Below are 576,716 nucleotides of genomic sequence, written 5' to 3' on the forward strand. Positions count from 1 at the left end.
CAGTGATCTAGAAATACAAATGCATTCTTCTCTCTTCAAGTTAATCTGATAAGAATTGAATCCATTTAATCAAAATAATTTAAAAAACTGAGATCATTGTCTAGTTTTGGAACAGTGTTATCTGTTTGGAGACATTTGACCTGTTTTACAGGTTTATTTTTACTCAAAAGTGACTTCCATTCACTGTGTCTTACTGAAAATTCACTTTGCACAGTCCCAGAAGTCTAAAAAGTTTTTTGTGGGAATGTATTTTAATGTTTAAATTCCTAAATTGTGTACACCCATATTCACTCGCTAGTAATCTGATTTAGCACAGGTTTTCTATCAGGTGACTTTCCTGATGCAACTGGCCCCTTTATCCAGGCTTTGAATGAGCATTAATGTTTAAAAAAAGAGCAATAAATAAAGATGAACAGGTATAAAATCATGCCCTACTGACCAATCTGTTCTCTTGAAAACAGTATCGCCATTACTGAATGATCCCTGAGACCTCTGTGCACAGCTAGTATAGGGGTATAGATTTTTATTGCCATACCCCACCTTTATTTATAAAAAAAAAAAAATAGATAAAACTAGGATTCACAAAGTGCTGTAGATATACAAATAGCATAAATCAAACCATGTTAAAAATAGAGAATTAGAAAAAATTAAGTCAAAGGCAAAAGATCTAGTCTTTGTATTTCCCTCATGAGCATCAGTATTAAATATAAATTATTGATTAAATATAGATCCTTGTGCAAATTGGTTGCAAACAATTTTACAATTAAAATGTTCTATGTAAATAAATATATAATTCTAAAACAAAACACCTATTTGTATTCAATTTTCACATAGAGTAAGCTTACACTGGAATTCTGTTTTTATGTTTACTCTTCACTGTCTCTCGGATAATCAAGCACAGCTGGGCTCCAAATGAAAGAATAAAAACTAAAAATGTCTTTCAAACATTAATTTAATAAAATAGTTATAATAATGAGATTATCTTTAAGTGATACTGATAAGTCAATAAATATATAGTAACAGTTTTCCAGTCTTAGTAGACAAAATGTTTGAAGCACACAGACAGTCATATGGGCTTTTAACACTAAACAAATCTCACACTGTTACTTTGTCTGCAGCACCTGTGTCACTTTCATTCTTTATTATGTGCTTAACCTCTAATATAGTTTTACCTTTCTTTTTAAAATCATCCAGGACACTCATCCATAATTGGTTAGATGCGGTTTAATGTAAAAACCAGAGTTAACTTAGGGAGCTAGTAATCAGCTTTGTGTGACCCCTTATCCTAACTGCCAATGTGAGTCTAGATACCAGACAGACAACCCAGGCATGCTGAACTCAAACAAAAAGACTGGGCCTTTTAAATCCTTTCCTTCTTTTTTAATCTTACTATTTTTATTATGTGACTATTAGCAACTTTTTTCCTGTTAAAATAGCAATAGAATTATAGCCAAAAATATCGGCCAAATAGCCAAGTGAAAATCCTGACACAACCTTTTTTGATATGCACCAGCAACTAGAGGTCATGATGATGTAGTTACCAAGTTTGTTTGTCATAGATGGCAACACAGTGCAACATCCTGCTTACTGCCATTCATTTGACAGCAGTACACTCTTTCCAAGAAAGTAAAGAAAATTAAGTCACTAAGTCACCAGTGAAAAAAGTGTGCTTAGATCACAATGTTACAATATTACAAAATTACAGAGTCTCACAACACATTCTCCTATTATGGAGTTCTTTGTTGCTGTGTTACTGTCAAGAGCTCACAGTGTTTAATGGGAAGAGGTGAGTAACACTGTGAATCACAGAAGCATCACTTATAAATGTAAGGTACGTATATTTGTGCTTGCTTTCACAGCTTTGTTCGGATAAAGCAAGTCGTTTTTATTGCAATTTTTGTGTTTTGGTATGATTAGGTTTAGGTAAGTCCATTTCTTTTCATTTGCAGGTTGGTTCGACTGACTCACAGAATCATGTGAAATCTTTCCAAAATGGATGTGACTCATTATCCTGATGTTCTGGTTATTTAACGTATTTTTACAAGCCCAAATTTTAAAAAAACTACTAAGAAACACTGCAGGCCTTGACTTGTTATTGCCCGTCTTTGCAAAAAAAGCATGGTCTAGATTTATTACGCATTAAGTTGTACTAAAATAGAGTTCCAAATTAAAACCCAGTGTTTAGAACCTACTTTGGGAAACGTCTGACATCCAAGACCACTGCTGTTTTTGCTACTGAAATTGATATTTAACTGTCGTGAATGCCCAGAATTGGCAAATGTTTTTACCCCAGTACTGTACTTAAAAGAACACCAAACCCCAATATAATTCTCTTACTTGATCGCTGTCTCTCCATGGCAATGAGACAGTTTCAATCAAACTAAACTTTAAAGTTACTGTAAATATGGTTTGCTCATTACAGTAATTGTATTAGGTATTTCTTGATCTGTCTCTCTTAACCGCTTTCTTTTTCTTTTTGCTGTGCAGTGACTTCTCATTCTGTAGTGTTTTCTGGTTGTCATCTCTGCTGTGGGGGAGAACCCCACAGAAAACACCTACACACCGCTGACCAGAATAAAAACACTCTCAGACCTTTAATGTGAGCAAACCACCATGGTGACAGGAAACCCTACTGTTCTGGCAAGCTGCCAGCTACATATTCATGTTACTGTGCAAGTGAGCAATAGATGCAGAAGGTGCTCTCAGAATTTGGAAAAAAAAAAAGCCCCATTGTAATGTTTTTTATGAAAAGAAGGGAAAAAAATAACATGTAGACTAGGTCCTTATCACATAGAAATAGTTGGGTCTCTCTCTCTCATTACAGCTGTTATACACATTTTTTTTAAACATATACAGACTATCTGTATATATGTATGTAAAATCAATTCTCATAGCATTACAGCTTCATATGAAATCATTTTACTATCGGTACTTCTAGCTACTTTACCCTAATGTGAAACTATTTTAAAGAGACTGTTGAATGTTGATGTCAAGCCTAGGCCTTTGTATAGTTACGTGAATGAGTAATAACACCCTTCATCAAAACTAAAGTTTAGCATATCACAGCACAGTAAAATAAAATAAAAAATGATCTGGTCTATGACAAATCTTAAAATTAGATGACCTCAGATGAGCAACAACACATAACATTTAAAAACATGATATTACTTATTCAATAAAAACTAAGCCAACGGCAGTGTGAAAAAGTATACTAATCACCTTTGGCAGCAATAACTTGAACTAATTGTTTTCACTATGACTTCATCAATCTCTCAAATCATTGCGGAGGAATCGTGGCCAACTCTTCTTCTCAGGATTGTTTCAGTTCAGTGAGGTTTACTGCCATTTTTTATGCATGGCAGTCAAAATTCCACCACAGCATTTAGATCAGGTTGAGGTCTGGACTTTGACCGGGTCATTGCAACACCTTGATTCTTTTCTTTTTTAGCCATTCTGTTGGAGACTTGCTGGGCTGATGGTCATAATGCATGCTAAGCTTTAGCTAGAAACATGGCTTTGCATTTGACATTGGAAAACTTTGATATACAGATGAGTTCATACTTCAATTGATGACTGTAAGGTACCTGTATCCTGTGGCTGCAAAACAAGCCCAAATCACCACCCCTCCCCCACAGTATCGGTATAATGTGTTTATGCTCATATGCTGTGTTTGGTGCCATGCATGATGGCCAAACTGTGTCCAAAAGACACTGAGCCACAGGTCTTGCGGTTTGCCCATATTTAACTTTGCTGCCAGCACTCAATAGGTAATTGGTAAATGTACTGGTACTTATTTAGAGCTTTTCTGCTACCTAACTGAGGACTCAAAGTACTTTTGACATATGCATTCATACAAACATTTTTTTCTTTTCTTTGCATTAGTATCTTGTTTAACAATTACCTTCTTACTCACACCCCGATGGAAGCATCATGGGCACCTTTGGGTTCAGTATCTTGCCCAAGGATACTTTGACATGCAGACTGGACAGATTGGGCCACCAGCCTTCTGACTGGCAGACAACCCTCTCTATATCCTGAGCTAATATTTGCTTCCAATATCTGGGCAATATATTAGAAGCTAACATTAGCTTAGCATTTCAGTTATCACTTACAGGCAATTGATAACAGATCTTTCAAGGAAGTAAGGCTTTAAAATGTGAGTGGTGAATTTTAGCAAAGTGAACACAAAGCTAAAATTTACATATAGCCAAGGCTAATCAACTGCGTGACCATTAAAGCCCTTCTTCCCTTTAAACCACGAGTCCATCAGACCATTATTACTTTCTGTGTGCAAATATATGCAAATCAGTCTGGCCATAAAAGATATTACAAGAGATATCTTAACCTAATATCTTAACCTCCAACTGTAGTATTTTGTATATACCTCACCTGAGAAATACATTTATTCATCAACAGATGACAGGATTGTCAACAAGTCAGTAAAAAGTATTACCATATCAGTCTAAAAATAACAGACTGCTTTAGAAACAATGGCGGTAATCTGTCATCGCTCCACTACTTCCTGGCTGACATGACGCGTTTTTATGAAAGTGTCTTTCGTGTCGTTCATCTACTTGATGTCTCTACATTTTCTAATCTCTTAAAATCCTAACACCCTGTATTTCAAATTTCGAACAGCAAACCAATGCAGCTCCAACCTTCATGCAGTTCCAAAGCATCCCACCCAGAAATTATGCAAGCGAAAATGAAAGAAATACACTAAAATAAAAGAAAACAAAAAACCTTTGAGCGTCACAAAGGTAAGTCTTTCAAGTCTTTCAAGTTGTCCCTTTAAGAGGCAATCATGCAGTTAGTGAAAAAGAAAATGATGAGAATTTCTTTCTTGGACCTTGCAATCAGATACCTCCCCTTCCTAGTGTGTTCTACATAAGCAAGTTTCATTCTTCATTATGCATGTCAAGGTAGCAAAGATTCCAGGAAAGTTTCCAGGGAAGTTACTATCCCGTTTCAGATTCGTTGAAATTGCACGTTCTCACTTTCTTGGGGAAAGTGAGACCTTAGACACAGTCACGATGTGCCTTTAAAGGTATCACTGCTTGATAGTTCAATTATATGTCCAAATGGAGTCATTTCCTTTGCGTCCATTATTTTCACAGAACAAATTTCGCCTGCAGCATCACAGAGAACGGACTTACCACAGAGCAGAAAACTATTGCTACACCTCTCCTATTGAACCATTTGAATAACTAACACCCAGTCTTTAGTGGTTTAACCTTCAACTTCATCAACACCTCGTTTAGGACAGCGTCTACTGTTGAAATCCCACAAACCCCTGAAAAGGACGCCTGACTTCCAACATGTGTTATGTTGTAAAGAAAAAATTTCAGCAATCCGATCAAACTGAAAGTTAAAGTCGCATATATTTTAGTACAAACAACAGTTGGCTGTCACGATTACCAGACATTAATGGGAAGTTATATAAGCAGTGGAAGCACCTGTCACATTATATCCAGTTCTTTTCTCAGAAACAGTGACTGTGGTAGTGACTCAGTGTATATGCGGCAAAGAGAGCAGTTCAGCAAATACAGATACAGAACAAAAATAAATCGGGAGTTCTTTGTCTGAAGCAGGAAAGTCACTAAACTCTGCTTAATGTTTTCAGTTGCAACTTAAACCTTGGTCTCAATTAACATTCTTTAGGAACAAAATGATTATCCCTATCGGCAAGATTTAATTAACTGCAGAGGAGTTATTTCTACCTGCTATATTTATTTGTTTAACAACTCAATGAAACATTTATCGTTCAATACATTGGTCAACACCTTTGATCTTAAAAAAGAATATCTTTGAATGACAGTTGACAGCATGCCATTGCTGTGCAACAGGTTAGGCAAAGAGTACTTGGCTGCAGGTGAAAACATAGATTGAACACATCATACAAAATTTGGCACAGGAGCAGATCAGCCAGAGGGTGTAGCGCTCAACTTGGCTGTAGTTTTATTATTTAGTATTTATTTATTTATTGTCATTGTCAAGAACAATGAAATTGCGTTTGGGGCTTCCATACAACCCAAAAAAAGAAGAAAATAATAAATACCCCTTAAAACCCAAGTGTACATATTTAACCCAGTGTGACTCCAATGCAATAAGACAATCCTTAGCAATAATGTTCGTAGAAATTCAGACAAAGACCTGAGAAACATGACAAAATACAACAATGCAACCCATTCAATATTATTGTACTGTGAGATATGATATCAGATATGATAGTTATCTATTTAAGAAAGAGGGGGGGCAGGAGGGGGAAGAGAATAAAGATATGATGCACCAATGCAGACCAGTTCATTGCTATTAAGAAGTTGGATATGGTTATTGTCCGTGAGAGGGGGGCAGAGAGTTCAGGAGCCTCACAGCCTGTGGATACAGGCTGTTGGCCAGTCTGGATGTTCTGGCCTGTATAGACCTGTACCTTCTCCCTGAGGGCAGCAGATGGAAAAGGTGGCGCGCAGGGTGATGTTGGTCCCGCAGGATACTGTGCACCCTCCTCAGACAGCGAGTGGGGAAGATATTACTGATCTCTGGCAGACTTGTTCCAATAATTCTGCCAGCTTCTTTCACCACCCGCTGGAGTGCTTGCTGATCGGCCTTGGTGCAGCTGGGGAACCACACTAGAAATCCATACGTCAGAACGCTGCTGATGGCACAGTTGTAGAAGTTCAACATCAGAGATCTGGGAATGTGTGCGCTCCGCAGTCTCCTCAGGTAGTAGAGGCGCTGTTGGGCCTTCCGTACAACTGAGGTGATATGGTTGCCCCAGGACAGGTCCTCGGTCACAGTTACCCCCAAGAATTTAAAACTGCTCACCCTCTCCACCGCCTCACTGCCAATAAAGAGAGGCAGATGGTTGTTATGGCCCCTCTTCCGGAAATCTACAATGATCTCCTTGGTCTTTTTGGTGTTTAAGACCAAGTTATTGTCGTGGCACCATGACTCTAGTTGTTGCACCTCTGTCCTATAGTTTGTCTCATCATTGTTGGATATAAGTCCGAGCACTGTAGTGTCATCTGCAAACTTAACAATGAGATTGGACGCGCAGGAGGAAATACAGTCATGGGTGAAGAGAGTGTATAGCAGAGGGCTCAGAACACACCCCTGAGGGGCACCGGTGTTGACCACAAGGGTGGAAGAGGTGTTCTTACCCACTCTGACACTCTGTCTACGGTTAGTGAGGAAGTCCACAATCCAGTTGCACAGAGAGGAGTTAAGTCCCAGTTGGTGGAGTTTGGGACGGAGTTTGTATGGCCGGATGGTATTAAAAGCCGAGCTGTAGTCTACAAAGAGGAGCCGTGCATAGGTGTTCCTGTGTTCCAAGTGCTTCAGTAATGTGTGCAGCACTGTGGCGATCGCATCCTCGGTTGACCGGTTCTCCCTGTATGCAAACTGGTGCGAGTCCAGGGATGGTGGAAAAGCAGCTCTGATGTGTTTAATGACCAGTCTCTCCAGGCATTTGGCGGGAATGGGGGTGAGTGCCACAGGTCTGAAATCGTTCAGACATGTGACATTTGACTGTTTTGGGATGGGAACGATGGTTGCTGCTTTGAAACAGGATGGTACCAGTGAACAGGACAACGAGGTGTTATATATAGAGGTGAAGACGTCCGCCAGGTCCGCAGCACAGTCTTTTAGCACCCGGCCCAGCACTCCATCCGGCCCGGCCGCCTTCCTGGTGTTAATGCTCCGGAACACACGCCTCAGCTCATGAGTGCTCAGGACCGGAGCAGGGTCGGTTGAGGGGAGAGGGGACAGGACAGGGTCGGTGTTCTCCCTGTCAAAACGGGCATAAAAGAGATTTAGATCCTCAGCCAGAGTAGAACTGTCGGCTGAGGGTGATGGTGTTCTTCTTTTGTAGTCCGTGATAGCCCTGATGCCCTCCCAGACCTGCCTTGGGTTTGTGTTGTTCTCAAACCTGGCCTCGATACGCCTCCTGTGCTGCTGCTTGGCAGTCTTGATGCCTCTTCTCAGGTTGGCCCTGGCAGCACTGTATGCCTCCTGGTCCCCGGATTTGAAAGCGTTGTTCCTTGTTCGAATAAGTTGTTGAACTCCGTGTGTCATCCAGGGTGGATTATTAGGGAACACACGGAATCGTTTCCAAGTTGTTACATTGTCCACACAGAAACAGATGTAGTCCAAGACAGTGGAGGTGTAACTGTCCAATGCGACACGATTGTCAGTGTCCTGCACCTTGAATACATCCCAGTCTGTGCAGTGGAAACAGTCCTGAAGCATCGGAATAGCGTCCTGCGGCCATGTTCTCACGGTTTTGGTTGTAATCCCAGTGCTCTTGATCTTTTGTGTGTATATTGGGTGTAGCAGAAGGGAGAGATGGTCTGACAGACCCAGGTGGGGATAAGCCTGGGCTCTGTACGCATTCGCCATGTTGGTGTACACCTGGTCCAACGTTCTATCTCCTCTGGTAGCACACTTCACATTACGGTGGAAATTGTGAAGTACAGATTTCAGGTCCGCGTGGTTAAAATCCCCAGCCGCAATAAAGACACTGTCCGGGTGTGCTACCAGGATGTTATTGATGCTGCTGCTCAATTGTGCTAACGCTAGCTTAGCATTAGCATCTGGTAGAATGTAAACAGCGCAGATGTAAACGGCAGAAAATTCCCGAGGGAGATAGAATGGACGGCACTTTAACACCAACAGTTCTACCTCTGTACTGCACAGTCTTTCCGTTACCGTGACGTTCGTGCACCAAAGGTTGTTAATATAGATGCACAGCCCCCCGCCAGTCTTCTTACCCGAGTCCGCAGACCTGTCGGCTCGATAGGCGGTGCGGCCTGCTAGATCGATAGCCGCATCGGGAATGGCGCTGTCCAGCCAGGTTTCAGTGAAAATCATGCACGAACAGTTATTAAAAGTCCGTCGAGTGGCGATCTGCAGTCGTATTTCATCCAGTTTGTAACGGATTGAACGGGCGTTGGAGAGGAATATGATCGGGAGTGGTGGTTTAAACGGACTAGTCTTTAGCCGTGCCCACAGGCCTCCCCGCTTGCCTCTCTTCTGCCTCCGCTCGCAACGTCTCCTCCTGCGGCTTGCTGTTGCGGGTAGCCCCGGGGGTTGCTTAACGATCTCCGGGGGGATGAGATACTCGGATGTTAGTTGAAGATCTCCACGGCTTAGTTGTAGTAGATCATCTCTGTTGTATTGAAGTAACCCCAGACTGTGTGAAATAATACACAGTACCACCAAAAGTGCAAAAGTGTAGGAGCTCCGGGCCGCTGCGTCTGTGCGCGCCGCCATGGTTTATGTCTTGAAATGGTAAATGGTAAATGGCCTGCATTTGTATAGCGCTTTTGCTAGTCCCCCCTAGGGACCCCAAAGCGCTTTACACATCCAGTCATAACCAGAAATGTCATAACCCTTCAGATGATGCTGAAGGGTTATGACATATAACCTTAAATTGCTACTCACAGAATTAGTTTCACTGTGGCTTGTGCATACTGTATGTTAGATCAGCGGTCCCCAACCCCCGGGCCTCGGACTGGTACCGGTCCGTGAGTCGTTTGGTACCGGGCCACGAGAGTTGAGGCTCAGGTGTGAAATGTATGGTATTCAGGGTTTTTATCGGTTTTCAGCGTTATTTTGTTATCGTTTTGATCGTTAACTCGGTTTTCCTTGGTCTTTTCACGTGTGTTATGAATAAATCTTCTTTTTTCTCGGTACCGGTACTAGTTTTATTTTGTTGTATTTATCCGCGACTCCGTGAAAATATTGTCGGGCATAAACCGGTCCGTGGCGCAAAAAAGGTTGGGGACCGCTGTGTTAGATTGTCCATTAGTCACAGGATTGGGGTTTGATAACTTTGTAACAAGTTACCTTTGAGTTAGTAATTTGGGAAATTTACCCTGTCAGATTGAAAAAAAAGCAAGGTGACATCAGAAGTTGTTACAGTAAGTGATTGACCACTTTTGAATTTAACACTTTAGGCAGTTAATAGAAGGTGATTAAAAGAGGATGTAAATTAAAACACATGACCTGCCCTTATTAATCATATAACTGTGACTTATTCAATCTGAAATGCTTGAAGCTATCCATAACATTTCAAATCTGTTTTTCTTCATGTCAGTATACTCACAGTATACTCACAGTATACTCATACTGTGGGTATATAGATGTGGCCAATTTGTGTGTGAGAGAAAGGACGTTTGCTTAAATTCAAATATTAATAATTTGGCAAAAGATTACATAATAAAATGTAAGCAGTTTAAAAAACCTAAACAAAAACATAAAAGTTAAGTTTGTAGCAATTGGTCACATGTCTGTTTAACATTATACACAGCAGCAGAGCAATAGGTGAGTAATTGATGACTGTTTTTAAAAGTAACCAAGCCTCTTGCCCCTTGGCCTCTTACCTGGAGAGGAGGGCCTGTATTGGACAAGCACCAAATCGTTTCGTGATGTTTTATCTCACGAACAAATGCTATGACCCCTGAGCATCAAATAGCTTTCTGTCTTAATTCAAGAGAAAGATTCCAAGGACGATAATGTTAAAAGGGATGGTTGTGTTTATTTGCGTGCTTTTTCATGCCGGTGGCTATGCCTTGAGTGAACAAACACACAGCCCTTTTTCCTGACAGCATTCCCTTTCAGTTTAGCTCACTGATAGCCAGTGATTGTTGTAAAAAGACAACAAATGTGTTGGTTTTTTCAAATGTTTCCAATTTTTTTTATGCGCTCTCCTTGAATCATGTTTCACCTGGATTAATAAATTCTGTTGAACTTCATCCTGCCTTAATGTTTGACTTTCAGTAGCAGTTATTTTTAGTCAGCGGTAAAGGCAATAAACATGGGTGTGGGGCACTGAGTAATAACACAAGGTTGTGACGTTGTAGCAGTCAGCTAAATGGGTCTAAAGGTTTCACATATAAAGATAAAAAATGGGTGGTTTTCATTCTGTTATGTGAGTTCATAATCACACAATTTCTCTCATTTGCTTCAGAACATTTGCTGATAATCAGCAAAAACCCAACAATTACATTTCACAGGATTTTACCTACTACTTCATTTTAACCTCTGATTCCAGCACATTATGTTTAACTGCAGCTAACTTTTTCATCGATGGACTGGATAGATGATTTATTTATTTTATTTAATTTTTTAGTTGGTTGGTTGGGTAGAGTTGGCAATGGGGAAGCAGTGTTAAAGTAAATATAAAGTAAAACTAGACTGTATAGGAGAGGAATGTCACGGAGTCTCTCGCTGTAGAATGTGATGCACAAATTGGTACATGTACATTTTTAGTAATTGTGAGGATTAAACCTTTAAGGTATTTTTAATCTTTTTTTTTCCTGGGCTAAACCTAAATCTTCAGCCCCCAATGTTCAAAAACACCCTTTTCTTCTCAAAGTCTCTCACACTGTGCTCCAACAGGCCACCAAAGGGGATTCCCAGTACAATGTGACCAGAATGAGCTCACCCCAACCCCCCCAATAAAAGCGAGATCATGTGTTTTGTGTTTTCCGTGTCTTATCTTTGTCATCTGCTCACTTTCTCTCTGTCATGCACCATGATAGAAAAAGAGTAGGGGCCCTCTCAGTAAAGAAATGCAGCAAAGCGTTAGTGTATGACCAAACAAATGACGACTCTTTATCTTATCAGAAACGGTTTAAGTCAAATTAGGGCTTCTTTTTCTTCACTCATCGCCACATGAGAGAGTTATATGAGCCATAACCTGTAACGCTACTGGGAACAAGGAAGAAGGAGGAAGAAATCAGTTTATTCTCTGTTTGTTCCTTATTTTATGCACAATCCATCACCTCAGTCAACAGGTTTAACAGGTAACATGCTTGAACTTTGAGCAGCTAGAGCGCTCTGATTTGACTGAGCAATCTTGGGATGCCATCTTGTGGCAAAGCAATCTACACGCCTGATGATTGACTTGCAAACTGCACACAGGCCAGGCGATGTCGTCCTAGAACCGTGGAGACTGCATACAAACAACGCATTGTAACGCATCAGTGTAAAGTAATACGTTTACGCGTGGATTTATCATTAGATAGATAGATAGATAGATAGATAGATAGATAGATAGATAGATAGATAGATAGATAGATTTATAAAAGCAGAAAGCTTTGACCATGTTAAGGCTCCCTTCATATCTGACTAAAGCATTAATTAATTAAATCGAGATTATTATTCTTATTATTATTACATTAGCACCTAAAACATCTTTTTTATTTAAAAAAAATGTAAAAATTTGGCCTTTATGGTCTTTACATATGCATATTAAGGCCCTTGACAGTGTATTTTTAATAAACCGTTGAATTTCTGTGGGTAATAATTGCTGAACTACGTAACACCAAAGACAGTAAAGCCAATAAAAACAAATTGCACTAATTTCCCGAAGTTGTTGCCATTGCAAAAATATGTTAACAAGACCGGTGATCATCTGCAGTGAGTGTCATTGTTTGTCTGAGCTGGGTGTTCCCCGGGGGGCGTGTCCCGCACCTGAGCTCTGCGTGCTGCACACAAAATGAGGCAGCCAGAGCAACAGCTGTCAGTAAGTCTTTTCTGCCCCTCGCCTGTTTTCATCGGCTTTGAATGATCAGTGGGGAAGAAGACCCGACTCACTCGGCCCTCTGACGTTACCCAGTAGACTAGAGATGGCGAAGAGGAGTTCAACCAGAAAGTCTCTGAAAAGTTTGTTCTCCAAGAGCGAAGCCAACTTGGACGAATCGGTGGAGAAGGATGTGCAGAAAAACGAAGGGGAGAAGAAGAAGTTCAAGTTGTTCAAATTCAAGACAAAGTCCAAGAAGGACTCTGAGAAGTCAGCTAATGACAGCCAGAAGGTGCTCAGGTATGCTTACCCAGTGCCGTGATGTTGACTCAGTGACCTGTTTTCATGCCTGCATTTGCTGTATTGCTCAAGGGGTAATAAGCAGCTTCTGACGCTTTAAAGAGCAGCAAAGCTTCAGATAAACTTTAGTTTTCAGCAAGTAGCCTGCGCCTGCTGTTTCCATTGGTAGCCTAAATGAAAAGTCCAAATTAAGCAATCCTCACTGCTGTGGAAAAAAAAAAGTTGAGATGTTTCTAGACTGTGAGCTTTTGGGCAAACATCCCAATAACTTTTGAAATGGGTAGTACACTTAAATATAATTATAGAGCCACAAGGGACTTTAGAGTTGGATAAAAGTAAGAGCATACTTAGCTTAGCACTGTCCCCTTCAGCAGAAACATGCTTTTTGCATATTTGTCCATAGTCTTATGATATGGCATGCTGGAAACTGATATCGAGCTTGCATGCAAAAAAAAAAAAAAAATTCAGCAGCAAAACGTTTGCATGTGTCCTCAGTTTGTAACCTCCAATAATTCAAATCTGGTGCTTAACTAGGCCATTTCACAAGCCCCACCCCTTTTGAGGCAAAGTTCTGTTAGAAAAATCACCTTGAAGCTCAAATTCAATCTTCAGATGGAGTGTTTCATTTTACCATTATCTGATATAATGCAGAATTCAAACCAGACGAAAATAATCAAAGGGAAAGGCGTCCAGTGTAAACCTAGGTTTTTTTTTCTATATTGTTAGTTTAGACTTTTCTGTCAGGGCCTCCCTCACAGGCCCATTTTATGCTGTCTATTCATAAATTATAGCTGTGCATGAGACCCCAACGGTTTCAGGAGTTCCAAGTCATAAAAAACAGGATATGTTCATTTTATTCTCCAGGGTAAACATTGACTTAGTTGATCTGGTTGGTAGATTTCAACCTTACCTTGAGGTCTTAGGTGTTTCATAGTAGGTGGCAGGTAGCAGAATAAAATGTGTGAATGGTGATTTTGGTCACAAATGTTTGCAAGGCAATAAACAAGACATGCTTTAAAGCTGTAAGGATGTATAAGTCACCATTGGGTGTGCATATAGACACAGGTGGGGTGGAGGTTAAGCTACTAATCACAGGCCAGGACAATAGAATCATATTGTTCATGTGTTTGTAGACGAGCGCCAGTGATGGTTTGTGTTTGCACAGAGAAAAATAAACAGCGAGCTGACACTGTGACTGCCTTTGCACATGGAGGTTATGCAAGGGTAAAGTTTTTAAACGATGCATAAAAAAATCATGCATCATTCAAAAATAATAATAATAATAATGGATTGCATTTATACAGCGCTTTTCGGGGCCCTCAAAGCGCTTTACAATTCCACTATTCATTCACACACTGGTGGAGGCAAGCTACAGCTGCCCTGGGGCAGACTGACAGAAGCGAGGCTGCCATATCGCCAGTAGGCTGTAGGGTAAAGTGTCTTGCCCAAGGACAAAACGACCGAGACTGTCCGAGCCGGGGCTCGAACCGGCAACCTTCCGATTACAAGACAAACTGCCAACTCTTTGAGCCACGATTGCCCTGATAATCAATCAAATATTGCAGTAGTGTAAACATAAAGCAGAATGAAACATATATTCAGGTCAGTCTTGGTAGTCTTTTATCCACTGATTGTCTATACGAGCCACATCTAGAAATCATTTTATAAACTATTAAGTGCAGAATTACATTACATTGTTTGGCTGTGAATGAAAGGATTTTTTTAAATTGTTGACACTGTGGATGGTCAACCAAGATAGACTTGTTTCCAGATGTAGACTGAATCTGTTTTTGTTATTAGTTTGAGGATTTTGTTTTAATCCATGTTCCAGATTTTATCTATCAAGACTTGAGGATTTCATCATCTAAGAAATAAATCTTCATTTTATTGTTTGTTTTGACTCCCATCTCTTTTCATAAAGTTCAAGGGTGAGGTCAAAGTCACACTGGATGTGTTGGAAACCTTACCACCAGTGTATTACGTTGCAGGAAACTTGAAGTTCCAAACAAACCACACACACCCACTCTTTAGGTTGTCGCGCTCTTTTGTGGCTTTATGGATTAGTGGAAGTTCTGTAGACAAACCTGCCACTCCACATGCCTGTTGCATTGTCATGAAACTACAAATCAATTGGACACACAAGCTACACTATTGTATTTGGTGATGCATGCTGGTAACATTTATGTCTCAGCACAAGGGTGTTTAATACATCCAGCTGAGTTCACAATAAGTCACTGTATTGTTGAACCTGTTATGTCTGTTCCAGAAGAGTAAGCAAGGTAAAACTCAATGTGTGTTGAGTTAAGAATGCTGTATTTTGGCAGTGGGTTTTTTTTCTTCTTCTTCTTCTTCTTCTTCTTCACACCACTGCATTAAATTGTATAACAAAGTGCTGAAAAATGGATCAGTCAGAGAAGGCCTTGTACTTCAAACCAAGGATATGCTTTGAGCAGTGCATTGCTGCACAATGCTGTTTAAGTCATTCATACGTGCATATTTGTTCTATTCAGTCAGTTCTTGGTGATAAAGGGGCATTGATTCCACTTGACAAGGACAGTCTAGTTGATAACTTCAAATAATATTTCAGAGGTAAGATGTCAAGAATGGGAGGTTTTCTGCAGCTCTTATTGGAAACGTGTTTTCACAATGAGATCAAATTATTGCTAATTGTTGTGCATGATGAGTTTGGGCATTGTTTATTTATTTTGTCTTTTATGGTATTTCCTGTGACGGCGAGAGCTTTGCAGTTTGTCCAGAGAGGGTAACAACACACAGGCAGTAGCATAGAATGCTTTTGATAGAACATTGATAGTAGGACAACAGCAGCTTTTGAGGGATGTTATTTTTCCTGAGGATTCACAGGAAATGAAGTCTCTGCTGAGCCTTCTTTGCCAGCTCCCCTTTGTACACACCCCAGGACAGGTCCTTGTGATGTGAACTCCCAGGAAGTGGAAGTCCAACCCCAACACCATTGATGTAAAGTGGTTTAATGTCTGTTTTCTTTTTTTCTGAAATCCACAACAATCTCCTTGGTTTTGGTTGTGTTCAGTAGCAGGTTGTTGTCCCTGCACCAACCTGTCATCCACACCACTTTGTCCCTTTAGGCAGAATCACCCCTACTAGAAATGACATCACAGTGTTGTCGTCTGCAAATTTGACAATGGTGATACTGTGATGAGTGGGGGAGCACAGTCGTAGGTGTACAGTATGAAGAGCAGGGGACTCAAATGTGTCATGCGGGAAATCGAATCAAATGTGGGAGGGATGAAGGACATATGATCCAGACCAGTCTCTCAATGCACTTCAGCACCAGGGTGAGCACTACTGGCCGGTCATACAGGCAGGTTGCAGTAGATTTTTTTTTTTTTTTTTTTCTTCTTCCCTTTTTTGGTAAGGGGACTGTGATGGGTGGGACACCTCAAAGCGAGCAAAGAAGTGTTTCAGCTCCTCTGCTGCCGTTTCTAAAGAATCAACAGCCAAATTTAAAAAAACTCTCTCGCTATATGTTGGGTTTTTTGTTGTTGTTGTTGTTGTTGTTTTTTTCCTTTCCCAGATTGAAAATTGTGATGGGTCATGTTGTTGGACTTCATCAGAGTTCTCAACACCTCCCATGCCAACAATTGTGAGAGTAAATGTCATCCAAAATTTGAGAACTGGTCTTCCAAATAACTGTCAACACTACACTTCTTTGGATCTTTATCAGTACACTTGCCACACAAACATGGATTTTATTTATTTATGTTTTTAAACTGTGGGATGTTTTCCTGCAGATGACAAAGAAACCGTTGTTAACGCTTTTGTGTCTGTATTCTAAAAAGTGCGTGATTGTGGTGATGAGCATCAAATGGTGATAGCTGTGTATTCTAAATCAGCGGTCCCCAACCTTTGTTGCGCCACGGACCGGTTTAAGCCCGACATTATTTTCACGGACCGGCCTTTAAGGTGTCGCGGATAAATACAACAAATTAAAACTAATACCGGTACCGAAAAAAAGATTTATTCATAACACACGTGAAAAGACCCAGGAAAACAGAGTTAACGATCAAAACGATAACAAAATAACGCTGAAAACCGATTTAAAAACCCTGAAAACCATACATTTCACACCTGAGCCTCAACTCTCGCGGCCCAGTACCAAACGACTCACGGACCGGTCCGAGGCCCGGGGGTTGGGGACCGCTGTTCTAAATAACACAACAGTTAAACATGAAGGTGTTATACTTTAAAAGAGGTGCGTTAAAGTGGTGATGCCAACAGCTGGCAATAAGGCTCTCTTGAAATACTAGCAACATGTTTGTTTCGGTGTGGATTAATGAATAATCAAGTATTCATTTACAGTGTTTACCCACTACTAGGTGGTTTAATAAGAGCAGGTATTACTTTCTGATTTGACACTGCATGCACACAGAGCATTAGAATAAAGTTTCACATAGACAAGACCATGAACATTAAAAAAAAAAAAAAAAAATAACATGAACTTCCAGATGTAGTTTTTACATAGTAAAAGGATCAAACTTATAAAGGCTCAGTAACCCAGGCACCGAAATAATGCATTGGCATTGTACATAATAATTAGGTCATCCAGGCGAAAGACGGACGAGCTCCTACCATGTTTATTCGTCCTCCATTCTGCATGTCGACAGTTCACAACAATCATTACAGGCAGTAGGACTTGGTCAGACTTTGGTGAAGTTTGAACACAGTGATAACCTGATGGCTCAAGATGGAATCATTTCAGGGATTAAAGATTATGTTCACAATTTAATGAGAGTAAAATTGTGAAATATTCAACACTAAGGAATACAGGAAATGTAATTTGGCCAAAAAGTGGATTGCATTTTTGTTCTACAGGCTTGAAATATGTGGTGTAATGAAAAAGTGTAGTTTTCATAACCAGCTAGTATAGAAGAAGCCCTCATTCTCTTCACTCAAAAGTGACACGGTGAAGGACTAACGAGTATCTAGTACTAGCAGTATAAAAGTTATTTTTGTTTCTGAAATGTTAAAATTATGGGTCATCTAATGGAACTGTAGAGTAGTGGGTCATTGGTGACTACAGAGTAAAAAATGATACCCGTGTTTGTGTATGGGGTTAGCTTAGAAGACTGGGTAGGCAGGTAAATAACTATGATTTAAAGACTTCATGCTGAACTAAGCTGATCACCACCCATCTAACAATTTACCATATAGATGTGTTAAAAATGTGAAACTCTTCCTTTAAAGTAGTAACTATTTTTGTGTGTTTGCTTCAGGACTTTAGTAGGTCTGATTTTTATCTCTTAACACTCTCACATTGCACAGCACAGACAGAAAGTACAGGAAGCACTTTGAACTTCATCAAAGGAAGACCTTTATTTTTTTTTTCCCTTTTTTTTCCACAAGTCTAAGCTGTGGCATTTTCACACAGTGAAAGGCTTTGCACATTTTTGGGTGTCTTGTGTGTTGATATGTAAACAGCATTCACCCGGGGGCGAAGATATGACTCATCTTCTTGTTCTAGGACATCTGTTCTACCAGAAACTACTCCTGTGTCTCAGATACTGCAGTGGTTAGTTACTTGACTGATTCTTGGGTTGCCAACCACAGGGGGGAGAAAACAAAACAAAACAAAAAAAAACCCTTTGTGTGACTAAGGCAGCCTGAGCATATCAGCTTTTATCAGTAAAACTACAAAAAAGACTGAGCAGTTTTCACCTAACTCTACAGTACACATAAAGGCCAAATGCATATTCATGCATACTTGTGGCAAATAAGTGTGTTTGGATTAGAAGAGTTTCAACACAGTGATCTATAAATTGTGACAGCTCCACGTGTTTGCTTGTCATTTGGCTTCTTGTCTGAGCATCCGGTCGTGTAAAGCGGAAAAATCCTGCGCATAAAGAGACCTTTGTTGTGCTTGTTTAATGAAGTGACAGCTTGTGATTATTGATGGAGCTTCTCTGTTGACTTTGAAGCCTTTGTAGCGGTACATGAATTAGAGGCCGTGCTGATGACCGAACAAAGGCAGCACCTGTCGCTCCACTTGGTTGGTTGGTCCAATTGGTTAATAATTCAATTCAATTTAAAAAACAACCTTTTTTCTTTACAGTGGTTTTTTTTTTAAAATTTATTTATTTTTTTATTATTATTTAGGTGTCAGCGTACGTTTTTAAGTACGTCATCTATCCTAATGGCCTGATTTACCTTTGTTCGCAACATTGATCTCAGTTCTAAGAAGCACCAGCTCACTTTCTGTGTAGCCGGTTCTGTTCAGCATTCCATTAGCAGTGATTCACTGTTTCATTTTGTTAGGCAACTAAAATTGCACCCTCTGTAATGCACACACTGGATGGCAAACAATAAATCTGTCAATATATACATACACACAATAGTACATGAGTTACATAAACCTCCTCATAGTTTTGAGCATAGCCTATAATTTACTTTGTTACACTGTAAGTAGTACAAATTCTGTAATTGGGGTCAGTCAATCATGGATATTCTTTCAGCATATTTCCGATCCATTCACTTTTTAATTATTTTTTTTATTTTTATTTTTTTAAACTTTTGTACTCCTCAGAGCTGTTGCGAACAGTGAGACCGCAGACGACGAAGAGCCCGCTTCTGACAACAATGACCCAGACAGCAAGCTGCCTCCTGTTTATGCCACCGCACCTAGGGTTAAGGTCAGTGAAGATGTCGTAACTAGTGAGCTCTTTTTCACATGCAGTTATTGGAAATTTTGTATATTCTATTTATTTTCTGGTAACTACACTGAGAAACTGTGTATTATGTTACATAAAGATAACATTGTAGTCAGCAATTTATAAAAAAAAACCAAAAACAACAAGTAGTAAACTATACCAGCTGTAGGAGGGGGAAGAAAACAAATACTTTGGGTTCATTAATATGTGGTGCTGATACAAACATCCCTGTGTGAAAGGTTTGTCAGGTGTGTGGGGTTTTTTTGGGGGGTTTTTTTTGTTTTTTTTTGTTTTTTTTAAGTCTTGCATATTTAATTTCAAATCTCCAGTTTCATAATTAAAAAATAAATAATGAATATATTTATTTTAAAATACAGTAATGCTCTTCTTTTGTTTTATTGCTTCTCAGCTTTTGAACCCAAATATAAGCAGGAGATTCGTTTTGATATTTCTCCCTAAACCTGCAGTGTCACGGCTCTGAATAAAGTAGGATAATGTTAGACAGCCACTATAGACGACGAGTGTTTTGTCAAACTTGGCAACTGAAAGCTCATGGCTGACTGCCCAACATGCAACAAGTTTAAAGTCACCACTCTGCCCTGCCCTCAGATGATCATCATTATGAAAAGTGTTACCAGTTTCCTCATAAGATGTTATCTGCACCTCATTTGTTTCCGGCAATTCTCTATCTCCACCTCCCTTTTTTTTTTCATTTTAATTTATTGCTGTAAATGAGAAACTTTCACTATTATTTTTTTTTCCACATAGGAAACTGCACAAGGCTCTACAAGGCTGTAAATTACCCAGAACTAAAGACTGAGGGTAAAAGCAGGATGTTCACATGAACTGTGATAGAGCCGACTCAAACTACAGTTTCACTTTTATGTATCACACGCAAGTAATCCTAGATGATACGTTTCCTTTTTTGACACAAGTTTGTGAATAAAATCCAGTTGTTGCTGTATCTTTAAATCTTCCCCTCTCGGATTGCAGGACAAATCTAAAGTTTTTCTCTGAGCAGTCAGAAATCGGAAACTTGTCTCAACAAGAAGTTTCTTGGGACCAGATTTTTTTTTTTTTTCTTTTCTTAAACATATATAATGCTACCTCATGAGCCCTTCTTCAATGCTGGTTCTATGCCAGCTGTGTTTTACTGCATAGCTCGGGGTCTTATTTTACAGAACGATGCTTCTCATAATGATTCAAATGTGCACTGTACATGTCAGTACAGTCTTGTTGATGGATTATTAAATTCTCAACTGAGTTATCCCTATAAAAGTGAGCCCTGCTTATGATCTAATCCCTGTATATGACTACTCACAATAGGGCATCAACTCTCTAGAGGCCCTCATGTTAATATAATGAAGAAGGAAAGCAAGTGGAATTTATCACCAGAAGAGGGTGCTAGAAGTTTGCTAAGCAGCGTTGTGGTGAAGATTAAGGCCTGGCAGCAGAGTAGGTTAACATTGCTGATGGATGGGAACATTTCTTTGACTGCAGAACATAATGCGCTTCATTATCAAATAAGTCTGAAAAAAGACTCTCGTTTCCCCACCAGGCGCTACACTGTTTGCCAGAAATGTCCAAAGGTTAAGATAGACTTATTCCATAAGTGTAGAATGCATAAACAGTATTATGAGCATGTTGGGAACTCTGACATGCAGTTGCTTATTCGTTATATACATTGTCTCCCTTGGTTTTTTTCATCTAATATAGAGGACTTGAAGCTTTTTTTTTTTTTTTTTTCTTTTTTTTTTTTAATTGTATTCATGGAGATATTTAGCTGAAAAAGAAACTCTTATTTCCTTTTTAATTTAATTATAAGTCGAGCTGAGATTTTTGGATTCGCACTGATTTGAAATAACAAAGAAAGATTTGTCCTACCTATAAATATTTCAGCCTTTTAAATCTTAATCTCCCTATAGATTGTAGAGTTTTGTTTTCTGTGGTTGTCCACATTTTTACGTAAAGTATTATTCTGATAACATAGCTTACTTAACATATGAGACTTCACATTTAGGAGAAACCACTGACTCGACTGAAACTTTATTTAAATCTCTATTTAGATGCTTTATTAGCTTCTCATACTTTCCAAACTCTCCCTCAAAGAAAGAATGCTAACAGGCACACCCAGTTTGGTATCTCACTGTTGTCTGATAGAAAGTAATGACTTCTACTTTCCTTTCTCACTCGTGATTGACAAAACATAACCACTAGAAGAGCATCACCACTTCTGACTCAATGTTTCCCTAGACAAGCCCGCAAAAAATATTATTAAAGTATTTTGATGCTCTACTTTTGAAAGTTTGACTTTTAACATAATAAATGGATTTATTTTTGCTTTGTTTGGCAGCGTTTTTTTTTTTTTTTTTTTTTTTTTTTTTAATTATAGTTCTGTGAAATTATAGGATCCGATTTTTTTGTTTTGTTTTTTTTTTTTTTTTCTCTTGCCCTCAGTTTCATTAATCATAATAGTTGAATCAGCAGTGCTGTTGCTGGTGATTTAGCTAACCATGTTCTACTAGTTTTTCATTCCTCTCAGGGTGGAGCAGCTTTTAGGAATGAAGTTAGGGTGTCAACTCACTTTCTTGTTTACAGTATAATTGAGTAATATCCTCATTCTTACCATTGGAATACACAGTCTAGGGATGGTTTCTAATTAACATGTAGCAAGGGATTATAATATGTTTGGTATGTGTTTTCTTTGGTGAAAGGTAGTGTTTGAGCAAGGTATGTTGCTTTTAATGGCATAAAGCCATACAAGTCTCATGCATAGAGATTTGTAGTTACACCTCGTGTATTTTGTTAACAAATTCTTTCCTTTTGCATTAAAGAGCATTTTACACTCCATCCTTACTTCCTGTACTTTTGTCTTTCTAAGGCCAAAGCGTTAAGCTACTCAGAGATGGACCTACGTAAGCCTAAGAGGTTTGCAACCATTTCATTTGGTATTAGAAAGAAGAAGAAGAAAGATGAAGAGAATATGTCAAAGAGCACTTTTGGTCTTCCTACCCAAGGCATCGAGGAGCAGGAAGAGGTAACAGTGAATCAATATTGTAGGTTTTTGAAAAATTGAGTTTGTTTAAAATCACTAAGAGCAATTTTGAAGGAACATATCTGTCCTGATAATACTTTTTGTATTGCTATGTGCTAAATTTATTGGGTTTCTTTTTTCAGCTCGGTCTCATAGCAAATTGTGAAATGATCATATAATTGCACTCATATTCATGGGCATGAATTGTTGAATATGCTGTAAAAGAAGTAGCAGCTGTTGTATTTAAAGCCAAACCATGAACTTTTTCTAAACCAAACCCGGTAATTTTTAATTCCTAACTCCAACCAAGTAATTTGTTTTAATGCTAAAGTATTAAAACATAAAAACAGAATCAATCTGCCCATCTATTTGCTTACATTTATTCAACTCGGTGGGGTACACTCTGAACAGGTCGCTAATGCACAAATGTGAAAATCTATGTCTATAACTCAATCTTGGGTTGCTGGTGAGAGTAGTGAAATGCTGCATCACCTACCCCTCCAGCTTCATAATGTGAAACTTTAATAATGATTTTTGTTTACATGGGTACAAATCATTGCGTAAAAACACAGATCTCTCAGGTTAAAACTGTATTGTGTATTTCATCAGTTAAAGTATAACTAATCTTCTTCTAGACACCTGTGGAACGGGACCCAGGGAACAGAAAGAAGTTCAGTATGTCTCAACCAGAGCTTGACAGCGACAGTAAATTTGACATCCCTTCACCTCCCCCTGTAGCTGCAAATGAAACTGACTCGTACTTCACTCTTTCGGCACAGTCCCCGTCAGTCCCAGTTATCACTGTGAACACCCAACAAGAATCAAAGGGCCCTCTTACGAATGCCTCTGATCTTTCGGATGTGCAGAGGCAAACCCTGAGAGCTCCAATTGCTTCCATTCCTGAGCTGCAACTTGATGATACCGGCTCACTGGAGGAGAAAGAGAACATTCCAGTTCACGACAGCTCAAGCAGAAATGATGTCAAATCAGCTCTTCTGATAGCTACTTCAGAAACAGCTTCTGTTGTTCAAACCCAGGCTGAACATACCCTTCTAGCCAGCCAGCCACCAACTGTGCTTGACAGTTCAGCTTACGAAGCAGCAACTGTCGCCTCGGGCAATAATTCTTATGATTATATCCCCCAAGAAAATGAATCCACCAGTGGGACTTTACCACATCATCAGTCTGATGCCCCTGACACAGTTGACAGTACAATTTCAAATAGTGAGTCCTCCCTGACAAGTGTTGACAACAGTAACTACACCACTGTTACAGGGCCAAGTCCTGATCCTCAAAATGACAAGTTAGCTAGCAGTGCAGACTCTGCTGCCAACCATCAGGAAATCTTCATTTCTCACACTGAGAGGTCTTTTCCTGAAAATGCCAAGAGTGTCAGCACAACCTCAGCTGTTAGCAGCGAAAGCAGCACTGCTCCCATCCATCAAGATAAAGTTTATGGAGCTCTGTACGAGTCACTTTTCCCCCAGAATTTTAACTCTGAGGTAATCTCTTCACTCCTAAGCCCATCATCTCATATCTGCACTGATAAAAGACTTCTTGACACCAAAACAGAATTTGTCATTGTCAAAACCCACGATGAAAGTCATGCAGAAACAAATACTCAGTACTCCCAAACATTAACTTCTCGTGATCTTGACTTGGCTGCTGGCAGAATGATTGATGCTCCTGATGGGTCGGCCTCCATCGGTGAAATAAAGGGAAGCTCTTTTGGTGAGAGCTCCAGAGTTTCTGCTTCTCAGATTCAAACAGTCCCAGAAAACCAAAACAGATATGTGCCTACCTCTCTCAGTGCAGCTTCCAAGTATTCTGACAGTGCTGGCATTTCTTACTCTGAGCTGACCCGCTCCCGTTCACAGTTGAAATCGGACAATAAAAGCCTTGTTACCGACAGTGTCTGGTCAGGCCCTTTGTGTCAGAACTCTGCCCCTCCCATATCCAACTATGAAACATCCCACGGGATAGATGCTCAGGTTACTGACTCCAAACGGAGAGTGATCCTAGTCAAAGAGTTAGTCACAGACGACACAAACGTTTATCCAGGCTGTAGCTCTTCGGTGCCTGATAAAATGAATCTGGTGAAGGATCTTGAGGTAGAATTTGAAACGACAGATGAGTTTTCTGCCCTTTCTGGACCAACGGTGCGAAATGACAGGCTCTTAAGTCCAGCATATCTAAGTGTTGGATCAGATGATGAAAGTACAAAGGAGATTTACTACAGTGCTGAGGAGGACAATGCAGAGGAGAGTGGGGACGAAGAGATGTTCACAATGGATGATAGAGAAGAGTCCATTGTGAGGCTAGGTGAGGAAATCGTACAGCACTCGGAGCCAATGGATAAAGGGATCAGCCAGAGAGATGAAGGAGATTTCAGGGTCGTGATTGTGAAAATGGAACAGAAAGAAGACAAAATGGACGATGAAGAAAAGCAAGAGGATTATAATGGCCAAACTGAAGTACAGCAACAACTTGACTGTCCGATTTCTGTTCTTCAAATGCATGAAATGGGAACATCTGAGAGTTGGGTGGAAGAACAATCAACTGCTGTATGGCCACAAATGAAAGAAGAAGAGGAGGAGGGTAGAAAGGAGGATTTACTAGCCACACCGGTTCAGCAGGTGAACACAATGATGGTATGTAGTTTTGCTCCTCCTCCCAGTGAGCAGCATGGGCAGGTGGAAGAGTCTGGGGGAAACTGGACTGTAGACTTGGAAACAGAAGACCACTCTAATGGAGAGAACCTGTTTCCAACAGAGGTGGAAGAAACTCTGCCTAACAAAGATTTCACTGATTTTGGTTTCAAGCATGCTACTTCCAGCCACACAAAGGAAGAGGATGTGATTGTACATATAATAACAGAGACAGAAGAGCAAGTTCCACTGATTGTGAATGCAGACAAGACCGGTGAAGGCAACAAAGACACAGAAAATAGCATGGGCATAACAAACAGCACATTAACAGATACTGCTGGGGCAGCAGAGGCTGTCATGGGCAATCTGACACACAGCACTCACCTGCAATCAGATGCCACAGAGATTGAACACAATAGGGTTCCACGGAGCACTGAGTGGGTGGATACAATTACTCAGAGCCCTGACAGAAACATTACCGTACCAGTGCCAGAACAGGTGGCAGTTGAGCTGTCAGCATCGAACGCAGACACACACCATCTTGATAGTGACACTGCAGAAGGTCTCTGCGAGCATCCAAAGGAAGCCCAGCCTGACCTGAATGAAGGGTAAGTGGAAAGTTCTGTAATGTAGAAAAAGCTCCTTGGACTCCAAGAGTGTTTTTAACTATAAAACTTAAAATAAATGCGCTAAACTCTTTTTGCCATTTCATGGTAAGAGTATTAAGGGAAAGTTGGTGAGAGAACAAGTGAGAGTTGTTTTACCTATTTGAGTGTCAAGTTTTCATTCTTGCTGCCTCTGTAGCTACTGTGCTGGAATGCACAGTGTGTAGCTTCAGGCACACGCCAGACTGTGTTATTTAAAACCATCTTTAGTGACTCTAAACTCACAGCTTCACATTTACACATTACCATGTACAGTAGTCATTCAATGAGGCATCTTAAATGTGTAAAGATTAAACACGTCCTGTGATAATCAGGAAAGCAGTTGATGAGCTGCCTTGTTTACCAACACAGATTTCTACATACCTGTGAATCATGAACACACCCTTGAGAAAGTTCCACGTTAAGTGATTTAGACTCAGCTCTGTAAATAAATGATATAGGCTGAGCAAATCCAATGAGCATGCGATAGATGTTGCCAGTCTACTCTAATTGTTACAGGATAACAAAATGTACCTTCATACAAACGTCTTGAGATGTAAGTAACAAGGGGTTCAGTTCAAAACAAAACCTTAAAAAGCCCCCTCCATCAACATCATCCCATCCAATCAACCCTAGAGGCTCAGTCTATCAGTTTATGTTTGTGTCATTTCAGTGTGGAGGAGTAGTTGTAGTTAAGTTTTTGAATTATAAGCACAAAATGGATACAAATATACATCATTTCTCCCAAGTCCAAGCTAATTTTGTCATGCTGCTTGTTTAATCCATCCAGATGTATATAAATCTTATAAAGTTTGTATCTGGTGTGAAACTTGTATGAAATGCATACAAGAGTGGAAACAGATATAAGATCCCTAGAAAAATTGTATAAATGAAACTTGTATGTTTTGGATACTTACTAAAAAATATATATATATATATATATAAAAAAATGAAAGTGGCCACTTTCATAAGTGAATCATATAAGCCTTATATGATTCACTATATGAGGTAGGCCACATCTGATGCAAGTCTTTTTCTATTTGTTATCCATATGGACAGGAACACAACAAATCCTCATATTTGTAAAGTTTGTATTTTTTTTTTTTTAAAGTTTGTTTAAAAAAGAAAACAGAATAACAAGTAATAAAATAATACGATAAATAATATGATAAGTAGAATTCAACAACCTGAGTACCAGTATGGATATAGAATGTAGGTATAAATATAAGTATAAAACGTTTAGCAGCACAGGGTGTGATGACCAGCATTGATAAAGTGACAGTGTCAGTAGTGATTAAGGTGCTACAATAGCAGTTCTTGTCCATTTATGCATTGAGAAGTCTCACAGCTTCTGGAATGAAGCCGTTTCTCAGTCTGGTGATTTTGCATTTGATGCTTCTCAGCCTCCTGCCTGAGGGGAGCGGGACAAAAGTGTGTGTGCTGGGTGAGTGGGGTCCTTCATGATACAGGTGGCCCTCTTCCTGCTTCTGGAGATGTAGGATGGTTGGAATATCCACATTGCATGCTTTGTGTTTTAAAATGTATACGTTATACTTTATTGATCCCCGTGGGGAAATTTCTCTCTGCATTTAACCCATTTATTCAGTGAAGCAGTGGGCAGCCACTGTCAAGTCCTGACACGTAGAGCACTTGCCCTCATATTGTCACATTTATGTAACACAACTGTGTTTGCCATCATGAGTACATTTTTTTTTTTTTTTTTTTTTTGTTTTGTCTGAAGCTGGCATTTGACCAGATGTCTTTATTTACTCGAACAAATAAAACTTTAAGTAGTGTTAAAAGGAAAAAATGGAAAGAATTTTGAGCTTGTGACCACACCTTGACCCTGTAACACACTGAATAAGTGAAACCTGCTCCGTTTGATGCATCAAGCTTAACAATGTTTTGAGCATGTTGGCTTGTGACGATAAAAGAGATGAGCAGCACAATTTTAAGAGTATAGAGCACAAGAAAATAGCATTACTTACTGGCATATCACAAGACTTTATCAAATACATTTTTGCTTTGCAACCTCTACATTATGAACATCTTTAAACTATCAGCAGGAATGGTGCGAGTCTTCAGATCATTTATGATCAGTGAAGCAGATAACAGGCAGTAACTTTTTGTTGCACATTTTTGGTGCCATCATGTGGCAGAAAATCCCCAGTTTGTGTGTCCTGCCAGTTTGGTCCTCGCGGGACACAAATCCATTTTGGGACATCTGGTGTTTTAAATAAATAAAATTAATTAATTAAAAAAAATCAAACATTGCAGTACAAACAAGATTGCAGTAGAAAGTAGCTGTTACAGATCTACTACTACACCTAGTTCAGAAAGGGTAGCAACTTGCATCTACTGTGACTTGTGAGACGATGCTCAATTCAGTTTCATTTACACAGTGCCAAATCACTACAACAGTCGCTTAATGGCACTTTATATTGTAAGGCAGACCTTACAATAACGCATACAGAGAAAAACCCAACAATCGAAGGAAGACAGGATAAAAGTCATGCTGTGGAACAGAGCCAGAATGCAATGCAGAAAGGTCTATTAACATACAGTGAGTGAGAAAGGTGACTGAAGAAGAAATACTCGATGCATCATAGGAATCCCCCAGCAACATACACCTATTGCAGCATAACTAAGGGAGGATTCCCTAACTATGTGCTTTATCAAAAAGGAAACTTGTTTCATGACACTTTATTTTTGACGTACATTTAAAACCACAAGGTGGCACCGAAGAGGTGTTTTAGCTGTGAGTGGTAGGTAATCAATGAAAGATTGCTATTACTCAAACATTAAAAACAGGCTGTAGTTTGGCCTCGCAGGAAGGGTGGTAACGTACGTTTACTGTTAGTTTTGAAATGATTATTTTAAAAAGAAGCCCTAAGATTTGTGAAACACGAATCATAGAATGAGCTCTCCAAGCAATGGTGTCATATTTAGATTTTGCGTCTGTTTTTGACTTTGGTAAAGATCAGAATGCGTCTTGCGAAACTCCGTTTATGCTTGTTGAAGGTGAAGAGCTGCATGTATTAGCTGGGTAATTTAAAAGTTTTACAGACTGAAAAAGAACAAATGAGGATTAGTAAGAAGTACAGTAGTGCTCACCTTTTTGCATGGCAAGCCGACAAACATGTTGCGGCCTCTGGCACTTAAAATAACAACAGGTTTCTGATGAAGAGGTGTGCTGATGCGCAGTGAAAGATGAGCAAGGCATTTAGCCAGCCCCACCTGTCATGCATTCTTTCTGTGTATTGAAGTCGGGTGAGACGTGCATTTCCACTTGTGATGACTCTTAGGGACCTCCTATTTATGAAATGCAGTTTATCTATTGAAAAAAAAAATTTCTCTGTAAAAATACAGTTTTGATATCTGCTGTATTATTTTCCTACCTTTGTCCAAAACTGAGGGCCCATAGGACTGTTTCTGGTGAGAGTATAACCAAAGCCAGTCGAGCTACTTATGTCTTTAAACTAAACCATGACACTGGCCTTTCCCTTTTGTTTTCCTTCCACGTGTGACCATCTGACAGCTTAGTTGAGACATCCATAGAATGTCAAACTTGTGGAGAATTCACTTTGTTGTAAATGACCGGAACATACTCGCAAAACCACACCTTGACCTGACAGAAGTGATCTTTCCTCAGTTTAAATGAACATGTTAGATAAAGAGTCTTCAGCGATTTCATCTCAGGTGTGTGTGTGCCTTCCTATAACATACTATACTTATGCTGATATGCCAAACTGAAAACAGTTTTTAAATCTGGACAAGTGGAATAAATTTAGACAGTCTAGATTAAGTCAATAGATATTATCTTAAGTTCAAAGGCTAACACAAGCGTAAGTTTATCTTTAGTATCTTGCTTATCAGTTTTATCTTGAGGAGAATTTTAGTAGTTCAATCATTTAGACAGTCCAAGAACAGAAAACCAAAAACGCCTTCAGCAGATGGAAGGCGTTACACCTCTGGTCCTTTGCAGCTTCTCATGTAAGCTGGCTGTAGGTTGGGTGTGTGTTTTTTATTATGCTAGATCGAGTTCATCTGTTTGCACAAGACTTAAACTGGCAATCATTCAAGGGCACCATTTATAGGCTTTTACTGCAGATGCACTGTCTCTCGGAGTAAAGTCGAGGCCTTTTGGGTGCAGATATTTGTCAGTTTCAGACTGCGATACTTTATACTTTATACTTTTTTAATTTTTAATTTATTTTTATTACTGAAAGAAGCTACATTCCTGTCAAGAGATCATAAGGTTTCCCAAGAAATTATACAGAGGGTAGTGATGTTCTTTGATATTTGGTGTATGATGAAATGTGGCTGATTGTTGCAGGCCCGCATGAAGAAGTTTAGGATCACTGCCAGACTCTTCAGCCACCTTTCTTGACACCTTTATAATTATCATCCTCTACACTCTTGTTTCTAAAGAAACCTTTATGTCCCCTTGACAGGAATCTCTGTGTTTATGCAAAACAATAGTTAAAAAGCATTCCTTTTTTTCCCATAAATCTTCCCGCTTGAAGGATTGAGGTTTGAGACTGACAAATGCTGCACCTAAAAGGTCCACAGCTAATGTGCAGCTCTCTTAAGCCCCCACAACAACATTTCAGTTGGGTTGAAGTCGGGACTTTAATTGGACTGTAACAACACCTTGGGATCACTGTCCTGTTGCACCATCTAATTTAAGCCAAGCTTTAAGCTGTCAAGACCGCAGGTCTGGCACTCCACAGTCCCTTCATACTACTTGCCATTTCTCATGCCTTGCGTAAAGCTGCTGCTGCTACCTCTGCATAGGCTGCATGATTTTTTTATTTTTTATTTTTTGCACTGTAAAATCCATTTGTTTACTTCCTGCCGATATTTCACATGATGTGATTAAAGTATTTTAAATTTCTGTATTCTTACTAGTTTAAAAAAATATGGGAAGAAAAAGAAATACATCTATAAAGTTACACAAATTACACCCCATCTATGTAGAAGTACACATGCGGTATCAGCTTCTTGGTACATGTTGATGAGCTCTGTGTGGTGACATTTGTGAGCCTTGCTCTAATGTTTTGGCTTAATTTTTGTGACTGGACCCGCATCAAACTAAAACAATTCCCAAAGCTTTTAAACTAAAACTGGATCAGCAGTATTTCCCAGCGTTGTCTTTCAGGGTTTCTAAAATTCTAGAATGCCTAAGTAGTGGGAATTCACCAAGTAAATTATTTTGGATATGTGTGCACACATAGATGCACACTTGAAACCTGCAACAGTATTGCAACATTTTAAAATCACCATTTAGTTTGACCTTTAAGACCATCTCCACCCCACATTGTAGAAGAGCAAATTGGTTGAGTAATTCACCGTATTGCTGTGACTGTATTCTTGTGACCTTTTTAAATAATCATCCCTGCTATTGCAGTCATGCACTACTTTGTCTGAAACTGTAAAAAAGCAAAAAACAACATTTGCACATGAGAGTAAACACCATTTATAAATGAGCCTCTCCTCGTGGTCAAAGGTCAAATGAGTCACTAACAGAGGATCAAGTCAGATTTACTGCTCGACTTATGAAAGCTGTTTGATATTTAGTTTTGTTTCCTTGAACAACATTGATAATTGTTGTAGTTGTGCTTTTAGTCATAACTAGTATGCCCTGTTTGGATGGGTATAGCCATGGGATACAGACAACGGTAAAAATACATTCTTATAACTTTGATTTTAAAAAAACAAACAAAAAAAAAAAAAACTCTCACATCTCAAATCTAAGAGAAACAACCCTGTAATTGGAGAAATGCACAGTAAATGCATTTAGTCATTAAGGATTTCTTTTCCCACACTAACTGAATCTTAATTCTTGAGAAATTGGTAAGATCTGTTGCTTCGTGAAAGTATAATTAAGTAGCAGAGCCTGAGCTACAGTGCTTAACAAAGTTATGAGACCACCTGTCATAAAAACAAGTTAACGCAAATATTTCAAAAATCTTTCAAAAACTTGTTTAAAACAAAAAATACAGAGAAGCATTTGAAACTAAATAACAAAATACATTTTTATTGCAAAATTTCCTTAAAGATTTTATCATGAACATCGTGCGTTTTTAATGGTATGAAAAAGTTTATATTCTTCTAAACACGTCTTTGGCGTTTGAATTGTTCTCTGAATCAATGGCCTGTCTCAGTTCCTACACAGCGCTTTGTAGTACTTACATTTGAGTGTTCTTATCTAATGTTTATATTGAAATGTGGATAACTTTGCTGGCTCTAAAGAGGTTGTTGGTGCAGGGTATATTCTGTAAAGTATTCAGGTCAATTGAATACCTCAGCTGAATGCATTTTGCTTAGGGTCATTTATATAGTACTTTTTTTTTAGCAGATATAAAATGGGGAACCAAAATTTGTGACATGTTTTGCAAACTTGGACGTTGCATGCTAGTCAAGATAAGCGATATTGCTTTGTATAATTTGCATTGTTGGCATTGTGTGTCCACCACACCCTGAAGACTCTGCCTTGGAGCTCTTTGTATGCTGTGAAACGCTTACCACCTTATTTTCTTTCTGCTATTTGTGTAGATCTTTGACAGCTTCAAGGACCACCGCAGCAAGTTCAGAAAGTCAACAGACGGACGACTGCCAGGAATCGGCTGACAAAATGAATTCAGGCTACCGCAGCCTGAGTACCAAACTGTTAATAAAGACCTCGTCTCTCTCCAAAGAGGATGAAGCCAAACATCGTTTTCGTAAACTATCTCTCATTAATGAGGCTGATGCTGTTGATAATAGACAGGATGAAGTGGACTTTAGCAAAACGAGCACCTCGACTGAGTCAAATGAACCGGATCTTGACTCAGAGTATAAATGGAAAAATAGATTTGAGGGTGTAAGTCAGTATAAACCAAGTAAAACAGAGAATTACACTTTTTCTGACTCCCTGACTTACAATATATCAGACACCTCGTCCAGTAACTCCTCCTCTTCCTCTTCCTCGGCTCTGCCTGACACTACAGCATACACACGCTTCACTGACTCCTTCTCTTCCCCCTCCCTCCCCTCTCTGGAGGAACCTATTACCCTTGGCAACAGGTGGAGTGACAGGAATGAATTTTACCTGAGCCGTGAAAGCAACCCAGTCAAAGCACCAGCAGATGACTGGAGGAGGAGCTTAGTGGAGCAGGAGGAGCCTGGAGCAGCTGCAGGTGAAACACTGGGACAGAGAGAGGGAGGGTCAGAGAGTGTAAAGTCAGCCTGGGAGCCACAACAGCTCCCTGTATCCAGCCTTTCCTCAACACAACAAACCAGCTACAACAACAGTTTGGAGGAAGAGGACGGCGACTCATACCGATTTACTGGGGTGTTCACAGCCACACTTGTGGAGGCTGTCTCTGACCCTGTAGCTACTACTCTTTCTACTCCTCCTGCCTCCCCTGACGAAGACTCCACCAGCCAGTTTGACATGGAAATTCTGGTGGATACTTTAAAGAGCATGGGGCCTTCTCTGAGGCAGAAGAGTGTGAGCATACGCACCAATAATGCAGGCCTCGCCTCCTCTCTGCCACCCATTGTGGAGGATGCTCCAAGCCCAGTCTCTTCTGACGTGCCTGACTCCGTGAGCGGTCTCCAAACAAAGATGGAAGGAACAGGCGCTCCAGCCGAGTCCCTCAATGGACTGTATACTCTGCCTGCTGACCTGGGATTGAAGAGGACTTCCCCAAGAGACAGTCGTTCTCCATTGGAACTGATTTGGCAGAATCAGGTATCGTAGACTTAAAATTAATTTCATGAGCTAGAAAATCTTCATGCTGTTTCATTATTTACCTTTATTTATATTGTTTTTATGATTATGTTTTTGCTTATTGTAGAAGTCATGAAAATTGAAATGTTCTTTAAAGCTATAAGCAATTTATAATACACTCCTTATGTGTTTGTTCAGGAATTGTAGTATTTTTGAATGCAACTCATCAAATATGTCAGCACCAAAAATGAAATTGCATTGTTTTGAAGACATAGATCTCATAGGTGAATGCTTCAGAGCTTAGCATAACTATGCATGTGTCATGTCACCTGCAGGATGGACACCCTGGAACAAGAGGTCTCAACTTTCCCTTTAGAGCATCAACTCTTAACAGTACTGTAATGAGAAAATCCTCTGACTCGTCTGAGGATTTAAAATCTCCAGTGCTTAATGGCAATGAAGTACCTCCATCTCCTACCACAAGCTCTCGCCTTGATCACAGTGTCCTCTTTGGTAACTACAAGCCGTCATCCACAGTTCAGACACAAGAAAACGGAAAAGCCCATCGGTCAGTGTTCCGCACCAGCTCCCTACCCGAAACTTTATCTTTAAAAGATCACACGACTGCGGGATTAAAGGGGATGGGTGACCATGGCGCTGGCACAGAGTCAGGTGGATCGCGCTTTGAGCGCCTCTCCTTTCTTATGAATTCCTCATCCTCCTCTCTGAGCGTAGCCGAAGACCTGAACACTCATGTGAGTCGGCCTGCATCTCTGGTCATCGGCTCCCCGCCTGCCAGCAACAGCCCCACTCGCCTCCTCAGCCCAACTGGCTCGATTGACCTCCACAGGCCATTCGCCAACACAGACACTCCTTTATCAATGTTTAGCCAGACCCCTCAGATGGCGATGGGTGTGGGTAGCGGGACAATGGGCACTCCCATCCTGCAGAGGAGCCTGAGTAGTGATGCCGCTGTGGGGGTCCACAGTTCATTGTTCAGCAATGTTAATGGAAAGTCTCAGTTCCAGAGCCAAACAACTGAGCCTGACAGGAACTTACTTTCAAAATACAGAGCCTTCCCCGATGCCTATGTGAGTAATATTACATTTGTGAGAATGCTTTTGTTGATTTGACATTTAAAAATGTAACAATCCAGGCTAAGAAATGATCACATTAGACATGAAAACGTACAGTGTGACCTCTTTATTAAAAAATAACATATTCGATGACACGTTCGTTGAATATTTCTAAGTCTTCGAGTGCGGCTGCTCAAAGTATGCAAACAGTTGCATTAAGTGGAGGGTTGGGTGAGGTGTGAAAGGTTAACTATCCCTTTGATAACAGAATGAGTAAGAAAATCCTATGATTGTGTTTACTTACAGGCAGCTCTCATCCATTCTTCTCCCATTGTAAGAAATGACAAAACAGGTCAGCTCACAATAGGTGAGCTTAATGACTTATTATTGTGCACACAACAAATCCAGTTATCTGTGGCTTTTGTTGGCATTTGTATGCCAAACGTGCCATTTAAATAAGCTTCAAAATGGAATTTCTATAGAAAACCAGCAGTGATTAAAGGATGGGCCTGCTGGTGGTTCCAGTGTCATGCAGTGTTAAAACAATCCTTCAAAATGAAATAAATGTTCCTATTTATTATAAAAACATTCTATTTCTCAGTGAAGATCCCAAAGGTCACAGGATAAAGTGCATGTAGGTGAAGACTTTGGTTTATGTATATATGCCTACAGAGCTCATGCCTGAATGTTGGGACACACTCTCTTGTTCATTCTGCCACATCCTGTTTCCCACCCCCATCGAAACACAAAGCGCAGGATGGTTTTAAGCAGCTGCAGTTAGGAAGCACAACAATTCTATAAGCGATGGAAGAACATGAAGAGTGAAATGTCAGTGTAGGCCTGTGGCATTTGTAGCATCTAACACAAATATCGGCACAAAGTTTGTCCAATTAGAACTCTGAAGTGATCAAAGCTCGTGTAACACAATGTTTGATACTAATATTGACTTCTGATGTGCTTCCTGAGTTGTTGATGTGAGCCAAACTGTGGGGGAAAGATTATTTGTCTAAGACACGAGCATTACTTCAAAAGAGTTTTACACCCACTGATGTATTCTAGTTATTTCTCGTTATCACGTTCTCAAAGAATTAAGGAGATTTCATCCTGCGAACCCTTTTTTGATGTATATTTATAGTCATTTCAACTGCTTAAATAGCCGTGGTATTATTATTATTTTGTTTTTAAATGATCTCAGCTGGGTTCCCCACCCATCCCAGCTATCTGTCTGTTCCTGCAGAGACATGGCCACACCCTAGTTTTTTGTTTTGTTTTTCTTCAAACTTGATATTTGATTAGATGAATTATGACAGGAACACATAAGGCGACACCTGTGTGAGAAGAAAAGATGACAGCCGTTATCCCTTCTCTTCCCCAGTTTCTTGTTTGCTGCAGTCGTCAGTTATTTCATTACACGGTCAAACTTTTTTGTTTTGTTTTTAAATATGTGATTTGCTGAAACTGCACATTCCATTTGTGGTAGCTCATTTTATTGGAGAGCAGATCTTGTACCCAGGCTGCAGGGAGGGAAAGGAACAGAAGGTAAAACGTGTCTGTGTGAGTTTGTTTCTGTAGGGCATCAAGAAGGCAGTAAACTCTGCAGTCTCCATCGGCGACGTAGCTTTCTGACTTTGAATGATTTGTGGCTTAAGGTTTATAGTGATGTTAACAAAAGAAACGTGTGCAGAGGGCATGCAGAAAAAAAACCATCTGTTATTTAAGCAGGTGCTGCACTGAATGTGCAGCATTTGGCCTTGCTACTAGCCTGAGGCACAATAACAGTTGGCCAACCTAATCGTAATTTACATTTCCATCATTTTTTTTTCTTAATCAGGATTTTAATTGGTCCACTAGTTTAATGCCACAGCTGCACATGTCGTCTTTTTTTAAGTAGGTTTTTGCAAGTGAAAGTTTTTAATCAGTGATTCTCAATTACTGCTAACTTAAAACTCAAAAACTCCAAATTAATTATGATTTGCAGACAATGGTCACCTTTTAACGTACGATATCAGTATGAACTACTGGGTATAATTTATTGTGAAAATGCAAAGCTATTAATTTAAGGAAAATTCTCAAGGGTTCAGAAACTTGAAGAACAGAAAAAACCCAGTCACGTTTGAGTGGGATTACTACCTTCTGTGTTTGTTTTTGTTTGTTTTACTATTTTGTCTTTACATTTTTTGTTGTTTTGTTTTTTAAGTATGAATACATTTCATCCTTTTTTTTATTTATTCATGTTTAAAATTTGTTTTTTATTATTATTATTATTATTATTATTATTATTATTATTATTATTATTATTATTATTATTATTACTATTACAACAAACATGTTTCTGAATTAAATTAGGTCAGGGACTCTTGAAACCTTAGCTTCAGCTGTTGCCACTCATTGGTCAGTAACATGATCTAGTTTGTAACCGGTTTCCTGCAGAGCTTCCAGACGAGCAGTGAAGTGATACCTCACCACACACCAGTATCACCGAAAACTCTAATTTGCTGTGGCTTCAACCACATTGCAGTCTGTCCTTTTTAAACATTCTAAAACCAATTCAGCTTTAAAAATAATTTATTTAATTACTTGTTGGGTGCACAGCACATTTATTTTTGTTTCCAGTGCAATGTCTTTCTTTGTCATGTGAGCTCATGCTGTAGTTCCAAGTCAGAAGTGTCAAAGGTTCAGTAGAGGAATGTATTCCTCTTTGTTAAAGCTGTCCTTGAATTGTCGTGAAGGATCTTAAGTCTTCTCACATCATCTTTCAGACTTCCTCAGAACCTGTTGAACAAGGTGACAGTACAGTAACACTGTTTGGATTGTGTGGCATGTTTAGAACCTGGGCGTAATAGCGTGTCTAAATCTTACATGCTCGTGGCTTACCAAGGCTGTTTTCTTTTCCCCCAAAGAGTACTTTAAAAAAAAAAAAAGTAAAAGAAAATAATGTCCTGTGATGTCCGTTTAATCCTTACAATTTTGCTATTTGTCCATAGCTTACCAAAGAGAAGGAACATGGAAAGCTTAATCCTCGTCCTGGAAAGGTGAGTTGGCCACACAAACCGCACTCTTCAGTGAGAGTTGTTTTCACCCACGTGCCTTTTTAGAAACGTGTATAAGCTGACAGCCACTTTTGCCACTAACTTGAACTAGAAAGTGGCTAAAAAGTAATGTCAGCTAGCATATTGAAGTGCAATTTAAAAATTGGCCGTTAAAAGCAGAGCTTTCTTGTGAATCTGTCTTTTAACCATTAAGTACACAACACCTTGCTAGTTTACCTGAGGGGGAATAAGTTGTTGTTACAAAACTGTTTTTCTTGGTAACGTAGGAGCCTACACATCATTTCATAACCATTCTGCAGTAGACGACGCGGACTGTCTGGTTAAACGATAGGATTGTTATCAGATGCTAATAAAAACCCTCCCAAACCTCTTCTGTGGAATTTCTGCCTTTGATTGGTAACTAAAGTGCATACCTACTACACTATTGCCTGTACCATTGTGGCCTTGTGTTAATTTCAGACCTGCTTGTGCTTGTTGCTGGAGAGCTCTTCGATTTTCTCACTGAGGTTACCCACAAATGATTCTTAATAATTGGGGAGGAGCTTCCATTTAGGTTTAGGTTCTCTCCCATGCTGTAGGGCCTTAAAGCTGGATGTCCCAAACATGTCTGTGCTTTAGACTTGGGCAGGTTTTTGTTATTCAATAAATTCCATATATACACCAATATATGCACATCTGTACCTCCATTTTCTCTTGTGATGTGCAAAATTTTATTCCACTTTTTAATGTTCTTGCATAGTTGCATTTCCTGATTATCAACAGAATCTAGAAGTTTGCAATCTCAATACCATATAGTCAGCTTTCTACTCTTTTAGTATTAAACGCCTAAAGGTTAAGGTTGAATATGAAACTGGAGATGATGCCATTCAACAGTGTTGGCTTTATTTTCCTTTGACAATATAAAGGACTCTTCTGCAGCACAGGATAAAGACTGCAGTAATTCTGTCTTTTCTACAGTTTCATCCCAGGTGCTTGCGTAGTATTAAATGACATCTACTGTAATGTTAACACTGATTATATACTCAACGTAATTCATAATTATTATTATTAATATCTGATTATATGACCTGCAGCCTTAAAACATCTGATTTTACAAGTGTACAGTCATAATTTATGCTAACATTTTGTCTTCCTTCCGGCTAGATGTATATTTTTGACCGACCGGGTATGTGCGGCCAAAGGATTGAGGTACACGGTGATGTCATTGATGCTACACCCTGGGAGCTGCAGGAAACCATCTCTATCAGGGTGGTCAGAGGAGGGTAAGTGCTGGAAGCATTTATTTATTTATTTCCCCCTTCTCCCATAAAACAAATCCATATGGATCCTCTTGCTGTCGGTAACAGATATTACTTGTTGTCTCGTTTGTATTTTTGATTGTATTTTAGGCATGCATGTATGTATTTAACTTTGTAAAAGGACAGGACTTTGGACTTTTCTTTTTTCTTTTTTTTTACATATTTATTTATTAGGTTTTAACTAGTTTTACATAATATACAGTGAACATAAAATAAAATAATGACAAAAGGCATAATAATAGAAACACAAATAAAGCAAGCCATAGCAAAGGGGGGGGGGGGGGGGGGCAGGCATACATTTAGAGTTGGATGTCTCGAGACCGGCCTTGGTCTCAAGACCACTTTTACATGGTCTTGGTCTCGACGGACTTTTGTTTTGGTCTTGTCTTGGTCTCGATACCCTCTGGTCTTTTTTTTTTTTTTTTTTTTTTTTTTGTGTCCCGTTTGGATCTTTAGCCATCAGAATTGTTGTCTTAAGGCCAAGAAAGATGCCAAGCGGATTTATTTTACCAAGTGGATCATCATGGCCTTGCCATATTGGTCCATTTGATTGACCTTTATTATAATTATGAATTTATTTTATTTTCAGTTGCTACAAACGGGACAGACATGACTGGGGGATAGGACAGGGAGAAAGAATGAAAGAAAGAGAGGGAGAGAAAGAAAACCAAAGGGGAGAAGAGACGGTGAGAAGGGGGGGAAGAAAGAAAAAAACAAAACAAACAACAACAAAAAAAAACCCACCTGGGTCACCTGTATGGAGAAAAAAAACAGAAGAGAAAGCAAACAACAAAGAACAACATAATAAAAAGAAACAGCACCATCACAATAAACTAGTTAGCAGTAGATATCAGTAGATACTAAATAATAAACGATATTGTGCAGCACGCAAGATAGACAGCGCACAATGTGCTTTGAGGCAGCAGCCAAGAAAGCTGTAGTCCGCGTCTGTGAATACCCGTGTGTACACCTGTGTGGATCAGCATGCTTGCATTCCAAAGGTTTCTCCATGTAACGATCTGCTAGGGAGTGTGGGGGAGCCACAGCCCCGTCCTCCAGGGTATGAAGCAGGTATGTAGGAGATCAAAACTCCAGACATCCAGAGGCCCCCAGAACACAAGAGACCAAGGAAGACCAACAGAGGGGCAGCCGCGCCACTGTCCCAGTAAGAGCTGAGGAGAGTCCCAGATGAGGGCTCACTCTGCAGCCGCGGAGCAGAAGCCAGGGGGAGTTGCAGTGACGCGCCCGTGAGCTCCACCGGCAGCCAGCTGTGCCTGAGTGACCGAGCCCCAGGCCGAGAGGCCGGGGGCACCCCACCTCCGAAGTGGCCCGAGCGAGCCCCAGGCTCCAGGCCCCGATAAGCGGCCGCCAAGGAGTGAGCCAGTGTGTACCTGGACGCCCACCCCCAGACACAAAGAACCACCAACGCACCGACACCTGAGGGAGTCCGCCACTGGCAGGGGAAGTGGTGGTAGGGGGAGATAGGCCTCCAAACCCTCTGGTCTTGACTACAAGTCTAGCATACATATCAAATTAGCACTTTAACTTGGCCTAACAGATTTATTACCTTTTCCCAAAAGACTTTCACCTGTGGGCACTCCCACATGCAGTGAAACAAAGAACCCCTATCCACGCCACAGTTAATACAGGTGTCTGGGACTTTGGACTTTTAAATGCTTTTATTTACCAAATGCAGAAAGTAGCGCTTTCTTACTACATACTCACTGCAGAGTTATGCATTAATATCTAAAAGAGAAAAAAATGGCATTAAGTGACACAAAGCTTTTCACAAGGAAATAAGTAAAGAAGTTTTTCATGATTTACTAAATTTTTCTTTTTCTTTTCTAACCAGAAACTGTTTAATCACCAGATTTTATAGCTGCAAAACCTTTTGTCAAGTGTACTACGTATATCTCACTTTAAGGAAATTGTATTTAAAATAGCTTCTAACCTTTGCTATATATATAATTTTGGTTTTGTCTTTTAAATGTCAAGTGTTTAGCAAGTCAGCGGTTTTTCCAAATAAAACTCTCTCCGGATGTGATCAGGTAGCGTTATAAAAACAAGACTGCTATTGATGTGCTGTGGGCATGCAAATTCCTTCAATCGTTAACACACCCCAAACACAAGCTTAAACACACACCTGCCTCAGACATGGAATGTTTTGTCAAACACAGCCAGCTCTGTGAACCTGCAGTAACCCTGCTGGTGCTGCGCTGGCCTGTACTAACACTAGACTAATGCTTCCTCAGCTTCTTACAATGAGATGATTATACTGTCAGTTCACACACCATTTCCTGCGCCACTACCCAAACCACAGCTAATACTCTAATGTAAGAATGCAAAGTAAGTGGCATTTGTAGGCCATCAGCCTCTGACTTTAAAAAAAATCTGTCTTTTATAAAGAGATTACCTTTATCAAGCAGCTCAAGTGTTGGGATTTTATTGGTAGCATACTGCATATGGGTCCATTTTAAAGGTACTTGTACACTGCTTGCATGTTTCTACTATGGTGTCTTCTATTTTTACTCATATTTAGAGAGGAATATTCATTTATTAGGCTATATTTATTGATCACATTTCACATAATCCTTGTAACTGTAGCAGCGCTGGAGTTGCACAACATTTACCAGACCGTGGTAGAAAAACTGCCTGACATTCTTCATTATTAGCAGTGCGTTTGATTGCTTGTTCATGCAGAATTTCATCTATAAGAAAGAGAAAGTGTGTGTTGTTCTATTTAAAGAGAGGGCTGTAAAAGAAAAGCCAATCTTAAAAAGTAACAAAGTAGTAGGATTTCATTTAGCTTCTGATTCCCATAAAGTTTTGTGCCTTGGGTTTATTAAAAGCAAAATTGTAAAGTAGTGAATGACTAGTGTCAGGTTTTTAATGTCCCTGCCTCTAAAAGTCTTTTTGTTAGTAACAAAGCCGTATAGTTGGGTAAAATCAACACTGGCATTAATGAGAGTAATAACAAATACTATCTCTACATTAATAATGAGAAATACTCGTTGCTTTGACACATCAGAATGATGTTGCAACAGTAAATGTCTATGAAAAGTGCATAAACATATTATCAGGAGAAACAACGGTCATACGCAGCAGGCTGTAACCTTACACTGCCCTTTCTTTTCTTTTTCTTTTTTTCTTCTTCTTTTTAATCCTTTAGGTGGGTGCTTTATGAGAAACCCAACTTCAAAGGGGAGAAGATTGCTCTGGATGAGGGTGACATCGAGATTACTTACCCGTTCAGCCCTCCAGAAGAGCAGCAAGAGAATGAACAGAATGAGGGAGAAGAGCACAACGGAGACACAAATGATGAGCAGAAGGAGACCAAGCCAGCCAGGAGGTTCCTCATCGGATCCATACGAAGAGCAGTGAGGGTAAGAAGAATTTTCTTTCCCTCTGTTGTCGCTGGTTGTTGCCACAAAGCCTGAATTAGGATTTGAAAGCTAACTGAGTGCAGTGGAACATTTTATTGCAGAATCATTATATCAGCATGAACGGCTGATTTCTTAAATGTTTTGTTTTCAATCTTGCGAGTGGCTGTTTGCTCCTTAGCTCAATGGCACCATCTAGTGTCAAAAATAAGTGTCAACACTTGACTGGGCCGACAAGTATGACAAGTCAGATACTACTACAAATGTACTTTGTTTTAAAGGATTGAAACATTGAAGCATGAAAATAAATATTTAATTATTTTCTACTATTTTATTAATCTGAGATATATGGACTATTCACATCAAAAAGCCTGAGACACTTATCTATTGCATATATTTATTTTTGTTTTAACATGCCATACCTATATAATGTCACCTGCGTGGGTTGTCTCCCAGTACTTGACGGTGATTGGTTGGTAGAGGTGTCTGTCTGACATCAGCTCATTCTGTATTCAGAACAATAACAGTGTTGCTCTGTTAGTAAAGAGTATAACATTCTTTATCTTCAGATGGCATTGTGCTCCCATCCTTTTTCTCGCCCATACTCTTTGAAAATGCCTACAGACTGACATATTTGATTTTCCTCAGAAAACAAATCAAGTTAAAATATCTGACAATCCAGACCCAACTGGTGCGAAAGCTCCTTTAACAGAGGTTGGACAACTTTCTTGTCCATGCTGGAGGTGTAAAAATCTACTCATTATGATGTTTATCTGTAAGTCACGTGTTTCCCATGTGATAGCAGCGTTACAGCCTCCCTCTATCCTCCCTCAGGACTACAGCGTTCCAGAAATTAGCCTTTTCCCTGAAGAGGAAGCGGAGGGAAAGAAAGTCATCTTCCGAGATACTTCCGATGATGCCAGGATTTTTGGTTTCCCCATTAAGGCCAATTCCATCATTATTAACGCAGGGCTGTGAGTGATGTTGATCTATTCAAAATGCTTTGTAAAGCCAAAATTAATATTATACTGATCATTTGTCACTAGTGTTGCATTTCATCCAATTTGACAAATCAGATTGCTTTAATGTTTTTTACTGACATCTATTTTTCTGCTCTTCAGGTGGCTTGTGTTCGCACAGCCTTTCTTCCAGGGTGTACCACGAGTCCTGGAGGTTGGGGGGTACTCAAACCCAGCAGCCTGGGGGGTGGAACAGCCCTATGTGGGGTCATTACATCCACTCAAAATAGTAAGTGTCACTTCTAGAAGCACTTACAATCTGCCTTCTTTATCACTTGCACTTAATTTGGATTTCTTTTTCTTTTTAACTCACAGGGTGAACCACAGGTGGAAAATCTGAATGATCCAAAGGTGAAGAAGGATGAATTTTCCTGTTCACAAACTGCTACTGAAACTATTACTGAAACTTAAAAGCTGACTTTTTGTCTCCAGATGGTGATTTATGAAAAGCCCTACTTTACTGGGAAATCGAGGACAATAACCACCAACATGAGAGACTTTATGACCAGAATAGAGAGGCAGCAAACAACCTTTATGTATAACGTGGGCTCTCTTAAAGTACTAGGAGGAATGTAAGTGGTATTCTTGCCTGTTTGTATTCGGTGATCCTTGAAAAGGCATTTTGCAAGTTTTAACAGCTGCAGATCACATCATTACTTTGTTTTTGTTTTGTTTTTTAAGCCATGTGCCTTTCTCTGTTTCTGTAGCTGGGTGGGCTACGAGAAGGAGGGTTTCCGAGGCCACCAGTACCTGCTGGAGGAAGGAGAGTATCATGACTGGAGGGTGTGGGGAGGCTGTGATGCTGAACTGCGCTCTGTTAGGGTCATTCGAGCAGTAAGTTACAATGACTTCATAAGAACTAATATTTGTTCATTCTTCTCATGTTTCGAAGTCTTTAAACGAAACCACTGTGGCTCCCAGTAAGTGAAAGCTGCACATTAAATTGCAAGAGGGCCGTTTAACTTGAAATTGTTAATACGTGTCTCCGGTCTTGAGACCACTTTTACGTGGTCTCGGTCTTGTCTTGGTCTCGCTGTCTCAGATCGACACAGTTGTCGGGAGATTTGGAGTCAACAGTATCCATGACACACAACGTAACGTTCGATAATGTGTCATGCTCAAAAGCATCAGCTCTAAGAGCCGTGCTTAGAGAGTGCTTTGTAATGAATCAGAAGAGTCTACTCCCATTGAGTGAGAGCCGGCTCCTCACTTAATTTCCTTTCGCTGCTCAGCTCTCACACAGTGGCTCAGCTATGCTCCAGTTCCTCCATATTGTGGCCAATCACATCATGTTAAAAACAGAGAGGGTGAGAGACGCGACAGTCAAGTGGAGTGTGCGTCTGCCCTCTCAGTAAGTGAGTGAGACAGTAGACAGCAGTGAGGAGGGTTGTGCAAGTGCATTGCAAAAACACATAAATATGCCTGACACCTGTAAACGAAGCAGCATCTGGCTGCAGTTTAAAGACTTTTTTTTTTTGTCTCGTCTCGACTTTGCCTTGGTCTTGACTCGGTCTGTCTTGGTATCGTCTTGATCTTGGTTTAGGTGGTCTTGACTACAAGTCTACAACAAACTCATAACAACAGGCTCCAGAGAAATGAAGCGACTCCGATATGATTTATATTATCAGTAACGTGATAAATATTAGAATGCAGACTATTAATCAGTTTGTTTGTTTTTTTTGTCTCTTGCAGGACTTGACAGACCCTGCCATGGTGATGTTTGAGCAGCTAGAGGAAGACCAAGATGGAGTGCAAGAGGAGAAGACCTTCGAGGTGACGGAGGCCATCCCTGACGTTGAGCTGTTTGGCTACAAAACCTCCACGCGTTCAATCGAAGTAATCAGTGGGGCGTAAGTGTGTAGAAGACACCAGTATTTAAATTTTTTTTTAATATATATATTTTTACCCTCTTCTTACATTGTACCGACGAATTGACAGGTTTTACAATAATCAGGTATTTGTTTGTCTTCCTTACAGATGGATCGCTTACTCGCATGTGGACTTTTCTGGTCACCAGTACATTCTAGAGAAAGGCTTCTACAATAACTGTGCTGACTGGGGGTCTCAAGACACTCGTGTCTGCTCAGTTCAGCCCATCTTACTGGTGAGAATCACTGGGAGTCGTATCTTCAAACTGCTAAACTAAGAACTGTGCAGACATGTAATTCTTCTGTTTGTTTTGTTTTGTTTTGTCTTGTTATTAGGCTCCAAATGACAGTTCAAGGTCCAGGGATGAGGTAAGTACAGTCATGTGGAAAGAAAGCTTTCATGGGGAATTGAATTGAAGCAGTGTTGTAAAGAAGAGACTGTCTGAATTGCTCTAAGCTTGGGTTATGCAGGGTTTTTTTTGTTTTGTTTTGTTTTTTAGTTATTTTGCTCCACTGTTCAAAGGTCGACAGGCTTAGTGTAAACTTATAAACTGCAGTAGAGTTTGTTTTTCTTCACCTTTCTCTGTCCCCTGCCTGATAGCAGTCCCAAAACAATGTGCGAAGGTTACATTGAACTGTATTACTTGAATCCAGAGTTTCTTTTTGTTTGCTTAAAACCTTTTTCAAGGATGGAGCATATCTTAAAGCTAATAACTTGGTCAAAGTTAAGCACCTTGACATTTTCCCTGTTAACTTTGCTTCTGTCACAGTACAGATATAAATGTTCTCAGCTGGCATCTCACCTTGCTTTGCCTATTTCTTCTTGTCAGATAAAATTGTACTCTGAGCCAGACTTCCAGGGAGAGTGTTACATCTTTAACTGCAAACAGGAGGAAATGCCAGAAAAATTAGTTACCAAGTCATGCAGAGTGACGGGAAGAAGGTGAGTAAGCAGGAAGTAAAGTGAGTAAAAGTTAGAGTTGACATGATTTGGTGTGTGTGTATTTTTTTATTTTTTCAAGTCAATAAGCAAAGCAATAAAGACACAATTTAACACTGTGTATTTCAGCTGGGTCGTCTATGAGAATGAACAGTTCTCTGGGAACTTGTATGTCTTATCTGAAGGAGACTACCCCAATCTAACCAGCATGGGCTGCCCCCCTGACTGTTCCATTCGTTCTGTTAAGATTGTGCCCTTGGTAAGAAATGCACTCACACAGGAAAATTTTGCTCTCGATTATAAGCTACCTTTATTAGTCCCACGAGTGGGAGATTTCATGTTATGGGTGCCGACCTATTGCACACAATGGCAATGGCCTTACTAAATGCTCTTTCTTTCTCCAGTTGTTCTCAGTTCCTTCCATCTCTTTGTTCGGGCTTGAGTGTCTGGAGGGCAGAGAGATCACCACAGACACAGAGATCCTGAGTATGGTAGAAGAAGGCTTCAACAACCACATCCTGTCGCTCAGAGTCAACAGCGGCTGGTAACTTACATGCAATTAAATGGCTTCATCAGCTAATAGTGAACCAAAAATATCTTGCTGAGAACCTGGATACTGTTGTCATAAGTAATTCTTTGTGTCCACTTTCCTGCTTTGTAGCTGGGTGATATGTGAACACAGCAACTACAGGGGGCGCCAGTTCCTGCTGGAGCCAATTGAAATCACCAACTGGCCAAAGTTCAGCTCCCTTCACACTATTGGCTCAATGTACCCAGTCAGACAGGTTTGTTAACAAGTATTCTTTACAATGACTTTTTAACATGAGGTACACAATAAGAGAACCTCTGAAAGTTTGAATCTTTATTAATTATTAAAAGAAAATTATACGATTATTTTCTTCCTGCTTTTAATGGCATTAAATCATGTTTATAGACTTAAGCTCCTGTCGCCAGCACCAGTTCAGAGCCTTCATTTTACACAATAAGTGAAGATTGCATCGAAAAACCCTCATTAGGAGCCTTAAAAAACAAACAAAGCCTTTATTAGGAGCCTTAAAGAAGAATAATTTGATCCTAAAGGTGTTGATTTTGGTGTTCTAGGTCACTCATTAGTGTTATTAGTAAACCAGGCTGACATTTTTATAAATCTCAGATATTAAAAGTATCCAATAGTTCCAAAACGGAGAGAATGGTGATTCTGTTGGTCCCTATATTTAAAAAGAAAAAAAACTACAAATAACTTTGAGTTGTCTGGCCTGCCCACAGATTCTATAACAGTAATACATTGTGCTATTTTTTTCCTTCTACAGAAGCGCCACTTTTTCCGTATCAAGAACACAGAGCGAGGTCACTTCCTGTCCGTCCAGGGTGGCGTGGAGGAGTTGAAATCAGGACGAGTGGTGGTGACGCCTGAGGTGGAGCCACTGAGTGACATCTGGTTCTACCAGGATGGACTGATTAAAAACAAGGTAACAATGCTGGTGACATCTCCGAAAACCTCAACACAGTCATACATTTCAAATCTTGACAATTCTTTCCAACATAATACTTTGTGTATTCTGTAGTTGTCCCCAACCATGAGCCTTCAGGTGGTTGGCAACATAGAGCCAGCAGCAAAGGTGGTTCTGTGGACAGAAACCCGACAGCCCGTTCAAACCTGGACTGCCCCAATGAAAGGCCTCATCACTAGCAATACTTTCCCTGGCATGGTCCTGGATGTTAAAGGTATGAGAAGAAAATGTGGTAATTTAACCTTTAAACATTTGTTGCGTGTAAAGTTGTTAGTGGCTATTGTAGTTTTTACTGGCTTTCATTTTCTAAAATTATTAAATATTAAGTTATAATTGGTCATCACAAAATCTTATCTAATCTCAAATGATATTAACTTAATTTTCAGAAGTGTCCAAGTTTATTTTCCTGCATATTCCCTTTTTAAGTGTTCACTGGCAGGGATATTTTTTTTATGTATTAATGTAATAATAACAATTCCACAATGAAAATGAGTTTATTTAGTTACATTCCACTACAGCATGAATAATTAGTCAGATTTACATTGTGAAACTACTTTTTTCATCAGGTGGCAAAACTTACGACAAGGACCACGTGGTCATTATGCCCGAGAATGATGAGAGGCCCAGCCAGCAGTGGGAGATAGAGTTGCTGTAGCCATCAGCAGCACAGGAACCGAGCTTATCTTTGCCACTTTGTGATATTGTCTTGATATTTCAGTATCCACTCTTGTATCTGTTTCATGACTTACTGCATCTCAGGACATGCAATTCCTTCTAAAACCTATGAGCTAGTTTGAAATCAGTATCCAACAGCAAGAATGCGTAGAAGCAATAGATGCCCTGCAAAAGCTGCCCAAGTTGTTTTCAAGGTTTTTTGTTAGTTTGCATTCATAGCATGAAATGTTTTTTTTTGTTTTGTTTTTTTGTTTTTAATCATTTTCAAAATGTATTTTACCAAAGAAGAGTTTAAATAAGTGCCTTGATTTGTTTAGTTTTATTTGGAGCATGAGTCGAAAAGCAATGGCAAATACATGTTATTTGTTTGAGGATGTACAGTGAAAATTCCATATATGGTTCACACTGTTCTGCGACTTTCATTTGACCTTCCAGCTGATCATTTGTCAACAATTTGATTATCCAGCCTGGGATTTCCATGTTTATCGGAATCTGGGTTTATGGGGGCTTTTTTTTTTTTTTGTCTGTAGAAGAGGAACATCATCTCGTCCTACATTTGTTTACTATAAATCTAAGTTTGAAATTCAAATTGCTTTTGGGCATTTGATTTCCTGGAATGAAAACAAAATGGCCTTCTGGGGTTTATAGTGAAGCTGGATGGGTGAAGCCAAAAGGATGTTTAGTATTCAAGAAATGCGTGTTACGCTTTTAATTTTTTGTTTTTATATATGTAATATAAAAATCCTGTATGTGTTGTGGGAAATGTTGCACTTACGTATACATGCATGGTCCAGTGCAATGAACTGTGCAGTTTCTGTCGAGTTACCGTTTCTTGACATATTTTGATGTAAATCTTAATGTGTATGTTTCTGTGTTCCCTGCTTCAGCTGTATGTTAATATTTGATACTAAAGATGTAATTTCATGTTATGTAGGAGGGAAAGGTTTTAAAATATTAAATATTGAATAAAATGATTGTAGAAAAGATTACAAAATAAGGGTGTATTTTTATTTATTTATTTTTTAATCCATTCATCTTTTTCTTTCTTGTTTTTCATCATAGTTTTTTAAACTACTCAGGACATTATCTGCTGTGCATTTTAGACCAACATCATCAGTGCTCATACTTTAGCTCTTTGAGAACACTCGAGTGAAGTCCAGTTCTTAATCCAAAGGGTTAATATGATGTTGGTGGACCGTTTCAGCTACAACAGCTTCAACTCTTTTGGGGAGGCTTTCTGCAAGGTTTAGCAGTGTCAAATAAGCTTTGGTGACCTCTACTATTTTCACCCCAATTCAGCTAGCATTTCAGCTGCTTTCAATAGTTGTGCACATGCTTGAATAAACAGTTTTCAATCTTTAAAAGACATTTAAAATTTCAGACTTCACTCACAAATTCACCTAATTCACATATCACATGCGTTCAGTGGTTTCACTTAAGCCACGGGAAGTATCTAGGCCACCTGCACTATTATTTAAATGCTTCTATAAAAAATAAAATTTGAATTGTTTCTAATATTTCCATAGTAATGAGATGCATACAAATTGTCCCTTTAAATAGTGCTTTGTTTAGCAGAGTTTATCAAAGGGTACACAGTCTGCTCTAGATCAGCTTTGTTTGTAATAACCACATAGATCTGTTTATTTGCCTTCTGTAGACGAGAAACTGGTAGAAGCCAACCAGCACAGAGGATGGGACAGATCAAAACCTTGTGACATTTGTTCTTCTGTAATAAGTTTTCTGAAAAAATGCACAACACCCCCGCTCTCTATCACATCTATATCCTCCTATCGCTGGTATCATCAGATGTGTCTGTTGAAAAGCCTTTTTGTTCTGTCTAGCTGCACAGTCAAGTTTCTAGGCTTTGAATCTAAAAGACCACCTGGTCATACATAGGCACACCCTGAAACCAGAGTGTGCCCTCCATTTACTTTCAGAAATGGCCAGCATGTTGCCTCATTAGTTTGCTTATTAAATCTTTTTGCTTATCTTGGTATAAAGCTTTAACATGCCAAAGCTATAACTTACAATTTCTTCTTTGAATGTCATGAACTGTGTTTGGCCCAAAGCAACAGCGTGTCAATTATTTATTTTGGGGAAAGTCAGCCGTGAAGTACAAATGATGGTCAAATTCCACAGAAAATGTTGCCTGTAACCAAACCTGACTATCAAGATTCCTGCTTGACGCTCAAGTATAACTGGGTTGCCATAGTATTTGAGCAGGGAAACTGTGAACAGAGCTGTGAACATGCTGGGCACTGATTGGTCAGTATCTTTGACTGACACGCAAGTGGGTGTACGGGAAGCAGCTGTGGCGTACTGTGGGTGGGACTGAAATACAGGGCTTGTTGGCGGAGAGGTTGTACAAGAAAAAAAAAAAAAAAACATACACTACCTCCACTCCTTGTCACAGCTGGCCTAGTATTCTGTTACAGGTAAGAAAAATAACAATTCCTTTTAAATAATTTGTTTAAGAAATAAGTGGCTAACGCTAATCAGCTCGGACTTGGCCTCCTCCTTCATATGTTACTGTCACGAATTCCTAGATTCTCAAAAGCTATGCTGTAGACTTTAAGTTTCATTGGAGAATCTCTATTAAACCTATTAAAATGAAGTCACATTATCTGTTTGTTCCGTGATGTGGGCTGTTAATGTCTTTGCCATTTCCGTTTTTGCTCACATTAGATACAAGCAAGCCATGGATTCTGAGTACTCTGACTCTTATGTAAGTAAACATTCCAAGAAGTACACCTCTGCCCCGTCTTCACTCTTCACTAAGATTTATTACTCTGCTCACTAAGACTCCACATTTGCAAATAGCCTTATCTGCAGTCATGTTCAGTCTGGTTATCTACATACCTTTTATTGCTGTCTATAAACAAGTGCTCTGAAGGTTGCTGCGCATTGTCACGTTTAGATTTTAAATATCAAGAAAGCCGAGTAATACAATTCAACCAATTTGTTTCATTATTGAAAATTACTTGTATTAATAGTTTGTGTTGAACCATCCCCCTCCACACACACACACACACACACATGCGTGCACCTCCTCCTAGAAGTCTGACATACTTAGCATTCTTTAAATTCAAGCATGGCTGATCTGTATTGTTCTACATCTCCATACCTTCGTGGTATGCTCAGTATGAGGTTAGTTGTTACACATTTCACTTGATTCTTGCCACTCAGTTGTTTTATATATTGTATAGAGAGTGGATGCCACAATTATTGTCCCTTTTTATTAAATAGGATATGTACTGGGGGACCCTTGGAACAGTACGACCCTACTCCAATTTCTACCCTGACAGAGATGTGACGGAGATCGTGACAGCACTGGAAAACAAAGGCATTCATTGGCATATGTTGAAAATAAATTCCCACGATTTCTTTCCACCCTTTTCCTGGTAATTTATTGAATATCGTGTATCTTGCTCAGACACAGTGACGCTACTGAGAATACTAACCAATAGGAACAACGCCCAGAGGCAAGTAATTGCTCAGGTCTTTCAGGAGCTAACACATAAGGTGAGAAAATAGAAACAGTAACAACCTTTTCAAAGAGTTTCAAAATTAAAACTTTAATGGTTTTGTGGAAACCATGAAGTGTAAAGTTGTCTCCTACAATAAAATATATTAAGCAATGAAACTGAAGTTTCAGTTTGAGGTTTAGTAGTTATAAAAGTTTAGCCTTGCTCATCTGTAACTTTGAAGTGTTTGCTGATCAAATAATAAAAAAACGGTGACATTAAAGGTGTGAACACACCTTTGTTTAGCAACTTCAGAACTACTGTCACATGCCCAACTGTAGTGTCTTACAGGGAAAGAGTACACCATAGTGTGATAGTCAGGCAGGTTTTGTGTGAATCCACTTCCAATCCCAAGTGTACTCTGGGGGTTTATTCCATTAGTCAGAGGTTTTTTCTAGATATTTACTGTTTCTTTACTAAAATAACTTAACAAGAATTACAAAAAGAAAACCAGGAGTGAAACTCTGAGTCAAGTCAAAATAAGAATTAATTCAGTGTTATTTTATTTATGCATGTGGTGAATTAGGATATAATAACTGCTCTGAAGAAAGCTTTATCTGGAGACCTGGAGCTTCTTTTGCTGGAACTGTTGATGCCCCCCGTGGAGTATGAAGCTTACCGTCTCCAGGAGGCCATGGCGGTGAGTGGTTGCTTTCATCTTTAGGATTTTGGAATAGATGTTATAACTAAGATAAGATAAGATAAGATAAGATAAGATAGAACTTTATTAATCCCTCGGGTGGGTTCCTCTGGGAAATTCGACTTCCAAAAAAAGCACAGCAACGACCAAAGTTACAGTTACAGAACTGTTATATATATATATACACACACACACACACACACACACACACACACATATATATAAATACAGAGACAAATATAAATAAAATATACAAAGGGGATAAATAGAATAAATAGGACTAAAAAATAAAAATACAAGTGAATTGCACATTTCAAGTATAGAGTCTATTGCACTGTTGACTATTTACAAAAAGTATTGCACAAGGTATTGTACAGTGAGGTGCAGAGGCACTACAGCTTAGTTGTTCCCCCCTCCTTTGTCCTCCTGTTTCCCCTCCCTCTCCCCTCCAGAGAGGAGTTAAACAGTCTGATGGCGTGTGGGACAAAGGAGTTTTTAAGTCTGTTAGTTCTTGTCTTGGGGAGAAGCAACCTGTCACTGAACAGACTCTTCTGGTTGTTAATGGCCGTGTGCAGAGGATGCCTGGCACTGTCCATAATGTCCATCAGTTTCTTTAATGTCCTTTTCTCTGCCACTGTCACCAGAGTGTCCAGCTTCATGCCGACCACAGAGCTAGCCCTCCTGATCAGTTTCTCCAGCCTGGATGAGTCCCTCTTTGCTGTGCTGCTCCCCCAGCACACCACAGCATAGAAAAGTACTCCAGCAACCACCGACTGGTAAAACATCCTCAGGAGCTTCCTGCAGATGTTAAAAGACCTCAGCCTCCTGAGGAAGTACAGTCGGCTTTGGGCTTTTTTATACAGGTGCTCTGTGTTGCATGACCAGTCCAGTTTATTGTCCACCCACAGCCCGAGGTACTTGTACTTGTTGACCACCTCCACCTCCTCCCCCTCTATCTGAACTGGCAGTGGACCTTCTCTGGACCTCCCGAAGTCCACAACCAGTTCCTTAGTCTTTGAGGTGTTGAGTTGCAGGTGGTTTGTGTGACTCCATGCGACAAAGTTCCTCACCAGACTTCTGTACTCCTCTTCCTGATCATCCCAGATACACCCCATGATGGCCGTGTCATCTGCAAACTTCTGAATATGGCATAATTCAGAGTTGTAGCAGAAGTCAGAGGTGTACAGGGTGAAGAGAAGAGGGGACAGCACAGTTCCCTGTGGTGCTCCTGTGCTGCTGACCACTGTGTCAGACGTGATGTCCTTCAGCCTGACGTACTGTGGTCTGTCGGTGAGGTAGTCGGAGATCCAAGCCACCAGGCAGGGGTCCACCTCCATCCTGTTCAGTTTTTCCTGAAGCATACAGGGCCGGATGGTATTAAAGGCACTGGAAAAGTCCAGAAACAGGATCCTGACCGTGCCTTTTCCCCCATCCAGGTGTGAGTGGGCTCTGTGTAGGAGGTACAGGATGGCATCCTCCACTCCGACACCCGCCTTGTATGCAAACTGTAGTGGGTCCTGGGCATGTTGTACCTGTGGTCGGAGGAGGTTGAGGAAGAGCCGCTCTAGAGTCTTCATAAGATGTGACGTCAGTGCCACCGGTCGGAAGTCATTCAGCTCATTGGGCCGGTTCTTTTTGGGGACCGGGACGATGCAGGATGTCTTCCATAGGGCGGGCACTCTCCCCAGTCGCAGACTGAGGTTGAAGACTCGTTGTAGCGGCTCCCCAAGTTCAGCAGCACACGCCTTAAGCATCCTAGGACACACCTTGTCTGGGCCTGCTGCCTTTCTGGGGCGAAGCTTCCTCAGTTGCCTCCTGACCTGATCCACTGTGACACTGGGAGATGTTTGGGAGGAGGGGAGGGGGGGAGATGTCTTGCTGCTGAGAGAGGGATTGGAGGAGGGGGGTGTCATGGTGTCAGGAAGGGGGGGAAGCGAGGGAGGCAGGAGAGTGGGGAGAGGACTCTGTAGTGAAGGTGAGGGTGAGGGTGGGGGGGTTGTGGGCTGGTCAAACCTGTTGAAGAAGTTGTTGAGTTCGTTTGCCTTCTCCACAGTCCCCCCCACTGTGCTTTTCTTGGTGTTGTGGCCTGTGATGGTTTTCACACCATTCCAGACCTCCCTCATATTGTTCCTCTCCAACTTCTGCTCCACCTTCCTCCTGTAGGTGTCCTTTGCTTCCCTCAGGCAGCGTTTCACCTCCCGCTGTGCTGCTTTCATCTCCTCCTTCACTTTGCTCCTGTTGTATATCAAGAAATGTGCATGGTATGTGTGTGCAGGGTTTGGGCACAGATGAAGAAACGCTTGCGGAAATTCTGAGCACAAGATCTGGAAAGCAGCTGCAAAGCATCAGTGCTGCATACAAAGAAAGTAAGTCAAAGATCTTTTATGATACTTTTTTTTTTTTTAAATGACCAAAAAGATTGTTTATTTAAAATTAGATGTTTAAATCCTAATCCTTCCTTTTCTTTTTGCTCTTCCTGTTTTAGTGTATAAGAAAGATCTGGAAAAGGAAATCGAATCGGAAACCAGTAATGACTTTGAGAAGCTTCTTAAAGCTTTGCTACATGTAAATATTTATGTCATTGATCATCGCCTTTGATTGAATTATAACCAAAGAATTTGATCTACAATGAATGAAATCCTACGCTTAACTTTTGCCTGTGTATAACTTTCACTGGGAACACAAACAGTACAGCACATATTTGAAATTAAGTCCAGCTTTTGAAATTATAGTTCCTCTTGTTTTTTTCTTTCACCCCCTCTCATAACAGAAAGGATGTGTCGCTGGTGTGGTTCAGACAGACATTGAGGTATTATTTACTTTTATGTACAAACATAACTAAAAGGCACTGGAGTAAAAAGTGCTCTTTTAATACGTTAAACCATATACATCTACTGACTACTTGATTCTGAAATAGTTGAAACAAAACTGTATATTTTTACTCCTTTAACCCTTAATGTGTTTCATCATTATTATGTCTGATCATTTAGACTGTCTCTGCATCCCTAAAAGGGAAGAAAGCTGAGGCAGGACAATGGATTGACATATTGACTTCTAGAGATGTAGAACATCTTGACAATGGTGGCTGTCCCTTTTTTTAAAAATTCATTAATCTTTCTGTGTTAAAAAGTGTTTTGATTTAGTTTTTAAATCCCAATATCTTCATCCCCCCCGACTTTGTGCATGATTAACAGTGTTGATGGGACTGGAGCTGGAGCTTGGGCAGACGGTGGATCAGATCATAGAGAAAAGGTTTTCAGGAGACTTTCGCTTGGGTCTGAAAGTTTTGGGTAAACACAGTTTGACATACTGTTTGAACATTTATTGTGCCCTTCATACCATTATTAGGTGGAGACCCAACATTATCCTAATATTTGTCTTATCACAGTACAGTGCATTCAAAACCGTGATGCCTACCTTGCCACGAGACTTAAGACCATGAAGGTGAGACGATTTTGTGGTAATTTATCTATGATAGAAGTTTTGGGAGAAGATTTCAAAACTACTCAAAGAGGGATTCGGCCAAAATTCAAATACCAGAAGGCACTGATGGAAGAACTACATAATATGTAACAGTTGGCCATAAGGACATGTGGGGGTTATATCACACAGAACAAATGACATACTGTCTGATAGGTTTATCAAATGATTGAGTCCAGCTATGGATGTGGTGATGGATATATATATATATATATATATATATGAAAATATTTGCTAGCAATTCTTTTCAACTAACTTCAGCCATACTTCTTCTTAACCTCACAATAAAAAAAATTTGAAAAAAACACAGAAATAAAAGAAACTGAAGAACTACGAGAGGTTATTACCAACTTACCAACTTGTGTCTGGTTGTTAAATCTCTTCAGAGTTCCTATTAGCAGTAGAAATAAAAGAGAAAGGGGAAGGTATGTAGTTCCTAGGTATTGTCTGGGTCCAAATAGCTACTGACGAGGTCCTCACCTGTTGCGAGGTGTGACGATTTTTCTTTATAGATGTGCTCATAATCAGTGGGGAGTAACGAAATACATGTACCGCCGTTACATATTTAAAATACAAAATATGACTAACTGTATTCCATTACAGTTACCGTTTAAAAGGGTGGTATTGAGAATACTGTCTTTGTTGAAATAAAGTGATTACACAGAGGTCTTTTCCTATTTCATATGTTAGGCTATTCCCTCACTATTTTTGGTAATTCCACGCCGGTGGAAACCCGAACAAAACACGCATTAAGAGGCTCTAATGCCCGTGTCTCAGTCTCGCGGCCCATGTCACCTCTACTTGCGGCCCACAAAATGACGTGAAGAAATATTTTTTTTAATTATTATTCAAAAACTTATTTAATATGAAGGCAATAGGCAGAGTGTTACAGGCATAGCCCTAAAGAATGTAGCCTCATGGGCAATGTAGTCCAGTTGTAAGTAAGCCATTAAGACTTGACTGTACACTATGTTCGTGTTTTTCTCCGAAGTTCTGTTGAAGCAGCCTTTGAACGCCTCTCTCTCTCTCTCGCTAGCAAAGTTGACCCAGACAACAAAGTAAAGCTAGTTTTCGGCTACAAGCCCGACACTGAACCCAACGTATTAGCCAGAGGTCCCTTTACTATGGTTCGAGCCGCGGACCTGTTTTATATACGAGTGGAATAGTTTTCTATACGAGATTGCTGCAAATAGTGCAGCCATACCTAACTGTTACTCATTTTAAAATTTAAAAATCTAGTTGGTTTTGGTATGGCGAGTGGCCTTCAGTAATAGTAATACATCACACAGCAATAGTACATTCATGTAGTTGTAAAAAGCATGATAATATATTAAGTAATCCAAAGTATTCTGAATACATTACACTTATTGAGTAACGGAATACGTTACAAAATACAGGGAGTGCAGAATTATTAGGCAAGTTGTATTTTTGAGGAATAATTTTATCATTGAACAACAACCATGTTCTCAATGAACCCAAAAAACATTAATATCAAAGCTGAATGTTTTTGGAAGTAGTTTTTAGTTTGCTTTTAGTTTCAGCTATTTTAGGGGGATATCTGTGTGTGCAGGTGACTATTACTGTGCATAATTATTAGGCAACTTAACAAAAAACAAATATATACCCATTTCAATTATTTATTTTTACCAGTGAAACCAATATAACATCTCCACATTCACAAATATACATTTCTGACATTCAAAAACAAAACAAAAACAAATCAGCGACCAATATAGCCACCTTTCTTTGCAAGGACACTCAAAAGCCTGCCATCCATGGATTCTGTCAGTGTTTTGATCTGTTCACCATCAACATTGCGTGCAGCAGCAACCACAGCCTCCCAGACACTGTTCAGAGAGGTGTACTGTTTTCCCTCCTTGTAAATCTCACATTTGATGATGGACCACAGGTTCTCAATGGGGTTCAGATCAGGTGAACAAGGAGGCCATGTCATTAGTTTTTCTTCTTTTATACCTTTTCTTGCCAGCCACGCTGTGGAGTACTTGGACGCGTGTGATGGAGCATTGTCCTGCATGAAAATCATGTTTTTCTTGAAGGATGCAGACTTCTTCCTGTACTACTGCTTGAAGAAGGTGTCTTCCAGAAACTGGCAGTAGGACTGGGAGTTGAGCTTGACTCCATCCTCAACCCGAAAAGGCCCCACAAGCTCATCTTTGATGATACCAGCCCAAACCAGTACTCCACCTCCACCTTGCTGGCGTCTGAGTCGGACTGGAGCTCTCTGCCCTTTACCAATCCAGCCACGGGCCCATCCATCTGGCCCATCAAGACTCACTCTCATTTCATCAGTCCATAAAACCTTAGAAAAACCAGTCTTGAGATGTTTCTTGGCCCAGTCTTGACGTTTCAGCTTGTGTGTCTTGTTCAGTGGTGGTCGTCTTTCAGCCTTTCTTACCTTGGCCATGTCTCTGAGTATTGCATACCTTGTGCTTTTGGGCACTCCAGTGATGTTGCAGCTCTGAAATATGGCCAAACTGGTGGCAAGTGGCATCTTGGCAGCTGCACGCTTGACTTTTCTCAGTTCATGGGCAGTTATTTTGTGCCTTGGTTTTTCCACACGCTTCTTGCGACCCTGTTGACTATTTTGAATGAAACGCTTGATTGTTCGATGATCACGCTTCAGAAGCTTTGCAATTTTGAGACTGCTGCATCCCTCTGCAAGATATCTCACTATTTTTGACTTTTCTGAGCCTGTCAAGTCCTTCTTTTGACCCATTTTGCCAAAGGAAAGGACGTTGCCTAATAATTATGCACACCTGATATAGGGTGTTGATGTCATTAGACCACACCCCTTCTCATTACAGAGATGCACATCACCTAATATGCTTAATTGGTAGTAGGCTTTCGAGCCTATACAGCTTGGAGTAAGACAACATGCATGAAGAGGATGATGTGGACAAAATACTCATTTGCCTAATAATTCTGCACTCCCTGTACATTTTGGGGCATGTAATCTGTAATCTGTAGTGGAATACATTTTAAAAGTAACCTTCCAACACTGCTCATAATAGAAAAATCAGTTGATATGATGGTCAGTATAAGGAAAGGAAAGTTTCTATTATGAATGCCATATCCTGTGATCACTATTGAATATATTTGAACTTAATATAACCAAATATTTGCAAACGCAGTCTGCCCACAGTCATATTTGCATAAATTATTTCACCCTACTGGTACTTTTAGTACTTTACTATGCCGCACTGGCACTGGCTTGGTATATAGGAAGTCCTTGTCCACAAATGCACTTTTGTGACTCTGCAAAATGTGGCCGTCGTTCACAGATATTAAACAAGTTCAAAGATAATGTCAGAGAGTGAAAACACTGTAACTTCTGTCACCGCTAGGAAATACCCAAACCAACATGGGATCCCTAAAATCGACCGCAGCCATTTTAATATGTAGGATTTTATTTATTTCTTTACTGTTTTTTTATATGTATATATTTTTTAAATAATTTTGGGGCTATTTCTATTATTTTCTGTTGCTTAAGAAACTCATAATCACTGTAATTTTATAAAGTTTATTAGAAGAGGCAGAGACCATGTTTATTTGTAGTGTAGTGGTTTAATTTTGATGAGTGCACATGAAAAAACAAACTTCCTCTGTACAGATGGGTCAAAATGACAGACTATACATCTGGAGAGACTGTTGACGCACTGGTTACCAATATTCATTTCACTCTTACAGAAAGAAATAGTGCAGCGGATTATGGTGTCTCACAGTGAGGAAGATCTACTCTGTATCCGAGCTGCTTTCATTAAATTAACAGGCACTTCCCTCTACACTACACTGCAGGTTTGTCACACAGATAAAATTGTTCTAAATATAAATATTTATTATATAGTAAATATATCGATATTTCTATTTCAAATATTTGCATAAATATTTGTATTTTCTTGCTATTTCCTGTTTTTCCAACAGAACCACTTTAAAGGAGACTATCTAAAGGCACTGCTTGCTATATGTCGATCTGAAGATTAAATAAAGCCTACAAGTTTTAGCTGCATCTGCTACTCACTGATTTAGTAACTTCCTTCCCGTTGCTAGTACAAAAATAAGCTCTGTTTTATGCTAATCTTCATATTGCATTGAATCACTTACTTTAGGTATACCCATTTTAAATATTACTTATTGACTTGTACTTATAGGTGCAATCAAATGTAAGGAGAACAGGTTTTTGTTCATTTTAATTACATATATATATATATATATAACATGATCAAAATATGGTGTGTGTAATAAAGCCTTTTATCACTTTCATTTGCTCTGAATTGTGTTACCTATTATATTTTTTCTTTCTTAAATCACAATCACTTTGTTTTGTTTTTTGTTGCACCGTCAGTTTAGCTCTATTCTACTGCATGGTTCTGTTCCCCTGTATATTTAAGAAATACAATGCAGAGCACATAAGATTAGGATAAGTCTACATATATTTTGTGTACAAAACAAAAAGGGGTCAGGATTTACCTTAGATGTTGTCCTTTGTTTCCGTGATTAGAGTGCATCTACAATTAATGTATGCAAGCTTCACAGACAATTAAACACAAGGCATGTAGAGCAAGAGTGGAAAAACAAGACAAAGCACAGAAGCTTTCACCTCCGATCCTCCATTTGCAGTGGTGGTAGTCACTGTTGTTGTGATGCTTTGGGTTAGAGTTGTAATGTTGTCCTGTGTGGCAGCTGTAGTGGCGTTGGCTGGGATAGTAGCTGTACTGTTGGTGTTTGGAGTGCCAGTGGTATTGGCAGTGGCAGCCTGTATAGGAAGTGTGGTAGCTGTAGTGGTGGTGGTGGCAGCCTGTTTGGTAGTTGTAGCAGTAGTGGTGGTGGCAGCCTGCGTGGTAGCTGTAGTGGTGGCAGTGGCAGCCTGTTTGGTAGTTGTAGCAGTAGTGGTGGTGGCAGCCTGTGTGGTAGCTGTAGTTGTGTTGTCCAGGGTGGCAGCTGTAGTTATGTTGTCCAGGGTGGCAGCTGTAGTTATGTTGTCCAGGGTGGCAGCTGTAGTTATGTTGTCCAGGGTGGCAGCTGTAGTTATGTTGTCCAGGGTGGCAGCTGTAGTTGTGTTGTCCAGGGTAGCAGCTGTAGTTATGTTGTCCAGGGTGGCAGCTGTAGTTGTGTTGTCCAGGGTGGCAGCTGTAGTTATGTTGTCCAGGGTGGCAGCTGTAGTTGTGTTGTCCAGGGTAGCAGCTGTAGTTATGTTGTCCAGGGTGGCAGCTGTAGTTATGTTGTCCAGGGTGGCAGCTGTAGTTGTGCTGTCCAGGGTAGCAGCTGTAGTTGTGCTGTCCAGGGTAGCAGCTGTAGTTGTGTTGTCCAGGGTAGCAGCTGTAGTTGTGCTGTCCAGGGTAGCAGCTGTAGTTGTGCTGTCCAGGGTAGCAGCTGTAGTTGTGCTGTCCAGGGTGGCAGCTGTAGTTGTGCTGTCCAGGGTAGCAGCTGTAGTTATGTTGTCCAGGGTGGCAGCTGTAGTTGTGCTGTCCAGGGTAGCAGCTGTAGTTATGTTGTCCAGGGTGGCAGCTGTAGTTGTGTTGTCCAGGGTGGCAGCTGTAGTTGTGTTGTCCAGGGTAGCAGCTGTAGTTGTGTTGTCCAGGGTAGCAGCTGTAGTTGTGTTGTCCAGGGTAGCAGCTGTAGTTGTGCTGTCCAGGGTAGCAGCTGTAGTTGTGCTGTCCAGGGTAGCAGCTGTAGTTGTGCTGTCCAGGGTAGCAGCTGTAGTTGTGCTGTCCAGGGTAGCAGCTGTAGTTATGTTGTCCAGGGTAGCAGCTGTAGTTATGTTGTCCAGGGTGGCAGCTGTAGTTGTGTTGTCCAGGGTAGCAGCTGTAGTTATGTTGTCCAGGGTGGCAGCTGTAGTTGTGTTGTCCAGGGTGGCAGCTGTAGTTGTGTTGTCCAGGGTAGCAGCTTTAGTTATGTTGTCCAGGGTGGCAGCTGTAGTTGTGTTGTCCAGGGTGGCAGTCTCAGTTGTATTGCCTGGATCAGCAGTAGTGATTCTTGGAGTCTCAGAAGGAATAAAATAGAATATCATTTCAACAAATGTAATGACTAAAAGCACAACAGCAAAATTTCTGTGCCTATGCTGTCATCATAACCCATTATTTAGTCTGTTAATCGTATTCTATGGTATTTGGATGACCTAAACTCTCCTTGACCTATTATTTCTTTCCAGTAAGGAATTAATACATTAGATCAGAAATTAACGGTTTCTTTCTCCGAATGAAGTTAATCATTCCTCCAAAGTGTCTGCTACAGTTACCACAAACAGAAATTTCTTGAGTATTTACTAGTGGCAGGAAAAGATGACCAATATTAATCTATAATGATTAAACAAATGTAATTCTATTTTAAAAACTTCTTCACCTTTAGATATCCTCCTAACAATGTTTGGCAAGAACTTTTACATAAAAACTCCTCTAAATACTTTAATCCTTTTAGACATGTCAGCTCGATACACTCATGTTTGTGAAACATTTTGTATTCACACATTTTCTGCAATGTTTCACCTAAATTATTGACTTTGACTTTTATTGACTTTTTATCATTATAAAACTCAATAAAACATTTTTTTAAAAACTTTAAAAATAGGTAATTACCTGTGCCAGCAAAACCAGTGTAAAAAAACCCAGACACAATAAATCCATAATGGAAAGAACCAAGGAGGCAGAGATGCACCAGAGATGTTACAGAAATTGTTCTATTGCACAAAAATCAGAGTATAATGTACTTTTGTGCTAAGTTTCGTTGAAACTTCTCCTTGTAACCTGTTCCTGAGTTCAGGGACACTGAGCTTTTATACAATAATATCACGTTTCAGGTGGGGTAGGTGTGACGTAGTGTGTGACCTGGATGACCAGCATCCAGGAAGTTGTCAGAGTGTTACTGAATGTTTGAGAGTGCATGCATGCATGCTTGTGTTTGTTCAAGGTATTTTCTCTAGTGCAATTTTAATAGAATTTGGATTAGTTATAAGCATAAGCAATCACAAGTGCCCAGAACGGATACTTTATTCGCTGTGCTGAAAACATTAGAAGGAAAAAAGAAATCCTTCAGCATCAAAATGATCAAACAGACAAGTGTCAGAAATTTTTCAGTGTATGGAAAGTATGAGTTCTTGTTACCCCTTTCAGCTAACCTTTACCTTGAATGCTTAAATTTCACAATAACACAAACTTTTTAACACAACTATCATAAAACACATTGACTGAAGCGGCTCAGTCAATGTGTTTTACTTGTGCTTTAATTTGTAACCTGTATTTTACTACCTTCCCTGTACTATTGTTGCTCCTTGTTAAGCATTGTCCAGTGTTGCTCTGTTTATCGTCAGTCACTGAATCTTACTTCCTCCTGTTAGATGACCTAGAACCCCAATGAGTAACAAAAACACAAAAATACTTGCCCTTAAGCAACGTTAGTGTAGGATAAAGATAACTTTCAGTCATTTAAGAATAGTAAGGCATATGCGGTTTCTCACTTGAGACAATAACAAACCTTTGACCCTGAAAAGGGGTTTTGAAAACAACGAAAAGCTGCTTCTTAGTTTTCAGCTGCTATTACTGATGGCACTGATAGAGTTTTCATTGACTAACCAACGCGTTTGGCTTGTGGCCTTGATGGACCCTGATGAAGGCCACAAGCCAAACGCGTTGGTTAGTCAATAAAGTTGTTCCCCTTTCATTTTAAGTTTTGCTGGAGTCCCTGCGTTGTGAGTTTATCATCCTCTCCATGCACCTTGGAAGTAGGTGAAGTTGTGCCAGAAATTTGACATTTACGCTTGTAAGACTCTATCTACAAATGATTATTATTTTAAAGTCAAGATTAACACCTGTTTCACTCACTGGCTTTTTTACAGCCTTAACAGCCTAACAAATAACCATCTTTGTAATGAAGTTACTTGGGCAGAAGAGGGCAATAGAGACTACTAAGTTGCAGATTTAAATTTAACTTCAAACATATCACAACTGTATGTGCATCACAGTTCATGCTATTTCATAAGATTAGTTAAAAATGTGGCAGCACGGTGGTTAGCACTGTTGCCTCACAGCACCAAGGTCCTGATTTTAATTCCACCATCAGGCCGGGGTCTTTCCGTGTGGAGTTTGCATGTTCTCCCAGTGTTTGCATGGGACAAAGACATGCAGTTAGTGGGGAAAACCCTAACTGGAAACCCTAAACTGCCCGTAGGTGTGAATGTGAGTGCGAATGGTTTTCTGTGTCTGTTTTTTATCCCTGTGACAGACTGGCGACCTGTTCGGGGTGTACCCTGCCTCTTGCCTTAAAACAGCTGGGATAGGCTCCAGTGCTCCCGCAACCCTGAAAAGGATAAACGGAAGAGAATGGATGAATGGATAGTTAAAAAATGTGAAAAGAAATCCCAATATCAATCTATTTGAGTGTTATTCTATTATTTTACTCTTTAGTAACTTCTTTTGTTTATCAGATATCTACTGAAGTGTTTTTCGCTTTTTATTTGATTTCTTTTGTTTGCATGTTTTTTTCCTGCTTTCGTGGACCTGATATCACATTGCATTGTCATTCCACAAAAGCATTAACGCCACTTTTGTGATTTATTCGCAACATCCTTCCCAATACAGCTGTCGACTCGTCAAGATATAATTTATTTTTCAGAAAAACAGAGTTAAAGGATAATGCACCTTCAAAATATGTAATCACTTAGCTGTTGCTGAGACTACTCCTAAAACATTTAAGAAGCTTGAACCTTTCTCTGTATTTTTTGGGGGGGCTTTATCTTACAGTAAAAAAGCACCTTTGTTGTGGTTGGTTGTGTTTTGGTTCTATATAAGTATTTTAGTTTGCTTCCACGTAAATGTCCAATCGTGACCACACTGTTGTGCAAGTAGAGCTTGTATTGAATGTAAGCAACGTGAACCTCTGCAACTTTTCTTCAAGTCTTTTTTTTTGCATCATACATACAGCATCCTGTCTGACTACTTTTTTTAGGTCAACCGTGCCAAAAATTGACGGCGTCTTCATTAATCCCATGCAAACGTACACCTCTCTGGAACAACCCTGACATATTACAAAACAATAATATGATAAACTTTCCAGATTGGAGTTGTAAAGGAATCAAATACTTGGAACATATATTAGAAAGAACAGAATTTATTCCATTTGACAGACTAGTTACACAATATGGGATCAACAAGAAAAGATTTTTAGAATATCAACAAATTAAATCCATAGTAAAAAAGAAATTTAAACCGGGTCAAGTTGAACTACAAACACCATCAAGTGTGGTACAATTTCTTACTCTTAAAACCCCCAAATTACTTTCCAAAATATACAGAATGCTTTCTAAAACAGATGAATCAATATCACTTCCTACTGCAAAATGGGAAGCGGATTTATCAGTTAACTTAGACCAAAACTTCTGGTCTCAGATACGCATAAAAACTTTTCATTTAATTAGAAATCCCAGTTTTCAATTCATTCAATACAAAATACTACACAGAGTGCACTATACAGGTCATCGGATGTTCAAGATGGGCTTTACGTCTTACGTCTTCCAACAACTGCTCACACTGTCAAGCCAATTAACCGGACAATTATATCCACGCTCTTTGGTTCTCTCCACCAGTTCAGAAGTTTTGGCGCGAGATATGTGAAGACTTATCGAAGTGTCTGAAATGTAACATTCCAACTTCCCCCTTAGTGTGTTTGTTGGGCAGCTTGGATTATGTCACTACAGAAAGGAATATAGCCCATATGGTTTTCACTGCCCTTTGCATAGCCAAGAAAACATTACTGGGGGTGCTCCGTCTCGGGGCTAGGGTCCTGGTTGAGCCACCTGGGGGGCTCTTCAACTGGTGGGGGAGGCTGTTACATCTTGCAGGAGGTCTCCCCTGAGTCATTCTAACTACCAGAAATCTCGAAGCACAGGCTGAGGGGGCGGTGTGGCAGCAATTTTTCACACCAGCCTATTAATTAACGAAAGACCAAGTGACGCTGAAAAACTAGTTCATGCACTTATTACTTCCAGGCTGGACTACTGTAATTCATTATTATCAGGATGTCCAAAAAAACTTGCTGAAAAGCCTTCAGCTAATCCAAAATGCTGCAGCAAGAGTCCTGACAGGGACTAGAAAGAGAGAGCAGATTTCTCCTGTTTTGGCTTCCCTTCATCGGCTTCCTGTTAAATCCAGAATTGAATTCAAAATCCTGCTCCTCACATACAAGGTCTTAAATAATCAGGCCCCATCTTATCTTAATGACCTTGTAGTACCATATCACCACATTAGAGCACTTCGCTCTCGCTCTGCAGGCCTACTTGTTGTTCCTAGAGTATTTAAACGTAGAATGGGAGGGAGAGCCTTCAGTTTTCAGGCCCCTCTTCTGTGGAACCAGCTTCCAGTTTGGATTCGGGAGACAGACACTATCTCTACTTTCATGATTAGGCTTAAAACTTTCCTTTTTGCTAAAGCATATAGTTAGGGCTGGACCAGGTGACCCTGAATCCTCCCTTAGTTATGCTGCAATAGACGTAGGCTGCCGGGGATTCCCATGATGCATTGAGTTTTGCCTTTCCAGTCACCTTTCTCACTCACTATGTGTTAATAGACCTCTCTGCATTGAATCATATCTGTTATTAACCTCTGTCTCTCTTCCACAGCATGTCTTTTATCCTGTCTTCCTTCTCTCACCCCAACCAGTCGCAGCAGATGGCCGCCCCTCCCTGAGCCTGGTTCTGCCGGAGGTTTCTTCCTGTTAAAAGGGAGTTTTTCCTTCCCACTGTCGCCAAAGTGCTTGCTCATAGGGGGTCATATGATTGTTGGGTTTTTCTCTGTATCTATGAACCACCTTGAGGCGACTTTTGTTGTGATTTGGCGCTATATGAATAAAATTGAATTGAACAGAATCCTCTCTCCAGGAAATCACTCTGCAGGTGGGGGAGATATAGGGGAGGCGGAGAACTCAGCCTGGGTGTCTATTGTCTTGTGTAGTCTGGAAGATGAGTGGATGACGGGGTGGGTGCAGTTTTCTCTGTGGTGGGGTCGGGTGGGCTGTCCCGGGCTCTGTGGGGCCAGGCGGCACTACTGAACAGGCAAGGCCCTGGGGTGCAGGTGTGCCACCAGGGTTCAGGGGAGGCATCCCCCCCTTTGTCCCCTTCTGGCTGCCTGTGCCTCAATTTCATCCCACAATTTAGACATTCACATTACTCACACTCTCATAGCACATACATATAGGACCTTGGGGGTGGGCACGCTACACAGCATCCAGAAGACCATTAGAGTGTACAACCTCACCCCTGGCGCCGTTGCCCACCTCTCAATTTTAAATACACATATACATTGAGGGCTATCAGGAGGGGCGATGCACTTACCTGCTGCTCTCTGGCAGGTAGCTCCATGCTCTCCTGGGTTTTAAATGCACCTTAGAACACACATGCATCAACACTACATATGAGCAGGCGGAGGGAGGTTTGGAGTCTTCACACACCCCCGTTCTCTGTTGCCTGTTGGGGCGTGGGGGCTGGGAGGAGGAGTTGGCCGTCCGATTGGGGTCTGGAATGTGGGCCTCCCTGCTGCTGCGGAGTCGGGGCGGTCTTCTTCTCTCCACCCCAGGGAAGAGGGTAACACTATCTGGGTCTGGGTGCAGGTTCCCCCTCCAGGGGCAAGGGTACCTAGACCTAGAGTACGCTTGGGGAGTGTGATTGTGTGTACAGTGTCTATTTATGTCTGTCTCCACGTTGGGTGAGTGCTGAGAAATGTGCAGGGGTTAGGGTTAGGTAGCACAATAATATTCAATATTTAGTATTTACTGTTATATTCACATAGATCATCGCGATGATGTTGTTTATTATATTGCTCTGTTGTTGTTTTTTTGCTTGTTTTCTCTTTTTTCTTTCTCAACAGGTGATCCAGGTGATTTATATATGTATTTTTTGTCTGTTTGTTTTGTTTGTTTTTTGTTTTTTTTGTTTTTTTCCCCCTTTATCACCGTTCCTCTTCCCTGCTGTTTTTCTTTCCCTCTTTCTTTCTCCCTTTTCTTTCCCCCAGTCATGTCTGTCCCGTGTGTAGCAAGCAAAAATAAAATAAAATAAACAATGAAAGCAAAGATGAATCAAATAGACCAATACGGCAAGGCCGGGATGGTCCATTTGGTAAAGTAAATCCGTTGGGCATCTTTCTTTGCCTTTAGACAATAATTCTGATGGCAAAAGAACCAAACAGGACAGGCGAAGAAACAAAAAAAGAAAAAGATCAACCGTGCCAACAAAAACCTGATTCCAGTGAAGCATACTCAACAATCATAATAGATATCTGGACTGATTTTTTTTCTTTTTTTGCAGTGGTGATTAGCACTGTTGCCTCCTGAGTTTGACTTCACCTTGTGACCAGGGTCTTGTGTTGAGTTTGTATGATCTCCCTGTGTTTGTGTGGGTTGTCTCCATGTATTCTGGCTTCCTCCCACAGTCCAAAGACATGCTGTTAGTGGGGTTAGGTTAACTGATGATTATAAGTTGCATATAAGATAAGATAAGATAAGATAAGATAAGATAAGCTTTATTAGTCCCATAGCTGTGAATGGTTGTCTGTCTCTCTATATTAGCCCTGCGAAAAAGTGATGACCTATCCAAGGTGTACCCTGCTTCTAGCCTTATTGTAGCTGGGATTGGCTCCAGCCCCCCTGCAACTCTGAAAAGGATACGTGGAAGAGAACTGATGGATGGATGGATGGATGGATGGATGGATGGTTTTAAAAATTTGCAGTATAAAAAAAGAGCAGAAATTAATTGAATTATTGTTATTAAAACACATAATCACGCATCCATTAAAACGATGCTCTGTTTTATTACCATTTATGTTAGATAGTGTTTTATGTTGAATCTATTTCACACATTAATGCATAAAGATCAAATAATTATTGTAAATTGTGCAAATAATTATACTAATACAGACGGAAATCTTCAACAGACATCACTATATTATAACATGTCTACAGGTAAAATTTGACTTAACTTATACATCAAGTATCACACAAGAAAATAAACAGGTAATGGGTATAATAGTGTAAAGATGTGTAAGGGCATGTCACCTTTGAAATAAAACAACTGAAATGTGCCAAAATATGCTTTGAGGTGCTTTTAAAGATACAGACAATTCTCCTTTACATATCATTAGGCATTGCACTCTTTCCACTGTGGAAAGTGCTCTATAAATCACCTTATGACTTACACACATATCTTTTGAGATGCTATAGGTTAGCTCTTTCACTACCATCATCTACAACTAAATACAATCAACTCAGATTTCCTGTTTTATAAATAGCATTGTAGTCTAGTTTTGGCTCTGAGGCTCCAGATTGCTCACTACACCATGGCTGGAAAAGCAAAAGATCCCAACAGCAGAACCACAAAGGTGACGATGTGGCTCTCTCCACTCTGGGTGCCGCTGCCAGAGCCGCTGTTGCTGGTCTGATTGTGAGTAGTTTTAGTACTCAGTCCTGTTGATGCAGTGGTTGTCCCCATGACCTAAAGAGCAAACCAACAGAATTTATGACACTGCATTGTGCTGTATGATATTGTATACTTTACATGTAATAACTTTATGTTCAGGCCGAGATTTTAAAGCAATGCATTAACACTGAAAAAATGTAAAAGCAGGATAGTTTTTCCATCAAAAATAATCTTGGTTCACTGGTAAGATTTCCTCACGTACTTTATACATTTATTTATTTTAGTGTATACGTTTTTCATTTTTCTTTGAGTTCAAAGAAATATGAAAAAAACAAAGATTTCCATTTTATTTATTCATTTATTCTGTACTTTTATCTTTTTTGATTATTTCTTGCAGCTGGTAATGTATTTCATCTACAAGTAAATACAATAAACTCTGATTTGCTGTGTGATAAATAACATTGTAGTCTAATTCTGCCTCTGAGACTCCAGATTACCCACTGCACTGTGGCTTAAAAAGCAAAAGATCCAAACAGCAGAGCCACAGAGGTGGCAATGCGACTATATCCTCTCTTTGCATTCAATTGACTATGTGCACGAGAAAATGCTAACTTCCTGGTTTGAGACCGGATGTGGGGTGGTACATTTCTGGTAGCTTTACTTTGCGGTCAATCGCTACTGCGAAGATATACTCCAAAATCATGTCCAAAACTTGAAAACGGAAAGATCGCGTTAAGTTACAAAGAGCAGAAGGTGGGAACACTCACCACCTTTGTGTCATAAAAAAATCTAATGATCAATTTTGACGTTTAAAGAGTTTAGATCGATCAGTTGTTTATCACTCAACACAAGCAGAACTGCATTACTGCAGCAGAAGACACATCGTCCACATTCAGAAGCACATCTCTGTATAGTGACTGGTCTTGTGATTTAAACAGGCAAATGTTCAGCATTCAAACTACAGCTTAACTATAGTCAAACCAGATGTTTCCCCGTTATGTCGATATCAGCTAGTCAAGTACACACCTACACAGCATGTTAACAAACCGTGAAAAAAAACCCACACAAAAAAATGAATGATTGCTGGTAAGGGTTTCTATACATTAGTATTTACGAAGGGTATGTTGTGACTTACCTTCAAAATTACAGTGGTCCCTCACTATAACACGTTTCACATTTCACCTATCGCTGGTTATTTTTATAACATAAGACCCGCGATAAACGAGGGACAGCTGTTTACTAATACTGAGAAATATGACATTTGAATCCCTTTTCTCGTTTGCTCTGAGGCGCAGGGAAAAAATATCGACAAGTCGATGAACATCATTTACAGATATATTGGGTAAATGCCCAAGACATCTATAGAAACGTAAATCGCCGCTTCATTCATTCATTTGCTTAACTTGTTTTGGACCGTAAACAGGGCGTGAATAGGACACCGGAAACAAAGCTCCCCACAGGAGTTTCCGCACCGGAAGTAGCATATGCTAACGTGCACATAGTCAATTAGTTTTCATTTATACAGTGGCAAATCACAGCAACAGTTGCCTCCAGGTGCTTTGTCGTCACCTTGGTTGACGATACCCCTCTGGCTGTGGTCGTCGTGCTGGTGGAAGCCTGGGTGCCGCTGCCAGAGCCACTGTTGCTGCTAGTCTTACTGTCAGTAGTGGTAGTACTCAGACCTGTTGATGCAGTGGTTGTGCTCATGTCCTAAAGAGCAAAGCAACAAAATTTATGACACTCTGTTGTGCTGGATTTTACAGAGTATGATATTGTATGCTTTACATGTAATAACTTTACGTTCAGGCCGAGATTTTAAAGCAATGCATTAACACTGAAAAATACAGAAGCAGGATAGATATTCCATCAAAAACAATCTTGGTTCACTGGTAAGATTTCCTCAAGTATTTTTTTTTTATTAATTTAATAATTTATACATTTTTTTGTTTTATATTTATTGTAGTGTGTGTTTGATCACATTACTTTCAATTCAAAGAAATATGAAAAACAAAGATTTCCTTTTTTTTTTTTAACTTTTATCTTTTTTGATTATTTCTTACAGCTGGTAATGTATTTCATCTACAAGTAAATACAATAAACTCTGATTTGCTGTGTGATAAATAACACTGTAGTCTAGTTCTGTCTCTGAGACTTCAGATTGCCCACTGCACTATGGTTTAAAAAGCAAAAGGTCCAAACAGCAGAGCCACAGAGGTGGCAATGTGACTCTATCCTCTCTTTGCATTCAATTAGTTTTCATTTATACAGTGGCAAATCACAGCAACAGTTGCCTCCAGGTGCTTTGTCGTCACCTTGGTTGACGATACCCCTCTGGCTGTGGTCGTCGTGCTGGTGGAAGCCTGGGTGCCGCTGCCAGAGCCACTGTTGCTGTTAGTCTCACTGTCAGTTGTGGTAGTATTAGTAGCTGGGGATAAATTGTAGGTAGGATCGGGTCCTTTTGCTGCAGACATTAGCGGCGCATGCTAAAGAGCAAACCAACAGAATTTATGACACTGAATAATAAATTAATAAAACTGACACTACAAATGATATTGTATACTTTATATGTAATAATTGCCCATTAAGGAAGTGATTTCAATGCAATGCATTAACAGTGAAAAATATGAATCAGAATAGTTTTTCCATCAAAAATCATCTTGGCTCACTGGTTAGAATTCCCTGAATATTAATTTATTTATTTATTTAAGTGTGTTTGATCAACAAAGATTGCTGTTTGTTTCTTGTTTATTTTTTGTTACATTCATTCTTTTTTACTTTTAATTTCAAGTCTTACCTTGGAAAAGGGAAATCCCAGCAGAGTCAGGAAAGGCAGCGCCAGGAAAAAGTACTTCATATTGCTTGAAATATAATTTCCTCTTGAAAGCTAACAGCTTAAAATATCTTGTTAAAATGTGATTTGTTTCCCGTACTCAAGTCTTTGTTTTGTACAATATGTGCTCTCTTCCAAAGCTGGCCTTTTTATATTGCATTCACCTTGTTCACCTGTCAGCCTCCACCCAAGTGATGGACCACAAATGCAAAACTTTACACTGTGCCAAATGAAACCTAACCTATGGATGTGATACCTTCTCTCTAATGTCTTTCTTGTGTCTCAGGCTGCTGACTCGATGCTATTTTTATTCTTTTGTAGAACTCCAACCCTAAACTTACTCAACAGTTTCAAATAACATGTTATTTTACCTCATTTTCTTTCATCTTGTTTAATTAGGCAGTGTTGTAAAGTACAATGTTTCACTGAAGTTTTTGTCTAATGTGATCCTTTTTAAAGTAGCAACAGTACATCAACAGCTCCACAACTACATTTACTTTAACCTTTCAAAGTTCAAACAGCACGCTGATTTGTCAGGCTTACAGTTAGGCCCATAAATATTTGGACAGAGACAACTTCTTTTTCTAATTTCGTTCTGTACATTACCACAATGCATTTTAAATGAAACGACTCAGATGGAGGTAAAGTGCAGACTTTCAGCTTCAATTCAGTGGGTTCAACAAAAAGACTGCATAAAAATGTGAAGAACTAAAACATCTTTAACACAATCCTTTCATTTCACTAAATATTCACATTTCAGGAAAATAAAATGTTCATTTCTAATACTTTGCTGCTAATAACCGGCTGAAGTCTTGAACTCATGGACTTCACCAGATGCTGGCTTTCCTCCTTTTTAGACCTTGACTGCAGGAGCTTTCAGTTGCTGTTTGTTTGTGGGCCTTTCAGTTCAAAGTTTAGTCTTCCACAAGTGGCATGCATGCTCAGTTGGGTTAAGATCACGTGACTGACTTGGTCATTCAGGAATATTCCTTGGAATATTCCAATTTTTTGCTTTAATAATCTCCTGGGCTGCTTTGGCTGTATGTTTTGGGTCATTGTCCATCTACCAAATCAATTTGACTGCATTCAGCTGGATTTGAGCATGTCTCTTTTTTTAAATCTAGCCTTTATCTTCTTGAGGCTTATGAGTAGCTTGCACCTTGCAGTGAACTCTCTTTGTTTATTTTCATGCAGTCTTCTCTTTATGGCAGACTTTGATATTGATACACCTACCTCCTGGAGAGTGTTGTTCACTTGGTTGGTAGTTGTGAAGGTGTCAGGATCCTGGGTCTCTTCACCCAGCTTTTTTAGTTCTTTGTGATTTTTGTATTTTGTCGAGTACTCATGTGATTTATTCTATGGTTTCTAGTTTTGATCCCTTGCCCCTCATGTTTCTCTGTGCCCCTCTTTTCTGTGTAAAGTCTGTGTTTCTTGGTCTGTGTCTTCGCATGTTTTGAGTTTCTTGTGTTTTCTGTCACTCTGTATTGTGAATTATGTTCTCATGGTTGGTCTTTTGTTACTCCCTCGAGTCTAGTTTCTTGTGTTCCAGGATTTCCCTCTGTGTATTATTTATCATCTCTAGTCTTTTGGTTCTTCGCCTTATGGTTATGTCTCTGTGTTTCTTAGTTGCTTTGTCTCTACTATGTCAAGTTCATGCCTCAATGTTATACTTCCTGTTTTACTTTGAAGGTCTGTGTCTGATGTGAGTGTATCCTACTTTGCTTCCTTGTCTCTTCAGTTCTGATTTCCCCCAGCTGTGCTCTCCTTCTGTGTCTCATTCCCTTGTTATTCCCCAGTGTATTTAAGCCCTGTGTTTCTCTGTGTCAGTGTTGCGTCGTCACTCTAGCTGTGTGTTTCCTCGTGTGCCTTGTAGTGTAGTTTATAGTTTCCCCAGTGAGGTTTAGTTTTGTATGCTTTTCCCCTGCAAGCGAATAAAGCTGAGTGTTTTGAGTTCATCCCTCGACTCTGAGTGCCTGCATTTTGGGTCCAACTCCTGGCTGCCACACAGCACTTCCTGACAGAAGGGATTTCTCATTACCACTGAAGTGATTCTGCGATTATCCACCCGTTTTTTTCCGTGGACGTTCGGGTCTTTAGACTTTGTCACTCCTAATATTCACCAGTGCTTTCGGTTCGGTACGCATATGTATCGAATAATACAAAATGTTTTATTTATTTTATCAACTTTTCTTCTGACGATGCTGTCTATGTTGAGCGCTCAGTGGATCTGCGTTCGACTACTCTGCCTAGGCTGCACTGTCGAGTGCAGATCCACTGAGCGCAGCGCAAGCTAGCAAGACAGAAGCTAAGCTCATTGCAACATGGCAACTGCCTCTACGCTACCCAAAATTGAACCGCGTTTGGAACTATCTTGGTTTTCATGTGAAGCATGACCCTGATGGTAAGCGCGCCATGGACAAAAGTAAAACAGTATGTCGGATGTGCCACGCAATGCTCAATTGGTGGGAACTAGTGTGTTAGCGCAGTTAGCTTGTTAAGGTGTTGACGCCGTCCAGCCCCACGCATGGGGCGATCCGTGGTAACTCATTAATGGAGATTTGCCGCGTTGGGGGCGTTAATGTCATTTTAACGAGATTAACGCTGACAGCACTAGTGGGAACACAACGAAGATGACTGCACATTCACACTGACATCATCCTAGTGCAAAGACAAGTGGAAGCAGACAAAAACAACAAGCACGCATGCTACAAACTTTTAGACAGCCGTTAACACATGATTCTCCTTATGGGGACCTGGTATGTTTAATATGCTGCTGAGAATATAGCCCAGAAGAAGCGTATAGTATAGCTTTTATTTTGGAAAGAGCCATTTCTCTGTAATAAACTCTCTTTTCCAAAGTGATTTCTAAATCAGATTTATTTTTTTTTTTATTTTGTTGTTTCAGCAACATTAAATTTAAAAACTGTACTTTTGACTTAAAATATATATTTATAATAATATAATATATAATGACAAATTAAAAAGGCATGAACATTTTTTTTTGTATCGAAAAAATATCGAACCGTGATATATATATATATATATATATATATATATATATATATATATATATATATATATATATATATATATATATATATAAAACAAAAAAAAAACACCACCCAGCACGCCCCTGCGGGCGGTTTATCCTTCAAGCTCGGGTCCTCTACCAGGTACTACTATATATAGCTTTGGATACTAATAGACAAAGGTTGGAAGTGGTTACATTTACAGAAAACCCCCAAACATACTATGACACAGACGTCCCAGAGGAAAAGTCTTCCTTAGAAAATTAACTTTAAATACCATGTCAAACGCAGACTGGATTTATTCTTTATTCCAGATCAAAGAGGAATTGTCCAACGAGGCAACAGATGTCATTAACCAGTTATAAACCAAGATATTTGCTTATGTATTCTCATCTTTTAAGCTTGCAGTTATACAAACACTTCACAACTTTTCCATCAGCAGAGCAGTACAAGGCATGCATCCTGTGTTGTGAGAGACCTACTCCTAGCCAACAATCTGGGAAAGGTTATAGAAACATGGAATGCAATACAATGAAGGGTATATGGTGAAGGAGAGGTGAAGGGTGCAAGGAATGAGTCATGGAGATGGGGTTGATGAGGACAAGATGATGAAACATGACTTGAGGGGGGAGGGAGCAGGTCAGACCAAGAGGTAATAGCATGAAAAAAGGAAAGGTGGATGAAAGGGTACGGGGTGAAGGACAGGTTGTTTTAAGACATAAAGAAAATGGATCTTTATTGTTAAAATGGATAAATGGCAATTGCAGCTATATCAAAAGCTGAATGGGAGGTTGAGATATTGATTGGCTTACAGACATAAAAATCTATACTTTATGCAAAATTTCAATATCATATCTTATATGAGTTATATGGTGCGACTAGAACTAGTATTAGCATAATTATATATACATATATATAAAACTGTAAATGGTATTATTATTTTTAATTTGCAAATACTCCACCAGAACATTTTGTGACTTGGTCTTGTTAGATTTTGGTTTGTTTTTGCTAGATGTTGATCTGTATAGTTTCTAGTTGAAGTAGTTAAATTTTTCCCCAAATAATATAATAATATACATGCATAAATACATGTTGGCATGAGAGAAACAAAGATGCTACTGTACAAACAGCATGAATTCAAATGTGATGTTGCCTAGCTTTTTTAGTGTTAAGCCAACATGCAAATGGAGCTGTGGGTGCACCACTGCCGTTTCCTTCAGCTAAAACAAACCCGAGGTTGGCTGAAGTGTTCAGTACAATTAACTCTTCAGCCTCCGCAAAAGATCACCATTTTACTTTATTTGCCAAAACACATTGGTTTCCTTTATTCCCTTTTAGTATTTATGAATGAAACATAGCATTAACATTTGAAGCACAGTGTCATACATAACTTATGGATATTTGTGTAAAAGCAGAGAAAGACTCAGTGCAAACAGAGCACATCACAGCCTTAAAGAAGCAGCCATTTAATACGAGGCTGTAATAATAATGTAATATGTTTCCACAGCATTTAAGGATTTAAATGCAGATTCTATACTTTCATACATTCATTCCAAAGCACAGCAGATCAGAATAGTGACAGCAAACACCAGCAGCTGACTGCAGAACCCAAACAAAGGAGCAGATCCTCCTTTTGTTGTTGTAGATGAGATTGTGGTAATATTATTGCTGGTAGTCCCTGTGGAATTCTGTGTGGTGGATGCTGGGGTTCCAGGGTTTTGAGTAGCCCCAGGGGACACGGAGGACCCCTGTGATGAAGTGACATTATCTGTAGAGTGGGAGGTGGTGTCAGATGGTATTCTTGTGGTTTTAGGAGTTTGGGCATGGGTGGTGTTTGTCGTGTAAGAAACAGTGGCGTTCCATTGAGGTGTGGTCGCTGCAGGCTGAGTGCTATTACTCGTAGTGCTGTTATTGGTCACTGCTGGAGTTGTGACATCTGTGGTGCCTTGGCCCTGTAAGAGAAAATAAAAGTTCACGGTGTAAAAGATATATCTAAATATTCATGTAGACTGTTGCAGAGCCATATGCTCATATCTATCCAGCAACAGTGTTTTAGCTATTTTAAATAAATTACAGACGTCAATGTCAGCAATTCATGTGGAACAAATTGCTACTGTAAAGCAGATCTAATTAAAAAATGACAAAGGAGATAACATGAGGCATTCTAATTTATATCATATATGTTGATAAACTGATTTGATATTGATATCATGTACTTATTCGCCTCTGTCAGTGCGTCCCAGGGTGGCTGTGGCTACAATGTAGCTTGCCATCACCAGTGTGTGAATGTGTGTGAATGGGTGGATGACTGGATGTGTAAAGCGCTTTGGGGTCCTTAGGGATTAGTAAAGCGCAATACAAATACAGGCCATTTACCATTTATTTGTAATACTTATCACTACTCTAAATTCAATTTCCATGTTCTTCTGTCTGCATTTCCACTCTGTGTCAAACTTCGTGGAATAAATAAAGCTTACAGATGTGTCTCTGTTTCAGTGGAAAATCCTCTGTACGCACAAGCATGCAAAAGTTCGGTACACATTGCTTCAACAGTACACGAAGCATGAAAGCATTAACTGCACTTTGCATACCGCTGTGATAGGCAGGGCTGCAGGGCCTGATTGTCATGTACTCTGATGGCCTAAACCTGAGTCCTGCTTCTTTGTTCTGTCCACTTGAAGTTCAATAGACCGCAATACTTGAAATGTGCAAGTATTCCTTGTATTTTTATTTTTATTCCTATTTATTCTATTTATCCCCTTCGTATATTTTATTTATATATGTCTCTGTATTTATATATGTGTGTGTGTGTATATATATATATATATATATATATATATATATATATATATATATATATATATAAAATATTCTGTAACTCTGTAACTTCTGTCGGTGCTGTGCTTTTGGAAACCGAATTTACCAGAGGAACCCACCTGAGGGATTAATAAAGTTTTATCTTATCTTATCTTAAAATTAAGTAAGTAAAGTATGGATATATTCAGTTTCACAGAATCCTAGAAATGAAGGAGCTGTTAATACAGTTCTTGTTCACTGATGCACTGATTCACACTAATTTCAATAATAATTTTAAATCACAATCTAAGAAAATGTCACTGTTTACACTTACAGTGCCTATGTGCTGAGAATGATGAGGTGATTCAATTCTACATCCTCAAACATGTACAAAACGAAATACAGTCAAAAGGTTTTGGTTTTGTATCCTTTTGTTTTCTTCTCTTTCCCTGCATTTGCATTGACTTTTGATTTAATTTACCTCTGATTTGAATCCAACTACACTTAAGCTAGAAAAACAAATGATTGTGTTGCTTGCCATTAGTAAAAGCATGGTAACCTGAACTGGCTTCTTTTTCTTTTTTAAATAAATGCAACTTTGGTAAATTAAGTGAAAATGCCTCTTACCTCTATGCCCAAAAACATAAAGGTCAAACAGACACATAGGAGAACTGTCCCGGTTATCTTCATCTTGGTCTTCTTGGTAAATTCTCTTTGTACTTTATGGCTGCTCACACCTTTCTGGCTCACCTTTTATACCTGACAACTCCCAGTAGTACTGATGCTGATAACAGAGAAAAAAAAACCATGCCCTGTTATATACTCTGGTGCACTTTCATAATGCCCTATATGACAGGAAACTAAATGTGTTTCGTGTGTAAAAAAGAGTAACAATGTGAGGGAAAACTGCTTCCACTGCACTTTGTTAAAAGTAGAATCATATGCTTCTCCTAAAGCTAAGGTTAATATTTGTTTTTGGGTTTTTTTTTATAACACGGTGACTGCTTCCTGATACAACTCTGAACCTGCTGAAATGATGCTGAAGGATGCGGAAACACATTGTTCTGACCCCCACTTTCTCAGTAGTGTCATATTACAGGAGATATTATGCTACCATGTGTCCATGTATTTTGTGAAAAGTTATGCTAATAGGTTGGGTGTTTTGGGTACAGTTTTGGCTATACTCACTGTGTAAAAAATTTTTTTTCATGAAAGAATAAACCTGTATCACAAAATTTGCAGGGCTTAGTTATGGTACAAAAAAGTTTGTTTTTTTTTTTTTGTAGCAGTTGTATTTGTTTTATATTACTAAGGATGGATCACATGAGGACTTGTGTGAAGTTAGAAGGAAAAGGGCATCTTGAGACTTGCTAGAGACTGCTATTTGCCACTTCTTAAAATAACAGCTGGTTTTGTTGAATTTGACCTTGCATGTTCGGAAGTATTCTAACTAACAACACAGTTCTCGGTTCTCATCTCTTTTTATTCATATTACATTTCTAGATTTACAACCTTGGTCTTACATTTTTATGAAATCTGTCTCCTCTTTATATTTAACTTTCAGGCAAGGTCAGATAAGGCAGGAATAAACCCGAGGGTAGGTCAACAGAGAAAAACTGTGAAGCAACAAGGTCATTCAAGGGAAAATGAAAGTGGAAAGCTAACCAGCCCTCTGTAGTTATTTTGATAACACAAGAATTCTACTTTACAAACCTTCACATTTTGTATTGATTTTTTTAAAATGGTAAATTACTCACATTCGATTTCACCTTGTCTTGTTGAACTCTTGGAATAACTGATGCAAACAGAAAGGAATGTGAACCTGTGATATTTAATTTCTGATATAAGGTTTTACAAATATTTGAGGAACCCTATCAACTTCCAAAAAAAATCGAATGTGACCAAACCATTGTGAAAAAAAGAGAAGTACTGTTACTTTTCTGTTGTACTTGTTTTTGTACCCGTTTTCCATTGCAAAAACAACGTTCAGCTATGGTCAAAAGTTTACATACTTTCTTCACTGGCATATATGACATGATGATTTTAATTATTTCTTCGAATAGTTCTTTTTCAAGGGTGGAATCATTGCAACAGAATACAGTTTTAATTACTTAAAAAAAAACCAAGAATTAGATGCACAAGGTTGAATGCTGAGAGGAAAGGGTGCCATAATCATTTGCATCTTGTCACATATTAACATGTATCAGGTTCTTCTCACAGGTAGATACGTGACTCTATCTGCAGAAATACGTTGTTGTTGTTTCTTAAATAGCCAGGTCATAATTTCTGGAAAAACAGACACTGGTGCTGAGGATTTCAAGTCTATTTTAATTCTATTTCTATTTTAATGTCCCGACACATGGCTATACACACCAAAACAAGCCAAACGGATGGCACTATAGTCCAAGTGGAAAAATCTGTCATTTTTTATTTGAGGTGTATTGTCCCTTTAAATTTTAAGACTGATTGCACAAATATTTAATATGTGAGTATGTAACAGGTGCATACTGGGTGTTTTATAGTTGATTAACGAAAGCATATGTATCCTGTGGGGGAAGTCGAATACAAACCTAAAACTACAAAACATTTTAAATAACAACACACATAACTTCATTTCTCTCCTACCACCGTATTATTACAACAATAGAGAGGAAGCAAACTTGTTCCTGTAACAAATGATTCTGGTAGGTATGAGATCACAAGTAGCCTTTTGTAGCACGTTATCAGCTGGTTTATCACAGCACTGCATATTTCCTGGTACAGGAAAGTTCCGATAACCAAATGTCCCAGGACACAATATAGCACAAACATCGCAAGTGACACTCTTACATGTTTCCATGTAGAATAGAGTGGGATTTTATTAATGTAGTACACATTTTCCTTATGAATTTTAGCACCAAATATTTCTTATAGAATAGTTCATCGGCACAGTGGCTACAGATACAGCGTAGCATCGGAGGTTTGCAATGGACCAGTCAAAGTGCAGAGCTCAACCCAACTGAATTGCTGTTACAGGACCTTAAGAAGGCGGTGTATATATGAATGTCTGCAAACACCAATCGACTAAGGCAATACGGTAGAGAAAAATAGGCCAAAATTCCTTCACAACAATGTGAGAAACTAATAAGGTCATACAGAAAACAATTATTTCACTCCTGCTAAAGGTGGTTCTAGAAGCTATTGGCTCATGGGGTGTAATTCGCTTTTTAGAGAACTACATTGTCATTTGAAACCTTTTTTCCCACAGGATCAGATGTTTGAGCAATAAAAGACAAATCTGTAAATAAATACTGCTTACTAAATTTAAGATAAGATAAGATAAGATAAGATAAGATAGAACTTTATTAATCCCTCGGGTGGGTTCCTCTGGGAAATTCGACTTCCAAAAAAAGCACAGCAACGACCGAAGTTACAGTTACAGAATTGTTATATATATATACACACACACACACACACACACACACACACACACACATATATATATATATATATATATATATATATATATATATATATATATATATAAATTTCATACTGTCTACAAACTAAACAACACTGAACAATGGTGCAAAATGCAGCTGCTCACATTTTAACAAGAACTGGGAAATTTGAGCACATTAGCCCTGTTCTGAGATCTCTGCATTGGCTACCTTGTCAGGTTCGAGCAGATTTTAAGGTCCTGCTGCTCATCTACAAGGCTTTAAACGGACTGGCACCTTCATACCTCTCCGACCTTTTACATCTTTACGTTCCATCCCGTGCTCTCCAATCTCAGGACTCTGGCCTTCTAAAGGTTCCTAGAGCCAGAAAAAAGACAATTGGAGAGCGTGCTTTTTCTTTTCGTGCCCCGTTTCTGTGGAACACCCTCCCTCAAGATGTTAGGCAGGCATGCTCCGTGGAGGTTTTTAAAACTAAGCTGAAGACACATTTGTTCACCTTATCTTACAAGTCTTAATTCTATGGCTTTTAGTTTTTAAATTCTTACTGTTTTTAACTTGTATTGTGTCTTTTACGTGTATTGCTATGTATCGCTTTTTATTTATTTATTTATTTTATCTCTTTAGTTTTAAACAGTTATACAGCACTTTGTTTGAAAGCGCTTTATAAATAAAGTTATTATTATTATTATTATTAATGAAGGCTGCAGAGAGATATATAGAGTTAGTTAAATGTTAAAATCACGACGTTCATATCAACTGTGCAGTATTTACATGCTAATGTTTCTTTTAGCATGTTAGCATGCTAGTATTTGCTTTCAGAGGGCACTGTTACTAAAATTAGGATCTTAAGAGATTGAGGGGAAAAAAGGGAGCAATTTTTTCCATGAGCTGTATGACTGTGAAGATACACAGCTAAAAGTTAATGTTCTATTTCCACATTTTAAGAAACATGGTCTAAAATATAATCCGTTATGAATATGAACATGTAAAATGTCTTAATCCGAATGACTGAAAACACTATAGAGCTAAACAGCTAATGTAGCTTTAAAAAACTACTTTGCGTAAACTGGATTGTGTAAATTATAGGAAATCATCCTTTCAATTGTTCAAGGGGTTAAAATGATACTCAGGCAGACATGAGTGACTCAGAGGCAAATAATCTTTGTTCATAAGGCTCTGCCAATCAAAACTTTGATTGCTTTAGTGATTGTAGAAGTGTTAAAACTCTGAGGTTATTGGGGAAAAAGGTTATTTTTACAAGCTTGAATTGTACTCTTGACTGGAAAATATGACACGTAATTCCTCATAAACAAGCACCACCCATCTTTGAGGAGCACGATTAAACGGTGCCAAGATGAAGAACTACTTTAAGACCAAGAATGTCCAAGGGTGCTGATTGTCAAGGACTACTTGGCCTTACAAAGATTACAAAATTGTCTGATTAATCCGTGATAACATGGGTTAAGCGCCTTGAGGCAACTGTTGTTGTGTTTTGGCGCTATATAAATAACACTAAACTGAATTAAATGAGTTATCAAGTTGTGCACAGACTTCCCAACTCAACTATATCTGATATTCTTAAAGCAAAAGAGCCACAGACTAAACGTGTGTATAATAATATGTCTATATTATTCAAAGATTCAGTCTTTTATTTAAATGACTCAGCTGAAGCCATCACTTTGAACAATGCATGTAATAAATTCCAAAACTGATGCTAAAAAAGTAGTATTTAAACAAGTGGTCTTGCTTTTTGAGCCCACTGTGCGTTAAAATGCATTTAACATTCATTGTTATCAGTACCTTGCGTACCTTATCTCTGCCTTGCGTGTTTAAGATCTCCATGCAAATTGCATTTCCTTAAGAACAAACAAAGTTCAAGTTGAAACGGTACATCAAACACAGATGGAAATGGTGACGTGACGTCAAAACAAATAGAAACATACAGGCAAAATAAAGTTGCAAAGTAGATGGAATCGTTTTTTCTGTATTTGTGTTGTTAATTGGATCTATTATCAGTCAATTTTAGTATAAAATACAAATATATAAACTACGTCTTTTTTTAATCTGAGCCTATATCAGGCCATTTTACTCATGTTTGTTCAAAGGGAATAAAGTCTAAACCAAGTCCTTGAAGGAAGCTGTACTTCCTTGAACTTGCTGTTGTTGTGCTAGGTTGACTGCGACCTTTGATCCTATATAAACCATGGATAAAGTCACGCAACCAGACTCATCAAATAAAGAAAGTAGGTCCACATGTGACTGACAAATCCAGTCCTTTCCTCAGTTTTATTGGTCTGACTTGACAGCAAAGCAAACACGTGTAATTCATTTATCCTTGAGTCAAACAAAATAGGTCTACTGCTTAAAAGTCTGACTTCCATCCATCCATCCATCCATCCATCAGCATAAGCAGAGAAGCCCAAACCTCCCTCTTCCTAGCCACCTCCTCCAGCTTGTCCGGGGGAACACCAAGGCGTTCCCAGGACAGCCGAGAGATATAATCTCTCCAGCATGCCTTGGGTCTGCCCCGGGGCCTCCTCCCAGTGGGAGATGCCTGGAATACCTCACCCCTTTGGAGCCCAGGAGGCATCCTTATCAGATGCCCGGAACACCTCAACTGGGTCCTTTTGATGTGAAGGAACTTCTCACCCTATCTCTAGGGGAGAGGCCAGCCACTCTTCGGAGGAACTACCCACAGCTCATGACCATAGGTGGGGGTAGGGATGCAGATCGACTGGTAAATTGAGAGCTGGGTCCTGGGTGAAGGACCAGACAAAGAAAGATACAGAAGACGCCTATGAGTAGAACATCAAGGGAACAGTTCACCCTGCCCGGGATAGGGTTACCGGGACCCTGCCTTGGAGGCCGGAGCGGGGGCCGTGGAAGACTGATCCCCAGCCACCAAGACTTATCTATTTCCTTAAGTTATAAAATCCTTGTAGATATAACTATTCAAAAATAAATAAATACTTGAAACCATCATTGACACACCTTAAGTGTGAGTGAAAATTTGTAAACCACCAATTTGATTTACTGACTTCAGTTTCCATTAAATTAAAAAAAAAGACTATTTTGATTAAGACATTAATTGATTGTTTTTTTTTTTACTGTAAATATACTTTAAAAAACAAACAAACATTGCAAACAGAAGAAAAAAACTAATAGGGGAAAAATATTAATGACTATCTGTATATACCACATAATTTACATGCTTGAAAAGGAGTAGGATGAAGTTTAAACTTCTTTACTAACACGCTGACTCTTTGCGGCTATAAAACAGTAATATACATAGGACATTTAAATCAATATGACCACATGTTCAATAAGGCTTTGCATATACCCTATCATAAATAGATGATCATTTTATAGCTGTCTTTCTAATAAGTAACTAGATGGCTATCATATAATATTGAAATTACATTATTGCTGTTTTTGAATGGGCAATTGTATTTACTGCATACTTAAATTTTCCCTTTTACATACATCCAGTGTATGGTCTTGTTACATTTTACATGCAAAATATGCATGTAATGTGTGCTTTAGAATTAAATTGAATTAATTTTAATATCATGCTTGAGTAATGTCAATCCAACACTAACATTTTCTATGATGAAATTAGTGGCATTTGATGAAAAGTGATGACTTTTAATGTGTTTTTCTCTCTATGTTTTTTACAGTTTTATATTTAATAGTGCGAATGAAAAACAAATGTATATTTTTACACTATAGTATATATAGTATATAGCTAAAATTGTTTTGTTCTTTTACAGCTGATGTTTACAGTACCTTCAGGTATATCCGCGTCTACTGTCGCCATCTAGCGGTGGGAGAATTAATCCCATTTTTATGCCCGGAAGTGACGCATTAACGTGCTGTGCTTTCTGAAAGAAATCAATGGAAGGGTGCCAGTGATCATGCTTTATTTAAAATAATAAATAACTAGGCCCTTTTTCGCAAAGGCTGCATCATCTGGGAAACATCTGTACAACATTCAGCCAAAAGACGGTTTGAACTTGGGTAAGTAGCTTTTTGCACAGCCCGTTGCTAACTAGTTAGCTTAATTTGCTTGAGCTAGCATGTTTAGCCAGTAAGTTAAGTTTCCCTCCCTCGTCTCCATTGAGAGTACATTTTTAAGGAGTTTCCTGCTTTCTTAAATATGATCTCGAAACGTCTGTAGTTTCTCTAATAAGCTTAAATTTGAGCATACATCCTTGCTGTGTTGAGAAAACGTATATTTACGCTAATAGAACATCACCTTTGTCTTGTACCATCGTACCCCGCAGATTTGTGTGGATATGGCAGCTTCTTTACCTCAGAAGCCAGGGATGGCAGGGATGCCCTCACAGCAGCAGCAGCAGCCTCCTCATCTGCCCCCCGGTGCTGCCCCAAGTGCAGGTCAGCAGCCCATGCCTCCTCAGGGAGCCCTTAGGGAGATCTCCCCGGTGTTCCTCTGCAGGATCGGACAGGAGACTGTACAAGATATTGTCACACGCACTATGGAGATCTTCCAGATTACACGAGCCACACAGGTAAGGGACACGAGGCTCATGCTTAGCAGCAGGAACTGGTTTCTTGTTGTTAGTGTCTGGGACTTGATATCAAAATAACGATATTGTCGCATACCTATATGTAATATGAGTATAACACACTTACCTATATTCTTGCCCACTCACATATTCAGCTTTGTTTATGGGTGTATCATTAGCAGACTAATATTTCTTACTGTTAGTTTCTCATTCATCTTCTCAGTTCAGCTGCTCTTCTGAGGGGTCACTACAGCCTCCATCTCTCTCTCTGACATCCTCTTCTGTCACACTAACCATCTTCATGTCCCCTTCACTACATTCATGAATCTTCTCCTTTTTTCCTCATTTCCTCTGGCCTAGCAGCTCCATTTTCAGCAATCTTTGTCGAGTATATCCATTATTCCTATCTGCACATTTTCCAGCCATCTTAGTCTTCCCTCTCTAGCACTCAATCTGAGCCATCCGTCTGATTACATTCCTAATGAAACTCTTAATCTCAACCTTGCAGTCTCGTGTCTCTTTCAGGTTGCACCTTCTGGTTAAATGTAGTCCGCCTGTATGCATCTTCCTCATTTCTTATATGTCACCCTGTGTTCTTCTGTCTTCTTGAAATATGATACGTCCTTATCAAATCTATTTCCATCACCCATATGTCTATTGCCTGCTCCTATCGCCAGTCTCTTACACTCTGACTGTGCTTACGGTCTTATCCAAATTACTCTGGTTTTTTTCTTCTAACTGACATCCAACGTGTAGTGAACAAATTCAACATCACCTATTTGATTTCCAGCTTCAATCCTGTATGACACACTCTTCGCTTCCACATTTGAGTATATCTATAATTTCTCAGGCATGGCTTTCTTCCCACCTGGTCTCATTCTCTCTATCATACCAGCCAGCTGTCTCCTTTTACCAGCCTTTGTCCCAGCTCTCACCTCTGCACTCCTGCCTGTTAAGTTCTCATATTGACTTAAAGTCCAAAACTACAACTGTAACGATCGTTTTTAATATTTATTTAATCTGAACGACTTTTGAAAACTCAATCAAGTGCAGCTTCAGGTTCCTCATACCATTTATAAATAACATTCGTTTTGTTTTTTAAATTAAGGATTACGTTTATTTAAGTTTATTTATTGTCTAATAGAAGAGAAAAAACAATGTCTTAGATTAAAAAAAGAAAAAAAGAAAAACAACAACTGCTCCAACTAACTAGCTATTGGCAACAATTAAAATAAAAAGTGGGTCATTGGAGTGTGAACACAAGGCTCTGTGAATGCCAATTTGGTGACCTCAATGACACTATCAGGGCACCAATTTGACCTCCCCCTGGTGGACTTAATGTACACTATGTAAAACTATTATTAGATCAAGCTTTTGGCCATAATCTCCAGAACTGTCCGTGCCCTCGTCCGTAAGTGTGTAATCCGGGCATCAGCCAATTAAAATCCACACTTCTCAGACAACAGCGCCTCTCACATTTGGGTCCTTACAGTACTGGTGAGCCCTTCCTTGGAACCTTTGTACATTTGGCATTTTAACAGAAAATTCAAATGACTGCAGGTTTACTGACTGATTAGTTCAATAATTACCTGCTGAGTCACCAGTCTGCAGTTTTAGATGGGCAGCACGGACGGTTACTCATATTTTACTGCTACCAAAAATTGCAGTTATTGTTATATTAGCATTATTTCTTTAGCTTAAGTGCAGCAAATTGCACCAGCAGCTCTGGTGTATGTGTGGCTGTTAACTGAGTGGGCGGTATTTATGTGGCTAAAGTGGTTCCACTGTTCCCTGTCAGTCTCAATTTGGCCCGTCTTCTTTTCTGGCATATCTGCTCGGCTTGCCTGTCAGCATCCCTCGTACCCATCCTCCCATCTCCATTTGATCCGTGTTACCAAATGCGCCTCTGTGTTTTTCAGTGTAGTGCTGACTTCTAAAGCTTGTTCTTGCCTATTAAGGTGACCCCCCCCCCCCCTTTTTTTTTTTTTTAAACCTGTGCAGCTCAGAGAAGAGGAACACTATGGTTTTGTGTTGCCATTGCTATTACTTGGTTTTGAAAAATGATTGTCTACATGTCCAATGTACATGCAGTCATTTACATTGCCTGACACTGTCAGCATTTTTATTAGCATTACACTGCTGTATTTAGAAATAGAAGTGTAATTATTCCAAATGATTTCATGTTATCTATTGTGTGTTTTTAATTCAGCTTCCTAATGGGGTGACTCAGAGCCAGGCAACGTATCAGGACCGCTTTGGGAAGCTCCAGGAACACCTTCGGCAGCTCACTCTGCTCTTCAAAAAACTCCGACTGCTGTATGAACGCTGTGTGGAAATGACCTCTGACCTGAAGGAGGGACCAGCTGAGGTTAGAGAAGACCTTTGCTGACCCCCCCCAAAAAAAGAAAAACAAACAAACATTTTTTCAATTACTACTATATAACTACTGTAGAACTATGTTCTTTCTTTATGTCTGATTTGATAATGAGAAAAAAAAATGCAATTTTAATCGTGATTTACCTCGGCTGTGTGTTCAGCTTGTGCCGTACGCTGGAGAGGAGCTGGTTTCTGTCAGAGTGGAGCCCTGCAGTCCTGCTGTCATCCAGGAAAGAAACGAGGTCCTAGAGGTGGGTTTCTGTAATGTTCTTGTCACCTCGGGAAACCATCAGCAGTGACGGGGCCTTTTTTTGGGGGGGTTAAGTTAAAATAAAATAAATAAAAAAGCAGTACACACAGAATTTCAAGTCCAGGATTTAGAGACTTGTTGAAAACGTACGTGTTGGTGCCAGCAAAGTCAGTGTTACCTTTTGTTTTTAAATGGTGCATTATCCCAGTTTAAACATTTGATACGTTTTTTCTGCACTATTGTGAATTGTTATGGGTTCGTGAGATTTGCAAATAATTCTGTAATAATTAATAATAATTGGTCTTGAAATTGATAACTTCCCACTGCTAAAAGGGACATCTTTTAGTGCCTTGTTTTCTCTGACCAACAGCCAGGATATCTATTACCGTCACTTTATGACACAAAACAGGAAATCCTAAACGTGCAGAAAACATCATTAGCTACTAAGAAAGAAAAAGGGTTGGCAACAAACGTTATGCCAGTTCATTGACTTATTGCTGCAGCTTTTCTTGAAATGGATTCAACATATGAATCAATTAATTTCTCATATATTGTTTGGTGTTCCACAGTTTATTATATATTTTAATAATTGGGGACAGTGTTACTTAGCTATGCTGAAATGAGCAGAATAAAGTCCCTTTCAAATTCCTCTAGGTGGCAGTACTGACACAGGCTAAAGTAGCATCTGGATTTTAACTGAAAAACTCTGCATTATTTACTCATTCTGAATTAGGGTGTTGTTTTTTGTTAGAGCTAATATTTCAGTTGGGTTACAAAAATACCTTCAGGGAGCCAGTGGCAAAACACTGGAAAATTCTGCCTGAGGCTGAGAGGACTGTTGGCTTTAGCATCAGCACCAGCAGAAAAGTATTTTTCCTCCAGGTGTGAGGCAGTGTCAGCATCACTTGTTAATATGTGATTAGCTATTTCCTTCCCGGATTGCTTATATGTATAAGGTTGTAACAGGCAAGGGTTAAAGTCCAAGTGTTCTGCAGAGTTTAACTAATGGCCAAATGTCTTGTTGTTATACAGAAATTGCGCCAGAAGAACCAGGAGATGAAGGTTCTGATGGACCAGATGAGGAACCTTCTGTGGGACGTCAATGCTATGCTGACACTTAGAAAATGATGTCTCTGAATGAGACTTGCGCACTTGTTTCTTAGCTCTGCACTCCTCTGCGGGTGAAGGAACTTTAAGACGGCAAAGACCAGGTGAAATAAGGGAACTTCTGTAGGATTTATGGGACCTTCCGCCTACTCTGAGCTGGCACTTCATCACTGAAACTCATAATTTACTTGCACCTTTTCATCTAAGAGCCCGTGTTGTTTGTTGTATTGGAGCCGATAAGAGGGAAATCATAAACAAGGCAGGAATAAGGTATCGAGTCAAAGCCAAAAACAGGATAAGCTGACACACATTCTAACAGTCATCCTCTTCTTTTGTATGAGGCAGCTGATAACCCAATTTTCATTTGGAAAGTGCTCTGCAACTGTTTTGTAACTACTTAAATAAGTTATAGACTTTTGTTCAAACTGATGAAAAAATAAGTTGGAACCTGGATGGCCTCAGGTAACAAAAAGCACAGAAGAGAAAGAAGCCTAAACTGCCTATTCATGGTGTTCTGCCTCCAGGTGCTGACTTGACACCAGACAGACTTGAATTCATTGCAGGTAATTCTTCCACAAAGCACAGAAGCTGATCTGATATGTTTGTTTACAATAGGAACAATTGCCCATATTTGTGCTCTGTCAGTTGTAAAACACTGTGGGTTCAGAATTCCAATCGGCCCTTTGGCAGCTATGTATCTCAGGTGCTTTGTACATAAGTGTGTGCATGTGCTTAATGAGATTAGCTTCCTGAGTGCTACACATCACACCTGTTTGCCCTGAGGGTGTTGAGACTTGCTTACCTGTGAATTTATTTTTGTAAACTGTACTACAAATGGTTGGTGTACTGGGTATTTGTTTTTTAATAAACTTCTTTTTTTGAAACAAACGGTCTGAATATATATTTTAAAGTCCTGCTTCTAAATCCAGGACGGGCCCACTCAGACTGAAGTATTAGCTCCATAGTGTCAGTCTCAACCCTGAGGGTGGATGTAGGAATGCATGATCTCCCTCACAATTGAGATGATGTATAAGTACATCAAAGTACATCCACCTACTTGTAATGATGCACACTCTGACCTTAACCTTCTGTATTCATCTTTCTTTACACAGCAGCAGCTCTTTTGTGTAGTTTGCCTACATTACAACAAAGAGCCAGTCATTCTCTTTCTCAGTCATGTCGGATGCTATCGAACCACACTTTCGATTCCTGTGATTGTGCTTAGTATAATACTCTTTAGTAATTTATTTTTAAAGGAAACTCATCCTGTCCCAAATGGGTTTTCTATATTTAATTTTACTTTACCTTTGTAGTGGAATTGTACCTGCCACAATACACATTTTCAGTGTATCCATCACACAGCAAATTTTGCTCGACCCCATTTGGCCTTCAAAACTGCCCTTATTCTTCATGGCATAGATTTAATAATGGGCTGGAAACATTCCTCAGATTTTGGCCCATTCATGATCTGAATCCCCCGTTCCACCTCATCACAAAGATGCTCTGGTGACTGTAGAGGCTATTTGAGTACAGTGAGGTCACTGTCATGTAAAATAAGCCTTTTTGAGATTATTTGAGCTTTGTGGATGGACATGGACAGCAGTAATATCCAGATGGACTGCCATGTTTAATTGATGCTCAGTTGGAGTTTTACCAGCAGCATCGGCCTGAACTGTTGATACAAGGCAGGATGGATCATGCTTTTTTTCAGTCTGGTAAGCTCATGTGAACTATAATAATAATAATAATAATGGATTGCATTTATATATCGCTTTTCGAGACCCTCATAAACTTAGTTCTTAGTTGACAAGAGTAGCGCCACGTGTTGTCTTCGGCTGCTGTAGCCAATCTGATTCAAGGTTTGATGTGTTGTGCATTCAGAGAAGCTCTTCTCGATATCTTGGTTGTAGAGAACGGCTGAGTTGGCTTTCTAGCAGCTCAAAGCAGTCTGTACATTCTCCTCTGACATCAACAGGGTATTTTCACACACTGACCTGGCGCTCTCCGTTCTTCTAAAGATGGTTGTATGGGAAAATCCCAGTAAACCTTCAGTTTCTGGAGTTCTCAGACCAACCCGTCTGGCGCCAACAACCATCCCACGTTCAGAGTTACTTAACTCACCTTTTTTCCCAACTCTGATTTTCAGGTTGCCTCAAACACATTTACTTGCCTAAGTTCACCGAGTTTTACTAGGTTTGGCATCACCATCCAGCAATTAGTCTGTCTTTTGCTCTGCATGACAAACATTTATCTGCATATATTCAAAATAAATGCCAACTTGGACTGCAAATGATAAATCCACTGGAACAAAGATTTTGGCTGTTTTCCTACAGATTTCGCTTATTCATTTAAAGGTAGTATTCATAATGATTAGTTGATTTCTATTTTTTGTGTGTTTTTCAAGAAACTGCTTGACAGTGTGATCTTCAGCAGTGTAACCAGAACTACATGATTCTTTTTATACGTTTGTAGCATAACTGGATGAAAGACAGACATGCCACAGCAGCCTCCCTGATTTCCTATCTTTGTTGCTTGTACCTTAAATTACAAGATGAACTTTGCCTCTGCTGGAAACGTGGCCACACACTATGTGTTTGGCAATTATGGGACAAAATATGTGAACATTCTGCAGCACGAGTCCAGAGTTTGCATTTATAAATCACTTTATTGGTCTTACAGTTAGCATTTTAATGTGAAATGATCTGTTTCCTTGGCAACAGTAACATGGAGACAGATGTTGCCAGCTGGAGTGCATGGCACCGATACCAGTCCCTTGGGTGCTCCTGGCATGAGATAGTCATTCTCTCCTTGTTGCCACTGCAGTAGCACTGACATTTGAAGTGTTCACAAATGTTCCTTTTTTGACTATTTTAATTGTCCTTTCTCAGCGACAGGGCCAATCACAAGGACTATTTTAAGGCCCCAAATTTCTCAAGATTCATGGAGGTTGGAGAAGCATTTGAAGTACTTTTTATAGACTCCTTTCTCTTAAGCTCTTTATATAGTTCAGATCTCCTTGGGTCTTTCTTGATGATTGTCCATGTCACCAATGGACCTCGGTGCCTTTTTGTCCACTTCCCATGCATGAATGACATGTCTTGAACTTTCTGTTACTTAGTAGCCATATTTGTCTGTCCAAAATGGCTCGAAACATGACTTCAACGCTCTCTAGTCTTTTTGTCCAGAAATGTTAGGCCCTCTCCAGGTCTTTGTACTTCTTGCGTAGGACGGACACTTGATCTTTGAAGAGAACGGGGTCCAGGCGAAACTGAGAATGCACCAGGGGCATGTAGCCAAACCAGTTGGCAAAGGAGTTGACGCACTCTTGCCTCTGGTTGAAGTGTTCAGGGTTGGCCCAAGGGACGCTCTTCGTACCCTGGGAGTAGAACAGGCACATGCTATTTAGCATCCAATCTTGTTCTAACAACCAAGTCAAGAGACTCCAGAGAGTATTACTTTGAAGACAATTCGGTACCTACCTGTGGACTGGGGAGCTCCTTGTACTGCTTCCTTTGAGCCACTTTGATCGGCGGCTGGTGAGTCACAGCAGAGACCAGGAAGTTCATCAGGATGTCCTCACAGTTGGAGGTGCGATCCACCAGAGTCCGCAGAGACTGAGGCAGGTAGTGAGTGAACAGGTAGTGGTAGTACCTGTGGGGAAGTTGAGAGTGTCACATAAACATACAATATTCATTGTATTCTTAAAGCCAGCAGACAATGGTGCTTTATATAAAAGAGATATGTTTAAAAAACCCCATCTGACAAAGATATGCTGCCACTTCTTCCGCCAATGTGCTCTACCTGTCTCGCTTTCAGTAGCTCTAATGATAGTTTTAGCCTCTCATACCTACACTCATCATACTGTAAATTTCTTTAGACAAGGGCCTCATCTAACCTAAAATAAAAATGTAACATAACATGATTAACTGGAGGTCAAGCAACCATCTGTTAGCAGGCTCGGTGACCTCTACAGAGTAGATGGTGTGATGTATGCTGATAATATATATCTAGGACAAGTTGATTTCTCCGCCGAGTGAGATTTAAGCTTTAAGGTGCCCAGCCGACTAAACTCCACTGATGCAATGCATATGTTCTTCAATATCAGTTTTAGGTGTATAGCGCTTTCAATTTACTTATCATTATATTTTCAGACTAAGCAACTGTCACTCTATTTTTTTAAAGAAGGTTTAATTGTGCTTCACAACCAAAATTGGCCACATTTATCTCTATGTAAGTTGCTGCCGTGGAGTCTCGGCGCGCCGTCAGATCAGTTTACTAATATGATATGCAGTAAAAATGAGATGAAGACTAAATTATCCATTCCCCCACTGAGCGAGTCGTGTTTTATAGGCTCACTATTCATTGGTATTTTTCTGTTTAAGCAGTAAAACGGGTTATTAAAGTTGGCGCTGATGTGTCTATAGGCTTTAGAGATTCAAATTAGCACGACAAAAACGTGTTTTTATTAAGTCTGCTGACAATAATGACCACATTGTCTCAAAATGTCACAAGGTTTCAACACCTTTTAAAGTACCCTGTCTGTGGTGTAATTACATTCTCATTGTATAAGAACTCCCATCCCTCTCCCATAGCACATAATCGACTTCGTGCTTTTCGAATTAATCAAACTGCTTGAAGTAATCCCTGAGTAATTCACTCTTGCCTTCTTTTTTTCCCCCTCCCGCTCACACAAATACATAATTATTCTTGATGCCTTTTCTTTCTGTTTGATTGTCCCTTATTGCTCATCATGTTGATATTTGTGCCATTATGTTCGGAGCTGCTAGAGTTCAAGTTCTCCCTTGCTCTCAGTTTTTAATCTTTGAAGCAGTCTGTTTTGAGAAGTTAATGTCTGTTCTGTATTAGTTTGTCAAATGTTGCAGTTATTATAGACGAATATATCAAACACATTAAAAAGTCTCAGTACACCCTGGAAAAATGAACAAACTTTTAAATTTAGCCATTTGTAGGAGCTCCTGTTTTCCTGTAGCTGCTTATGGAGCTTACACAACAGTAAGAACTTCATTTTTAACCATTGCCTCCTACAAAGCTGACTCAGTTTGTTAACATTTCTGGGATGTATGGACTGAACAGCCCTCTTCAGGTCTTGCCATAACCTCTCAGTTGAGAACTCAGCAATTCCATAACAACGATCTTCTACCTTTTCAACCATTCTTTTGCTGACTATACTATGAGCTTGCATTTTAAGGTCATGGACTCCTGCCCTGATAGTCTCATTTACAAAAAAAAATAAATTGATAATTCTTAAATTCATTGTTTGAATTCAGCAATTGCACGGCACTCAATCCCAGAGGGAGCAAAACAGCCCCAAACCATGCTCCCATGAGATTTTGTTGTTTTCCTTCCTTTAAACATATGTTGTTGTCAAAATGCTTTAAGTTTTGTCTCATCTACTCACACAACCTTCAGGTTTGGTAAACTTGGGATCTGCTGTATTATTTTGTTCTCGAAAAGCATCGTGTCCTTAAATTAAGGCCATTCTATTGAATATCTATTTTCATATAGTGGAAATATGAACAAAGATTTCGTTATGTTGCAAAGATTTCTATGATGGTTTTGCTGTTACCCTTGAGTTTTTCTCCGACCTCTCAGGATTGCATCCTGGTGTGATCTTTTCAAAGACAACTGCAGTGCTAAGAGAATCGATGAACAGCATTATGGGTTGTTATAAAAGATGCTGCAGTAGAGCTAATACTAAAGGGAATAGGAAAAGAAGCACTGAAGCGCCTTCTCTTATCATTTAGGTAATTTGATTAGCTCTAACTATGGCTGCCACCTAATTGTTTCTAAGTCATTTAACTCAGTTAGGAACCTTTGTAGGCAAACCTCCCTTGCAACATTGATATGCCTTATTTATAGAGGACACGCCAACTCACAACCCAATCTCATCTCCTTAATTGAAGCACTTGACTCCAAGTAGGAGAAACTGTCGGCACAAATATGTCTGTGAAGGTTCCCAGTCATCCAGGTCATCGTAGTCAAAGGAGCTTGCAAAGAAAAGCGTCTGGACTTCTTTAAGTTGCTTGAAGACGTTTCACCTCTCATCCGAACTGAAGAAGCTTCTCGGATGAGAGGTGAAATGTCTTCAAGCAACTTAAAGAAGTCCAGACGCTTTTCTTTGCAAGCTCCTTTGACTACGATGACCTGGATGACTGAGAACCTTCATAGACATATTGCCGTACATTTTGGGAGGAACACCCTTCAGAACTGAAGAAGCTTCTCGGATGAGAGGTGAAACGTCTTCAAGTAACTTAAAGAAGTCCAGATGCTTTTCTTTGCAAGCTCCTTTGACTGTCGGCACAAAGTTTCACATACTTTTTCCAGCATGGATTGGAAAGATTACTCACATCTGTATACATGAAAGTGACATGTCTATAAAGGCGACTGAAGATCAGACCAATTAATGTAGAACTTACAACTCCAATAAAATGTTTTCCTGCTGTTATGTAATAGCAAATTCAAATAATTTTTTTACCACCGGATATGTGAGACAAACCAAGATTTTGCTGGGTGATTCAACTAAAGTGTCTTTTTTCTTCCTTTGAACCTTTAATTAAAAGACTAGTAACCACAAAGAAAGTTTTCAGTTATAAAAAATATGAAACAAATTATTATTCATTATTTTTTCCCTCCTGCGTTCATGCACCTGTGGTAGAAGGCGGCTCCAGTTAGGACAATAGAGTAGTCGTTGGTCCATTTGGAGGTGTAGCCCCAGGCCCGCTTCAGGGGATCCCAGAAGTGGCTTCTGGGAGGATAGCCTACAATCCGCTCAGGGAAGCTCCGCCACACCAAGAAGGCAAAGTTCACCTGCAAGTACAGAAAAGGAAGATTCAGGGGTTTTTTTGTTTAGGAATATTAATTTATTCATGTACAGTATGTGGGCGCTTCTGCTGTATGTATTGTGTGTTGTACATGTCCACACACCTCACTTGTCAGTAGGACCGTATCCTCATCCAGACTCAGCACTGCTTCCGTCTCTATGGCAACATGAGGTAGAAACCGACTGGTGGTCTGCGAGAAAAACAAAGTCACTAGTTTTAGCTCTGGTGCTGTAGCCCGTGGGATGGCTGGCTTGTGCTCTGAGAGATTATGAAATACAGTAAATCATGTTGAGTGACTGAGATGGGTGAATCACTATAGGTTTTGCCTTGGGAGGAAGAAAAACGTCTGAAAAGACACACATGGAAGAAGGGTTGAGAAAGTAAATGCTGCACGGATCGGTGGACACGTCAGATAAACACGGATGGTAAGAAAGACCAAAAAAAGAGACATCAAGGCGAAAAATAGATTAGCAGATATAGACAGCGAGTGAGAGACGCATAAACAGACTGAGCAAGCGACAGTTTGTCATTCTGTCACTCAGACGTCACAGCAGGCTACAGCTTGAGTTGTGAGTGGCACTGGCCCTCACCTTCCTCCTGCCATCTGTCACAGTGAGGGGGACAGGCATAGGAGGCCATTTGCTCCGACTGGGTGGCGGTTTCTCGCTGTTCCACAGAATAATGATCTAAAACAGAAGAGAAGTGGAGCTCATGTAAAATGTCGACATATAGATGCATTAGATTGATTAGAAAAGTAGCTGTCATAAATCAGTCAGGGATTTCAGAGGTATGATCCCTCACCCATATGATATCCCATATCCCATATCCCATATGATAGTTTGCTCAATGATAAATTTTCATAGTCTACAGTTGCCTTAGGTACTCAAGTATCCAGACCACTTTAATTTTTGTACTCTTATTCACTTCATATCGGTGAAGTTTAATTTTTGGTGCTCTATGGGGTTTAAGTTTGGCCTTTAACTCAAGAACTACTAGAAACTTGTTCTAAAACCAAGTATGTATGCTTTGGTTTATTGTAATGCTGAGCAGGATTCCTGAGGGGTTTAATACAAATGAAAGTCAACACAGCCAGGCTTTCCCAGCTGATTTGACAAAACCTAAAACTCATTTGGAGATAACCAGTATCACAACAGTGGTTAACAACTTTCTCTTATTAAGTCGGGCTTTCTAGTTCAGGCTCTGTGCAATGTTCATATAAAAAGGTCATATAACTCTTCTTCAACACAAAATGATCCCTATTAGTGCCACGTACACGACTAAATATCTACATAAAAATTGTAACAGTAAAATGCAATACTGTTGCAAAAAAAGCAAGAGATTAAGGCTGCAAAAAACTGTTATTCTGGTACGTTAGCGCACACAGAGCTAAAAAAATAAGCATTTTAATTCAAGTTAATTATTTTAATGGCTGAGTGCACTCCCGATGCTTGTTTTTAAGGTAAGATATGGTTTAACAATGTTTATGTCAAAAAAAAAAAAGTATTCCCGCAGCAGAGAATCTGCATTACACTTAAAATATGGTGCTTTGAACATAACCTGCTCATGACTGCATTGTGTTCAGCATCAGTGATTTATCCAAGTAAAAAGAGAAACTCTTTTGAGAAATATAAAACGCCGATTTTAAGCTTGACGTAGCTTGCTAAACCACTAATCTTACTTTGTAGTTCACCCCTTTGGTCTCAAGTTGCATGTGCTCTTCAGCTGGTTTTCTTCAAGGACATCTCTGTTTTACTCAGAGCAGCTTCTCTTGCAACTTTTAGCTTAAAGACCTGATTGATGATGTGCTCCTGGGGATGGCTGCCCTTTTATTGGCAGATCATCTAATTCCTGCAGAGAACATCTACTGACTTGTTAGAGTGACTGTTGGGTTCCAGGTCACTTTCGCGACCATGGCATTTCTTGCTTGGTTGCACAGTCTGTCCAGATGCACAACTCTATGAAGTGTGGAGACTCATCTTTTTTTCCCCAGCTGCTCAATTTTATAACCTGGTGAGATCTATACTTCACTATAATTTTGCTCTGACATCACTGAATCTTATATATGCACAAACTAAATTATGCACAATCCATTCACTTTACGACAGAAGTTATTGAAGAGGAATTTGAAAAACAGTGGAGAGCACTGCAGCAGGAGTAGACATGGATGCTTTTCAAATGAGAGATTTGCAATAAAGGTATGATAGGCCCCGTGATAAACAGTTAAGAAAATAAATACCTGAAAGGCACTGTAGTACGTTCTCAACATTTCTTAAAATGTGTTTGCTTTGCCTTCAGGGGTTACTGAATGTAGCTTTATAGAAACATTCACAATTATGCATTTCAAGTTAAACTTACGATTATAATATGTGAAAAAGTGACTACTTTCTGAAGCAACTGTACACACAATCCAACTTTTGCTTATTATTATGACAAAGTTACATAGAGAATATCTCAGTATGTACCTGTGAGCAGTACTTTGACTTAGAGACCACCTGAAGTAGCTTCATGATTGGTTGAGACTGGGAGACCAATGGAGAGACAGCATGGATGACAGCAGTGAACTCCTGTCCTGGAGTGACTCCTGAGCAAAGTCATGAAACAAAGATGTGCACATGATGAAATGTCTTATCTGTCTGAACATGCGCAAGGTGCTGCTAATCTAAGCCTAATAATACTAATATTTATTTGTACTGAACATCATCAAAATAATTTCAAGCCACCATGAAGAATCTGAACATTTAAAACACTGTGCTGTAGAGAGCAATGCTGCAGTTTAATGCTGCCGTAATTTATAAAATAATGTATTTAAACCGGATAAAAGAACAAATATTTGGCAGGAATGCAAAATTAAAATCAATACAGACAAGAACTTAAGCAAATATTTGAGAACAATTTGTGTAATGTTGAGTGTGGCGTCTTAATTTTTCATCTCCTTTCCAACATCCTTAGCATGCAATCAAGATTCGCAAGCTGTGCTGATTTGTTTAAATAAACTCTGCATTTACCTAATCCAAGGTAGTAGAAAGGGAAATGTGCAAGATGAGTGGAGTACTCTGGCAGGACCAGCAGACCTCCTGGGAGGTAGTTCCACATGTACTTGTTCCTCGATATGTGAGAAAATACACGGTCCTTAATGATCTAAGAAAGGAAAAAAATTGGATGAGGTTCGACGTGGGTTGCAATGTGAGAAATACATGTTGGCTTTATGCATTAAAGTGGCTGTTGTACTCATCGAGTATGAGCCTGCATCACACTCATTTTTCCCCTTCTAAGCCAGTGCATGAGAATTTTAGAGCTTAATATAAACTGCACTGCAGTTCAAGTCCTGACACACTTGTCTCTGCATATTTTAGGAGTCCGTAATGACAGGATCTGTGTACTTCCCATTGTACACCAATAGGAGGTGTCCATGCAGCAGCAACACTGGCACCTGAAGTCCTCTGCCTCACTGACCTCAAGCTGACTGCACAGCTGTCTCTCGTGCGGAGGTCCCCTCTACATGCTGTATGCATTGTACATAACCAGCTTATCACTAACCTCCAGAACCTTCCTCTTATTATCATTTGCACAAATTCCACACACCAAATTAACTAGGAGCTCCCAGACTCCAGTTCATAAACATCTGATTATAAAGTTTACCACTCGTTCTGTGATTTCTTCAGATTTCAGCAGCATTAAATCTGTTGTTTACTCACATTGACTTTATCAGAGTGTTCAAAAACTTCTTATATAAGGAGGTTTGGCATTTCTTTTTATGCATCATCTAACTGCTGGGCCAACCTTCAAATGACATTCTCTGAGCCAGAGTAGCTATCTTTGCAATGCATTTCTTTGCAGCTTGTTCAAAGACAAAAAAGTGAAGAAAACTCCAAGCTCTTTGTAATTCCGGTTTAAGTTTTTTCTTCTACACCTGATGTGCAGCATATCAAAAGTCATAATAGTCACCAGTAAAGCAGAAACTGGCAGGTTGAGACTGATATTTAAGTAATGATATATAATTTCTATACATTTGGGGGATTTCTCTAAGACGGATCAGATGTGCTCTGCTTTGAAATGTTTCACAGACCTAATTCAACACAAAACTGAGATAGTGAAAGAGTGGAAATACAGACCATGGGCCAACCCTGTAATCATAATGATACAAGGGTGTTTGATTCAAATATGACAACTCTGCTGCAAACCAGTCTTCTGAAAGAGGACTGATGATACAGGACGCAGGCAGGAAAAAGGCACAGGAGTAGTAACTCCGCCTGTGTTTATAGCAGTTTTCACTTGAAACGTTCGAGTTCTGCACATTTCTGAATAGATCTGTATAGCAGCAGAGAAAAACTAGGTTTGCAGTATTACCCACACGCATATTTGTGGGACACGGATCTTGTGTTGACACTAGGGGGTCAAAGCTTAATGTGATACAAGCAAAGCGGATTTGTAAATTCCACTCCCACTTCAGTCAAAGAGCATTTGAGTACAGAGCAGGGCATGCTTTACCGTGAATATCCTTGTAACTGTAAAGTCTGTTAAATTCACCCCTTGCTTCTCCTGTGCAGTTTCAAAATATCAAAATGGCAAAGGCCAAAAATGTTCAGACTGAAGCTTCAGAACGGGACTTTACTAACCAATAACTGATGTCACCGTGGCTACAGTCATGTGAAAAATAAAGTTTTTACAAGAGTTTATGCAGTCCAGTGAAAGGCTAGGTATACCCCATGATTCAATGACTTTTAGTAATTCTTTTCAGACTTTATTAGTCTCTCACATGATTGTAGAGGAATCTTGGCTGACTCTTCTTCACAAAGTTCCTTCAGTTCATCAAGGTTTGTTGGCTTTTTTTTTTCCCAGCACAGCCCTCTTAAGGTCCCAACACAGCATTTCAGTTAGGTTGAGTTCTGGACTTTGCATCATTGCAATAACTTAATTCTTTACTTTTTCAGTCATTCTGTTTTATATTTGCTGCTATGTTTGGGATCAAGGCTCTCTTGCACAACCCAATTGCATAGTTCTTTTAATAAACAGAGGAGTTCATGGTCAATTTAGTAAGTATAGGCCTGATGTCTTGTGGGTGCAAAATAAACCCAAATCATCAGACCTCCACCTCCATGCTTGACAGTTGGTATGAGGCGTTTGTGCAGATAAGATCTGTTCACCAAACCTCTCTGTTTTATAATCCTCAGACTAAAGTGCCAAAGTAACTGGATGTGTAGTAACCTGTCTCATCAGATAGTTCAGTAAGTATTCAAAACCTCACTGAAGTACTAGAGCCAAACTGAAAAAATCTTGCCCTGAACTCACATATTACCTGTTAAGAGAGCTATGTTAGCTTGTTAGCATGTTAGATTGGAAATGTCTGAAAATGCTACAACAAGCAAGTGGTTTTTAAGTGTCCTACATGCTATACCCAGGCAGCACTCCATCCTCTGTTTCAAATCGTGAGTTTGGGCTTTGCCTTTGAATATCTGATCCTGGATTTTACCAACAACATCTGGTTGGATTTTCTGTGGCTGGACCTTATTATCAAGAGTTTGTCCATTCTTGGCCTGACCTCCAGTGTGGTGAGAACTATCTTGTCCACCGAGGAAAAGTAAGCTTCCCACAACATCTGTGTCCTTTGTCGTAGAGCCAGCACTCTCTCGTTCCCTACTGCTCTCACTGTAGATGGCACCTAAAGACAAAAGAGAAAAAATAACATGGTAAAATTTTTAAAAAAGCAATTTAAGAAAGAGAAAAAACAAATACGATTAAGATTTTTCCTTTGATGGTTGTCAATTTAAGGCGTACCTTTTAAAATAGTCTAGAACAGGATAAAAAGAGGGGTTGTTTAATTTGGCCCTCTAAAACATTTAACACAGATCTGATTTAGCGGCTGTCAATCAGATAATCAGACCCTGATTAGTGAGGATAAATTGGGGGTTTTAATGAACCACCAAAATTCATTCATTCATTTTAACTCAAAGTGGAAGAAATGCGTGTTAAACGGTGGGACGCCACAAAAATCTCCTCTTTTTTTTGAAAAATTCTCCTTCTTATTAATTACAGTGCATGTTAAAGATGGCTTCACTAATTTCATCTACTGTCTGCCTGCACTCAGCCTTGCATTAGTTGCGCTCAGATCATAGACGATGTGAACATCGGTGTCTAATATACGCCCGTTTCCAAGTGAGACTTTTGCAGGTGTGCAGAAATTCAACTGATGAGGTCAGCTCATTCAACCAATTCTACCCTAATTTGAAAATGTCTCCCTCGCCCTGAGCTCCAGGGAGCTCGTGCCTGCTCATTAGCTGAATGCCAATTCATGTCCTCTATTGGTCAGGATCAAAGCAGATCAATGCAGAGGAGACATGATGTAATTTGTGTGTGAGGGAGAGAGATAAAGGTTGTAGCAGGGAGAGAACTGGCTTTTCTCACTGGCTGTTTATTTGTACGTCCGTGTAACAAGGCGACACGGCGAGAGAGCGAGTGCTTTTGAAATAAAGCTGGATTAAGGCCTTTTGGGGTGTTTAATCTCAAAGAAGCTCGAAGCTGTAACCACCACGTTTGATACAGGTAATGCCTACCTGGATGTTCTGGATGTTTTCCAAGGTCCATGTTTGCATTTAAACTAAGCCAATCCTCTGCACAGATAGAGATAATACTGGCTATCAGTCTTTGTAAGCCTTACAAAGTAGGGTTTAGTGCTTGTGTTTTTCTTAAAAACTGTTTATTCTGTTAAAAATCGAATAATAGAACATCTGATTTAAAAATCGAAAGGTTGCGATACGCCCTAGATCCCTTAAGCTGGCTTCTTTGTTGAATATCAAATCCCTTCACATGTTTCCTCGCTACTGTTGCTGCCAAATAGTGGCATAATTCCAAAAGAAGGTGGTAAAATTTCTCAACTTCGCCTAATCCAACATGACTCCTAAACCAAGGATACATATCTCTGGATATGTCTTTAATTATAGTCATATATTCATCTGCTAGAACTGAAGACGCCTTATTTGATGACAGTGTATAACTTAAAGGCTTGTGAGCCACCCATGAACTAACACAATTGTTTGTTTTCTTCTTTAAATTATGAAAAAACGCAAGTATGTATTTTATGCAGATGTTATGCTAAGACCCAAAACATCCCGAATGAACATCTGGCCGTCAACACAATGTCTGCTTGCATGTGTTAAGGTGTTCACCTGTGTGCGGACACTTGTAAATGCTTATGTCCGTTACCTGAAGTAGTAATCTTTCGTCTCCCTCAATGACCGCTTGGTTCCACTGTATGACGTCAGAAAACGGCAGCTCCCAGCCGTTACTCAGCAGTACTGGGATACACGCCGCCTGGACACACACATGCAAATAGAAATAAGAGTTTAAAGAATCTTAAAGGAAACAGTGAAAATAAGAAACCAACTTGTGTAACGTAGGAGAAAATATAAGATTTGAGAAGCTGCAGATGAAATGGGTTCCTTCTAGTTTCTTATAGCCAGATCGCCCCTGATGGCACTAAACCCAGGATGTAGTGAGACTGCAAAATTTGGCTTTGTGGGAGAGAACATTTGCACGTGTGAGGCCGAAGCTGTAATCACGCTGCGTTACATACATAGATCTGGCTGTGCACGACTAATTCTTGAGAATACATAGAGCCACCCAAGAACCAAGCAGGCCTGCTTTGCCAGAGCCTTCCTTTTTTAAACGCGTAGGTTGCAGTGTCATAGGTTGTTGTTGTTTCCCAAAGAAAAGCGGATTTTGAAACTGGTAACGTGCAGAGAATGCCATGTGAAATTCACAGTCAAAAACAGGCTTATATCCACAGTTGACATCCAGTGAGTCAAAATAGGTTCCTTCTGATTCAGCCCTCCTTAGCTGCTGGCTTGGGCTCCCCTTTGGCAATAAATGCTATAGCTTGATATACAGCTGCATGAATACAATGTAGTCTGGAGGAGTGTAGCCCCAGCTGCTTGGCACTGTGATATCCCAAACTGGGCAGATAATATGATCAATGCTTCTGTGTGTGTGTGAGACCCTCACAGAGTGGCTGGAATGAGTAGTAACTTCATCTCTACTTTCCCTGGATACTCCGGAGGTTTGTTAAACACTGTCATTCATATAGATGCAAACACAGATGTGGCTGACTGGGCTGACTCACTCCACGCTAATTAGGTACAACCACTGAGGGGGACATGTGTGGGGTAAGAGGAACACTGAGGGAAAGAGAGCAGAGAAACTAAGAAGCAGTTGATGCGTTACAGCATAATGCTTCATTGAAGTGGATTTTTGATGTTGTCTTATTTCTTCATTTACTGACAGGTTTTTGATGTTGTTCTCCTTTTTTTTGCTACCCTTGCACCCCCTTTGGTCTTCCCCTCTCTGTAAATCTATCAGATTTTCTCCTTGTTTACTTGGTTTTTTCAATTTCTGTTTGCAGCACTTTCATCTCATCCTGCTCAGTTTTTCTTTCTACTCACTGTGGTCTAGACTGTTGGTAGATCTGGGTTTGTTTCCACCTTTTTTTTTTTAAAATTAAACCACCAGAGAGAACAGCACCGGCAGCTGATATTGTAGAAATCAACCACTCTCTCCGGCCCATCGAGACTTCCACGCTCCAGCGTTCCATCGGAGAATCAACCTGCTGAAGGACACTCGAGCAGGACCTGCACGTGCATGCGTGTGTGGGAATTAGCACCTGGTTAAAACAAGGTCAAATGAAGATCCTCGAGTGATAATCCAAGGCCTTTAATTTTAATTTTGCAGCAGCTCACCGGAGCCTTCTCCCTGAGAGATAAATCACTGTGAGGGTGAGCTTCAAACGTTTTAAAGCCCCCTCTGCCTGGAGGTAGAGGAAAATGAAGGCCTCTGTGCTGTGTAGTTGTTTTTGGTTTGTTTGCATTGGGAGACGAACAAGGGGAGGCTCTGAGCGATGGTGTATGTGGAGGAGTGTGCAAATGTGTGTCTGTGTGTATACTGGAAAGCTGGCAGCAAGTTTCCTACCACAGTGGTAATTGCCAGTTCTTCTGTGGGCTTGGCTAGCACCAAAAAAATAATACAAAAAAATGAAAAATGAAAAATAAAGAGTACACAAGTGAAAAATCTTAAAAAGCGCCTTGAAAGGAAGAGAGAGAGAGAGAGAGAGGCTGATACGGAGGAAAAAACAAGAAAAAAAAAGGAAGGCAAAGAGGAGAAAGGGACCGTGACAGCTACCTGCTGCCAAGCCGAGTGGGTTGTGTGTGGATTTGTCCATTCAGCAGACATCAGCGGCGGTGGGGCAGGCTGCCACTCCCATAGATGCTTCCGGACTATTCACGCAGTTAGAAACACACACTCACACACACCACGTAGCCCCAGAGAGCAGTGCAGCCAGGGAACACTGTAGCAGCCAGAGAGTTCAGTGTTCGGCAAAGCTAAAAACAGCCACTGCTGCTTCCTGCACTGGTGTGAGACCATCAACTTGGGTGGCAGAGTGAGAACTACAGCACACTGTTAAAGCGTTTAAACTATTCTCTCACTCCACTGCCTGTGGTGTCTTTATTGTTTGTGTGCTTGCACATTTCACTGATGGACTTAAATGAAGGATCCTAGAGTTTGTATAAGTGCTCGCTCGCGTCTGTGTGTGTTAATGGATCCATTTTAGGCTAAAAGGCCTTTCAAATAGCAAATAAAGACTTTATGGCTCAATCTGCATTCAGCATAGCACAAAGGTCTGGGGCAAAACATTTGCAGATGTGACCATTAAGGTGTCAACAACCAAAAACACTGCACAAACCGCAGCTTTGGAACATAAACATTCTGCATTCTTTGCACTTCCCTGTTGATTGAACGGTAGTATGTGAGATGGAGCTTGTTCGGCATGAACGGTTTCACTGCGGTTTAGTTATTCTAACAGCGTTGTGGGAAAATCAGCAGATAATGCTTTGATAGTTACTGTGTTAGTATAGTACATGTGGGATTTTATCTGATTGTTTATGCAGGATTTAGTAAAGTCCTGAAAATAACAACAGCGTTTTGTAAAGAGAAAACTTTTGAATCATGTTTTTATTAGTATGTTACTACATAGGCTTGAAAGTAATTACGATTGGTAAGCACACAGAGTCATGTGAAAAAGGTTTTCAGGACTCTGTGCAGTCCAGTGAAAAACCCCATGATTCAGTAGACGTAACCTTCTAGAACAAGTAGCAATAACTCGAATTGTTTTCTGTAGAACTTTCTCTCACATTGTTGTGAAGGAATTTTTGCCCATTCTTCTTTATAGAATTGCTTCACTTGATTGACGTTTGTGCTAACTCATTTATCCGCAGCTCTCTTAAAGTCCTGCCACTGCATTTCAATCAGGTTGTGGTCTGGACTGTGACTGGGCCATTGCAGCACCTCGACTTTTTTATTTTTTTCAGCCATTCAGGTGCGGATTTACTGCTGTGCTTGGGATCATTGCAATGTTGCATGACCCAATTTTAGCCTTGCTTTAGCTGTCAGATAGTCAGAGTTCACGGTCAACTTAATGACTGCAAGATGCTCAGGTGCTGTGCCTGCAACACGAGCTCAAATCATTGCACTTTTACCAATTTGCACACTTTTGCTATGAGGTGTATGTGCCGTGTTTGGTTTTTATTAAATGTGGTGCTGGTTTTCTCCTGGCAACCTTTGCAAACAAGCCATTCTTGTTCAGTCGTCTTCTAATTGGACTGTCGTGAGCTTCAAATTTAACATGCTAACTGAGCCCTGGGGAGTGTGAGATTTGTAGTTTGTAGTTTATCCGAACATTGCATGGAGTAACCTTGTTGTGAATTTGCTAGGGCGTTCACTCCTGAGAAGACTGGCAGCTGTCCCGAATGTTTTCCACTTGTGAACAGTCTTTCGTGCAGTAGAATGATGGACTTCAAATTATTTAGAAACGTCCTTAGAACCCTTCCCAGATTGATGGGTAGCAACAAATGCTGCTCTGAGGTCACTGTTGATGTCTTTCCTCTCTGGCATTGTGTTGAACGCACACTTAAATGTTCCAGACCGGCAAACCAAAACCTCTGCTTTTATAGAGGTGCTCACATTTGATCCTTTTATCAGCTGCATTTTATTAGTATTCCCTGGACGCTTTAACCTCTTAATACGTATAAAAGCAGTAGGGGTGGACTTTTTCACAGGACTGTAGAGACTCCTGTGAAACCTCTCATTATCACACTGTACGCCTTTTGCATAAAACATAATAATGTAAGCTTGTTTGAAACCAAGTTTAAATTGGCAACATTAACCATTCATAATCAAACAAGTAAAAATCTGGCATGATAATAAGATCATCTAATTTGCTTCATTCAGCTCCTGTTGGTATCTTAAGCAAAGAGCCCACCAACTGTTAGATCCTGACTCAAATAACACTAAAGCTCATCGGTACATGAAAGTGTGTAATATGCATGAGCAAGAACAGAAATATATCTAATCTCCAGAGAAATCAATAAAACTGTTGAATCTTTAAGCCATTATTTCGCATAGATGACTGGGCCTGAGAAATGTAGGTGTAAATCGTGAAAAATGACCTATGAGACTTTAAGGTGAATAATGGTCATAGCCAGCATTGTGCACAACAATATATATTTACCTGCAGTGACTCCAGGAAGCGGAAGGAGCCCAAGCGCCGACCTCGAGGCACCAAACAGAACGTGGAGTTGTGGAGGAGCTCCTGGTAATCAAACCTAGCAAAGTGGAATTATAACACATTGTTAGTCTTTATCAACATGCATATATGCAGAGGCAGCATTCATTCCTTATTAGCAACTGACCTTTTAATCCACAGGAGTTATTAAAAGCAGGCATAGCGAGTCATTTGTCATGATTCTGGCTACCTAACCAAGCTATGCAAAGTTTTGTAAGACAGCAGAAAGGTGGAAAAAGAAGAAATGTTATTGTGGCTGGAACCAGTTAAAGGAGAAACTAAAATCTAGAATTAGTCTCAATATTAATATGCTAACTGGTATATTAAAATTAATATTGCTACAGTCAGAATAGTTTTGTAAAAGCAGTGATGATTAAAAGCCATCACAGTGTGAAGGCCTAATCTACTAAAATGATAGCGAACAAATCGAATACATAGTCTGCCAATGTGGCAGCACATGCTCCCTCTAATACATCAAATTTAACATCTGTCACACATTAAATAAACCAGGATTTTTGTGGCTTTTCATTTCTGATATTTAGTCATAATGGCTCAGATTATGTGCCGTCATAAATCTTCCCTCTGCAGACACGTTGGCACCAGTACAGATAGCTACTGCATGTTGGAAAAGTATCTATCACTGAGCTCATAAGTAAATATGCCCTAATCTCTCTTCTCTGTTGTAGACAAGATGACTTGAACTCATGCCAAGTAAGAAATTTTGAGTGTACCCCTCCCACTGGCTGAGGTCCACTGCCTCACACTCGTATTTCATACTTCTACGATGCACAAGATCCCAAATGGAAACCCCTGAAACAATACTCTCCTTCATACCCTGAGTGGAACGGCAACGGTCGAGTGGCGTAACGGTTTCAGGGTAAAGAACTGCGGGGAAGAGTAAACAGATGAGGAAACAAACGGCCTCTTAAGCGAAAGTTCAACTTTCCCCCTTCTTTCTTCCTCCTCCACATCTCATCACTCCACCTCCCTGTTTAAGTCACCCCGCTCTTTTTCCTCAGCCCTCCCATGTCTCGGCATCCGGCGCTCGGCTTGTTGATTTGCAGCAGGAACATCACTGCAAAATATGCCTCCTATTAATCTTCTCGCACCCTCATTCATCTAACCCTTCATGAGTGACAAGATCCAGTCTTCCTTTGCTCCCCAGATGACAAAATTGGGCTTCCATTGCTCATGTTGGCAACGGTTAACACTGGCAGTTCTGGAGTTCAAGATCTGAAAGGATGTCACTGTTATAGCTCAGCGTTGGCTGCGTATCCACTATAAATGTGTCAAAACACACCGAACAGACACACACAGACCTACACAAACACTGGCATCAGTTTACTGAAAGACAGGCCTGTCTGGCGTTAGCTCCAGCTCCGCTCTGATATTCCTCCACCTGTTGATGGAGCTGACAGAGAGATATCTCCACTGTTTTATGCACATGCATACACGCGTAGGTGTGTGATGAGGATCTGTTTGCATGTACAACAGCACCAAACTCCAGTGAGCAGCGCTGATGTACATTTGAAATTAATCTTCCAGCAAAAATAACCGTCATGACTGTTAAAGAGATTTGCACAATGTATTTCTGAGGATTTGCTGTCCAAATCTTGTTCCAAGCTTGAGATTCGGGTAAAGATATGCGTTTAGTTATGCATGAGCAAATGAATTTGTAGATTGCATCTGTGAAAACGTACAGCTCCTCGGTGTATTCGTGTGTCTGAGCAAAGGGAATAAATAAATGTGTAAGTGAGAGTGTGTGCCGCATTCAAAAGTAAATGTCTTTTCTTCTGGAGTAAACACACTGACGTTTTTGGGCTTGCTGGTCTGAGAATACACAGATATTCTCCTAAACTGTGTATATGAGTGTGCCTTTGCCTCCACGTGCCTTTGCATCCATCGTATCTAATGCGAAACAGCGGGACCCCGTTGCATTTTTTAAACGTAGCGAGACCGAGCTGGTTAGCCTGACCCACTTCTGTCTCCGGGTTCTGTTGCCTCTGCGTCCCTGCATATGTTTTAATGTGTGTTTGATAATGCATAACTGCGACTCAGCTTGTCTGCATGCAACATGGTCTGTCTGCAAATCTCGCAGTCTGCTGTTCTTTAATGAGGGAATGCATCGATGCAGGGAACAAGTAAATCATTTAAAAGCACTTTGTTTTCAACGACAAACAACCAAGCCAGCTGCCTCTCCTCCAATCGCTCTCATTTTCTTTTCATCTGCCCCTTTGTTTCTGCGCCTTTCCTTTGACCACACATGTGTTTATTGATCTCCTCCGTCATACAGAGTCCACACGCAGATGTGCAAAGTGGGCAGTGTAGGTGTGTTTGTGCAATACACACAGGTGTAGATTAAGTAATAAATGCACATAAGTTAACAGGAAAATGAAGTATTTTATAATTCTGAAAGGAAAAATAAATTCCTTACTGATTCTTATATGGAATATCACAAAAACACAAAACCTAATCCCACATAAACAAAAGCGTACCGTTTGAATTTCCAGAGGTGGGACCAAGTCATTGTTTTGCAAGTCTCAAGTAAGTCTCAAGTCTTTATCCTCAAGTCTCAAGTCAAGTCTCAAGTAATGTCAGGCAAGTCAGAGTCGAGTCTCAAGTCACTGGTGTAAAAGTCCGAGTCAAGTCACAAGTCTGAAACTTTGAATTTCAAGTCCTTTCGAGTCTTTAAAAAAAAAAACGAAAAAATAATGTTGCAGTTATGCTAAATGTAAATATTAGACCATGTAATTTTTAAATCTGTGTTTTTCTCAACACATGACAAAATAGTGAACTTAGAAAATATACACAAATTGTGAAATTGCACCTCTTTAAAATGCAGCTCAATTAAACTTAGCTCCAAGAATAATTTTCACCGACAGTTCTGAGATAAGCTGCATGTTATTCTTGGATGCGGTTGTAGGACCGGCTTTAAAATCGCATGACAAAAATATCATACATATTAAAAAAAACTGTATCACCAACGTAGCCTGGAAAACATTTGCTAGTTAGATGAAGTCAGCCATCTCATCTTAGCATATTTATATGCATATTTATAATCATACGGTTCTTGGAGTGAGTGCATACACTCATGAAGTTTAGTAACTTCAGGTCACTGCAACAAGCCCAGGTACAGTTTACCGACGGATGGGTGCAGGACCTTGAAATGCACCGTGTAGAACGAAAGACCATCGTACGTATCATAAGTTTACCAGTCTCACAAATTGTCGTCATAAATACACATTCATTAACCGTTTATTAATAGGACCTTTGAGCTCAACGGTAATTAATTAGCAGTGGAAATAATTTCTGGTAGCATCACAGAAATGTAGCAGTGACAATAATATTGTATGCTGTAATCGTACTGGGCAATTAGTGATACAAAAAACCTGTTTTATCCTGTGAATAAAAGTATATGTTTTTGTCAATGTACCATAATAACAGAAGCGAAACGCAATATTGTGTCAGGACAATTCACTATTTATGCACAATAAACAAAGGAGCATAGCGCCACAATTTCTGTTCAGCGCCAGACTTGCTTGTAACCTATATCACCAATTATGTTAAGAAAAATGACGCATTAACTACAACAGCAGACTGACCTTCGTGTAAATGCTTGGAGCAGACTAACCTGTGAGCTGGAGGGTTCTGGGACGTTATATTTGATCTTTGAATGGCTGCAATCCAGGCCATCCGTCCGTCTTTGTTACTTTGGAAACATGGCTCGAACAATTTCTCTTCAACGACGTAATCCGATAAAAACGATCTCTTTACCCGTCGGCTTCCCGTGGCTGTCATGCGACCGGCTATTGCAGTTAATAATACAACAGCTTCTTGACATTTTTGTGTTTCTTTTTATTGCTGTGTGACTGATTTCAATTGAAAGCCTGCGTGCGCTAGTACCGCTTGCCACGAGTTCCCAGAATCCTTTGCGGTTCTACCCGTGAATGACGTCACATTTTCAATCTCTATATAATATGCATGTTAAATTTTATATTTGGGGTAAAATATCAAGTCTTTTCAAGTAAACCGGTTCAAGTCCAATTCAAGTCCCAAGTCATTGGTGTAAAAGTCCAAGTCAAGTCACAAGTCTTAGAACATTTTTTCAAGTCAAGTCTAAAGTCATAAAATTAATGACTCGAGTCTGACTCGAGTCCAAGTCATGTGACTCGAGTCCACACCTCTGTGAATTTCATTCAATATGTGTGAATCGAATGTTGCTTATGATATTGCTTGAATTTAAAAGAATAATAGTGCTGTCCCTTTCTTTGCATCACCCTGTGTCCCTCCGGTTTAGGTTAAAAATGCTTTCATTCTTTGCATATTTCTTCAGTACAAGTCCGTTTGTTAAATTTTTGTTTGGAAATCTAGATTTTTCTCTAAAACGATTAAAATCTGGGCACTATCTGCTTCCAAGCAGTCACAATGTACAGCAACGCACTAGCTGTCCTCGTGCCACACTTAGAATGCCCCCCTGCAAGTCCTATTCTCTAAGTGCTTCAACCACCATCTGGAACATGTGCTCGATCACTTCCACGGTGTCAAAACGATGACCCTTCACCTCATATTTTGTACTGAGGAAAAGGAAGAAGCCGCAGGGAGTCAAATCTGGTGAGCAGGGTGCTTTGACACACTGTGAGCAGGCAGACACTGACACAGTGACACGCACCACAGTTCAAGTTGTTTGCACTGAATGTTCTCCCTCACACCCGTCAGAACTTTGCAATGCAACTTGGTGCTGACAGTCTAACCCTTGGGGATGAATTCATAGCGCACAACCCTCTGAATGCTGAAGAAAAGTGTAAGCAGTGAGCTTGTCACGTACCTAAGGCCTCCATCACGTTAGTTAAAATTCAACTCAAAATGTAGCCACGTAGCGGTCCTTCACATTCCTTTTCATACACACAGATTAGTATCCCTACTTTACATTAGCAACGTATGACAAATTTCCACAACTGCACATCAGCCTGCCTACATTAAACAGCAGCTGAACGGCAAAATTTGTTGGTTTGTAAGTCGAGGAAGCGTCATTTTAAATGAGAACATAACCATGTGTATGAGTGAATAACTGAGTCAGTGTTTCTGTGAGTGGAGTAGGTAAACCCTGTGAAATAACAATGACTCACTTTGTATTAATGTACGAGTGTGTGACTGCATAGAGGTAATTCTATATTGTGCCAAAAAAGGAGTGCACCGCACTGGATCCCCTGCGTGATAATGTGGGAAAGTATGCATGATGCATGTAATGTGCACACAACGATCTGCATTTTCAGTATAGTGGGGTAAACTTCTGCACATCGCATGCTCGGGTCTCCTCCTCCATCTCTCAGTCCCTTCCCCCCGTTTGACTACCACAGGGTTTAGAGCCGTTAGCTTCTCTTCTCCTCACCTCTGGAACTCCATCCCAGATATTCATAACACTGACTCTTTCCCCACTTTCATATCCTGTCTCAAAATTCACCTCTTTAAACATGATCATCTTCCACATGAATCCTCTGTTTTTAAATGATTTTATATAGTGTAAACTTGTTCCACTGGCTTCGATATTCGCTTACTTTTTGTTACTGCCGGCTAACTGCACCAAATCAAAATATGATTACATGCCTGTGTTGCATGTGCTACTTGTTTCAGCTGACCTGAGACGGGTGGAACAAGTATTGATTTGGGCAATGATGCTTATTAAATGACTTAAACTATCTCTTTTCATTTATTTCAGAACCACGGTAGTTATTTTTGTACACCTGTGAAACTTGTACTTAACATTTTGACACTAGGTGTTGTCTGAATACATTTCCATCTCATTTGTATGCCCCTGATTGCATATTGAGTGTTTGTGGTTTTGTGATGAAGGGTTCTGATTATGTGTACATAATCTGTAGAAGTCAGCACTGCTCTGTGTTTGCATTTGTGCGTGCTTTTGCGTATATGTGTATAAACACACACACACACACACTGCAGCCTTCCAACTTTTTTTCTAATCTCCATGCCTCCCAAGAGAAGAGCTATAGTTAAATATTAAACATCCAATATGGGGGCAATCTACGTAGATGGATAAGAGAAGTTGATTTGTAGTCAAGACACACACTCGCGCTCTCTTTTTCCTCTTTTACAAAAACACACACAGATTTATGCCTGATATCTTCATATTTCTATCTTTTTTTAATATGTATTTTTGTCTCATACAGTCACAGTCTCTCTCGCTCTCTCGCTCACTAATGTGCACACACAAAGTGCACAGTGCACAGCAGTTTTTCTCTCTTTAAGTCAAGTCATTGGGCTCAGTATGATACCCATATCATCAAAGCTGTGTTTACTAAGATGGCACCAGTCTGAGTTTCTGACTGTGTGTGCATGCCTGTTTTTTTGGGGTGTCTGATAAGCAAATCTGCTTCTCTTCTGCCCTGTCATCTCCCGATTCCTTTCCTCTCCCTTGCTCAAACATCAGCTTCACACATATATATATATATATATATATATATATATATATATATATATATATATATATATATATATATATATATATATATATATATATATATCGGTTTTCCTTTCTGCCTCTTTCACCCACACATTCTCTCTCTCATTCTATACTAAACACTGACTAATGAATATTGACTAAGTGTAAACGGAGAGGTGAGGGATGGAGGAAAAGAGGAGGGGGAGGTGGGGTGGATGCTCCTTGAGTGACAGGAGCTTCTGGTCAGTTGATTTCCACTCTGCTTCCTGTAAAGGTCAGGTGTCGATGGAGCGTGAACGTGCTCCAGTATTTGTGTGTTTGCATGCGTGAGCACGAGCGCGAGGCTCACAAAGGTTATGGATTAGCTGCCACGGTGCTAACAGGCCACTGTCTGTGCTTTTCACTCTCATGTACAGCTCAGCGAGCACAGTATGACCTGCATGACAGAGTTGGACTGTCTCTGTAATTTCAGCACACGTCTTACAAATTACGGCCAAAACTGTAGGCCCAAGCAACCCTCATTTACATGTTTCATTTAGTTTTTTGTAAAATGTTGCAAAGGACCAATTGATCAAGGCATCAAGACAAATGAGAGCTAGGAGTAATGGGAGTTTCTGTTGCTGAAAAATCCAGTGGAATAATATCCAATAATTATGGCTTATTCTCCCAAAATATTCAGCATATCCAGACCTCTGCTGCCTGCCTGCTTAGTCATTCAGAAATATGTATGTAGCCAGCTGCTTCAGCCTCTGGGCCTGAAGAGGAAGGGAGGGTCGGATGCGAGTAAGCCTCAAAACTACAGCTCTGTCTGCAGGCAATAGGTCAGGCACTCGACACTATAGCTTACAATAAACCTGCCATCAGATGGAAGCAGGGGCAGACATATTGCCTTTGTATTTTATTGTACAATAGGCATTATTTGGACAGTAAAACACTGGGAGTCAAAACTGAAATAAGACAAAGAGACAAGTGAGAAATGTGAACAGCATATTGTAAAGATTAGAGGGTGAAAAAGCCAAAAGATGAGGAAACAGTAAACAGAGAGGGCGCAAAGACAGGAAGCTAAACAGAGTTCAGGTTTCAGTGTGCGGAGGAATGAGGTCTTCTAGTATCCTCTTACAATAAACAGAAACCAAAGTGTTCATGTTCTTTGTGTGGAAGATGTCTCTGTGATGTCTCACAGTAGCAAAAGTGCCCGAAATTTTATCGCTTTTCCCTCCTCCTCCTCATATCTTCTGTCTAAATCTTTTTTTTTTTTTTTTACGTTCCGCTAATCTCTGTGTCAAGGAAAAACAAAAAGAAAAAAAACCTACAAAACTGGGCTGGTGTGTGTGTGTGTGTGTGTGTGTGTGTGTGTGTGTGTGTGTGTGTGACAAATCAACAAGAGACAGGGACAGAGAAGGTGTATCCCGATATTAAGTCCTCTCCTGCATCTGGTGCGGTAAGGAACCATCTTTCACGGACACACAGGCTCACTGCCTGGCAACGGCAGATGGACAGATAAGCTTCAGTCCTTCAGCCACGCCTTCTTCTTACTATTCCCTCCGCTTCCTTGTACAAAAATATTCAGATTTGATTGCATTTTCAGTATTTCTCTGCAACTCAGTTCAGCAAAGAGTTAAATGTGGGGGGATCAGTGCAATTTGGGATTAAAATAACGTAGCATGAATTTAAAAAATACTGAGGAGTCAGTCATAGTGCAGATCATCTGCTGAATGACACTGATATTAAGAATGAACCATAGACTCGAATGCTCAAGATGCACAAGCGGTAGCACAAGTAACTACAGGAAGACGTCTCAACACAGTGGTATTGAAACAGTGTCAGATTTTGAATCCTATCAATCCCACTGGAACACTATTGTGTAGTGTTGAGTGAATCCTCCATGTGAACTGATATCTGCATCTCACTGACAAGCTACATATCAATAGTGCCACAATTTACAAGAAAGCTCTAACCTTGTCTTTACCACACTTCAAAACGGGAAAAAAATGGATATTAATAAAAAAATCACTGGAACTTGATTTGATTAAAAACTGGCTTTTAAAAATTAATGTAGGCAAGATTTTGCTCATCAGTTTTGGCACGTGTTTTTATTGGTTATGACACTTTTGTGAGCTCGCGCAGTTGCCACAGTTGGAATTCTAAAAAATGAATTTGACCTTTTTTTTCCTGCCAAAATTCAGACTGAATAATTTAACTGCAACTATTCACATGAAATATCTCCTCACTTCCAAAAGCCCCGTTTTTTTCATGAGATGAAGTGCATTTAGTTTTTAAACTTAAATTCATTTCTGGCTACAAGCTGCAAAAACAACACTGGCGTATTATTTTGACATCCAGTAGAAACTCTGAACCTCCTAATGTCTCCTTTTTTGTCTGTGAGATCTAAAAACAGACAAATCACGGACCCAGATGTCAAATAATCCGATTGGTGACACAAGAAAAGCAATATCTGTATGCAGGCTGAACCATATTGGCATTTTTGTCAAAAGTCTGTTATTGTGACAGCGCTGCTGCAATCCCCAAATTTCTCTCCCTTTTGGTCTATCCTCCTCCCCCTCTCCCACAGTTCCTTGGCCTCCTTTGCCAATACACAGACACACCTCAGAGTGCTTCAAGTATTAGTCATCCACCAGGGCTCTGACATGCAGGCTAACTGCCAGCTTTCTCGAGACGCTCGCAGAAAAAGACAAGGCAGTTCCTTTTACTGTATCAAAAGCCACCATTCCTCTGTGTCTCTTTGCTATCTAGCTGCAGACTCACTAATGGATTTTCTGCCATGCAGCTTTGTCTTCCTCAGTTACCGAGAGTCATTAGGGCCGACCTCTGAAAAGGGACAAGGGGTGATTTCTTTGGATGAAACTGGTCACCGTTTCCTCTGGGCTAACAATGAAACTCTTCAGCTAGTATAATGAACTGTTTATAATTTCCCTTTACAACCACATTAAGCTTAAAAGTTCGTCATTCTAATGTGCCATACAGAGAAAACACACATTATTCATTTTTAAAAAAGCATGTAATTCACATACTGCATGTGGTCTTTAACAAAAATAGGATTACATCAAGTCAGAAACCCTCACCTGTATGTCAACATCCTTCACAGCATAAACAAAACTAGGACCACCTGCTACCAGGGGGGTAAGTTATTATACACTCCTATCATTGCTCACAATTTGCTAATGCACAACCTGTGATGATGAGCTGTAAGTTTGACTCATAAATAGCATAACAAACTTGTTATATCATTTTTCGTAAAAACAAGAAAACAGAAATCCTTTCGAAATATTTGTGAAAACTTAACTCAACTGGAAATGACTGAATTCAAGGTTTTTTTTACCCAGATTTGAGCCGGCACTCTGGATTTTTCTGAGATGTTGGAAAGTAATCAAGCATTAACACTGAAAATGTGACTACAACAATAATTATGTCATAGCATCAAAAATTTATTTTTTATTAAAGAGCTGCCCAAACTAGTGAATTAAAATATACAAAAACATTGGAAATTTATTTTTGGTAATAAGCAGTGATGTTAATTCAGTGCAGCTCTGGCATAAACCTTACACTGGGGGGTGCTGGTCTAGTAAATCTTTCCTTTTTTTGTATAATATTTATTATTGAAGAAATATTAAGAAAACGTAAAAATGTGCTGTGCATCATTCTGTTTTATGTATTTGAGCTTGCACCCAATATATAATATACCCAGTGTGAACAATTTCCAGTTTCTGCGAGACCGTTCTCACGCTATAATAAGATATTTTCATGTTAGGGTGGCATATTTCTCTCATTACTGGATACTGGATAATTACAGCTTCTCTAGTTACCGCCGCTTTTTATTTAATTAAAATTGGGACCGCAGTTTTTATTCTTCTGTGTAGGCCACCTCATTCTTTTTTTTTAATTATTTTTTATCTTCTTTGCTTTTTTATGTTGCTTGATTTTTCTTTTGCCTTTTATATAAAGCACACGAATGTTTGCTGAATGATGCTACAGAAATAAACTTGGATTACCTTGGTGATTAACCTGCTTAATGAGAAATTGTTCTTACGTCACATCTCTCATTATTACACACACAAAAAAATCCAATTAAAGCTATTTTTCTTTGTTACTCAGGAATGTGTTATTATCTGTATGTAGTAAAAGTTTGCAGAAAAAAAATATGCACATTCCTAAAATGTATTCACCGATACAAGTGTTTGCACCGTTATCGCATGTTCGCCCACTTGCATACTTTTGTCTGCTTCGTTTAAACCCTCACACCGCTGTATTCCCATCATTCTCTAGTTTTTATCCCTGTTTACATTATAAAGGTCCTGAACTCTGCTAGACGAGCCACATATCCAGTCCAGCCCTTTCTGTTGTTGGTTCTGGACTCAGTACTTTGCTGCATAGTCGTCCATCATGTACACAAATATACTGACCACCAGGAACCCTGTCATTACACACGATCCCTTCTCTGGTGAGCATGTGCCCTAGCTTCTTTTAATATCACTCTATTCTCCTCATTGCCTCTTTGTCTTTATCGCTTCCTTGTCCTCTGTCTCTCATTAATTACACAAAGACGGGAGGACTAAGCTTTCTAATCTGATGGGCACGACCCCAGCTCAAGCTGATCCCTTCCTTAATGCTTTTACTTATACCTCAATACAGAGCTTACACACACACACAAACACATCTACAGGCATAGCTGACACACCAACAGTCACAAACAGATCCACAGGAAAAAGGGATTTGCATATTTAATCATGTATTATATCAAATAAAAGGCAGACAAAGTGGATCTGTCATTATATGATTTATAATGTGTGTTTAACTTTCAAGGCTCGTAAAAGTTGTTCCAAGGATTTTATAAATGTTGCAGAGAACTATGTAACCGTTCTCTTGAAAAGTGGACAAACCGATGAAACCAAAGAGCCGAAATGGAAAGGGATTTTTATTTTTACCTCCTGCATCCATTTAATAACAGAATTGTGGTTTTATGCAGATTACAGCTACATTAAATACTGCATTTAAAGTAGTTCCAGCAAGGCTTATCAACGTGCTTTTCGCTAAATCTGTTTAATGTACCCTTAATTTTTACAAAACCCATGTTTTCCATGTTTAGCTTAAATGATTAAATAAAAAGAGCAGCATAAAATATTCCAGTTTTTAAGCAAAAAGCCCCTGAAAGTATGAGAAAAGACAGCAGCTTAAAATTCGGATTTATTTGTACAAGCTCGGCATACATACACAGAGGGAAAGACCAACTGCAACTGGTGGTATTTTGCTCTGCATTGGCTTTTAAAATTGTTTCTATTTTCTATACCCAAAGATATTCTGACATGTTAGGGCCAGCATTTAATATTCCATCTCTGTATTTCAGAGGTGCACAAAATAAAATGTCCTGTGAGGTTACAGTGTTTCTCTGGGCATTAACTTGGGGGTCAGTTACATGAGGAAGAGCGAGGGTGTGACAAACTTCATCATGTGGGGTTTCTGGTTAAATATAGAAATGGGAGCACAGCTGTCTGTCCATTAGGCTAAAAGCACAGCAGGACAGGAACACGACCATAAAGACATTGGCCTGCTTTTTCTCTGAATGATGAGGACGAGTAAAAAAAAAGAAAAAGGAAAAAGACAGAAAAAAAGGATTCACATATCTGCGAGACTAAGTGGTGACACTGAAAAAAGGGCGGAAGGACGAACAAAAAAAGGAAACTCAGGACAACTAACACAGTTTGGGTTGATTTGAAGACTTGCAGGTGTCTGTATTAAACTAAAACAATAGAAGTCTTTTATATTACTGATAAGGCTAAATTATCGTTGAAGTGAGGAGAATTTGGACCAGTTAATTATGTCATCACTTAAGGTCAAAAGTGCAATGTCATCTAAATCTCACACCTTGTGTTTATAGAGCATCAAACATAGACTAGTTTGACATTTTAAGGAATACATTATTTGCTTTCTGGCACCTGCTATGGTATGACTGCTGTGGTAGACTTATACCAGATTTACCTTATTTTTACATACAGTAGCTGTCGCTGTCTTCGACTTTACAGGATCCCTTTATTCGTGCATCATCGTTACACATTTTATCACCCATTTCAAGTGAGAAGTTGGAAATCTTGAGTTACCTCTCAGACTTTCCAGTTGGAATATCCGACTGATGGCAGCGGGTAACTAATGGAGCAAGAAGCTGGGTACAGCCTGGACAGGTCGCCACTCAATTTAGAATCACCAATTAACCTAACTCCACCCGGAGACAGCTCATGCAGACACAGGGAGAACATGCAAACTCCATGCACACTATTCAGTTTATTTTGTATTTAACAGCTAATGTATACACTTTTATAGACTTTTGTTCTAGCATTAAATAAGATAAGATGCAACACACCCGCTGAAACTAGTAGATAAGCAGAATGTGTTACCTTTCATCCAGTTTGTATTGCTTTTTACCCCGTGCATATTGAGTCTTAAAGCTAAGATATGCTGAAATGCTAACCGATTGCTGGTAAAGGCGCTTAAATGAAAGTGGTATTGATGTAACTACTAACAAAAAAAGCAAGTGAGCATATTTCCCAAGAAACCTTTGTCCCTGGGTTTCTTAATAGGATACTCCAGTCACTCAAAAAGCATTTCGTCTGTTCTTGAACTCATAGAAGAGCAAGAAAAAGACATAGAAATTCTTCACAGAGGAAAGAAAGAAAAATCTACCATGACAGTAGAAATATTTGGGTCTATTTCGAATAAGAAGAAGAATTTTGCAGATGTAAGTTTTAACTCACTGGAGAAAGAAAGGTGACACAAATTTAAAAAGTAAACAGGTTGCTTCATCATTTAAAAGAAAGGTTACATACATATAACTGCACTCAGCACATACAGCTATAATATTTTTGCACCGAGGAAGTGCTTTACTCTGCTTGTGAAGAGGAATACTAGACGAGCAAGATGAAACTAAGAGAAAACAACGTCCGACAGGAACAGAAAATAAAACCCAACATTTTTCAAGGTAGGGAAAAAAGAAAGAGAAAAAGTCAGTGTCTCTATGCCTGGCCGCCTCTCCCAGCGTGCAGTAGGTGTCTGCTGCAAGTCTAGCGTGACTGATCTGAAATCAGGTTTTCAGCCTATAAATATAGAGCAGAGCAAGGCGAGGATACTTCCACTTCTGCTGTTTTTCTCACCATGCAAGTGCGTAGGCCACAACCCCACTTTCATGTTCCATTATGGCTGGATACTTTACGCCGCGTGCCCATCCCAGAGTGAGCAAAGGAGGATGGTGACAGTGGGTCTCGGAAAACACTAAAAAATTTGTGTTTTTTTTCCATTACTTTGCTTCATAAGTAATGATGTTGGGAGAGATGGATACAGGAGGGAAGGAAGAGAGATAGGCGTAAGCTGGAAGCAGCAGCAGCCAACACTCGTCAAGACGGTCTTTTGGGTGAGACGAGATAGGAATTATTTATAGTGAATTTACACATCAATGACAGTTTTCTCCCCCTTATGATTCCTCTGCTGCATGCTGCATGCTGAAAATAAAATATGTTAGGAACTTATATGGATGGCTGGAAATTGTACATGTGTATGTACGAAGGACAGGCAGATAAAATGTGTGCACGTGTTACCCTCTGCCTTTAATTGTGTACTGTAACCACAGGGAAGAGCCAACAAATGCTTTGTTTGTCTCCTGCTTGCCTGCGAATAGCCAAATTTTGGAGCTTGCGATGAGACAAGCCAACTGGCACCTCGCTGCGTTGTCTATTAACAGCGGAACACGCGCACACACAAAAACCATCAACTGCACCACTGTCATTGCTGGACCGCCTATGGACTTTTCAACTCGACAAACAACAGACATTACATCAGGGAGAGCAAAGCTGCTTTTGAGAGCACAGTGTCAAACACACTGTCATTAAAGCTATTTTAGCTCTCAGCAAATACTCCTGCATATAGACAAGCAGCTGTACTAATAGCAGTGGTTGAAACGCCCATGCACAGGTGGGGACACAATGGGTATGGCTGTCATGCAGCAGCTCCTTTTGAAGTTAAACAGGGAAAGTTTGAACTTGCAGAGACTATAGGACCATTAGTGTATATACATAAAACCCTCCTTTCATGCACTCACAAAGGTCTAAATAGCTTTTCTGTTAGCATAAAGGCCATGGCATGTATATTCTCCCTGCTGAAGTACAAACATATTGTGGAAACTCAACCGCAAGAGTTTCCAAATTCAGTTTAAACACTGGTCCCACTTGCTTTATTTTCTATATACATGAACATTAAATCACAAGAGATTAACTGCCACCCTGCAAAAATAGAGAATGAATCCCATTTTGCACTTCAAATGGCACTGACCTTATGCTTTACGACAAAACATGAAACAGTGGACGGCTGCATGTTTTATGGAGCCATCTCTAAATAGAGCCTCTATTCATAAAGTCTGCCCATTTATCGTAAACCTTCACGGTCAAATAAGTGGGATTGACTCTTCCAACTGGCTTGGCTAAACTTATGATTGAATGTCTGTGACCGTTGGGTGTTCTGCAAAGAAGTTTTTTGCACTGATTTGGCAAGTTGTGATTAATGACTGTTTCAGAGGAATAATATGTAACGGTTTCATATTTGGCTCCAAAGCCATTTTGATGGTACACTTACTCGTGATAAGGTGAATGGCATTGCTTTCTTTCTTTTGACGTAATCTAACGTGCGTGCACGGGTGTGATACCACAAGGTACATAGATAGATACAAGGCTCTGCTGGTGCAATGAGCATGGAGTCAAGAGAGAGTGGTGTAAACAGAAAGGGGAAGCCAGCTGGGCTGTTACCAGAGCTAAAGGTTAGCATAACCACAGTCGGGTGACTATTCCTTTACCTTTTCCAGCAAACTTTCACACACATAAGTAAGTAGTAAATCAGACTCTGCGTGACAGTCGATTTCCAGGTGGGCCGAAACTCCTGGACACAGAAAACCAGTGGAAATCGACGCATCATAAATACATTTTCATAGACTACTCTCTGATTAGCATCAACCATCCAACTGAAAAGAGAAACCTTACATGTCACTGGATCAAATATGCATTTGATTCCCAAGCAAAACACAACTTAGTACATGGTGGAGAAACCCTTGTTTGGAAACACAGCAGTAAGAAGTTCCTTGTAGTTGGTTTGCACCAAGTTTGCACGTCTCAGGATGCGAAAGGCAAGGTGGGAAGGAGAGTGGTGCTAAGTGAAATGACTTTTGGGAAGCAAGTGTAACTCAGAGGATGCACACCTAACACTAAATTGCCTGATATGAATTTTAAAATTGCAGGGGGGTATAGAGATGATGGATTTGTGTTTGTTAATCGAATGTTATTTTTTACAGAATCCTGTCATTACCACATGTGGCCACAGAGGCCACTGTTACCACTGTTGAGCAAATTCTACATTCACTGCATTGTGAAAATTAGATTGGAATCTACTTTTTTCATATTTCCATTCAGTGGAGTGTTACATATTTCAGATGATTTGGAGATTGTGGCATAACAAAAATGCAGAGGAACAGCTCAGGTCGAGCGGTTTGGGGAGAGGCAAGGCTGAGATGACTCGGATATGTGCAGAGGAGGGATAACGGATATTGGAAGATATGCAGAGGTTTGGTGTGACAGAGGAGGAAGCTAGAGGTAGCGTGAGATGCAGGCGGATGATATGCTGTGGTCAGCATCTGAAAGAAAAAGGTTTTTGGTCACGTAGTTTAACTATTTTCAGATCACTATTCTTCTTCTCACTAACTTTGTTTCATGTTCAGGGGTATTTCCAGTTGGTTGGAGGACTTGCAAATCTTAAACTGCACTGCTATTACATATAGAACATTAAAAAAATGGAAAACAGTATACAAAGATTTAGCATGAATGAAAACATCACTTGTAATTTTATTCCTCCATGATTTGCAAAACACCAAAGTGAAACATGCGCTATAATTGCACGATATTAACTCAGACAGACTTTTTTTCTGATGAGAGGGGGATTGTTATGCATTGTTGAGTGGGACTACTTAAGATCGTTGAGGAAAATTCTCTGCTGAGACTCCCTAGTGTGAACATAATCTGCTTCTGTGATATTTCATCCTCTATTAATAGTCACACGGTTTAGGGGTTTTTGCATATTTCATTCAGATGTGTTCTGCACCCAATGCCATCGCAAAACTGTGAGTCATGATCAAGTACAGCTTAACACTGATCTGTCCATGTAGACTGTTATTATTAAGCAATCTGTTAGACTCGAGCACAAGCATGACGTCTGGACACATAAAAGGAAAATAACAAAATCTGCAGGTGTTCCTGGATGGTGAAAATTGAAATGACATTCCTCAGATAAAATGGGAAAAATATATATTTTTAAGGAAATAAAGCTAACATCTAAAAATGTTCTGCTTGACGGTTTTCACCTATGGAACATATTTGGTAGACACACACAGGGCTTATATTTTCGAGAGGGTTTAAAGGATATGGGAGCTTGCTGTGACCCTTTCACCGGTGAAGGATATTGAATGGACAAAAGACGGTCTGAAGTGGGCTTGCTACAGACGTGTGCAGACAAGTGGAGCGGAGAAGAGAGAGGACCAACTACACTGAAACAGACAGTGTGGGATAGGCAGAGAACAGATGTGTTCCCTTTGTAGGGGCCATAAACGTGAGCCATTCAACTTTGAAGATGGCTGAAGGGCACCGAGCGCTGTAAATAAAAGTGTGAAGACAGAGGATACGATAAAAAATGGCTGCATTGCAACAGGAGGACAGAAAATGCAAAAGACAAAACGCGCTGTGATGCAGGAAGAGGGTAGAAGTGCAAGAATTAAAGCGAGCAGGGTGGAAAGAAGGAGAAGGAGCAGTGGGCAGACTAACTGGTCTCTTTTCAACAGCAAATGTGCGCTCGGTGAAATCCATCACTGAAGGTACGGATGGCAGCTCATCTACTCTGCAGCCTTTGTTTTATGGCGTTGACACCAACACCGCTGCTGTGTTTTCATCAGTCAGGGCCCTGACACCAGCCCAAGGAGTCGCACATAAACAAGCATACGCGTGGGCAAGGATTTCAGCGCATCTGCATATTTATGTACGTCTGTGTTTGTGTGCGAGCTCACACTTGTTAGTCCCTACCTGGTTGTAATAAGTGATGCAGTGTTTCCCGAGATCTAAAGATTAGTGAGCTAGACGCTACAGCAGATGAACAAAAAAAAGAAAGAAAGAACGAAGCCGCAGCACCGTCGGCCCCTGATTAAATCCTTAAAATACTCAAGTAATCTATATAAGAACCTCAGTGTGAGGCCGCCATGGATTTTTTCATTTCTAGTGTGGGGGATTATAGTTTTTCTTTGTGGCACAGGCCTTGCAGCTCCGAGGAGTTTGCATTTCAAGCGCTAATTCTTCATGCTCTAAGGACAGCAGCAATATTTCCTAAAGAAACTCCCTGGGGTGTTTATTTAGGCCACAGATACAATAGGTAGTAGCATGTTCAGAACTTACAGAATTGCAGAGGTACACCTTTAAAGAAAATGCCTTTCATTTTCTCCTGTAGCTGTGTGTAACAAAACGGGTAATTACTCCTGGTGCATGAAAATAACTTTTCATGTATTTTTTTTTAATACAGAGAGCAGATTAATTACTTGCATTTCAGAAACACAAGTCTTTAATTAAGCAGAAACGATGCATTCTATTTCATTCTATTCTATTTTTAAATCCAATGGTCTTCATTCAGTATATTATACCACGCACTTGTGTATGAGCTAACATGTGTCATATGTCATTAGGGCTGCCACAACAATTATTTTGATAGTCGACTAGTCACCGATTATTTTTGCGATTAGTCGACTAATCAGATCATGCATCCATTGGACGTAAAACGTACAGCTTATTGCACCAGCATGTGTCTGTGTAAAAACTTTAACTTTAATCTCAGCCAAACCGATTTACTCAGGAACAAATAAAATACAGAAAAAACCAAACAATAACATTTTTAAGTTATCTAAATGACTTATATATCATGTTTAACCTGAGTAGCGAAACACGGCGGTGGGTTTGAAGACGTTTTGCCAGGAGTCCGGTGTTCTCACCGGCTCTAGTGAGCCTTGAAGCCCGGCAAGCTATCGAGCTGGTGGGGAACAGACGTCCTCCGAAAACGTCGGAGCGCTTTTGAAAATAAGTGGGGTCTTGATAAATTCAGCAGATATTTGAGGTTTACACAGCTACATTCTCGCCTGAAAATATGATAAATGTTTATTTTGTGACCTAGAAAGAATAATAAGAGTAATATTAAAACTAACTAGCTACCGCCATTGTTGGAAATTGAGCTGGGCCGCGCTATGAATTCTGGGACACAGCTTCTTCTTCGGGGTTTAACGGCAGCTGGCATCCTTGTACATGCAGTGCTGCCATCTTCTGTTTCAGTCCGTTATTACACTCCTAAATCCTACTACTTATTCCTGCGTCTTTAAGGGATCATGCTTCAAACGACGCGTCGACTATTAAATTAATCGTCGACGATTTTGATAGTCGACGTAATCGTGACTAGTCGACTAATCGTGGCAGCCCTATATGTCATATAGTCAAAGTAATAAGAATGTTGATTCCAACAGTTATATTGTAAGGTAAAGTCCTTACAACAACACAGAGAAAACCCAATCAGACGACCCCTTTTAAGCAAAACTTGGTGACAGTGGGAAGGAAAAACTCCCTCTTACTCCCTTTTACTTTTGTCATTCAACCCCAAACTGTTGTAATGATGCAGGGGACAGCATCCGTCCCAGAGTCCTTGCTTTTCTTGATGATGATTGTGGTTCTGCAGAATGGATCTGGTGCCAGACTGTCTCTGTAATGGTACGTGTTTGTGCGCTCGTTATGTTAAAGAATTGTGAAGGTTCATGACATCATAAGATTTGCTTTATTATCACAGAGCTAACCTACTGAGAGCTAAGTGTAGATTGAAATGTCATCATTAAAATTCCGATGTTGTTCCCGGGATCTGCTGGAGCCACTCGCCTAGCTTGGGAGTCACCGCACCTAGTGCTCCGATTACCACGGGGACCACTGTTACCTTCACCCTCCACATCCTCTCGAGCTCTTCTCTGAGCCCTTGGTATTTCTCCAGCTTCTCGTGTTCCTTCTTCCTGATATTGCTGTCATTCGGAACCGCTACATCGATCACTACGGCCCTCTTCTTCTGTTTGTCTACCACCACTATGTCCGGTTGGTTAGCCACCACCATTTTGTCCGTCTGTATCTGGAAGTCCCACAGGATCTTAGCTCGGTCATTCTCCACCACCCTTGGGGGCATCTCCCATTTTGACCTCGGGACTTCCAGGTTATACTCGGCACAGATGTTCCTGTACACTATGCCGGCCACTTGGTTATGGCGTTCCATGTATGCCTTGCCTGCTAGCATCTTGCACCCTGCTGTTATGTGCTGGATTGTCTCTGGGGCATCTTTACACAGCCTGCACCTGGGGTCTTGCCTGGTGTGATAGACCCCAGCCTCTATGGATCTTGTACTCAGAGCTTGTTCTTGTGCTGCCATGATTAGTGCTTCTGTGCTGTCTTTCAGTCCAGCTTTGTCCAGCCACTGGTAGGATTTCTGGATATCAGCCACCTCCTCTATCTGCCGGTGGTACATACCGTGCAGGGGCCTGTCCTTCCATGATGGTTCCTCGTCTCCCTCCTCTTTCTTGGGTTTCTGCTGCCTGAGGTATTCACTGAGCACTCGGTCAGTTGGGGCCATCTTCCCAATGTATTCTTGGATGTTCTTGGATTCTTGGATTCATTCATCCAAGAATATATATATATATATATATATATATATATATATATATATATATATATATATATATATATATATATATATATATACACACACACACATATAACATATATATAACACACACACACACACATAACATATATATAACTCTTGTATGCCCTGTTGTTTTTATCCCCATTGTACAGATCATTTCAATGTACTCCTTGGGTCTTTCTGGCTCTGACCATATTCTCCATTCCTGATATTTTTCCAACATAGAGCATAGCACAAATGGAAAAAGGCTAAAACATTTGTGCATGCAGTGTCACGAGTCCTTCCACTAATGCATGCTGACTGATTGCATGTGTTTTCCAAACAAGACACCAGGCATGAGGTGATTACATGTGGTGCAGTGGTTAAAGGAAGACAACAGCTTGGTGTTCTGAAGGCTTTTCAGTTACTCAGATTACTACATTGAACCTGCCTATTTGTGTGTGTGAGTCGCTCGTAGAGTACAGAAGCCATCTGGCAAAGATTAGGGAAGCGATACGAAAAAAAAGAAGAAACTATTTATTGTTGCGCTACTTTTTTCTGCCTTTCTTATCCTGATTTATGTTTCATTACTTCTGATTTGTCCTGTGATTCCCATTCAGGGCACTTCAGTGATTGCCATGAATCACTGATGTACAGCGATCCTGCAAATCTGAAAAGTTATGGCTTATCTTATTGTGTCTTTGTTTATAAAATTTAGGCCTCATTGGACCAGTAAATCTAACGCTTCTCTATGTGATTGTTTCTCTGTGTGGAGTATATGAGATCCTGTATAACATTATAAGATCAGTATATAAGCTCCTGTAACACAGACTGCTCAATAAAAGGACAAAACACAAGGGCTTATATCAATAGAAACAGTCATATTTTAAATATGTTGGTTTGTGTGTGCGCGTGTGTTTGGCTGTGTGTGTGCTGCAGGGCAACAGTGATCAGTGTGTGCATGTGTCTGCAAGCATTCGCCCCTACTTGATCAGTTTTACTGCTTCCAGGCAGAAACACCATCAACCACAGACTCTTACGAGGTCGCCCGCTTCTCTGCATCGCAACAAAACAAACAAGCACACATAAACACACTCACACACATACAGCTCGACCAGGCACACAATACACACGCACACACACATTACAAAATAAACTGCAAAGCATGTGACCCCAATTGATCTAGACACACAGTGACCTCAGGATTTACAATGACCCAAACACATCACAACCTACCCCCCCCCCCCCCCCCCCCCCCACACACACACACACACTTTTGTGGGAGACGTATGGAATGTCTGGAATTTGCTTAGCAGTAGATAATTTAGTGGAATTCCTATCACATCTTTTTAGTGGAATTCCTATCACATCTTTCTGTGTGTGTGAGTTTGTGTGAGTCAGGCGCATTGTTATTGTTGTTGGGTATGTGGCTGTATTTGTTTATTTCGATCCATATTATATGCACAATAGGTCAGTATGGATAGTTGCCTTTACTTTAGGATTTACACAACTATTTGGATGCTATTAGAAACAATTATGAAAATGTATACTACTGTGTTTGGTTAAAGGCTAATGGACATGCAGTTCTTAAAGCTGGACACAAAATACAATTACCCCAACTTAGCATTAAGCAGCCAGGCTAGCCATTTCCTCTATTTTCTCCTCTTTATGCTAACAAACCCGATCATCTCTTGGCTTCTATATTACACTGAATGGACAAAGTTGAGAGCGTTATTGATCTTCTCATCTAATGCTTGAAAACCTATAAGTGAATTTCCCAGAATCAAATGATTCCTTCAATGCCAAGTTTCCTCCACTGATATAATGTTCTCTCCCCTTTATAGCCTGTTTCTATGGTCAAAAAAGCAGAGCATGAACCAGACTTCAGATAACAGGCATGACGACAGACTTTAAAAGCTATTGGCTTCCTGAGTCACTAAGCTTAGAGCTCCTGCCCGACACGGGTCGCAAGATAAATCTGTAGGATCATAGAAAAAGAGAAGAAAAAAGCTTTTTCAATACAAATTCATATTTAATCGTATAATAATCGTCTAATCTTTACTTTGTTCTAAATAATAAAAGTTGTTAAATTCTGCCCAGCATTCATACAGTTCCCCATCTGTCTAAAAATATAGCACATTTATTTGATTGTATATTTTCTTTCTAGTCTCATTACGTTGAAGGCAGTGTCACCCTTGTCTCTAGGGTTCAGCTATTGCTTCCTGTGTTACTACACTGCCTTTTTATAGAGAACAATTTCTCCACTAAAAATAGCTACGATGAACTACGTTAACAGGAGCAATGTGAGTAATGCAAGTTTTCTCAACCGCCTGCATCACTGGTACAACAAGGAATGACAAAGGTTACAGCTTGCAGCAGCCCCGCGGTGGCCTTTGAAGTTCACTATAAGGTTGTTGTCTCTTCAAGGACGGCGAAAGGTCAGCTCCCCCAGACAGCGGGCTGGTGATAATGCAACCATAGGTTTTCTTTTCTAACAAAAGACTTTTGAGAATAGCAACAACATTGGTTCCTGTTCCATTTACTACACTCAGAAGTGATTTGTATCCTTCACAAATTAGTACAGTTAGTTTACCTTTTCATAAAACTTTAAGCTGATGAATCTGAATTGTTCCATTTCGACATGAGATTTGATATAAGACATGGCATAGGCTAACTGGTCATTCTAAATTAGCTGTGAACTATTTTCTCTGAGATATACTGAGATATACTGGATCTCACCAGTTACCAGCTGATTATCAGATTAATTGCTTGCATTTCAGAAACACAAGTCTTTAATCAAGCAGAAATGATGCATTCTATTTCAGCTTTTAAATCCAATAGTCTTCATTCAATATATTATACCACAAACTTGTGTATGAGCTAACATGTGTCATATGTCATATGGCCAAAGTAATAAGAATGTTGATTCCTATTACTTTGGGACAGACAAACCTAGTTCTATCATTATAAAAATGTATCTACATTCATTTATCTTACTTTTCTTCTTCATATATGTCTTTGATTTTTGTAGGCTAGCCCCCAACTAGACTCAAACCTGTTCAATAACAGATTGTTATTGTGTGGCCCAGCCTCAGAAGGAGCAGACTGCAAAACATTCTGGTTGTTACAGGGAACATTTTTTGCACCATTTTCCACTCTCAAGCTAACCTTGAAGTTTTATCTCTTCGGCATTTTAAGCCTGGGCTGATAGTGATATTTATGTGTAAACAGGACACTGCTTCTGGATCAAAGTAATTTCTTACATGTTTTTTTTTCTTTTTAACTAAAACTCCTTCCTGCCAATGAGGTTTGACATGATAAATGATAGAAAAGCAACGAAGCTATAAAACAGATGGTATTTTTCAGTGGAATTCTAACACAAACGGTGGATTTTACTTTTTTTTTCTTTTCTTGTGATAGCACTGTAATTTGGGCTGCTAAACAGCATGTCATCTTTATCATCTACACTCAAAGCCTCTTTTGATACATAACACCAGCGCTCTTCAGCTGCAAGCTCAGCAAGGGTCAGCCAGTCTTAGATAAATATTGTGGCACTTAGAATTAACTATATACTCTACTGTCAATGTGAAGTCTGAGTTGATACCTAAATTAAACGGACATTACAAATGCAATGACTACTAAAATTCATGGTTTGTTTCTTTCGCTGATTTTATACAACAACAATTATAATTGTGATTCAAACACAATCTCTCTTGTGTTCTATGGAGGAGCACACCCAAAAATCCTTTAATTATCGATGCCCTTTTCATGCTGTCATTTAATTTGTGGTATAAAATACGAAGGATCACGCTGATAACTTTTATACAAACAGCAGCTCGAATGCAGAGCTTGCAGTAGTAGTGATGGGTCGTTCGCGAACGAAATGGCTCTTAGAGCCAGCTCTTTGACGTGAACGACGCGAGCCGGCTCCTTATCGCGAGCCGTCACGTGGGGTTTTTTTTTTTTTCTTTCTCTCACCCTCTCTCTCTCGCACTTTTTTTCCGCTTCACTCTGCACGCGAGCCTTGTGCTTTACGCTGGGCAGAGGGGGGAGGGGCGGTAGTTACACTCAGTAGCACAGGAACAGAGCCAGAGAGAGAGAAAGAGAGGCAGGGACAACAACATTAGAAAGGTATAGTAATCATCCACAACTATTTTCAGTTGCAGATGATAAAGGATTGAGAAAGTTTATTCATGCAGGTCCATATGACAGAGAATATGCATGTTCTTTTAGTTTTCATATTATAATTTATATTTAATTGTGTTGTGGTTTGCAGTGTTTTGTGTTCTTTTCATTTTAAATTTGTGAAAGGAAAAAGCTGAAAATTTAAATAGTTAAAACTTGAAATGTGAATAGTTGATTTTTGTATTATATGATTTATTTATTACATTTTATGTGGAGTGAATAAATAAAAGTATATTTACGGTGGCCCCTAGAGACAAAGCACATACAAACTTCAAATCACGTACGAACTCTGAAGCATGTACAAACTCCAAAACACGTAAAAACACGTACAAACTCCAAAACACGTAAAAACTCCAAAACACGTACAAACTCCGAAGCACGTAAAAACTCAGAAGCATATAAAAACTCAAAACACGTACAAAAGACAACAGAAGTGCTCCAGGATGCTGGGCGCAGTGTTGAGCCTTTGTTATCTTGTGGCTACACAAGCCAGCAAGTACCAACGACCGGATTTGGTGTGTGGTAATAACAGGTAAATGAACTTTTTTTTTTAATTATTTGAATATATATATGAGTGCCTGTGTATAAATACACAAACAATACACACATGCTTTCAATTGTGTAATTTAAGTGATCTAGTAGCTCGGCTTTGGAAGTTCAGTTCATGCTAGAAATGTGTTTTGGAGTTTGTACGTGTTTTGTCTCTAGGGGCCACCGCATATATTTATATATAAACATATATAAATAAAACCACTTGTTTTTATGTTAGTAATTCCTTTTGTGCATAATTTTATATTATTGTTAATAATAAATTAATTAAAGCAACAAAACAACCTGAAGAGCCGGATCTCTAAAAAGAGCCGGAAATCCCATCACTATGCAGTAGTGGAACTGAAACTTAACCTGGAGGTCTAAATATCCCTTTCACCCCTGGCGAACACACGCATTGATGGAAACCAGGCCAGTGGTTTTGAAAGCGCAACGGTTTAACAAGCACTGACACTACAGGGGTCCGACTCAGTCTCGCTCACAAACGCGCACATTCATGCACACGGTCTCTGGCTTCCTTATTGGCCGTCCCATCCTCAGCTTGTGCAGCTCTCGGAGCAGTGAGATGGGAGACAGTGGGTGCTGTGTGGGGGGACTGGCCTCGCTCCAGAAACTCTCCAGAACATTCCATTGAGAGACCGCCGGCTGGCAGGCTGGATGGTTGCTGGTAAACAAGCTAAACAACAAGCAACAACGCAGGCTCTACATAATTCCTACGGAGATAAAAAAAAAATCCATTGTGAAAAGGGGATTAACCCATGTCATACTGTTCCTGTGATCTCTGACAATTCTGCCTCAATTTGCAAATAAAAGAAAAGGTCTGCTTTCAAAGGCTTGATTATGCTATCAGTGGAGAGCTGCTCTGCTGATTCTATTACGGTATTTGGGATAATTTTACAGGGATAAGTGCTCATTTTACGGTTCTGAACCATCGGTTTTGTAATGAATGTTATGCTTGTTTTAATGTTATAACTCGCCTATCTCAGGGTGGATATTCACTTCAGTGGCACGGTACTTGAAAATGCAGCACTTGTCCTTCAGCTGTATTCCTGTCATAAAAAGCTGTAAAGCGCTGCTACCAACAAAATAAATTAGCAAACGCAAACACCAGCTGTTGACCAGACAGCATATGATTTGTTTCCAGTTGGCTTCTTTTTTTAATGGTAAGTTTTTGTAAGCAGTTATTGCAGATCTGTTTGATAGCTTGATGATGTAGCAGCAGGGGTTAAATGAGGATTTGCAATACATTGAGCTCTGACTGCAGGGTTCACACTAGTTTGCAGCCGAGACGGTAGTGGCAGTTTTTGTAACTAATGCAGGCAGCATTAAGAAACCTAATGAGCACAACAGCATAAACAACAAATTCATTTACTTTGAAAAAAAGAACTTACCTTGAGTCATTAAAGGTCTGTGTGGTCAGCAGATTCTCTCATATAACAAAACCGGCTGACCCTAACAGGGAAAGGCTCTCGCATTCATTTCTAGTTAGCCAAGCTCCACATGATTGACAGCAGCTAACTTATTGAATCTTCCCACTAATTGCTGCTGTTTCACACACATCAGACATGGCATTTTGTGCTGTAGTAGCACAGAGTGGGCGGAGAGAGCCAACAGTCATTTCAATTTAGAAAACTATGGGGCTGAGTCACAGTTTAGGAGAGTATAAATCACTTTCAACAACAGAAAACTGTAGCTGCTATATATGTGGAACACATCATAGAAATATACAGCTGAACATTATTGCTAAGAATCATGTGTTGATATAACATAAAAGAAAATGAAAATTGAATAAGTTGAAAACAAATATGAAGCTATAGCCTTGCAGAAAATGCTAATTTGGCTCTGAGCAAAGATAAAAGTAACCTCTCTGAGCTTTTAACAAAATCAAATGCCTGCCTGCGCCAATCACAGCTGTTCCCTGCAGCTTTAACTTTCCTGGATGTAATCCGGATGACCAACACCACGTTAAAAGATAAACAACAAAATTCAAAAGTGAAGAGCCTCAAAGCAGATCATCATCCGTTACTTCAAATCCAGTGTAAGTGATGTTAACCAACAACAAATTATATGCAAAGAGTCTTGTAAACTTGCACTTGTACTGCAAAGCAACCCAACTAACTTATTCAACTGCCTGAAAACACAACACGAACTGCTCTACAATGAATGCATCAAGGCCAAGAAAGACAGCGCACTGGCTCTTAGAGTGAATCATTCAACATCAAACATCCATAAAAGCAAGCCCGTGCAGCCTGTGCAGTTCACAAACTCTCATTGAAATCCCTAAGCAATCGCATTCGGCCAAAGATATATGCCCACTAAACATGGTGAGCAATGAAAGCTTCAGGAAAACTTGAATGGACAAAAGATATGTTATTCCCTCGCGCAATTATTTTCCAAAGTGGCAAAACCTGCACTGTACGCAAAACGCTGGGGAACAAGAGAAGGATCTCACTGATGTCAAGTACTTGCTACAAGTTGAACTCACATCCATCAATCAGGTACAATGAATGGAACGAAAGACTATATTTTACTTTTAGGGAAGTAGTAGGAGGTGCACGTAGGTCAGGTCAATAAACACCATATCTGTCAGCAATAGAAGGTTTAAGTAGCAGGAAAGCAGCACAGTGTACAGGTGAAAGCAGGGCCCTGAGTTTTTAATTTCCTGTCAGGTTTTTTCCAAAGAAATGCGCTGAAAAGAGGAGCAGTTTTATTTCGCTCCAAATATTTGTACATAGCAACAGTGTAACACAACATGGATGTGAAAGCGATGTTATGTTTACAAGACTGCAATAAACACATTTTCTTACTGAAAATCATTGAATAAGTGCGATAATGAATCTTAATATGGATCAAAATAATCATGATAGTCATTTTTAGCCGTAGCTGATGGTCACACACAATTGACATTATTTGGTAATATCCATTCACACCACATATTCATAGAAATCTGATAGCGATTTAAGCTTTTACGCTACACCAACAATCCATCACTGAAGTTGCTTAGCGAACACTTAGTTTGGATTATTTGGTTGTAATATAGATTATGACTAAATGATGGCACTTACATTTGGTTGTTTACAGGGTTGTTGTTTTTTACTGATTTCTATATGTTGCATTAATTGTTTGCACTCCGTTTTCTTGAGTTACCTGCCTGCTGGTTCAACACACCTGAGGTTAGAGCTGGTTTATAGGCAGAGGTCAGCTAGATGGACTGAAGCATATGCTTTGACCACATGGGTGAGAACAGGTTTTCTTAATTGAAGATATTGACCCTGTGGTTTCCCTCTTTGCAAATGGTTTACTCTGCTAGGATATAGAGTATGTTGAGCTAAAAGGCTCTTGGTTATTAAGCAATTTTTAGTAGAGGTCTGTCTATTTGATCTCGTTCATGGGCCCACTTATTTTAAAAATTGAAAATGCATTTCCTTTGACTGCTTGGTCCCTTATACCATAATTGTGCACGTGTACTTTATACACCTGGATAACTGGACGTTTATTTAGAATAAAAATTGAAAGATGACATTTTTTAATTAGTGAGCTTCCCAGGTGTCAGCGGGTTGTTTTAGACAGAGTCAGAGCAGCTGCTTCCATCTGTTTCTGGTAACTGTTCTGTTCACCACGTTACACATTTAACTCTTAGAAGGAAAGTATAAAAGCATCCAAATTCTGAAGTATTTTTCAGTGTTAAAAATTACTCTTACATTCTCATTTACCTTTAAAAATAAGAAATACTGTTGCAATTCAAAAAAATAAAAATAAAATAAAAAATTCTATATAATCAAAATAATGTGACTTGTAATATCTTTGTAAATATCTTAGTGAGTGACTATATCAGAGCAGTTGTTATTTCTTGGTTGGGTGTTTTTTTCGAGAAACAGTGACACGAGTTGCACATTGATTGTAGCACTGCTAGACAGCCACCACAGCAAAAGACATCTCAAGCAGAAAACACAGATAGATTAAGCATCGACTAGAAGTTAGAGGTGATTGAATCGCGCTTTTATCGATTTCCCAACCCCTGCGGAAAAGCTGTGTGATGCATGCAAATAACCAAATGAGTCTTTGGATGTGAGTGTTTGACCAACTGTACGATCTAAAATACTCCGTGGATATGTTATGATTACGCATTTATATCTGTTTGCATCTTTAGATCTGTACTTTATTTGCGACTTTAAAAGCACAAGCACATTGTCTATGTGTGGTTTCCATGTATGTTATTCTGGGTTCATGTGTATGCAAGTGATTCTGTCTACTTCTGTGTGTCTCTAGATAAATGCATTGGTATTCCAGTGTCTATCTATTATGTGATTCTGTGCCCGTCTCTGTGTGTACTTCAGTTGTTTTCTTGTGTGTGTATGCCCATGAGATGTCTTTGTATTCCCCAAAGTGGGTGTTGTGCTGCAGGTTTAGGTTCTTTAAGAATTCATAATGGACCCGTGATTAATGAGTAAAAACACAAGTAACAACAGGAGGTTCTACGGAATGATTGAACCCCACTGAGTCTGCTATTGTTAATATGTGCACATTTTAGTAAGTAATGCTGAGGATATAATCCGACTCTGCATGATATCTCTATCAAACAGACCTTCTACGCAGACATGCACAACAATTAAGACATCCACTTCTCATTATCGCCATCACTCCTGAAGCATCTGTCCGTGCCTGATCCTCGACAGTTTAGCTGTGAACCTAAAGTTGTATTCAGTGCAGTGTCGGTATCTGCACATGTGGACTGAACACAATCAACTATTACCGCAACATGAATTCTGCTTGTGCAATTTTGGCCACCACATCTTTTGATTATGATGGCAGTGAGCAAGTTTATTGTTACGATCTTTAACAGATGTCAGGCAGGACAAAAAGACCCAAGCAGACAGACGATAACATGGGTTGTAAAACTAATTTACAGTTTAGTCAAATGATCTAAGCATTCTGCAAATGTCTAGAATGAGTCTTCATTTTTGGGTTTCTGCTTGTGCTGCATGTTAACAGATAGCAGCTTTGAACTGTCAGAAAATATTCTAAAAATAAAGTGCAATTCAATCTCATCTTGAGCGTTAGACTGGAAGTCACATCTTACTTTACAAAGTGAAACTCGGCAATCACGGCAATCAAGTAACCAAACCATTGATTAATTTGCCTTAAAAAATAACCAGTTAAACGGGCCTGAATCACAGGGTAAAACCTGAAGAAAGCAGCATTATAACATATGTAATCTATTAGTTTGTGAACTCCTCCATCAGGTCAATCAGGTCACACATGTGCATATTAGACCCCTAAAGGTTCTCATCTACATCAGATATCATGATGTCATTGTGCTGGCTAACAAACACATAGACATCACCATCTGCCTCCATCTCACCCCATCATCAGGTTTGTTGTCCAATATATCCATTGTCCTTCATCTGCTCACATCCAAACCATCTCAGCCTTGTCTCTCTAACTTGTTTCTAAACCGCTCATCCACCTTGCAACTTCACTCCTTCTCATTCACACACATGCATTTTGTCTTGGTTTTATTGACTTTCATTCCTCTTCTCTCCAGAGCAGGGATAGGGAACTCCAGGCCTCGAGAACCGATGTCCTGCAGGTTTTAGATATCACCCTGGGTCAACACACCTGAATCAAATGTTTAGTTCATTACCAGGTCTCTGGAGACAAGACATGTTGAGGAAGTAATTTAGCCATTTAAATCAGTTGTGTTGGATGAAGGACACCTGCAGGACACCAGCTCTTGAGGCCTAAAGTTCCCCACCCCTGTTCCAGAACTCCAGAGCATACTTCTACCTCTTCAGGCTCTTATCCACCTGCTCTGTACTCTCACCACAGAACACAGTGTTGTCTGCAAACATCATAGTCGATGGAGACCTAACCTGCATTACTATGCATACACAAATGATGCTGCTCCTTTTTTCCATGTCTATAGCGATGACAAGTGTTTACCAGCGGGAGCACATTAACCATAACACGCTAAGAAATGCAGCAACCCAGTAGAAAAGAAACGGAAGCTAAAAAGAAAAACATATCCATTTGATTTAGTGGGTGTTAGCCAGACCTTGAAGTACCACTTTGAACAAGGTGCTTTTAAGACTTCTATAGTCCTTAAAACACGTCATCAGGTTCAAGTTTTATGAGCAGTTTAAGCTAGTTAGCAGCAAAAATCTATCAGTGACCATTTGAGCAATTCAGTCAACAAAAATCCCTGATGTCAGGTTCAAATGAGATGACTCAAGCAAGCACAGAAAGCTTGACAGGAATAGTAACAGTAACTAAATGAGGCCTTGCCAGTAGCTGATCGCATGCTGATAGCAGATATAGTACAGGAGTATCCTGTGTAGTAAAGCCAAGAAAAAGTGATTCATAGGTGATTCTTCACCTTGACTTTTAGACATTCCCCAAAAATAACAACCCTACAACTCTCTCACCCGCTGAGAGGATCACACACTCATGACAGCCCTCTTGCTCCTTTCCTCCTCAGTTCTCCACCTCCCACCTTCTGCTCCAATGCCAGGCCGATATTTCATTCTCCTTTTAAATATTTCACTTTCATTTTAAATAATTCGCTCTCATTTTTAGCATTGGCAAAAGCCACAATGTGCAGCCGAGCCCACACGCGTGCGCTACACAAGCACACACAAAATGAGGCGTAAAGTTAATTAGACATGGAGCTGAGAAAGAGCGTCTTCCTGCTGTGACACAATAATCTACACTGCACCTCTAGGGAAGAGAGGGCTTGGAAATATATGTGTGTGTGTGTGTGCTCTTGCATTAATATACCCACAAACACACCCCCACATAAGCTTACATACATCTAAACAAACACATAAATGCATGCAAGAGAAGCAAAATATAAATCAGAATGCACTCTGATAGAGAAACACACATACAGAACTAACACAGCATCTCAGATTCAATTCACTGCTGTGAAACTACCTAAATTACAGCAACACGCAGAGTTCAATCATTATCAGGCATCATAAACTTCTCTCAGATGCTACATAAACAGTTCAGTGAAGATATTTCATTGACTACCTCCCCTGACATTCTCTGCCCCTTTCTCGCCAGCCTTTAATGTCTTTCTTTCTTTGCATCAAAGTAAAGTCAGACTGCTGTATTTTCTTTCAGTCCCTGCCTGGTAATGGTAAGGCATGGACAAACAGTTCCTCAGAAGAATTACCCTGTGATGCCCTGTTGTTTACCCTGCCACATGCATCCGCAGCTCACCCATGCTTTGAATTCACAAAAGCCTTTTTAGGTCCGCACACCTGCCAAACTCTTTGAGTGCGTGTGTGTCTCTATACTCTCACAGTATGAGTTTGACAGGAAAAAAACGAGTTTGAAATAATGCATGATGCAATATTGCTATATGATGTAATAACATTTTACATCATTATGTAATAACAACCGCATTCTGTCAAACTCTGATGGAATTTTTAATGAAACAGCCTGAATGCAACATGTAATACACGGCTGCATATTGCTTTTCAATGGTAAAAATGTGCTTGTTATGTAATATTCATTCAAAATTAATAAATAAAATTGTTCTTGGTGTTATAAAAACACAAGTTCATATCATCAGGTTTCATGTAGTGTATGCATAGAACTGATGCAAGATGCTGGGTGTTTCCACTGGATTGAGTTGCCAAGCTTCTTTAACTCATCTGTGATGATGACGATACAGCAGTTGTGTACAGCACCCATCCCTGCAGCAAGGTTGAATTGTTGGACTGCTTTAGTAGAATTGTCAGCGGGTAGCTGCTGAAAATGTCCAGACCATCGCACTTGCCACAGAGAGGCAGGAGGTTACTGTATTCTTATTTTGAGATCTGCTGTGAAATGCACTCAGCTGTTCTGAGCACTTGAGAGGCGAATCCATCCAATCGGACTCACAGGTTCTTGTTTAGTGGACACATCTACGACTTGAACAGGAAAACGCAGAGAACTGAGGGACTATGGATGCAGAGCTTGTTTTATCTGGAGACTGAAGGACGTTTCCACAGTAGCTTTCTGCAGAGCCTGCATGACTGTGCAGCTTGGGCTACTTGGTTAGCAACTTCTGGTTTAAGATCTCCAGTTTCTGAGAGCAGCAAACCCATGTGCATGTGTCCAAAATGTATATGTGAAGGATGGAAGCCGTCTTCAACTTTGCCTTTGGCTAGTTCACCTTCGAGTCAGCTTCAACTTGGAATATGAGCAGCGCCTCTCTCAGCTGGTCGATTGTCGTGCAGCGCATCGTTAAACACGCTCTACCGCAATTCAAAATGACCCACTAAACCCCTCCACCCACCCATTTACACTTAGAAACATATTATTGGAGACACAATGTTATGGTTACTAAGTTCCCATAACAATCTTTTTAGCAAACCTCTTTGCGATCCGCAAGACGTATCAATTCTGAAAACAGTCCTCACAGTGCCCTGACTCTATTATTCCATCCTGAACTATTTATTTATTCATGATCTACTTCTTAAGACCATTGTTCTGCCAAGACTGAAAAGGCTGGCTCTGGTTGGTTGGCCTAGGTCATTTCATGGGTTACTGCAGACAAGTCCCAACATTTCACAAGATTCTGGCAAAAAAGTAACATAAATCATTTGAAGGAAAAGCTTAGGATCACTTGCAAACATGAGCTTTTAGACAGAAAGAAAGTAGGAAAAGGACATTTAAAAGCATGTAAATTATTCTAGAAAAATAATATTCACCAATCACAATCAACAGTTTTTGCTGATAGATTTGTGTAACCTTTTAACCCCACTGTCTTCCATTTGACTCCTTCTCTCCCAAATCCGTGCTTCTAAAACTGCATGTTTTCCCTTGTTAATCCTTTTTATCTTTATTCCTGTAATGTTCTTTTGCATTCAAATGGTCAGGGTCACTGAGAACAAAGATTATAATGAAACACTTGTGCTGTCCTTGTGTGAGGAGAATAACTGAAGGAAAATAACAGAACAGAACAAAACAAGGGAGGGGTTCAGGAGGGAGATGTCCAAATGTTTGTTTATGCCTAATTGGGACACAGATGGGCCAGTGGCCATGTCGGATAACATTCAGTATGAAGATGAGGGAGAGGTACGTGAGGGTATGAAACAACAGATGTCATAGCGGTACTGCAGAGATGAGGAACATGAAGGGGTAGGGGTTAAAAAGATACAAGAGGAGGAAGTAAAAGAGTGTGAGAGAATATCAAGACTAAAACTGAGGGAAAAGGGAATGAAAGATGCAGAGTGATGAATTAAAGTAGTAGCAGGACCTGAGGGGAAGTGGATATCCAGTAATTAAACAACAAGACTTGTGTGCAATGTGTGGCCGCACTACAGAAGTCCTCATGCCGCTCCCCACTGAGCAACATTCAAAACAACACATTGCATCTAATTAGAGAAACATATTAGACATAGCATTCCTACTGAACCTGCCTTGTAGGCTCATAAAAAAGCTGAAGTAATGCACAAGCATACATAAAAGGGCATATCCAACAAATATGCTAATATGTTTCATCACATTGCCCAGAGCTAGAGGGGCTGATATGAATGCAAAGATCAAAGTTGGTGATGAAATGGACAAAAAAAGTTTTTTAAAAGGAGGCAATCGCACGAAATGAGCCTACTCGCACCCGTCTGTTGCAGATAAACAGCAGGCCAACACTCACAGCTTTGCTGTGTACACTAAATAAAAAGTGGTGGGAAAGATTCACTTTCAAGGTGACCTCAGAGCTTTCTGACTTGTGATGAGCGTCAGTCTGTGGCATTAACTGAAAGCAGCAGTAGTTTAAACACTGTAGCATCAGTTGTTTTAATCTCCACTCGGGCTAAATTGCAAAGAGGCATTAAAGCAGAAATCTGGGGAGCATAATTTAGTGTCATCAGCAGGCAGCTGGATATGGATGAGCCAGGCAAAAAGTTTCAAATTACTATTAATTTGTACATTTTAATTCACCTTATTTTGTTTAAACCAAATCAATGAAATGAAGGGATTTGGTGAAGCAGAGTGCAACAAAAATATACCAAAAAAGTGTGAAAAAACATCCAAAATATGCCGTGGGCTGAAGTTGTAATTAGTGGGTAATCATTCAGATGATCCTAATTCATTAGCCGTTTAAACGCGAGAAAAACAAGTCGACTACTATCAACAAATTTTAAAAAGACAGAAAACATTTATAACAATCTAATGGACGGAGTTAAACATTAGCCAAACAAATATTTTGTGTATTCCAGGAGCTTATATGGAATTGTCAGTCACATTCCTTTACATATCTCTGTCGTCCAGTTCGGTCTCACACTGCCAACATAGATTACATCCCCTATTAAAAAACAAACAACAAAACTGCACCAATAAGCACAAATGTCATCTGTTTACTTATCATCATGCTCGTCTACAACTTCCCATCACAGAGAGAGAGAGAGCAGCAACCATCTGTAAGGCTTCAAGGTCCCTTTCAGCCAGCAACTGCTGTTGTACATAATTAAAAAAGGGAACAACAGGTTTAACCGACTAGCAATTCTGTTGCCGACTAGCAAGGGCAGCAAAATTTACACGTCCAGTCAACTAGATGTGGACGTGTACAAATCCCAAGCAATCGAATTATGGATGTTGATGCTGTTGGACGATGATGGTAGTGGACAAAAATGTTAAAGTTGAAAATCATACAAAAAGAATGAATGCACATTTATTGTGTTGACATGCTGACAGCAAACAGAGGAGTGCAACTGAATGGACCACCGTTCTTCTCATCTGGCAGCACTTTCAGACAGAGCAGCGCCTTCATTCATCTTTAAGTTAATAAAATATCCAAAAAAAATAGAACAGCTGTGCTTGCTTTCTGTAAGAATGCTGACAGCGATACAGAAAGGAAAGCCGGCAGTTTGATAGGGTGGATGTGAGTCAGGTGGTAGAGTGAGTAGATTGTCCACCAATCAGAAGGTCTCTGACTCTCCATGCCTTGGACAAGATACTTAACCCAGAGTTGCCCCCAATGCATCAGAGAGAGAGTGTGTGTGTGTGTGTGTGTGTGTGTGTGTGTGTGTGTGTGTGTGTGTGTGTGTGTGTGTGTGTGTGTGTGTGTGTGTGTGTGTGTGTGTGTTAGAAAGCACTTAGCTATAGATAACAGTGCTGGGTGAATGTGTGTGATGGGATGAATGAGATTTGTAGTAGAAAGCACTTTGAGTGCTCAACTGAGTGGAAAGGTTTATATAAGTACCCCACCGGTTACCAAAGCGAGAAAAAGTTCAGAAACTCGAACTGTGGGACAATGAATATCTATATACCTGCTTATGTATCCTGTGGGAAACAGTAAAGACTGACTTGGCAATGACTGCATTAAAGAGTACAGAGACACAACCACAAACATCAATATTCCTCCTCTCCCTCCTTCATTCAATCAGAGGGAAATTCATTATCTTTTTCCCCAGCTGTCCATCAACCACTCCCACCAGACTCAGGCGACTTGTCTTGCTTTTTTTATTTCATTTTTTTTAACACATTAGCAAAAAACTTGCAGTGCCTTGTCACTCTCTCAACCCCAGCTTTCAATTTCCTGTGGGTGGCTGACGTCTGCTGGCTGTCAAAGCGGCATGATGCTGGATTTTTGATGTCACTGTTATCTGTTTTAAGCGGGGCGGGCTAGGTTGTGGTTTTTCTACTGGGGACCCTAAAGCTCTTGGGAAGAAGTACAGAGAAGAGCGGGAGATTGAAGTCACTCCAGCTCCCGCCTCAGAAGCTGACAGCTGAGAGATTAGTGGTTAATTAAGTCAGACTAGTTGACTGGCATGCAGGGAACAGCCCTCGAGCCAATCAGTTTCGTTTGGTTGGAGAACAAGAGGAGAACTATCTCAGCCTCTAGGGAGAGCTCAGTAGAAGAAATCAGACTGCAGCCAAAAGCAGCGAGAATACTTCCTGACTCCATGGCTTCTCATCCCTCCCGCACATCTGGAAAGGCTAGATAAGGAGCATGTAATGAAAACAATATGGTGATTGACACCTAGCTTGCTGTGTGCATATTTAAAGCTTTGCAAATTTCCTATTTCAGGTGCAGAAAGATGCGAAGAAGAAAAAAAGTGGATCAGAGGGGAGGAAGATACAGTATGTGACACTTGAGAACGAAAGCAACAAGGAGAGAAAAACACAAGGGAAAAGAAATTTGCATGGTGCATTTTCAAAATGTCACGCCTCAGTAGGAACATAAACACCATTCTCTGACCTCAGCACCGGGGGCGAACACACACACACCACCACCACCACACATAAACACCACAGCAATTGCCTTTGATAGCTCCATCAAAGAGAACTTTCTGATTTTCAAAGACATGGAAATAGCTCTTGAGTTACATCAAACATGAAAATCACATCAAAAGGAAGGGCGAGCTGAATTTTCACCTGGAGTAGGTCATCGTAATCTAATTTATTTCAAATTTGGACTACTTATGTTATCCTCAGTTACCGTCACATTTTGTTTTTAGTTCAAATTCTTATTGAAGTTGGTTTATGTGCTTTCTCACCATGAATAGATGAGAAGACGCATGGAAGACAGGAAATACGAGTCTCCCAAGCAACCAGGAAGCTGAACACAAAGCCCGGAAACTGCAGGCACAAGTATTTCCAGGATATATATATTTGATAGTGAACTTTGGATATTATTTTTGTTTTTCTGACCCAGCAAGATTTTTTTTCTTACTTGATAATCTGATGGAAATAAAGCCAAGACCATTTTCCCCGAGCTCATTTTTGGGTTAGAAGGGCCCCGAAACTGTTGTTTCGCTTTTGTTTTGCAACCTCCAACAGCAGGGCTTTTTGTTTTGTTTTGTTTCTTGCAGCATAAAGTTTCGACAGCTCTTCCTGAGTCTACCCTTTCAGCTTTCATATCCAGTAGCAAACAGCATGCAGACAAATCTAAAGGCCAGCGGTGTCACTGTTCAACAGCCTCTCCACTGAACCATCAACATTTACCTCTTAATGACCAATTGCCCTTTCAACTAATGTGTTGGTTTATTATTATCATACTTGTTTGTGTTGTTGTTGTTTTTATGAAATATGATTTACACTCTTTCAGCAGCAGTGGAAAAATAAATTATGCATGTTCGGGCAATGATTTATTATACTCAAATGCACAAATAATAGCCCCCATGACTTTCATTGAATAATTCTGGCAGAAAACATATCATTTCCATTGCATTTCCTCCTGCATATCTTTTTTAAAAAGCAAATATCAATGCAAGCCAAACAGACTCTACCCAAAGAATGAGGAACATCCTTTATATTTTAGTTTTATATTTGTGTCTTTATAACTGTCTAAAAACCAGCCCAGGTGTAAGTTTCACTTTCAGTACTGTGTCCTTGGTGAAGTTACCACAAACACAATTCTAATGGGTTTAGTTTAATTGTAGCCGCTGTGCTTTGGCGGCTGACCCACCTGGCAGGCGGATGATGAATGAGAGGAGGAATGAGCACTCTTATATCGCAGTGAGGGAACAAGGGACAGGAGACATCTGAGAGGATGAGGCAGCATTGTGGCCTTAGGCGTTTAGTGTGTGTGTGCTTGTGTGCGAGCGATAGAGAGAGAACACATGAATTTAAGAATAAATACAAACTAGAAAACCAATATTTGACTGCAAAATAAAGGCATTTCTCCCCTGGGTATTTGTTATAGCCCCTCTTTTATTTATATAGTATATTATTTAGTGTCTTCCTCTCACCCCTAGGTTTTGTGGAGTTGGCAGTTTTTCAGTTGTGTCAAACTAAGCTGGCAATAACAGGCTTCGCATTCGATTTTTTTGTACATATATATGATTTGCTGCACCAATCACAGCTTTGCAGCAGCTGGGGGACTCTAATCAGGAGGTACCTACGACTTAATGAGCAGCTTCATGATTGAACCCAGACCTCATTTCATATTTATACACTTATATGAATCCTTAGATGAAAGCGCCTGCGGATGAGGAGGGAATAAAGCCGAATTTTGGAGTCATTGTTAAATTTAATTTGTCTGTAGTTTATCATTTCCGAAAGTTAAACCGCTGCAGAAGTTTTCTCTGCAAACTTTTCACAGCCCGTGCGCACACACTGCTGAAAGCACTGCTCATCAACCATCGCTTTTGCCATCTCAGTTCGCTTGGCACTTGTAGTCTGGCGCTGTCATCATTAGCACCACTTGCCACAGAGATGAGTCTGCCTCACTGTTAGCTGGCAGCCGCCCTGCAGCATCAGAAGGCTGAAGGGTTAAACATGTCTGGCCGGGACACTGGTTAGAACTTAGAGAGGCAGAGAAAGCTCAGAGAGAAAAGGAAACATTAGGGATGAACTAGTGCAATCAGCCCAAGGCAGAGCAGAGGCTGAGCAGGGTTCAGTGAATTAGCACTATCTCTTCCCAGCATAGATCAATGGAGCATTACCGTAAGAAATAAGGGGCGACGGAAAGAGGGAGGGACGGTTGAACAGAGGCAGGGGGGGCAGAAGACAGTGAGAAAGAGACAGTAACGAACCAAAAATTGGTCTCTGCCCTGAGCATGCTTTCTCTCTCTATGTATCCCTCTTTCTTTTCTCCTCTCGAATCAAACAGGAAGATCACAGATTCAGGATGGCAAGTTTCCAGCCAATAATCAATGGGAAAAACTATCTGAAAACAAATGAAGGCCTGATTATGGGTTTAATGAATTAGGAGGTTACGAGGCTAATAGCACTATTGTACACTCACAGTTAAGCAGCCCACACACGTAAAATCAAATGTAATTTTCCATAATCTCAGGCTAATTTCCATTGAATTTTTTTTCTTGGACAAGAAGCCTCTTGGTGTTTTTTTTTACTGCTTTTGGCCTACCACTATAATTCCCTGCAAGAAGAAATGGCCTTCAGACACACTGGACACATTATATTCATGTGCCCATATTCATGTCTTTTTTCTGTTTTCTGTTTATTTTATGCATACAGCCAGCAAAATATAAACAACTGAGTTTTTTTTACCATTTCCGAATAAAAAGCCCTTTACTGACTATCCAACATTAAAATTGCCCAAGCTAGATTAACCACTCGGAGGATTTAACTCGGCCTTGTTAAAGCTCCTACTTTTATCATTTCATTGCACCTGGGTTTGAGTTTTTATATAAATGTGCAAATGACATTACACTGTCTGCTCACTGTCAGTTACCGTAGAGCTACGGGGGAAATGAAACTCGGGAAGCAATACCTCAAAAAAACGTCACCATACGACTTCATAACCCGAGGTGCAGTGACAAATTGAAGTAAAACTCTGAATAAATAAGTCTAGCGTGCTTTGATTAAAAATCAAGATATCAAGAGAACAAGATAATCTATAAGAGAAGCAGTCCAGATTTACACGGCGTGAGGGTGGAAACGTTTGGATGAACATGTTAGACGCTGTTCATTGTCAAAATGCTGATGACTGCTTAAGACAACTCTTATCTCCAGGTGAGCTTCAGAGATGCATTGACAATGTTCTGCAGCCTGGTGATTAAGACCAAAATCTTTAAATTACTACTATGGTAAATGGCCTGTATTTATATAGCGCTTTACTAGTCCCTAAGGACCCCAAGGCGCTTTACATATCCAGTCATCCACACACACATTCACACACTGGTGATGGCAAGCTACATTGTAGCCACAGCCACCCTGGGGCGCACTGACAGAGGCGAGGCTGCCAAACACTGGCGCCACCGGGCCCTCTGACCACCACCAGTAGGCAACGGGTGAAGTGTCTTCCCCAAGGACACAACGACCGAGACTGTCTAAGCTGGGGCTCGAACCGGCAACCTTCCGATTACAAGGCGAACTCCCAACTCTTGAGCCACGATCGCTGCTACTACTACTACTACTACTACTACTACTACTACTACTACTACTACTACTACTACTACTACTACTACTACTACTACTACTACTACTACTACTACTACTACTACTACACTACACTAAATGTATATAACCAGTAGGAGCCTCAAGAACCGATGTCCTGCAGGTTTTAAATATCACTCCATTTGTGATAAAGCCCCTCACCTTGGTTGGAATCCGAAAGACTTAGAAACCTTTGTAACCTTTTCCAGACTGATAGATGTCAGTGAGACAGGTTCTCTATTCTTCTACTCTTCTTGATTCAACAGGAAGTAATCAGGCACGATGTAGATATTGACACTGAATTCAGTTTTCTAAAATTAATGTTGTTTATCACATTTAGTTCATGGTTTAACACTGTAAATTAACATTTTTATTTACTTGGGTAATCTTTGTGTAATATTAAAGTTTTTTTGATGATGTGAAACATCTTCAAAAAGTAAATCAGGAAGGGGCAAATACTTTTTCACAGCACTGTACTTAATTCCCTTGATGTTTTAGAAAACCTCAAGCTGAACATATCACTTAATTATGAACCAAAAAAAAAAGTTTTTTTAAGTGCAGATTAGTGCAGAAATCAATACTGTCAATGGGCCAGCGTGCCACCGAGTAAGACACCTGCAACTATGTCACTTTTACCACCTGTTCTGCAGCTTCTTCTGACCTCGTAGCGAAGAGAATTTTGCTGCTGGGATCGATAAAGCCACACATGTTTAATCATCATTGCATTAACCTATGATGGCATTCTGGCAGTGAGGGCACTCTCATGGGAAACTGCATTTTATGGGACACTAACATTATTACTCCTTCTGGCTCATTTGCTGCAGTCGCCCTGTAGAAAACTGATCGCTGCAACGCTCAGAAAGCACACACTCATTATCTAATCCATTTTCTCTTTTTCTCTCTCTGAGTCTGTCGCTTTCACTTAGTGGCTTACACACACACACACACACACACACACACACACACACACACACACACACACACACACACACACACACACACACACACAGAAAACTCCTAATGCATTTACACATGCACTAAACCACTGGACCTTTTTCTGTATGAGACACACAAACAAAAAATAACCACTCATACAGACTCCACCTTCACAAAGAAAAAGTCCATGCCCCAAGGAGTATTGCATTCCAGGGAGAGTGCTTCCATAGATCAGAGGGTGTTTATTGGCACCACAGAATCCCTTGAGTTCATCAGGCTCCAGAAGAAGAGAAGGAAGTGCAGAGACTGAATATAGATTCACTCTCCCACTGTCTGCTGAGCATGCCCGTCCACTCCATCAGGCCAGACCCTATTAGAAGCCATGATGGAGTGTGACAGAGTGTGTAAGTGCTTCATGTGCATAGTAAGTGGGCAGAGGTAAGGTTGTGTAATGCATTGGGGATGTACCAAACACTCTTACTGCAAACACTTAAGTGTATCTAAATTGTCTGACAGCTTTAAGCCATCTAGGGAAGGGTGGATCAGCATAACGGCTGGTTGCTTTCTTTTTGTTGTTGTTTTGGCCCATTCACTACTTATTTCAGAGTATTTCAGCCTGTACATAGATTAATAGTGTCCAGAAAATGGTTGATCCCCTGAGTGCAACCAGCAGGTTAACACTGTGAGCGATATAAAAGAAATTTAAAAAAAGGGGGGCATACGAGCTACAAAGAGGACACAAGAGTAATCTTTTTGAAGTGAATATAACCAGAGCAGTGCTCACACACTGAACCTGATCAAGTTACATACTCATATAGAGAGATAGCAAGACAGCTGGACGAGCAGCGGGATGACAGACAGCAGTGCAGCAAAATAAATTCTGCAGTAAAAGCGCCAGAAATAGGGGAAAAAAACGGTTTTCCTAAAAGATACGAAACAGAAATAGACAGTAGAAAGCAAGATGACAAAGAAGGGAAAGAGAGATGTGTTATTATAGGATGAAGACTTATCCTATAATAAGCGAGGTCGCTAGATGGAGAAAGAAGCAGGGCACTCCGGTTACTGGCAGCCAGTGGACAGAGAGACAGAGACAGTGATCACCAGGGGACAGCTGGAAACACAGAAGCAGGGCCAGGAGAGCAGGGCACTGCCAGATGGGCACACGGCGAGTAACATGAGCAGCGGCCTGTGTGACCACTCGTGCTTGTGCTGAAAGAACGACCGAGTAGAAAAAAAGAAGCCACAGCAAAGACAGGGAAGAGCGGACAAGTGTGTGAGGACACGCAAGGTGCACGTATGTGTGTAATCTGCTGCTTGGCACTGGGTGAAAGGTCGGGAAAGACACCGAATGCCACTACTAGACAGCTAGAGGTCATTATAGTAGATGCCAACAGCAAGCTAATAATAGTAATGGTACACACATACACAGCAGTGAATAAATAGATCAGGACAAAACTGAATGACCCCAAGACAATTGCATGCACATTTTTTATAAGTTTGTAATATATGAAGTACAAATTCTACTGTGTTTTGTGTGTAAATGTGAGGAAGCAACATAGAGACTCACTCATACGAGTAGCCGACTCAAATCTCAGATACAGTAATACATTTTTCTATCTTTCATCACGCTCAAAAGTTATTATGTGGCAGGTGAGCTAGGTTTATAATGCAGACCAAAGATATCAGACAGTTAAAGCAAATCACAGACTCTGCTGATCCCGTGTGGATGAGGCTGTCTCATAATACTACTCCTTTGGGAATACAACTTAAGATGGCGAACACGGTAAACATGTTTCACAATAAACATTAGCGTGTTCGTTTTGAGTTAATCTCTACAAGCAGCTATCTGCTAAAGATTATTTAGAGTCTGCAGGGTACAAGAGTTTTGGGTCCTGAAAGATTTATGATTTCTGTTTGCAGTTCACTCACAGTGTGTAGAGGGCAAAAAGGGAGGAGGCCCCCCTGGGGCAGGACATGTGTCTGAGCCATTTTCATTATGCAATGAGTGACAGATGGAAGAGAAATCTTTGACCAGTGCACCATCAGTTTAAGAGGTCAAAAGAGAACCCCATCCTGGGTCTCTCTCTTCTTTGAGCTTGGGTCAAAGAACCACTGTGCTTCTTGGAGCTGCTAGCATGGCATTGACTGAAGTCTCCTTTACTATGCAATACTTTAAATGATATTAAATGTCGCTATATTGTGACTACGCAGTCTCCCCCCCCCCCAAACCTGCCTTCGTGCACCTGCTTGCTGAGAAATGAAGATGCACACAGATGGCTTTATCATTAAGTTCATGGGACAGTGCACTGGCTGGCTTTGGGCTTAATATACTTAATGGTGTATATAATGTAAAGGAAATGAGGACTGAAATGAGCGTCAGATTGGAATGAGTCAGGGCCTGCTGTAGTGTGAAGGGGGCTCGGTGTGCCGAGGTTTTAATCTAGAGAGGAGTCTTTTGGGCCAAGCAGGCGGAGGCAACATAAAGCCCATTTTTCACACGGCAGGCAAACCTGACAGTGTTTGTATATTCGGTGCTGTGCCATTTGGAGGAAAGCTGTTTTGTAGCGTGCTGTAGGTGAGTGTTCAGTGTAGTAGGCCATCTGACAAGAAGAGCAGCAGGCCATACATCACAGACTCGGAAGTGAAACTGTGGCTTGTAGAGTTTGCGTCTATGTTGCAGTTTCTGTGAGACTGCACCGCAAAAGACATTTCTGGAGCGACTAAGGGGAAGCTTCTCCCGTTACTTGTTTTCCCATTCATCAGAGGTGATGAGGAGGGAGACGAGTGAGAGGTTCAGAACCCACCCCAGCATGGCTATCATTAAATAAGAGCTCAACAGCATAACTCATGAGAAATTCATGATCATCTACACATTCTTCATCTGCTAGGTAGCAGAATAAAAGCCCTTATCTGGGGCACACATACTGCATTGTCTGCTGTTGGGCTTGGCAACAGTAGCACGCAGATACTGATGCACACACTTTCCATCCAGCAAAGAGTGGATTGCATTGCAAAAGAAGCAAATAAAAAGGTGATTTTTTTTTTTTTTTTAAAAAGCATATCTTCTTTCTACCCTATCTTCATAAAAATAACAAAAATAAAATGGGAAAAAGATCTTTTGACACTTGTTATGTCTACTTTGTGCAATAAATGCAGGCTTTTCTCCTCTGGTTATAGAGGAGCTGGTTAAACAGGCCAAGAGCAGAAGTATTGTAGGTCTGATTTCAAAGCCTTTCTGATATTGTAACAGTTTAAGGGAGAGACTGTGTTCCACTGATGTTCTGGCTGCCCTTTACAAACTGCTATTTATTGATCAAAAAGTACCCAGTGTACTCTGTTAATACAAGTACCTGAGGTAACAGTACGCTATACACTCCTCAGATAAGGGCACGCGAGACAGGTCACGATCCAATAAAGTCCCTGAACTCTCTGTTATCTACTTCTAATGAAAGTTCAAACACCAAAATGATGAAGTGAAGTGGAACTGAGGGAGCCAGTTCGGAAGGAACACAAACAGAAGAGAAACACAAGCATATCACTTTATAGAAGAAAAAGAAAGTTGAAAATGACTCAGTTTTAAGCAGGATTTGCAGCACAGGTCAGACAAGCTGTGCCACCCATGTATGCCTTTTCAAAGAGCAGAACTGGCAATTAAAGAGCACATCTTGTACTGAGAGGCTACAGCAAGCGGAGAGCAAGGCTTCTTCTGAGAGAACTGTCGGAATATTTGTTTCTGGAAGAAAGGGCTTTATTGTCTGCACTGCCCACACACAGTGTTGACTTGCATGCAGCACAGGTAGCACAAAAACTAATTGGAAAAAACTTTTTTCAATCTAACAAGCGGCGGCTAGTTAAGTTTCCCTTATTCTTATGATAAGTACGGCCTCTATTCTATCCAGCCTTTGTTGTGATACTCCTGCAAACACTGTGGCCAATTCTTGTGTAAAATAAAGGATCAGTATTCGAATAAGCATAGCATATCAAAATCTTCAGCACCACCCTTGTGTACTTGCTTTGTTTTGGGGTTTTTTACACCGGCTGGTGCTATGGAATGGGTGTAATTTCCTATTCATAGTTTTCACTTTCTACCACGTCATTATTGGACCTTGAGGGCAAAGCAAGACTTTCCTGCGTTGCCAAAATGCCGTGCAGTTGTTTAATTAGTTGCACTAACAACAAACTCAGCTTTTCCTCACTGCTAGCAAAAATGTAGAGAATAGCATTGCATGCAAACGCAACACACAAAAAAATAAAAAAAAATAAAAATATTAATGCTTTGCTACCACTGTCCAAAATAGTAAAAAACATGGATGTAGCTTCCAGGATGTAAAATAAATAAATAAATAAATGATGAATCAACCCAATCCAGAAATGCGTTAAACCTGCATTTAAACCTGCATTCTGTTCGAAAGCTACATGGTGATAGCTGTGTTTGAACCTCTGTAAACACTTTCCTGTCGAGTTTTGGGTCAAGATAAGATAAGAAATTCTATATTTTGTAAACCTCGGTCAAAAAATCTTTCAAAATGAAGCATTATCTACGATTATTAAAAGCACATGCTCATTGGCTGACAAGAGGTTACCCAATATTTGTGCAGTTTCACAGTCAGACCTGCCCCCACTCATCGCATTCAATTTTTTGCAACCAAGATGGCCTCCATGGAAACGCTTGCCTCAAGGCTTCAAAACCAGACAAACCAATGGGTGATGTCCCAGTAGCCACCTCCATGTTTTCTACTGTCTATGCTACTGTCCCAGAACATAGTCCACAGTGAGCAAATGATAGAGTTAAATTACAATGTCCATCTGACATAGAAACACTAGATTACACCCCATGTAATGAACAAGCTGTAAGCTCTCAGTTAAGTTACACATTGTGGGACTGATTGCTTTCCCCTCTAGAAGACATGATTTTCAAAGTGACACCTCTGTCTCAGTAGAGTATGGATATATAGAGTCAAACAATAATTGAAATTGTATATATATATATATATATATATATATATATATATATATATATATATATATATATATATATAAAATAATTAGGCAGTGCTACAAACACTCAAATAAAAGAATGGCGCGTAAGTGAAATATCAAGTAATTACACTGAAGGTTATCAAATAGTTTGCATAAAAACATATTAGAGGGTGCTTGGGTAGCCCTCCATCCAAATCCCTGTTCAACCCCAATACCACCACCGCGTTATTAAAAAATGAGATACACAGATCATGTTAATGTTGATAGTGCCGCATATATTAGCGAGTCCTTTGAACCCTCCAGTGGTCGGGATTATCACTGTGTATCAGTCATTCATCTGAAGACCAGCCAATCAGAGCCCTTCATTCTACATCAAAGAGGGCAAAAAAGAAGCGGTTATTAAAAAGCTTTTTCATCTTATTGCAAACTTACACTACACAATATTTTCTGACCTAATTTTACGGCAGATATCTCAGGCAATTTGGGCATCCTCTGAGAAAGTGCTTGGGAAAAAAATTCTTCAAAATGTGTTTGGGACAGCCTAATTGCAGCGAAATCTGGTCTGAGTGCTGCGTGTCGTTTTTGTAATGATATGCCTGCTGGCTTCTTTTCACATTAATGGTTTGAACTTTGAAACCTGAACAATTTCAGCATTCTTTGTTTCTGTTGAGGTCAGGTGGTTTAAACGAGTCAGCCATACAGAAATGTGCCTTCCCTTAAAATTTTTCCCTTGACGCCTCACAATTTTGATGACCAAAAGAAAGAAAGACTGAGATGTATCAGCAATCACATACCTCCCTTCTCTTGATAATGACTAAGCTACAAATGCTCACAGATTGTGCTGCTTGGGGTCAAAGGTCAAATAGATGCTATTAAGAAAGAGTAAACATGTGAAAATCGGGCCTCTGAGCTGGAGGCTGGCTCCTTAACTGCATAAGGAATGAGAAATGTCTCCCTCCACATTTCTCTCCTTCTCTTTCTCTCTCCCAACTGCATTGTCATTGTCAAAGCTTTTACGCTCCAGTTGGCCTGGACAAAGCGAGCACAGTCGCTCCAGGCTTTTTCTGCTATGATCGCCACGGCGTTAGCCGGGGTTGATAAAGGGCTCGATTAGGGCACTGAATGGGCACCCATTAAGAGGACATCCACACCAGTGAGAGAGCCCCTGGGCCAAACGGTCTTTCTTGAGAAACCTGATATGCACCTGACAGAGTGGAACCACCCACTCGCACTTACTGGAGTTGTATAGCTTTGCTACGACTGAAGAACGAAGAGCTGAGAGCGGAAAAGCTGAATGAGTTTACTCACTGGCAGAGGTTGACAGGAAAGAACATTTTCAAGGCCAAAGCAAGCTCAAATCTTTATACACTAAATCTGCTATTAAAAAAACGACCAATGACATTATAAACCTCGACACATTCATCTCAAAGCTTTTTTTCTAGTTTTTGTGGAACCTAAAGTCATTTTTAAAAGGTTTAAAAAAAATGTGTTTCTGCATACAATTTGACTCCCAACATAAACTGCACAATAAATTCAGATGTAATATGCCATCGGGCAAATGTTTCATCCCCAAGCTATAATCAGTTCCCCAAAGAAGAATCTTATTAAATATGACTTTGGTTAGCCTTCTGCTCTGAATTATTTCTACTGAAAAATTAGATTCACTACTCAAGTCATAACTAAAGTTATAACTTTAAGCCAAATCTCCCGTATTATCAGTGCGAAACAGAGCCATCGTTGAGACGGGCTCTGGATAAGCCCCCTCCTTATACAGTGTGTATTAAAGATCCTGAGCTCCTTTGGAATAAACTGAGATGAACTCTGTCAAGATTTGTTTAGACATAGTTTGTAACCGCGTGACCTCAGAAAAAATACTACTGCTTCCAAACTGCTGAAGGCTATCAGAAGAAAACCGAATTATTTTTAAACCGTCGCTGTTTTCACACGTGTGAACGCAGCGAGGTCAAACCGCAGACAGAGGATTTTACAGGTAAGGTGATCCAGTTCGAAGCACCTGGATAATATTTGCTACAAAATATGACAATGTGACTACACTTTATGATTTATGATCAGGTGCCTCTACTGACAGGTGAAATGTTTTAGTTTAAAATTAGATACAGAGGAGCTGGAGTGTTACAAAACTATTAATGTTATCTAAGCATTTAGTTGTATCTCATATGTCTTGGACCTTATTCTAACAATGTTACCATAAAAGACTACTCTCCACTACAACACCACTAGAATTTGTTTGACTGATGGTAAATAAAACGTTTATCAGTGCTTTATGGGCACTGACATACTTTATGAGTATTGGAGAAATGTATGCTGCTATGGTGTAAAGCTCTCCAGTTTATAAACCATGCATATTCTGCCGATGTTACAAAGTTAGATGAGAAGGAGAAATCCTCTCCTGTGCCTGTCCATTAAGTGCAGCATGTTATCTTGCAAAGAACAAGGATTCAAACAGGGGGGAAGTTAGTCTCCTTTGTGCAACAATAAAAAAAACTCTGATAATCATCTTCCTTATGCACACTAACAGTTATGTTACATTTTAAGTCAGTAGGTTTGAAAACTGGAAAAAGGAAACCTAAATGATTTATATACCACTGATAAACCATTCACGAGGGACCTTAGCTGAAATACAAAAATCAATCCATGATGGATGTAGGAGACTGAAAAAGGTGCACAGACAGATATGCAGACATTGGTCAAAACTTTGTAACTTCTTGAAGTGTGGATTGAATAAATACATTTCCCTTTGTTACTTTTTGCAGGGTGAAAAAAGAGTTTATCAAAACGTGCATGGAGTTCGGGAGAGCATGGTGTCAAAACTGGAATGCATAGATTAGCAAGTCAGAAGCAAAAGCGGGTACTGTTCGTCCGGGCTTGTATGCAGCATGTGATTAGCACAATTGCATGCAGGACAATCGTGTGCAACACTAAACACACAGCTGTGCTGTCAAAAAAGTTTGCCTTCATGGAGAAGCTGGGTCTTTTCATAAATTATGCATACCGGAGCTCAGAAAGATGGAAGGAGGCCTGCAGTCAACTGCAGGACTGTATACAGTACAGTCTGAAAAAATGAGAAAAGGAAGGAAATATAATGAGGGAAAAAAGTGAAGGGGTCGTGTAGAGGATACATGCAAAAAAAGGTGTGAGTTAGGGGGAGAAAGAATGATTACAGTAAGCTGTAAAATCCTTACATGTGTATGTGCTGTCTGTGTGAAATTAGATTTGCTGTTGTTTTTAATGTGGGGATTCAACTTAAGACCTCTTAAAAGTTAAGTAAAGCCTGTGTGGAGCAGATGTGTCTACCTTTTCTTTGGGGGGGGGGGTTGCTATTGGAGTTTTCCAGACCTGATGCAGCACAAAGCTGCTGAGACCTGAGCTGACTCATGTACGGCTGTGGCTCCAGCGTCGATGGTTTTGCTTGGGTGACAGTGCAAACAACAAGCTTTAGCTACAATGAATGCCCTCTGACAGGACGGATAAATTACAAGCTATTCTAAACAACTGAAGAAGCAGGTTTAGTAAAAATTAAAATGGAAATAATAGCGTTTAGGAAGTGGGAGGTTTGAGGCTTTGAGTACAGCGGTTGAGAAAACAATGGCCGCATAAAGACTGGAACGCAAACATTTAAAGGCAAATGATAAGCAGGTTGCAACTGGCTTATCCTTTATCAGAAATACAAAATGTAATTCAATTCTATGTGGAATAAAAGTTGTTCATCAGTCCAGATGAGCAGCGATTGGAAACTTTCAAAGACCACTGCCAAAAAAAATCTTTTTCCAAGTAAGAAATACAGTCAAAGACATCATTTCCACTAGATAAAGTGAACTTGGATTGATTTGTGACCTTACAAATGTGCCTCCCTCCTGCACATTTTTGGCTAAAACCAATAATAACCATCTAAATACTAAGAATTGAGAGTCAAATCAAGCTTACAAATTACTCCTTGGCCAAGTGTTATCGGTCCACAATAATTCCTGGAAGTGAGATCACAATATATGCTACAGAAAAAAACAGAAAACTGTGTGCTGCATGACAAAATTGAAAGAAATTCACTTTTTTTTTAACCTGAAAGACACCAAGGTTAAAGAAAAAATCCAAAAGGTGTCATTATCTTCATACTTAAAACCAGTATTGAGGCTAGACCAGCCTCCTTCATACTTCTTTTAGTTCCACTTTGGTCTCCACCAACTGCAATTACACAATTCTGTCTGTTAAGCTGCCAGGTTATGTTAACTAGATAATTAATCAGAGCTTTTGGGGCTTTTTATAATGATGAGATGACACAACACTCCTTTCAGACACAATGAGCTTGAATTGAAACCTGAAACTTGTAATCAAACCAAGAAAATAACATTAATAAAGACATTAAAACTTGGTGGAGCTTAGAGGAACTACATAGTTTCATTAGTTCGGTCTCAGTCACACAGGGCTAGAGACTGGTTGGTGACCCTATGGCAACCTCTGATAGCTAAAGAAAAACCAGCATTTTGCTAACTTTGCTAACAGATGCTAACTTGTCTGGAAGCACATTTTTAAAACCAGCACCGATATTTGGTGATATTTGCCGATAGTTTTCCTTTCTTTTAGACAGATGAAACATAAACAAATATGTTGGTGTTTATGATCCCTTACTAAGACACTATGACAATGGTATTAAAGAATTATGTGTTTTATTTGTGTTTTATTGCTCGTATATGCATCTCATTTTAGATTTCCAAACATATGTTGACAAGTTGCAGAGTGCTCGCCGGTGGACAAAGTATGCAACGTCTACACTCATAACATGGTTGAAGGGTGTTTCGCCTGTCTTAATCTATCAGCCATATTAATTATTCACTTATTGCCCATTATTGACATATTGGGATAGATTGTTCTGACTTTATTCTTCAGGTCTTTTCCACATTTCACAGCCATCTGATCCACTGTGAAAGTACTGATTATAATGGATTTAAAGCAAACTTAAAACCAGTAAGTTTGTGGGTGAGCCAGCAGGTTAATCTTAAGCCCTGGATACAACCTTTGAGGCACTGTCTAATTTAATATATATATGACAAGACTTGTTGAAAGCACTGAGGGGAGAGGACCGATGTGTGGGATTAGAAAGAAAGACATGAGCCTGAGAGGAGGAAAAGAACGGAGGATGGAGTGTAGAAGTGCCAGAGAATCAAGGCTGCGTCTCATTTCCAAGTATTTTAAACAGAGACAGCAGATATGGGCCACACAAACCACACACGCACACACAAACCACAGCATCTCCAGAGGTACAATTTCACAGGCCCTAATTGCAGTGGGCTGCAGCATTTCTTATTCAGTTTGCCAAAATCTTAAACTGCACTTTCTCATATTGCATTTACAGATCCAGGCACACACACACATAATTATGCATGTTCCCACCCACATATTAATTTAGATTGCGCTTGTGCGGAAGTAGTAACTACGCTGCTATATTTTTTTCAATGTTTGCCAGCAGGTAACAACAGCACCACCTTCCTTTCCAGCCTTGATTCACTTTTCATCAACTGCACCGAAACCCTTCGTAGTTTAGGAATTCTTACCCATTTGCAAGCACATGACAGCTGAACAGATTGCACCTATCCGTTTCGAATCACACAGGCTTGGGAGCATTGCTGCAGCTTTTCCTTCTAACTTTAGGGTAGCAAATTCCTTCAGTTCTGTTTTGCCCGATTAGTATGCTACATTCATTCTGAACTCTCACCCAGGTTTTAAAGTCTGAGTGCTAGCTCTTTCGCCTTCAACAACCTCAGCCTCCTTCAAGGGAGGTCATCAATAATCACCATCGGTTTCCAACTCAAGAACTTATATAAACCAACCGCAGTTAAAACTAACAGTGATGCACAGCATTTGAGCGACTGAAATCTCATCCTCCTCCTGTGTTATCCATCTTTGGTTAAGCCACCACTTCACAAACACACTTCTTAGCTGGAAGTTTAGAACTCAGTGTTTTTGGCGGCACCTTTTGTACGTTTCTCTCCCTTTCTTTCTCCCCTCTCTCTCGATTTTTCGCACTCTTGCTCATTTACATTCACTGTACAATGCACGTTTCCCAACCCTTTCTTAGAGAATTCTATAAAGCGAGGGAAACTAGGCCATTAGGCTGCAGCGCTGCTTCTCCCTTGCTTCAACTATCGCCGCTATTCCAATTCCCTCTTCCTCTTCCCCGTCTTTCTCTCCCACTTTGCCACCCTCCCTCCTGCCCTGTTTGATACTCGCTTTTTCCTCAACTTGCCTGCGGTATCACCCAGTCTCTCTCCCCCCCTCCAACTTTTTTTTTTATAATCTTTATCACATGGCATTTTTCTTTTCTTCCTTTCTATCTTGCTACTCTTATGCCTTGGGTACCACTGTGTCCTATCTCCAACTTGTCTCTTTTCTATTTTATTCTGTATTCCCTCCCTATCATCCATAATCCATGTATGCTCTCTCTCTCTCACACACACACTCAAAGTTCCACACCAGTAAAATCGGACCAAAAATATTTCCAGGCACCTTCTGTTCCTATTCAGATTGCCTTTTCCCTATGGCACATTTTAATGGGATTCTTTGGGTCCAATTTACCAATTGTTCTGCACTTTTAACGAGTGACTTTGTGTTAATAGAATTGGCAGCGACAAAGGTATTTAACAAACCCTTAATGAAAAAAAAGTACTTTGAGGACTTCCACGGAGATACCAATTTTCCCTTAAGCCAGAAGTGCAACACTTATACAAAACTCAACAAAAACGCAATATAACCTAACATTTTAGAGCAAACCGTCTTTAAATCTAAGCTGGACACATAGCTTTTATTAATAATGCTTTTGAACTGGCTGCTGTCTGGTACGGTGGCTGAAGGAAAGGTTGTTGCTTTGTTATATTATATATAAAGTACAAAAGTATTTAGCATGAATGTATCGAAAGCCTTGTGTGTTTCATTTATTTTTTATTGTAAAGCAGTTTAATTTTAAATGTGCTATATAAATAACATTTACTGACTTACTTACATTTTAGGAGCATAAAGACAGAGTAAAACAGGTAAAACTTCTATTGGTGTTACACACAGTGGATATGGCGAGGTATACTGAGGATAAACTTCAGACATTTGTATGAAAAGGTATAATTTCAACTTCTGATGCTGAAAAAACATCCTTGACGATAGTGTTGATTTTTTTCTTCTTTCTTTTTTGTTCTAAAGTGTAAACAGAAATGAAATTATTAACCTTTTAAACCTCAGCAAACAAAACTAAATCTATCCTCTAGAGATGGCAACAAGATATTTTTTATATTTTTTTGCTAAATCTATGGGCCGAGCCGAGGGTCAAAATAATTTTGAGTTGGTGATATTATGTTCAAGACAAATTTCACAGACTGTCTGTAGGCTTAATCCTCTTGGTGTAAACTACTGTGAGTCAGTGAGGAACACAATTACCTTAACACAAATTAAGCTACTTGTGTTAAGGGGTTAATTAAAAAAAGATGTAATGTATGCATGAACGTGTTTACGTGTAAAAATATTGCTTTCCAATTTGGAAACTGAGCCTATGAGCTGTGCAAGTGTATCACAGTTTAGGACCTTCAAAGTGTAGGACCTTTGATATTCGCAGCTTTTATATTATTACCTCAGTTGCGATGTTATTACCATTTACGCATGCTGTGCACCAAATTGCTAACATTCAGACTCTTCAGTAAAAAATATGTATTCTATAGACTCATAGACTAAAAAGTTAATTTTTTCCTTTATATCCACCAGCTATGACTTTATACTGAAAGCTGTTTAGCAATTAAAGGCAAGAGATACATTAGTGAATGTAATCTCATCACCCATATAGCATTTCTTCCTTATAAAACTTCATATATTTTTACTGTTAAAACAAAACGAGGAGCCAGTGTTTACCCAGAAGGAAACCTTTTTGCATTCCTATCATGTTCTAATAAAAAAAAGGGGGGGAGGGGGATTTTTATTGGGGCAGAAAAATTATGTCATGACGCTCAACTGTTCGCTCCATCTGAGTCCCCCCCCCCCCCCCCCCCCCTTTTCCTAGTTCCTCCTCCTTCCCCTCCTCCTCCCTTTTCTCCCCCATGGGTTGCTTATGTCACTGATTGTCCAGGTCTCTCAAGGCTAATCTGCTGGTGTACCAGATGCAGGCGATCATTAACCTGGTGCTACCTTCTAAGAGCCTCATTAACCAAGACGCGGTCTCAAACGCGAACACAAGCTCATGCACGCCGTGTATAGCAGTGACAGTCACAAACAAAGAAGCATGCTTTCTCAGTGACACGGCCTATTAGGAGCAGAGCAGTCGTTTTTCACTTGCATTTTTGATCAAAAATAAAGAAGCAAACTATGTAACTGCAGACAGATGGAGTAACGAGGATGTGTTGCTACGCGATCTAAATCTTGCTCCTGCAGTTTTTCTCTCCTTCTCCTGTTTCTTTGACACGTCTTAATTCAACGGCCACCACGGTTCTCATGTTCTCCCTGCAGAAATCCCCCTTTTTCTTTCCCCCAGAGGGAAATTCAAAGGATGCAACAAGAGAGATGATCCAGCACCTTCCCCTTGCTCCCATCCCCTCTCATCTCTAATTCACCACAGAGAGAGAATTCATACAAAAGGAGAAAAGGTTTCTTTTTAAATCAGCTTTTTTAAAACTTTTTTTGTACAAATGACGGCTGTCTCCATTTGCCTCCCCCGTTCGCACCCTTGCACCCTCAGAGCCGTTGCTCTACCACAGATTTACATTGGAACTGCCTCTCATCCCCCACTATCCTCTCTACCTCCTCATAACCCTCCCACCTCCCCACCCGGTGTTTAAGTAGTGGGCTGAGTGGAATAAATGAATTCATTCATAAGTCTTACAGAGCTCCATCCCCATGCCTCCAATGTAAACAAGCCTATGGTATAGTCTAAAGCATGTTCCTGGATCAGATCAACCAACAGACTATGGAATTTGAAGCAAATTATATTATATTGTATAGTGTGCCACCACAACTTTCCATATTCATTATATTAGTATACTGACATGTTAATAGGCCCTCCAAAATTTGCTTTGCAGTTTTATTCTGTTATCCCCAATACAGCCATGCTTTGACAGTCTGGTGTGACTCGAACTTCTATCTCTAATTCTTTTCCTGCTCTTTGCAGGAATCCATCATCTCCTTTCTCCAAATGTTCTGCACCATCAGAATACCATGGTATGTCAGGCACTGACTTTATAATGAGAAGCTCTGTCAGCACTTCAGCTGCAGAGACTTTTATTGCAAAGTGTAAGTTCAGCAAGTGGGAAGCGAAAAAGAGACGCCCGTGTTGTTCATCTCTATGTAAATGCTACTGCAAAGAATAATAAAAGATAATAGAAATTGCACAAAAAAGTAGACTATAGTCATAGAATTACATTACTGAACATATATTTGATTGCTCCATACAAAATGATTACATTTACTCCTGCTTAATGAAAAAAGCTATTAAAAGTTGATTAAAAAAAGCAAATTAAGAAGCATGGAAACAGCCACTGGGGTCTAAAGCTACTCCACATTTAATACGTCCATAACAATTACCAGGGTGTAACGTTTTCTTTACAGTAAACAGAAAAAAGAAGTGTTGATGCTGGATTTCAGGCTTTTTGTGCTCGGGAGCACTAATTATTCTTCCTGTAAACCAAAACCTGAATGTCTGGTTGATGTTGACCTGTGTGTCTGCTGTAAAGCAACCGTTGGCAGATAAACCTGTTTTGAGTCATTTGATTTTTTTGGGGTTTTTTTTATAACTGAATCAAAAGCTGAACACCCAGCAAAAATGAAAAAAAAAAAGGTTTGCATGTGACTGAGGTGTGAACAGCTTATGCTGATGTTTCACAGTGCACAACTGTATGAAACGCACGATGAAAGGTAGTGATCAGCTCCGAGGCACATGGTTCTAATTGACTGGAAAAATGAGCAAGGGGGGAGGCACAGGGAGGAAAAGACATGTTTACCAAGCTGCTGCTGCGAAATGTACAAAGCCGATGGGTGTGTCTCCAAAAGCTTTTCATTATTAAATCGACAATGGGCGAAAAACCACTGGGTGAAGAGCTTCAAACAGCACACAGGACCTCAGTGGAAATATATAATTTGTTAGTTGTGACATTGTTCAACCTGTTTTCACATGTCACATCCCGACATTAATATTGTTTTAGCAATAAAGCCCTTTAGATGTTGCTGTAAGCTCATTTCTCAATGCGTTTTATCCTCCCCACCTCTTTGTCTTGACTTAAGTAACAGTGACAAGCATTCTCGGTGCAACACGAGCAAGAACATCTTGCCGTGAAAAACATGGACGGTCTGAACAAAAGAAAAATAGCACCCTTAAACCCAACAGCAGTTTATTATTAACAGATTTCGGAAAGCCATTCTTTGCGCTGACCTTTGCTTTGGTTCGTTTCACACAGCAGTTCCAGTTGTAATTCATTAGCTGCAGCTATGCTTTTTCCTGGACTTGTATTATTAAACACAAAACACAAAGTGGAAATAACTGCATGTGCACTTTGGCTGAATTCCCTAATTTGCCCATCTATCACACTGTAATATATTTGAAACCCTAAATAGTAAAGGTGCTCAAGGTCAGTTACCACAAGTTAGCCACATTACAATCACCCTTTAATAGGACTAATATAATTTAAGAATAAAAAGGATCGCTGGAAGTTGTGACCTGAATCTAAATTTCCAGAGACGTGAGTTAGTGTCTAAAATCTTTGATCTAGGATGCAACTGCCAAATATCATAAGCTCAGGCAGTCAAAAAGTGTGCAGCAATAAAAGAGAGACAAAAATAACCAGTGGGACACGAAAGCTACCCCTGACACAGCTTGTAGAAAATCAGCTACATCTAAAAGACCAATAAAACAGCATGTAAAGTTCAAACGGGAAGGCAAGCAGAACAACCCCATTGTGTATTTCTTAATAAAAAATATAAACCTTTCCACCATTTCTTATGAATCCTTATATAATGCCACATTGACTCATACATTCACTGTGGCCCATCTTACCTTTCGTATTCCAGGTTGTCATGGTCGCAGCGGGCGTCTTTGTGCTTCTCCCAGTCCTTCCCGTGGCGGCATGTTGTCAACGACACAATGTCCTTGCCATTGTGAATGTGATGAAGCGCATTTCTTGTGTCTGAGCCGATGCCCGTTAGATAGCGCTTCCCTTTGAACATCAGCAGGTACTTCCTTCGTGGTGGAACTGTGTTCCTCACCAGCCAGCCCCGCTCTCCACCCTTCTGCGGGTGATCCTTTGAGAAGAGAGGGATGGAGACATCAAAGCCCGGCCTGAAATGTTCTGTGTTGAGGCTGGCTTTGGCTAAGATGGCCTGGCCAATGTTGAAGCCCAGGTCCTCTGTGTAGTTAGGCCACGTGCCTGAGTACAGGTTGAAAATCAGATGGTTCCGCCCGTCATTCCACAATGGGTAACCACGGATACGTTCATCCACATTGGGCACAAACTGTCCTGATAGCTGGTCCCTGTCTAAGGTGTCTATACCAAGCACGAACAGACATGCCTCACGGGGGTCTGAGGTGTAGTACCGTGACTCGGCTATAGATGTTAGGATCTTCCTGTAGCTTTCCGACACGCGGTCGTTTTTCTCCGATGGATATATGTACACTCTGAACCCTTCCCTTCCTCTACGGCGACACCGAGAGAAGTCAAAACAGGTCTCCATGCGACAGCGGCTGTCTTTATAAATGGCAGACCATGCCTGGCGCCGCTGGCGGGGTGACTCTGCCATCCCAGGGTCTGTCTGAAGTTCATCCAAGTGGGCATAGCGGGGCAAAAAGGCTCTGTCGGTCCAGTTGGGCCAGGGGCGCATCACATCACCCCGGTGGCGTGTCAGCAGGCGGAGTAGACGCAGCTGGACTCCTCCACCCCAGTAAAAGAGGACCAGCCAGCAGCACGCACACAAGCCCAGCAGAACATACTTCTTACGCGCCTGCATGAGGGCCTGTGACAGTCTCCTTTTTCCCTGCTCTGTCTTGCTTTCGTCCTCTGTTTTTACTTTTGTTGTCCCCTCAGCTCTGTAGCCTCACAGGGGTTTGGGACTAACTTGCAACTTCTAACAAGGAGCTTCTAATGGAGGACAATGTGTTAACAAGGACATCGCTGCCTCTGAATGTGGCCCAGTCCACTTTGCCATTTAGAAAGGACACAGTCTAAGTTACTGACTCCCCTCTTTCAGTCTCTTTCTGGCTTTCCCATTTGCTTTCAACTGTACGCTCAGATGTGTGTATTAGCCCGCCTCTGCTGTAGCACGCGCTGCTGCTTTGTACATTTCTTCCGCTGTCCAGCCCGGCCGAGAGTGATGAAGGGTGATTTCTCCGCTCTCGCAGGCCAAGCTTGCTGCCTCATAGTGCCTGGCACAACTGCTGTCTGCAGGGGCCCTCCTGGGGAGAAGTAAACAAACAAGAATACACATCAGTACACAGAGCAGCATCACAGCTCTGCAACCAGCACTGAGAAACACACTGGGTTATAGTTGTTTAACTGCTGTCTCAGCAGATGCCGTAACTAACACTTTTCATAGCCCAGTGGGTATAGCTTTTCATTTCGGTTAGTCATATGTAATCTGCAACCCCCCGATCACATTTAATACACACAAACACACATATAATCAAATAGCACTCAAGTACCACAGCTGGGTAATGTTTCACGGCCAGCGGAGGGTTTTAAGCTGTCAAAATCCTTCTTCGGCTGGAGCTCATAAGGAGAAAATTGGGAAAAGTTAACTCAGCGCACTTTCAAAAAGGCATCCAACCGAGATCAGCCACACATCAAAATCATCTTTTCGTCAAGTCTACCTTCATCCCTCTCCGGCTCCCACACTCCTATAAAAAGGGATGGCTATTTACAGGCTCATTTGTACTATGATGTGCGCTCACTTCTGGAATAGTCTTTCTGTGATAGCATGAGAAACTGGGAGCAGCTGACTGGGCTTGATGCTATCGAGCTCTTCAAGCTCCAGTTGAACTGAAGCAGATACAGTTGAGGTGCAGTGAAGGAGAAAATAAGACGGCGTTTAGCATCTAAAACTGAGATGTGGAAACACAGCAGGAAAACATAACCGCTTTATGGCTCTGAGACGTCCATTCACCGTGGACGGACTGAGCGAAGGCTTTTTGTAAATTTGCAACGGTATTTTATTTTTTTTTGCCAAACATCCCCTCATAACTCCTCCAAACTTGTACAGTACCTACAGTGTGTGTCTGTGTGGAGAACACACCTCACAGTGAAGGTCAGTGTTCTTTCTGCCAGCTGCCACACAAAGGCAGCTTTCAGGCCTCACCTGGCCACCCTCTCTCTACCTCTCATTCACATTCCTCCTTTCTGCCTCTTCTCCAGCTAAGGAGAAGCTAGCCTGCCTTCTCCTCTGGCAGCAAAAACAAGCAGCACAATGACGGTGTGGGTAAACAATGCAGGTTTTCATTCCTCAAACTGAAATACAGCAGGAATGGAGTTTTGCATGTGAATTGCTGTGCATAGTTAAAATTCTAATTAGTATGTATGTTACTGGGTGAAAAGTGTGAAAGAAATCAAACATTTTGGCAGTAATTGTTCCTTTGGTTCCAGCATTTACTAAATATCTCAAGGCTTCAATAAATTCAAGGCTTCTGCAGTTTATTCAACGATAAACTGAAATTTGCGCTCTGCCAAGAGAGAAATATGTGACTGCGCGACAGATCACACAGACCTCTGTGTTAAGAAGAGCTTTGAATGTCACAACTAAAGTTATTTGGTATATTGTTTTTGCTGAATGAGTAGTTCAGATGACAGAAAATTAATCAACTGATAGCTCGAGTCTTTCATCAAGCAAAAATGTTCAGCATTTGCTGTTTTCACTTTGCGAAAGCGAGCACTCGATGTTACTGCTTGTGTATTTTTTGCTAATGTAATAGCTTTTGGGCAAACAAAAGCATCAATTTGAAATGTCACTGCAATTTTCATCATCGACATCTTTTGTTCCCAATTATTACGAAACAATCGAGGTTAAAGCCCTCATTGCAGTCAAATAAACATGCACTAGATTCCGGTGTCACTTTCTATTAAAAAATCTATTAAAAAATGTTCAGATTTAGAGAGGAAAAGTCTTAATTTAAGCTTCATTTCTTTATAATTTGCAAGGAAACAGTCAGTATTTAGTATTACCACCTTTATTCTCCTATAATTTCTTTAAGTAGTCTTTAGGAATAGTACTACGGGCTTCTTGAAGGACATTCAAAGCATTTATTTAAATGCAAGCAGCAGCAATATTCATGTCTGGGCTCTGGACAGCAGCATTATTATTACTAACTGGGCAGTGTATTTGGGATAACTGTACTGCTGAAAAAACATGTTGCTTTCCAGATGGTAGTAAATGGTGGGTTAAAATTTAATGGTACTTTTCTGTGTTCATAATAACATCAATTTTGACAAGATGCCCAACCCATGACATCGCCTCCACCGTGTTTTACAGACGGCTGTACCTCCATCCTGAAACCCTTTCAGACGAGGCGTCGGTGAAATGAATCAACCAGATGTCACGTGTCAGGTATTTGGTGGATTTTTTCTTATTTCTTAAGGACAATGCTCTCAGTTTTTCATCTGCTGTAAATACTTTGTTGTTGTTTCTGGTTTTTAGCGGTGCGGCTCCTTCTATTGTCCTCCACTTGTCCAAAAAAATTAAGAAATGGGGAGTGACTCAAGACTTTTGCACAGTGCAGTATATTAATAATGTTAACTAAGATTCTTTATATGGTCAGTTGCCCAATCAGTACACTAAGCTGTGGTTCTCTTTGCTACAACATGGTGTGGAATGCTAAACAGCGCAATACTAAAAACATCTAAGCAGTGGTCTGAGAAAACATTTTCAGTTTAGTACCACCATAAAATATGACTTTATTGTTGTGCTTGTCAAAATTAAACAGCAGAGGCAACAAATTCTTGAAAGTCTGACTTTGATTAAAGTAACTTTAAATGCTTGAAAGCGTGTATGCAGGTTAACTGTTACATCTGTACGCATAAGACTTGCATATAGGACTTGTGTGTGTGCACCACTGCCATGAGTGTGAGCCACAGCACCCCCAGGTAATTCGGGTCAGCTAATCTGCCTGTGGAGATGTTAGTGGGTGGTTTATGTCACCTCCCGTGTTTCTACTTTGGCCACAACTGAAATGCAAGCAGTCCAAGCTAAGGAGAAACAGACACTTGGGATCCCATTACATGCCCCTCATCAATAATTCACTGGCTTCTTTAGTTAAGGCATTGATTTTCCTTTCTTTATTTTTTCCACGCTTTATGTCCCCTGCCACCAACGAGCGCAATTAGGCCTCAGTTTTATTCAGGATACACTTTGGTGAGAAATGAGCTCTGTCCTGGTGATTTGTGGTTCCAGGGATAATTGATAGTGATGGCGGGAAGGTGTAATAGAAAAGTGATGGAAGGTATCGTTATAATGATGGTAATGATGATGGGCATGAAAAATTTATTCCGTTGCCTTATCTAATCTAATGCCAAGCCACTTCGCATAAGGACGCCATTGCTTTTGCCCGACCTCTGCAGGAGTCTTACAAAAATAACAGTCCCATAAGGATATTGATTTTAGTGCACCAAGTCTCTCTGCATTTGTGCTGGATGAACAAAATAAATTTCACAATAAGACACCAAGACACCATCTCGAATTTGAATTGATTTCAAAATTACAATACAAGGAGAAATATCAGGCGAATATCTGAGACGGTTAGGTTTCAGGTATCAGACTGGTGGAGGATAATAAGCGAATTGAACAGTCAAAGAATTTATTGTTACAAGATATCCAAGTATGTGGGAGCCTCTTGAGCTCTGCCGTGCACTTTTGTATCCAAGGACAAACTGTACAATGTCAAAGAGCGGCTATTAACAATAAGCAATAATGATGAATGCATGCATGCCTGGGCCTGACCAGCTCTCATAGCAGCTTTCTACTGCAAATAAGCTGGAGGATGCAGACATAAAGCTGCACACATAAACACAAGTAAGTGGCTTTAAGTGGTGACAGTCCCTCTGTCATGGATTGGTGATGGATCATTGTGGTTGGGTGACTAGCACTGGAAAAAAAAAAGCCACAAGGCTCATTGAATAGAGGGACCTTAACGTGGAAAGATAGGGTTCAAGAAAAGGTGAAAGCAGAATTCTGAGCTCTACAATTCAACCCTTGGTGATTTATTTTCCATCTACACCTCCTTACCTCAGTTTATTCATCAAGTCTGTTTTTCTTTTTTACTTTCCCTGTCCTCTCTTTTTCCCACTTTACCCAAATTCACTGGAGGGTTTCACTTAAACAATACATGTTTTTTGCTCCTTTTTAAATGTGCAATTATTCATTCTCTAAAGAGGGATGACGACAGGCATGAAAAACTCGGAATCACAGAAACGAGGAATACACTCAGTAAGGCCAACGGTTCTTTGATCATCCCCTTGCCTTAAGTGCAAAGACATTTCTAGGCAGGTTCATTACAATGTCCTGAGCAAACAATGAAATTGTGTTACAGTGAGGTGAAAAAAAACAGGACTGGAACAATGAAATATGAAGGTTATGGTTCATGTACGAAGAACAAGGCAAACCAGTTTGATACCAAGTAAGTTCGCCTTACTTTGCCTTTCTAAACACGCTTCTAGCATACTCTGACTGAATCTAACACTCACTGACAGCTTTCTTGGGTACATCTGTTATTAACACAAATATCTAATTAGCCAGTCACATGGCACCAACTCAATGCATTTAGGCAGATATGATCAAAACGACCTGCTGAAGTTCAAACTGAGCATCAGAATAGAGACTTTTGGAGTCAGATGGGTAGGTGCGAGTATTTCAGAAACAGCTGATCTACTGGGATTTTCCCCACACAACCATCTCCACAGTTTACAAAGAATTGTCCAAAAAATCCAGAGAAAATATCCAGTGAGCAACAGCTCTCATGGTGAAAATGCCTTGTTGATGCCAGACAAGATTGGCCAAACTGCTAGTGTGGCCATCCTCTGATGGCTGTTTCCAGCAGGATAACACACCAATGTCACAAAACTCAAATTATCTCAAACTGGTTCAACATTGAAGAAGAGTTCACTGTACTCAAATGGCCTCCACAGTCACTTGATTGCAATCTAGTAGAGTACCATTGGAATATGATGGATCAGGACAGTGGCATCATAAATGTTCAGCTAACAAATCTGCAATTGTTTGGTGTCATCATGTCAAGGTTTCTGGAACCCTGTTGAATTTATGCTACAGAGAATCAGGGGCCAATAATAGCAATTCTGCATTTAATCAAGTGTCTCGTATTTGTGCAATCCAACCCCCAATTTTGATACCAGTTAAAGTTTATTATTTTCCATTAATAGTCATTCTGTTTTATTACCCTGTACATAATTATCACATTGTAAGTGAGGGAGTCCACCACTCCTAACCCTGCCCTGAACATTCCTTTATAAGCACCAAAGATTTATGGCACAATGCACCCATGACACTCCCATGTAGGATTACTCCATATATTTTCATCCCATTGATATTAGCTTCACTGTTTACTGCTGTTTCATTTTACACCGTAAAAACAAAACATAATAATCACAAAGGTTAGAAAAGACCATTTCAGGTAATCAAAGTGCCGGTACAAAATGAGAGAAGTGTCAGTTTTTTGGCAGTTTTTAAATGGAATTAATGGAATTAGAAATAGCAGCCACTGTGAAGTACTCCTAAGGATTAAAGCTTCAAATGATTTAACAATCTATTGACGGTAATTTAATTTGGAAGCAAACCTGCCTGATAAGTGCAATAATATTTGGAGGACGTGGAAATATTTAGTCGAAATCTGCAAATGAATAGTAGATAATAACAGAGGAAGGAGAAAACAACAAGATGGAGAGCTCAGCTCTGAGATCGATATTCTATGGGCGATGGCTGGACCCAGTCCCTATTCTTCCTGCCCTCAATCTCTCTCCCTGATGGCCTTATGGGTGTCCCTAAACTGCCTCTACCTGCTGCAGTTTTTCAGAGAACAACACGATTAAGTCATTCAGGAAATGGAATTGAAATTTGTCATCCCATGTCTCCTATGAATTGTGTTTGCACAGCAGCTTATTCAACTGTGGTTATACAGGCTTTGATAGAAAATGAAAACTGACTTGTTCTGAAATGGATGTTGCCGATGATGGCCTTCTGCTAGAAATTCAGCATTTGTCAATTTGCGTTTCTCTCCCACCAGAAGGGATATTTTTATAAAAGAGGTTTCTGTCATTCTGTGACAGATTGGCTTTTTCCTTATTTGTTCAATTTGATGTTTTCTGGCCACATCACCAGTGCTGAGCACAACTGACATTGTAAATGCTCGAAATGAAATCCACTACCATTACAGTCATTCTCTGTATGGCAGAGTCATTGCCACTGTCAAAGAAGCAAAAGCAGCATTATTATGTCTGAAATGATTTGAGCAGACATAGTGCAGCTTGAAAATTGACACTAGATGGGCAAAATTCTGGGTAAAATGAGATCTCCATCCCTTCCCAGATGATACAGTTAGACAGTCCACCTGAATGATGAAAGCTCACCACAGCCTGAGACGCATCCTGGGGGATTGCTCTTCACAAATACAAGTGATTTCAGCGAGTTTTTGTGGTTGTATGTAAGCATATGTCAAGACTATACTTAAATGCACATCTGGCGCGCATGTTGTTGCTGGCCTGCTGCTGGCGATATATTAGTTCAGCAAAATAAAGTGTTCTGAAGAAAACACAAATCTTGTGGTGAGGTGAAAGGCTCAGTCGAGCTAAAATTAAACGCTGGACCCTGTTATTACAGGCCTGAGAGATGTGACAGCGTGACCGAGGACTAGAGGATCATTGCACTGCGTTGTTTGTGTTATTACAGTGGTTACCGCCTGTTTTTCGTGTGTGATCCTTGAAATGAAACTAGTTTCTACTTGTGATCCCTTAATACTTGCATATTTCACAGACTACGGAGGCCAATTCAAGGAATGAGTCATATTAGCTCCTTAGGGTGCTTTGCATGTAGACTGTGTAGGGTTATAAAGCCCCCTAGGCTGGAAAGCGCTGAGTTAAGTTCACAGTGTCAGCAGAAGCAGGTTAGAGCTTTTTCTGAGGATGACCGTTTTTAAATGTAACACGCAGCAGTAGAGTAAGTGTGTATCTATACAATGTTTGTTTTGGTCAGGATGCTTTCACATCATATAAAAAAAGAGTTTTTAGAGGACTCTATACAGTTATGTAAAACTAAGTACACCCTTAACACCAAGTACTGCTTTCATAGTATTGAAGAAGGTGAGTAGCAGCCTGATAATGCTGATCATTACCTATAGTAAATGATCAGTCAGTGTGAGAACATCTATATAAGCAGTAGTTTGGGCATCTTGCTGGTCTACAGCATTCAAATGTGTATTAACAAAATGGCACAATCTTCCCAGCAGAGGTTATCCCAGGATATTCACTTCAAGGTCAGACTGTGGAATGCTCAGAGCAACATCTCACACTCTAAAGGTCCCAGTTAGAAGTTCCTGACAGTACAATTAGAAAGAGAGTGAACAAGAGTGGCTTGTGGGGAAGGGTACTCTCTATAAAGAACAGGGGAGCACAGTTTAAGGTTCCTCAAGTAGAGATGGAGGATACAATGTTACAAGCTTGACTGCTCATTACAGCTTTTGTTAATTGTTCAATTTTCGCTCTGGCTGTTGGGTTGGGGTCTACTTGGCCTTAACGTGACTCTGGGTACCTCACTAACTTTGTAGTAGCATGCTGTCTGTGCTCATTTGTAAAGACCTGAAGTTGAGTCAGGAGTATAATGCGGATGAATCTGTTTATCTGTTTACCATTGTGCTCTCGTCCTTTTGTGCAATAAAAGTAAACACAATGCCTTTTCAGTTGCACTTTTATCAGGGAATGTGTATAGAAGGGCTATGGAGCATTGGTGAAAATGGCTTTTGTGTATGTTTCTTTGTACTTTATGTTCTTGGTATTTTTCTGTGGCATAATAAATCGGAGTACCTGGAAAACAAAAGCATTTCTATAGCTTTTTCAAAACGTAAAACCTGATTAGGAGTCACTGAGTATGAGGGGTTTGCCTGTCTGTAGTCACATCACTCAGTCTGTGAAGGGCTTCCTCCTTTGACAGACCTGCATTAAAGGCTTGGGATGTGATCCATGTTCCATTTTCTGTCCTTACGTACTAGTTGCCCTTTGAAATTGAGGTGCTCTTTACACTCCCACACACTGTATGCATATATAAGCAGGTACACACACACACTTTGGTCTTTGCTGAACAAATGGCTTTTTACTTTATAAAAAAATCATCTCTCTTGCTGTCTCCACACAGCTACTGAAGTCTTTTTCCATTAGCTCGACCACCTCAGAACCATAATGGCCATAAACTTAATCAAGCACCGGTTCTTTTATGAGGCCATTTTCATAATATGGATAACAGCACATTCGTCTCCAGCTAAATAAAACCGCATTGCTCCGCCTTGGCCAAGGTACTCCGACACGGTTAATAAGATGTTTACCTCAAGCTGAACGCCCTGCAACGGAACCAGCCTCCAAACCACGCTCACATTCCAAACCCGGCGTAATTACAAGCTCGGTTGATTAATCAACAATATGCTGCACTCCAACGCCACAAGGGCTAATTAACAAAATGAACAAGATGGGCAGGAACACTTATTAGGAAGTTCAAGCTCACTCTCTGAATTTGGCAATGCTGTTTACAGTCCTAAAACACAGGGACAGAATATGTGCGGATATCGCACAGGCGGAGACTAACAATAGCACACCAGTCCAAGCATGTAGAGTAAAAGAGCCTTCGGAGGACACTGATACAGCACAGTGGCTGGCTGTGCACCTGACAACGCACACAGCAGAAACAGCATGCAGCCGAATCCATCTGCCTTACTAACCGGTCCTGCTAACAACGCATCTTACCGACGGCGCATCTTATCTCTGCAGCTTCGGCCTAGAGGCAGTCTCACAGAACTCTAATCAGATGGGAATAAACAATCTGACCTTGACAACACCTGATTAGATATACGATCTGACCCTAGGATAAGAAAGAAGAACAACATTCCAGGCAGAGTTCAATTAGCCCTGCGTCTCCGAATTTCTTAATCTTGTGCTTAAAATACTTTTTTTTAAACAGTCTTTTTGTTCAACTGACTGCAGCTTTCACAAGAGTAACAAAAAACATTCTTTAAGACATTACACACAAGGAGAATGACCAACAATAGAATACTACAACAGACAGTCCAAAGGTTGCACAATGCAAACTCCAAACTCAGCTCACTTAAGGAACATGTGACTGGAAATTCCTGCTGTCCGTGGAATATGCATTCCGCCTAGCTTGACATGACAAGATTTGTGTCTTATTCACGAGGGAAGGTATTACAGAACCATCATGAATGAGAAATCCTATTAAGATGAGGAGGTTGCCATTAAATGTCATTTCATAAATCAAATGAAATTCATGTACAGCTTATTGTCAAGATACAGCCTCCCCTGAGAGCCTTTTGGGGTGGAACCTCAGTGATAATGACAGCATTTTGTTTGGAAGCACCATCATTTTTCATCAAAAATAAATAAAGAAAGAACAAAATAACTAGAGACTTGTAATTAAATGCTGCAATGAACTCTGCCAGCCTAGTTTGTTTCTTTGGGATTCATTAATACGTGGAGCACTTAGTGGGATGTGAAAGCAGGCAATCTTTCCAGTCTTTCCTGAGCTATTAGCTAATGCGAGATGGGCATTAGCTAAGACAACTGGGCATCAGAACAAAACAATGCCATTTAGACTGCATCAGAAGATGAGCAGGAAGAAGTCATAATACAGTCAGTGATATGCACACTCCACTGGTGCACACATGCCTTGTATAATCAGTGTGCCTGTGGTCTGTTCACAATCTCCATCAAATTAGAAAAGATGTCTGGAAAGACTTCATACTGGAGTAAAAAGATTCTTGTTTTGATATTACTGCCAACGACTTTGCAAGCGGAAACAGTAGGACAGCTGAACTACATTACTTAGCTTAATATTCTTGGATGGTGGCAGAGCAACCCGCAGCCCATCTGTCCAGGGGGAGAAGCCTGTGCTGACTTCCCCCCATATCCCAGAGATGTAGATAGAATTACAAAACACAGCTATATACGATCCTATTGTATCAAATTACACCGGAGTCAATAAATCAGAATCAGAATCAGAATACTTTATTGATCCCTGGGGGAAATTATTTATAAAGGCATCTGTCATAGTGTGACACAGCAAGGTGTGCAAATCTCACTGTCAAAACATGCCACAGAAAATCACTGAGATATGTGCCCCCCGAACCAGAACCAGAATCATACCTACAGTTGCGCTTTGAACTGTTGATCGTGTTGTCTTGCGGCTCTGCCGTAGCCCCTTTTTTCGGATGACACGAGCTCTGGAGGCTCAAGACACCAACTTCTCCTCTGGAGCCTTGCAAATCCGGAGCCTTACAATATGATTAAGTTCCCACCTTCTGGCATAGCGCACACTGTACGCACAGTCCAGGCGCTTCCAAAAATAAAAAACATAATATTCACAATGCCAAAGCGGAATGTCCCGCCGCCCCCCCGTGTCCTCCGAATTTCCCAAATCCCTCACAGCGTGTTCTCCTTTATTATTATCCAGCATGCACCTCTCTCCGTCAGAGCACCATGGACAGCCTCCCCATCACGCACTGCTACTCCGACAGCAACCTGGTTTTACATGCTGCCAAATACAGGCAGCTTGGTAGTCTCGTGTAATCCAGGGGTGGACTGAAGTGCCCCTGTTGCTCTTAGAATGACTTTAAGCATCAGTGACCTTATCGCAAGCAAGGGTCGGTCTAACAAGTCTTTGAGATTTACTGTTCAGTAGGATGGTGAGGGCTGCTACGAGCACTTGAGATTCCCGTGTCAGTGAGCAGCGAGTAACAAAGGTGCGCTGAGCTCTATGCAAACAATACATCAGTGGCTAATAGCAGTCAGGTGCCGCTTTCGAGCAGATAAACGCACTTTACCGGCTATTATCCCGGCTATCAGTGCAAGTGCCGTGATCATAAGCGGGTGGAAAGCGAATCTGAAAGCGTTTTGCTTGAATTTTTAAAGAGCGCGAGCTTGCAGCGGTGATTTACGCCTTCAGGACAGAGGGCAAGATGAAAGAAAAAATATGAAATACATATTGCTACAGAAATTATTTCTTAGATCTCAACAGATCCACCTGCTTTAATCTTACTGCTCAAATGCATTCTCAGTAATCACAGCCTCTAAACATAGCAGCAATTACCCAGTACAATCCCCACAGCGCCCCGACTTCTCCCCAACAGAGAGCTCGCCCTTACCGGGTAGCGAACCGCGCTCTTCTCCTCCCAACTGGTGATTTTCCGTTTCACACCACGGCCAGGCATTTGCCAATCAAATCAGCGTGCAACCAAAGCTTTCCCCGTTGGGATATGAATGATGAATATGCGTGATAAATTGTCCATTTTTCCACATCCACAACAGTTCACGCTCGACCCGCCCCCGGGCGGCGGTGATTGGTCAGAAGCTCCTCGCCGTCTTCGTCGCCCCGTAAAGAAAAACACACACATCTGGACGCGACCCTGCACAACTGGAGCGCTTCGGAAAGCCCGAATTACGCACAGGAATTGAACCAACACAGAGGAACGTCACATTTTCTCGTGGTTCACTATGAGTGTTGAATGTAGTACGTTGTTTATTTTGGCTAAAGATAGCAATCTTGGTGGGAAGCATTGTTTCCAGTACACCAGCGTAAACAGAGCATAAGCAGGTAACAGTTCTTTATAAGGGAGACCAGTATAGAAGAATAACCTTGCTTCAGCAGTTCTATCAGCTGTTTAAAAATAGCTTTTCGTTGATGGCCAAGTTGAGAATAGGCTACAACACATTATTACTCTACATTAAATTAGAGTGCAGCAAGATGCCTCTTTTTTTTAATTTTTGGCAACAAAGACTTATATCCATATAACGGGCAGATTCTACAGATTTATAATATCCGTTTTTCCCTCTTGCAAACACCAATAATATCTGAATTCTCCTATGGACTGCCGCTGTGTTCTAGTAGCCTATGTTTGTATGAAGTAATGTCGTTCAATGTTACATGGTTAAATTTACACATCTTTGCATGTTTGACGAGCTACAACATTTTATTTTTCTTGAGGGAAGTGTGTGTATTTTTTTTAATGAAGTAGAAACTACGGAAAAAAGACCTATGCCAGAGCGCTTCAGTGTAAAACCGGGATTTCTTAAACACTTGCGCCGCTGTGCGTCCGGAAAACACCTTTCCCTTCCGTCCTTCCTTACGGATTCTTATTGTCTTGCTGACAACATCGTATCACTGGAGCCGTACCAACCCAAGCGTGGAGAGAGGCAGGCTGGGCAAGCGAGACTAATCACTGTGCAACAGTCCAGAGACTTTCTGAGGATTAGTGACAGCTGCCACAGTTTGAATCGTGATTGCAGCAAGCGTTTACAGAAAAGAGAAAGAAACAGAGGGGTCCATGATGGAAATAGTGCATTATTTATATCGCAAAGGAATACATGGGCAATTTGAAAAGCAAATTCTGGTATGCATATTGCAAATCAAGATAGAGTTTATTTAGCAAAAAACAAAACAAAACCCTGCGTACCCAGAGGCATCTGCATAAAAGGTACCATCAAATTAGCCAAGAGTTCTAATCACACACACACAACATTCACATTATCTTCTTTTGTTGTATTCCTTTGCTTAATCTTGAGCAATGATTTAAGAACTCGAGATACTGTTACTCAGAATGCTGAGTAACATTTTTCTGACGTACCATGAATGCATCATCAGGCTCCTCCCAAACCAGAAATAAAACCCGCTTGATCTTTATTTTCAAAACCTCGTTTCATTCTCCCAGGCAAAGCATTCCTTCTCGCACTTTATAAACACTGAGAGACAGCCGACCGAGAGCTCAACGGAACGCCTCGCCTTGCAGACAGAACTCGGGGTAAGAATTCAGGAGAGCCTCGCTGCGTTTATTGATCGGAGAGCTTGCCCGGTCAGCTGTGTTGCTGAACAAATATTAGCAGCCTTCATTCAGGAGAGACACGCTTTGAGTTTACGGGAAAACATGTGCGGTTCTAATGTCTTTTCACGAGTACTGTGGTTGTTTTTATGCTGCGCTATTGCAAGGTAAGCGAGGATCTGACATTGTCATGAAACTATTACATAATTATTCATTTCCGCTTAAGAATGACGCTTTAACGACGCTGTTATTCAAACCATTTGTTTGGTTATAGCCATCGTGCCATAGTTTAGTTTATAACGGGACAACAAGCTCGTGCAGATCCACGATTAATGCAGATGATTTTCTACCAGAAGATTCAAATGACCCATCGGTTGGGTTTTGTAACCCTGCAGGTGACAGCTCATGGACCACACGTGCTTACATTTTGCCGTTGCTGTAGGTGTCTTTATGTGCAAGACCATAATCCTGTGCGGATTATGCATTCTCTTCCTGTCTCCAGCGACATGAAGTGGGGTTTTTTCACAAACAATTCTTTTTCTCATGTCTAGCTGCTCTCCTTTAACCGCTGATCGTCAGGCAAACATAACCAGCATGCTGGAACAGCAGGCAGATCGGGTCATGGCCCTCGGTGAATGGGAGGAACGCTGGCAACAGAACAAAATCGGCTTCCATCAGCCTGAAGTGCACAAGTAATGACCCCACTTTTTTATGTAGTTCAGTGGAGTGAGGGTGCAAAAGTAGCCCAAATGCATGTAAGACTTGTGAAGATTACATCAACTATAAAGGTGCATCACCACCTAAAGCTGTGTCCTGTTAAAAGCTTTAGAAAGTGAGCTTAGATTATCTATTTTTAAGACAAGTACCATCAATACGGCTGATCCAGACATCACCAGACATCACCTCAACATGAGATTGCAGCAGGAATGTGTATTTTGCTGTTAATACTGTTTTTCTAACAGAATGCTGAAGAAAAACATTGATAAAGTTCTCAATGGACGAACAGGAGTTCGCTTCTTCTTCCCTCTGTGTGGGAAAGCAGTAGATATGAAGTGGTATGAAAACATCTTACTAAATTAAATTAAGTTGATCAGTATTAGTGTCAGTTGTCATCTTTGCTAACCTTTTGTTTTTTCGTGATTCTCAGGCTAGCAGACATGGGCCATTCAGTGGTTGGAGTGGAGATTTCTGAAAAGGCTATTCGTCAGTTTTTTGAGGAGAACAACATGACGTACACCGAGGAGCCTGTGCCTGCTATACCTGGAGCAAAGGTTTACAAGGTTGGTGAACTTCATGTGTGCAAACACGACCACTAAATGATCTAAGCTGAGGTAGTCAGTGTTATTGCTTCTCAGCAATTAAGTGTCTTTACGCTGAATAGAGTTTTTTATGGTGATGCCTGAGTTTATTATGTGCATGTGAGCAGCTCTTTCTTCTGAAAACCGTTTTGATCTCAGTGAGATTTTGGGCAGAATGGCTGCAAGCTACAAGAAAGTTATATTGCTTACTTTAAAACAGACACAAGTTGTTCATCCGTGCTGTCTTTTGTTTTTAGAACTCAGAGAAAAACATCTCCCTGTATCAGTGTAACCTGTACAACTTCTCCAAGTGAGTAAACTACATATTGTTTTATGCTTTTTAAAATAAAATAATTAAAATTACTGTTAAATTGATACTGTTAAACTTCACAGTTCCATCGAGGGTCAGTTTGGAGCAATTTGGGACAGGGGCTCTCTCGTGGCCGTCAACCCAGGAGACAGAGAAAAGTAAGATGAGATGAAGACCCTCATTTTAAACCCTTAGAATGACATTTATTTCAAACTAAATAAACTCCAAAACATTATGTTCTACACAGTTTGATACTGTATTATATAATGCAGCGGTCCCCAACCCCCGGGCCACGGTCCGTGAAACGTTTGGTACCGGGCCGCGAGAGTTGAGGCTCGGGTGTGAAATGTATGGTTTTCAGGGTTTTTAGCATTATTTTGTTATCGTTTTTATCATTAACTCGGTTTTCCTGGGTCTTTTCGCGTGTGTTGTGAATAAATCTTCTTCTTTTTCGGTACCGGTACTAGTTTAATTTTGTTGGATTTATCCGCGACACTTTAAAGGCCGGTCCGTGAAAATATTGTCGGACATAAACCGGTCCGTGGCGCAAAAAAGGTTGGGGACCGCTGATATAATGTATCCATACACGGATGTCCCATGCCAATGCTATTCTTTTATTTTGTAGGTATGCAGCTCTCATTATTTCTTTGATGGCGAATGACTGCAGATACCTCCTGGACACTTTACTGTACAATCCTGATTTATATCAAGGTATTCTATATCATTTCTATATTGATTGTGTGTGTGTGTGTGTGTGTGTGTGTGTGTGTGTGTGTGTGTGTGTGTGTGTGTGTGTGTGTGTGTGTGTGTGTGTGTGTGTGTGTGTGTGTGAGAGAGAGAGAATAAACATAAAATACCATATTTTAAAATCTGTTGATCTCTTAGGGCCTCCCTTTTTCGTGCCTGATGAGCAGGTGCATAGTCTGTTTGGTGAGTACTATGAAAAATAATTATGGCTGAGCATTTTATATATTAACCAAAATACAAGTGATAACTGACAGATTTGTGTATAACTACAAAATATGGGGTCTTTTTTCCAGATAATTAGAAACTTTTTTAATTGTGTATTATTTTGTTTTACTTTCTTTAAATTCAGGGAGCAGCTGTGGTATAGAGTTGCTGCAGTCAGAGGATGCTCTCACGGACAAACAACGAAATTGGGGACTAGATAAATTTCTTGAAAATGTGCACCTCATCACGCCAAAGAGCAACTAAAGGCTCAGAGTTTAGAGAAAGAAGAAGAAAATCCCGGGAAGGAAAAATAAAGTGGAAAGTGAAAGTGCCTGAAATTCAAGAGAATTTATAATTCTCCTTTTTATTTGTTGTTGTTATGGATCAAATAACATGATAATAAAAAAAACACGATCATAAGACAAGATGTCTGGTGTTTTTAATGAGTTTTGTAGCTGTTTAATTTTATTTATGACTTTTGCACTCAAAACAAAACATAGAATTCAGAAAATATTAATTCTATGATAAACAATCCACTGAATTTAGAATATGTCGAAAGGCTAAACTGTGGGAGTCACCCCTGCGTAAACCTTTTATTCAGTCGTGGCTTTGAGCATTAAGCATCCAAGTTCTCTAACACATTTCAAACAGAACTCCAGAATTCATAGAAGCATATGTATTATTAAAGATAGAATTAGTAAGATGAACAAGATAAGATTGTATACCCTCATATAATGGTCATGTATTTGCACGTACACCTTCACAGATGCTATACACTCGAGTGTAAGCACAGAAATACACCAGCTTAGAGGCAACCACCCTCATCCCTGCTTTCCTGCACTGGTTTATGATTGTTGGTGTCGTTAGTTATTGTGCTGTTTACTTGTAGTTAATGTGTATATGCATAAATACACTCACCTTGCACATTAGCAGTACCAGGTTGGACCCCCTTTTTGCATTCAGAAGTGCCTCAATCGTTCATAGCATAGATTCAATAAAGTGCTGGAAACATTCCTTAAAGACTTTGGCCCATATTGACATGACAGCGTCACACAGTTACTGCAGATTTGTCAGCCACTGTCATCTCACTGTCATGCTCATGAAAATAATATGAGATGATTGGAGCTCTGTGGCATTAAGGTGTCCACCTGGAAGCAGCCATCAGAAGATGGGTACATGGTCGTCATTATGGTTTTGACATGGTCATCAACAATACGCAGGTAGCTGTGGCATTTAAACACTGCTCAGTTGATGCTAAGAGGCCCAGAGTATCAGAATCGTTATTAGTATTTCTTAATGCCTCCAGCCAAGCAAAGAATTTCATAAAGGTCCCAACTCCTTGTACGTGCAAAATAACCCCGAGTAAAAAAAAAGAAAGAAAAAAAAAAGCACATATTCATTACTCTATCCCAAATATTTTTATTAAAACACCTCGATGAGGTATTTTGGGTTTGTGCAGCCACTCCTTCTCAGATCAAAGTAAAGAGTTTTTCTTCATTTTTTTAAGCTACTTTTACAACAGGTTTTCTCAATAGACTGAAAAATAGAAACCCTAAAAGAAAACTGCCTTGTTTTACACACATCAAGAAGGAGTCAGACGACCGTCGGTTCATCCCGGTCAATTACCTCCGAGAGCTCGGGATGCTTCCTCCGTTGGGTACCATAAACGTATGAGAAAAAAAAAAACCCCAGAGAATTTATTATTTTGGTAAGAGAGAGAGAGAGAATCGATCAAGCTTTTCTACAAAACGTTATACCACTCCGGGTCAGGAGGGGCGATATAGCACGGATGACTACGCTGGATGGAAGAGTAACCGGAAGCGTGGCAGGGACTTTCCCTTTGACCTTCATCCTGCTCCATGATCAGCCGTTAAATCTTTCCTCAATATTGCTGTAATGTAACAACAAAGGTAGTTTTTTAAGATCAGACAGGTCCCAAAACATTCCTTACACACCCCCGCAGTCACTGAATTAGCATCTGTGGCACAAATAAGCTTCAGGGACCTACTTGTTTTTTAGAACCGACCTTTGACACTTGGATGTTGGCTTAATTTTTACCCAAAGAGAAATTTGACCCTAATAAAAAAAAACACGATACTGTGGTGAATACTTACCTCAACTTTGATGGGTTTTTTCACAGCTATTTATTTAGAAAAAAGGTAAACACGTTACAAGGACACAATGCACATTGCAGAGTACATGAATGGGAAGTAGGAATTCCTCCTCTCTGTACTTACACTCCTCCCTGACAAATGTCAAGGACACAGTTACACAATCGCTAAAGTAATCTGCTTTTGAATAAAAGAAAACCATATAAGCATGTGCCCTGGAATCTCGGTTGTTAAAAAAAAAAAAAAGAAGCACTACACATTACTTTTCTTATGTTTAGTATACAGGAGTTGCTGCTCACACTCTGAGTTGCACTAATGTGTCTGTCAGATGTCCCAAATTGAATGTCAGGCCGCACGCGCACTCACGCCGGACACCTCCTTGACCTTATTTCCACAAGCCCTTGACTCAGCTGCAAAGTGCTTACGGGGTCAGTTTCATCAGAATTATCTGCCGTCATTCAGACATAAGTTGAGCAATAGTTTAACCAATTTCCATCAAAGGGATGCCAGAATTAAACAGAACATAGGATGTAAGTTAAGGAAATATAAGTCTGACTATGGAGCACATCTCCTTCGGCTTTCACAATAATGGATTGCATTTCTCTCAGTCAACTGACTGTTTAGGGGGAAAAGCAGCTACTAGTTAGTGGGCTCTGTGTTTGTGGTTGTTGTTTGTTAATGACACTAGGAGTGAACAAAAGAAGCAAAAAACCCTGTAAAGATGCAGTCTGTGAAAGTCTGGTTTATACCAGAAATCTTACCAGCTGTAACTGGGGTTTTTTTAAGCACGTGTCAAGACTTCTGTCTCGCATTGCTGATGTGATCCTCCTTTTTTGTTCCCTATTAATGATCTACGGGAATTTGTGATATTGCCCCCATAAAATAATAAGGCTTTATTGAAATCATTGTGATACAGAGATTTGATTTCTTGTGCATGCTTTGGATAAGAAAGTAATTCTGTCAAGACTGAATGTAGTTTACCAACTGCTCCTCAGTCCAAACTGACTTTATGGTTCATACGTGTCAACTCAGGGAACTCCTGCTGTGACCTCCTCTCTGTGAGCACACACACACACACACACACACACACACACACACACACGCACACACACACACACACGCACACGCAGAAGGAGAGAAACAGAAAGATCATTAATGCAGAGGATTGCAGCAGCTCTTGGATTTTCATTCTGTCGGATTTCAGAAGAACCGTCACATAAATTTCATTACAATTTTTTTTTTTTTGCCTTTGCTTCAATGTGTCTTTAAATCCTTTCTTGTTCAAATTGTTTATTCACATAGTAAAGAAGTAGCTCGGGAACTCAGTAAGTAGGAACAGCAGTAGTTTAAAGACATTTTCTACAATACAGAGGATTTCATCATCCGCAGTTTGTGAAAACTGCAGTTAAAAAACAAATCAGTAAATTCACAAATGATGGACTCTTTTCAGAGGTACGCTTCATGTACTGATTAACATACAGTTCAAAGATGTACATTAGGGTGCACACTGGTTATGTGGATTTGCTCAAGAGTCAGTTTGAGCTAAAAACTTGAAAAATATATATGTATATTTTAAATCAGTAACATAGATGAAATGTTTTTGGATAACAAACGAGTCACATTTTAAACACTGTTTGAATAATCAAAGACATATTTATAAAGGGCAGGCTACAACAGACATGCTTACCGGGAGCTGTATTGTCTCTTTTGCATAAGCCACACCAGAAACGCTCTGTGCGGATAGCAAAGTCTGCGCTGTGGGAGTGTCTGGACCCTCCACGCCAGGATCTGCCGCACAACCTCGCACTGGTCCTCAGGGGCCTAGCAAACTTGTAAGCCCTAGTTCAGCTCCCGAAAAATATGCTCGAGTTGTTCTTGTGTCCGACAAAAATTAGTTCTAATATGTTTTATTTTTAATGTTACTGCGTTGAAGTTAGCACAACTTAAATTGAAAAAATTATTAGTCTCTTAAATGAATGGCATCTTGACGGGGGACTCGGTGAATGGCTTAAAAAACGAATGCATTGTTTTACATCTTGTGCACTTGGGCACACTTCAATGAAACTCGAAAAGTGGGAAAAACAATATGGAGATGATGACTTGACATTTGTTAGGGAGGAGTGTAAGTACAGAGAGGAGGAATTCCTACTTCCCATTCATGTACTCTGCAATGTGCATTGTGTCCTTGTAAGGTGTTTACTTTTTTTCTAAATAAATAGCTGTGAAAAAACCCATCAAAGTTGAGGTAAGTATTCACCACAGTATCGTGTTTTTTTTTATTAGGGTCAAATTTCTCTTTGGGTAAAAATTAAGCCAACATCCAAGTGTCAAAGGTCGGTTCTAAAAAACAAGTAGGTCCTTGAAGCTTATTTGTGCCACAGATGCTAATTCAGTGACTGCGGGGGTGTGTAAGGAATGTTTTGGGACCTGTCTGATCTTAAAAAACTACCTTTGTTGTTACATTACAGCAATATTGAGGAAAGATTTAACGGTTGATCATGGAGCAGGATGAACGTCAAAGGGAAAGTCCCTGCCACGCTTCCGGTTATGCTTCCATCTGGTGTAGTCATCCGTGCTATATCGCCCCTCCTGACCCGGAGTGGTATAACGTTTTGTAGAAAAGTTTGATAGATTATCTCTCTCTCTCTCACTCTCTCTCACTCTCTCTCTCTCACTCTTACCAAAATAATAAATTCTCTGGGTTTTTTCTCTCTCATACGTTTGTGGTATCCTACGGAGGAAGCATCCCGATCTCTCGGAGGTAATTGACTGGGATGAACCGACGGTCGTCTGACTCCTTCTTGATGTGCGTAAAACAAGGCCGTTTTCTTTTAGGGTTTCTGTTTTTCTGTCTATTGAGAAAACCTGTTGTAAAAGTAGCTTAAAAAAATGAAGAAAAACTCTTTACTTTGATCTGAGAAGGAGTGGCTGCACAAACCCAAAATACCTCATCGAGGTGTTTTAATAAAAATATTTGGGATAGAGTAATGAATATGTGCTTTTTAAATTTTTATTTTTTTATTTTTTTACTCGGGGAATTTTGCACGTACAAGGAGTTGAGGCCTTTATGAAATTCTTTGCTTGGCTAGAGGCATTAAGAAATGATTAGAGGGGTTGTTGACTCCTCCTTGATGTGCGTAAAACAAGACCGTTTTCTTTTAGAGTTTCTGTCTGTCGAGAGTTTTCTGCTAATGAGAAAACCTGTCGGAAAAGTGACTCTAAAAAAAGAAAAGAAAAGAAAAGTCTTTACCTCACAATACCACATCCGAGGGTGTTTTAATAAAATTATTTGGCGCCGATTTCTGAGTACGGGCGCGGTGCTTTTTTCACTAAGGGTTATTTATCAGGGTTCGTACGGGTGCTTGAAATCCTTAAATGCTTGGATTTTAATGTTGTCTTTTCAAGGTTTGAAAAGTGCTTGAATTTCAGATGTTGTGCTTATAAGTGCTTGAAAGTGTAGCTGTATTTCATTCACCACAAATAAGTATCTGATTGAATAGTTTTCTTATCAGATATAAAAAGAAAATGAGTCGCAAAATGTAAAAGCAAAATTTCCCGGCCTGGGCTGCCTTGCGCCTCTGTTTCAACGTGTGACCCCGCCCCTCCTTCGGACAGTCGGGGATGAGTGCGCTAACATACCTGTAGGTTGCTGTTTTAATGAGTGTTTGATGGAAAAAGACAGTCGCATGATAGGTGAGTTCTAGTAAATAATTTTCCAGTAGGTGTACGTTACACATGCTACTTTTTAAAAAAAATTATGATTATTTTGCTAGCTGTCAAACTCGCTGGAGCAATGATTGAAATGCACTGAGTGTGATGCAGTATGGCAGCGCTATTATGGAATATGCTGTGAACTTAGCTAACATTACTTAGCAGTAATATGAGTTACTTTGCTCAAGTGAAAGCTTTAAACATTAGCCCGATACGTAACTAGCCAACTTAAGGCTTTCTGATTAACCCTCTGGGGTCGACGGACCCAGTCTCCATTTTAACTTGGGTCGAACATGCGGACTTCAAACTATATACCAGTTTTTAAATTGTGTTGATAGGCCACGTAAAACCGATGGGTTTTTTTTTCTGAATACAACAGTGGCGTTTACTCCGGGAAGAAACGGTAAAAACGGTGTTTTCTAAGGAGAGCGCTAGCAAACACGCTTTGCTTGTGAGTGAAAAAAGAGAAAGAAAAAACACTCCTTCTCTATTGGTGGAAAAATGTACCATGTCGACCAATCAAAAAATGATATGGCAACATGTGGCATTTGTTTTTTTGGGAAGAGGGGGACGTTTTAGGAGTGAGAGAGAGCGAGTGAGCGAAAGAGAGAGAGTTTTGATACGCGAGAGATTTGTGACGTGTTTGGAGTCTCAAGTTAGTGTGTTGTCTTGTGTAGTTAGTGTGTAGTGTAGTCGTTGTTTTGTTTTGTGTGTCAGCTCTGAATGTCACAGTTGCTGCAAAAAAGCCACCAAAGGCAGATTGCAGTGTAAACGCTGAGTGACACACCTGCAGGTTTATCCCTGTGCTGTTCTCATTTGTGTTATAGTGGACACAAACTATTTTTTGGAGTCGCATAAATAATTTGTGTGTCTTCTTCTTTGATGCAGAACACCTGATTTTCCTGTAAATGGTTTTAAATGGATATTTAAAAAACGTCTGCGCCTTGGCTGCATTTTTAGGTAAATAGTACCATATAACTTTGTTTGCAAAACTTGTGCATATTTTTTTTTAAAAATGTACAATTTCTTTTTGCATTTCAAGTTATGAAAATGATTCGTTAAACATGCTTGTGGTTTTTACAGTCAAAAATATCACTTTCTACTGTATTTAAAATTTTGTCTGAATTTAGATAAATTGTGCTGATACAGTTTGTCAAAATAAGAAAATAACACATTGGCAAGATAAACTGTTTTTAAAGGTGAAATATAGAGGCCACATCAAAAGTAGTCAAAAACGGCCAATTATACCCTGGACCCCAGAGGGTTAAAGGCTAAAAGCAAAGTTGTCACCAAGTACTGTTTATATTTGTGTGTATTGCTGCAGCTTTTTAAAGTATTAGCTTGGTGCCTTGGTCCCTCAATGGTAATATGAGGGACTGATGCATATGGTCCCCACGAATAGCCACTTGTCTCACACTTGTTCCCAAAAAAACAAATGCCACATGTTGCCACACATTTATGTGTATTTGTATATGAATATTTCATACTTTAAGCAATTTTGATAGGAAATTGCTTAATTTTAGAAATGTTTTTGCTCTTTTTTGCTCTATAAAATAGTTGTTTTATTTTAGAATCATTCATCTTAGCAGTAGGATATACATGAAAAGAGAAACAAATTAAGTTTGAGTGAAAATGTACATTTTTTGCACTCACTGGTCAACTGACTCAGTGAATCAAATGACTCAAAAAAATCCGATTCACTTTGGTGAGTGACTCATTAAAACTCGATTCAGTAAAAAGAATCAAAATTACCATCACTATCCCTCTGTGTATTTAAGCCCCGTGTTTTCCTTTGTCTGTGTCGTGATCTCCATAATCCCATGCTGTGTGTTTTGCCTGTCAGCCTGTTTGGTTTTTGTAGTTTTGAGTTTAGTTTTTTGGTTATGTTTGCAATAAATCTAAGTTTGAGTTCACATTTGCCTCCATAGGTCTGGACTTTGGGTCCTGCTATCCTGCCTGCACACAGCCTACACATGACAGAAAGTAAGTGAATACAGGAGATCTCTGGGGTGCAGTACTAATGTCATCTGCCAAAGAGTCATTCCCTGGTCAACCATAAGCCATGATTTAAGTATAAATCATTGACTTTTAAATAAATGACGACAGATGGGATGTACCACCATGAGAGGGGTGCAGTGATTAGCGGAATTTAGGTGGGAAATAAATTTTTTTGGGGGACACTTCTTTGGGTGATTGGTGGAGAGGTTAAAGTAAATTTCTAGTTGAAGTATTCTTGCCATGTCACACACATTAGACACATATTTAAATTATTTTGTTTTCTAATAGGACGATAGATAAAATTAAGTCTTCACTTGTGCAGTTGAGACCGACAGAAGCCAGTTTTGACTGTTTGTCAGTGTTCCTTGCACTCTCTGTGGGCCACGACTGAATAAAAGGTTTACGCAGGGGTGACTCCCACAGTTTAGCCTTTCGACATATTCTAAATTCAGTGGATTGTTTATCATAGAATTAATATTTTCTGAATTCTATGTTTTGTTTTGAGTGCAAAAGTCATAAATAAAATTAAACAGCTACAAAACTCATTAAAAACACCAGACATCTTGTCTTATGATCGTGTTTTTTTATTATCATGTTATTTGATCCATAACAACAACAAATAAAAAGGAGAATTATAAATTCTCTTGAATTTCAGGCACTTTCACTTTCCACTTTATTTTTCCTTCCCGGGATTTTCTTCTTCTTTCTCTAAACTCTGAGCCTTTAGTTGCTCTTTGGCGTGATGAGGTGCACATTTTCAAGAAATTTATCTAGTCCCCAATTTCGTTTGTCCACGAGAGCATCCTCTGACTGCAGCAACTCTATACCACAGCTGCTCCCTGAATTTAAAGAAAGTAAAACAAAATAATACACAATTAAAAACGTTTCTAATTATCTGGAAAAAAGACCCCATATTTTGTAGTTATACACAAATCTGTCAGTTATCACTTGTATTTTGGTTAATATATAAAATGCTCAGCCATAATTATTTTTCATAGTACTCACCAAACAGACTATGCACCTGCTCATCAGGCACGAAAAAGGGAGGCCCTAAGAGATCAACAGATTTTAAAATATGGTATTTTATGTTTATTCTCTCTCTCTCTCTCTCTCTCTCTCTCTCTCTCACTCACACACACACAATATAGAAATGATATAGAATACCTTGATATAAATCATGATTGTACAGTAAAGTGTCCAGGAGGTATCTGCAGTCATTCGCCATCAAAGAAATAATGAGAGCTGCATACCTACAAAATAAAAGAATAGCATTGGCATGGGACATCCGTGTATGGATACATTATATAATACAGTATCAAACTGTGTAAAACATAATGTTTTGGAGTTTATTTAGTTTGAAATAAATGTCATTCTAAGGGTTTAAAATGAGGGTCTTCATCTCATCTTACTTTTCTCTGTCTCCTGGGTTGACGGCCACGAGAGAGGCCCTGTCCCAAATTGCTCCAAAGTGACCCTCGATGGAACTGTGAAGTTAGAAAGGAACTCAATTTAACAGTAATTTTAATTATTTTATTTTAAAAAGCATAAAACAATATGTAGTTTACTCACTTGGAGAAGTTGTACAGGTTACACTGATACAGGGAGATGTTTTTCTCTGAGTTCTAAAAACAAAAGACAGCACGGATGAACAACTTGTGTCTGTTTTAAAGTAAGCAATATAACTTTCTTGTAGCTTGCAGCCATTCTGCCCAAAATCTCACTGAGATCAAAACGGTTTTCAGAAGAAAGAGCTGCTCACATGCACATAATAAACTCAAACATCACCATAAAAAACTCTATTCAGCGTAAAGACACTTAATTGCTGAGAAGCAATAACACTGACTACCTCAGCTTAGATCATTTAGTGGTCGTGTTTGCACACATGAAGTTCACCAACCTTGTAAACCTTTGCTCCAGGTATAGCAGGCACAGGCTCCTCGGTGTACGTCATGTTGTTCTCCTCAAAAAACTGACGAATAGCCTTTTCAGAAATCTCCACTCCAACCACTGAATGGCCCATGTCTGCTAGCCTGAGAATCACGAAAAAACAAAAGGTTAGCAAAGATGACAACTGACACTAATACTGATCAACTTAATTTAATTTAGTAAGATGTTTTCATACCACTTCATATCTACTGCTTTCCCACACAGAGGGAAGAAGAAGCGAACTCCTGTTCGTCCATTGAGAACTTTATCAATGTTTTTCTTCAGCATTCTGTTAGAAAAACAGTATTAACAGCAAAATACACATTCCTGCTGCAATCTCATGTTGAGGTGATGTCTGGTGATGTCTGGATCAGCCGTATTGATGGTACTTGTCTTAAAAATAGATAATCTAAGCTCACTTTCTAAAGCTTTTAACAGGACACAGCTTTAGGTGGTGATGCACCTTTATAGTTGATGTAATCTTCACAAGTCTTACATGCATTTGGGCTACTTTTGCACCCTCACTCCACTGAACTACATAAAAAAGTGGGGCCATTACTTGTGCACTTCAGGCTGATGGAAGCCGATTTTGTTCTGTTGCCAACGTTCCTCCCATTCACCGAGGGCCATGACCCGATCTGCCTGCTGTTCCAGCATGCTGGTTATGTTTGCCTGACGATCAGCGGTTAAAGGAGAGCAGCTAGACATGAGAAAAAGAATTGTTTGTGAAAAAACCCCACTTCATGTCGCTGGAGACAGGAAGAGAATGCATAATCCGCACAGGATTATGGTCTTGCACATAAAGACACCTACAGCAACGGCAAAATGTAAGCACGTGTGGTCCATGAGCTGTCACCTGCAGGGTTACAAAACCCAACCGATGGGTCATTTGAATCTTCTGGTAGAAAATCATCTGCATTAATCGTGGATCTGCACGAGCTTGTTGTCCCGTTATAAACTAAACTATGGCACGATGGCTATAACCAAACAAATGGTTTGAATAACAGCGTCGTTAAAGCGTCATTCTTAAGCGGAAATGAATAATTGTGTAATAGTTTATCCAATCCAATCCAATCCAATTTTATTTATAAAGCACTTTAAAATACCCAGCACAGGAACAAAGTGCTGTACAGAAAATAAGTTAAAACAATAGAATAACAAAAAACAGCAAATTAAATAAATAAAACACATAAGACATAAAATTAAAACAGCCCTATGTTAAAGCAAAAACAAGATAAAACAGCATCGAATCACCTAAAAACAACTAAAATAAAAATAAAAATATTTTTTATTATAATTGTTATTGTTATTGTTATAAACTATGTCAGATCCTCGCTTGCCTTGCAATAGCGCAGCATAAAAACAACCACAGTACTCGTGAAAAGACATTAGAACCGCACGTTTTCCGGTAAACTCAAAGCGTGTCTCTCCTGAATGAAGGCTGCTAATATTTGTTCAGCAACACAGCTGACCGGGCAAGCTCTCCGATCAATAAACGCAGCGAGGCTCTCCTGAATTCTTACCCCGAGTTCTGTCTGCAAGGCGAGGCGTTCCGTTGAGCTCTCGGTCAGCTGTCTCTCAGTGTTTATAAAGTGCGAGAAGCGGGTTTTATTTCTAGTTTTGGAGGAGCCTGATGATGCATTCATGGTACGTCAGAAAAATGTTACTCAGCATTCTGAGTAACAGTATCTCGAGTTCTTAAATCATTGCTCAAGATTAAGCAAAGGAATACAACAAAAGAAGATAATGTGAATGTTGTGTGTGTGTGTGTGATTAGAACTCTTGGCTAATTTGATGGTACCTTTTATGCAGATGTCTCTGGGTACGCAGGGTTTTTTCATAAAGGCTCGTCTCGTAAAATATTAGATTTTCAGACTACAGTAAACATTACTCTTTTTTCATATGAGAATATACATTTTACCTCCTTGTATTTTGAGATTTTATTATTCTCGTTTTTAATTAAATAACCTTGTGTTAAAATGCTATATAAACTCTATCTTCAGTTATGAGTTATATGCATACCAGAATTTGCTTTTCAAATTGCCCATGTATTCCTTTGCGATATAAATAATGCACTATTTCCATCATGGACCCCTCTGTTTCTTTCTCTTTTCTGTAAACGCTTGCTGCAATCACGATTCAAACTGTGGCAGCTGTCACTAATCCTCAGAAAGTCTCTGGACTGTTGCACAGTGATTAGTCTCGCTTGCCCAGCCTGCCTCTCTCCACGCTTGGGTTGGTACGGCTCCAGTGATACGATGTTGTCAGCAAGACAATAAGAATTCATAATAATAATAATGGATTGGATTTATATAGCGCTTTTCAAGGCACCCAAAGCGCTCTATTCACTCTCGCATTCACACACTTGTGGAGGCAGCTACAGTTGTAGCCACAGCTGCCCTGGGGTAGACTGACAGAAGCGAGGCTGCCATATCGCGCCATCGGCCCCTCTGGCCAACACCAGTAGGCGGTAGGGTAAAGTGTCTTGCCCAAGGACACAACGACCAGATCGAACCGGCGATCTTCCGGTTACAGATGCGCTTCCCAACCCCATGAGCCACGTTCGCCTGTCATAAGGAAGGACGGAAGGGAAAGGTGTTTTCCGGACGCACAGCGGCGCAAGTGTTTGAGAAATCCCGGTTTTACACTGAGGCGCTCTGGCATAGGTCTTTTTTCCGTAGTTTCTACTTCATTAAAAAAATTAAAAATACACACACTTCAAAAAAATAGGTACCCTGCTTGTGTCAAAATTTGATTGATGACCCTAGCCTTGACCTTTTGACCCTACCGGAAGTACTCCGGAAGTGACTAATCGAATCCTGATGTGTGTAATATGATCCATAAGCGCAACGAATTGCATCGGGTGATGGGAGGGGGGAAGTGTCTAATCGATTTCATATGTGTGACTAATCGTAAGGAGGGGTGGTTCCTGGGGGGGTCAGAGAGGGAGGGTTCAGGGGCATGGAGAGTTCAGGGGGGTGATGCAGCAGATTTCTGATGAGTCGGCGGAGATCGGAGCGCATGCTGTATAGAGAGACAGAATGATCGCGGCAGTTAGTTTTTCACAGACAAACTCATAGTTTGAATTCTGTCTTAAATATTATGACAATGTGATCTTGATAACTATTTTCTCAGTAAAGAGCTATTTCTTTTTCCAATAGCGGCTTTATTTTACTTTCTCATATTACAGGCGCAATAAAATAAAAACCTTTAAGATTATCCGACTAGTAACGGAATGCATTTATATAGTGGTGGGTGGAGGCAAGCTACACCAGCGCTTGTAATGAAAAGAAGAACTTTCTATCTGCTTGTATCCTACAGGCTGCCCACCTCGTATGTGTAAAAAAAAAACATAAATCAGGGTTCATACGCCTTTTTCATGGTCAAATTCAAGCACTTTTAAGCACTTTCAAGGTCCCTTTTCAAGCTTTTCCTTGTTTAAAACATATCTATCTAAAATATAACAGGACACTGGCGTAAATTCTCGACCGTCTCACACTTCTGTTTAACCGATTTACTCCGGAACAAATAAAACACAGAAAAAAGGCAAACAATTACATTTTTATGGTATCCGAGTGACTTATATATCATGTTTAACCTGAGTAGCGAAAGAGCAGGGGTCTGAAAACGATGAAGCCGGGAGTCCGTTGCTCTCGCCGGCTGGAGTGACCATTGAACCCCCCGGCTAGCTATCGAGCGGGTGGGTAACAGACGTCTCCGAAAACGTCGGCACACTTTTGGAAATATATGATGTCTTGATAAACCAAGCAGATTTACACAGCTACTTTCTCGCCTGAAAATGTGTTAAAAGTTTATTTTGCGACCCAGAAAGATTAATAAGACTAATTTGAAAACTTAGCAGCGGCCGCCATTGTTGGCACCTGAAATTTGGCTGGGGTATGAATTCTGGGGTATGGTGGGCCACGAAGGACACACCCGACCCATCCTTCAAATTTGGGGAAATGAAGGACACATTTGTCGGCCGCATTTGAAGGAGTCGACGAATTGGGACAGCCTTCGTCGCCTGGCTGTGACGTAATCGGCCTTCAAATGCGGCCTCCGGAGGATGCAGCCGACGTTTTGGGACACAGCTGCTGATTCAGCACAGGAGGGAGGGGGTTAGTGAGTCCTGAGTGATTCATTCGCTCTATGATTCAGCACAGGAGGGAGGGAGTGAGCAAGGGGGTGAGTCTATATACGAAATAGGTATAACGTGTGCGTAACGTAAGTACGACATGGACGCCGGGATAGATTTTATTGTCAACCAACTGCAAGGGCCTGGGAAGGATCACGGTTATTGGTCAAGTGTTTCGTGCCCACAAATTAGCATTTCGTTCGCACGTTATTCCCATTTCATGCCCGCGAAGTAGTATTTTGTGGCCACAATTTATTTATTTTTTGGACCATGTCATCAGAGGGGCTCCGTAGTTTCCCAAAAGCATGTAGGAAAATGTGTTATGGTCTGATGAAATCGAGGTTAAACTTTGTGGACATGATTCCAAAAGGCAGATTTGGCACAAAAATAACACTTTACATCACCAAAAAAAAAACCCCCAAACAAACACCATACCCATGGTGAATCATGGTGGTTTTCAGTATAATGCTTAGGGGTTTCTTTTCTTTAGCTGGAAGTGAGGCTTTAGTCAAGGTAAAGTGAGTAATGAACAGTTCCAAATCCCGGTCACTTTTGGCCCCAAAGGTGCCTGCTAGAAGGTTGAAGATGAAGAAGAATTTCACAACATTAACTTCAAGCATGCATCCAAATCAACAAAAGAATTGCTTCACTGGAAGGAAATTAAACTTTTGCAATTCCCCAGGCAGAGCCCAGACCTCACAATCTGACAAAATTGGAACACATTTGCAAGGAAGAGCGGGCAAATATTGCAGAGTCACAATACACCATGCTGATAGACTTCTACCAAAGAAGTCTGAATGCTCTGAATTTGTTTAAGGGTGTACTTTTTTTTGTTTTGAAATAATTTATTGTGTCATCTTATATTTGACCTCTTGGTCAGATGTCTCTTGAAAAAGACAGTTTTACTATTAGTGGCATTTTTTTTTTTTTTTTTTTATAAATGAAGGATATATAAAAATTCATTTTACCAAAAACTACCTTGATATTTATTTTATTATTATTTATTATATTTATTCATCATTCATGAGCGACATGTTCGACAGATTTAGGACTAAGAACTCATTTACAGTTTTGATAGTACAATCATTTTTTATTTATTTGCTTAGTTTTTGGCAGATGACCACTTTTTGGCACAAAACTGTGTACTCTACATACAGCTTTTTGGCTAACTGTGACTGCTCTGGCTTTAGCTGATTACTTACCAGTAGGATCAAATAGTCTTTGGTCGGGCTTTTTAACCTTGCATGCATTGTAAATACTCTCTAAAGGCACATGTGTATATGTAATCCTGTGCGGATCATCCATTCTCATCTCGTTGTCTAAGTGCTCTTCTTTATCCACTTGTGGTGGGAGTAAGGCAAACAGAACCAGCATGCTTGGCAAGCAGGCAGATCGGGTCATGGCCCTCAGTGAATGGGAAGAATACTGGCAACGGAACGAAATTGTTTTCCATCAGCCCCAAGTGCACAAGTAAAGACCCCACTTTTATCTACCTCAGTGGCGTAAGAAAGTAAAAACTGTGTCCCGAAATACTTTCAGAAAACTAGTCCAAACAAGTTGGACCCCAACCCAGCAGAGATTAAGGCCTCATTTTAAACTGATGCTGATGCTCCCAACAATCAGAAAAGGAAGGCAAGCTTATTGATACAGTTTGAGGTCAGCTGGAGCTATTTGGTTCAATTTTGGTTTTTGGAAAAAGGCAGGAATAAAGGAGCAGGCTTGGAGAAAAGTGAGTGAATATTGAAGGACCTGCTGGCAGGTTATGGAAATGTGTTACTGTAGCTTGATTCCAACGATCTGCAGTCTTCCCATTGGCTGCAAATATTTGTGTTTAAACAAGTAATGTGAGGTGAAACCTTATGCTTTGCTTTGCATTTGGTGTGAAAGTTCCATTAGGGAGGTTTAAAGTTATTTTTGAATCTGTTCATCTCTTAGGTCCTCCTTTTTTTTGTACCTGATGAGCAGTTACACAGTCTGTTTGGTGAGTACTATGAAAAATAATTATGGCTGAGCAGTTTTGCACACAATCATACAACCACTGCCTAGAAATTAACCAAAATACAAAATAGATATGTGCAGAATTTGTTACATTTATGGGTCTTTTTTCCAGAAATTTCCTGATTTTTTTTTTTTTTTTTTTTTTTTTTTTAATTTCAGGAAGCAGCTGTGACATAGAGTTGCTGCAGTCAATGGATGCCATGACAGACCTACAGCGACAGTGGTGGCTGGATAAATGTACTCAAAATGCGTACCTCATCACTCCGAAGAGCAGCTAAAGACTAGGATCCCAGTTTAAAGACCTTAAGAAAGCCGATCCTGGTGAAGGAAATCCTAGGGAGAAAAGTAAAGTGCTAAATGAGTTTTTTTCAGTTCCTGAAAGCTTTTAAAAACAATACTTTTAAAATAGAACAAAATGTTTATAACGCCTCAGTTGTTATACACTTTAAATGTTAATAAATTACTTATAAAACATTTACAAAATGTGTGAGGTTTTTTTTTTACGAGTTTGATAGCTGTTTTTGTTGTATTTTTTTATTAATTGCATTCTTTTAGGACATACTAAAAATAAAACCATATATAGAATGTAGGGGCCTGTAATGTTATGACAACCAATCAAGTGGTTTTAGAATACAGTTATACAGATCTGGTGTATTGCCCCAAGTCAAAAGCTTAAATCCCAAGAGTCCTGTTGGATTTATAAGTAGTGCTAATTCCGACCAGTCCACATCTACAGCATCTGACGCTTTCGAATTTAATTGTGAGCCAATGGCCAGTTTTCAGGAGTCAACAATATAAATGATACTGGACTCTTTCCTGGCTCTGTCCATGTGCATTAATCTAATAACCTGGTGCAACTGTGATTCATCCTTTTTAATATAACTGATTTGAAAAGAAAAGGTGAGTGAAGAAGAAACTCTCAGTGCATTGTGAGTGGTCCCCAGCAGCTTAAGTCTATTGCAGTGAAACGAACGGAGGGTTCAAGCTCACCTGATCCAGCTCTTCTACAAGCTGGGAAAAAAAAAAAGGGACGTTTTTAACTCGTTAAAAGTACAGAGGGTGAGTGTCCCAAATCCAAACTGGGAGTTAGTTCCACAGAGGAGGGGCCTTCTTCTATGGAACCATAAAAAAAGAAGAAAGAAATTTGCTTTTTGTTATGCACTGTATGATTAATACTTCCAGATTTGTAAGCAAAGGTGTTCTTGGAAATAATGTCCCCATCTGATAAGAAAATATTTACCCTCAAACCGCAGCTGGTTTTTGGCTACACAGCGTCACTGTTTTGGTGTTATTTGCCTCACTGGTTTGTTTTATGAATCATTGGTACACCACAACATAAAGAAGGATGTGAATGTGGGACTAATAAAGGGTAACTTACATTGTGAAACTTTTCCATATGTTTTGGGTGAATAAATTGCTTCTAGCCATGATATCAATATATTTCCAAGTTTATTTACATCACTAAAAAAGAAAAATCTGATTATTTACCTTAAAAAGCTTCTCATTTTATGCAAGTCATTTGGCAAGTTTCAGACATCACAGTTTGGTTTCTCACGTGACAAAAGAGAAATTCTTTGTTTCAAGAAGTTGGACCAGTTAGCAAAGGCATGTGAGCTAGAAGCTTTGACTATCTTTTCTTGCAGTGGATTTGCACAGTAGAAGATGCAGATTACTGCATCTGCAGTAATCTAACCTAATCAGCTCTGACTAACTACTGATTCTTTTGTTTGTGATCACTCACCCTTAGATAGCTGCAGCTAGGTCTGGTTTTGTAACATCATGTGTTCTCAGCCCTGTCTCCAGATATGAATGTTAAAGTTTCTCGCTAAAGTTCTCATTATATCATTGGTCTTAGTTCAAACTGCCTTTTGTATGCAAGGAGGGGTCATAGGAATGACTGTAGCCATGTCGGTATGCTTTGCCCCACCTGGAGCCTCATTTATCAGACGGACTACCGATGAATTTTGATAGCATACACGAGAAGTAGACAACTTTGCATGAACTTTCCTAACAAAGTGATAGGAATTATCAGCTAAAGATATGAGAAAATGCTCGCCAGTCATGTCATATCATAAAGAAAAAACCACAAGTAATAACCGCTGCTGTTCGTGCTTTGCTGAAAGGCATTAAACACTTTCTCAGACCTGAAATGACCTTTTTTATTCATATACAAAAATTGTTTTTTGGGTTTTTACCCCCTCTCAGTACAATGGTTTTTCTCAGTAAACCCTTATTTAACCTGATACTATACTATATGAGGTGAAATAGCAAAACACGTGCAATCAGAATATGCATAAGCAAAATTTACTTAATGCTAAATTCTGTAAAGCAACCAGAAACAAAACATTAGGAGAGATTTTAATCTTACATTCAAGTAGCTGTGATACATACATCAGTGGATGACCCAACAAAAAGCAAGACTGGGGTTGGACTTCTTGGACACTCCAAAGAGTGATTCAAGCTTATGAGATTCGAGTGCTCAGGAAAGCAGATACTGGGTAAACACACAAGCGCTTAGCCAGAAAAAAGAATTAAAATAGAAAATGGATATTCCAGAATGATTACAAAACACTCCGCATATCCTTCTCTCTCTCTCTCTCTTTTTTTTTTTTTTTAACTTTTTGCACTATATACTATAGTACACACATTAATGCTTGACTTTTGAAAGATGTCAAAAAATGTACTGACTCTTTAGACCCCTGCAGTATATCTAAACACAACAGCAACTTGTATGTTCATTTTAAATATGTTTTGACTCCTTTTTTAATTGCAATAAACTGTGACTATCGGGGATTTAATGGGGGTAACGGGGTTTATTTTACGGGCCAAATAACGTTGTAGTAACATAAATCCTAACAGCATCATCGGGGAGAAAAAGTGATGTGTAAAACACTATGAACACCATTAGCACAAGGATATAATCTACTGATGGCCTTATGGGGTTATGTTGTACGATTAAAATGCTTCTGCACGCGTATTAATCCAAGTTTGTTTGTTTTTGTGCTTTTACAGCACTCCGGTCAGCTAATTGAAATCCGCATCTGAAGGCTCTGACTGCCTCTGACCAGCTTTTTCGCCATTGGCTGTTGCCTGGATACCGTGGCTAACATTAGCAAACAACAAACAGGAAGGAGCATAACGGAGTGAAAGCTTTCTGGGAAATTTGTGTTATAAAAATGACAAAATATTTAAAGGATTCCAAAAATGTAAGTTACGACAAATAAATGGGAGAATTCTTAAACTTTTGGACGTTTTTGTAACAAAAAAGTGTGGGGGGGATATCAAATGTTATTTTTCTGCCGGTAAATATTACCGCGCGGTGTCTGGGCTGCTCCCTTTTCGTCGTTAACCTTGAAATGCCAGACTCGAAACTCGCCGTGTGTACTTTTCAGGTGAACATTTCCCCTTTAGGCCGCTGGGTTTGGAATGATAAATCTAAAAAGTTGGAGTTTATCAGGTGAGGAAAGCAAGGCAATAAGCCACTAGTATACATCACCTGCGAGCAGGAGAAACTGTTAAATATCACAATGGTAAGCTTTTCTCTTCCGTTTCTAGTTCTTACCCAAGAGAAGAGAATGTTTTGACGGCGAGTCTAACCAATAACAACATTAAAGAGCTTCAGGAGCGAGCAGAGTGGTATGTGTGGGTCAAACAGTACCTTAAACTTGAAAATAAAAAGACTCTTCATTTGTTTATTTATTTTTAAGTAATTCGTGATGTTTAGGGAACTAACCTGCACATGTTCATCTCTGCTGTGTCCTCAGGTTGGCTGACATATTTACAATGAACCACAGAGGGCGCCAAAGGATTAGGAGCAGACTGAGCCCTGCTCATTTCAATGCGTACAGGTCCTCAGTGCTGAAGAGACAAGCGGACCGGGTCACCATTGAGGATGTTAAACGCAAGTCCCACTATGATGCTGAACTAACAACACTTATATTGTGTGATTTGAGGGTCATTATACAATTGGAGGACAATTAAGGGTTCAAAACTTACATTAAAAAAAGACTTTTACAAATATTTTTGTGTTATGTATTTAAGAAAAACAAATAATAAACCGTTTGTGAAGCTAAGGAATCAGAGCTACCCTTTTTCTGAGATATTTTAGTTGCTGTGTGCTAATGCTTGACACAACCCTTAAGCTGCAGGAAAAAAATCCATCAGAGAAATTGCTACAATATTAGGAGTGGCAAAATTTACAGTTTGGTATATCCTGAGAAAGAACAAAAGCACTGGTGAACTGGTGCAACGCAAAAAGAGCTGGACGTCCACAGAAGACAACAGTGGTGGATGATCACAGAATTATTTCCATGGTGATGAGAAACCCCTTCACAACAGCCAACCAAGTGAACAACACTCTGTAGGAGGTAGGCGTATCAATATCCAAGTTTACCATAAAGAGAAGACTGCATGAAAGTAGATACAGAGGGTTCACTGCAAAGTGCAAACCACTCATAAGCCTCAAGAATAGAAAGGCTAGATTGCACTTTGCTAAAAACCATTTAAAACCACCAGCAAAGTTCTGGAAAAACATTCTTTAGACAGATGAAACCAAGATCAACCTCTACCAGAATGATGGCAAGAAAAAAGTATGGAGCAGGCGCGAAACAGCTCATGGTCTAAAGTCTATCACATTATCTGTAAAACATGGCGAAGGCAGTGTGATGGCTTGGGCGTGCGTGGCTACCCGTGGCACCGGGACACTAGTGTTTGTTGATGATGTGACACAGGACAGAAGCAGCTGAATGAATTTTGAGGTGTTTAGAGACATTGTCTGCTCAAATCCAAATAAATTGAGAAATTGATAGGGTGGCATTTCATAATACAGATGGACAATGGCCCAAAACATACAACCAAAGCAACCCAGGAGTTTATTAAAGCAAAGAAATGGAATATTCTTGAATGGCCAGTTCAATCACCTGATCTTAACCCGACTGAGCATGCATTTCACTTGTTGAAGACTAATCTTTGAACTGAAAGGCCCACAAACAAACAGCAACTGAAAGCTGCTGCAGTAAAGGCCCAAAAATGAGGAAACCCAGCATCTGGTGATGTCCATGAGTTCGGATTTTCAACCAAGTATTAGAAATGAACATTTTATTTTGAGTTATTTCATTTGTCAAATTACTTTTGAGACCCTGAAATGAAGAGATTGTGTTAAAATGCTTTAGTTTCTCTAGTTTCTCACAATTCTATGTAATCTAAAAGTCTGCACTTCAACTGAATCTGAGTTGTTTCATTTAACCAGAATTGTTAACCAAAAAAAATTGTCTCTGTCCAAATATTTATTGGCCTAACTGTATGTGCACATTTTTCTACCAATTGCTTTTAAACTCAGACCAGACTTCACATAAAATGTCAAACAATGACTCATTTAGTTAGATGTTGACATTTTTACATCTACTGACATTAGATGGCTGTTTGTGATTACACTTTCTGTGTTGTAGAGGTGGCTGTCGGTTTGCTACAGGAGAATTATTTGCTTCCCGTTCCTCTCCGCTTTCTGGAGTTATTGAAGTAATGAATTACATAATATGACCTTATCCATTCATAACTTTTTTTTCTAGGTATCATATAAAAAAGATCTCATACTTCTGTGCCCTTGTCTTGATGCAGGAGTGACGAGCTCGATGAAGTCCTCATTACACTTCTTCTTTACCTGTCTTGCTTTTTCATACATAAGACCCTGAAGAATAAATCTGTGCATACAGCAGTGTAAGTAGAGTACAAGCTGGTAAATTCTACCTTTGTTTGAATCCTGTTGTATTTTACTTACATGCATCTGTGTTTAATTCCATTTCGTGTCTCTTACCGCTCTCTTTTTTTCCTCTTCGGCTCCTTAATGCCATTAATGGTGATAGCCTGTCAGAGCACCAGATGATGGTGGAGGCTTGGGCTAAAAAGGAGATGGCTCAAAAGAAGTTGGCTGTCTGCTACTTCCGCCTGATGATGGATCTGAAAAGAGAACATCATTGCCCATATCACAAGTGAGCAAACTCACTGAACAGCTGGTAGGCAGAGAATGTCCCCTTTTCTCTGTAATATTTTCACTCCGATGTTGTATACTTGTTATGTATACAGATGTATTACTTATGATACTTGAACAAAAATACTTACTGAGTAGCAATAGTGAGACTTTCTTAAAGAGGTCTAAGGAAGCCACTGAATATTATTTAGCTGAGATTATATTTACATCACTAAGTGCAGCATTTAAAAATGTTTTTATTTTTTGCTTTCCATTTTTCTTGTCGTTTGTTATCAGCAGTGTGGCTGATCAAGATTCCTGAAGCCTCAGTAATGAAAAAGAAATTGTAGCCTCTTTTAATTCTAAGGGCTTAGATGTCAGATTATATACGTTATTATGTAAATTCAATCTCAGGTTTATAACAACATGTGTCATTATTTATTTTACATAAACTAAACCCAAAATGCAGAAGCAATGTGTAAAAAATGAAGTACAACATTAGTGCTTCCAAAGGAATTAAGAGGGTAAGTAGCAGTCAAGTGCTGCTAATCGCTTGATTACTTGATCATCAGCAAGTGTGACCACCTTGTTAAAAGCCCACATTTTGGCAGTTTGCTAATCTGTAGTAACACAATGCCAGTGATGAAAGACATCAGTCATGATCTTAGAGGAAAAGAGTTAAGCCATTTCCAAACCATTTAATGTACATCATTCTACAATGAGAAAGATTATTCACAAGGAGATAACATCCAAGACAGCTGCCAATCTTTCCATTTTTGGATGTTTCAGAAAATTCACCTCAAGCGCAGACTGTGCAATTCTCAGAGGAACTGTCAGAAACCCAAGAGCTACATATTAGACCAGGGGTGGTCAACTCCAGGGCTCGAGGGCTGTTGTCCTGCAGGTTTTAGATGTTACCCTGGGTCAACACAGGTCAATCACATGATCAGGAGAACTTCAGGACATGTTGAGGAAGTCATTTAGCCATTTGAATTTTCCATTGTACATATATTGTGCTTGGAAGACACAGGAGTAAAGAGTCTTTAACCCTCGTGCTACCCTAGGGAAAAACGGGACCATTTATGGTACTTTTGGATTTTCGATTTTAAATATATCAGTCATTTTAAAGACCAGTTGCATGATACTTGCCCAGGATGTGAATTTTAGGATTATTTTTAAAATTCAATGATCCCCTCTATGGTGTGGTGTATAGTAAAGGAGATTCACATATTTACCCCCTCCCTTTGCCCTTGTACCATTTTGGGTCCCATTGACTCCCATTATAATCACATATTTTCGATATACTGTAATCCTGACATGTGATACAATACAGAAAAAGTGAGACACTTTATAAAACATAAATAAAATCAGAATGTAATGAATCTCGTCAATTTTTATTTACATTTTACACACCGTCTCGCTTTTTGGAATTGGGTTCGGGAGGAAGGAGTTGAAAAATATGAACTCTGGTTTTACTTTGCTCAGAGAGCCCATATCCACATGCTTTCTTCCTTTAATTGGATTCAGGTAATAGGTATATTTTAAAGAACGCTAACACCTTGATGCTAGATTTTTTTTATGTATTCTTTCTGAAGATTTTAAAGGTTTCTTTGGATTTCTTTTCCAGTTTTTATGCTTACATTTTATCACAGATTGGCATGGTGTTGAATACTGTTCTTTGTGGTCATGTCTTTAAAAGGGTTTAATCAGCAAAATGGTACCTGCTGTTTAAGTACAGCAAATAATAGTTTTTTAAATGTGGCCAGACAGCTCACAAATCCTAAACCAAAAAGTTAGGCTCTATGCTGAAATCATTATGTCATTCATAGTCAGTCAATACCAGTGTGTTGTTAATACAAATATCCTGTGTTTATTTCTAGGAGGCAGATATCGTCAAATAGAAGAGAGTGGCTTCTTCATGCGGTAAGGTGCAATCATGACAATGTGCTGCACATGTTTCTCACATTCAAAGCTTACGGATCACCCAGATTGATATATTTTTAATGAGTGTTAGGAACTTCCCTATGTCAGTTGTCTAACTTGTTGAAATCTGATGAATTTGGCTGGATGTTCTTGAAAGATTCAAAACTGTATTGTCACACCTGTAGACAAAAATGGGTCCTTCAGCTGGTCAGGGTCGAGGCCAGTTCACCATCTGTGATTGCAGGCAGCGGGGAGCAGAGCAGAACCACACTGAGTGGTGTTTTAGCTGGTGTCCTTAATGAATTAGTTACTGGTAGGGGATGTTGATTCAACACAGGTGCTTTGCTTTGACAGGTCCTCACTGGTATTTAGCCAGGTGGCTTGACAAGGAGAGCAATGCCACGCTAACAGCAGCAGCCTATTGACTGCTCAGTGTGTGACCTTTTGAACAGAAATAGCTATTGTGACCTTTTCAAAAACACAGATGACTAAGGTGCCACCTGGGGCTTTGCTCTGCGAGTAGGGATACTAAATGTTTGTTCTGTGAATACATGGACAAAATGTACGAATGTCCGCTTGATAAAGAACTGATTCGGTCTCCCTTTTTCTAGTGCTTGTACAGCTTCTTCTGCTACGTGGCCTGGGTGACGTTTGGCAGGAGGGACCTGAAGGACATCCAAGAGGAGGTTGGACGTCTTTTGTACTCTGACTCGTTCAACATGGCAGTGAAGAATATGACTGACGGCGACTCGGGAACTACCAGTAATGGTTCAGTGGAGACAGGAGCAGCTCACTCCAAGATGAGACATAATAGTCCACTAAAACAAAGGTATATAAATGTGAAGTAAAGGTTGTTTTGAGGTGTTACTACAGACTCCTCTGCATATTTTTATTTAACAGGTATTTAAAATGCCTTTGAGTAGACAAAAGTGTGGTAAAGTTATGCTCCTGATCACAGTCCTACTACTGTGACGTTACCATTCCATATTTATTGTTTTCACCCACATGCCAGTCAGAAAAGGTTATAAAGCAGCACATGCAATGGCCTTGGTGGATAATTACAGCATTGCTGAGGTTTTCCCATTGATGCCGGCATTTTTACAAGCAATTCTTTAAATATTTACAAATGGTGAAAAGCAATCATGACTAGAGGGTAAGGTGGAAAGAAATTGTAGGTAAAAGGAGATCGTTATTCTGCTTTAGCTTGTTCCTAAATTCACTCTTTTAAAGTTTATTCCAGTGGATGCTTAGAAACAGACCAAACATCCAGGTTACCATTTCTGTTCATCTACATTGCAGAAATTGGTGTATTCACTCAGACCACCTGAGTGAACAGGGATGAATTAGAAATGGAAGGATGTCAAAAATTCCCAGACACACTCCTAAACCTTGTGGAAAGCATTCCCAGAGATTTGAAGCTGTCATAGCTGCAAAGGGTCGACCTCATATTAAACCCTATGAGTTAAGAATGAGACGTCACTCAAGTTCATGTGTGTGAAGCAGATGAGAGAATACTTTTGGCAATATAGTGCATCCCATGAAATCAGTTTCCAGATTTGCTATTTGGAAATTAGCGCCTAAACACTTATTGATTTTTAGTTTAACCATTAGTATGTGTAACCAGTCTTAACCTGGATCACCACATTACACTGCAAACAAGCTAATAGCTCGGACAATAAATTTGAGTTTGATGGATGCCATGTATGACGTCTAACTGAAAAATGATTGATGTAGACAGATTCACGGCTTTGTCCAATAGGAGGGGACCATCTGACAGCCTGCTTTGTGTAGCTCAGTTCTGTTGGACATGAAATGGGTAGTTTTGTAAGCTGTCAGAGGGCTGGAGCTCTTTCCTGCTGTCAGGTTGAAAGCAAACAATCAAAAGCCAGGCTTGAAGCTTGCTCTCCTCCTGAGGGTGGATGTACACAATTTGAAATGCCTTCATCACCCACAGAAAATGCTCTAAAACATCTGTTAGGCCAGCGGTCTCCAACCTTTTTTGCGCCACGGACCGGTTTATGCCCGACAATATTTTCACGGACCGGCCTTTAAGGTGTTGCGGATAAATACAACAAAATAAAACTAGTACCGGTACCAAAAAAAAGAAAATTTATTCATAACACACGTGAAAAGACCCAGGAAAACCGAGTAAACGATAAAAACGATAACAAAATAACGCTGAAAACCGATAAAAACCCTGAAAACCATACATTTCACACCTGAGCCTCAACTCTCGCGGCCCGGTACCAAACGACTCACGGACCGGTACCGGTCCGAGGCCCGGGGGTTGGAGACCGCTGTGTTAGGCTATGTATTTGTTGTATTTTTTTTTTCTTTAGTATCAGCATCTGGAAAGTCTTACTACCATAACAGCTTTTCTGATTAACCACGTCAGGATATGTATTTAAGTTTCCACCATAAAGATCATAGGTATGACAAATTAGTACGAAATGTGTCTTTTTCCATAATTTACACAGCTGTTGTGTAAATTATGTTGCTTGGATGAGCTTTCATTTAGACAAATATTCATTATGGCTTTAGTGTTGTAAAATATGTAAACAGCTCCAGAGTTTGCCTTTCTGCTGTAAGCTGTGTAAAATGTATTTGAGAGAAATGTGTCCACACTGCTGTATGACACACACAATCCTTCTCCTTAAATATACCCTTTTTACACTTGCATATTTCCCTTGGGGGTTTAAATATAGAATGTTTATTTATTCATTTATTTAAAATGCTCACCTGTTCTGTGATTTGGCTTTTTATCAGCACATCCCAAAGGCACCCACTCCTCAGCAGCATAGTAAATCAGCGATCCCCTCTGATGGTGTCTCTGCTGCCCTCGCCCAAAGAACAGTCACCCCATCTGTTCCTGGGCAGCCGAGCCAGGAATCAGATCCCTCTGAAGGCCGAGTACTGTGACACCAAAGCCCTCATGGAGCAGCTCGACCAGCAGCTGGCCTCTGTCAGGTGATACAGAACTTCATGTCCTTTGTGTTTTACTATGATGAGGGGCAAGATGGGTTGGTTTGACTACAGGCGTATCACAAACAATGGTCAAGGCTGTGTGACAGAACATGAATGAGGCTTATGGCAAGCTTGTTAAAAGTCACCCAGAAGACAAAGAGACGAGTGCTTCTGTCAGTGTTTCTTAAGTTTAACCTCTGTTTTGATCCAGCTTATCTGATACCTACTTCTCCTCCTTACCTATTAGCAGGAGCTTACCTACTGCAAAAAAAAACTGCCTTTGGTTGTATAAATAGTAGGGAGATGATGACTGTGTTCTGCATTTTGAGTCTGATCTGGTTAAATTAAGTGTACTTAGTTAAAAATTAAGTACACTCCATGACTCAGTAACTTTTAACAGTAACAAAAAGCAATAACTTATAATTTAAATTTTACCATTCTTTCACATCACTGTTGAGGAATTCTGGCCCATTCTTCTTCTTTCTTGTTTATGCACTGCTCTCTAATGGCCCTGGCACAGCAGGTTCAGGTCTTGACTTTTAATAGGCCATTGCAACGCCTTCATTATTGTCTTTTTCAGCCGTCTTGTTGTAGATTATTGCTTGAGATTATTGTCCTGTTGCATGACCCAGTTTCAGTCAGACAGCTGTCGGCCTCACATTTGACTCCAGAATACTTTGGCATACAGAGGGGTTCACGGTTGACTCAATGACTGGATGGTGTCCAGGTCCTGGCCACCCTCCAGGATGGGTGCAAAACAAGTCCAGATCAACAACCCTCCACCACTGTGCTTGACAGTTGGTGTGAAGTGCTTGTGCTGATATGCTTTCATCAAATGTGGTGCAACTGACTATGGCCACACATCTCCACTTTGGTCTTGTCTGTCCAAAGGATATTGTTCCAGAACTCCAATGGTTTGAGCAGGACAACCTAAGCTTTGCTGCTGTTCCTTTTAGAGAAAATTGTTGTTTTTTTCCTAGCAACCTTTCCAAACAAGCAAACAATTGCACAGTTATGATCTTTAACATTTAACATGCCAACAGAGGTATGTAGAGTCTGAGATGTAGCTCTTGTTTCTCTGAGCGTTACAGTCTGACCTTGGCGTAAAGTTGCTGGGATGTAGTGAGTAATCTTTCTCACTGTATAATGATGGACTCCAGATTGTTTGGACAATGAGCTTAGAAAAAAAGTGGTTTATCTAAGATTATTGCTGATGCCTTCCTCCTAAGGATTGTCTTAAACTAACAAAACGTCTGCTTTTACAGAGGGTCGCACTTGATCAGTTAATCAAGTCTATTAGATTAGCACCACCTGGCTGCTTCTGACCCTCGTAATTCTAATGTAAGCAGTGAGGATGTTCTTAGTTTTTCATAGGGCTGCTTACAGTCCTGTGAAGACTTTCTTTTTTCGACTGTAACTGACTGACTGAAATGCAGGATGAAAATATTTTTTAAAAATGTAAAAAGGAAACCTGTAATCTTTAGGGCCATCTAATTACGTTTTGTATTTGATCTAAAATGTGGAATAATTCATAGATTTTAATTATACAAATGATGTTCCTTTTTTGTTATAAGTTATAGATAATATTTCCTCCAAGATATCACTATTGTTTTTATTTTTTTTTTTAATCTTTCTTTCATTTAATCAGGTTTGGGATTCTTGGGAAGCCCTTGGATCGATTCAGCCACAGTACGCTGATACCCTATGGACAACAGAAACATTTCATGAGGATAAGGACAAGGAAGTAGACAGTGATGGTAATAACAGTGCAGATCATTCTGGAATCTGTGCTCAAGGTACCGAGTTGTCCTTCGTAGGACACAAGTGGCGGCCTTTTCAGACATGGAAGCGCCATCCACATAAAGATTAAAAACTGCACACTGTAAACGTTGCATATTGAATGACTTGCATGTGAATGTGTGTACTCTCAGTGGCCTAATATCTATTTGCACATCACACAGGTAAAGAAAAGGCAAAGAATGAGGTAGAAGCTGAGATTTCAGTCTTTCATGTGTGGCTCATTTTCAAAAATCATATTCCTGGACTGTTATCATACATGCTATTTGTTGGGATATGCCTCTGAATATAAATCTGTTTAGTGCTTCCAGCTGGTGGTGCTGTTGAATAAAATATAATGAAATCCATAACACTTTTGAAGGTCTCCTTTCTATAGAATATGAAATATATTCAGTTCACATAGAAAAATAAAGCAAGTCGACCTCAGCGTGTTCATAATTCAAACTGGGCGATATGTAAAATTATGCATGCTCCACACCAAGATTTTTTTATTTATTTTAGGTCTTTGAAGGCTTTCCTTCAGTTGACTTTGTCATTTATGGGTCCTTGTGCTGTTGGAAACAAGACTCACAATCATGTGAACTAGTGCCACACACACACACACACACACCACCCTAGCCAGGCTTGGAAGCAGAAGGGGCTTTGCCTTTGCCCTAATTGGCTGTGTAATCTGGGACACCAGGAGTAGACTTAAGCCCTGTGAGGATAGGAAAGAGAGCCTGGGAAGCATTAGGACGGGGGATGGGTCGCAGGATATAGTTTTAATTTCAAAAATTTTGAAGTGTATTTGATTTCTGCCCAAGTGCCTTTGACACAATTCAGTTTTCTTGCTTGTTTTTATTCAGGTCACAGAGGATGAATGATCTGAAGACAGGCACAGGGAAAACTGTAAAGGTCACATGCTACTCTTGTTCTTCTTTGGCTACCGTCTTTCCCCCCTGATGATTAATATCACTTTCCCTCTCTGTCTCCTCCCTTGTTCCTTTTGCCTTCCTCCTCCTCTAGATCGGTGTGGCTAATAACAGGCAAACTGACAGATACTTGACAGGGTGAAACCTGTCTTGTCTGTTAATGCTTCTTGCTCACTGGCCTGGATTAATAATCAGAGGTGTTAAACTGGCTCGGGAGTACTGACAACAACTTAAGTTAAACTAAAAAGGCTGTTCATCAAAATGTAATCTGAGGAATATTTTTACTTACTTTGTGTGTAAAATTTGCTGTTTAATGACAGTCAAACTATTTGGAGATAAAACAAGTAAAGGTTTTTCATTAACATTTCTGATATAAAGAATTAAATCCCAGTATGCTTCATGATGCTTTTCTCTTTAGAAAAGCATAATAAAGCCTAATTTAGTTCATGTAAACCATCACATGACCATTCCTAGAATTTAATTGTGCCCCTGAAACCTAAAGCCAATTTTCCAAAACACAAGGAAAAAAAGAATAATTAATCTACTGACTGTACACTCTCAACTCAGCACAGGGTAGTGAAATTAATTTTAATTCCATGCAAACAGCTGGAAATAGTTTGGTTTTAAATGACACTTCCTTCCACAAAATATTCTGGTGAATTATTTATGTTAGTGAGCAATTTGGAGGAAATGGTGCTTATGTTACTGCAAAAGTACAAAACCATCTTCTTTCTACCTTGATTTTCCTTCAGCAACTTCTCCCAACCCCTCAAAAAAAGAAGGGGTGATTGCTTGCAACTTTCTTTCATGCACCAACAAGCAGAGTGCCACTTGTGTCAGGTGGAAAGTGGAACAGCGTGTTGAAGCTCTCCATCTCAAAGGCTTCTTTTTGATATGCTCCAGCTCTGATTTTTACCACCCTTTGTACAAAAGTGTCTGCCACTGATTGAAATGTAATTAAAACATACCACATTTGTCTAATAGCCTTTCAATAACGCTCAGGGAATCTTTCAAAGAAAGGTTTCCTTGGAATTTAGTTTTGTGCCCGTGCTTTGTGCCTCAAATGGCATTTTATTTCAGTATTTTATTTTGTTTTAATAAGATTAGATGAGGGAGGAAAAAGCACTTAGTCTTGTGAATCTGAAGATGTCAGGATGTGTGTGTGTTGCCTCAGAGGCATGAGCTGATGATTTGCAAACATGAAGAATTCACTAGAAAAAACACAACCAGTGATGGTGCAATACTCTACCAAGAACTACCTAACACTTAAAGACTTACCAGAACCAGGAACCACTCGACATACTTAATAAATCTGCGAACAAAGAAGAAAAAAGGTGCAATGAAGGTGAAAGCAAACGTAGTTTTTCTGAATCAGAAGTTAAATGTTCAGCCTTGGTTTTCATCACAAACTGCAGAACTGCAGATTTAAGCCTCTAGAGAAAGTTGTCAACTTATACCAACAGGGGGAGACTTTGCCCATAGCATTATTTCCACCCATATTGTGAGCGTGTTTCTAACGGGGTGCTTTGCGCTTTATTCACATAAAGCCTGTTTACTGATACAAAAATACAGCTGCAGAAGCTAATCAAACGCGTTGGTAGAAATGCTGCACGACAAACTCGAGGTTTGATTGTAAATTGGCGCAGTTGCTGAATTAAACTGTGTAATCCTCATTACGGTGCAATTAAGGATTGTTACGCAGACAAGGAGATAAATGGCTCATTTAGCCGAGCCTTTTTATCCTCGTGCAGAATTGTTATCCGACCTCCCGGGTTGAAATAATAGACAATAGTAAACTAATTAAAATAAAGACTTACTGTACACCAATAAAACTACACGAGCGATTTGTTGTGAGTGTCGTTACTGCCTTGTTTTTGGTCGCTCGCTCGCAAGTTCTCTCTGCGTCTCGCGGTGACTCGGTCGAAAGGAGCGCACGCACTCACCGGAGCGCCGGTAGCGACGTGCTCGCGCTTCTACACTTTGCCCCTTTCTTATTTTGAGCGAGCGCTCGCGCGGAGGGAGAGAGAGCGAGCGAGGTGTCTCGTGCAGATTCCATTGACACACACCGGAGCGCGGAGGACCTCGCTGTTAAACCGTGCGCATTTGTACGGTTACATACATTTAGTCAGATTTTACACAGCAGAAAAAAGAGAGAAAGAAAAAAAAGAAGTGCCCGGGGTGAGGGGAGGAGGAATAATCAAAACGCAACACGTATCCGGTGGGATCCCACTCCTGAGAGAGAGAGAGAGAGAGAGAGAGAGAGAGAGAAGCGGCAGGAGTTGGGTGCAAGGAAAACGAGAGGGAGAAAGAAGAAGAGTGGGGAAACATTTGACATTTCGTTTGCCACAACGCGTTTTTAACTCTCACAGAGGAATTATGAGGAACGTTTGGATAATTTTCACCCTCGGGCTGGTTGTTTTCCTCGCCGGGGAAACGGTAAGTTTTTTGGGGGGGGTTTGGAAAGCAAACTTAAACTACTGAGCATTGAGTTGGGCTGTGAAGGGGGGCGAGGAAGGCGACTTGGGTCCACGTAGAGACAACTCGCTGCTGTTTGTAGCTGTTAGAGGAATCCCGTCAAAGCATTATTTTTTTTTCCAAGCAAAAAAAAAAAAAGTCTTTAATTTCACGGCAAATAACGAGAAGGGTTCTCTAGAATGATAAATCGTTGTCAGCTAATCTATCCAGCTACAATAAAGGTACTGCTGCCCCTGTGCTCAAGTATTCACTTCTTTTAGATTTAAACCTGCCTTCGTTCTTATTTACCCAGAGGTGCTCGGCTTTAGTCTTCCATACTTTAAATGCCGTTATACGAGCAAAGTTAGGCTGGAACGAGGGGTCACTAAACTGGCTACGAGGTGCTCTGTGCAGCTGTATTGCAGTGATTTCACGAGAATCTCTTAATCCCCATGGAGACAACTGTGCAGATTCATGCCCACATTAGTAGTAGTGCAAATGTCATCATGACTGGAGAATTCTGTTACCCCCCCCTCTCCCTTCATTTTGATGACAAGAATCATCTTAATGATGCTTAAAAAAATCTCTGAAGTTTCCCTTATCTCTTCCCAGTTTCAGGCTAGAGTAAGTCTCCTAACTGAGTGGGCATCGCCCTGTAAATTGGCTGGGTTGTTGGAATGACAGATTTTGGCACTTTTATGTGCAGCCTCTGTCATTATTGTCCCCTCCTGTTGTTTCTCTGTGGGTTGTGACTTGTCGCCTGGCACAGTGCCTCCTCCACTGTTAGAACCACTTGTCTAATTAGCTGATTCAGTCACTGTTGTTTTAATGACTCATTGTTTTACATGATGTCACCTCCAGAGTACTTTTTTTTCACATTTTTTTTATTTTAATGTTTTCTGTGTCTGCAAGAAACCGTATGAGTCTTCACTGTACTTTGACTATAGGATGCTAAGTTTTGTAAAGGTCCTCAAAATTTCAGTACAAGAGACAATTATACTCAGAGGTTTCTATTATAGACCTATAATGAAATTTTTGCTACATTTTAGATTCATATGAATAAAATATAATATCTGGCAAAACTTTTAAATCTTCATCAACTATTCATACACGCAGGCACACGCAGACTTTAACCTGATCATTACTGGCCTCCCTTTATCAGTGTCCCCTAAAGGCCTTGATGGAAATTGACACGTGACATTGATTCTCAGTATTGGCACCGATGTTGACAAGTGGTTGATAACCTGCTTCAGGCACATCTGTCTGTGTGTTAATTACCCCACTACATCACAGAGGTATGTTGTAACACTTAGAGGCTTTTGAAATTTTAATGATAAAACTAACTGCTCCTGGCTTCAGAGAAGGAATTATATCACCACAGAGCAAGAGACAGGACTCTTTGTTACCCTGCAGTTCTAGGCGCCACTAGTGCCTCTTTTACTTATCGTGTTTTGGTTTGCTTTCCTGCTCACCAGCTTGCTTGCTGAGTAATTCTTTTACAGCAATCTCACATGTGAGGTCCTTGCACATGCTAATGAAAAGACGGGTTTTGCCAAACCGTGCTTGCGTGCGGTCGTCATATCTCTCAAAGATGATGTACTTAGTGTGGAGCTGCAGCGGTCTGATTGTTTCCCCTCTCATTTTTTCAAGGTCTGGAATCTTTGAGTTGTCATGTCGATCGGTTGGTCAATACGCTCTCATCCGAACAAATTGGTCAGACAATCCCTGGGGTTACTTTGATAAGGAGAAAAGCTCTACATCAATAGCCTTCCAGGATTAACCCATTATCTTTAGAGCAGGCTACCTGTGGAAACAGGGTGTTTGTGCCTTTTAACATGACCTAAACATTTACTTCAAGTCAATCAAAGTGTAGGCGGCATGATCGTAACAGAGCTGATTAGTGGCGAGTTTGCATGTTAACTTGTTTGCTTTCAGGTGTTCTGTGTTACATGCTTGAGTAACCTTTGAGTGTGAGCATGCCAGAATTGGCGTATTTCAATAAGTTTGGTCTAAAAATAGTCTCGTAACAGCGGGCACATCCTGCAACAGCTTCAGGGCACTACCATATGCCAGTAGAAGGTGGATGTAAACCCTCTGTCTCTCTTTTAGATTTAGCTCATCTAGAGTTAACATGCAATTGTTTTTTCGTTTAGGTTTTTTGGTTCCCTTACAACTAGAGAAAGCTCAATTTCAGTCAGCCAGGATTGTCTTTATCAGCTGACGACCACTACAACCTTACCCTTTGTCACGCCTCTGCTTCCAAGTACTTCTGTGAACAAGGAGGATGAGTTTGAGTGAAGCTAGGCTATATATCCTCAGCCCACCCTGCTGTGTTTTGGTGCACACCACTCACCAGATGTTGTGGTGTGTAATTTGTGTCATGTTTTGGTGGGAAGCGGGGGTGTTGTTCACCTCCCTTTACATCTGTGATTTATGGGTGGTGGGGTGGGGGGGCTTCTGAGTACTGTCTCGTTCTCAGAAGGAATGACTTCAGAGGAAGGCTGGATATTGTGTGAGCCTCTCTTCCAAGGACAGTAGAGGAAAAACTAGAGTGTGATGGGAAAGAAAATTGAAGGATTAAGGAGACAGAGCTACAGTGAATGGTCCGGTTCAAATTCACAGTATTTTGTAGCCATTGAATGGAAGATTTGACAGTTTTTATTTTTTTTCCTGGACATTTGTTGTAGACTTGCCCCATTCATGAAGATGATCTGGGGTGAAAGCTGTATCGTCTCAAAAGGGCAAGTGAGGCTGGATCCTATCCTCAAACAGACAAAAAGACACACCAAGCCTGAGCCTTAAGAATATTTCAAGGTTGAGAAGGGCAATGCAACAAATACAAAACTAAAGATGAAGCCTTTGATGGCTTTTTCAGGGAGGGGAGAAGGTGCTGACTCTCTACTGAAAAGGATATGTCATCTAGGTCCCGCAGCTGTATTCAAGATTCATTAAATGACTAAAATGACTGTTTTGTATCTGCTGCTTTGGTGGTAATTAAAGCAAAAACACAAATGTTAACTGACCTTCCTCTCAACTTAAGTTTTTTTTTTCCAGACAACCTCAAACTACCAGAAAGATACAAATACACTCACACACATTATTCTTTCCTCGACCAAGAGCAAATAACTGACACTGTTATTACCTTGTGATTAGATTTATATGAAGCTTATGTTAATCTTGAAAACGCATTTCTTTCATATTTCATTCTCTTCGCTCTTAATGTTTTCTTTTTTTTTTCGTTCTATCCAATGCAACTGAACTGAATGTGTTGCTTTTCTTTTCTTTTTCTTTTTTTTTTGCACAGCACAAGGCTTTCAGGGCCTGAATGAGGTGTGTACACTCGAAATTTCTCTCCATTCACCATTGTTAACAGCAACAAGCTTCTTTTTTTTTAAGCACTTCATTTCCAGTAGTCTTCATGATGAATAAGTAAAATGCCTGTCTGCAATGCATGGGCAAAATATTTCTCTTATTCAATCGCTACTCAATCCAGAAGAGAATACTATTAAAGGAGAGGACCAGCAGGGAAATGCGAGAACAGAAATGTCCAAATAAGGAGGGCATTAAAAGGTAGATAAAGCCAGTATTGAGAATAAAAATGAACACGTACAAGCAGGAGCCAGATGCTGTGCTGCTGCTGCAGCTTATCCTGCTGTATATTTAATGATGCTCTTTTATTTTGCATCAGTGTAGAATTCCTCAGTCTTAAATAATAACCAGCTCACAGGGAACTGCTTGCGTTTTGTCCGGCAGGTTTTTTTTTTAAAAGCAGGGTGGGGGGCATGGACTTCTTATTTTTCTCATTAATCTGCCATTGACACACATGGGAGCGCAGAGTTTCTGAGCGCTGCAGAACATCCTACGTCCTCGCTAGTGTCTGACCCTTCAGGGGGCGCATTCACTCAGTCCCTGTCTGCCAAGCATTATGCAATCGCTAATGGACTCTACAGGAGGCAGGGGCTGCAAGACCACTGAAAGCACAACGCCACCCCCACCCCCCACCACCCTTTTCCCTGAATCCATCTGTGTCCATGCATGAACTGTTGTTTTGTCACCATGCTGGCGCACAAGCACGAGTAGATAAACACACATGGTCTCTTGCCTCCCCCTTGTTGTTTCTTTGGGTCCCTCTTCCACATTGCTCCCCTCTTGCCACATCTCTGCCTGCGCGGTCAAGATGCTGTATGTCATTACCACTGTGTCTCAGAGTGGGCTGAGAACACTGTCAGCATATTCCCTCTCAGGCAGATGGAGAGAAATGAAGGAAAATAATATATATTCTTTTTTTGTCATCGAAGATGGACTCATTCCCCCCCCCCCCCCCCCTTCTTTCCCTTTCCTTAAGGTGTGAGAGCTTGTATTGAATTTGCTAACATCTGCAGAACGTATGTGTTTGAAGCAAGCTGCCTCCCTCCCTCCTCTCTCCTCCCCTCCTCTCCCTTGTTGATGAGTTGGAAGAGGCCTTTGCTTTGGCAGCGCCTTGTGCATACTAGTAGAGACTCACAAATAGTCAAACTGTGTTTAATGGGCATGTTTGTATGACCCTGTTTTTGCCTTTTTACATCCATGTGTGTGCGTGTATATGCAAGTTTATAACCACATGTTTAAAATACACAGTCATCCCAGCCACCAGAGCATGGGGAAAACACATTAAGGTGACATGGCTACTGCAGAAATCAGTGACAGTAGTGCTAGTTTGTGTTGGGACACAGCCTATCTGGAGCCACGGCACTGAACAAAACCTTTTGCACGCACATGTCGCGATCTTTTTTGAAAATATTTAGACACAGCAAATCAGGAACATAACCCCCCTCTCCTCACCACCACCCGTGTTCCCACCCTTTTTCTTCCCATTTTTCTTCGGTTTAATTAGCTTAGCAAATGGAAACTTCCTTGGCAGGACCGTGGTTGAGGGGATTGTGGCTCTGACGAAGAGAAATGGGGGGGAAAACCCTGTCAGGACGTCTGTTTTCTTCCTTTCTTTTTTTTTTTAATTGCCTGTTGCTTTACAGTTTAAGTCAGTAGAAGGAAAAACAAAGAGAGATCAAAGAAAAGGAGTTTAACCCCATCTCTCTCTGTCGTTTTCCGCCAAGATAGCCAGCCTTGTGAGGTGTGCAAAGTGTCTTGTGCGGGGCTTGAACCATGTGGTGCAACAGTGTGCATATATGTATATATGTATATATATGTATATATGTATATATATATATATATATATATATATATGTGTATATGTGTATATGTATATGTGTATATGTGTATATGTATATGTGTATATATATGTATATATGTGTATATATATGTATATATATATATATGTATATATATATATTAGTATTGGCAACTGCTTAGGGAATATGTGTCTTTCCCTTCCCACTGTTGCCAAAGTGCTTGCTCATAGGGGGTCATATGATTGTTGGGTTTTTCTCTGTATCTATTATTGTACGATCTACTGTGCTAAAGCGACTGTTATTGCGATTTGGTGCTATATAAACAGAATAGAACTGAATTGAATACATGCTTTTATAGGTTGCAAGAAGTTTTGTACCAAAAGTAATTGTTTTGATAGTAAGCAGATTGCCCCAGTTACCCATAGTTTGCATGGATGATGCCATCTTATCTGCAGAAACTCATCATTTACTGTCTGAGCTGTAGTGCTGCATGAAAAATTGTGACATAAACTGGGAAATGAAAATTTGGTGAGTAGTTTGCAAAGTCAGGGTCTTCCATGTAAACTGCAATTGACTGCAGGAAATTACTAGTGAGCAAGACAATTGTAAGTAGGTTTTTGTTGCAGTACCATATGCTTTTTGCAACCAGTTTCATATTAGCAACTGTCACTGACCTCCAGCAACCACTTGCCAACTGGTTAGGTTAGGGGTTAGTCTTTTCCCTACAGCTGGTGGTTGCCAGATGGTCGCAGACGGGTGTCTGTGTTTGTGTAATTGAGGCCTTAGGTGATATTTTGAGATTGCAATGATATTCAGGTGGTTGTTAAACATAAGTATCTGTTGAAATCAAGAGTGTTCATAGAGGACAAAGCATAGAAAAATGAACAGGATTTATACATTATGCTGTTCCTGTTACTATAATTTGGGAATTCGGACATTCGACGGCCTACCCTTTGACTTTATTTAAAATAAAGGCTTTGCCTTTTAAGTTGTATTAAATATCATTAGTTTAGATTGTGGTCAGTTCAGGTTTTGGTGGCTGGCTCGTTAAATAATGAAATGAAATCAAATGCAGCTTGTGACGCTGTCTTGCCTCACTTTGTTCTGGTATATGGACAAATATGTTCCATGTGTACACTATCCAAATATGGTGGATATATGAAGCCATGACGTCAGCTAGATTTTTTCCATCTAACTCCGAAGATTGCTATGGAAAACAGCACGGCACATTTAACACATCTGTGCTCACTCATATTTACGAGCACGCTTTATCGTTTCAAAAAGACTCCAAATTGATATCTGCACTGGCATTTTTCCAAACAGAAACATTTCTGCTTTAATGTCTGGTGTTTCCATTATTTCCCTCCTCTTGAGTCAAAAGAGCTCTGAATGAGCTAAAGCATGTAAATTATGCTTTCTATGCAGGGTGTATTACCCACCACAAATTAAACTCCATGCAATCACTTAATTTAGAGCTGTTTTCATACGAAAACGGTGAGATTCCAAAGAGTATTTGGGGAAGTTGATGAGCTGGGGAAGGGAATTCATTAGTGAACTCCCCACACAGCACACAACACTTCCTTCCTTTAAATGCAGGCCAGTGTGTTATCAAAGCTCAATTTAGTGAAAAGCAGTGACTTTAAAGGCTCCAATTAAGTGCTCATGAATATTCATAATTGAGATGAGTTTGCCATTATAACATGTCAACAAAAAAAAAGGAAATCTTCCTTCTTGTCTCTGTGTGGGTAGTCTAAGTAAACTGCTGAATGCTTCCAGCTTTCAATAATTTCCTTATGAGCACATAACCTGTAATTTAATGTTAGGGCTTTTTTCCATAGGGCTATGGCTTAAAAATGTCTCCAGTATTCCATATTTTTGGCAACAGAAAAACATTTTAGTTTTCAGTAGTGGTTTTCAAATAATTCCAGCTTAATTTCAAAGGTAATAGTTACTGATGATTTTGCTGAAGTTTCATTAATTTGATTTGAAGGAATTCTGATGTCAACACCCCAGATCTGTATCCTGAGTTGCTCTTGGAACCGTGGCAGACATCCGATGAAAGTCTAAACTCTGACCACATTAGCCATCCAGTTGAGACAGTGACTCATATTGTAAGACTGCATGAGCTAACAGTGGTTCAAAAGAGGGAAAATATGTAAAGGGACATTGCTATCTACTAATAAAATATATAAATAGTAGTTTTTAGACACAGTCGCACACAAACACGTATACAGTGTACACTTACTAGTCACTTTATTAGGAACACCTTACTTAATTTTGTTCTTAATTTCTTTTCTTTTTTGTTTTGTTTTTTGTTTTTTTTGTTAGTGTACTGCAATAAAAAGCAGCATCTCTTAGGGTGGTAGTTACTGAGAAGTATATTTACACCAATTCAGAAGCAAAATGTTTCAGAAGAATTAGGGTAAATTTAAAAGTCAGGGGAGTTCTGCAATGAGTTCTAAACTCACTGTCCTACTTCTCATGCAAAATCCTGCAGTAAAACAGTTAAATATTTAGCTTCTCTGACAATGCTTGAGTTTCAGAAGCATAATATGAATAGCAGCTAGATATATATACCAAGCAAGATTGCTTTTTCCTTTCTGCAACTCTCGGACTACAAATGGCCATAACAGGATGGTAGCTGATTTTAAAATGTGTTGTCAGAATTGCAGAAATGAGAAAGAAAGAATAGATGTGGTTTTATCACACGTGAGTGTAAATGAGAAGTGGTGTATGAAGAGACAGTCACAAAACTTGACTGGTGTGAAATGGTAATTGAAGTGGAGGAGCCACTTAAGCTTTTAATGCGTTTGTAGCTTCCCTTACAAAAGCATCTCTGTCTGATGTATAAGCATGTGTGAGATCTCATTGTCGTTGTGCCTGGTGTGATTCCAGTCCCGCAAGATGGTCTCTAGTTTTTCAACAGAAATGGAAAATGAATAACTTATAGCAGGCATGACTTAATGAGGCAAAACATGTGCAAACTATTACAGTTGCATAGAAGAAATTGACTTGCCTGCACAGTTGGCATCTTGATCAACATCTTGCCTGCTGTTTTGAACTCCACATTGGAATTTTCCACATTGTTTTGCATTTTGATACTGTCAGTGTTATTTAAATAAAAGTAAGATTTGCCCACACAATAACTGTGCAGCCCGAGCCTTATCACGCCACAGACCATCTCTCTGCCATGTTTGTTAACATGATCAAAGGGAACTAATGTGGCAAATCTACCAGGCGAGTTAATCTTTTCTAATTCATTCTGTTAACAGCCATCTGTGTTCTCGGCACCAACTGTAAACCCTATCAGCAGCGTTCAGCTCCCCGGCAGTCAGTGCTGAGGGATTGGGTTCATTATTCAGGCCAGAGAGGTTTCAGACCTGGGAAGCCATGTCATATGGAAACCATTTTTGATTTTGAAATGCAAGTATCACTGACTGCTGGCATGTGTGGGGTTTTTTGTTAGGTTTTTTTGCAGGGTGACCCTTTTGATGGGTGGAAATTTTCAGGAAGAGGTATCTAGATAAACAGAGCCTGGCAGTCAGAATGTGTCATGTCGGCAGTTGGGTACACAGCTGACTCTTTGACCCGTTTACTGGAAATCTACTTGTGCACTGCTGACTACGTTTAGATCGGAGACATTGCCATACTTTTGAAAAACAAAAGTGAATGCTCCGCAAATTAATATTAATCTCAAAACAAATGATGTCTGTTTGTTTTTTGTCTTGTTTTCAATGTCCTCATTCTGTCTTCTTCTTTCACCCATCCTCTTTGCCTATTTGGCTTTCTATTTTCAAACGCCACCCCCCAAAAAACCAGCCAAGGTCACAGCTTCACTTGTAATCCATATGATTTTCATGCTATGGTTAAACCCATTTTCATGGTGTAATGAAGGCCGGCAGGGTGCAAAGCTTGATTACTTTGATGATGATAATTTGTTTAATCAAGTGATTGGGTGGCTGAGTGGAATGGCTGCATGACCGCTACCCTCCACTCTCAGCAGGAAATGCTGGAGCCTCCCAGTTTTACTATGCTTTCACTGTAGGGGGTTTCAGATTCACCACAATAAATGAAATAGTGGATCTGAGGAGACAGTTTTTTACTGGCAAACCATGCAGCTCCAAAACTCATAACTCTTTGGCTAGCTTGTGCGATTTTGGACCAGTACTTATGCTATTGAAAAAATTAGCTTGTTAGTCAAGAAGATGATTACAGAGGCTGTGAAAATAAGTACAGTATAATGTCAGCTTTGGCTCCATAGGGATTTTTCTCGGGTTTAAGAATCTCTCAGCTTGAGCTCGGCAAGCCTGTGTTACAAGCTACAGGAGTGGAGAGGAAGGTCTAACAAAACATCTCTGTTGAATTGCACCGTGAGAAGAAAACTCTGATTATTAGGCTCAGCATCAGTAGGGTTGACTTTAAACTTTCTAAGTTGAGGCAGAATCTGTGTCTTATTAGTATTACTAGAATAATACCATACCTCAAAACAGTTTCATTGTTAGTGAGATGAAAAGTCTCTTTTACACTTGTGGCCAATGCTTAATAAGGAATAATTATCACCTCTATCATAAAAAGAGCAAATGACAAGTTGCTGTAATTTTATGTGACTAATCGTGGCTGCATCAGCTCTTTCCTTCATCTTTTATAGCATTAACTGTGGAGCATCATGCTCTTTTTGATGAACTCGAGTGGTCTTGCCACATGTGTATATGGCAGACAGAGCTGCCTCCACATTTACTGCATCAGCTCTGAAGAAGCTATTGAAGATAGCCGTTTGAAGATGATTAGCAGCTTCTGCTTTTGTTTAGTGTGGTTGCACTTCATGTGTGACTCGGTAACCACAAAACGCCTTATGACTTTTTTCTTTTTTAGAGCTACAGTGCTAAAACTGTGCAACACATCTGTTGCCTTGTGGTGGGGTTTTTTGATAATGGAAGCTTTTTAGTGTGCCACCACAACCTCTCCCAGCTTTCATGGCATATCTTTGTTTTTATTTGATCAATCTTTAAAGTTTCTCATGCCGTACGATTTATTCGAGCTTATGGCTTCATCTTATTGCATTGTTTTTCCTGACTCCCCTAAGACTTGGGAGAAAAGCTGTCTTTAAACTCATCTTTTGACTTTTCTTAACCACATAATGATTCTTTTGAGACCCTAGTAGCCAGCCATCAATAAGGAAGTTGAACCTGGAGCACCGGGTGGAGAGCCAGTTGGCCAGTCATCTCGGGACCTTCCAGGATCATTTCCCGAACCGTAGTTTTAAGAAACCACTCATTCTTGAAGAATTACAGCACGGAGAATGAATTGGGGCGAAAAGCACAAGAGCAAAGGTTTGGCAGACACATTGAAAGCCATTTTTAGCTACAGGAATTTTGGTTGTGATTTCTGTCCTGCATCCAAAAGAAGGAGAACAAAAATCTCTGTCTTCTGTTATTTGGCTTTGTAATTGTGTGTTCTTTCAGACAAAAGTGTGTTTCCCATCTTGATAAATTGGCACTCTTTCAAAGTCTCAGCTTATTCTTTCACATACTCATTAAATATTGAAAATGCAGCTTAGCTGCATTGGCGGCAGAACTGGGACTATTTTGGGTGCCAGAATTCAATTATTTACATAGGACAGGAACATGAATAAGAATTTCATTTCCAATGACAAGCAAGGCCAGAAACTTTTAAAAAAATGTCACAAAAATATACCAAAGAAAAACAGCATTTGATATAGACAGCCCACCCGTGAGTAGGAACTTCTTTTTATTCAACATAATATAAAAATCGCACAGTCCTCACCTAAAAGACTTTCCAGTGAGAGGCTAATCAAAACTGAAGTGTAACCCACCTCGCAGGATGCAGAATGACTCGAGTCACTCTTTCATATTTCTAAGCTCTCTCTTTGTTGTTTGGCTGATAAGAGAAAAATGCATCGCACATACAGCAGCTGGCCGACATATGTAAAACATGGAAGCATTTTTCCTTTTGTTGTGGATCGGTTTGTTTCAACTTGCACAGGAACTGAGCGGATGGTGATGTGCCGTCTCTGTCAAACTTCACTCGAATGCACACAGACGTACATTATAAATGACTTCCTCTTTGAGAGATTAGCATGATTTTGTTTTTTTCGTAACACAGCATATGCCATAATATTTAACTGGAGGCTTACCTCTTCCTGTAAAGCTTTAAGCAACTAGCATTTGTTTGTTATCTATTTACAGCATTTTGAATGAATGGATTAGTCCACAAAAGTAAAAAGAAAAGGGAAATTTTGAGGACTTCTTATTTTTTCTATCATAATGTAGTATGAGATGTATAGAGGAAAGAAAACATGAAATCTAAATCCTGAGGAAGTTGGAACCACTTAAAGTTTAAGGTTTTTTGCTTATTAGTGAGTCCAATAAACCAATTTTTCAAAGTGATAGGATAATTAAACATTTCGAAGAACTAATTAAATATAAACTAATTGTTTTAGCTTTACATGAGAGCTGTTTGGCTTTACTCTGACTTGAGAGCAAATTAAACTGGCGTTAACGCCAGTTTAATGTGACTCTAAGTAGTTGTGAGTGTGGTGGTGCTTGCATGCCAAGTGCAAGTGTTCAACACAGTTAAAAGGTCCCTAATCTTTAGCCTGTGCTTCTTGAACCTTGGGTGACTTTCTAACACTGCTTATCCATACAGGTAACTGTGTGATGGCGGTGAAGTAAACAGTGTTTTTTACCAACACGGGACACCTGAGTATAGATATACATGCACCACCTAATTAAGTCACCTATAGTATTGCTAAACAATTGTACCGAGGTTTGCTAAAAATATTGAATATGGCATATTTGGAAATATTTAAAGGTTTTATATTGATGGAGAGTAGAAAAAGAAGATTGTGGTATCGGACCATAAGCTGAGCCTGGAAAGCTGTTCAGCTCACCCACCCATAATTAGACAGTGTCATTAATGTGCAATTACATGAGTCATGCGTAGTCCACGCTGGAGCTAGTCTCTGTTGTGCTGGAGCCCACTTTGTGCCACCTTCTTTTTTGGTTCCATCTGTGATTGCCATCTTGCCCGTCTTTGTTGAGAGATGTCCTGCCAAGAAAACACTTTTCAGATGTCTTCTTCTGTTGACCTACTTTCAGGATGTCTTTTAATGAAGGCTTAAATGTGCTATTATATCCCCCGCAACTCTTGACTTCAGAACTCTTATCAGAGCCTACATTTCTTCAAACTGACATGGCTCAGAATCCCTTCCAGTACATTAATTGAAGCCTGTGTCTTCAGATCTGGATGTGTCTTCCTTTTTTTTTTCTTTTTTTTTTTTCATCAAGTGAATTAAAGGGAAGAATTTTGTGGCCATTATTTATCATTTATTCTAGCCCGTGACAACACATTACAACCCAACTTGGCTTTAGTGTAACCGTATCGCTCGACTAGAAGAAAGCTCAACACGTCAAATAACATATGGAGAAACCATAAAGGTTTTGATAATATGTGCTGCTAATTTGCTGAATCACACTTTTCTTTTATCCGGAACATAAGAGGAGGATTTCCGTTTCTGAACAGACAGTTTTATAAAGCTTACATTAACCTGCTTGAGTACATTTGCATCATCATATGACCTGGTGACCCAGACTTGATTAGGACCAAAAGATAAAACCCTTTTGGCATTATGTGTGTGTTTGTGTATGTAGGTTAAATCCTGAGTATCCTGAAAACATAAAATGCAATTTAATCGATGATGACTCACGTCCAGACAAACTGGCCGAATGACTGCACTGTAGGCGATGGCACTTTGAACTCTGAGACATGAGAGCTGCCTGGTTGCATGCACTGAGCATCAGTCATCACGCCGTACCTGCTGTTTCTCAGGCTCTGAAAAGTTTACACCTGAGTTTTATTATTTTTGCGGAAGCTGGCAGAGATCTGACAGGCATCAAGCTGTCAGATGTTTGTTGCTTTTTTAGCGAGGGCAAGATGGAGAGCAGGCAGACACAAGAGAAAATGAATTGGGAAGCGACAGAGAAATGTCTTGTTAAAACTTTAGAGAAGTGATTCTGTGCAACATTGAGAACCAGACTTCAGTCAAGATTCACCATAGTAGTGGAACAAAATAGCTTATTTCTCATGAAATGTATACTTTAGCAAAGATTTAAAGTGTTAAGTGAAAGTTTACAATTATATACAATTTTTCTTTTTCACACCTTTAATAACATTTTCTTAATTAACCTTTCCACTAGCGTTGCAGTGAAATTTTCATACATTTCGCTCTATTTTTTTCTTAATACCCGTCTACAACTTGACTGACAGACTCAAAACTTGTGTTCCTGCATGCCAACAGTAACAATGTGTGCACACACCATTACACATCCAAACACACTCACTGCTGCTCAGGATTAGCCCTGTATAATGGGATCAGAGATCACCACCTGCCACTCCTCTCCCGTCATTTCATCCTGCCTCTGCTCGTCCACTGTTTATCCATCACTTTAATCGTTACTGCCCCCTTTCTCTTTCACATTTGCTTTCTGATGGTTTTAATGTGGTGACATCTTTCATTAACCTTCCTAACCATCTGTGCTTCCTACCAGTCTTTAAATAGCTGCCACATTATTCCTGCTAGAAGTGATAGTGTGAAGGATTTATCGTTATCAATTCTTTTTTACCTCTACGCAATTTTCCAATCTATTCTCCTCGCACCCATGCACCCATGCCTCTCCTTTATCACTCCAATCATTTGATCAGGGGTTTCCTCCCCCTTGCCCTGTAGTCCTGTGGCTTGTTGACTCCCTTGAGTCCAAATCCTCTTAAGGAAAAGGCTTGGATGGGAATTCAATTGCTGCACCACAAGGATTGAACCAGATCAGCCAACAAAGCGACAAAACCATTCTCCTTTCTCTTCCCCTTCCTTGCATGCCTCTGCCTCATCTCTCACTCTTTTTTTTTTTCTTCCTCTGGCTATAATCTTAGGTGATAAAGGCCTATTTGTCGGTGCTGACAGCAGTTACAGGATTGTCTTTCTGACAGGAGTGTGGAGGCTCATTTTTTCCGCTGCCTGCAAAAATAGCCATACGTATCAAAAGGAATGGGAAATATGTTATTTTATTCTAAACTTTGGTTGTCTGAACTGTCAGTCTGATTTAGTTTGTGTGGTCTGGAAGAAATGGGTCAAACTTTGACCCCCGTAGTTCTCGAGAGAGTTTTCACATTGTGGTGTTAATGATCTGGTAGTGAAGAGCTCAGGATTCAAACTGGTTTTGTTACCGCAAAGACACAACTTCAAAAAACTAACTGAAATAGTAGTGAACTTATGCATATGCATGCACGCAGTTTCTTTTGCATGTACTCTTATGTTAGACCAGAAGGTGCAGCCACATCGTGGGGGCTAAATATACAACAACTCCAAAGACACACCAGCCTTTAAAAGGGTGTGTTAATGGAAACCATGCCATTCTGTTGAAAAAGTGACAGAGAAAAGCAGACCGTGTGAGGTGTGACAGATGTGTTCACTGACATGAAGCCCTATAGGACTGTTGATGGCTTTGACCGCTAACAGCAGAAACCTCTCACAGTCGATCTATTCCCCCAAAAAGAGACTTTTTTTTTTTTTCCCCCTGCAGGTTTTGAACTGGAATGTTTTTTTTTGGGTTTTTTTTAAATATCCAGTTTCCTAAAAATGATTGATTAAATAGCCTCTCTTGCAAGGAAAAAACTGCTTGAATGTGCAATGCCATTACTGAGCTGAAAGTGAATCGCTTCTGCAACTTGATTGGAGTAAGACAAGTTGATTAGCTTAGCTGCAAGTCTGCAGCACATGGTCAGTGATTAATTACACTGACCCCCTCTCAAGCCTGGAAGCATGTACATGCCATTGTTTTAAAGATTAAGGACATTGAGTTTAAAACCCTTAGCTGTGTGCCTTTATGTTAGGCATAATGTGCATGCCAGAGGTATAGCAGCTAATAGGAGAGTGAAGATAAGATGTCAAAGTGCAAAAAATATATATATTTTTTCCCCATCAGATTGAGCTCTTTTCAGCATGTAATTCACACAAAAAGCATTTGGCAATACTTGAACAACTGCCCAGCTCAAGAACAAAGAGTCCATGTACAAAGAATGCTAAAGCATCATGGAACAAGTGCACACACATACACAAAGCCTAATTATAGTGATAGGGTTCAAACAAAACGCATTCCAGTAGTCTGTGAGTCAGTGGTGCAGAACACAGAGCTCTGGCTGCCCCAGTGTGTCTCTCAGGTGATTATGATTCTCGTTGTGTATGTATTCTGTTTAGAGAGTATCACACACTTGACTACTATTTGACTCATCTAGCAGAAGCAGCACCTGTGTTAGCACTGGAATGGCTGATATTGTAGGCTTGCTGCAGCTTGAAAGACCGCATTCATCCCTTTCCAGTGAGCTGACTGACAGACCGACTACCTGCTGGAAGAAATGAGTGTATGTACAGTATACGCGTTGGTTGAAAGAAAGATTGAAGGCCATGCATGTGCACACTGCATGAAGAGGTCGTTGAAAGGGTCAAAGCAACTCTGATTATGGCATGGACTTTGAATGTGCTGAATCCATATATGACAAAATGAAATAGCTGCCTGGCTCAGTTTCAACATTTATTTCCTTTTACATTTTGCACCTGTGTAGAAGGTTTGGATAGTTGCATTTTAATCATATAAACTCGTGTTTTCTCATCTGTATATGCTCATTTGATTTCATAATACTTCACCTTTCATCAGGGAAGAATTGGTATGAAAGCGTAGCAGGGTTTTTCCACCTCAATTCACTAAGCTGTACTGAATTTATTTAGATGCTACACTGCCAGGTCAAGACGTTGCGTCTAGGTGGCTAAGTTTGTTTAATCTAGTCTGTCTGTGGATGTCTGCACAACCAAATGTATTTAATTATTTAACAGTGTAATGTTCCTAAAGAAGAGAGCCGAGGGTTAAATGCATTGCAGTCGGACACAATGAAAGAAAAGAAATAAGTGATTACTTTCAGGGTATATTAAGATCCTTAAAAAAAAATCTGACTTAGCTTCGAATGCTAGAGACATTCAGTACAGCTGCAGCTCATACAGGAGTTCATTTTCATTGAAACTGGATGAATAGTTTAGTGGCCAGCTGAAAATTACTCACCTACCCCAATTTAAGCAACTTTTGCTAAAATTCAGCGGTAATTATGTATTTTTGGTTGAGTCTATTTTATGAAAACTAGACTCAACCAACAATTGTGTTGTTTGAGTTTTCAGTGTACTGTGTTCATCCAAAATTGGAAAAATGTATGTATTTTGGCTGTAGACCAACTTGTCCAACAATGGATATGCGACACTTCAAAAGTATATATATGCCTGTGTGTTCTTGTGTATATCAAAGGCATTGTACTGACGGTGTGTTTTTTCCTGTGGCACAGGTGTGTGTGTGTGTGTCTGCGTGTATGTACATGCACAGCCGAGATTTATAGCAAACAGCCTGATATATCTCAGCTTGGGAACAATTGAGAAGCTTTTGAAGTTCTTATTGTTGTTGGCAAATGCAACTCCATTTACCTATGACTATAAGTAAAATATAATTCGATTCATCTGTCACTTTGTGTGATACTCACTCACTTTAAATGTTGTGGTAGTCAGCCCACTTTGAGAATTAACTTTATTTTGTTTCATTAAACAGTTAAAGTTCAGTTTGTTGAGCTTGAGATCAGTGTCTCCAGTTTAGTCAACAAGTCGTAAATCTGGTGAGATCATAAAAGGATCGTTCTGGCAGCATGTTACACCAGCAATAATTAATTTTTCTTGCATAGACTGCTGATCATTTGTCAGAATGGAGATGGAGTGGTACGATATCAAATAGCAGAAGTGCAAAATTGTGCATCAGTGAAACATTGCTGACGGCAAAGAGGTGGGGTTTCTACAGAATTTTCTTCATAGCTATAGCTACACTTTTATTTATCCACCCGATCATTTAGTACAGGGTGATAACGAAATCAGCAATGATGCTTAAACATCTTAGTCTCTAATACTACTCTCAATATGAAAAGGGATGCTGCAATCAGCTACGTTTAGTATTGATTTAAATGTCTGTTATTTGTGTAATTGTGTAGTCAGTGACTATCACACTGCTTGAGTTTCAGCGAAAGATTGCAGTTATTGTGTATAATTTAAGCAACTTGTGTAAATCTAGCTGTGATAATGCACACTTGAAGGCATGCAAACATGGACTTCTATCAGAAGCGATATGTTAACATCACCTTCTGTATATATTTCTGTTATCCAGATCGTAAAACATCACTAAGATGAAGCAGAACGGTGTGTTAAAGTGTTGAGATATTTACTCATGCTTACCCTGCATGGGGGCAAAAAATTTTTTTAATTTGGTGTAATTTGTCTAGATGAGGCAGTCTGAAGATGAGGCTATCTTGTTTTTTGTTCTCCACCATAAAGTCTAAATTTCCTCTCAGTAATAGATCATCACATAGACTGTGACAGCACTGAGCAGCTCCTTCAGTGGGAGACTGCGGCACCCACGGTGTGGGACGGAGAGATTTCGCAGGTCTTTCCTCCCCACTGCTGTCAGACTCCATAATAAAGACTTTAACTGATCAAGCACACACATCCATACATATGCAATAATACTAAGTGCAATAATCCTTTCTGTCATCGTTGTATTTTTACTCAGTTGTATATAGTATTTGTATTTGTATTCTATTTTTATCTTATTGTATATTTATTTTATTTTATTCTACTGTATATAGTATTTTATTTTATTCTATTCTGTACAGTTGTGTACTGTATTTATTCTTATTGTATTCTAATTTTTGCCTCATAACTTTTGCACTGTCCACTTCCTGCTGTGACAAAACAAATTTCCCACGTGTGGGACTAATAAAGGTTATCTTATCTTATCTTATCACTGAGGTGGAAAAAAACCCCAACAACGATTGTTTCTGATGGCTGGAGGGGCCTGACTAATTCAGTTATATGTGTGTGATGTTTTGTACTTTTACTGTAGGACTCGATTGAATGAGAAACCTAACGTTAAAAAAAACATTTTTTTTCCTCTAGATCATATCTAAATAAAAGCATCTATCCAGAGGCTGAGGCATTTATAGCTTTTAGTGGATGTTAATATTTAACTGTTGATTTTTATTCCCTCTCGCTTTTACAACTGTAAGGGACATTGATTGATAGCAGTGTTAAGTATTTTGACATACACAGTGAGAACCTGCCTCTGTGTGTATGTGCTGCATGTATTTATGTATTAACTAGGTGGTCCCAAATTTCCCACCTATTATTTCTAGCTACCCACCCTGACGTAGCAGGCTAGGACCGGTCTTGACCCGCCTTCTCCAAGGTGTATAAATCCCTGCTCTGAGAAGCGTTTAAAGGGGAAATTCCCCACCAATTTCAAAATATTAATTTCAGGCCATGTTCATAGAAATTTATGTTTACAACAGTACAGTGAACTGTCTTTAATTGTCATGTTTTCCTAATCAAAATTCCAGTATCCAGCCATATTTAATTTGGAGTGATAGAAACCAGACAGTAAGCAGCAAGTTCTCACATTTGAGAGATTGATGCACTTTTTTTTCTTCTGAAATTATTAGTCAGTTGATGAAACATTTCGTGTCAAGCAGCTAATCAAATAATGAACTACTTGTTCATGCACTAATAAGAATTCGGTGTGTTCTCGCTGATAAAGGAAGATAATACAATTCATTATTCTGACAGTGTATGCAACACATCACATGAAGCACATGAAGTCCAAAAATAATTGTGAAAATATTTTCCACCGTCCAGCCTGTCCTCTGAACAGGCTAATCCAAAGACATGTGATAAAGAGAGACCTGTTTTCAGTCTTGCTTTCCTTTACAGATGGTGTTGGCACAGTCTGTAAGTATTCCTCTTTCCCAGCTTTCCCACCGTGTTGTCTCTTGGCTGCTGACAGCATCCGAACACAGAACTGCTTCAGTTCAGGACCGCATGGTACTCAACCACAGCACGTATGCCTGCATCAAGAGAGCAGGAAATCTTTTGACATAGAGAGGTAGTTAAAAACTGCGTGTGCTTAAGTAGGGGTGAATGTATGCACATGTTCTTGCCCACTGAGGTGAGCATTACATACCACAGCTGAAAGATGGGAGCTTTTACAGGAAATGAGGAGGGGGGGAAGAGTTATGCATGTTCTATATTGTACTTCCTCTAATATGCACTGCAGCTCCAGGGAGAACACACGCCAAGTTAGCAACATAACTATTAATTTCCTGCTCATGCATAGACAAAAGGCTTATGTCTCATATAGTGTGCACCTGTGCCCTAAAAGTTAAGCTAAGTGAGAATTAATGCGGTGCAGGTGAAAGACTGCACCGATACAGGGCCCTGGTGCCGGATAGGTTTCATGTTGTTTTGGGAGCGAGTGAATAGAAGAGAGTTACTGAGACCTTTCAGAGACAATAGGGTTTTGTCATAATGCTTATGCTTCTCCCCAGGATATACTGCAGGCTTAGGTTATTTTGAAAGGTTGACCCAAAAGCCAAAGGTGTCCATTAAGTGAATGTAGAAACTACTTCAGTAAAATGATTCCTCTCGCTTAGTGGATCTGTGTGTTTCTGTTAATGACTGACGCTATTGCTTTTACCTGGGGATTTTTTTTCTTCTTCTCCAGTCCTGCAGTCTGCTCTGAGGGACAGTCATACAAGCCTACAGTTTTGGTCCTTTAAAGTCCTTGGATTACAGCTGAAAAAGCAACTGACTACCACAAAATGAAGGAAGAGAACTAAAAAAATATCATGGTATTAAAGCCAAAACAGCCATTGTGGGCGCATCTCGATCAATTAGAAGATTAGTTATGTGACGTAAGGATGCTTTAAAACTTAACAGAGGAAGCTAATCTGCCCCATTTAGTTTATAAGTGAGTAGTTTTGGAATATGAACAGCTTAAAAATCAGACTGACCAAGTAATCGTCTTCCCTTTCAGTAGACGGTTGAAGTGTTGGTAAAACTTTATTTTCTACTCTTGTTAAACACATGGAGTCTCTCTTACAGCAGTTCACCGTTGTGTACACATGGCTCAGCTCCATTTTAAGAGCCTTTAAGTGGCTTGAGCCTCTGATATGTGGTGTTCATGTTATGGGCTGTGCAATCACTTCCAGCTAAATGGAGAAACTCCGGATTGTTCACATGGTGCTGATTAGTGGTTTTTGGGTTACTATCTTTCAGATAGAGAATATGAAACCTGTTTTATATAATGCACTTAAAATACCCTCGCTTACTCCATTTGCTCTTTTCGCTGCTGAACGCAAGATTATTTCAGAAGCTTCATATTTCTCTCCAGTCTGAAGGGAGCAGGGCTGTTCTGCCGAAGCAAATCTTACAGTTTCACCGTTTCTCTGCACAAGAGATGACTAGAAGGTAAAACTCATTTTCCAGTGCGTAGAGTTTCATAGTTGACAAAGAATCTAGACTTTCCCGTGCATATCAGAGGCCATTTACCGGAGTGGAGAATTTTCCCCAATTCCCACCCGGTGGCCATATAAGCACGGGAGTTATAGTAGAGAAGGAGTGATTCAGTCAAGGGAGAGCAGCAGTGCTCACTCGGCCTGGGAATCTGCAAAGCTCCTTCTTGTCCAAAAGGCAGTGAAGAAGAAAAAAAAAAAAGCCAGTTACGGTCCATGAGCGTGGATACCACAGCACTGAGGTATTTCTAAATAGAGCCATGTTGAAGCCACATGAGCTCCACATTGTTCCCCTCATTATAAGTTGTGGAAAGCGCAGAGGGGCAAATTTCACAGTGAGAAGGTTTACATTAACTTTACATTAAATGTGATCACTGCTCCAAGAGAAGCCAGTTGACAGGATCAGACAGCCTTTAATTACAGTGCTGAAATATTTAGCGGTCTGAGATGAAGTAACTCGGCTGTAATGTGTGCACAGCACGTGAGAGAATCAATATTCTTACACTGATGCAGCCACAGAGACCCATAATTGCAACACTTCAGTGAGCAGTCACTTTTTAAAATACGCTGATTTCTCACAATTTTAGGGGATTGGACTGTGTTTCATATTAGTGGTGGGGTTCTTTCATCTTTTTTTTTGGGGGGGGGGGACTATGAAATTGACTTTCTTCCTGTTGGGAATACTGGGTAGGAAATCAGACTCACTCCAAACAGAGGTGCATGTGGCTTTGGTTCAAAAGCAGCATGTTATTGTAGGTAGGAGCCCACGTGTGCAGTTTGCATGGTACGAGCTAGAGTAATAAACTCTGGCAGCTGTGTTTGAAAGTAGCAATTAAATCCCTGCTGCCAGAAGGTGTTCATTGTTAGTGGGAGTTGTCGGAATGAACTTTGACTCGCTTTTGTTTGTTCTCGAAGAAACATGGCAGCCCTTCAAGGCTTCAGTTAGGCAAGATGGTGGCTCTAGCTAAAATAAATGGCATACAAAAGGCAACAGGCATAAAACTGACATGATGCTAATGAGTAGCTGGTGTCATCAGTTTAGTTTAGCATATTAAGAGGCCTCAAACGAAAGTGAAAAAAGTAATTTTTGAGCTGATGATGATGCTTTCTGGGGACATGATCACTGATGTTTTTCACCTACAAATTCTAATGATATTCCAGTCAATAGATTTTAAGTTTTACGCTAAAAATACCACACAGTGTATGTTGCCATCATCACTAGGTTTCATTTTCTTGGTAACAGTAATGTCCGTATATAATTCTACAGTAAGGTATAAGCTCTTTCACTGGACTTTGACATACACGTCACTAGCATGTCCATAAAAATCACCTAATTCAACATTTCACATCCTGTTCGTCAAGAAAAATCCCTCCAAAAGCAGGCAGTTTTAATCTGAGATACCCTCTCTGTAGGCAGAAAATGTTCTCACTGTGCAGCGAAGAGTTACAGTAGCTATTCTGTCGTATTTCAGAAATCAGTGTGTTTGCTGAGCAGCAGAGGCTGAGGAAGTCAGGCGACACCTGCATGGAGCAGCAGCACTCGCAGAATGACTGCCTCGTTCGATTGTTCCGCAGTTCAGAGCCATTTCCTTAATCTTTTATAGGGACATAAAGTTGTAGAAGGCTGCGCTCATCCTTTTTAATGGTAGTATGCAAGAAAGGGTACAGTATGAAGAGTGGAAGGGCAGCTCATATTTTTTGCAACCCTTTGAGCCTCTCATCCTGAACTTCACAGAATAGCTTTTGAAGATATTCAAGCCCACTTAGTAAGGATACCTCTTGAGTTCTTACACACAGGTCTGTACTCACTTGAAAAAATAAGCAAGTAAAAAATCTTTTCAAACATTACAAACTTGTATTGTGATGAATGATTATTTCATGCATTGCAAATGTGTGATTCATTAATGAGATGTCAAATGTTTTTGAGTCTCTGGTGCAAAGAAATGAGCAATTCTTTGGGCAAAGAAGTCTGTGTTAGTAAGTTATTCTTTGGTGTTTGTCGTTATGCTATGATTTGGTCAGCAGTAGAATAAAATAAAATAAAAATCTTTTAATTGCATTTAGCAGTGGGTTTTAGTTGTTGGAAGGCCGTGATCTTTCCCACAGTGCATCATAGAGCGAACATCCCTGGTAGCTTGACTTGGAAACCATTCTCGCTCCAGCCACCCATCTTATGGGGGCGGGGGGAAGGCGGGGCTTGAGCCCCATGGAATGTACTGTATGCCTTTCTGTGTCAGACAGTTGTTTGTTTTGGAATGGGAGACGATGTGAATCTGAGCCCGATGCACCCACATGCTGTCCTTGTGCTCAGGTTGTTGAGGGTGGGGGCCTTTCACCTACAAGGGCAATGTGATCTCATCCTTCAGGGGCAGTGAGACATTTAAATGCAGGGGAGGGAGGGAGGGAGGGGGTTGGGAACAGCAGCAAGTATTTTTTCCGAGATGTCAAATTCATCAAATTTATTTTCTGCTTACCAAAAAAATCTCTTAAATATTCTAGGCACATTGGAAGGAATAATTTTGAGCGATTTAAAGGTCAAAATGGCAATATAGGCAGCATTTTGATGTCTCTCATACATACAACTGTAATCTTCAGTTACTAGATCAAAAGTGGATGCTTATGTCATTACGTGATGAGGCAACTCATAGAGAAGTTGATGCGAAAACTCCATAAATGTCAACTCCAGACTGTTGCTCTCTTTCTTATTTCCTCTCTGTCGGCCTCACTCCCACCCACACATGCTCTCACACACATGCTCACAGCGACTGTAACCCACCGCAACTCAGCTGGAATAGCTCCAGACCTTTAGGGCTCAGAGAGAGTTTGATTTGTGTTGACTTCCTGCAGGAACTCCCCCTCTCCTCAGCCCACAGCTCAAAGACTATCAATTAGTTCCTTATTATGATCCCTGGGAGGGCAATAAAAGTTAGAGTGGGTTCAAAAGAGCACAAAGGCAGGCAGGCAGACAGACACATGCCACCCCCCCCCACCCCCCACCCCCCACCCCCACGCACATGTGCGCGCGCACACACACACTCTTAACCTTTTTTGACCAGTCAGTGTTAGAGGTACAGTTGGACATCCTCACTGGCAGTCCTGTGGGTGGCTGTTACTGCCTCTCCTTCCTATTTACATTTTCCAAACAATGCTCACCGCCCACATACATGACTCACAGAGACCTGTTTTCTGTCCATCTTTGCTGTCAGCTTGTTAAACCTTCAGCAGGTGTTTGTGGGACCAGTGTGATGTTTGGATGTGTTGTGCTATTGGGGGAACATATATCATTTGCTTTGAGTATTTGAAACAGTAGCTCAAGGTAACTGGTGGTAGAGGTGAGAGGTGTATTTGAGGTTAAAAAAGAATAAATAAGCATAATAATTTATTGCTAGTTATCACACTAAAGCTGCATTTTGTGTGTTGTTGTTTTTTCTGATTTCCTCTACACTAAAAGTTCTGCCAGTGTGTAATAATTTATCTCACTGCTTCAAGGTATTATAAAATGTCCCTCGCTGTAGTTAGATAAATTATCATAGCAACGAGCAGCCTGGTTATTAATTGTAACTAGGCTGCCTGTTGCTATAAATTGGTGGTTACTTTAATGATTAGAGAGGTCACAGCAGCTATTTTAGAAACACATATGCACACAGGTAGTGATTTAAGCAGTACAGCAAATAATTATTTTTCTATTTAAGGAAGAAAAAGGGAAAAAACAAAAACTAATCTAGACCAGAAAAATATGCTCGGCTTTAGTAAAGGGTTCAGATTTCTGCTAACACTATGACACAAAACATGATCTAACAGCTGTGGCAAAGTTCAGGACTCAATCTGAGACCGGCTGCTGTGTAAAAATTGATTTTACTGTAAGACTGAGTCTGTGTGCAACAGCCCACCTGCCCGAGGTAGAACAGTACAGATTGTTCTTTACTCTTCTAAGTATTGTTACGGTAACTGTTGTTACCACTATAAACAGGCTCAGCTTTCTTATTTCCAGGATGCACATCCTATAGGAAACCCTATGGGGTTGCAAGTATTTAATAAACTCAGAGGAAATACTCCTGCAGTTAGCTGAAAACGGCAAACACAATTTCAGCCTCTGCTGCGGAAATTCACAAAGCAGATATAAATCATGCCTCATAAATGATTGTCCTGAAGGAAAAGTTGATGTTATTGCCCCCCCCCCCCCCCCCCCCCCCCCTGCCTTCAGAACTGCCTTCATTCTTCATGGCAATGATTCAACAAGGTGCTGGACACATTCCAGAGATTTTATTCCTTATTGACGTGATGGCACTGTGCAGTCGCTGCATATTTGTCAGCGCTATTGGAATGAGATCTGGTGACTGTGGAGTCCATTTCAGTACAGCGAATGAACAGTTGTGTTGAAGAAACCAGTTTGAGATCATTTGTGCTTAATGACATGGTGCATTATCCTACTGGAAGAACTGCCAAGAAATTGTCCCCCACACCATCATACCCCCTCCACCAATAGCCTGAACTATTGATACAAGGCAGGTTGGTGTTTTGCTGCTGTAGCTCATCTGCTCCAAGGTTTTGATGTGTTGTGCATTCAGATCTTCTGCATAGCTTGGTTGCAATGAGTGGCTACTTAACTTCCTGTTTCCTTCCTATCAGCTTGAAGCAGTCTGGCCATTTTCCTCTGACCTCTGATGCCAAAAACATCAAAACTGCTTTTCTTTGTGTAAACCCTAGAGATGTTTAAGTGAGGAAAACAACACTTAGATCACATTTCTTTCTCATTTTGATGCTCGGTTTGAACTCTATCAGGTCATCTTGCATTAAGTTGGTGCATGATTGGCTGCTTAGATATTTGTGTTAACAACCAGATGAATGGGTGTGCCTAATCAAATGGCTAGTTGAGTTTTGCTGTGAATCGTGCTGCTTTTTAATTGTAGCAAAATCTTGCGGCTGTTTCTGAAAGGACTGACGATTATTATTTGTGAAGGATTAATTAAGTGTGATTCAGATATCATGACCTTACTAAACAGAATTGAGATGGTAACCAACTGTTGGATTTTTAATTACAGAATTTTTAGATACTAGTTTCCTTTATTGCGTTATTCTAATAATTCTCGCTATAATACTTTGCTCTATGCAGATAAAATCATCCCTTTCTGCAACAGTCTTTTGATTACGGGTGATTTATTTGTTATTGTGAAACTAACTACTTAACTGCCCTCAATTAAAGTGGATTTATCCTTAATTTTAAGGATTTAAACTGATGCAACAGGTCCCAGGACTATTACTTAGACTTCTTGACATTGGAAATAATGCCTCCACTAAGTGAATCTTTGCCTCTTCCTCTTCTTCTGCCTAAGGGTGTAGGAGGACCGCCTCGTGTGCTCCTCTCAACTTGCATTCCCTCCTTATTTCTGCTGTTTTTGTCCTGTCTGCTGTGATGAAGTCCACGATATGAAGGAGGCAGTGGGAGAAAAAGAGAGTGGGCTTGGTTTGTCGACAGGAGGGTGAAACAGGGCAGAGCACGGGTGCTGCTCAGCAGACTGTCTTGCTATATTGACCTCCTCTATTGAACTACAGCAGGCCAAGTAGAACAGATAAAGTAAAGTCCAGCAGGCCAATCTGCCATCTTTACTTTGTTAATTAGGGATTAACACACTATTTATTTCACTGTGTCTTTCTTACACACACCTGCCCTATTATTGACTTCCAGGACAGAACCAAGCCGACAGCACGCTCCATAGAGTAAAGCTAATACAGGATACACATGAAGAATGTTGATGTTACAACATATTTCAGTAATCATGTAGTAAATTAGGACTTAAGGCTACATAGAACAATAGTTTTCATGAGTGCAGCCTATACATCCTTAAAGTTACTGATAGATGTTGTTTTTCCTATTTTAAACCCTTTTTTTCTTTAAATCACATATTTTTTTTCATCCCCTGCTTTCACTGCAGAATAAATAAGAATGGCATTACTCTTCTCATGTAGCTGTCCACAAGAAAGCAAAGAAGTGTGTTTTAAGATTTCAGTCTAGCATGTCTAAGTGCTTCAAAGCCTAAACCCTTGCTGTGGAAAGCAACATCTTGAATGCTCACATCTTTTCTTTCCTTTTTCCTCTTTTTTTAAAATTTCTGTGACATGTGCATTACCTCACAAACACCCTATGAACTAAAGAACGGTAATACAACTTATAAATATAATAAATAATATAGATACACAAGTTATTCTCAGGCAAAGATGATGAATCTTATTACGTCTCAGCTCTGTGGCACAAGACGGCACATGGCAGGTTTCTAATTTGCAGCTATTTTGCTAGAAAGATGTCAAAAAGTGAAGCATCTCCATGCAGCCTAGATGACATCTAAGTACCATAATGTCTTCCAACTGCATGCTAACAAAGTACGGCATTAGGATTGCCAGTCTCAGATAATTATCAAGTTATTGTCGGTGCATTTCCCCACATCCTCCAACTCTGAAACACAGCAAACCTTTAAGAGCCACTTAACATTTAAATTTGTCCAATAATAAATCATTAATATGATGTAGCGCGCTTCACCAGTGTAAATTTGCTCCCTGAAACAATGTCTAATAAAAGAAAGGAAATGTATTAAGCTGAAGGAATATCTGAAAGTGGCTAGTGTAAGTGCATATACTCTAGACAGTCTGATTAAATATTGAGAAGGTACTCCTGTAAAGCACAAAGACGTGAAGTACAACGACAGTGCTTGAAAAGCAGAGTTTTTTTCCCCTCTCTTTGGTAGTTCTTTTGCAGGCACCTTGCAGTTCTGTGGTATACTTAAAAAATTGTTAAGAACCAGAGAAAGCGTCAGACCAGCGAGGAAAGATCTGAGACGTTGTCTGTCTGCTGGCCCCTGTGCACTTGTTTTCCACATTTTCTTCTCTCTGAAGTTGGTGTTATGATGTGTGTGTCTGTGTATTCGTCTCGCGCCTTCAAGATGTGAGGGCTGGATGAGTGTGTGTGTGTGTGTTCCTGTGTTGGCACATGCGTGTGTCCCATGGGCTCTTTCATGGACACGCATATGCTTGTGTGAGTGTCTGCATTCCGTTGAGGAACAATATTTCCCCTGGCCTGAATTGAAGTTGAGCTAATATTTGTTGTGTTTGGGGAGAGAGCAGTGTGTCAACAGTAGAAAGTGAGGACCCAGGCACAGATGAGATGGCTCCATTTCACCCATGTATCCTCTAATTCTTACTGTCCCGTCTCTTATAGAAAAAGAGAGGTGCAAATATGCCTTAAAAACCCTGCTAGACATGGACTTAGCAATTTTTGACGAGCTTTTAGCAGGGCATCCTGAGGCTACAAACTTCTCTTCAGCAGTGGCTTATTGCCCCCTTGCCTCCCTCTCTCTTTTCTCATCCTCTCCCTCATTTGTTCACCACTACCCTCCCTTTTATCATCACTCTCCTCTGTCATTGCCCTCCTTCTCTGTCATCTGTTTTGCACAATCCTAGTCTCAAGATCTTCATGCAGTCGTTGGATGTATAGGTTAACCAGACAGAGTGACAGGAAAATGCAGCCGGACAGACCTCCTGCTGGCCTATTAGTTCATTATCAGGCAGAGGTGCCAGATACAGCAGCTCTTAACAACTAATAGAGCATACATTGCAAGCCACTACCTCATTACAGCAGCTCGCCCTCCTTTTTGCTTGCCTTCATTTGCTCTGTTTTTGTCGATCCCTTTATCTCTTTGCCTTTCACTGTCTGTGAGCTTGGTCAGACTGTGTAGGATCTGCTTGTTAAGGTGTCCAAATGAGATTCTGTGTGTGTGTGTGTGTGTGTGTCTACAGACAGTGCCCTTGTGTGTCTCCGTTTATGGGAAGACTCTAGTTATTCACCGTGATGATAAAAAGGTTTGGATAGTTCTATCAAGGCCGTGACAGAGCCGATTTTCTCTCAAATGAATAAGACAAAAAGCCAGCAGCTCTATGGTTTGGTATTGAACCTACATTTGGTTGGTGTAAAGGGTCAAGTATTTTATAACTCTTGATGAACAGCAACCTCTGAAGCCACAACTGTTTACTTTAGTGGCAGTGCCAACCTTCACAGGGTACTGGTTATACTACACGATGCAACAAGGAATGTATAACTGAATACTTCTTTCTTAGAAGGCCAACTTTTTATTTGTAACGGAAAGATTATGGTTCTCAGAAAAGTAAATATTCTCGTTGTAAAGTTCAAAAGATTAGTAATGTCAGTGTGGGCATGGTCTGGATTAAAGTACAAGGCATCGCCTCCACTAACACCAATTTGACTTGCTGCTGCAGTGAGACTCAGACAGACCTTTTGCGCTATACTATCACACGACGTTGCATGGCCATACATCAAAAATTGAACCAGGCTCATATCAGGACATAGGTGCACGCGACTGTACCCGAAGAAGGCAGGTATTCAGTACTTCTATTAACACCAAGCAGAGTAAATAGCACCCTGTGAAAAGAGTATACTGATATTGCTTTGGATTATAGACTGAATTACTACTGGTCTAATTTTTTCTTTTCACTGAAATTTTACATTAGTCTTCGGATTTCTTATTTCTTATTCTTACTTATTTCCAATTTTTCTGATTTAATCGGTACTTTTTGAGCAAAAGGACAGTATATTGGTTTCTGGGTTTATAAGAAGTAATCTTTAAATTGATCTTTTGCTGTGTAATAGATGGCTTTATGAAATTGTTGCTAAAAGTTGCTAAGTTGGATAGTTCCTATTAGATCCTTATCACTACCCCTTCCTGCACTCAATCCTTTTTACAGCACTATGGGACTTTTTAGGTAACTGTTGCTTAGACTAGAGCAGCAACACAACAGTGAAGCAATGTAATTAAAAAAAAGTGGGCTTCTGCAAATCTGTTTGGTAGCTAGTTTTTGGTGTTTGTCCTGCTTTAGCTGGTAGCAGATTGATGTCTGGGTCAGCGTAAAGCCTGTGATAAGGGCTAAAAGCAGAAAACAAACTGTAAATGTCACTGGATTGATAAAGAGAAAGAGAGCAACGTTTATCAGGCCTGTTGTGTCTGTGCACACACTTTTCTGTGTTAGTGATAAAGTCAGCTTTATCAAGTTTATATTGTGTAGACTCACAAGAACGCATGCTTTTTAGTTTCTTTGTCTCCCTGAGTGTCAGAGTCGCTGAAGTTTATCGAGGTCAGACCTTTTCGTCCTCTCCGATCTGCACTGATTTTGTGTTGCAGTGAAGCTTGCACAGTTGATCCACTCTAATCCAAAAGCTTTGTTTACACAGTTTTGTACCTACATGTCTGAAATATAAAAGGGAAAAAAAGTCTCTACATGTCTGAAAATCTCGAGAGATTTTCCTGTCTGCTTTCGAGAGATGTGAGTGTCACTACAGTTTGATGTAGCCTTGTTGCAACCACCGTAAGCTGAAATTCTTCACAAAAAATTATTTTACCGTGTATATAGTATACTATCACAAAATATATAACAACAATTATACCCCAAGATTTAAAAAAAAAAACTATAATTAGCTACTAAAATGTATATCACTTTTTGTTTTATTCATTCAAGTGTTTAACAATGTGCTCAATTGCTCACTCTAATATGTGTCTTATGTGTATTTAATTAATATTTATGAATGCTTGCATACATTTGTAAAACATGTATACTTATGCATGTGTGTGTGGCCTCAATCTCGTTAGTGGTCTTTGTCACTATTTAATCTGTGGCCTACCTCCTTTCGGTCTATTGTGCCTATATCTCCAGTGCATAAAGGCCTATGGACCCGTGGGGGAGGGGGCTGTTTGGAGGAGAAGAAAGGTTAAGATAAAGTTGCTTTGAACAAATTCGCTCTTTGATCAGGTGGTTCACTGGTGAAAGGCCTTTTTTCCACAAGTCAGTTGTGAGAGGAGAGATGGATAAACGTATTGTTCTGTTTCATCTCCCTTCTGTCTTCCTTTATCCTCTTTCACACTGCTGTGTAGTCCCTGCCTCTTTTGTTATGGAGAGTGACTGTGTGGAGTCGTGAAAGAAAGGCCAAACACATATGTGCACACAATGACTTAAAAGCAATGTGTTAGAATGCTTAGTGTAATTGGAAATGCCGAGAAACATCAGGAATGCAACTGAAAGGAAAACTTTTCCTGTCTCCTCTGCTTCCTTTAATTCATAGAAGTAAGAGCGTTTAATAAGCCAAAATGCTTGAATGTTTGTTGCTTTTAAAGTGTTTTTTGTCACTACAAGATAAATACTTTGCATTTTTGACTTCTGAGCAGCCAAAACAAGCAACTCAAACAAGCTGTGTTCAAACACGGAACATGTAAAACTGGTATAAATGAGAGGTTTTGGCCAATTTTCCTAAAAAGAAATAAAATAACAGACTTCGAGACAAGCCAATTGATTTCCTGCAGTCTAACCTGTTTCCCCCCCCTTTTATCATCATGAAAATATCTTCAGGGCAGACGTGGAGCTGTAGCAACCAGCTAAATGGTACAAAACACACAGATGCACAGCAACTATGTATAGGGGGGTCTTTTGAAAGCAGGGCTATTGTTATAAGAAGGGGCAGGACAGCCAAACACAGATTGGCGAATGGGACTTTAATACATGTTGCCATGGACACATTTATAGCTAGTCCAGTCACACACACTCAACACAACATGTACATAGCAGCGTCTAACATACTCACTTACTGATATTTTTCCCAATGTCCACCTGGTGCTGGAAAATCTCTTTTCTTATCTTATTTCCTGTTAGAATTTCAACTTACACAGCACGTCAGGAGGTGCTTTCTAAACACACATTCACTGTCAGACCGTGTTCTTTTTAGCCAATCACTCCATTAAGCCAGAACACAAACATTCCCACTACACTGGGCTGTTGTCTAGGCGATGATGCTGAGAGAGAAGCTACATGTTCTGACTGGTTAGTCATCTGTGCTTCATTGAAGTAAAAAAAAAAGAACAGGTGTCATCTACTCCAGCAGATTGATCTGTATCAGCGCTTATGATGAGCAGATTGGTAACAAGTAAATTAATAACTACATATAAGATTTGTATAACTACAGATGTTGGGGAAATCTTTTTGTTTCGCATGTCGGAAAGAAATAAAACAAAAATAAAAAGGTATCAATCTTAAAAATTGTTTACTGGCTGGGCTCTAATTTTGTGACAATGTTATCACGTTAAAGGTAGTGTAATTCTTGGCTGCTTAAGCTTAAACAAAGGGTGATATGTTAATGTATTTTATGCATATGCTGTGTTTAATATGTTGAGAATTCCTAATTCGCAGTGAAGACTGCAACCTATTATTTTAGTCTTTGTATTTCCTTCTTCAGAAATTTCACTGATAGCAGTTTTGAGTACAAAGGAGGTGTTTATTTCTGGCATTTAAAACAGTAAACAGCCAAAGTGTGCTAAAAGCAGAGTTACTAATGATTTAAACGGTACAAAAATAAAAAAAGCTGGACACTAGGTTTTGATTTAAGCTCGTGAATGGGTGAAAACAGGATACGTGATTATGTGAAACTCCTGCATGTCAGCAGTAAATCGGATGTATAAAAAAGTCGCATGAGTCTTCAACTCCTTGTTATCTTGTTATTTTACAGATAGCACAAGCACCCAAGATTCCCTCACAGGCCGATGACTTATACCTGGATGACACAGGCTCAGGAGGTTACTACCCTGAAGATGATGATGACTTTAACTCAGGGTCTGGCTCAGGTAAGACATTTTCGCACATGCTGACGGAGTTGGGTGAAGACGCTCACTTACAGTCTTAGCAAGTAATCTCTCAGAGGCATGATGACATCCATTCTCCCGTCCACTGCTTGTAACTTTTCTGAGCTCTGAGTTGTTTTGTTAGTTTTTTTTATTAACCAGCAGACTTGAGCTGTGTCATAATTTCTTCCCCCCTCTTCTCTTTCTTTAATCACCTTCCTTTCTCGCCTTTGTCTATTCTTTGTTTGCTGCCTCTCTCTCACTCGATTTTAAATTAAGATTGCCTTGTCACTGAGACTGCTGTGGGCAAGTGTGCAAATTTTACGTGTCTTTTTTATTAGTTCTTTGCTCTGCTCGCCTTAAGCACCTTTATAACACTCATTCCTTGGTCAAAAGTAACTCTATTTTTGAAGAGAGTTGTATAAATCCACAGAGAAAAGGTCAGAGTAGGTAAAAGGAGCGCAGACTGTGATCAATAACCCATTCAATACTGTACAGAGTGTATATCCTATTATTCTGCTCTGCCACTCTATGTTCTATTGGAGATTAAAACTGCAAATACATTAAAATGAATTCCACCAGTGTGAAATTAAGCAAGACAAAGTGTGTAATTCCAGACATACTGATATAATGTAAATCCATATTTTACCTCTTTGCACCCACATATCATAATCTTTACATTTTATTCTGTATTATAACATCCAGTGAAACTAACTTCCCATTAAGGATGCAGCAGGAATTACACTGACCAGATATGCGTGTTTCTTCTAGGTGGTGGTGAAGAAGCGATAGAGGAATCAGTGACTGTCACTATGGTTTATATCGAGCCCAGTGTAGGACAACCTACCCAGGATTCCACAAAAGATTTCACCCCGAGAATGGACACAGACCCGGTTAGAGAAAAATCCGGGAAGAGCATACCAAGGAAACCATTCACAACAAAGGTAAGATGTCACTTATGTCTGTGCCATAGAACTTTTATAGCACCAGACAAGAGTTTAGACGATAATGTTGCAGTTGGCCTCAAAGTGGGTGGGATTGGCAGCTGTGGTATAGATGGGAAGGTGGGCCGTATACCAATCAGAGGCTCAGTGGATCGCTTCCCAGCTCCAACTGTCCATGTTTTGAAGTATCCTTGGGCAACTGAATCCCGAGTTGTCCCCAATGCAACATTAGAGTGTGAGTATGTGTTTGAGTGTTAGATAGAAGTGCTTAGGTGTAGATAAGAGCATTCTATGAAAGTGTGTATGGTGGGGTGAATGAGACTTTGAGTGATCAAAGTTGAGTGGAAAGGTGTGTCATTTACTACTCCCATTGTTTTAACTCACTTTGCTAAGCTAAATGCCGTTTGGGTGTTTAATTATAGCTTCAAGACATGCTCCTCAAGTACTTGCAAGGAAGCAGAAAAGATTATAGCCCTAAAAATGAGCTATTCCTTCAAGGAGACATTAAATGATTAAATGTCTTAAGTGTTTGTATCTGTTGGGATACATAGAAACACCACCAGGGATGCTGCTGGTGGAAAATTCTTGCTATGAGCTCAATTTTTTTTCTAAGCAGCTATATTTTATAATGCCACTTTGTGACTCAGTCATTTGTAATCACGGTGGCTCATCTGTAACTGTCATGACTCAACAGAGAGTAACACAGTACCTCAGTATGTCTTTAGCTGACCCAGTATGCCATGAAATCCTCTATAATACCAGGAGCTGCGAGGTTGCTTTCAGGATAAAGATCAAGTGCTCATGTCAGATCTCACTGTTTTTGCCCCATTGCAAATTATGGAGGATTACATCTCTCTTGGACATAAGCACATATTCTGGAAGCATCCTAGATTTCATTTCTGTGTTGCACTCTTACTGTAACATGCTGGATACTACATCTGTTTGGGATTAGTCGTCAAGGTCTCAACTCCCTAAGCCTACCTGGACATGTTCCATTTTTTCCCTCTTGCCACTGTCCTGTCTTAGGCCAAACGTGCTGGCTCACTTCCATTTTGGCACCTTGCACACTTCTTACTGTTGTTTGAAAAAATACATGGGCCCAAATAGTTTGCCTAGTTTTCTAGATGTTTAAAAAAAACCTTGGGGTCACTGGCTCAGTTTTTGTTGCCTACTTTTCCAGGGGATTCCACTAATCTCTTTGGAATATCTGGATTTGTTACATTTTCATCTTTATTCAGCATTTTTAGATTTCACTGGCCAGATTACATTTTAGCCCCGCCTCAATTTTTGAGTAGACAGCCGTACTAAAAATTTGTTTTTCCTCTAAAAGGTAACTATTTGGGAAAATGCACACATTAGTTAGATGACCTCTCATGTGTCTGAGCTAATACTAAAGCAACAGCTAGTTAGTGAAGCTTAATATACAGCATAGACTGATTACCAGACGCTACAATAACATGTGCTTACCTCTGAAATCGTATATTTTCCTAGAAGCTTTGCCAACACTGTAAGGTTTCAAGGAATCAGAAATTGTACACACAAACCCTTAACTATCAGTTTTTCTCTTAAGCAAGATAAAATAATTTGCTTGGTCCTCCAGCTGTTTCCATTCTTTATGTGAAGCTAAGCTAAATGGGTGCTGGCTTTAATTTCATAATAAAAAATATTGGACATGTTTGAGCTTTTTATCAGTCTTTTTCATTTATCAAAAGTTCAAAGCAGGAAACAAAAAAGTTCCAAAAATATTAAACACATTCTTTACATCTGGGAATGAAACCTCAAATGGATTTGGCCATCATGCCAAGAAAAACATATGTACCCACATCCTCTAAAAGCAAAAAAGGACTATAGGTGGATGGAATGTGAAAGTTAGCAGTAAATAAGCTTGCCCTTAATTTTTCAGCTTCTTTTTTTTAAAAATCAACAACTTTCTTTTGGCTCTTCCCCCACCTTGTCTTCGCCCAGGCACCAGTGCCAGATACAGAGGACACGCAGAGGACTAGCACGACTAGCACCCCCGGCTCACCTCCAAATCCCGTTGAGGTCCACACTGAAAACCTCTTCCAGAGGACGGAGGTGTTGGCAGGTATGTGTCGTAGTATGCCAGAGCAGACACCAAACCAAATATACAGTGCTGTGCAAAAGTCTTGAGTCTTTCTTTTTATTTTGCTTCCAAGGAGACAGACTTTTTTGGTTTTTTGAGGGGGTGGGGGGAGTTTCTCAAGTGGTCTTGAGAAATAGTTCTTAAGGTTTTCTGATGGTCTTTCAAAGCTTGTATTTGAACATTGGCTGCTTTGTGTGTCACTTTAAGCCCAGTGCTTGTATGTGACCATTTTCAGAGGAATGTTTTTTGTTGTTAAGCCACTTAACACTGACCTATGAGTCCTTCAAGTATAGAAAGGGGACCTAACTTGAGGGATGAAGCAGTGTTGTTTCCACACAACAGACAACTTAGTAAAGAATCACTTTTAAATTGTATCTTGAGGCAGAGCATCGTTTGTTCCTATTTTGTTACTTGAATCTACAAAAACTGTCAAAGATAATACATTTTGACATGCATAAAATAGTATTTTTGCGCAATCAAAGTGATTCCCAAAGAGCTTTTATGTTAGTTCAAAACCATACCTGCATAGGAAGACACAATGGGACACAATTAGTCGTGGATTGGCCTCCACAGAGTTCAACCTTAACATTATTGAAGTAGTATGGGATCATGATGACAAAGAATGGAACAAAGGGCAGCTAACATCCAAAGAAGAGCTTTGAATGTCCTACAAGAAGCCTGGAGAACTATTCCTGAGGACTGCTCAAAGAAATTAATGCAACGCTTACCTAAGAGAGTTCAGGCTGTGTCAAAGAGTAAAAGTTGCTGGAACAAATACTGATTTTTGTTTATTCAAGCTCATTAGAATTGTAAAACCTTGACTTAAATTTCAGAGAGTAGGATTATATAGTATTCATATTTGTTTCAGTGTTTTTGATGTGCCAATTTGTTAAGTCTAGGAAAACAAGATACCTATTTTCCCAAAGTGTTTGTTCAAACGTTCCTCAACATCATTATGTTCTTTCATGTGTTTAAGTAGTCATTTATCTTTCCATCCCCTCAGCCTTCCTTCATAATATGTTACGTGAGCATATTTTCAACAAACAATCTCTGAAATCTCAGTAATATTATCCCTGAAGTCTCTCACCTGAACCAGAATAGCTGCTTCATAAATGTTCCTCTGTGGGACCTTGCAGAGTTCAGACCATCGTGGATGTTTCAAGTGTGTGTTACTCGGTTTGAATACATAAAAGAGGATGGAAAGGAATATTTCTGACTCAAAACCGCCGAGCTCTCTGATGCTGTATCTATCTCCATGTGTGTCTGAGGGAAACCTTGATTGGCACCTACTTTGCTGCGATATCCATCTGGTGTTGGCAAAATGCAGAAACAACATCAACAAGGACAAATCAGGACAGCCTCAAAGACTTTTCCTTTCATTTCCCTCCCACTGATCAACTCCATCTTTTGGCATATTGCTCTTGGATTGTGATAGGAAAAAATATTATTGCATGCAGTCTTTGGATAAAGTCTGAGAAAATTGAAATATACCTGGTCCTCTCCCCACTTCCCACCCCTGCAAAAACCCACCATCTTTTGCTCTCTTCTCCACCTCTTCTCTTCCTCTGGATTATATTCATTACTTTTCGTTCCCCTTGTGACTTCTATAAAAAAATAATTGCCCATAATGTAATTTTCACAATTCTCTCTGTATTGCATTACTGCTTCTTGGAGCTCGGCAGTTGGGTGTGTAGCAGGGTCTTTACCCCTGAGAGAGCAGGGCTAGTCAACAAGTGGAAACCTAAGGTGCAGCAGAGGGCAGATTGTAGCACCAGGAGAGACCCTAAATAGATTTAGGAGCTATAAAGGAACCTCATGCAGGCATAATTGAAAGGGAGGGATTTCAGGGTGGGTGGATTTCATTCAGAGTCCCCTTATGGTAGCCTGCTATTAGCCCACTGGTGCACTGCACAGTGTGTCCTCCACAGAAAGTCTAACTTCTAGTATCTCTAAACTGCATTTCACTATCCTGAATGGATATTTCTGAGACATCTTCCAGATCAGCATGTATTTAATGTATAATACAGGATGGCTGCTGAAAATGTGAATTCATCAGATGGTGGAAAAATTTGTTTCAAGCTTAAAAAATGAAAAGCAGTCACAAAAAACATGATGTAGTATAACAGCGAAACATCCTGTACCTAGTTCAAAACCAGAAAACACCAATGGCAAAGGAGTCTGAGAAAACAGGTCAAAGCCCGACCAGCACATTTTGTCTTTATCAGTCACAGTCATGGTGGCGACTCAGAGGAACGCTTCCTTATGCTACATACATCAATAAATTTGCTCAAGAAATTCCTACTCATGGAAGGCACTGTCTTATACTCACTTTAAGAAAGAGACTGCTTTCTTTGTTGGGATACATAATCACATCCTGCAATTTTTCAGTATCGTAGCTGCTAAGAAATACCTCTCCCAAATAGTCTAGACAAATTTCTAAGTTATCTCTGCTATCTTTATATATCTTTCAATATTAATACAATACAGTAATACAAGTAATGCAATTAGTACAAGACGGTAGTAATACAAAACAATGCAATTTCTAGTGAAGTTGCAGTGCAATTTTTGGTTCTTTTGGATTTGGTCTGAGGCTTGCTGCTAAAAAGAGGTAAAAGGATTAGCAGTGGCTAACAAAGTTGAAGGCAATGGAACCAAAAAAAAAGTGGCTGGCAATATTATAATAGAATAGAGGTATACTTAATAAAATACAACTAATAAGTTTGCCACTGATATACTTAATAAAGTGGTTGCTGGTGTGCCTAAAAGTACCTAGGTAGGTAAACTGACCGGCCGTTTTAAATTTCACAACATTAACATTGTACCAAAAGAATACTGGATTAGGGGGAGGGTTTGTATGTAAACTGCATTCTGGCTCGGTGTCTGAGTTGCTCAGTTCAGACGCAGGATCGAGTTAAAGCCTTACCGTCCCATTTGGTGTTAATGACCTGTTTTTGTTTGCTTTCCCTCGCTGTATTTATTTGCCTGACTTTTGATGATCTAGCCAATGCCACAGGCTTTTTCCTGTAAAACCTCAATCGGCAGTCACTGAACGGAATATAAACCTTGCTGAACCAACAGCAGTCGGGGCCAACAGGACTGTGCACTAATCAAGGATTGGCGCTCGAATATCCTGCTAACGTAACGCTAAATTTTAAGCTCAGCAACATATTGAAAGAGGTGAAATTAAACGTTAAGAAACTCTTCGACTCTGTATCTCCTGAGACAAGTTGCAGTTTTTTTTCCATTGACGTGAAGTAACCGCATTAGTCTGAGCAATCATTCGTGAGGGTTGTTGCCTGGTTTCAACACATTTAAGCCATCAATTTTCATCATTGCTGTTGAATTGCATTCATGCTGAAATTTGCTGCAGCAGTTCCAGAAACAGCTGTTAAAGCAAACAGTTGTGTAACTGACTGCATATGATCGAGACACAATTAATCTTAAAACGTATTATTTTGGACATAGTTAAGGTGTTATTACACACACACACACACACACACACACACACACACACACACACACACACACACACACACACACACACACACACACACACACACACACACACACACACACACGACATTGATTTGAACTTCCAGCATTGATATTCACTCTCCATTCCTGTCTTTGCCTCTCTCAGCTGTTATTGCAGGTGGTGTTATTGGCTTCCTGTTTGCCATCTTCCTCATCCTCCTCCTGGTGTACCGCATGAGGAAGAAGGATGAGGGCAGCTATGACTTGGGAGAGAGAAAACCCTCCGGCGCAGCCTATCAGAAGGCTCCAACCAAGGAGTTTTATGCATAAAACCCGCTCTCCCCTCACCAGTTAAACAAAATCACGAAGGACTGTCAACAGCACAGTCCAATAACAGAAAACCTGCTTAAACATGAGAAACAACAAAATGTTTTAAAGTTGATTAAGGTAAAATAGGAAAGCTTTTGCGTAGAGTAATGTAATTACGACCTTTTCTTTCTTCTTCTTTTTTTTTTTTTGAAATGAAAACCAAGCATTTCTCATTTAAGGCATCTGACTATATTTAAACATTTTGTGTATTATTTGAAAAGGCTGAAAAAAAATTAAAACAGGATGTGTAAAGATGAGGCAACTGACCGCTTCTGTTTTCTGTCAGAGGAGCTGTTTTTCGTCACTGACTACTTTTAACTGTAGCAGTATGTTATTTGTAAAGGAAAAAAAAATTAAAAGTGGAAATAATTGAATATAATTATTCTGTATCAAACCTACTTTCTTTTTTTTTTCTGTTTTTGTCCTAGCATGTCTGATGTTGATCTCTAAAAGGTGTATTACGTTAATTTATCTTTTTCTCTGATGTTTAAAAAAAATGCCTTTGTAGTTTTAATGAAGCTCTTTGGTCTTCATATTAACGCTGTTAACGGTCAATGTAAATGTTCTCCCTTCAGGTTACAATGTTTATTATTTGCTCTCACATCAGTTTTTTGGTCAGTGTGAGCGTTTCATCATGTCCTGTTTATTTGTATGTTCTGTTCTCGCTGTAGTCTCTTTTCTCTTTTTTTTCCAAACGCAGGAATTCGTCTTTAAAAGAAGAAAAACATGTCAGGGCTCAAGGAAATCCACAAACCTCTCTTCTTCTTCTTCTCTATTTAATTCATTCTCTTTCCATTTTGTACATTCACTGCTTTTGCTTTCCACTGTTGTTGTCCAGCTGTGCGTGCGTACGGGGGGGAGTATTACCTCTCCGTGGCTTCTTGTGTTTTTGGCCCATAGTCCCCCCCCCTTTTCTCCTCCTCCTCCTTGATGGGTCCCTCAAGTTTACTGACTGCACCCAAATTCTGCTAGCAGACTTTAACCTTTGCATTTCCTCTCTGTCTTTCTGTTTTCCCCCAAATCACCTCACTCGTACCTTCTTTATAAACAGAGTACAGCCAGTTGAGCTGTCAGTCCTCCCCCTCCCTGGTTGCCTGGTGTCATTGTCTGTGTCCCATTGTAGGTACTTTAGGCCCAAAGATTTACTCAGTGAAGGCGAGCTACTTCTTGGACACGAGGCTGGGGCCCAATCCTCACATGCAGTGCACATACTTAAGCAGAAGACCTTTGAGAAACCCAGTTTCTGATTCATAGATACATAAGGCTGCACAGAATATGTAAAACAGTGTTATATCGGAATAGTCTTTGACAAGACACCCATGTTGAGGGCTATTTTTTTTTTCCTTTGGTCAGTCCTTACATTTCTAAAGAGCTTTCTCTGAGAGGTGAGGTTATTTAGCAGGTTTAAAAACTAAAGAAGTTGTTTTGATGCCATTTTACATCTCAAAATCAAGTCTTTTAAAATGCCACATGTTGGCTGCTGTAGGATGGCCATGTAGCTACATCAAATAAAAACTGAGGTTATGGTCACATGACGGCAAGTCATAGTTGTCTTTTCCTTTTAATGATACATCTGCATTAACTTGCTCTTAAGAGACATTTATTTGTCAGGCAGGTTTGTGAAGTTGCCTTTTTTTTCTTTTTCTTTTAGATGTACAGTAATGTGAAGTAGATGTAGTATTGTCTAAACTTCTAACACCACCCCCACATGCAGCTGTTCATCCCTCTACCTCTCCATTCCTTGTGTTTCTCTCTTCTTCTTTCAGTCTCTCTGTGATCCTTTTTGTTGTCTGCTTCCTTTGTCTTTTGTTGTAATAGGACCTAAGTTACTGAACTATACTGAAAAACCCAAAGACTCAAAGTATTTTACTTCCCATACCTACTCCCCTACATCGTGGCCACATCGTGTCATTTCCTCATCTTCTTTGTCTTCTTTCTTTTTCTTTTACCTCCCCTTTTTATTAGAGACCTGACCTTTGAGTCCAATTACTTATTAGTATAAGAAAATAAATATAAATATATATATATAAATGTATATTCACAAATGTTTTAAACCTTCAAAGTGCCTACCATTTGGAAATGTACTTGCTCAACGGGAGCACGTGTCGGGTGTGTACACAGAGGAGGGGTGTAAGCGACTTGACTGGCGTTCTGTGAGCATGGATGACTGTAATGGTAACTTTTTTTTAGTCTTACAAAAGCTGACAGTATTGTACCTATAAGTTGAAACAACACTACTGAATAAACATTGTGGCCTAATATCCAACTGCTTTTGCCGTCGTCTTTTAAAATTCCATTTCCTCTTGAATCTGTTGGTTGTAAGAATTTTCAAATCAATAGTAGCAACTCCTCACAGGCAATTAGGCGTTTTTGCTGTTTGTTACCGAGTGATTTTTGGTTTCAGGCAATTTACTCGGCTTTTCAAATATGACAGTTTAGTGGGTTTTTCTGTCTCAAATGATAGTAGATTCAATATCTTATTAGACAAACAAATTTTAAGGGCGTCACGTCACGTGACCTCTGAAAATTATCAGCTTTTTTCTTGACTATATTTTTTATTGAGTAAGATTCACTCTATGGACAAAAGTACAAGGTCTCCTAAACATTAGACCTCTAGAAGCTGCTTGGCCATGGAAACTCATGCAACGAAGTTCCCGGCACACAACTATCATGCTGATGATGACAGAGATGGTTCTGATCTGCTCAGGGCTGAGTTGCTGTCCTTCCTAAATGCTTCCACTTTGGAAAAAATTACAGTTAATCATGGAATATCTAAGAGCAAAGAAATTTCACAAATTCACCAAGGATTACCAAAAGTTGAATTCAGTGAATGGTTTAGAACAACCAAACATAACAAAATTTCATAATAAAAGAAATAATTAACTTCATGCAGATTGAGGGAAATGGTGTTTATCTTCTCTCACTGAAACGGCTAAAAAAATAAAGGGCTTTGGTAACAGGTAAAAACAATTAACTGAAAATGACTTATGAAAACAAAAGCATGTGCAACAGATATATTTAACAAAGTAAATGTACTTCTGTCATTTTCCAGTATCTTTATAACTTCACCAGAAAGCAAGAATTTTCTGTTTTCCCCGCTGTCTCCGTAATTTTGCTTGTAACTGCTTTGATCTTCTCATTGCTCATACCGAGGCTGCTGGCTCGTGCTGGCTCTGAGCTCTGCATAGCTTTAGCCACATTGCCTTTGTTAGCATTGGCTCGTTTAGCTGGGTGACAGTAATCTAAGTGTGACATCTGCTGCAATTGCAAACATTTTCATGATGGTGCCTCTAAGACTTACTGTGTTTCCACTCAAACAAAGGCTGTGTAAAAACTTAATAGCAATACATAATATCATGTTGGAGTAATAAGAAAAATTAATTCCCAATAGTGAAAACTTTGGTAAAGTTTGTGATGTTATTCAAGCAATGATTTTAGTTTTTCCCATTTCAATCCTCAGAATTCCAGCAACTTCACCAACTTCAAGAAGCATGCGTGCAACAAAAAAGGATGTAGCCACTGAGGCATGACCTGCTGATTTGTTAACAATTTTTTAAGCCTTAAAGGCCAGAGAATTATGACTTAATCCAACTGCTGGAAAACTAGCCTGTGGTAATGCTACATCGACTCCAAGCGTGGATGTGAAAGCGTGTGGGTGGTTGTCTGTCACTGGTGTGAGCCATGTGATGGACCGGTGACCTGTCCAGGGATTAACCTGTCGTTTGCCCTGTGATATCCAGGATAGGTTACAGCCGATGACCTTTGAGCATCAACGTCTCAATACTTCCTGATAACAGTCCCTGATAGCAGGTCACGAAAGCTGAGTACTATCTCTCCTCTGGTTGAGAGTCGATTTGTGAAGGGAGGCAGCTGACACATAAACAGAAAACAAAGAAAGCACAATATGTTATACAGTCAACCATATCAATCACACCTTTCCATTTTCAGAGGGCTCTTTGTTATTTTAGCCCATATTTTAACATTTATGTAAACATCTTTGAGCAAAAGTTTCTCTCGGGACCTTTTGGCAAATGATACAGAAAACAAATGCCTCGCTTCAGGTTCAATAACATTCTGCTGTTTGTGTACCAGTTAGACAAACAATTTAAAACACGTGTTTATTTTTTGTTACTCTAAGCTGCCTAATTGCTGCCTGGCTCAGGTCCATATTTAACATTATGGATATAAGAGGACAAGCAATCTTCTCATCTAACTCTCCACTTACTGGTAGGCCAAATTATTCCTTTGAAATACAGAAAAACTGAAGTTTAACTTGCTGGTGCATCTGGCGTGCTTATAATGGCAAAAAGTGTGTGGCTTTTAGTTTATCTGCTTTCAGTTTTTCATAAATATCTTTAAGCGAGAACTTCTCCTGGGATCTATTACTGAATGTTTTGTCTGAAAAGCAGACGCCTTTCATTAACTACCTTAAAAAGTGCTCATTTGGCTAATTATTCAAAGGTAAGCTTTTCTTTCTGGCTTACTCTGAAGCACAAGATACCCCACAGCAGAGCTGCCCTCAATTTAAAAAAAAAAATTGCCAGTGCATTTATAAATAGAGCACTGCACATTTAAAATGCGAGTCTGGCTTTAATACTCTATAGCACATTCACTCTCTTAACATTACTTAAAGTCTAAGGGGATTATCAGTGTGCAGATGAGTAATCTTTATGTGGGTATGAGCTGCACCATATCATTTTGGTGCCCTAATCTCACCCTGTTACAGAGGGAGATTAGAGTAACAGAGGGGATTAATCTCCACAGGATTGCACATCTTGAGTGGTTCCGTGAGTGGAATGGGGGAAAAAAGAAAAAAGTGGGATTGAATCATCCTCTGACAAAACTCTCAGGAGGGAATGCTTTAGTTTCATTAACTGATTTAAAGAAAACACAAGGGACCCTCGTGCTGTTCAAGTAAATGTAATTCTCCTCTCTAAAGATCATTAAAAATGAACAATTTTTCATCTCTTATTTACGAGAGAGGTAAATGTAGTCATCTTGATGATTAAGTAAGAGGTGAAAAGCACTGCATTTATTCCAAATCAAATTAAGGAAATGGAAATATTTGGTGTCTAAACATTAAGGACGAACAAAAATGTATATTAAAAGAAATCATCAAACAATGAATAATAGAAATGTTGCTAAGCTAACAGTCATTTGTTGATATGAAACTATCAAAATGATTTGGTTTAAGGGAACTAGTGCTCTGGAAATGACACTGTGACTACAGTGTTTCTGAAACAAACTGTGCCTGCCTCCGCCTAAACATGCTAGGTTTTTTTTTTTAATTTTAATTATTGACCAAATACGATATGTGTGTGTGTGTGTGTGTGTGTGTTATTGTGGTAAAATGTCTGGGTCCATGTGCATGTATCTTGCTTCCTGGGGATGAGGTGGGAGTAGGGGGTGGTCCACTGGGTACAATGTATAGCTACTTTTGGCTCTTGATATGTTGTTCTGAGCGAATGCTCATCTTCACGCTCCTTTCTATGGAATCGGGTCAGTATGTTCTAATAAAGTATGTGATATTTGCCCAGAGGGAGTTTATACACGATATTTCAATAGGATAGGAGCCATTTAGGGTGTAGTGGAGCAGAGAGCCAATGGGAGAAGCCATTTAATGCTGATGCAGTAGCAAATATTTCCCAACCCGTCTGCTGCTGAAGATATTTTGCAAGTGTTTGGCTTGTTGGTCTCAAGTTTGTGTCAAAGTGCAACCAGAATTCATGCACTGTTTGTGTTTGCTTTAGGTTAATGTAAGAGATCACTATGTGTTTATGTCAGGAAGAACACACTGAGTGAAATATATACAGAAGGCATAACCATCTGTGTGCCACTCTTTTCCCCATGTTCTTTCTTTGCTTGCCCTTTTTCTTTCTGTCCTTCCTCGTATCTTTTTGGTCATTCCTTTCTTGCTGTCCTTCCCTCTCTTTCCACCCCTTTGTCCTATATTCACCCCTCCCCCATTCTTTGCTTCTTCACCTTTTTCTTTCTCATCTCCTTTCCCCCCCTTTTCTTCCTGTATAGCTGCAGAGCTAATTCAATAAAGCTGCTGGCCATCAACTGGTAGTCAGCGCCAAACCATGCAGAAATGTCAAGGAAATGGCGTCCAAGGTAAACAGGCTGTCAGGCCTCATAAGAGCTTATGGCTGAATGCTAAGCCCGGGCCCGACCGGGATCGACACAAAGCATCTCACTGACCCAAACACAGAGTACAGCAGCATAGCAAGCAGACACAACACTGCATTGCATCGGGACAATGCACCAATTCAAGCATGGGTCCTGCAAATTAAACTGTGGTAATTATAGTATTATGAAGCAGAAGTCTTGGTTTCAGCTCTAGAAATGTCTATATTCTTGTCTGGGTTTGGTCATAGCTGTTGTTGCCACAAGCCTCAGTCTCAACAGTCTCAGTTCTTGCAGCTGCAGCCTCGGCGACGTGGTGCTGTACACCTTCAAAAAAAAAAAGGAAAAAAAGGCAAATACTCTAATGTTTATAGAAGTGTAGCCTAAAATTAAAGCTGAGTACCAAATAAAAAGAAAAAAAAAAGAATTCTGTTGATATATGTTATTGTCCACAGGGAAATATGACACAGAATTATGAGCAAAGGCCAGCATAAAAACTCTTTTGGACACTGAAATAATAATATATATTCATTTAGCCTTAAAGCTCATTTCTTAGCACGACGGGGGAAAAGAAAAGAATAAAGTTGCTCTGAGAACAGAGCAACACATCAAACACTCGAATTTAATAGCAATCAGAAGAACAAGAGAAGGGTCTAGAGTTGCGGTACAGTCTCTCTGAGGCTGAACAATGGTGCTTTGTATTACACTGTAGTTTTTAATTTTATTGTTATTGTTAAGCACTTTGTGCAGCATCGGCTGTTGGAAATGTGCTATATAAATAAATCTGACCTTGACCTTGACCTTGATGAAAATACTACTCTAGCATGATAACAGGCTCACTGTGTTAATGCTAGTATGCTTATGTTTAGCAGTCTGGACAATAGTGGTGGATTTCTTTGGTCCTCCACTATTATCAGCAAGATACTTTTATGACCAGTCCCTCCGGTCCCGTGTTCCAACTACAGGGGGATCACACTCCTCAGCCTCCCTGGGAAAGTCTATGCCAGGGTGCTGGAAAGGAGAGTTCGTCCGCTAGTCGAACCTCAGATACAGGAGGAACAATGCGGTTTTCGTCCTGGTCGCGGAACACTGGACCAGCTCTTTATCCTCTCAAGGATACTTGAGGGTGCATGGGAGTTTGCCCAACCAGTCTACATGTGTTTTGTGGACTTGGAGAAGGCATTCGACCGTGTCCCTCGGGGTGTCCTGTGGGAGGTGCTGCAGGAGAATGGGGTGTCTGGCCCATTTCTATTGGGCCATTCGATCCCTATACAACCGTTGCAAGAGCTTGGTTCGCATTGCCGGCAATAAGTCGGACTCGTTCCCTGAGGGTGATGGGCTCCGCCAGGGCTGCCCTTTGTCACTGATTCTGTTCATAATTTTTATGGACAGGATTTCTAGGCGCAGCCAAGTGGCGGAGGGCTTTCACTTCGGTGGCCTCAGAATCTCATCTCTGCTTTTTGCGGATGATGTGGTTCTGTTGGCTTCATCGGGTGAAGGCCTCCAGCTCGCACTGGAACGGTTCGCAGCCAAATGTGAAGCAGCGGGAATGAGGATCAGCACCTCCAAATCTGAGGCCATGGTTCTCAGCCAGAAAAGGGTGGAGTGCCCACTCCGGGTCGGGGATGAGTTCCTGCCCCAAGTGGAGGAGTTCAAGTATCTCGGGGTCTTGTTCGCGAGTGATGGGAGAAGGGAGCCGGAGATTGACAGACGGATTGGTGTGGCGGCTGCAGTGATGCGGACGCTGCACCGGTCCGTCGTGGTGAAGAGGGAGCTGAGTGTAAAAGCGAAGCTCTCAATTTATCGAGCTACGTCCCTACCCTCACCTATGGCCACGAGCTGTGGGTAGTGACCGAAAGAACGAGATCGCGGATACAAGCGGCGGAAATGAGCTTCCTCCGAAGGGTGGCTGGCCTCTCCCTTAGAGATAGGGTGAGAAGTTCGGCCATCCGGGAGGGGCTCAGAGTAGAGCCGCTGCTCCTCCACATCGAAAGGAGCCAGCTGAGGTGGTTCGGGCATCTGACAAGGATGCCTCCTGGGTGAGATGTGCCGGGAGGAGGCCCCGGGGCAGACCCAGGACACGCTGGAGAGATTATATCTCTCAAGAGAATTAATGTGGACATCAGGAGATCATCCAAAAAGCCCCAAGGTTGATTCAACCCGAGGACCTTCGTGCTGTGAGGTGACAGTCATAGTCATTGTATGACCAGTGCTGCTCTATTGTATAGATTTATATGCTCAGCATCACCAAATTGGAAATATCTAACTGCTACATTACAAAACTGTGGATTTAAAGCAGTGAAGGTCTAGAGGGACATGTGGGACAGGATTTGGCTGGACTGAGAGGGGCAGAAATAAGTCTCCATCACGATGGAAAAGGAAAGTTTAATGTTTGTCTGTCATATAACCACTATATTTAGTCATCGCTGCTATGAGGAAACTTGGCAGTGAAGATCCTAATCTCTGTCCTAAGTCAAACTAAGTATTCTTTTGGTAAATACACTTTACTGGATTTAAAGTCTGACTGGTCTAAAGGGGCTCAAGCAGCACGCCTTTCCTAAAAGCCAAGCATTCTCAGAGCCTGGGTAATGCACCACTGTGAGGGAGGTGAGCTCAGCTCAGTACTTCTCAGGATCAAAGGTTTAGTGCTCAGAGATGTTTAGAAGGTAAATCATGTCTAAATGTCGTGACGAAAACTGCTACAATGAGTGTCTTAATCTCCATCTCCATTATTATTGTTCCACTTTTTACAGCTCTGAATCACGAATTTAAAAAACAAAAAAAGTAGTTTGGATCTTGAGGGTTTGAAGCTCAATGGTGCTTTTTATAACAGGGAGGTTGAATGATCCAGTGGGGAATTTAGACTATTTTAATTCCTCGGTTAAAAGGGTAAACAGAGCTGGTGCATTGTTAGAGTGGAGTCCAACACTCGGGTGCCTTTGTAAGTTGGCTGTTGAGTCTGGCTCAGACATTTAGCAACTAAGCCATTATTGCTACATAAAGAACAACACATTTGGGATGGAAAAAAAATGGAATGACAGTCTGGTAAGAAGAAAACAGGATTTTAGCTGCTTGCTTGCATTTCAGGAGTAACAGGAATCTAAAGTAGGAAGATAAACGTGTTAAACATGTTTGTTACTGTTGTTTATGAGAGATTTAACATGTTGCAAAGTGTTTTTTTAATCTTATTTGCACATAGATATATATAATGAATAGATTTTTCTACACTTTTTGAGCTTCTTCCATAACACTAAGTGTTCACCCAGACTTAACTTCTGTCACGCTCAATTAAATTTCCTGATCGCACCGATTTATTGGAATAACCTCATGTTCCGATGACTCAAGCCATAGAGACGGCTTTGTGATATAAAGTAATGAGATTATTAGGACTCATTTATTATGTTAAGCTTTAAGACTTTTGTGAGCAAACAAAACATCTTGTACTATGTTTCACTCCGAGGGACGACCGCTCCCTGAAAATACTATTCTCTCCTCGCTTAGTCAAACAAAGCAGATGGATCATTTTCAACAACTGGGAGCCAATAAAACCAAAACATTCAGCTCCAAAAGCTGCAGCTGTCCCAGTTTTTTCTGCCATGAATTTGACTTATATAGGCTGTGCTATTGAAATCTGGGAAGCTCTCAACAAACACTCAGCTCTCATCCCATTTACCACCAACCTGCAGAGCAAACAATGAAAATGAGTATTAACTCTCACACTGCAAATCAAAGTGAGCAAAACCAAGTCTGCAGCCATGAGAACAGCTTTGAGAGGGATGGCGGTTCTTTATGCAGTTAGAAAGCTGACATGCTCATGTTTAGGAGGTATAATTTCATAGTCCTATATAGCACTGACGATTGAGAATGGCAGGACTGTATTGGTATTAGGAGGAAAGGGTGTGGTGGTAGTTGTATTAACACGTACGTTTCTCGGCTAATGAAATGGTAACGGTATAAGCTGAGAGTGAGACCTGTTTCGCTGTTGTTATAACTTTGTACATCATGAGCCAGCACCAAAGAAATCTCCCACATATCTCCGAGACTCCAGTGGCTTTAACACAATGGAAGTATTTGATGACTCAGGAATGAGAAGGGGCTTTCTGCTGGTTAAAGGAGAGTAAATCTGTGATGAAGTTGAGAACTGTTGTGTGTACAAATGCTTTTAAATCTGTGATAGCTGGATTAGTAATTTTGTCACGTTTGTGTTATACTACCCTAACCTTGGCGTTTCCCCTAAACTAGCTGCAAAATTGTTTGCTCTGATGATATACTTAACCACATTGAGAAAAGTAATAAAAATAGTGATGGTAGATGTTTGTATGCAGTATTGTCATGAAATACAAATAATCCAATGCTTTTATAGGTTTATAAATGCTAAAAACAGGCCATTTTAAATGGTAAATGGCCTGTATTTGTATAGCGCTTTTACTAGTCCCAGCTAGGGACCCCAAAGCGATTTACACACCCAGTCATCCACCCATTCACACACACACATTCACACACTGGTGGAGGCAGCTACAGTTGTAGCCACAGCTGCCCTGGGGCAGACTGACAGAAGCGAGGCTGCCATCTCGTGCCATCGGCCCTTCTGGCCAACACCAGTAGGCGGTAGGTGAAGTGTTTTGCCCAAGGACACAACGGCAGAGACCGGCAACCTTCCGATTATAAGGCGAACTCCCAACTCTTGAGCCACGATCGCCCCTATTGTTAGATGGTTGCTAGGCAACGTTAAGACGTCATGAGATCTGACTAGGATAAAAAACTACAGGGACCTAAGATGTAACTGTGTGCCAAGTTTGGTTGCTCAGCTCTTGATGTTCTAGGAGGAGTTTGCAGACAAAGAAACAAACACACAGACGGACCAAGATTCTGTGTATTATAGTTAAATATTTCAGTCTGCATCCCAAACATACCCTTGGCTTAAATTCACTTCAAAACAGCAGGATTGCTTGTGGGATACTGCTTATTAGAAAACACTGACTGATGCAATTTCGAAATGACTAATAAAACCTTCTACACACACACGACAAACTTCATTTGGAGAAACAACAAGCCGCTCACTTTGTCACTTAATCACAGAGTTTCTTGATTAAACACCAGCTGATAATGAATGCCAATGTGACACCTTGCTAACTCTTGATAGGATTGGAAAATTATTTCAGTGAACTGAGCACCCTCACAGGGAATGACACACACTTCTCATCTTCCTCGACGATAGCCTGCAACGTGATATTACCGTCATTTCATTAAAATGCAGCTTGCTCATTGGAGGTCCACTGGGGGAAAATGGAAGTTTTGTTTTAGATTAGGGTCTCTGTGATGGGGACGTTTATAACTATTATATCCTAATTAAATTTGAGGCTACGGGGGAGGAAAAGTCATATGAATTTCTGCTCAGAACTCTTGGGAACGCTCTCTTTTCTGGAAGTGTAATATTTGCTCCAGTGATGGTTTAATTATGGTTTTCAGAGGTGTTAAGGCCATGTGATAGAGTGATTTCAATTATTCTGTGGAGAAGCATAAATGAAGTGAAAACTGAAGCGCCGCAAGATCACGGAGGGAGAGGAAAGTTTACTTTAGGAGGAAGCTGTTGAAATCAGCTTTACAACAAAATACGCAATGAAAAGGTTCAGTAAAGTCACAACGTGCTGACCTGTCTTTCTTTTATCTTTCATATTGTTTGATTATATATTCATCACAGACTTTTCAACCACTGAACTCAGGAAAACCTGGTGGACAGCCGCCTTTGTTCTTATAATCATTGCAGCGCTGTATGAAGCCTCATATTTCAAAATAAATCTGCTTAAAAAAGAGAGAAATGAAAGGACGTATCTTTGAAGTCAAATCTGGATGCACGAAGCAAAGGCTGATGGAGTTTTGTAGGCAGATTATCATAAATATTTTTGTTTGTATGCATGTAAGTTACTTACTTACCTGGACTAAGAGGAAAGTCTGTTTGCATTTAATTTGGAAATTGTGGTCTAAGAGTCCGGTGGGTGACTGGATAAGCACAGAATTCAAGGAGAAATTTCTACAGTGAAGTTGGAAAGTAGCAAAGACACAAAAACACTGAATTCTACCTTTACACTAGCATAAAGCTAGTGTGTAGGGGTTGGAAAGAGCTGTGATAGCTCATGAAACATCTGCTTACACCTTGTCGAATTCAGCTGTGTAAATCTACAGAGAGCAGCAGCAGCATGAGTCAGCTGATGATTGCCTGTGTGTTAACCTACTGGAGCTTACAAGAGAAATTATTGTGACTCATTTCTAAGTGATTCTATTTCCCCATGCTCCATCACTACAACTAATCATTGATTTCCCACATATACTCATTTTCCTGTTCAGGTGTGTAGTCACCCATCTACAATGTATACAACAGCAAATACAGCTATTCTTTATAATTTGCTCTGTTTTCTACATAACAGAGTGCATTCACTTTAATTATAACTTTATTTTATTGATATTGTAGTACATTATATAGTTAATAAATTAAAATATAGTTAATGTGTGTAAGAACGTGTGTACTTTCCAGCATGTGATGATTTTGGGCACCATGTCATGTGCTGCTGTTGGTGTTTCACTTTGCTTTATCAAACTGGGCTTCATGGAGATGCTGAATATGGAATTATTTATCATGTGTTTCTTTTACAACTTTTAGTTGTCCAAAGAGAGAGCATATTTCTCCTATATTGGCTTCCCTTCACTGGCTACCTTTTAAATCCAGAATCAGGCCTCATGTTATCTTAAAAACCTTATAGTATCATATCACCCCATTAGAGCACTTTGCTCTTGCACTGCAGGCTTACTTGTTGTTCCTAGAGTAGAATGGAGAGCCTTCAGTTTTCAGGCCCCTCTTTTATGGAGCCAGCTTCCAGTTTGGATTTGGGAGACAGACACTGTCTCTACTTTTTAGATTGGGCTTAAAACTTTCCTTTTTGCCAAAGCATATAGTTAGGGCTGGACCAGGTGACCCTGAATCCTCCCTTAGTTTTGCTGCAATAGTTCTAGGCTGCTGGGGGATTCCCATGATGCACTGAATATTTCTTCTTCAGTCACTTTTCTCACTTAATTTGTGTTAACAGACTGGATTGAATTGAAAATCAAATTCAGACATACCTCTTGTTATTGTGACCAAACAGTTCTATTTTTGTCTTGCCTGACTAGTAAACTTTTCTGCAGATTTTGTTCATTTATGTGGACAACTGCAAATTTCAGTAAAGCTGAAATCTGGATTCTGGATTTGCGACTTCTTGGTTAGACTTTCTCATTCTTGTGAGCGTCAGTTTAATGAGGGCTGTCAAACAAAGCGGATTCTTCAGCACCACATATTAAAAGCTTTAGTTGAGTGTATAATTTTGACCATGTGTGGCTTAGAGAAAACATGCTAAATAAAGTGGAACTTGTGCAACCCAATACATGTTTTTTGAAACGATTAAAATATACGCTATGCAATCGTTCCAACCTGAAAATAGAACAGTTTAAAAAAAATTACGATGGCATTCATGTCCATGATAATTGTGTGTAAACCAACTTTATACAAATATATTTTTCACAGAACACAAACCAGATTTTTACATAAAATTATTATAATCTATTATATGAATGACATTTATGTACTGATGCTACTGTTAGTATACTGATAATAAGAGGAACTGACAGTCAGATCCTGAATTATAACAAAAATTCAGGTACATGACAGCCTGAACGAACATCCAACTAGTGATGCAAAAAGCACACTGCTGGCAATTCAGCTTTATCATTCTGTCCTTAAATTACATCTCAGTGTCACTGCTTTCACAAAGTCAGGGATGCATTTTCATCATTTGTGACAGACACCCCTCTACCTTCAAAGGGAACTTGTTGTTTTTGCTATTCCACCTGACAGATGTCCACATCTGCATATCTGCATATCCAATTAAAGCAACATGCCACTTTTGTCTTTCTATCTGCAGATGCGATTGCGTGTTTTCCCTGTCTGTGTAGTCTTCATCCTGCTAATGATCAGCTGTGCTGCTTTTTCCTCACCATGGTGTATATTTCATCATGACATTGATTAGACCTGATGTGTTCACTGCATGACTGAAGCATTAGGAGGATCACATGCACATTTCATCATTTCTCGCTTGTGCTTGGATAAGTCAAATCAAAATATGTGATGCTAAATCGATTGATTTTGAGATCGTTTTAATGATCGTATCAACATTGAACATAACACTTGAAAGATTCCCTCTTCCTAAGCGCTGAGATTGACTTTTCGAGAACGCTGTGTTTTCATGTGACAGCTGATAAGTATTGTGACACATCGCCCTGCCACGGTGGGCTTCAAACACTCCGAAGCATTCGTTTCTGCTTCTATTCTGCTTCTTCACTCAAGCCTGTGCACACCTTTTCATCTGTCTCTGACTCAACCGCTCGAGCTGAAAACGCGACGAGCAAGACAACTTTGCTGATTGAGCTTGAGCAACAACAAAAGAAGAGAGATTCTAAGAAAAGACATTGCCCGTTTGGCTCGGCAGACGCGGTATTCTGCTGCCACGTCTGGATGATCCTTGTGTCCTTTTGTCTCTTCCTCGCTCTTCTTCTCTTTCACTCGCTTCTCTACCTGCTGTTTTTAATGGCTGACTGGAGGCAGAGGGGGAAAAAGGAGAAAGTGAGTGAGACAGACAGTGAAGAAAAGATGGATGAGGAGGATGGATGGGGGCTGGAGGGAAGGGGAGGGGCTACCTGTCTCCAGGCAAGGCTTTAATGAAGAGCCTTTGAAGTTTACTATGACTGAGCAGCACCCGTGTCCTCTTCAAAAGCCACCAACATCTCTCCGAAGACACGCCGTCGTTTCCTCTCACTTCACATCTTCAACCTCTTCCTCTTGATTTCCTTCCTTTTGTCTCTCTCTCTCCTACAACTGCCTCCTTTCACTGCTGCTACCCCCTTCTCCCATTTCACCTCTTGTCCTCCTCTGTGATCAGGCCATGGATCATGTCTCTACTTAACTAACCGTGGTGGTCCCATCCCGTTAGCTCCACGACATTTAAAGCTCGTGATGTGATGGGATGTATGGAAAGCAGTATGCACGTGTGTGGTGTCAAAGGGGCATGTGTGTATATCTGCATTTTTTAAAAGACATTCAGAAACACTCATGCAGCATTCAGGAACAGATAGTGATTCTCTTTCCATCATCCCCAGGCACTGATACTACTCTGTTATCTCAGCAAAGTGGCTCCGTGGGCAACTTTACTGCTGTCCTCCCATTAATCCAACCCTCCTATGCGCCTCTTCTTCTCCTTTCTTCAGGTCATCCTCTCCTTTTGCTTTCTCGAGCAGCAGCTCTCTATTTACCCAACCCCAAGCTAAACGATCTAGTATTCTCCACTGTGGTGGGCTGCTATCATACAGTATGACATCTTGCCTAGAGCGATCTATTAAGGCCATGTGTTATCAAATGGAATGTATACTCTTCTGCATATGGTTTGCATTTGAGCTGGGGGGAAGTGAACTTCAGCGTGCAGTACTGTGGATGTGATATAAACAATCATAATACGGTAGTATCAAACGAGACTTCTGGAATGTTTCAGCCCAATTTCTACAAAGTACCATAAGTATCAGTAACATAAACTACATAGCCAGTAGCATATGGAAGCACACTCAGTCACATACTTTTAGTCTGGGGATGTTTTATATTGTTTGGACTTGGCCTCTTGCTTGCAATTATGGAAAAATCTTAATGAGTCAGCTAACAATTATATGGAAACATTATAATAGTGCTTGTGTAAGTTTATGGTTTTTTTTTCTTTTTACTGTTTAATATGCCTGCTGGAAAACCAAGACCTGTAAGGAAATGTTGCCAAACATCAGTCCCCTCATTTCAGCTTCTGTGAGTAAAATTCAAAAATATGGAGAAGCTTTCCAAGAAAAAAAAAGCAGGATTTCATACCATCCAATTATTCACAGCATCCTGTTCTACGTCTACATTTGGTGATGATGAATATTACAGTAGCATTTGATGTACATTCGAAACCAGATTTATGCAAGTTCAAGAATCTGCAAAGGCAGGTACACCCCTAACCATTTGAACCGCATTTACAAATGATCAGCAAAAATCAACTGCTGAAATATACCAGCCAAAGATGTTGGTTCCATTTTCTTTGCGGCCGGAGCTGATTGCTCTCACTCCAGGGATTCTTTTTAACCCTTTTACCCCATTGTGTAAATATGTAGATATATTTTATTTCGATTAAATAGAAAAAAATTATGTTGTACTCATAAATATGCAATGATTAGAGTACAATTACATCTTCCAACAAATTGACACCATAAACTTTAAATACTTTAATTTAAATAATCCATTAAAAATTAATAGGAACGGGCACTGGTTTGTGGAAGCATGTAGCCCTGCCATCTTGAAAACAGTGGGCAAGATGGACATTGCCTAATCACATTTTTTGCATGTAACTACAGTTGAGCCAGCTAATGTTAGGCTTGAGTGTCCAAAAAAACAAACAAACCCAATGCGCCCCCCCCCCCCACCCCCCCACTTCCCTTCTGATCAACAATTTGATTGTATTCTTTCATTATATGAAAGTCTTTGAGTCGAACAATGCTATATCCACATCAAAGAATGTTACTAATGGCAGCTAACAGAGGCTAATAGTAGCTAACAGAGGCTAATAGCAGCTAAAAGAGGCTAATAGCAGCTAACAGAGGCTAATAGTAGCTAACAGAGGCTAATAGTGGCAAAAACAGCATCACTTACCAGCAGAAAAGTTTAGGATATCCTCAACAACTCACCTCGGTATAGCTGTCATCAGACACAAGTGAGCTTGCCTGACTCATCAACTCTTATTGGAATCTATTCACAAAGATTTACAGCCTCCGCAAGAGTAAATCAGCATGGACACTGAGGCAAACAGCAGACTGACAGCCTACACTTAGTATAGATAAATGCGGGGCCAGAGTTGTTTGTCCTACACCGTGCACGGTGATGTGATATGCACTTCAAGTGCGAGAGGAAAGAAAACATAATTCACTTGCATCTATTCTGTAATATTTTACATATTGTTTCTTTTGAAATGTCTCTGCCATTTTTTTATTCAGAAGCTTCATCAACCTGCACATAGCAGGTAAAGAAGGCAGGAATTCAGACACAGGAATGACAAAAAGAATCGAAATTAATACCAGAGTATGCTCTGCTTCTACAGGGCTCTCAATGTGTTTTGAAGGATATGGTTGTTAACTTACTGAAACAGAACTCTACACTCTGAAAAATGACAATAACTGCTTTGCCTGTGCGTTTAAAACGATTTTTAGGCCTTGAAGATTAATTTGGGTAAATAAAGACAAAAGAAAGAAACGTTTCTTTAAAGACCAACCACTCTGTTATATGCTACTAGCTTAAGAAATCACTTGACAGTGATATTATGCTTGTTACACGTGTTTACCAGCAGGATAGCAAGACAAATCAAAGACTGAAATGGTTTGTTCTTCACCTGGCTATGTTATTTCTGTCTTCATTCTCTGCGTCCACGCAGTCATGCGCTGTTGTGTTTGTTGGGGCTGAGGCTGGCATGCGTGAATTAAACTGTGGATTTCATGGAGAATACATGAGGCCAGGGACGGTCAGTCAGCCACTGGCAAGCTCAGTCTGTGTGATTACAGCCTCCTTCTCATCCAGGCTCTGTTTTTGCGACGTGGCCAGCTAGAGATTAATGAGTTGAAAGACAACATTAGCACAGCGCTATGGTTCATTCTCACCTCTCTGCTTCTGCTTGGTTGGGCATGCTGCCCTCATCCATTTCTCTCCCCTGTCCTAAGCCATCTTCCTTTTACAATAAAGTCAAAAACCCCTGAGTACTTTGAGTCTTTTTTCTATGAAAAGAATATCTTTAAAGGACGCATTAATGTAAATGTTCCAGATCTTCCGTCGCAATATGGAGATAATCTTGCTCGTTGACATTTATTTTTTCTTTTATGGAAAAAATAAATGCGCCACATAAAATCTCTTTCCACTTGAGAATATTGTGCCTAATAAAATGTCAGTGTGGGATGTCATTAGGAAGGGCCATCATGTTCGAAAAGCTGTACCTTAAATGTCTTGTATCATGAGACACCACATCAGTAATGATCCAAATTATAAAAGCCCTGCATGGGGAGTAAAAACCTGATTTTCTTTTTTAAGTCTTTCCTTTTCGGTTCTTTTTCGTCTCTAACAGCTGCTCGCTGAGGCAGCTCTCTGAGGCTTTGACTCCTGCTGTGCTTCCTCATGTCTGGAGAACAACTTTGATTGTTAACCCATAAATGATTCAATGAGTCATATTTTTAGGCTGGGGCCATTTTGAATGATGTATTTATCAAATGAGCTGTACAGTGCGTGTCCGTATCTGAGTTGGCGTGAAAATGTCTACCAGTGGTAGTTTAACTTTAGTGCTTTTTAATGTTTATTTTACTGCCTTTGATTTGTGGATTTCTATTTCTTTCAAAGGTGAGGAGGTTTTAAAAAAATAAAAAAGGATTTAAATTTGAGGAAAAATTATACTGTCTATTAAAATATGGGTGCCCCAAGTTGGGATTTGCTGGAACTGTAGATACAGTTGAACTAAATAATTTATTTATGCAATTTAGTCAGTATACTGTACATGTAGAATATGCATATAGCTACATGTAAAATATAGAACTTGTACTTAATTCAAAACAATTACTGTGATGTGCATTATTGTATTTTATGAGTATGGGGACAGTTTATCACTCACTCCATGTCTGAGTGCACTTTGGCTGCATGCAGACTACTGCTAGAGTCACTCTCAGAAAGGTGGTAGTTGGTGACTGGAACGATCAAACATATTCTGACCGGGAGCAATGAACTTGTGATCGCGTTGCCTTTGAAATGGCTGCTTTGAAGGCCAGGATCAGTTCTGTGACCATTTGGAGTCAGTCGATGTCTTTAGAACGACTTTGGACGAGAAGCAGATTAAATAGCAATAAGATGGATTCACTCTGTCAGTGAATGGGGGCAAATTGGCAATTGCATGCGATCTGTTTGTAATAACACAAAGATTACCTTTGAGAAATTGGCAAAAATCCTAACTTTGACGCCATCTACATATAATTAAGTTATAATGAAGTTCTTGACAGAACCTTGTAGATTTAAAACAGAAGTTCAGAAATAACCAGAATACAGTGAGCTGGAAACCGGTGGAGAAGAGTGCCCACATACAGTATGTGTCAGATGAGTGGCTCATTGGCAGAATCTGACTCAGATTAATTTCAACATGTTGGCAATCTGTCTGCATTTATGAAGTAGGAGGCATTTATTTGTTAACACCAATCTGTCTGAGAGTAATTACAGTCTGTCCGAGTCAGGTTGGAGGCATATTGATTCCCAACAGATGATCTGTGCAATCAACTGCTGATCAATTGGTTGCTGCAACTACTTGCAAATTGGTCTTGAACTGCAAAAAAAATCCTCACAATCACTAGGCAACCACCAGCTAGTGTGACTGAGCCATAGCTGCCCAGTTTTTGTTGAAGGAAAGAAAAGAGAAAGTTGAAAAGGCTTGAATGTTGAAAGCTTGAAACTTAGCTAAGATGAACTCTTGACAGTTTATCTTAGCTTAGTTTTAAAAATAAAAATCTGCATTAACCGTGAGCAGTGTGGTGTTGCAGTGATTAGCATTCACCTCACAGAAAAAACGTCATGGTTCTGAACATCCAAGTCAGCTGAGACCTTTCTTTATAGAGCCACTGTGCCTCTGTGGGTTTTATCCAGGTGCTCTGGTTCCAGCCCTCATTTTAAAGAAATGCTTGTTAGGTCAGTTATGGATTCTGAAGATAAATCGATAGCTGTGGATTACAGAGCGTGATTGGTGGCTTGTCTCTCAGGGTTACGCCTGCGTTACTTGATATAGATTTAACCCTTAAATCTGTGTCTGCTGGTGCCACTGGAAGCACAAAAACAATGGCCCTCATCCTATAATAGCTGATGGGTTCCTGAACAGGTTAAGGTGGATGTTTAGGTTAAAAAAAGACTCCTTTTTCCTTACCTTGAAGTGTTTCTGTGCCTAAAAGTTACTATTAGAGATGAAAAATATGCCAAATACATTTTCAGAAGTTATTACAGGGAGCTAATTCAAGAAATACCACCAAATGGATTATGTTAGAGAGATAAGAAGTCGTCATTAATTTTTGTTGCTCCAGGGCAACTCTAACTTGACGGCATACTTTAAGAAAGGAAAGCAACATGTAAAAGTAATGAAAAAAAGAAGCCAACAGTGAAAGGAGAAAATATATTCTCTCAGTTACGACATAATCTAAGCAGTAGCACAAAAGAATTTGACACTTTCAGTGCAAATCATGTTTCTCAGAATTTTTTCTTTTTTTTAATCAAACTTTGACAGGAAGTTTTTCTTGTTCTACAAGACAGATGTCCAAGCCTGGAGAACACAATTTCTCCAAAGTTCCACACAAAAGAGCAAATGATTGAACTGTTCTTTGTTTATTTTCCCCACACAGCCTGCAGCCAGTATGTGAGCACTAATGTACCTGTCACCAGAACTACGGACCACACTGAAGCGTGATGACGAAGAGAGGACCTACAGTGCAAATAACACAGTAACCTGCCTCATTCATGTGCACATTCCTCTGACATGTGTAGACCTGTAACACATCTGGTTGTTGAAGCGCGTTTTAAGGGAGAGAAAAAGAATAATATATAAATATATATTAATAATATAGTCTATAGATTTTCATAATGCAGATAGAAAAGGCAAGTGTTACATTTCACACCTAGACAGGGAAATGCTGTCAAAGGCAAATGTTGCAACAAGAGACTGATGATAGTGCAAAGGGAAAAGTCAATGAAGTCTACGAAAAGGAAGCCATGGCTTTTAGAATTTCTGTGCCCTGATTTGTCAAATTTTACAGGTCATTGCCTCATTTTCTAATATAAATTGTTCTTGTTTCCTAACTTTGTACATGTCTCTCCCAAAGTATTAAAGCTAGAGACAAATGCTGATCGTGAGTGTCGGCCTCATAGTCATAGTTGCCTGTAGACATTCTAGGCTCTGGTTGCCCAGGTAACTGATGTATTTACTACCAGATCACATGCCAATCAACGGGATTCTACACTCTCAATGCTAGTTGCTTCAGTTGCTTCAGTTGCTTAGCTGGAAGTTGAGAAAAGCTAATTTAGGGCTTGACCCGCTTCCGGTAACCCAGGTGGTTATTACGCCTGTAGCTGCTTGAAGTTGCAGACTGTACAGTGTAGCGAGGAATGCCCAGACCTCTACAGTGGAGAGACCAAACAGCCACTTCACAAGCACTGCACAATATAGAAGAGCCACCTCCACAGGACAAGACTCGGCTCTCCATCTGCATCTAAAGGACAAAGGACACTCTTTCGAGGATGCCAATGTTCACATTTTGGACAGAGAAGACAGATGGTTTGAAAGAGGAGTGAAAGAAGCCATCTATGTCCACTGTGAGCGACCATCTTTGAACAGAGGCGGTGGCTTACGACACCAACTGTCTGCCATCTATAATCCAGTTTTGAGGTCCCTTCCCAGACGCCTTAACGGCCACTCACACCCTGGGCCATCTGACCTCAGGAAATCACATGATAGGGTGGGGCTAGGTTTCACAATGAGCTCACCCGAAACCCTGGCTGATTGTGACCCACACCCGTTTTCACACCTTGGCTCATGTGATTAGGTAGAGGATCATCAGGGGGTCCTTTTGTCCCTCTTTGGGGGGATACTCTAAAACTGAAGAAGCTTCTCGGATGAGAGGTGAAACGTCTTCAAGCAACTTAATGAAGTCCAGACACTTTTCTTTCCAAGCTCCTTGGATTACGATGACCTGGATGACTGAGAACCTTCACAGACAGACTGCCATTCACTTTCTATGGTCTCTGGTCACCACATCACTTTCAATCCAGTGTGTATGTAGCTTAAGTCTAAAAGATTCATGAACAGACAAAGATATTTGAGCACAAAGTGAAACTCAAATCATTTTCAGATTCGTTGCTGCAGAGCCACGTTGCAAATCTCCCGTTCCATCACACCCCGAAGGTCATCTATTAGAGTGAGATGTGGTGGCTGCATAGGGCATTTAGGCACAGTGAACTCATTGTCATGTTAAGGAAACCATCTTGCTGTGAGATTTGTGACATAGAGGGTTATCCAGTTGGAAACAGACAGTAAAAGGGCTGGACATGGTCAGCAGCTACTCAGGTAGGCTGTGTGATTAAACAATGCTCAGTGCCCAAGAAGAGCAGTGCATTGAGATGCTCTTCTACAAGTAGACAGGAAGCACTTAAGATTTGGCAGGAGATTTTTTTTAAAGGGGTATTAAGTTAAAAGTTGTGATTTGGAAAATAATCTTAAGTGATATGGAGCCCGGGTCCAAAACCACGTAGAGTAATCAACTGAGCGAAAGATGACACACTAAAGTGAAAGAACACACAGACCCCCTTAAAACACACATCCCCACGCAAACTCACAGGAGCGGCTGTTTTCTTGTTTTTACTTTGAGGTCCACTTTTCACATCCCAAACATCATGAAAAATAAATACGTCCGAGTCCTTTAGCGCAAGGCTTAGAGACTGATAATCGACGAAGCTGAAGACGGACTCTGCACGTTTCTCTTCTCATCGGAGTCTATTACTCCCTTTTTCCCAACAATTACTTTGACGAGCAGCAGTTGTTGTACGCAATGACATGTTTCATAAAGAAGAGGAATGGGAGTGGAATGTGCTCCTGGCTTCTCTATTGCTAGTTATTCAGATATGTCATAGAGTTCACACACTCTTTAATGGCACTTTCTGTGTTTTCAGGTACCAAGCGCTTCTCTATTTATGATAATGTATTTCGTAGCTCCCCAATTCTCATATTACCCGAAGCAAGTGGTAACGACTGACTATAAATCACATTTGTAGTGCGAGAAAGAGTGGGTGTTAGGAAGTGAATACTCTTTTTATTCCTATACTTCGGCGAAAATATATTTTTTCTTTCATTTCGCAGGAACATCAGATAATCTCCTAATGCTCTGCCTCCCTTGTTGCCTCTTCCTTTGGTTTTCTCCATTCCTCCCCCTTCTCTTTCTTTTGTGAAATCAAGGCAGAACGCACCAGTCTAGTACTTAGATGCATCTATATTGGGATGCAGACTTGTGTGTTTCTGTCAGAAAGGTTAAAAAAATCGGGATTTTTCACTCCTGTGCTGTCAGCTTCTTATTGGTTGGTCTTTTCTAAAGTAAGCTGTGCTGCACAAACACATCTGGAGATCTGAGATGAAGGTACATTTTTGGAGAACAGCCACATGAATTTATTTTTTTCCACTCAAATGTTTTTACAATGCCACCAGAGATTTAACAAAAAAAAACTAATTACACTATACTGTTTATTTGTGCCCCTGCTGAAATCATTTCGCTGTATGATATCATGTTCAATATAAATACAGAACCCAGAGTGACTGGTTTATCATAATCCTTCCAGCAGGAGTCTGAGCCGAGAGGAACTGCTGGTATGATATAACAGTGCGATTAATAATTTTGTGATGGCACTACAGCTGTGGCAACATCCTCAACAGCAATGCTCACAATATTCCTTTAAGGTCTGCTAAAAAGGGCAAGAGACAGTATAAGTACATACAGTATTTCAGCAATAGTGTGAACACCTTAAATTTCAACATGACTGGTCCTTAATTTTTTTTTTAGCTCATTCCTTAGCCATCTAGCCCCCAAGTTTTGCAACGTCTGGGGCCGAAAGTGCCAAAGAGTTCAAGTCTTTAAATGGTCAGTTCAAGCAAGTCAGTGGCTGTAGACCTCCAAACTAAAATAACCAACTTCACAACATTCTCATTTTCCCAATGAACAGTTCATTGGCAAAAAAAGTAATATGTCTCACCTGTTTATATTTTTAACAAGGCTGAACGTTTAATTTGAGTATCAGGTGGATTAACAGTTAGGTGCCAAAATGGACGTCTGAACTGTTTGTGTGGTGCTGTGGCCTTTTGAAACAAATAATATGGCTTGCTGTGCATTTAGTTGACCATCCAAGAATTCTGTGCTCTGGTTTCGTTGACAGAAACGTTCTAGTGTTTTATTTGTCTGTAGCTAAGCACTAATTATCAGGTATCTGTGTCTATGCAAAGAACAGATACAGTCTATGGACACACCTTGTTAGCAAAGCCGGTGTTAGATTAGCACAAGTTCAGGCTCCAAAATGAGGCTTCATGAACTAGTATGTGATGTTATGATTTATATTGCATCTATTATTGCATTTTAAAAAAGGATACCTTATATACATCTAGAAGTTGACTGTACATTACCCAGGGAGCATTCGCGATTGTTAACTGGCACTCTTAAAACAAAGCTACAAGGTGAATTGAATTAGATGTGCTGAATTTCTGAAACTAAAGAAAATTTGAATCAATTCTTATGTAACTCTGTAGGTTCTTTACACTGTTCCTAAAGTCCACCAACCACCAAGCTCAGAAAAAAAATCAGTAGTTGCAGCCCTTGTGTAATTCTTTGCTTAGTTGACCTATTTATGCCCAGACACAGGTAGTTTGTCTCTGTTGAAAACTGCTGAAAAGATTATGTTTGGACTTTGACACCACCCTAACCTGTATCGCCAAATCACCCACTTCTAGCCACTCTCCCCACCCTCACACCCATTAACACTCTTCTTAGGGAAAAATACATCTCTAGCTATGGAAGAAAAGCACTCTTGTAAAATTCTAGTGGCTGTTTGCAAGGGCTTATAAAAACAGACAGTGGCCTATTAGCACTAAATTAAGCGTTTACATAGCATTGTGAAACTGGAGCCCATACGCCCATTTACTTACAACACATCCCGCTGAAGTTTAAGGACAGGTAAAAAAATGATCAGTGAAGATCATAGTGTTTGTAGTGAAACAGTATTGCTCAAAAGTTTTGAGCCCCCCCCTCATTCCTTTATATTTTACTTCCAAAGACTCAAAAGTTCTTGTAATTTAAGTGTTCGTGAGCAACAGTTACTAGTTAGATGTTCTTGTGGTTGTACAAAGTTTTTTATAGTTTAAACAAGCATGGAATAGTATTTTTGCACAACCAAGGCAATTCCCAAAGAGCTATTAGACAAAAACTTGGGATCTGTCAGCATGGTGTGCAGTGTGCCCTTAAAAACCTGAGGAAACTGGACTGAACTGAAGTACAGTGGCAGACCTGAGAAATATCTAAAGTAGATGAAAGTTATGTCTGTGGAAAATAAAGAAATCAAGCTGTGTAGGCCTAAAAAGGACTTGAGAGCTCCTTCAGTACATTCATGTACTGTTTGCTGAAACCTCAGTAAAAATCAGTGAGAAGAGGCTAAAGTACACTAAATGACACAAGTGCCACGCTGCAAATCAGGTCTTAGTGAGTGTTTACAGCCAATCTGTAAAAGTACAGTGGAGGCTCTGTCATGGTTTGTCACTGGGAATCTTGTCAAAATTGATAAATTTACAAATTTAGAAAAATAATGTCAGTTTTTGCACTAAAAGCGTGTCTGGATAGAAAAACACACTATAGCACACAATTAGGCATGAACTGGCCACCCTGGGAGCCTGGACCTCAACATTACTGAAGCAGTGCGAGATCATCTTGACATGGAACAGAACAAAAGGTAAAAGAAGAGCTTTGAATGTCCCTCAAGAAGAACAACTATCCCTGAAGTCTACTTTTGGAAATGAAAAGAAACCTTGTCTATAAGAGAGTTCAGGCTGTGTCGAAGAATAAAGGTGGTCACACCAAATATTCACTTTAAATCTTGTTTGAATTCAGAATTCAGATTTTTTTCTCATAGCTTGTACTTCCATGTATGTTTGCATATGTTTCAATAAATCACTATTTATTCAATAAATCCAATTTTCCTAACATTTTTGCTCAGAGCATAATTACTGCAGGCTCATGTACTAGGTTGTTACTTTTTTTTGAAAAGAATAAGCCTATCAAAGCTTTCTAAAAAGAACATTACTTGATATGAATCAAGTAATGTTTGCAGTATCATCCTTAGATGTAAGCACAATCAAAAAACATCAGCACATTTCCTGCCCTCATGACTCCTGGAATAATCTGGTAAAAGCACTTTGATCTCTCAAACAAAACACAACCTTCACTCTGTTTACTTTCAAAGATACCTCTGGTGTCAGAAATCTAAGAGCGATGTACTTTAACCTTCAATCCAAAATTAGAGCACAAACAAATCAGGATCATAGTTCTAAACAAATGCACACAAAACCCCCGACATAATGTGACGTCTTTTAAATTTGATGCTTCTCTAGATGTATTGGCTCTGTGTTGTATTTTGTTCCTCAACTAGATTACCTCATGCATTTCCATCAATTATCCGAGGCTCACTGCTGTGAGAGGACCTCAGATATACAAACACAGATGAGGGACGTGGTTCTATTGTTACCAGGGTAGGTAAACTGCCCGAGGAGCAGAAAGGCTCCTTTGTTTCTCCTCTAGACAAGAGATGTGGGTGAGCCATCACTTGAAACACTCCTTGTCTAGCCTGCACACCCAACAGTCTCTAATAAAGCTCTCAGGTTTTGTATTACGCCCAATCATCATGCCACGAGGGTGTGCTTCAGACACACTTGTGTGGAGCAGAGGATTGAGCCTTGGATTGTGTCTCTAGTTTTAAAAGGGAGATTCCACTCAAATTAATCCTCTTTCATCAGTGTTTTATGTCAGCACCTTGTGCGTAAAGGGTGAGATTACGATCTTAGGAGAATGTGCCGTTGGCTATAAACGCACAACGCAGGTCCTAAGGTAAATTCTATAGCTGCATTTACTGGAAGAGAAGCAAGAAAATGGTTTTGTGGTAGAGGAGGTGTCAGATAGTACAGTTTACGTGATCTATCTGTGTTGTTACGCAGAGTACAGCTGTGTTTCACATTGAGTAATACGGAAAACTTCAAGTGCGTAATTGAGAATCACTGGTATTCATGACTGTTTGCAAGGAAGGAATACACATTAATCAAGATAAGCACGGCACACAAACACACATTAAGGCCAATTTACAAACACACACAGGGATCTGGGCGCATTTTTTATTCATTCCTCTGTGACAGGCTGGGCTAAGGCGGCAGATGTGTGACAAACAGGCACGCTTTCTAATGAGGATGGATGGGAAAGCATGTTGGATCAAGCAAAAATACAGAAGACTAATGAAGGCTGACATCAGCAAAATCAAACCTGTGTGGTTGTTTTCTTTTTTTTTTCTATTTCTAACCTACATTGCAGGTTATTAAACAGGATGTCCTTAAAACCCTCCTCCTCTGCATTTATCCTAATACCATTGTAGACTAACTGCAAATTCTCTGCCTGTCCTTCAGTCCTCCCTACAAAAAGGAACAGGACATTTTTTTTGCCACTTTTTTGTGATTTTCTGTGTTTCTTCTAGCTGCTAAGTTAAAATACTAAAATACTTGAAAGTATTAATTTCAGCTAAGACCAAAGGCTCTGCTGAAAGGAGCGAAAACAGGCAGCAATGCATACTTTTTTCCAGAGAGAGCAATAAAGTTTACCTTTCCCCATGAAGAGATGCTCATTTGGGTAACCAGAATTAGCATGAGTCAAGCTGTGAGTTAACTGAAACCAAACAGTGATCTTTGTTTAAACCTAACCAAGTAGTTGTGGTACCCAAACCTGAACAAATGGCAACTGAACACAAACAGCAAACCAAAATGGAACATGTAAAAATAAAACCAGAGAAAGTGTAAAAACATTGGTACCAAGAGACTTGAACTGGGGTTGTCTGAGCGACACGCAACCGCCACCACCACATCCTGCTTGTTCTTTTTTGTGGACTGTTGACTGGAAGCACCACAGTTCCCCTCTGAGAACACAAATGTATAAACATTGGGACTATTTCACAAACTGCCTGGATAAACTTTAGTCAAGGCTTCACTAACTGCCATCAGATAATTATATGTGTGTCCATGAAAACAAATCAATGGACAAAAAAATCTAAATAGTCCAAAAGTCTTGTGCCACCCTTCATTTCGTCATATTTTGCTTCCAGGGAGCCAGGCTTTCTTGTAATTTTTAAAAAGTGGTCTTGAGCAACACTTTTCCAGGCTTTCTGAAGGTCTTTTAGAGTTTTCCACAGTTTACACGAGCATACTAATAGATTTTTGCAACAGCAAGGTGATTCCCAAACAGCTATTAGCCAAAAACTTAGCATATGTCCGCATGGTGTGCAGTCTGTACTTAAAAAGCTGAAGAAATTTGACTGGACTGAAGTAGAGGACAAAAGAAGAAGTGGCAGATTTAAAGCACATTTATCTAAATCAGATGAATAGTATTTAAAAGTCATGTCTTTAAGAGATCTAACTGATCTAACTACTGTTTGCTGAAGGCTTATCAGAGTAGGTCTCAGTGGAAGAGTGGCTGTCAGGAAGAAAAGCAGAGAAAGGTGTGCCAAATTACAAAAGATCTGGATTGAAACTCAAATCTGTGGCAACACCAGGTGTTATGGAGAAATTAATCAATAAATGAATAAATTTGACACTTTTGGTTCCAATCATTGGCAACATGTACAATGTACAGTGTGTGATAATCTCCAGAAAGGAACAAAAACAGCCAGAATCCAAAAAAAGAGTGTTTAATGTTCTTCGAGAAGACTGGAGAACTAATCCTAAAGGCCACTTAAAAAATCGCAAATAATTACAAAAAATGATTGCTGAAGAATTCAGGCTGTGTTGAAGAAAAAAGGTGTTGAATTAAAGCTGGCCAGAACGTGTACTCTATACTGCCTTATATGCTGTATTTCTATTTATGGTTGCATGTGTTTCAAAAAATCACTGCATCTATTTCCCATTTTGCTAGCAAAATCAAATGAAATCAACTGATGGTGGGTTGAGACTTTTGGACAGTGCCGTATTTCCAAATACAAATACAGCTGTTGGAGGAAAATTCAAGTGTAGCTCAGAGTCTGGGAAATTCAACTTTTCATTTGTAAGAGGATGGCTATGTCATTTCCTCTTTTAAAAGTTACTACTGGAGTTGCTGCCAAGCGAAAGATTAACCTTGCCCTCCTGTTTCCAAGAAGACAGTAGTAGCACAAAGCAGCTAGTGTTAAATAATAAAGCAGGCACTTCTACTTAGGAGCATGTGGACGCATTTTAACTTAGTTAATCTAGGTTAGAAAAATGTGGGGCGTTTTCTTGTCAGCCTATCCATTAAACCTTTTCCCTCCTTTCTTTCTCAAGTCATATTTTCATGTTTGGGCATCTTTGACTTCTTTGTTTTTAATGTATCATCAATGCATAACACATGTATACATTTTCTGCTGTATAACAGATCATTACAAATGCCATGGATTTGGGGCCTGTCCAATTCAAATACAAAGGGAAATAAACCAGTGGTGTTGAGACAGACACGAGACTTTGCTCTGCTGATTTATTTCTGCTGCTGTTTGCTTCGGAAACGACAGCACTGACAGCACTTTGCCGAGCAAGTTCTGTAAGAGACGGGGGGGAAAAAGAGCTCCTCAGCAGAGATGGGTTTTAAGTAGTTTCATAAAAGCAGCTGGAGAAATGCATCATGGGTGCTCAGTGGGTTAAGAAGCAAATCGTGTATCTGCAATGTTAAATTCATGAAAAAATAATGGAGCTGGATTCAGGAATAAATCAGATCTCTAGAGTGCAACTTTTACCCAGGCTGCTGCTGAAACACAAGGAAGGATGACAGTCTGACCTGTCCTAATTAAAGCATAAATAATGAAAGACTTGCATCTTTCGTGCATTGTTTGAAATTAATAAATGTTTTAATTCAGAGGTAGACGCTTTGAGAACTTGAATTCCTTATTAAAGCAGCGAGTCGGTGACGCACAAATATTCAGAGGAAAATGTGGCAGCCCTTACAAGAGGACGCACTTGATCTTGGAGAAGTGAGCAGCCTGCATGTACTCGGCGCAGATGAACCAGACTTGAGCAAAAACTCACCCGCATAACCTCTCATAACCTCTTGCCTAACTCCATTTCACCCATGCACAGTTTTACAGCAGCAGCAGGCGTGATTAGACCAGGATGCATTTGGCTGAGCCCAGCTGTGGAGAGCCAGCCAGTGGATGAAGAATATCAGTCTCTCATCCCGCTAAATGAAAACTAAATGAAAGGCTCTCAGATGGTGTGAGAGTTGCATAAGGAGGCACCGAGCGAGGTCCCGGGATAAGCTGATTACGTGGCAGACTCATATTCATTTCCACAACCAATCCGAGTTGAGCGACAAGGCTTAGAGAGCCCCGCTCCCCGTTACTATTGCACCCACTCCACTCCTCTCCTCTCTTAATACATATCTTTTTCTATTTTGTTGTTGTTGTTGTTGTATGTGGCGAGTGTTTATCTGTGTGTTTGTGTGTGTGTGCTGCAAATGATCCCACATGCTTCTCTGACCCCAGGCGTCAAAGGCAACTGCTAAATCTGCTTCAGATAGTTGTGGTTACAATGCCACTAACAAAATGTACACACACGGTTGCTCATACATGTTCATGCACTTACACACACACAACCAAAGCACTATAGCACAGGACAGCTGGGGATGTTATCCAATTGTAAGCATTTGTCCTGTTTGTTATTTTGTGTGCGTTTGTGTGGTTAGTTCAACAGTAGCGGTGAGGTCAGAGCTGGCTTCAGAGGAGAAAAGGTGGCAGTTTAATAAAGTGTCGAAGCTCAGCGTGACTTAGCAATAGTTGTTTTTCACCACGTGATTAGTGAGGGGTTGATGAGAGAGGCGGCGAGCAGAAACGATCTTCAACAGGTGGCAACGCTTCGTCTGCCTTTTTCTCTCAGTATATGTCTAAGCCCACGTGCCTCGCTATGTGTGTATGTGTAACACAGCGTCTGTTATTGTACAGCTAATCCTCCACAGAGGCCACAGCATATAAACAGAACAACTGTGCTCACCATGTGACATGCTCAGAGGACCAAGGAAACACCAGCGCTTCCTGGTTTACTTTTAAACGTTTGGGAAACAATGCCTCCATTTTGAACAGAAGAAGCAATTTGTCCTCTTCAGCAGCTGCTCTCATAACATTTTGCACGTGTACTGATCAGTATATAAAAGTGACTTTAATTCAATTCAGTTTTATTGTGTAATGCCAAATCACAACAGCTATCGCCTCAGGGCAGTTTACATTGCCATGCAAAGACCCTACAATAACACAGATAAAAGGCCAACAATCAAATGATCCCATTTGAGCAAGCACTTGGCGATAGTGGGAAGGAAAAACTCCTTTTTAACAGGAAGAAACATCTGACTGAATCAGGCTCAGGGAGGGGCGGGTATCTGTGGCGACCAGTAGCTCTCTGTGGAAGAGAGCCAGAGATTAAATTCCGTAGAATCCGTACATGCCTTACTTTTGTTAATTCCCTTAAATTAAAGCTAAAAATCTCCGCTTAGCTCACAGTTAACAAAAGTAGGGTCATTGACCACATACAGTATTTACAGACATTTGACCAGGTACACCTTGCTAGAACTGGACTGGATTCCTTTTTGCCTTCAGAATTACTTTAATTTTTCATTGCATTGATTCAACAATAAGCTGGAAATATTTTGTAATTTCTCAAATATTTATTTAGAAATTCTGGACCATATTGAGATGACAGCTGCAGTTTCTTCACCTGCACATCCATAATGACAATCTCCCGTTCCAGTATAATGGACTGAGATCAGCTGACTGTAGAGATTGTTTGTGTACAGTGAACTCACCATCATGTTCAAGAAAGAAGAAGTCGTACTTATACAGCACCTTTCTACACAGCACTCAAAGCACTTTCTACTACAAGTCTCAGTTGTCCAATCAAACACACACAGTCATATAGTGCTTTTATCTACACCTAAGCACTTTTTAAAAATGTATCATTTACAGACAAACTCCAATGACTGCATTACAGGCAACTCATGTTCACTATCTCGCCAAAGTATTTTGGCACAAGAAGTGGAGGAGCTGAGAATGGATCTACCAACCTTTTGATTGATAAATGATCCCATCTGCCACCTCAGCAACAATAATCTAGGTAGGTTTTAGCATTTAGAAGCAACTGAACTGGTACTACAGGGCCCAAAGCGGGCCAAGAAAATATCCTCCATGCACTATACCACCACTAGCATCCCAAATTTGACCAATATCTTCAGGTCTCTTGGTGAGCCTACGTGGAGTGTAGATTCAGTTTCCTGTGCTTAGCTGACAGGAGGGGGACCCGGTGTGGTCTTCTGCCGTTGCAGCCCATCTGCTTCAAGGTTCGATATGTTATGCTCTTCTGCATACTGTTACTGTTGCTTTCCCATCAGCTCAAAGCAGCCTGGCCATTCACCTTTGACCTTAGCCATCAACAGGCATTTTTGCACGTAGATACTCTAGTAAGGAGCAGTGCTATCATCCCTCAAATCGTCTCCAACACATGGTTGGTTTCATTTTAGTAGATGCATTTCCTCTTGCTCACAAGAACGTAGTTACGCTACAGCTGTAACCACAGTATATCCTGTTTAGTGAACGAACAAAGAAAACAGAGTAGATCAGAAAAGAAAAAGGGAAAGTTAATTAGGAAATGTCTGTCGCACAGATTAAGATTGTAAAAAAACAGAGTATTAAAAACATTTTATCAGAGGGCAATAATAAACTTCTGGTTTATTGTAAAGGAAAATTTAGATGCATTCAAACTTGGGTCTTATTCAGCCTTTAGTTTGACATTAATGATATTAATGGCTGAGATCAGAGCATGTGTGATTACTACATAGCCAATATTTTGGCAGTTGTTTTGCATGATGGGCTTGGACTTTTTTCAGAATTGCATTTCATGTCATCTGCATACATTTTGCAAAGAAACCCCAAAAACCAAAACCAAAACAAAATAAAGCACAAATCAAAAAAGCACAGATCAAAAATGCTGAAGAACTGGTTGTTGTGACTATATTCTCAGTATGAAAAGCAGGTTGTGTAAAACTGTATTTTCCTCATCATATAGTGGTTGAATTATTCAGTCCGCCTTATTGTTATGATAATTGAAGCTCTCGCTGTCACTTTTCTGATGCCCTAAATTCAAATTCCTCCGCATCATCTCTACTTGTTGAATAAATATTTAGGCCCACTCTGATTACGGTGCAGAGAAAATACTTTTTCCTTCCCTTTTTCAAGGTGTTTTCACAGCAGCTGACATAGTGTATGTGTTTTCTATTTGTAACCTGCCATGGAGCTAGCTTATTATCAGAGGAGTGACCACAGTGTCACAGTAACTGCCCTTATCCCCACATTCACGTTCACCTTTCCGTCTATTACCATTGCCCTGGTCTTGTTCCATGCCATCTGTGTCCATAGCAACTGGACAGAATAGGTTACTTATTATAGGACAGGGGCTCAGCTGCCAGGTAGTTTACAATGAGATTTGTCATATCCTCTTCCAAACAGGTCAACAGCACATGAGGTACAGAAGGTCGGAGGTAAGAGCTGTCTGTTTCAGAGTGTGAAACCTTTTCCACTGTTCGAATTTAGGAATATATGAATTCCAATAAGAATTTTTTTATTGATTTTATTGATCTCATGATCTCAGTTTAATCAGAGCCTATTATTTCCAACTATTACTCTATTGTTCCAAAATAAAGAACAATATTAACTAAGGTACTGACTAAGCATCATAACTGTTATTCTACAGAGAGGTCTATAAATCAATAGCGATATGATATTTAACATAAACTATTTTGTCACACAAACAAACGGAGAGTAAAGAATCATGGATATAGGCAAATCTGCCCAGCGTAGTAGTTTTTTTAAACAACAAGCAATGCAGTGTATGGAGTATGCAGTAAATACTTACCTGAGATAAAGTACCTCATAGTTAACAAGAGAGCTGAATGCTAATGATATAATGTTAATTATTTTTGTACCAAGTGTTTTAATAGCTTGTAGTGCTGAATATCAATGTGTTACTCACTACATATGCCTAAAATAATTTAGTGCTGAGAACAGCTAGTATCAAGTTAAAAAAGGCACACCAGTTCACCATAACAACAAGTTATGGATTTAAAGGGAAATATATCTTAATGATTTCCAGCTCTTCTCGACATTTAGTCAATATCTTCATAAGCCACTTTATTAGGTGCAAGTAGTTAGTATTTGTCCCTTTTTTGCCTTCAGAGTTGCAGTAATTCTACACGGCATAGCAAGTTAACAAAGTCCGACATCGGGTGGGCTGTCCCGGGCTCTGTGGGGCCAGGCGGCGCTGCTGTACTGGGCCCCGGTCCGGATGGGCCTGGGCCCCCTTTCCCTGGTGGGTTGCAGAGTATGGGGGTGCCCACTGGGGTCAGCGTGGGAGCTGGTCCCAGGGAGGGGTCACTTGCCCCTCCCTCCCTTCCCTCCCCATCTCCAGCTGCCTCCCTCTTCCCGCTCCACCACAATCACTCACACATGCAGGGCCTTGGGGTAAAGGTGTGTCACCAGGGTGCTGGGTGCAGTTTCCCCCTCCAGGGGCAAGGGTACCTAGACCCGGGGCTTAGAATACGCGTGGGGAGTGTGATTGTGTGTACAGTGTCTCTTTATGTCTGTCTCCACGTTGGGTGAGTGCTGAGTAATTGCATATGAGAGCATGAGGGTGGGAATGGATGTTTGTATCTGTGTGTGGCTGTATGTCTGTGTCCATATGTCAGGTTGGGTATCAGACGTCACCTCTCTGGGGACATCTCAGGCCCTCCAAGGTATGGAGGCCTATCTCCCCCCACCACTTCCCCTGCCGGTGGCAGACGCCCTCAGACATCGGTGCGTTGGTGGTTCTTTGTGTCCGGGGATGGGCGTCCAGGTACACACCGGCTCACTCCTTGGTGGCTGCTTATCGGGGCCTGGAGCCTGGGGCTCGCTCGGGCCACTCCGGGGGTGGGGTGCCCTCGGCCTCTCGGCCTGGGGCTCGGTCACTCTGGCACTCTTGGGGGTAACGAGTGCCACTCATGGGGTATTTTCTCTTTTTCATTCCAGTTTCTGAAATACTCAGACTAGCTAATCTGGCAACAACAACCATGCAAAATTCATAGTCACTTTAATCACCTATTCTGATGCATGCTTTGAACTTCAGCTGGTCTTCTTGGCCATCGCTACAAACCTAAATCTGTTGAGTTGCTCATTATTAGATGTTTGTGTTAACAAGCAATTGAACAGCTGTTTATAACAAAGTGGCTGGTAAGTGTAAAAAATCAAATTGTTCTTTTAATTTGTATCTGACTTTCAATTCTCTTTCAATCAAAGACAACTGTGTTTTTAATTTCATGAAACCCAACATGGTTTTGTACATATATAATACTTCTCTACTGTTGCTCAGCATTCAGTGCTTTTCCCCCCACCCCAATATATATATTCATAAAGTATTACTTTATCATTTATTCTATTAACAAAACAGCCATTATTTAGATGATATAAATCATTTGCCAAACACTACTCATATTCTCATGTGTCCAAAATATAGATAAAACTACAAACGTGTGTTTTGTTCGAAACACGTCAGTTGGGTGTCTCTTTGGAAAATTCACAGACTCACAGAGAGCGAGTGAGAGAAGTGAAGGAAGAAGGGAAGTCTTTTGGTAGCAGCTGCGGGTGCAGATTGAGAGATAGCGTTGCAGATTGTCAAATTCCTCGTCTCTGCCCCTCTGTCCTCTGAAGCACATCCTTGTGGAAGCAAGCAGACTGGGACCTCAACAATGGAGGACATTCAGTCAGCTCAGATAAACTCTTCTCCTGTTCCCATTCCGTACCACCATCACTGCTCTTATCTCACTCCCTTGCCTGTCACTCCTCCTTCACTCTCCAACAGTACAATAACTTTTCTTCACTTCCCTGAACCTCCAAATCTCACCACCAGCTTGTTAGTGTCCCCGCAGTTCCTCCTCTTCCCCTGATAAACTACGGGCTGCTCTCCCCTTCACCGCAGCCCACCCTGTCATCACCCCAGTTGTTAACCTGGACCGTGACGATATTAACAGATGTGACATGTTGCAGCAGTGCTCATTGTGCGGTGCTCAGCATTTTCATTTCTTACACTGCTGTCTCCAAAAGTTGGTTCTGTTCATCTGGACGTAGCGTTTTGTGGGAGAAACGTTTCGTCACTCATCCAAGTGACTTCTTCAGTCTCCTGGATAATTGAGAATGCATCAAGACGTTACACTGCTGTCATCTTTCTGAGTTAGAATTTTATTTTAGCCACTTTAACTTTGCCTTGTTTCCTTGCACTGAAAGCACAAATATGGAGTATTATATTGGCTATAGTCATTTTACAAATGGGTTTACTCAGTGCTAGAGTTTTCTGAGGCGAAAGCTCTTCTCGTTTAAAGATGCACAACCCCTCTGTAGACATTTTGCTTTCAAAAATTAAAAGATTGAAAATTAGTCCTAAAAGGGGAAAGAATAAATAGTCAGTGTGTGACCAGAAAATACAAATTTTAATCATGTCTGCTTAGAACAACATAATATATCAACTTGTTACTGCAAAATTAAAATTGTATTGCTAAAGGCAAACAAATGAAAAGAGGTATCCCATCCTGCCAAACTCATGGATACAAATATACTACGGCCAGTTTGCACAGAAAGAAACAGAAATAAAATAGTCAAAACTAATTATTTTCAATGTCATCTATCCACCCACCCATCTATCAGTCCACCCATTTCTAAAGCAATTTATCCCCCCGCATGGTAACTGAATCTGCTGTCTCTTATATCAATTGAGAGATAATAGGTTGGAGAGCAGGACAAGCATACTCTTCATTTTAAAATGAACCACGGTTACCAAATAAACTAAACAGTCCAAATATTGTATTCAGTTGTAACAATGTGTCTAACTTTTCATACAAATAGATGAAAAGCTTGGTCATGACTCTCTATGTGAAACTGAAAGTCTGAGGATAAATCGATCTCTTCTCACGACTGACCACAATCGCCCCTCTTTTATTCATTTGAAAACATACTGTATTTCATTTTTAAATATGTATACATATTGAATATTGACTGTCACACAGCAGCAAGCTTTAGGACACGGACGATGTCTTGGCCCTGTTCTGTCAGAGCACTTAAAAGCAACCAATGAGGAAGCTTGTAGCTCCATTACCAAAATGCTGGATTACATGTATCAGCGTCAAAACTGCAATGAGCCGAATCCTCCCCATAATGAACGCATTAATCCACCCCTCCACTCTCACGTCCTCTGTCTCTGTGTTAGCAGTGATAAACCTGCAGAAACAGATAGAACAGAACCCCCTGCCTACTCTGAATTTATTCAGAGGATGTTTTGTATAGATCACAACTGATTTTTCCCTCAGGTTTGACTTATTTAACATTTGAATTTGTGCAGCACGGAAACAAAATCCTCCTGATAGTCATGCCTATAGGTTAACAGTCATGTTATCATGAAGGGTGACTTGGTTTTGTAGCTGCAGGTTGTGGAAGTTGAACTGCGACAAAAAGAGGAACAGATTTATGGAGAGTTTTTTCCCCAATGGAATATCTATAAAATTCCATTTTGATAACATACTTTTCGACTTATTACATATATGTATATATGTATATATGTATATATATACATATATACATATATACCAAGCTTTAGTTCATGGTGCCCTGCTAGGCTCAGCTACATGGTCTTGCCCTCCTTTCAGCCAGCTACACGCAGGAGAGGCCATAGGGGTTTGGACTGGGTAGAAGTCAGGTGTGGAGAGCCTGGCAGGCCCATAAAAAAACAAACACCCAGCACGCCCATGCGGGCGGTTTATCCTTCAAGCTCGGGTCCTATATATAGGAATATATTCCTGGACTATATAGACTGTGGAAGCAATTAAACTACTCCTTTAGGCTCATCTGGCATGCAAAGGCCGTTCTCTACCTGACGTTGATGACCAAACCTGTTTCTTATTAGTTGTGTTCTTTGTCTCAAACAATATCAATAACATTCACCCAAAATAACAGTCATCAGTGAAAAGTGCATTTAAAACACAACTGTAATGTAATTCTTTCACAAGACATTCCTTCTATGACATTTGATGATGGCAGAGACAAAAAGCCCCTATAGATGTCCAGCTGGATTAAGATCATATGACTTAGATCGTTTTCATCCTCATCACATCGTTCCTGTGCTCTGTGGACGGAGACGTCGTCATCTAGGAAGACTCCAATCTATTCAGCATGGAAACTTTATTGAATGTGATCACTCAGAACATCAGATGGCATGGTGAACCCAAACCATGCCAGAAAAACAGCAGACCACCCTATCCCCTCGCTGAAGGGGCCATAGGTTCATGCTTTAATTCTTAACTCATTTGTATTTAAAATGTTAGTGACAATATTTACCAAATTCATCATCTAGGTTTAGCATGTTAGCATGCTAATTAGCATTAAAGTACAGCTAGGGCTGTAAAGAACATAAAGTATTGGTAACATTTAGCTTCGCTGTTAGAAGGAGCTCTCAAGATATCTGTTCATCAGTCCCTAGAGTGTTAATAAACTTAATAAACACATACATGACCATCAAGCTAAATTAACAATGCAGGCTATGGCATATGGATCTGGTTGGGGATAGCAAATTGTCGGGAAACCAGAAATGTCAGGTTGTTCTGTGACTAGGTTGCTGGAAAGCGTATTTCAAATGATTGATGTTATGCTTAATTTTGTAGCTACAATGACCCAATCAAAACTGTGCTGTGATGGTGGTGATGAAAAGAAGAAAGTCAGGAAATTATTCTATTAAATCCAAATTGGTCCTTGACTGTCTGAATCAAAGTGTATTACATGGCAATTCAACTGGCAGTTTTAAGTCACATAAACTAACGGGTCTCAAACATACTGTCAAGTGCTTGTTAAAGTGTTCGATCTCATGCCTGTAAATCATAGGAAAAGCCTGTATGGCCGTGCTGCTTCACCCTGAATACTTCTATAGGGATCATCATGTAATGACAGCACCTCTCTTAACCAGTGCATAGATCTAACACTCCCCCTCCTTTTCCTCCTTTTAATCCTTTCATCTTTTCTTCTCCTCTGCTCATCTGACTCTGATCTGCCTTGTTTATCTTTTTCAGGGACTCGTTGAGCGATGTGGTCCTTTTGTGGAATGGATAGATCTAAAGATAAAAGACAAGTTTAAAATGCCGGTGACTCAGCCGGGGTGTTGTCAAATAAATTGGGACGACACCTCTTTGGTCCCAGCAGATGCTACGTGCTTCGTTATGGCGAGCTCCGGTGAAGGTGTGGTGTTTCTTTCCTTACAAATCTCACAGTGATTTATGTAGCTTCTTCTTTACTCTCAGTCATCTGTCTTTTTTTTTTTTTTTCAAATCTCAGCCGCTCTTCCTTTAATCAGCCTTTGGTGTGCTTATTTGGAGTAAGTGATTGCTGGTAATGTGGTCTGGCAGTGAGAGGCCAGGGCCCGGGCCCTCATTGAAATCCATAGATTTTCTCACACTGCTATTGCTAGCTCTCTAGGTGTGAGTGATGATCTCCATATGCCCAGGCTAACCCAAATTCTCACCAATAAGGCTGTGTGTATTAGTCATGCCTGTGTACCATTATCACCATGTGTCAAGTGCACACCTGGTATGTGGTGGGTGTGCGTCTCCAAATACTTGCATGCTTAGGTATGTGTGACTGAGATGGTTAGTGTTCCAGTATACATGTGTGTATGTGCCCTGTAAGGCTACAAGACCTGGAGCCTCATACATCACCGCCTCACCTTCTTAGTTATGTTAGCTTTTTGCCACAGCTGCTCACCGCTGGCTGTTTACACTGACCCTGCTGCACGTCAAGACAGCAATTCTTGCCACACACAACAGCTGTAAATGTCACAAACTGCTCAGACAGAGGCGGCTTACAGGAAAAGCAAACAACACAGGCTTTAAAGATAAACACAGAAACTCAGCTTCTAGTTTAGTAGGTACACCTAGTGTAGGTAAACAATCCTGCAAAAAATGGTGCCTTCATGAATGGGTCTAATGTGTTAGTTCTTCTATCTTGTGGGGTTCCCCAGGGATCTATTTTGGGTCCCTGTTTTATTTATTAACTACATGCTACCCCTCAGGAAAATCCTGCTGAGACATGGCCTAGATTTTCACTGCTACATAGATGATACAGAACTCTATGAACCATTAAAGCCTGGCACTACCGATGTCTCAAATACTAGACGTTTTTCGTCTGAAGTTTTGGTAAATCCATTTCCTGTCTAAGATTCAATGACTCTAAACAGTCTATAGTTATGCAGTTGTGTTTCGTTCAGCTTAGAGACATATCCAAAATCTGCTCATTCCTGTCTCATTCCCAGAAAAGGTTATCAGTGTTTTTATTTCTTCCAGACTTGACTACTGTAATGCACTTTTCTCTGGCATCAGTCGCTGTAATTTACACAGACTACAGTTATCTCAAAATGCTGCTCCAGGCTTCCATAACACATTGAAAAAAATACCACAGTACACCAGTCCTTCCAGTCTATCATTGGCTGCCTGGTTTTAGAATGGATGTAAGATTTTATTGCTTGTTTTTAAATCTCTACAGGGTCAGGCTCCTGTTTTAATTCTAAGTGCTGTCTAATGTGAGCTTTCTGATATGGCTTCATAGTGGTTCCAAAGACTCGTCTGCTCATTAAAGGTGTTCAAGCCTTTACACCTCGCACCCCACGACTGTGCAAAAGGCCAATTAATGCCTTGTCGATGCTTTTATCTATTTTTCTTTTGTTGAATGTGTGGAATTGATTTTGTCGTTTTTTCTCCTTTGTTTTCACTAATTTGAAATTGCTTTTAATTCTGCAGACCTTTTTTATTTTTCAAATTTCCTTTTCAATTTTGAACTTGCTTTGAAAAGTGCTGTAAAAATAGGAAAAATACAAGTGAAGTAAAACATGTAAAAATCAGCTAAAACATTCACGTAAATACATTCAGGTTTCAGGGTCAAAACTGGCAAAGACGAGGGCTACAAAGGTGAATTCCTCAACCGCTATTGTTCCTTGGTCCTAGTCTCTCTGTACTGTCTATTATCTTTGTAATTGATGCTTTTTGGCCCCACTGCTTCTGAAAAATTAAAAATAAAGAAACATCTTCTTAATTTACTGTAACTAGAAGGCTAACTAGCTATCAAATCAAATCAGTTTTATTTATATAGCCCTTTTAAAAACAACAAGAACTGTACAATAGAATAAAATTCTATAAAATTTTAAAAAGACAGTAAAAGTAAGAGAAAAATAAGAATAAAAGGATGACAGACTCATACAGAATTAAAAGCCAAGGAGTAAAAATGGGTCTTTAGACGAGTTTTAAAAGTATCCGGTGTTGAAGAGGTCCTGATATGTAAAGGCAGTTTATTCCAAAGTTTCGGAGCAGTCTCAGCAAAAGCCCAATCTCCTCTGTGTTTTAATCTAGACCTAGGGACAAGCAGCATTTGGTCCACAGACCTCAGATCTCCCCGGATTATACCAATTTAAAAGATCAGAAAGATTAATAGGAGCTAGTCCATGCAATGATTTAAAAACAAGTGTCAAAATCTTAAAATCCATTCGAAAACTAACTGGCAACCAGTGTAGCGAGGCAAGTATAGTATAGTCGGCCAATAGATCACAAGGTAACACCAGAGTAGAGGCTGTTGCAAAGCTAATAGTAGCATCTCAAAACACCCAAAATCTGAAGAAGTAGGATGCTCAAGCTACTTCTAAGGTTCATGTACCTCGATCTCACCCTTTACCTAGCATCCTCTTGTGACACAACAACCCTTTGCACATCCTCCTTCACTATATTCATCTCTTTTTATTGCACATGTTCAAACCACCATAAGCTTGCTTACTTTGTATCCAAACCATTCATCCAAACCTCAGCTGTTGCTCTGATACACTCACATCAAATCTAATCTATCCTGGTCACTCTCAGTAAAAATCTTAGCATCTTCAGATCTGCTTCCTCCAGCTCTGCCTTATGTCTTTTTCATAGTGCCATCATCTCCAAACCATACATCATAAAAGGGGCTCACTGAGATCTTGTAAACATTTCTTTTCACCCTTGCTGCTTTCCTTTTGTTGCAAATCACCAAATCAGGCACTCTGCCTGTATGATCTTCTCTTCTACTGTGCACTCTGCTGCTTTGGATTTTCCACCTCCAAACACAACAGTATAGAAATCGTCAAACTACCAAAGTGAAAAAGGCTTTTCTGAAGAATCTACTCCATTTCCCAGCGATTCCTGACACTGGTGGTTTGTGGAATAAACAAAATGGGCAGTGTATCAGGAAGTGGAGGGCTAGACTAAACAGTGGTAGGTTAAACAAATCCCTAGCTGGGCAGCTTTCCAGTCCTTCTTTATTGACACTCATGTGGTCATCAATTGCAATTTTTCCTAATAACATTCAGCATTTCACCTTTTTAAAATATTATATAATCGGTCCCATGATGCTTCACAGATGTTCACATGATGTGCCATGGCTGGGCAGCTTTCCAGTCCTTTATTGAGACTCATGTGGTGATCAATTACGATGCCTTCCTAATTACATTTAGCATTTCTCCTCTTTAAATTGTTATGTAATTGGTCACATGATCTTCCACGGGCGCAGCAAGGTTCATAACTTTGCAACAAAAACCTGCTTTCTCTATTTTGATATCAGGTATCATATAAAAGTCTGCTTTTATATGATATCATTGTTAAGTGATGTGCCTGACCAAGAAACACTCAGATCACACTGACTCATTTAAGACTTGTTTATAACCTAGAGTAGTTGCAGATTTCAACTGTAAGAGAAAGAGCAGTGGCACTCTGTCCCATCTTGTGTGTGTGTGTGTGTGTGTGCATGTGACTGTTACAGGCCATACTATTTCTTGCTTTCTGAGAGCTTTATTCTCTTGCTGCTCCAGACATCACAGGCCTCTGACACCCACGGCTGAGGTTGTGTTTTGTCAGATGCTCCCACCAAGTAGCGCCAGAGTGGCAGTCTCCACACCAACACACGAAAATCACAAACCTCTACTGAGATGAAGCAGCCGCGGAGGTTACGAGAGAAGCAGCACAGAAAAATGGAAGGCAAAGCAACAGAGACAAGGGCAAGGCTTTTTAATTAGCATGAGCTGGAAAAAATAACACAAGAGCTATTGAGACAGATGCTCACAAGAAGGATAAAAATGTATAAAATAATTTCCTCTCTTCCAGCAATTCACAAGGCTTCCAGACCAAAACTGCCTTTGCTGTTTTTTCCATTTCTTTGTGGCAGCATTGGTTTATGCTGTGGTTCAGAGACCTTTTCAGTGAGCTGTACGTTTTATTTAAAGACCTGTGAGTGTTTCTGTTCCACATATAAATGCGCGCGCACACACACACACACACACACACACACACACACACACACACACACACACACACACACACACACACACACACTGCAGCAAATGCACTCATATGGAGTCTGTCCAAAGCAAAACAAAAGAAACTTACTTGCGTATGTTCAACTTATAAAAACCAAGCCATGTGTTCGGTGGAGGGGCAATCAGTGGATGTTTATGGGATCAATCAGAATGGCAACTACAGCCAATAAGCCAAACACACTCTCTACACACTTGGAGTCAAACAAACATGTTCACATGTACACGCATTCATAGAAAAGTGAAATTTAAGCCAGCTCTCACCACCACACCCTGAGAATGTGCAGCACTACACTCCCTGCCAGAGACCGCATTTAATGAGACTGCAAGGGACCACTAGCTGAAAAGAGTCTACCTTGAGACAACGCATGCACACACATGCGAAAACAAACATTAATTAAGGGCGTACATAATTCCTCCAATGGAAAACTATTCCAGACGGGATGCATATCACTACAGAAACGCTTGCCCACAGAGATGCCGCAAAGTATTCCACTATAGAATCCATTCAGCAGGTGGGTACACATCCTACCAACTAAACTATATAAATAAGAAGCTGCACTCACACATGTGCCTTTAGTTCTTTTTAATGCAATTTCTTTTCCTGCATAAATATATATCTATTTAAACAACAGGCTTCGGTTCCACTTGCACGTCTGTTTATATCTTTGTACTGCAATGCATGCACTTGGTGCATCCCAAAAGGTTGATTCAGCGGGAGAAACGTTTCATCACTCATCCAGGTGACTTCTTCAGTCTCAGCTGACTGCAGGTTTTCCCCAATCTTATAAACAGTACATCTGCACAATGACTGAAACTAGCACCACTGAAGGAACAGCTCCTTGATCATTAAGATGCAAATTCTCATGATCATTAATCAACACCCACTGATCAATGGCCATGAGCACCATTGGCAGAGAGTTGGGAAATGGCTGCAATCACAGCATTTTAAGATGCTGTGAAGATGCTGAAAGATGTACCCTTGGGCTCCCTCCTCGATTCAGAGATGGTTTTTCCCTTTTCACATAAATGGCCTCCTTGACTCCCTGCTCGAACCAGCGTTCCTCCCTGCCCTGGATGTCACTGCCTGTAGGTGCAAATAGTCACTTAGATAGTGACGAAATGTTTCTCCCACTGAAAACGCTACATCCAGATGAATAGAACCAACCCTTTGGGATTTAATTACCTGGATGATTGAGCTTGCATCAAGACATACTTGGCATTTGGCGGTAGCTACAGTATGCGAAAGTGGAGAAGTCTATGCGACAGCAAAAAGGTCGGTTAGTTTGCCCAAACTACCTGCAGTTACTTTCTACAAAAGACAACTTTCCTTTGAAAACAGATCAGAGACGTGAGTTTTGTGGCTCATCCAGAATGTGACAGTATATCCCTGCCACCAGTGTCACACTCTGAATGAGCCGCATACAGTTCTTTGCAGTTTTTAAGTCTTTAGTGTTGCCTCCTAACTTGACATCAATTCCCCCTCCTCCGCTCTCTTTTTCTTCGTCTTTATCCTGTTTTAAATTCCTGTCCCTGAAGTCATCAGAGGTTTGGGCAGACAGCCAGGACAACGAGCAGTGTTTAAATCTGTCTAGTCTCTTCCTGAAGAAGAGATCTGGACCTGCCCTAAAGTCAGACAGACACCAATAAAAAAAAATAAATAAAAAAAAAAGAGTCGAGAAGTTTCCGGAGTTGACAAATGACGACAACTCAAGAAATGACTCTGAATACAACCAGTATTATTTATGAAGTACATAGAGTTTTTGGATCATTAATATTCATATACCTGCAACTATAGAGCCTCTGATTGTAAAGGAGAGGAAGCATTAAAGATGCCCAAGAATACGCAAAGCAGTACTGCAAAACTACTGTGATGTGTATGCATTTTAATGAGATCATTATGGATCCACTGACACTTGTTAAAAGGTGCATTTTGGCGCATTCTCACTTAACAAACACTCCGGCTGTGAGTGAATGCTTAAAAAAGGGAGTGTTACTACACTTCCGGCAGAAAAAGACGGGTTACTATGTTTCCAGTCACAGCTTCTCCTTTCCCAAAAGACTTGACAATACAGTGAAAGGTTCCAGGCAGACAAAGAAAACTTAAACTGAGCTGTAAATTAGCTTGCAGGACTTATGGTCAGCTTAGCCACGGGGACTGATTTGTGCCAATAAGTCGAAGGCCCGACAGGCTCTCTGCGGGATACTTGTGTCATTTTCTTACCGCACTGCTCTCTCATTTCCTTCTACTTTTATCATATTTTTTTCCTCCCCGTGTGTTTTAATACTGTGGCTTTTGGATCTTCACTCTTATTGCGGTTTATATTTGGCTCCCGCTGATATTTATCATGCCCCAAACACCATCTCTCTCGCTCTCTCTCCTCATTTCCTTGATGAATTGGCAGTCCACTGTAACCTGATCCCTGCCTCCTCCCTGCATACCTGAATAATAACATGAAATGTAGACAGGTCAGTGGGGCTGTGACCTGCTGTGTTCCCTGGGGCGCGACCTCTGTATGACTTCAAGTTATGATCTAAACATAACTCGTGGTGGCACCTTGGAATAAAAGGAGGTCACTGGATTTGCCAGAACACATTGTCAGAAAGCGAAGAAAAGCGTCTGTACCGTGTGGTATTTTTAGCCGTAATGTCCCCAAAAATAACCATCTGTTTTCGGCATCATCCTGCAGCTTTCATTTGATCATTTATGCTTCTTAACACAAAGCACAAGAATGACATCACCATGTGCCTGGCTGACCATTTATCTCATTACGTCACTGTTTTGATAATGATGCTTTTAACTGATTTCTTCTCCCAGACTGACAAATGACTCCTTTGTGTCTTTTAGCTCTTCCTGTGCTGTGACTAATTATGACCCAGACTCAGAGTGTCTCCTCAGCTCCGGCCAGGATAAACTCTAACCTCTGTGACATCACGGTTAGTGCTATGTTCTCATCAGCTGTTATAAAGATATTATATGAAGATATACTAAGATCAAGGTTTTTTGGTGTGGCCTATATTTGACCTCATGTTAAAGAAAACTCATTAGTGGCAAAAACAAGCTGCTGAAATGCTGCACAGCCGTGTTTCTGTTATCCTGGTGAATATAAGTCCAATACTCACTCTCCTTTAACTCTGTCTTGGACTTATAGGGGGAAATCTAGGTCTTAAGGTGCTAAAAGCTTGACTGAGTTAGTCTAGGTAGACAATTGGTACATTGATGGGCAAGCAAAACAAAACATAAAAAACCCCCAAACCCAGCAATTCAGTCCAAACCTTGCTGATTACAGAAGCATTAAGCTGAAAACACATAACACACTCATGTAAGTCCACTGGGGGCCACCTTGCACTGTCGTATTGCACTTACAATATCCACCATTTTGTTGTTTATGTCTGAGGACGTGCTATAAATATACAAACAGGTGAAGAAAAAGATTTCTTCTTAATCTACACTTTTAAGCCTATAATCTTAGCTCTGTTCTCCTCATCGCATAGCAACAAAGCTGCAAAGCTGCACTCCTACTCCGACATTTTTTTCCCATTTAAAGTAAAAGGCTGTTGTCATCAACTCTTCGTGAACCACAGATTTAACTCCTCGCAGTTTTTTCCCCCTCCGCCTGTATCTTTCCATCAGCATTTTTAGCCGAACACTTACTGAAGTAATTGTCCACAACTGTCAGATTCAATTGATTTAATTTACAAGGACTTATTGGAACACACAATAAAAACAATGAAAACCATCATCATTACTGGCTTTTATTCAACATTTATTCTTTTTTACCCCAGCTATTTAATAACCATGACGGTTTTATTGCCCTCCCTGCAATCTAATAGTCCTCTCATTGTTCAGAAGCCATGTGGCCTTGGGCTAGTGGGGAGAGCGGTGGGCAGATTTAAAGATGGATCTGGTTGATGAGCGCTGGTAATATAATCTTCTGACGTGCGTCTGTGAAAATGTCACTATGGCCTGGAGCGGCACTGTGTGTACTCAACCTCACAGGTAGTAACTGACAACTCTGGGCGTAATTCAAAAGCACATTTTTAGATATACATGTTTATTTTTCCAACTTAGGGCTGCGGTGTAAAATTTAACAGCATCATCAAAAAAAATGCTATGTGATTTATTAGCAAATGTATGAAATCTTTTACGATACTGTATTTTTCTCCGCGTGTCAAATTCTCATAGAGCATTGTGCTTGGAGCAGTTCTCCATCCTTCAAAAACACTCTGCAGACAAAAAACAACAAAAACTAGGGTACATGCCGGCTAAATGTGTTGCTGCCCTTGACAAATGGCGAGACATTTGGGTTAGCCTCAGAGAATATAAGCATGACAACCTTTAATCGATCTGCGCTTTCTCCTGCAAACATGTGCAGTGAAGCGAATGCTCAGAATAGATAAGCTGACTTGTCCTGAATAAAACACATTCGCCACCTTGTTCTGACCGAAACTTTCACCTCTCTTTCCAGAGTTTTGTCAGGGTTTACTTTAACGGGGCGCTTACATCAACTTTTGACTTCAGCCATAATATAACCTTTGTTAGGCACACCTGTTTAATTACACCTGCTCATTAACGCAAAAATCTAATCAGCCAATCAGAAGGCAGGAACTCGGTGCATTTAGACAACCTGGTGAAGTACAAACTGATTTAAGCGACTTTGAACGTGTCATAGTTGTTGGTGCTGGTCTGAGTATTTTAGAAACATCTGATCTGATTTTCTCTCAGCCTTCATCCATAGAGCAGCAGTTCTCTGACTGAACATGTCTTGCTGATGTCAGGTCAGAGGAGGAGGAGAATGATCAAGACTGCTTTGAGGAAGGCAAATCAGTACCTCAACCACAACCAAGATATGTAGGAGAGTGCCTCTGAACATACAACAAATTTAACTTTGAAGCACAAGACCACACCGGGTGCTGCACCTACAGCTAAGAACAGTAAAATGTCAAAACAATCCCCAAGGGATCCTGCAATTCGCCTAGTAGGATGGGAAACTGGTCCCGGGCCCAGTCTGGTGTGAACAGATGGTTTGGATCCATCCTGCCTTGTATCAATTGCTCAAGCTGCTTTTGATTGGTGGTGATGTTGGTGTAATGGTATGACCATCAGGGTGCCCATCTTCTGATGGCTGCTTTCATAAGGATCTGTCACAAAGCTCCAAACAAACTGGTTTCTTGAACATGTCAGTGAGTTCAGTCTACTTAGATCTTATCCCAGTAGAGCACCTTTGGGATGTGGTGGAACGGGAGATTCACATCGTGGATGTACAGCTGACAAATATGCAGCAGCTGTGTGATGCTATCATATCAACATGTAATGGACCAAAATCTGAGGCATGTTTCCACCACCTTGTTGAATCAATGCCACAAAGAATTAAGGCAGATTAGAAGTAATGTATGAGTAAAGAAGTATCTGGTGAGTGTTTCCATTTTGCTGTCTCTCAGTTCGATTACTGTGTCGTTTGTCATATGGCAAGCTGAACTTTGAAAATAATGCCCAGTTTTAATCCAACAGACAAAGGAAAGTGCAGAGTTTGAAACTATATAGTCCTGAAACTGGGGTCTCTGGGTATAAAAGAAATACTAGACGCAGTCAAGTGTGCACTCAGTGGCTCACGCAATGTCAAGTGTTGTGATGTACTGCTATTGTCCCATGAGACACAGGACAGTCAGCTCAGTTTGAAGGAACAGGTCAGAGTACATTGTGTGTGGGTGTTAGTAAGTGGATGGTTTGTGTGTCTTTGTGTGTGCTGCTTGAAAAAAGAAATCTAAAACAAAATTGTACAAAAGCAAGACAGTTTTTCTCTTATGCTGCCTTGACTGAATCTTATATGTTATTTTGAGGAAATTATAGGGCATACTGACCTCATATGAAAAATGATTTAGGAGAGTGGCTTGATGCAAATGTTTTGAAATAGACATGACAGATTTCAATATCTGAAATACAACATTATGAAAAAAATCAGATTTAGATGACAAGATTTGCATTTTGTTTTAGGGGTAAAAAACTTTAAAAGAAGGCAAAGACGTTTAAAAACAGTAAAAGGATAAGTATGTTTGAGCATTTACATCAATATGTTCAGTTTCATGGGAACTCCAAGTGATCTGTATGAGAATCGTGATTTTATTAAAAGCGTGAGAACATCGCTGCTGTTCTTTTCTATACGGGAAAACAGGAGATCTTATGAAAAAAAACGAACATCTTGAGCTTAAGAAATTTGTGTGATCACAGCTTTTGAATATGGCGTACTGAATATGTGCTACAACACATTCAGTACTGCCATGAAAAAGGTATTTGCTGAAAAGAGTGATAGTGGTTTACTTCAAAATAGATATCAATACGTTTGTTTGCCTAACAATCACCATATGCATTATTAAAGCAATCGCATAGTTTATCAAAGGTATTACGTGTGATGTTCGTTAACCAGGCAGAGTCGAGTAAAATATGTGGGTGGTTATTCCCGCTCTGATCATTATTATTTCAAGGCTGTCCTGATGTCAGACTGAATCACTGAACCCTCTTTGATCTAGGCTCTCTAAAGCAGCCCATATGGCTTAACATTCAGGCCGTGTATTTACCTTTCTAACTGAGTTGAAAAATGTCCTCATTAATAACAGTGGATTGTTTTGTCTCTGAGCTGTCTGCCTGGGCTTGGCTGGCTGCTGGTTGCCGAGAAGAGTGTAGTGCATCCACCCAGAGTAGGCCGCAACAGTACACTGGTAGCACATTTAGCAGCGCCGTTAATCTGAATATCAGACGCAAACATTCAGCTTGCATAAGTAGCAGCATGAAAGCAGCTTATATTTTGAAAGAGAAGGAGTGAGTGGGATTGAAACGGTGATCGTGCATTCGCATGCAACTTCTCGTGTGCGTGCATGAATGCGTCCATATGTGTGCGTTTGGATTTGCCTCAAACATGTGTATCGGTATCCGCGCACAGCTGAGGGAAGGGGAGATTTGTCGGCTTGAATTTCACCGGTTGAACTTTGGAGTCTGATACGTTTGGGTGAGTGAGGTAAATCACATAGAGGGGTGACTGCTGTCGGGAAGGTGACACTTTGAACAGCACCAAGGTTCATGAAGGGAATTCAAAAGGCATGCGGACTGCTCTTTCTCAGTTGTACATAATCAAATCATTTGTATCTTTTTGGTAAATCATCGTCCTCTAATGTATGCTCTGTAATCTCTTCTGAATCAGTGTGAAACCTCCTGTCTAATCTCCTGGACCTATGATTCATTGACTTACTGCTCACTGCAAGGCAGCTTTTTATTATCAGATTTTTTTTCTTCACTGCATGTTGCAATGGGAGGCTTAATGTGTCTTACTTTGATTAAAGTGTATTTATATCAGCGTGGAATTGAGAGAGACTGAATATGAATTTCAATACAGAGAACCGGCATCTGATCTGTGATCTGCAGCTGCATGCCACAGTGGGATGTAGGCTTAATGCAGCGGGAGGTGCTGGCTTATGAGTTTGCCACGTGGATGTGTTGTCCTCAAGCCACACCATTCACTTTTTTGTATTCATTAAGCTAATATGCGGTGGCCTTCAACTCTCACACACACCCAACCTCTGAAGTTAAGTGTCATTGAGTGTCAATAGACACTGGCATTATTGTCTTTTTCAGGCATGAAAAATTCTGAGCATGTTTCATAAACTTCAGTGTCATTAGTCCCGCTGTGTTTAGATATAATTAATTTGAAATCTGATAGCATGTGACAGCTATTCACCATTTGCATTTACTAAACAGCTTCTATAAATCAGACACATTATAAAGAATAGCGATAGATTTTGTTTTTTGCATGCTAAAATCAGCAACATAAAAGATGGATGGCGCCAGGGTGCCATCACCCATCAATTTTCGACTCTACTTTTTGAAGATCCAACATTAGTATTAGTTTTATTAAGCAACAATTTATCTTGGATGCTAATTTATCAGCTAACACTCATTAGCTAGCCAAGCTAATAAGGGTTAGCTGATAAATTAGCATTAGTTTATTAAGCAAGAATTTATCTTGGATGCTAATTTATCAGCTAACGCTTATTAGCTAGCCAAGCTGATAAGGGTTAGCTGATAAATTAGCATTAGTTTATTAAGCAAGAATTTACCTTGGACACAAAGGTGGAGTGTTAATTTATCAACTAATGCTTGTTAGCTTGGTTAGCTACCTACATTTATAAATTGTATGGGTGCACATACACATATCAGATAATTAGTGCCTATAGCACCAGCTAATTTCTCTATAAGACACTTGCCAAGCACAAACAGGTTTGCTTCAGGTCAAACAAACCAATGTCAGTATACATTTTGTATTTAAAACAACATGTAATAAGGCAGGAGTTTAACAATGATCTCAGCTCCGTTAGAACTTTTGGATCTCTTTGCTTGTGGTCTTGGCCTTTGGTAATGATTTCCAACTGTTATCCATCACTCGGTCACTCATAGATATTTCCACTCAGTGTGATGTTATAAAGTAATTGCCAGTGTGGCTGATCTTCTGACTTGTTTTCTTCAAAACTAGTAGGTGCTATTTGGATTCAAACTGAACGCCTTTTCCAGAATCTGCACTGATTGTTTGACTATAAATGCTATTATACACTGGCTTCAACAGTACTGCTGATGGCTGCATTGTCTGCCAATAGCACTTGCCAGCTGTACCCCTGCCCAGTGCATTACGTGCAGCGAACATTTAGTTCACTGCTGACAGAAAACAATAAATGCAAATCTTTTCAGCACAATCGTGCACAAGGCGGCTATTTAGTTCAAGAAAAATGCTGTTTCTCTATAAAGGAACGCAAAACTGAGTGTGAAATAAAACGATGATCTTGTACATCAAAGTCATGTTTTGCATCCACTCCAAACTTCTGAAAACTGCAGACACTATGGCTCTGTGTCCTTATGTGCTCTTGATTAACTTTAAGCAGCATTTACATTTTAAACAGACACACATCATAACTGGGCATTTGCTGAAATGACTGATAGTGGTTTTCTTGGACAAGCTCATTTCAAGGAGGATGGCAACTTTACTGCAGTCAGCTTGGATTAACAGCAGCTACAATGAATCACAGCAAAAATGTCAAAGCATATCTAAACCACTCTCAAAACTGCTTAAACCACTCCTGCAGCACACTATCCATCAGCAGCTCCTTCCGATGGTACAGCATGGAAGTAATGCATTTAGATGTGCTACACACAAATTATGATCAATGGGAGGAACCAATAGCTGAGAATTAGTTAAATAAAATATCAGTTTAAGAAGTTGCTGTGAAAAGTTTAGATAAGTTTAGAATTTCTGGTTTGTGTAATTTATTATACCTGATATTAATCCCTCCCTTTAAGAAAAAAACTAATGAGTGAAAAGGAAAAGAGGGCCTGTAGATAATGCTGGCATTCATTTGTTGCACACGTTATACAATCTGTTTACTGCCTCTTTGTGAATGTTAATATAAATGAACTGATGGCAGGAACAGCTGTAGTTACTTAGCAATGAGAAGCGAGCTCCTGCAGTCACTTACAGGCCTGTTTTCATTCTTGTTGGACATTCAGTAGATACTGTGTCGGTAGCCATTATAGACAGCTGAATGGAAACGCATTCCACCAGAAGGATTTAGTGCTGCGAAATATCCCAGTGTTGATATGAGTGAATAAAAAGATTAACTGTTCTAAATAAATAGATGGATAATCAGTTAAACTTGATGCAGTGCTGCATGTGGGGGACGCTTTATTTAACCCAGCAGTCTCCAACCTTTTTTGCGCCACGGACCGGTTTATGCCCAACAATATTTTCACAGACCGGCCTTTAAGGTGTCGCGGATAAATACAACAAAATAAAACTAGTACCGGTACCGAAAAAAGAAGATTTATTTATAACACACGTGAAAAGACTCAGGAAAACCGAGTTAACGATAAAAACGATAACAAAATAACGCTGAAAACCGATAAAAACCCTGAAAACCATACATTTCACACCTGAGCCTCAACTCTTGCGGCCCGGTACCAAATGACTCATGGACCGGTTGGGGACCGCTGATTTAACCCATTCCAAATTAGCATCCTTCTGTACGATCACCCACAGAGCTGGATGGTTTGCAGGCGACTGCATCAATATGTAAACCAACACTTCATACACTTTCTTTTGTTTTGTACTTTAAGCACTCAGATAGCAGTTTAAGACGCTGCTCATGTTAGTATTTCATCTGTACGACCATGTGTGTTTATTCCCACGGTACAGTGGAAGTGAAAAGGAGGACGTCTGTTGCAGTGAAACTGCCATAAAAAAAGCAGAGCTCCAGACACAACATGTCTATGTCGAGCACCCTTGAATGACCCGGTACACAATGAGCCACAAGTGTGTGTGCGTGGAGCTTGCCCGAGTCTGTACAGTCACTTTATGTGTGGGTGTTCCTGAAATGGGACTTTATTGGTGTCCCTTGGGTACCCATTGGTTTCCTTTGTCTGATCCTTAAGACCCCATGGGACCTCAGAAGCTTTAGAGTTTACGGTCTCCTATACTTGCACACATACACAGACTCGCCTGTATAGCGCTGCCATCCACCTCTCGCCCGCCTAATAGACACTACATAAAAGGAATCCCAGTGGGGCCTAAGTGGGCCTCACTATTCATTCACTCCGCGTCTGACATCAATAAAATGACCTGCAACCACTCAAACACACCTTTCTGTCACTTCCAATTTCCTGCTTCCTTACCGATGGAACACAGATGACTATATCAAGACCGCTGCTCTCTGTAGCTTACAAAATATGAGTGAAAGTGCCTGAATTTCAGTTATTTCTTTGTCCATTTTACCTGCAAAATACAGCAAAGGATATTGTGATATTAGGACAACAAGTAGTATAAAAGTGAGATCTTAAACCCAAGAGTTATAGGTATAGATAAACCATGGCGTCCCACATCAGATGGTACAAACAGTATTGCCACAGGAAATAATACATTTGCTTGTTAAACGAGTGAAACCAAAATGCAAATAAGGGAATGCACTTTTGTAAGGGGGAAATAAATCCGTTTAAGCTATTAGGTAGGGCTGTTCAATATAACGATATATATCGGATGATGATATAAAAACGTCTATCATTTCATTTTACACTATCGTTTGGTGTCGTAAAACAAACTGTTTACGGCAATATTTTTTCATCGTTTTGATGGTCACTGTAGTGGCACCTGTTTTTATGCGTTGTCGTTAGCAACAACGACGGTAAAACCGTCACATGTCCGCTTATTTATTTTCCACATAAACCTTTCACAATAAAGCTCAAGATCCTGTTGAGACTTTTCAAAATAAACTGAATCACGTAAAAGAGAATGCAGAGTGTTTACGGCCGTCAGGTGCTAAAAAAATAAACCTTAGACTCAAATGTTACAACAGGCTTTTCCCCGCAGCACGCCATGTAATAAATACTCACAACTTTACAACTTATGTCTAAAAATGTATAGTTTCATGCATCGGTTTAAACCAGGGGTGTCAAACTCCAGGCCTCGAGGGCCGGTGTCCTGCAGGTTTTAGATCTCACCCGGGGTCAACACACCTGAATCAAAGGATTAGTTCATTAACAGGCTTCTGGAGAAGTTCAAGACATGTTGAGGAGGTAATTTAGCCATTTAAATCAGCTGTGTTGGATCAAGGACACATCTAAAACCTGCAGGACACCGGCCCTCGAGGCCTGGAGTTCGACACCTGTGGTTTAAACACTCGAGTCCAGGTACATGAGGCCCAGCTGGAAACACTTCATGCAAGTCGAGCTGCCCGAGATTCACAGAATTTTCAGAAAATGTAAAATTTTTGTGATTTATATCGTTATCGGACGATAGATGTCTTATACTGGGATATGAGATTTTGGTCATATCGCACAGCCCTACTATTGGGTAAAGGTGAAGGGCCAAAAGATGCCAAGTGAAATGCCTGAAAAAAGTTCAACTGGTCCTTTTTGATCAGTCTGTGCTTTTTATTTAGCTTTTTATTTTATTTTTTAAAGGCTGGTTAATTTCAGTTACCTCCTTTTTATGAACTATAAACTTACATGAGAGCATATGTGAGGCTGATTTCGCATTAGTCGCTTGAAACCCGATCACTTGAGAGCCAATATGACGGCATCTGGCATTTTCCACACTGGCCTGACAGAGCAGGTAGATTCGATTTAGCAGCTTTTCCTTCTGGATGATCAAAAGTTACTAGTGAGAACAGATGGGAACAGGAAGAGGAGACTCCAATAAATCCGTTTAAATAGACTGCGTTTTTGGGGGGATTCATGCAAGTAGGCAGCGAGCGCCTCAGCTGCCACCTGCCCTGATGGGGCTTCTTATTAAGGACTTGGCTCAGTTTGGCAGGTGCACTGAAGAAACAGACAGAGGGCTAAATAATAGTGAAAGGTGTTTGTCTTCTCTCCCACCCACCCCCCTTTTGGAGCATAGCTAAAATTCATAACAGGAATCCCATTATGTTATCAGTGTTGTATAACGTCGACAACGCCATTCCTGTGACAGGTGTGTAATCTCACCAAAAGTGTTTTGACAGTCCATCAAACCACAAACGCCAGCTAGAGCCTGATCCTTTCGGCTTCATTTTGAATGTCATTCTGTTTTGATTTTAATCTGGTATATGAAAGCCCCGCCTGCACCGCCGCCACACACCAACGTGCAAACACCCAACATTCAAAAGCACACAAACACTCATATCCCTCCTACCCCGCCGTCACAGAGGCTCCGTCTCCCTCCCACCAAGCATTCTCCTCCTGGAGATTTTATTGCTATCCTCACCTGGCAGGGCGACATCATGATCTATTTTCAGTATTTGTCCATCTCCTAGAGAAGTAATCACCTTAGCTCTGCCGTAGCAAACACTGCTGTCAGATGAATGACATTGAAGCTGTAACAAGAATTCAACAGCTGAAGCAGGAGCCTCCGCTGCTTTAGCTTTGGAGATTGCATTCAGAAATGGTCACATACATCTCATTAAAGAGTTCTCAAACGGAACAACAACCCTGTATTTACAATGTCGAATGCACCGGGCTGCAGCTTCTCTTTGGAAAATATTCTTTAATGAACAAAAATGAGGCAAGACTGCAAAACAAACCCGACCTCTGCTCTCTTCGAGGCCGACATCAATACGGATTTGTCCCTGAATACTGGCTCACATATTCAAACTCACTGTATTTTCTAATAGGAGGTTGATAAATTAAACGTTACATCAAAATCCAAATATAAAACATTTCAATTTAGGAAACATGTTTGTTCATTACTTCTGCATTAGCTGAAAAATCAGCTAACAAATAAACTGTGTTAGCTTCACTTCAATGTGAAAATTTCCATTGCTCCGTGGGCCTACTTGGACATGTACCACCCAATTAAAAATTGTTTCTCCCCGAGCAGGCCAAATCCCTTCACCGCACTGCAAAAACTACCTGCAAAGAGCCCAAAGCAATTACTTGGATTCCAACCTCCCCAGATTCCAATCTGCAGAATGTGCCGAAACAAGCCTGATCCATGGAGCATCCACCCAGCAACCTACAGGACCCAAAGGATCTGCTGAAAGGAACATTCCAGAGCCACATATCAAAGGACACCTCACCTCGAAGGGCCCTGTGTCGACACCACAAGGCCTCAGAGACGTTTTCAGAACCTGAATCTGATTTTGTTTCGCCAAGCATGTTGCACAAACAAGGAATTCTGTTCCAGCTGTTGGTGTGCACAAAGGTTATGACAACAACGTGCATAAGACAATTTTCCATAGACAAAATAGCATATATTATATATAACAAGCACATACATTTTGCCTGGACAATGGGAACAACAGGGACGTATAAGGCAGTGATTTAACTGCTGTGTCTTTTTGGTGTAGATCTGGTGACAGAAGTGAAGCCTGGGAGATATTCAACCCACCTAAAAAGGTTGATTTGTGGTCCACTACTCTCAGGCTTGAAATGGGATGTTCTTCTGTAATAACCTGCCCACCACAAGATGACGCAGGTAATGATTCACATCTGAGATGAGTTATATAATAAAGGCTAAAATGGCAAAACCTCCACAGAAGCCAATAAGAAAAGTTTGGACCTGGTATAATTAGTTGGAATTATTCCAACTAAATATACTTCAGGGCTGGATATATGCAGTATGTGTATGTTTGTGCATGTATGTCTGTTTTACAAGTCTAATTACATGCCTAACCTCACTTAGTATTGGTTCTGTATACAGTGGCCATGTTTAATTACATCTATAAACTTAAATAACTGTGGTTGCAGTTGCATTATGCAATATTTTCCTTTTTTCAATCCTAGCGTATAAGAAGCTTTTTAAAAAGGACTGTCTTATTTAACATCTCAGTCATTAGAGATAGTTTAGTGTTAACACCTCAGTCCAGTGAAATTAGAAAAAAAATACAACTAAATAATGAAAAAGATTGTTTTTCTTTTGCAATGTTTGCTCCCACAAGGCTGTTTCTTTTTTTTCTTGCACACAAAGACACATATACACACACAAAACATATCCATCACCCACTATGTTATTTTAATGGTGGGCTCTGCAAGGCCCTAAATAGCCTTCTCTTTCACTGGTCCATCACTAAAGGATACAATGTGCACTAGGTCCAGTGAGCACGTTGAATGATGGCATATTTGCTTGCGATTCTCATTCTATGCCGGAGTTTGAAGTTTCTCTCCTCCTGGGCTGCGTTTGCATCTTCTGTGTTGTGGCCAAGGTAGATTAATCATTAATCAGTCCCCCTCCCCGTCTGCCCCAACCTATCTGTTTTTGGGCTCATCCTCAGCTGAAAACACCCTAATCATCCCTCCGTCCTTCCGCTCTTTATTTGGTCGCTTATGCAGCAGTTTTTGCTTCCCGGTGTTATACAAGCAACGTTTTTAATCCTCTTTGGATTGCAGACATTTTGAACCAAATGATGAAAATAATATTAAATGTGTTTTAAATGTAATGGGATTCACGATGCAAACCAGTCTCATAGTTATTTCGCTTTAGAGAGTCAATGTTTGCATAAGTGTTTACTTTTTAAAAATGTGGTTAATGAAACTCTTAAGCTTGGATTTATTGCTACAAAGTCAAATAATCCAATTATCCCAGCCAGCAATGCATGTCTATTTTTTTTTTAACACTCTTGTATTTTATTTCGACTCTTGTAAACCTCTGCCTTAAAATCTGCCCCACGGTAAGCTGGCATCGACTAAATTTAAGCCCCGGTGAAACTTTGACATTGGTATTGTTTATTTGCCAAGGTTAGGCCACTTGGAGCATATAGGAAGATGGAATCGCAGTGTAATCAGCACTTAGTGATAGTCTGACACTATAATTTTATGGATTCAGCCATTAACTGTGAAGTGGTGTCAGACTGAGAAGAGTTGGTCTTTGGAGACCTTGGAGCAAGCAGCCCCACAGCTGCTTTTCGCATTCTTCTCTCTCCAAGACTGTTGACTTCATTTCCTGCGAGCCTCACCCCAGGACGCATGTGTCTGCTTTCTCATTCCTCTGTTTTTCTCTTTCTGTACTTTTCCTTCCCATGTTCTCTCTGCATGCCTCTTGTTGCCGTGTCCATTTTTCTGACTTGCTGCTATTTTGTTTCCCTCTCTCTCACGGTGACCCACCTTCCAAATCTCTTGTGCTGTCAGAACAAAATGCATTAATGATACACTGATGATGTAGTTCCTAAATCAAGCATAGCAAATGGCTTTTTGAATCAAATATGAACCACATGACTTTTGGCAAATCTGCAGCCAGCTCACATACAAGCCCTGTTTCAAATTCTGTCTTAACCCACTTCACTGTTGTCGAGCCACTGCTGGTGCCAGAGTTTTATTGGCTTCTCCAAGTAGCTGCCTGGTTACAGTCGTAAGGTATTATTAAATATTAAACTTCTGACCTCAGAGAAGCATATGCATGTGTGTGGCCGCTGCTTTAAATGCCATTTAAATGACTTTTTTTTTTTTAAGTGAGTAGTTCATCGGCAGGTCAACCTCGAAGAGAGAGAGCAGATATAGAGTGATTTATAGTATTTGGAGGAAAGTGGGGGACACAGGAAGGAGGAAGAGGGTGAGAGAAGTGGGTGCGAGGGGTGGGTGCATATAACACCCCATCCAAAATGGGATGTTTTGCAAGCCTGCATACTTGTAATCTGTGTCAACTGTGTTGACGGCCAAGGTGCTTTCAGGAACAGGAAACTAGGGACAAAAAAACCAACACACACACATTTACACACCAAACCACCTCCACCCACTTTTTTCTATATGTGACATTTATTTTTTAAATAAATCTCCTTTCCAAGCAGCTAATTTCAGAATTGTTAAGAGACATTGCACACCTACAGCTTAAAAAGCTTTAATAGGATTTTATTATTATTATTTTATTAGATGGCATTAGAATGACAGCTTTGACCAACTAGACAGGTCGTTTGCTCCCTACTGTTCTCCCATCAATCACCCACGCATTTCCTCCTTTCACCCTGGGCTTGACTCCAATCACAATCACCCCGATTTCCTCTGTTTCCTGCTTTCTCTTCCTGTAGAACTAGCCCTCATACTATAGCGACACTCTGATTAAAACCACTCATGTCATGCAAAGACCTATTAATTGTGACAGTTCAGCTCATAAATTAGAACTTTTGTATATTTTGTTCAGTAAATACTAAAGAGGTGCCATGCAACTTGCACAGTAAGTAAGCAGAGAGTTTATTCAGGCGACACTGGAGTTCTTTAAAGAGGTCATTTGCAATGTGGCAACCGACAGTGGGGACCACCTGACAACAGGGTGCACTATGGGAAGAGGGTAAGCCTGCAGAGGCAGTGTGATGTTTTGGGTGGTGTTCTGCTGGGAAACCTTGGGTTCAGCCACCCATGAGGATGTTACTTTGACACGTACCACCTACCCAAGCATTGCTGCAGACCCTGTACACCCTGGGCTAGAGTCTATCCCAGTTGCGAGAGGCAGGGTACACCCTGGGTAGGTCACCAGACCTACACAGAAGCAGACAGACAATTATTCAAGTTCAGAATATTCAATAAACTTAGACGCATGTCTTTGGACTGTGGGAGAAAGCTGGAGTACCAGGGACCTGCACACAGCCACCATCGAATATGTGGATTTGAACCCAGGATCTTCTTGCTGTGAGGCGACGGCGCACAGAAACTATACTTTTTAAATCTTGTATTTCACAGCAAATGAACAGTTCATACAGGTTTATTTTCCAATTGTCACTTGGGAAGTTATTCGCTATTTAATCAAGTATATTTTCTAAATCATTGCTTTGGACTATTTAACAGAGAAAAACACAGCTGCTCTGTAAAATGACACAGTAGTTCTAAGCGCTTCTGCATATTTTGCCAAATTCAAATCCTGTTGATTTACTTTCGGTCCAAATCATTTCCCTAAAAACACAATGAATATATCAGTGTATATTTAGCGCATAAATATTTAGATTAATTTTGGTTTTCACCCGTGGTCCAGTTTACCCTTTATTTTTGTTTTCATCTCTGGATGCATCAGCTCAGTGCTTTTCCTATGGGTCTACTGTTTGATGTGGAGTAAAAGGCTCCAGGAGTTTATGAATGAATATTTTAAAGGGATTCAGTGAGGCGGCAGGGCACAAAATGGCTCCTCTGTCCTCCCTACAAGTCGGTCAGTCATTCTGCCGCAAGCCCAAGTTTGGTATCTCATAAAAGCAAAGCTGCATCACTCTGCTGGGAAGGGGAGTTGAGTACAGGAAACGGCTTGTGTGTATACATACATATATAGAAAAAATGTTAGAGGAAGCAAGTTTAGAAAAGGAGTGAGACAGAAAAACAGAGGTGCAGGGTGTGGGAAAAGAGGCGAAGGAAAATGTGCGGGCAAGAGTTGCTAAAATGGGAACTTGTGCTGTTGGAGCCTGCAGGCTGTCAGACGATGTGTTGATCAGTGCAGAGCACGAATCAAATGGCTAGTGGGGAAGATGAAGTCTCCTCTTCATTTTCTAACAACTCACTACATAATTTTTTGTTTGTTTTTATTTGACCTCCTGAATCTTTGAAAGTTGCAGCAGAAATAGAAAGCAGGCATTTTTGCTTTTGAGCGAAGTACAACGCTTAGGAAATTACAGAGGAGACTACTAGTGCTGCACGATACTGCAAATTATGCTATCAATTATCAATAGGGCCAGTATTGCAGATAACAATACAAATAATTTTAAAATATAAAGGCAGTTTATGAAGGGAAACCAGTGTATAATGATTTAAATGTGTCTGTTCTAAAGCACTTTGGGTCACTTTCTGATGTTTAAATGTGCTACAGAGCATAAATGAAATACATGAGACAGTCAACGAAAGAAGGTTCTGATATTATTAAAAATGCACGTATGAGGTGTATTTTTTTATTTTAAAAAAAACCTCTGAAAAACCAACTCAATTCAGCGGGCTGTATACTGAAAATGGAGCATATCAAACCTAGGATCGATACAATAACAATGTAATTGCTGGCATTGTATCAATATTTGGATCAATCTACGCACCTCTAGACACTACAGGGGGTGATTTGACCCCTTTCGAATGAACAAGAATAAAAGCAAAATGGAAAGGATTCAGAGAATAACACTTCGGTGGAAACTCACAAAAACCATCCTAGAAATATCCCAGCTAAGTGTTAAAAGATTACAGTACCACACTCATCTACACCAGAATTCCCTGTTAAGGTGTGATCTGCAGCTTCCTTTCTTAACTTGTTGAACTGCAACTTATACACCAGGGCTGCTATGTGTGATATCCTGCAGTTAGAAGACACTGAAGAAATCTTACATGCACGGTTTGTTGGCTTTGCAACAAATTGCGCGCTGATAGATCTCAGTAAACGTAACGGGATAGCCTCATTCCCTGTACGGGAGATTTACAGTCGTGTGCAAAAGAGGGCAATGCGTTATGGATGGTGCTCTGCAGGAAAGAAGCAAAAGTCTGTCATCGAAGCATTTTTCTTGCAGCAGAGTAGTTCCCTTTTTTATTGACAGTATATTTTGCCATGAAGCAGTTAGATGTCCAATTTCTGATTTCTGATTTTTATTACTGCTTTAATTTTCTATACAAGCAGTAATAAATAACTACTCCGACATAGTTCGGAGTATGCACACATCATGTTGGTGGCTGATTTTCTGATTGGGTGCAAAGCAAGAGTCTACTAGAAAAAAAAAGACATGATGTAAGCCTCTTTTGTCCTTTTAGCAACATGAGTGACTGATGCACTGACTCCAGGAGACCTCAGCTATATATGTGTTCCTCTTGCAGAAGCAGTGGATATTACCCAATCCTGTGAAAACCTGTTGTCAGTGTGAGCCTGGTATCATTGTGAGCTCAAAAACTGCATCGACATGCAGTGTGTTCTCTGCTCTAGTCTCAGAGTTTTGGCCACCTAGCTGTGTGTGTGTGTTTTTTTTTGACTGATTCTAACCACTCAGTCTCTGTTAGTATGAAAAAAGAAGAGACAGGGAGGTTATGGTGGATGGGAGCTGGGATAGTGGCATAGGGGTTTGTCTGTCTTCTAATCTTTCGCATGCATCTTCAGTTAAAATTTCTCTTGTGAAAACAATTATATTAAAATAAAGAGAGCCACAGTTTATAATGTCATCTTCAGCAAGTCAGCTTGAGCCTCGTTAGTATGAGCCGCTTCGACAGAATGTGTATTTTTGATTCTTGTGTAGATCACCAAACACAAGCGCTTATGCTCTGCCTTCCTCTGCTGCCTCTGATTATCTTGGGGAAATCCCATCCCTTAGGTCATTTTGTGCCAAATGTTTTGAGACCGAGTCGAGTCTGGGAATGCTAACATCTCGGTATGCGTCCGCTCAGACATCTCAGGAGAGGCCATGGCCGCCGAGCAGGCAGGTGTGATAAACACATATAATACAGGAACGCTACTTCGTCAGATGCAGTTCACTGGCTCTGTGTCATGGTTTTGAAGTGATGTAATGCATTATTCTTTGCACTTGCTGAGACATACACAATATTCATATATCTGTTGACCCTTACTCCTACACATTTAGTACAGATGAACACTTTTACACACGTTTGCAAAACTAAAACATTTCCGAAACATTTTTCTTCATATCTGTATTTCATGAAAAAAATCCAACATTAAAAAAACTATGAGAATCAAAACATGTGCACTTTTTCCCCCACAATGACACATTTTAATTGAGCAGAGTATATAAATGTCTTTGCCTGAGTTTCTTGGCAATACCCTGTGGCACCGTTTTGAGGCAAAATCAATAAGCAGCATGACCTTCAACATGGACAGAGTTTGGCAAAAAGGACAAAATCGATACCAGCTAGATGCCTCTGAGCAAATCTGTAATGAAAAAGTGCCATTGCTCAAAATGTGTCACATAATTTGCTACAAAAATTGCAACCTGCCTCTAAAATGGTAAACAATATTCATGTGCTTGTGAAACCAACGCACTACAGAAAACCTATTACCCGTGAGTCCGGTGTAATCAAGGAGAACTGATGGATTTTTGTGGATTCAAGAGGTACAAAATGGTGCCCACCATGTGTGACAAAAGCAGAAAAGTAGATATACCTGCAGAACCATTTAGTATCAATTTGAGCTGCTCAGTGGAGAATGCCTGCAGCTGTGATTTGTGGATGTGTGTATTAATTAATGAAAAGACCATGACAGAGAAAAGCTGTGATTGTGTGAGCTCTCCAAATGTGGAAGATTTCTTCCAGCAATCTGTTGCCTGGCACACAAACAAGAGCGTGCAAGAAAAGAGAATTCTCTGAAAAGCTTTACTGGATGACTATTTTCTTCTACATTGTTATAAATAATCACCTCAGGGATGTAACCAGCAGAATAATGGATTCAAAAATCGAACTGAATTGAATTAAAATGTTAAATCAGAGCTATCAACCGCTGACAGGTCTAAGAGAGCCAGCTCTTAGTCACTAGAGTTCTTTTGAAATGACTGTATATTTATCATTTGTACCTCTGTTCCTTTTCAATTTGATAAATTATATTTTGTCATTTTTTCATAAAACCTGAGAAAGACAGAAATGTGATAGTTCCACAGACTGTATATAAATGATGTAAATGGGCTCCTTAAACAACCATTGGTTTGTGAGCACTAGGGTTGAAACTTTGACTTTATTTATAGTCATCTTTGTTATTAAAGCCAAAAAAATGATGATGACAACAAGATAGAGTGCTAAGTTATCAGCTAATGCTAGCTAGCACAGTTAGCAAGTCCAAAGACTTGCATCTATAGGCTGCTTGTAAAGACACAGATATTGGCTAGTAAGTGCCAAAGAACATAGAATACTATAACTTTACTGAGTAAAAGTGGAGCATTGTTTTGTTTGGGCTCTTTAACTGTACACCAAGCTAATTATTTTCAAAGGATATTATGTTAGGTTTGCTTAATGGCCAGCCTCAAGTGACCGTTGAAGGAACTTCAGTGTTAGGCACTGTGCTGGCTTTATTTTACAACTCTCCGGGTTGCCACCTGGATAATCCCTGCCTCTGTGAATTGAACCGACTTTTCTTCTGATTTTTATCTAAGAGTACTTGAGGTACTGTTTTTCTCTTAATTTATCTAATGAAGCCTTGCAAAGAGTCACTGAATTCTTTCAAATGTCTGTTGATTGCGAAAACAGGAAAGCAGGCCTTAGTTCATTAGCAAATAAAGCTTTGGGTAAAGCTTCCCAGGGGTAATTTCACTCAAGGCACACACTGCATTTCAGTAACATGAACATATTCATACACACATGTTGAATCAAGTAAAGAAGCAGGGAAATGCATATAGTACATATGCATGTTTATGTCCATGCACTTAAATATGCACAAAATGTGGATGAATTCACAGTCTTTGAGAGGATTCCCAAACACATGCGCAAACAGCCAAACACACAGAGGTGTGATCTTCCGGGCAAGGCTGCGAAATGCTGCTATGTGAGAAAACACCTCGCAATGCAAACAGAACTTCACAAGGCAAGCGCTTGTTCCAAGGCCAGAATCCAGGGCAGCGCTCCTAACGTGTCCTTGAGAAGAGGAAAGAAGGCGAGGGAGTAAAAGAGAGCGAGCGGTGAGATGAGACCAGACCGGACGTGATGAGAGGAATCGAAAACTAGATGAGAGGAAGAATCAAGCTCGAGCAAGAAGAAAGGAAAATATTAGAAGAGCACTGCAGGGATGATTGAAGATAAGAGTTTTTAGAGAGGTTGTATAGAGGGTGGGAGAAAAGATGAAGGTGAAAAACTAAAAGACAGCTTGAGATTGAAAATGGTGAGCAGCAGGGAAATGTAAGGCACAAGAAAAACTAAGATTTCTCCCCTTTGTACTCTTTGTAATCTTATTTCAACTGTTCAAAGATAAAAATAAACCAAAGAGCTCACACCTCACAGTAGTAACGCAGCATTACTTCCAAAGCAAAGCGTTAACATTTGAGTACCAAACTATATTTACCTGTAGAGTGTTGGCACAGGTTCGAGTTTACATAAACCACATCCATTGTGTAGTACCTCCGTATCCTGTGCACAGTGTGTAGTTTCCAGCCTTTAAGACTATTGGGTCTGTAGGACTAAAAGCTCAAAAAAAGCGCCCTCTGCGTGCATCAGTAAGAGTAAGGTCGATGACCTCATGGCAACCTACAGTTGCTAGGGGGAAATGTGTATTCCCAAACTGGTTGGTGAGTGAGTTGCTGGCTGTTGCCTGGTGAAATCGGTTGCAAAGAGGGTGCTACACCAAAAACCTCCTTGTGCTTTATTTGGTTGCTATCTGTTCGCTGTCGTCAAACAGGGAAAAGACGCCGACTGTCCAAGCAGTAGTGGAACACAAACTAGAAATGCAGGCTGTTTGCCTTCAAAGTAAAAGTTGCAACTTTTACTCTGAATGCAAATATTCTTCATTTCCAGCTTATGTTCTGCTTGTAGCCACTTTTTTATGTTCTATTACTGCTTGGCATGTGGTTTGCAGACAAGTTAGCATTGAAACTAGCTGACCGTGGCAACCTGGTAGTAACCAAAGCAATCACCTAAAGAGCTCCCGCCATCCTCCATCCATCCAGCCTGTGTGGAAGCTGGAGTACCCAAAGAGAACATGTGGAGAACAGGCAAGGTCCACCATAAACCTTTTTGCAAGCAAACTCGTGATAGCGTGTCCAGCAATCCTCCAGTAACCACTTGCCAATCCGCTTGCAATATTCACATTCAACTAGCAACTGGCGTTTACAAGGTCACCATTTACCATCCTCTACTGCTTTAGTAGCTGATTTCAAAGCAGTCTCATCAGCGTCTCTTTTGTTTTGTTTCATACAAGAGACTGAATAGTGCCGGAAATCTTGCTACACTTTCAGCAAAAATAATATTCAGTTACATTGTCTGGAGTCCAACATCTATCAGAATATTTTCACTTCCTCTTTTCTCTCACATGAACTTCCTTTTCCCCCTCAAGCTTAAAAAGACTGTCTGGAGAAATGTGAGCTAGTTATGCTTTATGATCTGCAGTCTGCTATCTTATTGACATTTTGCCTGCCCTTCAACAAAAAAATTCCTTCAATAATATAACTCAATGTCGCGTGCAGCCTCAAACACAAAAGGCTGGTTGAAGCTGGACATGTGTTTTCAGCTGGTTCTGTCTGTTTAAAAGAGGATAATCCCAGTTTACATCATTGGGAATGAATTAATGGGTAAATTTGCTAATTTGATCTGGAAAAGTCACTCAAATTAAGCCAATCTTTCGACAGCCAGCAAAATACTAAACTTTACAGTAATAACAATAATCCTCTAGTTCTGCAAGGTTGTATTTTCCTTAATTTCTTGTTTAGTCTGTTGCTAAATGCCTTTACCCCACAAACTAGTATAATTATCCCAGACAGTTTTTCCAGTCTGGAAACCTTTATTCTGATTGGACAATGAGTGACCCAGCTACCTGTGTTGTGTTCTATTCTATGCCCATATACATTTTGGAGTTCTGTGCTGCACCCAGTTTGCAGCACTGGTTATTTCATCTATCAGTTCTGGAGGCCAGTGGTACAATATAAACAGCATTTATTAAAAATAAATCTAGAAAGTCTACCTCTGTGTTACCATGCAGTCAGATGCTTGCATCACTAGCAACCAGAAGTAGCAAACAAATTGCTCAAAGAGCGCTTATTGTGATGACGCACATTAAATAGACAGGGTTGTTTCATTTTGACAGGCATCCAGTTTTCGGAGCTTCCTGTGTTCTCTATCTGTATCCTCTATTTCAAAGCATCTGTTAACTATCAGCAAAACACCACTTCAAAAGCAACTGTCTAAAACAAACCTTTAGGTAAAGTGGGATGAATAAATAGTAATCAAAGACCAAAACAGAAAAAAAAACCATAAATACTGACCATCTACACAGTGTTTGGAAAATGTGACTTCTTCCTAGTGAAAAGAACTCTCTTAAACACAAGGAAGTTATTCCTCTTGTTAACAAAAGCCATGTTTGTTATGTGTCCTAAAACACGAAACAGAAGAATACCAAGAAATTGGGTTTGAAGGAGTGTATGAGTGTGCCAATTGTTTTCAGTCAGTGTGCTTTTTTCTCAGAGTATCAGTGGGTGTACTACAGAGCCAGTTCTGAAGCCGCCACATTGTCTCTGAACTCTGCCTTTGCCTTTAAATAACAATGTACACGTATTTATTGGTTAAGTATAATACATCTTAAAGTACTCAGCTTTTGTCTATTTTTCAGATTTAAACCATGCCTGTTTTGAGACGTTGTCCTAAGTATTAGTGTGTGTGTGTGTGTGTGTGTGTGTGTGTGTGTGTGTGTGTGTGTGTGTGTGTGTGTGTGTGTGTGTGTGTGTGTGTGCAATGCCCAGGTGTGCGCTTCTACTTAGCATTCACACATGCAGGGTGGTTACAATCTGGAAGTGGGAGCTGACTCTTCAGCGTCTGCATGACACCCCCTTTCATTGACATCCAGTAGGACAGATTATCTCTGGCATTCCACATGTGGAAGCAGTTGAAGCCAGAGGAGCTGCTTCTGAGAAATGTACAGTAAAAATATGTAGGACAAAGTGCACACAAATGGAGGGGATACGGCTCCTTTGGCCACTGTATATTAGCTGCATCATTATGGGCTTCAGGATTTGGACAATAATATTCTCTTGTTTTAGAAAATATCTCCAAATATAAATGTAGAATATTTAGAACTGTAGTTTAATACAATAAACACTAGATTACCTAAACTCTTTATTTACTCGCCTTAGTAAGTCATCAGAACTGATGTTTACAGCTATGGTCTGCAAGTTTACATATGCTTTGGGTTTTAAAATATTTCTTTCCATTTTTTTTCCAGGATGAAAAAAAAAGAACTGGGTCTGCACAAATGAGATTTTCTCTGATCCACTGAGTCAAAATGATACATTTGCACTGTAACCATTAAGTTAAGACATGGCTGATAATAAAATGATATTGTTGTTGGCACTAGGCAGAAAATGTTATCCATCTTGACCACCATTAATCGTGTTAATTTGTGTCTAAAAAGTAAATAAAAGTCCCAGACTGAAGCAATGTTAGACTTCTTAATTTGCCATTTCTCACATTCAAATGATAGTGAGGATCAAGCATTTTGCTAATTATCACATCAAGTTTGAAATGCTTGTATAGGGATAATCACATTCAGTTATATGTAAAGAATATAGGTTCTACTTCTTTTTAAATAAAAATCATGAGAGGGAGGGCATCACCTCTGTCACACCAAACTTCTCACAAGAAAGTGAAAAAATTGTTTTAACAAAAGTCTACAATTGTAGCATCTTATGTTGTGGCGCATTAACCTATGCAAAGGAGGTTGTGTGCTTAGTAGCATTTGCATGCATGCATGTCCTGCTGTCTGTAAACCTAATATCTTGACATTTTGAATAAATTCTCATATCATTTTGTAGGGGTGCATAGTGGGATCATGTTAACAATCCATATAAACTTGGTTTACATCCATTAAGGACTTCAAGGCCAACTTAATGATTTACTTAAACTATATTTCAAGGATATCAACAGGACCTGGAAAAACTAGTCCATGCATTCATTTTTAGTAGGCTTGATTATTGTAACAGCATCTTTACAGGTCTAGCTAAAAAAATCAGTCAGACAACTACAGCTCATTCAGAACTCTGCTGCTCGAGTCCTCACTAAGACCAAAGAAGTGGACCACATCGGTCCAGCTCTGAGGTCTTTACACTGGCTGCCTGTCCGTCAGAGGATAGACTTTAAAGTTCTGATGCTGGTCTATAAAGCTCTGAATGGTTTAGGACCAAAATACATCAGTGACCTCCTGACCCAGTATGAACCTTCCAGATCCCTCAGGCCATCTGGATCCGTTTTTTTATTAGTTCCCAGAGTCAGAACCAGACAGCTGCATTCAGCTTTTATGCTCCTTATATCTGGAACAAACTCCCAGAAAGCCTCAGATCAGCTGAAAAATTCAGTTTATTTAAATCCAGGTTGAAGACTCACCTGTTCTCAGCTGCATTGTGCTTTATTCAAATGCAAATCCGCACTGTTTTACTTTTAAGCTTAAATTTCAAAACTTACATTTTAACTACTGATTTTATCTACTGTTCCTTTCTTTTTTTTTTTTCATTTTAAATGCTTTTTATTTGCGTTTATTTTTTAATGTCTCTGTAAAGCTTGTTGTTGAATTGTGCTATATAAATAAAAAATAAATAAACAAACTTGCCTTGCCTTGCCATATGATTATTACAAGTGTGGTGTGTAATGTCAATTTTACTAAAAAGTGAAATTACTTCTGCAACTAATTATACTCAAAATGATACCAAGTATATCAAAATGGGTTTAAACAGGGCAAATAACAAAAGCATGCATTTTGCACTTTTCTAACTGCACTAGAAACTACTTAAAAAATTAAATATATATACAAAATAATAAAATTAATTGCCCACACAGTGAACTGGCTCAGTGGAGTTTTGCTTCTTGTAGACTATGTGACCTTGAAGGACTCTTGGTAACTAGGCCACAGGACTGGTTTATTGGTTTAAAAAGGAAAATGAATGAAACAACACAGTCTGTACTTAAAAAGTAAGAGGAAAACCTTCTATGATCGTCTCAGTTTCACTACTGTCCGACCTGTTTCATGAATGCAATTATCAACTTTACAAAGCCTTGTGAGCTTTTGTGATCATTCACTCTGAGTTCGCTTGTTCATCAGTCTTGGGAGAAACCATTCCTCGGAGACAAAGTCTATTTAGGGACAAGAAAGAAAATTGCAGTTTTTTATAAAAACAGTCAGAGTGTGAAGTCAAGCGAAGAGACAAAATGTTCTGACAGGAAACTCTGCGGTTATTACACATAATGGACCAGCATATTCACAAAGACACACCTGCGTGAATGCACACACACACACACGCTAACACACCATCATGGTGTTAATATTCTAACATCTGTGGATTCATTAACGCCCTCCCTTACATGTAAATTTTTAATCCATGTTCGTCTGCTCTCTGGAGTGTGAGGTATGGCTGAAATCCTTTTTTTTAAATGTGAGATGATTCATATGAGCACACAGCATCGTAATCACCAGCTAGTTGCTGTGCATCAATCAATTAAGAGAAGCTGTCAAAGCCCCATAATGGTTTTAATGTGCTGCTTCTTTCACTCACCCACTGAATCGCCTGAGTAATTGCTACATAATTACCCAGAATCATCTTAGGTAGCTCTCTACCTGGTTAAGTCCATGCCTGAATATAAATGTGTAGAAAGTTAGTTTCGGGTGACTTGTTTGAAAGCAAAGCACTTCTCGTGGGAGCCATCAGAGGAATACATAATACAACTGAATTGATAAAGTGATGATTAGCAGTGCACCTGCAACAAGATGAGATGAAATCAGAGAAGAGCTTCATAAGGCACATTTGATTTGTGAGGGAGGGAAAAATGGAAACAACATTGCTGGTGGAAACACTGAGATCATTTACTTAGTAAAAGTACTGAATGTGTAAAGAAATTTCATTTCAAGTAAAATATGGTAATAATTATGATTATTGTCCTAATTAATTAATTTAATGATTGATATAAATGAAAAATAGATATATATAAAAATGTGAATAATGCCAGAACTCATCCAAATATCTTATCTACCCAACTAAAAGTGTTAATCTCAAAATGAATGTGAGATTTGATCAGCTACATTACTTGTAATAAATTATTCAGCTGGCAGAACTACACTATTAAAATATTCAAATAATTTCCTGTTTTAAATTTCTGAAAGAATGTATCATGTTTTAAAAGTCTTGTAAGACTCTGGAACACTATTTAAAATTAATACTACAGATGGCAAATAGTCCCAGTGAAATGTAAATTGCAATGGTGGCAAAAGTACATTTATAAAACATACTTGAAATTTAGCCAAGAAAGTGTGCATTATGGTATTTTATTGGATTATGGTTTCATTAACCGTCGTATATTTTACTCCTGTTGCTGACAGATGTTCAGATAAATGTAACCATTAGTATCATCTATAGCCGTACATGGAACAAAAACTCCCCCCTGTAATATAGTGAAGATGATGTACAAAGAGTGCATTAAAAAGAAACACTCTGGAAGAGAATAAAAAAAGACCGTAATTGCAAATAAAAACCCAGTAGACGTAGCTTTAGCTGCTCTTCACCACTGACAGGCCTTGACAGCAAAAAGCTGTAAATGGCATTCATTCTAAATAACTACAGTTAAAAGGAATGACTGTAGCAACAGATTATATGACTCATTTAAAGCACTACAAACTATTAGCCAGGTTGCTGAAATAAGAAGAGGCTTGCTATGTAATTACTGATATTAAACACAAAAACGTGGGGGAGATGGGGGTTAAGAGAAAAAGAAACAAAGCTGGTATTTCTGACATCTTTCAGCATCTTTTAACTTATTTTAGATGAAGGCGCTGGGTGCAATCAGCTCATGAAAGCCAGGAAAGATCCAAAGTTAGCAGCAAATGAAGCACGAGATTGTGGTCAAAAATCTTCTGCTGGTGTTGTCACTTTTGCATATCAGAATTAACAATGCAAGGTATATTCCCATTTTTCCCATATTACTCCCATATTTTGAGTCCCCTCCCCGAGGCCTTCTGTTTTTAACAATGTTTCCTGGGAAACTCCCAGAATTTACAAGACCCTCAAATTTTATTTAGAGAAACGGCACTACACAAACGAGTGCATTTTCTGCTTTGTCCAAGTTATCAGATTTATGCACTAAAAACAGTTTCAGCTCATTTGTCAGAGCAGCCTCAGGCTACTCGCAGCTTGATTTAAGAGGTGTGGGCAGCTAATCATATGGTTTTTGACTGAATTAGCTGTCTTCTCAGGCATGTGACCGTTTTAGCTATCTTACTGCAAAGACACAGAAACAGCGAGACTCTAAAAACACATACTGGCATGTTATATGAGACTCTTTTGGTATTTGTAAATGGGAATTGATGACTTCAGTTTTTTGTCCTAACTGGACAAAAGATTGTAATAGGTTAAACAAAGTAAAAGTGAGGGCATATTCAGAGTCACAGAGAGAGAAAGAGCATAATGGAGACTGACTGATGTAGTAAGGAGGAGATGCAGAGGGCTGGTGTGAGAATTATGATCTGCTGTGGTGATCCCTAAGTGAAGCAGTCAAAAGAAGAAGAAGAGATCAGTAAGTCGGAACTGAAATGCTGCAAAAACACAAATGTTGCTTTAGCTGTGGCACAGGAAAAATATTTTAGTACACCGGTTTTGTGGTACGCTTCATATTTTAGCATTCCTTCTGGTAGGCTAACAGCCAAAAAAGCTAAAGGATCCTGACCAAGCATCAGTATTTTACGAGAAAATATTATTTAAGTTGATAAATCACGACGACTTTTTTGAACTGACAAACCAACAGAGGAAAATTTTCCCGGGAATGAGATCCTCTTTGAGCATCACTATAATCTTCATCTAAATAGACTTAAGCCTGTTGAAATACGTCAATGAAGCATTTCACACACACACACACACAGAACAAACTGATTGAAGAAACGGAGCAGCTTAGGTTGATGAAAACAATCAAAAACAGTGCCTAATTTACCGTACATCAAGAAACAACACCACATTTGGAAGTACTCGAAATATGAATCACAGCTTTTGCAATCTAATAAAAAGGCTTTGCATGAAGCAATATAGTGACATTCAATTTAGTCCTATTTGCCTTTCAAATGAGCCTATTGATGATTTGAACGTCTCAGCGGTCGCAATCCAGCTGTGTCAGTGGGAAACGACAATGCCGTGGTTTCTACTGAGGAGTAAAACACAACAAGCAGGGCTGAATCTTTATTCCTCTCGCACAGTAAACACCTCTTCCACCTACTATACTTTCATCTTTCCTTTTCAACATGCTTTCAATAGATATGACTTGCCAGGACAATAGCGATAAACAAATATCATTGCTCATTGTCTTATTTGGAGAGTTCAACCGCCAGTGAGCCCCTGTTGGTGCTGCTGATTAATGCTGTGTAGTGTTTGGTGCTGACAGCGGTGCCCACATTCAGGGCCCCTTGGTCTCTAGGCTAATTAAAGTCATTCTTCAGTAATATTCCTAAATCAACTGTTTCCTCTTGCCTATTTAAGACCTAATTGGAAGCATGTGCACTCAACCCAATGGGTTCCTTTTAACTCTTGACACTTCAAGAATGTGTCTGATGTGGTTACTGATTTTCTTTTGCTGCTTTCTCTTTCTTTATTCTTCCCAGATGAAAAGGTGTGACGATGAAACTTTCACATACTTTCCCCCCCCTAACGTCTGAGAATCAGACTGTAGATGTGGCGATGCTTTCGGGACCTCGGTGCTATCAGCATGTGTTTAATGTCTTAGAGAGCGATAACACTGACAACAAACAACTGTCTGGCTCCACATCAGATCCCGTGCTTCTGCACTGTGGCAGGAAGAGCAAATACTTACGAACACGGGATTTATCCAAAATCTGCAGATCTGCTCCAATTCTACATCATTTCATTATCATAATCCAGCCACGTACACACTGTCCGTCAAATTTAACACTCCTTGTTTACAATGTTACCTTCCATATTACATCCATTATTATTATTAGCACTCTTTGGAAGGTTAATTTATCCAAAAATGAAATAATGGCATGCGTGTGTGCACACGTTAATTATGCCCTCACCCATGCTGGCGTTATGGCTCTAAAAAGTAAGCATTCTGGCTTTACTGGAAGAACAATGTGGGAAAATTATTCTGTTCAATTATTTCACATTTCTTGGCAGTTCAACTCACTTTGTTATTTCAATATTGTTCTTCATTTCATACAGAATGATTCCCGCCTGAATTTACAATAGAACAAAGCAGGCTGCTGCTTCAAACCCATTACCAACAGAGACAATGCGGACTTCTCTTGTAGACTCTACTCTCTTTTTTCTTCCTTCTCTTTTTAGAGTCCAGGGCATGACGAAGACATCGCCTCTCTGCCTGCTGCAGCAAACAATCTGCTGTTTATCTGCACAGACGGTTCAACTGTGAATTTGCTTTAATCATTCATGTTGCTCCATTTCAGCGAGATCTCCAGGTTGTTATGAGATTTCGTAGCCGGTCGGGTGCACACATAAAACTCCATTTGGATACGAGATCATTTCCAAAAGAAACGGCTATGATGTTTTCCACCATGTAGATTGAATGAAGTGATGAGTAATTGAGGCGCCCAAGCTTGTCATTCTCATGCAGAAAGCAAAAATACAGATGGAGGATCCATTACACTTTACTTTTCAGTCCTGAACTGCCTAGCTTAACAAACCTGCTTTCTTATGGAACGCTAGGTGTGCTACCTCTCAGCCTCGGTTTGTCAATGCCTCAAACTCATGTTTACAGCTGCTCTGTGAACAGAGAGCTATGGTACCCGTGCCAATTGTTGTTTGAAGAAAGACTGACATTATTGCTTTTGTTCACTGGAATATATTCCAAAATGTGGCTGACCCAAAATAACCCAGAGAGAGAGAGAAAACAGACAGCAGCACAAAGCAGAATCAGCTTAATGGCTATTGCAAACGGGAGGAATTATTATAGCCATAAATGGTTGGCTAATGCTTTAAATTGTGAACCATTATTTTAAACAGGCATTAATGGTTGGAAAATGTAATAAAAGTCAAAGCATTTTTGTTGAACTTCGAGCTGTAGGTCACCAACTTCATTTTGAATATTGATACACAGTACATGGAGCTAAGGATGAGATCCTATTTGGGCCCATCTAGCCTAAATATTTGTTAAAGGATCCGGTGTTCTGACAAACCATCCTACTTTGGCAAAATGTCCTACTGTAGTAGTTTATGCACATTTCTGCTGTCACAGAGTAATTCCAGCACAAATTTAAGTAGGTATGACATTTTGGCACTTAACTTTGCCCATCAGAGTATGCTTGTAGCTAATATTCATAAAGCCAGGATGGTTTGCTATTTCATTTTACCCATTAAAGTATGCCTGTAGGTCACATTCACAAAGGTAGCATGGTTTGACACTTAATTTTACCCGTCAGAGTATGTTTTTTAGCTTTTATTAACAAAGGTAGGATGATTTGCCACTTAATTTTAGCTGCTAAAGTATGCCTGTAGGTCACATTCACAAAGGTAGCATGGTTTGGCACTTAATTTCGAGTTGTGTGCATGCGTAGAAACAAATGGTAGGATGGTTTGTCAGGTAGGATGGATTCCCAGAACACCTGGCTAAATGCTAAGACTCAAAGATCCAAATTTTCAGAGCATAGGTCTCCAAAAGTCATGACGATATACACAGATCAAAGACGTGACAAAGGCACTGCAATCTACTGCCTCAAACATGGTGAAGTCTTGCTCTGAGATAAATAAAAACGTTATGTGCTTCACCAAATTGGCATCTAATTCAGGAGAAGTGCATTGAGTTATTATGTGTTAAAGTCATTTTCAGGTCCCTGAATTTCTGCCAGTGGGTATCAAGCTGAGGTCACTATTGAGACTGAAAACAGAGACGGCAAATTTCCTGTAGAGGTGCTTGCCCACAGTGGCCTCTGCTGATGGGTAAAGGTACTGCGAGCAGAGGCAGGTTGAGAGTTTTAAGTGTGAAGCAGCGCAGCCATTTATTTGAAAATGGGTTGATGATCACTAATTGGTTTAATCCTTTATTAAACTATGCGCTCATGATTACCTTAAGATAATGAATCACGCTCAGCCAACTGTTGTGGCGGAATATAATTGACATGGATGGATCCCAACTGCTTACTGGGAGAAGCTGTGGGATGCATCTGTCCTGCCTTTGCACAGCTGCTGGAGAGTGATGACAGCAGTGTTTGGCTTTTTTAATTGAAGCGGAATGCAGTGGCGTTTGCACTACTGAATCAGAAGACAGTTGTGAATGCGGCTCATCAAATTATATCTAAACTGTTGTCAAATATGGGAATCAAGCATATATTCTCACAGGATCTTATCACGGTGGAAAATATGAAATGCTAATATCTGGCATGACACAAGAAAAGCAGCAAGAGTACATCCAGATGTTCCAGCAATCTATTTAGCAGTGTGTTTGAAGCCAAACTTTATGACAACATGGAAATACTTTTATGAGAATAAATGTCAACCACAGACAAAGGGAACAAATGAAATTGCTGTTAAAAGCAAAACTCCCACGGCAACAAATGCTATTGTCTGAAAACACGGCCTACACATACAGTAAAAGATGCTTTCCCATAAAGTGCTCTGAAAGACCTCACTAAAGCTATTTTCAGCCTGTTTAGTAGTAGCCAAGCACTGATATAAATCAAGTAATTGCTAACAGAGTCCCATGATGTTATTTTAGCTTCGAGCTCAAAGAATGCAAAGATTGGCCATTAAAGAGAAATGAAATGATACGATTTAATTGGCTTTTCGCTGACCTAATGCTTTCTTAAGTCAAGAGCGTGTGGCGCTGTTTCATGTTTAAAGACGTGCATTTTACAGCAGTAATTGAGAGGCTTTTATGTCACAAAATGTTTCGAGTCCAAAGCTCGCACTGATGGATTAAGCCAGACTCTGAGCATTACAAAGAGGGGGGCATTTCACAGAGAAGACATGAAAGCATTTCTCGGATCTTCGGCGATAGCTTTAATCTCGAAGCCAAATTTCCCCCAACAACCTACAGATAAATGGAGCTTATGTGTCAACGTCGCAGTTTTGGCAGATTTGATTGTATTCCAACAAAAAAGAAAACAGGCTACTTGTGTGTGAGAGCGACACTTAAATCAAAATGGCAACAAGAACCAGCTTTCACTGTGCTGTCTTTCCATCATCTTTAGCGTTTAATGTGAGTGGAAATCAAGATTTTGCTCAAGGAAAACATAATCTGGAACCAAAGAGACAAAAAGCGAGAAAAGAAACATTTATTATAGTTCAACATTTGCTTTGAATTAAATCCTGTTACTGTGAGATCTCTTTCTGCGCCTCTTTTCTTTCCCAAGTGGATTTTTTTCTCCTATATCAAGAAATTTAAACACAAGCAGAGTAAATGATAATTCCTATGAGACTGGAGGATGTTTGGGAAAAGCCAAATCCACCAGCTAACCAGAAAACCAACATCACCCTCCATCACTGCCATGCCATGACATCATCCTGCTTCCTCTGTGCTGGTGTCCCTGTGGTCTGGACTCCTAAATCTCTGGCTTAAACACTGAAATTCTCAAACGGGCTTGGCGAATTAATCCAACGACGAGAGACAAGAAAATAATAGTGCTCAGCTTTAGTGAGGTCCTCTTGCCTTTTCTGTCTCTGTGCTATGTGTCAGCATGAATATTCCTCCTCTGAAGAGTGCTGCGATACAACCTGACATTACCAACTTGGAGTGCCCCCAAATTAGATAGAGTTAGTTTGCTTTGGCAGCACTCGCCGCTCCACAAAAACCTGGATACTGCATAAACTCCAGAAATGTCTCTAATGACAGACATATGGTACAGAAATGTACCCCTGAGCTAGAGGTAATCACTGTCATTTAATGTTACAGCAAATGAGTCGACCATTAACACCCAGACCAGTACAGGCCTACACCAGCAGTAAAAGATCAGTTTGGTTAATTTGATTATGGTGCTTAAAATTGTCTAAAATATACCTAGTTTTATTGCCGTCATCCATGACAAACAGTTAAATTAGTGCAACTCACGACATACTTCATACTTATACCTCCAACACTGGGGCTGTAATGTTTTGCACAAAAATACAGATTTTTTTTAAAACCTTTTTGTCTCTGTACACAAACACAGTGGATTTTAAAATAAACAGTCAATATGTGATTGAAGTGCAGACTTTAGGCTTTAATTCAGGGGGTTCAACAAAGAAGGACTGATTAGATTTTGCCTGAAAACATCTAAAAAGCATGCAGCTTCTCTACAGCTGAAACCAAGATTTGCTGGTACGAGAACGACTGAAGGAGAAAGTAGGAAGTAGGAAGGTACGGCTCATTATCCAAAGGATGTCAAACATGGCTGAGACAGTATGATGTTATGGGCATGTACGGCTGCCAGTGGAACCAGGTCCTTAATGTTTTTTGATGATGTGATGGCTGATATAAGCAGCAGGGTGAAATCTGCATGTGAAGCACTGATTCACAGTGCAAATGGATAATAACCCAAAGCACGCTGCAAAAACAACCCAACAGTTTCTCAAGACACAACATTAAAAAAAAGGTACTCTTCAATGGCCAAATCAGTCACCTGATCTAAACCCAACAGAGCATGCTTTTCAAAGAACGAAGAAAAGACAATGCAGAGAGGGCCACAAACAAGCAGCAACTGAAGGTGGCTGCAGTAAAGGTCTGGCAGGGCACCAGACAGCCATTAACTGCCAAGGACTTTCAGCCAAGCAAGCCTTATATTTAAAAATATGATTGTGAAATTCATTTTTAGCCTCTAAAATTTGGGGACTGTGCAAAAATGAGTGCAATTTCTAAGCATTTACTGAAATCCTTTTTTTCTTTTTAAAAAATTGATTGTTAGAGACAGGAAAGGCACAAACATGAAACTGACTTTCTACTAAGACTGATCGATTTAAATATTTGGCAGTGTAGATCATGTATTGAGTGAATGGGTGTGGGTCTAAAGGCATTGTTGCTAAAGATGTGATTTGAGATGGACTTTATTGGTAGGCTCTTTTTTATGTTTTTGACCTTTAATAGGGCTAATATTAATGGGTTAATTGAGAAAAGAGTTTCAGATTAACCAAGTATGAATACAACCATTCAGTTACAGTGCTAGTGGATCTATTACTGCTTGTCATCAATATAAACGCTGATAGTTGCAGAATAGCATTCAATTTACCAGCTACTTATCACTAAAACTAGCTACAGTATGAACTCGCTAGCTAAAAACAAGCAACAATTTAGACCAGGGGTGTCAAACATAAGGCCTCTGGGCCAGAATCGGCCTAGCGAAGATTCCAATCCAGCCCATTGGTTGGTTTTGGAAAATGTGAAAGAAAAGATACATTTGAGACATTAACTGTACTTTTACAAGTTTTACAGCTTTTCCTACTGATAAAGTCCCCCATGGCCCTTTACAATACACAAAAGTATTTATATAATTCTTAATATAATATATATATATATATATATATATATATATATATATATATATATATATATATGTATATATATATATATATATATATATATATATATATATATATATATAAATATATATATATATATATATAAATATATATATATATATATATATATATATATATATATATATATGTAATAAAATAATAGAATGATAGATTTCTTTAATTTTACACATTTTCTTTTTACAGTTTAACCCCAAAAAGTCATGCTGACACATATCTTTCATTTACCGCACATCTTTTCTTTATCATATAGAAATCCTGTGACAAACTGTTAAAATTGCTCTTGCTTGTCTTCTGCTAAGATATTTTATTGTTTAAATGTGTAATTACACTGAAAGAATTTGGAGTTTCACTGATTTGGCCCACCTAAGATGTAAAGTGGGTGTTTTATAAAGTAAAATGCATTAGCAAATATTTAGTTGTTGTTGTGCAAAACAAATAAATACCTATGCTCTTTAACTAAATTTTAAAAATATTTGATGATGTCAACCTGTAGCTGCTAATATGAATTTCTCTTTAACCCCATCCATCATCAAAGAAGCAATACAGAAGCAATCCACAGCCATCAGTTCAAACATAACATACGTGCGTTTGGAAGCAATGTGTAAGCATAGCTGTTCATTAATTTTTACATCATGTTTATAATCAAAAAAACGTTGTTTTGTTTTGTTTTTTACATCAAGTTGTAAAAAAAATTGTCATAGCTGATGTCTACAAAATATAGTGTTTAATTAATACAAGAATTACTTTGTCTGAGTAGACACCTTTAAGAAGTTAAACCTGCTACCATGCCAAAGTAAAGAAAACCTGGGCATAATTTATCTTATCAGTTACACCTGTTCTTCCCAACATGTCATGATGTGGGAAACCTTGTTAAGGATAAAGACATTCAAATGACAAGTCAGCGTTTCCTTTCATATCAGAAACATAATGAGAGTGGCAGGCGTTTCCCACTTAATCCATTTAAGACCTTTATCATCTTATTAACCTTGAATCAAAAAGGTGTGGCAGAAGCAAAGATAGTAGAGAAAGAGGTTATATTCAATGCACGCAAAGACCAGAGCTGGTCAAATGAGAATAAAACGGTTAATTATAACGTTTAACCTCGCTGTGAGAGTAAATGTATTTGTAAGATAACACTGCACAAAAACTACAGGAGCAACTGTGCATTTTTCTTTTCTGCAAACTAGCAGGTCTGTTGATATTTTTATTCATGTTGTTTCATGTTATGCTGAACAATTTTATTGCTGTATTTTGCATTTAACAGTATTGAGTTCAAACAATTTGTTTCTCGTCAACTTTCCCTGTGAGTCAAATCCAACTTTTTGAGCCATTTGAGCTCCCTTACTTGCTGCATTGGGGATTCAGGAAGCAGCTTCACTATCATAACAAAAGCGTTAAGAAACGCGTTTGTTGACAAATTATGTTACATTTCCTGGTCTTTTATCGTCAGTCAGTCTGTAACGTGAAGTACTTTCAGTATGCAGACGGTCTGTTATCTTGTCAAAGTTTACCGTCTGAACAATGTGCTGTTATTTCGTTTATTTAGACCACTTTGCTAACATCACTGGCAGGCTACAGAGTTAGCCGAAACGGCTAACTTAAATCCTCCAGGAACTTAAGTTGGAGGAACATTTTCCATCAAGTCTGGGCATCCGATGAAACTGTAGCACCTTCCAATAAAAGTGGAGTAGTGTGTGTTCATAGAGGTGGGTAAAATAAGCTACTGTTTCTTTGATATTCTGGTTTGTTTGTTTTTTACATTAACTTGTGTTATAGTTTGATTTCATTCCAGGGAAGTGAAAGTGCTTACTGTAGAAATAAAAAATGTACTATTGCAAGAACTGGACAGTAAGAGGAAAGATTGTTAACCTGCAGGTTGAGATGTGCAAGAGTCCCATAACTGAGATGTTTTTTCCATGTGTAATATTTTATTTTATTTATTTAGGAATCAGAAGATAGGTTATGCCTTAGTGTTTGAAAAAGCTAAAAATAAATCTAAAACCTTTGGGACTCCATCCTTTGGAATTCTCAAAACCCAAACAGAAAGCAACCAACGTAATGACAAGTTTGAACACCAAAGCTATCATTCTACACTTCACTGCACTTCACTTTGTTAAGTACACTTTAAGTATCACGTTGGACCCATTTTTTCCTTTAGAACTGCTTTAATTCGTTGTGGCACAGATTCAAGGTGCTGGAAACATTCCTCAGATACTTTGGTACTTACTTTGATGTGATAGCATCGCAGTTGCTGCAGAAGTGTCGGCTGGAAATCTATGTTGCAAATTTCCTGTTTCACCACATCCCAAAGTCACTAGATTGAGATCAGTGAACTCATTGTTTTGTCCATGAAACTAGTTTGAGGTAATTTGTTCTTTTTGACTTGGCACGTTATCTTGCTGGAAGCAGTTATCAGAAGATGAGTACACTGTGATCGTAAAGAGATTGAAATGGTTAGCTACAATACTGGGGTAGGCTGTGCTGTTTAAATCATGGTCTGCTGGTACTAAGTGGTGCAAATTGTGCCAAGACAATATCCCCTACACCATCACCAGCAGCCTGAACTTTTGAGAGAAGGTAAGCTGGATTCATGCTTTCATGTTGTTTACACAGAATTCTGACTCTACATTCTGAATGTCACGGCAAAAATAAAGACTCGTCAGACCAGGAAACTTTTTTTTTCAGTCTTCTATTGTTCGATGTTGGTGATCTCTTGTGAACTGTACCATCAGTTTCCTGTTTTCAACTGAAAGGAGTGTCGCTCTTTATGCCCTTCTTGTTTGAGGTGTTGTCTGTTCACATATGCTCTTCTGCATACCATGGTTGTAACGAGTGTACACCTGAGTTACTGTTGCCTTCCCATCAGCTCAAAGTAGAAGTCGCTTTGAGTCACAATCACAGTAGTCTTTTCACCCACAGAACTGCCACTCACTTGATATTTTCTGTTTTTTGGTCCATTTTCTGTAAACCATAGAGCTGTGTGGGAAAGCCCCAGTCCATCATTAGTTTTGGAAATAGTCAGGCCAGCTCATGTGGTACTATGCGGCATTCAAAGTCGATTAAATGACCCGTCTTCCTCAGTTTGAGCATCAGAATGCTGGCAGCAGGTCTCATGTTTATGTAATTGAGTTGCTGCCTTGTGTCTGGCTCATTAGATATCTCTGGTAACAAGCAGTGGAAGAGGTGTACCTAATGAAGTGGCCAATTAAAAGTATTTTCAGCCTAATCGTCCAACAGAAAATACTTAGACTCACTGACGTTTGACTTTGACCTTTGGCTTTTATGACTAGCAAATATATTGTAAAATATATGTTTCCGTGTTTGCTTTAATTTAATTTATTTCCTAATGGGTCTGTTTAATCATGCATTATAAACAGAGGTAAATGTTTTGCTCAAATTTAACAGAAACAACGTCTGTGACTAAAATTACAGCTGTTTAATCACGGAGATTATTATATTCTGTGAGGATGGTGCTTAATTTATCTTCATGTCCGAGGAGTCTGGACCTATCAATCTGCGCTGTATTATATTAAAAGGTTTTTCTTATCCACACTGAGGTATGTGCTTAAGGAGGAAATTATTTCGGGGCACAGTCATTGTGATTAGGCGTGCCTGTACAGCAGCAAGATTTGTGATTAATGATTTTCTTTATTGTGCTAATACAGAACGATGCCACGCTTGCAGTCCGGTGTGTGGAAGCATTTTACCCCAGCCATCAAAGATGGAAGAGAGACCTTCATGTGCAACTACTGCTCAAAGACATACACAAAGAACGCGACTAAGATGCAGATGCATTTAGACAAATGCAAGGAGTACTCTGTGGTTTTGCAGCAGTCGCCCGGCCCAGATGGGAGCTCCTCTGCCTCCATCCCTGTTCCCTCCTTATCGTTCTTGCCATCTGCCACTCCTGGGGGACAGTTTCTCATTGATTCTGTGGATCAGCGCAGCCAGGCGTATGCCGACGAGTGCCTGGCGAGAGCTGTGTACGCCACATCTTCACCCCTCACTCTCACAGACAATATTTACTGGAAACGATTTTTCAGTGTTCTTCGGCCGGCTTATTGTCCGCCCCCTAGAGAGGCTCTTTCCTCACATCTGTTGGACTGTGAGTTTGACAGAGTACAAAGCCAGGTTCATGAGAGCATAGGGAAAGCAGACTGCGTCGCCATCATCAGCAGTGGCTGGTCTAACGTGAAAGAAACTGGGACTATTATCTATGCTGTTGCTACTCCCGTACCGCTGTTTTACAAATGCACAATGACAAAGGAGCAGACACGCACAAGCACATTTATTGCTGACGAACTTAAAGGCGTCATAAATGAAGTCGGTTCACAAAAGGTTTTCGCTGTCGTCACTGACGATGCCCCGGAAATGATGGCAGCGTGGGCTCAAGTGGAGGAAGCTTTCCCGCACATATCAGCTATTGGCTGCACAGCGTCCGGTGTCGAGCGTCTCTTTGACGACATAGTGGCGCAGCCGTCTATGAAGTCACTGTGTAGGAGAGCTGAGCAGGTGGTGAGGTGTGTTCAAGAGCGGCAAATGTTAAGTGACACTTTTAGGTGCTGGCAGACTACAAAAATAAGAGACCACACTTCTAAAGGGACAGCACTGGAACTGCCCTCTGGCACAAACTGGACTAGTGTGGTTAACATGTTCAGCAGCCTCCTCGAGGGTCAGAACTCTCTACGAGAGATGGCAGTCTCTCCCACACTGGATATTGAAGTGACTGTCAGGGCTACTTTGCAGGATGCCGAGTTTTGGAAAGGGCTGAGCAGCAGTCGGAACTTACTGTACTTGATTGGGAATTATATTGATTTCTTGAAAAGAGAAGATGCCGCGCTCTCTGGTGTTGTCGACATGTTCAGTCAGCTAAGATACGTCATCGGGACTTCTCTGTCAGCATCTGTGCTGCACAGCGGCGAGCAGAAAGCTGTCATGGCATCATTAGACAGGTGTCAGGAGTTCTGCGTGAAACCTATCCACGCAGCAGCGTACATGCTCGATCCAAAGCACGTCGGACAGCAGACGCTCACCGGGGAGCAGATAAACAGCGCTTACTATGCGATATCCAACCTGTCGCACCATTTGAATCTCGACGAGGGTAAAGTGCTCGGCAGCTTTGCCAGGTTCTCGGCCAAGCAGGGACTGTGGAAGGGGGCTGGAATATGGAGCTCGTGTCAGCACGTGTCCGCATCCACATGGTGGAAAGGCCTGTGCTCTTCTGAGCCGCTCTCTGCCGTAGCCTTCGCTATACTCCAGATCCCACCGACAACAGGTGCGTGCGAGCGCCTGTGGCAGCACCTCCGTAGTATGAAGATGAAAGGCTTTGTCTCAGCGGAGAGGGTGCAGAAACTTGTCGCAGTGCAGGCAAATCTCAATCTTTTAGAGCCAAGCGACTTCGACTATGCTCCACTGGAGAGTGACGAAGAGAAAAAGGCTTCATTTCAATCAGAGTCTCACCAGTAAGAAAAATGCCTTACAGTGTAATAAAATACAACTATTAGACTAGATGTACATTTCCTTTCAGTGTAAAGGATTCGAACTACTCCGCAAAACTAAGTAAACTGCACCATGCTCATGTTTCTTTATTCAATCCAAGGCTTTTAGAGAAAACACCTTCATAAGGAGACACTGAATCAGATGCCTTCATGTGTTTTAATAATCTACAGTGAATTCAAGTTTTTTTGTATTACATAATCACAGTATGTATCAACCTTTTAATCACAACTTAAAATATTAACACAACAGCAAGGTCATATATTTCTTACAGCAACTAAACGATGTAAATAAAACTACTGTATTTATTGAAGATAACACTTTTGTCTCTTTTGCGTTTATACCTGCAACTTCACCTTCACACACATTAAAAAGTGTTTCTGCACAAATGTTCTTCAGAAATACACCACAATAATTTTAACAAGTTAGATCTAATCTTTATAGTGAAGTTGCCAGGTTACCAGCAATTATTTTAACATCTTTTTTTCCCCAGTGGAATGAGCGTAGAAGTAATACGCTGTAGAGATGTTGGTAGTTATGTTTTCTTACTTTGAGGTTTCCACTCTTTGCCCTAAGCCAAGTGGCCGTTGGTCTTACATTTAATAGAGTGCTAAATTTGTGAGTTTAAAAGGTTTAGCACCTTAAACCGAACGTTATACAATGAAATAAAATTAAGTTTTGCATTGGTTTTTAAATTAAACGCATCATAAAATAAGCTCTGATGTATCTATGCAATGAGGCACTTACTGTTTCCTCACTCCATTACTCCCACACCCTACACGGGTCTTTACCTCATCTCTGTCACCACCTCCGCTGTCTTGTGCCAGCGGTTTTGCACCGGGGGGGCCTTGGGACTCCGAGGGCTGATCTGGGCCTTATAAACACTAGCATTATTAATCTTTATAGAAATGAGCCGGCTCGTCTCTAGAGGTGTCTCTGCTTCAGTGGCAGCAGATCTGAGGCAATGCTCTCCACTGGCACACTCAGTAATTCCACCGCTGCCTCTTCCTTGAACTTCATAGATTTCTTCTTGCTGCCTGTTGTCTGTTCTTCACGGTGGATCTTGTAGGCTGTAATAATTAGAGAGACTGTTTATATCAGGTTACAGAAGAACAGGGCCGCATTCAAGATGTGTGCTGTTTATGCCAGATGGTGCGTTGGTTGGTTTTTAAAGTTGCCCTTTTAGTGATTTAGTCATTCAAGCTGAGTGCATGCAATTACTAATATGGTAATTTTTTTCTTTTTGGTCATGGTTTTATTTGTTACAGGCCAACATGATCAGTGGCTTTTTGTGTTGTCGGCTCACGAAGCGCTACTGTTACTTTCTAACTTTCTGCCTGGAGGTAAAATTCAAATATGACACATAATTCAAAACAGTAAAATGTTGTAACTCTGTACACAGAATATTGTTTTACTATAGTACTGTACAACAGACTTTAGCCATCCATAATTTCGTTAGATTTTCCAAGGAAAATAGATCAAGCTTTCTTGTAATTTAAAAAAAAAAAAATTTGAATTATTAAATTTTGTTCAGGAGTCGTTCTCCAGGCATCTTGAAGGACATTCAAAGCTTTTCTTTAAATGTCTGCGTTTTGTTCTGTTCTCTGTCGAGATGATCCCACACTGCTTCAATACTGTTGAGGTCTGAGCTCTGAGGAGGCCCATGAATACCAAATACTGTTCTATTGTGTGTTTTTCTGTCCAGGTATGCTCTTAGTCCATTGGCACTGTATTTGGGATCATTGTCATACTAAAAAAAGAAGCTGTTCTCAATCAGATGATTTCCAGATGAATCAAAATCTCACGCTGCTTTTCTGCGTTCATAATTCCATCAATTTTAACAAGATCTCCAACACCACTGCCTAAAATTCAGCCACAAACCATGACAGAGCTTCCACTGTGTTTTACAGATGGCTGCAGACACACTGCTGGAGCTTTCCCCCTAATCTTGTCACTACACTGACAACAGTTTTGAACTGTTTGAAATCTGGATTGATAGCTTTATAAGGCCTGTTCTTCTTCTTCTTCTTCTTCTTCCAGTTTCTCCAAATTATTTTAAAGACGTATAGCATGTCATAACAAGGAGTGTGTAAGGTTTTTGGCTAATGGCTTTTTGGGAATTACCTTGTTGGTATAAAAATTTTTATTTGGTGCCTTCAAACTGACTTACCTTTGACATTTTTCATCTTTTAAATAAAGAAACTGGAACAAATTGTGTTTTTGACGCAGAGTCCAAGTTAAAAGGACGTAAACATCCGATTTAAATTCACTCGTGTGAGCAAAAGGCAGCTAATGCCCAAGAATATCTAGCTCTTTGTAAGCAAAATATAAAGAAATAAGGGTTGGGCCTGACCCCTTGTTTCTTATTATATTTTGAAATGAAAAGAGAGATGATTAATCTGATGAAAGAAACATGAATAAAACGAATGTATAATGGGATCCAAATGCCCACTTAATTACCTTTAATAGCCACTTTAGGTCACCTCTTTCTCTCTAATATATAACCTATACACCTTTCATATATATCACTTTACCTGTTTTCAGCTTCGTGTGACATCTACAATGCCCTATAATTAAATGACTCCGTTGCTGCCTAGAAACATCATTTATCCCTCTTCAGTGTTTTTGGTGTGTAGCGCCATGAATCTGCCATCTGGCTAGATCATAACACAATAGTCCTGCGACAAGGCTTTAACCACTGTAGATAAACACGCGTTTAAACACACACTGATGTAGTTATATCACTATGCAAACAAGAGGAAATTGTTGAATTTCAGCTCAGCTTAACTGGCACGGTCCACTAGTGAAGAAACACAAGCTCTCAGCAGCAGTTGGAGAAGGTGGCCTGGAAACAACAATGAAAAGCATTCTGCTTTTCTTGGGAATTTGTGATTGGGGAGGGGGCATACCGATTAAGCTGTCTGAATTCCCCCATTAAACCCTCCACAGTACATTAGCCACCAAATCTCTGGACAATATGACAACAGATTAACATGTCTCTCTTAATTTAACTGTGGACATGATGAACTGCACCGCGCAATTTGTTTGCAGTTCTGGGTTGTAAAGCACTGTGCGGGGAAACTTATGAAGTGTGGTCTGATAATTAAAGCCAGACGAGATTGTGTGTAATTTTGTAATCTAATCTGTTTGATAAAGTATGACTGCTTTAACAGCTGGTGCCAATCCAAGTATAACTCTCTCATCAAGGACTGATACTATTATCTTAGCCTGGAACAATGGCTGGCTTTAATAGGGACTGTGTGTGAGACAAAGAGAGCAAGCAAGGAACCAGTGGTGTGCTTACATTGCAAACAAAAGCAAGTTTGTCCAGAAGGAGAAGGTTATAGTTTTGTAGGAGTATCACTAGCTCAAGGAACCAAATTTAAAACCCTGAGGGGAAAGGTACAGTATGGGATTTCATCCAGGAGTCTTTCAGTTGTAACTCCCCGTCTCTGCTGCTGTAGCCTGTTCACTATCTTAGTATCTCTGTAGTCATACATAAAAAGTCAGTATCTCGAAATACAAAATGAAAAGGCACAATGAAAACTGCATGTGGAGTCCTCAGAGTAAAAGGCAGACCTTTTTCTGGAAAGAGATTGCCTATAAGATTTTAAAGTAAACACCGCACTGGAAGCAGGGAGAAACATGTGCCCAGGCTCAGTGTGTTTGTGTAAGTCCACTGCTTTCGGATGCCACATCCATGCATGCAGACAAAATAAGGTTTGCTGGTTTTCTTAACACAGACTCAAGATTATAGAGAAGATACCAGAAGATGGGTGATTACACAAGAAGAACTGGACAGGGATGTAGAAGGGCACTGACCAGGCAGCGGGATCTGTATCTGCTCCTTTGTGCAACGAGGAACACAATGTTACTGACCCACTGCAAAACCAGTTGTGCTAGTTGATGTTTCAGCCTCCATAATGTTTGCCCCACCCTGTTTAGTAGCCAGTAGTGGACTCTAGTGTACGCCAGTGGAGTTGCACAGTGCCTACCTGTGAGCACACGCCCCACTTAAGTAGATCCAGACAATTTATATATACAGACTTTTGAATTATGCACTAATATCAAGCATTTGTGGACACAGTGAAGAACGATGTTTGCTGAGATGGTTCTGAATCAAGGGTGGGTAATTAATTTCCCCAAGGAGCCCAAAGAAAACAGATGTTCAGTTTTGGTTTTCAGCCATGTACCTGTACCATGTACCAGCACATAGATACAGATTCTCTGCAATTTAATGCAGAGAAACATTATTCTTAAATCATTAAACTTTTTGAGATGCCTTCTCCACTTTTCTACCTAAAGACTCTCTAAGATGTTCTTTTTTATGTGCAATCATGTAACTAGAGTGCCTAATTGTTTCATTGGTACTGTGTTTTGAATAAATTTGTGTTTAACTGAATTGCAAGACATTGTGTTTATTGTGCATTTGCATTTCATACAACATCCCAAACTTTTTTGGACAGTTTCGACGTTTGTTTCGGTGGAAATCTTAAACACAGTCAGGCTACATTTCTTCCTCCCTTTTATCCTTGTCACTGAGTCTAAAGTGGCCGAGCAACTGCGTCAGAAGGCTAAACCTTTATTTAGAGATGACCATTGTGTCAGACTGTTAGGGTATGCAACCATTGCTAACGTCCAACCTACTGTAATAACAAGCCAGCAACAGTTTGCGGTTAGAGGCACCCATCATTTTCTCATTCCTCACCCTGGCCAACACCAACCCACTCATCAACCCACTCCCCTCTAACCTCTCCATCTGAAAAACAAAAACAACAGATGGGCTCTGCCAAGGAGACTCCTACCCATTACCACAGTAAGGAGCCAGAGGGGTGGTGGGAGTGCTAAGCTGCTTGCTTTGCAGATATGTAAAGGAACCTGGTGGCACGGAGAGACTAGGCTGTTCTCCCTCGCATGCCTTGTTCTTGCTGCTCTCAGCACCTCATAATGCTTTTATAATTACATTTCAACACAGCTGAATTATGATTGGGTGATCCTAGCATTTTTTTTCCTGGCTATCACCCACTTCACTTGACGGTAGGTCATGCTGGTCTCTGAAATTAGAGGCCTGCATAAGCTGCAAATTACATATAGAAACACATTTTAAAAACCTAATGATAACCTGCACACTTGTGTAACATCTGAAGATGGAGCTACAAATAATTATCAGCTCAATCTCCAGCTCTAAGCTTTAAAAAGCTTCCTAATGGTTTATAGCTCATTGTTTACCTGCTGTTATGCAACTTTACCATTTAGCTTCACGCTGCATGCTGTTTTTGGTCACAGCAGAAAGCTTTTTTTCAGCAAAAAAGCCAAAGCACCCACAGTACACTACCTGCTCAGCAAAAGCTAGGTACAGCATAAACTACTATTCAAAATCCTTGTTATTGTGGCCATATTTGAAGTGTTTGTGGTAAAACCAGCAACCATCATGAAAATGTGTTACATAGTGACGGAGACAGGTCACTGAGGAAAACACTGGACTCCAGTGCAGCATCTCAGGCAGTACAGGAAAAAGGTTTTTATTTGAGAGACTGACTGTGGGATGGATTTGGGCTTGAAATCTTTGCAGACCTTTTGAATACACCGTGGGATGGGCACTTTAGGTAAACGGATAAACTATATCACTGAATCAAAAGTGAAATTGTTAGTCTGCAGAAAATGATGCTTACATCTAAGTTCACTAAGGAAGATCTATAGTCTATTCTTTACAGCACTTCTGCTTCCTCATGCTGTCAAATTCAGCTCTGACATCATTACTGTAGTCCAATGATTTCCTTACATCATATCTGTGAGCCAATCAGCCTCTGTTCTGTGTGCTTTGAGTGCTCCTCTGCCATTCTGACTTTCAGATTGGCGTTCATGCCATCCACCTTCTTCCTACCACCGCCTCACCCTGGTCATATCCACCAACACCAGCTGATTGTTGATTTCCCAGAACAGATCTTGTGAAAACTGTATACTTTGCTTATTTTGGTATGAAATTGGGAGACCAGGACAAGCTATGGGCATGTCATTAAGTTATCCCAGTATGTTTTGAAAACCTCTCTGAGCAAAGACTAGAGGAAAGAGAAAGACCTTAGGTTTTGGTGATCCAGTGGTGTAGAGGGAACCACAGAATCACTTTGATGACAGATACTTCTGTTTAGTGAATATTTCTGGATACAGTTGTCAAACTAAATCAGTTAGCCAGTCAGTTAGTCTAACATTCGGATGAAAGACACACTACCCATTTTTACTGGCTTATTCGATAAGAGAGAAGAGTTGCACTACATTCTAGAGATGGGAACTGTGGAGAACCAGCTTCTATTAGCTTATCTGTCCCCCAGTTATTCACTCAGCCAGACTTAAATGACTTGGCACAAGATGTTGATTTGTCAAAGGAAGCAACTGAATTGATTGGGTCTAGGCTCAGTGGGAAAAACCTGCTGGCTCCAGGAACCATGTTTTCTTTTTACAGGCGTAATGTGAAGGACGTTATTCCTTTCTTTCAAACGGATGGTGACTTTGTCTATTGAGCTGATGCTGAAGGTCTTTTGGGTGCAGTGGGTTTTCAGTACGAGGCAGACGAGTGGAGTCTGTTCACTGACAGCTCAAAGCAAGCATATAATATGCCCTGTAATGGTAGTCACTTTGCATCTGTGCCAGTTCTGTCCAGCTAAAAGAAACCTAAGGTAATTGTGTTTGAGAATAATATACAATATAATATACTATAATATACAATGAACACACATCGATCATTTGTGAAAAAAAATGTACATTTCTACTGTAATCTAGAAAACAGTAGAAATGTTATTTTGTTCAATTCTTCCCAGTTCTTCTCTCCATATTAAAATGCTAACATATCATGTTGTAATTGGAAATTTAGTGTTGCAGTTCAGTTACAACCTTTATCTAAGTACCATATACAATTAAATTGTTACATCTTAATGTAGAATTAGAGGAAGATCACGAGCTTAAGCCTTGTAAAATGGCCACTAAAAATGGAAATACAGCACATCCTGGGCCTTCTGACCTCAGGAAATCACACGATAGGGTGGGGCTAGGTTTCACAGCCGACTCATCTGAAACCTTGGCTGATTGTGACTTAAAACCTGTTTTCACACCTTGGCTCATGTGATTAGGTAGAGGATCAATGGGGGTCCATGACCCTCTTGGGGACACTCCCATAGGGCATAAAATCTGGGACTCTTCACCATTTGACCTCAGAACTGAAGAAGCTTCTGGGATGAGAGGTGAAACATCTTCAAGCAACTTAAAGAAGTCCAGACGCTTTTCTTTCCAAACTCCTTAGACTACAGTACACGATTAAACTGTAACTTCCACCACAAGGGATAAGCTTATTATTAGGTAACCCAGAGCTATGAAGTGATCCCTGAATATTTATTTTTATTACACATGATAGTGATTAGGTCGGCTGTAGGTATATTATATATTGTTTTGATTCAAACACTTGAATCAAGCAACATCTGGATTCTTAAAAGTTCTTATTGTCTGTAATTGGTTTGTTGCTATGTACTGGTGTGTGATTTATGTTTACATGGTGTTGTGCCTCATGGCTGGCATTGCACACAGACTTGTTTTATTCCAGCAAACATTGGCTTTAGCTAAAAGCCAGGGGACTCATCTGCGATGAGAAATGGCACAAAATAACCCAAATAGTAATGACACTATTGGGGATGATGCCATTTGCACTGCGTACGAGGTCTATCTATTTCATCTTTGGAAAGGCATTTTGTTTGGATGCAATAGCTAACTGCTCTTATCAGACAAGGTTGTTAAAACTGGTGGAAGAAGAGCACAAACAAAGCCTGTTAAAGTCAGAGTCAGCTGCATATAGAAAAACACAGCCCCTTCCCACCATTAGGAGACATTGCCATTCCTTTTCTCGGAAGGAATATCAGGCACTCCAAGTGTAATGTCAAATTAAGTATTTCAGAGTTGAACAATACAATGTACAATGGAATTGTGATGTTAATATAGAAAATAACCCAGGTGTCATAAGGAGGAATGGTCCAATACTGACTGCAACTTGGACATTGTCACAAAGTCAAGTTCCAAACCCACAATGTTACCGATACTGCAGACCAATTTACTGAGTCTGTTGGTGTCCACTACTCTCAGGTTCCTTCCAAGCACACCACAGCATAGATAGCACTGATAGCACTGACCACAACTGACTGATATAACATCCTGAGCATCGTCCTGTAGATGTTAAAGGACCTCAGTCATCTCAGAAAATAGCAATGGTGATAGTAGAGATGACCCTTCTTGTAGAAGGCTTCTGTGATTTAAATGAAGTCCAGTTCATTGCCATTGTAAACACTGAGGTATTGTAATTGTCTACTGTCCCCACAAAGACACCCATAGATGGAAACAGAGGCTTCCAGTCTTCTATTCCTCCTCATGTCCACAACCAGTTCCTTAGTTTTTGCCACGTTAAGTTGAGGATGGTTTTGCTTGCACCATGTAACAAAGTTGTAGCCCTGTACTCTTCCCTGTCATCCTCTCTGATACATCCCATGACTGCAGACTCATCAGAAAACTTCTCAAGGCGTCAGCTCTCTGTCCAGTAGCTACACTCAGTGGTGTATAGGGTGAAGATGAATGGTGAAAAGATTTACCTCTGTGGGGTCCTCTGTTGTTGACTACGCTGTCCAATGCAGGTGAACATACTGTGGTCCACCACTGGGCACGTAGTCAAGTTGGGTGGGATCACCCAGAGAAGGCCTGACGGTGTTGAAGGCACTGAAAAAGTAAAAATAACATGATTCTCAACGTGCTGGATGGCTTGTCCAGGTGGGTGTAGATATGGTTGAGCAGGTAAAGGATGGTGTTCTCAACTCCAAGTTGGGACTAGTAGGCAAACTGGAGTGGGCAGCCTATTTGCCGGAGCTGGTGCAGGATGAGTGACGACTCCCCATGGTCTTCATGGTCTTCATAATGTGTCATGTAAGTTCCATGGGTTTGTTGTCCTTACGGCCAATGGGATGTCCCGTTTTTAACACAGGGATGAGGTTCTCAGTCATCCGGATCATTGCAGTTTAAGGAGCTTGGAAGGAAAAGTATCTGGACTTCCTTTAGTTTCTTGAAGATATTTCACCTCTTATCCGAGACGCTTATTCAGTTCTAAGGTCAAATGGTGGGAAGCCCCAGAGTTTTTTTTAGGTATGAGGCATGTCACTTGCCCCTCCCTTCCTTCCCTCCCCATCTCCAGCTGCCTCCCTCTTCCCGCTCCACCACAACCACCCACACATGCAGGGCCTTGGAGTAGGGGTGTGTCACCAGGGTGCAGAGGAGGCTACCCCCCCTCTGTCCCCTTCTGGCTGCCTCTGCCTCAATTTTATCCCACAACTTAGACATTCACATTACTCACACTCTCATTACACATACATATAGGATCTTGGGGGTGGGCACGATACACGGAATCCAAATTACCATCAGGGTGTACACCTCACCCCTGGCGTCGTTGCCCACCTCTCAAGGAGGAGGAGTTGGCCGACTGCGGTCTGGAGTGTGGGGCCTCCCTGCTGCTGCGGAGTCAGGGCGGTCTGCCTCTCCCCACCGCAGGGAAAAGGGTAACACCACCTGGGTCTGGGTGCAGTTCCCCCCTCCAGGGGTAAGGGTACCTAGACCCGGTTCGTAGAGTACGCTTGGGGAGTGTGATCGTGTGCACAGCGTCTCTTTATGTCTGTCTCCACGTTGGTTGAGTGTGGAGTAAGTGCATATGAGAGCATGAGGGTGGGAATGGATGTTTGTATCTGTGTGTGCCTGTATGTCTGTGTCTATATGTCAGGTTGGGTGTCAGGCGCCACCTCTCTGGGGACATCTTAGGCCCTCCAAGGTTTGGAGGCCTATCTCCCCCTACCACCACTTCCCCTGCCAGTGGCGGACTCCCTCAGACATCGGTGCATTGGTGGTTCTTTGTGTCCGGGGATGGGCGTCCAGGTACACACCGGCTCACTCCTTGGCGGCCGCTTATCGGGGCCTGAAGCCTGGGGCTCGCTCGGGCCACTTCGGAGGTGGGGTGCCCCCGGCCTCTCGGCCTGGGGCTCGGTCACTCAGGCACGGCTGGCTGCCGGCAGAGCTCACGGGCGCGTCACTGCAACCCCCCCGGCTTCTGCTCCGCGGCTGCTGAGTGAGCCCTCATCTGGGACTCTCCTCAGCTCTTTCTGGGACAGTGGCGCGGCTGCCCCTCTGTTGGTCTTCCTTGGTCTCTTGTGTTCTGGGGGCCTCTGGATGTCTGGAGTTTTGATCTCCTCCATACCTGCTTCATGCCCTGGAGGACGGGGCTGTGGCCCCCCCACACCCTCTAGCAGATCATTACATGAAGGAACCTTTTAAAAAAACAAGCGCGTCCATGCTCACAGGTGTACACACGGGTGATCACACCCACAAACTACACCCTTTTTGGCTCCTACCTCAAAGCACACTGTGTTCTGTTGATCTTATGTGCTGCACAATAATGTTTAATATTTAGTATTTACTGTCATATTCCCATATATCATTGTGATGTTGTTTATTCTATTACTCTTGTTTTCTTCTGCTTGTTTTCTTTTTTCTTTCTCAACAGGTGATCCAGGTGATCGATATATGCATTTCTTTTTTTCTTTTTTCTGCCCATTCTGTTGGTTTTTGTTTTTTGCCCTTCTCCCCTGTCCCTCTTCTCAACTGTTTCTCTTTCCCTCTTTCTTTCTCCCCTTCTTTCCCCCAGTCAAGTCTGTCCCGTATTCAGTAAGTGAAAATAAAATAAACAATAAAAGGTGAATCAAATGGACCATTACGGCAAGGCTGGGATGGTCAATTTGGTAAAGTAAATCCGTTGGGCATCTTTCTTTGCCTTTAGACAACAATTCTGATGGCAAAAGAGCCAAACGGGACAGGCAAAGAAGTAAAAAAAAAAGAAAAAAGAAAAAAAAAGGTATGAGGCATGACCTCTTCCACAGCATGGGCCAGGCCTTGAATATGCTTTTCTATTGCCATCATTTATCTCCACTGTTGTCTTCGTCCCTTGTCTTACTATCTCATGTTTACATTTGAACTTCCTGTTCTCAGTCTTTGTCCACTTTATCTCCATTTTTTATCCTGTGTGTTCACTCAGTATCACCTGAGGATTCACAAAAGAAATCAAAGATATGAAGGGAAGCTGATGACTTCTTTCTTCCACATTTCCCTCCCATGAACAGTCATTTGAATCAAACAGCTCTTTAGCTTCTATCCAGGACATGAAGTGAGAGAAAAGGGCTGGCCCAAGTTTCTCTTGGAATGCGTGCCGCTCTCCTAGAGCGACAGAAACCTCGGTGGTGCCAAGTACGCAGCTCTAACTGCTACCAGATGTACAATTATAACCACTTACAACCACCAGGGCCTGTTTGGTGGGCAAAAAAGGGAGATAAAGTACTTGGCAAAATAATGAACAATCTGCAGAAATATTTATCTGTTTCAGCTTTAAACTATTTCTTTATTATGGGCATTTTATTGCCTCTGAGATGCAGATTGTGTGTTCTGAACCACACAAAACCACTGCAGAAGTTACCATGTTTTATAAGCTAATTATAGACCAAACACACACACTGAGTGTGTATTGATTTTCCTCCAGCTCATTATTGAGGGAAATGGAATGAGTCAGATTTTTTTACAAAAAGGGGGGGAAAAATCTAAATACATTACTAACTTGTTCTGTTTGTTGCCTTTTGAGGGTATAATGTTCATTCAAGTTGACATATGGTTTGCTGAGCATGACAGAGAGTATAAAACATCATCTTTCTTGATTTTGCCCTGCCTGAACTGTACTTCATGGGAACTGGAAGAGATATGGGAAAAAAAGCATTTGTTTGAGGAGCCTTTTTTTGGAAAGTCAATTTTATTTCTTAATTTGTGAATTTCTAAGCACTAATGTGATGTCCCAGGTATGATAAAATCAGAAAAGTCAGTCAAGATTAATTTTTATTTTTTCTTTGGACAAGTTTTGCAGCAACACACTTGAGCTAAAGGTGCTTGTTCTAGAAACAAAGCCAAGTTGTTGTATTGGCTGCATAAGGAAAACCAAATGTAGTATCACATACTGGCCATTTTATTAGGCACAGTTGTTCAAGTAGTCGTTAACACGAATATCTAATCACATGGCAGTAACTTAGTGCCTGTAAGGATGTAGACATGGTTAAGATGACCTGCTGAAGTTCAAAATGAAGAATGGTGCTTTCAGGTAATTTGAACTTGCAACGGCTGTTGGAGCCAGATGGGCTGGTCTGAGTATTTTAGAAACTTTTAATCTGCTTGGATTTTCCGACACAACCATATCATTATAGACAGTGGTCCAAAAAAGAGAAAACATTCAGTGAGTGTCGATTCTCTGGGTGTAAATGCACAACTGATAACAGAGGTCAGAGGAGAATGGTCATACTGCTTTGAGGTGCAAGATAATTTAAATTCTCACTTCTCACAACCAAGGTATGCAGAAGAGCATCTCAAATAGTATCCACAGTATACTAACACCCAATGGCTGCTTCCAGCAGGCTAGTGCATCATGTCACAAAACTCAGATTATCTCAGTCAATGAATTCACTGTACCCAAATGGCCTTCACTGTCACCAGATCTCAATCCAGTAATTCACCTTTGGGATGAGGTGGAATGGGAGATTTGCATCATATTTCAAGGACATATTGTAATAGAGTGCTACGCCATTACTATATGTCCTTGAGCAAGATCCTGAATCCTCATGCCGCATTGCTCATGATGCATCCATAGGTGTGTAAGTCTGCATTTGATGCGAGCACACCACAACAAGTCTGCATTAGATTAGATGTGCTTATATCTAATCATGCACCTATAGCATAAAGCATGTGTGAATGCATGAATGTGCCTTTTTCACATGTCTTTCCATTTACTACTTATGTTTTCTTCATTTTAATTGGTCTGTCAACTTTTTAGTGTCTCACAGTCTCTTTCCTGTCATCAATAACACACAAAGACACCACTAAGAGCTGTATGTATGCACCTCAGGCTTTTCATTTATTCTACACAGGATGAGTTATACCAGGTTAATAGAACTAAATTAACAAAAGGCTCTAATACACACAGTCAGCTTTGCTGTTTCCGGCTATTATTTTTCTGGCACCAAATATAACAGTGAGTGCCCTCCGTCCGTATACTCTTTCTGGAGGAAATGATGACACATCATTGGGCTAAATGGAGATGATGATGAGTAATATGACAAATAAACTATTTTGGTAGCTCATTTTATCATCACAACCAAATCCAAAATACTATAAGACCAGGTCAGATACATTTTCCTGTTTTACTAGACTTGCAACATTGTCTGAATTACTCACATTCATCTGCTTCACAACAACTGCCTGTTTCACCAACAGGCTTCCCGCTGGTGGTGCGTGCTGTGCAGTTTATAGCAACAAATCACTTCAATACAGCATCTCAGTATAAGTTTAAAATGGTAAATGAACTGATTCTCATATACCAGTTTTCTACTCTAGTCAAGCATTCAAAGTACTTTATACAGCATGTCTTATTCGCACATTCACACACATTCATATAAGCCCTTTTTTTCTATGCCTAAGTGCTTTCTGTCTAACATTCACACACATTCACACTCTGTCGAATGCATCGGAGAGCAACTTGTGGTTCAGTATCTTGCCCGAGGATTCTTTGGCACGCAGACTGGAGCAGTCGGGGGATTAGACAACCAACCTTCCCATTAGTAGCTGACCTCTCTACCTCCAGAGCTACAGTAACCCCAGAAAAAAGAATGAGGATAATGTATTTTTCATGGTATTTTGGTAAAATGCCATACCGCCTGAGGTTAGCTTCTAAGGTTATCATTCAGAAATGGCAAAATAAACACCATGCCTGTATCTTTTTTCTTTTTTTGCATAAATCCTTACTGCATCCTCATGCATGAACAGCTTCAGTATCTTCAGAAATCCATCACCTGAGAGGTTAGCCATAAGGATTGCTAAGCTGTGATTGGAAAATTGCTATTCAAGGGATGGCTTTAGCAAACTCTCAATTCACAATGATCATCAGACCGTCCTGGCCACAATTTGATAACACAGTGTAATAGTATTAGTCTAAGATCTCCCATCTTCACACATGTAATTATACTCTGCCTGTGTGGTCCACTTGCTGATTTTCCTACCTGCAGAAACATTGGTTTGGGTGAGTCATTGTTACTAGTGAAAGGACATTAATCATGCATGTACACAGACTTGTGTTTTTTGTAATAATAAAGAATCCCCCACAGCGCTCTATGCGGCAAGATATAATGTTCTTCTTCTCTGGGAGCACAGTCGATACGCTCATCTTGCCAGATCATTTTGAGCCCATTTAGAGTTTAGAAAATGGAGATCAGTATGCCTATATTTCTTATGTTAATTACAGTTTTCCACGATTTAGGCTTTTCCAAATTCTGCTTTAACCATGTAACAATACCCTGTCTGTAGAATGATGGAAAATTCTCCAAGCACCACTACATTCCCATTCATTCAGTTCAGGGAGTTAGCCCTCAATCAAATACAGTTTTGACAGAATAAATGTGCTGTCTGTCGGCCACAGGGTAAAATACATACAGACGACTACCTCAGCTACAAAAAGCAGGGCTATGCAAGCAAATAAAAAGCTGACTGAGCCAGACTGTGGCTCACAGGTGTGCGACAGTGTATATAAAACGTGGACAGCGTGTTATTACAGGTGTGTAACCACATGTTGACATACCCTCCCTCCTCTGCTGACAGCTTGTTATATGGTTCAGTCTCCTCTGACCCTCAAGGCTTGGTGAACACTTTAACTAGTCACTGTAACCTCATCGTTGCAGAGCATGACACCGTGATATAGTCTCTGTTTTGTGGTTACGAGTGTAATGACTGAAAGAGGCTCACGGGACATGGCAGTTGATCCTAAATCACCAGAGTGAGAGGTGTGATAAATATGAATAAAGGCTCAGTTTTTTAAGGCCTCCACAGAAAAAGAAAAACATTCCATAACATACTGACTTTACAAATTCTTATTTTGTCTTAGAAGAAGCTATGCAAAATGCAACATTCTCTCTTTAAAAGTGGACCGCTTTTTTTGTCGTTGTTTCTTGATGCAGATTTAAAACAGTAATTGAGGTCAGAAACTCCAGCAGTCGGATGGAGTATAAACCTCCAGCAAGTGATGACAAAATTACTTTTTTCCAAATTGCTGACCATGGTTTGAAAGGGTATCAGTGATCCTCTCAGAAGCACAAGTGCTGCTACCTACACTTTATAGCTTATGTGAGCAAAATGAGTAATTATTTGATGCTAAACAGGAAACTGCGTAGAAAAAGATATGAGTGGGGAAAACCCCCTCCCCAGCCCTCAAACTGCAAAGAATAGCAGAAGCATCTTTTCTGGCCATACAACTTGCAGGCTGCCATAGTTTTGAGTTATCTTCTGGCTAATGGATAATGCATTGCTTTAGATGGAGAGGCTCTTGAGGGATGACTGTTATCAGGAAAGGCAGCCCAGAAACTTTACCAGCAGCACAAATCGTTGTGTGCCTCAACTTTCGGTCTTTTACCCAGGCTAATCTGCCATTTTTTGGTTAGGTTTAGGGATTAGAGATATACTAATACTTGTAATTACATGTTGTAACTGTATTTTTTACACTGTTGTCAGTTTTACTTCCTGTTTTTAGAAGTTTTCCCCCTCTTCTGGTTCTTTTTTGTTGTCTACCCTGTCCTTGTTAGTTTATGTTTAATCTGCAAGACTTGTTCCCCACTGTGTACAATATACAAGGTGTTATTTGTGGCAAAAAAACCCCCAAATAAATATATAATAAATAAAAAGAAATTCTCTTAAGGAACCAGACTGGCCCTTTATATTCTGAATCATATTTACAAGAATATTTTGACATAAAAACAATATTATGCACAATATTCTCAGTCTTTAATCCAGGTAAATGCAATAAAACAAACAGTCTAACGCTGCAGAATTAAATCTCCCTGCTCAACTTCCACTTCCACTTTGGATGACTATTTTGCCCAGCGGTAACACTGAACTTCAGCATTTACTGTAATATGAAATAACATCAGAATGTAAATGCACAAAATAAAACCAGTTTGAGTTCATAAAATAATAAATAAAAAGTCTGTTACAGTAAATTCAAAAGAAAACAGTTTTTGCTTAGATGCTTTTCCTGCTTTGCTGTGGAGCATCATCTCCAGCGTGTCACCCCTCTGTCAACCACATCTGAAAATCTCCAGACAGGGAATGAGGCACCCTGTTCATTTACTGACATCAACGGTGCCTTTGTGAGTTTGAGAATTCATAAATATGTGATTTGGCTTTTTTGTGCATTTTCAACCTTTCCACACGATGGTCAGATTGGGATTAATTTTTCACAGGAGTGTTCATCACAGAAGCTGCTCCATGCCCAGTGAACCTTTACAGCAAGCTATGTCTTTCCAACAGCTAGAAGTGAGACGGCAGACCTTGTGCATAAGTGACACTCAAAAGTGTTAATGGTTGCTTTCATTGGTCTCCTCGAAATGTGATGATTTGCATTTCTCTTTTATTTAATTAGTGGTAGTTTTCATTCTAAAATTGCACCATGATTACATTCATTCACGTTGTGTCTCTCACGTGACGTCTTTTCACCTGACGAGGTTGTGCTCCTGGTAGTCAAGTAGTGCAGTAATTTCCAGTGGTCTGTTTGATTTGATGTTTCAACTCCTTGTGTATTACTTTTTGACTGTTTTTAGATTTTTCCTGATTTTGTTGAATACCGATATCAGAGGTCCAGCCAGACTGTCTAATACTTTCTAAACCACTCAGGCCTGGCAGGTAAAGTTAACAAAACGCATTGTGTGGCCTAATGTCAGCATACCACAGTGGATGACTGGAAAAAAAAGTTTTATGTTCTGACATTTTTGTAACACAAGGAGTAAATGCAAGAAGGGAGAAACAGAAGAGAGCGATGTGAAATAATTCAAAACGAAACACTAAAAATACTGGTGGGAATATTAAAGCATAAAGGTGTTTTGACTGTTTTGGATTTGGACACCTGCGCTGACTCAATTCCACCCTGACCAATGAGGCCTAGCCCTCTGTTGATCTGAGACATCCAGCAGTGTGGAGACGGGTTAATTCTGCATATTGCTAGTACCACCGATATCCCAGCATCCATTCATCCATTTTCTTAAGCAGTAGTCTGTAAAGGCAGGGTTTACCCTGGACAGGCTGCCAGATATTACACAGAGTCAGCCAATAATTCACACTCACGTGCACATCTTTGGCCATATTAGAATTGACAGAAGACTGTGGGAGGAAACAATATAATAGCAGTGACAGGCAAATTATTTTACCAATTTGTTCAGTCTGTTCAGGCAAGAGTCTGTAATACCCATAGGAAAAAAATAATTTTTTTATCCTAATACTCATTTATGTTGGAAATATGAAATGAAAACCTGACATTAGATTAAAAAAAAGGTCCTTGGAATGAATAATTGAAGGGAAAAAGATAAACAGCTTTAAACAGAGAGAGAAATGCCACCATATTAGTAGATATTGTGTGTAAATTTTGGCATGATTAGGTCATATAAAACTAGCTCCAACTGTAGCTTCCAAAAAATTGTGGCACACATTAAAAGTTTCTGTGACCCATTTGAAACTGTATTTGCACATTTTGAGTGGACTTCTTCACACAACAGTGTAATCCAGTACTTAAATCTGTTGTCAAATGCTGCATGAGCTGGTTGTACGAATGCTAACTCGAGAGGGCTACCATGAGAACCCAAGTCCATCTGTCTCTGAGTAAATTTGGCCTGTGAAGGTATTTGTGGCATTTGCTGCTATCTGCTTGAGTTGACGCTATCTAAATTTTCCTTTTCTGCTTCCAGCCTGGAGGGAAAATAATGCTACAAACTGACACTTCTGTCTCACCAGGGTGGTCTAAGAACAAGTATTTGACACCAAAAACTAAAAACCTTGAAATGCTGAGTGTTTTCTTCTACCATGCTTCAGTCACAGTGTGAATATGATCTACACTGTGTCAGTAGAAGTGACATTAAATATTGGTATTTTTGAAGCTTGATCCAAGCAGCACTAACATACTAAAATTAATTAATAAGTATTCATAATATAAAATGTCCCTTTGGGAATACCGTTGATGCTTGGTTATAATATCTACTAAAACTCATTAACTCACAAAACACCATCTTTGTGGTATTTGTAACACTTTCAGTGTCAATTAACTCTCCCTTGCAAAAATGTAAGAATAAATCATGGTGATTTTTATTATCATTAATTGCCCATATTTGTCTTGTAATTTATTTCATGACACATTTCCCTGAGACAGAAGATACAGCAGATTATTTTTACATTAGAAGAGAGCTGATTTAAAAGACTCTGCAGCTCTGGCCTGAAAAGTTAAGTCTTAAAAACACATATAAAGTCCTTTCAGAGGGTTCTCTTTAAAAAAAGAGAGAGAAAGAAAAGGAAAAGCATGAATGTTAGCTACTGGGAAAGAAACTTTTGCTTTTTTGTTTTTTGATTATTTTTGGTAATTAATGGCACTGAAGACCTCTGTCACACAGACCTTCAGACTGGTTGGGACCCCCTAGGAACCTCTGGTCATGTATTCAATGACCAGTTGATGAGTGGTTGATGGAGGCCGCTGCCAGGTGAAATTAGTCACGACCAAGGTGCTTTACCAATGACCTCTCTTCGATTGCTTTGGTTCCTAGCAGACTGCCTATAGTTTGCTTGCAAGTCATCGATTTGTCTGTGTTGTTAGTGAAACTTAAAAAAAATGAAACTGGAAATGGAAAAGATTTACTTTCAGACTAAAAGCATGCCTTACAGCAACAACCAACTCATTTCCAAGAGGCCCATTTTTTATCTTTGAAGTTGAACATTCTCCGCTTCTGGTTTGTGTCACAATTTTCACAGATACACAAATGTTAGGCAAGAGGTTTGCAAGCGTTTTCAAACACGTTGGTGTCTTCAATGCAAACTACTGAAAACCAAGGCAACCTACTGGTGACCAAAACAACTGCCATGAGTGCAGCACTGTACATCTCTTTGCAAACAGTTTCACTCTAACAACTGCCGGCAACCACTTGCTAGTCTTTTGAAGAATAAATACTTTTCCCTAGCAACTGGTGGTTGCCATTGTGGTCACTGTGAATGATACTTTCAGTTTCACAGTGACTGCCAGCAACCTCCACCAACCACTTCCCACCTGATTCAGCAACCTTGATGGTCGCTGGCTCGCCTCTATGACTGTGTGACTGGGATCTTAATTACCAAACTAGGGACAGGTGTAAAACTCCCATGGTTCAAAAATTCACAATTAATAGCCTAAAGCAAAAATCAAACTTGTTTGCAGGTGGCAGAGCCATGGTGGTCTGCAAGAAAAATGCTTTTTGGTTCACAGGGGATCTTTCCCTTGTGTTCACTGGAGAAACCAGTGAGAAGACCACACCATGTCAAACTGTATTTAATTTAGTGAGAAATCAAGGTCTCACTATGAAAAATGATGGTCAAGTGGGATATTTGATGCTGTTGACAGCATAGGGCTAACATTCACATTTATGTACCTTATACAACATAAATCCTTCCATCAAACACTGCAGTCAGTTCTTACAGTATTGTACGTTTGTAACCTAAGATGATAAATGGAAACAAAAGCTCCTAAACTCCATCATATAATTTGTTACACCTAAATATTGATGTGTTATTTTGACACTCAGCAATATGCCATATGTTATGCTGAAAAGCATATGACAAAAAGGCAGCAACCTGTGAATTGAACTGTCCGCATTTTCATTCATTTGTAGTCGAGTATGAATAGAAAGCTTAGAGCTGAAAAACTGTTTCCACCTTCAGCTTTTTTAATAGAATATATTTACAGGTTACATACATATCTTCTGCCACAAAATCGAAAGAGTTTTGGATGCGGAGAAATGATGAGTAAAAATTTCAGGTTACAACGCTTTAATTCATGTTGTTTCCCCTCCTTCGAAAGAAAGCTCGTCTAGCAGTTTCTGGCAGGAATTGAATTTCCACTGATTGTGCACCTCCTGTGACATGCTGGTGGTAACTAGAATTTTAGGAAAAACCACAACGCAAGGTATGGGGTCAAGAATGATCATATAAGCAACTCCCTCTCGGTATAAATACTGGTGGTTATTTTTGGCAGATTGCTGCAGAAAACAACAGAATATTCAGCCATATTTAGAGATACTGACCAATAACCCACACAAAAATAAAACATATGACATGTAGAATTCATGTCTGCACAGAATGATTTCTACACATTTTACTTTACAAAGTCTATTCAGATGACTTGCATGTAGAATCGTCTGCTTTTCATGGAGGGAAGGATGTTATTTCAGTGAAAACGTTCTCAAAACCTGGGACCTGGCAGTTTGTTCTCCCATTTTAGCCTGCTTCAGCGTGTGTGGTTTTTCATGTTAAGAAAGACCACATTCACTGGTCTACAGGTGCACCATGAAGAGTTTAAACTTTGTCAGTTTATGAGAATGTATTTTATAGAACTGGAAAGAGGACAATAAAAACCACTGCAGGGCTGGACTGGAAATAAACAGTGCCACATACCAGTGTGATCAACACACTTACTAGACCAAAATCATAGTCCGTTTAGCCTGGTCTGCTCTTTCTCGCTGTCAGTTTTTCTCCCTTTTTCTTTCTCTCAGCAGTGTCGACAGTAAGTGGGATGTTTTCCTTCCAGCCCTGGGGTTACCTTGGCAACTCAAAGAAAAGAAACGTGCTCAGAGGCTGTGCAAATTGAGGCGTAGGCCGAATTCTTTCCTTTACAAGTCGCAGGGTCCATGTCAAAGCCAGCCGGCCAGCCAGCAACCTAGCCAGCCACATGTCAAGAGACACCATCCAAGGCTTGTCTCCGGTGAGGGATCTCAAAAAGAAGAGCCGTGGCTGCTCAGATCCTCAGGCAGACTGTCAGTGGGTGCAGCTACAGGAAAAGTAAATGTGAAGTATCAAATCTCAGGCGGAACCAGCTGGCAAAACACCATGACAAATCTTTAAGCCTACATCACTCTCCTCTTTGACTTCCATTTACCAGACAGCAATATCAGTCATCACTTTTCCACCACAAACAGCTTTTAAAGAAACTTCTACTACAAAAACACGCAAGCACCCGTAGCAAGAGAGCTATTGTGTGATGACATGACTCCAGAAGTTTAGCTTTTATCACACTTTGCATTTAATACTTTTGAAATGGTCAAAGTGCAGAATGAATGACGAGACTAGATTTATTTTCTTTGGAGTCTCAAGTTTCCCTACCTTGCCTGGAACACACAGTCATAACCCGTTCATACACCCTGAAGACCAGAATCCTTTTTTTTTAGAGTTAGATTTTTAACCAAGAATGTGATCTTAACCAAATGTTTCTAAAACAGAAACTATTGTAAATAGCACATTTTATTGGGGAGTGTACTCAGCTGCAGATGAAAGTGTTTAGTGTTTAGCATAGAGTTTAGAAAAGTGACTCAGTGCAACAACTGCTTTTAGTAAAGCTGTATTAAAGCTGCTGTTAGCGTTTTTCAGAGTGACTGAGCTCTTGACCATGACACACAGGAACACTGGTAATTTTAGCCTGACTGACAATTACGTGATGGTTTGCCTGCAAAAATAAACTGGAACATTCAAATGTATGACAGCAAAAATACTTTACCCTGTCTCCAAGAAACCTTCTTTGCCTGGCCTTAATTGCATTTATCTATGCATTTAGCTGGTTAAATATAAAGACAGTGGGCAGCAACTTTAGGGGACAACATGGTGCATTTCCCATTAAAATAAGCTATTACAATCTGATAATGCTGCTTTTAACTTTTACTAACCACTTTTGCAGATATTTGGAGAGCTCTGTGATTTATAGCTGAGTAACACTGGAGTAAAAATAGAATGGCAACCCCCTTGCAACTTGGAAAAACTGGTAGTTGTTTGGTGATTTCGTTGAATCTTTTAGCATTCGGCAACCTAGTGGTTTAGCATGCAACACCCTCAACTTCTGGGTGACCACTTTTGATTGAAAGGTATTTAAACAGGTTGCTGGATGGGAGGCAATCTGTCTTCAAACAATTGCAGACTCTCTAATAACTGCTGTGCAATTTATAGACACAGACAGATTGCACGTTGCAAAGACTCTGAGTGAGTCTGGATCAATAAGTGCAGCTCATCTGGGAAGGGTCTCTTTGCAGCAAGCGACTCGACACGTCTGGTTGCCAACTGCTTGCTTTCTGTTTTCTATTGTAAGTGAGGTTGCCGAGTGCCTATTCAGTTTGCAGTCAAATTTGCATCATGTAGCAACCGCCTCACTGTTTGTGGAGGAACGTCTGAATTTATGTCTCAAATCTATAAGGTTCTGACTGGACTCTGAATGTAAGTAGTTAATGTAAAGTTGCGAACAACAGATTTGGAACTTTCCCCAATTTATCACTGTTAATCAGAATATTAACACAACTATTGGATCTAATTGGCAACTTGACCTCATTCAGTTGGAAGCAGATGGCAGACTGACTACATGTTATTGCTGTTTTATCACTGTGTCGATGGTGTAAAGACAGCAACCACTGCAAGTGGTCACAGACCTGATTCTTGTCTTTGAAGAATTCATTTCGATAGCAACGAAATTGCAACTTCATTGCACATAGTTGCAATAATTGCCATGGTTTCACAAACTCTGACCACTGCTTTCCCAGGTGTGACTATAGCATAAAACCTCTACATTGATACATACACTACACAACAGCTACTTTATTGAGAAATACATCTGGTTGGAATTGAATAGAACTAATTGAATAAAGATAAGCTTTTAGCTCATTGCTACAAGCATTTAGGGTTTTTTCACTGTTTTTGCTGCTGAAGAATATCTTCTTTGTTCAATATTTCATGCCACTAAGCATCATGTAGCATGACAAATATATAAATATACAAACATGCTGTGTAATAGTATTTAGTGCTTCTGAAATATTCAGCTGAGGTGTTTCACATACAGAATGTCACTTTTTGCCCCACAACATCTGAACTAACCAAAGGCCTGAAAAAGTGGGCAAAAATCTTAAATCATTGATAATCACTCAACATTAAACACAAATTGCCTTTCCGTTTCATAACAGCTCTCCGCCGGCTTTAATTTATAATTCCTTGATCCGTCTCTGTCCCAGAAATCAACTTCCCATCCTGATTGGCTGCCTCTCTTTAGCGCTCCCTAAACGCACATATTAACCGTGACGGAGGCTGATGAGGGTGTTCTCCACCTGTCGCACTATTTAACGATAATTGCCTCTATTTTTCTTTTCTCCTCTTTTAAATAAGCCACTAAGGTATTATTTTAGCCATCATCCTAATTTAATTTCATCCCCCTCAGAGCAATTTAGAAAGATGACTGAGACTGACTTTTTTTTTTCTACAATTTCACTCACCCCTTTCCACTCTTCACTGCCTTGCCGTTCTATTTCCACTATCCAAATGGAATACCAGCGCCACATGCATTTTTAAAAAGAGCAGAGGGATGTTGGAAGCTCTGCTTTTGTGTGTACTGCATATGCATGTACTTGTGTAAGAGTACTGCTCGTGGTTTTTGTCTGTAAAGGAAAAACACTGACAAAATAGGCCAAAGGACCGTATGATCTAGGCTTTTTATACTCAGTTTTTGTATATCAGTGTTACTTCTGTCAGTGCACGTGTCAGAATGAGTGTGTAATGTAAGCTGGCACAGAAATGTTGAGTGTGGAATGATGACATTCACACAACCCGACATCCTGTATGTCAGATCATCCTGACCTCACCACTGTGAATAAACATACGGGTTTATTGTGCGTTCTTGCAAAGTCATCTTGCCATATGTCATCATCTTTCAAATCATCATGGAATAAATTGCTTCATACTGAAAACAGGAAGAAAAGGACATGCTTTCAGTGCAAAAAACCTGCCACCGATATGCCTTAAAAAACATCTTTATTTTGCTTTCAGTGTCATCTTCCCCCACAAAAGGCTGTGGGGGGATGAGCTGGGAACAGACATTCAAAGCAGTTGTGGGAAATTTTAAGATGACTGTTGAATACAGGAAATTTAAAGTTTCAATAGCACTTTGTAATATTGCCCTTAAACTAAGGGTGAAATCCCCCCGCATTTAGAATGAAATGCCGATGTGATTTTTGTTAAATTAGGGTCTCATCAAATCCCTTGAAAATTCTTGCCATAGGTTTTTTTTTATTTACAGGAGAGAAACATGTAAGCTAAATACTGATCAGTTAAATGAGTTAAATACTGATTACTGTATAGTTACAGTATAGTAAAGTATTACAGTAAAATACAGTATAGTTAATTCTGACTTACAGTAGAAGTTCTTTGTTTTTCCTGTAAAAGTGTGAATTGAAGTGTTCTTACATAAGTCACTTTAGAACCTTTAAATCACATCCAAGTTTTACAAAAATGTTACAGTACATCTGAAGAAATGACACACTTAGTCACTGGCTGTATGAAATTGTAAAGTGTTATTACACTTGGGGTGGGACTAAAGTCTAAAGATGAGTTACACTGAATAAAGTTTTTAAATGAATGATAAAGCTGTTTTGTGTTTTACTGTTTTGTCATAAACCCATCAGGTATACATTGTGAGTACTTAACACACACCTGAATGATCCAACCTGTCACAACTTCTGTTTGTTGAGTGGTCAGGGTAGTCACTCATGCTGATGATCAGTTAATCATGTCTATTTCATGAGCAGTCTCTGGCTCCTACTTACTTATGGAAGCAGTAAGGATGTACTCATATTTTAACAGGAAGACACAACAGCCAGTGAAAATGTTCTTTTTCAAAGGACTTTATTTTGTCCTGTTTCATTTTCTCTGTCTCTCTTTATATGATGTGTACTTGGAATGTTTATATAAATTTGGCTTGACTGAAAGTTTCATAGAAATATTGCATTTATATAACTTCACATACATAGTGATAACAGTGTGTATTGTGTGTTACATTTACTTCCTGTTTTATTTTGTGAATAAATCATGTTTGCTGCTGCTCCTGCTGCTCTGAACTTTTCTCTGCCTTTGTGAGTGCCACTGCTATCTCAATAATTTCCCCCCTGCAACTTGTTTCAATAACAAGTTTGCTGCAGTTGTTAAAATTCTGGAACATTTTTTTCTTATTAAAAAAAAATATTCACAATCTCACAAAAATAACAACCACAAAAATTACTGTCCACTTAATCATTGCGCTTCATTGCTCAAAATGTCACTACTAGATGCAATAAATAAGACAGTTGGATCGAACGATTAGTGTTATATCTCTTCCTCTCTGTGCCCCACATGGTGTTGAGGATATGCACGGATTTGTTCCTGTTTTTCCACTTAATCATTTTAAAGTCCCTCATATTTAGATTTATTATTAGACACCACGCAGTGTAAGGTTTATGCCACAGTTGCCCTAAAGTAACAGCAAAGGTATTTACCAAAATTATGGCTTTTTGTTTCTATAATCAAATCCATCAAGAATGATATTTTAATACTGAAATGTACTATTTTACAAAAATTAAAAGAATAGCAAAGTACATCATTATTATCATTTTTATTAAAATGTTAAATTGCAGTTATTTACTTTGATTATTGGACATAAAAAACAGTTTAGCGGTTGAATTATATGCTTGATCAATTAAGTATTTGTGGTTTCTCTTTGATTCAGTTTTAATATTGTCACATATAATAATAATAACTAACTGAGAGGAGACAATCAAATAGTTTTAATTGTTTAATCACACGTGGCTGGCAACACTCGAATACTTTTACTTTAAGTAGGATTTTTCTGGCAGGACTTCTGCCAGAAATCAAACATAAGTGCTGCTAATTATTCTCAAGTGATTTCTCTGTTAAATATCAATAAAAGAGATTTCTCTCGTGGAGGGAAGTAAACCTTAACTTTTATAGCTGGTGGTCAGCTGGGTTCATCGGGTCCCACGTCCATTAGATCGAAGCCATTTATCCTGGTAGACAATTTATTAAATACCAAAAAGCAATCAGAGTGTGTATCTGTAATTAACAGTCATCTCTCAGATTGCCTCTACACCATTAAATACCAGACCAATATCTGAGCCTTGTATCCCTATTATCCTCTTCTTGATTAAAAATGCAAATGAAGCTCCCTCTAATTACACATTAACTGACATGGAACTGGACAAAGCAGTGTGTGCCACGTGCATGTGTGTGCAGAGGCTGTATTATTGGAAGGTGGGTAATCAAACTAATGGTTTGAGTGGCGACTTGTGAGGTTTTATGATTAAATTTCAAGGAAGGACAATTAATGAAACTTTGTTAACGTCACTCAAACTTTAAAGGCTGAAATTAATCTCTGCATGTCTGCAGCTGGCATTCACGTGTCAGGTTCTTACAATTCTTTGAAAGCATTTCATCCACAGTAAGGTCTTGACAGAAATCGCCTTAACTGGATCTAATTAATCAGTCAACATATCCTTAAGAGCACCCTGCAGCTTCAGCTACATTTGATTTTTGCACATGCCATAACCCTTGTGTGATGTTAGTTTGGGTCAACTTATCAGATGCAGGTAGTGCAGTAGAACCTGTTTCTGTATAAAAGAGGCCTACTTTTACTTGTCATTTTAATTGTGTACTCCAAGAATTACCTTAATTAGAACTTTTTGCTTTCAGTAGTCAAGAAGTAAAAATTAAACAGTGTCTCGTAAGCTGTGAAACAGACAGCGTGGCATTTATTTTTTAATTGTGGAGATCATTTTGACAAAATCAAGATAAATATAGGGTAGTGTCAACAGCCGTGCTATGCTGTCAGCTAAATGAGCGGAAAGAACAGAAAGTTTTGCTGCCGCACATTCTCTGGAGACTTCGAAGGTTGCAGACATAGTCGGTTACTCCGCTGAGTGACAATCCGTAACATTTCCATTCTGCATCCTTGTGCTCCCTCTCTGATCACTTTATTCAGTAAAAACTGATTTACATATTCTACTTTTTTTTTTCTTATCTAAAAAAGTGAATTAAATGCATACTAGATGAAGCAGCAGTCATTAGCAGGCTGTTGTACTATACAGCATTGTCCTTTATTAAGATCCTTATTTTACAATTGTGACACCGTATGATAAAATCGACTTAAATGAAGGAAAAGGAAAACAGATCTGTTATATTTTGAGCTGTTTCGATGTTTAAAAGGTGAGATTTCAGGAGACAGTTTTGTCTTAACTGCAAGTCTCAAACGACATGTTACTAAACCCAGATAGATGTCTATATCAGATCAGGTGCAAACAAACGGGGTCCAGACAAGGTTGCCAGGTTAGCCACTGCAGGAAGCGCCAAGACAAAAGCTAAGTAAACTAGTCTTTACAAAAACAGATTTCAAACAAAGGCAGCTTAAATGTCACCAGGTAGATTGGGACGGTCTGGCGAGAAACCATGGCAACACCTACCTTTGATATACTCCCTGCCCGATGACTTCATTACAAACAGTTACAGGAAGTTTGAATCACACCAAGAGGCTCCGCCCCAGGGCGGAAACCACCAACAGAGCCAGCCTGGCATCTCCACCATAGAGGAGGAATGGAAGGAGGTGGAAATAAAAGAAAACTCAAACTAGTCCTGCTAAACTATAACAATATCTTTATGTTTAGTGCTGTGCAAAGGTCTGACTGCCTAGCAATTCTTTTGTTTTGCTAGAAAAATTAGAAGTATATCCAGTGATTGATTGACACATGCAAACATACATGGCAAGACAAAAATTCTAAAGTCAGTATTTGGGATGACCGCCTTTATTCTTCCACATAGCCTGAATGCTTTTAGGCAGGCTTTCTTGTAATTTCTTTAAGTTGTCCTCAAGACTAGCTCTCCAAGACACTTGAAAAAGACTCCACAGTGTTACATAGATGACTGTAGGCACTCACTACTGTATATCTCCTGACCTTCTTTTCTCCCTGTTGTCCTTCCTGGAGAATGGCTTCGGGACAGCCGTCCTTCCACTGAGATAATTCCAGATGAAGCATCAGTGAAAAGTGGATGAATCAACTGAAGTGGCTTAGAAAATGGTTGCATAGTATGACTAGACTGAAAATGAGTGAAAAAGCACCCAATGGCCAAATAAAAAAATCTGAAAGACTCTCATAAGGAATGGAGAACTATTGCTCAAGCTCAGTTTAAAAAAAAAAAAAAAAAAGACCAGAAAGTCTGGCTCCTTGGAAGCAAAATATGAAAAAACATAAGGAGCGGCTCAAGTCTGATGTCATCCATTGAACTTTCCAAATCAGATAATAAAGCTCTTTGAACATTTCTGGGCTGGGCTGTGTTTAGTGTAGTGGCCCAAACACTTCACCACACCTTTCACACTCATCATGCAGTGGACACTGAGAAGTTCTCCCACACAATCACTTGAGAAGAAGCAGCTGTAAATTTACGAACCACATGAAAAGACTGTTCCAATAGCATTTGGAAAGTGTGAGCCACATATTATATTATTTAAAGTCACTCATGTGTGTTGGGGGGAAGTTAACAAGTGCGCATTTTTTTTGCTTACTCTCTGCTGGCTTTGCTAAGAGGGAGGCAGTGCAGATGCAAGAATATGTGGCTCATCAAGGTACCTCACAGGAAAGCTGGAAAACATTTTTGCTACAGGAAGCTCAATTTTAACAGCAGGGGAAGACTAACAGTGGTTGGAACAAACTTCCTGTGGGCGACTCGCATTTCATCTCAGATACACAGAATGGTGGAACACGCTGTAACAGATTATCTGTAGTGTGGATGTCTCCTACTCAGTGTAATGCACTACAGTGATTTACAGCGATTTTCAAAAAGTGATTGAAATTTGAAAGTCAGCATTTCAGCACAACAATTAGTCCCAGAAATGCTGATTTTGTCCACATGGAGATGATCTATTTAGCGTTATACAGATGTTCAGATTAGATTTGTCTCTGAATCACCGGTGGGTCAGTTTGGTTTGGGGATATAGTTTAGGGAATCAGCAACAATGGCTAAAGATGCATTCATAGTGTTTTAATAATTTAAAATGATTATTATTCTGCTGCCATTACAGTTTATATGAATATTTTCCCCATTTTTGCTATTTCTGATTTAATCAACTCTTGGTTATTTTGAACAAAGTTGCCTTGTTCGTAGAATTATTGTGCAAAGATCTCAAAGACAGGCCTAATGTCTTTTTTTGTCGAATAGCCATATAAGTGTTTTCCACTTCTAATGAATTTCATATGCACTTTCGATCTGAGTATGTACAAAGTATTTTGCTTGTTACCAATAACACATTAATGGTTGTCCAAAAAAAGCTGATCCCTAGTCTTCATGCGGACTCCAAAGCCAATCAAAGAGTGACATCATTGCCTGCTGCACCCACTCACCAGATATTTTATTAGGCACAACTGTTAATGCAAATGTCTAGCAGGCCAGTTGGATGGAAGTATATTAATCTATTTGCACATGCTCATGATAGCCTGCTGAGGTTCAAACTGAGCATCAACGAGGGAAAGAATGGTAATTTAAGTTTCTTTGAATATGGAATAGTTGTTGGTGCCAGATGGGATGGTTGATCCTACTGGTCCACTGAGATTTTCAAACACAATTATCTCTAGAGAACAGGAGAGCTTAAAACTGAGCAACAATCCACATGGGCTCACTAACACTGGACAGTATAAGATTGGAAAAACATCGACTGGTCTGGTGAGTCTTGATTTCTGCTGCCATGTTCAGATGGTAGGGTCAGAATTTGTTGCAAATAACGGAAAAACATGAACCCACCTTATAGTACGCTTTGTTGCCGACCGTGTCTATCCATTTATGACAACAGTGTAACAGTCTTGTGATGACTGTTTACACCATGCCACAAAGCTCCGACCATCCTAAACTGGTTTCTTGAAGATTCCGATGAGTTCAGTCTGCTCAAAAACCTCCACAATCACCAGAATTATTCAAAATGCCTTTCGGGATGTAGTGAAACAGGAGATTAGTATCAGGAGCTGTCAAATCTGCAGCAACTTTGTGATGCTACTATGTGGATATAGACCGGAATACCTGAGGAATGTTTCCAGCCCCTTGTTGAAGCTATGCCACAAAGAATTAAGGCAGTTCTGACAGCAAAAGAGGGTCCAAAGCCGTACCAGCAAGGTGTATCTAATAAAGTATGTTGAGTGTATATAAAGCAGAAGGTGTATCTGGGTCTGTAAAAGGAAAGAGAAATGTGACTCCCATTGAAATCAGTGGCTTTTAGTTTTTATAATCTTAGCTAGCTGTAATGCTAATGTTAGCCTAACATAGAGCTTTAAGTTTTGTCATAACTCCAAAATTGTATAAAACTGCATATAAAGGCTTAAAAAATAGAAGATGTGATAGAATTTGACATGCAGCAAAGAAAAGATAAACAAGATGGTGATACACAGAGAGAAGGAAATTAAGGAAATGAAAGCATGCAATTTCTTTACCACTTATTTATCTTTAAATGAGTCAGGAGTAAATCAAGGTTTCTGAGCACTCGTCAGCCCGCTGTAGTAGCTGTAGTGACTCATAGAGCCAAATTGACTTCATTGTGTTCTTTCGCTAAATGTTATTAGATTAAAGGAGGAAACTGTTTGAGGAGATATGCATCAAATATTTATCTGAGGAGAGAAGATTAGAGCAGTGAAACTCTAGGGCAAAGGTTTCTGTAAAAAACATAAGAAAAGGAGCAAATATGGGTTCATATTGAGGTCACATGAACTCATATTGATTCAGAGATGGACAGGTGGGACCTTCATTTCTCTCTGCAGCCAGACTTCACTACCTTTCCCTTAAAATCGGACATGACACGTTAAACAGCCGTAACTGGAAAACTAAGTCACGCAAGAAAAGACAAATGGAGAATTTATCCAAGCTGCTGCTAGCCGTGTGTCTCTGCACTGGAAAGAAAAGAAATGAATAAGTGAGCAATAAAGACAGACACTTTGTTATCTGTCTTTATAATTGAAACAAAAAAAGAAAAAAGGCTTTTCTGTCACCACACATGGTTTGACACATATGTGCTGATCATCTGGCAGGACTCATCTGGATGAACTCCAGCTCGCTCACTGTGGGCTGCAGCGCTCTGCTGTATCTGCGTAGGCCTGGTTTCCTCTTTCTCGTGAAAACAACAGGATTGTAGTCTGCCGAGGGAATTTCCTCGGACTACAAACATCTTCTGTTTAACCTAGTCTGTGAGCAAGATGGATTTGGCTTTCTGAGAAAATCAAACCCTTTCATAGGTATTGAGGGCATTTCATTCTCTCAGCTATGTCTACTTAGCCTCTCCGTCTTATTGTTGTAGAGATTTTGCTGGTGGGAAATAGAATCTATTATCATTCTATTCTTCTCTGCCTCCACGCAAGCTTTAAATTCCACTGTCACTCTGTCAAATATGTTTGACTGATTGTCACTTTTTCCCCACTGCTTTCTGGAAACCGGGTGGGAGAAAACATCATTGTATTTCAAATACTTAATCATTTAACTGTGATTTGTCTCTTCTCTTGATATTAAAATTGTTCATGAAAGTTTTAAAGCACAAAGGAGGCCTGTCAATTCAGCACATAACACACCATAACATTAAATCTTAGACCGTACGGGAAGAAAAACAACAAGAGGATCCACTTTAGAGGTTTAACAAACTCAGAAATGTGCCTCAACAATTTTCTGACACGAAAATAATTACCACTGGGAGGTAGAATCTGCCTATCTGCCTGAGGCAAAGCTTTCACTGTGGCCTTACATATTGAATAAGTACTCCATATCCCCCCTTCAGGATGTCAAAGGAGTGTTTTTAGTCTGTGCAACTGATTTGAACTCATTGAGTAATTGCTGTTAAGGGAATCACACTGATGGATTTTTAAACTACTAGACACTGAGCAGTATTGAGGGGAACTCAATTTGAGTCAGCTCAAATTTATGTCAGATGTCTTTCAGAATAACCTCGAAGTCTTCAAAATCCATTCAGCAAAAGGGAAGTGCACTGCAGTACTGCTATTTAGTTTATATCCTGCAAAAAATAAATGTAAAGAAACTGTTCAAAGGTGTCTTCGCGAAATGTGCGAATCTAAGCGATCATCAGAGCTGGTAATTGTAAAAAGGCTTGGAAAGGTCATTAGTTTGGAAAGTAGAATTACAGCCTTGTGGCTGAATACATCTGCCAACCAGCGATGTTGCAGTTTTAAGTTTCCATTTTGCCCAATAATTGCAGGGCTGCTGTGGACGGATGATGTCATTTTCTGTTCAGATTGCAACATTTCGGATTTGCAATGTAGGAATTGGTATAAAATAAACCTAGCTGTGAGAATAAAAACAGTAATGTTTCTTAGATGTGTTCTCATGCTTGGCAAAGAGAGAAAGAGAAAATCCTTATGCAAAGAAATGAAAAAAGGAAATTGTAATCATATATACAAACACCAGTATTTCATGTTGAGGTGAAGGGTGAAATATGATCTGGGGTTAATAAATCTGATTGGCAGGTTTATGCATATTACTTCTGAATTAGTTGATTTTTGATGTGCTGCAGCTTGGCATTACTTCCACTTGATACTTTCTCAATAATAACCAAATAATAACATGATCCACTTACAGCCTCAGCACCCTCTGATGTGTTCATGGTGCAGACATAAAGTTGCAGTCGCTGTACTTAAGCTAAGCTAGCAAGCTGCAGAAGATGAGTAAGCTTAGGCGAGTAATTGTAAGTCTTGGCAGGCTTTTTCTCTCTCTTCTTTTTGGCCACTCTCCCTCTTTCACTCTCTTGGGTGTAGAGTCAAGCTTACCTGTGCCTTTTCATACTGCACTGATGCATTTGCAGTGCATTGCCATCTCAAGGCTGAGAATTTAAGGATGGGCTTTTATTCTCTACCAGATTGTTGCTTCCACCATTTCTGTTTTTTAGTTTCCTGCCTGGAGTTAAGTGTTGGTTCTCTGGAGAACTCACCTGTGTTCCTATGACGTATCGGAAGATCATGGCCAGCCATTTTTCTCTTTCGCTCGTCACTTACCTGCTACTCACCTGTCTGCCTGCTCTCCACTGAACTTCTGTCCTCTCTGGACCCCAACCTATGCACTGGTTACCCCTCCTGTGCATCAAGGAGTACTAACAAACCCTTCTTGAGTAATCCTAATGGAAATAGTTCCAGCCCAGTTGCTCACCTGCCGGTCATTAATTCCATTCATTCTGTAAATAAATCTTTAAAACCTTTATTTGGCTGTCTGAGTCTGCTCCTCGGGTCAGGAAATTGCAAAGTCATGACAGTAATATTGTTGAAGTTCCAGGTAATGAAACTTGTTAACAAAGCTTAACAAACTGTCTCTGGAGAGTTTGTCCCAAACGGTGTCTCTATATTAAATGTACAGTGGCTGCATTTCTGCTGGACTTCATAAAACAAATTATTACATGGTATATTTCAAACCAATTCTTTTCCCCATGCTACACAAGATCTCAAGATTTCCCCTTCTGTTAAATCCCACTTTAACCCCTGATCACAATCTCTCCAAGTGTTCCGGTATTATGGCGTTAAAGAACGGCCAGACGAATGCAGGATAAACACACAATATAAAAAAAATTTCCCCAGCCACGTGGAGGCTTAAGAACTAGACCGCTGTATTGGGATGTAATTTACCACATCAGTTCTTGAAAATAGAGACTTTGAAGCAACCTACCTTCTCTAACATCCTCTGAAAATGTGAACTCAAAACTTTGATCTTTACCAGCTAACAACACTGCATCTGAAGTCCTGTGTCTGCATCTGTGTCTGATGGTGGGGAAACCTCAGTCCTCTCTCATGTGGCTGTCTGCCCCTCAGCCCCAGCCTGTCTGTTTTGAAACCCACCAGACGCAAGGTAGAGTGAGGCAACTGAGGCGAGCAGTGCAGCCTGCCTAAAAGCCCATGCTCGGGACGAGGCGTCTCATCAAAGCTCTGGGAACGCCGAGCTCCAAGCTAAGTTTACTTGGCTGCATTTGAGCTCAAATATTTGAGCAGTGCTCTGTGGATGCCACTGGCAGAGCAACACAGGATCCCGTGTCCAAAACAACATTTTTGGGACAGTGTAGAAGGCTTGGAAGGTGGTTGTAGAAGTGCTCTGAATGTTCGGTATGTGCATCACGGATGTTTATGCACAGGCATCTTCAGTAGCCTTCCTTCCCTAATTCAAACTTGATAAAGTTTAATATTAAGGAAGATTTTGGACTGTATGCAGTCCACCAGAGTTACTGCACTTGAGTACATAATTGCAATTCTGTTGGGTTTTCATGTTTTTAAAACACTTCGTTTTACAAAAGCAAAATCTTGTAGCGATACCAGGAGTACATTTCTTGGAGGAGTTGTCCACCATATTCGAAATGATACAACAACCAGTCATGATGGTAAAAGTGTACCGTGGTGCCGAGAGGTTGCTTGGTGAAACTAGTCATAGAGAGGGTGTTAAACCAACAGCCTCATTGTAAGGTTGTTGCTTTGGTTGTTAGCAAATTGCCATTATCATCCATGGTTTGCAAGGCAGAAACAGACTTGTCCATCAAGTTGTAGTGAAACTGTGAAAACTGTAACATAAGCTGGAAATGGAGGTTATTTGGCTTCAAAATAAAAGTTGTGCCAGCTTGTTTCAAAAGGTGCAACTTTTACTTTGAAGCCAAATGGTCTGTGGAAAGCTGGCAAGCGTTTGACAGCTCAGCATGTTGCATTCAAACTACCGGCAACTGCAAGAATCTTTTCCCTGTTGCTGGTGATGGTCGAAGACTGGAGTTTTATCCACATGTCACCATGCTTGTCACGCATCCGAAATGATGAACGATGTCACATGATTAACAGGCATGTGACTGCAAAATAATAAGTAAAGGAAGTTTAGCAGAAAAGCAGAAACCAGTAGCTTCCATATCAGCTTTTAACTTGAAGTAAATGCATATGTCTTCATTTGGTTAAGTTTCCTTCTAATAATTTTTTTAATCTAATAAATGATTACAAGTATATTATCTACATATGCTCATTTTTAGCAACAATTACCTGCACTCCAGTGTTCTCTACTGCACGTTTATGTTATTAAAATAAAAAACAACAGCTACAGTTGTAATCAGATTGTTTTTTTCTGTAGATTTTTAGTAAACATCCTCTAATGTAGAAATAGATAGAGTCAATCAAGTTTAATGTAAATCATTGTTAGTGGAATGCCAGACAGTTGCAAAGACAAATGAGATACATATTATGCCATTCATTTCTTGACCTGAATCAAGGAATTTTCTCCAAAGCTAAGATTTTCAGAACTTTCCATACTAACAAATGCTTATATGATTAAAAAAAAACATTAAGCAGGTTTACAGGTAAAGCTTTTCAGTGTATCTGCTTGTGTAGTTTCTGTAACTAAAGGCAATTAAAACAACTTAAATGGTGCCCTGACTCAATAAGAATTCTTTTTTCATCTTTTTTTAATATATAGTTGCTCTTTTATTTCTCAAAGCTCACACAATAATGCATAAAACATACATTCACCACGGTCACCTAACTGAACAGTCCGTGAGTGCTTTACATCCACTACCGAGCTAATAGGCCCTCAGGATGGTGTTTACGTTCACTTTCACTCAACTATTAAGATATCATGTTTCAGGATTGGCATTTATAACGCAGCAGGCCAGTGCCTCTGTACAGCAGACTTACAGGGACGAAACATTAGACTATTGTGTTCCTTCTCCTCCAAAACAGTAAAACAGCTCGTTTTATTCAGTCAAATTGCTGAAGGGTGGATTTACTCTCTCGCCTGTTGTACCATAGAAAGAGGTAAAAAAAAAATAAAAAAAATAAAAACTTCTCCAAGCATCGCAACAGCATTTTCACCCACTCACTTCCCACCCTTAACAACATCAAACACGCAAGAACGCTTTTATATGCAAATACTTTTGCTACGTTCTGCATTTTAATACCATGTATATTTGCTTCCCTAAAAACTGAATGCAAATTCCAATCCATCTGATCGACAGCATATTTTATGAAACAATATAAATAAGCAGCAGACTTTACATATGCCATAAGCATCTTGAGCTTACTGTGCTGTATGTATGTGTGACTATGTATGAGAGTACGTCTTGTTTTGCAACTCAGTGCTGTAGTGCCATCTAGTGGTTGTGAGCTGTAGCTGTTAAAATCGCTTCTGGAGACACAAACGAACACTGGCACACAAAAACCTTTCTGTCCTCTCCGGTTTTTACTAGTCACGCAGTCTGGTTTCTGTCCAGCAATCCACGAAGGGATACTTTGGGATCGTTTGGGCCCGAGCTGCCCTCTTATGGAAGGTTAGACAGGACACAGGCAAACTAAACACCACCACCTCTTGCTCCCTTGGGGTGAAATGAAAAACCGTTTCCTTCAATCCTACTGGGACATGAAATGAAATAGGTACGTGTGTGTGTGTATCTGAGTGTGTGCAAAAGTGGAAGGTTGCACTACTACTGCCCAGAAGATAACTCATTATTGTACTTAACAGTGACAATCTATTCCTCTGCCTCCACTGTGACCCTGACCCAGCAGAATCTCTTTAGATCCACAAACACTGCATTTAATAGTCTGTTAGCATTGACCTTGGATCATGTGCTACACTTAAAAATGTGAAACCACGTGAGCCATAATGGAAGTGTAGCATTGCTGGGTCAGTTTAATCTCCAGAACGCTTCACTGGCGATGAAGCATTTTGCAGCTTAAAAGCCAAATATTTCATACTGTGGGTGGAAATATCTCACAGTTTATCATAATGCTTCCTCTCGTGATACAACTATTTATACAGTGGTGTCAGGTATCGGTGGTTTGATTAAAATACGCAGGCAAGTTTGCCTTGTGTGACTTACCAAAGCTGCTTTATGACTCTTTGTGCTGGTGTTCATCAAATAAAATGAGGGAAAAGTGAGCCAAAGTTAACCAGCTTCAGTAAAGAAGAAGAAACTCACAGGGGAAAGTAATGAACAATAAACGAGCAATGAATAATGGAAAAGCTAATCAGAAAACTTTAAACTGAACTGACATGTTAGAACTGATTACACACACACACACACACACAAATCACAACAGTATCGATGTAGTAAATCTATATTTTCTGCTTTTACCCTTTTAAAAGATATCCCCGATCTCCTAGTTGAATTAAGAGAAAAAGTCAGACTTTAAATACTCAAAAAATAGTTCTCACTTTAAAACATGAAGCATTTTTTTCCCTTTTTTTTTAGAGAAGACAGTCCATTTTGGACTGACATTCAAACCAGAAGCATATTTCCAGCTGGATGAGTAAATGTGCATATATATATATATATATTTGTACCTGTTTGCAGTTGTTAATTCTATTTTTCTGTATCGTTTAAATTCCTACTGGGTGGACAATAATGAAATTTCCCTTAATGGATGTTTAAACATGACTGCAGTCAACACAGTTTACTGAGTGTGGATGTAATCACCCTGCGATGGAACCCGAGAGCAAGTACAAGTCATTTTGTTCATTTCCAATATAATATGCTGAGGTGCAGAGCCAGAACAAACTGTAGTAATACTTATGGGATACGAGAAAGTAAGTAAGGATGTTTGGGAAGTAGTGGTAAATCCCTCAGTAATGCAGCCACTTCCTCAAACAAATAACATAAGCAGAAATTTCCTGGCCTGCAGACATGCTGATTATTACCATACACACGCAAGAATAGATAGTATTTCATATATGCTATAAGCTTGTTTGTCATGCATTCGTTCACATGAATAGAAAGAAATTTTTTTATTCGCCCCTAAGTCCCTGAACAATGCAGCAAAGTTCAAACAGCGGCTAACATATTAAGGCTGAGAATTTTTTATACATATATTCACATTAATTCTGCACACACACACACACACACACACACACACACACACACGGACAAAAGGTTAAAACCCCTAATAGCCCCGTATTTACAACACACGCCTAGCAGCAGAGCCCCCGAGGCTGCTGAGTGATGAGCCCTCTTCTAGACAGCATGTCTGGGACTTAACTCCCTAAGCAGTGACATAGTTCACAGCTGTGTGTGTGCGTGTGTGTGAAGTCGTCATGAACCCACTTCATCTCACAAGCATGCAGAGTCCACTTCAGCCATTATGCTGCCATTCAAAATATTTTGTATTTTTGTAATATTTTACTGAACTTGCCCAGATGAAACAATTATTATGTTTTCAGTTTACTTATGTCAGTTTGACAGGGTTTGTGGAGGAGAGTCGAGTGTGTTTACTGAGATAGCAAACGAAACTGCATCGCTGTGCATAGAAAAGTATTTTTAAAGCAACTTGAGCTTTGTTTGGCATTACCTTTTCTGGCCAGCAGGTGGTGGCAATGCTTCACTGTGCTTCTCTGTTTCTTTTCCTCCATGAAACACTTGACCCACATTTGAAACTTTGTGAATAAACCAGTTAAAGGAAAACTCAAACTAGAGATTTTAATTCTTAATACTATTCAGCATTTCTCTTGGCATTTGACCACATGTTCTTCTATGCTTACAAACTCCCTTTAATGTCACGTAGAACCTAAGCGTATACTGTAAAACAACAACGTTTCAGATACATAAAGGATTCACAATAAATGACAGCTGTGGTGACTGATGCGAAATATTCCCCTGCGCTACTCCATATCCTATCTGTAATCTCTTCCACAGCTCAGATAAATCAATAAATCAGAACCTTGTCTCTGTTGTTGCCTTTTACTGACTCTATTCCCACAGCAAGGATTTACAATACAGCCCTTCAATCCCTTTTCTTTTGTTAGATACAGAATTTCCAAATAGAGATAGAGACAGATGGAGAATAGGAGGCGGGGGAAAGATATGTTCTGCAGATGATTTATTGGTTTAAGTTCTTTTACGGGCTCATGTAGTGTAGGTGGGCCAGCTGCAGAATGACCATCGTAACCCAGTTCAGTTTTCTCTCTCTTTTCTCCATCTCCTTGTTATTAGCGGTACTTTTTGTCTATCTGAGTAGATAACGCAGGCCTAATAAATACTTTCAACTCTCCTCTTTTTTCCCCCACTCCTGGACCAGTGGTTATCAGAGGTCTTTATGACCCATCTGCCCCAAGGACATGTCGGACCGAAGCTGCAAGACACACACTCCTTTGATCTCTGCTGCTGAGCACTCGGAGGCTGTTACCTCCAGATTAGATTCAGTCATTTACAGAACAGGCTGTGACTCAACGGGAAACCAGAAATGTGCCTGCAGAATAACTGCAGAAATCGAGGCATTGTTCAGAACCCTGGTTCCTATGTCTAATAGCTTTTTTGTTTGATAATTTGTTTTGTTTTTACTCTAACTTGGGAGAGTCATGGTAATTTCCCTGACTGATTTCTATTTCATTCCACGATACTTATGTACATAAATTCACATCGTGCTCAAAGCAAGGCCAGATAAGATTGTTAAAGAGACTAATCGCATTATCTTCATCCAAAACATGAAGCTAGGTTTTACGATAGACAAAAGTGAGCAAATTATGGATTTTGGTTTAAATGGCATCAAACAGAACTCCAGAAAGGGAAGAGGCACGTTTCTGAAATGTCAGCTCATTTAACCACATTAAAATCTAGCAAGAAAAAAAATCACTGAGGGAAAACAGGGAAAAGAGATTCTCACCAGCAAAGTAAAGTTAAACCTGGACAACAAGAGCACAGCAAAGTGTTCAAGCTAACGATCAAACATCCTCAATGGGTTTGACTCAAGGATGACAATTAGGCAGTTTATCTCAGGTGGCCCTGTGTCTCTCCAGTAAACCGTGGTTTGCTGCACAGCACTATCAGTTGTCTGGTCATCATCCCAGACAATCTCATCTGACACACACACACACACACATACCTCTGACCCCGATTCAGCTACGTGCCTCCAAGCAATACATTTGAGGCCCTGGATACTGCAGGCTTAAGCTCACTCTGTTCTGACGTCTACATTGAGTGGTACTAATGCGTACTCACCCCCACCAACCAACTGCATCCAAAGTGACACAAACACACACAAAAACATAGCACTGAAGAAAATAAAGGTGATGGTTTGGCCCTGCAACCATTACATCATTTGAAATAGAATTCGCCAATCAGTCATCTCTGTAGGGAGCGTTCCTAATCAGACTTTGCTTCATGGTTGTACAACATATAGCTTTGACCCAGTGTAACTGGCTTACTATGGTTCAGCTACTACCGCTATAAAGCACTGCTCTCCTCAAGTCACACACATCTTTTTTTCTGAAAAGTGTCTTTTTTAAAGCACTCATTTAAATGAATGTTGTCCCCACTTGGCTGTGAAGAGGTGCTTTAATTATTTCTTTTGAAGTTAAGACTTTTGAACCCTTAGACATCTTTCATGTTCAAACTTGTAGTTTCGGACTCGTGTTGCCTGACCACTCGAGGCTCCCAAGTCTCATTTAGTTTGGAAATGTTTCCCACTGAGGATGTTCAAAAGGAAATATGCAAACTAATGAAGAGATTTCTACTTAAGCAAGCCTGAGACTGGTTAAAAATTTGGGAAATACATTTTCTTACTTTGCTCTGAGTAAGATTTGAAAGCCAAAATATAAGAAGCTCATAAAATATGTTTGTGTTAAATATAAAATGTGATAAACGGAGAAATGAATTCAGGTAAGAACTGAGGTACATTCAAGGAGAAGACAGTAATCACATTATTAGGACCGTGGTGAACGACAAGTGTAAAATATGACTGTCCTTCTGTCTTTCTTACACAATATTTTAAACTTTATGTATTTATTATAGCTTTTTATTTATAGTGTATTATGGTTTTATTTAATTGACTGTTGCAAATTTTGTTTGTGCATTGTGAATGTAAAAGCCCGACAAAGGTTTTATTAGCAATAGCTACAGGATACACTCTCTGTGTGTAGCGCATTGTGCTCCATATTGGAATGATGTTAACCTGTACTGCTGCACTGTTACTACACCTGCACCTTGACACAAAATGAAAAATTGAAATTTTGTAAAATGAAAAAAAAGGGAAAAACATATGGTAAATTTACAGTAAATATACATTCACTGCACTGCAATGCATTTCTCCCAGTTATATTTAACATTTGCATTCGACCTCCCAAATTTAGGCGGTGGTGATGGTCTTTTTGAATGTTGTGTTTTATAGCTGCTATTTTTGTTTCAGTGATGACAGATGTGGAGTCAGTGATTAAACAAGCATGAAAACTCGGTTTCACCTCTCTCTCTCACTCGTGCACAAAAGCACAAATAAATTGTCAATGTTAATTCAACACAAGTGTTAAAACTCAGCAACGTGCCAGAGTTTCTTAGCTCAGAGCCTTTAGAGTTCATTTAGCATGGCTGCTAGTTCTGAACAGCTGCCTTAAATCCATCGTAGCTCTGCAATCAACAGCTGTTAGTGCAAAGAAGTCTGCTGTGTGCCGACCACCTCACACGTTACTGAAACTATCATTATCAGCTTGTTGCTGTTGAAATTATTCAGCCATATAAACCAAGGTATTTATCCGCAGCTTAACTTTGTCTCTGTGAAGTTTTCATGTTAACTACATTTAAAGTGTAGTAGGCAACATTGTGCTGCTGAGTAGAAGATTTTTGAGATTTGATCATGTAAAGTGGGTGCAGAACTCCTTTGAAGCCCATCATTCATCCCATTATCTGTATCAGCACTTTGGTAACTTTAAAGTGAAGTTTAGCGTTGTCAGTGGTGGGACTTCAATGCAGTGTGTGAGTTCTTCTATTTGTAACGATTTGTAAGTTATTTTATGAAACTCAAGATGTCCTAAAGGCAGATTTTAGTAATGACTGCCTGTATCGCCAGTGGAAAGACAGGAGTAGGTGAATGTGAAGGAAACTAAAACTGTGTGGATTTAAAAAAAAATCATTCTATTATTTCACACAACCGCACATCCAAAGGGTGCCCACGGCCAGGGGACTGATGCCTTAATGAAACTTTTTATAATAATTATAAAACCTTGATTATTAATTCATATGACTTTATTAAATTATCCAATTATGTATAATATATAAATTAAAAATGTTACAGGTCGACTGGTATAACACAAAAATGTAATTGTTTTAATTTTATTTAAATTCCCTGTGACATTTTCTCCCCTGATACAGCTTCTAGGGCACACTTTTGGCCTTCTGAGCTAACCGTGATAACTATCTTTCTTAGTCGCTTTTATTAATAATGACTACATTTACTCCCTACAAGGTCAAATGGCTCATGGTCATGAATGACAGTATAGGGTAACATATCAAGCAGAGTTTTTGCATTTCATATTTGTCTGGCTTTTTGATTTTGTGAAGCACAAATGAACCTGGAACATCTGATTCCAGTTGAACAGAGTGAAAATGCCATGTTAAAGCATTTGTTCCATTTGGGATCATTGTTACATAGAAGAGAGATTCTGCATTCATGAAGCAAATCATTTTTATACATAAAATAACTATGGTTGGTTATTGCTAATAGAAAATGCAATTAACAGTAATATTATTAAATAAATAAAATGGACCACTGCAAGACAACAGTTGACACATAAATTTACTGGCCACTTTATTAGGTATGCCTGCTCAACTGTTTGTTAATGTAATTCAGCCTGTCACAAGTAAACAGTGTATTTAGCAAAGGTGACCTCCCCAAGTTCAAACTTTAAGTGACTTTGAATGTAGCATGGTAGCTAGTATTGGGCCAAAAAAAGGAGAAAATATATCCAGTGAGCTCCAGTTGTCAGCAAAAAAGATGCCCTGTTGATACTAAAGATCAGAGGAGAATGGCCAGACTGCTTGGAGCTGCATGCAGCCATGGTATGCAGGAGAGCATCTCTGAATGTACAACACCTCAAGCCCTAAAGCAGACAGAGTATAGCAGACTGCACCTTGTGTTTTTACACCACTATACATTTAATCATTAGTTATTTTTAATCTCTGGTCTCCACATTCTGTCTTTTGTTCTGTCTCCTTCCCTCCATCCTCAACTGGTGGCGGCTGCCCCTCCCTGAGCCTGTCGGAGGTTTCTTCTTGTTAAATGGGGAGTGTTTCCTTCCCACTGTCACCAAGTGCTTGCTGATTATTGGGGTTTTCTCTATTACCGTAGGGCAGGAGTGTCCAACTCCAGACCTCGAGAGCCACTGTCCTGCAGCTTTTAGATGCATCCTTGTTCCGACACACCTGAATCAAATGAATGGCGCGTTATCAGGCCTTTCCAAACTTGATGGCATGCTGATGAGGTAATCCAACCATTTCATTCAGCTGTGATGGAGTAGGGATGCACCTTACAATCTAAAGTACCTTAATGCAACTGTTGTTTTGCTTTGGTGCTGTATAAATAAAATTCAACTGAACTGAAGAAGCGATTGAAGGAAAAGTAACTAATTAGGTAATAATTCCCATATATGGTTGACAATTTTCCTAGCGGATATGCAGCAACACTCAAGAGTTTTGTGTAAGCAACTCTGCAGATTGAAGCACTTTGAAGGTTTGATTTTATTTATCTTAAGTACCTTGCACTCTAACACTCTAAAATTAGTTCTTAAGCATTTTTCAGTACCAATATGTGCTCATTATTTAGGAGCTTTAATGAAAGTTCTGATGTGCAATTGGAGGTAAAACTGTTTCAAATTGGCTGCCAAAAGATAGGATTATAAAGGTTTATGCCTTGATGAAAGCGCAAATTCCAAATGCAAAATAACCCAAAGTTGAATGCTATGTGTACTCGAGAGGCCCTTAAAGTGACCCGCTCCACCAGCTTTGAATTACGGAAAAATTACTTTTGCCTCTATCATTGCAAGTCATCTGATTTCCAACAAATCCAACCCAAATGAAAATGTAATTTGCAACTCTCCTCAGCACTTACAGTGTGACTCACAATGACAATATTTTAAAACATGATGCCAGAATTTAAAAACAGCCTTAAAAGGGGGAATGACAAATCACCTAGAAGATCTAAGATAGCACGCTTTTTCCTCTTTTACCTCCAAATGTCCCGCAGAAGTCTGGAACTCATTTCTGTCAGTTTTCAGATAAGGTCGTGAGTCGAAGCTTTCATAACACTCTGCAGAGCGCAGGTCTGAGCTGGTCGCACAAAGAGCCCATTCAGCTGCCACGGCAGAAGTATCCTTTCAACGCAGATGCCACCCCTCCAAGTCACATACAGGACACGCGAAAGAGCCCGTGGCTGTAACAAGCGTGGAAACCTTTTGGCAGCTCGCAGACATACACAACTCAGGTATGTGTGGTCGAGAGAAAAAGGGAGCAAAACACAACACTGAGATGAAATGAAGCAACTCTCTGGACTAAACCGCTAAATTGAGATCAGATTTATTAAGGGCCACTCAAGGGAACGTGTCGGTTTGCAGATTAATCACATTTACTCATGGTTACATGTGCAGACACACACCACACATGCTGGCAGAGTCAAGGGACCGGTGTGCAGTTACAGGATAAATCTCCTGAACCTCTCTTCATCGATCGCGCCGACCCCGACGGAGCCCGTGGAGCACGTTCAGCGATTCTTGTCACATTAGAGATATCAAGCAGACAGTTGTGTGCATCCTAATGCCAAATGAAATACATCATTACGTAGGTGGAGTGTGCCACAGTGCAGCGGGCTCATATCAAGGTTTGCGCCGCAAATTGAGCATAATCTCGAGCAGCTGTGAAAGTGATTGCATAATTGCAGATAAACTAAGACATCTCACACTCTGGTTCTCCCAAAGCAGCGCGCTCTGAAGGGCAGTTTGCTAACACAGCACGACTTCCTAGATAGATTAGGACAAATTGGCCATTGAAGTGAATTGTTTGGGAAATAAAATGCAAGCCTCTATAATGAAACGTGATGGCCAGTGTTGTGTTAAATATTTACTTTACTTTGACTGTAACCACTGAGAAATGAGTTCTTACATCCCAAAGGTGCAATTCAAACCGATGAGGATGTTGCAGAGGTGGTCCGCTGGTGTCGGTTTTGCACGAGGCATAAAACCAGGACTGCATCAATATTTGAGAATCATTTAATCTGCACCAGTGGGATCAGAGCGCACAGGCGTCAGGCATCCGGTTGGTCTCGAACTGTCGGAATGGATACCATGTGGTGCCTCTACCCAAATCAGCTGCGCGGTACGGCTGTCAGTGGTCGGTAAAAATAGAGGGTGTAAGAGAAGAAAAAGGTGTTTGCGCTGCTGATATCCTGAGACCTTTCAGCAGATATGAAACACAATTAATTGAGCACTTCGTCCCTACACTTAGAAGGAAGTCAAAGTGTGTGCACATTATCTCCAAACACGTCAACAACACCAGGCACTAGGGAGTGGAATAAACCAAAGCCCCTCCAGATACTTTGAATTATTTTATCATATCGAACACGCACACAAGCACCTGACATACATGCACACGACTGAGAACCTGCACATAAATGGCATCTGGTTGTCCAAGTGAAGAGTATCAAGTCATACTCTAAAATATACATGCCTCTAAAAAAGCTGAACTATGTTAAAAGATCTGAAGGGTGCATTTTGATGTAAAGTTGATGCAATTCAAATCACAACTAAAGAGGAGAACTGTTTCTCTGAAGTTATCTGATTTACATGTTTCCCCTTTACTTCTGATGTTGCTTAGCGAGATGGCTGTATTCATTAAATAGCCCCCATAGCATATTGGCTAATGCTAAACTCCACCTGTGAGCTTATTAATGTCTTATTTTCTTTTTCTACCTGTGTTAAACAGGGAAGGTGTTGGTGTTACTAAGAAGGCATCAGGACTGAGTGGTTGATGTAAAAGGAGCATTTTGAAAGTGTTATGTAAGATAATGGCTTTAACCTCCTAAGACCCGAACTCTTCCACAGCATGCATTTTTAATTTTTCTTTGATATTTGGGCTGATTGGGGCCCAGTGAATGTAAAAACAAAGAATTACCAGATTTTTTTTTTTTACCCAATTTTTGTTTCTAAGAAAAATAAGAGCCACAAATGAGGATATTTGTTTAAAATTTTGATAGAGCAGTAGCAGTATAATGTCCTCGTAAGTGGATATCAGGCCCTTGTAGAGCAAAATTTAGTATTTGGGTCTAAATAACCAAAAATGCGATGTCCACATATGTGGACGTCAGGTCCTAGGAGGTTAAAATGGGTGTTCCATGAATACTCAAAGCATGTATTTACATACAAAGTGCACCGTGATATGTGACTATGAAATGCGACATTTTAATTTCATTAAGTCCACTTTGTAAAATGGTGATTTATATAGTTACAAGGAGCTTCGCTTTAGCTGGCAACACCATTAAAGTGCTGCATACATGTTTATGTGGGACATTTTCGAGTCATGGAATATTTTGTTTTTAACAGCTTAGTGTTGCTTTTGCCAGAGCAAAGGATATGAATCCTTGTAACTAGGATATATCAGAACACATCTGAAACTGTTAGTCACGCTGAAAGGTCCATATCTGAGACATTTATTATGTTTTTGAGATAGCTTTCTGTATAATCACAAAGTTCACCCACAGCGCCACTGAGACTGCCTATTATCAACAGACTAAAGACCAAATAGCTTGGCAGCGAGTGCTAGCATTGGCGTATGGTTCTTAGTTTCCAAGCAGAAGTTGGATTTTATTCATTAAACAGCTTTAAGGTGACAAAAAGGCGGCAGTGATGACACAAGAGGGTGCTAGTAAGCATACACAGCATCAAGGAGCAAGCAAAGGCAGAGAAACACACAGAAACCAATTTAAACCCACTTCTTTTAATAGCAGTCAAAAACTAGTTTCCATTTTTATTATTATTTTCTATGCATTAAAGAATTAGCATTCAGCTGTTTGAATATAAAAATGAAGGAAACACTTGAGCAATCTTAGCCTTACCCAGCCGTCAATGGGTTGTTGATTTTGTTGTTGATTTACAGCTGGTAAATCATTTTCTCCTCAACAAATGACATAATGTAGATCAGTAAAGACCGTGTGATGTGCTCCGTAGTGGTATAATCACACACAATGCTGCAGTCACAAAAGCTGTGTCACAATCAACTTGCAATTATTTCACTTTCAAAACAGTTGCTTTGAAGACAGGGACGACGTCTGTGACAACTTGCAGTCAGTTGGTGTCTTCAAAGTGACTTTGGTGTGTCAATAAAATGGCAATAAGATAGAATCAGTCTGCAATCTGCACTCAGTTTGCAATTTAATTGTGTCAACTTGTAATGTATGTGCTACATGTAATCTGTTAGTAATAAACCAGCAACTAACTGTGATTAAAGTAATGAAAATTGCTAATCTGTCTATGTAAACACCAAAATTCAAAATAAACTATGTATTTTCAGACTCAAGCCAGAACCTCATAGATCTGAAACATGAATTCAGATGCCTGTTCAGAAATTGTGATGTAGCTGCTGCCGTATCATGATTTAACTGCTAAACATACAACCTTGCTTTTATATAGAAATATAAACAGAATACAACCAGTTGAGTTATCTCTGCTATTGCAAAGAGATTTGTTGCAGTCGAGTTGCACTCATTAGCATTAGACTGACTACGACTGATTGCAGCATGTTGACAATCTGCCTGAGAGTGGAATCTGAAATCATGTTACGCGCTTTGCTGTGATACTGGGTCAGAGAGTGATTGCAGTTAGTGGGCAGCAGTCGTTTGGAGACAGGTTGCCAGGAGGTTGAGATGAGGCAATCAGTTGGTCACTGCAACTACTTGTAATTGGTGAAAAAAAAAAAGTCTGTGCAGTCATCAGGCAATAACCAATTTTCCCAGTCGCAATGAAGTTGCTGTTCCACTTATATAGTTGTGTGACTGAGCCATAAGCAATTAATAAATTAGAAAAATGGTGCATAGTGGAAGCTTCAAATAGTTATGTCATTCAGACTTAAAATGCCTGCAACTATGTGAAAAAGAACAAAGTTTACAAACAGGCTTTTGTACCTAAAAATAAATGATTTGCATTTTTATAATGACCAGCAGGGGCCAGCAAGTCTGGCTGTTAAAAATAAGTCAGTTTGTGTAGAAGTCTACAGGAAAACAGCCGTTGACACCCTTGATTTATTTCCTCTAAACACTTTCCTGGTTAGTTTATGGTCTCGGTGACTAGTTTTAAAGTCTTTAATGTAAAACAGCATGATGTTTATTTTGTCCTCATTATTATATGGAAGGACAATTAAGCAGAGTAGGGTTTAGGGCGAGCTGAACTCAGAATAAAAGCACTTCCTGTCAGCACTGTCTAGAGTAAAGCTGTAAATGGCTGCAACTCCTCATGCAGATTTTATTAATGTGAATGCTGTGGTTGTTAATGCTTAGTCTTAAAAGCATTATTGTTCTCTCATTGTAGAGCAGATTTCCCTGCACTTCCTACAGTGGGACTCAAATTAAAACCTTTTACAGAGCCCAACATACCAGCTGAATGGCTAGAATTGTCTGACTACCACGGATATTGAAGTAAAACAATATAATTCATACCAAAATAAAAACAAATAATGGAACCTTGCCCATTGTGTTCAGTAAACTATGTTTTATCACAATCTCATGCCATATTATTTTCTGGCCACAGTCAAATTATCTAATTTCCATACATTATTAACTTGCGGGCTACCAATTGCATTTTCCTCACCAATGTCAACAGGCTGCCTCTGTAATTTTCTTAAGCTTGTCTTAAACACAATCTCGGTTGACCACAGAGTTGGCTGCACGAGTCCATTTTTAAATACTAAAACCCAGTGGCCAATCTCTTTGTATATTTTTTAACCCCGTTACCCAGAAAACTTAGCTGTGAACTTAATTCCAATTAATTGCTTGTTGGAGCCAGATGTGCCAGTTTGTGGCTCATTCATCACAAAACAGAAAGTATAAAACTATCAAAACGGAAACTATTTAAGCTCCTTTCACTATCCAACTTTGTGAATGACTCCTTCGGTGATGACCCAAGATTTAACTGTCCTCGACTTGATGAATAACTGTTACCTTGCAATTATTAATCAGCGGCTTTTAACTATTTTGTCCTGAAATCCAAACCATTGGGTTTAAGTGGAGCGAGGATAAAGATCTACTCCTACTTCTTAATGAGTCAGCATTAGACCTTGTCTTTGGCAGGAACCTTGTCAGTTTAACATCTGGAAGCAGCTTGATGCCAGCTTCTTCGGGGCCATTTGAGGTCTGTTTTAACTACATGCATTACTGAGAATTTGTTACACTTTCCTAGTAGAGGTGTTATTTGGGTTGAAATAATATTATTTGGCTGTTGCATTAGATTGGAATTTAAATTTGCATAGGAACTCTGCACTGGAGTGAACTGAACTTCCCATCTTCTTTTTAACACTTATTTCCTGTATTGAATGTTGTTACATTCGGAAATCTTGCATGATGCACCAGCACAATCTCTCTCTCTTTCTCTTGTCACCAGTTCCCTGCTGCAGTGCCATGTGTGCTTATTTATTTATGTTTGTGTGGTAAGTCGGAGATGGGTGGGTTGATATAAAAATGCAACCCGAACATTAATATAATCCCATTTTCTGCTCTGTCCTGCCAATGTCTTGCCCAGGGACAATTGGTGTCCAAGATTTTTCTCGTTTTAGTCTTTATGTCGCTGCCATTTTTGTGGGCTTAAAAAAGTTCATGGAAAGTCTTGTTTGCAAGGGTTGCTATAAGTGTAACAGATTCCTTGCTAGCGCTTTTTTAGGATGACGCTTGTCACCAGCAGTAGTTATAATAACAGGATGCCCCAAAATTAATCAAAGGCGGGATGTTTTCCTGTTAAACATCCTCTCACATGTGAGATTCGCTTTCAATACACCTTTATCATAGCTGCAAAAGAAACAATGTTTTTACATGGAACAATTCAAGCACGGTATATGATTAATTAAGCATCAGTCGGAGGTCTAGGAGGAAAACATTGTGGGCTCTCATTCCTTTTTCATAGTGTGTATTCAAGGCACAATTAAAGAAGCCCATTTTGTAATCCCAAGGACTTGAACCGAATGAATAAAATGCTTTATTCAAACATAACAGGGAGTAATGACGATAGCCATGTAAATATAACCGTAAATTATTTTAGATACAAAGACTAAAGATTTTCAGTAGAATCAAATAGGGCTGAAAGTTGGACTCTATGAGAAGTCACAGGGAAAGGTGAGCAGTCAGTATTGGTTATGACTGCTGTTATAAAATATAACAACCTCAGAATAAAGATGAGGAACACTTCATTTGCACACAAACCCTCTGAGGAGAATTTCCTTGGAAGTCAAGTTTTACACAATGTCCTTAGCTTTTCACCCCTTTCTGTGAAATAAATGTTTAGCCTTTAGTCATTGTAGTCGGGGATTTTTTTTAAAGTTGCACAATAATAACTGAAGGAAGCCAATTTCCCACAAAATAACTTGACAGAAAAGCTGCATTCTGTGCTTGAGAAGCCAAAAATGGAGAGAACTAGGATTTGTTAGGATTTTGTCTTTTTGCTTTCCACCAATTTATGGTTTTGCTCCTTTTAAATCACACTGATGACCACATAATTTATCAGAGGTCAAGACCTCTATTGTAACCATATCTTCTCTCTTTTTCTTTGAGCTGTTCAACATCCATCAAAAGGGCACAGTGACAAGACAGTGATTCATTGTTTACAATCCTTTCTTAAAACTGTGTCATTTCATTTTGAAATCTCCAGATGTAAATTTTATTCCTGGAATCAAAAACATATTCCGTATCAAAGGTAGGAACCACGACAGATTTATGATCTTAAGATAAGTTCCTGTGACGCCTTTGCCAAGTGGCTGGTCATCACCTTCTCAAGTTGGCCAGCCCTGCTAAGGCATGCATAGACGACTGTAGTTACGTCACTAGTAACTCTGGGATTTATACCTATCTCCTTCCTCCTCTTCTGTTGGAGATCCAGCATGGAATGGTCTTTGTCGAACCTGAAAAATGGCACTGACAGGCCAAATCTGACTATTTAATAGCCCCTAAAGAGACCAATCTCCAAACATGAAGAGCTTTTTTGGCAAGCAGAACACAGCATATGAAGGTATTTAGTACAAAATGTCTTCCTCACCGTGGCAGGAGAATTAATAGGACTAGCATGTTATGTGTAGCAACCACTTGATGTAGTGTTGAAAGGCTGGCTCGTTTCCAGTGTCCCGTGTGGTGTTGTGTGATAGGCGAGATACGGATGACATAAAATGTTCCACCCCACACATTTGTAGTTGATTATCTGCTTGGTGGGTCCTGATTGATGCATATGTATTCTGTATTGTCAGATATAGAAATCATAAAATCTGGCATCATTAAGAAGACGTATGGCGAATGCTGTGTGCCCAAATGTGATTACAATTTAAGTGTGAAAGGTCAGGAATTGAAAATGCACTCTTGTGTTGAAAAAGTCCAACAATCCAAAAGCTTTTCACAAGCCTTTGTTAGCGGCAGGCAAACTAACTTTTACTTTTGCCTCAAATAAATACAACTCTGCTTCTAAATGTAGACTTCAAATGGGTTAAGACGAAAGCTGGCTAGAAAAGACCTTTAGAGATGTTTTATCTATTTGAGTTTTGGAGGGAAACACACAAAAAAGAAATAAATTACAATGATTGATTGGTGCTCACTTTTTCCAAAAAATGTTACTTTATACTAGACGACTCTTAGTACGTTAGTATGGCAGTGAAAGAAAACACTGTTCCCATCCACACCCAAGACCTGGGTGTGGTTCATTGGTTTTCAATAAAACATCATCAAAACAACATTTTGATGGTTACGTCTTCAATTCCTCGTGAGCTGAACTGTGATCTTTCTACAGAGAACAATATGCTTCGCATCAATCTGTCATTGCCGAGCATATGCATTTCACAGAAATGATCAAAAGTAAGAGCTGGGACAGACCACGCCATCACAAATCCATCAAATAAAAATAAGCTAAAATAGCAGTTAAACATTTTTGGTAATACACTTTACCTGTTTACTTACCAAGAGTTTCTTGCACCCAGTCATGGAATAGCTCAACATATAAGCCTCCAAGTGAGGCCAGTCAAGATGTCTGATTGTTAAAGAAAGAATTTACCCCAAAATAACATTTCTGTACTTTGCCTTTGGGCTGTGGGGCTGTTTATCCACCCAGATTAATCTGGTTTGGTGATATCTGGTATTTCATGACTATAATGGAACTAAACGGTTCTTGACTAGTATTGCCCAGAGCACAAAAAAAAAAAAAAAAAAACCAAACACCTGAGCATTTTAAAGTAGGGAGCATTTTCTCTTTTGGTGAACTTCACCCACCAGCTGGATCACTCTACAGGACAAAGTGTTTGAGTCAAGAGGCTCACAGCAGTGTAACAGAATGTAAACATTTACAATATCTCCCCTCAAGTGAGCCATAATGTTAGCTTTATTCTTGCTTTACATGATTGATGGATATAGTTAGTAGAAAAAAATGGACCACTCACACCAATTTTTGAACACTGGAACAAACCTAAACTGACTGTTTAACCATCTTCCTTGTGTATTTGTGCTAAGCTTACTGTCTAAGCCAGTGTTTCCCAACCACTGTGCCGTGGCCATAGGTGTGTCGTGAGAAATTATCAGGTGTGCTGTGGAAAATTATCTGGTTCCACCGTAACAGGCAGAACAATTACATTCTCTTCCACTAGAGGGCAGTACAACTACCTGCTCTAATTAAATGAGTTGCCAACTGCCAGTAAAACAGAAGAAGACAAAGAAGAAATTACATAATAGTCATGCTGTGAGATGACTCCAATTCTGCTATATCTAGTATGCTGGGACAAATTATTAATATGCTTTTTGTGATATATTTGTTTGGTGGTGTGCCGTGTGATTTTTCACATTTGAAAGATCAGCGAATACTAACAGCGATCTAAGCTAAGCTGTCTGGCCCCCACTACATTTGGTCAGTGTACATATGTGAGCATGGGGCCCAGTCACACAGGCAAGAGACCAGTTGCCAACTGCCTTGCAACCACCGACCACCAGGGAAATATGAGTAATTGCTGACCTTTGGGGAATGGTTGCTTTAGGCTGCTTGCTGTTGCTGTGAAATCAATTGCTAATCCCCTAGTGTTGCAAGCCTCGAGACTGCTTAGTAATAGTCTGCCAACCACTGGTCACTGCAACAGGTTGGCAAGTGGTTGCAGGAGTTTGGTGGTTGCTGCTACAAGAAATTAGGTGCATATACACAAACTGCAAGAATGTCTGCCTTGAGAGTAAAAGTTGGCCTTTTTAAAAGTGTTGATTTCAGTGGTAACGCAAAACTTTTACTTGAATGTGAATGTACTGAGTTTCAGTACAATTTTCACAGTTTTGCTACCACTTTGTAGTTAGTTAATGAGTGCTTGCAGGAGAGTTGGCGTCCTCCGTGCAAACTACAGCTGACCGCAGCAATCCCCTAGTGACCCAAAGAAATCACATGGAGTCTTTTGGCAAACTCTCTTTGCAGCAGATTTCACCCAGACACCCACCAACTTTCCTGCAGCAGAGGCTATGCACTATGGGATAACTGCATTTACACAGCATTCTGTGTAAACGTATCACTGAATTATACAGTCATAAAGCAGTAAAATAATTAAATCCAATCTTCTTTAAGAATATAAAAAATAGTTCAGTACTAGTGCTAAAATGCAGAGGATCTGGCTCAGTCAGCTGTCTGTACAACTGAACTTGTACTGCACGGCGGTGGGTGGCTCTCACTGGGACATGGTAGGCATGGCAGGCAATGTGCCGGAGCTGCCTAGCCATCTGTGAGAAGTGGAAAGTGCTGTGTACCTCCAAGCCCCAGCTCTGTCAACTGTTAAAACACTAGAAGCAACAAACAGAACCAGAAGGATCGGTAAGCTGGTCAAACCAGTGTGTCGCGGAGGTCAAGTACCATGTGGTAGAGCTTTTGCTTCCCATTTGCTAAATTAGTTTCCATTTATTTTCACTTGGTAATAGCGGCTTTAGTGCGTGACAAGTTCATAGACAAATACTCAAATAACCACTAAGGACCTCTGTCGTGTGTCCTGGAGGCGAGGCAGTCATTGATTGTGTTTAGTGCTGGCCCTTTGACCCATACAACAATGTGACATGATGTAAACCTTTGTTGCACTTCTGGCTTTATTTAATGTGACATATCTCTTGTAAACATATACACAGCAAGAGCAAGTTTATGCCACTCCCCACCTTCCAACTGACTTCGTGACATCAAACTGATAAAGTTAAGTTATCACTTACGTGAGCACGAATCATTCGGGTTTGAGGAAATCAATTCATCAATTCTGACAGTTTAATGAGACATTTGTTTCTGATCAGCAGCCATAAAAATCACCACTGAGAAGCACCTCAAGTGTTTCAGCACGTAAAGTGTGACGAGGGGCGTGAAGATCTGGCTTTTGTAGCACACTCAGTGTTTCTGACAGATCACCAGGTGAATGACTGCCCGTTCTCTGCCAGACATGTTAGACACGCTCTGCTGCTATTTGAGTTTTAATAGGCAACTAATAGGACTGCTTTCTGGGAGGTATTGAGAGTCCATGCTACGCCGTGTCACTCACTCCCCTGACCTCATTGTGTTTCTAGAGGTTGATGCAAGCGTCACCAGACACTGACGCCTCATAGGTTGTTTCCATATGCAGAAAAGCTGTTGAAAACCATATCTATGTCGCAAGGTGGAAATACTGATTTAACTTTGGCATTATATTGCATCTTTTCTTTTCAGTTTTCTCCCTGATTTTGTAGTAAAAAATGTGATGCTTCCACTTATGAGGGGCAAGAGATACTGTCAGCAATAGTTTAATGTGTTATTTGACTCTTTCTAAACTCATTCTAGTGCACATGATTGACTTTGGCAACAGGCATTTGAACTTTGGCTCAACAGCATTTGACTTTATGAGTGTGCATAGTGTTGTGGTCACACAATACTTTTTTTGTTTGTTTTGTTTTTGTTAAGCCCTTTAACACTTACTTGAATTATGAATCATTTAAGCATAAAAACGGCGTCTAACTGAAGGAACCAGTGTCCTCACAACAGACAACTTCGGAAAAACTTTAAGAAGATGTATGAACTTTAAGCAAAGGGGGAAAAAATCCTCTGAAGACCCGATACAGAACCCCGAGAGATGAATCTGGCCCTTGATTTGAATGATTTTCTGGTCAAAGGTAAACAGGCTGAAGTGTGATAAATTGCACACAAACTGGATGGAAAATCAGTAGCGTGATTAATCCAAATTTGAAATTCCTGATTCAAATCATTGGCAATATGTTCTGAGAATGTCAGGAGAGAGATACAACAGCGAGAACGCGGCGGACGCTGGTTTGGGGCTGTAGAAAAAGTACCATCAGATTTTGATCCACTAAAGTGGGAGCTTAAGTTTTTTGAAAATGATCCCAAACACAGCATCTTTAGATAGAAGAAAAACACACAATGGAATATCATCAGTCATGGATTAGCCTCCACAGAGCTCGGACCTCAGCATTATTGAAGCAGTGTGGGATCATCCTGACAGCGAACAGAGTAAGTGGCAGCCAGCATCCAAAGATGAGCTTTAGGTAGCTTGAAGAACTACTTGAAAAAATTACAAGAAAGCTTGGTTAAAAAAGTTCAGGCTTTGTTGTGGAATGAAGGTATTTAGAATTTATTTGCTTTTGCCTTATAAACTATATTTACATATATATGTTGCACATCTTTCAATCAATGCCTTCACCTATTTACAATTTTCCTATCAAAACATAAAGATAAGACTTTTGAACAGTACAGGGAGTGCAGAATTATTAGGCAAATGAGTATTTTGTCCACATCATCCTCTCCATGCATGTTGTCTTTCTCCAAGCTGTATAGGCTCGAAAGCCTACTACCAATTAAGCATATTAGGTGATGTGCATCTCTGTAATGAGAAGGGGTGTGGTCTAATGACATCAACACCCTATATCAGGTGTGCATAATTATTAGGCAACGTCCTTTCCTTTGGCAAAATGGGTCAAAAGAAGGACTTGACAGGCTCAGAAAAGTCAAAAATAGTGAGATATCTTGCAGGGGGATGCAGCAGTCTCAAAATTGCAAAGCTTCTGAAGCGTGATCATCGAACAATCAAGTGTTTCATTCAAAATAGTCAACAGGGTCGCAAGAAGCGTGTGGAAAAACCAAGGCGCAAAATAACTGCCCATGAACTGAGAAAATTCAAGCGTGCAGCTGCCAAGATGCCACTTGCCACCAGTTTGGCCATATTTCAGAGCTGCAACATCACTGGAGTGCCCAAAAGCACAAGGTGTGCAATACTCAGAGACATGGCCAAGGTAAGAAAGGCTGAAAGACGACCACCACTGAACAACACACACAAGCTGAAACGTCAAGACTGGGCCAAGAAATATCTCAAGACTGGTTTTTCTAAGGTTTTATGGACTGATGAAATGAGAGTGAGTCTTGATGGGCCAGATGGATGGGCCCGTGGCTGGATTGGTAAAGGGCAGAGAGCTCCAGTCCGACTCAGACGCCAGCAAGGTGGAGGTGGAGTACTGGTTTGGGCTGGTATCATCAAAGATGAGCTTGTGGGGCCTTTTCGGGTTGAGGATGGAGTCAAGCTCAACTCCCAGTCCTACTGCCAGTTTCTGGAAGACACCTTCTTCAAGCAGTGGTACAGGAAGAAGTCTGCATCCTTCAAGAAAAACATGATTTCCATGCAGGACAATGCTCCATCACACGCATCCAAGTACTCCACAGCGTGGCTGGCAAGAAAGGGTATAAAAGAAGAAAAACTAATGACATGGCCTCCTTGTTCACCTGATCTGAACCCCATTGAGAACCTGTGGTCCATCATCAATGTGAGATTTACAAGGAGGGAAAACAGTACACCTCTCTGAACAGTGTCTGGGAGGCTGTGGTTGCTACTGCACGCAATGTTGATAGTGAACAGATCAAAACACTGACAGAATCCATGGATGGCAGGCTTTTGAGTGTCCTTGCAAAGAAAGGTGGCTATATTGGTCGCTGATTTGTTTTTGTTTTGTTTTTGAATGTCAGAAATGTATATTTGTGAATGTGGAGATGTTATATTGGTTTCACTGGTAAAAATAAATAATTGTAATGGGTATATATTTGTTTTTTGTTAAGTTGCCTAATAATTATGCACAGTAATAGTCACCTGCACACACAGATATCCCCCTAAAATAGCTAAAACTAAAAACAAACTAAAAACTACTTCCAAAAACATTCAGCTTTGATATTAATGAGTTTTTTGGGTTCATTGAGAACATGATTGTTGTTCAATAATAAAATTATTCCTCAAAAATACAACTTGCCTAATAATTCTGCACTCCCTGTACTGTTGAGCCCTGTTTTCCAAATGGCTGTTATTAAAATATAATATTAAAAGCATATCCTTTACAAAATATATCCTTTCAGAGTGCTATAAATCAAATCTTGGCACAGTAGCGAGTTTGGCAGCACACAGCAGAAAATCAATGCTGTGTTATTGCCACTTATACTGTATGTGTGATTACCAAGTAATATCTCTGCAAAAATTACACAGTCACCCTACATGGTAAAAACAAATAATGTTCCAGTGTTTCTGCGCTCGTGTTTTGGTTGACTTTAATCAAGAGCTTGTAAAAGCATCATTTTACAGGCACATTAGCAAGTCATTGTGTGACTTGTGCTTTTCAAACTACATTGAATTTGACTGTAGACATAAAAATGTTGCCCTTTTTAATCCCAGTTGCTGTAATGACCTAAGATTTAGTTGAGATATGTCAAAAGATGTGAATCACATATTGGATTTTTTTGTTCAGTTTATCTGCAGTACGGTTGTGTCATCGTCACAACACAGACTGGAAAGAAAAAAGGAAAACTCTGGAAAACTTTATGTTATATGGAGCGGTTATCGATGTGGTGAAAGGCAACGAGAAAACAAAAGCAGAACACCCTAATTCCTTTCGATTCCTGCGGGAGCACATGTGATGTGAAAATGAGGAAAAGGGCAAACCAGCTGACAACAGTGTTTTTTTAACCCAGTCCATGTTTGGTCCAGCCGCCTTATATGTGGTGACATTTCTTCATTATGTGAACCAGTGCAAACACAGAAACATGATGAGGCTGCCACATATGAAATATAGAAATGCACTTTTCATACAAAAATATTTTCATATTGCATTGCTGTCATCGAACATACTGGAACACAGGCTAAGCCAATGACTCTGAGGTGGCGACAGCACATTGTGCAGCAGTCACCTGGGCAGGTGATGACAAATATTCTTCATATTAACAAAAACAAACCCTTCATATTCTATATTCTATATATTGTTGGCAACAAAGCTCAAAATGAATTACTGGGTAGACACAAGACCAATAAAGTGACTATGTATTCAATCAAGTTAAATGATGAACCAGTTGGAAGATAAACTAAGCTTGCAACATGGAGCTATATCATCACCATCATAAAGGAGCAAGTGGCTGATTAATGTCAGAGTTACAAAGACAGAAAAATAAAGAGTCATCGTGTGCTGTCAACAGGTGATTAAAAACTGGAATAAGACCATACACGGAGCGAAAAAGAGTTTGGGAGAATCTGAGAAACACAGAAATTCATCAGTTTAAAGGAATGCGTTTTCATATTAAGTTCCATTATATCCAGACAATTCTTTAAACATTCAATCAAATCCTATTCATAATTCTAAACACATTTTTTGAGCATTTGTTGTGCATCTTTCTAACTCACGGTTGAAAAGTACTTTATTTCAAACAAATGAATGAAAAATGAATGAAAACATTTGCAAAAATGATGTCCAACAAGCAGCAGCACAACACAAGTATAAACCATAATGCAATATTACATATGAAAATGCAAAACAGAAAATAGAGCAAAATTAAGATACTGAGCACGCCTGGTCATTCCTTAGCAGTTCCCCTCTAATTGTAAACCTAGCAGTAGAAAAAGTGTAGCATGGACCTTCTGTACTAATAGAATAACCGCGTGTCGGGTCTTTCCCTTATTTAAATCTGACCATTAGCAGTTGTCTATAATCTTGGACTTTCATCGTGCTTGATGATCTGTAGGAGTTTAAATAATGATTTAATTTTTCTGTAAACCTGTTTCAATTGCATTAAAAAAATAAAGAATCAATGCATCATTTTGCAGCTTCCAGTTTGGATTAAGGAGACAGACACTATCTCTACTTTTAAGATTAGGCTTAAAACGTTCCTTTTTGCTAAAGCATATAGTTAGAGCTGGATCAGGTGACCCTGAATCCTCCCTTAGTTATGCTGTAATAGGTGTATGTTGCTGGGCAATTCATTCCCATGATGCATGGAGTATTTCTTCTTCAGTCACCTTTCTCACTCACTGTGTATTAATAGAGCAGAAAGCTTTGAATCCATCCATCCATTCGCTTCCACTTATCCTTTTTCAGGGTCACGGGGGGCGCTGGAGCCTATCCCAGCTGTCATAGGGCGGGAGGCGGGGTACACCCTGGACAGGTCGCCAGTCTGTCGCAGGGCCAACACATAGGGTCAGACAACCATTTACACTCACATTCACACCTAGTGGCAATTTGGATTATCCAATTAACCTATCCGCACAAACTGCATGTCTTTGGATGGTGGGGGGAAACCGGAGTACCCGGAGGGAACCCACGCAGACACAGGGAGAACATGCAAGCTCTACACAGAGAGGCCCCGGCCTGATGGTGGAATTGAACTCAGGACCTTCTCGCTGTGCGGCAACAGTGCTAACCACCGTGCTGCCCCCTTTGAATCATATTTGCTATTAATCTGTCTCTCTTCCACAGCATGTCTTTATCCTGCCTTCCTTCTCTCACCCCAACCGGTCACAGCAGATGGCCGCCCCTCCCTGAGCCTGGTTCTGCCAGAGCTTTCTTCCTGTTAAAAGTGCTTGCTCATAGGGGGTCATATGATGGGTTTTTCTCTGTATGTATTATTGTAGGGTCTACCTTACTATATAAAGCGCCTTGAGGTGTTGTGATTTGGCTTTGTATAAATAAAATTGAATTGAATTGAATAATAAGGCAGCATGGTGGCACGGTGGTTAGCACTGTTGCCGCACAGCAAGAAGGTCCTGAGTTCAATTCCAACATCAGGCCGCGGTCTTTCTGTGTGGAGTTTGCATGTTCTCCCCGTGTTTGCGTGGGTTCCCTCCGGGTACTCCGGCTTCCTCCCACCGTCCAAAGACATGCAGCTTGTGGGAATAGGTTAATTGGATAACCCAAATTGTCACTAGGTATGAATGTGAGTGTGAATGGTTGTCTGTCCCTGTGTGTTGGCCCTGCGACAGACTGGCGACCTGTCCAGGGTGTACCCTGCCTCTCACCCTATGACAGCTGGGATAGGCTCCAGCGCCCCCCGCGACCCTGAAAAGGATAAGCGGAAGCGAATGGATGGATGGATGACTTGAATAATAATAATCTATTACTAAAAGTGACTGAATGTTACAAATATGTGTTCAAAGCTCTCAGATAAACTCTTCAACTTATTGCTACTCTGTGCAATGTGACCAGGCCACTATCTTCTTTGTTAAGCTAACATGCCATGTCATTCCTCTAAAAATACTAAAGATGCATAAATGATGCTCTGATCTGATGATCTCTTTATAAACTATAAGAACTGTTCAAAAAATTCACCTTCGTGTCACTAGTCACAGGATTTTTTTTTAAACTTTGTGTTCTTTATCTTATCTTTTACATGTTTTTAAACAGTTGGTGACTGATTTAGCAGCCCACTAGTACCGTTTATTAACACATTTTAAAAGAGCCAGTATTCTCCTTTCCATTTTCACTGTTTCATCACTCGTAGATAACGCACGTTTTTAAAATAGATGTTCTCTCAAGAGTCTCTATAGTATACAGCACCTGACATGGTAAAGTCTTTGTGTACATTCTCGAGCTCTCGGGAGACTAACCTTCTGTCCATTAAAGGATTACCACTATGACAGAGCTGACAAAAACCTGCTCTGTCTCCTGTTAGCTATATCATACTTCATAATTTTCACAAACAGAGCTGTGAGAAGGTGTACGTAGGGTGGACAGAGGAACATAAACTCTTGCTCACAAGACTTATCAGATTCCTTCCTCGCCATTTTTTAAGGTATGCTAGGGGTAAATGTATGATGCTAAAGATTTAGGCTTATTCTCCACCTGTCCACCTGTTAGATTGTCCTACATCAGCCAAAAAATAAAGAGACACGAAGCAGCATGCAATCCAAGATGTGAATGTATGTCAGATTGTGTGTGACATTCAACTTTAAAAGTGCTTTGTTGCCAACCAGCATGCAGCTGAACAGACCCAAAGCATAGTATTAGCTGGACTTATTTATTGCTCTCTCACATATGATCTCATGTTGCACACACCTACACACTGACTCACTGTGTTTTTGATTCCACCAGCAGGTTAAGTCCAGAAAATAACCATCTGCTGATGTCATGCTCTTTTCCAAAGTTAGGAGGACCAACTGGCCCCATTACTGAAGAAGAAAATACTACGAGACAAATGGCAGCGAGCTGGAATCACATTAAGATGGAGCGAGCAAACAGCACTTGCCAGCAGTGAAATTAACAAAGTAAGTAAGAAGATAGAGCTCGGCTTACTTTGTCTTTTCTGATGTATGTCCGCTGAACAATGCACCCTATCTGAGGCCAACAATAAAAGAACTCTATAGTAATTGATGTCAAACGGTGGTCCAAGTAGTCAAGCTAAATTAGTTATTGCTAATTAAAGTTGCTTTGCTGTCTGATATCAGTTTCCAAAGCCTAATATCGTTATGGAGTGCTGACAAGCATGCTGCGCTTTAACCAGCCTGAGTGGTTTGCTCAGACTGACACAAAGGCATGTTTCTGTTTATGTCCAAAATCTGATTGTGTGAGTTAATGTGAAGAAAACATGGCGATATCAGCATTCATCGGCTTGTATCAGGTGTCAGCTTGCTGTTGCACAGGACTTAATTTTATCTGATATGGCAGGACAGAATGGGAAATGTACGTGAAGAATATTATCTAAAGACTAAGGAATGCGATGAGTGAAGGTCTTAAAGTTTGGAATCGATTTTGAATGCAAGCTGTCGAACCAGCCACTGGATTCAAAAAAATGTACTTGGACGGTGACTGTTTTTTCTTAGCCTTGACAATTAGAAGGCAACATACTGACAACTAGGCAACTGATCAGGACAACTCAAAAACTATGATGGCAGCTGTGTTGCAAGGCAGTGAAATTAGCAACAGCAATTTTTCCTTTCATTTTTTCTTTTTCATTATCATCTGTAAAGCTGTTTTATGGTAATAACGTTTAGCTTGCGTGTCACTACAGTACATTTCACTTTTACTCAAATGGAGTTTGTTTAGTCTTCATGGAGACAGCAGAGCTTTATGGAAAAAATAATGAGGCGCTTCTAAGAGATGCTAAAAGATTAAAATAAGCATTAAATTGTCACTGCATATAGCAATTAACAATTAAACAAGAGTGAATTATTCCATCTATGGCACACTGCCACATAACTATACAACAGCCTCAGTAGTTGTGGTGTGCCTGATGTACCAGACTTTGTTTTATATTTACATGGTGGATGACCAATGACTCTAATACACAGTCCCTATTTTATTTAAGTACACCTTGCTATTACCATAGATTCAACAAGGTGCTAGAAACATTCCTCAAAGATTTTGGTCCATGATTTCAGCTTCGTGACATCCCGTTATCATGTTGGAAGCAGTGATCAGACAATTAGTACATTGTGATAATAAAGGGTTGGAAATGTAATGTCAAGTGTGCCCCCAAACCATTACACTACCACTACTAACCTGTTTTACTGATACTGACCAGGATGGATCCATTCATGTTGTTTATATCAAATGTGACCCTTCCATCTGAATATTGCAGCAGAAATCAAGATTCATCAGATCAGGAAACCTTTTCCCAATTGTCCAATTTTGATCAGATATTTTGATGGAATTCGTAGTTACTTTTTCTTAGCTGACAGAAATGGTACCCAGCGTGATCTTCTGTTACCGCAGCCCATCTGTTCCAAGGTTTGATGTGTTGTTCAGCATAATGTGGAGATACAGAAATTCTTTTATTGCTGCCATATAATCTGCATCATTATAATTGCATTAATAATATTCTTTACAGCATTATTTAATCTAATAATATTTCTCACAGTTTTGATACTGCATTACAGTTGTTTATTGAAGATGTCCATTTGAGGATCCTTCCATTATGTTAACTTTTATTACAAGTACAGTTAGAAGTATTTTATACACACTGCATATCTGTGCTTATTTTGAGTTGATGTTCGGTTCATTAAGGGTCTTAAGCTTCACTGGCGTGACTGTCCAGGTGATACATGCTGAGGGAAACTAGAACATAGAAGGATAACTGCAATGCATGCTTACAGTACATATAATACATATAATCTAGGAATAGGCCTGAGCAGAGGCCCAAATGTTTCCAGCTTCTTGTTGCAAACCTGTTGCATTTTATTCTACTTGGTAACAGATGAGCAGAGTCAATAATTAGCCTCAGAGACCCTGAGGGCTTGAAGTTTACTACCTTGTATGGAAGGTGTTATAGAAAAGAGAAGTTCTATGTCTGCTTATAGCCATTAAAAATGTACGATTACCTGTGACTAATGTCTGGAACCTATTTTAATCTGTCATTGGGGGGGCGTGTACCCCACTGCTTTATAAGTGTCCACAACATGTATTTTGGTCAGAAGACATATGTTGATGTTTTCTCCGGGCTGTTAATAAACTCAACGTTTGATTGCACTTTTCTGGGGCCTCCGTGGTTTGTGACACTGCTCTACATTGATCGATTTCGCGACAATAGCATGCTTGTACAATAACAGAAATGGCACCCAATGTGGTTTTCTGCAGCTTTAGGACTTTGCTTATTACTGCCTCATTATTATTTTATTGATGTGTTGTGTGTTCAGATATGGTCTTCTTGGTTGTAACGTTTGGTCAACAAGTAGATATTTCATTTTTCTCTTACCATGATAGAGATGTTAAATTCTACCTTAAAATTTAAGGTATTTATTTTCCCTAGGTTGTGCTGGAAAACCTCCTCCCCTCATCTGGCTCCAGCAAATATTTAAAGTCACTTACAGTAAATCACCTGTCTTCCCTACTCTTACGCTGGGTTTGCACTTGAACATGCCGTCTTAATCATGTTGACATAATTCAATGTATTGAGTAGCTGCCACAGATATTTGGATTAATGAGCAGTCCAGCAGGTGTACCTGAAGTGGATGGTGAGTGTATATACTCAGTGCCCATCACTTTGGAGCTGACACTTTATATTGCATAATATATGTCAGCCACAAGTACTTGTCATTGCCATTAGTAGCCACTTGTGTCACTTTCCTTAAAGTTGAGAGTAGCTCAGCTCTGTAGCCAACCACGTCACAGGACTTATTTCATTTGAATTCCAATGACTCTACTCAGTAATTGTTGGTATGTTTCGATGTTTGCAGCTTTTTGTGGTTTACAATTGTCCACGACTAGTACAGGCATAGATAGTACAACAAAAGGACAAAGGGTTGTGCACAGTGGAAAAGTAAGAAAGAAAGAAAATAAGAAAAACTTTTGAATTATGAGATTTAGTAAACAATTCCTTTTTTTTAGGTTTTTTAAATATATTGTGTGTCAGTCTATAAATGTAACTTGTATGTTGTTTTCAGTTGTGCTTTCTTTGTCTGTATCTGTGTTTGTGTGTTCCAGTCTTCTGCTTTGCAGAGTTACTGCTCTCTAAAATAGACAGAACAGAGGGTAACATATCTAGAGCCACATAGCACATTCCCGGGGTCTAGCCAAACACTCTTCTGACCTTTGCACCAACCAAATATTGCAGCAGCAAAGGTCATATTTTGTTTGTGCATTTGCTTCCATGTGGCGTTGGTTAACCTTATGATTGCAAATTGAACGCATAGTGATATCATGTAAACTTGACTGTGACAAATCTGATCTCTGTGATTTGATGAAAATTTTATAATACACGCGAGAGACACAAAGTAAACTAAAGCATGCAAATTTGTGGCAGTCTGTAGTGAGGCAGGAATGAGGGTGAGGAGTTGGAAAAGGAAACATCAGATGGGACTGGTGACATGAAGTACACAAAAATAAACAGAACGTCTTAAGGAATACACATATCAACTTGAATTTGAAATTGACTTTGCTATAATGATAAATTGCTGAAGCATAGAGGAAAAACAAACACGAGGTCCGAACCACAAAAGCTTTTGCAAGTGGGCACAAAGCACCCATATTTCTTTTTCATTTATTTATGTTTTTTTGTCTGTTTCTATTGTTTACTGATGCTTTGTCATTCATTTTAGAGTTTTATCATGGTACCAGACCCAACTGCAGGACCACCAACAGTGCAGTTAACTTGACCGTGGGTGCCCCCTTTTTCCTAACTTTCCTATTTCTGTTTCTGTTGAGATAAGAAAAAAGAAAAAACGAGTTAAAGAAAACAGCTCTTCTTCTGAGGAGCAACATAAGATTTAATACCATACTGACAGACAGAAACCTTTTTACTTTTCCATTCACCTCGGCCTGAACTTTGTCTCATGTATCAAGGATGGGTGGAATTGAGGTTGGATAGGGATATGGCATGCTTTGACAGGAGATGGAGGCCATGCCTGTGGAGTACATATCGACCTGTGGATCCCAAGGGGAAAAGGAAGACTGACAGCCACCTTGTGCTAATGGCTTCCCACTGTCACTTTTCCAGTGGTCTCGCCCTGATGACATCATTGCTCCAGCAGGCACATGTCAGAACTGGTTGTTTACAAAATCCATCAAATCCAATGCTGGTTCAGCAAAAAGTAATACGCTTGGCTATTGTCGATCTTAATCAGGATCTTTCTGACAAAAGAGCAGATATCAAGACTGTTGTTATGTATAGTCACATACTGTTCTAGTCAACACAATGCTACAAACTGAACATTGTGCAAGTATGTTATCATAGCCACTGTCAAAATGCTCGAGTTTAGAACATTTAGAATTAAACTATATTACAAATAGCTCCAAATGCAAGTGCAGCTGAGGCTGACAGGAAATCTGCCAGTCAACCAACCACAATGACAGCACAAGTGACCCTAGGCGAGATTTATGCTAGCGTCCACTTCAGTCCAAGTGTCATTGGCTGTTAAATGTGTAGGTCCATGTGGATGTGCCTGCTCATTTTTGGTTTACTTGTGCACAAACTGTGCATGCGTACTAGGCGGTGAACTTCAAAGAAGTAACAGGAGTGACTCCTCAGCCATTGTTTCTTCACTTGTCTGTGTCCATGTCTGCAACCTAGCCTAGCATAATTACGGCTTGAGAGAGCAAACAATACATGCCCTAATAACACCGATAATAGGTGGACAGCAGGATTACAACAGCAGAGATGTTAACAGAAACTATTCTCCCATGTGAACCTGAAATCTCACATCACTCTTGTATTTTTGCAAGTAGCTCAATTTATTTATACAAATCACAACAGTCGCCTCAAGGTAGTAGTGTGATCTTTATGTATTTATCAAAGTCAGTATTGCATATTGCAAAATTCAAACTTTAAAACAGTAACACAGTCCCATTTATTTCTGCATTGTGACAGATATGTCAAGCCATGAACCACATGCAATTCTGGCAGCATCTCCTGCTCTCGTTTCAAATAAATGTTCTCTCCTAGCGGCTTTGATTACAGCCACATCAGACCCAGAAATTGGCAATAAATTTTTCACAATGTTGGGTAAAGTGCATGTCGCTCACCTAATAAATCGTGTTTGTCTAATTCATTTAAATATTCTCCTTTTGCACTCTGTAATAAGGCCAACAACTAAAATACCTGCGTCCATGCTTTCAGTTGTGAAATTAACATGCCAACTCTTTAGTAAATCCCAGCAGTAGCTTTTTTAGCATCAAAAGAGGAGTCTTGTGCTGGCACAGACCCATTAACGTGATTCCAAGTCAGCCTGAGGAAATACTGAAAGCAATGTTTTATGAATCTATCCAACATGATGGTGGACTAGTAAATGGTCAAAGAAAACAAGAAAAGGAAGAAAATAAAATAAAATAAAAATCACAGGATTTCAACCTTTGAGGATTTACTGTCTGACTGTCATACACATCTGTATCATATTTAATGGCAGTCAAGCTAGTGTGTTGAAAAAGCCGCATTTTATGGCATCTGCAAAGCAGATGTATATTTAACAGGAAAGTCAAAACTTTGAGCTCAACAGTGAGGTTCCTGAAGTAAAAGTATCATTCATATTCTCCGTAGGGATTTTGACTATGTGCCACAATGTTTTAACCATCGAAAGCCGATTCATTATGAGTGACATTGTGAAACAATGGCATGTGCTCCTGTGGAAACCACAAGTCTGTATGATATAAACCTTATTTTAGCAAAAATGTGTTTTATTGGTAATGTTGTGGAAAAGCACTACACTCACCACAATCCCAAATTGAAACAGCAATGTCTCTGATTGGTGGAGTTCACTGCTACCATGGAAAATTTTAAACCCACGAACCTTACGATTGTTTAGAGAGCATGAAATTTGAAAACTGTCAGAATGAACCTCTGTGCCACAACAATAACTAGGCTATACTTTGTTACACACACACACAAAACACAACACAAACTTTAGAATTATTATTAACTAAATAAACACTACAATAATAAATATAATTAAATTCAAGAAAATTGGACGTTTGCTGTGGAATCTGGGATTTGCAATGGATTATGGGACAAGTAGTTCCTGAGCCGTCACACGGTCTATGTTGGATTTTATTTAGTTTTCCTTCATTTTCCCTCTCAAATCATTTTATGGTCATTAGTCACCAAGAATTTGGTTGGTATGTTTCAAGGATTAAAACTCTGTATATGAGGATTTTCTGAAATTTCAATGGAGAAAATGAACGGAAAATTAAATTTTGGAATCAGAGCCCTTTAAGTGCCCAACCATTGTTGCACTCTGTTCTAGCATGCTGCTTGTTGAACCAAGGAATAGTGTTTCAGGTGGGTCTGCTACATTTGCATATGAGGTTGGTCTGCAAGGAATTTAAGAATTACGTTTTAATTCGACTCTCAACAGGAAATTGCAAAGCAAAATGCGTGTTCGTTTTAGGCCTCGATTTATTTCTACTCAGCTGAATGTCTGCTTTTTTTTCTTAATCCTTTATGTTTGTCTCTCTACGGGAAAAAACCCCCCACTGGACGTTAAGCCCCATTATTATTATCCCACAGGATTTAAGTAAGCAGACTTGAAAACACGAGCCTATTACTCTATAGACTTACTGCAAAGTAGATGAAGTGCCTGCAGAGCCACTGGTGTAACTCTTTACTCCCTGCACATGCACTTCAGTACATCCATTCAGTCTTTCACAAAAACCACAACCACTCAAAGCACCCACAAATGCATAACTCTTTAACTATCACCTCTCAGCCATCTAGCATGAAGTGATGTCATCAATGGTCAAATGCTAACGAGGCTATTGTGTGTGAGATTAACGCTCCTTTGAGGCCCCAGCAGACCAGACCGTGGATCTTTCAGAAAGGATCTCAGGATATCACACATCAGAACTGAACTCAGAACAGGAGAATAATATGAAAATGACCCACATTTGCACTTGCAAGCAGATCCTGCCACTGATATGTCAGTAGCATGGAGGCTGGCACTAGTTCACCACTGCCTTGACATTCGTGTTTAAGCGCGTATTTGTGTCCCCTTCAGTCACCGTCACCATGACAAACTGTTAAGCTCAGGACCAAAAGAAATGGTTCCATCAGTGTTAGGCTGGGTTATACAACCATTTCATCAAATTCAAATCGAGCTGAAGCTATTCAAGCATTTCTGAATGAGTTGCTTAGGTTTGTCACTGGAGTCAAACGGAACGCTTGTGCCTTTTATATCCAGTGACAACACCCTTTATGCCCCACATTGGGGGGGGCGGGGTTCTAGCCAACCATAGAAGATCAAAGACCCTCACATCTTAATAGTGGACCAATATGCCACTGAGTAAAAATATTTTTTACCATGAATTTTGAGTTGATAATGAGTTTCCAATAAATAAACACAAACTTTATTGTTAGTTGTCATTGGTGATCGACTTGGATGCAGAATAACTTTATCTAACAGTTGTTATCTCAAGTGGTTAATATCAAATAAAAGTTAAATAAAAATAAACGTGTCACAAATTCTTTTTGGTATCATACCTCCATCCAATACAGAAAATATAGTTAATAGTTAACATGTTGCTTTTTCTGTTTACCTGGGATTTGTGTCTGTAAAAAGTGGCATTTTACAAGTCATGTGACCACAAAATGATCCCTATGAGTGACCTCGGCATCAATCACACATGATCATATGATGATCAAATGGGAATTAAAAATCTATAAATCCATATGTTGTTGTTTATTTCTAAAGTGGGGCTGCTGATTAGAGCTGTGATTTTTTTTTCCTGTATGCATTTAAATATCAAAGATTTCTGTCCTGTTGCCTAATAAAGGAAAATTGCTTTAGTTTGTTGGCAGATCAAAGTGAAAATAATTCTTTTGACTGAAGAGGTATTTTTATTCTGTGTTCTAATAGTTACAGTTCCAGCAATGTAAAAGAGACTTAGCATTAGGCATTAGCATTAGGTTAGAATCAAGTATAGAAACATGTATACATGTCCTGCAGCACTACATTTACAGGGTAACATATAGAGACAGATAACTATTCTGTCATGGTCCTGGGTCATTTGACCCAGCGTTTTGAATTTTCTGTGTTTTTGTCATTTTGTACTACGTTCACTTTAGAAGCACAAATTAATCTGTCCTGACTCAGACAACCCAGGAAGAGCATTCAACCTCCACAAAGAAAAGCCCCTTCCTGGATCTGTTGAACCTAGCTAACCGTCCTGCCAGCTAGCTAGCCTGAGCAAGCTATATGTTACCTTACTTCCATTTATTTTTATATATATATATATATATATATATATATATATATATATATATATATACACACACACATATACATATACATATATCTATGTATACATGTAGATTTTTGTATTTTACTAAACTGGGTATGTATTGGATGTACATGTGGAGCAGGCAGAATGGGATGCCAAGAGTTAGTGAATCATTTTTCTCTCGTTGCTCTGTAAACTGTTTGTTTTCTCAATAAGTTTACATTCCAGTAAGATTTCAGATCTGAGACTATAGCACTCAGTTACTAACTCATAAATATAAACAGCTTGTGTGTTTTCCTTTGCAAAACAAGCCACTGCTGGATGTGAGATGGCTGAAAATTAAGCGTTTTGTGTTCCAAAAATGTTTTATGGACTTTCTTCAACGAAAAGCACGTGGACACACGCATTAATCTCAATAAGATGCTTCCTCACAGGATAAAAGTGATTACTAAGAGCAACTTTGAACTGATTTGCAGTGACCATATAAGGCTACAGAAAGCTAAATGCCCTCTAACCGTAGCAGCTTCAAACAGAAAAAACACATTTATTTAATGTTCTATTTTAATACCTCTGGTTTTCTGTGTTTGTCTGTTTTATTAAAGGCTAAAAAATAAATAAAAAAATAAATAACATTGTTCTTCCTACATTATGCATGTGAAAATATCTATACTGTAGCTTTAAAGGAATACTAAGTCATAATTCCTAAATTTGTTTAGATATTTTCATGTATAGCTGTGCATCAAAGTCATGTGCTGTTTAGATTTACAAGCCCCAGTTCTTACAATTATCTCCTCCTTAGTTTCCTTTGGACACAGGAAAAGGCGCCTCACTTTTAGGACACCAGCAAAGTACGTCAACCTAAGAAAAGCATTCCAAGAGCAAACATGCTTTGTGTCTTGGCCAGTCTGGGTTATTCAGAGGGTTTGTTATCTTGGGTCTCCTTCATGCATTCATTCACACCACCCCTCTGCTCCCACACACAAGACCCAACTTTTTTCAGCCTTCTGATATCACTGGATACACAAGATGTCAAACCCACACAGGATTACGCAGAATTCTGTGACATGTACTGTGAGTATGCATAAGCAGAAGGATATACATAAACATACGCTGGATACAGTATTTGCACATACATCACACACACAAACAGAAAAACAGACACACTCAAGCATGTACACAAATTTGAATGTCTTGAACTGACGAGGAATGTTGAAATTCAGCCAGAAATCAGACAGCTGTGTCTCCCGGAATCAGAGATTTTAATAGGCTGGCCGTAACAAGGACTTGACCTTTAACCCAGGGTCTTTCAGCGCTGTATTTCCTCACTCTGCCCCTTGTTCTGGCTTAATGATAAAAAGGCATTCCATCTATCCCCTGCTCATTCTTGGATTTCACTTTTGTTTTCATGAAAACGTGACACTGGAAGGCATGTGATATACTTGTGATTATGTAAACTCTTGTAGTTAAGATACCAAGCAAAACGACACCTAAAAAGCGGTATGATTTTAAGTCTAAAACAAGCCATAATAGTTACAGTTTAATAATTTGTTACTCTACAAATTCAGTGGACAAGACCTTCCATAGATCAGGCTCCATACAACCATTTTTCAACCAGATGTGCCAGGTCTTCTACTGCATAAAGAAGTATTGGAGACAAATTACGCTCACTGGCGCAGACTGACTCAGACTGCTTGCAGTGCGTTGGCAATCTGTCTGCATTTATAAACTAGACAGTGAGTATTTGCAAACTTTTTCTGAGTGATTGTAGTCTGTCTGAGTCAGACTGCAGTTGTTTGGAGACAGGTTACCCAGGAGGTGACCTGTGCAATCAAAAGTGGTCACCCAGAGGTTGAGGATGTTGCACAGCCAGTCTCTGAGCAACCAGTTGGTCACAGCAACTGCTTGCAATTGGTTGTTAAATGCAATGCAATACAATGAAATCACTGGGAAAAACATGGCTTTTATTAGTCATAAGGAGGTTGCTGACTTAGGTTTGCCAATAGAAAACTTAGCCCATGACAGTAGGCTTTGGCCAACCGAGAACGTGTTGACCACAGATGCTTTGTGACTGTTTGCTGAATTTTTACTTTACTCTATAGTACATATTAAATATTTGCATGTACATATATGTATATACTACTTACAGTATATATAGTGTCAAACAGACTTAGCAAACATTACCAAATGATAGAATGGTGGGCATTTTTGGTGTTCGAGTGCTCTCTAATAGTATTTTAAATTTACTGCAACAAATTCTATGGAATGAAAGATACTTAATATCTTGTGGTAAATGTAGCTCAGGCGTATGGTTTGCTGTCCATTAGCCACTACGTAGGTTTGCAGTTTGATCCTATGGCTACTTCCATGTAGGTGCTGCAGTTTATAAAACAATGCTTGTCCTGACTATGGATTTGTACTTTCAAGAGATAAGCAGAAGAACATATAAAGCTACCCCGAGCACAGGTGACAAGTTCGTAGCACCTGTTATTAGCTGAGCAGGGAGAAAAGAAGAGATAAATTAAATGCGTGCGTTCAAATTATTATTATTATTATTATTATTTTACACAGGCAAGGGAGCAGGTCAACCACATAAACCGGTCTGAAAGCTGATCCCCACAGTCTAAGCATGTCCTCTGTGCTGAGGTCTCTTTCTGCCAGGATCACTGGCGCACACACACACACACACACACACACACACACACACACACACACACACACACACACACACACACACACACACAAACAAACGCACACACAAATACGTCCATGCACAGAGTCACATTCCTCTGCAGGCTCTGCGAGGGGCAGGCGCAGAGTGTGCTGGAAGCTTGGAACTGCTCTTCAGAGTGCGCGTCTCCCTCCCTCCCTCTCCCTCTCTCACTCTCTACCCCCAGTCGTTAAGTTTGCGAGCAGAGGAGGAAAGAACGGCAGAGAGACCAGGGGAGGTCTGACGACACTATCCCAGCATACCCAGCACCTACTTTAAATGCACACTCTGATAAACGCAGGCAGGCTCTGATTTACTGGAGGAACACCAAGAAATATAGCCAAGCTGTCACACTCCAAGACATGTGTGCAACTTTCCCTGCCAGGACAAAAGCTTAAGAGGAGGTTTGGAAACATACATGTGTGTCCCGTCCATGGCAAAAAAGTCTGCATGAACTCTGACTGCTGGAGGTCCAACTTAAGGATGGAGGATACATGTTTCAGGCTAACGTTTTCTGATTCAGCACTTAAGAGAACATCTAGTAAAGCATAGAAGGGGAAACAAGAGACACAAGAAATTTAATCACCCTCAACAGCGCTTCCAGGCTGATATGATGCTGTGGTACCACTACAGTCGTCACCTGCTGTCGCTGGCGGCGCTTCTGGTGATTGTGAGCTGCGGAGGAGGTGAGCAGCGGAGAGGGACGGACGGCAGCAGCAGTAGCAGTAATGGAGGGAGTACTACTAGTAGTAGCAGCAGCAGCAGTAGTAATTCCAATAACAGACGTTTTCATAAGATCCAGCATGGCCAGTGCACCTACACCTTCATCCTACCTGAGGGAGAGGGAGCTGGAGGAGGCTCCTGCAAGGAAGCGAAGGCCAGTAGCTCGCAGTACAACGCCAACTCTCTCCAGAGGGACGCTCCACCACCTGAGCCAGACTTTCCCAGCCAGAAGATCCAGCAGCTGGAGAACGTTATGGAGAATTACACCCAGTGGCTACAGAAGGTAAGGAGGAACTTTATGTGGAGCATCAGGTGCTAGATCTCTCTTTTCATTTAAACATGATCTTGGCTTAATGATAAGCTGAAATAAGAACGCAGTGGAATTTTCCTGTTTTAATCAGAACCACGCTGAAAATCTTAGAATTGCATCTGCATGAGTTTTTTCTTTTGAAGTGGCTGCTGTGTGCTATTTGTTGAGATATTTGTGTCTGCTTGGGTGTGTGGTCTCCCCAGAGCGTCTGTTTGTAGCTTCACTAGATACCTTGTTTTGGTTTGTGGACGAGGCTGTCAGACTAAAACCATGCAGTGTTTGCTGTTTTCATGTAGTCGACACGTAGTTTGTCAAAGTGCTTGTCTGTAGGAGAGTTTATGTGCCTTGGAAAAGTGCAGCTTTCTTTTACCCATACCCCCCCCCCCCAAAGGGTGATGCTGTGTGGCCACTTTCAAAATAAAATTCCAGAGATTACCACACAAAACACTGACAACATCAAAAATGTTAAAAATGCACGGCTGTCAACTGGTTGACTTACACCTCATAACTCCTTCAGTTGTTGAGAAAGCAGCCTGGTCTCATAGTGGCATTAATCTTCTTTGCTTCTGAGTTGACAAACAGACTTTTATTAGTTAACAAAATATGTGTTTTTGATAACACACAAAAGAGGACAGACTGGAGTATTTGGTTACGTAACTGTGTACTGCGTCTCTGTCTAACACATCTCTGTTTTCCTGACGTCTTCCTACTTTTCTCTGTGTTAACCGCAAAATTCCACAGATGCTCATACAGCAAAGGTAGCTATATGTCAGTCACCCTCTGCTCTCCAGTGGGCTGTCTCTTTAATGGCAGGAAGTCAGAGGGAGCCCCAAGAGACTCAAAGAGGAGGAAAAGACATGGAAGGAGAATGCTCTCTTTATTTTTGTTCAAGTGTGAGTTTAGCCTGAAAATCCAGATTCATATAAAAGAAGTTTTATGTGAATATTTTTATTGGAAGAATTTATTGGTTAAATAACTCCTAAATTAAATCCTTTTAATGGGAATTTGAAGATCTGTGAGGTGTTTTGTTCAAATATGTTAATAAGATGCGAATTCTGAAGCCATATCTGATACTGCTTGGCAGGCACTCTGCTTTTTCAGGCTTTGAGACTTTGTGTCTCCGAAAAGCCCAAGACCGTCTCTCTGAAATGAATACACGATTCAAACAAACAAACAAACTTTCAGTTTTGGCATCACAGGATCTCGTGCTCCTGCTCTTTCTACAGTGTTGTTGCTCCCAAATAAGATTAGCATGTCCAGTCTGCCATCAACACCTAAAAGCTGATGGCTTATTTTATTTTCCGCAGTTTGTAAGTCAAACACGCGCACAGCTAACAACTGATGGATTTCATGGATCACAGTGTAACGGGGAATTTATCAAGCTGAATTTCACCGATTAATCTGTTTGTATGCAATGAACATGTCCTTCGAAAGCTCTCAGAGCTACACTGCGTCTGCTTTTCGTTTTCTCAGAGAAAGTAATTTTCACTCCACGAGTTGGAGGAAATAGTCATTTCTCATCAATTAACCAGGTAGTGGCAGCGGTCTGCTAGAGCGAGATGTTGACTGAGTTCGTAATTAAGGGAGGTAGTGTTGGGGGCTACTCCACCCTCCAGCAAATTCAGAATATCTTACGAAACTACAGAACTTAGAAATGCGTCTCAAACCAACTTGGGTATAGCACAAGAGGATTTTGTCGCTACTACTGACTTTATCTACATTTAGCATTCTGTGTGTCACAGTTGTTTATGTAGAGTCACCATTAAAGGGAGGAAAAATGAGAAAAGACTTTTAGTAGTCAAACGTCTGAAAACTTGTGTATGTGTTTCTGTCTGTGTCTTAAGTGCAGAGAAAGGCCATGGTTTATAATAATACCAGCTCTATCTTTGCTCAGTGAACCTCATCCGTCTATGACAGTACAAGGGACCCTGTGAAAACACAACGGCAGCATTCGTGCACTGAAGGTTTGACTAATGGGACCTCTAGAATAACTTTCTCCTCAGATGTAAGGAAGAGAGCACCACTACTGCCATTGTGCTTCTCTCCTGACACCTAGGAGTTTATCGTGCAGGACCAAAGACAATCTTATCATGAATTTTCTGATGTATCTTCTAAATACTGTAAATTTAAATACAAAAGCAGAAAAAACAAGTATCAGAAATAAAGAGGAATTAGCTCTTGGTCATTTCATAAGGGAAGTTTAAACACACAGTGGTAATTCACGCTAATTGCACTACATGGGGGGGAGAACATCAGGATGCAGTTAACATTTTTCATTGGACAGAAGATTAAGCGTCTCAGTCGGTCTATCTATCTTAATCACGCCGGTCTTTTTACTGCTTGTCTAAAAGAAAGCTCGCCCTGATGTTGCTCCAACCAGCCCTGATGAAAGAGACGGACAGAGAAGATTATTATAGATAGCAACCCTGTGCCTGTGCTTTCAGTCCAGTGTGGGGGGTAGACAGTTAAGAGTGATGTAGCAAACAGCTGTTGGGGAAGTGTTTTAAGCCTGAGATCTTACCTTTGTCAACCCAGGGTAAAGTATATGGACCCGGATAACATTCCTAACCAGTCAAAGGTGGCTCGTGTTTGCTCAAGGATTACTTCTTTTTCCTGTCTGCAAGGTGAAGAGCCATGGATAAGCTTTCTTACCAGAATTTCACAGAATTATAAAAGGAACACACGGGCAGAAAACCCCCACAAAAAACAAGAAATGGAGAGAAAATAAAAGACAACAGGTAGGTGACTGTGTTTGGTATGCAAATGTGTTTTTATTTTTGACACTTATCTATAATACTTTTATTTTCTGTTCTTACCAAATATATTGTCCACAGTGATATTAATTATTCACTGATTTGTACTTTAATGGGGTTTATATTGGGCAATAGCTGAAAATGAAAAAAAAAAATAGAGAAGAAACACCCTTCAGTGATGTTACAAGTGTTGATGTTGCATAGTCTGTCCACCTGAGGGCGCTCTGCAACTTGTTGGCAACAGGTGTTTGCCAACAAGGAAGAACCAAACAAGTATAGATCAAAATCCTTTATCAGACAGGCTGTAAAACTGGGACAGTACATCAGACATTTCACAGGATTCAATTCCCACAATGCACCTGCTGCAGCAACTCACCTATCTGTTACAAACCAGCCAATCTTAGTACAACACAGAGTGATACAGAATACTGAAGCTAACAAAATGCTAAAATACATACTCAATATGCAGCAGGAAGGTAAAGTATGAGTTTTTTTCGAATTTTCTCCATATCTCATAAACAGGTGTTTTTGCTATTAGTTAGTTCCTTGCTAGAATGCAATACGGTTACAGCTTAGAAGAGATTTTGTTATCTTATGCTGGCAAGTCAGCTTTACTTATTATTATTATTTATTTATTTATTTATTTATCTCAAACATATGTCACCATATGTCACGTCAAAGTGCATAAAAAAATCGTCCATTTTCAATCCAAATCCAGTGTATGCCTGTAAAATTCCACAATGAAACTTTGAATATATATAAATCTCAACCACAGTGTCTCACAAACATCAAACATAATCATTTAGCATCAAACAGTAGCAAGCTAACGTTTCCATTTCTGAAGCTTTTATAACATAAACTGTCTGGTCAATGCAGCAAACCTTATTTTTGAAATACCTAAGTATGAGTTGATCTTCTTGGGATTTAAAATATCTCGTGCTTATAACTTTGTGCAATTTAGGGCACAAAAAGGATTCCCAGTGTCATCTCGCCATAAGGTCTCCTACCGTTTATGTACATATACAGGCCATAATGTTCTAAAAACCTCCTATTAAAATGTTTTCTTCAAGCAGGCTGTCCCAAAATCTTAATGCTATCGGAACAACAGGACAATTTCACCTCGACTAAATGTTAGCAGCCGTCATGGAATAAAGAAGCCAGAAGATTGCAAATGTAACCAGGAGCCAGATTTAAATATGCACTCATTGCATAAAATGAGTTTTGTTGGTGGTGGAAACATTTTTAAAAGCTACATTTTATCAACATCTACTTTTAAATTGTGTTTGGAGTCCCCCCCCTTTTTTGGGTTGTTCGATAGAGTGTGGATACAGGCAAGTTTTCATAACTGATATACAAACTGAAATGACCAAAAATATTGACTGAGCTAATAAGATTTTGATGTTCAACAATTTCCAATATTTACTGTTGCGACATACTTACTGTAGATCAATACCAAAACTCAGCTTTATTGACATGTTAAAAGATGAAACTGGTGTTTTTTAGTGCACTTTAACAACAGATGGTGTTCTTTGGTGCACTGAAGTGTAATAAGATCTTCTCATTTCCCCCTCTTGTGGAAACTGCAGAAAGTTTCTGGAGAAGCCTTTGCCAAACTAAGCTGTTGAACATGGAGGGGAAATGACCATCCTGGGTGTCTTATCCCTGTGAAATTCCCATCTTTCTGCCTCTTGACGAACTTGACTGCGTTGCATAAACAGTGCTTTAGAGGATATACCAACATGTGGGCAGCAGCTTGTTTCCCTTCCATATTGGGAGTTCATTTGAGAAAGAGTGAATATGTTTCTCTACTTAATGCTGTCAGAAGGCCACACAGTGTGCCTGGGGATCCAAGGGGAAACCTATCTATTTTAGTAGTGACTTCCTCTATAAGAGTTTATTTTTCACTCGTAATGTTGTCCAAAGCTAACAATCGGATGATACATAAAGACGGGCAAATGCTCCAAGGAATAAAAAGTCTTGTCCTTCTGGACCTCTAAACTTGCAAAAAGGAAACCATAGAAATTACAGAAGGGCGCTCCAATAACAGCTTCCAGAAGGGTTTTCTTGGTTGCACTTGTGCTTTGACTGTAAGTGAAAAGGAAAGAGAACTTTCTGCTTCTGCGTGTCGTGGGAGCAGGGAAAAACATTACAACAATGCCGCAGTATTTCCACACGGACATGAAAATGGGGTTCAACACTGTTAATGTTTCTGATTTTCAGGGAAAGGGGGCATTTAGCGGTTTTGTCATGCTCAATAAGCCGTACCGCTTTGTTTTCAGACTCACCCGTTTTTTCCAGAGGTCGTATTTCAATTAACCGGTGGCTGCGAACATGATGGCAGCTTTGATACTGGCCAGGCAGGTATTGTACACCTATGTCTCTTTAAAGTCACATGAATGAAGCAGTACATTTCTAGGTAATGTGACAGTCCATTTTGAATTTGTCTAGTTTCCTTTAGTGCAGCGATACAAAGTTACCATTTGGTTTCTTTTTCCATCATTCATTTTAGTGAATTACTCTCAGGTGGGTACTTTATTGAGGATTTATTTTGCTTTAATTACAAGGTTATACATTTGGCTAAATGCTTGCAGGATTTATGACATCCCCACTGAAAACACTGTAGCTATAGCTTGTAGCTTGGCACCCATTCGTGCATCTGTAAAATAAATTGAGAGTTTCCTCTTATAGGCTCATGTTTCCGTGCACTCTCACTCTTCTAATGGTGCTAATTTTTCTTCATTTGGTCGTTAGAGGTATTACGAATGTAGGTACTCTTGTGATTTGGCCACTTGGACACAGTGAAAAAAGTCACGCACATATGCTATACCGTATTATTACTTTTAATCATCATTAAAAAAAATTTGGAGGTAGTCTGAAGTCTAGCCCCAGGCCATCTGATTGATGAGAGGTTGTATTCAGATTCCTTTTAGCTCTAATCTGGTCACCACCAACTTCAGAGGGACATATCTGACTTTTCAGCTGCTAAACGCTCCATTATGTTCACCTTTGCTAACTTTGCAAGTCTGCTTTTTAGTTGACATTAAGAACAAAGCGGTTTAACTAGAGCTTTTTTTTTTTTACTTAAACAGCAGTTTGCCAGGACCAGAAGAGTCATAAGAGAAACAAACCAAACAATGAAGTCAGAAGCAATTCCAGCACTGAGACTTTGAAATAGCCTCCAACTCCAACTTTGTTTAGCTGACTCTCTGGACGCCTTTTAGTCAAGGAGGCCTTTTGTTGAGATTCTTATGGATAGTACCTGTTTTTAGTTAGCTGTTTTCCTTAATTCCTATATTTTATTTTTTGGATTGCTTTGTGAAGATATATCTGTAAAAAGCACTTTAGAAATAAACTTTACTTCCTTACTTATTTATATCTCAATATTTGTAAAAGCTCTGGGAAATTATTTAGAGTTAATAACACCAAGTCATCCATTCATCCACCCGTTCAACTTAGGGTGAAAGGTGCTGGAGCCTATCCCAGCTGTCATGGGGCAAGATATGGGGTAGGTTGACAGACCATCACAGAGCCATTGTTTATACAGCAATACAGATTATATCAGCTTTAAGGTAAGTGTATGTGTATAGGTTTTATTCTAGTGTGGTATTTAAATATTTTCTTATAAAATTGTTGAAATAAGAGGTTTTTTGTTTTTTTGCCTCCCAACAGAACAACCATACATAATATTATTCTGGGCAGACAAGTGAAAGCCATTAGTACTAGAGTGGAAGTTGTTGTCAGAAGAGTTGCCAAAAGCAAAAAGGTTCTTGTCTGCATCTTTGCCACTGCTAAGGTTGAGTGATTATGAGCCAAATATGAGATAATAACAACTTAGATAGAGTGGAACATTAGACATTATGGTCGATGTAAGTGCACGGTTAGTAATGTAATGTGCTGTTATTTTAGCCTGCAGCAAATCACGAGTGTGTTTAAGCTTACTTCAGTCGCAGAGCTGCCTGTTATCTTTTTTTGTATTTTTGTTTTATAATGACTCTTGATAAACAGAGCAGATGATAGATAATATTACTCACCCATATCTGCTATTTGTTTTCCTCCAGACTTCGGTTCATGTAGGTCGTACGCTGTAAATCAAAGTTTGATTAAGGTCAAAGGAACTGATATGGCATTAAAAACAAAGCTCTGTTTGGATATTTGATATTTGAGCTGTTTGCAGAGAATACCCCAAGACGTCTAACTCGGTTTGAATTTGCAGTAATCTGTCAGATGTTCTCTTTTTTTTTCCCAACTGGTTTGTTTCCAGGAAAAGATAACTGATAAAATATCAATTTCTTGTATTGCTGATTCTGGCAATGTGCCGCAGAATGAAAAATAAGGATACGCTGTGAATTTGAATGCTCTCGCTACATGCTTCAGTTTGTGTTCATCCAATTTGGAAGTTCACTCTAAGTTGTGTTGTTTGATCTTCGTTTATGATAATTTTCAATCCCGTAGATATTTCTGTGAAGTGGAGGAAAAATTCCTGAAGCCGCCTTAGATGCTGCCTTTGAGGCCGGCTCTCCCTCCAGTGTCTCTTTGACTCTCCCTGACAGATGTTGCATTCTGAGTGGATGTCTTTGTTTGTCAACGCTGGGGAGCCTTCCAGAGGTTCCAGAGGGCAGCGCCGTTTCACCCTGCTTGGAGTTAGCCTTGCAGATTGTGTGTTTCTCGGATTCTAAAGCAAAGAAACACAAGAATCAAGGTCAGATGCTCCAAAATGAGGAGAAAAGGCCGTAGAGTGAGGCCAAGTTGTAGAAAACTGTTGACAGGAAGCGCATAACGGTGAAAAGAAGACAGAAGAAGATTGGGACAGACTCGGAATAGTAGGAAAGAAAACATAAACAGCTTCATTCCCTTGCACTGTGGCCTACATAGATCTTCAAATGAGTAATGGTTGTCTCCATTGTTTTTGTTGCGTTCTTATGGTGGTAGGATGTGAGCCACTTGTTCTTAAGCCCTTCGTGTCACATCTGAGCATTACTTCACGTATTTATTTAATCGTTTATTGTCTTGTGGTGCGAGTGAGGGAGGCGAGCTGCTCTGTGAGTATTGTGCAACGTATTGAATTACATCTTCAGACCCACACATCTTGATGGAATTCAGTCTGGAGCAATTCAGAAGGGCAGGCTGTTTATAACCTGCCTCTGTTTTCTTTGGGCGCTTTGGGCACATGAAGTGAGTCGGGTCTCGGTTTATCGCTGTAAGTGCTGTGATTGGTGTGACACTTCGTTCAGCCTGCTAGTGGCAATACGCACATGCACGAAAAGATATAGACGCACATGCAGACACATTTGCACCCACATTTGCACCCACAAATCTTAATATTTGCTTTGAAAGCAAAGACACTCGTAACCCTGTACAGAGTTGTGTTTGCGTTAGCGGGGACCTGAGCCAGACTTCTCATATTTCACAGAATACCACAGCTGGAGCTGGCACACTCACTGCAGACATGTAGAGGAAAGTCAGTAAAGTGGGTTACCCTGTGACATTTCTTATGTTCCCTGCTGTTAAACAATAACACCCTCAAAACATCGTACAGTGCAACTCAAGAGTCCTCATAAAATCAATGACTCCGTCGACTGTTTCAGTATGTTTCTTTTCTTTGGTCGTTTTAGCTGTTTGTACTTTCGGTCACGCTGCTATCAGAGCTGTCGATTAGCTGATAAGGAACACCTGCTGCACGACAGAATTTGGTGATGAATTGCACCAAGTATGCAATTCACACGCCTAAAACGCATAATTCGTTTGTTTTTAAAACACAATCTAAGTATTCAATCAAGTACGGTAACAAGAGGCTCTAACGAATAATCTTTTAGGCAAGCAAGCTGTGTATTGGATTTTTTCTTTCTAGTAAAGGCTCTAAAAAGTTCAACATTACATATAAGCAGATACTGATTTAGATTTTCATTAAAACTTGCTTTGTTGCATTACACCAAACTATAGCTAATCACTCTCCCACCAAAAAAACCCACCCAAATTGACATGGAAATAGCTCTTTTATATAATTCATAAATTCACTTTAAATGATAAATGTTGTAAAAATCAGTCTATACTTAATTTATCTAGTCCTACATATTTTTTTCTCTGTGCTCACAATGCAAAACCCATACAAACATGTTGATACATATACTCACTGGCCACTTCTTCAGTTACACCTTTGCGAGTTGGACCCTTTTTTGTCTGCAGATTTGTGGGCTGCTGCTGCAAATCTCATTTTCCACAACAACCCAAAGATCTGGTTGCCGTGGAAGCTATTTGAGAGCTGTGAACTCATTGTTATGTTCCAGAAAGCAGTTTGAGATCATTTCAGCTTTTGTGACATGGAGATTTATACTGGTGGATGGAGCCATCAGAAGATGAGAACGCTGTGGTCATAAAGGGATGGACAAGGTCAGCGACAGTACTCAGATAGGCTGTGGCATTTAAAAGATGCTCAGCTGGTACTAAGAACCTCAAAGTGTATCCCCCACAACATTACACAACCAGCAGCACGCCTGTATCACTGATATAATACAGGATGAATCCATGCTTTCATGTTGTTTACACCAAATTCTGACCTTTATAGAAATCTGGACCTTCATTTAGGACTGTTTATTATTGCTACATTGTTATTCGAGTGCGTGTTACAGGGGAAAACCTTGTAAAAACACTGCTGTATTTGGTGTCAGCCTGAAGCATCAAGCTGTTTTTGGTTTAGGCAAACAGTTGGCTGTAATGATTAGTACAGGTGGATTTTAGCAGTCAGTGTTGTGATTACTGGTAGAGAAAGCACTTTGCACACATTTAGGGATGGAAAAAATGTAGCGTAACATTTTTCTTCATGTACTTCCCCTCTGCAGCAACGGTGCAGTGACAGACTACCTCTAAATTGCGCTGCTGCACGGTGACCTAACAGGAACTAACTTAGAAATCTGTTGTTGATTGAAAAGATGGATGTGCTTGTTGGTCTGAGTTTACAACGAAAATACAAATGGTTACAAATAGTTCCAGAAGTTTATTTAAGTTGACATGTTTGCTGTGATTCTGAGGTGGAAAGGTTAATCCTCCAGAGGCCTGGACATGGACGTTAGTAAATCTGCACGCGTGAGTGTGTCACGTTCGTGTCCGTTTCTGCATGCGGGTTTGTGCACGACACTGTTTTATCTGCACAAGCCTGTTTTTTCGCCTGTGTTTGGATGAGATGACCTTGAGCTTAGCCGATAGTCTGAGAAGGATCATATGAGATGTTACTTCTCTGGGCATGTGCAATCACAAGGTGCAGAAACTGGAACAGAAGCTGACACATGCTGTCAAACAGCACTCACATTATCCATGTAAATGTATACACGTCAGTGATACATGATGTCTATGATGTCTCGTCTAAGGGAAGGATGAAGATATAACTTTTAACAGTTACAGATTGCAAAAAAGAATGGGTGATGTCACTGTTTTCCTAAAATCTACCTTGTATGGAGTAATTATCATTGTTTGCCATGATACAACTAAGATTCGTGGCTTTCTCATGGTTTTCAGTCCTACAACAGCACCAGACGGAGTTCGGTTCCAAGATTAGATGTTCATATTTCAGTTTTTCTGAGCGTTGTGGTACTCATCATGTTGGCTTAACAGTTAAGGTTTAAAGTTCATTCACGTCCTCAGAGATGGCAGCTTTCAAAAAGAAAACAAAGCCTCTTCTCTTTTTTTTTCCACAGTGTTATTGCTTTACAGTCCATTTAGTACCTGGAACCTTTAAGCCCTCAAACTAATCACAAAAAATGGATAAGATGTTTTGTTGTTTGAGCATGACCATTTATGTTTGGTTGCACTGGTTGAAATCATTTGATCCATCCTTTGCTTTTGCTTTTGTTTATAGACATGTCTTGAGTGCCGCTGCCTATGAAATTCAAAAACAAACAGAAACTGAACACAGAAACCCAGGAATTAGACAGGTAATGCACACAGTGTGCAATTCTCTAAATGATCCTTTTCTCTACTTCTGTTTTCTTTAGCAACCTTGCACAACAGAAAAAGATGTGATGTAATTCCAATGACATACTATGTCAAGAACCTTTCAATGTGTGTACAAATGTACTCGTACTGCAGTTTTTCTATGAAAAACATCAAACACGTGAGCAGCTAATGATCAAGATGCACAAACATGCAACATGTCAACCGAAGCCAAAGATCAAACTGCTCATTAGCTGCACATCGTCGATAAGAGCAGCGTCCACGTCCTTTTAAACATATGTGGTAAACTTCGGGTCAAAGCTGTTTCATGTGTGCATGTTAGCTGGTCTACTTCGGCCTCACTTACTTAGAAGTGCCTCGTGCAGCCACTGACAGTGCGTGTTAGCAACAGTGGAAGCGTGCAAAATGACTGAACAGTAACATAATCTGGACCTGGTGCGATAGTGTCTCTGTGTCTTCGGTATTAAAATCAAAGCGAAGCAAAGATTGTAAGAAAGACTCGGAAATGCAAGCACGTGTAGATGTGCAGATATGGGATGGAGGGAGGCAGAAAGAGAAAGTGAAGGAGGCCGTGCTCAGCTCACACTGTGGTGATTAACTATAGGAACAGTTTATAAACTCCGGAGTCTATGCTTAATGGGATGTTAGGATGAAAGATAAACACGAACGTGACATTGAAGGAAACAACCCTTGTCATTAAAGGCTCATTCGTTTTGATTTAAAAAGACGCCCAGCTTGGTAGGTAGTGGGGCTGGCACACAAACTACTGGAACCATTTTTCCCTGAGGTTTTGCCTGACTAGGAGGTTTAACATACAACGCTGTATGTAGTAAGGTTTCTGTCATGGCTGAAATTAAAACAAAACATGCCCCCTTTCATATATTTCTACAACTGTCTGGCAGAGGAATCTCCTGCTGGGATGTTTTGAGGGTATACTGGAATGCTATCTCAAATATTTGGACGTAATAGACTCCTCCATGGGATGGTGGGTTTGTGATCCCTGTGTGCTTAAGTAAAGGGGCAGACTGACATGGCCAGCAGCATAGACACACAAAAAAAGACTTTTAAAAAAGGGTGCATTCCTGTCCAGATGTGTCCCTGAGGAAAGCTTCTCATGTTGGATGACTAAGTGAGCCACAATATCTCAGGACTGTCCCTCTGCTGGTGCTCCCAGTTTAAGACATCTGGATGAATGGTAGCAGGTCCAGCTTTGTTTGCTTATTTGTTTTTCGTTATGCATTCCCATGTCTTGAATGACTGCAAGAACTTCCTCTCCCATAAGGCTAGATAAGCAAAATTAATTGGAGTAATTTTTGGACCATTTTGACATTAGATAGCACCAATGTAACTGGAGTATTTATGAAAATATACTTTCATATGCACACTTTCCTTCACTGTATTTGTTTACATTTGTCATTGAAAGAAACCATGCTTTGTCTCTAATAGCGACTGTTACATCTGCTTGACTTAGGAATCATACATTAAATGCTGTCTTGAACCACCCCTCATTTCTTTAGGTACAGTGATTTATTGAATCATGTCCATCATGCAGTAAATAAAGGCTCTTTGGCATAAAAGAATTCCCATGTTAGAACTGTCTCACGCATGTAATTTCTTTAAGTACTCTGCAGGAGTAGCTCCCCAGTTGTCTATCAAGGTGATCCCATACTGCTTCAATCATGGTGAGGTTTGGGCTCTGAGAAAGTCAGTACATGACTGATGGTGTTCTTTTGTCTTTCTTCTTGTCTTTTTTCTCTACTCTGGGATGCTTTTACTGAATTAGCATCAGATGCTTTCCAGATGGTATTGCATCATGAATCAAAATCTGCTGATACTTGTCTGTGTGCATAATTCCATTCTCTTTGACAATATCCTCACACCACTGGCTGAAATGCAGCTCTAAACCATTTCAGACCCATTCTACAGAAGGCTGTAGATACTCACTGTTGTACCTCTCTCCTGATCTTTGCAAGACTGCTTGCCATTGATTTTCAGTGGGGACTGGTTTTTGTGTAATTTCAGTTTTTACTTAATTTGGCATACCTCAGCATTTTCTTCCTTAAGAATGGCTTCTTGATAGCCACCCTTCCCCTGATGCCATTTCTGATTAGGCTTCGAACAATAAATGGATCAACTGATCTGAACTTGTCAAGTGTCCTCAACTTTTTTAAGGACACACTACACACCATGCTCAGATACGCCAAGTTTTTGGCTAATAGCTTTTTGGGAATTGCCTTGTTGGTGCAAAAATACTATTATATTGCTGTCAAGCAGTGCTATCTTGGCATTGTTCATAGATTCAGCTAAAGAAATGAGAATAAAGTGTGTTTTTGCCACAGACTGCCAGTAACCTAAAGTAAGGACCTAAAGATACAATTTTAAATTTATAATAATAACAATAATAAAAGCTTGTTCCTACCGTAGATTTTATGAGATGAGCTTGTTCTCTCGGTTTTATAGGAGTTGTAGCCTGTAGATATTATGATATTTTTATGTTTCTTGTCTAACACTTTGCAGTGATTTGAGTTATGTGTAGTTTCACTGGAATTTAGTCCTAAAGAAGCACCGAGCAGAGCAACTCTGAAAATTCATTTCCAGAATAAATTTTCCTCATGAAAACAAGCAGTGTCTGTATAATCGTATCAAAATCAGTAAATGAAAACCAAACATTGCTCTTGGATGTTCTCACACAAGTGCTACAAAACTCAAGTTCAAGGCTTTAAAATGCCCGTCTCTCTATTTTATGTCAAAAGACCGTGTTTGTCCATCTGTGCTTTTCATAACACAATGCCAACATTGCAATTTTTATATCTCAATCTGTCATTCTGACAAATAAAAGACTTTCTTTGTCGTATATTCTAGTAGTTTATCACTGAATGTATGTGTTATAGACATAACACTGTCAGACTTTGATTTAAAAGGTCCTTCCAAGTTTGACCATTCACGTAAGAGAAAGCATAACACAGATTACACAAAATTTATGTCTCAAAGAAACTAACAAAAAAAAAAAACAGACTAAAAGCAACAAGAGCAACACAAGCGGGTTTTCTTCTTTCTTGGGTTTTAATGTTTTTTGCAGATTTAACATAATCAAAAGAAGTATTAAATCTAAATTTGACTCGGGTTTGTGTTTCGAAATCGTGATTAAGAGCATCAGAATTTTACCCAGACCTTGTTGAAAATCAAGCCTCGTTTCAATTGAAGCATTTAAATTATCTACACAGAGATCTCATCAGTTGTTTGGGAAAAAAAATCCCCACATCAAAAGGTATTATGTATATTCCCCCTTCTGTGTTTGTGATTTATTTGAATGGTTAACACTGAGTAATGATATGCAAAGTCGTATAGTTTAAGAATATCTGACAAAATGTGGAAAATATGAACTTCAATTTGGCTTAAAACTTTTGCACTCTGGTTAGAAGTTCTGATTTGTTTTTCCTAAGAAATATCACCCAGCCTTGAATATACCAGCCAGAAAATCTCACTTTCTTTTATTGGCTGCCCTGTTGACAAACCATCATGACAGTAAACCTTTGAAGGTTGAAAAATGGTGTGCGTCTGAACCTGCCAAGCAATTTTGGGTACTTCAAACTACGCACTATAATTGACCTAATCATTTATAAAGAGCTTGGTTTACTTAAAGTTGTGTACACATGTTTCATTATGTCCTTGGAAATACAAAACCACAACAAGATTAGCATCAATACTGTCTTGACAGGTTGACAAACGGGAAGAAAACAAGCAAGAAAGATATAAAGGGGGAAGAAAAGGCAGTGTTGGATCAAGCAGGTGCTGGCAGGCACTTGGTTGTTTTTCAGATGGCCAAATTCACACAGATCAAGAGAGCTGAGAGAGGGTTTGGACAACCCAATTCATTGCGCACTCCTATTCCTATTCTAAATTATCCACCATCAGCATGTTTACTTGCTTTCTTGTATTGCTTACAGACCTTCTCCAATGTAGTGGCATGACTTTCACAAATAATACATTCTGTGGGAACTACCTCCTTGCAGGAAGTCTATACTGACCTATAAAATCCTTCTGCACCAAGGGCACTTCCACAGTTTTTGAAATGGGAAGTCCCCCTGCCTCTCTTTTTAAGCTTTCTACTTTATACTCTGTGGAGTAGAAAATATAATGCCTTGATCGATGCTCAATATTTCAGGTGAGGGAATTCCAGAAAGTTGATTTTGTAGTCTGGATGGAGCATTTTCAGTCGAAGAAGCATTTCATCCCTAATCCAAGTGATTTCTTCAGTCTCGACTCAATGCAAGTTTCCCCAGCCTTACTTGTGCTTCATTTAGGTACTTGAGTGAATGCACTCAAGGTGCCAACCAATGCAGCAATCCTCTAGAGGTTCTGCTGTTAATATCAATGTTCTCAGTCTTCTGCTTTTTGTGTAAGACATATGCCTTGAAAGGTGCTTTATTCATCAACTATAGAGGTTCACACACAGTGCTCAAGAGCTGTCTACCATATTGAACATGATAGAATCACCAGTCTTGAAGGAAAAATGCATATTCCCAGATGGATTATCGAGAGGTTTCTGGTGGTTGCTGGCTGTCATTGAGCGAAATCAGTCACAAAGAGGATGTGGTGCAAAAAAATCTCCTTTTGGTTATTTTGGTTGTTAACAGATTGTTAACAGATTGCTTAGTTGCCAGTAGTTTGCATGTAAGATGATACCTTGTCTGCCAACACTCTAACTGTGCTAACTAACGGTACACTGAGAAAAAGTGAAACATGAAAAATTGCAACACAAACCCGAAGTGGTGAATGCTTGCCTGTAAAGTGAAAGTTGTGCGTCAGCACTGCAATTTGCATGATTCAAATGACGCGGTGTTTACTTTCAAGGCAAATGGTCTCCATTTCTTGCACAGTTTCACAAATGTTCAACTAGTGGTCAGCAAGTATTCGTAGTCAGCATATTTAGTTTGAAATACCGGTGTCTGTAGCAACCTGCTAGTGACTATATCAAGGAGGTTTCATTGGGATATTAACGGGAAGTATTTTCTCTCAAGACCCAAAATTCCTACCGGGGTCACTGACCAATCTATAGGGCTGTGTGACTGTTGCTTCTGGAATGAATATCAGAATGACTGCATCAACCTCCAGCAATCACCAACTGGTCAGAATACCCATTGAATTGACTGGTTGCTGCAATATGATATTGGGCCGTTCTCTCATCCTGTCTGACTGAAGCCTTATTCACTTGATCCAATGTTGCAACACGTTCAAAATGGCAGACAAGTTGACATCACATAGTTAGCGGGTACGTGACTGCAAGACCTAAATAGTCTGTGTGAGCCAGAGCAGAGGGAGTGACACAGTTAATGACTCAGTTAGTGACTCGCAACACCAACGCAAGTACGAACCACACAAGAAACACGTAGAAACTTCCAGCTCTCTGCAAGCAAAAAACTTTGATTCAAAAAGTTAATAAGATTTACCATATACCCCAAGCATTTGTTCAGTAAACATGACAACTCATCTTATGCAATGGATGGGTTTGTGTGGTTGCAGCTAGCTGATATGTCTGTCAGGAAGTAGATGAGTGAGCACTCTGGAAGTTGTTAACTTTCATTATATTGTTAGAGCGCTTATCTACAAGGTGAACTAAATAGGATCAAACTACAGTGTTGTTGAGTTTCCAGTTGTAGTTTTTTGTTGTAGTTGTAGATTCTTCATGCAAGTTTACAACAGTCCACGGAAAGGATAACTTTGTTAAAATAAAGTTTGCTGCAGCAGAAAATTATGTCACAGAACACTGCATATAAGCCTGGATATTATTCAGTAATTTACAGGTGTGGTGTAGCAAACAGCTCTTTTAAAACTGCCTGATGAAACTGTCTACTTTGACATGCCGGGCCTATGTTTGTTTCTTATTTATTTTATGTCAGTCTTTCTCACATGACATCCTGTTAGAGGACAAAAAATGTGGCAGCAATTGAGTAAATCTCTGGATGCTGGCCACTGGAGCAAAGGTCACAGAGATCTGCTACAAGTTCAGTCTGAGTTGTTACTCATCTAATCTTGACAGACTTTAAGACAGCGGTCCTAAAACCATTTAAAGGTGGCTTTTAAAACAAACAATCGAGTGACCGAGTTAGACAGTTTTTAAGATACGGCAGAAGTTTCTCCTATTTTATACAGCTGCAGAAAGTGGCCTGCAGTAAGTCAGGGTAGCACCTTCTAAAGCCCTACTAGAGTGAATTATAGACCCGGATTTTAAAGAGTGGTGTCAAATTCACCTTCCGCTGTCAGTGAACGATAAGAATGCATAAGTGGAGCCTATTTGCTGGCTTTGGGTCTAAGCCAGCAAATAGGCCTGTGATACATTGGGAAGGGCTGATGCGGGGGGTAGATCATGGTAAGTAATAACTCCCATCCTCTCTGTTAAAGTGGCCTGCAATGCATCCAGGCATGAGTGAAAGGGATGTATCCCAGAAGCCAGGCTGCCCCAGTAACACCATTACCATCACCTCCCTGCATGCACAAAGAGCTGGAGATAAGTAGAGATGTGACAAAGCTCCACTGGAAAGTATTTTAAAAAGTCCAGGCCTGCAGTTTCTTACTTTCACAGTGTCTCTTTGCACTGCTACTGCAATTGTTTAGAAGAAGATCAGAAGTTATTTTAAATAGTAATCATAACAGAGAGTATCATTTAAAGGGATTATCCTGTGCCTGGCTCTCAAGCATTGGTATTTCAGTAGATCTGCCATAATTATTTGCAGGATCCGTATGTTGGATGTCTGACATGATGCCATTCCAACCTTTTTGCGTGTTATGCTTGGTATGAAAATGTGCTTGCTCAGAACGTTTCTATCAGCAACAGTTGCTTTTAAAGTCTCTATCCTGTCATTTACATTCTAAAGGGCTCAAAACAGCCTGTTTGGTGATTAACATCCAGTTGTGCCTCATAAACTGTTTACTCTGACCAGTCTGTGCATGCAAAGGGTACAGAGTGCACTTAAGGTACTGAAGGATGAATGTCATGGAGCGGAGCATAATTAGTAAAGTCACAGGCAGGCCACATGAAGTCAGCTTGTGCCAAACACACCACCATAAAACCTTAATACTTCTGTAAAGTAGCACTTAGGGAAACATAAACTTGTGTTTATGAGACTCTCACTTAGCAAACAATGATTATCTGAAAAGAGATGATAGATTTAGCCATTTCTAGAAGAAATTAAGAAGGCTCTAATAGTATTAAACTATTAGAAATTAGAAGTTACTTAAGGTCATAGTTATGAAAGTGGACTAATTAGTTTTGGTGAGAGACAAATATGTTCTACTAACCTTTTTGACCTGAGATGACCTGTACCTTAATGTGGCTAACAAGTTTGTCTATAGTCTGCCTATGTTACTGTTATAAGGGGTACATAGCTCTAAGTAATATTTTTCACTTGAAAGTATATAAAACTTTAAAAGCCCCTGCTAATATAATCACTTTAATGTTAATATGGTTTCTTTAGATCGCTCTGTATATCAGATCTTAGGCCCCACTCATAAAGGCACAGAGACCAGTTGATGACCATCTTGCAACCACTGGTTGTGAGGGTAAAATGAGTATCAGCTAAATGGTTGGTGGCAGTTCCTTTGAAACCAGTTGCTAAGCCTCATTCACACAGGCTGAGAGACCAATCAGTGACCCCTCTGCCAATCACCAGCTACTAGGTAGAAGTGCAGGAAGATGCTGAGTGGTTGATGGAGGAAGTTGATAAAAAGGTATAGGATGCTGCACCAAAAAAACGTCCTGGCTTGCTGGGTTGCTGGCTGGTTTCCATGTTCGCCAGTAGTTTGCTTGGAAGACGCCAACTTGTCTGCAAATACTCACAAAGTACTCGTCAAGCAGTAGTGAGAGAAGTGCAAACAAACTGAAAAAAGTGACCGTTACCTTCAAAGTAAAAGTTGGACCTTTTGGAATGTGTTGGTTACAGTGGTAAGGCACAGCTTTGACTTTGAAGGCAAACGGTCACCAGTTTTACTTACACTTTTTCAAATTTCACTGTCATTTGGAGAGTAAATGCTAAGCACCTTCTTCGTGATTGATTTCATCCAGTGAAGGCCAGCAACTTTGAGCAACTACTTACCAACTCATCAGGGAATACATATTTTTCCCTAGTAAACGGTAGTTGCATGGAATCACTTTCTAGGCCTCTGTGACTACTCATTACTACTGAATGAACATTTAAAACAGCAATAAGCACTGAGTGAAGGCTTAAACCAAATTATTTGTGCTGAATATTCATTTTTTTTAATTCCCTGTTTTTTTTCTATCTTAGCAGAATAAAACCTTTGCATTTTCGTTATACACCCATTTTTCACTATCCCAATCTTGCTGCTGAGTGACACAAATTCAGCTCGGCAGTGGAAAGAACTATTTGCTTTTACTGCCGACAATAGTTTCTGCTGGTAGTCAGTAAAAGAAAAAACACTGCATTTAACTGGAGTCGAGGTTAGAAACCATCTAAATAACCCAACACCCACATAGACCTACTTTACAGCTTCCAAAGTGCTGATTTTACATGAATGGGCGTGTTTGTATAATCTCTTTTCTCCTTGGTACTTTCCACTTATGACCCTCGCAAGGTCCAGCCATGATTCAGCCACACTGAGACAAACCGTGAAGTGATAGCTGTTCTTAGGTTTCTGTCATTTGTCTCTTCAATACCGTTTTGTTTTTCCGAGATGACTTAAGCTGTGCCAAACCTCTCACTGCCCTGAGACTCGGGGTCTATGATTGTATGAAATCATCACACGAACCATAGAGTTCCAGATTTACCGATCACCTTTTCTCAGTCATAGTCTGTGGTTCATTATCAGCCAGAATAATCCATCATTATTAGAACTTTGCAAATTCCAGACTCCTTGTTTTCTTTCTATGTCTTGACGCCAGACCATTGGAGGTTATATGAAAAGTGACACTTATATCAGTCTTGTGTAGTTCACAGCTAGATGAAGCCATATTATGTCTGAAATCCAGCCTGCAAAAATGTTTAATTTTACTTCTATATTGTCGCCAACAGAGGATATTGCATTGTACGCTTAATTCAACTTGGCAGAGCCACACCAATAGCTGAGAACTGGCAATGTCTGCTGAAGAGCAACAGGGATCCGCCTCGGTTCTCTTTTATTATCCATCAGTCTTGGATTGATTAAAATATTGCAGTTCATTTATTTGCTATGAAAGCAAAAAAGTCTTTTTTTTTTATCTGCATACAAATCATTTACTGGAAATAGTTGCAGGATAAATGTTTTCTATTGAATTATACAAACAGATAAAAAAGATATTTCTGTCACTTCTGAAAATGTTATGCCCACCAATATAAACTGTATGTGAAGTATATGCATTGTAGCATGTAGCATAATTTCTCCTTGTTTGTATCTGACAGATTTTTAGCCAAGTGCGTAGATTTTAGCCAGTTGTGCGTGGCCGCAGTTGGACACAAGTTTCTTGGTGGATTTCTGGCTACCTGCTATTATTCCTATACCCTGTATCCATACCTTTATATTCTTCACTGTTTAAAAAACCAAAAGAAAAACATGAAATTTCCTAATTATAACAGAATTCAGAGTTTATTCTTAATCCAGGTGATCTATGTAATTAATCTATAGGAGAACCTAAACCTTTACCGCCGTATTGTCATTTGTTTGGCTATGGAGCACAGACTAGTTTGGAGATAAGGAGGAAAAACTTCTATCCAGACAAGCTTCGGCTAATATCTATTCATCTGTTCAGGCATCAGCTAACCACCAGCATGTTTGTGCACCTGTATGAACTAAGGTCATTCTTCAATCGAGTTCCTTTCAAGTAATATGAAATAAAAAGTATGTGTGTATTTTTCTAGATAAACTTAAGAAACCTGAATGGTGAAGATGTTGGGATTATTTTTTTTTTTTCATTTATATATTAATGGGCCAGTATCTTCACATACACAGTGGATGGTATATTCTGGATGTCACCAGTGTCACCAGTAATCACCAGTGTCAGTATGCCACTGTCTTCTTTTTTGGGTGTAAATCTGTTGCTTCTTTCTCCTTGTTTTTTTTCTGTAGATTGAGAACTACATCAAAGAGAGTATGAAAACAGAGATGGCTCAGCTGCAGCAGAGTGCTGTCCACAACCACACTGCAGCCATGTTGGAAATGGGAACCAACCTCCTCTCTCAGACTGCTGAACAAACACGCAAACTCACTGATGTTGAGACTCAGGTAACGCTTAAAAAATGCTTTCGAATGTTTTCAGATGCCTACATATTTGAGTGAATTGTTATAATAACACTGTGTAGGTATATCCTGTGCTTCACTAACTATTTTACACATTTTTTCTTAAAAAGAAAAAGCAAACTGGCCAAAGACAATAACGATGGTGTATGAATGCCTATCGATTACTTTCAGTACTTTGAGTACTGAAAATTGAGTAAAGTTGACCTTTGAGTAAAAGGTGATGAAAAGTAAGTGCACGGGTCATTTTTAGCTCATTTATTCAACGTACTGAATCACCTAATGGGTTTTCACCCAAGCTGTGCTCATTTTTATTGTTTTATGGGCAATAATCTGCAAATTGCAATAGATTGTGTACGTCATTGGTTACAAAAGCACTAAAACGATAACTGCTCACAATTTTTTTTTAAGTATAAACATAGTAGAGATAAATATGTTCTACATATTCCCATGTTCTAGGTGTAGGCTTGACAAAATGAAAACAAAGCTGGGGATTTATGTGTGGCTTGAATGTACAGTGCTTTGTTTTTTTTCTCAAGTGCTTTTGGTTTATCTTACATTTTGTTACATTGTTGCTGATTTATGATTACTGGGACTAACAAAGTATAATATTGATTTTTTGTATTCCGTATTTTTTTGCCGTGGCAGGTTCTGAATCAAACATCAAGGCTTGAGATCCAGCTGCTGGAAAATTCTCTTTCAACCAACAAGTTGGAGAAGCAATTAATGGTCCAGACCAATGAGATCAGCAAGCTGCATGACAAGAACAGGTAAACACACAATACACAATACAGACTGGCAACCGAAGATAAACCGGAGGTAATAAAGATGATGTATCGATGGGCGAAAGGCCAGCAAATTTACTAAACATTTTTCACTCGCTGCTGCTGTTTGCTGCATGATTGCATAAACAAAATCAAAAGCTTACTACCAGCGCTCTCTGACATTGTTAGCAGATTTTCCAAAATAATATTTAGTTATGTAAACAGCAGCAATGATAAGAAGCTCATACTCTCTTCGTGCTCAGTAGATCCAACTAAACCCCACGAAGCCTCGCTTTCCGTTTTGGACCACTTTGTATTTGTTGCAAAATCAAGCAATTAAAATATTGCTGTGGGATATGTTTTCATAACTCTAAACCATGTTCTTTACAGTGATTAGTCCTGTGGGATTGTGTTACATGATGTAGTTTTTCAGTCCATAGGTCTCACTGCGATATCTGCAGAGACTGAGACAATCACTTAAAAAAAAAAAAAGATCGCCATTTGAAAGCATAGTTTCTGGTGAATCAGACTTCAGTTATGCTTGAAGCTTATGGACATAGATTTCCGAGAGCAATTTTCCTAAGCTTAAGCAATTATGACATTATTCAATCTCATATGTATTTCCTTTACCGATCTTATAACTGCAGGGAGGATATGATTATGAATTTGATGTCAACTTCTATCATCTTTGAGGTATTAGATTGTAAAGCTCAGATTCCGTAATAGCGTATTCACTTACCTCAAATGGGCCTGCAAAGTGAACAATGAAGCACATGTTTATACTGTGTGAGGAAAACATGGCAACTAACCCTACAGACATCATTGTTTGTATTTTAGTCAGGGAAAGTTCCTGAATTGGAGTTCTCTAATCACCTCATGGGAGATAGTGAGGGGAGTATTGCCACATGTTGATTATAATTACTTTGGGTGTCTGTCATAGGCGGCGCAGTGGGAACCAAAAGTCAAATATGAAGAAATTTAAATAAATATGTTTTAATCACCTGATCCCTGCTCATAATTGCAAATAAATGAAACTGATATGTATTGCATAACTAGTAAATCAGAGGCAGGATTAAAGCATAAACTGCCAAACAACTGTGGATCAGTTTAAATCCTATGAAAACAAATGCAATTCCATAGACGTTGGATGACCTGGAAGGAAATAATAATTAACAACTTCACCATGTTCCATAATAAACTCTTTCGTTTTGCTTTTCCCCTCAGCTTCCTAGAGGAGAAGATGTTAGAGATGGAGATGAGACACCGTGAGGAGTTAGAGACACTGAAGCAGGAAAAGGGAAGTCTCCAAAACCTCGTGGGAAGGCAGAGCGGCGTTATCAGAGAGCTGGAAGCCCAGCTGAGCCGGACCACAGGAAACAGCACGGCACTGCAGAGACAGCAGCAGGAGATGATGGACACTGTCCACAACCTGCTCAACCTCTGCTCTAAAGATGGAGGTAAGCAAACTGGAGTCATAAATGTGTAAAAGTTTGGAATGTTTCAAAGCATAAATATTGTTTTACACTGTAGCCATCTTGGAAAAGCATATCCTTTGATGTCTAGTGAAGTCAAGCGGGTTTATTGTCATTTCAAGCATGTGCAATGGTACCGTACACAATGAAGCGAGACAGCGTTCCTCCATAACCATGGTGCTATATATATAAGATACAACAGACAACACAGGAGAGGTCTGTGGTGCCAAAGAAGTAGATGAAGACAAGTCAAGAATTCTGAGAGCAAAAACCTTTGAGAAATACTTTTTATTCATCCCTAAGCAAATTATGTGGTTACAGTTGCTCCAACTTCTTAAACCTAATAGCAATAAAACAGAATTCATTTTAACAGGCACCAAATCAAAACTGACTAAAGTCCCAACAAGAAGTGTTTCATTATCCATTGATAATTCTGTTGTCACACCCTCCCCTCAGGTCAAGAGTCTTGGTGTCATCCTCGATAGCACTTTTTCCTTCACAGCACATATAAATAATATCACTCGGTCTTCCTATTCTCCTTAATATTAACCGCCTTCGACTTCACTCACTCCGAACAGAACTACCATACTTGTCAATGCTGTTGTCACATCTCGTTTAGATTACTGTAATTCTCTTCTTTATGGTCTACCTCATAAATCTCTCCATAAATTGCAGTTAGTTCAAAGTACAGCTGCTCATATTGTATCCAGAATTAGATCCACTGAACATATAACGTTCTTAAACAGCTCCATTGGCTTCCAGTTCACCTCCATGTCAATTTCAAGATCCTGCTTCTTACTTTTAAAGCACTTCATAACCTCGCTCCTCCATATTCATCTGATCTTCTCCATACATACTCACTTTGCTCTTCTTCAGCTCTGACTACCATGACACTCAGAGCCTTTAGTAGTCTCACCACTTTTAAATCACATCTCAAAACCCATCTATTCAGAATTGCATACACCTGATCTGTCTTAGTCCATTTTTACAGTGCTCCGCTTTTATACTTGATTTTATATCTTCATGCTTGTTTTTTTTTATTTACCTTATGTTTAAATTTTGTTTTGCTTTGTTTTATTATATTTTATTGTTGCTTCTGTTCTGTGGTATTGTAAGGTGACCTTGAGGGTCTTAAAGGTGCCTATAAATAAAATGTATTATTATTATTATTATTATTATTATTATTATTATAAGACAATAAGGACAGTAACAAACTGAATTAAATCAAATAATACAATATATTATAAAGTTACAAAATGTAAGAAATAGCTCTAACATATATACAAACAGCTCAACTATAAATATCGTTAGCTTCATAGCATAAGTGCCTAAGTCATTGACTTAGTCCAATGACTTAGGCACTTATTCTATGAAGCTAACGATATGCAGAATATTACAGAGATTAAATATATATGATTGACATTTTACCCTAAACTGTAAACTTTGTTATTTGTTTTCACAGTAGAGAATGTGCAAAAGGGTGTAAGTATTGCACTGTGTACAGTGACTAGGATGGAGGAGTTGTACAGGGAGATCCTGTGACTGGCAACCCACTGCTGTGTGTAAATACAGCCTCAAATAGACACTTGCTTAACTTTAAATTCTTACTCTTGTTTCACCCTAAAGCAAAAATCAAGACTGTCCAGAATTCACTGGCTTGGACTATAATGGGGAAGAAAAGTTTATATTTATGTTTCTTTAAGACTTGTCAATCATCCATTGGTCGGACATGCACTGCTCTAAATGTTTTCTACCCCCATCACCGATGACCCCAATGCAAGAAGATGCTTACTGACCTTTGCCAAACCACAATGTGAAAAGCAAAGTTTGTGGATTGGCTATGTTAAGTTTGACCCGTGAGGCAGCAAGCTGTTTTGGATTACTTAGTTCCTCTGGTCAGATCTTTCTGTTACAATAGCTTTGATTTGACAATCCATGCGATATTATGATGAAACCAGTTCTACAAACCTTACCCCATGCAGAGTAACACAGGGATGCACTAGCTATAATGCCGAGCACCATTGAAAGCAGCATGAAGAAAGAAACATGCTTCTTATTGTAACCCGATGTGCTCCCATTAGAGCAATTTAGTGGCTCTCGTAAACCAGCGTGGTGCACTTTTCACAACAATCGCTTTTCACGCTTTAATTTTATAAAGTCCGTGTACACGGCTTCAGCGAGATGTTAGACACGACTCTGTCCATGAAGTAATTGGCTTATTTCATTCCTCTGGGTCCCTCACTGTTAATACGAGACTAGGGATTTCCCTTTTGGCCTAATGTTTGACCCGACAGCAATGCAACCTTTCTTGTTCGGTCAAACGCAGTGAACTCATTTACCCCCTTCTCAGGCATTTAAACATTAAAACCTACTTGATCCTAACATTTGCCCAAAATCCCTTTGGTCACAGGAGATTTGACATGCAAGTCCGTGTCAGGGGGGATGGTTGTAACCTCATTTCCATTTGTGGATTTCCTGCAGAGACGCCTCGAGACCCCACAGTGCTTCTCGACGTTTCCCATCAGACAGGAAACAACAAGGGCTTGAAAGGATGAAGGAGTCATGAGCGGATAGCTGCTGCACATGATTAACACATGCTTTGTATTTATCATGCTGCTGACTTTTGTCATTTTAATGTTCCATGCAGAAAAAGGTCACGGACTGCCTCTATGCTTAGTCTGGATTTGTATATATTACATTTAATTACCGGAGGTCTTTTGGGACCCTTTTGGGCTGCCTGGGCCATATGGATCATCTGCACATTCCTTATATTAAGATGCGTGTCTTGATGTGAGACTTGTAGATCTCTGTTTTGCTGTTGTTGTTGTAATTTAACAACATTGATTAAATTCTCTGGTAATCATTATTTTATAGCATATAACTCAGTGCCATGTGTGGCATTTTTAGAGTTAGTTAGGTGAGCAGGGTATCCCAGCCCATCCCCCAGCCCATGATTGGTGGCTACCCTAATAAGAGGGGATAGAAATGGAACATGGCCACTGCTGCTCTGTGGTTGGTCCTTTCCTCTTCCAAGGGGGTGTTGAAGGTTGGGGCGGGCATGCAGGTCAGAGGTCTGCCCTTTCCTCACCCCAGCCCAGATAAGTCAAACTGTAATAGCTCCTGGGGGAAGCCCTGTCTGAAGAAGGTGAAGGAGTTGGTAGAGCTCACTGGTCATCTGATGCACCGCGCCTGCTTTTCAGCAGCATTTAAAGCACAGAAGAAGCAGAGCTTGTTTTTCTATGTTCAGGGGGGGGCTTTAGTTTGTTTGAGAAACAAATGAGTGTTTTCATTCGAGGGAAGATTTAGCATTTTATGCCATCGGGGGGCATCTGCTTGCGTTAATAACTTCTTGTTTGGAAATGGAGCCTGAGCACTTCCTTTAAAACGTGGCCTCAAATCATCTTTGAGTGCGGGGAAACTGACAGATGCTTACAAAAAGCCCTAAATTTAAAAAAAGACTCTTTCCCACCAGCTGTCCATCGCTTGCTTTTCCTAAAATTGAAGTTTCCAGTGTGTGTTTCAGCTGTTGCTATGCAAAGTGAGGCCAGGGAGATATTTTCAGAATGACCAGATGCTGCAGTGGATTTCTTATATAGGTTGCAATCATTACTGGAACCTCATTAGAGAGCACTGAGCCACACATTGTTATGAACAATACCTGACCTCAGCTTTGGAACACTGTGCTAAAAAAAAAATCTGGCTGCTAAATGTGATTTTGTTTTACAGTGTTCTATTATCCAACTAAATGAATGACATTCATCATTTTTACAGCTGCTTAGTCAGAATATAATTATTTTAAGGTTCCATGCAATGCCTAAAAAACATGGCCTTTTCTCTGTGTAATGTCCTAAAAAAAAGAGCATGGTAAACCACTTCGTTAGACGCTCCAGACCAAATTTGCTGCACGCGATTGTTTTCATGCTTCACTGGCTGGTTGTAAAGTGTGTGCAGTTATTTCCATCCACCTGAATAACCTATCCAAAAGTAGGGATAACTCTGCTGCATTTTCTAAGGGTGCAACCGAAATATTTAATTTCTTTGTAGCGATCAAACACGCTGTTGTTGTACGTATAAGGGTAAAACTGCATATTTTATTCTGATATTTATTAAGCTAAAGTTTGCAATTTTATACATTTAAGCTACAAATTACAATTAGCGAGCATTCTAAATTGTTCTACATAATAAAACTAAAAAGATTACATAGACGGCACATGTCCCCACTAGAGGCCTTGCATAAAGAATTGTGTCACGAAAAGAAAAGTATTTGGTACGGTAAATATTTCAAAACAAAGCCGCTTTCCAGTCCATGAACTTTGTTTGGCACCAGAGACTTGGGTTTGTGTCGTTTTCCTCCAATGATTTAGGTTGCGGTAACACTTGGTTCAGGTTAGAGAAGGGAGAATGGTTTTAGTTTAGAAGTCAGACTTTTTTTCTCTCGTTAACTAGAACACAATAACCTCTAACCCTTTTACAAGCATCAACCAAATGGCGTTTGAAGCCCAAACATAAAAAACATCAAAGTAAAAGAATGATTTAGCTATTGGTGGCGAAAATTTGGCAAATCATGTAAATGTTGATAGGAATGTTGAGTATAAAGAGTTGAGTATCGCTAAAACATGGTTTGCATGTAGTATACCTTCTATGGAAGGAATATCCAAAAGCAAATCACGTGTACGTGTTATGTGTACTTTTTCAAGAGATATAGTTGATATAAAAGTGAGAGAACCCAAAACATTTTCACGATACCAGTGACCCTCCTTATATATTACCCTCAATTCCCTGTTTGACATTCTGTAGACCGTTTTACCCCGTTACATTGTCAGTTCTTTTTTTTATATTTAATGATTTATTTTAAATGATTTTTCTACACTGTCCTGGGCACACATGCTCTAGTATTTTTATACAGTACCTTGTTTCCAATTTCTCTTTGAAGTCTGTTAAGATTTCTGTTACTTGCATTCGTTCATTAGAGACCCAGCTTGGGTCTAGTTGACCTTGAATATAAATAGCATCGTGTTCATCAACTTGACAAGTATCTGGCAAAGGGAAGGGATAGGATTTTAATACTTTGCTATGCGATTTCTGAGATCCAAAAATAGGACAAAAGTAAATCATGTTGTAATAAATCACAAGGGCAATTATTAATCATCACTGCATTACGGTAAATGCGTTGTGGGAAGGAATTGGCATCGTTTTTTGTGTGTTTCATGCTTGATCTGCAAGTACGCAAAATAAAGAAATTCGCTTGCAATCACTTTAACTCTCAATGGCACTGAGGACTGATTATAGTCGCATGGGAGCAGGGATTTCTGTGGTAGTCCATTTAGCTCCTTTATTCAACCTTCCTAGTTCAAGTATTTGGGCTCATTTGGCAAGGATCCTGATTTATGCAAACACCCAAGCCCTGCTGGTCTTTTCACATGAACCCCCTGGTGAATACGAGTCCCAGCTGAACCACAAAATATTTTTTGGTAAATAAATATTGGGACATAAAAAATATTTGTAAAGCTGGGCAGCAAGCTGTTCAAGGGAGCCGCTATGAAGCTGGAGGGTCCGGTCCCCTCAGCAGACAGTCTTCTTCCACCAGGGTAGATGTCAAAGGCAATTGTGAAATAATTGTCCACGCTGTTACAGATTGAATACCAGAAAGCTCCCCTCTGACAGTGATCTTTCAGGCCTCTAAAATGTGTCCCGCTGTCTGCCAGCTTGGGGTCAATTACCACCCGACAGGGCCGTTCTTTGTTGTATTAGAGTCTGCAGAGCAAGGGTCCACTCCGTCAACCTGTCACAGCGGGGGATTCTTGTTGCCGACACTCAATACCTTGTCAAAATGTTCCAATACTACGCCCAACTAAGCAGCCTGCTTCTGCTGAGAAGTTCTGCATCCAGGAGAGGGGGTGGGGCGGATCAAAGGATCACTGACACATTTCACTTTTGCCTGACATTTTCTTTGACTCAACCGTTTCAACAATAAAAAACAGTGGTGTGAAAACTGAGACCAACCCCCTTCTATGAGAGGCGAAAGGCAGGGACAGCGAGGAGAGAGAATCGGAAGGTATTTCCACCAATATAGTATGGCTTGGAAAGTAAATAAAAACCACTTGTTATAACAGGAACTTGAAATTTATAGCTTGTAGTATTTTGTCCTTACCCCCTTGCTTGGTTTCAAAATAACGCTGCCATAATTATCAGCAGATGGAAATGGATGCAGCTGGTCTGTCACAGTCTAAAGCCTTCTCTCAGAGTGTGAAAATATCCAGCAATGATCACCTCTGTGCTGCAAATGAATTGGTTGCTCTAAAAGTTGATCTGGTGGTTACGCTCGCAGTGAGAATTTTATTATCTTTTTTCTTCCCCCTGTGAAATATGTACATCTGAAATATTGCAGATTGTATCAGCTATGGGTTTGGTGCCAATTTGTGATTCTTATTAAACTCTACTTTTAAGATACAAGAGGTTGCACATTTTGTGGCGTTCAAGTGATAAAAAAAATGTGCTTTAATTGTTTGAGACTTCAAGAAGGATTAGTTAATATTTTTTTACTGCATGGAGTGAGATTAGAAGATAAGTAAACTCACGTTTGTGCATTTTTATGGAGCTGGAGTGAGCTCAGTGTAAAAATGGGAAGCATGTGGAAACAACTGTCCAAGCTCACTCCACAGCTCATATAAGACTTCCTTAACCTGTCACACAACCAGGCAGGAAGTCGTTCATTTTTCACATCCAGCAGTCCTGTCATTTCCAAATTTCTTTGTTTTCCTCATTAAGCAAGTAAGAGAATTGTCGAGTTTTGGAGGTTTTGAGATTTTATTTTTCAACTTTTGAACACCACATATGTTAAACAAATGGCTTTAATTGTAAACTTCAGTCAAATATGACGTAACCTAGTGTTTTCCAGAGAATTTTCACTCATTGAGGTTATGCAGACAAAAACATGACGAATTTCTTGTGTATCTGCAGTTGTTCCTAACAGTACAAAGGTCATGGAAGAAGAGAAGAGGTTTCGGGACTGTGCCGACCTGTACCAGGCTGGTTTCCATAAGAATGGCGTCTACACCATCCACGTTAATGCACAGGAGACCAAAAAGGTGGGAAGCCGTGATATCATGCAGCCAGCATTTCTCTGTAATGTGAAAATATCTCAGCTTTCGTCACCTCTGAGGAGCATTTTTATAGTGAATTTACAGGGTTTGACTTGGTTTTTTATAAATATTGGACTCCGCTTTCTCTGCATGAGCTAAAACCAACCCGTGGGATATTAGCCAATGATGAGTGTCAATGATGAGTGCTAGCTGCTGCGGAAATATTGAAAGCTAAAAATACATTTGGCAGCTCTGAGAGTTCAGGAGTTTACTAGGGAGGTTAGGTGCGAAACAGGACACCACACTGCTGAGCATGGTGACAAAGGTATGTGTGTGTATGTATTTCACATCTACGCTATTGAATTTAACTGAAGTGTATTTATCTGTTATGGCACCAAATATAACTAATCTAAGAGAGAAACCCAGCTTTTCCCTTTGAGCGAGCCCTTGGCCAACTTGGCTACGTTCTCTGATTGATGAGAGCGATGATTTCATGACTTAGGGAGTTTGTGTGCGAATTTCTGTTCATAGCTGTTTGGCTAATCTCCTTTTGAAATTTAAATTCACACAGCATTTTAATGTATAATGTTACTTGAGCTGTTGTTTATTATTCCAGTCTCCACGAAAGATGAGGAAACTATGGAGGATATTTGTTAAACAGTAGGCTATCTAAGCTTCAAGCCTCTGGGTGGATAGCTCCCATAGAAGCGTCTGACGTCTTTTTGGCTGGAAGATGTCCTGTCGACTTCCATGGTATATTACTGAGAGATCTGCTAATTTTGTTCAAACAAACCAAGTTTGAAAAGTCTGTTTTTTTACATCTGTCAATCCATTTCCTTCCGCTTATCCAGTTCAGGGTCGCAGCGGGGCTGGATCTTATCCCAGCTGCCACAGGGCGAGACAGTTGTCTTTTTAGAATGAGCTATATAGGAAAACTAGCTGCTGAGGAAATATAGCTAGCCTACCTGTCTTTAGCCTGGGTTCTTCATGTCAGCACTGAAAATTATTTTGTGTGTGTTACTTGCTATGCATAAAAGATCGAAAAAATTTAAGTTAATTTAAAAAAAACATTATTTTATACTATTCTATACTTTTAGCGATGGTTGTAAAGTGGATGGTCATAGCATGTGTGTGTGTGTTTGGCATGCATGAAGAGCTAGTCTTAAAAAGAAGGGTTCTGTCTGGGCTACCGCTTTAATTATACCCAGGCTTTGTTCATGTGTGTTCAGCTGTGTGGTCTGGCTGAGGTGAGAGACCTTCTCCGCTAAACCCCGGGGTATCCGCCTCAAAACAAAGAGTAACACTGCAGATAGAGTGCCAGTACTGCATTATCAGCTTACACACACTGAGGTTAAGGGTTAAGGGCCACATTACACCCAGGTGTCTGCTGGTATGTGTCCATCCTGGACCTCCACTTTGATTTTGCAGAAACAAGGACCACTGATGAGGAACATCTCGAGGGAGCTGTTGAGGGATAAGGAGACGCTGATTGAGTTTGAAGAGGACCTAGATACATTGCATTCCCAAAGATGATTCATCGAGAAAGCAAGAGAAAGGAGTGTCTAGAACCAAATAATTGTCCAAGTGACCCTGCTCTGTTTGTAAATGCCGCTGAGAGTTGAAATGTTGAATGTTGAATTCATTAGTTTGGTAGTTACGTTACATCTTCAGGCTATGCAAAGACCTATGGGTGTTATCAGTGTTCTATCACCTTCATACACAGTACTTTCCAACCCTCCCTTTCTGTCCTTTTAACATTGCATAGGTCTACTGCAGAATGGAAACAGCCGGTGGCGGATGGACAGTCATCCAGCGCAGAGAAGATGGCAGCGTGGACTTCCAGAGAACATGGAAGGAATACAAGATGGTGAGACAAGACAAATACGTGCACGCACTTCTCCATCCATGCACTCATTCATATCCATTAAAAACGAGAGGATAATGTTTGTTCTTTAAACACGAGACAGTAAGTGAATACACACCCAGAAACTGAGTGAGCGCGCTCATCTGTATCCATTAAGCATAAATTACGAAACCGTACGATGAGCGAGACCTCCTGTTTCAAAAAAATACGCTTCCACTGTGTGATGATGAAAAATATCGTGCACACTTTGGCCTTTACTGAACATGATGAAAACATGAGAGTCGGGATGCACTGATCCAAGACCATTTGGAACGCTTCGGCCAGATGTCATTCCTCTTCGGCAATATCTCCCCTGTCGTTTTTGTATTAGCAAAATTGTCTAGGGTGTCTGAGACTTGCACTGCTCCTTAGCCGAGGCTTCACTGCTGTTATTCTTCCTCTTCTCCAACAGGAAATTACTACCTAAATCTGAAAACAAAGCATTTGTTTAGTCTCAGTCGAGCTGGGCCAGGTGTTTGTCATCAAGGATAAAGCTGTGCATATTTGCATTGAGGGTGTTAACATTTCCTACCTAGGCTGTGTTTAGATGGTAACTTGGATTTATTTTTTCTGCCTGTTGAATTGCTAGTGTTTGCTATAGTAGCTGCCTGTGTATACCTTGCACTTGCTTTCAGTTAATGTTTCCTCTTTCCCCGTATAATCTGTTTCTACTTGAGTTTTTACCTCATCTCTCAGCTGCTCTTGTTGTACAATTTATCAGTAAGTGGGAAAAGATAAAGCCATTTGGGGAATTACAAAGCAGAGAATTTGCACACTGGATCAGATATAAACCCACAGCAGTTTTTCAATGAGAAATCTTCATGTTGGCGTTTTTATTGAAAGAGCCTGAACAAAAATCAACAAAAGCAATATTGGAATAAGGCAGAAATCTCTCATTCAAAGCGACCTCAATCTCACTCTTTTGAGGTAAAATAAAAAGGTGAAAGGTCAGCAGCGTAAACGGTAACAGAAAGATATAAAATGATAAAAAAGAAAAGAAAAAAAACCCCAGTGGAAACCTTCCTGCCTTGAACAGGTGCACAGAGGGAGTGCACGGAGTGCATTCGCAGGACTTGGCTGACATTTATGCGGCTAATTAACAGCTTAGAGTCTCCTTGAAAAGTTTAGAAGTCATCAACAAGTGTTTTATTGTGTTATCAATTTTCACATTCTTGGTCTCCCAAGTCTTGTACTTACACATTTATTGTATTTAGAAGATCTGTTAATATTTCAGCAAAACCTCAGACTCAGTTTCTTTGTGAGACCACAGAGGAATGTGGCGTGTGCATTAAAATATGATCTGAAGATCATGCATGTAAGTGCATTATCAGGTAACACCTTTATTTACAGTAACTGCTCAGCTGCCCATCAGTCTGAGTCACTTCTAATGTATTAATATCATGCCATGTGTTTAAGGGGGATCAATGTCAGCAAGAAAGCAAGCATTTAAAATGTGTTTGTTGTAGTACTAGATAGTACTTGAAAACTGGCTCCTTGGACCTTCAGCTAATGCAAAAACAGTTGAATTATTGAGCTTAAGTAGTTTAAGAAAAAAAAAATACATATATATATATATATATATATATATATATATATATATATATATATATATATATATATATATATATATATATATATATATATATATATAGCTAAAAGCTGTAGATAAACATTTGAAACAAAAAAAACCTTTAAAAATACCCATCAATGTGCATACACTACATGACTTTAAAAAACCCTGGATTTAACTAAGCAAATAGTTAAGAGCCTTCCTATTGCACAATAACTTCAGATATTAATTGTTTTGGCTGGCAACAGATTATTTAATCCTAACTGATGCGAAAGGCCATTTCAGAAGGATCAAGTTATTGGCCTGCTTCAATCAACGAAAACAACTGAGGAGATTATTGAAGCGAATCGGGTTTGGAACTGCCCAACATGTTATTCAAATCTGGAATGAGAAAGAAATGTAGTTGGAAAAAAAGTCTTGTATGATTGGAGTGGTGAAATCAAATAGTAAAATAATCAACAGTATGTTTAGCAGTGAAACTGGGAGCATTTCCACACAGACGATGTGAAGAGAAGTCAAGGAATTGGAACAAAAAAACTATGTAACCTTAGGAATATCACTTATCTGTGAGGCTAATAAAAAAAGGCTTTAAGTTGCTACAAGGCATAAAGATTTGACTCTGGAGCAATGGAAAAAGATCATATGGTCTGAGTCTAGATTTACATCTTGATGCATGCTCAATCATCCAGGTAAGTTCTTCAGTCTTAGATGACTGCAGGTTTCCCCAAAGTTATAATCTTATAATCTTATACAAATGTACGGTTTATAAGATTAGGGAAACCTGCAGTCAGCTGAGACTGAAGAAGTCACTTGGAGGAGTGATGAAACGTGTCTTCCACAGAAAACGCTGAGTCCAGATGAATAGAATCAACTTTCGGAGAGTCTAGATTTACTCATTCCAAAGTGATGGCTGGAACATGTTAAGAAGAGCAGCAGATAAATGTTGGTGCCTACAAACGAGCCTGCAGAGGCAGTGTTGTGATCTGCGGTTTCTTTATTTGGCCGGGTCTAGGTTCATCAATGTTATGTTCCCAGATAATACAGTCAGCTGTCTACTTGAATATATTGAATGACCAGGTTTTCCCATCAGCTGATTTTTTTTTTCTTTCGTTGATGGCACCGGCTTATTCCGACATGACAACGCCACGCTTCATCAGGATCAAACGGTGAAAGTATGGCTCAAGGAGCATGAGACATCATTTTCACACATGGATTGGCCTCCACAGTCCAGATTTTAACCCCACTGAGAAGCTTTGGGATGTGCTGGAGAAGACTTCATTTGGATGTTCAACCCTCCCATCATCGGGACAAGATCTGGGCAAAAAAAAGAATTTGTATAAGTTTATTGAAGGATCGCCATGGTGCCGTCATCAAAGCTAAAGGCGGTCCAATAAAATATTAGTGTGTGATTTTTTTTTTTTTTTTTTTTGGCTGTGTGGTGTATAAGTGATAGGATGGGTGGTGCTAATAAATGACTAAAGCTCCCCTGACAACCAAAAAAAAAAACAAAGGTTGGGAACAAGTAAGTCAGTAAGAGATATGAGATCTACATATGAGATATGAGTGCTCAACATACACATTTCCTTTTTATCAGGACATTTTGAAAGTGTAACTGACATGCAAACCGAGCGCTCAGTCCAACAATATGACTAACCATCTCCTCATCTTTTTGTGGGCTGAGTGATGTAGATCAGGTTTGCGTGTGAAGAATCACAGAGCTTCAGAATTATATGAGGGAAAACTGTCAAAAGATCCCCACATGCAGCCTCTTCCAAGCAAGAATTTTTGAGATAAACTGTGGTCACAGTAGGAGGCATTGGATCAAACTTAAAGCCTTTTAGATGGGAACATCTCATCAGGAGCAAGATCAATTGTAGCGACAGAGAGAAAAAGAGAGAAAGTGGTAATGGGCCCCAGCCTTTTTCTCTTCCACCCACTCAGCAGGACATGGCTAAGGCCATAGGAATGCCCCGTATTTGTGTTCCCTCGTTGCTATTCTTTGTCACTACACACTCAGAGCACAAACACAACTTCTTTCTGACTTTACCGCTTTGACAATTTCAGCCCCTCTGTTTTACAATCTTTAACGGAGCAGCCTTGACTGTCCTGTCAGACCTGTAATGTCATCTTGCTTAGTGATATTCCCCCCTCTGTAATCCACTGCTCTCGCTGCTGTCAGAAGCACTTTGCCTGTGACCGGGAGCCACTATGATCAAATACAAACTTTGGAGTTTGTTTGAAGGAGTGTCCATGCATGCGGTGTATGTTTTGGGAACGAATTCTTTAAGTAATAATGACTTAAACATGTGTGACTTTAGTGGAAGACAGAAATGGAAAAAAGGTGTGCTTCTAATTCAGCTGGTATCGATTTTTGTAATTTTATAGATAGGTAAGTCCATCCAAGTTAAAGACTGGGCCAAAAGCATGCTCAAGAAACATGTAAATATGTCTAATATGTAATGGAAGTCTTATCTATTTGGGGTAGGACGCTACAGCAGTACAAGAACATTTCTGCTGGTGGATAAACAACCACAGCATTTATTATCAGAGACGGTTTGTTCTGATCTAATTGCTGATTGATAAAAAGGAAAAAGTAAATTAGAAAATTCCTTCCCATTCATGCCATAATCCTCTAGTGTGAAGATGTTATCATCCAAGGGAAAAGTGATGAGATGAGCAATGAATAATCTCAAGTTTATGCTTTACAAAAAGTATTGTCAGTGGTATTTACATGCTGATTATTGAATTTTTCTTTTCCATTGCAGGGTTTTGGGACCCTGTCTGCAGAGCATTGGTTGGGAAATGAGTACGTTTACCAGCTGACAAACCAGAGGCAGTATGCCCTCCGTGTAGAGCTGACCGACTGGGACGGGCTCCAAGCCTTTTCACTGTACGATCGCTTCCAAATAGGCAGTGAGAAGCAAAACTACAGGTAATAGCAGACAAAGTGGGGGATTGTTGTGTTTTCAGGCCAGTATTTGCTTATTATTGCCATGTTACCAGTGTTGGATGTAGCCAGCTACAAAGTAACACATTATTGTAGTCATATTTTATTGCACAAAAGGACATAGCATGATGGTAAAGTGCAAATTGCATCCAAAACAGAAACAACTGTATTATACTGCAACACAACACTCAGTCTGTGCTAACATCTGCACCATAAGCTCTTTAAAAGATGGTCGAAGCTTCTGTGAGGTTACCTACTGGTTTCTGAAGTCCCACATTGAAGACTCAAGTGGAAAGTTTCTGCAATTGCCATCTTGGTTGCAAACAAACGCATGAGACAAGGAGGGTTGTTTGACTTTGAATCGCATGGTATGTCTACAATTTGCAAAATAGACTTCATGTTTTACTGAATATGACACAAAACGAGTGATCGAAGGCATAAACTGATCACTAAAGTGTTTATAGCACAGACCAGTAAAATCTAAGAACAGCTTCAGCTGTTCTACAGGCAGTTATAGCATAAAGCTTGATTCATGCTTTCCTCATGGCATAGTCACATAAAGCTAACACTTCTTTTGAGAATATTTTCAAGCCAAACGCTGGACAGTCACATCAGCAGGTAGAGTTTTTCCTACTTACAAGAGGATCATTGCTGCTTGGATTATATCCTGTGTTGTTGCAGCATAACTACAGCTAACATGCAGTAGAACCGTAGGCCCATATATTTTAAATTCCCTCGTTCAAGACCATGATGACTTAAAATCACAGCTCTATGTAAAGATTTGACTTAATTTTGTGAAAAACAAATAACACAAAAACAGTAACATGCCATCTGTACATCAGCTCAATAATTTGCTGTGGGCAAAGGCCAAGACTGTTTGCCACCCAAAGCATTTTTCTTGCAGCATATCTGTCAAAAATGTCCATCAGGATTATTTTTAAATGGATTGCTTTTTCTGGTAACTCACATTTACAATCGCAGACAAAATACAAACAAATTATTAAATTTGTGTGATTTTCCAGTTTGAAAGCACAGAGGTACAGTGCTCAGCACTGTTGACTGTGAGGTTCCATGTTCAAATCACCTGATTTAATTATATGGTTTTTCCCTCTTTCTACAGTCTAAAGAAGTTAGATTGTGGTTCGTAATTGGACATGATGTGGTTGTGAACATATAGTTGTCTGTGCTGCAACGTGTCTAGTTCCCATGGCTGCAAAACAAGCTGGCATCATCATTCCTCCACCACCCTGTTGACAAGTGATATGCTGTGTTTATTATTCGTTCCTCAACATGGTGCTGTGCATTAAGGCCAAACATTTCCACTTTGGTATTTTCTGTTGAAACTTTAAAACTTAATCTGCACTGGAATTTAGAAAGGAGGAGGAGACTTTCACCTGAACAACTAACAACTAACCAAACATACCATATTTGTTCAGTCTTTCTCTAATTGTACTCATAAACCTTAACATGTACAGTAACATGCTAAATGATACCTGTAGATTTGTATAGCTCTTTATTTTATTTACTCTTTATCATGTAGTTTCTCTGAGCACTGCATGGTCTCACCTGGGGTGAATTTGCAGGGTGAACTGTCCTTGTAAATAATGTAAAGAACAATAGCTACTCTATTATACAATACAAAATTATACAAGAGACAGATACACAGTTTAAAGTTAGGAGGAAATTTCAATATTGTGTTAAATTCTTGAATCGCCCTTATTCTTATTTCTTTATATTTCCTTTCAAAGAGCCAGACTTTGTTTTAATTTTTAACTAGTCTTTATCAATAACTCTCCAGGCTTTTAGAAAGTCTTTCAAAGTGTTTCTTCTTATTCCCAAAGAGCTATGAGCTGAAAACTTACATAGAAAACTGTCTCTAGTTTATGGTCTATAGTCTCTGTGTAATATCTTCACAGAGAACAGAAAAATCAGCTTTAAACATCCTTCAAGAAGTCCTGAAGAACTCTTCCTGAAGACCTCATAAAGGAAATGACAAGAAAGCTGCCCAGGAGTCTTTGTTAAAGACGATCATACCGAATGTTCACTTTCAAACTTGTTAGAATTATACAGACTCTCTTTTTGCCTCATATACTGAATTTATACTTTTGTTTGTATGTTTGTTCATTTTTCCATAAATCATTGCACCTATTCCTAATAAAGTATTTTAAAAAATGACACATAGCTCATGACTTTTTCAGAGTTCTTTATATTTTGAGATGAAATGTGAGATTCATCTTATCTGGTGTGATTTCTGTCAAATTGCTCTTATTTTTAAGGACAAAGCCACGAAAGGTGTTTTAAATAAACAGAAAATGAACAAACATATTATAACTACTTGTAAAGTGGATGAAGCATTCAACACAACAAAGAGTGAAAAAGGGCAGATCTGCAAAATGAATGTACATCAGCATCTGAACTAACCTATTTTTAGCAGATAACTCCTCACATATTCCAAATACTTTAGCCACTCATGGGTGAAGCAGCTGCTCTAACAAAGCTTTGTTACTGTCACTCTTCAGAGCACATGGAAATTAGTTTTGCTTGTAGGACGAAGGAGCATTTAGCTCAAAATATAAATAACTTCACAGCACTTATTGTCCTCTCATGTTTTGAATGTGCAAAGTCTGTTTCTGAATGAATTATATATGTGATATATATGTAAAGCATAAATACACATAAATGTAAACTTCACAGGACTAAATCTGAATCATTAAATTGTTATCAGTTTGCTTTTTGTTTACAATCATATTTATTCATACTGTGGATCTACTGGCTTGAAGGGTTCAGTGTAGATTTTCTGCTAAACTATCAGCAACTAAAATAATCTGAGACATGTGGCTGAGAGCATCTCAAGCCTTACACTGTTAAACACCAAACAGTGGCTATAGATGTAACACCATTTGGTTTTAAGAAGCCTTGATTATTAATGTTCGGCAAACATTATTTCAAAATCTCTGCACTAACAGTTCTTTTAAACTCCGTCAAGCTGGCTGGCGGTCATGTGTCAGTTCAAACAAAATGGCACGAGACTGGAATTAAATTTTGCCATCAACTGGTAGTCTTTATTAAATAAAGTATGAGTTTACGTGTCAACACACGCCAAAGTTCCCAGCCCTCTAAAAGCAGCTGGCTTCCTTTTATACTCTACCTGATTCAGGCGACCATTCTGGAATAGCACAAGTCTATAAAGTGTGAAGGTTGATTCTGTTCATCTGGACGTAGTTTTCAGTGGGAGAAACATTTCGTCACTCTCATCCAGGTGACTTCTTCAGTCTCAGCTGACTGCAGGTTTCCCATAAACAGTACATTTGCACAATAGCTGAAACCAGCCCACTGAAGGAACAATGGGCTGTGAGGTCAGTTACTTCATCATATGCAAATTGTCAAGTCTAGTGTTGGTAAACCAAATACAAAAAATAAACATCCACAAAAGCAAACATCGAACCACAATACAACACGCACACAATACTTTTGTCACAAGGACACTTAATGGACTGGAGCTGGCATCATTACACCTAAGCTTACTGAGCTAACTATCACAAGTTAAATTGTAGCTAATCCATTAATATTTGGGCTGTATTCATGAAACTTTAGCCAAGTGTACATTTTATTTTTTTAAAAAGTCACAGAAATTTGGATTATTTGGGACTTTATTGAAAAGCAAAAGTACAAAAAGGAGAGAAAGAGCAATGCAGTTTTAGTGATATATAAACAGAAACAAACCCACCAATGTGTTAAAAACATAACCCACACAAACCTCCAGAATCTCAACTTGAACTAAACTCTAAAATCAAAAACACTCAAAACTTATCTTAAATCAAACAACAGAGAATAAACATAATTTTCATTAATTAAGAAATAAATCAGATATAAAGTAAAATCTTTTAAGGTCTCCTGGAATTCAACACAAGTTTGTCTTTTAAATCAAATTTTAAGTAAACGTACAAGATTTAGAAATATATTATTATGATTCCTTTATCACTGAGAGTGAGGGAATCTCAGCATTCATGAGTGATTCAATAATTTACAAGAAAACCAGAAACACTAAACTAATATATGTTTGAGTGAAGATGAACATACAAAGGTTTAATTATGATTGTATTGAGACTGCTGTGATGCTTTCATTGTTTCATATTGTTTTTATTGTGTTTTACGTCTCTCCAGGTGGTCACATCTTTGTTAGATCTTCAGAATAATTTAATGCCACCATTATGATGTATATGTTAAACATTTGCCAACTCATTTTCAAACTCCTTTCCATTAAATCTTGACTAATAAGCATCTGCAACTATATTTTAGACTTTAGATCTTTTTAACAGATCTAAAGTCTGTGAACAATCAACGAATCAACGAATTCAATGAATTCCAGTTTATGGAGAAGAACGAGCTGACACGTCTTCTCTCATGTTCTCTGTAGACATAAAGAAATAAAATAAATGTTAGGATTGTTCAGATCCACAAATAACATATTTACAGTTTCATTAAGATCTAAAATTCTGATTCAATCGAGTATTTACTTCATATGTTTCTGAATGGAATTAACACATTTGTTTTCATTTTGTTAAATCATTTCATGAAACGTTATTTTGAAAGCGTCTTTCTCTTATATGATTTAGTTATACTAAAGCACTTTTTTTTGGATATATTTAAAAAGGAGATTTTAGTACAGCCACTATTTTACATAAGTTTTAAAAGAAAGCTAAAACATGAGACACAAATATGAAGTAACTCACTGTGTGCAGAGCTGTTTGTGGTTTCGGCTTGAGGAAGCATTTGCTCCTTGACTTCACGGTTCTCTACAGCTGTAGGGTCAGAAACACAATGTTAGTCCACATCCTGCTCTCATCTGTCACTTTTACAACAATCGAACACAACAGGAAACAGCCCTGAAAGACTGTTTAGATTAAAGTACAGAAACCCTTTTTAATTTAGTGTAGACAAGAGATTAGAGAAAAGGGACAATGTGTAACTTACGAGATGGGGGACGTTTCTCTGAAATAAAAAGGAAAAAATACATCATGTTAGTAATTTGTTGTAAATGTTAACACAATTTTTTTCATGTATTGTACAAGGCATCAAACATAATTTCATATTTTCATTTTGTAATCTGGACAAAAGCATTAATTTAATGTGTAAAATTAAAAACATAGACACTGGGCTTACTCACTAATGTGTTTATAGATATATTCTGACTTTTCCCACAAAATGTGCTCGTGTTAAATTTATAAGTAAAGCGACTGAAGGTAGAGAACGTACACATTTCTAATGCAGGTAAAGGTGTACCTTAGGATGTGTTTGTTTGGCAGAGTTGATGGTTAAGAAAAGAGAAACAATGTTTGGGTTTCAATAACTGAGTTGGTGGTTATTTTGTTCCCTGACAACCAAACTGTAGCTCAGGTGTAAAAAAAAAAACCCCAACAAAAACAAAAAAAACACAAAGACAGAAAGAAAAATGATGCAGAAAAAAGTAAATAACAGACAAGAAGAAAAAGTGAAGTAACTGGACAAAAATCTACATGTGCAGAGAAATGAAGGGGCAAGTTATGAAACACAACGAGCATGATTAATGAATATCGTTGTAATATATTGAGGATTTAAAAGAGTCTGATCATCCTGCTGGCAGAGAAAGTGTTAAAATACTTAAATATTAATCTGAAGACTCAGCTTACACTGCTTTTGGTTGTTACCTGTTTAATCCTGTGTGCATTGTTTGTTTTCTTTTGAAAACTGTTAATAATGACTTCAATTAAGTCATATTACTCTTACTATCATTATTATTGTTTGCACTATGTCATCATTGTTGTTGCATTATACAAGAAACATCCAGGAAGTTTGTTTCTCACCTGTCCTCTTTTTGTAAATAATGAATGTGATCACAGCGATGGCAGCAAGAACAACCACAGCAACAACAACAGGGATGATCAGGGAGAAGGAATTTCCTGTGGATCACAGAACAAACAAAAGGTGAGAACAAAAAGTTTCCAATCAGATAACAATCATGTACAAGAGCTTCGTTTATGGTCACTACATGTTTGTCTCACTAATGTTTGTTTTCATTCCAACAATAAAAGTTCTGCCATTAAATTAAATTTCAATACACTGCCAATAAATTTGAACATATGTTTCAAAATATACATTTTCCCCAATTTACTATTTAATCTTCTAAAACTGTCCATTAGTCAGATAATCAGTGGCCACACATGAACATGTTTTATATTCATCAATGTTCAGCAAGGAAAAAATGTGGTGGAAAAACACAACTTGGTCTAAACTGATTTAGGTCTTAAAATTATTCTGACAGAAGCTGACAGAAAGAATATCAAAGCAAACAAACTTTCTCATCCAACATGAACCACAGGGTATTGCAGTAATTCAAGTGTGTGTTTCCCATGTTCATCACTCATCTGATCCTGATTCCAGACTCACCTTCATTGGTCTTGATCACTGCTTTGTCCAGTTTGGTGGCGATGTCCTCGTTCACACCAGAGAGCTGAAACACACATCTGTATCTGTGCCAGTCTTCAGGTTTGACTGATGAGAGATCCAGGTCAACACTCATCTGGAAGGTCCTGTCATTGTTGGTGAGAATCTCTCCTTTGTTCACACCCTCATGAAGCTCCACTCCATCTTTTTTCCAGACCATCTCGGCTCTGTTAGGATAGAAACCTGTAGCGTGGCAGCTGACTGGAGAGGAGGAAGACTTCTGGAGGAGAGACACTTTGGGGACAACTGTGGAGTAAAGACAAACAGTTCATTCTTTCTGTATTATTACTATTACTTGTATTTGAGCTGGAGGGGTGCATAGTGCAGACGAGACGTGAAGAAAAGAGCGCGGACAAGGTGGAGTGGATGGAGACGAGCAAGAGTGGAAAGGAAGGTTTAGAAGATGGCAGTGAGACCTGCTGTGATTTAATATCTGAGGATGGTGGCACTGAGACAAATACAGGAGACAGAACTGATGATATTAAAATTATCATAAGGAGTGAGAAGGATTAGAAATGAGTATATCAGAGCTAAAACTGTGGAAGATGATCTGCTATGATGACCAACAACCAACAAGATTATTATTATTATTAATGGATTGGATTTATATAGCGCTTTTCAAGGCACCCAAAGCGCTTTACAATGCCACTATTCATTCACTCTCACATTCACAGACTGATGGAAGCAGCTACAGTTGTAGCCACAGCTGCCCTGGGGCAGACTGACAGAAGCGAGGCTGCCATATCGCGCCATCGGCCCCTCTGGCCAACACCAGTAGGCAAGTAGGGTAAAGTGTCTTGCCCAAGGACACAACGACCAGGACAGAGAGCCCAGGGATCGAACCGGCGACCTTCTGGTTACAGATGCGATTCCCAACCCCCTGAGCCACGGTCGCCCATTACTATTATTATTAAAACCATACCAATTTCTTTTGATGTGATGTAGTTTATAAAATTATATTAAATTTAAAAAATGTGTCAAAAAACCCTTTCACACATAGGGGTCACTACAGTGGACAACTATTCAAAATCTGTTTCTTGTATTTGTGTCAGTGTTGATGGTAAACTTGCACATAAACCACTACATTGAACACTGATGAGTCACTCCATAGGCAGGGTTACAGTTGTTATAGTTGTTACATAAATTGTTATACTGTTATAAAATATTTTTAATATATATATATATATATATATATATATATATATATATATATATATATATATATATATATATATTGTCAAATTCATAAGTCAAAATGTTTGTTGTACAACTAAGTGGACATGTAAAAATACTCTTTAAAAATGAAAAGTACTTGAAAAATCTTTTTTTCATGCCTTAAGATGAATAAAAGTACTCAAGAAAAAAAAGCTCTGATTGAGGTTTTCATAATTCATGCATGAAAAGGTTAATTTAATATCATATTAAGTAATAAACTGAGACATATAACTTTTGGTTAACAATCTAATTCTGGTCATAAATTTTACCTGTTTTCATCAGAGAGCTCCTCCCATAGTTCACATACTTCTTCAGTGACTCAGGACAAATCTGGGTGAGGTAATACTTATACAGAGCCATCATAGCTCTGTTATTTCCCCACTTCATCTGTGTCATGACAGCCTGTTGTTTTGGAGCGACCCATGTCGCTGTCTTCAGGTCAAAGCTTATGAAGTCCTCTCCATCATAACCTTCTTGGTGATATCCATTCACTTCACCTGTTTCTTCATCCCATTCACAGCCGCACATCCGCTGGTAAATGTGAACACCTGAGAGAAACACAGAGACAAAGACTGCAGTGAACCAGAGAGAGGCTGCACTAAAGTCTTACACTGACACAGAGACGTGATCAACATATAGAGGATCTACATTTATGGCTGTTTTTGTCTCATTGGAAGATTTTTAAAACCAGTCATCATTAACAATGTAGATTTTAGAAAAAGACACTGGGAAAAAACAGAATTCATTTTCTCCCGTTAGCACATCTACGTCCTGCCTGCAGAGATATCACTGCACAGGTTATCTATGCTGCTGTAGGTGGAGCAACTTCCTGTGAGCTGCAGGATCAGACAAACACACTAAGCTGGATCCTGAGCAGCCGACACAGATCCTGATTCTGGATTTAAATTTACATCCTCTGAAACTCTGCAGCCGTCATCAGTCCAACAAAATCCTCCAACAAAAAAAAAACTAAACACCAGACTGTCCTGAGGTTTTTCTAGAGGTGTCTCTGTTTAATATGATCATGTGACATTAATCTAATCTGGAGTTCTACTTACAGTATTTCAGGCTCCAGCAAATGCTTCATGTCATCATTGTTGACTATGCAAGAAATAATTTTTGATAAATCAGTTAATTTCTTGTGCTGTGACCTGACAAAAAGGTGAAAAAGGTTCCTCTAAGATTTTACAACCATGTTGTCAAATTTATTACATTTACTAAGAGCAGAGGACTGAAACAATAACTCCGACTTTGAATTTGACTCCATGCTGGGACACTTTGGTGTTTTTCAGCGCTGTGACCAGATCAGATTTTGCACTAAAAATATTAAAACATTCATGTTAATGATATTATTGGATGTGTAGCACAGAGATCTGTGGGTGTCTTTCAGTAGGAACCTGAGTGCCACTGATGCTGTGATGAGAGCCGACAGTCTACAGGTGAGAGCGACACGAGGAGTCATTCCTGCTTTTATAACATCGCTGCTCTCAAAGCCAACAGAAACGCCTCGGTGCATCATCACAGGTATTTTCTTTATATGAACATGTGGAGTTACACACCACACTTTTCCAGCCTGTTTGGTTAATAAATTATATTACTATTATTATATTACTATATAATTGCTAATCAATAAATCAGGACGCTGTGAATGTCCATGGAAATCTCGCAAAAACACCTCCTTATAGGCAGCAACAAAGTGAATGTGGGATGAGCTGGTGTTGTCTTTACTCCTTTGATGTTTTTGTTGAAAGTCCAGGCAAGTATATACATGTTAAATGACCAGATATACGTGTTCAAATGGCGTCAATTAACTCACAACTATATGACAATTCTTCATAACTAAACAATAAGAACAAGTAGTCTGATGTCCTGTGATCATTATGAAGCTATAATTTGAAATACAATAACACGTTAAGTTTTTGTACAAAGTATCGGTGTCGGATCAGTATTGTTGATACCACCCTGAATATTACATCACTAGTCACTGAGCGCTGGAAAAAGCAGCTCAGTGACCCAGAACGCTGTTATTTTCCTCCGCTTTCTGGAAATTTCTTGCTAAATTTTACGGCGTCCTGATTTAACGACACCACCTTAATAATCAACCTTCAGCCAGTTTATGGGAAAAATAAGACATTTTAACACTTTACTTTCCTTGATTATATTTTCAGGTTGTTGTTTATTAGTAAAAAAAACAAACATTAAATTTTAAATCTGGGACCAAAAATATTAAACATAGACTGAAACTCATATTTACGGTCTTATTTTTAAATAAATAAAGAATAAATAAAAATCAGTGTAAAATTTAGAGAAACTGTTAGCTGTTAAACGTCTGTCTGTTAGTTTGTGTTTCTTATTTTTGGTCTATCTACTTCTCACCAAACTGTTGTCCTATTGAAGTAAAACTAAAAGTTAAATATTTATTTATTTTCCACAGAGTAGCTTTAAGTTTGTCACCGATTTATTTATGGAACCTCTGCTAATGAAAGATAATCCTGAAAACATTTCCTCATGAAAACGGGCTGAATGTTTTATTTTCATGCATTTAGTTAAATCCATTCATAAAGAGGCCGTGGACAGTGAACGGGCCTTTGAGCTGTCTCTACTTTCAGCCTGTTACAAAGTCAACCCTGTTTGATTCTACTTTTTGTATTAAATATAACATAATATTAATATTAATATTATTATGTGTTTAATGGAATCTGGAAAAACTGCTGTCAAAACTGTGACATCACAGCACATTTAACATCTCAGCTAGATGATAAATTATTTCATCCTAAGATGCTGTTGATGGTGTCTGACATATTTTCTTTTTCTATAATTTATTACAACATGTGATTATTTGTGAGGGTCGTCTGAACTGAGACACGGAGCGACTTCCTGTGAGCTGCAGGAACAGACAAACACAGTAAGATGGATCTTGAGCAGCAGACTCAGATCCTGATCCTGGGTTTAAGTTTCCATCCTCTGAAACTCTGCAGCCTCCTATCGTTCTAACAAAAATCGTATAACTGCGGGAAAACTACACACCGGACTGTCCTGAGGTCTTTCTAGAAGCTTCCACTGAAGGAGAGTTTCAGTCCAGGATTGTTTTTATTAAAAGTCAAATATTGGTTCACAATAATTGTAAAACAAACACACTTCAGACTGATTATTTAGATCCTGCTGATTTTCTGGAGATTATTTTCTGAATAATCGATTATTAAGAAATTGCAGCAAAAACAACCATCAAGGTTTCAGAGACAAAAATCCTAAATATAAACCGAAAACTTCAAATATCATGAATTTATCTTTATTATTTGATTATTTTGATCAACTAAACAGTTAAATTATGGCAGTTCATACAAACATGATCATTAAAGCTGTTTGGATTAAATGAAAGTTTCCCAGACTGTAGTTCTACATTTATTACGTATTATTATGTTCATAATTTTAATCTGTAATCTGAATGAAACATTTAATGTGTGCAAACCTGTTTACTACTGTAAACAAAACACACTGAAAACATTAACAGCAAATATCAGCAGTGTTGGGTAAGTTACTTTAAAATAGTAACTTAGTTACATTACTAGTTACTTCTCTCAAAAGTAACTCAGTTACTTCAAGTTACTCGTTACTTTCAAAGTAACTAGTTACTAGGGAAAGTAACTTTGGTTTTACTCAGAATTCTCTTGTTAATGTGTTTCTTCCATAACTTTGCCAGTCTTTTAGCTTGCTTACTTGCCACAAGTGCACTGTGCCACCTACCAATAGAAAGGAAAAGATAATGTGCATATTTCCACGAGAGAAATCCCACGCCTGGACCGTCATTGACTGCTGCCATGATTCTAGCCTACGTCACAGCGTCATTTGCGCCTTTTACATCCAACACAAAAACTGCAGTCGTGGTGCTTTGATTGTACTCAGAACTCGGAAATTCTGCCTTCTGAATAGGAAGATGTAGGCAACACCAGACTGCAGATGAGCTGCATACATGGCTGGACTGGGACAGAAAATTGGCCCGGACATTTTTACTAGAGACTGGCCCACCATTATAGGAAAAATCATAAAGCCTTTGAATGAAAATAAACACTGTTGTGACAGTGATGTGCACTGTTTTGATGGTATATATGCATCAATCTATCAATTGTTTGTTGTAAGATTCAGATAATTATTTTTTAAAAGCTAGACATTTTAAATGAGAATAAGAAAGAAAAGTATTTCTTTGTGCCCCCCTTTCCCGTTAATGCCCTACATGCCCCCCTGGCAACACTTTGCTAGATCCGCACCTGCACAGTTACCAGCTGTCAGCTACTTAGAAAAGGATCCTGTTATTATTTGTCTCTCAGAAACAGTTCATAACTTCCCTTCAACTCATTCATGTCACCTAAAAGGTAAACCTGTTTCTCCATCACCTGTTCAGCTCTGATGATTCAGTAAGGACATCTCCTGGTTTCATCTTCATGTTTCCCTCTCACCAGATAACCAAACCGATATCATGACCAGCAGCTTTACAGCTGTGGCTCCAGCAAACATCAGCTGATACTAGAAATTAATATTAAATAAATTCTAACAACAGCTGATCAAGCTTAAACGTGCTGCTGTTGTTTAGCGCGACATCCGCTGGTTTCCTGTTTCTGGCGCAAAGTGAGCGATAAACAAACAAGAGAGCCGATCAGCTGATCATTGATCAGTTTCATGATTGAAGTAGAAACAGGAGAGGGAGGGGGGAGAATGAAAGAAGAAGAGGCAGCTGTGCAGCGTAAACACAGAATAACTCCAGCTTTGTGCCTTTTTCATTGTAGCTGAATTACGGGACAAACTGTTCCTTTTCACCTCAATAAGAAACGCGTAATATTTTCTCTGAATACCAGACGGGACGGTTGGCAACTCTAATAACTTATGAACAAAATAAAGTTTAACATCGTTAACATCATAGCACCACCCAGCTGTATAGAAACTCCGTCATGCTAGCTAGCACGCAGTACGGAAAAAGTCAGAATAACGAAAATAAACTCCACCTAAGCTTGGTTCATATCTGACCCAGAGAGACTGCAGGTCATAACTTCTTACCTGAAGTTCAGTTCACACTTGGACCTGCGGCCGCCTCGGGTCTCTTTTCCTTCTGCCTCCCTTTTCCTTCATCCACCTGCTGCCTCCACCACTTGCTAATGTTACTGAATCTGTGGAAGCTCCGCGATAGCCACCACACGAAGTAACGAGTAACGACCCTATCTAAATCCCAGTAACGACTAACGCGTTCCTGATTTTGGCATAATAACTAGTTACCGTGCTCGTTACCACAATAATAACGTAGTTACTGTAACGCGTTACTTAATAACGCGTTAGTCCCAACACTGAATATCAGTAAAAATGAAACATGAACAAACCTCCAGTTTGGTTGAAGCGCTGCTTTGCAATCTCAATGTTGGCTTTGAACCACTGCTGGTCACCCCTCCTTTTTGCAGTCTGACTCTCCCAGTACTGCTGATCTATGTTGCTGGCAAACCAGTCCTGTTTGGGCACAGATTTCTCCGTGTTGCTGTCATAATAATCAACCTGAACATCATCAACCATCCCAACAACCACAAACTCTGGGAAGTTTGGGACTTGAGAGGACGCAGTGTAGAAATACTTCAGCGAGTGGGTCACTGTAAGAAACAGTTAATGTTGTGAGATCTCAGGAACACAGATTTATAAATTCTTTTATTTTTTAAATAACACAATAAGAAAAACTACAGCACATTAAGGACATCCTGTAATAATCCTGCTGTCCCTTCAAAAAACACAAAATAGATTTATGAATATATATTCAGTCTTTAATGTCATTTTTCTGATCCTCTTTTCTTCAAAACTTCAAATTCTAGTTTGAACCTGATTATTCACAGAAAGTTTTAAAACTGTTGTTTATCCTTCATCCATCCATCCATCCATCCATCTTCATCCGCTTTATCCGAGGCCAGGTCGCGGGGGCAGTAGCCTAAGCAAAGAGGCCCAGACCTCCCTCTCCCCAGCCACCTCCTCCAGCTTATCCGGGGGAACACCAAGGCGTTCCCAGGACAGCCGAGAGATATAATCTCTCTAGCGTGTCCTGGGTCTGCCCCGGGGCCTCCTCCCGGTGGGACATGCCTGGAACACCTCACCCAGGAGGCGCCCAGGGGGCATCCTTGTCAGATGCCCGAACCACCTCAGCTGGCTCCTTTCGATGTGGAGCAGCAGCTGCTCTACTCTGAGCCCCTCCCGGATGGCCGAACTTCTCACCCTATCTCTAAGGGAGAGGCCAGCCACCCTTCGGAGGAAGCTCATTTCTGCCGCTTGTATCCGCGATCTCGTTCTTTCGGTCACTACCCACAGCTCGTGGCCATAGGTGAGGGTAGGGACGTAGATCGACCGGTAAATTGAGAGCTTCGCTTTTACACTCAGCTCCCTCTTTGTCTGTTTATCCTTCAGTTTAGTTTAATTCAGTTTTCATGATTGATGGTTTGAACGCATTATAGGTTTTAATTTAACTATATTTTTATTTTGTTTTCATTGTTAAACAAAATACATATTCTTTTTAATCTGTTTTGCTTTTGTTACGCAGCATGACCTCTGAAGTGAGTTGTTCTCTTTTGCATTTCAATTTTTGATTACAAATTATATGAACTGATTGAAGCATATCGATGCTTCTTCTTTGTTTATATTATTTTTATAGATTTTTTTTAAAGCTTAAAATTGTTACAGAAAGTTTTACTTCCCATATCTTTGAAGCTTCTTATTGATCATTCAGCAGTGATACCAAAATTAGTTCATGATGGTATGTGTAGTGTACTCGCACTTTACATACATAAACTATCTGATATTATGAAGTAATAATGATTTAATTTGCATCTCAATTCAGTTCAATTGAATTCTATTTTATTTTATTTATACACGCCACAACAAAAGTCACCTCATTGCGCTGTTAATTAAGCAATAACACCAGAAAAACAGTGAACTTCATATCCGGGTGTAACTACTCGTTAGTTACGACATGTGTGCGCATGTTTGTCAAACAGAAAATATTCACAAGCATAAAACTGGTGAATAATACTGAAGACAATACAAAGTAGGAGTCTTTTAACTTTTAATAGACTGCATCAAATGACATGTGGCTCTTCATATATTGAACAAATAATTTTTAAATAATAATAAAATAAAAATAATATTTATAAAGATACTTAAATGAACTTTAGTTAACTTTAATGAGCAGCTGTTGTGTGAAAATGTTTTAAACCTTCATGAAAATTAAAATAGTACTTAGTTTTTAAAATAAACGTTTTAATTATTGTCACCAGATTATCATCAGACCTCCTCACTGATGTTTTATTTGATGGACTGTTTGGAGAGACAGCAGAGTCACAACGCTTAAAAATGCATCACGAACGGTTTAAACCCGGAAATCATCAAATAGTTTGGGACATAAGATGGGCAGAAATCTGTGCCATCAGAAACTGAATTTGAATAAGTTCAATTTGAATTTGAATTGCTCAGATTGAATCTGAATTGCAACTTGAATAAATGCTTTTGAAAACTGAATTTGAATTAGCCTAATTTGAAATTGAATTTATGGTTTGAAAATGATCATCACTAAATTGAAATTGAATTTTATATTTTGAAAATGAATTGATTTGCTTTGAAACTGCATTTTATCCTTTAAAAATTCAGCTCTTGAATAATTTCAGTTTCACTTCTCACCATTCAATTTCAGTTCCAAAATTCAGTTTTTGAAACTTACAGTGGGGCAAAAAAGTATTTGGTCAGCCACTGATTGTGCAAGTTCCCCCACCTAAAATGATGACAGAGGTCAGTAATTTGCACCAGAGGTACACTTCAACTGTGAGAGACAGAATGTGGAAAAAAAATCCATGAATCCACATGGTAGGATTTGTAAAGAATTTATTCGTAAATCAGGGTGGAAAATAAGTATTTGGTCAATAACAAAAATACAACTCAATACTTTGTAACATAACCTTTGTTGGCAATAACAGAGGTCAAACGTTTACTATAGGTCTTTACCAGGTTTGCACACACAGTAGCTGGTATTTTGGCCCATTCCTCCATGCAGATCTTCTCGAGAGCAGTGATGTTTTGGGGCTGTCGCCGAGCAACACGGACTTTCAACTCCCGCCACAGATTTTCTATGGGGTTGAGGTCTGGAGACTGGCTAGGCCACTCCAGGACTTTCAAATGCTTCTTACGGAGCCACTCCTTTGTTGCCCAGGTGGTGTGTTTTGGATCATTGTCATGTTGGAAGACCCAGCCTCGTTTCATCTTCAAAGTTCTCACTGATGGAAGGAGGTTTTGGCTCAAAATCTCACGATACATGGCCCCATTCATTCTGTCCTTAACACGGATCAGTCGTCCTGTCCCCTTGGCAGAAAAACAGTCCCATAGCATGATGTTTCCATCCCCATGCTTCACAGTAGGTATGGTGTTCTTGGGATGCAACTCAGTATTCTTCTTCCTCCAAACACGACGAGTTGAGTTTATACCAAAAAGTCCTACTTTGGTTTCATCTGAGCACATGACATTCTCCCAATCCTCTGCTGTATCATCCATGTGCTCTCTGGCAAACTTCAGACGGGCCTGGACATGCACTGGCTTCAGCAGCGGAACACGTCTGGCACTGCGGGATTTGATTCCCTGCCGTTGTAGTGTGTTACTGATGGTGACCTTTGTTACTTTGGTCCCAGCTCTCTGCAGGTCATTCACCAGGTCCCCCCGTGTGGTTCTGGGATCTTTGCTCACCGTTCTCATGATCATTTTGACCCCACGGGATGAGATCTTGCGTGGAGCCCCAGATCGAGGGAGATTATCAGTGGTCTTGTATGTCTTCCATTTTCTGATGATTGCTCCCACAGTTGATTTTTTCACACCAAGCTGCTTGCCTATTGTAGATTCACTCTTCCCAGTCTGGTGCAGGTCTACAATACTTTTCCTGGTGTCCTTCGAAAGCTCTTTGGTCTTGGCCATGGCGGAGTTTGGAGTCTGACTGTTTGAGGCTGTGGACAGGTGTCTTTTATACAGATGATGAGTTCAAACAGGTGCCATTCATACAGGTAACGAGTGGGGGACAGAAAAGCTTCTTACAGAAGACGTTACAGGTCTGTGAGAGCCAGAGATTTTCCTTGTTTGAGGTGACCAAATACTTATTTTCCACCCTGATTTACGAATAAATTCTTTACAAATCCTACCATGTGAATTCATGGATTTTTTTTCCACATTCTGTCTCTCACAGTTGAAGTGTACCTCTGGTGCAAATTACTGACCTCTGTCATCATTTTAAGTGGGGGAACTTGCACAATCGGTGGCTGACTAAATACTTTTTTGCCCCACTGTACATCCGGTTCCGGTTCAAGCGCAGATTAATAGAACTACGTTTTACTAGCGGACCGAAAGTGCTACTGACGGGAATCTACAGCGTCTTGAGCTGAATTAAGACTTCAGAAGTCATTCGTCATGTCGAATGACCAGCGGATGAACTCTCAGGTTGGTAATAAATGTATTACATGTATAAGAACAAGCGTCATGTTAACAAATGATAGCCGTAAGGTAACTTTTATGCTTATTGTAGCTGTTAGCTAAAAATGCTAATTTAGCGTAGTTTGCCCTGAATTCAGCTTTGACAAACAAATATGATCGACTGTTTCTAGTAGAATTCCAAAGTTGTCATCTTGGACCCTCTCAGAGTACCCCCTCTGTATGCTTGCAGAGACCCCTACAGTAGGGAAACATGCAAAACAGTGTCCAAACCTTTGTATTTTAGCTTTATTTATGTCTTACACAGCATCCCAACTCTTTAGCTAACTTAATAACTTTAGCTAAAGTGAATAGTTAGTCTAATTCATTAGTGTAACATTACTGGATCACCTCTGTTTAAAGTGATATAATATGATATACAACTATCACTGTGTTTAACTACCATAATAATTCTTAGGGTACTGAGTGCATGCTTAATTAGATTTTTTTTCTTAAAGCATACTGCTCCATTACTATATTTGACAGGCTGAAGTTGTCGGGTCACCTCCTAAATCGACCATCTTTTACAGGTGTTTTGTGCCAGAAATGGAGTGTCCACTGAAGACTGAAGATACTGAATGTCTACGCCTCGCTATTGATCCCTTTTGTGCCTTCATCTAGACAAGAGACATTAACTTAACCACTCTCATATGCTCTGTACCTACATCACCTTCCCTGACAGTTGTAGCTTGGCTCATCTGAGGGTGAAATTATAAGAATGTGTTATTTTGCAAAGTGCTCTCTAGGGTTCCTAAATAAAATATGGCATTGAGGTCATTTCTTTTGAATTAATCCCTCCTTCTGAAATATAAGAACCTCTCCTGGTTTTAATAGCACTTTGGATTTCCTTACTTTCTGTTCCACTTCCAAACCCAAATAGATGCTGACAAGCTGACACAGTAACATGGAAGAGGGAAAGAAGTTGGAAAGGACTACTAAAAATAAACCCAATGCCTAACAATGAAAAATGTAAAATAAGAACAATAATAATAATAAAGATAAAAGATGAAGTAACACGTTTTTAGTTTATTCCAAATGATCATCCAGATGTCTGTGACATGTGATGACAAACACCATAATGGAAGGCCTTAGTCATCACATGCTTAAACTCATCATATATTTTTGCATATGCTGAACAGGCAGTCAGACATGCTGTAACTGTGGGGTAGAAAACTGCATGAACACTATACAGCAGGAGTCTCAAACTCCAGTCCTCGAGGGCATGGAAAAGTTGCATGACACTGGCCCTTGAAGACTGGAGTTTGAGGCCCCTGTCATATGGAATATGACAGGTGTGGCTGAACTGCATGAAGACTCTGAAGTTTCTCTTCTCTTCTGGCAGGACAGGAATGTGGCCTTGTCCTGTGAGCCACTGTAAGGATGTACTTAGAGTAGAACTGGACTGTCACCGGCCTCAGGCTCTTCACCCTTTTCAAAGACAAAGCATTCATTTAGATAAAATATTAGATATTGTTTACCTGTAAATGCACAAAGTAAATTTTGAAATGTAATTAGTGTCAAGAGTGAACAAGCACTGATAGTGTAATCTACAGCTGTGGCCAAACGTTTAGAGAATGAGAAGTGTTGTTTGCTTATTTACAAAGTTTGCTGTTTCAGTGATAGTTGTATATCATATTATATCACTTCAAACAGAGGTGATCCAGTAATGCTGCACTAATGAATTAGACTAACTATTCACTTTAGCTAAAGTTATTAAGTTAGCTAAAGAGTTGGGATGCTGTGTAAGACATAAATAAAGCTAAAATACAAAGGTTTGGACACTGTTTTGCATGTTTCCCTACTGTAGGGGTCTCTGCAAGCATACAGAGGGGGTACTCTGAGAGGGTCCAAGATGACAACTTTGGAATTCTACTAGGAACAGTCGATCATATTTGTTTGTCAAAGCTGAATTCAGGGCAAACTACGCTAAATTAGCGTTTTTAGCTAACAGCTACAATAAGCATAAAAGTTACCTTACGGCTATCATTTGTTAACATGACGCTTGTTCTTATACATGTAATACATTTATTACCAACCTGAGAGTTCATCCGCTGGTCATTCGACATGACGAATGACTTCTGAAGTCTTAATTCAGCTCAAGATGCTGTACATTCCCGTCAGTAACACTTTCGGTCCGCTAGTAAAACGTAGTTCTATTAATCTGCGCTTGAACCGGAACCGGATGTAAGTTCCAAATGTAATGGAGAAGGCTTTAGGACCCAGGGGACTCAATGGAGGGCATAAAAGAGGGAGTAGTAACAGGTGCTGATGATTCCCACTGACAAGCGGCTGTGAGTAATTGATGCGTGAGTAGGTGAAGAGCCGAGAAGTTTAATTGCCTACGACGCAAACTGTGGTTTTAAACCTCTAGATGAGGTTCAAGGTACAGGCTGTTTGTCTTTTAGTGTCCTTTCTTAAATTTTGTTGAAATGTATTTGATGTTTATTATAATTTATGTTTTAGTAGTGATTTCTGTTGAAGAAAAGGCCAAGACAAATCAGGTGTGCAGCAAATACAGTTGCCTACTCGAGGTATGTTAATTTAATAAATTTGACATTAAAAAAAAAAAGGAAAAAAGTCTATTATGCATTATAATTTAACTTATATTGTATTCCCTCCTGTAGGGCAGGCTGCACATGTGAACTTGTCACTGTTTTTTCCTCCTTCTCTGTGTGGTTGTGTTTTTGTTTGATTTTAGCAGGGTCACCGTTTTTAATTATTTTCGTTGTTTTATCCCGGGTTTTGTTTATTTTTATTGGGTTGGTGCAATACTAAGCGGGCAACGTGCAATCCCTGAGTGGGGCTCATACCTTGGGGGAATGAGGATTTTTTAGAGGTGCTCTGTGTGTGGGTTTGCCGTGATTAAGGTTTATTAAGAGTGCTTTTGTATTACCACCGTTATTGCCTGAGCTAACACTTAGTGCATGCTATAAGTGTTCGGTTGGGCCTGTATATGTTTGAGGTGGAATTGTCTCTTTTAGAGTGATGAGCACCTGGGACCGCCAAGGAGGAACAAACCCTCAGGTGATAGTCGCGTTGCTGTCTGGTTGCACCAATACTACCTCTTTTTGTTGTAGTGATGTTTTAGGTTTTTTTTCTTTTTCTTAAAACTTTGGTGTCTTGTTATATGAATAAAATTTTGAACATCTTTTACTGATATTGACCCTCTGGTCCCGTTTATTCTGGACTCGGTCCTGTGAGAGTTTTGGGCCTGGAAGTTCGTACCAGTCATAGTAGAGGCCCACAGCGGTTACTTGGTGGCTTACGCCACGCTACATTAATTGGCGTTGTCGACAGGATCTAGGTCATATCAGTTACGGTGTTTGGTTTTTATTTTGAGGGTGGCCCTGCTTACTTTAGGAAGAATATTAAAGGAGAGGAGGAAAAACAGTGACATCTTCTACGGAGGGGAAGCCAACGCTTGGACCGCTGCGGGGATAATAGACCTCCGTCGCCGACCTTATGGATGACGTACAGGCCCTCTTGGAGCAGCTGCAACAGCTAAAAGCAGCAAATGAACAGTTGAGAGACCAATTACAGGAACGCTCTCCTGTGACTGGCCAAGTGCCAGACCCAGTGCCAGGTCCATCTACTGTGCCCTCAAATATGAATCCAATAAATGAAGCTTCCAATGTGTTTTACGTTTATGCACCTCGGGAGCGTAAATGCCCAAGGTTTACCGGTAAATTGTCAGTGGACTTGTTGACGGTCGACCAGTGGGTTGAAGAAGTACGCAGGTGCCTGGAGATTCGTCCTATGTCAAGAGTAGCACAAGTGATGTTTGTGATAGAGATGGACCGATCCGATATTACGTATCGGTATCGGTCCGATACTGACCTAAATGACTGGATCGGATATCGGAGAAAAATAAAAAATGTAATCCGATCCATTAAATATCACGAAAGCACCTCACAAAACTTGCAACACGCCGTAACTCACCTCAGAACGTTAGCATGTCGGAGCAGTATGCATCACGTGATAGAGCGGCTGTGGCATGCGGGACCTGTGGTCTGGATAGCATTTGGAGCTTCGCTAGCAACCTGGCATTTCATCTCCGACAAAGTTATCCCCGAGAGAAGTAAAGCAAGTGTGTAAGTCCATCTCTGAATGTTTGTAAAGCATTCCTGCGTTAAGCTTAACGAGCGACTGCCTCTCGCTCTCCGGCTGCTACTTCAATCGTGAAACTGCTTAATGATCAGCTGATCGGCTTTTCTGTCGCGAGTCCATCTTTGTTTTTGGCCCACTTTGCACCAGAAAGAGAAAACCAGCGGCTGAACAACAGCAGCACGTTTAAGCTTGATCAGCTGTTGTTAGAATGTATTTAATATTACTTTCTACTCGAGGATCTTTTTCTACGTAGCTGACGCTGGTAACTGTGCAGGGGATCTAGCAAAGTTTAGCCAGGGGGGCCGATAGGGCATTAACTGGGAAAAGGGGGCACAAAGACATACTTTTCTTTCTTATTCTCATTTAAAATGTCTAGCTTTTAATAAATAATTATCTGACACACAAAGTTTTAATTTGATGTAAAATGAATAGAAGTCAATTACTGTATATAGTGACTATTAAGTCTAATATATATACCCTAGTAAGCTATAGTACTTTTTCCTTTGGGAAGGTACCATCTGTGCAGTCTGCAATTTTGTTGAAGAAAGATGTTGAATCTATTTAATATTTCTTGAAAAATAATTGATTTCTGTTCATTTTTTTTCACACTGCATCAAATTAAGGTTGATTACGTCGATTAAGCATCATGAGGTGGCGCGTGAGGGGTGGTTCCCTATTTTTTATTTATTTATTTTTGTTGTTGCTGGGAGTTGGAACCCTATTAGTTAGGTTGCTTAATATTTACGCTAAGTACTCTTTAAAATACCAGAATAGGGAGGATGGTGTAGGTCTAAGTTTATTAGATTGATCAGTATTGCTGAACTATGAAATATTTTTTTTGTATACAGGTATAACAGAATAGCTTTAGTGTAGTTGTTGTTTTAAACTTGAGTATGAACTTGCAGACTTGCAAAATGCAGCAAGATATTTTAAAAAACAGTTTTGTTGATTAAAAAACACTATATCGGATTCATATCGGTATCGGCAGATATCCAAATTTATGATATCGGTATCGGTATCGGACATAAAAAAGTGGTATCGTGCCATCTCTAGTTTGTGATGGACCATCTTGATGGCAGTGCTAAATCTGAGGTCTGTTTTCATTCGTGTATCAGCAGAGATACTCCTGACAAGATTTTTGATATTTTAGTTGAGAACTATAGCTGCACTCAGTCATATGTAGCTGCCCAGCTACAGTTCTTCCAGCACACCCAGCGAGAAGGGGAATCTCTGCGAGATTACTCTCATGCTCTTAAATCTTTAATGGACATTGTAAGCTGTAAGACACCAGGTGGTATTCCAAATTCTGATATATTGTTAAGAGATCAGTTTACTGAACATGTCCATGATGATATGCTGCGTAGAGAGCTGAAACAGCGGGTCCTCCAAACACCAGACCTGTCCTTTCTTGCCCTACGCAGTATTGCCCTTAAGTGGGCTGATGTAGGTAGGCAGGGAGGGAAAACTAGGCCCCGAGCCCATTCCTGTGATACGAATTGCCAGGTAGTAGAGGGAGTTAATGCAGAGATGCATGCAGTCACCCTCGGGTCTAATGATGACATTCTACAGATAAAAGAGTGCCTTCGTAAACAACAGGCTCAATTGGATACGCTTATGAAGCAGATGTCTGTCCATTTCTCACAGCCGTCTCAGACTGACCTCCCCTCGATCTCTCCCACCACTGGGCCTTTTCGTTTCCAGGCAGATGGAAAGCCAATTTGCCATCGGTGTGGTAGGGCTGGTCATATTGCCAGGTTCTGTAGGGTAAAACATCTAGCCACAAAGAACAGTGGTGGGTCTCATGCTGATGCTCTGGTGCAGAGAGCCAGGCAGGGTTTATAGGCTCAGCTGAAGCTGTTATGGGAGATCCCTCTCGCTTAATTGGAAATAGTCCAGTGGTGGAAATAGAAATGGGGGGTGTTATAGTTCCCTGTCTTTTGGATACTGGGTCCATGGTCACCACTATTCAAGAGAGTTTCTTTGAGAAGCACTTTAGGCCGCAGGGGGTGGGGCACTTAAAGAAATGCCAATGGTTACGCCTCAGGGCAGCTAATGGGTCGAAAATCCCCTATATAGGCTACATGGAGCTTGATGTGACTGTTTTTGGCGGCATCCTGACAAAAATGGGCGTGTTAGTGGTGGAGGACCCTCGAGATGGTAGCGTTCAGCAGCCACAGAGTGTGCCTGGTCTCTTGGGCATGAATATCATTAGCCGTTGTTACCACCTACTCTCGGAACAGTTCGGCCCTCGTCTGTTTGAATCCCCTGCCCTTGAAAATGCCAGTAAGACGTGGAAAGAGACACTTCATAAGTGTCAGCGCATTGAGGCTCTGAATACATCCGGGTATTTAGGTAAAGCAAAAGTCTATGGTCGAGCTGTTTGTGTCCCTGCTGGGTCGTTGAAATGGATACGCACTAGTTGCCCCTCTGCTGCTAATATTAATTTTCCATCTGTGCTCCTGGAGCCTATAGCGACGGGTAATCCCTTGCCGGGGGGCATTTTGGTTTCTCCGGCCCTCATTTCTGTTGAACAAGGTGTGGTTGACATTCTGGTGGTTAATGTGGGAACTGAGGATGTTTGGTTACCGCCTTGTACACAACTAGGCGAGTTGCATCTGGTTGACCCCCCATCATCTGGGAACCCTGTCGTTATCGCAGAGTCTGATGACCCCACGCTGCCGATAACGATGCATGAAGTGACCGTACAGGCGCATCCGCACTTTGATGTTTCTGAGCTCTCATGGCCTACTTTGTCCAATGAACAGTTCCAACAAGGAGTGTCACTTTTGCAGAAGCATTGTTCAGTTTTTAGTTATGGGGAGGGAGATTTAGGATGTACCACATTGGTGGAACATGAGATCCCTTTAATGGACAATGCCCCTGTGCGACAGCGGTATCGTAGGCTCCCACCCTCTCAGTATGAACAAGTGAAAGCTCATATTAAAGATTTGTTGGATCGGGGAGTAGTGCGTTTAAGCAGTAGCCCTTATTCTTCCCCAATTGTGGTGGTTTTCAAGAAAAACGGAGAGATCAGGCTGTGTGTTGATTACCGTTTGCTTAATGCCAAGACACGGAAAGATGCTTATCCCTTACCCCGTATTGAGGAGTCATTAGATGCCCTGACGGGAGCACAGTGGTTCTCTACATTGGACCTTGCAAGTGGGTATAGTCAAGTACCAGTGGCCGAGAAGGACAAAGCCAAGACTGCTTTCTGTACCCCTTTTGGGTTGTTTGAATTCAATCGAATGCCATTTGGGCTTTGTAATGCCCCTAGCACCTTTCAGAGGCTAATGGAGCGGATTTTTGGGGACCAATGTTTCCAGTCCCTTTTATTGTACCTGGATGATATTGTGGTGTTTTCATCCTCCTTTGAGCAGCATTTGGAGCGTCTTGACTTGGTCTTAACGCGGCTGAAAGAGCACAATCTAAAGTTGAAGCTGGAGAAGTGTCACTTTTTCCAGCCAGAGGTTCAATACCTCGGGCATGTGATATCGGCTTCTGGGGTGGCGACCGACCCCTCTAAGATTAGTGCAGTGGCTGGGTGGGCACGACCGACTACTTGTATAGAGCTACAGTCATTTTTGGGATTTGCCTCATACTACCGGCGGTTTGTGGAAGGTTTTGCCAAGAATGCTGCCCCGCTTCACCGGCTGGTGGGCGAGCTGGGAGGTACCAAGAAGAAACGTAGAGGTGGTACCAGTGGGCCAATGGGTCACCTTTGGAGTGAGGAATGTGAGAATGCATTCCAAACATTAAAAAGGCTGCTGGTTAGTGCCCCAGTATTGGCTTATGCTGACTTTGCTAAACCTTTCGTCCTTGAGATAGATGCCAGTCAGGCAGGGTTAGGGGCAGTACTATCCCAGGAGCAAGAAGGGAAGAGACGGCCAGTTGCTTTTGCTAGCCGGGGCCTGCGACCTAGTGAAAGGAATATGTCCAATTACAGCTCTAGAAAGTTGGAATTTTTGGCTCTAAAATGGGCTTGTTGAGTACTTGTTGGGAAATGAGTTTGTCGTGTTCACAGATAACAATCCTCTCAGTTATTTGCAGACTGCTAAATTGGGAGCTGTAGAGCAGCGATGGGCCTCAGAGCTAGCGGTGTTTAATTTTGAGATTAAATACAGGCCAGGTCCCAGCAACCGCAATGCTGATGCGTTATCACGGCAACTACACCCACAGAGTCCATCTGGCCTGCTTCCAGGGTTGAAGATCCCACAGGAAGTGCAAGACCAGACAGATGTAGGGCAGCTGGGAAATGCTGTTGCCGCTACGTGTAGGGCCATAGGTGCATTTCCATCTCGACCTAAAGCTGACTTAATATCCCTTCAAGCTGCTGACCCGGTAATTGGCCCTTTCTCACAGTATTGGGAAAGTGGGAGGCGGCCTACCAAGCAGGAAATGGGAAATGTAAGTAAGGGAGTGAAAAAGTTGGTGCAACAGTGGCCCAGAATCAAGTTGAAGGAAGGTGTCTTGTATCGTCAAGTTCAGACACCTGGTAATGGCAAAGTTTTGTTTCAACTGTTGCTACCCCAGTGCTTGCAAATAGAGGTCTTGAGAAGTTTACATGATGATCATGGGCATCAAGGCATTGGACGTACTACCAGCCTGGACATTGAGAAATATTGTCAGGAGTGCGATCGTTGTGTCTTGGCAAAGGCTGTACAACCAAAGGTTCGCACATTCAGGGGGGGTTTGGTGGCCGCTAAACCCCTGGAAGTCATTGCCATTGATTTCAGTGTTTTGGACAAGTCTAGTGATGGGCGTGAGAATGTACTTGTGGTCACTGACGTATTTTCGAAGTTCTCTCAAGCATACCCTACAGTAGATCAACGGGCAAGTACAGTGGCACGGGTATTAACTGAAAAATGGTTTTATATCTATGGGGTCCCTAAGCGTATCCATAGTGATCAAGGAAAGAGCTTTGAGGGAGATTTGCTGAAACGTCTGTGTCACCTGTATGGCATAGACAAAAGCAGGACCACGCCATATCACCCTGAAGGCAATGGACAATGCGAGAGATTTAACAGAACACTCCATGATCTGTTGCGCACACTCCCTCCTGATAAGAAAAGAAAGTGGCCGCAATACTTGCCACAGGTATTGTATGCTTACAATACCACAGAACATCAGTCTACCGGTTTTTCACCGTATGAGCTTATGTTCGGTCAGAAGCTCCAGTTGCCTGTTGACTTCTTACTGGGGGCTTCCCAGTCGGAATCAATGTCTAGATCTGCGCAGGAGTGGGTGGAGGAGCATAAACAACGTCTAAGCTCAGTTTATGTGCATGCGAAAGAACAACTCCAACAAGCTGCAGAGAGGAGAAACAAACATTTTCAGCCCACAGTGACTTCCCTTCTCCCCCCAGGTACTTTGGTTTATCGGAAAAGTCACCCTTTAGGCCGCCATAAGATCCATGATGCCTGGGATTCTACGGTGTATGTTGCTGTGCAGAGTATGGACAAAGAAGGCAGGGTTTACAAAATACGCCCTAGAGATCAGGCAGGTCCTGACAAAAACTTAAATCGGGCAGAGTTGAGAGTAATACCCTTGGGTACTGTAGCACCTGCTCCAGACCAATATCCCCTCGCTGACCCAGGGCTGGTAGTTGAGTCACCCCAGCAATTAATATGTTTTTAATTGCTGTTTTTCCGGTGACGTCATCCCAACGCATGGCAGCCTAACGAGTAGCGCTCTCTCATATATAATTCGTTCACCCCGCGAAGTGTCAAAATTATTACCAATTTTTGATAGATAGTAGAGTTACAAGCGGGGTGAACATGGGGAAAAGAGACAAACAGAAAAGCTCAGCAGAAGAACGTGTAAACGAAGGGCCTACGGCAGCGGCATCGCCATCTCGACATGAAGTTAATGCTAGGGCCAACATGGATGAAGGCTCGGGCTTGACCATGATACTGGAAGAATTACGGGACTTTCGAAGAGAGTTCCAAGAATTTAAATCCGACTTGGTCAGAGCCAATAACAGGATAACCGAAGCAGAAACCCGCATTGCAAAGTTGGAAGACCGGGTCCAAAACGCGGAACAGGTGATGCTAAAGATGCTAAAAATTATCAACGAGCAAGAAAACAAAATTGTGGATCAGGAAAGCCGGGCTCGGCGAAAGAATCTGAGGCTGTATAATGTCCCCGAAGGAGTGGAGGGGCCTTCGATGCCAGTTTTTGTGGAAAAAGTATTGACGGAATGCCTCGACCTCCCGTAGGGGCACAGAGTTCGGTATCGAGAGATCACACCGGGCCCTGGGAGCAGTGAGGAACCGAGAAGGAACCCCACGTTCGATATTGATTTGTTTTGCACGTTATAACACCAAGGAAGAAGTTTTGCGTAAAGCGTGGGCCAAGAGGACTGTTCTGTTGAACGGCCAGTGAATATACTTTGATCAGGATTACGCACCAGCTATTCTGCGAAAACGTAAAGACTACGCTGAAGCTAAAAGAGCTCTGAAACAACAGAACATAAGGTTCCAGACTCCCTATCCTGCTAAATTGAGGGTCTTCTATCAAGAGGGAACCGTGCTTTATGCGACGGCGGAGGAAGCAACCGCGGACATGCGGACAAGGAGATTCCAGATCGCTAAAGTTGCCCCGAAGCAGACCTTAACGGAACAGCTGTCAAATTTGACGTGGGCGAAGACTGGAAAGTCGCAGCGGTGTGACTCGGAGGGACATAGAGAAAGTCCCAATTGTGAGCAGCTTCAGCTATCTAGAAGGTGCTCCCCCTCTACGACATGAGATTAATGGAGATATATTGTGCTGCCGAAACGGGTGAGATAACAAATACTTTTCCCTTATTAGATGATTAAGATTGCTAGAGAGACTGTGGAGAAATGCACCTTAAAGGAGCTATCAGGGGCCCTTGCCCTCCAGCCAGGGGAGGTTTCCCCCTGTTTATGGGATTTACGTACCAGGGTCTGTTAGGACTGACCCCAACCTTGGAATCACATATTATTTTTGTTTTTTTGTCTTGTTTTGTTTTTTCTTTGTCCGATTCTGGACGATTGTGGTTGTTTATTGTTCGGGTTTTTAGAGGGAGTTTACCAGTTGATAAATTAATTAAGTCTGGATATTTTATTTCGGATAAATGAGCACTAGAGGAATCAAGGTTATATCCTTTAATGTGAATGGGCTCACGAATCCCATTAAACGAAGTCGAATCTTGACTAATGAAGAAAGATCGAGCGCAGATAGTATACTTACAAGAGACACACTTGAATAATAATGAACATGAAAAACTTAGGAGGATGGGTTTTACAAATATGTTCTCCTCAGCGTATGAATCAGGCCGCAGACGGGGCGTGGTAATCTTGATTTCCAGGGCACTGAACTTTGAAAAGTCATTTGAACTTAAAGATAAGGATGGGAGATTTATACTGGTACGGGGAACAGTTGATGGTAATCAGGTTACCCTAATGAATGTGTACGCCCCACCAGGAAGTGACCTAAGTTTTTTTTTAAGTACATTGTTAACATAATGGTGACAGAAACTCAAGGCCCTTTAATTTGCGGCGGTGATCTGAATATACGCCTACAGCCAGACCTAGACAGCTCTAAAAGAAAGAAGCCAGGATCGAGTACATTATATAAAAGAATCTCAGCATTGTTTGATGAGGTGGGTTTAATAGATGTATGGAGAAATTGCTTTCCTACAAGGAGGGATTACTCTCATTTTTCAGCCCCACACTCACTCTACACGAGGATAGATTATTTTTTAATGTTTGGAAGAGATAGGGATAAAATCTTAACATGCGAGATGGGCTTGATAGATATAAGTGATCATGCACCGCTGTACCTAACGATTGATATGAATGTACACCCCAAAGTTTCAATTTGGAGATTGAATTCATCCCTGCTTAAAGATGTAGAATTTAGGAAAGTAATAAAGGCAGAGCTCAAAGACTATCTTGAAATTAATGATAATGGGGAGGTGTTACCCCCGATACTATGGGATGCATTAAAAGCTGTTATGAGGGGGAAGATTATAGCCTTTGCCTCCTTCCAAAAAAAGCAAGAGAGAAAAAAATGGAAGATTTACAAGCGATTCAAAAACAATTAGAAAGTGAGCACAAACATAAGCCTTCAGCGGGCACCTTGCAGAAATTAACAATGATTAGAAATGAAATAAATACGCAGAGTATACAAACGATAAAGAGAAAATTGTTATATTTGAAACAGAAACATTATGATGGAGGATCGCAATCAATGAAAATTTTAGCATGGAAACTTAAGAAGAAGATAGCGGAGAATACTGTAACTAAAATCAAACACCCAGAGACGGGGAATATAATGACTCATCCTTGCAAGATACAGAACGCCTTTGAATCATTTTATAAAACATTATATGCGGGAGTCCCAGGGGGGGCTGAACACGAAATGGACAACTTCCTGAACCCTTTATGCCTACCAAGCTTTAACGAGGAACAAAATAAAACGATGATAGCAGAGGTGACGGAAGCTGAACTTATGAATGCCATCAATAGGCTGAAATCAAATAAGTCACCAGGCTCCGATGGTTATACCGCGGAGTGGTATCGGAAATTCAAACAGGACTTGATCCCTACACTACTTACTACTTTTAACTGGGTGTTAAAAACAGCGCAAATTCCACCGAGTTGGAAGGAGGCAATTATTTCGGCTATTCCGAAAGAAGGGAAAGACAAAATGGAGTGTGGCTCATATAGACCTATTTCTGTCCTTAACATAGATTATAGATTGTTTACTTCGATAATGGCCAGGAGAATGGAAGAATTTTTACCTGACTTGATTAGCAATGATCAAACGGGGTTTATAAGACGACGACAGACCCAGGATAATATACGTAGAACTCTTCATGTAATACATCAGATACAGACATCTAAGAGTACAGCCATGCTTATGAGCATTGATGCAGAAAAAGCCTTTGATTCTGTAAATTGGGACTTTTTATATAAAGTCTTGGATAAATTCGGCTTACATAAGGGAATTGTTAATACTGTGAGGGCACTATACACTAACCCCACCGCAAGAATTAAAGTTAATGGTTCTCTTTCAAATAGCTTTGTTCTGCAGAGAGGAAATAAACAAGGCTGTGCTTGGTCCCCGCTCCTGTTTGCATTGTACTTAGAACCCTTGGCACAATCAATTAGACAAAATAAAGACATTAAGGGGATCACTGTTGCAGGACAGGAACACAAGCTCGCTTGTTATGCGGACGACATATTGATTTATTTAGATCAGCCCACTAACTCCTTGCCTTCGCTGATGAATCTGTGTCAAAAATTTGGGAAACTCTCTGGATATAAAATTAATATGTCTAAAACTCAAATTCTCAGCTATAACTATAACCCCCCAGCTCACATGGTTGTTCAATATCCAATGAATTGGCAAGCACAATCATTGAAATATCTAGGAGTTGTTATTCCCAAGGATTTAACTAAACTATCTGAGGAGAATTTTGGTTCTCTACAAAGGAGAATAGTGGGTGATATTAGGCGATGGAACATGATCCCCTTTCTTTCTTTACACTCACGAGTTGAATCTATTAAAATGAACATCTTGCCAAGAATATTATATTTATTCCAAACACTACCAATATCCATTGATCCAAGTCGTTTCAATGAATGGGATAAAATAATATCGCGGTTTATATGGGGGGGGAAGCGGCCGAGGGTTTGTTTTAAAACTTTACAATTACATAAGAAGGTGGGAGGATGGGGATTGCCATCACTAAAAGATTATTATCGGGCTGCTCAGTTGAAGACGGTGGTTAATTGGTGTGATACAAGCTACCAAGCACACTGGAAGACTATAGAGGAGAATATGTTTTCCTCCCCAATACAAGCTCTCCTGATGGATTCGAATATTCGAAAATATATTGACAAGATTCACAACCCCTGGGTGTCGTGCACACTTAATATATGGAGAAAAGTCGTGAAAGAATTCAAACTTGAACAGGATTTGGCTTTATTCAAATGGTATGCATATGATTCTGACTTTGCCCCGAATAAAGTGGACTCACGTTTCAAAAGTTGGCCTGCTAAAGGGTTATCTACATTTGATAGTTTGATAAAGGATGGGAATCTTATTAGTTTTGACATGCTGAAACAGAGACACAATCTAGAAAAACAGGATTTTTATCGATACTTGCAAATAAGACACTATATAAAGACAACAATCGGTCAGATGTCAAATTCTAATGTGGAACTGGTAACTTTATTTAGATCGGCATACAGTGGGGATGTTGATACAAGACTCATTTCTTTTTGGTACAATTTTTTTATAAATAAGCTTCCACACGCAACAGATTATGTGAAGATGCTATGGGAAAAGGAGGGAGGGATGTGTATTTCTAGAGATGAATGGACTCTGATGTGGGAATGGCAATGGAGGAGTACTTCCTCCAAAAGCTGGAGGGAGTTCGGATGGAAAACTCTGATAAGGTTTTTTATCACTCCATGTCAAAAGGCTCACTATGATGGGAATCCTCCCGTGTGCTGGAGAAACTGTGGACACCAACGAGCACATCACACCCATATTATGTGGGACTGTCCTGCGCTATGGACTTACTGGAAAGACATTCATGGTATATTACAAGGCATTTTTAACTGTACATTCCCTCAGGATATGAAGACAATTTTTTTTGGCTGTATACCGCAGAACTGGTCCAAAAATGACATATGTCTGTTAAGAGCTTTATTGGTTGCAAGTAAGAAATGTATAACCAAGAAATGGTCCTCGCAAGACATACCGACCTTGTCATTATGGTGGGAAATTACGTTAGAGATATATAGGATGGAGGAAGTAACAGCTCATGTTAATGACAGGATGGCCGGGTTCCATTTGTGTTGGGATAAGTGGGTCCAATATGTCAATACTCATAAACCGAATTTTCTCTTTAAAGCTTGAAACCACCAATTTAGTTAATTGCTCTCTCCCGACAGAGTTTTCTCCTTTTATTATATATATATAATTCCCCCCCCCCCCCCTTTTTTTTCTCTTTCTTCCTTCTCGTTTTGTTTTGTTTTTCTCTTGTAAACTGTGTTAATTAATGCCTGTAATCACCTTTGTGAAGTAATATTGTAGAAATAAAGAATAGTAAAAAAAAATAAATAAAATTAATATCGGATATACCAGATGATGACAGTGAGGTGGGTGGAGTTGTACTCGCCATGGTTCCAAACCCACCCAGAGATCAGCTACCCTTGGTATCGGTTTCAGAGCCTCTTGGTAAAACTAGGAGTCTAGGCTTAAGCAACTTGAACCCTGTAACCATAGTTCCAGAACAGCCAAGGGAAAGTGGGATTGATAATAGGGAGAATGTTCCAGAGCAGGACCCGGGAAGAGTTCAGGAGCGGCCTAAAAGAAATACAGCAGGAAAGCATTCTAACCCCTTTAATCTCCCGCGGTCAGTAAATTCGACGGCTGCTTTTCTCACTGGCGATTCACAGAGCTCCCCTGTCCATAATGGTTTGCCCCAAAATGTATTTAGGCCCTGGCAGTAAGTGGTCGCCGGGATGGTGACCTTTCAAAACGAGGGCAATTGTAATGGAGAAGGCTTTAGGACCCAGGGGACTCAATGGAGGGCATAAAAGAGGGAGTAGTAACAGGTGCTGATGATTCCCACTGACAAGCGGCTGTGAGTAATGGATGCGTGAGTAGGTGAAGAGCCGAGAAGTTTAATTGCCTACGACGCAAACTGTGGTTTTAAACCTCTAGATGAGGTTCAAGGTACAGGCTGTTTGTCTTTTAGTGTCCTTTCTTAAATTTTGTTGAAATGTATTTGATGTTTATTATAATTTATGTTTTAGTAGTGATTTCTGTTGAAGAAAAGGCCAAGACAAATCAGGTGTGCAGCAAATACAGTTGCCTACTCGAGGTATGTTAATTTAATAAATTTGACATTTAAAAAAAAAAAAAAGGAAAAAAGTCTATTATGCATTATAATTTAACTTCTATTGTATTCCCTCCTGTAGGGCAGGCTGCACATGTGAACTTGTCACTGTTTTTTCCTCCTTCTCTGTGTGGTTGTGTTTTTGTTTGATTTTAGTAGGGTCACCGTTTTTAATTATTTTCGTTGTTTTATCCCGGGTTTTGTTTATTTTTATTGGGTTGGTGCAATACTAAGCGGGCAACGTGCAATCCCTGAGTGGGGCTCATACCTTGGGGGAATGAGGATTTTTAGAGGTGCTCTGTGTGTGGGTTTGCCGTGATTAAGGTTTATTAAGAGTGCTTTTGTATTACCACCGTTATTGCCTGAGCTAACACTTAGTGCATGCTATAAGTGTTCGGTTGGGCCTGTATATGTTTGAGGTGGAATTGTCTCTTTTAGAGTGATGAGCACCTGGGACCGCCAAGGAGGAACAAACCCTCAGGTGATAGTCGCGTTGCTGTCTGGTTGCACCAATACTACCTCTTTTTGTTGTAGTGATGTTTTAGGTTTTTTTTCTTTTTCTTAAAACTTTGGTGTCTTGTTATATGAATAAAATTTTGAACATCTTTTACTGATATTGACCCTCTGGTCCCGTTTATTCTGGACTCGGTCCTGTGAGAGTTTTGGGCCTGGAAGTTCGTACCAGTCATAGTAGAGGCCCACAGCGGTTACTTGGTGGCTTACGCCACGCTACACAAAAAACTGAATTTTGGAACTGAAATTGAATTGTAGAACTGAAATTGAATGGTGAGAAGTGAAACTGAAATTATTCAAGAGCTGAATTTTTAAAGGATAAAATGCAGTTTCAAAGCAAATCAATTCATTTTCAAAATATAAAATTCAATTTTAATTTAGTGATGATCATTTTCAAACCATAAATTCAATTTCAAATTAGACTAATTCAAATTCAGTTTTCAAAAGCATTTAGTCAAGTTACAATTCAGATTCAATCTGAGCAATTCAAATTTAACTTATTCAAATTCAGTTTCTGATGGCACAGATTTCTGCCCATAATATGTCGCCTTGTTTTAATCTTTGCCTTCATCTAAACTTTAATGTTTATTATTAGGTATTGAAAAGATAAACAGACGATTTAATTATCTGTATAATATAATCGATTGTTTCTAAACATTGACATTTTCTACTAGGATCCATTACCACTAAATGTTTAGCGTACAGGAACTTTCTGGGGAGCAAACAGTCCGTCCATTTGTCTTTCAAATTCCATAAATCTGACATAGAAAAAGACAAAAATATAACAGTCAAACTGACCTGCCGCTGCCCCCTGTATTCCCAGGAGAAGAAAGAAGATGAAGGCTTTCATCTTCTTTCTTCTTTCTTCATCTTCTTCATTGTGACCATAAACATCCAAACCTTTAACAGACTTTATGCGTTTGCTTGTCCAGAAAAAGCTAAAATGGAGAACCAGGAGAAACATCACCATTAGCCTCGATCAGAGCCAAAAGGGATTTACTCTGAGAGTAAACGTCACTGAAATCAACGAAACTGAAAGTAAAATATCTCATATGAACCAGTTTATCACGAAGGGAAGTTTTCATCTGGTCTTTATAAATTTTTATGTTATGACAGGTTTAGTTCATGTTATGCTGGGTATACACTGTATTTATTTAATTTATTTTCTATTCAGTGGATAAAATCTTATTAAGTTTCTCAGTGGAGTGATTTGTATTAATTTTAAACGCATACACATACACTGATACACACTCATCCCCCCTCCCTTTCCAAACGCATTCGATGCTTGTCCCCTCCCGGTGTTGTGCCAAAAAGTGATTGCCGGTGTTCTGAGAAACCATCCTACTTTGACGTCCTACCCGTATTATGATTTGACGGTGACTTGTGACTAAACCTAACCCTACCCTTAACCATAACCCTAACCATAACTTTTAAGAAGTATTGCGGATGGGTGAGAGAAAAAGAAGCTAATTTGGGTTTGGTGTTCTGCACATGCGCGGCGGCTGCGCAGAAACATTGGGTAGGATGTTTTTTGAGGTAGGATGGATTCCCAGAACACCGGAATTGTGTTGTTTGTGTCACTGTAAGTATAACCCCCTGCACTGTGTCCAAAACATGTCTGTGTGTTCTGCTCCCGTGGTCCACCCGCATCGTGTCATAACAAAGAGACAACTCATTTTAAATTGTATTTTTGAGAAATTTGTTACTAGCAACTTCTCACAAACAAACACATTTGCTGAAATTGTTGAAGTGGACTGAAAATCGGTGGCAACAGGAACGGTAACAAACAAGTCTCACACTCTTGAGTCCAATCAATTAAAATGTCCATGACAGTTTAATCGACAGTTTAATCGTATTCCTGCATAATGTGAATGTGACATAATGTGAATGTGAATATAAACAATAGGTTTTTTTTTTTAAAGTAATTACATAAACATCGATTAAACTGTCATGGACAGTTTAATCGATTAACTGAGAAATTGTAGAAAAAACAGGAACCTGTAAATATTTGGAGTTTAGTTGGATGAAATACTTTCATCATGATTTAATCATCAAACCTGCTGTTGGTTAATTTTCCTTTGACCATCTAATTGAGTATTTGGTTCAAGACTAAGTCACTGTGGTCAAGGCAAGTTAATACCATCTAAACAAGAGTTTGGACTGTGATCTAAATGACAAATTTTCAATGTACTGCAAAAACAAACAAGAAAACATTAACAGCATGTGTCAGTAAAAACATCAACAAACCTCCAGTTTGGTTGAAGCGCTGCTTTAAATTATTAATGGAGGAAAAAACGCAGTGTTCCTCTCCCAGTGCTGTGTATCTGCTGCAACGTTCATCCACTGCTGTTTGGGTTCAGCTCTGCTGGTGCTGCTGTCATAACGAATCATCTGAACTTCATCAATCATCCCTGTCATGGACTCTGGGGACTCGGGGTCCATGAGCAGTGTGCGCTATTATTATTATTATTATTATTATTATTATTTGGTGTGTGTTTCATCTGCACTGCTACTGTTCTCTGTCCACATTTGTATGTAGGCAGGTGTGTGTGTGCATGTGTTTTCTGTGGCCTAGTCACAGCCACCTTCAGGCCTGGTGGGTGTGGCCCTGCTAGGGGACTGGCCACACCCGAAGTCCTTGCCACACACCTGCTGCTGATCTGGGCTCGTCGGGGGAGCTATTTAGGAGAGCGATGGAGCTTCCACCGATGTGGGATTATTGTGTTAGACTTCACATCAGTCTTCTAGTTTAGTTTTAAAGTCAGTGAGTGTATGTCTGCTGGGATTAAGTGTTTTATATTGTTTTCCTCAGGAGGAGTGTGGGACAAGAGAGAGCAGTGAGCATGGGGAGTGCAGAGACACAGGAGCAGAGAGCACTAAACAGGGACTTTTTGGGAAGAAGGCACGACACGGGAGTAAAGGGAGAGCACGGGGATTTATCGTCATTTTCGCACTGTAAATAAACAAACCACTTGCAGTGAAGAGTCCACTGTTCTTTGTCCTCCTTTCCCCCACATCCCCACGGCTTGCCCTGGCAAACCGTGACAATCCCAAGTGTAGAAATACTTCATAGAGTGGGTCACTGTAAGAAATATTTAATGTAGTGAGAAACAGCTTTAAAAATCAGCACATTTTCAAAATAAAAAAACTATACCCACATAGCAAGCAGGTGTGCCCCGGATCTGGTGTGAAGCCGGCACTGCTGGCTGACTTCTGGCATGATAAGATGTATGTCATCCAGGTATGGGCCAAGCCTGGCATAGATGACACTGTTTATGTGATGGCATGCCACATCTGGCCCGATTGTGGTTTGGTGTATGTGGCCCAGGCTCACAGAAAACAGGTCTGGCCCGGATCCGGCATCAAGCTGGCACTTCTGACTGACTGGTGTCATGGCAAAGTGTATGTCAACCTGATGTGGGTCAGGTCTGGCAATGATGGCACTATTTATGTTCCTATTTTCATATTTTAGTTAGGAGACCCAAATGCCATGTTGCAATACTATACTGCTGTAGTAGCCAACGTTCCAAATGCAGGTTTGACAGGTTTGTAGTGTACACTTATACAAAACCTAGTGACGGTTTACTCATTTTTGCCAGTGGGTGGCTGTAACTCAGGAGGTAGAGCAGGTCACCTACTGCTCAGAAGGTTAGCGGTTTTATCCCTGGCTCCTCCAGTCTGCGTGTCAAGAGTGTGAATGTAGTTAGGAAGCACTCAGTTTAGAGAAAGCGTGTGGTTGGGTGAATGTGAGATGTTGTATAGACCACTTTCAATAATCTGGGAACGTGAAAAGCGTTGTATAAGAATCTGTTCATTCACTGTCTGAACAGAGTTTTGTCATGTTACTTTTGCACTGTTATGCACATGTTTTTATTACATGGCTTAATTAAGGTACACATTAGGCTGACATCTGGGGCCAGAATTGAAACTCTTCTGGGCCAGCAAAGGACCACCAGTGTGTCTGCAACTGGCCTTGTGCTGGCCCATGTGTGGGCCACCTCTGGCGAACCAGATCTGGGCCACTAAAGCGCCGTCATCCTTTGCGGTATGTGGGCCACGTGTAAGCACATTGTGTGGGCCAGATCCAGGCCACACCAATTTTGCTATGTGGGTAGTGTCTCCTCTATAAATACAAAAATAGATTTATGAATCAATGTTTTATCTTTTCAGATTATCTTATATTAAAAACTTACATTTTGTAACTACAATATTGTTTTGTAAAAACTGTTGTTTGTAGGTCATTTTGATTTGGTTATACTTTCATGATGCATCAGTAATGATTTACAGTCCTTATTATGGCATTAACCCGACCATAGGCTGCCAGTAAATTATTTTTTTTTTTAGTATTGTGCAGATTACAACTGTTTCTTTCCCTTTTTGCTAATATTACACTTCTATACCTTACACCATAAAACATTATGAGCAGCTTAAATTTTTCTTCTTCTACAATTAGAAATTTAATTTCAACAAAAATCATTTGTAAACCAACACTCATTTAGGTTTTGATGTTTGTAGCTGTTTGTAGGCTTTCTGCAAACAGCTACAAACATCAGGGACCCAAACCAGCCCTCTCACGGCCTGTTTTCCCTCCAACATCTGGAAAGAGGTGACAGAGCATCAGCTGCAGAACCAGCAGGATGCTTGAAGACTTTGCACTAACAATCCTTATTTTGGATTTGTTATTACTGTATTTTATTTCTTTTACTGATCATTGTAGCGTAGAGGCTGATGAGAAGCAACATTTTGTTGAAGCCTTTGTACTTCTGTAAAAAAACAACACCAACAACAACAAAAACAAACAAACTGCGAAATAAAAATAAACTTTGAATCTTGAATATGTGGAAGCCGAGAGTCTGTTTACAGTAACACCTGAGCCACCTGAGAGCAACACTATCTCTAAAGAACAGTTTCATTTTTATGAAGCTTACCTGCAGACACAGACGCTGTCCAGTAAAGAAGCAGCATCATAAACGTCCTCATTTTCAATTCAATTCTCTCAATATAAGAAGAAAAAAATAATACAACCGTTTATTGTTTTAATTTTGCCACAAAATGAAACTACAGCCTCTGAGTCCGCACGTGCTGTGACTCCTCTCTGACCAATAGGAATTCAAAGCTGGATGCGCCTCACCAGTAACCAGGCAAAATGAGAGAACCCAGGTTTATTTATTTACTAATTTATTTTGGAAAGTAAAACGCTTCAGGCAGAAACAAAGAGCTAGTAGCGCCTAATCTGTGATTAGAGACCTAAAGTGACGCAGGGATTAAAGACACATACCAATCATGTATATTTGTGTCACAGCTGTTATCACATATTTTCTGGAGTTATTTGTACTTAATCATATTCTTACTAATTTCATTTTAAAAGTAGTTTAAATTATGCTCGTGTTTACACTCATATACAAATAACTTCCCCAAGTAATCCAGATGCAATTATTAATCCGCCCACAAATTCATCTGGAAACCTATTCCAGCAAAATCAGCTGGAATAGCTGTGTGTCCTTCTCTTTCTGCAACGTTGCTGCAATGATAAAATAATGAAACGATCAATTCCTAAAATCAGAAATGTTGAATTTTATTTAAAAAAACAAAAAAAAAACAAATAAAGAGGTAATATTTATGTATTATTGTCTAAACCGAAAGGCTACAGACTGGATATTATGTATTTACATATAAAAATTAAAATATAATGTTGGATTTTAAGACTTTCTGTTAGTTCTGGTAGTCTTTATTAAATAAAGTATGAGTTTACGTGCCAACACATGCCAAAGAACCCAACCCCTCTAAAAGCAGGTGGGCTTCTTTTATACTCTACCTGATTCAGGCGACCATTCTGGAAAGCACAAGTCTATAAAGTGTGGTGTTCCCAAAAGGTTGATTCTGTTCATCTGGATGTAGTTTTCAGTGGGAGAAACATTTCGTCACTCATCCAAGTGACTTCTTCAGTCTCAGCTGACTGCAGGTTTCCCCAATCTTATAAACAGTACATTTACACAATAGCTGAAACCAGCCCACTGAAGGAACAATGGGCTGTGAGGTCAGTTCCTTCATCATATGCAAATTGTCAAGTCTAGTGTTGGTAAACCAAATGAAAAAAATAAACATCCACAAAAGCAAACATCGAACCACAATACGACACACACACACACACACACACACACACACACACACACACACACACACACACACACACACACAATACTTTTGTCACAAGGACACTTAATGGACTGGAGCTGGCATCATTACACCTAAGCTTACTGAGCTACTATCACAAGTTAAAGTGTAGCTAATCCATTAATATTTGGGCTGTATTCATGAAACTTTAGCTAAGTGTACATTTTATTTTAAAAAAAAAAGTCACAGAAATTTGGATTATTTGGGATTTTTGAAAAGCAAAAGTACAAAAAGGAGAAAAAGAGCAATGCAGTTTTACTGATATATAAACAGAGACACACCCACCAATGTGTTAAAAACATAACCCACACAAACCTCCAGAATCTCAACTTGAACTAAACTCTAGAAGAATGAGATTCAATATGTTTTGGACCAGAGAGCAAAGCTTCATATTTTCTGGGAGAAAATTTGCTCCAGGCCCAGGAACATCAGCAGCGCCTGTACAACAGAGGGGCTAGACTCAGTCAAATTTCATCCATTTGGTTTGTACCAATTTGTCACACTTCTGTTTGGATGAGTCCCTGCCACCTTCCAGCACCTTTTAGACTGGGTGCTGCACCCTCACGCTGCATATTCTGTTACTTTTTGGATGATGTCATCATACACAGTGACACCTGGGCAGAGAATGTGGAGCAGGTGCAGTCCTGGAGTCCCTGAGGCAGGCGGGTCTCATGGCCAACCCAAAGAAGTGTTGATGGAGGGAGGTACAGTATCTGGAGTACCACTTAAGAGGCTGGCAGGGCATCCCAAAACCAAAAAGGAGGTGAGTCACTTCTTGGGGTTGGCTGGTCAATACCCCTGGTTTGCTGTATACTGTGCTAGAGACATCCGCTGCAAAGCTGCACAACCAAAAGAGTGGAGACAAAAAAATATATAAACATTGAACCATCTTGCAACGCTGTGTCCGTGGGGTCCTTTGTCACAAGGACACTTAATGGACCTGAGCTGTCACTATGACACCTGAACTTACTGAGCTACTATCACAAGTTATATTGTATCTAGTCCATTAATATTTAGGCCGTATTTATGAAACTGTAGCTAAGTTTACATTTTATAACAAAAAAGTCACAGCAATTTGGATTATTTGGGACTTTATTGACAACCAAAGTACGAAAAGGAGAGAAAGAGCAATGCCGTTTTACTGATACATATTCTACTAATTAATTTTTTAAAGTTTACAGACAAATGAGGAAAACCTTGAAAAATCCTGAACTATAAGCAGAAACACATCTACCAATGTGTTAAAAACATAACCCACACAACCCTCCAGAATCTCAACTTGAACTAAACTCTACAATCAAAAACCCTCAAAACATGTCTTAAATCAAACAACAGAGAATAAACATCATCTTCATTAATTAAGAAAAAAATTCAGACATACAGAAAAATCTTTTAAGGTCTCCTGGAATTCAACACAAGATTGTCTTTTAAATCAAATTTTACGAAATACACAAGTAAACATGTACAAAATTTGAAAAATATTATGATTCGTTTATCACTGAGAGTGAGGGAATCTCAGCATTCATGAGTGATGCAACAATTTACAAGAAAACCCCAGAAAAACTAAACTATTGGATTTTTGAGTTAAGATGAACATACAACGGCTTAATTATGATTGTACTACAACTGCTGTGATGATTCCATTGTTTCATGTCTTTCCAGGCGGTCACATCTTTGTTAAATCTTTCAAAGAAAGACTTTTTTAAACTGAAAACAACAAATTCAGAATAATTTCGTTTCACCATTATGATGTTTATATTAAATATTTGCCAGCTCATTTTCAAACTTCTTGATTAACCAGCATCTGCAACTATATTTTAGATTTTTTTTTAAACAGATTTTATGATGTGAACAATCAATGAATTCTAGTTTATGGAGAAGAATGAGCTGAACCACATCTTCTTTAAGCTCCACTGTAGGTTTATCCATAAACCTACAGAGATAAAAAGAAACACAATAAATGTTAGGATTGTTCAGATCCACAAATAATCTACTTACAGTTTCATTAAGATCTAAAATACTCCTGATTCAAACAAATATTTACTTCATATGTTTTTGAAGGGAATTAACACATTTGTTTTAATTTAGTTAAATAATTTCATGAAACTGTTTTTTGAAAGCATTTTTCTTTTAATATGATTAAAGTTATACTAAAGCACTTTTTAAAAATATATTTAAACAGGAGATTTTACTACAGCCACTATTTTACATACGTTTTAAAAGAAAGCTAAAACATGAGACACAAATATGAAGTAACTCACTGTGTGCAGAGCTGTTTGTGGTTTAGGCTTGAGGAAGCATTTGCTCCTGGACTTCAGGGTTCTCTACAGCTGTAGGGTCAGAAACACAATGTTAGTCCACATCCTGCTCTCATCTGTCACTTTTACAACAATCAAACACAACAGGAAACAGCCCTGAAAGACTGTTTAGATTAGAGTACAGAAACCCTTTTTAATTTAGTGTGGACAAGAGATTAGAGAAAAGGGACAAAGTTTAACTTACGAGATGGGGGACGTTTCTCTGAAATAAAAAGGAAAAAATACATCATTTTAATAATTTGTTATAAATGTTAACACAAGTTTTTTTTTCATGTATTATACAAGGCATCAAACATAATTTCATATTTTCATTTTGTAATCTGGACAAAAGCATTAATTTAATTTCTAAAATTAAAAACATAGACACTGGGCTTACTCACTAATGTGTTTATAGATATGTTCTGACTTTTCCCACAAAATGTGCTCGTGTAAAATTTATAAGTAAAGCGACCGATGGTAGAGAACGTACACATTTCTAATGCAGGTAAAGGTGTACCTTAGGATGTGTTTGTTTGGCAGAGTTGATGGTTAAGAAAAGAGAAACAATGTTTGGGTTTCAATAACTGAGTTGGTGGTTATTTTGTTCCCTGACACCCAAACTGTAGCTCAGGTGTAAAAAACAAAACAAAAACAAAAAAACCACAAAGACAGAAAGAAAAATGATGCAGAAAAAAGTAAATAACAGACAAGAAGAAAAAGTGAAGTAACTGGACAAAAATCTACATGTGCAGAGAAATGAAGGGACAAGTTATGAAACACAACGAGCATGATTAATGAATATCGTTGTAATATATTGAGGATTTGAAAGAGTCTGAGCATCCTGCTGGCAGAGAAAGTGTTAAAATACTTAAATATTAACCTGAGGACTCAGCTTACGCTGCTTTTGGTTGTTACCTGTTTAATCCTGTGTGCATTGTTTGTTTTCTTTTGAAAACTGTTAATAATGACTTCAATTAAGTCATATTACTCTTACTACTAGAGCAGGGCGATATGACCAAAAATATTTATCACGATATACATTTGAAAATTTGCGATAACGATATAATTGACACTAGACAAAATACTTTACAACTCCACAACTTTATTAGTGCAAAAAACCCCAACAAACCATCAATGTATTTTCACTTAAACAAGCAGCTGTTTTTATGTGCATTAAAGTTATATAAAAAATTGACAGTGCAAATGCAAATCCTTTAACCAAAAGGCATTTCCAGTGGAAATTGGCCGACATATCTTCAGCATAACCATGTATAATATCCACAAAACTTAAAAAGAGGTTATACACACACAATACGGTAATATTATGTTGAAGCGCAGTACGTATCACTCCGCGAGGCTCCTGCCTACGATAGCCGTAATGCTCCGACAATCCATCAAGCGGTGCGGGTTCGTAGCTTAGCAAAGTCGTACTGAAACATTTGACAGATTTTCAAGCGCCGTGTACATAAAATCGTTTCCAGGTCAGTAAACACAACCAGAATTCATACATAAGGCACACGGGATTATAAGGGGCTCTGTCGATTTTCAGAAAAATCCAAGGATTGATTTTAAGTGTGCCGTATTTTCCAAAAAACACGGTAATAACGACGGCCCGCTAGCATGCTCTACCAAAAATAGTGCTTTGTTGTGTATCTGACGGACGAAAGCTAAACCAGTTCCACACCACTGACGTTGCAGCATTTTTACAAACCAATTCTGGTTCATCCGTTTCATTCAACGATCCGCTTTCGCTCTTCTCATTCTGCGTCGCCGCCATGTGCGTATGTAAACAAAGACACTGCGCATGCGCGTTTTACCCATATTCTATCGTGATATTTCATTTTCTTATCGTTGCCCAACATTATACCGGTATTACCGTGAACGGTATGATATAGCCCAGCCCTACTTACTATCATTATTATTGTTAGCACTATGTCATCATTGTTGTTTGCATTATACAAGAAAAATCCAGGAAGTTTGTTTCTCACCTGTCCTCGTTTTGTAAACAATGAATGCGATCACAGCGATGACAACAAGTTCAACCACAGCAACAACAACAGAGATGATCAGGAAGAAGGAATTTCCTGTGGATCACAGAACAAACAAAAGGTGAGAACAAAACTTTCCAATCAGATAACAATCATGTACAAGAGCTTCGTTTATGGTCACTACATATTTGTCTCACTAATGTTTGTTTTCATTCCAACAATAAAAGTTCTGCCATTAAATTTAATTTCAATACACTGCCAATAAATTTGAACATATGTTTCAAAATATACATTTTCCCCCATTTACTATTTAATCTTCTAAAACTGTCCATTAGTCAGATAATCAGTGGCCACACACGAACATGTTTTATATTCATCAATGTTCAGCAGGAAAAAATGTGGTGGAAAAACACAACTTGGTCTAAACTGATTTAGGCCTTAAAATTATTCTGACAGAAAGAAAACCTAAACAAACAAACTTTCTCATCCAACATGAACCACAGGGTATTGCAGTAATTCAAGTGTGTTTCCCATGTTCATCACTCATCTGATCCTGATTCCAGACTCACCTTCATTGGTCTTGATCTCTGATTTGTCCAGTCTGGTGGCGATGTCCTCGTTCACACCAGAGAGCTGAAACACACAGTCGTACCTCTCCCAGTCTTCAGGTTTGACTGATGAGACATCCAGGTCAACACTCATCTGGAAGGTCCCGTCATTGTTGGTGAGAATCTCTCCTTTGTTCACACCCTCATGAAACTCCTCTCCATCTTTTTTCCAGACCATCTCGGCTCTGTTAGGATAGAAACCTGTAGCGTGGCAGGTGACTGGAGAGGAGGAAGACTTCTGGAGGAGAGACACTTTGGGAACGTCTGTGGAGTAAAGACAGTTCATTCTTTCTGTATTATTACTATTATTTGTATTTGAGCTGGAGGGGTGCATAGTGCAGACGAGACGTGAAGAAAAGAGTGCAGACAAGGTGGAGTGGATGGAGACGAGCAAGAGTGGAAAGGAAGGTTTAGAAGATGGCAGTGAGACCTGCTGTGATTTAATATCTGAGGATGGTGGCACTGAGACAAATACAGGAGACAGAACTGATGATATTAAAATTATCATAAGGAGTGAGAAGGATTAGAAATGAGTATATCAGAGCTAAAACTGTGGAAGATGATCTGCTATGACGACCAGAAGCAACTTTAAAAGATTATTATTATTATTATTATTTAAACCATGTGATGTAGTTTATAAATTTAAATTACATTTAAAAAATGTGTCAAAAGGCCACGCGAAGTGCAATTATATTAACCCTTTCACACATAGTGGTCACTACAGTGGACAACTATTCAAAGGCTGTTTTCTTGTATTTGTGTCAGTGTTGATGGTAAACTTGCACATAAACCACTACATTGGACACTGATGAGTCACTCCATAGGCAGGGTTATAGTTGTTACATATATTGTTATACTGTTATAAAATATTTTAAAAATATATTTTTGTTATGTTATAGTTTTTACACAGTGTATATTAATTATTCATTTGTCAAATTCATAAGTCAAAATGTTTGTTGTACAACTAAGTGGACATGTAAAAATACTCTTTGAAAATGAAAAGTACGTTTAAAAAAATGAAGTTCAAAAATCTTTTTTTCATGCCTTAAGATGAATAAAAATACTCAAGAAAAAAAAGCCCTGATTGAGGTTTTCATAATTCATGCATGAAAAAGTTAATTTAATATCATATTAAGTAATAAACTGAGACATAACTTTTAATCTAATTCTGCTCATAGATTTTACCTGTCCTCATCAGAGAGCTCCTCCCATAGTTCACATACTTCTTCAGCCACTCAGGACAAATCTGGGTGAGGTAGTTCTTTTTCTGAACAGTCAGAGCTCTGTCATGATCCAACTTTATCTTTGTCATGACAGCCTGTTGTTTTTTAGCGACCCACGTCTGTTCCTTCAGGTCAAACATTATGTAGTCCTCTCCATCATAACCAAACTGCTCATGTCCAGTCACTTCACCTGTTTCTTCATCCCATTCACAGCCGTACATCCTCTGGACAATGTGAACACCTGACAAAAACACAGAGACAAAGACTGCAGTGAACCAGAGAGAGGCTGCACTAAAGTCTTATACTGACACAGAGACGTGATCAACATATAGAGGATCTACATTTATGGCTGCTTTTGTCTCACTGGAAGATTTTTAAAACCAATCATCATTAACAATGTAGATTTTAGAAAAGGACACTGGGAAAAAACAGAATTCATTCTCTCCCGTTAGCACATCTACGTCCTGCCTGCAGAGATATCACTGCACAGTTTATCTATGCTGCTGTAGGTGGAGCAACTTCCTGTGAGCTGCAGGATCAGACAAATACACTAAGCTGGATCCTGAGCAGCCGACACAGATCCTGATTCTGGATTTAAATTTACATCCTCTGAAACTCTGCAGCCGTCATCAGTCCTAAAAAATCCTTCCTGTGAGAAACTAAACACCAGACTGTCCTGAGGTTTTTCTAGATGTGTCTCTGTTTAATATGATCATGTGACATTAATCTAATCTGGAGTTCTACTTACAGCATTTCAGGCTCCAGCAAATGCTTCATGTCATCATTGATGATGATGCAAGAAATAATTTTTGATAAATCAGTTAATTTCTTGTGCTGTGACCTGACAAAAAGGTGAAAAAGGTTCCTCTAAGATTTTACAACCATGTTGTCATTTTTATTACATTTACTAAGAGCAGAGGACTGAAACAATAACTCAGACCTTGAATTTGACTCCATGCTGGGACACTTTGGTGTTTTTCAGCACTGTGACCAGATCAGATTTTGCACTAAAAATATTAAAACATTCACGTTAATGATATTATTGGATGTGTAGCACAGAGATCTGTGGGCGTCTTTGAGTAGGAACCTGAGCGCTGCTGATGCTGTGATGACAGCCGACAGTCTACAGGTGAGAGGAGTCATTCCTGCTTTTATAACATCGCTGCTCTCAAAGCCACGAGAAACGCCTCGGTGCATCAAGCCCCTCTAGCCCCCCCCCCCCCCCCCCCCCCCCTGCACGTGCCTGGTATGAATCGAGATCGCGATTTTCTAACGATTAATCGTGCAGCCCTACTGTTGATGGTGTCTGACATATTTTCTTTTTCTATAATTTATTACAACATGTGATTATTTGTGAGGGTCGTCTGAACTGAGACACGGAGCGACTTCCTGTGAGCTGCAGAAACAGACAAACACACTAAGATGGATCCTGAGCAGCAGACTCAGATCCTGATCCTGGGTTTAAGTTTCCATCCTCTGAAACTCTGCAGCCTCCTATCATTCTAAAAAAATCGTATAACTGCGGGAAAACTACACACCAGACTATGTTGAGGTCTTTCTAGAAGCTTCCACTGAAGGAGAGTTTCAGTCCAGGATTGTTTTTATTAAAAGTCAAATATTAGTTCAGAATAATTGTAAAACAAACACACCTCAGACTGATTATTTAGATCCTGCTGATTTTCTGGAGATTAATTTCTGAATAATCGATTATTAAGAAATTGTAGCAAAAACAACCATCAAGGTTTCAGAGGCAAAAAATCCTAAATATTAACCGAAAACTTCAAATATCATGAATTTATCTTTATTATTTGATTATTTTGATCAACTAAACAGTTAAATTATGGCAGTTCATACAAACATGATCATTAAAGCTGTTTGAATTAAATTAAAGCTTCACAGACTGTAGTTCTACATTTATTACGAATTATTATGTCAAAAATTTTAATCCGTAATCTGAATGAAATATTAAATGTGTGTGCAAACCTGTTTACTACTGTAAACAAAACACACTGAAAACATTAACAGCAAATATCAGTAAAAATGAAACATGAACAAACCTCCAGTTTGGTTGAAGCGAGGCTTTAAAATCTCAATGTTGGCTTTGAACCACTGCTGCTGACCCCTGGAGATATCAGTCTCCCTCTCCCAGTACTGCTGATCTGTGTTCCTGGCAAACCAGTCCTGTTTGGGCACCATTTTCTCCGTGTCGCTGTCATAATATTCAATCTGAACATCATCAACCATCCCAACAGACACAAACTCTGGGAAGTTTGGGACTTGAGAGGATCCAGTGTAGAAATACTTCAGCGAGTGGGTCACTGTAAGAAACAGTTAATGTTGTGAGATCTCAGGAACACAGATTTATAAATTCTTTTATTTTTTAAATAACACAATAAGAAAAACTACAGCACATTAAGGACTTCCTGTAATAATCCTGCTGTCCCTTCAATAAACACAAAATAGATTTATGAATAGATATTCAGTCTTTAATGTCATTTTTCTGAACCTAGTTTGAACCTGATTATTCACAGAAAGTTTTAAAACCGTTGTTTATCCTTCAGTTTGGTTTAATTCAGTTTTCACAATTGATGGTTTGAACTCATTATAGGTTTTAATTTAACTATATTTTTATTTTTGCTTTCATTGTTAAACAAAATACATATTATTTTTAATCTGTTTTGCTTTTGTTACGCAGCATCACTTCTGAAGTGAGTTTTTCTCTTTTGCATTTCAATTTTTGATTACAAATTATATGAACTGATTGAAGCATATCGATGCTTCTTCTTCGTTTATATTATTTTTATAGATTTTTTTAAGCTTAAAATTGTTACAGAAAGTTTTACTTCCAATATCTTTGATCGATAATATTATCAATAAAACCAACGCTAATGTTAGGTAACTATTATTTGGGGAATATTATCTTAGCAATTGTTATTTTATCTTTTATTCTGTAATCAGGTTTTCAGGTGAGTTTTCAGTTATCAAAAGTCAACAATATTTGTGTTAGTTTAAAACTCTTCTCATTAGCGCTCCCTGCTGGAAATAAAATGCAAAACTTTTCTGGTATTTCTCACCTGCAGCTTCTTATTGATCATTCAGCAGTGATAACAAAAAATTAGTTCGTGATGGTATGTGTAGTGTACTCACACTTTACATGCATAAACTATCTGATATTATTAAGTAATAATGATTTAATTTGCATCTCAATTGAATTGAATTCTATTTTATTTTATTTATAGACGTCACAACAAAAGTCACCTCATTGCGCTGTTAATTAAGCAATAACACCAGAAAAACAGTGAACTTCATATCCGGGTGTAACTACTCGTTAGTTACGATATGTGTGCGCATGTTTGTCAAACAGAAAATATTCACAAACATAAAACTGGTGAATAATACTGAAGACAATACAAAGCAGGAGTCTTTTAACTTTTAATAGACTGCATCAAATGACATGTGGCTCTTCATATACTGAACAAATAATTTTTAAATAATAGTAAAATAAAAATAATATTTATAAAGATACTTAAATGAACTTTAGTTAACTTTAATGAGCAGCTGTTGTGTGAAAATGTTTTAAACCCTCATGAAAATTAAAATGCTACTTAGTTTTTAAAATAAACGTTTTAATTACTGTCACCAGATTATCATCAGACCTCCTCACTGATGTTTTATTTGTTGGACTGTTTGGAGAGACAGCAGAGTCACAACGCTTAAAAATGCATCACGAACGGTTTAAACCCGGAAATCATCAAATAGTTTGGGACATAAGTCGCCTTGTTTTAATCTTTGCCTTCATCTAAACTTTAATGTTTATTATTAGGTATTGAAGAGATAAACAGACGATTTAATTATCTGTATAATATAATCGATTGTTTCTAAACATTGACATTTTCTACTAGGATCCATTACAACTAAATGTTTAGCGTACAGGAACTTTCAGGGGAGCAAACAGTCCGTCCATTTGTCTTTCAAATTCCATAAATCTGACATAGAAAAAGACAAAAATATAACAGTCAAACTGACCTGCCGCTAGCCCATGTATTTCCAGGAGAAGAAAGAAGATGAAAGCCTTCATTGTGACCATAAACATCCAAACATTTAACAGACTTTATGCGTTCGCTTGTCCAGAAAAAGCTAAAATGGAGAACCAGGAGAAACGTCACCATTAGCCTCGATCAGAGCCAATAGGGATTTACTCTGAGAGTAAACGTCACTTAAATCAACGAAACTGAAAGTAAAATATCTCATATGAACCAGTTTATCACGAAGGGAAGTTTAGTTTCATCTGGTCTTTATAAATTTTTATGTTATGACAGGTGTAGTTCATGTTATGTCGCGTATACACTGTATAATTTATTTTCTATTCAGTGGATAAAACCTTGTTAAGTTTCTCAGTGGAGTGATTTGTATTCATTTTAAACGCACACACATACACTGACACTCATCCCCCCTCCCTTTCCAAACGCCTTCGATGCTTGTCCCCTCCCGGTGCAGATGGCGGGTCGACTGGACCAGCGCAGACATGCTGAGGTAGGATGGATTCCCAGAACACCGGCTCCTCGTCAGCCCGGGCTAGTAATCAGGTCGTGACAAGTAAGCGCTTTTGCTTCCCCGTACACTGGCACTCATCTCTACTCTCCTTTTTCCGTAGACCGTTCGAGCACTTCCTCACGGCGCCAGAATTGTGTTGTTTGTGTCACCTTTGTTTGTGTAACCCCCTGCACTGTGTCCAAAACATGTCTGTGTGTTCTGCTCCCATGGTCCACCCGCATCGTGTCATAACAAAGAGACAACTCATTTTAAATTGTATTTTTGAGAAATTTGTTACTAGCAGCTTCTCACAAACAAACATTTGCTGAAGTTGTTGAAGTGGACTGAAAATCAGTGGCAACAGGAACGGAAACAAACAAGGTAAAGTACTGAGAACAGTAACTAACAGGTAACTGACAAGGTCACGACAGAAGTACAGCACAGGAATCCTGAGTTTGTCTGAGTGACTTTCCAAGAGAGTTTTCCCTGGAGAGAGAGACTATCTGTGGATCTGTTTGTGCTGGCACCCTGGACAGCTAGCAATCATTCCTTTTGTTTGTAACCCTGTTTTGCCTTCACCGTAAATAAACACAATGTCACTGAACCTTTGAGTCTCACACTCTTGAGTCCAATCCTTTCCAGTGTCCATGACAGTTTAATCGATTAACTGAGAAATTGCAGAAAAAACAGGAACCTGTAAATATTTGGAGTTTAGTTGGATGAAATACTTTCATTATGATTTAATCATCAAACCTGCTGTTGATTAATTTTCCTTTGACCATCTAACTGAGTATTTGGTTCAAGACTAAGCCACTGTGGTCAAGGCAAGTTAATAGCATCTAAACAAGAGTTCGGAGTCGGACTGTGATCTAAATGATAAATTTTCAATGTAGTGCAAAAACAAACAAAAAAACATTAACAGCACGTGTCAGTAAAAACATCAACAAACCTCCGGTTTGGTTGAAGCGCTGCTTTAAATTATTAATGGAGGGAAAAACGCAGTGTTCCTCTCCCAGTGCTGTGTATCTGCTGCATCGTTCATCCACTGCTGTTTGGGTTCAGCTCTCCTGGTGCTGCTGTCATAACGAATCATCTGAACTTCATCAATCATCCCTGTGGACTCGGGGTCCGTGAGCAGTGTGGGCTATTATTATTATTATTATTAGGTGTGTGTTTCATCTGCACTGCTACTGTTCTCTGTCCACATTTGTATGTAGGCAGGTGTGTGTGTGTGTGTGTGTGTGTTTGTGCATGTGTTTTCTGTGGCCAAGTCACAGCTGTTTTGGTAGCTCTCGTGACTTTAATAGCAACGCCATAAACGACACTGGGACAGCTCTGTCTTAACGTGGCGACTCCGTTTATTGCCAAACTGCAACATACAATACATGGCCCAACCGCCAGAGGGTGCTGCCTTAACTATTGGATAAATCCTTACCATAACATCCCCCTTTCTGAGTACATTATAACCATAATGTTTCCTGTGCTAATCCACATTTATGTCAACACTACATTCACTGCAACTTAACTTGTAGCTGAATATTTCAATGCTGTTACATTAACTTTTATTCTGTAACGGACATTTATTGTTTCCACTTTATAACAATTATTTTATTTAACTGGGTGAACTTATCCAACTATGAAGGTGGGGTAGACTTCCCAATCCTTCCGCTGAGTGAGGGGATTATTCTGCCCCTGGCTGGTCACTCAGGTGCTCGAGAGTACCTACTACCTACTTCAAAGTCTTTAAGGTACCTCGGTGGGTTTCTGTCTCTGGTGGGATATCTTTTTTCAGTAATCCGGTCATACGGTGGTGTAAGACACTGCTGTGCCTGGTTCGAAACCGGGCTGCTGCTGTCTTCTGGTATGACAGGGATTTGCTGTTCTGTCGGTTCCGTCTTGGTCTCTTTTAGTGTGATGAGATGGCTCCTGTTTCGACGTAGAAGTCCTCTCGGGGTCTCAACAAGGTAAGAACGCGGCGTCTCTGCTCTGCCTGATATAGTTCCATTTGTTTTCATGTCTGTGATCCAGACTTGATCTCCTGGGTGTAGTCCTGTGAGGTCTTGTGCTCTGTGCCTGTTGTTGAACCATTTCCACTGTTTTTCTCTCTCCTTCCCTTCTCTCTCTCTCAGTTTAGTGATGTTTGTCCAGCCTGGGTTGAGGCAGGATGGAAGTATGGGAACTGTGGTACGAAGTTTCCTCCCCATCAGAAGCTCTTTACTGTTCTCACTGCTCTTTCAGCCTCACCATTGCTCTGAGGGAATCTCGGGCTGGAAGTGGTGTGGGCAAAGTCCCACTCTGAAGCAAACTTTTGGAAGTGTTCTGAGGAGAATTGTGGACCATTATCCGACCTTAACTCTGTTGGAATGCCGTGGCGTGCGAATATGGACTTTAAGTGGTCAATCACTGCTGCTGATGTGGTAGAGGACAGCTTAGCTATTTCTATGTATCATGAGAAATAGTCCACTGCAACCAAATACTGGCTGTTACTCCACTCAAAAAGATCAGCACCAACTAACTCCCACGGCCGTGTAGGAAACTCAGTTGGCATGAGTGTTTCTCTGGGTTGCTGTCTCACCTTTGCACACGTCTCACATTCTGCTACCAGCTGTTGTAGTTGAGAGCTCAGTCCTGGCCACCATACCGACTGCTTGGCTCGTTCCCTGGACTTTACAATGCCCTGGTGACCTGTGTGCAGTCGTGTCAAAACATCTTTTTGTAATATTTTTGGAATAACTATACGCATACCTTTTTTTTTTTTTTCATATTTTTATTGAGAGACAAGTGTACAGTGGTTTACAATGACAATACAATCTGTTCCCCTCACATATTTTTTTAGTTTTTCTTACATGAACAGATACGATAACACACACACACACACACACACACACACACACACACACACACACACACACACACACACCCACACACACGCTTAAATAAACAAACAAAACAAAACCTAATAAGAAACCCAAAACAAACACAAACAACAAACCCCGAAACACACAAAAAAAAAAAAAAAAAAAGGGGGGGGAAGAGATATGATATTAATCAGCAGGTAGAGCGTTTAATGACTTGCAATAGTCTACGAAGGGGCCCCAGATACGATAAAATTCTCTGTATTTGCCCTTCGCCACAAGGCCTATCTTTTGCAATTTAAGAAATGACATCACATCTCTAAACCAAAAAGAAACTGAAGGTGGCTTTGAAGATTTCCAAAGGAGTAAGATGCAACGTCTAGCCAAAAGTGATGTAAAGGCTAAAATTTGGAAATGTGTAGGGTCGGTTAGACCAGTGTTGACTGGAAGCCCAAAAACAGCTAGAAAAGGGTCCATGCAGATTTGGGTTCCAAGAGCCTTGGAAAGAATAACTGAATACTGACTCCAGAAGCCATGGAGTCTTGGGCACAGAAAGAACATATGGCCTAGGTCACATGGGGTGGCATGACATCTCTCACACTGATCCATCACTTGTGGGTAAATCTCAGACAGACGAGACTTTGAATAGTAAACCCTGTACAACACCTTGAACTGGATAAGTTGTAACCTGGCACAGGACGTACTATAACAGACATTGGATACTGCTTTCTCCCATTGCTGATCCGAAAAAGTACTCCTAACTCCCGCTCCCAAGCCCCCCTAATTTTAGCAACTGAATGGAGATTTAAATCCATAAGTTGTTTATATATTAAAGATATAATTGACTTCTTATTGGGTTTAAGGGATAAGAATTCCTCCCACGGTTGGACATTAGGAAGAAGAGGGTAGGAGGGGAAGAGAGCAGAAGTGCAATGCCGTGCCTGAAAATAACGGAATAGATTGGTAGCCGGAAGATTTGTTTCTGAACACAGGTCTAAAAAAGTTAAGAAAGTACCATCTTTATAGAGATCCTTAAACGTATTAATACCATGATGCTTCCACTGTACATAGGTACCATCAATGAGGCCAGGAGTAAACAGATGGTTCTGCGTGATGGGCATGTGTACTGACGCAGAGATGTACTTAAAATGACTCCTGAGTTGTGACCAGACCCTTAGACTAGACTGTACCACGGGATTTTGGGTGAAATGAGAAGGCTTACGTGGTAGTGGAGAGAACAATAAAGCTTCTAAGGATGAGGAAGTGCACGACAGGCGTTCCAGTTTGCACCACAGCAGTTCTTGAGATTCAAGCCAATGGGTCAATTTGTGAACATGAGAGGACCAATAGTAAAATAAAAAGTTAGGCAAGGCAAGACCACCATCAAATGTCAGTCTCTGTAATAATGATTTCCTCACACTGGGATGTTTCCCTCCCCACAAAAACGATGTAACTAGCTGGTCTAACTTTTTGAAAAAAGCTTTAGGTAAAAATATAGGAATATTCTGAAACAGAAATAACAATCGAGGCAAAATGTTCATCTTTACAGCATTGATCCGACCAATTAGGGACAAAGGTAGCGATTTCCATCTCTGAAAATCTGATTGAATTTGAGTCATTAAAGGGGAGAAATTGGAAGAGTATAGAGAAGACAAAGTACGAGTCACGTTAACTCCCAAATATTTAAAGCCGGCAGGGCTAAGTCTAAAAGGAATGTCAGATTGTTTAAGTGTAAGACTTAAAGAATTTATGGGGAAACATTCACTTTTAAGAAGATTTATTTTGTAACCTGACAGAGAGCCGAACTTGTTTAATAGAGACATACGCATACCTTTTAGGAGAAGTTCATTTTCAACAGTCAGGTCCCCTGCATGCTGGTGGTATGGGAAACATGGACCTGGTATTTTGAGTTTGTCCGGCCAGCCATTCTTGCAGTAGAGTTTGATTTGTTTTAGTGTTTCGTCTTTGTCTTGCTGCTCTCTTATTTGTTGTAGTCTCTCCTCTGTTGCAGGAAGACCTGAAATCACCTGATGTGCATACAGGTTCATTTCGTCTCTTAATGTCTCGTCACAAACAGTTTTTTCTGGTGCTCTGGACAGCACGTCTGCAGTTGCGATGTGTTTGTCTGGGACATGTGAGATGGTGAAAGAGTACCGCATTAATCTCATTCTCAGTCTTTGTACTCGTGGTGGCAGTTCGTCTAAGTTCTTGGAGCCCAAAAGTGGTACTAAAGGCTTGTGATCTGTCTCAACATGGAACTCAATGCCTATAAGAAAATCAGAGAATCGCTCACATGCCCAGGTTATGGCTAACGCTTCCTTCTCTATTTGAGCGTACCTCTGTTCCGTGGGGGTTAATGCTCTTGAAGCGAAGGCCACTGGTTTGGTTGCGTCATCCTCTTGTTTCTGAAGTAGCACCGCTCCTAGTCCATAGGAGGATGCATCAGCTGATACTGTCGTTTGTGCTTTGGGGTTGTAGAGTGCCAAGTTCGGTGGTTTACTCAGTTCTGCCTTAATGTTGTCAAACGCTGTTTGTTGAGCCTCACTCCAACACCACATGTTTTTGGTACTGAGTAGTTCTCTCAACGGCTGTGTTTTCTCTGCTAAGTGGGGAAGGTACTTGCCTAGATGATTAACCATTCCTAGGAATCGTCTCACTCCACCCACATCGGTGGGTGCCTCCATGTTGCTGACCGCTTTCACTTTTTCTGGGTCTGCTTTGACTCCTGTAGTGTCAATGATCTGTCCGAGGAACTTGATTGATGTCTTTGCAAACTCACATTTCTCGCTTTTCAATGTCAAGCCTGCTTTTGTGAGCCGTTCCAGGACTGCGATCAGTCTCTTGTCGTGCTGGGTTTGTGTGTCAGCATAAACCAGAATGTCATCCATCTGGCAGACGACTCCTTCCAGCCCCTCTAAAAGCTGAGACATTCGTTTTTGGAAGTGTTCGGGGGCCGAAGATATGCCAAAACAAAGTCTATTAAAACAGAACCTTCCGAATGGCGTGATGAAGGTTGTGAGAAGAGCTGACTGTTTGGACAAAGGTATTTGCCAAAACCCTGAGTTAGCGTCGAGTTTTGAGAACAACTTTGCGCCCTCTAGCTGTCCTAGGGTGTGCTCAACTGATGGCAACATGTGTCTTTCTCTTTTCACAGAATTATTTAGTTTGGTCAAGTCCACGCACACATGCACTTCATCTCTGTTTGGTTTAGGTACTGGAACCATTCCTGCACACCAGTCGGTAGGCTGCTCTACTCTGGAGATTACACCTAACTCTTCCATACGAGCAAGCTCTCTTTTGACTTTGGGTAACAGGGGAAGCAGGACTCTTCTTGGAGTTGACAGGGCAAACGGTTTGGCGTCTGCTTTAAGCTCAATTTTGTATTCCCCCGCCATCCGGCCTAACCCACTGAATAGTGTTGGAAACTGCTGCTTCACTGTTTCTACTGAAGTGAGTGACACAGTTTCTATTCTAGCCACTAACCCGAGTGCTACGCTCGCTATGCGGCTTAGTAATCCTTGTGTCAGGTCTGCTACTACATACACAGGCTGTACTGTAGCTTTGCTTGGAGTGCTCAAGTTAGCAGTAAATTTCCCTCTAACTGTTAATGGAGACATTCCCACCCCATATAGTTTCAGATCTGTGGGTTGCAGCTGCGGTTTTTGTGCTAGAGTGTTGTACTCTTTTTCAGGCAAGACGGTTACGTCCGCTCCTGTATCAATTTTTAGCCAGCAGTCTGCATTGTTAACTTTTACTTTAGTCAACCACGCATCCTCTGTTCTATCTGAGGCTACTGTTCCCAGAAATGCTATTTCTCTTTCTTCTCTGTTACCACCCGCTGCACGTATTTCTCCCACTGCCCCAGACCTACATACTCTTGCGTAGTGACCTTTCTTTTTGCACTGATTGCAGAGTACCTCTCTGGCTGGGCACTGGTGTTTGCTGTGAAAGGGTGTCTTTCCACATCGGTTGCATTGGCTTTTCACATTCCTCTCCGTGGTTTGTGGTACAGTCTTTCGTGGTTTGAAGTGTTTCGTTTTTGCTTTAACGATGTCCACGTTGCAAAGATTCTCCTGCTTGAAGTTGTTTTTAAGAAGATCCTGTTGTTTCTTAACAAGTTCACTTTGGCGAATCCGTATCACTGCTTTTTCTAATGTGAGCTCCGCATCCATTTGTAGTTGCTCCGAGAGTCTCTTGTCTCTTATTCCGACAACGAGTCTGTCTCTTATCATTTCGCTGTGTAGCTGCCCGTAGCCGCAATGCTCTGCCAAGGTGTATAGAGATGTAATAAACCCGTCTGCGGTTTCGCCTGCTTCTTGCTGCCTTTGGTTGAATTTTGCTCGTTCAAAGATAACGTTTCTTCTGACGACAAAGTGTGCTTCAAGTTTGTCTTTGAGAATGTGGTACTCACTCGCCTCCTCGTCGTTTAGGTTCAGTGAAGTGATCACATCTTCCGCTTCATCACCCATTGTATATATCAGAGTGTTAACCTGGTTTTCGTCCGATTGTAGCTCGAGTCCGGATGCTATCCTGAACCTGTCGAAGCGTCGGATCCATTTCGGCCACTCTTCCGGCTTTGAAAAGTCGAACTTCGGCGGCGGTGATACTTGGAAGGCTGCTGGCGCGGCTGCCATGCTGCTAGTCGCGAGATGCTAGTTAGCGTTTGTTAATTTGTTAGCTTAGCTCTTACTGTGGCTGTTAATGCAAACTTGCAGGGCGAGTTCTCTCCGGTGAGGAAGTTTCCGTGTTCCGTTATGTTCTTCTTCTCTCCCGAGCACTTCTGACACCATGTTTTGGTAGCTCTCGTGACTTTAATAGCAACGCCATAAACGACACTGGGACAGCTCTGTCTTAACGTGGCGACTCCGTTTATTGCCAAACTGCAACATACAATACATGGCCCAACCGCCAGAGGGTGCTGCCTTAACTATTGGATAAATCCTTACCATAACAACAGCCACCTTCAGGCCTGGTGGGTGTGGCCCTGCTAGGGGACTGGCCACACCCGAAGTCCTTGCCACACACCTGCTGCTGATCTGGGCTCGTCGGGGGAGCAATTTAGGAGAGTGATGGAGCTTCCACTGGTGTGGGATTATTGTGTTAGACTTCATGTCAGTCTTCTAGTTTAGTTTAAAAGTCAGTGAGTGTATGTCTGCTGGGATTCAGTGTTTTAACGGCTGTCTCTATTGTTTTCCTCAGGAGGAGAAGAAGAAGACACGACATGGGAGTAAAGGGCAAGCACGGGGATTTATTGTCATTTTCGCACTGTAAATAAACGCACCACTTGCAGTGAAGAGTCCAGCGTTCTGGGTCCTCCTTTCCCCCACATCCCCACGGCTTGCCCTGGCAAACCGTGACAATCCCAAGTGTAGAAATACTTCATAGAGTGGGTCACTGTAAGAAATATTTAATGTAGTGAGAAACAGCTTTAAAAATCAGCACATTTTCAAAATAAAAAAACTATACCCACATAGCCATAGCTGGACTGGCCATCGGGCATACCGGGCATTTGCCCGGTGGGCCGCTGGCGATTTTTTGTTTTTATGGGCCGATGGATTTTTTTTTTTTAGGAAGGGTATATATAATGAAAGGTGTTGGATTGGCCAATTGGTCATGATCGACTCTGGGCTGGACCAATTACAGCCGAGGAGGCTGGATGCACCCGCCCCCTTGTTTAGCAATCACGTGATTTTCGCGCATTGCATGCCGGGAACTCGTGGCAAAACAATCCAAGTACCGCATCAAATGCAAGCGTTTGCAGCACCGCAAAACGTTCATTCTCCGGTTCCAATACCTTCTTGTTTTTTCTTTGCCGCACAAAAAAGGAATGTACAAAACAAAAGGAGAACAATGCCGGTCCATACAAAGACAGACTCGACGAAAAGACAAAGAAAAATACGAGGAAAAAATCAAAGGAGTGAAAGGGTCAGACCCTTACGAGCACCCAGAGTGGACAAAAGACGTCAGCGTGCTGCTCAACTTTCACCACGCTCAAATTTATAATTATAAGGTTCTTGGAGTGAGTGCATACACTCGTGAAGTTTAGTAACTTCAGATCACTGCAACAAGCCCAGGTACAGTTTACCGACAGATGGGTGCAGGACCTTGAAATGCACCGTGTAGAACGAAAGACCATCGTACATATCATAAGTTTACCAGTCTCACAAATCGTCCTCATAAATACACATTCGTTAACCGTTTATTAATAGGACCTTTGAGCTCAACGGTAATTAATTAGTAGTGGAAATAATTTCTGGTAGCATCACAGAAATGTAGCAGTGACAATAATATTGTATGCTGTAATCGCACTGGGCAATTAGTGATACAAAAAAACTGTTTTATCCTGTGAATAAAAGTATATGTTTTTGTCAATGTACCATAATAACAGAAGCGAAACGCAATATTGTGTCAGGATAATTTACTATTTATGCACAATAAATAAAGGAGCATAGCGCGACAATTTCTGTTCAGCGCCAGACTTGCTTGTAACCTATATCACCAATTATGTTAAGAAAAATGACGCATTAACTACAACAAAACTCTGACCTTTGTGGGAATGCTTGGAGCAGACTAACATGTGAGCTGGAGTGTTCTGAGACGTTATATTTGGTATATCCAGACCATCCGTCGGCTCTTACTTCGGAAACATGGCTTAAAAAATTTCTCTTCAGCGACGTAATCCGATAAAAAAAAAAACGATCTCTTTACCCGTCGGCTTCCCGTGGCTGTCATGCGACCAGCTATTGCAGTTAATAATACAACAGCTTCTTGGCATTTTTTGGGTTTCTTTTTATCGCTAGTACCTCTTGCCACAAGTTCCCAGAATCCTTTGCGGTTTTACCCCTGAATGACGTCACATTTTCAATCTTTATCCTGGTGGGCCGGTCTCTAGTCAAAATGCCCGGGCCGATTTTTTGTCCCAGTCCAGCCCTGCACATAGCAAGCAGGTCTGGCCCGGATCTGGTGTGAAGCCGGCACTGCTGGCTGACTTCTGGCATGATAAGACGTATGTCATCCAGGTATGGGCCAGGCCTGGCATAGATGGCGCTGTTTATGTGATGGCATGCCACATCTGGCCCGATTGTGGTTTGGTGTATGTGGCTCAGGCTCACAGAAAACGGGTCTGGCCCGGATCCGGCATCGAGCTGGCACTTCTGACTGACTGGTGTCATGGCAGGGTGTATGTCAACCAGATGTGGGTCAGGTCTGGCAATGATGGCACTATTTATGTTCCTATTTTCCTATTTTAGTTAGGAGACCCAAATGCCATGTTGCAATACTACACTGCTGTAGTAGCCAACGTTTCAAATACAGGTTTGACAGGTTTGTAGTGTACACTATACAAAACCTAGTGACGGTTTACTCATTTTTGCCAGTGGGTGGCTGTAACTCAGGAGGTAGAGCAGGTCACCTACTGCTCAGAAGGTTAGCGGTTTTATCCCTGGCTCCTCCAGTCTGCGTGTCAAGAGTGTGAATGTAGTTAGGAAGCACTCAGTTTAGAGAAAGCGTGTGGTTGGGTGAATGTGACATGTTGTATAGACCACTTTCAATAATCTGGGAACGTGAAAAGCGTTGTATAAGAATCTGTTCATTCACTGTCTGAACAGAGTTTTGTCATGTTACTTTTGCACTATCATGCACATGTTTTTATTACATGGCTTAATTAAGGTACACATTAGGCTGACATCTGGGGCCAGAGTTGAAACTCTTCTGGGCCAGCAAAGGAGCACCAGTGTGTCTGCAACTGGCCTTGTGCTGGCCCATGTGTGGGCCACCTCTGGCGAACCAGATCTGGGCCACCAAACCGCCGTCATTCTTTGCGGTATGTGGGCCACGTGTAAGCACATTGTGTGGGACAGATCCGGGCCATACCAATTTTGCTATGTGGGTAGTGTCTCCTCTATAAATACAAAAAAAAAGATTTATGAATCAATGTTTTATCTTTTCTGATCATCTTATATTAAAAACTTACATTTTGTAACTACAATATTGTTTTGTAAAAACTGTTGTTTGTAGGTCATTTTGGTTTGGTTATACTTTCATGATGTATCAGTAATGATTTGCAGTCCTTATTATGGCATTAACCTGACCATAGGCTGCCAGTAAAATAATTTTTTTTTAGTATTGTGCAGATTACAACTTACACCATAAAACATTATGAGCAGCTTAAATTTTTCTTCTTCTACAATTAGAAATTTAATTTCAACAAAAATAATTTGTAAACCAACACTCATTTAGGTTTTGATGTTTGTAGCTGTTTGTAGGCTTTCTGCAAACAGCTACAAACAAACATCAGGGACCCAAACCAGCCCTCTCACGGCCTGTTCTCACTCCAGCATCTGGAAAGAGGAGACGGAGCATCAGCTGCAGAACCAGTAGGATGCTTGAAGACTTTGCACTAACAATCCTTATTTTAGATTTGTTATTACTGTATTTTATTTCTTTTACTGATCATTGTAGCGTGGAGGCTGATGAGAAGCAACATTTTGTTGAAGCCTTTGTACTTCTGTAAAAAAACAACAACAACAACAACAACAAAAACAAACAAAGTGCGAAATAAAAATAAACTTTGAATCTTGAATATGTGGAAGCCGAGAGTCTGTTTACAGTAACACCTGAGCCACCTGAGAGCAACACTATCTCTAAAGAACAGTTTCATTTTATGAAGCTTACCTGCAGACACAGACGCTGTCCAGTAAAGAAGCAGCATCATAAACGTCCTCATCTTCAATTCAATTCTCTCAACATAAGAAGAAAAAATTAATACAACCGTTTATTGTTTGAATTTTGCCACAAAATGAAACTACAGCCTCTGAGTCCGCACGCGCAGTGACTCCTCTCTGACCAATAGGAATTCAAAGCTGGATGCGCCTCACCAGTAACCAGGCAAAATGAGAGAACCGAGGTTTATTTATTTACTAATTTATTTTGGAAAGTGAAACGCTTCAGGCAGAAACAAAGAGCTAGTAGCGCGTAATCTGTGATTTTGATCAGAGACCTAAAGTGACGTAATGATTAAAGACACATACCAGTCATGTATATTTGTGTCACAGCTGTTATCACATATTTTCTGAAGTTATTTGTACTTAATCATATTCTTGCTAATGCCATTTTAAAAGTAGTTTAAATTATGCTCATGTTTACACAACTATGCAATTAACCTTGAGTTCCCAGAGCAATCCAGATACAATTATTCATCCACCCACAAATTTAGCTTGCAACCTATTCCACCTGATTTGGGACAAGAGATAAGGTACACCCTAACAGGTCTCGCCCAGAGAGAGAGAAAGAGCAACCATACACTCTCACATCCACACCTATGCTTCATTTAATCACCAGTTAACCTAAAATGCGCGTTTTTGGGATAAAGTCAAAGTGAAAGAAGTGTAAAAGAATTGTTCCACAAACTAGCATCCAACAATATACCAAAGTAAAAACACGTTTTTACAGGTAAAAGTCTTGCAGTCAAAATCACGCTTAAATAAAAGTCACGAAGCACCAAAATAAGTAAAAGATTTATATTTATTATAATTGAAGTTTAAGAGATTATTGATTTGTAAGCAGTATTTATAGTATAAATACTGCTTACAAATAAATTTTAGACAGTGTTATCTGTTTGAGGTCCATTAAATACAGTTCAGCAGTTTAAAGCTTGGCAAACCACAGGGGTCACCACCTCTGTTTAACCTGAGAGTTTGTGACATGAAAGCCTGCACACTGAAAACATGAGAAGAGGTCAAGATCAGATAATGCTGACTCTTTAACTAGAACATACTCAGAGGTGTAATGTGCTTGTAACTGTTGTATTTCATGAGCTTATAATATGATTTAAAGTCTAGAAAAGTCAACAAAGCTGTCAAATATAAAAACCAAAGCAAAAAAGAAAAGATTTTATTTCTAAAATATTGGGATAGACAGACCAGAGAAAAACACGTAGTGATGAAAAACGTATACACTTAATAACTTTGGGTAAGGTTAGACACTAAATGCTGCAATGTGAGGAGAAAGCAGTCAGAGTAAAGGTGCCCGATATTCAGAGATTCTCATATTTTATCTCAGAAAAGCAGCAAAGTAGCCAGTTCAACAGAGGTTGTTTTCAGCATTATAACATGATGACGATGAACTAAAGCTTTAATTATGTAGAGAAAACGAGCAGGTTTTTAAGATGAATTCAGAGAACGTGAAATGTCAAAGAACAAATGAACAAAGTGAGTGATCTCATTTAGCTTCCAGCAACATCACATCTTTTAAATTTGAGATTTGCCTCTTTATCTTTTAATTTACCTCCATATGTAAACTTACAGCTTCTGTCATTCTTTAATTTCTCCTGTCTTTAAAGTGGGAAGAAGTATATTGTGCTTCTGACATGCTTTTCACACCAGAACAAATGAATCCACCTAAAATCAGACAGAGTTATGATGCATTTTGTGTTTTTATTTTGAGAGATTATAAAAACACAACACACCTCAGGTTGTGTTTCTTTGTGACCCTCCTAAACTTAGATTCACACAGCATCACCCTCACACAGATACTGGTGTGTGTATAGTCACTGTGACACACCCAGCTGATGCTCTTCTGGGCTGTGACTTGCAAACAAAGAAATGACATAAGCCTCAACAAATCTTCTGATCATTCACGGTGTTAGAGCGCCGCCACTGGACTCAAACAGCACTCCATCTGTGCCGCTTTCTGAGAAACCACGTGATGACTCTGTTAGGTTTCGTTTTTGTGTTTATGAAGCTGGATCTGGTTTGATTTGCAAGCGTTGGCACACAAACAAAGAGGCTGTTATCTAATTTAAGCGCCAGGTCTTCAAGGCTTTTTGTCTTCCTGGTTTTGCAACATTGCTGCAATGATAAAGAAATGAAGCTAATAATGATTAACATGAGAAAACTTTAGCAATGTAGAACTATGTATGAAAACACATAAACCACAATATTTAAGTATTATTGCCTGAATCCAAGGGTTACAGACATAATATTATACATTTGGAATATAAAAACAATGTTGTATGTTTTGGGATTTTAAGACTTTTTACTAGTTCTGTTTCTCTTGTCCTCGTCTGACATTTTTTAATTTGTTTTTTGAGTAGGATTTGCCACAATATCCAATAAATTTATTTCTCTCTCGCTCTCATTTATAAGATTTGGAGTTTTGAGATGTGAGTCAGCAGCAGAATTCAGTGGGTGGTGGTAATACACCTGACTGTAACAAAGAAGGAAAAGAAATATATCTTTATTGTTTAGACTCCGCCACAGTGAAAATGAAACTGCCGCATGCGCAGTAGCTCCTCTCTGACCAATAGGAATTCAAAGCTGGCTGCATCTTAATAGTAACCAGGCAAAAAAAGGGAACTTAGGTTTTCTTTGGAAAGTGAGACTTATCAGGCAGAATGACCTCAGAAACAAAGAGCTAGTGGTGTGTAGTCTGTGGGCTCTGTGTCTTTAACCACTACGTCACTGTAGGCCGTCTAATCCAAATCATGTATATTTGTGTCACACCAATTATCACATATTTTCTGAAGTTATTTATACTTAATCACATTCTTACTAAATCCATTTTAAAAGTAATTTAAATTATGCTCGTGTTTACACTCATATACAAATAACTTCCCCAAGTAATCCAGATGCAATTATTAATCCACCCACAAATTCATCTGGAAACCTATTCCAGCAAAATCAGCTGGAATAGCTGTGTGTTCTTCTCTTTCTGCAACGTTGCTGCAATGATAAAATAATGAAACGATCAATTCCTAAAATCAGAAATGTTGAATTTTATTTAAAAAACAAAAAAAAACAAATAAAGAGGCAATATTTATGTATTATTGTCTAAACCGAAAGGCTACAGACTGGATATTATGTATTTACATATAAAAATTAAAATATAATGTTGGATTTTAAGACTTTCTGTTAGTTCTGGTAGTCTTTATTAAATAAAGTATGAGTTTACGTGCCAACACATGCCAAAGAACCCAACCCCTCTAAAAGCAGGTGGGCTTCTTTTATACTCTACCTGATTCAGGCGACCATTCTGGAAAGCACAAGTCTATAAAGTGTGGTGTTCCCAAAAGGTTGATTCTGTTCATCTGGATGTAGAGTTTTCAGTGGGAGAAACATTTCGTCACTCATCCAAGTGACTTCTTCAGTCTCAGCTGACTGCAGGTTTCCCCAATCTTATAAACAGTACATTTACACAATAGCTGAAACCAGCCCACTGAATGAACAATGGGCTGTGAGGTCAGTTCCTTCATCATATGCAAATTGTCAAGTCTAGTGTTGGTAAACCAAATGAAAAAAATAAACATCCACAAAAGCAAACATCGAACCACAATACAACACACACACAATACTTTTGTCACAAGGACACTTAATGGACTGGAGCTGGCATCATTACACCTAAGCTTACTGAGCTACTATCACAAGTTAAAGTGTAGCTAATCCATTAATATTTGGGCTGGATTCATGAAACTTTAGCTAAGTGTACATTTTATTTTTAAAAAAAAAGTCACAGAAATTTGGATTATTTGGGATTTTTGAAAAGCAAAAGTACAAAAAGGAGAAAAAGAGCAATGCAGTTTTACTGATATAAACAGAAACAAACCCACCAATGTGTTAAAAACATAACCCACACAAACCTCCAGAATCTCAACTTGAACTAAACTCTAGAAGAATGAGATTCAATATGTTTTGGACCAGAGAGCAAAGCTTCATATTTTCTGGGAGAAAATTTGCTCCAGGCCCAGGAACATCAGCAGCGCCTGTACAACAGAGGGGCTAGACTCAGTCAAATTTCATCCATTTGGTTTGTACCAATTTGTCACACTTCTGTTTGGATGAGTCCCTGCCACCTTCCAGCACCTTTTAGACTGGGTGCTGCACCCTCACGCTGCATATTCTGTTACTTTTTGGATGATGTCATCATACACAGTGACACCTGGGCAGAGAATGTGGAGCAGGTGCAGTCCTGGAGTCCCTGAGGCAGGCGGGTCTCATGGCCAACCCAAAGAAGTGTTGATGGAGGGAGGTACAGTATCTGGAGTACCACTTAGGAGGCAGGCAGGGCATCCCAAGACCAAAAAGGAGGTGAGTCACTTCTTGGGGTTGGCTGGTCAATACCCCCGGTTTGCTGTATACTGTGCTAGAGACAGCCGCTGCAAAGCTGCACAACCAAAAGAGTGGAGACAAAAAAATATATAAACATTGAACCATCTTGCAACGCTGTGTCCGTGGGGTCCTTTGTCACAAGGACACTTAATGGACCTGAGCTGTCACTATGACACCTGAACTTACTGAGCTACTATCACAAGTTATATTGTATCTAGTCCATTAATATTTAGGCCGTATTTATGAAACTGTAGCTAAGTTTACATTTTATAACAAAAAAGTCACAGCAATTTGGATTATTTGGGACTTTATTGACAACCAAAGTACGAAAAGGAGAGAAAGAGCAATGCCGTTTTACTGATACATATTCTACTAATTAATTTTTTAAAGTTTACAGACAAATGAGGAAAACCTTGAAAAATCCTGAACTATAAGCAGAAACACATCTACCAATGTGTTAAAAACATAACCCACACAACCCTCCAGAATCTCAACTTGAACTAAACTCTAAAATCAAAAAACTCAAAACTTATCTTAAATCAAACAACAGAGAATAAACAACATCTTCATTAATTAAGAAAAAAATTCAGACATACAGAAAAATCTTTTAAGGTCTCCTGGAATTCAACACAAGATTGTCTTTTAAATCTAATTTTACGAAATACACAAGTAAACATGTACAAAATTTGAAAAATATTATGATTCGTTTATCACTGAGAGTGAGGGAATCTCAGCATTCATGAGTGATGCAACAATTTACAAGAAAACCCCAGAAAAACTAAACTATTGGATTTTTGAGTTAAGATGAACATACAAAGGCTTAATTATGATTGTACTACAACTGCTGTAATGATTCCATTGTTTCATGTCTCTCCAGGCGGTCACATCTTTGTTAAATCTTTCAAAGAAAGACTTTTTTAAACTGAAAACAACAAATTCAGAATAATTTCATTTCACCATTATGATGTTTATGTTAAATATTTGCCAGCTCATTTTCAAACTTCTTGATTAACCAGCATCTGCAACTATATTTTAGATTTTTTTTTAAACAGATTTTATGATGTGAACAATCAATGAATTCTAGTTTATGGAGAAGAATGAGCTGAACCACATCTTCTTTCAGCTCCAAACCTACAGAGATAAAAAGAAACACAATAAATGTTAGGATTGTTCAGATCCACAAATAACCTACTTACAGTTTCATTAAGATCTAAAATTCTGATTCAATCGAGTATTTACTTCATATGTTTCTGAATGGAATTAACACATTTGTTTTAATTTTATTAAATCATTTCATGAAACGTTATTTTGAAAGCGTCTTTCTCTTATATGATGTAAAGTTATACTAAAGCACTTTTTTTTGGATATATTTAAACAGGAGATTTTACTACAGCCACTATTTTACATAAGTTTTAAAAAGAAAGCTAAAACATGAGACACAAATATGAAGTAACTCACTGTGTGCAGAGCTGTTTGTGGTTTAGGCTTGAGGAAGCATTTGCTCCTGGCTCTCTACAGCTATAGGTCAGAAACACAATGTTAGTCCACATCCTGCTCTCATCTGTCACTTTTACAACAATCGAACACAACAGGAAACAGCCCTGAAAGACTGTTTAGATTAAAGTACAGAAACCCTTTTTAATTTAGTGTAGACAAGAGATTAGAGAAAAGGGACAAAGTTTAACTTACGAGATGGGGGACGTTTCTCTGAAGTAAAAAGGAAAAAATGCATCATTTTAATAATTTGTTATAAATGTTAACACAATTTTTTCACGTATTATACAAGGCAGGAAACATAATTTCATGTTTTTATTTTGTAATCTGGACAAAAGCATTAATTTAATTTCTAAAATTAAAAACATAGACACTGGGCTTACTCACTAATGTGTTTATAGATATATTCTGACTTTTCCCACAAAATGTGCTCGTGTTAAATTTATAAGTAAAGCGACTGAAGGTAGAGAACGTACACATTTCTAATGCAGGTAAAGGTGTACCTCAGGATGTGTTTGTTTGGCAGAGTTGATGGTTAAGAAAAGAGAAACAATGTTTGGGTTTCAATAACTGAGTTGGTGGTTATTTTGTTCCCTGACACAAACTGTAGCTCAGGTGTAAAAAACAAAACAAAAACAAAAAACAAACAAAACACAAAGACAGAAAGAAAAATGATGCAGAAAAAGTAAATAACAGACAAGAAGAAAAAGTGAAGTAACTGGACAAAAATCTACAAGTGCAGAGAAATGAAGGGGCAAGTTATGAAACACAACAAGCATGATTAATGAATATCGTTGTAATATATTGAGGATTTAAAAGAGTCTGATCATCCTGCTGGCAGAGAAAGTGTTAAAATACTTAAATATTAATCTGAGGACTCAGCTTACACTGCTTTTGGTTGTTACCTGTTTAATCCTGTGTGCATTGTTTGTTTTCTTTTGAAAACTGTTAATAATGACTTCAATTAAGTCATATTACTCTTACTATCATTATTATTGTTTGTACTATGTCATCATTGTTGTTGCATTATACAAGAAAAATCCAGGAAGTTTGTTTCTCACCTGTCCTCTTTTTGTAAATAATGAATGCGATCACAGTGATGGCAGCAAGAACGACCACAGCAACAACAACAGGGATGATCAGGAAGATTCCTGTGGATCACAGAACAAACAAAAGGTGAGAACAAAAAGTTTCCAATCAGATAACAATCATGTACAAGAGCTTCGTTTATGGTCACTAAATATTTGTCTCACTAATTTTTGTTTTCATTCCAACAATAAAAGTTCTGCCATTTAATTTAATTTCAATACATTGCCAATAAATTTGAACATAGCAATGTTTCAAAATATACATTTTCCCCCATTTACTATTTAATCTTCTAAAACTGTCCATTAGTCAGATAATCAGTGGCCACACATGAACATGTTTTATATTCATCAATGTTCAGCAAGGAAAAAATGTGGTGGAAAAACACAACTTGGTCTAAACTGATTTAGGTCTTAAAATTATTCTGACAGAAGCTGACAGAAAGAATATCAAAGATACTCGCAAATTTAAATAAACAGTGAAAAGACAGCAAAGTGGACAATAATTTAAATCAGAGCGCTCAAAACTTTAAATATTAATATTTATTAAGAAATTAACAAATCAGTATCAGTATTAAAAATATTTAATATAAATCTGTATACAACGGGGGAGGAATTAAACTTTTCATCAAACTCAAATAAAACCACATGAACTGCACGGTTTTTACAGTAAACTAAATGCATGTTTCCTACCTTCATCACTTTTACCCTTGTTGGTTTTGATCTCTGATTTGTCCAGTCTGGTGACGATGTCCTCGTTCACACCAGAGAGCTGAAACACACATCTGTATCTGTGCCAGTCTTCAGGTTTGACTGATGATACATCCAGGTCAACACTCATCTGGAAGGTCCCGTCATTGTTGGTGAGAATCTCTCCTTTGTTCACACCCTCATGAAGCTCCACTCCATCTTTTTTCCAGACCATCTCGGCTCTGTTAGGATAGAAACCTGTAGCGTGGCAGGTGACTGGAGAGGAGGAAGACTTCTGGAGGAGAGACAGTGAGGGACGAACTGGAGAGATATTAAAATTATCATAAGGAGTGAGAAGGATTAGAAATGAGTATATCAGAGCTAAAACTGTGGAAGATGATCTGCTATGACGACCAGGAGCAACTTTAAAAGATTATTATTATTATTATTATTGTTATTATTATTATTATTAAAACCATACCAATTTCTTTTGATGTGATGTAGTTTATTAAATTAAATTAAATTTAAAAAATGTGTCAAAATGCCACGCGAAGTGCAATTATATTAACCCTTTCACATTAGGGGTCACTACAGTGGACAACTATTCAAAATCTGTTTTCTTGTATTTGTGTCAGTGTTGATGGTAAACTTGCACATAAACCACTACATTGGACACTGATGAGTCCAATAGGCAGGGTTATAGTTGTTACATATATTGTTATACTGTTATAAAATATTTTTAAAATATATTTTAAAATATATTTTTGTTATGTTATAGTTTTTACACAGTGTATATTAATTATTCATTTGTCAAATTCATAAGTCAAAATGTTTGTTGTACAACTAAGTGGACATGTAAAAATACTCTTTGAAAATGAAAAGTATATGTTTAAAAAAATGAAGTTCAAAAATTTTTTTTTCATGCCTTAAGATGAATAAAAATACTCAAGAAAAAAAAGCTCTGATTGAGGTTTTCATAATTCATGCATATAAAGGTTAATTTAATATCATATTAAGTAATAAACTGAGACATATAACTTTTGGTTAACAATCTAATTCTGGTCATAGATTTTACCTGTCCTCATCAGAGAGCTCCTCCCATAGTTCACATACTTCTTCAGCCACTCAGGACAAATCTGGGTGAGGTAATTCTTATACTGTGTGATCAAAGCTTTGTTACTGTCCCACTTCGTCTTTGTCATGACAGCCTGTTGTTTTGGAGCGACCCATGTCTCTGTCTTCAGGTCAAAGCTTATGAAGTCCTCTCCATCATAGCCGTCTTGGCGATATCCATTCACTTCACCTGTTTCTTCATCCCATTCACAGCCGTACATCCGCTGGACAATGTGAACACCTGACAGAAACACAGAGACAAAGACTGCAGTGAACCAGAGAGAGGCTGCACTAAAGTCTTACACTGACACAGAGACGTGATCAACATATAGAGGATCTACATTTATGGCTGCTTTTGTCTCAGTGGAAGATTTTTAAAACAAATCATCATTAACAATGTAGATTTTACAGAAAGACACTGGGAAAAAACAGAATTAATTTTCTCCCGTTAGCACATCTACGTCCTGCCTGCAGAGATATCACTGCACAGGTTATCTATGCTGCTGTAGGTGGAGAAACTTCCTGTGAGCTGCAGGATCAGACAAACACACTAAGCTGGATCCTCAGCAGCCGACACAGATCCTGATTCTAGATTTACTTTCCATCCTCTGAAACTCTGCAGCCGTCATCAGCCTGTGAGAAACTAAGCACCAGACTGTCCTGAGGTTTTTCTAGAGGTGTCTGTTTAATATGATCATGTGACATTAATCTAATCTGGAGTTCTACTTACAGTATTTCAGGCTCCAGCAAATGCTTCATGTCATCATTGATGACTATGCAAGAAATAATTTTTGATAAATCAGTTAAGTTCTCTGGTAGCACGGTGGCACAGTGGTTAGCACTGTTGCCGCACAGCAAGAAGGTCCTGAGTTCAATTCCACCATCAGGCCGGGATCTTTCTGTGTGGAGTTTGCATGTTCTCCCCGTGTTTGCGTGGGTTCCCTCCGTGTGCTCCGGCTTCCTCCCAGCGTCCAAAGACATGCAGCTTGGGGTGATAGGTTAATTGGATAATCCAAATTGCCACTAGGTGTGAATGTGAGTGTGAATGGTTGTCTGTCCCTGTGTGTTGTCCCTGCGACGGACTAGCGACCTCGCCTCTCGCCCTATGACAGCTGGGATAGGCTCCAGCGCCCCCCACGACCCTGAAAAGGATAAGTGGAAGCGAATGGATGGACAGTTAATTTCTTGTGCTGTGACCTGACAAAAAGGTGAAAAAGGTTCCCCTAAGATTTTACAACCATGTTGTCATTTTTTATTACATTTACTAAGAGCAGAGGACTGAAACAATAACTCAGACCTTGAATTCGACTCCATGCTGGGACACTTTGGTGTTTTTCAGCGCTGTGACCAGATCAGATTTTGCACTAAAAATATTAAAACATTCACATTAATGATATTATTGGATGTGTAGCACAGAGATCTGTGAGCGTCTTTGAGTAGGAACCTGAGCGCCGCTGATGCTGTGATGAGAGCCGACAGTCTACAGGTGAGAGCGACACGAGGAGTCATTCCTGCTTTTATAACATCGCTGCTCTCAAAGCCACGAGAAACGTCTCGGTGCATCATCACAGGTATTTTCTTTATATGAACATGTGGAGTTACACACCATCTAGGTTCAAATTCCACACTTTTCCAGCCCGTTTGGTTAATAAATTATATTAAAATTGCTAATCAATAAATCAGGACGCTGTGAATGTCCATGAAAATCTCGCAAAAACACCTCCTTATAGGCGGCAACAAAGTGAATGTGGGATGAGCTGGTGTTGTCTGCACTCCTTTGATTGGAGTGTAGATTAAGTGGAGGAGAAACATGGGGAGGCCCTGCATGAGTCAAGAAAACGCTCACAGCTGTCACTGAGAGAGGTGGGCGGGTCGATCCAAATATCGATAGTATTGATACCAACACTGGTATTGGTTACGGATCAATACTAGCATGACTGGATTGATACTTTGCTTTTATCCTTCATGTTCAGTATGTAGCCGCTGAACTGTGTTAATTATTTCTGTAGTGGGGATTCCCTTTGTCCAACCAAACATCCTACAGCTTAAAATTCACAAGGCACTGCTGCACTGTAGTAATGTTTTGTATGCAGGCAAAAGAAGTCCAACTATCAAACTCGAAAGTTGCATTTTATTGTTTATTTTTCCAGTTTGGAAAGCAATAACAAAGATCCATCTTTGTTCCTCCCCGCTGCTTCTCCTGCTCTGGTAAAAAACCATAGGCCCACCCCAGTGCATTCTGGTCCTATACCAGTCCCTTTATTTATATATATAAAAAAAAGACCTTACAGTTCTTCCTGGCTGACTTAGCAAGATAAACAACAAAACAAAACAAAACAAAACAAAGCAAATATTAACCTACAAATAAACTTGCAAATAACCCAAAAATATAAACAAACCAACAACAAACACCAACAAATTTCAGAATAACAAAAATAAAGAATAAATAGCTCCAACAATTTCTTTGGAAGAATAAACCTCAAACATGCACTATGAAAAATGTCCAAACCTTTTTGTGTGCTTTAGAGACAGAATTTACATCACAGGTCTCCAAAAAACTGAGTTTCAAAAAGCATGAAAAGCTGAAAAGTGTGTTTTGTTGTGTCAACTAATTATTGTGGAAAGTAACAATCACAGTGATATAGTGGTCATGGCTCACTACTCTCCCCCAATTAGCTGCCTGAATAACTTGAAATTATTGGAGCTGATATCGACAATACTGCCCCTGTTGAAAGTGTGAATGTTGAATGTTTTTGTTGAAATGTCCAGGCAAGTATATACATGTTAAATGACCAGATATACCTGTTCAAATAGCGTCAATTAACTCACAACTATATGATAATTCTTCATAACTAAACAATAAGAACAAGTAGTCTGATGTCCTGTGATCATTATGAAGCTATAATTTGAAATACAATAACACGTTAAGTTTTTGTACAAAGTATCGGTGTCGGATCAGTATTGTTGATACCACCCTGAATATTACATCACTAGTCACTGAGCGCCGGAAAAAGCAGCTCAGTGATCCGCCCAGTACGCTGTTATTTTCCGCCGCTCTTAAATGTTGCGTAGATGAGTGACCAAAGCTGTGTTTAATGACCAAAACAACCCGTGGGTTTTTTCACCGCTCATAGGGAGGCTTTCTGGAAGGGTTCTTGCTGAATTTTACGGCGTCCTGATTTAACGACACCACCTTAATAATCAACCTTCAGCCAGTTTATGGGAAAAGTGAGACATTTTAACAATTTACTTTCCTTGATTATATTTTCAGGTTGTTGTTTATTAGTAAAAAAAAAAAACCCATTAAATTTTAAATCTGGGACCAAAAATATTAAACATAGACTGAAACTCATATTTACGGTCTTATTTTTAAATAGGACAAAAATCAGTGTAAAATTTAGAGAAACTGTTAACTGTTAAACGTCTGTCTGTTAGACCAAAAATAAGAAACACAAACTATCTACTTCTCACCAAACTGTTGTACTATTGAAGTAAAACTAAAAGTTAAATATTTATTTATTTTCCACAGAGTAGCTTTAAGTTTGTCACCGATTTATTTATGGAACCTCTGCTAATGAAAGATAATCCTGAAAACATTTCCTCATGAAAACGGGCTGAATGTTTTATTTTCATGCATTTAGTTAAATTCATTCATAAAGAGGCCGTGGACAGTGAACGGGTCATTCAGCTGTCTCTACTTTCAGCCAGAGGCGGAGGCAGACATATGATACACCCGGGGCTTAGCCCTAAAGGGTAGTATGCATGTGGGATTGGGGGGGGGGGGGGGGGGGGTGTTTAGAAATGACTGAAAGATTAATTGGCTCTGTTTTGAGTTTTGTTCGAAAAAGAATGACTTCATATTGGGAAAAATATATATCACATATACAGGACACCTTAAACTAGTTTTTTAATTAAGCAGCAAGGCAGAACAAGGTCAGGGCTGTATCAAAACATGAGGACTAAACCCCAATTCAACCAGACCCAGAACTGATCCGGAATTAAAACAGGACTACAACAGTTCAAAATCAGGACTACTGAGGACTTAACCAAGACAGAACCAGAATCAGAACTAGATGATAGTAGCACTAAAAATCATCATAGACCTGCACTACACTTATTTTTTTAATTCTACCAAAGTACAATATTTAGATTAAGAAAAGTTTATATAATTATTTAGCCTTGTTGTGCAAACAAGCCTGCATAACTTAATAAATATAGAATTTGAAAAATAACAAACCTAAAAAGAAACACTAGGTACGAGATACATGAGTACCTATGATACAGTGATACTTTTGGTAAACAACCATTTGACTAACATGTGTGTCTCACCTGCTCTTGTTCATCTCTGTTCTGTCCTCATTCTCCTCTCTCTCCCTCTCTGTTCCTCTCTCTCCCTCTCTGCTCCTCTCTCTCCCTCTCTCTCCCTCTCTGTTCCTCTCTCTCCCTCTTTGTGCTGACAATCATCAAATATACAGTTGAAACCAGATATTTACAAACTCTTCAGATAAAAACACAACACTTTTATAATTGTAACATCAAATCAGACTAAATGTTTATTTTTTTAGATTGATAAATATAAAAAACATATTTGTTAACTTTAAGAGTAAAGAGAGAAACTATCTGTATTTCTTAATTGTAAATGGCACCAAATTGTATTCAAAATTGAGCCACACTTATGGAGCTCCACAGTTCTTTTTCTTGTGTTTTGGTTGACATCTCTTGATGTTCCCATGTCAAAGAAACAGGCTTTGTGTTTTGCCTTATATGCATCCACAGCTGTGCCACCAATTCACTCACATGGACTCTACTAACCAATCAGAAGCTTCTTCAGCTCAGAATAGAATCTTTGGAGTTTTCTTATTAATTAACAATAAACTTAGTGTATATGTGCTCCTAAATTTGATGAAAGTGATAAAAAAAAATAGACAGCTCTGTCTCTCTTTATTCTGACATTTAACTAATTCAAAAGATATTTCAATATTTATTTATCCAAAACAAAACAAGTTTACTCTAAATTGATGTTGTACAGTAAAAAAATGTTCTTGTGTTTTCCCTAAAGTGTGTGTAAATATCTGGTTTAAACTGTGAATATACTGCTGTGTATTGAAGTTCCTCTTGTTTTGCATAGAAATATACTGAACAACATACAAAGCATAATATATAAAATACTACCAGAGTTTTTTCTTTGAAAGAAGCCCCTTATGTCCATTCTTGTATATCAGTGCATTACTGAAACCGATTTATTTAGCCGTGGAGGGAAACAACTAAAAATATGAAATAAACACACATGTAAGCTGAGACTCTCTAAAGAAACAGCATTGTTGTTGTTCGGCTTTTCATTTTGCCATTTGTTGATTCACTTGAAGAGCAAGTAACGTAATATGGGTCAAGTGATCAGTTTGATATCAATCTTTCGTGATACACCGTCATATTTACATTATTTGTACAGTACAAATGATTTGCTTTGGTACCTGGTCGAACTTCAGTTCTCCTCTGTCTGCCTGGCTCCGTTTCTCCAACAGCGCACTCGCAGGCAGCAGCTCCTCCCGCCCCCTCGCTCAGTCGCTTAGTGTCTGAGCTCGGATCATACCAATATTAGGGGGGATTTACGCACAGTCGTAAATTCCCACAGTGTACACTATGTGCTTCGAATATTGTGTGTAGTTTTTGTTTTATACAGTTGTCAGCCAGGCATCTAACTATGAAAAAATTACACTCCAAAAGACCCCGGGCTTCTGACAAAACAACCCGGGCTTAAGCCCAGTAAGCCACCCGCTCCGCCACTGCTTTCAGCCTGTTACAAAGTCAACCCTATTTGATTCTACTTTTTGTATTAAATATAACATTATTATTATTATTATTATTATTATTATTATTATGTGTTTAATGGAATCTGGAAAAACTGTTGTCATAACTGTGACATCACAGCACATTTAACATCTCAGCTAGATGATAAATTATTTCATCCTAAGATGCTGTTGATGGTGTCTGACATATTTTCTTTTTCTATAATTTATTACAACATGTGATTATTTGTGAGGGACGTCTGAACTGAGACACGGAGCGACTTCCTGTGAGCTGCAGGAACAGACAAACACACTAAGATGGATCCTGAGCAGCAAACTCAGATCCTGATCCTGGGTTTAAGTTTCCATCCTCTGAAACTCTGCAGCCTCCTATTGTTCTAAAAAAAATCGTATAACTGCGGGAAAACTACACACCAGACTATGTTGAGGTCTTTCTAGAAGCTTCCACTGAAGGAGAGTTTCAGTCCAGGATTGTTTTTATTAAAAGTCAAATATTAGTTCACAATAATTGTAAAACAAATACATCTCAGACTGATTATTTAGATCCAGCTGATTTTCTGGAGATTAATTTCTGAATAATCGATTATTAAGAAATTGCAGCAAAAACAACCATCAAGGTTTCAGAGGCAAAAAATCCTAAATATAAACCGAAAACTTCAAATATCATGAATTTATCTTTATTATTTGATTATTGTACTGTAGTTCTACATTCATTATGAATTATTATGTTAATAATTTTAATCTGTAATCTGAATGAAACATTTAATATGTGTGCAAACCTGTTTACTACTGTAAACAAAACACACTGAAAACATTAACAGCAAATATCAGTAAAAAATTAAACATGAACAAACCTCCAGTTTGGTTGAAGCGCTGCTTTGCAGTGTCAATGTTGGCTTTGAAAGACTGCTGGGAACCCCAACAGTTTGCAGTCTCTCTCTCCCAGTACTGCTGATCTGTGTTCTTGGCAATCCAGTCCTGTTTGGGCTCAGCTTTCTCCGTGTTGCTGTCATAATAATCAATCTGAACATCATCAACCATCCCAACAACCACAAACTCTGGGAAGTTTGGGACTTGAGAGGATCCAGTAAGGAAATACTTCAGCGAGTGGGTCACTGTAAGAAACAGTTAATGTTGTGAGATCTCAGGAACACAGACTTATAAATTCTTTTATTTTTTAAATAACACAATAAGAAAAACTACAGCACATTAAGGACATCCTGTAATAATCCTGCTGTCCCTTCAATAAACACAAAATAGATTTATGAATAGATATTCAGTGGTTAATGTAATTTTTCTGATCCTCTTTTCTTCAAAACTTCAAATTCTAGTTTGAACCTGATTATTCACAGAAAGTTTTAAAACTGGTGTTTATCCTTCAGTTTGGTTTAATTCAGTTTTCATGATTGATGGTTTGAACGCATTATAGGTTTTAATTTAACTATATTTTTATTTTGTTTTCATTGTTAAACAAAATACATATTATTTTTAATCTGTGACCTCTGAAGTGAGTTGTTCTCTTTTGCATTTCAATTTTTGATATTTCAAATTATATGAATTGATTGAAGCATATCGATGCTTCTTCTTTGTTTATATTATTTTTATAGATTTTTTTAAGCTTAAAATTGTTACAGAAAGTTTTACTTCCAATATCTTTGATCGATAATATTATCAATAAAACCAACGCTAATGTTAGGTAACTATTATTTGGGGAATATTATCTTAGCAATTGTTATTTTATGGTTTATTCTGTAATCAGGTTTTCAGTTGAGTTTTCAGTTATCAAAAGTCAACAATATTTGTTAGTTTAAAACGCTTCTCATTAGCGCTCCCTGGTGGAGATTGTTTATAAATTGCAAAACTTTTCTGGTATTTCTCACCTGCAGCTTCTTATTGATCATTCAGCAGTGATACAAAAAATTAGTTCGTGATGGTATGTGTAGTGTATTGGCACTTTACATACATAAACTATCTGATATTATTAAGTAATAATGATTTAATTTGCATCTCAATTCAGTTCAACTGAATTCTATTTTATTTTATTTATACACCTCACAACAAAAGTCACCTCATTGCGCTGTTAATTAAGCAATAACGCCAGAAAAACAGTGAACTTTATATCCGGGTGTAACTACTCGTTAGTTACGATATGTGTGCGCATGTCAAACAGAAAATATTCACAAGCATAAAACTGGTGAATAATACTGAAGACAATACAAAGCAGGAGTCTTTTAACTTTTAATAGACTGCATAAAATGACATGTGGCTCTTCATATACTGAACAAATAATTTTTAAATAATAGTAAAATAAAAATAATATTTATAAAGATACTTAAATGAACTTTAGTTAACTTTAATAAGCAGCTGTTGTGTGAAAATGTTTTAAACCCTCATGAAAATTAAAATGGTACTTAGTTTTTAAAATAAACGTTTTAATTATTGTTACCAGATTATCATCAGACCTCCTCACTGATGTTTTATTTGATGGACTGTTTGGAGAGACAGCAGAGTCACAACGCTTAAAAATGCGTCACGAACGGTTTAAACCCGGAAATCATCAAATAGTTTGGGACATAAGTCGCCTTGTTTTAATCTTTGCCTTCATCTAAACTTGAATGTTTATTATTAGGTATTGAAGAGATAAACAGACGATTTAATTACCTGTATAATATAATCGATTGTTTCTAAACACTGACATTATCTACACTGTAAAAAAAAAAAAAAAGTAATATAAAAGTATCTTACTGTATATTTTACAGTTTTGTACTGTTTTTCTGGAATATCATTAAATTTACATAAGTAGACTGTGATTTTACATGTCAAATGTAAAATAACATAACATCACTGTAAATGTAATAAAACACAATTTTCTTGTTTTTTAAATATATTTTTTTGTACATATGCATTCAGTGGGGCAAAAAAGTATTTAGTCAGCCACCGATTGTGCAAGTTCCCCCACCTAAAATGATGACAGAGGTCAGTAATTTGCACCAGAGGTACACTTCAACTGTGAGAGACAGAATGTGGAAAAAAAATCCATGAATCCACATGGTAGGATTTGTAAAGAATTTATTCGTAAATCAGGGTGGAAAATAAGTATTTGGTCAATAACAAAAATACAACTCAATACTTTGTAACATAACCTTTGTTGGCAATAACAGAGGTCAAACGTTTACTATAGGTCTTTACCAGGTTTGCACACACAGTAGCTGGTATTTTGGCCCATTCCTCCATGCAGATCTTCTCGAGAGCAGTGATGTTTTGGGGCTGTCGCCGAGCAACACGGACTTTCAACTCCCGCCACAGATTTTCTATGGGGTTGAGGTCTGGAGACTGGCTAGGCCACTCCAGGACTTTCAAATGCTTCTTACGGAGCCACTCCTTTGTTGCCCGGGCGGTGTGTTTTGGATCATTGTCATGTTGGAAGACCCAGCCTCGTTTCATCTTCAAAGTTCTCACTGATGGAAGGAGGTTTTGGCTCAAAATCTCACGATACATGGCCCCATTCATTCTGTCCTTAACACGGATCAGTCGTCCTGTCCCCTTGGCAGAAAAACAGCCCCATAGCATGATGTTTCCACCCCCATGCTTCACAGTAGGTATGGTGTTCTTGGGATGCAACTCAGTATTCTTCTTCCTCCAAACACGACGAGTTGAGTTTATACCAAAAAGTCCTACTTTGGTTTCATCTGACCACATGACATTCTCCCAATCCTCTGCTGTATCATCCATGTGCTCTCTGGCAAACTTCAGACGGGCCTGGACATGCACTGGCTTCAGCAGCGGAACACGTCTGGCACTGCGGGATTTGATTCCCTGCCGTTGTAGTGTGTTACTGATGGTGACCTTTGTTACTTTGGTCCCAGCTCTCTGCAGGTCATTCACCAGGTCCCCCCGTGTGGTTCTGGGATCTTTGCTCACCGTTCTCATGATCATTTTGACCCCACGGGATGAGATCTTGCGTGGAGCCCCAGATCGAGGGAGATTATCAGTGGTCTTGTATGTCTTCCATTTTCTAAGGATTGCTCCCACAGTTGATTTTTTCACACCAAGCTGCTTGCCTATTGTAGATTCACTCTTCCCAGTCTGGTGCAGGTCTACAATACTTTTCCTGGTGTCCTTCGGAAGCTCTTTGGTCTTGGCCATGGCGGAGTTTGGAGTCTGACTGTTTGAGGCTGTGGACAGGTGTCTTTTATACAGATGATGAGTTCAAACAGGTGCCATTCATACAGGTAACGAGTGGGGGACAAAAAAGCTTCTTACAGAAGACGTTACAGGTCTGTGAGAGCCAGAGATTTTCCTTGTTTGAGGTGACCAAATACTTATTTTCCACCCTAATTTACGAATAAATTCTTTACAAATCCTACCATGTGAATTCATGGATTTTTTTTTTCACATTCTGTCTCTCACAGTTGAAGTGTACCTCTGGTGCAAATTACTGACCTCTGTCATCATTTTAAGTGGGGGAACTTGCACAATCGGTGGCTGACTAAATACTTTTTTGCCCCACTGTATTTAGATTGTAAAAATACATTCAGAAATGTATCATAATTTCACAAATATTTGTCTGTTATTTGAGAGATTGATCTGTTAAATTCAAATGTAATACTATGGAAAAATATATAAAATGATTGACAATTAATGAGAATAATTAATAATTAAAGGAGTATTTGAATTATAATTTTGCTGAAAATTTCATGTCATCTAGGTCTGTTTCAATAATTCAGAGGTAACAAGTGAAAATATAATTAATAGGAATAAAAACTAAAAAAAACATATAAAACATTGCACGGCCACGCTGTGCTAATTATATATTTAAAAAAATAAATGTAGAGGTAGGAATTGCAATTAATATAAATCTCAAAGTATTCACAACATTCCTGAACAGAAATAGGCCTCTGCACCTGGGGTGAGGGCGTGGCCATGAAAACAATGTTACATGCCATTGGATGTTGGGACACATAATAACATGACGCTAAGCATCGGCCAATGAATGTGAACTAACAACCACAAGGTCGCGGGTATGGCTGTGGAAAGTAGTGATGGTAAACTTGATTATTTTTGCTGAATCGAGTTTGAATGAGTCACTCACCAAAGTGAATCGGGTTTTTTGAGTCATTTGAGTCACTGAGTCAGTTGACCAGAGTGCAAAAAATGTACATTTTCACTCAAACTTAATTTGTTTCTCTTGTCATGTATATCCTACTGCTAAGATGAGTGATTGAAAAAGAAAAACAACTATTTTTATGGAGCAAAAAAGAGCAAAAAGAATTCTAAAGGGAACATTTATTTTTATTTTATTTTAGTAGTATTTTCCTCAAATGTGTCAAATATATATTTTCCCATCTAAATGTCCACTGAGCTGTGAGCCAGGGGGCGGTAATGCGCCTTAACATTGGTTGCCAACCAAGAAGAAGAAGAAGAAGCTGCGAGCCAGGAGGGAGGGGGTGAGTGAGTCCTGAGTGATTCGCTTACGCTATGATTCAGCACAGGAAGGGAGGGGGTGAGTAACTCAAATGTGTTGTTAGCATGTTAGCAGAGCGATGCTACTGTGAACCGAGGAGCTATTGTCTTGATGTGAGCTTCTACTCAGGGTTTTTTCTTCCAGTTCAGAGCAGAAATGTTTTTGTTAAGAAACTGGCTGTTGTTTTTTTCCCCACAGTTTTAATTATAAGCTAGATATATTTCTACTAATGAAATTAGTTTGCTAAGAGCAACAGGGATGAGTCAGTGAGTCAGTTGGGCTTGTGAATCATGATTCACGAGTCAGTAAAGTGATTCTCGAGTATTGAACGATTCATTCATGATTCGCGCATCACTAATGGAAAGCGCGCTGGAAGAGATAGGTTGGTGAAAGATCATCCATGCAGTGCTGCAAGGCAAGTATATCAAACTCAGCTTAGTAGATTTAACTTGGAATTGCTTGACCACTATGAAATCAAATTGTAATAGGCTATACACTGACACTTGTGGTGCTTGCTCTGCAAACACAGTCCCATTCGTTCAGTTATTTTGGTAAAAGTTTGTGTTAAAGTGACAACTTACAACATATCAATACTTATCAGTTAAGTATAATCAGCATAACAATGAGGCTTTTGTTTTACTCGAGTTGTTCTTTGCATATGATTACTTTGCAAATTTCTCCAAGGGAACCCAAATGGCCAGCAGCAGCCCTGAATGTGAGACTTTCAGAAAGCTAGAGCTACTTCTAAACCTGCAGGTTATGTGCCTCAAATATACCCCTTTTCGTTGCTCCAGATGTGGGGAGGCAGATGAACGTTCGAGGTGGCATCGTCCCCTTCTTTTGTGCTCAAATGTGTGTTTGCATTACATTCTTTTTTCTACGTGCTTTTGTTTATGCATAAGTGTTAGTTGTTCTTGGATTGTTCCAGGAAGGGTTATCTTTTTGTCAATAAAATCCATGTTAATGATTGAAACAATGTCTCATGTCTTATAAGTAAAATAAACATCTACAAACTGCTCAAACACAACATATGATCAAGAACTAACATAATCTTGATGTAATTATAATCAGGGGTTTTGTTTAATAAGGGTTCTTTGGGTGTTTTGTGACAGATAAAACCCACAATCTTACAGGGAGCACACTTAATTCAAACTGAAAGTCCAGTAAATATTCAGGAAATTTATGTTAAATTACACTTCAAATCTAAATTTACATGTGATATTATGTAAAATTAACAGTGAATTGTAATTTTAAAGCCAATATCTAGTTTTTTGACATGTTTTGAAAGATAAATCAAATTATTTTGTGCTGTATAATGTAGTATTACATCAAATATAATTGAATATATAACTTTTTTACATCAAATAATGTTATTTAACCCAACTGTTAACTGTATATTTCTGTAAATTTAAGCATTATTATTCATATTGCCACATTCATTGACCTTGTTTATAGGAAATTTCATTGTTTAATCACATTAAAATGTTCCTAATTTAATGTTTAAAAGCACTTGAAAAAGGCAAAATCCCATGTAAAATTAGGGCAACAAATTGTATTTTCATTACTGAAAATAACCGTATTTTTATGAGGAAGTTATTTTCTGTTATTTTACGGTATTATTTTGGCGCCCCAGCTGCCGGAATAGTACTGTTTTTTTAAGATGTTTTTTTAACAGTGTACTAGGATCCATTACAACTAAATGTTTAGCGTATTTCTGGGGAGCAAACAGTCCGTCCATTTGTCTTTCAAATTACATAAATCTGACATATAAAAAGACAGAAATATAACAGTCAAACTGACCTGCTGCTGCCCCCTGTATTCCCAGGAGAAGAAAGAAGATGAAGGCCTTCATCTTCTTTCTTCTTTCTTCATCTTCTACATTGTGACCATAAACATCCAAACCTTTAACAGACTTTATGCGCTCGCTTGTCCAGAAAAAGCTAAAGCTAAAATGGAGAACCAGGAGAAACGTCACCATTAGCCTAGATCAGAGCCAATAGGGATTTACTCTGAGAGTAAACGTCACTTAAATCAACGAAACTGAAAGTAAAATATTTTCATATGAAAAAAAGGTTAGTTTCATCTGGTCTTTATACATTTTTATGTTATGACAGGTGTAGTTCATGTTATGTTGGGTATACACTGTATAATTTATTTTCTATTCAGGGGATAAAACCTTGTTAAGTTTCTCAGTGGAGTGATTTGTATTAATTTTAAACGCATACACTGTAAAAAAAATCAAACTTGCAATTGCTGAGCTTACAGTCATTTCTTTCACAATTCAACAATAAAAGCTGAGTTGCCCCATAAACTCAAATACATTAAGGGTTTCAACTAATCCTTTAACGTTTTGGAGCAAAAGTTGGTCTCAGATGAAATTTATTGCTGGCAAAATGAATGAATTCAAGTTTTACATGAGTTGAAGCTGTTGGCGCCTTTCTGTGCCTGAGCACGCATGCGCATCTCATATTTTTGGATACTACGGGGTCTACTTTGCACTTTTGCAAGGACTGAAAGCCACCTGGCCGTCTGCCTTAATGCGAACACGAGGCTTTTTACACCAGGAGCTGGATGCTAGTGATGGGATTTCTGGCTCTTTTTAGAGAACCGGCTCTTTCGGCTCGGATCACTAAAAAGAGCCGGCTCTTTTGGCTCCGAACCGGCTCCTCAGGTTGTTTTGTTGCTTTAATTAATTTATTATTAACAATAATATAAAATTATGCATAAAAGGAATTACTAATGTAAAAAAAAAGTGGTTTTATTTATATATGTTTATATATAAATATATGCGGTGGCCCCTAGAAACAAAGCACGTGCAAACTCCAAAACACATTTCTAGTGTTAACTGAACTTCCAAAACAGAGCTACCTAGATCACTTAAATCACACAATTGAAAGCATGTGTGTATTGTGTATTGTTTGTGTATTTATACACAAGCACTCGTAAATATTCAAATAATTTACCTTTTACTACCACACACCAAATCCGGTCGTTGGTACTTCCTGGCTTGTGTAGCCACTACACTGCGCCTAGCATCCTGGAGCACTTCTGTTGTCTTTTGTACGTGTTTTGGAGTTTTTATGTGTTTTGGAGTTTTTACGTGTTTTGGAGTTTGTACGCGCTTTGTCTCTAGGGGCCACCGTAAATATACTTTTACTTATTCGCTCCACATAAAATGTAAGAAATAAATCATATAATACAAAAACCACCTATTTATATTTCAGCTTTTAACTATTTAAATTTTCAGCTTTTTCCTTTTAAACAACACAAAACACTGCAAACCACAACACAATTAAATATAAATTAAAATATGAAAACAAAAAGAAGATGCACATTCTCTGTCATATGGGCCTGCATGAATAAACTTTCTGAATTCTTTATCATCCGCAACTGAAAATAGTTGTGGATGATTACTATACCTTTCAAATGTGATGTTGTTGTCCCTGCCTCTCTTTCTCTCTCTCTCTCCCTCCCGCTCTGTTCCTGTGCTACTGCGAGTGTAACTACCGCCCCTCCCCCCTCTTCCCAGCGCAAAGCACAAGGCTCGCGTGCGGAGTGAAGCGGAAAAAAGGTGCGAGAGAGAGGGTGAGAGAAAGAAAAAAAAACAACCCCACGGCTCCCAATAAGGAGCCGGTGTTCTGAGAAACCATCCTACTTTGACAAATCGTCCTACCCGTATTATGATTTTACGGTGACTTGTGACTAAACCTAACCCTACCCTTAACCATAACCCTAACCATAACCATAACCTTAAGAAGTATTCCGGATGGGTGACAGAAAAAGAAGTTAATTTGGGTTTGGTGTTGTGCGCATGCGCGGCGTCTGCGCAGAAACATCGGCTAGGATGTTTTTTGAGGTAGGATGGATTCCCAGAACACCGGCTCCTCGTCAGCCCGGGCTAGTAATCAGGTTGTGACAAGTAAGCTCTCCAATTCTCACCCTCTTCCCTCGTATTATCCTTGCTTTTGCTTCCCTGTACACTGACACTAATCTCTACTCTCCTTTTTCCGTAATAAATGCTAATTATTGGGAATTAGCATGAAATGCAGGATTTGTTTGTTTTATGCATTTATGTATTCACCTCACACATGAACAATCCCCAGTTCAAGACCAGGAGGAGACACAAACCCAGACTCAGGGAGTCATGAGAAAGTCTACTCCTTGTTTCAGTCCAAGCAGGAATAAATGGGAGGCTTGTGTCAGGAAGGATATTCAGTGTAAAATCTGTACCAGTTAAAGCATGAAGATCGGTCCACATTGGCGACCGTTTGGGAAATAAGATGAGAAGTACATTAAGGTTATAATATAATTATAATCTACAGGGATTTATTGCAGCGGAAACAGGCTGCAATTCTCTGGGGATCAAATGATGCAGAAAAAGGCTGCCACAAAAAAAAAGACAAAAACATAAAATTCCTAGATAACCTGTCGTCACCTCCTGTATTCCCAGGAGAAGCAGGAACATTAAGACCATCAACATGTAAACGTTTAAGAGACTTTATTAGTTTTATTGTCCACAAAAAGAGACTCAGTGCTTCCTGCTCAGGTGTCAAAGGTCCATCAGAATAAATAGGAATTCATCCTGAGAGCAAACGTCAGTTATATCTGGTTTAAACTCACACATTGAACCGGTTTTTGATGGCATCATAAAATCTGTTCTTTGTGGCTCATGTTGAATTGGAAACAAAAATATCACAAATGAATTCACTGAATTTCTGTCATGTGGCGCTCTGTGGAGGGTAGAGCAATAACTGTGTGATCACAAATTTGTGTAGTTATTGAGTCGTGATATTATATTGATTATATGTAATTATATTGTCGAAAGCATCATATTCTTTTATTCATGTCTTCTGTGGTAGTTATGTGTTAGCATTTTAAGGTACTTATTTAGTTTCAGTACAAGTCTAACGTTGGACCTACTTTCAGCTCAGCCTGCTATCTACTGTTATCATTCTCATGTAACACGCTATTACCTCTGTACTTCTCAGAAGTGAGACCCAAACAAACAAAGGATAAAGAGTCAAACAATGTTCTTAAACATAAACGTTAGCTCCTGTCAGCTTTTTTCTGCAGCTTCAACACTGAAAACTGTTTGACTGAAGAGAAATTTAAAACCCCTGCAGATGTTTGAACACCTGATGCTGTTCTTTTCATTTCCTTTTTTTCTTGGTACTTTTAATATTTAAGTTCTAGTTACTTCATGGTTTAGTGGTCAACACGTTTTCTTTACACAGAAAACATCAATACTTTTAGACTTGAAGGTGACACAAAAACCAAATCAAACACATGGATCCAAAAACATAGTATAACACAATAGAAATGTGTTTGAACAGACAAATTACAGCCGCTTATAAATTAAAGTGAAAGCAGCATTTAACATAAGAAATGTTGAACAAAGGATAGAAATGAAAGAGCATCGTCCAGCCTGTTTTTAGGAGAGAGCTGTTCCCATAGTTCCAACAGAGGTGAAGCAGCTGCTCTAACAACATTTTTTTTGTTTCCGTTACACTTCATTTTAGTTTTAAAGGCACATTATTTTGGAGTGATCCATGTCAGTGTTTGTATGCAATGCTATGACGTCTTCTCCAACATAACCAGATCATTACTGGTAACTGTTAACCTCCTTAGAGACTGCACCAAACCAAGTGAGATTCATCTAAGCTGATATCACATTTTTCCATCATTTTTTTCATGTGAAAAGTCAGATCTCCCCTTTAGTTACATCATTTTATAGTTTATAGTTTAGTTTATACAATAGTTTATAATATTAAAGCAAATATTCATGAAACTGTAGCTACAGTCACATAGGAAGAATAAACTCAATGTGGATTCACAACAGGACAAAAATTAAGAATATTGTGGATTTTATTAAAAAGTCATCATAACAAACATAGAAAATAAATTAACAGCAATACTTACATTTATCTAATAAACAAACACCAGATATAAAAAATTGTTTACAAGAGAGAGAAAAACACCCTTAAAGTACTGAAGTACGAGAAGTATTTCATCAGCATTCATTAGTGCTGAAAACACACTTCAGTCTCAAAACATTTGAAATGACATTTGAAAGAAAACTAAACAGGTTTATATAAAAAGGTGATAAATTTGTCCAACAAAATAAGAATAAAGGTAGAAAAAAATAATAAAAACTAGGAAAACCAGACAATACAGGAGGCAAAGTCAGTGAGCACACAGGGAACAAAAGGAATGAAAAATGTGTTCACAGCATTATTGAAAAGCTACTAAACACAGTGACAAAGAACTCCATCCATCCATTTCCTGTCCTGCGTTCTCACTGAGATAAAATAAGACAAGAGTGGAGCCAGTCCTCACACACCAGGGCAGAGACGAAGTAACCTTTATCATCAGATTTACAAGTTAAAAAATAGTTTACTCTAATAAATTCGGTGATTTAAAGTCTCCAGTTAAAAATGTGAAAATCCACAAATGTTACGTTAAGGGAAATAAATCACCAAACCCTGTGAGTATATAAGTGTCATAGATGTAGGTGGACCTGTGTGTTTCTCTTTATGTATATTTACATTTATACAACTGATACTGGAAATATTTAATTTAAATTAAAGTCAACAAGCATGATGGAAAAACAATGATTCACAGTTTAGAGGTAACGAGGTAACAGTCCTCGTTTCAGCGCAAAAATTTACACAGAAATTTAAAAAGAAAAAACAAGAAAACATTATTTTCATTTCTGCAAATCAGCATATTTACATTGTAATACATTAAAGTCATTAAAGCAAAGGAACTGCAAATTGAGAATTTACCCACAATACTGTTAAAGCAAAAACATTTGTTCTAACTTTGTCAGCTTGGTGTTTTTGTAAACATTCTTATTGGTGTAAATATTTATCCAAACTACAGAAGTGAAACATCTGTCCTGTTCTCTTAAAAATCTCACCTAAACTCACATAAAACAGCAACAATTGTAAAACTAAATAAAAAGTACCTTGTGATTTTTTAAAATCAAATCACACCAAAAAAAACAGATAAAAAAGAAAAGGGGGAAAGCGGAACACATTTTATGAAAGCTTTACAGTTTCTGGCCAACAAAAGTCACACTAATGTTTCACTGAACTGCCTTTAACTTCGATGATGGCATGCATTCACTTCATTAAGCTTATACTGTTTCACATATTTATTTTAGTGGAATGCACATGTGTGAAAATGATGTTTCATGAACCACTTCAATAGTAACTTGAGCCTGATGACTCCTGGCATCAGGAACTTGGGATATGCCCGTGTCATCAGGGAAGACAAAATGTATTAATGGAAAAATCTGTTCATTCAGTGTAGTCAGGTAGCCAGCTGACCCCACATTGATGAACCTTGACCTCCAATACATTGGAAGGCTGTTACACTAAAAGTCCATTTAATGTATGAACTGACTGTGAGCAGTGATGTCTGTCATTTAGGCTTCATAAGGAATCATTTTCTCTTGGACCTCACGGTTTTCTACAGCTGTAGGTCGGAAACACATCGTTAGTCCACAACACTTTTACAAACAACTGACAGATCTGAAAAACTTTTTAATCTACAGAGTGCACATAAAACTCAAAGAAAACAGATCAGAAACATTTCACTTACGAGATGGAGGTCGTTTGTCTGTAATGAAAGAAAGTAAAAAACAGGGTTTGTTAAACATTATGTATTTAACTCTGTGATCTTGTCTTATTATCCAACAGTCATTCTCAGTAAACTCTGGCTCTGAGCCTTACTGTAATAACTGCTGGATGAAACAGTGTGATAAAGTCATGACAGACTCGACCACATCTGTATGCTTTTCAGCATCATTTTATTCACACGGTTGCTGTTAACACGCAGTTGCGGCTTTCCAGTTGCTCGCGAACATACACACCAACAACAACAACAACACTGAAATCCAGGACCCAGCACACTTTTAACCCGGCGAGGCATCTTTGCAGATGCCCTGCAGGTGCGTTCACCTCCCCTGCAGCAGCACCGCCAACCACACCCCGCCACAAACAGATTTAGTGTTCAATGTGAATAAAAGAAAGCATCAACTCAAAGTCCTACAAAATCTGCTTTGTCCTCTCACCTGTCTTCTTTTTGTAGATAATGAATCCAATCACAGTGATCACAGCAAGAACACCCAGAGCAAGAATCATGTGGATGATCATGAAGAGAGAATTTCCTTTAGATCAAAGAAAAACAAATCAGAACCTGAACAGATGAAACAGGATAAAGATCACCAATCAAAACAGATAACAGCACTGATTATAGACAATAAGTCTGTCACTATATGCTTTACCTGTTGTTCATATCTGAATATATTCACTATGTCTGTGCTTATTTACCCACATTTAACTCTGATGTCTTTGTGCCCACTGAACTTCTGAGAATAAAAACATCCTTTTTAATTTAGTCAGTAAACTTGATTCCAAAATCAAATCATTACCTCTACTCGTTTTATAAAACTGGAGTAACTATACTCTGTTAACTGTGGCTGCTCATTCACAAGGTAAAACGTGATTTTGGAAAAAGCATTAGTGTTTGGTAAAGAGTCTTAAATTCCTTTTATGTTCTTAGTTTGGAAATACAACTCACTTTTATTTTCAGCAGGTTGATGGGAAGATGGGAAACATGTCCCAGTCTAGACTTTAAGTGTGAAATAAACTGACAAAATTGTTCTATTTTTAACACATAAAACTGCATGAACTGCTCTTTACTATGCACTATTATATTACAGTAAACTAAATGTGTGCTTCTGACCTTCATCACTTCTGAGAGCAGACTGACCTTCATTGGTTCTGATCACTACTCTGTCCAGTCTGGTGATGATGTCCTTATTCACACCACAGAGCTGAAACACACAATCGTAGCTCCTCCAGTCCTCAGGTTTGACTGATGAAAGATCCAGATCAGCAGAAATCTGGAGGGTCCCATCATTGTTGGGCAGGATCTCTCCTCTGTTCACACCCTCATCAAGCTCTTTCCCATCTTTCCTCCACAACAGTTTGGCTTTGTGTGGATAGAAACCTGTAGCGTGGCAGGTGATTGGAGAGGAGGAAGACTTCTGGAGGAGAGACACTGAGGGAAGAACTGTTGAAAAAATATAAGTGTTCGTTATTGTTATTATAACAAATTGTATGTTTGTTGACAATCAATCAACCTATAGCTGATTGATTGTCTTTCCAAGTCCAGTTAAAATCCAGTGTTATTGCACCTGTTCTCCTCAGAGAGCTCCCTGAATAGTTCAGATACTTCTTCAGCCACTCGGGACAAATGTGAGTGAAGTAGTTCTTCTGTCTGGCTGAGAGAGCTCTGTCAGAGTCGTACTTTTGTTTAGCGATGACTGCCTGTTGCTTTGGAGCGATCCACGTCTCTGTCTTAAGGTCAAACGCCAAAAGGTCCTCGCCATCGTAACCCAGCTGATCATAGCCGGTCACATTATTTGTTTCAGTATCCCATTCACAACCATACATCTCCTGATAAACATGCACACCTGAAAGACAGAAACAGTACAGTGAACCAGAGCAAAGCTGCAGCACAGTCTCATCTCAATACAGACACATCAACCAATCGACAGTCACTGAAACAGAGGATCTACTGTTTCTCCTGCTGTTTACTGGTTCAGTGGAAACTAATTAAAACAAACTCTCATCAACACAGTTTAAACTTTACAGAGAAAAAACAGAAACAGACTGAGATGCTACACTCTGAGTCCCTATCTAACCTGAACTTCTATAAACATATATAAATAGGACTACAGGTTACACGCCTATATACATAATATATAGGCACATACAGTATTTAAAGCTTAAACTAATCATGACAGCACGGTGGTTAGCACTGTTGCCTCACAACAAGAAGGTCTTGAGTTTAATTCCACCATCAGGCCAGGGTCTTTCTGCATGGAGCTTGCATGTTCTCCCTGTGTTTGCGGGGTTCTGCGGCTTCCTCCCACAGTCCAAAGACATGCAGTTAGTGGGGATAGGTTAATTGGAAACACTAAATTGCCCACAAATTGCCGAATGGTTGTCTTTGTCTATGTGTTAGCCCTGCGACAGACTGGAAACCTGTCTCTTGCCCTAAGAGAGCTGGGACAGGCTCCAGCAGCCCCTGCGACCCTGAAAAGGAGAAGTGAATGGATGGACTAATCGTGCTCTTTATGATTTGAGAGATGGAAGCTGCTGATTGGTTCCCATCATCAAGTGGCTGCTTTAAAAACCCTCTGCAGCAGTTGTTCCCTGGGAGTAACTGACATCAGCAGCAAACCTGTCCTTGGCCTCCAAACCCTTAGCGACAAATTGTCATGTGTGTCTTCAGTGAACTGTTGGGTTTGTATATAGTGTTGTAGATACTCTTTTAGTGAAAGTTACTGCCTGAATGCTAACAGAGGTCTGTGGTCACATCTTGTCATTTTGTCTGTGTCCTGTTTTCCTTCTCTCACCCCAACCGGTCGCAGCAGATGGCCCCGCCCCTCCCTGAGCCTGGTTCTGCCGGAGGTTTCTTCCTGTTAAAACGGAGTTTGTCTTTCCCACTGTCGCCAAAGTGCTTGCTCATAGGGGGTCATATGATTGTTTTTCTATCTATCTATTATTGTACGATTTACTGTGCAATATAAAACGCCTTGAGGTGACTGTTGTTGTGATTTGGCGCTATATAAATAACATTGAATTGAATTGAATTGAATCTCAGAGCTTACAGTTTATTTGACCAATAGGAGGGGAGCAGAGAGAAAATCCTCCATCCAACTTTTTGTCTACTAAAAACTGACATGTGAAAATAAAATTGATAACAAACCAAAAACCAAATAATAAGACAGCATCCAAAGTCCTAATCAGGCCCCATCAAATCTGAAAGCCCTCATCATATCATATTATCGTCCTTCTCACACTACAGGCTTACTTGTGGTAGCAGGCCGAGCTTTAACCTCACTACTATAGGAGCGTTCCCAGTTTGGATTGCAGAGAAAGACCTGCTCTACTTTTAAGATTAGACTTCCTCTGTTTTTATAAACCACTTCTGCATCTCATTAAACTGTCTCCTGTGTGTTTGGTCCCTCAAAGTCACTGCTGCTGTCAATTAGTGCTAAACAATTAAATTAGTGTGAATGGAACATTTTTAAGTTTTAGTGGTTGAAAGTTGGATTTTATAGAAACTGAATCACAAAATCCCAGATGTTTCTAAACGCCTGTTCATTACTCACCCCCTGTTTCATTTAGGCGCTGCTTCACAAATTCAATGTTCCCTTTGAAGATCTGCTCATCCGCGATGGATGCCCGAGTCTGTCTGTCCCAGTACAGAGCTCCTTCACTCTTTGCCATCCAGTCCTGCTTGGGACTCTCTTTTTTTATTTTACTGTCATAGTACGTGAATGGCTGCCCATCTAACACGCCCACAGTCACAAACTCTGGAAAATTCCTGATGATGCCGTGTAGAAGTACTGCAGCAAATGTGTAACTGTGGCACAAGAAAATAACACACAGAGGAGCATACTGTTAAACATCAGAAACATGATTGTGATTATCATTAGATTTTCCATCATCATGTTTTTTATTAGAAACCTTAAAACTTGCTTTCATTAATACATTTTTGCAAACACCTCACAAATATGCAGCTTTATAATAATTTGATCCATTTCAAAATGTCTTTTTATTCACTTTATCTGTGAAATATTATGTAGGTGACTATTAACATATGATGTTCACATCCTGAAATCTTTCAGCCATTACAGCATACTTTGTACAGGTGCACACACATGGTGTAAATGTCATGCTTGTTTTTTGGTTTTGCATGAGTTGTTTTATAATTTTATAGTTCTGTTTTTAATCCCTGTAGTTGTGACAGTCATTGCATTGCACTCAGTTTATATTGCCCAGGACAGCCCCATCCTGCAAGAGTTCATGCCCCAGAAGGACTCTGGCTTTGACCTATCAGGGTGAGCCTTACCAACAATAAGAGAGTGTAGCGGGAGGGATGATGAGCAAGTCATGGGATGGTTATATTTTAAAGAGATCTGGCCATGGGGGCAGCAGAAAATGTAGCAGAATTAAAATATTAGAGTTCTATAAAGATATTTTAGTGCGCTAAAAAAGCTATAATGTAGATACTATAATCATAAAACAGTCATAAATATACTCACAAATGCACCTCTTCATAAATCCTGTTCACTGTGTTAACCAGTTTACCAGCAAAACCAAGACGCTGGCTGTTCCACTCATCTTAAACTAACTTTTATGGTTTGGGATTATAACTTCACCCACAGCTGAATTAGTTTTTTGTTTGTTAAATATAATTTTGATATTTTGTTCTTTTCTTCAATGTTTTGACCCCTTGGAAGAGGTGTTTACGTATTTACTGTTAGTTTTTTAAATTGTAAATACTTTTTTTTTTAAAGTTGTTGTTTGTTTGTTTTTTAACTTGCCTCTGCTTCCTTGGCTACACACTGCTATCCACCTGTTCAGAAGGTTTTTCCCTTCACATAAACACAATGCTGGTTCGGCTGTTATTATAGAAGATAACTACATGGGTCAACTCACCTGCTGCTGCTTCGGATAGTCCAAGAAAAATCACACTCAGAACAACGAAGGTCTTCATTTTTGCTTAAGAGCTGGTAGATGGACAAATTGGGAATTTTTCTGTGCTGTAATTAATTCTTCTCGGGAGACTGGCAAATGCAGGGCTGGTTGTGCTTTATCAGCAGGTGGAACTTTGGCCTGACCCTTAGATCCAGACTTAAATGTGACAGCATCACTAGAGAGATCTGACCTCAAAGGAATCAGCCAAGTCAGGACATTACTTTGATGGAGCCCTTGTAACTACACAAGCTGGAAGAATATCAGGCTGGTCATGCTGAGGTAGACTCCAGATTCAGCTCCGGTCTGTCTAACTCTTCAGGAATGGGCATGACTTTGCCTCCAGCAAGTCAATACCTTTGATAGGCAATGCAGAATGAACAGCAACTTTAACAATCCCACTAACTAAGGAAGACCGGATGTGAACCGTGTGCAAAGAGGCAGATATGAACCTGTGTTTTACTCCCTGGACAATGACACTAGATTAGCAGAATGACTCCTCTGAAAATGGTAAGATCTCTTCTCTAATGATGGACTGAGAGGCCCCCGTGTCTCAGTATTTTTACTGGCTGCTGACCTTTCGGATTCCCAGTCAGTGAAACTACTCCCTCAAGGATGAAGGGTTTGAAACAGGGATCAGGGTGGTGATAGTCAGGCTGCAATGTCATTCCATTCTCTGTAGCTTTAATCAGTCCCACACTTTTGTTTGTGAGGAGAGTTGCTGTTTGCGCTTTTATGCCAGACACTCTGCAATGAGATGACCCTCATGCGGAGGTGAGCTCACGGGGAGGTCAATGTAGTCTCACTGGCCTAGCAGTGGAGCGACCAGACTCAAACCGTGCAGGGTGCAAGGCTGTGGGTTTTTCTGGATGAGAGTTAGGGGTAAAAAAAAACCAAAAAAAACCCCCAAAAACATTCCTACGTGTTAACACAAACTCATCGGCCAACACAGCTGCTTTTGACATTGATGTCACCTTCTGTTCATTTAAGAACATTATGACTCTCTCAGGTAATTTTTTAAATCCTCCAATAGCATTAACTCGTGCAGTGATTCATAATCATCACCAACTCCTTTAACAGCACACCATTTATCAAAAAGATCCTCTTTTCATGTGCAAACTCAATGTATGTTTGGCTGCTAGACCTCTTGTGATTCCTAAATTTCTGCCTGTAGGCCTCAGGTACCAGTTCATAGGAACGTACAATTGTTTCTTTCAACACTTCACATTTCATACTCTGCTCTAAGGAAAGTAAAGCTACCACCTCCTGAGCTTTGCCCACTAATTTACACTGAAGTAAAATACTTCATGTCTATTGGCCAGTTCATAGCAGTAGCCATCTTTTGAAAAGCATTAAAATATGAATCTACCTCAGACTCAAAAAAGGTAGGTACTAATGCAATGTTCTTGCTCACTTCAAAACTTTTGTCAGACTTTTGGGGTTTCTTCAAGTGGCATGCGTCTTCTGCCCTGAGGATATCTTCAATGCTTCTACTTGAAGCTGCTTTAACCTTATTTCCTTTTCAGCTTCTATCTCAAGCCTACGGATCTGTAGCCGGAAATCATAATCTGCTTTTTGTACCTTCTCCTGGGCCTCTATCTGTAAATGAAGTAAGCGAACCTTAAGCTTTGCATCACTGCTAGATTTCTGGGGTTCTGGAGAGAAAGGCTTAAAGCGAGACAGGGTTTGTGGAGCTGCATCTGGCTTGACTTGGGCACCCGGAGGTGTAGCAATTATAGCTTGTTTTTCCGTTCTATCTGAAAAAACAAGATAAGCAGAGGTTCCAGGGGGAGCTAAAGAGTCTTGAAAGGGGACCTCAGTCATAGTAGGGCTAATTACAGTTTTTCTCAAATGTTAAAACACAAAAGCCAATCCTGTAACCCAAATGACCAGTAGTCTAAACACATTTACTAAATGTAGCCACCATATTCCAGTACCATAAACACATGTCACATGAAGACACAATTCACAAAACACAACCCTCTGTACTCATAAATCTAAACACATTTTTCCTTGCTAAAACACATGTTGCAAAACAACTCTGCTCATATCCTCAAATGAAAGCCCATGTGATGCAAAATGCTTGCCACAGTCACCAATCTTTGAACACAGGGAACACACCTGGCGTCATTCACTACACACAATGACTCAAAACTGAAGACACTTGTTGCTAATGCTGTACCCACATGTAAAAGCAAGTTCAGAGTGCACAGTATGCTGAAGGTTCCAAACAAACACAATGGATGAAGGCAGAGTCAGGGGAAGAGGAATTTGATGCAGAGGAGGGAGAAGAGCTGGCCCTGGAAGAAGAGGAGCAGGCCAATGAGGAAGAGGAGTTCAAATGAGAGGAGGAAGAGGAGCAACCAACGAGGAAGAGGAGAAGGCCAACATGGGAGAGGAGAAGGTCCAGGAGGGAGAGCAAGACAACCTCGCACCATCATTACGGACGAGATGCGAGCAACAGCTCAGCGACATGATGCCGCACAGTGATTGTGGTGTGTGTGGTGTGAATAACGTAAATAAAAAAACTTCACACCCTGTTCATGTTTTCAAGATTAATGTTGGTTTCAATAGATTCTGTTTTTGCATTGAGTTGTGTTACAGTAGTGTACGTACATGCAGGATTTTCTATAGATTCATACTACTCATATGAAACTCACAAATCTAAATGCCTAATCCTCTGCAGAGATCTACGACGATCCGTTACTGTATAGTTTCTAAAATATGCATTGGCAGTTATGAAACAAAGAACCTTCTCACAAATTGAGCATTGTGTTTTCAATTGTTTTGCTGTAGTGTGTAATGCTGTGTATAGTGTTTATAGTTTTGACAGCTTCGAGCTGCTCTCTTGGTGTAGGAGTTTGAGTTTTGCAGTGGGAAGGTGTGGTTGTGTTTATGTAGCTTTAGAGAAGGGTGTTGTGTTTGGACATTGGGGGACCTGGTGGTAACGTTTGTGAAATGTGTTTTAGCATTTGAGAAAAACTGTAGTCATATGTTTCCTGAGGCCTTCCCACTCAGATCAATTAAAGCTCGTCACATTGCTAATTGTCTTCTGCAGCTTTTCTCTAGGGTAGGCATACCAAGAGAAATTCTGACGGATTGTGGAACGAACTTTCTATCCAAGTTGTTGCAGCAGGTTTATAAGTTGTTAGGGATAAAGGGACTTAAGACCACCCCTTATCACCCCCAAACGGACGGGCTAGTGGAGAGATACAACCAGACTCTCAAAAGTATGCTGCGCAAGTTTGTCTCTGACACAGGTGCTGACTGGGATCGATGGCTGCCCTACCTTCTGTTCGCCTACCGGGAGGTCCCGCAGGTTTCCACTGGCTTCTCGCCTTTTGAACTTTTATACGGTCGCCAAGTGAGAGGCCCCCTGGATCTGCTTAAGGACTGCTGGGAGGAATCCAAAGCAGAGGGCGAAAACATCGCAGCCTACGTCATCACCATGAGAGAGAGGTTGGAGAAAATGACATCACTGATGCAAGACAACATGAAAGCTGCACAAAAACATCAAAAGACTTGGTATGATCAGAAGGCCAGGGATAGGGTCTTCCTTCCAGGTCAGAAAGTACTGTTATTGCTTCCCACCAGCGATAACAAGTTGCTGACAAAATGGCATGGACCATACGAGATCGTCAGACAAGTGAGTAAAGTCACTTATGAGCTGAATATGCCAGAAAGAGTTAAAAAAATATCAGACATTTCACATGAACTTGTTGAAGGAATTCCACAGCCGACAAGAGCCGGTCTATCAGTTACTGGTGCGTTCAGTTAAGGATGAGGAGGTGACTGAGAAGTTCTTTCCAACTAACACTAACATTCAAGTTTGTGCTTCAGTTGACCTTTCTCATTTGTCTCCTACTGAGCAGGCTGATATAAAACCACTCGTGGACCCACAGCTCTTTCGAGAAACACCAGGCTTCACATCACTGGTTCAGCACAAGATACGGGTGAAGGAGGATGCACCCGTTCGACAAAAGAGTTACAGAATTCCTGAACGGTTGGTGCCAGTGCTACAGAAAGAAATAAAACTGATGTTGGACCTGGGAATCATTGAGGTGTCAAGCAGTGAGTGGTGCAGCCCGATTGTTTTGGTACCAAAGAAAGATGACACCCTGAGATTCTGTATTGATTTCAGATATTTGAATGCAGTATCCAAGTTTGATCCCTACCCAATGCCCAGGGTGGATGACCTGCTGGAGAGAGTTGGATCAGCAAGGTACATTACAACACTTGATCTGTGTAAAGGATACTGGCAAGTGGCTTTGGCGCCAGAAGCGAGAGAGCTGACAGCCTTCAAAACTCCTTTTGGTATGTACCAATTTAAAGTCATGCCATTTGGGCTTCAAGGTGCACCAGCGACATTCCAACGATTAATGGACCATGTACTGAGAGATGTGTCAGCATTCTCTGCAGCATATCTGGATGACGTGGTGGTGTACAGCCAGTCCTGGGAAGAGCATGTCATTCACCTACAGAAGGTGCTACACTCCATCAGAATGGCTGGACTGACTATCAATCCCAAGAAGTGCTCCATAGCCAAGAGAGAAGTGGAGTACTTGGGCTTTGTAGTTGGCTCTGGGAAGATAAAGCCGCAGGTTGGAAAGATTGAAGCAATTCAGTCCTTCCCAGTTCCGACAACAAAAAGGAAGGTGAGAGGTTTTCTGGGTCTAGTAGGCTGGTACCGGAAATTCATACCTTCTTTTGCAGAGCGATCCACTGTACTTAAAAACCTCACAAAAGGCTCAGCCCCTAACAAAGTGCGTTGGACGGAAGACTGTGAAGGAAGCAGTTTGCACACATCCAGTTCTACACAGTCCAGACTTCAACAAGCCATTCATCTTGCAAACTGATGCTTCGGGAGTTGGCCTTGGTGCTGTCCTTCAGCAAGAGGTGGATGGTGAAAGAAGGCCTGTGGTGTTTCTGAGTCGGAAACTACTCGACAGGGAGACGAGGTATTCGATGGTAGAGAAAGAGTGCTTGGCCATGAAATGGGCTATTGAGGCCTTGAGGTATTATCTTCTGGGACGTCACTTCACTCTGGAGACTGATCATCGTGCCCTCCAGTGGTTGAACCGCATGAGGGATGCGAATGCCCGCATTGCAGGATGGTACCTGTCTCTGCAGCCTTATGACTTTACGGTCCAGTATAGGCCGGGGAAGTCAAATGTGGTTGCTGATTGTTTATCTAGGATGACAGAGGAGTGAAGCACTTCGTGCTTAAGAGAGGGAGGAGGAAATGTAAGGAAGAGGACTCCCTTACTGCATTTATTTATATTGTATTGTCTGTATAGCACTTTAGAGCACACCTTTCACTTTATTAAAAGCACCTTATCAAGCACTTTATGTAGCATTGCACTTTAAGCATGGATTTGCACACAAGAAGTTTAAATATTTATTGACTATTTATTGGGAATTTTAAAATCAGTTGGTGGCCTTGTTTCAGATCCTGCACAGCTGCTCCTCATCAAGGAATGTGGTGGTTGTCTGTCAGGAGAGAAGAATGGTGATTGAGATTGTGATTAAGGTTTACCAATAAGGAAAACTAATGCAAGTGTGTGTGTGAAATCTAGGGATAAAAGTGGTGCAAATAAGTGCTTGTAAGTTAATGATTACTCACCTTTCTTGCCTGTGTCCTCTTCAAGGTGTTTGGGCAAATGTTTCCCCGGGGGTCCAGACACCATTTAAAGGTTCCGGGAGAGACCATTGGTAAAGAGAGTGTGGTGAATCTTTTTGTGCTTGGGTTTCTGGGTTTTTATAATATTGGGTTTGGTGTAACAATAAAGTGTGAAATATTTATTAATATGTAAATGTGAAAATGTATTTATTTATTTATTCTTATTGATATATTGTATACTGTGGTGGAAGGTTGGGATTTAAGAATTTACCTGAGAGTGGAATAATGGTTAAGTTTGTGACCGCTGAACATATTTAAGGCTGCCAGTTGTCATTAGAGGGATATTTTTTGTGCTGTGAAGAAGCTCGACAAGTTAATTGTTGTAAGGAGAGCCATAGAGCAAATAAATACTTTGTTCCACTACACTTGCCTTGGTCTGTCTCACTGTGTTTCCAGCCGCTAAGGGCTGCCCTGTTACAGCCACGATGATCCATTTGGCAAAGTAAATCCATTGGGTATCCTTGTTGGTCTTCAGACAACAATTCTGACGGCTAAAGAACCAAATGGGACAGGCAAAAAAAAAAAAAGCATGTTTGCATCCCAGAAAACTCGACAATGCAATCCCCCCCCCCCCTTTTAAAATAGGTAACATGCTTCTTTTGCCTGTTATTCTTCTTTAAAGATCAATATTGTTTGATGTGGATGTCAGCTCCTTTTATGTTTGAGTCAGTATGTTGTAAAATAGTTGTGATATTGCAACTGTAGTCTATTGGCAGATTTTACAGTTGGAACACATTTTTAAGTACATTCCTGGCTGCATCAACAGAACCTGAATAGATTTCTGGCATTCTGATCATTCAGCCATCATTCCACTATTCTTGTATATTTTGTTTTTGTAAAAACAAAAAATGCATGTGCTAATGTGGACAGAAACAACTAGTCAAAAGGTGCGTGAGAGTGTGTGTGACTGGCATTCTGGGTATTCCTCTATATAAGTTTTTTAGTGTTCCTATGAGAAGGTGGTATTAAGAATGTGATGCTGCTGCTACTAGTGTGAACTATATAATGCATTTGTTAGCCCACTCACTACTAGCACAGCATAGAAGAACCACCTCAACGGGACAAGACTCAGCAGTCCATCTGCATCTAAAAGTCAAAGGTCACTCTTTCCAGGACACCAATGTTCACATTTTGGACAGAGGGGACAGATGGTTTGAAAGAGGAGTGTCCACTGTGAACGACCATCTTTGAACAGAGGCGGTGGCTTACGACACCAACTCTCTGCCATCTGTAATCCAATTTTGAGATCCTTTCCCAGATGCCTTAATGCCCACTCACATCCTGGGCCTTTTGACCTCAGGAAATCACATGATGGGGTGGGACTCCACACCAATTGCTCTTAGAACTGAACACTTCTCGGATGAGAGGTGAAATGTCTTCAAGGAAACTTAAAGAAGTCCGGACTCTTCTCTTTTCAAGTTCCTTAGACAAGAATAAACAGCTTCCCTGTCATCAACTGTCAGTCAGATTTCAGTGCAAAAGTTGTTTTTTCGGGTGGGGTGGGGATTGCACTGAGACTGGATTCATCCAGTGTGAAGTCGTGGGTAGAAGCAGAACGCAACTGTGGTTTTGAATATTGTTTGAATTTTTAATATTCTACTTCAAGCATACATTAAAAGAAGCCAAAGGTAAACAAACTAAGTAATAATGGTATAAAAGGATCTATACCCTTTGTCACGGTCTGGGGACCCTGGGCTCGAACTGACGATCCTTGCAGGTTATCCGTCTCCCTGCCTATGTTTATGTTCAATCCTGGATGTTCTGGGTTGTTGAAGGGAACGCGACCCTGGAAGTATTCTCACACTAGAGGCTCCCACACCTGCTGCTCGTCAGCCATCACTAGTTGCAGCTGATGGCCTTGTTAGGAGCGCCCTACTTAAGAGTGCGGCTGTGCCCCAGTTGGTGCAGGATTATACAAGGATTTGTGTTATCAATAGCTATGTGTGAAAGAAAACTAGGAAGTTTACTTACTCAAGGCTACTTGAGCTGGGAGTGGAGTCACGGTGTGGAAGAGGAGTTTGGAGTTGCTTTTGTCCCATTTTGGACATTCTGCACCGTGTGGGGAGGAATCGCCACGGGGACCACAGTGTCTGGGAATGTACATAGTAGTCGTTTCACTGTTCACTATAAATAAGACTCGTTGTTCATCTGCATTAGAGTCCTGCGTTTGAGTCCAACTTTCCAACAACTCCACAGTCTGCCATCGCAGTCTGTGACACCTTTTGACTAAATAATCCATCATGTTATAAACAGCTGGAAATCAGAAATGAAAAAATGCTATTTTTTTCACTAAAAAGCATATCGAAGAAAATTTTTATTATTTTCCTGAAAAAAAAGCCTGTAGTTATGAAATCACCACAAGCACAAGTTCTTGACATTTACCGTAGGCTCTTCAACTTACAATATAAAGTTCTTTGAGGCAACTGTTGTTGTGATTTGAAGAATAGAATAAAACTTTATTAATCCCTTGGGAAGGTCCCCTCAGGGAATACAAATAAGAACAAATACCAAAAGCGTACAAAAAATTAGGAAACAAAATATCAGCAGCAATAAGAATTTAAGAGGTAATAATTGTCCATGAATAAAAGTGTAAACAATGGCAAAGTATCAGTTTGTTTAGTTTAGCTTATTGCACTTGGTCAACATTATCCACTCCTCCCCTGCTCCTGCTGCTCCTCCCCGTCTCCACATGTTGGTTCTACTCCTGGGGAAGAGCAGCTTGTCTGTGCGTTGATGACAGTGTGTACAGGGTGGCTGACATCATCCATGATGCAGTTTGTTCAGACTTTTTCTCGGCCACTGTCGCCAGATTCAAGCTTCATGTCAACCACAGAGCCAGCCAACCTGATAAGCTTCTCCAGCCTGGAGAAGTCCTCTTTGGATGTAGCATTTGTAGTATTGTTCTGTTTAATGGTTGACACATCCTAAAATATATCATTATATCACCAGACTCTAACAGAATATATTTATGTAAATCTCTCTCTTAATGTATATCTACATTTGTGTTATCAATATCTATGTGTGAAAGAAAACCCAACACCATAAACTAAGTATAGTGGATCTATTTAAGTGGAACACAAAACCTTTAATTGAATTAAGACTGCTGTGATGCCTTCATTATTAAATATTTTTTAAACTCTGCTCTGCTTCTCCTCTGTTGGGCGTCCTTGTTAGATTTACACCTTATATTAATTACAACTGGAAACTAAATGAAATAATTAAATGTCACTATTATGTTAGATTTGTTGAGCAGACTTATTTCCCGTCAATTTCAATCAATAAGCATCTACAACTAGATTCTCAACACTTCATCTTATGCTTTGAATGATGACCAATGAGGTCACAGTTTATGGGGGCAAATGAGCTGACACTGCTCCTTGTTTCAGTGCAAAATTTGTCCATAAATCTAAAAAGACAAAAATAAAATATATTAACATTCCTAGTTTGATCAAGCAATTACCTCTTGTGTTTTTGAAGCACAAAAAAATAATAAAATAGCAAATGTAGTAAAAACTCACTGTGTTCAGGGTTGTTTGTCACTTAGGCTTTAGGAATCATGTTCTCTAGAAAGTCAAAATTTGCTGTAGAAAGTCAAGTCAGACACACATTGTTAGTCCACATCCTGCTCTGATCTGAAATTTTCTCAAGAATTAACCTTGAAAAAGTTATTTAACATAAAATACAGAAAATGTTTTATTCTGCACAGGGCATAAGCGATCAGAGAAAACAAAATAGAAAGAAGTTTTACTTACGAGATGGGGGACGTTTTTCTGAATTACAAAGAAAAATTATTTCAGTTGCATTTATCAAATGTTATACCTCATATCTTTTCTCTCAACCAATTGCATGACAATGCTCACATTGTCACACAGCTCCTATTCTTATGGAACTGTGACTCTGGGCCTTGTGGAGCTTATTCTGTTTTGGATAAACCATCGAGTAAAAAAGATTTCTGTTTTTGTCTCTTACCTGTTCTCTTTTTGTAGTCAATAAAACCAATTACAGCAATCACTGCGAGAACAAGCATTGCAACGATGATCGGGATGATCATGGCGAGTGAATTTCCTGTAGATGACACAACAACAAATGAATCATAACCTGAACAAATGAAACATGTTAAAAGAGACAAACATCAGTTTGCTAATCAGATAATACAAAAAAAAAAGATGCTCACAAATTTAAATAAACTGAAAAGACAGAAAATTGGGCAATAATTTAAATCAGAGCACCCAAAACTTTAAATGGTAATGTTTATTAAGAAATTAACAAATCAGTATCAGTATGAAAATCTTCATAATCATGTATACAACTTACAATTTTCATCAAACTCAAATAAAAGCACATGAACCACATGATTTTTACACTAAACTACGTGCATGTTTCCTACCTTCACTTTTACCCTTGTTGGTTTTGATCACTGCTTTGTCCAGTTTAGTGATGACGTTCTCGTTCCCACCAGAGAGCTGAAACACACAGTCGTACCTCTGCCAGTCTTCAGGTCTGACTGATGAAAAATCCAGATCAACACTCATCTGAAAGTTCCCATCATTGTTGGTGAGAATCTCTCCTTTCCTCACACCCTCATGAAGCTCCTCTCCATCTTTCTTCCAGAACATCTCAGCTCTGTTAGGATAGAAACCTGTAGCGTGGCAGGTGACCGGAGAAGAGGGAGTCTTCTGGAGGAGAGACACTGAGGGAAGAACTGAGGAGAGAAGAGAAAGATAGATGCTATATTACTATTTAGTGCATACTAATTTAATTCCTGTGTGATTTTATGTAAATTTAATGCCTTAGTTAGCCTTTAAATAAGCTTATTAGCCTTATATTATTTAATGATAAAGAAACGGAGGTTGGGAGAGACTGGTTATGGGGTGCTCCGGTGGTAGAGCAGGTCACTTACTGATCGGAAGGTTGGTTAGTTCGATTCCTGGCTTCCCCTAGTTTGCATGCCAAATATCTTTGGGCAAGATACTAACCCCAAATTGCACTATGATGCATCAATCGGAGTATGAATGTGTGTGAATGTTAGCTAAAAAAAGCACTTAGACAAATGTGCTTGTGTGAATGGGTGAATGCACAAGTTGCTCAGAAGAGTAGAAAAGCGCTATATAAGAACCAGTCCATTTAACATTTACCAAAGGTCAGAGTGTAGGTGGTGGATAAATTGGGGCAAAAGGAAAATATGATTAAAAACAATTGTAATTAATTTATTTAATAATTAACAGGAGTGACAGAGAAATCAGAAGAAAAGTAGAAGGGGGTAAATGTCAATGTGTGAGTGGAAAGTAGAGAAAGAGCAAATTTAACTCAACTGACGCACAGTGATGTTTTTTTGGAGGAGGGGGGGGGGGGTTGTAATGCTTTTATGTGATGTTTTAATGGTCAGAAATAGGAACATATGAAGATTGTTCTGGCCACAAAACAGCATATTTATTTTTTATTTAAGTATTTATTGTCACTGTCAGAGAACAATGAAATTGCGTTTGGGGCTTCCGTACAACCCGTAAAAAAAAGCATGTGATATGATTTCACCTGTTTTCATCAGAGAGCTCCTCCCATAGTGCACAAACTTCTTCAGCCACTCAGGACAAATCTGGGTGAAGTAATTCTTTTCCTGCGCAGTCAAGGCCCTGTCATTCTCCCACTTGTGTTTGGTGATGACAGCCTGAGGTGTTGGAGCGATCCACGTCCCTGTTTCCAGGTCACGTGCTACAAAGTCTTCTCCATCATAGCCAAACTGATCATAAGCTTGAACTTTTCCAGTTTCATCATCCCACTCACAGCCATACATTCTCTGAAAAATGTGAACACCTGACAGAAAACAAAACAAAACTTTGCATTAAACCCAGGAACATTAGCAGCACACAGCATTAAGAATCGACAACATCTTTACAACAAAACACTGATCCACGGTTATTTATTAACAGAGGATATTAACATCTGTTGTTTTTGGCTCAACATTCTTGCTTTTATAACATCACTGCCATCAGAAACGCCTCGGTGCATCATCACAGGTGTTTTCTTTATGTGAACATGTAGCGTATGAGTCCACAGCCCCAGATGTGATCATGTTGTTATCTCTGTACTGTGGATGATTTTGGAGAGAAACTGGAGTATTTTTTATTTAGTTTGTCTTGTTTATTTTGTACGAGGGAAAGTTGATTAAAGTTGTTTTTACCTGCAGGAGGATTTGGTTGCTGTGAGTTTTGTGGGTTAAATTGAGGAAATGTGTTGACTTAAAGAGGATATGAAACAGAACATTTTAGCAGCTTTTACCCCAAATTAAGATAATTGTGATTTATTCTGAGAAAAATGTTGATTAAAAGTGATTCTTGTTTATAGCATTTTTCGGGCTCTGTGCCATGTGGTCGTCAACATCACTCATTACGTCACCAGGTTGGCTGGTTGGATAGCGCTCCCAGGAGTGCGGTACTAGTGGTGAGCTTATCACCACTTAAAGTCCTCATTTATAAAGAGCTCCTCAATCCCAGCATCACGGCCAACAGCTGTATTCTCTTGTTTAGTTTCCTTGTTTTCCATCAAGTTGTTGCTTCTGTCTCTAGTTAGCTGATATAAAATGATCCAGCCCTGCTCACAGCAACCAGCCAACCAGCAGTGACGTCACTGTGTACTCAGACAAGATGGCACTGCACGCGCTCTAAAAACTTTATTTTTTTAAATCCAGTTTTAGACGGTTTTAAACCTGTGACAGTTTTTTAAAAGTAGGCGTCCATGTTGCGCTCTGCTCTGAGTTAGGATTTTACACATGCTGTGACCTTTGACCTTTATTACACATGTAAAGAAACAGGATTAAAAGTTAGCAGAACTGTTACGGCCCTAGCTGGGCCTCCTGATACTGCCCTTGTGTGGGTGTGGTGTTTTTCTCCGCCTCCTCCTCTTTTGCTCCACCCCTCTGTCTCTCTCTTGCTCTTCTCTCTCCCCAGGACACAGCTGCTTCTGATTAGCCTCGTTTGCCACCTGGGCCCAGTCAGCTATCACCTCTCTGAGGTCATATAAGCTGGGGATGAGCTGTGAACAGTGTGGGGTGTTCTCTGGTGTCTCTGCGTTGTGTGTGGTTAGCCTGCTCAAAGTGTGGAGTTGTGGAAACAGCATAGCTGCTTTGCGTGAGTGGTGTGGGCTTGTGGGCCCTGAGAGTGTCTCCCCGTGGTGGGGAGTAGGGTAGGAAGTGTGGGAAGTGCCTCCTTTTTTATTGTGTTTGTTTGGTAGTCCTCCTGCCTTTCGTGGCTGCGAGCGTTTTCTTTGTTTCTTTGGCGTTATTGGTAAGACGGCGTTGCCGGCCCTTTAAGTTAATGTTAACCTGTACCATTTTGTAATAAAGTTTTATTGATGCAGAACAACTCTGTTTGTTTTCCTTTTTTCATTCTGATTCTGGACTCATTTGTTACTGGTCCCCTCTCTCACATGCCTAGACCCCTTCGGGGGGAACGTAACAAGAACTATGAAGAAGTGACACATGTTTAATCAGCCAATCAGCTGAACATCTCCAGGTGAAAGAGCACCAAGTCCCAACATTTACCTGGTGCTCTTTCACCTGGAGATGTTCAGCTGATTGGCTGTCAGGTCAGCAGTGATTGGCTCTCACTGAGACGCTGGCTGATGTGTATTTTACTTCATGCTGGAAATGAAAAATAAACTCAGACCTCAACGTCTCCATCGTCCGGCTGAGTGCTCGGACCTGCTACCTGCTGCTGTGAAGGAGCTGCTAATGAAGATTACACACTTATGCCGTAAGGTAAGCACCCCCTGTGTGTCCGTCCATGTAACTACATCTTATAATAGATGAATGAGGGCGATCACAAAGAGACAACATGAATTTTATGAGACAATTTTTTTTTTTAAATCAGTGTTTAGGGTTATTATTGGTTTCTAACAGTCCTAAAAATACCAGATGTGAAGTTAATACCGTTTAGAAAATTTGAGACATTTTAAGGCTTGAATTTCCTTGATTATAATTTCAGGTTTTTTAAAGACCTGCAGGATGTTTGTTAAAGTTAAATTTGTCTGTTAATAAAAACTTAAAGAAATGTGGAACCCAAAAAACATTCAACATGCAATGAAACTCAGGTTTCTTTCATTTAAAAATGAGACAAAAATCTGTATGAAATCCAAAGAAATATGAATTTCCTGTCAGATCTCAGCTTGTGTTTCCTTCTGTTGGTCTTTGTGCTTCTTACCATAACTGTTTTATAGTTATTAGTCATTAGATACTTTCATATTTATTTAATTTGCTGAATTTCAGCATTGGACTGAAACAATAATTCAGGCCATGAATTAGCTTTGGACCACCTTTGGTGTTTTTCAGCACTGTGACCAGGTCAGATTTTTCTTCTAAAAATGTTAAAACATTCACATTAATAATATTATTGGATGTGCAGCACAGAGATCTGTGAGCGCTGCTGATGCTGTGATGAGAGCAGACAGTCTGCAGGTGAGGACGACACGAGAAATGCCTCCGTGCATCATCACAGGGTATTTTCTCTGAGTGAACATGTGAACATGTGGAGTTACGTGCCATCTAGGCCCAAATGCGACCACTTTTCCAGCCTGTCTAGTTAACAACTTTTGGAAGGGAGTGGCAGGTGACCCCTCCCTGGGGCCAGCTCCCCCGCTGACCCCAGTAGGCACTCCCATACTCCGCGACCCGCCAGGGAAAGGGGGGCCCAGGCCCATCCAGACTGGGGCCCAGCGCAGCAGCGCCCCCCGGCCCCACAGAGCCCGGGACAGTCCACCCAACCCCACCATCCACTCGTCTTCCAGACTACATGAGATAATAGACGCCCAGGCTGAGATCTTCCTCCACCTCTCCTGTATCTCCCCCTCCTGCAGAGAGTTCCTGAGGGGAGGAAAGCTCCTGCAAGGTGTGACAATCTCCCCCACCGGTTGAAGAGCCCCACGGGCGACTCGACACACCGCAGATTAATAAATCAGGACGCATGAATGCCTCTGAAAATCCTGCCAGAACCCCTCCTTATAGGTGGCAGCAAAGTGAATGTGGGATGCATTTATATGGTCTGCGCTCCTTCTTTTACTGGAGTTTAGATTAAGTGGTGGAGAAAACCACTGGGAGGCCCTGCATGAGTCAACAAAACGCTCACAGCTGTTACTGAGCACCGGAAAACTCAAGATCAGTGACCAACCAAGAAAAGCGTTTTTTTCTGCCGCTTGTAAACGTTGCCTAGATGCTTGAAGTATGAAGCGGTGTTTTAGGACCAAAAAAAGCCCCCCCCCCCCCCCCCCCCCCCCCCAAAAAAAACTTTTTTTTTCGCCACTCATTCTGGTAGAGGTGATTTTATGGCGTCCTGATTTAAAAACACCATCTTAAATAATCAACTTTCAGCCAGTTTATGGGAAATGTAAGACATTTTAACACTTAATTTCCTTTATTATATTTTCAGGCTGTTGTCTATTAGTAAAAAAACATCTGAACAAAAAATATTCAACATAAATTGAAATTCAGATTTACTGTCATTTTAAAAATAAGACAAAAATCAGTGTGAAATACAGAAAAATGTGATTTTCCTGTTAGACCTCAGCTTGCATTGTCTGTCTGTTTGTGTTTCTTATTTTTGGTCTACCTACTTCTGACCAAACTGTTGTGCTATTCGACTCAAAGTTAAATATTTATTTATTTTCCACAGAGTAGCTTTGAGTTTGTCACTGATTTATTTATGGAACCTCTCTGCTAATGAAAGATAATCCTGAAAACATTTCCTCATCAAAACAGGCTGTAATTTAGTTAAATTCTATTAGCTATTAATGAGAATGTTTGCGGGTTTACAAAATTATCTGAGAAAACAGTGAATTTTGTCTTAATAACTTAAATACTTCCAGTTCTTCAGCCATATTAAAGTGTTAGTAGTGTTACTGTCACATGAATGTTCATTAAGATGATTCATAAAGAGGCCTTGGACAGTGAGCGGCTCACTGAGCTGTCTCTACTTTCACCCTGATGCAAATTCAACCCTCCTTTGTATTAAATAAAACATCAACATGTGTTTAATGGAATCTGGAAAATATTATCTGAAGCAAATGTTATCAAAACTGTGACGTCCCAGCACATTTAACATCTCAGCTGGATGATAGATTATTTCATGATAAATTGCTGTTAATGGTGTCGGACATATTTTCTTGTTCTATAATTTATTACAACATGATTATTTGCGAGGGAACTCTAAACTGAGAGGAGCGACTTCCTGTGAGCTGCAGGAACAGACAAACACACTAAGATGGATCCTGAGCAGCAGACTCAGATCCTGATCCTGGGTTTATCTCTCCATCCTTTGAAACTCTGCTGCCTCTTATCATTCACAAAGTCCTCTAACTGTGAGAAACTACACACCAGACTGTCCTGAGGTTTCCAGGATTGTTTTTATATAAAGTCAAATATTAGTTCACAATAATTCTAAAACAAATACATCTCAGACTGATTAATTTAATCCTGCTGATTTGCTGGAGATTATTTTCAGATTAATCAATTAATTGAGAAATTGTAGCAAAAATCCCCATCAAGGTTTCAGAGACAAAACATCCTAAATATAAACAGAAAACTGCAAACTGCTGGTGACCTTAAAAATCATACTATGCAGTGACAGTTTTTGCAAGCCAGCAGCACAGAGGTAGACAGGAAGAGACTGCAGAAGGTTTACCACTGCCCCCCGCCCTCCTTGTCTGCCCATTGCCTCAGCAGGGCCAGAAACATCTTGAAGGACATTAACCACCCCAGCTACCATCTTTTTAACCTACTGCCCTCTGGCAGGCGCTTCAGATCCATACGGGCCAGAACAAACAGACTCAGGGATGCTTCTTCCCCAAAGCTATCACCATACTCAACTCAAACTTGCACAAAAAGTAATCTGCACTGAAATATCATCAATTCTCTTCCTGTCTGTCTCTGTCTCTGTATATATATATATATATATATTGTATAGTTTTTATAATGTGCTAAATCACATGTGCACTTTTATAGAGCGGTTTCTAATCTCGTTATACTATGAATATTGACAATAAAGGCTTTCAATTTCAGTTCAATTCAATTCAAATATCATGAATTTATTTTTATTATTTGATTATTTTGATCAACTAATCAGTTAACTGACAAATTATATAAGTTCAGACATGATCCTTAAAGCTGTTTGAATTAAATTAAAGCTTTCCAGACTGTTCTACATTCATTATGAATTATTATGTTAATAATTGTAATCTGTAATCTGAACGAAACATTTAATGTGTGCAAACCTGTTTACTACTGAAAACAAATCACACTGAAAACATTAACAGCAAATATCTGTAAAAAATGAAACATGAACAAACCTCCAGTTTGGTTGAAGCGCTGCTTTAAAATCTCAGTGTTGGTTTTGAACCACTGCTGGGTGCCCCTCCTTTTTGCAGTCTCTCTCTCCCAGTACTGCTGATCTGTATTCCTGGCAATCCAGTCCTGTTTGGGAACATCTTTCTCTGTCCTGCTGTCATAATAATCAATCTGAACATCATCAACCATCCCAACAGACACAAACTCTGGGAAGTTTGGGACTTGAGAGGACGCAATGTAGAAATACTTCATAGAGTGGGTCACTGTAAGAAACAGTTAATGTTGTGAGATCTCAGGAACACAGATTTATAAATCGCATATTTTTTAAATAACACAATAAGAAAAACTGCAGCACGTTAAAGACATCCTGTGATAATCCTGCTGTCCGTTCAATAAACACAAAACAGATTTATGAATAGATAGATGTTTATTGTCATTTTTCTGATCATCTTTTCTTCAAAGCTGTAATTTTGTGTTTTGTAACAGATTCTAGTTTGAACCTGATTTTCACAGAAAACTTTAAAATGTTGAAACTGGTGTCTATCTTTCAGTTTGGTTTAATTCAGTTCTCATGATTAATGGTTTGAACTCATTATAACTTTAATTTGACTATATTTTTATTTTATTTTCCATGTTAAAGAAAATATTCATTATTTTTTAATCTGTTTTGCTTTTGTTACCCGCTGCATGAAACGAAAGTCGATTAAGTTCCTTCTTTCTTTCTTCTTAATCAAGCAAAATGACTTGTAAAGTGAGTTGTTCTCTTTTGTATTTCCATTTTTCATATTATAAATTATATGAATTGATTTCATTCTTTTGATGTGACTGTCACGTGTTTTGTTGTTGTTCTTTCAGAATTTCAGTAATGGGTTTTCTAAATATCAATATTGATGCTTGTTCTTTGTTTATATTATTTTTCACTTTGTTGAAGCTTAAAATTGTTACAGAAAGCTTTACTTCCAATATCTTTGATAATATTATCAATAAAACCAAAGCTAATGTTATTGGGGGAATATTATCTTATAAGCATTTTGGATTGCATATTTTATTCTGTAATCAGTTTTGCAGGTGAGTTTTTCAGTTATCAAAAGTCAACAGATTTAATATTTGTGTTAGTGACCAAGCCACATAGTAAGTTTCAAACTCTCCTCATTAGCGCTCCCTGGTGGAGATTGAGTGTCTTTAAATTGCAAACCTTTCTATTTCTCACCTGCAGCTTCTTTTTGATAATTCAGCTGTGATTCCAAGTTTAGCTCTTAATAATAATACATTTTATTTACAGGCGCCTTTAAGACCCTCAAAGTCACCTTACAATAGCAACAATACAATGTAACGAAACATTGCAAAAAAAATTAAACATAAGGTAAATAAGAAAAAAAAAGCATGAAAGTATAAAAGCAAGTATAGAAGCTGGGCAAAGTAAAAATGGACTAAGACGGAATCAGGTGTATGCAATTCTGAATAGATGGGTTTTGAGACGTGATTTAAAAGTAGTGAGAGAGTTTGTGGTCCGGAGATCTGGTGGAAGTGCATCCAAAGTCTCGGGGCAGAACAGCTAAAGGCTCTGAGTCCCATGGTAGTCAGGTGAGCAGGTGGAAGAGACAGAAGGGAAGCTGAAGAGGAGCGGAGTGGACGAGGGGGTGAGTATGTATGCAAAGTGTACTGGTACTTTACATACATAGACTGTATGATATTATAAAGAAATAATGATTTATTTTGTATCTCAATTCAGTTCAGTTTAATTCGATTTAATTTTATTTATACACCTCACAACAAAAGTCATCTCATTGTGCTGTTAATGAAGAAATAACACCAGAAACACAGTGAACTTCATATCCGGGTGTAACTCAGTAGTTATGATATGTGTGACCATGTTCTTCAAACAGAAAGTATTCACAAGCATAACATTGGTGAATAATATTGAATACATTACAAAGCAGGAGTCTTTTACCCTTATTGAACTCTATGGAATGACATGTGGTTCTTCATATACAGTGTATACTGAACAAACAATAAAACATCAAAGATTTTTACAGATACTTTGTGTTAATTACACTTTAGTGATCAGCTGTTGTGTGAAAATGTTTTCATTCCTCCTGAAAATTAATGGTTCTCATTTTTATTTTTGGACCTTACAGTCCTGGCTGAATTAATGAGATAAACAGCAAACAAAACAATGAATTGAATGAGTTTAATAATAAAACTAAAGAACAAATAACTCCAACATAAACTTTAATGTTTATTATGTAATTATTTTTAAGGGATTGAAGAGATAAACAGGCAATTTAATTATGTGTATAAAATAATCAGTTGTTTCTGTTTAAATGTACATTTGTATTTAAAATGACATAAATCTGACCAGCCCTTTCTCACTCTGGGGGAATCTGACATATAAAAAGACAAAATATAAAAGTCAAACTGACCCGCCCCTGTCCCCTGTATTCCCAGGAGAAGAAGGAAGACGAAAGCCTTCATTGTGATGATAAACATCCAAACTTTTATCAGACTTCAAGCATTCGCTTGTTCAGAAAAAGCTAAAGCTAAAATAGGAGAAAAAGAACCGGGAGATACGTGACCATTGGCCTCGATCAGAGCCAATCGGAATTTACTCCCACAGTAAACGTCACTTAAATCTGGGTTAAACGCACCCTTTAGGGTTATCAACGAAACTGAAAGTAAAATATCTTCATATGAACCAGTGTATGATTAAGGGAAGGGTTACGGTTATTTTCATCTGGTTTCTATTATTTTTATGTTATGACAAGTGTAGTTCATGTTATGCTGGGTATACATTGTGTAGTTTATTTTTTATCCAGTGGATAAAACCTCGTTAAGTTTCTCAGTGGAGTGATTTGTATTAATTTTAAATTGATATGTGTGGCGAGTGGCAATAGAAGGAGGAAAAATGATGATAACAGTCAACAGGTGGGGTGCTCCCGGCCTCTCGGCCTGGGGCTCGGTCACTCAGGCACAGCTGGCTGCCGGCGGAGCTCACGGGCGCGTCACTGCAACCCCCCGGCTTCTGCTCCGCGGCTGCTGAGTGAGCCCTCATCCGGGACTCTCCTCAGCTCTTTCTGGGACAGTGGCGCGGCTGCCCCTCTGTGGGTCTTCCTTGGTCTCTTGTGTTCTGGTTCGGGTCTCTCCTCTTGCCTCACTTTTCCTTCATCCACCTGCTGGCCTCCACCACTTGCTAGTGTTATTGAATCTGTGGAAGCTCCGCGATAGCCACCACACGAAGTAACGAATAACGAGCCTATTTAAATCCCAGTAACGAGTAACGCGTTCCTGGTTTTGGCATAATAACTAGTTACCGTGCTCGTTACCACAATAATAACGTAGTTACTGTAACGCGTTACTTAATAACGCGTTAGTCCCAACACTGTTCAGCAGTGATACCAAAATTAGTTCATGATGGTATGTGTAGTGTACTCACACTTTACATACATAAACTATCTGATATTATGAAGTAATAATGATTTAATTTGCATCTCAATTCAGTTCAATTGAATTCTATTTTATTTTATTTATCCACGTCACAACAAAAGTCACCTCATTGCGCTGTTAATTAAGCAATAACACCAGAAAAACAGTGAACTTCATATCCGGGTGTAACTACTCGTTAGTTACGACATGTGTGCGCATGTTTGTCAAACAGAAAGTATTCACAAACATAAAACTGGTGAATAATACTGAAGATAATACAAAGCAGGAGTCTTTTAACTTTTAATAGACTGCATAAAATGACATGTGGCTCTTCATATACTGAACAAATATTTTTTAAATAACAATAAAATAAAAATAATATTTATACTTAAATGAACTTTAGTTAACTTTAATAAGCAGCTGTTGTGTGAAAATGTTTTAAACCCTCATGAAAATTAAAATGCTACTTAGTTTTTAAAATAAACGTTTTAATTACTGTCACCAGATTATCATCAGACCTCCTCACTGATGTTTTATTTGTTGGACTGTTTGGAGAGACAGCAGAGTCACAACGCTTAAAAATGCGTCACGAACGGTTTAAACCCGGAAATCATCAAATAGTTTGGGACATAAGTCGCCTTGTTTTAATCTTTGCCTTCATCTAACCTTTAATGTTTATTATTAGGTATTGAAGAGATAAACAGACGATTTAATTACCTGTATAATATAATCGATTGTTTCTAAACATTGACATTTTCTACTAGGATCCATTACAACTAAATGTTTAGCGTACAGGAACTTTCTGGGGAGCAAACAGTCCGTCCATTTGTCTTTCAAAACACATAAATCTGACATAGAAAAAGACAAAAATATAACAGTCAAACTGACCTGCCGCTGCCCCCTGTATTCCCAGGAGAAGAAAGAAGATGAAGGCTTTCATCTTCTTCTTCATTGTGACCATAAACATCCAAACCTTTAACAGACTTTGTGTATTCGCTTGTCCAGAAAAAGCTAAAGATAAAATGGAGAACCAGGAGAAACATCACCATTAGCCTCGATCAGAGCCAAAAGGGATTTACTCTGAGAGTAAACGTCACTTAAATCAACGAAACTGAAAGTAAAATATCTTCATATGAACCAGTTTATCACGAAGGGAAGTTCAGTTTCATCTGGTCTTTATAAATTTTTATGTTATGACAGGTTTAGTTCGTGTTATGCTGGGTATACACTGTATAATTTATTTTCTATTCAGTGGATAAAACCTTGTTAAGTTTCTCAGTGGAGTGATTTGTATTCATTTTAAACGCACACACATACACTGATACACACTCATCCCCCCTCCCTTTCCAAACGCCTTCGATGCTTGTCCCCTCCCGGGACAGATGGCGGGTCGACTGGACCAGCGCAGACATGCAGGACCGGATGCGCTGCCTACACCGGCTCTCTCTCACCCTTTACCCACCCCTGTTACTTGTCTTGTGTTTCTGTGGTGTATTGACTGTCATGTGCTTTTTGTGCTGGGGTGTTTTTTTTTCTGTTTTCAAACTGTTCTACCTGTTAACCATTCCTCGCCGTCAGTCCCCTGACCGTAGTCGGGAGACGCGAGGGGAGATGCTTCCTCCAGGGCCGAAGTTTGTCCTCCTTCGGGGTTAACTCCCTTCACTTTTGTGGAGTAGTGAGGCAGACAGAAATCAGCCGAGGCACCGGAGAGTACTGAAGAGATGAGGCTTTAATAACAGTACTGCACACTTCAAAAACACACTGCATAGCCTGTAGCCCGTTAGAACACTGCTCCCGGTCGCCCTCTCTACCCATGACACACTCTCTCTCTCTTTTTCCTCTTTCGCTCCCCGCGTTTCCTTCACACACACATCACATACACTCCTTACTGCACCCAGTCACACACAAGACGGCAATTCCTGCAACATACCATTAGGAGCTCAGTCTGAGTGGAGGTTTTTTTCTCCTCCTCTCACCTCATGTTGTGTATTTTTGTTTTTTTGCTTTTTCTATCAGCCTACCTCTCTGACATGTCTCCCCAATGTGATGTTTGTGTAAAGCAGTGGTTCCCAAACTTTTTTTGTTAGGCCCCCCTTTGTTTTACAAGAAAAATCTTCGCCCCCACCACCACCACCATTTTTGAAAACGCAGCTGTTTCGTCCACACGTAAACGCCGTTTCAAATCACCGAAAACTGAGATTTTTTTAAAACTCCTTTTTTGCGTTAATGTGTGGACGAGGAATTCAGAGTTCATCACACCACGTCAAAGGTATGTGCCTTTTTTCACGTCACGCTGTGCGCCACAAATGCGACCAAATTTTTCAGTGGTGCGACTAAAAAAAAATATTTGGTTGCACCTGTGCCACCAACTGTTCGGTAGCAAAAAAAAAAAAAAAAATCTGCAACCTTCCCTGTGGTCAGCAACAGACACACATTATGCCCCTATCGTGGACTAAACCAATCAGAGATAGTAAGGGGTGGGACCTCTCTGATTGGCCGTGGTCCAGTTGAAAGTGCAGGTGGAAGTGGGAGGTGAGTAGCTTGAATAAAGCGATATCAATTAATTAAATCCTGAATCGACTTTTAAATATAACTGTGTTTTGCCAGAAACGCCAGATTCTCAGATTAAATAGAATAGAATAGAATTCAACTTTATTGTCATTGCACATGCACAGGTACAGGGCAACGAAATGCAGTTTGTATCCATCCAGAAGTGCTTTAGTGATATACACTCAACAAAAATATAAACGCAACACCTTTGTTACTGCTCCCATTCCCCATGGGATGGACGTAGAGACCTAAAATTCATTCCAGATACACAATATAACCATCCCTCCCAAACAGTGGTCACAAATCAGTCCAAATGTGTGGTAGTGGGCACATCTGCTATATTGAGATAATCCATCCCACCTCACAGGTGTGCCACATCAGGATGCTGATCTGACATCATGAGTAGTGCACAGGTGTACCTCAAACTGCCCACAACAAAAGGCCACCCTGGAATGTGCAGTTTTTTGCGCTATTGGGGGTCTGGGGACCCAGAACCGATCAGTATCTGGTGTGACCACCATTTGCCTCATGCAGTGCAACACATCGTTGCATGGAGTCTATCAGATTGTCAATTGTGGCCTGTGGAATGTTGGTCCACTCCACTTCAATGGCTGTGCGAGGTTGTTGGATATTCGTGGGAACTGGTACACGCTGTCGTATACGCCGGTCAAGCACATCCCGAACATGCTCAATGGGTGACATGTCCGGTGAGTATGCTGGCCATGCAAGAACTGGGACATTCTCAGCTGCCATCTGCCCTGAGCAATGTGAACCATGATTCATCCGTGAAGCGCACACCTCTCCAACGTGCCAGACGCCATCGAATGTGAGCATTTGCCCACACAAGTCTGTTACGGCGACGAGCTGGAGTCAGGTCAAGACCCCGATGAGGACGACAGGCATGCAGTTGAGCGTCCCTGAGACGGTTTCTGACAGTTTGTGCAGAAATTGTTTGGTTGTGCAAACCAATTGTTCCAGCAGCTGTCTGGGTGGCTGGTCTCAGACGATCTTGGAGGTGAACCTGCTGGATGTGGAGGTCCTGGGCTGGTGTGGTTACACGAGGTCTGCGGTTGTGAGGCTGGTTGGATGTGCTGCCATATTCTCTGAAACGCCTGTGGAGACGGCTTATGGTTGAGAAATGAACATTCAATGCACGGGCGACAGATCTGGTTGACATTCCTGCTGTCAGCATGCCAGTTGCACGCTCCCTAATTGCTTGTGGCATCTGTGGCATTTTGCTGTGAGACAAAACTGCACATTCCAGGGTGGCCTTTTGTTGTGGGCAGTCTGAGGTACACCTGTGCACTACTCATGATGTCAGATCAGCATCCTAATGTGGCACACCTGTGAGGTGGGATGGATTATCTCAATATAGCAGATGTGCCCACTACCACACATTTGGACTGATTTGTGACCACTGTTTGGGAGGGATGGTTATATTGTGTATCTGGAATGAATTTTAGGTCTCTACGTCCATCCCATGGGGAATGGGAGCAGTAACAAAGGTGTTGCGTTTAGATTTTTGTTCAGTGTATAATCATAGGTAGCACATATGTTTTCATCTATTTCCTTGTGTCTATCAGACAAACCCTGCTGCGGCTTTTCTGGTGTGACTTGGATACAAACAATGAGGAAATCACATCAGTTAAAGGTACAGTGGCAAGCCTCACTAATTCTGTTGGTGGTGTTTTGCAGAAAGATCAGTCACAGTGTTAGAGCGCCACCACTGGACTCAAACGGCACTCCATTTCCACCTCTTTCTGTGAAACCACGTGATCACTCTGTTAAGTTTCGTTTTTGTGTTTATGACACCCGATCTGGTTTGATTTGCAAGCGTTGGCGCACAAACGGAGAGCAAAGAATAGGCTGTTATCTAATATATGTGCCAGGACGTTAAGGCTTCTTGTCTGACTTGTTCTGCAACGTTCCTGCAAAAATAAAGAAGTGAAACAATCAATTGACAAACAATGAATTATTAACATCAACATTTTAGACAGGTCAGAAGGACATACATTTAAAAATAAAGTGTACAGCTAACTTCTAATCTGTAAAGAACAAGTTACTAAACTCATACAGAGAAGTAATTTATGATGAATTCTGTATGCATTAAAAAACATAAATAAAAAAAAGAACTTCTATTACTAAAACCAAGGCTTATACACTCAGTATGCTGCTTTTACAATATAAAAACAAAGGCTGTGTGTTTAGATTTAAGACTTTTTATTTTTTCTGTTTCTCTTGTCCTCATCTGACCCCTGCCCTCAGACTGGGTTATCTTTCTGATGCCTTGCTGCCACTGACGTAGCAAGTTACTCCACAATTTGCCTTTGGTTAATTTTTAGTCAGAGGGCTCCATCTAGCGGCGGGATGGCAGTACTCCTGAATGCAATTTTGAAGACGTATTCTTCTAAGCTACTGTAAAATCTTTGTTTTTAGGCTTCCGGGTACTTTAATTTTTCAGATACACATTCACTCTTATGTCAGCTAATCCTGATATATTATGAACTTATGGCGTGTTTTTGTGTTTTTCCTGGATAACTGTCGGACTCGTCTGTATGTGAAAGTGAAACTGAACTTGATCTCGGACTTGGAGGGGAAAACCAGCCAACTAAACCTTGTTTAGTCCGTTTGATTGCAGCTAAACGAGGGGACCTGTCTGTGAGGAAACACGGATAAACATGACGGAATTATCTACCATCTATAAACTGTCTCTGATCGCCGTTACCTGCTTTATTCAAGGTAAGCTAGTCGAGCTCATTGTTGCTCTGCTGGTCTGACAGACAAAAATACATCTATGCATGCTGTATTACTAATATTATAAACCGTACATGTAAGAAAAACCTTTTTTATATGCATGGAAGTCCTCTATCTGTTCAATAACATATAAAAGTTGAAAAACAGCTGGTTGGAAATGTCCAAAACAACTTGGACAATAACGTCAAGTTTAACTCTTAAGTAAACATAGTAAAGGTCATATTTAATGACCCTTTTACAAGCTGAATTTAAAATAATGGCCAAATGCGTCTTAAAACATGTAAGTGAATGTTATAGGTGTATGCATGATTACGTTTAACAAAAATAACATAAATTTAATACGTTTTTAACATGGAGTTCTGCGTGAAACCCCGAGCGAGTGGTGCACGCCTATTTTCGTGCCCAAAACGTGATCGTCTGTCCAAAAGTGATTTCCGGTGTTGTGCCAAAAAGTGATTGCCTGCCAAAAAGTGATTTCCAATGTTTCCGTGTATTTTTTATGTGTAATATCTTTACGTATGTTGGTAAATAGACTTCGGTGAACAGCGTTTACAAAGGGGTTATATATAGAATTAAAAGATTATCTGTTTTTTCAAGTATCTTTATAACTCTGTGTTATTGTACTCACATTATAACCAATCCGGTCCTTTTCCCCCACTTACAATATTTTTACTGAACTATTGTAATATTTGCTGCCATTTCTGCTGTCTTACTCTTACAAAAGACATTTTTAATGTTAATGAGATTTTTTTTAACTGCATAAATAAAGGTTCTATAAAAGTCGCTGCCAAAAACTGATTGCGGCTTCTACCTTGTTACACGAATGTTGTTTGTGGCTCAATATGACTTTGTGTCATCCATGAGGGATGCATTTGACATATGTTTCACATATTATAGGCCATCAAGTTACTTATAGCAGTTTAAATACGAGCAATCAGTTTTTGGCAAATACCGGAAATCAGTTTTTGGCAGACAATCACTTTTTGGCACAACACCGGTAATTGCCGAAAAGTGATCATCCATATTTAAACTGCTGTAAATGACATGTTGACCATTAATATGTGAAAGAACGTAGAAGCTGCAATCACTTTTTGGCAAAGTTATCCTACATTCAACCAGTTAAAAAGTGTCACGGACATTAAAAACGTCTTCTTTTAGAGGTATATGGCCATATCGTATATGGAAACTACAACAAATATAACAGGAGTTCAATAAAGATATTTTAAGAGGCCAAAAAGGTCTGAATTGGTTAAGTAGGTACAGTAAAGCAATAAAAAAATAAGAGTCATAAAGATACTCTTTGTTTTACATGTTACCCCTTTGTAAATCCTGCTGACTATAGTCTATTTACAAATACAATCACCAACACCTGAAATCACAAATTGAAGCAGTGCTGTCTTCACTTTAGTGATTAAGACTGTGCGATATTCACAGTAAACAGCTGGAGGCTTCATTTTCTGGGAAAGGTAGACGGGCTGCTGCCTGTTTGCTAAATGAAAAATAAAAAAAAGCAGGGGAGTAAACCAAAAGCAAAACACTGAAGGGGTGGAAACAGCTAAGTACAATATTTATGGGTCGCCTGACAGAACTGGACTTTTACTTTTAGCTGTCATTTTAAACTGGACCTCATGAAACATATTACGCTTGATTTAACTTTCTGTTTCAATAATAATTCCTATAAGTGCCTTGTTTATTGGTTGAGCTTGAAAAGACAGTTTGCACAACAATAATTTTCTGAGTGGATGATGTCGAGAAACGTAATGGCATAATATAACGTGGTCTGATATTTACAGAGGTTTTACTACCCATTAATCTCCTGTTAAACTTTTGTCTGAAGCCTGCAGCAGCAGCTGTCCGGTGTTGGAGTGCTGGTTTGTGCAGGAGAAGGCGGGACGAGGAGGAGGTTTAACTGGAGCTACGACCCAAGAAAAATCCCTGCTTCACATCAGAACCGACGGCCAGAATGACGAGTCCCAGCGCGCTCCTAAAGACATCAACCCTGAAAGAGTCTACTCTGTGATCGGTAATGAGTAAAATACAATCCAGCTTAGTTAAATAAGTTCTGCAGCTCGATAAAAGTCATATTTTATCAGAGTTTACGTCCACTTTTTCTTCTCCTCTCTCTTATCTGGATGCATTTACATCTGTTTGAGTCCCAGTATGTCTGAACCATGGCTAGCAGATTTTACCGCTGCTAAAGCCTGAGGCAGATACTTAACGTCCAGCATGACAATAAAATTAGCTCAGTTAACAGAAAGAAGTCCATTAGGCATAAAAATGATTGAAAACCATAATTATTTACATGAGAACATTTTAGATGATCTGTTGAAAATAAAGGAAATGGTTCGGCCGAAACAGTCACACTAACATTTCATCATCTATGATGGCTCCATTCCTTCATTTTGACACAGCAAAAATCCCACTGATGGGTTGATCACCTGACTATTCAGTAATAGTCAGGTGATCAACTGACCTCGTATTCGTGAACACACAGGGTCGCCAAACCTCCAGTACAGGGGAAGGCTCTCACCTGTTTCCTTAGTGAAGTCCAGGTGGTGACTTTTTTGTCTGGCAGTGTGTAAGAAACATATAGACCAAATGTTCCTGTATAAAACAACCCAGCTGCTCGTTTTAGTCACTAAATGTCTTGGTGTTTAAAAGTTACTGCACATAAAGTGTGTATTTAGCACATTAGTCTGGAAAACATGTATTTCCTAGGTTGTTAGTTTGACTCCATCAACATTTCTCTTTGAGAATATTATGTAAATATTATGATTACATAACAATTTAGATAATAAATCTAAACATGTATTCATAGCAGCTCTGCATGTTTCTATATTTTTCTTTTTGTATTTTTATGGATTCCATCATTGACCAAAGCATCTCTTTTTAAGATTTATTTGTTATGTATTTTCACATGTGTAGGTTTAAAGGCATATTTGTTTAGGGGCAGGTATGTAACACAAACCACCCTCCACAACATAACAGCATAAAATAATTTGCCATATCTGTCCCATGTGGGCCTCTGAATAAGCAATACTGAGCAACACGTACAAAAACTATACAAAAAATATAAAATGAAAAGCAAAAGAAGAAAATAAAATTAGGTAAAAATTGTAATTCCGCAAACTGTGTTACTATGTGGGTTAAATTATTCACTTAAAATTATTTACACACAGCTGTTCATCTTATTTTCTTTTATTTATAAACAGATCGAGTGTCTCAGACATCTTACATGTTGTATAATCGTGACCTTTGACTCCTGTTTCTCAGACCCAGCTGGCACCCTCTGCCACCGCTCGCTCAACCCTCCCAGAGGCTCTGTGACGAAGCCCCAGTGTGAGATCAACCCCTTCCTGCCGCAGCCCTCCAGCCTGGACTGGGTTTCCTCGCTCACAGAGTCTGGCCTCAGCCCCGTGTACCTGCAGGCTGAGTGGTTTTCATCTGCATTTCAGGGCCTCAACGAACAGCTGGGCATCTCTACTATCACCCGCAGCCCCACAGGATCTAAAGAGCACAGTGGTAATGATTTGATTTTAACCCAACACATTTATATCTGGGGGTTCACAGATCAAAAAATTGATTGGCCAACAATTATAAAAGTTTATTATCTCACGTGTGTCGGTCTGACTCTGTTTCCTCAGTGATCCTGAGCGTGACGACTAAAACGGTCTCAGTAAAGTCCAGACTCGGGGAGCCCGTGCAGCTGGACTGCGGCTTTTGGATCAACCCTTCCTCTCCTCTGTATGGGGCTGGATTCGCCGTCGAATGGCGGTACCAGTTCAGAGGTCGCGGACGCCTGATTCTGGCTTACGACGGGAAGACTGACCGCCTCGCCGACACGCAGGAAGAGGGAGCCACGCTGGACTTTGATGCTTTGCACGAGAAAGGAAACGCATCCCTGCTCCTGCAGGAGGCTAAAGTGCTTCACTCTGGGACGTACATCTGCACGGTGTATCTGCCACACCTGCTCGCTCAGGTGGCGCTGGACCTTGAGATTGAAGGTGAGGAAAATGTATTTCTGGAGCATTACGCACGTGTTTGCTTCACTGAAATAACCAGATGTGTTTAAAATAAACACTCAGCTCTGTAAAAACTCCAGATTTAACTTTTAACCTCATCTTGTTTTTCTGCTCCTCTCTCCACCCAGAACCGCCATCCCTCTCCATCCACCCCTCCACCCTGCCCCTCGCTGTTCCAGGTCAGACTATAAACGTCCAGTGTGAAGCGTCCGGCTTTGCGCCCCTCCCCGTGGAGTTCAGCTGGGAGATTAAAGGTGCCGACGGGAAGTCCAAGACCCTGGATTCATTCAGCGTAACGGGCCACAGGCAGGCCTGGGACCGCACCTTCAGCCAGACCTCCCGGCTCGAGATCGACACCTCTAAGCTGGACCTGGGCAGAGGAGGGGAGCTCACCTGTGTAGCCGCCCACGCTGGAGGCACGAGACGGACCAGCGTGACCCTCAATGTCATCGGTAATGTGAAGCAAACCTGGAAGACACGCAAGCAAACAGCTCAGTTTATAATAATAATAATAATAATAATAATGGATTGGATTTATATAGCGCTTTTCAAGGCACCCAAAGCGCTTTACAATGCCACTATTCATTCACTCTCACATTCACACACTGGTGGAGGCAGCTACAGTTGTAGCCACAGCTGCCCTGGGGCAGACTGACAGAAGCGAGGCTGCCATATCGCGCCATCGGCCCCTCTGGCCAAGACCAGTAGGCAAGTAGGGTAAAGTGTCTTGCCCAAGGACACAACGACCAGGACAGAGAGCCCTGGGATCGAACCGGCGACCTTCCGGTTATGTTGAGTTAAGGGAGTTTTTATACAGTTGGAGAAGGTACTAATGATGAAATAGAGAAAAGAAAGGTAGAATAGTATAGAAGTGAAACTGATATAAGAAAAGATATTACCACTAACATAACACTTTCCTTTTAATGCGGCTTATTAGGTTAGTATCACATATAAATGACTAAATATTTAACTAATCTTGAAACACGTTTACCTGGATAACTTTTGAGTTATCGTAGTTTGACACATTCTTAGATTTAAGTAAACAGTTTGAATCACCAGCTTCTGGATTTAAAACAGTTTGATTTTGTTAATCACAAAGTAACCATGTGGTACCATTTATGACCCACTGTGATATTTTATTTCTAAAAAGATTTACTGCATCACAAACCTTCAGACTAACCTGAACTGTTGCATTTAAGTAATATTTAATGGCATTAGAACATTTTAGTATATCTGTTATAGATGAATGAAGCAGCACAGATATGATAAACACCATGAGAGCCATTAAAAATTGACTCCTGTTAGTACCTGAAATGACTCGGTTGGTGAAATAACTCTTAAAGGTTTAATATTGAAGTATATATAATACTGTGCAAACGTTTTAGGCAGCTGTAAACAAAGAATGCTTTTAAAAAAGTGATAATTATCTATTTTTATCAATCAACGAAATGCAGTGAATGAACAAAAGAGAAATTTAAATCAAATCACCTTTGCCTTCTTCTACACTTGCACAGTTTTTGAAGGAACTCGGCTGGTAGGTTGTTCCGAACATCTTGGAGAACTAACCACCGATCTTCTGTGGATGTTGGCTTCCTCACATCTCTCTGTATCTTCATGTAATCCCAGACACACCTGAGTATGTTGCTATCAGGGCTCTGTGGGGACCGGACCATCACTTCCAGCACTTCTTGTTCTTCTTTACACTGAAGATGGTTCTTAATGACTTTGGCTCCATGTTTGGGGTCATTGTCCTGCTGCGGAATACATTTGGGGCAAATAAACAATCATTTATATTTTTCAAAAGCATCTTTGTTTACAGCATTTTTTCACACCTGCCTAAAATGTTTCTACAGTACTGTAATAATAATTTAACTGACAAACCTGTTCAGATCAGATGAATCCTAACGATCTTTTTTCCTTTTCAGGTTTCAGTTCTCCGTCCATCGAGGACTCTATGGCGATGGTCGGCGTGGCGCTGGTGCTTTATGGGCTCATCAAGTTTGTCTCGTGGACATTTACCAGCTCAGGTAGCAAATATTGATGCAAAAATATCGTCCAACAGTTTTAATGTGTATTGAAGGTTTTTTTAATCATTTCAAGCTGGAAAAAATCTTGTCATCTTTTGGATCAAATAAAAAAGAATGAGTAATATGTTTCAAAAAGTAAGATGTTTATTAAACTCTGTGTCTGACTTTTTGTTTTTTCATTTGTATTTTCTCTGTAAACAGGCTCAGCTGAGGCTGATAAACAAGATAAGGTAATGTCACTGTAATATTTACTGCAGACAAACATATAAATGTGTTTACAGAAATCTCTTATTAACTTATTTACCTACTGTATGTTTCATCACCCTGGACGTGGTGCTTCTTGGTGTTTCCTTTGAATTTAATTTTACAATTTTTTCCCATCACAGAAAGAGAAGTGAAGATGAAAGAAGGCGACTGACCATCAGTGGCATTGATCCACTCGATATGTTTGATGGGATTTCAGGAGGGGCTTTCCACATGTTCATGGGACAGATTTTTTCTTTTTCTTTTGTTTTTTTTACTGCTCTGGTTTGGAGGTAAACTTGTATGTTTTATGCTTGTTTTTATCAAATTTGTTTATTATAAAATGTTTGGATTCAACTTTTTGTTCTTTAGAAAGGGACAGGGATATCTCGAAGACGCTCAGTTCAAACATGTTTCTTGTGACGTTTCTTTAATCTTTCTTTATAGAGCTGTGTGGTTTTGCCTTCCTCTGTTTATGGTTTATATGTCGTCACAAACACTGGAAAGAAAAACAATGAGAGGAAGTTGG

General features: G+C 39.7%; 15 protein-coding genes, 5 long non-coding RNA genes and 2 pseudogenes across 33 annotated transcripts; 12 read left to right on the forward strand and 10 right to left on the reverse strand.

Annotated features, from left to right (window-relative positions):
• Positions 1-12,288: 12,288 nt before the first annotated feature.
• Positions 12,289-49,348, forward strand: crybg2 (crystallin beta-gamma domain containing 2). Its single transcript, XM_026155965.1, has 24 exons — positions 12,289-12,826; positions 19,386-19,491; positions 22,391-22,546; positions 23,179-25,799; positions 32,394-33,573; positions 33,888-34,643; positions 37,613-37,660; positions 38,822-38,940; positions 42,146-42,359; positions 43,191-43,330; positions 43,478-43,604; positions 43,691-43,726; positions 43,808-43,947; positions 44,083-44,209; positions 45,068-45,225; positions 45,353-45,479; positions 45,580-45,612; positions 46,074-46,186; positions 46,313-46,442; positions 46,588-46,727; positions 46,845-46,968; positions 47,494-47,652; positions 47,749-47,908; positions 48,261-49,348. The coding sequence occupies exons 1-24, from the start codon at positions 12,633-12,635 to the stop codon at positions 48,347-48,349; spliced, it is 7,197 nt and encodes a 2,398-aa protein (XP_026011750.1). The 5' UTR covers positions 12,289-12,632; the 3' UTR covers positions 48,350-49,348.
• A 1,249-nt stretch (positions 49,349-50,597) lies between these two features.
• Positions 50,598-60,202, forward strand: anxa14 (annexin A14). 2 transcript variants are annotated; one of them, XM_026156278.1, is made up of 13 exons: positions 50,598-50,804; positions 51,055-51,094; positions 51,616-51,712; positions 51,803-51,891; positions 52,420-52,533; positions 54,809-54,899; positions 55,019-55,098; positions 55,304-55,342; positions 55,524-55,614; positions 55,728-55,823; positions 55,922-55,977; positions 59,722-59,829; positions 59,956-60,202. In XM_026156278.1, exons 2-13 carry the CDS (start codon positions 51,068-51,070, stop codon positions 60,013-60,015), a joined length of 948 nt encoding a protein of 315 aa, XP_026012063.1. In that variant the 5' UTR covers positions 50,598-50,804; positions 51,055-51,067; the 3' UTR covers positions 60,016-60,202. The 2 variants fall into 2 exon arrangements, with proteins under 2 accessions (XP_026012063.1, XP_026012062.1); XM_026156277.1 differs by lacking the exon at positions 59,956-60,202 and having other exon boundaries at positions 59,722-59,916.
• Positions 60,203-60,571: 369 nt separating this feature from the next.
• Positions 60,572-62,915, reverse strand: LOC113015244 (mucin-22-like). Its single transcript, XM_026157193.1, has 2 exons — positions 62,607-62,915; positions 60,572-62,014 (listed from the first exon to the last, which is right to left on the reverse strand). Exons 1-2 carry the CDS (start codon positions 62,652-62,654, stop codon positions 60,572-60,574), a joined length of 1,491 nt encoding a protein of 496 aa, XP_026012978.1. The 5' UTR covers positions 62,655-62,915.
• Positions 62,916-75,620: 12,705 nt separating this feature from the next.
• Positions 75,621-78,944, reverse strand: LOC113015080 (mucin-13). The gene is made up of 2 exons (XM_026157005.1): positions 78,710-78,944; positions 75,621-77,238 (listed from the first exon to the last, which is right to left on the reverse strand). The coding sequence occupies exons 1-2, from the start codon at positions 78,770-78,772 to the stop codon at positions 76,834-76,836; spliced, it is 468 nt and encodes a 155-aa protein (XP_026012790.1). The 5' UTR covers positions 78,773-78,944; the 3' UTR covers positions 75,621-76,833.
• A 6,400-nt stretch (positions 78,945-85,344) lies between these two features.
• On the forward strand, positions 85,345-90,669 carry zgc:114119 (Mediator of RNA polymerase II transcription subunit 30-like). The gene is made up of 5 exons (XM_026157004.1): positions 85,345-85,539; positions 85,806-86,051; positions 88,258-88,416; positions 88,586-88,675; positions 89,707-90,669. Exons 2-5 carry the CDS (start codon positions 85,818-85,820, stop codon positions 89,800-89,802), a joined length of 579 nt encoding a protein of 192 aa, XP_026012789.1. The 5' UTR covers positions 85,345-85,539; positions 85,806-85,817; the 3' UTR covers positions 89,803-90,669.
• Positions 90,670-92,426: 1,757 nt separating this feature from the next.
• Positions 92,427-178,634, reverse strand: ext1c (exostoses (multiple) 1c). 3 transcript variants are annotated; one of them, XM_026157439.1, is made up of 12 exons: positions 178,335-178,634; positions 165,984-167,375; positions 108,178-108,271; positions 103,824-103,931; positions 102,163-102,282; positions 99,629-99,761; positions 99,086-99,204; positions 97,214-97,309; positions 96,727-96,813; positions 96,449-96,609; positions 93,261-93,432; positions 92,427-93,157 (listed from the first exon to the last, which is right to left on the reverse strand). In XM_026157439.1, exons 2-12 carry the CDS (start codon positions 166,928-166,930, stop codon positions 92,972-92,974), a joined length of 2,223 nt encoding a protein of 740 aa, XP_026013224.1. In that variant the 5' UTR covers positions 166,931-167,375; positions 178,335-178,634; the 3' UTR covers positions 92,427-92,971. The 3 variants fall into 3 exon arrangements, with proteins under 3 accessions (XP_026013224.1, XP_026013225.1, XP_026013226.1); XM_026157440.1 differs by lacking the exon at positions 178,335-178,634 and adding an exon at positions 177,341-178,276; XM_026157441.1 differs by lacking the exon at positions 178,335-178,634 and adding an exon at positions 177,337-178,276.
• A 1,173-nt stretch (positions 178,635-179,807) lies between these two features.
• Positions 179,808-182,848, forward strand: LOC113015094 (probable thiopurine S-methyltransferase). 3 transcript variants are annotated; one of them, XM_026157016.1, is made up of 10 exons: positions 180,018-180,172; positions 180,401-180,443; positions 180,557-180,697; positions 180,968-181,060; positions 181,153-181,285; positions 181,561-181,613; positions 181,697-181,771; positions 182,239-182,324; positions 182,499-182,543; positions 182,710-182,848. In XM_026157016.1, exons 1-10 carry the CDS (start codon positions 180,124-180,126, stop codon positions 182,826-182,828), a joined length of 837 nt encoding a protein of 278 aa, XP_026012801.1. In that variant the 5' UTR covers positions 180,018-180,123; the 3' UTR covers positions 182,829-182,848. The 3 variants fall into 3 exon arrangements, with proteins under 3 accessions (XP_026012803.1, XP_026012802.1, XP_026012801.1); XM_026157018.1 differs by lacking the exons at positions 180,018-180,172; positions 180,401-180,443 and adding an exon at positions 179,808-179,987; XM_026157017.1 differs by lacking the exon at positions 180,401-180,443 and having other exon boundaries at positions 180,015-180,172.
• A 5,404-nt stretch (positions 182,849-188,252) lies between these two features.
• Positions 188,253-211,442, forward strand: ppp1r36 (protein phosphatase 1 regulatory subunit 36). Its single transcript, XM_026157015.1, is given in 14 exon segments — positions 188,253-188,368; positions 190,315-190,369; positions 201,456-201,900; positions 201,999-202,079; positions 202,208-202,344; positions 203,891-203,960; positions 204,060-204,158; positions 204,305-204,430; positions 206,289-206,331; positions 206,943-207,160; positions 209,098-209,298; positions 210,944-211,011; positions 211,014-211,118; positions 211,121-211,442. Coding segments are annotated over 12 exon segments (1,287 nt in total). The 5' UTR covers positions 188,253-188,368; positions 190,315-190,369; positions 201,456-201,799; the 3' UTR covers positions 211,159-211,442.
• On the reverse strand, positions 190,962-193,909 carry LOC113015095 (probable thiopurine S-methyltransferase). 3 transcript variants are annotated; one of them, XM_026157020.1, is made up of 10 exons: positions 193,651-193,714; positions 193,124-193,166; positions 192,870-193,010; positions 192,507-192,599; positions 192,282-192,414; positions 191,954-192,006; positions 191,794-191,868; positions 191,549-191,634; positions 191,390-191,434; positions 190,962-191,223 (listed from the first exon to the last, which is right to left on the reverse strand). In XM_026157020.1, exons 1-10 carry the CDS (start codon positions 193,697-193,699, stop codon positions 191,108-191,110), a joined length of 834 nt encoding a protein of 277 aa, XP_026012805.1. In that variant the 5' UTR covers positions 193,700-193,714; the 3' UTR covers positions 190,962-191,107. The 3 variants fall into 3 exon arrangements, with proteins under 3 accessions (XP_026012805.1, XP_026012806.1, XP_026012807.1); XM_026157021.1 differs by lacking the exons at positions 193,124-193,166; positions 193,651-193,714 and adding an exon at positions 193,834-193,909; XM_026157022.1 differs by lacking the exon at positions 193,124-193,166 and having other exon boundaries at positions 193,651-193,703.
• LOC113015097 (uncharacterized) lies at positions 199,463-204,323 on the reverse strand. Its single transcript, XR_003271057.1, has 3 exons — positions 204,256-204,323; positions 204,036-204,142; positions 199,463-199,556 (listed from the first exon to the last, which is right to left on the reverse strand). It is a non-coding gene; the product is annotated as an uncharacterized LOC113015097 (long non-coding RNA).
• Positions 211,443-213,953: 2,511 nt separating the features above from the next.
• On the forward strand, positions 213,954-255,886 carry sdc2 (syndecan 2). 2 transcript variants are annotated; one of them, XM_026157023.1, is made up of 5 exons: positions 213,954-214,439; positions 246,618-246,732; positions 247,501-247,673; positions 249,639-249,759; positions 253,418-255,886. In XM_026157023.1, exons 1-5 carry the CDS (start codon positions 214,380-214,382, stop codon positions 253,579-253,581), a joined length of 633 nt encoding a protein of 210 aa, XP_026012808.1. In that variant the 5' UTR covers positions 213,954-214,379; the 3' UTR covers positions 253,582-255,886. The 2 variants fall into 2 exon arrangements, with proteins under 2 accessions (XP_026012808.1, XP_026012809.1); XM_026157024.1 differs by lacking the exon at positions 213,954-214,439 and adding an exon at positions 233,469-233,501.
• Positions 255,887-299,974: 44,088 nt separating this feature from the next.
• On the forward strand, positions 299,975-311,119 carry LOC113014862 (uncharacterized). The gene is made up of 3 exons (XR_003271024.1): positions 299,975-300,041; positions 310,490-310,813; positions 310,959-311,119. It is a non-coding gene; the product is annotated as an uncharacterized LOC113014862 (long non-coding RNA).
• A 23,925-nt stretch (positions 311,120-335,044) lies between these two features.
• On the forward strand, positions 335,045-340,776 carry LOC113015065 (uncharacterized). The gene is made up of 2 exons (XM_026156981.1): positions 335,045-335,389; positions 337,349-340,776. The coding sequence occupies exon 2, from the start codon at positions 337,353-337,355 to the stop codon at positions 339,147-339,149; it is 1,797 nt and encodes a 598-aa protein (XP_026012766.1). The 5' UTR covers positions 335,045-335,389; positions 337,349-337,352; the 3' UTR covers positions 339,150-340,776.
• Positions 340,777-411,873: 71,097 nt separating this feature from the next.
• On the forward strand, positions 411,874-449,892 carry angpt1 (angiopoietin 1). Its single transcript, XM_026156314.1, has 7 exons — positions 411,874-412,764; positions 433,548-433,703; positions 434,364-434,485; positions 435,704-435,936; positions 442,912-443,039; positions 444,799-444,900; positions 449,272-449,892. The coding sequence occupies exons 1-7, from the start codon at positions 412,369-412,371 to the stop codon at positions 449,440-449,442; spliced, it is 1,308 nt and encodes a 435-aa protein (XP_026012099.1). The 5' UTR covers positions 411,874-412,368; the 3' UTR covers positions 449,443-449,892.
• A 3,685-nt stretch (positions 449,893-453,577) lies between these two features.
• On the reverse strand, positions 453,578-484,074 carry LOC113015383 (class I histocompatibility antigen, F10 alpha chain-like; annotated as a pseudogene).
• Positions 468,977-469,359, forward strand: LOC113015387 (uncharacterized). Its single transcript, XR_003271096.1, has 3 exons — positions 468,977-469,050; positions 469,131-469,198; positions 469,292-469,359. It is a non-coding gene; the product is annotated as an uncharacterized LOC113015387 (long non-coding RNA).
• On the forward strand, positions 482,319-482,802 carry LOC113015386 (uncharacterized). Its single transcript, XR_003271095.1, has 3 exons — positions 482,319-482,489; positions 482,570-482,637; positions 482,735-482,802. It is a non-coding gene; the product is annotated as an uncharacterized LOC113015386 (long non-coding RNA).
• Positions 484,075-486,081: 2,007 nt separating the features above from the next.
• On the reverse strand, positions 486,082-486,477 carry LOC113015389 (uncharacterized). The gene is made up of 2 exons (XR_003271097.1): positions 486,324-486,477; positions 486,082-486,247 (listed from the first exon to the last, which is right to left on the reverse strand). It is a non-coding gene; the product is annotated as an uncharacterized LOC113015389 (long non-coding RNA).
• A 4,728-nt stretch (positions 486,478-491,205) lies between these two features.
• Positions 491,206-565,622, reverse strand: LOC113015384 (major histocompatibility complex class I-related gene protein-like). 3 transcript variants are annotated; one of them, XM_026157404.1, is made up of 8 exons: positions 565,480-565,607; positions 497,513-497,773; positions 495,418-495,696; positions 494,194-494,496; positions 493,625-493,720; positions 491,842-491,859; positions 491,601-491,669; positions 491,206-491,272 (listed from the first exon to the last, which is right to left on the reverse strand). In XM_026157404.1, the coding sequence occupies exons 1-7, from the start codon at positions 565,556-565,558 to the stop codon at positions 491,623-491,625; spliced, it is 1,083 nt and encodes a 360-aa protein (XP_026013189.1). In that variant the 5' UTR covers positions 565,559-565,607; the 3' UTR covers positions 491,206-491,272; positions 491,601-491,622. The 3 variants fall into 3 exon arrangements, with proteins under 3 accessions (XP_026013189.1, XP_026013190.1, XP_026013188.1); XM_026157405.1 differs by lacking the exon at positions 565,480-565,607 and adding an exon at positions 499,482-499,610; XM_026157403.1 differs by lacking the exons at positions 491,206-491,272; positions 491,601-491,669; positions 491,842-491,859; ... (2 more) ...; positions 495,418-495,696; positions 497,513-497,773 and adding exons at positions 552,269-553,245; positions 553,358-553,420; positions 553,592-553,609; ... (2 more) ...; positions 555,372-555,650; positions 561,171-561,431 and having other exon boundaries at positions 565,480-565,622.
• LOC113015382 (class I histocompatibility antigen, F10 alpha chain-like) lies at positions 516,237-533,451 on the reverse strand. Its single transcript, XM_026157402.1, is given in 8 exon segments — positions 516,237-517,077; positions 517,405-517,464; positions 517,636-517,653; positions 518,502-518,591; positions 519,219-519,536; positions 520,291-520,569; positions 526,990-527,250; positions 533,400-533,451. Coding segments are annotated over 8 exon segments (1,236 nt in total). The 3' UTR covers positions 516,237-516,919.
• On the reverse strand, positions 538,938-544,181 carry LOC113015385 (class I histocompatibility antigen, F10 alpha chain-like; annotated as a pseudogene).
• Positions 565,623-567,092: 1,470 nt separating the features above from the next.
• LOC113015381 (tapasin-like) lies at positions 567,093-576,484 on the forward strand. Of its 4 annotated transcripts, none has more exons than XM_026157398.1 (10): positions 567,093-567,123; positions 568,725-568,792; positions 569,706-569,880; positions 571,733-571,918; positions 573,169-573,417; positions 573,540-573,899; positions 574,046-574,369; positions 575,843-575,944; positions 576,146-576,174; positions 576,331-576,484. In XM_026157398.1, exons 3-10 carry the CDS (start codon positions 569,820-569,822, stop codon positions 576,340-576,342), a joined length of 1,323 nt encoding a protein of 440 aa, XP_026013183.1. In that variant the 5' UTR covers positions 567,093-567,123; positions 568,725-568,792; positions 569,706-569,819; the 3' UTR covers positions 576,343-576,484. The 4 variants fall into 4 exon arrangements, with proteins under 4 accessions (XP_026013183.1, XP_026013184.1, XP_026013185.1 ...); XM_026157399.1 differs by having other exon boundaries at positions 569,765-569,880; XM_026157400.1 differs by having other exon boundaries at positions 569,780-569,880.
• The last annotated feature ends 232 nt before the right edge of the window (positions 576,485-576,716 follow it).

The sequence above is a fragment of the Astatotilapia calliptera genome, chromosome 22, assembly GCF_900246225.1.
Source record: "Astatotilapia calliptera chromosome 22, fAstCal1.2, whole genome shotgun sequence".
In the NCBI taxonomy this organism is placed as follows: Eukaryota; Metazoa; Chordata; class Actinopteri; order Cichliformes; family Cichlidae; genus Astatotilapia; species Astatotilapia calliptera.

What these genes read in the sequence shown, in the direction of transcription:
- LOC113015065 (XM_026156981.1), top strand. Translation starts at nt 337,353, where the DNA reads ATGCCACGCTTGCAGTCCGGTGTGTGGAAGCATTTTACCCCAGCCATC.
- angpt1 (XM_026156314.1), top strand. Translation starts at nt 412,369, where the DNA reads ATGATGCTGTGGTACCACTACAGTCGTCACCTGCTGTCGCTGGCGGCG. An exon ending in CCTCTGCTCTAAAGATGGAG is followed by an intron (nt 435,937 to 442,911) that starts GTAAGCAAACTG and finishes GTGTATCTGCAG; the next exon opens with TTGTTCCTAACAGTACAAAG. An exon ending in ATGCACAGGAGACCAAAAAG is followed by an intron (nt 443,040 to 444,798) that starts GTGGGAAGCCGT and finishes AACATTGCATAG; the next exon opens with GTCTACTGCAGAATGGAAAC.
- crybg2 (XM_026155965.1), top strand. Translation starts at nt 12,633, where the DNA reads ATGGCGAAGAGGAGTTCAACCAGAAAGTCTCTGAAAAGTTTGTTCTCC. An exon ending in GACAGCCAGAAGGTGCTCAG is followed by an intron (nt 12,827 to 19,385) that starts GTATGCTTACCC and finishes TGTACTCCTCAG; the next exon opens with AGCTGTTGCGAACAGTGAGA. An exon ending in ATCATTATTAACGCAGGGCT is followed by an intron (nt 43,331 to 43,477) that starts GTGAGTGATGTT and finishes TCTGCTCTTCAG; the next exon opens with GTGGCTTGTGTTCGCACAGC.
- LOC113015244 (XM_026157193.1), bottom strand. Translation starts at nt 62,654, where the DNA reads ATGGATTTATTGTGTCTGGGTTTTTTTACACTGGTTTTGCTGGCACAG. An exon ending in CACTGGTTTTGCTGGCACAG is followed by an intron (nt 62,015 to 62,606) that starts GTAATTACCTAT and finishes ATTCCTTCTGAG; the next exon opens with ACTCCAAGAATCACTACTGC.
- zgc:114119 (XM_026157004.1), top strand. Translation starts at nt 85,818, where the DNA reads ATGGCAGCTTCTTTACCTCAGAAGCCAGGGATGGCAGGGATGCCCTCA. An exon ending in AGATTACACGAGCCACACAG is followed by an intron (nt 86,052 to 88,257) that starts GTAAGGGACACG and finishes TTTTTAATTCAG; the next exon opens with CTTCCTAATGGGGTGACTCA. An exon ending in AAAGAAACGAGGTCCTAGAG is followed by an intron (nt 88,676 to 89,706) that starts GTGGGTTTCTGT and finishes GTTGTTATACAG; the next exon opens with AAATTGCGCCAGAAGAACCA.
- LOC113015094 (XM_026157016.1), top strand. Translation starts at nt 180,124, where the DNA reads ATGTCTTTTCACGAGTACTGTGGTTGTTTTTATGCTGCGCTATTGCAA. An exon ending in AACCCAGGAGACAGAGAAAA is followed by an intron (nt 181,772 to 182,238) that starts GTAAGATGAGAT and finishes TTTATTTTGTAG; the next exon opens with GTATGCAGCTCTCATTATTT. An exon ending in GCAGGTGCATAGTCTGTTTG is followed by an intron (nt 182,544 to 182,709) that starts GTGAGTACTATG and finishes CTTTAAATTCAG; the next exon opens with GGAGCAGCTGTGGTATAGAG.
- sdc2 (XM_026157023.1), top strand. Translation starts at nt 214,380, where the DNA reads ATGAGGAACGTTTGGATAATTTTCACCCTCGGGCTGGTTGTTTTCCTC. An exon ending in TTTTCCTCGCCGGGGAAACG is followed by an intron (nt 214,440 to 246,617) that starts GTAAGTTTTTTG and finishes GTTATTTTACAG; the next exon opens with ATAGCACAAGCACCCAAGAT. An exon ending in TAACTCAGGGTCTGGCTCAG is followed by an intron (nt 246,733 to 247,500) that starts GTAAGACATTTT and finishes TGTTTCTTCTAG; the next exon opens with GTGGTGGTGAAGAAGCGATA.
- ext1c (XM_026157439.1), bottom strand. Translation starts at nt 166,930, where the DNA reads ATGCAGGCGCGTAAGAAGTATGTTCTGCTGGGCTTGTGTGCGTGCTGC. An exon ending in ACGAAAGATTACTACTTCAG is followed by an intron (nt 102,283 to 103,823) that starts GTAACGGACATA and finishes TTTTGTCTTTAG; the next exon opens with GTGCCATCTACAGTGAGAGC. An exon ending in CGGTCCTACTGACAAGTGAG is followed by an intron (nt 96,610 to 96,726) that starts GTGTGTGGACAT and finishes CTGTACTTGCAG; the next exon opens with GTGAACTTTGCCTTCTTGGT.
- LOC113015095 (XM_026157020.1), bottom strand. Translation starts at nt 193,699, where the DNA reads ATGTCTTTTCACGAGTACTGTGGTTGTTTTTATGCTGCGCTATTGCAA. An exon ending in AAAGCAGTAGATATGAAGTG is followed by an intron (nt 192,415 to 192,506) that starts GTATGAAAACAT and finishes CGTGATTCTCAG; the next exon opens with GCTAGCAGACATGGGCCATT. An exon ending in AACCTGTACAACTTCTCCAA is followed by an intron (nt 191,869 to 191,953) that starts GTGAGTAAACTA and finishes CTAACTTCACAG; the next exon opens with TTCCATCGAGGGTCACTTTG.
- LOC113015080 (XM_026157005.1), bottom strand. Translation starts at nt 78,772, where the DNA reads ATGAAGATAACCGGGACAGTTCTCCTATGTGTCTGTTTGACCTTTATG. An exon ending in TTATGTTTTTGGGCATAGAG is followed by an intron (nt 77,239 to 78,709) that starts GTAAGAGGCATT and finishes TTTCTCTTACAG; the next exon opens with GGCCAAGGCACCACAGATGT.
- LOC113015381 (XM_026157398.1), top strand. Translation starts at nt 569,820, where the DNA reads ATGACGGAATTATCTACCATCTATAAACTGTCTCTGATCGCCGTTACC. An exon ending in CGTTACCTGCTTTATTCAAG is followed by an intron (nt 569,881 to 571,732) that starts GTAAGCTAGTCG and finishes TTTTGTCTGAAG; the next exon opens with CCTGCAGCAGCAGCTGTCCG. An exon ending in AAGAGTCTACTCTGTGATCG is followed by an intron (nt 571,919 to 573,168) that starts GTAATGAGTAAA and finishes CCTGTTTCTCAG; the next exon opens with ACCCAGCTGGCACCCTCTGC.
- anxa14 (XM_026156277.1), top strand. Translation starts at nt 51,068, where the DNA reads ATGGATTCTGAGTACTCTGACTCTTAT. An exon ending in TTCAGGAGCTAACACATAAG is followed by an intron (nt 51,892 to 52,419) that starts GTGAGAAAATAG and finishes GTGGTGAATTAG; the next exon opens with GATATAATAACTGCTCTGAA. An exon ending in CTTGGGTCTGAAAGTTTTGG is followed by an intron (nt 55,824 to 55,921) that starts GTAAACACAGTT and finishes GTCTTATCACAG; the next exon opens with TACAGTGCATTCAAAACCGT.
- LOC113015384 (XM_026157403.1), bottom strand. Translation starts at nt 565,558, where the DNA reads ATGTTTATGGTCACAATGAAGAAGAAGATGAAAGCCTTCATCTTCTTT. An exon ending in AATACAGGGGGCAGCGGCAG is followed by an intron (nt 561,432 to 565,479) that starts GTCAGTTTGACT and finishes TGTTTCTTACAG; the next exon opens with TGACCCACTCTATGAAGTAT. An exon ending in CAACAAGGGTAAAAGTGAAG is followed by an intron (nt 553,905 to 554,226) that starts GTAGGAAACATG and finishes TGTCATCTACAG; the next exon opens with GAAATTCACTCGCCATGATC.